This window comes from Crocodylus siamensis, chromosome 2, assembly GCF_052110815.1.
Source record: "Crocodylus siamensis isolate JL-2025a chromosome 2, ASM5211081v1, whole genome shotgun sequence".
Taxonomy (NCBI): Eukaryota; Metazoa; Chordata; order Crocodylia; family Crocodylidae; genus Crocodylus; species Crocodylus siamensis.
In genome coordinates this window covers 118164433-118741148 of record NC_143396.1, presented here as the reverse complement: position 1 = coordinate 118741148, position 576716 = coordinate 118164433, and the positions used below count along the sequence as shown (strand labels likewise).

The 576716-nt window shown below is 42.2% G+C and overlaps 1 protein-coding gene and 3 pseudogenes across 2 annotated transcripts; 1 reads left to right on the top strand and 3 right to left on the bottom strand.

The window, feature by feature from the left end:
* Positions 1 to 37937: 37937 nt before the first annotated feature.
* LOC149870670 (uncharacterized) lies at positions 37938 to 88073 on the bottom strand (annotated as a pseudogene).
* Positions 88074 to 224271: 136198 nt separating this feature from the next.
* On the bottom strand, positions 224272 to 508411 carry LOC149870668 (uncharacterized). Of its 2 annotated transcripts, XM_090036651.1 has the most exons (3): positions 507699 to 508408; positions 487311 to 487517; positions 224272 to 228993 (listed from the first exon to the last, which is right to left on the bottom strand). In XM_090036651.1, the coding sequence occupies exons 1-2, from the start codon at positions 508137 to 508139 to the stop codon at positions 487353 to 487355; spliced, it is 606 nt and encodes a 201-aa protein (XP_089892777.1). In that variant the 5' UTR covers positions 508140 to 508408; the 3' UTR covers positions 224272 to 228993; positions 487311 to 487352. The 2 variants fall into 2 exon arrangements, with proteins under 2 accessions (XP_089892777.1, XP_089892776.1); XM_090036650.1 differs by lacking the exon at positions 487311 to 487517 and having other exon boundaries at positions 507699 to 508411.
* LOC149870669 (uncharacterized) lies at positions 283307 to 284152 on the top strand (annotated as a pseudogene).
* Positions 508412 to 525426: 17015 nt separating the features above from the next.
* On the bottom strand, positions 525427 to 574991 carry LOC149870667 (N-heparan sulfate sulfotransferase 4-like; annotated as a pseudogene).
* Positions 574992 to 576716: the final 1725 nt, after the last annotated feature.

Here is a 576716-nt window from a genome sequence, read left to right as displayed (position 1 = left end):
AGACAATTTTATTCAGCAGGTGCTACAATTGGCTTCCACAGTGGTTGGGCAGCCAGCCAGCCATATGAAGGCTTCCAGGCTTGCTACCATGGAGTGAAAAGTCTGAAATCCTGGCAGTCCTCGACTATAACCAAGGCTTTGCTTCTATATCTGTATGAGGGAGCCTAGATTCTTGAAAGCCCTCTGTAGATCCAGGGCTCTTAGAGTTTTTGGGGTCCCTGTGTAAAGCTGAGAAGCACTAGGGATTTCAACAGCCTACCATGAATCCAGACACAGATCCCCAGCTTCTGATTTCCATACCAAAGGACAATACCTTTCTAGTTCAATAATTCAGAAATTTTCATTTAAATTCAACCTTGCTAAAATGTTTGAACCCATTCCACATCTTTTGTGGGGGGGGGTGCTTAAAACCAGGATTCAGAAAAGGCCTGACACTTTTATTACAGCACAAATTTTGCTCTTATATTTCATATCACAGTTAACAGTAGTAAAGTATCTTGGAGAAAACAGCATGTATAGGCTTGTAGCCCTGAAAAACTATAGCAGAACTAGTGTGGGGAAAAAAGAGCCTTTGTGCAATAGATTATATGCAGCACACAGCTAGTGTTTGGGCAGGTGAAGGTTAAAACATTTTCCTTGAACATGAAAACTAAAAACATTCATGCATCTCATTCCACCCTCCCTAACAGTTTTTTTCCCTTTTATAAATGAAGTGATTAAAATGCCAGTAAAGACCAATGATCCATCCAATCTGATATCCTTTTTTCAAGAGGAGTTAAAGCCAAATGATTCTTAAGAAGGTGAAGAAACTTCATAATGTATGCAGAAAATTGTGCAGCATAGGAGAAAAATTGTCCTGACCCCTAATGATGATCATTTTGTTTGAGACATTTTTGCCTTGAGTAGCTTACATTCCAAGTGTCCTGAAGCATAGGCTATGTTTACGGGTCTACATAAATGCATAACAATAATAATAATAGTCTATGCCCTTAGCCATGAGACTTGATAGCCCTTGTAATTTAATCTTAACTAGGGCGTTGTATCTGCAGGTGCTATCCTTATTCATACAAAAGCTTTAAAAAAATCTTTCTTAGCTGCTTGCCACAAAATATCCTGCGGCAGCAATTTCTGTACCCTTCAGAAAAGAGATTCCATGGCCAAGAAGAATTTCCCTTCTGTGCAAAAAAAAAAAAAAAGATAAACAGAAGCAATGAGCATTGTAACACTGATTGTGATATATACAGCAGAACTCCCAACCTGATCCCTGCCATAGGCATCTACAAATGGTTGGGGGGATTGGTAGAGCATCATTTGTTAAGTGAAGTTAAAGGTGGCAAAATTATTTTATCATATGAAATGTTTCTCACTCTTGCAAAAAAAAAAACCCTTTTAAAGACTTTCTGTGATGACTGAACTTGCATAAAAGAATGTATTTAAGGCATCAATTTCTGCACAGTTTATGCTAATCACTTGTCCCATGAAATCTGCTCTTTTCTGGCTAACCATAGAAGAATTCAGAGTATTAAAAATTGCTCAGGGCAGAAATTTGCCATTGTCACAGAAACAGTTCTTCTGAGAGAGATTTCTTTCAAAATTACATTTTCATTGCTTGTCAAAATGTTTGTGATGAGAGTAAAAACCTCAGTTTTCACAAATAGAAAAATATGATTTTAAACAAGATAATCTACTTTTTACCAGCAGTAATACCTTTATTTTTTTTTCAGATAACCCTCTTGAAGAATATATATCCTTTATCAGTCTGTCAGCATAAAATGTCTGACTAGCTTCCATTTTGTATTGTGTGGAAAGTTAGCATACATATGAGCATGCAGATAAACCACCATTACTGTGCAGAAAATTATTACTGGACTACTACCACACTGACACAGGCACCCAGACTTCTGTTTAGGCATAAAGTGGCACTTAGCTAATATTTTGGCTCGCAATATAAATTACATAATAGACCCTTTTTCTTCCTTTAGGGAAGTATTTTAATACTATTGCCAAGCACTGTCTCCATCTCTCTTAAACCATATTACACACATGCTATTAGGGTGCAGTTATTACTTCAGCACGTGCTTTACTTTAAGCTTATTTACTTAAATGTTTAAAATTATGCACGTTACAGTACACTACTGAATCAAAACCTTATAATGACTTACTAGTCCACTACCCAAACAAGAAACAGAGCTACAAAAATATCAGACAATCTATTGTTTTGGGGGAGGGACAGGGTCGGGAGGGTGAGAGCAGGCTGCAACCACATAGTGTGCTTTTGAACCAGAAGAAAGTATGGAATTAAAATACCATTTTCTCCATAATGCAGAGAAATCTTAAATTTCATCCTTTTTTAAACAGTGCTAAATACACTCCTTTAAAAATGAATACCATCTGTCTCTCTGGTATCAAAACAACAGTGTCCCAGGCTAGGGACAGAAAATACACATAAACTGGTATAAGTTATGAGAAGCCAGTTAAACTTATAGCAGAACAGAAGTTCAGGGCACATAGACAGGTTTCAAAATGGCCAAACCTGGTTTAAGATAAACCTGGATGGATGTAGTGGCAGATTTCACTGATTTAGGTTAAACTGGTCTATCAAACTTCTGTCCCAGATCCCTTCCCAACTCATTACTCCAGAATCCCAAAATGCTTTGCATCTTCCCTGCTGATGCCATCCTTACATGGAGCTGCACTGGAACTCAGCCAAGCTTGGCTGCTCTGAGCTGTCAGCTGCAGATGGGAGAAGTGGGCAAAGGGGGTGTGTAGCTCAGGAATTTTCTATCTTTACACAATGTCCCTAGGTGTGCGGAGGGGAGGGGGAGAGAGGAGGCAGTGCTCATCAAAAGGGAGGATTGGGTCCCTCAGAGCTCTGGGGAACAGCAGATGCCCAGCAGTAGGCACCTGGTGCAATTCCTCCAATCAAGCCAAGCTGTTTGCTGGAGATTCAAGGGCTGGAAGACAGCAGCTGTTGGACCTCCCAGTCTCGGGGCTGTGTCAGGCTGGGAGATAACAGCTGCCACAGTCTCCCAGCCTCAGAGCTGAATGAACCTCTGATCTCCCAGCCTCAGGGCTGCATGCATCTTCCCAGGTAGGAGATGGCAGCTGCCATGGTCTCCCAGGCTCAGGGCTGTGCTGGGCTGGAAGATGGAAACTGCCAGATCTCCCAGCCTTGGGCTATGTGAAACACCCACACTGGGAGATTGCAGCTGCTGTGGTCTCCAAGCTCTGCACAGCTCTACTTAGCAGCCCCAGGAGCCCATAGGGCTGCAGGAGGCATGAAGGATCACCCCTTACCTACTGACCAGACCAGTGGACGTACTGTGGCTGTCATATGTCATCCATCCATCCTCCTTCCCCACCCTCCACCACCCTCCCTCAGCTGAAGGCAAACTTCTATTTTGTTCAATCCTGGTCTAACCTATGCCTTACAGAAACCTGCATAGGTTTGAGCAATTTCACTTCAGGGTTTTTTATGTCTGTAATTAGCCCCAGTGTTCAATTTTTCAACTTAAAGAGGCATGTTTATGAAAAAAAATAATCCTGGTTTTGGTCATCCTGAAGCAGCTATAAAAAAAAAGTCTGAGGAGCTGCTCCTTGCTTCTACCTCTGTGGTACTGCTCATCCAAGCTCATTAATAGTTTATGCTAATGTATTTTCAAGAGTGATTTTTCTTCCTTGGTACAAGACTTGCTTATTATTATATTTAGAAAACCAATTTGCTTGCTAAGTTGTTTTACCACTAAACAAACAGGAAGAATGACAAATCCATAAAGGTAAGCCATTGCACCAGACCCAGATGGTAAAGGATATTGTATTAGTCAGTATTCATATTCTGGTAGTGCTCAGAGGTAACAATAAGTAGCCACTACCATTCTTTAATTTACACCCTTTTCCATGTCCTTCTGGCCTTACAGAGGATACATTACATCAGTTTTATATTACTGATGAAACTGGTCTTAAAGTCCAAAGCTTGCTGATTGCTCAGAAGTTGTGACAGAGATACAGAGGAAAAAACTACAGCATTGCAATTTATTCAGATAATATATGAATTTCATATTTCACAAACTTGGTGGCTGAAGCAGAATGATCAATATGCAAAAAAGAAATAGGTGACAGATGCATATCAATACAGATATTAAACTAATCTTTTGACTCGCACAACTTCCAATTCACTTACACAATACAGGAGAGAAACTTGTTAGTGTGCATTTGGACACAACATAATGAGGGCAATTTGAATGACAATAAAATTGTATTAAACAAGCCAACCTTATCATAGCCAAATAGCACAGAGTGACTGGGAGCTGGGGTGTGGAAAGATTGCAGCTTTCAAAACAACTTACTAAGGTGATGCTGTGACCTTGGGAGCCCTTCTCAGGCAATTCACAGAGTAGTGACAGATCTTGAGTTCTGGAAATGTTTAGTCTAAATTCTTCAGTTTTATATGCCACACTACCCTTATTTTCTTCTGTTTGAAAGTTAGTTATTACTGTTTCTGTCTGTATAGTTCTTCAGGATGGCCAGGCCAGGAAAGAGAAGGATGAAAGGATAGAATTAGTTTAACCCTACAGTCCATTTTGTATTCCATCATTAACTCTCCTACATCTATACTGTCAAGTTAGTAAAGGCCAGATTAAGAAAAGGATATGGGTATTGCCATGGGTGACTGGTGCCTCCTGAGTCTGGGGGGCACCCATAAAAGCAAGCACCCATAGAAGCCTCTGGCAGTGTTGGTGGCAGGGGACAGCTGTCGGGGGGGGGGCACATGCCCCCCTGTACTAGTTGCCTATGGATATTGCTCCGCTGAGAACTGCAGCTCCTAACTTTTTAAGTGCCTTACTATAGTGGAACCCACCACCTGAAGTTAGGCAACTAGACACTAACATAAGTAGGGAGAGGAATGGATCCCCAGCCTCAGGCACTGATTCAGAGGGCGCACCAGAATAGCAGCCCTCAGAAAGCCTAAGTGGCAACCCCGTCTCCCCACCCCTCCCCCAAAGTGGCAGCAGCTTCCATATAAGAAGGTAAGTACTCACTTCCCTCCCCTCTCTGCATCACCCAGGGAGCCAAAATTTTAAGTTGCACCTATGTTGTAATCATTGGGTTATTTTACCACCTAAGTCCATATGTAGATGAAACAAAAAGTGAATGTGCACGACACTAAAACAGGATAAATGCTTTTGCACCACTATAATGGTGTCAGTGTTTACACGCCTTGGTAGCGTATTGTGCATTAATTCCAGCCGCTGTAGGAAATTCGGTGATGTAATACATCTTAAATGACTTGGGGTGCAGCAAACTAAAACTCTTTTGAGAGTTTAGGGGATGCCCCTAAAGCCATGGAGCGAAGCAGCTGTGCAGCTCCACAGGTCTGCAGGAAGCCCTGCAGGGAGCCTGGCACCAGCCTGGGAAAGCAGGCTCCACCCAAGAAAAGCGGCAAGCCTAATATCTCCCCTCCCGCCCCCCCCGAAACCTGCCTGCCTGCCTGCCTGAGCTGTGTGGGAACCCACTGCTTCTTTCAATGGCTGTGGTGCCCCCCGGGACTGCCTGAGCCAGGTGCTGCTGGAGGGTGCCACAGAGGGAAGCACCAGCCCCCCCACTCACCCTCCCCCTGCAGCTCAGGGACTGCTCTGCCTGCTGGCAGCTTGCCCTCCTCACTGGAGAGGCAGGGAAGTCAGCAGGGTGTGTGTACAACATTGAGGTTTAATCATCCCTAAATTGAAGTGGTGTTTTTTAAAATCCACCACTTCAATTTAGGGCCCCCATTTTGTCTACACACGCCCTATGAAAGAGATACTTAAAAAAACCCCACCTACTGAGTACTGAAAGCAAGAAGAAGTGTTGAGGAGAGGTGATCCCAGCCTCCTTCATCTAACCTCACTTAAGATTCACAGCCATGAACTGGTAGGTATATGAAGTAGCCCTTTCTCAGAAAACAAGTAGCGAAGGAGGTACCTTCCCAACTCCTAGCCAATAGTCTAATGACTAGTATATTCATCCTGCTCATGGGAGATTTAGGTTCAGTTCCTTGCTCTGTCTGAAATAATTTGAACCCAAATCTCTAAACCTTCAGGTGAGTATCCAGTGACCAGAGCAAAAAGTCTCTTATTCCTCCTTTGGAGTGGTTCAATGTTGCACAAAATACTTAAATATTCATTAGTATAGTGACTAGAACCCAGGATTTCTCTATTCCCATGTGACTGCCTTAACCGGTAGAATAGACACTCCTTTTCCTCTGGTGCAATGCATATTTAATTGTTCCATGCAAAGTAGATGTTTTTATGGAGGATGTTAATAGCATCACTGTGTACATCCTCCAATGTATAGGCAGTTGTTAGGGCACTGACTTGGGAGGAGGGAGACATGGATCAAAGTCCCTTTAGACAGAGAAAAGGAATTAAACTTGTGCATCTCAGATCCCATATAAATGGTCCAATTACTCGGGTCACTGGGTAAAAAGGGGTTCCTCCTCCTGGCTCTGGTAGACATGTTCTGAACATGCCTGCAAGTGGCAGAGTCATGGGAATGAATTCTTTGTGACTCACAGCAGGGCACATATATGGCATAGATAGCAAAGTGTATAGTGATATCAGAGTTGTATATTGGTTCTGTGTACATCCAGTGGCAGAAATTTAGGTGCCATGGGGTTTTATAGTGGAAACTTAGGTACTTGAAGAATTAGGGGGTTTTGGAGGGAGGAGGAGACATAGGTGGAGGTGGTGGTGGTGGTGGCGGCTTGGTCCTATGTGCAGAAGTGGAACCCAACAGCCAGGCAGATACATGGTCTCTTAAAGTGGCAATTAGACATACAAGGTCCTCTTGCGAATCTATTCTAGCACCTATTTAGGGTTAGAAATAAATCTCCTAAGACCCAGATATATATATATAATAGTTAGAATTGTAGACAAATCCCCATAGTATTTTATAGTAACTTGACAAAGTACATGTAGGAGAGTTAAATGTCAGAGTACAGAATGGAACCACACGCACACACATGCTAGAATTCTTAGATCCCCAAGGTAATATAGATGTAGAATAATATATATTATAATATATGTATATGCATCTACATGCACATATTTTACTTTGGGGATCTGTCTACAATTTTTTGAGGTGCCTAACAGACAGACTGCCGTTGCAGACTTCACTGTTGATTAGACCTGTTCCTACTGTGAACACAGGAATGAGAAATATTTAGAAAATGTCCCTTGTGTAAAAAGGCCTTCAGGTAATTATTGTAATTGCACAAGAATTGTTTATCATTGCTGAACTTCCTAGAACTGATTTTCGGAGGAAATCTTTGTAGCCAGCTGCATTACTGCCTCCCAGGATCAATATTATACTAGTCCCAATGCACAGAAAACCCACAGGGCAGAGTAGCAAACTATTAGCATTTCATTAACAATATCCCAGCTCTCATGACTATTACTCATATGATTGATGGCTCTGCCAGTACATATCCTGAAATGATTATTAAGAGCCAATTATCTCCTTGTATTTAGTTTCCTTCCTTCCTTCCTTCATTCCCCCTGCAAATGTACAGGGATGACTCTTTATGGGAGTCCCATCCCTGCATGTGCAACTGCACCAAGAAAATTCCTGCAGGGGATTCCTTCATTCTCCAGCGCAGAAGGCATCTGCAACACAGAAGGCATCTGGGGGTGGGGGGAGGTGGTCCCCAAGTTGGGGAGCAGCAGCCAATGACATCTGTAGACATCTGTGGAGTGCAGTCAGGTGTGCTATGACACATCATGGCACAGCAGATCACGCATGATGTCTGTTTCCAGCCCCAGTCTCTCCAACCTTAATCTTAACCTTAATCTGGAGGGATCAGCACCAATTTATCTCAAGAAACACTTGTCATGTTGCACTGAGGCCCAGGTAGGGGTTGGATCTGGGTTTGTGGCACTGGCTCAGGCTACACAGAGCTGAGGAACTAGCAAAGATGGGGGATCCCTGTCCTGTTGCCACTGCCGTTGCTCTTGGGCTGATCAGAGTGACAGGTTGATGAACTGGGAGGGGCCTTTCCTGCTCTGTCTCCCACCTATACTACAGCTAGAGAGTCAGTGAGAGGAGCAGGCATGAAGCAGACTTGCAGCTCCTAGTCATACCAGTCCTCTTGCTTCAGGTATTAGCACTGCATATTAGAGTGGATATTAATCCTTAACATGCCACTGATCACTAGCACACGCTAATCTCAATACAGTTTAACATTCCTTATAATGTTATACTAGCACTAAGTAAAATTTCACCCTAAAAGAATATTAACATGTTGGCTCAGTAAATAAAATCATAGAAAATGAGGATTCGAAGGGACCTCAGGAGGTCATCTAGTCCAACCCCCTGTTCAAAGCAGGACAATCCCCAACTAGATCATCCTAGCCAAAGCTTTGTTTAGTCAAGTTTTGAAAACCTCCAAGGATGGAGCTCTCACCACCCCTCTGGGTAACCTGTTCCAGTGTTTTACTACCCTTCTACTGAGAAATTTCTTCCTGGTATCTAACCTAAACTTCCCTTGCTGCAACTTGAGACTGTTGCTTCTTGTTCTGTCATCAGCCACCACTGAGAACAGTTTAGATCCACCCTCTTTTGAACCACCCTTCAGGTAGTTTAAGGTTGATATTAAATTCCCACTCTGTCTCCTCTAGACTAAATGGGCGCGTCCAGCGCACATGTGCCTTTTGCCCCGCCTCAAACCCCTTTGAGGCAGGGCCACAGGCATGTGCAGGAACAAAAAAATGTGCAGTGCGAGAAGAAACTTAGACCCCTGGATATCCAGGGGTCTAAAAAAAGCGAAGTATAAAAAAGCAGAGCAGTGCCCTGACTGTGTGCTGAGGCAACTGGAGGCTGGGTCCTCCATAGAGATGCTCTGAACAGAGCGTCTCTATGGTTGCCCCTCACCCTGGTGCTGAAACATGCAGCTGGCCAGGCCGTGTGTTCAGCACCAGGGCTTAAGTGCCAGTGAGTAAGGAGTTGAGGGGTGCTGGAGTAGGGGGAAGGAACTGTGGGGGGGACCCCCAATGGCCCTGCCCACTCCCCCAGCCCCCTGAACCCTGCCAGGGATGGCCCCTTTCCTTGCCCACTCCCCTAGACCCCCTCCCCCTGCCAACCCCCTGATCTTCCGACCCCTGCTGGGGCTGGCCCCTCCCCCCACGACCCCCCTGAGCCTCCCAAGCCCTGCCAGGGCTGGCCCGTCCACCCGCCAGCCCTCCCAGCCTCCCAACCTCTGCCAGGGCCAGCCCCTCCCCCTGCCAGCCCCCTTCCCTCCCAAGCCCTGCCCCCCCACTTAAAAAAAAAAAAAAGCACTTACTGGCAGCTGCAGCTGTGGTCTGGCTGACTGGTGCCCCACCCACACAGTGCGGGGCAGGCTGACAGCCCTAGCAGCCCGAGTCTGAGCCCTCCTGCCTCTGCACTGTCCTGTGCTGCCAGGAGCCCCTGGAGCCCCCCCCCCACCATGCTTCTCAGGTAAGCAGAGGCTTTTTTTCCCATGTTTTTCTGTTCTTTTTCTGTTTGTTTGTTTTTTTTGTTAAGTGATGGTGCCTGGGGTTATGGGGGTAGCCTTGGGGGCCTGGGGGTACAAGTTAGGGCCCCCAAGTGGGGCAGCCATTGGGAGGGATGCAGCAGCTGCAGAGGGATGGGGCATGTGAGCCAGGTGAGACAGAAATCAGGGGGGCTAGAGTAGGGCATGTGGGCCTTGCAGGGGGGTGGTAGCCCCTGAAGGGCTATTGGGAGGGCCATACCCCTTGTGTGGGGGATGAACCCCCTGCTGGGGGGCTGTACCCCAGTGAGAGTGCCAAACTCCCTGTTGGGGGTCTGAACCCATTTTGGGGGGACAAACCCCCTTTTGGGGGCCAAACCTTTTGTTTGGGGGATGTGACCCCTGTTGAGGGTCTGAACCCCCTGTTGGGGGGTGTAGGCCTTGTGTGGGGGATGAATCCCCTGTTGGGGGGCTGAATCCCTTGTGGAGGGCTTGAATTCCCTGTTGGGAGGCCAGAGCCCTTGTGTGGGGGCCATTGCCCTGTGGGAGGGCAGCAAAATGTGTATTCATGAATTCACAAAACCTGTATTTAGAGTTCACTTTATTATAATGATAATAAAATTGCTTTACCACTGTAGATGTATCAATAAAATGTTGTCCAACTGATCACTGTCTCTGTCTCACTCTCTCTTTCTCTTTATAGTGGTCTTTTGTTTTACTTGTGGAGGAACATGGATTTGGGGGTATTTTAGAGAGTGATTTTGGGATTTATTGTTATCAGGGATTTTTCAGTTTTCCAATAGGGAACACCAGAATTCCTGCTAAGGAGGCCAGTGACAGGACCCTGCCTGCTCAGAGCTGGCACCTTGGACCCATCTGGCTGTGGCTGACCTCCTGGCCAAATGGGGCCAGGAGGACATGCTTTGACAGCTCAAAACAGGCCACCGTACTGGGAACATCTTCTGGGTGATAGCTGCCCAGATGGATGGGCAGAGGGCACAAATGGCAGTAGTGCTTCACAAAGGCCAACCCTGCATCCGCTGTCCACTGGCGGCTGGCCCAGAGGGGCAGATGCCTCTACTGGCCTGCAATCCCCATCTGAGTTTGGCACGTGCACAGCAGATCACAGCCAGGCAGCAGCCCCACTGCCAGGATGCTGCAGTGGGTAAAGGGGGCAGGGAACTCTCAGTGCTGTTTCAGCAGTCCAGCTGGCACAAAGTGTAGTGTCCCCAGGTGCCAACTGGCTAGGCCCCAGAAGCTCCTGAAACCTTCTTGCCAGGGCAGCTTTTTATACTACTGGGGACAGCACAGGTGCTGGCCCCAGGCTCTAGCTCCCCCTGGCAGAAGATCCAGGAGGAGCCAGGCAGGGTTATTTTGCCCCAAGTGACACAATTTGCTCCACAATTTGCTCCACATATCCAAGCATGTGTGCTGAGGCAAAAAGCCCCAGCTCAAATTTGCACTGCTTCTATTTGAGCTGCTGCAAGCTCACATGCTTGCATGTGTGGATGCACCCAATAGGTGCTTGTACACATGGCAGTGGTTTAGTTCAGTTTCGTTCTCCCTAAATTGAAATATTGGGTTTTAAAAAACCCACAGTTTCCCCTGTTTCAATCCTTTAGAGCCTCCACTGTTAGGCAGCCAGCCCCTAGCCTATACTGATGCATGGGATTGTTCGGTCCTAAGTGCAGGACTTTGTACTTGCCCTTGTTGAATCTCATGAAATTCCTTTGAGGCAAATGCTCCAAGTTGTCTAAGTCACTCTGAATCCTAGCTCTACCCACCAATGTATATACTAGTTCCTTCAGCTTGGTGTTACCTGCAAACTTGCTGAGGGTGCACTATGCCATCTAGGTCATTGATGAAGACATTGAACAATACCTGCCCCAGGAACAATGCCTATATCAGAAGCCTTGCTAAATCAAGGTACACCACATCCATTAGTCTCCCTGCATCCACACAGCCAGTCATCTCATCATACATAGAAGGAAATTAGATTGGTCAGCCATGATTTGCCTTTGGTGAATCCATGCTGACTGTTCCTAATCACCGTTTTTTCTCCTCTGAGTGCTTAGAAATGTATTCCTTGAGGATCTGCTCCATTTTTCCAGGGACTGAGGTGAGGATGAATGGTCTGTGGTTCCCTAGATCCTCCTTTTTCAATAGTGTAGGTGCTTCAACAAACCCACAGCCACTTAACCCGGATAAAACCAAGGGAACAAAACAAACAAAAATCTCATTGGCCAAGATTAAAAAAGGAGATACTCAAGCTGGATTCCTATGTTCATATTTACACATCTAGTTGAATGGCCTAATTTCACGAGTGATAAGCATCCAACATGCTCCACTAGCTTTAGTGGAAGTGCTAGCTAGGTTCTCAGTAGATTTGAAAAACAGGTTATTTATTTAGGTACTCAGTAAGGATAAAGGATATTCACTTTAGGCTCCTGTTTTTGAAAAGTCTGACCTTTCTGTAAGCAGGTCAGAAATCTTTTTTGTTCATTTACATGAGAAAAGAGTTTCCTCTGAACACCCGATCTGAGTTTAAATCAATATACTTTTGAAACCTTCATCAAAATGCTGAACTTTATCAAGGGGATCTGTCAAAACACTGTCTTCCAGATCACCTAACTACTTGAAACTCCCTATGGATTGACCCACTTCCAGCTGGAGCTGCACAATTCAAATTTTAATTTGCCTATTCATAATTTAATGGTGTTATCAGCATAACTTTAGGGCCTTGGTTAGTGCATATTTAAAATTGATTAGTCCATGGAGACTGAAGGCATATTTTTTCACATGGGACGGTGACACCTCGGAGGTTAACATGAAATGTTAAGCCACTACCTCAGCAAACTTTGCTGAGTTTTACTCCTGCATATGATAAAGCATTATAATATACAGACTGTTTCTACTTCAAGCATGCATTACAGAAACAGCTTGGGCTTGACAGAAAGGATACTGACAATATATTTTTATATAAATTGCTTTATTTGCTCTTCTACACAGAGCATTTAGAGACTAATTTAGTTAGCTAATCATAATGTTAATAGTATTGTTCTGTCCAATCAATCTTTTTCTATGTGCCTTTCTAGTTTTGCATTTCAGCAGTTGTCTTGCTTAATCCGTGAGATTTAAATCTATTTGTCCCTTTTGAAACTCTCACTAAAGTAACAGGACTGAGTGAATGCCCATATAAAGACAGACTTGATCTCCATATTTTTTACGTTTTTACTCTCTGCAGTATGTGAATGTGATCCAAGTATGAAAGGTAGCACATTTCAGATCATTTAAGTGAAAACTCCCTGTATGTAAACAGTATTTTAATTGCTCATTCTACAAGAATAAGTTACTGAGATTAGTTAAAAAAAAAAACAAAACAAAACCCTCTCTGTACATAAGGAAATATCAATAGTTCTGTACTGGGAAATCTCCTACTTTATTTCAATAATAATATGCTTGATTTATGATCATAACGATGAGCTCTGGCTTTGTATGAAGTCCTAAAGCTATCTTACTTAATGGCTTGAAGTTTTTTGTAGCAAAAACCTGGTATTTTATCTTCTAAATTTGGGGAGCCTGATTGTATAACTGCTGTATGTGCAAAACTTCCACTGAATCCCATAGTATTCCTAACTATGGATCAGTGTTTTCACATGGGATGGAGACACCTAGGAGGTTAACATGAAATATTAAGCCACCTCAGCAAACTGCTGAGCAAATTGCTGAGTTTTACCTCTGCATATGATAAAGCATTATAATACACAAACTGTTTCTACTTCAAGCATGCATTACAGAAACAGCTTGGGCTTAACAGAAAGGATACTGACAATATATTTGTCTGCAAACATGTAAATATATGTACAAATATGTAAAATATTTTTTCACGTGAACACCACGCTATAGGGAACAATAGAAACACAAAAAGGGAAGAAGGTTTGAAGCTTTAAAATATGAGGATCCTGATTTAGTGCACTGAACATCTTTCTCAGAAGTGAATGAAAAACTAACACCTAACATACCCTTTATTGCTACATGGATGAATGAGAACTTACATAGATTTCAATAATGTTTCACATTAAACAAAAATGCCGTTATCATAATTAACTGATGCAGTGTTTGTACATTTTGTCTTTATCCTTTTTGTCCTTTATTCTGCACAAGACTTGCACACACATGCTTAAATATACATTCCCTGAACAGTCCTGTTATATTCAGAGTATATGGAGTTAAGCACTTGTAGGGTCAGGGCCTTTGGTAGGAGACTTTTGAAAAATTATCTGTATGAATGGAACCCTGGGCACGACACAACACGTGTCCTCACCTGAATAGTGGGATCTTGGGGTAGCCGGTAGCCACTAGCCCTGCCCAGCCGCTCTGTGAAGCTGCTGCAATGTCCCCCAGGGTAGAGCCTCCCCTTACAATCAAGCACCCTTGCAGACAATTCTCAAACAATTTACAAAATTTAATTATTTACAACATAACAAACAACTATTACGTAAACACATTGATACATCAACTAGTAAACCCTCAAGAAATTATTTACAGTCTCTCATTTGCACATGGTGTATTGAGGATCCCATGTACACTGCCCCGGCGGGGTGTCTCAGGGAGCGAAACTGTCTGTGTCCCTGCAAGTGGTCTGTGGATGCTCCCTGGTGCTGGTGTCCTTCTCCATTCTCCTGGGGTGTCCAGGAAGCAAGGGTCTCTGGGCATCAGGCAGCGGCTCCTCCTCTGCAGTCCCTGCAAAGACAGCCTTTCCCTGCCTTTCACCCCCTTCCCCAGCTCAGCAGGGAGCAGTATCTGTGCTGCAGCATGTAGCAACTCTCCTGCCTCACAGCCTGGCAAATGCAGCCCCTCCCTGGGCTTTCCTGCCCCTGAAGCCCCTCACACCTCAGGGAAAACAGGGCAGACTCTGGCAGTCCCTCCCCTCCCCCACTACTCTGTTGTGCTCACCCAGCCCTTCACCAGGCTGCAGGCAGGTCTTTCCTGGCTTGGAGTCTCCATACAATTAGCCCCCCTCTGACTCTGTCTCGGCAGGCTCCTGGGCTGAAGAGAGGGACTGGATACTGTATCTCTCCCATGGCAGCCTTGTCTGCTGCTCCTCAGAGCACTCCGAGGAACCGCTGTGTTGAGACTCTGTCTCCGGTCTCCCACCTGTCCCTCAGCCCCACTCTTTCTCTCTTGTTCCCTTCTGCGGGAAGACTGCTCCCCCCTTTTATCCAAGCCTCTCAGCCAATCCCAGCCCAGAGCCCTTCCCAGGCTTTTGCTAATGGCTCTCTTTCAAAACTTTGCTGGGGTTACATCACCCCTCCCACTTCCAACAGAGCTGCCTCCAAAGCAGCTTCACTTGTCCTCGGAGCCTATATTGTCCCCGCTGGGACAAACTCTGTCTCTCTGCCAGGCAGCCCTCTCCATTCTTTCAGGTGGGTTCATTTTTTAAATGCTGCCACATGAAGAACAAGAAACTTTCTATATGTATCTTAAAATAAATTATATTCTAGTTCCTCTGTCCACTAGTCCCTAAAGTCTGGCTCCTGAAGAATCTCTGTGCAGTATCAGACTAGTGCTACTGAAAAATAATACTCTAAGATTGCTATGTGATGACAGTGTGTTATGGGTCTTTTATTTATTTATTTTTTTTGCATGTGCCCTGGGTGTGTACAGTGCCACTGAGTCTCTCATGGGTAAATGTGCATACTAGGGGACCTGTACAATGGTGGGTACTTGACCTTTTTTTGGCACTTCAGACAGGGCCAAATTAACACTTTAGTTAAGGGCAAACACACTCACAGGCCCTGGGCGGTTAAGACTCTCCTCCCCACCCTGGCGCTGCTGTCCCCAGGGAGCATGGCTCAGAGCTGCTACTAGGAAGCAGCCGCCATGGCAGTGGCACTGGTGGAAGGGAAGGGAAGGGAAGGGAGGCAGATGGGGCCATTTGCATTGCTGCCACGGAGGGAAGGACAGCTTCCTCACAGCTCAGGGTCCTAGGCATGTGCCCAGTTTGCCTATGTGTTAATCCGTTCCTGATTTAAGGTCCACAATGCTGGATCAAGTAGGCAGGGTGCATTTTCATGGCAGTACTTCTCAGTAGACATGCTGTGGCAGTACTGTAAGGCAAAAGTTTCATTTTTTACATTAAAGCAGAAGAGGCAGGACACTTCTATTTCTTTAACTTCAGTACAAAAAGAAAGTTTTGTGGCTATCATCACATTCCAGCTGCCTTTACTTTCTAGGTAGCACTCTGTACCCTTGGATAGGAGGCTGGGTTTCAGGGAGGTGGTGGAAGTAGAAATAAAGAATGGAGACCCACTGTTCTTACTTGGAATTCAAATCAGATCTTTCCACTCCATAGTCCATCACTCTACCAACTGAGTTATGCAGTTCCCAAGCACTGCATGTACACAAATACAATTAAAAATGCTTTTAATTATGGGCATCTTAGTTCCTTTATCTCATCCTTGTAGTCAAGTACAGCATTTCTTAACCCGTGGGTCATGAACAAAAAGTGGGTCACAAGAATATATAAAAGGGTTGTGAACACACTTTAAAAATGGATCAAAAATGTTAAAAGTGGATTCTTCTTTAAAGGAGAAAAATGTGGGAAACTATACCTTTTGGCTTGGGACAGCCATCGATATTTACAAATGGGTCCAGGTACAAAAAATGTTAAGAACCACTGGTCTAGTGAGGTGAAAAAATAGAAGCATAAAATATCAGTTGCTGCACCTTGGCTATTAAGGCTGTGTGAAGCTTTGGTCACTGATTCAATTTGACAGAGATTTGGCTCAGTTCGACAGCCAAATCTCCAAATTTGAATCGGAGAGATTTGATGATTTGGACATAGCACAGCTTTAAATGTTTGTTCTACATACCTCAAGGTACCAGGTGGGTTATGAATGCTGAGATGCTGGGACAGATAGAGTGTCCCATGGGAAAGTGGGGGGGGTCCCCAAAAGTGGATTGGAAGTGTCCTTTGGTCCCTGCAGAGCATGCAAGGGATCCCCCCACCCCAGCTCAGCTACTGGTGCCTCCTGAGCCTGGGGGGGTGGTATTCAGAGTCCTCCTGCAGCCAATTGCTGAGCTGGGGAGGGGCATGCCCCCCCCCCCACGTGCTCAGCAACAGCTGAATTGAATCTTCAGATTCGGATTGGGCCAGATCAAATTGGAACAGTGATCCGAATCAGCAAATTGAATCACTGTCCCCCAACTTAGGCCAAATCTGAATCCAAATTGAATATGGCCTGTTTTGCATACCCCTATTGGCTATCACTTACAGGTTTAGGATTCTTTTTTCTTTTAACCTTGCAGGTAGTTCAATTTTCCTCACCTCTTGTCCATACTATTGAGAACTGCAATTAAGCATACCTATCTCATCAATGCCTGCCACAAAGCATTAGTTTATTTTTCTTATACTATCAGTAAAAAAGCTAAAGTCTTGACCGGTGTGTGAACTTTTTTTTTTAGGAAAATGCAAGGCTAAAGCATCCTAAAATATATTAGCAGTGGTTAATGTATGTGATCTATTTGGCTGCTATTAACTATGGTATCCAGGAAATGTTCAACATGTTATCTTAGCAGTTTGCACTCTTAAAATGTGATTTATCTTTATCCATTTAGAGCAGAGTTCCCGCTGTTCACTTTATAGTTTTGTTTTACATAGTATTGGTAAGATATGGCATTAATTTGCTTTTATGTATTTTATTCATTGTAAGTATGCAGATATTCTCAACAGTGGGTTGCCATATATATTTTGGAAAATAGTGCATGTGATATCATTAAAAGCAGGGTAAAATTTAGGTGTGTTATAAAGCAGTATATGAATATGCATGTTGGAAGGAGATGTGACAGTGTTTGTATTTTAAAGTGTTCCTGTTACTGTTAAATTAAAGAGAATATCTCTGAACCACAATATCTATCCATATACAAACTGATCTTTTTCTGTTCATTCTAGCCTAATGCTTGGCATCTGCCTTCTTGAGAATGTTTGACCATCAGTGTGACATCAAAGATTGAAAATATGCATCTAATCAGTAGTATATTTGTACTACAAACATAAATGAATTTATGGAATGTAGACTATCCCACCTTGCTAAATTTAAGTTATTACTCAAGTATACAATTTGCATCTTTACTGCAAGAAACTCTAAGTTAGTAACTATGAAAAGCCTTTAATATACAGCAATTGATATAAATGTAGCTCCTGTTTAAAACTCACAAAACCAGGATTTAATCCATTAGTTAGGCTAAGTATGCTTTGATATACAAAGCTCCATATATAATATGGCCTAAATATCACTACTGTTTTATCTAGATCTTATTGACAGATGTTTATTAATGTCATTCCCTCCCAAATTTCTGCCAGCCATTAAAGCACAATGGCTGCCTTCTATATTGTATTTGTGAATATCACCTAAGTGTTTTATATAACGATCGGGGATAACTCCTTCACTATAGCTTTTTAGATAAAGACCAGGAGTTGGATTATGGTTTTGTTTATGCCAGTATCAGGGAACAAGTTAGTGAAGCCACAGCAGTGTAAACCCAGTGTGAAAAGAAGATTAGGTCTCGTCTCTTTAAACTGATAACATATATTCCAATGATCATCTCTACATTTTTTTTCATTCTGTCTGTATGTTCTGTATGCTCTCAGACTTTCTGGGTGCATCTACATTAGACCTTTACTGCAACACTGGTTAATTAGCTCCACAGTAAAACATCACTGTCTACACAGGTAGCTCTATTCTGTCACAATAGACAAATGAATGCTGCTGCACGGTCCTCTGGCTAAACACAAGTACTATCCTGTGGTGAGGTTGTTTTGTGCACCTCAGCACATGTGTAGATGGTGATGGGGCTGGCTGCAGTATGAGGATGCTTCAGTGTTGGGCTACCAGTAGGCCAGCCCTGTGCTGAAACACCCTTGTGCCCCAGCCAGCCCTTCTGCAGCATGTGGAGCCCAGTCAGAGCATCCAAGCCTGGCAAGTGACCCGGGGTTCCATGTGTTATGGAGCAGCTGGCAGAAACATGAGCAGCCCCCACGCTAAAGTAACCCTGTGCCTCAGCCAGCCCCTCCACTGCACAGCTCCTCTGGAGCCTGGTTGGTGCAACCCTGGGCTGACAGACTGATGTCCCGGTCTCCTGCCCTCTCAGGCTGCTCTGACCAGGGCAGCACTAAGCTCCAGAGTTTATTCGTGCACACTAATTGCACATGTAGATGCACCCTCCTTTTCCTTTTCTTATTAGTAGGAATCTTCCTAATTTATGGGGGATGTGCCCCAATTTCATGGCTAGAAAGCAGGCCTGGGCAGACATGTCATGGGCAGAGCATGGTGGGCCCCCCATGCCTCTGATTATCCAAGGGATCCTGTTGGCTCTGCCCCTCACTGCTGATTGACTATGAGGGTTGTCCATCACGCAGTCCTGCCCCTCACTGCCGATTGTCAAAGAAAGGCAGGTCCACATGACAGGCAACTCTCACAATCAGTGGTAAGGGGTGGAAACCATCTTACTGGAAGCCCTTACTGGACTCCCTCACCCATTCCATGGCCAATGAGCTGCTGCAGCACTCCATAAGGTGTTTTTTTCCTCCCCTGTGCTTTTCATGGATTCAGCAGATTTGTCAGGCATTAACCAGATTTTGTGGGCAATGCCAGATTTTGCAGAATCTGCGAGATCATGAGTACTGTAGGTCTCTACTTATTAGACTAAGTTAGGTGACCAACCATGAGTTGTACCACTAGAAATAAAAGCATTGCCTGTATACTTAGAGGATATACTAGGACTGCACAGACTGAGGCCAGAGTCTCAATGACCATCAGACTCATGCTCCTACTTTAATCACTAATTTATAGGAAGAAGCTCTCAGGTAGAAGTGTTTTAATAAGATAACGTTAATTTACAGAGTTGATTTAAATTAGTGATGTTGACGTGTATATTCAGAGGTGACTTATTTGCATTATTCGAATTTATTTTTTTTCCTCTGCAAGGTTATTTGATATTGTCATGTATTGATGTTGTGATTAAAAACATCAATGCAACTGTGCTTTACATTGCCAATTAGTCAGCCTGTTAATACGTGTAAAGTTCATTGCAGTACTAACTGCAACCTTAATAAAATACAGTTATGTACTGATTGATTGAAATCTGCCTGTTAATTGCTGGAGAGGAAAACAGTAGATACAATCATACATCTTTTGTCCAAGCAGGATAATAGGCTGAGTGCTCCTCTGAAGAAAAATGTGTAAAAGGAAAGCACAGGAGGTCTGGTGTGGAAAATCAGATCAAGAGGTAGTAAGTTGTCTGGTTTATGCTATATTGTCTACTCGACTACTGCTACAACCCTACCTCAGGGCTATGACATTTTATATTAACTGAGCCAGTAGGATAAAGCTTAATAAAGTGGTGAATTGGATAAGAACCTATCATTTTTGCCTCTTTCAGACCACCTGCTTATGTGTGTCTATACGTATATGTTTAAGCCTAACTGAGATCTAATTAAATGGAAAATGTTATCACATGCTACCACATTGTTCGTCCTTGGCTCTGTATTGAAGATGATAAGACCACAAAAAAGATATTTATTTCTACTGGTAAAAATGTTTCTGGGAGATTGTTTAGCCTGCAGCCACCCCCTTCTGTACCTTTCCAAGATGAGTGATTCTGGTCTGGGGAAGGTGTGGAAAACAGTTCCTGCTCCACTCCTTGTGGTCCTTCAAGCATAGTGAAACAGCAAAGACTGGTGTATAGGGAATGGGTGGGGAATCAAATCTTCCACTCAAGTGGGGGGAGTACTGGGATATGGACCCCAGCCCACTTCTCACTCCAGGGACTCCAGACAGACAAGGGGGCAGGGAGCAGTGGGCAGGCAGTCTACAGGAGAGATTACAGTTGTGCCCCCTGAGGCTTTTTCATAGTGGGGTGAGCCCCATCTTTGGAAGGCACAGGGGCTTTTTCCTGTGGCTCCACTCCTCCTGGTTTCTGGAAGGAATTAAGTCATGGGAAATGTGCAGACTGTTCATTCTCCCAGGAGAGACTGTCCCAGGAATGATTTCTATTACCAGGAGAGCAGTGGTTCTCCAAGTAGAAATGGAATGCCTGTACAGGGTTTAATCCAAATCAAAATAGTTGTCATGATGCACACAATCTTCCTTACCCCTCCCGCATGAGATGATGCAAGCTTAACTCCTAAAACAGGACAAAATCCGCAATCAACCAATAGGAAAAGAACTGTGGAAACAAAAGTTTTATGAGCAGAAGTTTACATAAGGGCGTATAAGCTGGACATCAGAATGCCATTCTTTGATCAGCCCATGCTGCTGTGGCTGCCACCAGCATCTAGGGAACCTTTCCTGCAGTGGCAGTAGCCTGATCCTGCACAGCAGGGGTAGCAGCAACAGGGGCCAGAGTACAGTGAGCCCAAAGTAGGACTGTCCTATTCCTTGCTGTCTGTGACCTGGCACAATGTTTCCTCCCACACCCTGCTCTGCCTATGTCACTATAATAGTTAGCTATGGATCTGTTTATGTGAGTCCATTACTTAAACTAAAGGCCAGATAAAAAAACCCAATCTAAACTCAATAGCCACCTAGAATTATTGTGTATGTGTCTGGAACAGGTGCACTTGTCTGCCAGCATGTGAGTTACAGCAGAGTTTGCTCAGCAGGGTGTGCGGGAGGGCTGAGGTCCTGTGTACAAGCCCCACAGCGTAGATAGTTCCAGCCATAGCCAGCCTACCAGAGGCATGACACGGATGGGAATGCACCACACCCCTCAGGTCCCCTCGGGCTCTGCGCCCCCCCCCCCCCCCGGCACCTCAGAGACAGCCACCCAGATGGAGCCCATGGTTCCAGGCTTCATGCAGACAGAGCCTCTGGCTCTCAGCTGTGGGAGCTGCCTGTCCCTTTTTCAGGCTCTGGGGCCTGGGATCATGGCCAACTCCCCTTGTGGGGTGTGCTCCCTTTCGGGGTCTCTGGCTTGCCAGCTGGAGGAGCTCCAGACCACAGTCCAGAGACTGTGTGCCATCAGGGACTGAAAGCAGGAGACAGACTCCTACTGCCAGGCCCTTCTCCCCCTGGATCCAGAGGGTAGACCACGGTCTTCCTCCAGGACAAAGAAGGACTCCGGGACCCCCCACTGTCCAGTCAGGGGCATGGGCCAAGGTGGTCAAGGGCCCTAAGGCCTGCCGCACCAAGGCCCCTGCCCCGCCAGAGTTTAGCAACAGGTACGCACCTCTTGCTGCTCCACCAGAGCCTACTGAGTTACCAGCTCCAGCAGGCACCACAGGCGCAACTGCAGCTACCACCTCCACTCTCCCCAAGACAAAACGTAAGGTGTTTGTTGTGGGAGACTCCATTCTGAGGGGGACTGAGGGGGTAATCTGCCACCCCAACCCCTGCTTCCCAGGGGCCTGTGTCCAGGACATTGCAGAGAGGATACCTAAGTTCCTCCAGCCCACAGAACACTATCCCATGCTCCTTATTCATATGGGCACCAATGACACAGTTGGAGCACTCCCAGCTGGGTCATGAGGTGCTACAGGGTTTTGGAAGTGGGGCTAAAGGGTCTGGGGACACAGGTGGTGTTCTCATTGATCCTCCCAGTCTGAGGGTATGGGCTGAGGAGGGAAAGGAGGATCCACGTAGTTAACCAAAGACTGTGGCACTGGTGTCATAGGGAAGGCTTTGGCTTCCATGACCACATGCTCGTTGATGAGAGAGGCAGTGAGCTGCTGGGAAGAGATGGCCTCCACCTCTCTCCCCTGTGGAGGAGGCTCTTCTCAGCCAGACTGGCTGACCTGTTTCACCAGGCTTTAAACTAAGCCCACTGGGGGATGGGGGGGTGGGGACTACCACCACTGCTGGCCTACTGAGCAACCCTTGCAAAGCCAGCAGGTCAAGGCCTTTAAGGGAGTCCACCCCTGCCCCAGCCCTGGTACAATCTGTGGGCAAGGCAAGAGCCCCCAAGGGTATACTTGCTTGACTGTACACAGATGCCAGGAGCTTGGGGAATAAGCAGAAGGAACTCATCCTCCTGCTTAATGCAAGTAATTATGATGTAGGGATAATGGAGACCTGGTGGGACTCCACCCATGACTGGACCATGGGTATAGGTGGCTATACCCTGTACAGGAGGGATTGTGTAGATAAAAGCAGTGGGGGTGTAGCTCTCTATATTAAGGAAAGCTACGCTGATATTGGTGACCAGGATGGACGGCTGGAGACCCTCTTGGTTAAACTACATGGGGAACATGTCACAGGGGACACAATGGTGGGAGCCTACTACAGACCTCCCACCCAAAGTCCTGAGCGTGACCAGGAGTTCGCCCGAGAACTGGCTGAGGCCGCATGCTCCAGGACCATGGTTGTCATGGGTGACTTCAATTACCCAGACATCTCGTGGGAGGATCACTCAGCAAAACCTGAGCGGTCACAAAGCTTCCTCTTGTGCGTGGATGACCTGTACCTGACTCAAGAAGTCTATATGGGCAATGAGAGGCAAAGTGCTACTGGACCTGGTACTGGCTACTGGGGATGACCTAATCAGCAACCTAGTGATTGATGGGAACCTGGGTGATGGCGACCACGAGCTGATCACCTTCACCATCCCCCGTAAAGCTGGCAAGTCAGTAAGGAACACGGAAATCCTTGACTTCCGGAAAGCTGACTTTGACAAGCTCAGGAGGCTTGTCAGTCAGGCCCTAAGGAACCACGAACCCAGGGAGAGGGGAGTTCAAAAAAAGGGGTTGGTCCTCAAGGGGGCGATCCTCAATGCACAAGCTAATTCAATTCCTTCACAGAAGAAGGGCAGCAAGAGGGCACAGCAGCCCCCCTGGCCCTCCAGGGATCCAGCAGACCTCCTGAGGCTAAAAAGAAATGCCTACAAAGGATGGAGGAAAGGATTCACACCCAAGGAGGATTATTCTGCACTGGTCTGGTCCTGCAGGGAGCAAACTAAGAAAGCCAAGGCTGCAACTGAACTCCAACTAGCTTCAAGCATCAAGGACAACAAAAAGTCCTTCTTTCAGATAAGTGGGGAGTGGGAGAAAAAGCAAGGGGAACGTTGGACCCCTGCTGAACAAGATGGGGCAACTGACAACTGATGCCCAGGAAAAAGCCAACCTATTAAATGGGTACTTTGTATTGGTTTTTCATCAGTCCCATGGGACGCCCATGCCCACTATGGGACAGGGAGGTCCAGGTGAGGTAGATCCCCTGCCCTCCTTTAATGCTGACCACGTGAAGGAACACCTTGAGAAGCTGGATACCTTCAAGTCAGCCGGCCCTGACTATCTACACCCCAGGGTACTCAAAGAGCTGGCGAGCATCATAGCCCACCCCCTGGCATGGATCACTGAAAACTCCTGGTGCTCTGGTGTAGTGCCCAAAGACTGGAAGAAAGCCAATGTGGTGCCTATCTTCAAGAAAGGGAGAAAAGTGGTTCCGGTTAACTATAGGCCTATCAGCCTGACTTCTATCCCAGGGAAGATCTTAGAAAAGTTTATTAAAGAGGCCATCCTTAATGGACTGGCCGATGCCAACATCCTGAGGGATAGCCAGCATAGGTTTGTTGTGGGTAGGTCTTGCTTGATCAATCTCATTTCCTTTTATGACCAGGTGCCCTAAGGGAGAAGAGATTGATGTCACATATTTTGACTTCAAAAAACCTTCCTTTTAGTATCCCATGATCACCTCTTGGTGAAACTGGCTAATTGTAGCCTTGGGTCTCCCACAATCTGCTGGCTGGGAAATTGGCTCTGTGGCTGGACCCAGAGGGTAGTAATTAATGTAAGTCACTCATCATGGTGTGACCAGTGGGGTCCCCCAAGGCTCTGTCCTTGGACCCATATTATTCAACATCTTCATTAGTAATGTAGACATTGGAGTCAGAAGCATACTGGCCAAGTTTGCCAAAGACACCAAACTTTGGGGCAAAGTATCCACACCAGAAGACAGGCAGGTGATCCAGGCTGACTTTGACAGGCTCAGCAAATGGGTGGATGAGAACCTGATGGTATTTAACACCAAAAAATGCAAGGCTCTCCACCTTGGGAAGAAATACCTGCAGCATCCTTATAGGCTCAGCAGTGCTACGCTGGTTAGCACTATGGAAGAAAGAGACTTGGGGGTTATCATTGACCACAAGATGAACATGAGCCTGCAATGTGATGCTGCGGCTTGTAAAGAGAGCAAAACGCTGGCTTGCATCCATAGATGCTTCTCAAGCAAATCCTGGGATGTCATTATCCCCTTGTACTCTGCCTTGGTGAGGCCGCATCTGGAGTACTGCGTCCAGTTTTGGGCTCCACAATTCAAAACGGATGTGGAGAAGCTTGAGAGAGTCCAGAGGAGAGCCACGCGCATGATCATAGGTCAGGAAAACAGACCTTACGATGCCAGGCTGAGAGCCATGGGGCTCTTTAGCCTGGAAAAGTGCAGGCTCAGGGGTGATCTTATGGCCACCTATAAATTTATCAGGGGTGACCACCAGTATCTGGGGGAACGTTTGTTTACCAGAGCACCCCAAAGGATGATGAGTTCAAGCAGTCATAAACTACTGCAAGACCTTTTCAGGCTGAACATAAGGAAGAATTTCTTTACTGTCCAAGCCCCGAAGGTCTGGAACAGTCTGCCAGTGGAGGTGGTTCAAGCACCTACATTGAACACCTTCAAGAGCAAATTGCATGCTTATCTTGCTGGGATCCTATGACTGCAGCTGACTTCCTGCCCTTTGGGCAGGGGGCTGGACTTGATGATCTTCCAAGGTCCCTTCCCATCCTAATGTCTATGAAATCTATGGAACTTCCACAATTGGAGTGGCACACCTTTCATTTCTTGCCTAAACCTGACTGGGATGTGGGCACTAAGGGTTAGATCTTATAAAACATTTAAATAGCTTCAAGTGAGGTATTAGAGTTTTCCACTTGTACAGCATGGTTCCCAGAGTGGCATACAGAATTCAAGCCCTGAGCACAGAGCTGCCTAGAGCCACACAGAAATTCTGAGCAGAGAGATGCATCCTGCCTTGCTCCAGAGCTGAGGTATATGAATGAAGATTGGAAGGCCATGTCTCCATATACTTAGGATCCAGAACCTAGAATCTTTCCTAAGGGGAGATACCTATTCATCAAGATTCACAGTTTGCATCTAAAATGAAGGTGACCTGAAAAGTGAGGTGCCACTTTTTGTGTGATACTCCAGGGCCCTGGGTAGACATTCAGTTAGGATACGAAAAGACAGTCAAAAAGCCTGAGGCTAAATTGATTCAGTTTTTGCAGGTTAATCTAAACTGCACAAATTAAATTGAAACAGAAGTGAACAGACATTTACCTTTGATTGAGGAAATGCAACCACGTGCCTGCAGTAGTTCAGGCCAGAATCGGGGGGCGGGGGGGAGGTGCTAAAGCATGGATCTCTGGATGTGTTTTTCTTGCTGCCCCCAAGGTCTCTGGGATTTGCCATCCAGAATTACAGCAGCAGGAATCTGCAGGGTTTCTCATCACTTCTGCTTCCTGCTTTCAGGTGCCTCTGGGTTTTGTAGCCCACAGTTGCAGCCAGCAGTAAGTTTGTGTGGGGGAAGGGGTGTTTAACCCCCCTTCCTAGCCTCACACCCGAGCTGAGGTTTGCCTAGGGAGGCAGTCCCTTCCTCCCCCATAGACTGGGCTGCATCCCCAGCTGGGCTTGCCCACCCCCACCCCCGTCAGTCAGCCCTCACTGCTCCAGTTAGGGAGCATAGGGGTGGGACCAACCCTGCTGTCTAGAGCCCAGCCCAGCCCAGCCCATGCCTGGAAGGCATACTGGGATGCTGGTGGACTGTGATTTAACTCAAACCAGGATATGGTCTGGGACAGAAGTCTCATAAACCAGTTGGACCCAGATTAGTTAAGTCTGATACAACATTCAACCAGGTATATTTTAAACCAGTTCCAGCCATTTCCAGTTAGCTAACTGGCAATCTCAGCCTCATGAGCAAATTAGAGATCTTAAGTCTGGTGTCCTACTAAGTCTGGGAGCACCAGTCATGATTGGCTTTCCCAGCCTTGGGGATGCATCAGAGCAAAGTACCACTCCAGAATCTAGGAGCATGGATCCACTGATTAGCCTGTCCACACATTCAATTTAAAGATATGGTGGGAACCAGCCACCATTACACATATTATGACCTGTTTTTATTGTACTATTAATTGCATGAACATGTGGTCTGGTTACTTGGGGCATGATTAACTGGTTAATCACATCTTAAATGTAGTCTGCCTGGGGCTCAGTTGTTAGAACCTACTGGATCAGGCTCCTTAGGAGGCTTAAGTTGTGTTTCATCTAGTCAATAACATATTGGGATTACTCAGTAATATAAGCCAAATGAGGCTGCTTAACAAGATCAGCCTTAAAGACTAGAGATCGCCATAAGTTTCAAAGCAGCCTAAAATAAGTCACATACTGAATCCCCTCAAAACTTTTTTCTAAGGGGAAATTAACTGTTGCATTCTCTAGAAACATGGTGTTTCAAAAGCACCATGAACCAGTCCAAATGGACACAACTGCTTTCTCATGAGGTAAAGAGGAAAAAATATTTTTGGTCATAGTTGGTTCATATTACATTTGTCTGGCTTCGTTTTAATAATTACCATTATAAACATTAAAATACTATTATAATTAAAAGAAGACTGTATAAAAAATATTGACTGGTAATAACACTTTTAGCATGTTTTGATACAAAATTATTTTTAAAGGAAAAATAAATGAATAGCACTGGCTCTTGTCAGAAAATAGTCAGGAAAGTGGTAGGGCTATGTAGGTGACCTCTGTCTCTTTACTGAGTATCACCATGGGTGAAAAATTAGATTATTTATGTCCAGTATTCAGTGTGACCAACATATTGTGCAACAATCAATGCCAGCAAATTAAATGCAAATGGATAGTATACATATTATGTCAAACTTTAATCAGACTGCTTTTTTAAACTTATCAGCATTACCATTCAATAGCTGACAACTTTTAGATCAACTTGAATGTACCTGAATTTTTTCTGCAATATCCAAGACATTATGACAGGAACAGTCTATGCAGCATCCAAAATGTATTGTCTGTATATTGCCAAATAGACTGCACTGGGCTTGAGGCAATTGAAAGGCAGGGTAAATTTGCACCTTATAGACTAATCAAAGTAAATATATATCACAAGCTTTCATGAGCTGAAGCTCATAGTCAGAAGCTGACAGCATGCATCAGATGATAGCATCTGATGAAGTAAGCTTTAGCTTGTACTCTAAATATATAGCTACTTTGTTTAGTCTATAAGGTGAAAATTTATCTTGAAACTATTCATGACTTTTGAGAACTGGATTCAATTAAATAAAGCTTATATTGTAAATCATATTTTAAACACCATTGAGTTTCAGCATGATCAGATCTGGGATTCTCAGTAAGAACCGTCTCTTGTTTTTTCCATCACTGTTCATAAAGAATTGTATCATTTTTTTTTTTTGACACACACAAAAATACTTTTAAAGTCAGATCATGGTATATCACATTACTTTTTACTTAAACTGCCAAATAGTTAATAACATCAAAGATTTCCCTGGTGATAATGTTTGTGCTCCCTTTGTCTTACTTCCCTTGCCTTTGTCATGCTCCCAGCATACTAGGGCCAACACAATGTTCTTTCAGATTAATCTCTGGTGAGTAATTATGTTGGTAGTATGCTCCATTGTGTTTCTTAATCATACTGCACAGAAATTAAATGACAGACCTACAAGGAAAATTCAAACTAGTGGAATTTGTATCAGCAACTTCAATAGTTCATGATCTTAGGCATGAAAGACCCAAGTCTTTTCGTATGGTTAGGGGTTACAGGATTTCTTGCAATTCTGTTTTTCAGATGAGATGCTATTGATAACAGAAATTTTGAATTTTGTTTTAAATATTTCAGGTCATTCTTCCTCCATGAAGAACCCTGCTTTGGCCATATTCTGATCTGAGTCATTGTATGTTGTCTAACAACATTTATTCCTCACACACTGGAGCGTCAATTGAATGTAGTATCATTTCTTGGACTGTTTAGTGGTGATTACTGGTACTGATTGCAAAGTCTATCACCACTGTCAAAGGGTTTGGGATCCTTCAGGATGAAGGATATTGCCATTATATACTGGCATGAGGAGTTTTGAGGTTGTTGCGTTAAGTTAATACTAACTTTCTTATAAAAATGAAGTCTGAATTAGGGCATCAAGAGAAATATTCCTGTGATCAGAGGTTAGGTGAAAAAGAAACAATTCAAGTGGGACTTTTATTGGGTATGTTAAGAAGAAGCTAATAGATGAAATCATGGGTGCATTGACATTAATAGCTTCTTTTTTGTCACTGACTACATAGGGGCAAAAATTTCACTCCAGAAATACTGGAAAGGTATTTGATGCTTACATTAGCTAGATTTCTTTAAGGTACCCATTGTGTTTTCTTTTATGGTTGCTATTGATAGTAAATATAGAACAGGATGACATCTTTCATGTGCTTTTTTTTCTTCCGGGTTGCTTTTTGTTCACTTTCGTTAAAAGCAAACAAACAAAAAACCACACTTAATCCAAAAATACAATATCTGGGAGTAGCTGAAAAATTAAGTTTTGTCTTGCTGATGTTTTTTTAGTTAGACCTTGCATAACAATCAGCATTTTTAACTGCAAATACTTGTGCTTTGAAAGCTAATATCTGCATACATAATAGCAAAAATTCCCACTGTTAAAATCACAGTGCGTAAAATATTTTTTTCATTAATAGAATAGTTTATTTTGGCTTTCAATTACTGTAGGGTCACCATAAACCCCCATTACAAGCTATTATGAATACAGCATTATTCTGAGGTACCTTATTACAGGGAAGGTGTAGCATGATTCAACAGCTGAATTCTGCAAAGTTGAATTGTAATAAAGACAAGGCAACAAGATGTAACTTTTTGTCATTTTAACTGAATTAAGAAATCTAAAAAGTTAAAGTAAAAAGTCTCTTTCAAAGAAAATCAATTTTCTTATAACTTAAAATGCTTTATTCAAGTTCTTCATGGAATAAATAGCATTGTAGCAAGGTGTGTGTACATCAGATGCATGACTGCATAATAGACTAATCTAGTGCACGGTAAAGCATCACTAGGTAACCATGCACAGGAGCTAATGCACAGTAGATTAGTCTACTGCACGGTTTTCTACAGGTAGTAGTTTTACTGTGCAGTAGCTATTATGCAGTAGCACATGGTTAGATACCTGACTAGAAGAAAATGGCTCCTGGCAACAAGAGGATGGGAGAACAATCCCCATACTGAGGACCTGCCTGCTGCTGGGGCAGGCTTCAATCATGAAGCCTGGGATGAGAGAATGTCTCCCTGCTCCAGTAACAGGCAGCTCCCAGCCCCCACTCTGATTGTGAAGTCATGGCTGAGAGCTGCCTGATGATGGGGCAGCAAGGACACTGCCCCAGCTGGACCCTGTGATCAGAGTCTGGCCAGACAGACAGCTGCTGGGGGTAAGGAAAAATGTCCCAGGCCCTGCTCCAATCCCAGAGTGCATAAGGAGAGTTCCCTGTCCAGCTCAGAGGTGGCTGGGAACTGCCCCAGACTGGGGCAGAACAGAGCTTGTCTCCAAATGTAGGGGGTAGGAGAGCTTTACAGCAGCAGCTGGCTCCTGGCCCCATGTACAGCAGACCCCTCCCAATTTGTACAGGGCCAGGAGACAGCTGCTGCTGCAGCCAGCAGAGCTCTTCTAGCCCCATGCACATGGTAATTCAGTCTCTGGCATAGACCCCCATAGAAAAGTCAAAACTGACTAACGTAACCACCCATACTTAAGAAAACAGATGTGAAAGGATAAAATAAAAAACAAAAAAACTACTGAGGTAGACTTCACCATTCAGTGCACCGAACATGGGAGGGCACCATCTTTGAACATGGTGACAGTCACTTTTTTGTGACTGGCATCTACTCTTCCAAGTATGGTACAAAGGTAATAATCTTAGTGTCTAACCCAAATGTTTTCAAGGTCAAACAATCCAATGAAGATGTTTACAATGTCCTGGTGACAAAAGAAAGTAGGGTTCACAATTCTCTGAAGGCAAATTAACTCACCATTATTTATGACATTTTTTTCCTCACATACCAGTTTGAAATCTAAGTGCTGTATAAAACTGGAATACCGACATGGGATTAATAAGTGCTATAACATACAACATGATATTAAACAACTGAATATGACTATTGAAAGCATTTTTCTTTTAATATTTTTTGGGTGATTCAACTCATTATCTATTAAACTACTTGGTTTTCCTTATACAGTTTTCACCACATTTGCAGTATTCAGTACAAGAAATGTAATTTTTGTCACTTGTATCTTGTGGTTTTGGACGTTGCAGTTACATGTCACCAATAATTCATCAGGAACAGAATGGAGACATTTGTCCAGAAAAAGAGTTGCACTTAGGTCTTCCCAGGTCTTCCCAAAATCCACCCCAAATCTTTCAGATTTAACATACTTTTGCAGCTGCCATCATCCAGGCTGAAGCATTCCTGAGAGGTCCATTTTGAATAGACAGAGAATAGGGGGGGAACTGTGAGATTGGTTTAATTTTATACAGCACAAAACAAAGCTCATCAAATGTTTTACAATTAAGTGATGGCTGTAGGACCTTAACAAGGTATTCTTTGTCTCTGTTAACTATGTCCTCAGAAAGTGTGCTATCTTCAGCAAAACCTAAAAGGAATTTCTTTGTGATGCATTCAGTGCTGACAGTTTTGTTCCCACTTTGCTGGTGACATCATATCCTGTAAGAATTTGAGCCTTAATAACACTGCACAAGTTGGTCCTACTTTCTGTCCAAGTGTGTGAAAAGGAACAAATCTTACTTTATCACCCAAGCCTACTTTAAACTGTTTGAAAAAGGACGTTTGGAACTTTGGATTAAACAGATATTGAAGAAGAAGGACAAAAGCATTTATATCATAAGACAGCACTATAATAAATGTGAAACCAAATGAAACTGCATCAAATAAATGGATGACCAACCAAGTATCTGCTTCTTCTAGAGCAGCAAACAGAAGATTGCATACCTGAATTCCATCATCTGTGATCATTATGGCCTCCCTTCTTTCTCTTTCTCCTGTCTTAGTTCCACTTAACACTGTGGTACTTATGCTAATTTCTCTTCCTTTTTCACTAAAATATTGTTTGGCTGACAGTTGTAATAACTCTGTTTGCTGAAGAAGGCCTAAACTTCTCCATCTGGACAGGTAAAGGAGTGTCAGGATCCAGTTTTATAAACTCTATGGCTAGGAACAGACATTATACATAGACTGGTTTAAGTGATCAGAAACTGGTTTAAACCTGTAACAGAACTGATGTTCAGTGCATATAAACCAGTTTGAGAATGGCTGAAACCAATTTGAGATAAACCTGGTTAAATGTGGTATCAGACTTAACTGATTTAGTTTAAACCAGTTTATGCAATGTTTGTCCCAGACCCCTTGCTGGTTTAAGATAAACCAGACTCCTCCAGCATCCTGGCATGCTCTCTGGGCTGGGTGGGTCTCTCTGCTCCACAGCAGGGCTGGTCCCTCCCATCTGCTCCCTGGTTGCAGCTCCAGAGACTACCAGCTGCACCCCCACTCCCTTCACCGCTCCCCGCTAAGCTGGAATTCCCCCCCTCCTCTGCCTTGCTATATTAGCTAGCAGATCACCTGCTGGCTACAGTCCATGCTGAATCAACGGGCAGAATTAACAGGCAGAATCAACAAGTAGTTGGTGATGTCCCTCTGTTGTTTTCTTAATTGGGAGATAAACACTGTTATTAATTTCCTGCTTGGCTAATTACAGCATCCTGATGGAGCCTGGCCATGCCCTCCTCAGATCCATGCTGTGGAAGGAAGGGAGGGCTGCACTAGTGCCTCCTGGCATCTAACCTGAGCCACTGCAGGCATGTGCCTGCATTTCTGGGATGTCGGTCTGGTTACAAAACTGATTTAACCTAGCCAAGTTAGACTAATCTGAAAAGGTTGGTTCAAATTCAGACTCAGGCTTTTTGAATGTCTGTCCCTCGTAATATCTTTCTCCTCTCTTGTTCACCTTCTTTCAATGACTTCTCCACATAATTTTCAAGCATGATATCTACCCTCTGAACCAGTTGGACTTGGATAGCTTTCCTCCCTACATTATTAAAAAGTTACTGAAACGTTTTGATTTTTTTTTTTTGCTTCAGACTTCATATATTTGAGACAAAGTTTACAACTATCACAGTTGTTTTTTTTTTCTTTTTTGCTGTTCTCATGAAAATTGTTATCAGATGGTTGCAGTTTCTTCTCAAGCTCCCCTAAAAGAGCTGACTTGGTTGATTTAATAAGAAGGCCAAAATCATCAAATAGCATGTTAGATGGTGGTAGATTGTACTTCAGTATGTTCTTAACAAGCTCTCCTCGATCCCTTGCTATGTGTAGGATTTTCTCAGCTGCAGAGTAGGATTTATTTTCTGATGCTGCAGTTGCTTTATGTTTTTCTACCTGTTTTATCTCTGTCAGAAACAAATCCTGGACATTTTACCTTCTTAATGATAGCTGAAATCTGCTTTATTTTCTTAATAAAACGTTCATCTCTAAACCTACATATATCTCTAAACCTACATATAACCTACATATAAGCCTCCTTTGCATGTTCTCTTTCAGCTAACTTCTCTTGGGACACATTGTTTGCTTATGAAATTATGAAGTTGTATCTAACGGGACATTATATATGCGTTCCCTCTACCCTCTATGAAGTGGAACACACAGGAAACATGTGATGTAATATTTGAGGCCAGACTCCCAGGCTACGTATGGTGAGTGGATGTCTCATGATATCTAGTTGTCAGTCCCTGTTAATTCTCAGAATGTGTTGCTGATTGTGAGCCTTTCATGATAAACAAGTTCCCATTCATTAATATATTTCTAATATATTTTTGTTGCCCCGTCTATTCAAGACCTCTACCAGGACTTTTATGAGAACTCTAAATAGTTTGTTCCAGATTCATATCAGGAGAAACTGCACAGAACGACTTGTTCTGTTGTCAGACAACAAAATGGCCATCTACATTTTTTTGGTACATATCTGCATCTTGTGCCTGGAGATCTCTCATATTTTCAAGATGCCAAAATGCATAGTGAAAGTAATTAATGTTGTCCAATTCTTTAAAAATAGGAAGTACAGCTTGAAAATGTGATTCCCAATCACCTTCTTTATCAGCAGCTACCAGATTTTTAAGCATCTGAACTAGCTTAATGAAGCCATCCCAATACGTGCACATTTCAGATTTCATCTGACAGGAAGCACTGAAAACCTTGTAATCTTCATAGAGATCATTAATCAGCAGTGAAAGTTTTCAAAGGTGTCCTGAGATGTTTTTGTATCCTTATGTATGAGAGATGTCTTCAGTTTTTGTGCATTTTCAAGTACTGTGGAATACTTGTCAGAGGGAGTGATTTTCCAGAAGGCATTCCATTTCAGTTTTTGTATGACTTCTTACAAGATGATAAATCCCCTGAGTAACCTCACGTAATGACTATCTCTCATAACTGATTCTACAACTTTAACACCGAATCCACTACATTTCATCAAAGCATCCTGAGAACAACTCCGATGTAGGTACTTCCAAAAATGGGCATGGCAACCTTTATGCAATGAAAATTTCCCATTATTGGAAGAATGTCTATAAACTCTGATGGGTTACACAGTATTATATCTGCAAATATATAGAATACTCACGTATCACAAAATACAGGTAGAGATGTCTGATTCAATGGAGAGTGTACACTTCAAATGTTTTTAAGGGCTGAATAAAATGTTGCATAATTTTTAACAGGCTGTGGAATTACTGGCAAGAAACCAATATGCATCAGTGGCATTTTTGCTCTTAAAAATAAAGCATGACATCCAGCCCATGTAAGAGTGTGTGTGGCTGATGATCTTTCATCTGAAATCCCATTCTTCACCAAGAAGAGAACAAACTCTGATTTTGTTCCACTAAATGCGAATAGCTGGTACAGGGATCAGCAGAGGCCCAGTAAAGATCTTATAACTGTAAATTTACAAATATAATAATATACAAAATATGAGGCACAGAAATATCAGATACCCATAACACTTCAGTGCTTCCCCAGACCCCAACAAGATCTCTAGAGATGGCCCCTCAAAACACCCATTGACCTAAGGATAAGGGTAACTCCCCCTTCCCTGTGGGAATCCCTTTCCCCAGGCAACTCACAATTCCAATGGTCCCAGGTTGGGGTGTCTTCACTCACAGGCACATTGCTTCTATCTGGCAGGAGCCTCCTAAGGTCCCTTGCCCATCCGTGGGCCCGTGCACCAAGACTTTGGCCTTTTGTCCAGGATTCTAGGTTCGGGCTGCTTTATGTGACACTGGGGCTCAGGCCCCTGTAAGGGGACTAGTTGTGCATAAGACCCCTGCTGAACAAGGAGGAGCAATTAGTGATAGAGAGGGGGGACAAGGCTGAGCTATTCAATGAGTTTTTGCCTCAGTGTTCCTGAACAGGGCTAAAGTCTCCTAATGGGTTCTTAGATGGGCATCAAAAGGACACCAGCCTACCAACTGACTTGGTGCAGAGGCACTTGGATGGTCTGGATGTGTTCAAGTCAGCTGGTCCAAATGAGCTGCATCTTAGGGTACTGAAGGAATTGACTGGTGTCATAGCAGAACCACTGGCACAGCTGTTTGACCACTCATGGCGCAAGTCCCAGAGAACTGGAAAAGGGCCAATGTGGTCCCTATTTTCAAAAAGGGGAGGAAGGAGGATCTGAGTACTTAATGGCCAGTCGGTCTCCCCTGCATCCTTTGAAAGGTCTTTGAAAAGATTATGAAGGATCATATTTGTGGGAATCCAGCAGGAAAAATAATGCAGCAGGGAAACCAGCATGAATTTGTAGCAGGTAGATCATGCCTGACCAATCTGGTCTCATTTTATGACAGGGTCACAAGATGCTGAGATGCAGGAGTAGGGGTGGATGTTGTTTTCTTGGACATTAGCAAGGCCTTTGATATGGTATCTCATCCTATTCTTATAAATAAAGAGGCTGTGACATAGATGTTTACATGGTCCAGTGAGTGGAAAATTAGTTTAGTGGTTGCACCCAGAGAGTGGTAGTCAATGGGTTGGTAACAACCTGGAAGGGTAGTGGGGTCCCGCAGGGTTCAGTCCTTGGGCCTGTACTCTTCAATATCTTCATCAATGACTTGGATGTAGGTGTGAAGTGAACCCTGTCGAAGTTTGTGGATGATATTAAATTGTGGGGTGAAGTGCACACTCTGGAGGGTAGAGAATGATTGCAGGCAGACCTGGACAGGTTAGAAAAGTGGGCAGTACACAATAGGATGCAGTACAACAAGGACAAGTGCAGAATGCTGCACCTAGGGTGCAAAAATATCCAGCACATCTACTGGCTGGAAAATGACCCTTCAAGCAGCACAGAAGCAGAAAGGGATCTTGAAGTCACAGTGGACTCTAAGATAAACATGAGTCATCAGTGTAACAAAATCATCAGCAAACATAACTACACTTTATTATACATCAGCTGATACATGACAATTAGATCCAAGGAGGTGATACTTCCCCTCCTAACTGTGGCGTTAGTCAGACTGCAGTTGGAGTACTGGGTCCAGTTTTGGGTGCCATACTTCAAGAAGGATGTTGATAGACTTGAGAGGGTCCAGAAGAAGGCCACTTGTATGGTTAGGGGCTTACAGAACAAGCCCTATGAAGAAAGAGTGAGGGACCTGGACCTTTTCAGCCTCCACAAGAGAAGCATGAGAGGTGATCTTGAGGCCACCTACAAATTCATTAGGGGGATGCAGAGCAAGGGATCAGAGATGGCCTGTTCACCAGGGCATCTCTTGGGGTAACAAGGAAACAAAGGTCACAAACTAACAGAGAGCAGATTTAGGATAGATATCAGGAAAAACTTCTTCATGATAAGGGTGGCCAAAATTTGGAATGGGCTTCCAAGGGAGGTGGTGCTCTCCTCTACCTTGGGGTTCTTTAAGAGAAGGCTGGATAAGCATCTGGCTGGGGTCGCCTGACCCTAGCACTCTTTCCTGCGTAGGTCGGGGGTTGGACTCGATGATCTGTTGAGGTCCCTTCCAACCCTAGCATCTATGATGTTATGAATCTATGAAAGATTCTGGCTATGTGCCAGGAGTGATGGACCCAAGCCACCTTGAACTGCTCTGAGGGTCTTGGTCCCCAGTTGGGACACACTTTGCAGAGCTGTCTGCACCAGGCCCTGGCCATGTGCCAGGGGTCAGAGGCCTAAGCTGCCTCGTGCAGCACCCAGGGCCTGGGCTCCGTGTACTAACCCATGCACCGTGCTCCTGACTGGTTGCCAGGGATTGCAGACCCAAGATGCCTTGAGCAGCTCCCAGGGTCTGGGCTCTGCACTTTAGACCACGCGCTATCTGGAGCCAGCGCCGATTGCCCAGTCTTTCTGGTGAAGGAAGTTTTCAGGGCTTCTTTGGGGCAGCTGGAAATGTCCACTGGGCAGCTCTCCCCAGCTCTTCTTAGCCCTGCTTTCTTCTTTGTCCCTTGAAGCATCTGCTGTGTGCTGGGCACGCTGCTTCTTTTATTTTCTCCAGGAGCTCTGCCCCCAAAGTCTGTCAGACCTGAAAAGTGCAATTCACAATCAGGTCCGGACTCTCAAGCAGACTCCTCCCTGTCCCTTCCTGATGGGTGAAAATGCTCCACCAATCATGTTGCAAGTTTTAAATCTATTGTCTGATTGATGGAAATGCTCCACCAATCACACTGGAGATTTCTCGATCCTGACGTGCTGGGCTCTGTTGGTGAGTATGCCACATGTTCAAAGTTTATAAGGGAGTTACTAGCCCAGAAATCTGAAAGTAGGCAAGGTTTAATAGGTGCTCATTCATAATCTTGGATTTTCTGGCACTGCAACTCACTCATTAAATGGGCTCCATTTCTAGCCACGTTAGTTTCAGAAATGTTTGGCTTTATTGGAACTTCACTAGGGCCAGGCCTCACCTGAGACAGAATGCTCACTGTGTCATGAGAACTGTGCATGCCACTGATTGTTTAACGGTCTTCATGGTCAAAATTATCTATAGCGCTGAGTGTAAAGTTTTCTTTTCTAAAATGAGAAGGTAAATGAGTTTTCCCCAACAGCACTGCCATGAACAAGGTATGCTGCCAGTTTTCTTCTGAAATGCTGTATTTCATTGTAGCTTGTAGACACTAATGACTTGTTCATGGCTGTAATCAATTCTTTGATTCTGTATTTATCATTATTGCATGGCCTATCATGATCTGGAGTGGGGTTTTATTCCAGTCATTATGAACTAAGTAATATAGGAACTGAAACAATACTCTATCATTTAGGGTTGATTTGCTTTGATATGAAAGTCTTTTTTTTAGATGTCCCCTTCTCTCAATCTTTTCTGTCACTTTCATCACTGCTATTCTCTGACACATCTTCTAACTGATCATTCTGGTGTTCCTCAGACATCATATTGGATATTAACACTCCCTTACTTACAATTAATAATCCTGAGAAAAATGTGACAAGTTCATTTGACACTTTTGTTGTTGATCATGCTGACCTCAGTTTTTCATAATCACAGAACCTATCTTCTAGTCCAAAATCTACTTTCTTAAGAAATTTCTGTATGTCCTTCGCTGCTGTTTTAATGGTATCTACTTTTCTGTTGTGCTTAATGATTTCATCTGGTGTTGGATCAGCAGAAAGCACCATTATAGGCTCATTTTTACTTTTCAGTACAAATAAGTGAAATGTATCCCCTCTCCATACCACTTTTGTAAATGCATCTTCACTTCATTATTCCTTATGTCACCACCCAACAACTTATTTTATCTTACTTCAGAACATTTGAAACCATAACCATCTTTCAACAGAAGCCCCACAATTTCATTTGCTTTCTCAAAAGCTGTATCCTTAAGAGAGGACATTTTCTGGGTAATACATCACTTAAGAGTGGTGTCATCTTTCTTCACGTATATTTCCAGGCATACTTTGTGATAAAGTACATCTGGTCCAAACAATTGAGAGTCTTATTCCAGGTCTACAACTCAAGAGAAAATATCATCCTGGAGATGAAGAGCAGCTGCCAAAAATGTGGAACCGCTTTGTGTTTGTTATGGCTTTTCTGGCCACATATAACAGAAAGAAGATTTGCTGATGATTCTTATGAAGATGGAAGTGTTTTGGCTGGATGAAAGAGTGGGTTCTTCATTGGGTCTCCTCTTCAGAAGAAAAGCTACTGGTAGGTTGACGGTCACCTTCTTCTGAGAACAAGGTGGCCTTCTCTAGACTTTTTTCAATCTATATTACTTATAACATTGGTTTACATAGTACACGTATTCAGTATTGGTCAAAGCTTGTCTCAGTCTTCTTATGACAATATTGTTCCTAATCTCTGCTGCTTCCATGATATTTTTCTTCCATTTGAAGTAGTAGTATTTTTTTGGTGATCATTTTCATATTGACAGATCACTTGCTGAAATCAATACCACATCCTTGTCGTGACTTTCTAGGTATTGCAACTTTTCTCCCCGCATGATTTGCCATGGGCTCACTGTATTTCAATCAGACTTCAATCTGAAAAACAGAAGACAAAAATAGTTACTTGTGAGTTTGGCTGTAAACATAACGACTCAGCGAAAAAACATTAAATGCCTTAAACTGTAGTTAATACAATAACAGTAACTGGTGATTAAATAATACACAGTAAATGAAAAAGTACAAAAAATTGAGCATAAATAAAATAACTTTTATTTATGAATTAAAATAAGATGGTAGCAAACTCACATATGACAAGTTCAATATTTATTTTGGTAGAGAAGTATACGGTACCAATTATTTTCAATTACATGGAGCCTAATAATCTACTTTTTTTTGTCACTATGATATTGGAAACATCTTTATTGGATTCTTTGACCATGAAAACATTGGGTTAGACACCAAGATGACCTTTGTATCATACTTAGAAGAGTTATGTTTCTGGGATCTCTGTAATTCTATCAATGTGCTGCTTGTGTCACTTGTATTTCTATACAGAGCTCTATTTCTTCCTTCTGCAAGTCCTTACTCCCAGTGGAGCCTACATTGCAGGGCTTAGCTTCAGTAGGGCTGGGTTCCTCCAGCCACAGAGTCAGGCACGTGCACACACACACACACACACATACACACACATACACACACATACACATACACACACACACACACACAGACTCACTCACTCACTAACGACACAGGTCTGAGTAGGCTGGGTTAATCAGCACTTTCATTTCAGCTGACACCTTTATGTACCACAACCCAGCACAGAACTTATTTCAGCAGGACAATAATAAAGTGCAGTCAGACACACACATATAAGTTAACAAGACACATCTGAGCAGGCTGGGTCTGATCAGCACTTTCAGCTTATGTGCCTCAAACTCAGCATGTCCCAATCTCTTGTCACCACTGCCCTTGTAGTAACTCCCTTGATGAGTAGACCCCACAAGATCTTTGGGCTTTACAGGTATCTTTTGTAAAAGAAGTGTTGCTGTAGAGCAAGGGGGGAGGTGGAGAAGGAAGAGTAAATGTGGTTCAGAAAGAGTAAAGCAACCAGCTTGGCCATTAAAGTTATTTTATTGCCAGGTATATGAAACTTATGATGATAATGGTAGTAATAGCCATACAAGGAAAAACAAACAGTAACAACATTACATGTGTTCAATTGGGTATTTGGGGAAATCTAGCTCAGGTTTGATCAATGAAAGTTAGGTTTAGAAAGTTATGCCTGCAGTGAGAGAGAAGGAGAGAGAAAGATTAAATCAAGTCTTAGATTTAGGAAGTGGGCTTTAACAAAAGTGGGATAGAGAGAGAGAGAGAGAGAGAGAGAGTTGGGGTCCAAAGTTCCCAGGTGTTTGTTGACAGGCTGAGCCCCCAGCACAACCAGTGAAGGTATTCCAGGAAGAAAAGGAGAAGGTATTGTCACAATGGAACTGGTGCAGCTTTTAGGATCCAAGCACCAGGACTAAGATTTGAGCTTGGATGGGGGTTCTTATTGGGAAACAACAATGGTTCAAGGGAGAGCAATGGATTTGTTTATGCTGGAAAATAGGAACTGATCACTCCTGGATCTAGGAGGTGTTACTCAGAGGGAGCTCATAATGCTATTGGGCAGAGACAGTATTTTTGGGTACTGATAAAGGAATTGTCACTAGAATTGGTCTGATAAATGCTGAGCAGGATATGTACAGGTGTGGCTTAATTAACGTTTGGAGCAGAGATACCCCCATCATGCAGCACTTCCCTGCTCCTCTGGTCCCAGGGTTCAGTGTGGTCCTCGCCTTGGAACTCTGTTCTCCACTCTTGATGCTAATGAAGGTGCCTTCTTTTTCCCATCTTCAGTGTAAAGGAGACTGGGGGGAGTTGCTGTGAACTTGTTACTCTTATCGGGAAGGGGTTTAGGTGTGTCTCTCAGTGCATCTTCCTTTCCTTTTGTAAGCTCTTCTTCTTATCAGTTCTGGTTCAGGCACAGGTGTGTGTGTGTGGGGTGGGGGGAGGTGGGTGCTGGAGTCCTTCCTGAGTCAGACGGGCTGCGTACTGTGCCAGGGTTTCCCAGGAACACAAAGCTAACAGGTAACACACCCTCCCACATTCTGTGCTCTGAAGAGTGAAGTCTACTCAAGTTTTTTTTAAAAGCCTTTCACAACTGTTTTCTTAAGTACAGGTAATTACCTTATTTTTTACTTTTCTATTGGGATCTATGCCAGGGACAGCACTATGGGACCAATCCTGTGCTCCCTGCCAACCCCAAGGCTAGCACCCAGTGGGAGCCTGGAGCTCCTGTTGGCTGCTGCAGGGGGTGCAGAACAGAATGGGAGCAAATTTGCTGCCAAGAGGGAGCACATCGACACGTGGACTAAAAAAAATATTTCCATTACAGTGCTCTGCAAATAATAAATGCCAATTTTCTGTAAGCCATTATTTATTTTTACCAGGATGGTGTCATTGCATGGCATAATTTTCAGTAAAAATACAACTCCTATGGGTAATCAAAGTTTTAATTTGTAGAAGTTAAAACCCAACTTAATTATTTATTTTCATCAGAGTTGTGTAGGGGGGGAAGAAGTGTTAATAGCTCCTACAAATGTAATATATTTTGTTTAATCTTCAACTAATATTAAGAACTAGCATTAAATTCAGTGCTTTGTTGAATACTGTGTTCAAAATTTCAATATGGTGGTGTAGAATTATAGAATTTAGTGAAAAATGAAAGCAATTATTGATGTTCTTAGCTATTTCTGAGAACAATCTTAGTTAAATTTTGCCCTATTAAAATGTATATTGATTTTATATGAACAAAATTCTAAAATATTTAAACCTTTTAAAAAATATCATAACATCTTAAAAACATTTTATAAGAAGCAGATGAAATTCAGGCTAGACTAAATTTTGTTACTTGAATAATTTTTTTCTAGAGAGTTGGCAAGTTAAGATACTCAAGTCATCATGGCAAATACACATACAGAGAAAAATCATTGCAAAATTGGCATAAACTAAAGAAACAACAGTACATTAGAGTAAGCATTAGGTTTACATATAGAAGCAGAAGCTGTTTGCAGCTTAGAGACTGCAGACCTATTGGTCAGGGCCTTCCTGTCTCAGGATAAGGTGAAGCCTGGGATCTTTCAGGTTGTCCCAAACACAGCAAACCCTTTTCTGCCCATAGTAGACCATATTGGCCTCCTCAGTCTACATGATGCTTCCCTGGGAGACAGCCTCTGGGTAGTAGCATGACTGACTATTCCAGGAAAGGTCTAATTAACAAGGAAAAACACATTCAGTGTTTGTTAGGGAGTGATTTCTGTAGGCCTCTCTGGAACATTGTTAATGCAAAACTGCTCACACAAAGGTTTTGCTAAAGCACTGGCCAGAGTAGGCTTGACCAGCAAACCTGACCAATGCATGAACTTCTTACATAAACAAAACTGGGCATGTGGGCCAGATGTGCCCGCCTGCCATAAGATGGGATGGGTAGATGACTGTACAAGGTGTAGGATAGTTCAATACATGGGCAACTGAGTTGAGAGGGCACTTGCCCCCGCAGCAGCCAGTCAGTGACCAGCTACGGCAGATCACACCAACTGTCAGGGGGAGGGGTTCTCCTCCGGCTGATTGCACTGACCTGGATGTGTCACACCAACCAAAAAGTGCCAGTGGTGTGGCACTTCTGGGTCAGCATGATCAATCATGGGGGAACCCCCCACAGGGATCATGGGGATAACTTTTCCTGGTGCCCCCATTCCCCAGCCAGTGCTCTCGGGGGGGCACCAGTGATCTCACCTGCCCCCCCTGCCCATCACCTAAGCGAGGAATGATGCTGTCAGGGGGTGTACCAGCACTCTCAGGGCATGCACATGCACCCTCGTGCTACACACCACCACTGGTCCAATACCAAGATGATATACCTGGAACAGGAAAACCTAGATCAGGATGTGGAACAAACCCATGATACAGGACAGCTTAAGATATTCAAAATGCAGGTGGAATATAATACATAATTTAGTTTGACTACTGTATAAAGGAGAATTAGAAGTGATGAGAATTTGTATTGGCCTAGGGGTGTTTACATGGTGCTGTGCCACTACCTTGTCATGGACATACATGCATTAACACCCTGTCTGTCAGGTCACAAGCACATTAGGGCCATGCTTTATAGACAATAAACCTATCCAGAGCTCTTGCCACCAAGCCAAGCCTACAGTCATTCCTTAATGGAAGATGGATGTTAGGAACTCCTGGCCGAGACAGTTTACCAGCATCACTGTTCATGAGACTGACAACACATCAGTAACATGCAATGAGAACAGTAATAATGGGTTCTGTCTCTCCTCTCTGTCTTCAGTGGCTCTCTTATCATATCTTTCCCTAAGTGGGTAGAGAGTACATACAAGTGATTTTCAAACACAAAGGCTGGATTTCTGAAGCAGACATAACCAGGATGTTTCCTACTTCTGTTCAAGTGACAGATCTTGTTTTCCACACTTGAAGAGAACTAAGCCTTTTAAAATGCCTATAATTGTTTTCTTAGGCTGAAATTACAAAAACAATTAAAATGTAATTTCACCTCTCAGTATGAGTTTTGAGACAGCTTGGGTGGGTCCTGTAATGACAGAGACTAAGGACCAGATTTCATTGCACCTATTAGGCATCGAAGTACACTTAGATGCCAAAGTATGGTTCTGTTCCACCCTGTTGACATCCATTAATGCCTCTACTTTTAGACTACTGAGTCATAGAAAAAGCAACTGGGACTGTTTTTTCAGGAATTCAAACAGGTTGCAATGGAGCACTTGTGGTTCTAAGTCCATCTATGTGCTTAATATATGAAATAGAATGAGACTATGAGTAATTTATATAGGTTTTCTAAGCAAATCGTCTGAGGTCCAGTACTTGAAGGGGACATGCACCTGTAGAAGGAATAGGCCCATGGACCTTATTACTCGACCACAAGTTACTGTAAAGTAGCTTCTCTTTCTTCTCCTCTGTTCTTGGTATAAATCTTGCTCCAAAGTCATCCCCTTCCAGGCAAAACTACTTGGCAAACTTTGTTAATTGTGTTGGGATGCTTAAAATTATGAGGTTGAGTAAAGAATTCTCAAAAATTTGACCAGATCTAAATTCAACTGGCATAGATTTCCATGAACTTTTTTGTTTATAAATTGACACAAAACCCCAAATAACAATAGTCAAAGAGTTTCTCAATATATAGTATGCCATAGTGAGTCTGAGTAGCTCCCCTTCTTGTCTCACTCTCACTCCCCACAACACCCTGTGGTTCATAGACAGTGCCATCTTCATTTTCAAACAAAAATTGTCATATTTTATTATTAAATAAATCCTGAGTTAAATTCCTATATAAATTCAGCTAATTAAGATTTATCATAGTCTCAAATGCATTAATTTAATGTGTGTGGGGTTGCCTGCAGTTACATTATTAAATTTATTGTTCAGATATAATATTTGGATTAAATAAACTTTTTAAAAGTCATTTGTAAAGAAATGTTCATTGCATATACAGAGTCTAATTATTCCGGTAATGGAGGAAATAGCAGAAAGGATTTGATATTGTTGAATCTCATTCTTATGTATTTTAATATTTAGTAGAACATGGTCATGAACACCATAAACCCACATTTAGTAACTTCTTTAGTTTATGACCTTAAATTTTATCCTTCTGAACTTGTTGGAAAGAATCTAATTTATCCGTAATCCAGATCTCACTGATCTTTTACAAATGAAAATATAACATATCCTTAGTTTTATGGAAAAAAAGAATATTAACTATATGCTTCCATTTCTTTTCTTGTCCCCAAGAAAAGTGAATGTGTATGTTCCAGTAAGAAATGCTTGCTGGTCTGATCATTTTCAAAATTGGGTAGCTCCAGTGACAGTTCATGTGCTTTTAAAGGTAAACATGTTTGCAAAATTATTAGCAGGATTGAGGCAATGGATTTTTATATGGCCTATCAAGTAAGTACATGCTTCCATGGAATTTAGGCTTTATTAAGCAAAACATGCACATGGATTAAAAAAAATGCTGACCATCCAACCTTCTTTCTGAAGGTTCATCTATACAAACACTTATGATTTGGACAATATTTCATTTTTGCTTTTAAAGAATAGTTGTCAAACTCTGATTTTAATTATGTATGCCAAATGACATCATTGTTAATGTTGTATCCCATTCAAATAGGGAATAACCTTTCTTTCAGAAGGATGATTTATATTTCTAAAATGTTCAGTAACTTTTTAATTAGTATTCAAAAGGTTATAATTTATCTGAAAGAAAACTCATACAAAATATTACCTTTTCTTTGATTTTTGAAAATATCAATATTTCAGTTATTGATCATCTTGATCAATCAAAGAAACTTTTGTTGTCAGAACTTTTTAAATGTGAATAACACCTGCCAAACTTTTTTTTTTGGGGGGGGGGGGGATAAACTAAGTATATAAAAATGTAGTCAATGTAGTCCAGATGAGCTCAACCCCTTCGAGACACTGCAAGATGCATGTGTGGGAACAAAAAAATGTTCTGGCAACAAAATGCTGCTCCAGCTGTCACCTGGGCAGACACTGCTCAGCTTGAGCGGTCCTGAGCTGTCCAGCAGTGTGGGGCACTGTGTGATGCCCTGCCAAGTCAGCCACACCCACATGATGTGGCAGTGACAATGCAGGTGCCAGGTGGCCGGGACTAATCCTCACTGCCCCTCATAGCCCCATACCATGTGGGAAGTGTCTTCCATGAGGCCCCAGTGGTCCCTACAGCCAGTGAATGCAGGGACACTGGGGCCAGGTGGGGCAATGATCAGGGGCTGGGACCAGGTGGGAGAATGATTGGTGGGGGGCTGGGGGAGTGAGTGGGGCAGTGGCCAGACAAGGGACACCTGGGTATTGTGGTGGAGGATGGTAAGCCCTTTGGGGGACTGTATGGCCTGTTGGGGTGCCGTAGTTCCTGTTGGGGGGCTTGGGCCTCTGTTGGGGAGCTGTGGGCCTTTGCTGGGAGGCTGTGGCCCCGTGAGGGGGCAGTTTGAGCTGTGTGGGGGGAGCTGCACTCTGCAGGGGGAAGAAGACTCACCCCTCCTGAGCAGCCCCCCTGTATGCCCCCCACACCCACAGTTCCCCCACAATCCACACACAAACCCCACACGCCCAAGCCACTCCCACAAACTCCTCACCCACATACCTGGCCCTGTGGGTCAGGAGAGAGGAGACTGGTATGGGGGACAGGCTGTATGTTGAGAGTGAGGGGCAAGGCCAGGGGCAGGGCGCTGGCACATCAGCACTGCTCAGTGCTGCACACACTGGTGTATGTGTGTGTGTGTGTATATATATATGTGTGTATGCATATATGTATGTATGCATATATATACATATATGTGTGTGTGTGTATGTATGTCTAGTGGACCTTTGTTTTAATTGTAAGAAGAGAAGAGCTCTTTTGCAATCAACAGCAGCCTGGGACAGGAAGGGGCACAGTTAACTTCCTCCTAGAGGCTCCTCCCCCAGAAACTCCTAAGAGTGAGTAGCTCCGAGCTACTTGCCAGGGCAGTGTTTTATACTGCTGGGACCAGCAAAAAGCAGGTTCTTATACTGCTGGGGCCAGTACAGATGCTGGCCCCAGCCTCTAGCTCCCCTTGGCTGTAGATCTGGGAGGAACCAGGCAGGGTTATTTTGCCCCAAGTGGTACAACTTGCAACATACCAAAGTGCATGTCTGGGCAAATGTGCTGAGGCAAAAAGCCCTGGCTCAAATTTGCACCACTTCTATTTGAGCTGCTACAAGTGGACATGCCTACACGTGTGGACACGCCACCTGTGTTTATTGGGTGTGGACCAAATTCTTGGGTGGTGAGGGTGAGGGATGCACCTCTCCATGGGACACCTCAGTCACCAGACCTGCCTGAGGGGGCTGCCCAGGGCTACTGGCATGCCGAGGACATGGAATCCTGCACATTGCCTGGCCTAGTGTGCTGGCATGGGTTACACCAGCATGTCTCTTGCTGCATCTCAAACAGCTTTGCAAGCTGGCAGTAGTGCTGGGCTTCAGTCTGCAGTGAGCTATAAGTAACTGCTTAAGTTACTACATATTAATGTTTTTGAATGCATACTATCTTTAATTCTGCTGCATACACATACAATATTGAAATCAGAAACAGAAAATCTGTCAGCAGGACATTCAGATCATGCAGCTGATGTATATTAACAGGCAACCATGAAAGGAAAAAAACAGGAAAGCTGTTGTCAAATATTATAAAAATGAAGAAAGTTCAATGCAATTCTGTCCAGAGACCACAAGTTACTCATGATCTATGTTTCAGCCTGTACTGAGCATCACTATTCAATATTGGACATATGTTGTTAGTTTGCCAGTACTGTGGTGCAAGATACTTTATTGGTGAGAAAACTGATGACCACTTCAAAGGATATTACCTACAGATGGAGCCCAGATATGGAGGTTACTCTGATCTCCTTAAAGTATCAGAAAACTGCAGTTTAAGAGATGGAAAATTAATTATGTGGGTCTATGGCAGTGACTTTTCAGAGGATGCTATCTGCCACAATTCAAGTTATGTGATATTTTGTCCCATAAATGAACATTGTGATGCTATAAATGAGGACATAATTGCCAGAATAGCCAGAACTGGAGAAGAAAAAAATATTACTTAAATGTAGGTATTGTAGATACTTAATATGGTAACAATGAGCTTCTCAACAGATTGTCAACAAACACTTTGCCTCCCCACAAGTTCATGCTTAAGGTGGAAAAGACTGATTCTTTTGTGAAATATAAATCTAAATAGATCTTAATCAACAACAGAAAACCTTGTAAAATACTTCATGACTGTACTATAGACTATGAGGCAGTGGCAGTGCAGGTGCCAGGTGGCCAGGGCTAGTCCCCACTGCCCCCCACTGCCCCATGCTGTGCAGGGGGGGCTCTGCCATGAGGCCCCAGTGACCCCGACAGCAGCTGCTACTATCAGTGAGTTTGGGGTTTAAAAAAAAGTATTATTGCTGGGATGCTAGGGCTGGGCAGTTCAGCCATTGTGGGTGCTCGGGGGGGCAGGTGGGGGACAGGGCCTGCAGAGGTTGCCCCAAGGTCCCCTCCCCACTCCTACATCCCCCTTCCTACCCCCTGCTTACCGGCCAGGAGGCACCAGTGACCTGAATGGCTGCAGCTACTGCCAGTGAGCATGGGGTTTTTGTTTATTTATTTATTTATTTATATTGCCAGGATGCTGGGGACAGGCAAGGTAGTGATGAGGGGTTCAGGGTGCAGGTTCCAGTGGGTAGGTGGTGGATGGGACCAGGTGGGGCAGTGATCAGGGGACTGGGGGAGTGGGTCAGGGATGGGCCTGGCAGGGGTCCCCCCATGGTCCCCTCCTCCCTCCTCCAGCCCCACTACTACTTATCAGCACAAAGCCCAGGTCTAGATCCTTGTGGCTGGCACACTGCCTGCCCTGCATAGAAAGGCAGAGTGCTTCACCATCGTTGCAAGGACCAACCATAGAGATGCTCTGGTTAGCTACCAGAGTGTCTTCGTGGAGGACCTGAACCTCTGGTTGCTTCTGGACTGGTCCATGGTCCTGGTCCGTGCCTTATCATGATTTTTTCCTCCAGAGTATTTTTTGACCCCTGGATATCCAGGTGTCTAATTTTGACCCCTTGTTGCAAATTTGCAGTGCAGGGAACATTTTTTTTTAATTCCTGCACATGCCTCTTGCAGCATCTCAAAGGGGTTTGAGATGCTGCGAGAGGCACATGTGTGCTTATCTGGATGTGCCCAATATGTACAAATCCAGCATAGTCATATAAATTAGTTCCATATTCATAAAATATAGGACTGGGCTTAAATTTGTCTGAGAGAAAATGAAAATAAAGTGCTTTTAGAAAATGGGCCTTTAAAAGATCTGCAAGGTAATATTATACTTTAATGACAAGACCATAGCAGATTCAGGAAAAGGTATCCTTTTAAAAACATCTAAAGAACAAAGTCACTGGGCAAAACTTTTCTTTTTTTATGGTTTGATTTTATATTCACCTGGAAGGATTGAACCAAGGTAGCATACTAATATTTGTTCTTATGAGTTCATCCTGCACACAAAAAAATAATAATTGAGTTTCCTTCAAAATATTCATCATAATATTTATATAATGCTGAATCTGAAAAAAACTTAAACAGTATAGTTCATATTCCTAGATAAAAGCTCTTTCCTTTTTTTTTTTTTTTTAAAGAAATAAAATGACAATATCAGAAAGAAAAAAACAGACTTAATTTTAAGACAAATACACTTATGGTATAATTTACAACTGAATGCCAGAATGTTATAAAGGAAAAACTAAATCTTGAAAGATCTGAAATTCAAATTCAGGCTTTCAAAAGCAACTTGGTGTTGTCCTCTCCATACAACTCTGAATTGGAGTCTTTCTTGTTTCTCATGCCTGGACTCTTTCCAATAAGTTTGCACCTTTTTGGAAGTATGGTACTCAAAATTGGGTAAGTCCTCAGCAGTGTGTAATAAAATTGAAGTATCCTTTCTAATGACTTGCACATGATACCCCTGTTTAATATATTCCACAACTGGGCTTTTTACAGCATTGTGACATTAATTCATTTTCAGCTTCCACTCCCAAGTCTATATAGTAGACTCTGAAGTTCAGCCTACCCAGTTGCTCCACATTTTGTACTTACACATTTTGGTTCCTTCATAACAGTAGAAGTTTTCACTGATACTTATTGAATATCACTCTATTTTAGATTATTTAGTCTCCTATTTATCAAAGTCATTTTGAATTCATGGAGACATGTTAGATGGTATAGTAGACATGGTGGCATCTGCAAAAATCATACACTTAATTAAAACCTCCAAATAATTAATTAATTAAGATAGTGAACAGATGTGCCCCTAAGAAACCCACTTCATACCCCTCTATCACTGAATTTTCTTAACTTGCTTATGGAAAAATATTTGTAAAGCCTTACCGAAATAGACATAGACTACATCTACAGCTCTTCCACCTAACCACCTTTCTCTTGGTCACTGGAGAAAATTATGTTCATTAAGTCTGATTGTTCTTGAACAAATACATGCTGGTTTTCAAACTGTTCTTTATGCTCCACTATCTTTCCATGTATGAGATTTAGACTAAGCCATCATTTTTGTTCTTCTGGGACCCCACCGATTCTCCCTGAGTTCTCCAAGATAACAAAACAACCCCCCACAAAAAAAATCCCCTAACCAATGAACCAACCAAACAAAAAACCTTCATAAATATAATATATTCTGAAGCTTGTTACTTGTTGAATACATACTCTGGTCCCAAGAAAGGATTTGAGAGAACATAGTAACTATTTGAAAAGAAGGAAAATGATGTCTTGGGAATAGATATGTAATTCCTTTGCAAAGAATTTGAACTGGATTATTTTCCCTAGTAGTAAAAACCTTTCTGTCATTTGAAATCACTTGAGGCCTTTTCTGTTATTTAAGGAAACACTAGTGTTTGTTTGTTTTTTAAAGGTTTGGGGACTAACTAAATGATTGTGGAACTGCGCTGTTTGTGCCTGCCACTTTAAGAACATAAGACAGGCTGTGGGCAGCCAGCAGGTGGGCTCAGGTGCAATCAGGCAGTCACCAGATGGATAGAAGGCCACTTGATTGAAGGAAGGATGAGCAGGGAGTGTATAAACTCAGACCTTGGGAGCAAGGCCATCAATTACATCTAGGGAGCTAATGGAGTAACATTGCACAGTCCTAGGACAGCAGCTCCCAGAGCACCTGGAGGGTAAGGGAGAAACTTGGGGATGGATGAGGTTCCTGTTGGTCTTGGGTAGGACCTGAAATTACACCTGGCTGGGGTTGGATGGTGTGATGGGACTGCCTGTAGTGGGGTGGTCTCCAGGAAATGCCTCACCTGTGCCTCCCTAGTAAAAGGCAGGGATCATGCACCTGAAAGTTTCAGCCTCCACAACCTGGTAGGTTACCCCATAGAGGGGATAGGCTACATTAAGATCATACAGGCCAGTGGAAATAAGCTTAGGATCAGGCCTGTAAAGTTGCACCAGGCTTAGGAGTACTGGAAGGCTTGGGGGCAAGATCCTGCTAGTCAGACCTGAGGCCCGAGGGGCAAAAACTGAGAGAGTGAATGACTGAGGTAGCCCAAAGGGATGTGTAGAGTAGGGAGATGACACAAAGGACTGTGTGGAGTAGGGTGGAGTGAGTGCAGCCCAACAAGGGACAGAATGATAGCATCCCAGTAAGGTGGGGTGGAGTGTGTCAGTTCAGTAAGGGACTAGGGGAGTAGTCCAGTGAGGGGACAAAGGGTCAAGGTCTGCTTAGAGGGATCTGAGGCCTATGTGGGCTAGAGGCTGAGTCTGGTGCAGAAAGGGGCCAGGAGAGTAATAGTGGATTTGGATGCTATCTGCAAGGCATGGGACACAGTGTAGTGATGGTTTGGAGCCATACATTTGGCTCAGTACACCAGGGTCATAATCAGAGCAGCCTCCCACATTTTACATCAATTCCATTTACATCAGGTTATGGGAAGAGAGTGCAGGGCAGACTTCCTTAAACAGGTGGGGGTATTGGTTTCTTTGGGTGCCCAGGCTCACCCCTTCCCCCCCCCAAAAAAAAATAAAAAGCCACTCAGTAAAATGATATATGCTGTGGACAAGTTTTGAAAATAAATCTTTCTCTGTTGTCAGTGATGCATGGCCACATACATGAAGTCTGACCTAGAACACTTCCATAGCCTTCTGCTGCATCTGTAGAGACTACTACCCTTGGCAAAACTGTTTGATGCTTTTGTTAGGTAAGCAAACATCTTGCTAAATCTAAAGTGAAATTAAAATGACTTTCCCTTTGAAGTAAAAAGGTACATATTTTTACAGTAGTAACCTCTGATCTCCAGTGTCCAAATAATGAGAGAGCTATCTGTCTTCTCTTGATAAAATCAAATAGCAAGATACAAAGTTATAGTCAATTAATGAACATCAGAGAATAGAAGATGAAGGAAGGTGAATGGATTAGCTTGGAAGATGCTGCATGTTACACTTAGCATGTGTTCAATGTGCTTAAAATATGTGACCTTATGTTCAAACAGTACAGCATGTTCTAAGTGCACTCATATTATAGTAAAATTATGACTTTTCATATGAGGAATATCTCTGGAACATATTAAGTAACACGTTCAGCTATCACTAAACTATTTCACAGAGATAATATGAGCAATTTAAGATCCTCACCTAGCCATTGCATCAGCCAGGGACCATTCTGTTGTACCGAGCCTCTAGGTGGAACAACAAAAGTCATACATATCAGGAAGAAGGATCCTGCATCTTTCACTAGTCAGGTTCCTCCAAGATTATGCTGAAAGCTAGATGCCAGCAGCCTCAAAGGTTCCCATGGCTGGGATTGACGATCAGCCAGTTGTTGGTCCCGGCACCAGCACTGCACCAAGGTTAGTTCAAGACTCTGGTGCAGTACTTGGGCTGGGACTGACAATTGGTGAAGTGTACATGTTAGAGACCATAGCAAATATTACCATGAGTTGTTCAGAATATGTTCTAACTTTAATATCAGACAGATTTAACACCTACCCTGTGGGTGTATCTACACATGACCCCATGGCACTGTTGTTACTGTGCCATCATTTAGTACTTCCTAAAGGAGTACTAAAGTACTTACTAAATGATAGATGTGCTGGCAGTGCATGGCTGTGCTAGCAGTGCATGGTTATTTTTAGCTGCTATGTCACTATAATGATGCACTATAGTGAGGAAGCATGTCACTGTGGCAACATAGGTGAGGCATTACGTTTTGTGCCACCGATGCTATATCACCATAGTGCATTGCTACAGTGCTGTACCATCTCATGTAGACACACCCTGTCTCCTGTGTGACAAAGCCCTTGGTGACATCAAGAGATCACAGTGAAAATGTTACAACTTGTACAGGTTGATAAATATGGAGATAGATGCCCAAATAGTCTTTGTTATTATTAGCCACAGAGAATCCTAAGTGGCCTTTCCTAATGAATTGGTGATAAAGGAGATGTGACAAGTAATAGGAAAGATTGGGATATATGCTGCACTCATGCAGCCCATATGGAGGTTATTTTCAAGAAGAGAATAAAATAAAGATGTAGATACTATCCCTGTTCCAAAAGTTGATAGGATTTTAGCAGGGAGTATAAAAATTGAAGAAAGGTTTATTGTTCTTGTGACTTGAGTGAAATTAAGAATAACAACCCAGGTTTTCATAACTGATATGGGAGGGTCATGTTATTTTTAAATTTCCTAACACAATTGCATAATACATACAATATGCCATTGATCTGGTTATGGTGAACAGTTATATAGTGGGTCACATATCTATTGATATGGGAGCCACAGATTTCATTACCTTGTAATATGCTGTGAGAGAAAAGCAGCCCTGTAGTGAAGTAAGAGGACTTGACTTCTTCAGTTACTCCACGGTCAACTGAACAGGCAGACAGAAGTGACAACTTTTGCCCGATCTAGCCCCTGAAAGCACCCTACAGCTGTGACCAAATGCAAGTGCACAACTGAAGAGTAATTTAAAAAGGCAGATGAAGGTGCTCCAAAGCTGCACTTGCCAGAAGCAGGGCTTAACTGATGCAGGTCAGCACTTCTCCTGGAGCTGTTTTCAGAATGGGAGCTGGGGAAGGAAATGAAGGAAGCTTATTCTGGGGGTTCTTCAGCCAGTTCTGGAGGGTAGGGCAGAAGGACTGGAGGCCCCTTGAGGTGGGGGTCTCCAATATACCTTCCCTCCCACTCCCCACTCCAGTATAGCTGGGGAAACCCCAGAATGGACCTCTCTCCCCTGTCTTCTCCCCCTCCCATCCTGAGTCAGCACAGGAGCTGGAGGGGGGTGGGGGGCAGAGGTAGGGGAAGAGGCTGCAGAGACACAGCCTCTCTCCTCTAAATTGGAGCTTTATCTTCCACCCTTACGACCCAACAGCTAACAACTGTTGGGTTAGGAGGATCGGTCTAAGTCATGGCACTTTCTGTGAAGTGTCATGAGTTAGACCTCAGAGCTGCACTTCTATCTGTGCCTTCACAGCACAAGTAGTAAATGTTGCTAAATACACAGTGAAACCCATATCTACAGACCTCACAATATTGCTAAATAGACAGAGAAGCCCACTTCTGAAGACCAAAGTACTATGTAGCATAATAAAGTGTAACATGATTTAGTGACACACTTCCTTTACTCCTTTAATCCCTGAACAAAATATACTATGAACATGTGACACACAATTTTCAAAGGATCCTAATTCCACTGAACTTGGTTTGGGCAGACTGTTCAAAGGCAAATAGTTCACATTTAGCAACACTTGCATGCAAAATTTTGTCTGCTTATCTAGTTGTTTGAATTGTACGACTGTTTGGAAGATGGTACCCAACAACCCTTTTATAACAAGGAACAAAGGGTAATAATTTCTCATGCACCTCCTCATGCAAGTTTTATACTAAATGTTTAGTCAGACTCCCCACTAATCAGATTGAAGCCAACCCTGAAAATCTTCATCCTGAAAACAAAGCACTTAATATTCTTTTTTCTAAGCTATCCTTTATGTTGTCTTAAACTAAAATAATTATTCCTGTTACACTGTTTTTTTGAGAGACCTTCACCTAGGGAATAGAAAAAGTTGAAGGACTTTAATAAGGATTTTCTTATTAACCGTAAGTATAATAGTGTATATTCCTCACCTTCTTCCCTGCCACTCATCACACACTTGGGATTATACATTTTAAAAAAAGAAGCCAAAAGCCTAAGATTTTCTGCTCATTAAATAACGTATTTAAATAATTGAATTTTAACAGATGAAATGCAGTTAAGATGGTTGGTATTTTCCCAATTTTTCACAAAGATAATAACACTTTAATCAAGCTGGCATACTTTTTCATTTAAGTTTACTTTGAAAACAGAACTCTGCAAAGTCTGGATTTATAACTCAACAGATGCTCTTCACATTGTTTAATGTGTTATTTCATGGTTCATATTCACCAGCCTTGTTGATTCATAAATCTATACCCTATTCTTGGAACATCTGGTGCCCCCCCCCATGTTTTTAAAAGTAATGATTTGTAAAGGAATGCTTTCCTTGTTATGCTCACGATCCTTGTGGGTCTTTTGAACCATAAGAAAAGGACTTTTAGGAGTAAATGTAAAAAATATATTGGCAAGCCTTTTATTTAAAAACAAATTTTAAACTTATTTCTTTTAATGACCTTATTAGAACCCATTGTCAAAAACCTACTCTTGCTATCAATGTGAAAAGAAAAATTATAAAAAAATAGCATCTCTTACATGAGCAAGTAGCCACACCCCACACCCACCCCACCTTCTCCTACCTATGTTCACTAATCTCCTCACACCCGTACCTTGCCCACCTGAGCTCCACAATCCCACCTCCCCGCTGGGCATTGGCCCCAATCTCCATTCTCCCACCAGCCCCAACTCCACACTCCACATACTCATCCACTTGCCACCACTACCCTAACTGCTGCCTGGAGCAAGTACTGCAGCAGGGAGGGGGAGCTGCTGGAGTCCAGGAGAGATGAGCAGGGCCCCTGGTAGCTGTAGTAGTGGCCCCACCCAGAAGCTGTGCATGCTGGCCAGTGGCTAGGACCCTCCTGTGCATGAGGATGGGAGCATAGTGTGTGGGCTGGGCAAGGTACAATTGATTGGTTGGCACCCACAGGCCAGATAAAATCACCTGGTGGCTGGATCCAGCTCATAGGCCATATTTTTTCCATCCCTGTTCTACACAGTAGAAAAGAGCTTGGCATAGGCTAATATACCTCACTAAGAACAGTTTTTGATATTTTGAAATTTGGGTTATCCCCAAACTTCAATGAAACCACCTTCTAAAACAATTGTTCAATAAACAGGTATTATTGTTTTACACACAATTCACTCAAGGAGGCAGAAGCTGGAAACTCTCAGGAACCAAGGCTGCAGGTCATCCAGGTTATCATTTATTTGTCACCCAACCAAGAAGCCAGACAGGTCTCTGATTGCTTGCAGATGACAGTTATTCTCTGCAAATCATTTCAATTTCAAGAAATTCTAGAGGACTAAAAACTGATAGGTTGACATTTGTCCATGCTTTCTCCAGACATCTTTGGTAGAAAAACACTAAGTCTTGATATGAAATACAGGAAACTTGTTTTGGGGTTCTTTAAAGCATGCACTTGAGAGAGCATAGCAAAGAATAGGAGGTAAGTTTAATTTATGTATTTAAAGGTGATGGCTATGTGAATAGACTGCCTTAGATAGTAACAATATACTTAAACAAATATTACATAAAACATTTCCTCAAATTAAAAATGACAGTGGTCTGTTACTTCAGTTCCCTATCCAACAGTGTACTGCAAAGATCCTTTTCTGCATTTTCCCCCAATGAGTTAGTTTCATATCTTATTGTACCAAAGAGCCCTTATAATAGTAAAATAGTAAAATACTGCACACTAAGTTGTCTTTTGGGAGCACATTTACATGTGCATCTGCTGAGAGCAAAAATGCTCCTAATGGGATCAATTAATTGCAGAGCTACTCCTGACTTACTCTCCCCTCCCTAAAGCATCCTGGGGTGCCAACCCTGGACTGTGAAAGGGCACCAGGATAGGGCCTGGGCTCTGGGGGTGGGGGGAACTGTCCTGTCTCCAGGGCAGCTGTCACCCAGCCCACACCCCAATTCAACAGATTGAGATGCACTGGTGGGAAACGGTCACCCCTCCCCCCAACCTTCCAAGCAACTGTTTCCTATCTCTGTGCCCCAATCTGCTGATGGGGCATGGGGCTGGGAGTCAGCTGCCTGTGGAGGAGACAGTTCTCCTGCCCCCTGTTGCCTCAGCTGACCAGGGGCAACTTGCTCCTGGCCAGATGCTTACAAATGCCTTACTGTGTAGTAGCTAATGCTCAGTTAATTTACTACCTGGAAGCTGGAGGCTTCTGACTTCTGTCAGCAAGCAGAGATCTTCACTTCCACCTGTAGTGGTTTGTCTAGAGAGCACATACAAAGTCCTAGCAGAAGATGGAGGGAGCACATTTCATTGGTGGAAGAAGACAGGCCAGGCCTCACCAAGGTGGGAAGGATTGAGATAACCACCACCAAGAAGAAGTGATGGCTGGTGGTGGTGGTTGGAGACTCTGTGGAGGACAGAGGGAGCCATATGCTGACCTGGCCTGTTGTTTCAGGAGGTCTGCTGCTTACCCAATCTGCTTGCCGGATCTGAGATGTCATAGAGGGATTACTGAGACACATCTGGCCCTCTGACTACTCAGCCATGTGGGTACCAATGATACTACCAGAGGAGACCCTGAGCATATCAAAAGTAACTACAGGGCTCCAGGTGAGGGGTGGGGATTCAAGGTGACCTAGACCAATTGGAGGATTGGACCAAAATAAATCTTATGAATTTCAAAAAGGGCAAGTGCAATGTCCTGCACTGAGGATAGAACAACCCCATGCATCAGTGCATGATAGAGGCTGACTGGCTCGGTAGCAGCTCTGCAGGAAAGGACCTGGGGTTACAGTGGACAATAAACTGAATGTGAGCCAGCAGTTTGCCCTTGTTACCAAGAAGGCTAATGACATACAGGGATGCATTGGTATGTGTGTTATCAGTAGTTCAACAGAAGTGATTATTTCCCTCTATTCAGCAGTGATGAGGTCACATGTGGAGTACTGTGGTCAGTTGTGGGCCCCTCCACTACAGAAAGGATGTGGATAAATTGGAGAGAGTCCAGCTGAGGACAGCAAAAATGATGAGGGGACATGACTTCTGAGGAAAGACTGAGGGAATGGTGCTTATTTAGTTTAGAGAAGAGGAGACTGAGAGGGGACTTAATAGCAGCCTTCAACTACCTGAAGAGGGGTTCAAAAGAGAATGGAGATAGACTGTTCTCAGTGGTGGCAGATGACAGAACAGAGAGCAACAGTCTAAAGTTGCAACAAGGGAAGTTTAGGTTCATAGAATCATACAATCAACGAGTTGGAAGGGACCTAGACAGATCATCTAGTCCGACCCCCTGCCATGGGCAGGAAGGAGCATTGGGGGTGACAGGTGTCATAAGACCCCAGCCAAGTGCCTATCCAGAATCCTCCTGAAGATCTTGAAGGGAAGGTGAGAGCACCACCTCTCTGGGAAGCCTATTCCAGGCTCTGGCCACCCTTACAGTGAAGTAGTTTTTCCTAATATCTAACCTAAACTTATCCTCCCTCAGCTTGTGGCCATTGTTCCTAGTGACTACAAGGGGGCCTGGTGAACAGGCTTTCCCTGAGTCCCTCCTGGTTTCCCCAAGCCCCTGACAAGGTTGTAGGCAGCCACAAGATCCCCCTCAGTCTCCTCTTCTGGAGACTGAAGAGATTCATGTCTCTCAGCCTCTCCTCATAGGGCTGGCCACGGAGGCCCCCAACCATATGAATAGCTCTCCTCTGGACCGTCTCCAGGTTCTCCACATCCCTCCTGAACTGCGGCACCCAGAACTGGACACAGTACTCCAGCTGCGGCCTGACCAGCACCACATAGAGGGGGAGCAAGACCTCTCTGGACCTGTTAGTGATGCCCCTGTTGATGTATGACAGGGTGCAGTTGGCTCTGCCTATTGCTTCATCGCATTGGCAACTCAGATTCATCCGGGAGTCAATCATGACTCCAAGATCCCTCTCTGCCTCTGTGCTGCTGAGAAGGTCAGCCCCTAACCTATAACTATAATTCTGGTTCCCTCTCCCCAGGTGCAGCAGTCTTCACTTGTCCTTGTTGAACCATATCCTGTTCAGATCCGTCCCCTTCTCTAACCTATCCAGGTCTGCCTGGATGCAGTCCCTGCCTGCCGGTGTATTCACTTTACCCCACAGCTTGGTGTCATCAGCGAACTTGAACAGGGTGTTCTCCACACCTTTGTCCAGGTTGCTAATAAAGATGTTGAACAGCACTGGCCCTAAGACCGAGCCCTGGGAGACGCCACTGCCCACACCCTCCCAGGTCGACATCGACCCATCCACTGCCACCCTCTGGGTGCACCCCTGGAGCCGGTTTGCCACCCATGTGACTGTGCATTCATCAATGCTGCAATCCCTCACTTCCTTCTTCACATCTAAGCTCTTTGTTACCTGGTCATAGAAAGAGACCAGGTTAGTCAGGCAGGATCAGCCTGGCACAAACCCGTGTTGATTACCTCTCAACATCACTTCCCCTGCAGGACTCTCACAAATGTGGCCCTTGAAAATTTTGTCAAAGACCTTCCCCAGGATAAAAGTGAGGCTGACTGGCCTGTAGTTGCCAGGCTCTTCCTTCCTCCCCTTCTTGAAAATAGGGACCTCATTGGCCTTTTTCCAGTCCTCAGGGACTTGGCCCAAGCACCAGGAGTCCTCAAACAGCCATGCCAATGGGTCCACAATGACACCAGCCAATTTCCTCAGCACCCGCGGATGAAGGTCATCCGGGCCCACTGACTTGGATACATCTAAGCCCTCCAGGTAATCCTTAACTAGGTCTGAATTAACAGTTGGGGGACTTGCATCCTTCCTGGGCCTCTCTACACTATCACCCAAGAGCACCCCATTGTCAGCAGACAGGAACACGGAAGCAAAGAACTTGTTAAAGAGTTCTGCCTTCTCTCATGTGTCTGTCACCAACTGCCCTGCCCTGCCCTGCCCTGCCCTGCCCTGCCCTGCCCTGCCCTGCCCTGTAGGGGGTCCAGTGTTACCCCAAGACTTCTTGCTACCTATATACTTGAAGGAGAACTTTTTATTATCCTTAATCCTAGAAGCTAGTCTAAGATCCAGTGCTACTTTAGCCTCCCTTACCAAAACCCTACAAGCTTGGGTTAGGGAGGTGTACTCCTTCTTTGTCCCTGTTCCCTGTTTCCACCACCAGTATGCTTTTTTCTTTGCCCTCAGGCCAGCCTGGATATCCGCACTCAGCCATGAAGGTTTCTTGGACCCTTTTCCTGCCTTCCTTCACAGTGGAATTGTGTCCTGCTGTGCCCCAAGGATAGCCTCCTTGAGGAAGGACCACCTTTCCTGGACCCCCATACTAGCTATCCCCTGGGCTCTGAGTGCCTCCCTGACTACTGCCCTGAGCACATCCTAAAGTCAAGCATTTGTGCTGTGTTAGTTACCCTCCCCACCTTCCTTTGAATAGCAAACTGGATCATTTCATGATCGCTGTCCCCAGACTCCCTTGTACTAGCACATCCCCCACCAGGTCGTCCCCAGAAGCTAACACCATATCCAGTATGGTGTTTCCTCTAGTAGGGACAAATACCTCTTGCACAAGGTGTAGGTCCTGTACGCACGTCAGGAACCTTCGTGAGTGGTTAGACCTGGCCGACTGCTCCTCCCAGTTGATGTCAGGTTAATTCATATCACCCATGACCACAGCATCCTTTGCATGCACGGCCTACCCAAGCTTCCTGGAAAATGCCAGATCCAGCTCTTCCTCCTGATGGGGTGGTCTGTAGTAAACCCCTACCACCAGGTCTCTCTCCCCCCGCCCTACTTGAAGTTTGATCCACAGGGTCTCAGTTAAGCCTTCCTCTGGTCCCATTTGGAAGGTAGAACTGGTATACTGTTCCCTAACATAGAGGCCAACCCTCCCCCCCATGTTTTTCCCCTTCCTATCTCTTCTAAACAACCTATAGCCCTCTACATCTAATGCCCAGTCAAATGTTTCATCCCACCATGTCTCCACTAGGCCAGCCAGGTTGATTTTAAATATTAGGAAGAATTTTCTCACTAGGAGAGTAGTAAACACTAGAACAAGTTACCCAGAGAGGTAGGGGAAGCTCCATCATTGGAGATTTACAAAACCCAGGTAGACAAAGCTTTGGCTGGGATGATCTAATTAGGAATGGTCCTGCTCTTGAGCAGGGGGTTGGACTAGATGACCTCCTGAAGTCCTTTCAAACCCTAACTTTCTGTGTTTCTATGATTCTATGATATCTGTACTTACAGGCATTGGTGACCTGTAGAGGGTGCATGTGGGTAAACATGCACCCCCTGAGCTTGGCGGTGCACCCCCTGCAGAAACTCCTGTGGGAGGTTGCCGTACGCCACTTTCTCCTCACCCCTGATCCCGACACTGCTGGCAATGTCTGTGAGTGGTCCCCAATTCCTGCTGGCTGATGCTGCTGGTAGCGTCTGCAGGTGGTTACCGACCAGTTCTCACCTCCCACCCCCACTGCCAACAGCACTGCAGCTGCCTGCAGGAGCTCCTCACTTGCTGCCATCATGCCCCCACCACTGACATCATCGCCACCTCCTGTGGGTGGTTACCGTGCCCTCCCAACCTCCAGGGGCACATGTTCATGCTTACAGGCAATAGAAAAGAACACATTAACCTACTTTACTGCTGCTGCTCATAATTACATGGTGATCACAGAATCATATCATAGAATCATAGACGTAGGGTCAGAAGAGACCTTGTAGATCTTCAAGTCTAAACCCCTGCCTGAGCATAGAAAAAATGGGCTCATATGACTCCAGCCAGGTGGGCATCAAACGTCTTCTTAAAGACCCCCAGGGTAGGAGCCAGAACCACTTCCCTTGGAAGTTGGTTCCAGATCCTAGCCATCCTAACTGTGAAGTAGTTCTTATGGATATCTAATCTAAACCTACTCTCGAACAACTTGTGGCTGTTATTCCTTGTTATGCCAGGGAATGCTAGGGGAAACAAGGTTTCTCCCAAACCCTTCTGGTCCCCCCTAGTGAGTTTATAGATGGTCACCAGGTCCCCTCTCAACCTTCTCTTGTGAAGGCTGAACAGGTTCAGGTCCCGCAGTCTCTCATTGTAGAGTCTGCCCTGTTGTCCCCGGATCATGTGGGTGGCCCTCCTCTGGACCCTCTCCATGTTGTCCACATCCCTCATGAAGTGGGGCGCACAGAACCGGACATAGTACTCCAGCTGTGGCCTGACCAGTGTTACATAGAGGGGGAAGATCACCTCCTTGGCCCTACTTGAGATGCACCTGTGGATGCAGGGCAAGGTCCGGTTAGCCCTGCCAACCGTGACCTCACATTGTTGGCCCATGCTCATCTTGGAGTTAGTAATGACTCCAAGATCCCTTTCTGCTCCAAGATCCCTTTCTGCCTCCATGCTCTCAGGAAGAGAGTTTCCCATCTTGTAAGTGTGCTGCTGGTTACTACTGCCCAAGTACAGCACCCTGCACTTGTCAGTATGGAAACGCATCCTGTTTTTGTTAGCCCACCCTTGTAACCTATCCAGGTCTTGCTGCAGTCTTTCCCTCCCTACTAGCATGCTTACCTCACCCCAAATTTTGGTATCAGCAGCAAATTTAAACAGAGTGCTTTTCACCCCGTCATCCAAATTGCTGATAAAGAAATTGAACGGCGCAGGCCCCAGGACTGAGCCTTTGGGGACTCCCCTTCCTACTTCCCCCCCAGGTCGAATATGACCCATCCACCACCACCCTTCAGCCAATCTGCAATCCATCTGACTGTGTAGAAATCAATGCCACAGTCGTCTAGTTTTTTAATGAGGATGGGGTAGGAGACGGTGTCAAAGGCCTTTCTGAAGTCCAGAAAGACTACATCCATGGCAACACCTGCATCCAATGCTTTTGTGACCTGATCATAAAAGGCAATCAGGTTGGTCAGACATGACCTGCCCCTAATGAAACCGTGCTGGTTGATCCATTTCACATACACTAAACCGTGCTGGTGATGCCTTACTGTGAAGTAGATTAGTGTACTACACATTAAAGTTTCTCATGTATCTGTGCCCAGGGAATAGCAATAGTGGAAAATCATAGCTGGTAGTATACTTCAAGATTTATAGTTTGATCTCTTCCTTTCAGATTTCCATTTCTGATGATTGAATACAATTTAACTGATATGTATACTTGCTGCCTTACTTCTTGAATGCTGTCACATCCTAAATTGCAAAGTAGCATGAGTTCTCAGTGGATTTGGGGTTTTGTTTTGTTTTATTTATTGGGTTTTGTTTTTCCTTTTTTGTTTGTAAATTATCTGGACAATCTATTTCTTTATTGTTGCTCTAGTTAAGCTCTCTTTCAGAAGTTTTGTGTCCTCAGCAACACCTAGATCTACAATTGAGGCAGTAAACAACTTCATTGAATCCACCTGCTCTTTCTATCATAAGGAAATCAATGGCAGGTGACATCCTTTTTAATTCCAGTTTATTTTGAACTATGCTTAACCCTCCTTGGGTATCATTTGTGCATATTGTCCCTTGACTCTTAGTCTTGACTAACTTAAAATTATTTTTATTGGCTTATCATAACATCAGTATGTTATGGAATGCTTTATGGTGACAGTTGTAAAAAGATGTGTTGAATGTTATGATCAATCTTATTATTATGAGATGTGAAACCCAATATCCTACAGAAGCACTGAAAGATGTTTTGAATGCCCAAGAAAAGCAGTCAGCAACTTTTTAGAGACACAGGCCAGAAAAATCCAGTTCAAGTCTGAGGTAGGCTGGCATTCCAGCATAGTCATTACTAGCACTGTGTTTTTTCTCTGCCATCTCTTCCCCCTATCCTCCAGCTGTAGAACAGGTCCTCACTGGCCCCAGTGCAGGTGAGGGAATAGGCAAAGTCTCCTGATACCCGAACTGCCAAAGCCCCCCCCCCAGATCCACAAGTCAGATTTAGTGTATCTGAGCTGGATCTGGCCTGTCTGTCATATATTGCTAACTCCTGAAGGCTTAGAAAGATGGGCACCTATACACAAGTGCAGAGGCTGGTCCAATTAATTGGAATTCCAGTGCATCAAAGCAGCCTCCTGTGTCTTGTGTATAGGTATCCCTGCACTTAAAATGGTGGTGGGGGTACTTGAAGTAAAACTCATCAAGTTAGCATTAGTTCAAGCATCCCCACTGCCATTTTTAAGTGCAGGGATGCTGATACAAGAGTCATGTCTGAGATTTATTTAGAGTGGCTCTTGGAGCCACTCGAATCAAAACACTCCCCCACCTCCACCCTGAAGCATGTGTAAAAGTGCCCCATGTATTAAGACTGAAAAAAAGTTTCTAACGGTGGGTGTGTCATTGGTCAGTAGGAGGAATATAGAAAATGAGCTGAACTGAGTAATACTTCTTCTGAGCCCCAATCTAAGACTATAAACTGACAGGATTTAGTAGCATAGCCACCCCATGAAAAATGTACAGGCTTAAGATGAAAGAATCTTGTTTGTGCTTGGAGCAACCTGAGGAAGGCTTCTTATTCAGCTAGTGTATTCAAAGCTACAAAAGCAAAAAAAGCTAACACATGGTCAGTCTCAGCATTCACAGTCTACAGTCTAAAAGACTGGAGACTAATGAAGCATTATGTGCCACACCCCAAATCCCATGAGTATCCACTGAGCCATTTGGAAAATGGGACAGTTATTACATGTGCTTCCCAGCCCATGTCCATTTAGTTTGAAGGTGCTTGCTCAATGAGCATGGTCACATTGGGTGCCTATACATGTGCTCCGGGTAAGGTGAGGAAGGGGGCTTTTAATTAGAGCGACTGTAATTGGGAGCATCGAAACATGTATATAAGCACACATTGTGTTTGATTGCACCTGTGACAACTGGCTTTTATGCATTTCTCTACCTTTAGCAGACATTGGGAAAACAAAAAAAGTTCAGTATCCACTGCCATTACACTATTCCCCAAAGAATCATATAGGGCATGAATGAGATCCAAGGTTTTTTTCTTTAAAATAATTTGTTTCATATACATTCAGGCCACATGCATTATTTGCAATGCAAATAGATATAGAACATTTAATCCTTTATAATATCTTAACAAGAAAATTTGGCCATCAATTTTGCTTTACATTTTATTCTAATACTTTGCAAATAAACCAAAAGTCACATAAATATGAAAAACAGTGTCAATGATTAAAAAAAAAAAATCAGGGGCTCATATTTTGCCCTCTGCTCTTTGTACACAGCTCTTTGAAGAATCTGTTAACAGAAAACAATTATTATAATACACAATTTGGTTAGGCCAGTGCTATATAGTATGTCTACTGTGAGCGTGTTTCTGCTTTTTAATGATTGGAATATTCTCCACAACCAGAAAAAACCATTCTATTCAGTCAATTCCCTGAGGCAGATGCAGCAGCAGTAGCATAACTAGAGTGGAACAAGAGGAGCATCAGCCCTGGACACCAACTATGGGGTGCACCACAATATTCCCCAGACTTGTGCTACCCCTTTCCAGCCATAGGAGCAACCAGTGCATCTTGGGGAGGGGCCCAGTGGTATGTTGATCCACTGTCCCTTTCCTCCTCTCCCACCTGGGAGCTTTTCCCACAGCAGATGCAGTCCTGGGTCCAGTATCATATCTTGGAATGGAAGAGTGAAGAGGGCCCCAGGGAAACTTCCAAAGAGCCTTTACCATAGGGCTTTTATTCTGGACTCTCTCCCTGTCCGCAACTGCTGCCTGGCATCTTTGCACAGGGAAGGCATTGTTGGCTACAATAGCAGTAGCAGCTATAGTAGCAGCTGCATTTCCTGACCAAACAGCCTGGGAAGGTAAGACTTCTCTTGCCCCCCCAGTCCACCTCCCTCCTCACTACACCCTGGGTTGCAGGTTTTGGGACCTTGTATAGGAATATAGAAATAGTCTGCTGACCTGACCATAGTAGTTCAAATTATGGACTAGGGAAAATTAAGCTTAGTGATAAGGAAAATCTGTATAGAAAAATCCTAGAAACTCACAAGGAGTAAGGAAGTTTCAGCTGAGGTTCAATTGTTATTAGCAATAGGTTAAGAATTCATCCAGCATTGTCTGTACTGCAAGGCAGGCAACCAAAATGTTACACGTTAACAGGCATTTTCAGAGTTAGTAATGTAGGAAATAAATAACTGGTTCCAGGTGAAATGGGGAGCTGGAATGTGGGTGGTTTTTTGTACCTCAGTTCTGTTGGGAGATTTCTTACAATTCACCCAAAACTAGTTTGACAATTCGCAACTGTAAAAAAATGGACATAAAGATCATTTTGTATGAAGTTTTTTGTTTTTATTTTAACTTTTTTTAATGTTGCATTTTCTGAAGCATCAGAAGATTTGGAACACTGAAGGCTTTTTACAACTTTTTGTCTTGCTAGTGCTTTGTCAGCCTGAAATGCATGGTGATTTACATACATTTTCCCAAGAGCCTGCTGTTTCTTTGACAGGTGTTGAAATAGCAGTTGGCATTCTTAATAGGAAAATGGAGCCAAGGAATGGAAGAGGAGTAAATTAAAACAGTCATTCATTATGTTGATTTTGATTTTGATAAAGAATTAGGATCTAGTTGTGAATCACTATTCACAAAACATGGATGTAGAATTAATCAATGTCTTGAATCTGATACTAAAGTAATTTGTATTTAATTCAGTGTTCACCTGCCACAAATACGTAAGCATATGGGTACTATTAGTGGAAGAAGATAATCTTATGGTTGAAGCAGTAGTAAGAAACAGCTGCTGGCTCTCACAACTTCCTGGATGAGGTTTAGCCTATATCTCCATCAGCAAAGTGGCATGATTCTTATATGTATGAGATACAAGTAAAACTTTTACAATTAATCTTGCCCTTGATAGTTATTTTAGAACCAAGTAAAAATGTTGGCAGTTCTAATGATTCTTTCTATTGTACAATGCTTTGCTATCAGCACTGAACTGTTATGTTTATCTATTCATCCATTCACCTCTTTCTGTTAGATCACTTCAGAAATTTCTCACAGTATCTTCTATTCTTTACTAATTTACATGATGGGTACTAGATATGGTCTATGGGCTGGATCTAGTCTGTAGGGCCATGTTAACTGGTCTGTGGGGTTCTGGAGTGCTAATAAATTTGGGGATAAAACTTGACAGTAAATTATGACATACAGAGGCCTTTGAGGGTGCATGTTGACAGTGGAGGGTTAACAGTTCAGGACCCCTTAGTGGTTAATGCTACTGTGGGTTGACAAACAATTGTAGATGAGTCTAGATCCAGCCTGTAAGATTCAGCCTGGGGGGACAAAAGGGTTTGACAGTCATGATCTAACCTCATCTGCATTTTCAGTAATGTATATACCTTTGTTAGGATTAACTGTATGGGTTGAAATTTTCTGTATTGGACATCTGCCTCAAACTAAGTTTTTTGCATGAAGCATTTTTCCCTGAAACTTTAATTATGAAAAAGATAGGAATTATGTGTTACAGTTGTATCTTCATCATTCTGGAGTAGATATTTGAAATAGGCAGAAAACTTCCTAAAATTTAGAGATGTGAGTTTTGGCATTCCCATGAAATATCCTTCAATATCTAGCTAAGTGACACATGTCACAGACCCACTATTCATGTGTAATACTTAGATATTAGAGGCAGGCAGATAGACTCTTCTAAGAATTTACTGGCATTGTGTGTTTCCCAAATTACTGGGGGGGTTTTCTTAATCAATTTGTCCTTCAGTTGTCTCATTTGTCCTTCAGTTTGTCTCATTTCGTGTTTGTGAAGCACTTGGACATAGCTGTGGTATTTAGTGAGGAAATTAATAATTATTTATTCAGAGTTCAGATTATGTGTGGTAAGTAGGGAATGGGATTGCTCATTTCATGATGAGGCTAAAACAAAGTGCTAAGCAGCTGCTGATTCAGGGCACTGAATTACTCAGAGACCCTGTAAAGAAAATGTAGTAAATTTGATGCATAATGCATACAGTGGTTTTATGCACTGTAACAGAGGGATGACTCCTGGCCCCTGTTACAAGCTATGAGCAAGACCCCAGCAGTAGGCAGGCTCACCACTCCCCTGGTCCAGAAGCCATGCCGAAACCCTACCTGGGCCAATAGATTCACCTGGGTGCTGTGGGGATTTAGTCCCTTTCCTGGGGACAGGCAAGCCTCTGAGGCCAGCTAGATCCCCACCCAATCTGGCCTCATCTGCGATGATCAGCGTGACCAGGAATAAACCTGGAGGAGATGGGAGCTCCAGGTTCTGATGATGCCCTGGCTACAGGCAATCCTGTGATGAGAGAAGACAGAGAAGATTGGACCTCACAGGAGCCAGCAAGTTTAAAAGTAAGAGAGCTGAAGCCCATAATTCCCCAGAAAGGGGAATGAGAACACTATCTGTGAGGCAGGGGTAGTTCTGGTCTGCGCAGAGGCTCAGAGATAGGCTCTCAGCAGCTGTGTGAGTGGAACTCCCAAGCTGTGTGACTTGAAGATTGGAGTAAGTTGGTGAGAGATAACTGGCCAAAGAGTTGTTAAATTTAGGATTTTGCCTGCCAATGGATAGGAGGTGGAGCCCTCTGAAGAGGACACAATTTGTCCTATTTGGTTCCAACAGTCGATTTCCCTCTATCTTTTCCATCAAGGCGTGGCAGGAGAATATAAAGAATTGGCCTGTGGCTCAGACCAGGAGATACGGAGTTATCCCACCTGCTAGCATGTGCTCATCGTTAGATAAAATGCATGCATGGCATTGGGGATAGGGGCCAGAAATCTGTGACCTTTCATTTTTTTCCATCCAGCTGGCCACATTCAATAAGAGGACTGAGGATGCTTTTAGCTCAGTTTAGCCCACAGCTTGCTGTTAAAGGCACTTTCCTTGGAACTGGGAGATGTGAGTCCAAATCCCATCTGAATGCCAACCTTTCACTTCCTGAGCATGTGTCCTAACTATTAAGCTAACGGACAATAAATATGGACCCTTCTCACCTTTCTCCACTTGTCAAGATCAGTGTCACTCTCTGTCAGATACACTGGGTCAGGTAGATATCTGACTTATGAGTGAGCTAGAGTTATCCTGACCACATTTTCCATGGTCCAAAATGGGATGGTACATTCCACCCCTCCCTACTTACCCCTCACCCCTCAACCCTTGTGCACACAAACACAGAGGGACAAGTGGGATCTGAATGGGGATTTCCGGGGTCTGGGAGGGTTTGGGGAGTTTGGAGAGGGCTCATGGGATCTTCAGGGTGGGCTTGCGGGGTGGGGGAGGGCTTATGAGCTCTCTACCCCCCCAGGTACTAGGGGCTGTTTTTAGCCTCCTGCTGCCCCCACCCCCAGACAAACAACCACCCCCTCAAAATCTAACCCCATCCCTCCCATCCTCCCCCTGCTCTGCCTTACTTCCTAAGCTCCTGGCATTAATGAATACTGACAAAAACTGGCACTGGAAGTGGCTTTCAGGATGGGGGGTTTGGTGGGCTGGAGGGGGGGTTGGCTGGTCCATGGGGGGTGGTGTGTGTGTAGTCATGTGGTGGTGAGACTGGGTGGCTAAAAATATCCTGGTGCCAGGGAGAGGGTAGTAAAAGTGCAGCCCTTGGGCTGGACTTCCCTAGCCCTGGGGCTATGCTTTGAACTGACCAGAGATAACTCAGGTCAGACTATTAGAAATGTTAAAATTTGTTAACCTGGTGTAGTGAATAGCTTCACATATTCACAGAATAGCCTCAACGCTGGGAAAGCACAGCCATTAGCTGTAGCCCTGTTCCTACTCCCCTACCCCAACCTTACCCAGGGAATTTTAAGCCCCCAACAATGTCCCACATGGACTAAGCAGATCAACCAACCCTTTCCTCCCCCTCAACCCACAAACCTGTCAGCTGCCTTGATCCCACCAGTCCGTCCGCCTTCTAACTTACTTATCTCAGGCTGCCTGCATCACTTCCAGAAATGGCAAACCCCTGCATGCACCACTGCTGGGTTATGTTTAGGAGGATTAAAGTAAACTACCTAAACCTAAACTGGGTTGTGTGGATGTTTGTTTGCACCCTAAGTGTGACAGTTGCTGATATTAATTTTAGAATCAGTTATCTGGCAATTCTTAATCAGCTTTCTAACAAATTCTAAAAGGTGAGTGTCACTAATCTAAAGATTATTAAGACAAATGGACATTGGCAATTATTGTAATGATTTTAAACAATTTAATAACATTCCAGAATCTCCTTTTAAGAATAAAGTTTAATTTACTAGTTTGGAACCTGAAAAGACTTTATATGAAAAGTAAGACTTTTGCTTTTTAACTTATCCAAAACAGAATTTCAGCTCTTGTGAAACTCTGATGAAATTAAAAGAATATCTCAGAAATTCTAAATAAAATAAAAAGAGAGTACTCGATATGTGCTGAAAATTTCTTGTAACAAGAGAAGAGGCAGTTAGGAGTATGACATATGTTCATTAGATGGAAAACATATTTGGAAATTGAAGATGTTTGCCACAATCAGTCCACATAGGTGCTGAATCAATAAAAGGTTAATTCCAAATTAGCGAATATTAAATGAAGTCCAGCATGAAAGAAGTATATGGTGCAGCTATTTGTCTCCAGGGAATGCCCTTGCCGTGCATGCTTTGGCGTGTGTGAAGTTAACCCAGAGGCAGTAGAAGAGGCGGGGCCAGCACAGTGCTGGCCCCAGAAGCCTTACCTGAGGCCCTGGGGGCCTCATAGATCCTGCTGGGTGGAGCTTAGCAAGCAGCCCCACTGTGTCTCCGAGTGGCCTGGCTCCACTTTTTAGCAGCAAGCATGAGCAGCTTTGGGGTTTTTTTTGACCTGTGTAATGCTTCCAATTATCCGATAGAAATTTCTTGAGTCACCACCAAGCTAGGCCTCCCCTCAACTTACCTGCCATGGCTTTGATGATAAACAACTGAATAGGATGGGTTTAGTGTTATTTAATACAAGGGTCCCGCTCAGGGGTACTCACAGATCCAAGAGCATTGATGAAGGGGGCATCACCTCCCCTGCACACCCAGCCACATGCCAGCCACTTGACCTGAGGAAATTCTGAAGGTACTTCCTAGCCTTATCCGGATTGCTCTCTTACATCCTTCCCTTCTTAATCTTAGGATTAAGCCCTGACCTTAGGACTCTGATGCGTCCCAGTCTTAGGCAGCCTTCCAACAAAGAAAAAAAATGAAAGGAAAGAAATGAAGAGGAACCTAATTTCTTGAGGGTTGCCTCTTTTCTGGCTAATGCCCTTCTTAGGTTGCTGGCAACTTTCCCAGCTCCCCAAAGCCACTAGCTTTGCTCACTAATGGAGGCTTCACTTCCTAGCCTCAGGAGCACAAAGCCTGATTAATTCCATGTAAATTGAGCCTTGAGGTTCTGAGACCTCACTGTCTCAGTATCGCTATTCTGCCACTACCTCTGCCACAGCTAGCACAGCGGCAGGCTCTCCTTCTCACTCCCTGGCACTCAGGGTCTTAAATCTCCCATGGGGGCACCAGGAGCTGATGTCATTGGCCTGGTACCACCCAGCTTGATTGAGAGCTGGGCCTTAAACTGCAGTGGTGACACCATGTGTTGTTTTGGCTCTGCTGTTTCTTGTGTAGGAGGTAAGTTAGGGGCTTGCTCAGCCTGTTTGGGGTTCTTGGGGTTGCTTGTGGGGGGTCTCTTGGGCCCCTTTCATTATAACCTGATATCCAGGTGTTAAAAAAAATAATGGAAAAAAAACTGGAGCAGTACATGCTCGGGTAGTGCACCCCTGCAGCATGGAGAATACTGGACTGTGCAGTATGTGGCACTGCAAATGTGTTTGCAATGCCACATGTCACACAAACGCACTCATCTGGACATGCCCCGGGAGTACAAAAGGCCTTTGAATTGACCCTTTATTCATTTCTGCTCCTATCTTTAGATTCATAGTGTTCTTCACACTCTCATCTTTGATTAATCTGTTTATAAAATTCACAAATTTAAAAAGAAAACAGCTGTAGAGCAGTTTCAAGTGGAAGCAGTCTTTTAGTTTAGGTAAGATCATTACCAGGACTTCAACATGTTTAGGTGAAATGAAGTTGTAAAACACTACTAAGGTATTAGGTTTAATTTTTTATTTGCAATGATCTTAATGAAATAATTAAATGCTATTGTAACTTGAGATTCTAACAGCATTCCTATTAAACATCAAATTGCTTAGGCCATGTATTATTAGAGAGGGCATGAAAGTGCCCTTAGCAGAAGCAGAAAGAAGTAGTGGGATTTGCAACCAAATTTAAGATCCTGATGTTCTTTAACTCTCCTTTCTCAAGATTGACTCCTTGCATGGCTTTTTAATTAACTGACTTAAATACTTTAAAGACTTCTTTGGTCTCACAAGAAATAAAATACTTATTTGACTCATTTTATGAACTGTTTGGAATATCCATTACAATACTTGTCATGTTTCTCCATCCTGAAATGAAAACCTTCTTCCCATCTACAAACTGAATTTTAGGGAAACAACACTTGGCTGTAATTTTGGGAACACAGTATTTTTATCCTGTGCAAAGATATATGTTCTCTTAAAGACACAATCTGTGCTAAAGCCCTGCACTGAAATACACACAATTGCTAATTTTCATTTTTATTTTTCCCCTTTCTTTAATAATAAAATAGTCTCTGGCCTTGAACAGGCATTCATTTCTACTAATGAAAAAATTTCAGCTTGAAGCTGCCATTTCCCCAAGGATTCTTATCTGAAGAGCTGGTTTTCACTTGGCTCCCTATGACTGAAATTCAAGCAGAGTGACCAGCACATGAATCACCCACCTGTTACGAAAATTGTGATTATTTTTCTTTTCCTTAATCATGGTGTTCTTTAAAGTATGGCAGAAAAAGTAGTTACAGTCCTGATTTGGCTTCAGAAGAGACAATTACTAAGATGTAGATGATTTTTCTGAAACACAATTTATAGTAATATTTAAATTTAAATTACGTGGTGCTCAACAACTTGGAAAGCTCTGGAATCTAGATCTCATGTCAAATTCAAGGAAGAAGTTTAGAAATTGGACAGAGTCAAGAGAATCATGAAGAGCCACAAGAATTATGAAAAGTTTGGAAAATATACCTTATGCTTACGGTGAAAAATCATTGAACTTTAATGCATTTATCACAGAGAGTTAAATTATGATTTGAACATAGTCTAAAAAAAGGTGCAAGGAAAGAGAAAGTTGATAGTAGAGGGAATGCTTTACAACCTACCCAAAAAGTAGGCTCAACAAATTGAGGAAAATACAGAAATACAGTACAATTTATTCATACTAAGGGTAATTAATATTGAAACAGCTTGCCACCTGGATTGCACTGGATTTTCTGTTTCTACAAGTTATAGTGTTTTTCAGTAGTCTAAGTGGTACATGGGAGCAAATGGGGCAGGAGTCCTTGAAATCAAACCTGAGGAGGGTGCAAAAATTATCTGCTGCAATGGTAGCTAACTGCGTCACCACCAGCGGCACTGTAGCAGTCTGTACATGGTTACTACCCAACTAGGCTGCTGGTGTTTTTGTTTTGTGCAGTGTTTTAATCAATGCTGAACTTTTTATTCCTGAGAAAGAAGCTCTGGTTCAAGCAAAGAAATAAGGACCTATTTGCTTAGTTTTGATCAAGATGGTCCCTTTTGGTTTGTAATATATGAGCCTATAAAATACATTAATTTTTGTATTTGTGTTTTCTAACTTTTGAATATCATAACATCTTCAAGAACTTTCAGTATTGTTTATCTTATTGTTTAAATAAGTAATATTTGGCTTAATATGGAACCCTGACCTCCATCCTGCTAAACTTTTCTTCATTCTAATATTTGGCTATTTATTAGGGCTGTGCAAAATTTTGCCAGGTGTTTTGTTTTGATGCTGTTTTGACTTGTTTCAAGCTTGAAACAGAAAAATTCAAATGAAATGAAAGGCTTTGAAACATCCTCAAAACAAAATTAGGGCAGTTGAAGTGTTTTGAATGTTTTGAAACATTTCAAGTTTTGAAGCTCAAGCTGGGCTTGCCTGCAGGGAAACAGAACATCAGGAGAGGGAGGGGGAAGAGGGGAGAGGATGGGGAAGGACTGCTCTTATATTGACTATGTAGCTGGCCAATGACTGTGACCCTTCCCTTAGGTCCCTTCCTATCCCAGTGCTCTTGGGGAGGGATGAAAAAACAAAATAAAAGGCAACATTGTTTGAACTGTCCTGCTTTCTGCCTTAGTGTCTGACAGTTACTGAGCTGTGTCTTCTAGCAGCTCAGGAGCGTTAGAAAATGAAGGCTACTATTAGCATTGATTTGAATGATTTCCTACTTGCTAGCCTAGCCTAGCAAGAGGCATTCCAGAATACCTTTTTCTTCCTTCTAAATCCTTTTATTTTATTATTATATTCATTGATTTATTCTTTTCAAATGTATAATTATATTGGATATTACACTATATAATTTAATTTATAGAGGAAAGGAGATACATTTATACTTTATTTTATACATTGATACCTTGTAGCATATACATACATTATAGAAATCATATATGAGGGGGGATACATTTATATTTTATTTCTATATATTTATACCTTGTTGCATATACTGTACACCTTATAGAATTTATATAGGAATGCAGATACATTTGTACCTTGCGGCATAGACTACGCACCTTACAGAATTTATATAGGAACACAGATACATATATATATTTGTATAAAAGCAATACACTATGAAACACACCATGAAGCATGGTGGAAAAGCAGGTGGCAAGCCTTCAGGCATGGGCAGTAGAGGGGGGGCAGAGGGAAAGGTGTAAATCCCCCCCCCAAACTGAGACACAACCTCTTTCCTACAACTAGCAGGATGAGGCTTCTACAAGGAGCAAGGATAGGGGAGCAGTGCCAGTGACACTGTCTGTGCCTGAGTCTGCATCCCTTCCAAGAGCACCAGCCATAAACCGCACCCCCCACCATGACAACAAGCAGCAGCACCATCCTCCACCCCCATTTCATTTCTCATGCTGAATTTTCCAGTGCCAGAGGAAGGGCTGGATCTGAGGGCCCTAGCAAGGGAAATTCTGGGGAAGGAGGGGGAATCAGCTCAGTTTATGCTTGACACCCCTCAAGTTTCTCATAAAGCCAGATCTCCTTCCCAAGAAGGCACTTCAAAGGAGGTTGAGGTAAAGGTTGAGGAGGGAGGCAGCTCCGCTGAATCTGCTCCTCCTGTTTCTGTGCCTCTGCTTGCTGGGGGGGTGGGAATTGCTGCACCCACACATGCACCTGCACCTGCACCCCAGAAGCAAGTGGGCAATGTCGTATGCAATCATTCTGAGCTGGAAGATGATCCCATGTATGCTATCTGCCTGCACTGCTGAGCCAAAAACAGCTGGGGCAAAGGAACAAAACACATGAGCACCACAGGGATCCTGATGCTTGTCCGCAGGCACCACCCCATTTCCCTTGCTCCTCCTCAATCTGGCACCAGTGGGAGCATGCCAAAAGGGAAGTCCCCCTCTCACTCCAAAGCTCCCATGCCCCCAAAACAGAGGCAGGCCACCCTGGACACACAGCTCTGCGGCTGAGCTGAGCGGCCTGGGTTAGTGGCTGTGAAGGAATGGTGGGCAGAGACTGAGCGCGGCGAGAGCGGCCTAGCTAGCCACCCAAGAAAGGGGGTGTGTGAATTGCAAGGGCAACTAGGGCGGCAATTGAGCCTAGGCTAGCGCGGCGAGAGCAGCCTAGCTAGCCCCTCGAGGGCGCCGAGACTACGGCGGCGATTGAGCCAAGGCTAGTGTGGCAAGACCAGCCTAGCTAGCCACCTGAGGGCGCTGAGACGAGGGACGAGATCACCCAGAGCACTGGGGAGACATTTGCTGCAGACGGCCAGCCCTTCTCCTTAGTTGAGCAGCCAGGTTTCAGGCAGCTCATGGCACTCATGGCCCCATCCTACCAAGTGCCCACGTGCACCACTTTCAGCAGAACATGTATGAGGCATGCAGGGAGTACTTGAGGGAGGAGCTGCACAAGGCAGGTTCACAGGTCCACAGGGAGTCAGATGAATGGCAGGTTGTAGTGTGTCAGAATTCCACTGTCTATTTTGAGTCCATGAGTTTCTGTACCTACTACCTAAGAGGCTGATGAAATGAAGTTCATGGGCTTGGCTATGAAAAGTGGTTTATAAGTTCCCTTTAAGGATCAGGCCTGAGAGACTGTAGATAGAGTGGGGATTTTTGGTGAAAAATGTGCCCCCAGAGGTAGTTGGGTATTCTTATCTTTGATTGATTCTGGTGTGAAGTTTTTGGGGGTACTGGAGATTATTGGCAGGTTTTGTGTTTTGAGTCATAGGAAATTGGCTTCTTGTGATGAGGTTAGGTTAGCATGGTTCAGTGCTTGTTTGAATTTACAAACCACTTTTCAGAGCTGGGCCTATGAACTTCACTTCCTCAGACTCCTAGGTACAGAAAGTCATGGACTCAATATAGAAATTGGATTTATGACAAACTACAACCTGCCAGACATCTGACTCCCCAGGTACCTCTCCACTTTTACCTGTACTTTTATATCCCATCACTCCCCCACTCCCCAGCCTGTATCTCACCCCTTGATGCCTCCATTTCCATTTTCATTGACTGGCTTTCTTGCCTGCATTGCATGCCAGCCTCTGACTTCTTTACTATTCCTTCCATCCAGTAACAGTACACACACACACACACACACACACACCAACTGCAGGTGCTTCCTCAGCCTGACAAAGGGTTTTTTACCCCAAAAGCTTGCTAAGATATATTTCTGTAACTAATTATTTTAGTTGGTATGCTAAAACATAGCAGATGAGATTGACCCAAAGGAAAGTACTGTGTCTGCCAATGCCATGTCCTTAGACCAACACCCCTAGCATCTCACCAGAAAAACCCAGGGACCTGAGCCCCAGGGCTGGTGCTGGCAGGGAGAGTTCTCTGACAGCTACTGGAGAAGAAGCCCCTACAGGAAAGGAAAGAAAGGCTCTAGTCTGTGACAGTTTGGCTGCCTGAGATGCTGCTGGTGCTACTGTGCTGCTTATTGGGTTATTACCTGTTGTCATTTAAAGTGGTGGATTAGGTGAGGCTGTAGGGGAGGAGGAGTCACATTGGAGCACACTACCATGTCATGTAGAGGCTCCAGAGCCAGTGAGGGTGCACCTTAACACACACCCTGGAGAAGAAGAACCTGCAGGAGAGGAAAGAAGGGCACTGACACAGTTCAGGTGCCTGAGATGCTGCTGGTTCTACTGTGCTACTCACTAAGTTATTTTATTACCTGTTGTCATTTACAGTGGTGGACTGAGCTAAGGCTGTAGGGCAAGAGGAGGCATCATTGGGGCACATTAAATCATTGGTATCATTGGGGTGCCATTTCATGTAAATGCCCCACTGCCAGTGAGGTTGTGCCTTAACACACACAGTGTCACCCATGTCACAAATTTTGATTGTCAGATACCTGAGGTGCAGTTTCCCAGAAACCCCTACACCTATCATCTTGAAACCTGGCAGACTTGGTGGCCTCCACAGGGGCTACCATGCCTGCAATTTTCACCCTGTTGTACCTTAACACGCACACGATACAAGGTTTGCTTGTCAGTAGCTTGAGGTGCACTTTCCCAGAAACCCCTACATCTATCTCCTTGAAACTTGACAGACTTCATGGCCTTAGGAGGGGCTACCATCTCAGCAGGTTTCATCCAAATAAGGATGACTAAATTATAGACAGTTTTGTGTTTCCCCATTATATTCTATGGATGAAATGTTGAAACAGAGTCGAAACAGCAAAATAGTTTTGATGAAACGAAGCAGAAAAACAGTTTCAAAATAAAACAAAACTTAAAACAAAACACTGTTCCATTGAAACATTAAAACAGAAGTTGAAACAGAATGGTGCTGTTTCTCACAGCCCTACTATTTATACCAGTTTTTTCATCACACTAGCTTCTGCTCCACAGCAATATTTTGTTATATATACTAATTTTGTTTCATAGCTTCTTCTCTTTACCCTCTGAGCTTGTAAGTGTTGGTGATCTGCCATTCAGTGAACACTCAAGATAAACATCTAACACCCAAAAATCTGAACATCTTGTACAACAGGAAAGCTCAGACCTTTTATTTGTGTTTTACTAGATTTTTTTCCTTCATAAATAAATTTAAAAATGTTACGTCAGCAAGAACCACAGGGGAGAAAAATAAAATAATTTACACACTTTTTTTTTACTGATAAAAACATCAAAATGATCAAGATTCACACCACATTTCTACATTATGAAACCCATAAGCAGAAACAATATTTCATTCAAAACAAAACATTAAAAAAAATCGTATTATGCAGCATACCTTAGGTTGTATTGTGGCTCCAGGTTTTAAATCATAAAATTAAAACAAATTAAGGGGGCAATGTACATTTAGAATGATAGGCTAAGGTTTTCAAAAGTGTTTGTCTATCCTTGGCTTAAAAGAACATAATTTTCAGACAGTGCTGTGCAACTGCATTCTTCTAACATTTGTGGTAGCAGCAGCAACAGCAACAGTCACTTTCTAGTCAGCTAGGTAATTAGAGGTTTCACTATATTGTTAAATGCTTAATGTTTTATAGAGGGAAAATATATTGGTCTAACTGAGGATATGTGCTGAAATGTGTAATTTTAGAGTTTTTATTTCAGAATTCATGGTGCACTTCCTTGGTATTTGTATAAAATTCTACATAAAAGGCATTTATGAGATAGTTGTACTTCAATCACTTATATTAATGAATCATTCCATTTCTGCTGCTGTAATGACTCTGAGGCAAAGGTGCTAATATTTAGCCTATACTTCTATGTGTTCCTCAAATAATTATATTAGAAAGTATGTGTTGAGAGCCTACTTATAATTCTTAACAGTTCAGGACTTTATGTCAGTGTTTTTAATCAAGCAGCCAATGATGTATTTCTGAGCCTACTCTCAATTCTAGTTCTAAATCACAATTTGTAAGCATTATAGCAAGAGCCTTTTCATTAGGCAAAACAGATTGTTATAGTATTTTGTCTTTCTCATTCTCACTAGCAAGAAACAAAATAAAACAACCAAACCCCACCCCCCCAAAAAAAACCCACAATCATTTTGGAGTCAAACCACACCATGCTGTCTAAATACACATAATTAGAACGTCAGCAAACTGATGTGTTTATAATTAATCTAATGCACCTGCATAATATATTGTCTACATCAGTCTAAACTGATTGTCATTGATAGTTATCTGAATTGTTAAGTAAAAATGCAACTTTTGCTGCAAAAGAAAGGGTGTTTATACTTTCATTAGTCTTCCCATGTCTGCATAGTACTGTACCTTCCTAGTCCCAGAATAGTTGTTATAGCTGTCATACAGTTTTATGATGATGATAGTTTCATACTTTCATACTTTCATAGTTAGTAGGGTCAGCAGGGACCTGAGCAGATCATCAAGTCGGCCCCCCTGCCATGGCAAGAAAGAGTACTGATATCAAACGACACCAACAAGGCAATTGTCAAGCCTTGTCTTAAAGACCCCCAGGGTAGGAGCCAGCACCACTTCACTTGGAAGTTGCTTCCAGATCCTAGCTGCCCTGACAGTGAAGTATCACCTCCTGATGTCTAGCCTGAATCTACAGTCTGCCAGCTTGTGACCGTTATTTCTAGTCACTCCTGGTAGTGCTTGGGAGAACAAGGACTCCACCAATGCCTGCTGGTCCCCTCTGTCTAGTTTGTAACAGGTCACTAGATCCCCCCTCAGCCTTCTCTTGTGGAGGCTGATCAGGTTCAGGTCCCGTAGCCTGTCCTCATACGACCTGCTCTGATGACCCCTGATCATGCAAGTGGCCCTCCTCTGGACCCTCTCCATGCTGTCCACATCCCTCTTGCAGTGCAGTGCCCAGAACTGGATGCAGTACTCCAGTGGCAGCCTAACTGGTGCCACACAAAGGAGGAGTATCACCTCCCTGGACCTGCTTGAGAAGCATCACTGGATGCATTACAAGGTGTGGTTCACCTTCCTGACAGGATTCCCACGCTGCCGGCCCATGTTCATCTTGGCATCAATGATGACTCCTAGAACCTTTTCTGCCTCTGCACTGATAAGAAGGAAGTTCCCAGCTTGTAGGTATGTGTCCAGACCAAATTTTGAATGTATGCTGGTAACACAAGAGTTAAGTTTGATCATGTGCAGACAAGCAGACGAGGCCTGTGGAAAATTCCACAGCGTGCCCAGCATATGCCGCCTATATGACCTATTGGCTTGCTAATCACAATTGACCTAGTTTTGTAACAAAGCACATGCTCAGCTCTGCTCAGCAGATGAAATAATCTGACCAGATGCATGCTCAGTCTACAGACTGCATGACGTAATCGGACTAGAAATTTCTTTAGAGAAGACAACCTGATTGGCTACCCAGTTGTCATACAAGACTTGGGGGCCCCTCCCAAGGTGGTGGTTGTTCCTTTTTAGTTAGTGAAAGAGAGAGTGAGCGAAAGATTTTTGGTTCTGACAGCGGTGCTGACAGGGAAGATACGTCCTGAGAGCAGAGGCTAGCCTGACAGGGACTGCTCCTCAGGAAGGCTTTAAGCCCACTGGTCTCCTGTCCAAACCCTGAGAGCAGAGGCTGCTAATGCAGGGACTGCTCCTCAGGGGGAGACCACGCTCGACCTGTGAAAACATACTGTCTTAGTAGAAACTGTCTCACAGGGAGAGATTCGACCCTGAGACCAGAGGCTGCTATTCGCAGGGACTGCTCCTCAGAGGGGAGACCACACTCGACCTGTTCAACAGATCTGCCTTAGCAGAGACTGTCTCACAGGGAGAGATCGACCCAATCCTGAGAGCAGAGGCTGCAGCTGCAGGGACTGCTCCTTAGGAGGGCTTTGGGCCCACTCGTCTCCTCACAGCTACGATTTTGCGATTTATTCGATTCGTCTTGATCTGATTATTCTGTATTGATCTCTGGCTAACGAACTAATTTCTGGCTTTGACCTCAACCACGATCCCGCATCTCGACCACTGTCTATGACATCGTAACTCCGACCTCCACATCGACTTTGGCATCTTAACGACCACCCGTTTTGTCCACTTTGGACTGGCATCACGATGTTCTATGCATTATAGTTTTGTTATTCATTCTTCCAATTAATGAGCTGTTGACCAGCCCTGGGACTATCGAGTTGGGCAGCTGCACCTCGCTCCGGCTAGAAAGCAAGGGCTCAGCTCGAGAACCTCATGGGCCAACAGACCCCTTTGTCGTACGTTATTATTTAACTGTAACTGAAGCAAGCTTCTCTGCCTATGCTCCAGAAGTGTAAGTAAATAAAATTCATCTGTTTTGAAACCGCCCAAGTTCACGTACCACCCAGACTCCTCGCCGCAAATCCTGCCTGTTCATTCTGAACCGCTCAGCCCACCGTGACCTTGGGGCCGCTGTTCCCCCATGGTATGCTGCTGGTTCTTCCTCCCCAGGTTCATCACCTTGCATTTGTCAGTGTTGAATCCATCCTATTCTCATCTGCCCGCCCCTGTAACCTGTCTAGGACTGATTGTAGCCTATTTCTTCCTTCTAACGTGCCCACATCCCTCCACATCTTAGTGTTATCAGCAAATTTGAACAGGGTTCTTTTTACCCCTTTGTCCAAGTCACTGATAAAGATGTTGAACAGTGCAGGCCCGAGGACCAAGCCCTGCGGAACCGCAATGCCCACATCCCTCCAGGTCAAAAATGACCCATTCACTACCACTCTCTGGCTGTGGCCCTCCAGCCAGTTCATGACCCCTTTGACTATGTAGGTGTCAACACCACACTCCTCCCAGTTTCTTAATGAGAATGGGGTGAGAGACAGTATCGAAGGCCTTCCAAAAGTCCAGAAAGACTATGTCCACTTCTACCCCTGCATCTAACGATTTTGTGACCTGGTCATAGAAGGCCACAAGGTTGGTCTGACAGGACCTGCCTCTAGTGAACCTGTGTTGGTTGCCCCTAAGCATAATCTCCCCTGCTGATGCCTCGTGGACATGTGCCAGAATAATTCTCTCAAAAAGCTTACCCAGGATTGAGGCAAGACTAACTGGCCTATAGTTCCCCGGGTCCTCCTTCCTTCCTTTTTTGAAGATGGGAACCACATTGGCCCTCTTCCAGTCCTCTGGCACCACACCAGAGCACCATGTCCTTTGACCTAACTACCTCCGTGAGCTGACTTAAGAATTCCTGGTCTAGCTCTTCCCCTTGGTTGGGTGGTCTGTTGTAGACCCCCACCATTAAGTCTCTTCCCCCTTGACTGCCTTGTATTCTAACCCAGAGCACTTCCATGTACCCCTCCTCTGACTCTGCTACCTGATGAGGATGTGTATTCCTCCTTAATGTAGAGTATCACACCCCCACCTTTCCTCCCTGTCTTGTACAGCCTATAGCCCTTGATATTCACTGCCCAGTCATGCGTTGGGTCCCACCACATTTCAGTGAGCCCCACTATGTCTGGGTTAGTGTCAGCTAGCAGAAGGGTAAGTTCCTCCTGCTTGTTTCCCATACTACAAGGGTTTGTGTAGAAGCATTTGAGGCCTCTTGTGGATGTATGTACTGGCCCCCTAATCACAGCATTGCCCTGGCCCCTGTTGCTTACCTGTGTATATGTTCCGCTCGTCAGTCTAGGTTGGGCTGTACTTGTGAGTGCTGCTTGGTTTAGCGGTCCGAGGCTTCCTCCTCCTTCATCTTCCCCTTCTCCCGATGAGCCTAATTTAAAGCCTACCAGAGGAGATCCAGAGAGAACACACACTTACCTTTAGGGGAAAGGTGGAGCACATCTCACCTGAGCATTTCTGTCATCGTGATGTGTGGGTCATTGTCAAGGAAGCCAAAGCCCGCCTCAAGACACCATTCCCAAAGCCACCAGCTGGTCTCTGTGATGCACGTCTGATGCCGTCTTCCACATCCAGTCATTGGTAGAACAGAAGAGAATACCACCTGTGAACCTATTTCCTTCAGCACATCCCCCAGAGCGTGGTAGTCTGCCATCAGGTGATCAGGGTTTCTCCTGGCTGCATCAGTAGTACCCACATGGATTAGGACCATGGGGTAGTAATCTGTGGGCTGGATCATGGGCTGGATCATCCTCATCACATCATGAATCATTGCTCCAGGTAGGCAGTAGACCTTGCGTGTCGAGGGGTCCTGGTGATAGATGGAGCCCTCTGTACCTTTCAGGATGGAGTCACCTATGATGATCACTTGACACTTTCTCCTCTGGGACTGCTTAGCTCCTTTGGCCTGTTCAGAGTATGGAGAGTGTGGAGTTGTCTCCTCTCTGGTTGCCTCTTCTCCCTTCTTCTCCTCCAGTGTTGCTAGTGCCTCGTACCTATTTTCCAGTCGGACTGGAGGAACTGGTACTGCTGTGTTACGAGCATCCCTGGTTCTGGAGGTGACCATCTGCCATTCTGCAGTGGAGGGCACTTCCTGAGGTGCTTCTTCCTTGGGTGTGTGGCCCTTCAGGGAACAGAAATAGCTATCAATTTCTTCCTCCAGTAACACTGGCAGGCTAACCTGGTACAAATTGTGTTCAGGCATAAAACATGAAGACCCACTTGCAATTACAATGGTAGTGTAATTTGATTAGTGTTTCAGTTACATAGTGTGCTATGAATACTTCATTTGTCATTTCTCATAAGTAATCATCAAAGTGTCATGTTCAAGGAAAACCTATTTGGAACTGGTACAACATGATTTCAATACCTTTAGAGGGCAGAAAAAGAAGAACAGAGAATCAGGGGAATATTACAAAATATAACCTATATTGGATTAAAAGAACCAACAAAAAAACTTGTATCCGACTAAGTAAATAGAAATGCTCTTGATGATTTTGTTGAATAAGATTTTACTTCCAAGAACTTGTAACTGGAAATCATTATAAAACAAAATTAAACAAACATAGAAACAATCAAACAAAATCACTTCAAATATATTTTTAAAATACTCTTTATTGCCTCAAATTGCCAAGCAATAAAAGCCTGAAGAGTGAGGCAAAATCTTTATTTGAGGTTAAATGGAGCTGTGTTAACTTTAACTAACTTTGAAGTAGAACCTTAACTAGTATAAGGGTGAAATTGGCTTAAACCACACTACAGTCATTTAAAATGTGTGCATCTGCAGTTAAAGCTCATTAATTTATGCTAAGTGCCCTTTGAGCATCTCGATGTTATGCCACTTCAAGTGAGGTTTAACTATGTGCTATGCTATCTAACTCAGGTTAGGGTAACTTCAGTGTGCTCCACAGTAATAAGAGTGATTTATACTAGGGATGCACTGATAAATATTTTCTTGGCCAATACAGATGGCTGATTATTAACAAGCTATATCAGCTGATACTGATCTTATAGCCGATATGCAGCCCGGCAGCTTGGAGAGCAGCATCCAATTCGTAAGTCTGTGGGGGAGGGAAAGGGCATGGGGGGGGGGCAGATTGAGGTGCTTATCTGATATAGAACAATATATTGGTGCATGTTTAATTTAGACCCCTCCAGAGTCTCCCTGTTCCCTTGGAACAGGGCCCCAAGGTCATGGTGGGCCGAGCAGTTCGGAATGAAACAGGCGGGATTAGTGGCGAGGAGTCTGAGTGGTACGCGGACTCATGCAGTTTCAGAACAGATGGATTTTATTTACTTACACTTCTGGAGTGTAGGCAGAGAAGCTTGCTTTGGTTACAGTTAGATAACGAATGACAAAGGGGTCTGTTGGCCCACAAGGTTCTCAAGCTGAGCCCTTGCTTTCTAGCCGAAGCTGGGTGCGGCTGCCCAACTCGATAGTCCCAGGGCTGGTCAACAGCTCATTAGTCAGGAGATGAACAACGAACTGTAACATGAAGAATGGTGTGATGCCAATCCAAAGTGGACGAAACGGGTGGTTGTTAAGATGCTGGAGTCGATGTGGAGGTCGGAGTTACGATGTCGTAGCCAGTGGTCGAGATGCGGGATCGTGGTTGAGGTCAAAGCCAGAAATTAGTTCGTTAGCCAGAGATCAATACAGAATAATCAGATCAAGATTAATCGCAAAATCGTAGCTGTGAGGAGACGAGTGGGCCCAAAGCCCTCCTAAGGAGCAGTCCCTGCAACTGCAGCCTCTGCTCTCAGGATCGGGTCGATCTCTCCCTGTGAGACAGTCTCTGCTAAGGCAGTATCTGTTGAACAGGTCGAGCGTGGTCTTCCTCCTGAGGATCAGTCCCTGCATTAGCAGCCTCTGTTCTCAGGGTTCGGACAGGAGACCAGTGGGCTTAAAGCCCTTCTGAGGAGCAGTCCCTGTCAGGCCAGCCTCTGCTCTCAGGACGAATCTTCCCTGTCAGCACCGCTGACAGAACCAAAAAACTCTCTCTCACTCTCCCTTTCGCTAACCCCCTTTTGCTAAAAACCCCCTTTCGCTAAAAAAAAAAAACCCTTGGGAGGGGCCCCCAAGTCTTTTATGACAACCGGGTAGCCAATCAGGTTGTCTTCTCTAAAGAAATTTCTAGTCCGATTACGTCATGCAGTCTGTAGACTGAGCATGCATCTGGTCAGATTACTTCATCCGCTGAGCAGAACTGAGCATGTGTGTTGTTACAAAACTAGGTCAGTTGTAATTGACAAGCCAATAGGTCACATAGGCGGCATATGCTGGGCACGCTGTGGAATTTTCCACAGGCCTCGTCTGCTTATCTGCGCATGATCAAACTTAACTCTTGTGTTACCAGCATACATTCAAAATTTGGTCTGGACACTCACCATTTCTTTAGTGGCAAGTCTGAGCTGTATATGCAAGAAATGGTATTAACTCTTAACATGTGACTGTCTCTCACATCATGTTCTAGCTTTAACAGCACTTAATATTCCACAGATTTAGTATAGTTTAAGGATAAAGTGTACTTCTCCCTGTGTTTTTTCATTTGCATTTGAGCTATTCATGAAGAAGTAAACTGACATCTTAATGAAATAAACATAGGAGTGCATTAGAATTTAAAGGATCTGATTAAAATTGTTATAAAAATGAGAAATATTTTTATGAAAAATTATGAAGATTTGAAGTTTTCTTTTGAAATTTTCAGATGAACCATTTTTAAGTCCATATTGTTTTTAATTTTAAAGTTAATAGTGAAGCATTATTTCAAAGCTTGTTGAACTTTTGAAACAATGATTGAATCAATATTTAATAGAAAAAATAATATTTTCTCAAAAAATAGATATTTTAACTAAAAGATTTGGGTATAAGGGCATTACTTTTAAATGAGGAAATGTTTCTTGGAACCTGCTCTAGTATTGTCTTAAACCACTGTAACTAAACAGCTTGGTCTACCTCTGTTAGGTGCTTTACCTTTCCATTGTAGGTATTTGATTCAGGATCAAACCTTCATAGCAACAACATGAAAAAAACAAAAGGTTTTTGAGAGAGTTATTCTGGTGCATCTCCGTGAGGGGCCAGCAGGGGAGACTATGCTTAGGGTCAACCAACATGGGTTCATTAGAGTCAGGTCCTGGCAGACCAACCTGGTGGCCTTCTATGACCAGGTCACCAAATGCTTAGATGCAGGGGTACCAGTGTATATAGACTTTCTGGACTTTAGGAAGGACTTCAACACTGTCTCTCACCCCATTCTCATTAAAAAACTAGGGGACTGTGGTGTCAACACTTACACAATCAAATGGGTCACTAGTTGGCTGCAGGTCCATACCCAGAGGGTGGTGGATGGGTCATTTTCGAGCTGGAGGGATGTGAGCAGTGGGGTTCCGCAGGGCTCAGTCCTCGGGCCCGCACTGTTCAACATCTTCATCAGTGACTTGGAGTGTAAAAAGCACCCTGTTCAAATTTGCGGGTAACACTAAGATGTGGGGAGAAGTGTGAATGCTAGAAGGGAGGAATAGGCTACAATCAGACCTAGACAGGTTACAGGGGTGGGTGGATGAGAACAGGATGGGTTTCAACACTGACAAGTTCAAGGTGATGCACCTGGGGAAGAAGAACCTGCAGCATACTACAAGCTGGGGAACTCCCTTCTCATCAGTGCAAAGGCAGAAAAGGAGCTTGGAGTAATTATTCATGCCAAAATGAACATGGGCTGACAGTGTGGGGAAGTGGTCAGGAAGGCCAACCATACCTTGTCATGCATCCAAAGATGCATCTCAGGCAGGTCCAAGGAGTTGATCCTCCCCCTTTATGCAACACTGGTTAGGCCACATTTTGAGTACTGCATCCAGTTCTGGGCACTGCACTTCAGGAGAGAGGTGAACAACATGAAGAGGATCCAGAGGAGGGCCACCCTAATGATCAGGGGTTAGCAGGGCAGGTCCTACGAGAAGAGGTTAAGGCACCTGAACCTATTCAGCCTCCACAAGAGAAGGTTGAGGGGGATGTAGTGGCTATTTACAAACTAGTCAGAGTGGTCCAACAGGAATTGGGGGAGTCCTTTTTCCCCTGAGCACTACCAGGAGTGACAAGAAACAATAGTCACAAGCTTGGAAAAGGGTAGATTCAGGCTAGATATCAGGAGGCGCTACTTCACTGCCAGGGAAGCTAGGATCTGGAAGCAACTTCCAAGTAAAGTGGTGCTGGCTCCTACCCTGGGGGTTTTTAAGAGGAGTCTGGATGAACACTTTGCCAGGGTCATTTGACCCCAGTACTCTTTCCTGCCATGGCAGGAGGTCGGACTTGATGATCTGCTCAGGTCCCTTCTGACCCTGCCAACTATGAAACAATGAAACTATGATCCAGAAATGAAACCTAAGTCAGAAATACTGAATATTCTTTTAAAAATAAAGTTATATACTCATACAGTTATAGTTATATAACTGACGTTATATTGATTTTAACTGATGTTGTATATTCATTATATCATTATATAAAAATGCTGTTATATATTAAAAGAATTCTAGAGCAGTAGGGTGTGGCCTGGTGGGGGTGAATATGAATAATAAAATTTCTCTCCCTGGGGCTTTCCTGCCATGCTTTGGAAAGATGGAAGAAGTTAATTCCCCAATAAGAGAGGGTGTAGTAAATCACCCCAGAGGCAGGATAATAGAAAATGGGTTGATTAGTAAATTCCCCACAGGTTGTGGAGAACTCTGGCTGTTTTCACACTTTGTGGTCTTTCTATCTCCCTCCACCACTGTGCAGCCCACTTCCCCGAGCCAGTCAGCTCGACTCAAGTCTTTCTTTTTCTTGCTTGTACCAACGGATCTTTTCTCCATGAGAGCTTCTCTTAGCCAGTAAGCTTCTCCTCTCTTCCTCACCTCCTTGCTTTGCCAGTCCCCATGGTTACCTCCACCTGGTCAGCTGGTCTTATCAGAAAACTGTTCCAGTGCTGGGTTTGCCATTCCTGGCGTCCCCACTGAATCTCTAAACACCATGCCCCAGGGGACAAAGGAAAACCCCCTGCCATGGACTTAACTAGCTGCTGGTTCCTAATCAGTTAACATTCACCCTGGGTGTGATCCCCTTCCCAACTGTGTTTACTAAGTAATTAACTTGTCCCTGTCCCTGACCTTACTCTCCCTCATACTTGCAACTTTGTAACATGAAAGAAACAGGGGTAGAAGGGATCTCCATAGGTCATCTAGTCCAACCCCTTGTCTGAAGCAGGACTATCCCTATCCAAACCACTTTATACAAATCCATAATTTAACCTTTTAGTAAAAAGTACCATCAACCCAAGCATAACGTAAGACATAACACACTAACCTGCCACAGAAAAAATGGGAAGACCATGGAAGTCAATGTGTGCTCTTGTGAAAGGTTGTCAATATATGCAAAAGAGATTTCAGGTTGAGGACCACACTCCCTGCTACAGATGAAGACAAAGCCACCACAGTCCAATTTGACCACGGGATGAAACTCCTTTCTGACCCCAAACACAGCAATCAATCTGATCCTGAGCAGAGGGGCAAGACCATATAGCCAGGAACTGGCTTTAAGTCCTAGCAGAAACACTGGCACACCCCAGAAAAAATACCCAGACTTGGCTGCAGCCCACACCCAGTGCCTCAGAGGAAGGGTTAACAAAAAACAAGCTTGACACATATAGCAGAGAGGGTCAACATGGAGAGGGTCCAGACAAGGGCCACTCCTTTCCATCCCTACATTTCACTTGAAGCCAAGGAGACTGGTTTTGACATAAATCAGGAACAAATCTTGTACTAAAACCTCTAGTCCTAGTGCAGTGAACAAATTTGAAGAATAAGACTGGAGTTTTCAAAGCAGTGTTAAGCCTCCAAATCCCATTAGACTGCAGTAGATCTGTGGCAACCAGTGACCTTAATTTCCTTTGAGAATCCTACACTCTAACTGTAAGTTGCAAAAACCAGGTGGAACTCTAGATGCAGACTCTTTAAGGATGCACATAGTACTTGGCTCAGTGGCCTCCTTTATGCAGCATTTCTAGTAATCTATAAAGTTCCAATCTATGTAGTCTCTTCATGTGGAATAATATTAACAAGTAATACACATAATCTGGGTGCTAACAAAAGACGTAAGAGAGATGTGTTCACTATCAAATTATTTTCCATCCAAGCACAGATCCTGGATTTATAAATGGATTCTTGCAAAGCCAAATAAAAAAAAATGATACAGTTACTGGTGTCTATCAAATTTTTCTTTTTTTTTTAATTAGGATAGATTATAGATAATGTGTAGCAAGTTAAATATATTGCTGAAGAACGTGTGTGAGTACATGTGTAATCAGAGTAAAATGAGGGTCAACAATGTTTTGCAGCAGGGGGAGGCTTCAGTGCATCTTTGCTCTGAGTGTGGGCTGCTGCCAACTTGGATTGTGCTGCCATTACCAGAACTGCAGTTATTCCTTTTATCTACACTGCTGCTACTGCTGCTTCTCCCTGCTGCAGATATAAAACCCCATCTCTGCCAAAACACCTCAGAAGCCTGCCTTCAGCCCCTGATTCCATGAGCTGGATAAAATGGCACCATAGGCTGAACCTAGGCAATGGGCTGTAGGTTGCGAGCCCCTATAGAAGAATATTTAATCGTAGGATAAACATCTCAACATTTCTTAAACTCCAATATCGAAACTGGTGTTATGGCTTAGTCTTGCATTGAGGTGAGTAGGCATTTTTCTCATTAGGCACTCAGGGATGTATGTTCTGTTGACTTCTATAAACCTATGTTCCAATAGGGTTTTAAACACTTTAGTCATTTAAATATGTTGGAACATTTGGATCCCCAAACAACATGTTTTTCTTCTGAATTTATAGTGAAAATGATTACACTTGGCAAGACTTTCCCTTGCACAGCTGAGGACAAAATTCTTGCATTTTATTAAATTTGTGGCTTCATTCAGAGGTGACTTCCCAATGTTAGTACAAATAGGTCAAATTCCTCTTTGTATGGTTCAATTAATTTGTTAGTTTAAAGATCCTAAAGAGTAAACTTTAGCAGCTTCTTTGAGGGATCTCTTTTGATGGGCTCTATGTGTGGCAATGTCTGGCTCTGTTTTGGTTAACTGTGTAATGAGTGAGAAAAATATAGAATGCAATTTATTCAGTATATTGCTGATAATTTGGTTTCCCTCACTTAAGTAGAAGGTGGTTCAAAATGAATAATCCAGGGTCTTTATGAAACTAAAAAGTGAATGAGACATTGTTTCTTAGAAATGGTGGTGATGACTATCAGGAAGATTCTTTTGGAGCTGAATGGCTTGCACTTGAATTTACCACCTATAGCATAGTGTGTTTTATTATCTTTTTTTTAAAAATTGTTCAATCTACCCTGCAGTGTCTGTGTTAATCAATTCCAGTCACTGATTGATATTAAATGACACATGTAGCAAACATTCCATCTGTCTCTATTGTATAATGCTGTGCCTTTTTTATGCTTCCATTACAAATTCTGTAATAAATAGTCTGATCATTTTGACTGACATTTGGAATCTTTATTGGACAAGGCATTTCAAGTGCATCTGTCTTTTGTCTGGTTTATAGCTGACAGTTCTAACAACCTGCTATTACCTCCAAAAAGGCTACATTTGAAGGGGTATCTCCAGCTTCATTTTTCCAGGGTGCATACTCCTGACATTTCTGTATTTTTTTATCCAGATATTTTTTTTTCCATATGATGATTTTATCACCATTATTGTGAGTCAGACCATAATGTACTCTAATATCTCTTTCTCTCTCCAAATTTAATCACCATCTATTTTGTCTAATTCTACACCTATCCTCCATAGTCCTATAGGTTTTGCCATTTTATAATCCTCTTGATGGCTATATTTTGCTTGTTACTCTTGAACTTTCTGGCTTCAATTATGCATAATAGTCCATGATCATCACACATGTAATTCTCTTGTGTAAGTTCTGGTTAATAGGGGAAGGTATATGTGTGAGCATATACCCTTCCCCACTTTTTACTTGCCTACATATCTTTGTCTTGACTTATTTATGTTGGGACAACATTATTGCACTCTGGGCTTTTCAATGGAAAGAGAAATGCTGAGTACATGATGTCCCTAATTCATATGACATTAATAGAATTTAGAAGAGGCTGTAGGTGCAGCCTGGTATCTCAGTCTGTTTGTTCATTTTCTATACACTAACCATCTCTGTGAGATGGTTCACCCACTGTTGATGTGTGATGAGATTCCCTCCCCCCGCCGAGAACACAAGATATGCCTATAAAGAGCTTTCAAGAAAGTGAAGCCTTTTCTTTTACCTTTAGTCCCCACCTTGCCTTGTTTTTAAGGGCTTTTTTTAAAGCTTTTATGACAACCATTATTGTTAATACGTTCTAGGCAGTGCTAAAGATGGCGGCTAGTGAGTGGGCACATCTACATGTGCATTAATGCACCATAACTGAGGTGCATTAATACACCATAACTGAGGTGCATTAAGTTTAGTACTTGTCATAATAGGTACTAAATGCACCGAAATAGGTATTACAGTATAGTGCATAGTAGCGCTAGTACATGTTTTCTTATATGCCAGTAAATATGCAGCAGACTAATTCTACTGTGCATTAGCACGGCTTTCACTGTGGCATGCTAATGTGCATTTAAATTAATCTTCTGTGTATCTCATGTTTCATGTAGCTGCGCCCACTCTTACCTATTGCAAAGCTCCTACTTTGATACTGGTATGGAGCGAAAGCAAACAGAATCAAATTAGTCTAAGTGATTTTTTTCTTTATGGGACAGAGAGGAGAATATGTATCATCATCATTATATGCATTGTGTATTTATTTATTTTACAATTCTAACACTAATAAAATGATGTCTTAGAATCATCTCTATCCCTCTAAGCAGAGGAAAACTGAATCTGGTTTGGGAAAGAACAGGGGCAGAGATGAGAGAGCAGGGAAGTGTCATGTGAACCATGTGATTTTTTTCTAAGGAGAGTCGTATTTGCTTCTCTAGTATGGCTGCAGGCTTTACTGATTCGCTTTACTGATTCTGCTGGTATTCTACCCTCCTGAAACCCATTAACTTTTCCAAGTAAGGTTACATTGATCCTTTCAGCATTATCACCTTGCAACACTGAGCTGTCAGCAGGAGAGTTGTGGCTGTAAATAGGGGCTGTATCAATTAGAACAGTTTCGGTTCTTTGGCAAAAAAATCATACTCTAGAAAAACAGGTTGTAGCAATTATTTTAGAGATAGTTCATGAAACACAGTGGAGACTTGCTTATACATTAATTTAATGACTACTTCTAATGTTAATGACTATTTCTAATATACAGATAACAGTGTCAATTCTCACTTACCCAACATCGGTGTACCCCTCAGAGTTATATGGGACTCTGCTTGAGAGTACTTTTTATCTTATGGGATTCTTTTTGGAGGACTGGGGCCACAAATATTTGCTTTGGTACAATAAATTTGATTTTGTAAAAATTGTGGCATATGTAGTTATATGAAGCTCCTATAATACAAAGACAGAAAGCAAAGTTTAACTGAATCTGAATACAAGCTATCTGTTTTCATATATAAATGCATTTTGATTTAATTTGGATGCTTTTTCTTTTAATTTCTAACATGGTATTTAAAAGTAAAAAAAAATAAAATCCGTACATGCGTCCCTTTGAACAGTCTGCACAGTTAGACCAGAAGAATGCAATGGTAATTGCTAGTGACTAATCTGTAGCACTGTACATTATGTCCTAAGATTGTAGTTCACCACTTTAAATATTAATATTTCATTATTACAACACTTTGTTTCCAAGTCTTATAGAGAATGCAGAATCATGCATTTTTAATTTTTGTTTTAGGCAGACATTTACAGTATGCATTAGAATTTAATAGTGTATGTATTTTTGTTCTGTTTTAATATAAAACATGCACAAGGAGATTAGATGGCTCAAGGGACTTAAGTGTTTCTAGAGCATTTCACCTTAAAGGCATAAGTGCAAGCACTCTACTGGAAGTCATTACCATCTAAAGGCTCTTCCATAACCTATACAAAATGAGTTTGTGATTTCAGCCCAATACCTAGTGGTAAAGTTGTTCATGTCACACAAAATTAAACAATATACTTGTTCACTGTTTCAGCAGAAAGCCCAGAGACTGAACTACCCTCTCACTCTGAGATAATTCTAGTAGGTCATGACCGAAGCATATTAGTGCTACAATGTCCAGGGTTTTGGTTTGAGCCAATTTGTTTTCACAAACAACCCAATAACTGCTACTCCTTCTCCAGCAAAGTAAGATGACTCCATAGAACAGTGCTGCTCACTGGAATGTACAACATGTAGGGTCAGTTTTTTACAAAGTCCAATTTTTAGTGTTCCTTTGGCCCAGATGTACAGGATGACTAAGGTGCCTCCAAGTTAGGTACTATGAATTCTCCCTTTCTTGGGCACCTAGCCTCCAGAATAGAATCTAAAGCCCAGAGTTAACTATCTGAATTCTCTACATGTACATGGAGTTAGCTACCTCTGAAGAATAATCCAGAAATCTGCACAATGAAGGAGCTATCTAGAGCAGCCAACAGGAAAATTTGTTTGAACTTCTGCATCTGAAGCTTAGTTGCCAAACAAAGTGCTGCAATGATGGTGCCTTCATCCACTTGGAATGTAAACCCCAGAGCCTTTTCCTTAAAGCATGAGGGATGACTTTTTAAAATGTGGAGCACAGAAATGGAGAAGGTTTTAATACTGCTGTTCCCCCTTCATGTGATAACACTGAATTTGTAGCACTCAACAAGGGTGTAAGACACTTGGGTCTGATTCTTTTCTGCACCTGATGGGCTTCAAACCCACATCTACTTCCCAGCAGAATAACTAACCATATTCTTATAGCTTAGATTGTGTCGGCTGGACTATTTTCCCTTCCAAGGTGTAGATAGGTGATTGTGCATAAAGAAATACAGTCAAAGGGCCAGACATAGAGCCAAGAAGGGGGCACATGAGGCTGAAGTTATAAGATAAGAATTAAACAGTTTAGACCATCCAGAGAGTGGGAAATGAAACCCAGGGCTCCTCCCTCCTAAGGTATTTTGGGACACCGTGTTTTCTTGTTGGGGGAGAGGAGACGGTCTTCATCTGTCCTTGTGTTCTATTTTATAAATAATCAGACATTTACTGTAGTAGGTCCTGGAACGGACATGTTGTACCTCCCAGGTGAGTATCCACACAAACAGGCTTTCTCTTAGTATACACAAAAGGGGAAACTCCAAAAGAAGGATATCCAGAACCAAGTATCCCATATCCTGTGGTTAGGGTGCTGTCTTGGAAGGCAAAATATCTTCAGGCAGAGAGGGGAATTAAACCACTGTACACCTGGGGAAAGAGGAGAAAAACAGTACTACCAGTTTTTATCCCAAATCAATCTTTCCAGCTTGAAGTATTCAGTGAATTTGGCATTAATTTGCAAATGGTGTAATAACAACTGAAACCACATATTTTGACAAACTTTACCCTTCATTTACATACACAAAAAAATCACCCATCTCTAATAAGATCTTCAGAAATATTTGTGTATAAACAGTGATCAAAATATTCCACCTGTTCTCAACTAAATTAAAAGCAGAAGCTCCATATATAGAAAATACTCAAACTTTAACAAATGAAAGGGAGGGGGGAAAAGAAAGAAGGAGTGTTACAGATGAGGAAAAGAAATGGCAGAATGGCAAGCTCATTAGTAAAGTGCATTTATCAATGAATGTCAGCTTCAGGGCAGAAGTGATTGAGACAATGAAGTCTCAAAAAAAAAAAAAAAAAGAGCCAGCATATTTTGAGCCTAAAATAAACCTGGCTAAACAAGTCAGAAATAGATAGAGAAATAGTAAAGAACAAATAAATGATTTCTGACCAGCTTGCTTGTTCTCCACTCTGGCTTCATGTGCACTGAAAATGGTTCTGAGCTTCTAATAGTGCCCCAGGAGGCTTTTATGGTACAAGGACTAAGATGCATTAGATGCTGAAAGTACAGCCTATTTAAGGGACCTTAAAAATACTCAGAGTTCAACTATAACAACTCTCAGACCATGACATGCAGCTAAAAGGCACAATTTAGCTTTTTCTTCCCAAAATTTCCAGGTGAAAAAATAGCTCAAATTATGAAGTATCACCTACCCTATGTATCTGACTGAGCGGATAGTTGATGGGTATATTATAAGAACTATGGTAAAGGTAACTTACCTCAAATAATATGTAGCATAGATGGATGTGATTCTTGCTTAACACCCACAGTTACTTGAAGAAACTGCCTTTTTTGTTCTTTAGTAACACCTTGATAGCTTTGTTATGCCAGTAATGTCATCTGGAATTCAATAGAGGTAAGAGAAAAAAATATATACGCTAACTGGAAGATTGCTTCATCACAACCAAGGCAGGGAAAAAACCCAAAACTTCTCTTCTCATCTGGTTTATCCAAACCAGCAGGATTTTTATTCTGGACACAGATGTCTAGTTAATAGCCTTGGAAGTGGTATTAGCACAGGTGCAAAGTGGGCAGAAATGTGTAATTGCTTGTTACTGCAGAGGCTTGCTGCCACTGAAGTCAATATGGCATCGCTCGTATTTGCCATGACAGTATCATGTTTATGAAGGCAAAAGTGGTGTCCAAAGTAATCTCACTCGTTTCCCATTAATTTTAAAGTGCTATAGCAATTAAGATCTTCATAAGGGAAGCTAGAATTTATTTTCTGTAAGCAAAAAGTACTTCTTGCTAAGGTTCATATTTTCATATCTCAAATAGTAATGATAGCTTTAAAATTATTCTAGGAACTTTCTCACCTCTAACAATAGTGTTCTTTAATCCGGAACATAGAATTTAAATCCAAAGTTTGTGTATGACAGCCTATTGGTGCACTGATTGTACTGACGTATTGTAAATAGCCATGGACAAACTTTGGATTTAAATACCTTTCCCAATTACAGTATTCAAACTGTGTTTGAAAAATTGCATTTCTGAAATACTGAAATATATCTTTAGAGATAAATATACTTAGATTTGATCTAGAGTAGTCATAGCATTTGGTGGGAAAAGGTAAGATACTTCCTATAAAAAATTAAAGTGTATAGGTGAATTAATTGTAGACACAGAATCAGGAATGTACCAGAAATTAATGTAGAACTAGTTTCTGTGTCAAGAATACATAATGGGGGAAAAACAGTATTAAAATACTTTTTAATATAAATCTAATAATCAAATACAGGGATATGATAAAGAAAGGGGAAAGGGATGACAAGTACAAAAGCTAGCAAAAGCAAACACTAATCATTATCTGAGTTAGAATAAATAAATAATGAGTGCTATTTATGTACTGAAATATGATTATGTGGTTTAACTTTATTCTTTTTGCTGCTTGAAATTGCTAAAGTATACATTATTTTGTGATATAGGTGATGGTTTATCTGAAAAAGTCTTTTCCTACATTAAATGCTTTGGTTAAGAATGCTATTCAAAGGAGAATGATAAAGAAGATAAGAGGTAAACAATGCTGATGTAGATTTATTTTGTATTGTCTATCAATTAATATAATTTATTGATTTCTGTAGCAGCTGTCACTTCAATGGGCCTTATACATAAAGCAATAGCAATTGCAATGGGCTTTAGTTAAGCTGGCCTTACCACTTCTCTATTAAAATTTTGAACAGCAGTTTCAAAATGTAAAAAGATTCAACTGATGGGAAGATTATTTTTCTTCTTAGTCATTAATGGATGGATAGCCAATAATAAGAAAGACAGTACACTGGCAGAAAGAAAATCAAGGCTCTTGAGGTATCGTGTTGCTATCATTAAGTTTTTTGTGGGACAAGAAGACTTATAATAGATATAGTATTGGAGAAAAATGGACTTTCTATCATTAGGCAGCAGGTTCAAACTGAAAATCGTAAGAAAATAGGGCTGGAAGGGACCTCTGAAGGTTATCTGATACAATTTTCTGCTCAAGGCAGGATCATCCCTGTCTAAACCATAACATAAAAGTGCTTGTCATACCTGTTCTTAAACTTTCAGATAAGTAGTTTGTTCCAATACTTCACCATCCTCTTAGAAGGTTCTTCCTACTATCCATCATAAAGTTTCCCTGCTGAAACTTAAGCCCATTACTCTTTGCCCTGTCCCCTGTGCCTACAAAAAATAACCTACCACCATTTTTTTAGCCATTGTACAGGTATCTGAAAAGTGCTATCAAAACCTTTTGGTCTTTTTTCCTCCAAACTAAAGTCTTCCAGCATTTTCTCATAATTTATATTTCCAATCATTTTAGTTGCTCCCTTCTAGATTTTCTCCTATTTTTTAATGTATTGCTTAAAATGAACACAAAACTGGACACATTACTCCAATTAAGCCTCACCAATGCAGAATAGATTAGAAGAATAATTTCTAAGTACAGGTTGGTTGGATGAATGAATTACAAGGTGGATAGAAAACTAGCTGGATCATTGGGCTTAGAGAGTAGCAATCAATGGCTTCATGTCTAGTTGGTAGCCGGTATCAAATGGAGTGCTGCAGGGATTATTCCAGGGGCTGGTTTTGTTCAATACCTTTGTCAGTGACCTAGAAAATGGGATAGAGTGTACCCTCAGCAAGTTTGCAGATGACAATAAGCTGGGGGGAGTATTAGATATGCTGGAGGGTAGGGCTCTGATTCAGAGAGACCTAGAGAAGTTGGAGGATTGGATCAAAAGAATTCTTATGAGGTTCAATAAGGAGAAGTACAAAGTCCTGCACTTAAGATGGAAGAATCCTATGCACCATTACAGACTGGGGCTGCCTGACTAAGCAGCAGCTCTACAGAAAAGGACCTTAGGGTTACAATGGACAGTAAGCTGAATACAAGCCAACAGTGTGCTCTTTTGAAGAAGGCTAACATACTGGGCTGGGCATACATAGCGTACTGGGTTGATTAGCAGGAGTGTTGTCAGCAGATTGAGGGAAGCAATTATTCCCCTTTATTCAGCTCTGGTGTGGCCACATATGGAGTACTGTATCCAGTTTTGGCCTCCCACTAGGGAAAGGGGAGAGTCCAACAGCGGGCAACACAAATGGTTAGAGGGCTAGGGAATATGACTTCTGAGGACAAGCTGAGGGAATTGGGCCTATTTAATCTGGAGAAGAGAAGACTGAGGGGATATTTAATACCAGCCTTCAACTAAATGAAGGGTGGTTCCATAGAGGATGGAGCTAGACTGTTCTCAGTGGTGGCAGATGATAGAATGAGGAGCAATGGTTCAGCATTTTATTCAGCACTGGTGGAGCCTCACCTGGAGTAATGTATCCAGTTTTGGGCCCCAGGCTTCCAGAAAGAGGTGACCAGTTTGGAAAGAGTCCAGCACAGAGCAACCAGAATGATTACAGAAAAGACTAATGATGAAGCAAGACTTATGAGAGAAGACTGAAAGAGTGGTTAGTTAGTGTGGAGAAGAGAAGACTTAGGGGGGATTTGAAAAGAGTCTTTAAATATCTGAAGTGTGATTATAGAGAGAATGGAGATAGTTCTCTGTGGCTGTAGGTGATAGGACTAGGAGCAATGGCCTCAATTTCCTGCAGAGGAAATTTAGGCTGGAGATTAGGAGTAACTTTCTTACTATGAGGTTGGTCAAGCATTGGAACAGGCTACCTAGAAAAGTTATGGAATCACCATCCTTGGAAATTTTCAAAAGCAGATTGGACAGACACTTCTCTTGAATAGTTTAGAAGGCAAGATAGACATATAATTATACACACACACACACACACACACACACAAATAATCTATATATTATATATTATATCTATAATCACTATATACATACATACATACATACACGTACACAAAAGCTTTCATGAACCCAATTTTGCTTTCATGAAAAAACAGCATACAGAAGAATATAAAGGGAGTGAGGAATCAGAATACAATAGGTACAAACACAGGAGGGAGAGGAAAGGGGAAGGATTAGTGATTAGTGCCATAAAAGGCATACAAGCAAATAACCCATAGAAAAAAAAGGATCACACACATTAATTAATATGGGTAATAAGATAAAAATTGGTAATCCCTGTTTAAACCACATTTAACATAGCCAGGTTTGTGGAAGGTTGCTTTTCCTGCAATTTCCTATTCAAACTGGTTTTTAATTTTTTTCTTCCTCAAAACAACAATCTTGAGGTCAGTGGTGGACTGTCCAGGGAAACTGACATGTTCTACCACAGGCTTCCATGCCTTTCATCAGCTGATGTCACATATGTGTTTGTTCATCCTTACACATAGAGATTGCCCTGTTTGTCAAATGCAGACAGCAAGTGGGCGTTATTAGCATTGTGAGCTATATGAGTATAGACTATATGGCATATAGATTTGAAAGTGAATGGACCTTGGATGTTGTACTCTTTGTTATTAGGTTCAGTGTTCATGTGGTCTGTATTGAAGTGGAGAAACAACAGGCATTTGGGTCCATTGCAAGGTCTGGTGTCTCATAAAAGATGGTAATTTGTTAGTTGGCTGTTCAGTTTGAGTCAGTGTTATAGCCGATTGGCTTGTGTTATTGCTTTTGTTGTTGTTGTTACACCGGAGGACTGGGTGAGGCTATTAGGGGTTGGAGGAGGCCGCATAGGGGCTCCATGGTAGCATGGGGACCCTGGTGCCAGAGAGGGCACAACATTCAGGGGTGTATTGACCCCAGCCCCAGTGGGGCGCAGGGTGCGAGATGCCCCAGTGGGGTGCAGGGTGTGAGACAAGCCAGGGAGCATCCATGGGGCACAGGTTGCGAAACAGTGGGGGGCAATTGTGAGAGAAGCCCCAGAGTGCCAGCGGGGGGGTGGAAAGGGATTGACCAAACAACGTCTGGTACATCTGCGAGGCTTGGGGTGTGGTACAGGGGTGGTTGGAGTCACACATAGCCCATAAGGCTGGAGTACGCCAAGTCGCCCAAGACAGAACACAGACTGGGATACATCAGGGCACTGTGTCAGAGGACAAAAGGTCAGCCTGTCTTAAACATTATTAACATCAAAGACATGGTGGGCGATATGGTGAGGGTACTTTGACACCAACTTGACACGATAGGGGGCACTAGGGGAGTTCACGGCCACCCCTAGGACCCCGCACTGTCACAAGTGGTGCATTGGCCAGGACATGTTTGGCTGTGCAATGAACTGAGAGCAAACCCAGGGGCTGTAATTGGAGGCAGACAAGTTTGTAGGAAGCCAGTGGGGCCACAGCTCAATTGGTTGGGCCGAAAGAAGGATAACCATTGCCCGGAATCTTGGGGGTAAGACTGAGGCTGACCCGGGGAAGGTAGGACCAAGATAAAGACAATGCAGACAAGGAACAGGGGAGGTCAGGCCACTTTGCTGAACAAAGAAGAGAGAAGAACTGGAAAACTAAATAGACCAGTTAACTCATGCTTCCAGCTCCCTTTCTGTAAGAGTAGAGGCAGAGGACCAAGTGCAGGCGATAGAGGATCAGATAAGGGAATTACAGAAGGAGTTGGAGAGTTGGCAACAGAGTGGTAGCCGGGCAGAAGATTTGGCACAAGAAATGCGGGACAAGTTGCGGGAGAATTATTCACAAGCAGCAGAGACCGATAAGGTGCTTTTGGAGGAGGTGGAACAGATGAAGATGTTCAGAACAAGTTATGAAATGTTGGAGAAACATCGGCTGTCCCTGGAGGGAGATCTAAAAGTCATAGGGAAAGAAAAGGAAAAGATACGTGCCCAATTGCAGAATGGGGAGACACAAAAAGGACAGCTTGTGCAACAGGTACAGTCCCTTGAAACCTGCTTAGCAGATAGCCGAGCTAAGGAAGAGGGGACTAGGGGAGAAAATGAGCAGCTACAACTCGAAGTGTAAAGGATGGGTCAAGAAATTCAGGTGCTGAAACAGGAAAATGAAGGGCTGTGGGCAGAGAGTGACCCGGGGAAAGTACTCAAGGAGTCCCTGAAGTGGACAGAGGCACAACTAGAGGACTGGAGGCAGAAAAGTTTACGTGCAGAGGAGCTGATACAAAAAATGAAGAAGAAGATGCTAGAAAGCCCTGACTTAGCAGTCGAAACAGATCAGCAGTTTGACCAGGAGTTGGAGAAAGGGCAAGGATGTATGAATGATTATAGGATGATCTGTGAGCAAAGGTTGCTTCTGGAAGGGCAGCTGAAGAATACAGAACAGGAGTCCAAGCAACTGTGGGCTTAATTGCAGACTGTAATGGAGGAAAAGGAACTCCTTGTGCAACAGATGAAGGCTGGAGGGTCTTGAAATCCAGTTAGCAGAGTATAGGAGGGCAGTTAAAACAGAATTTCAAGATGGAGAAGAACTGAAGGAATCCCTGAAGGAGGTAGAGGTGCAGTTGGGGAACACCTGGTCCAAGATAAGGGCAGATTTTGGGTTAGAGAAATTCCCCAGCGACCTTGGCCCAGAGGACTCTAGGGAGGATGCAAGACCAGGGCTGAGAGAGCAAGACAGTGGAAAAGAGACCTGGGGGGGAAGAACCGGGGACCCTACATAAGAAGGCCCTGTTAACATTCCTGACGGAATGGGACCAGAGATGGGAACAGTGGCAGAGGCAGAATGTCACAGAAATGAACCAGCTGAGACACAAACTGAGGGAGCTACTCCTGCTGCAAGAGAAGGGAGGAGGCATAATACTCATCCAGGAGCAGCCGATGGCAGGAGATTCGGTAAAAGTAGGGGCGGCTCAAGAGAATGAACTGGTTTCCCCAGGGAGTGAAACCTCTTGCGCAATTGGCCTAGACAAGATGCAAGGGGCCCAGCACGACAAAGGTCTAGGATACACCTAACAAGAAGAGAACCAGTGGAGCCCAGCAGAAGAAGGGGTGACAAGGGGCAGGAGATGAGGTATATATCATGCATAGTGGGTATATCTAAACATGCAATTAACATGAAACAATACATTACAAAATGGTTTGAGCTGGAATAAATTACTCCCGGGGGAAGCATCTACATTTGTGCCTGGGACAGCAGTAATTTGAACAGGGTGGAGCAGTTTACACTGGCCCCACTCATCCCTGGGCTTGGGGTGGTGGCATCAGGTGGTGGAGGGACTGGCTGTGGCATGAGGGTGCTGAAAGTGTGGAGCCATGTGCCTAGGTAGGCAGGAGTCTGGCCCCGTGACCAGAGGCAATTGACACCTGTGGTCAACATCTACTTGTCCATTTAATCACAGTAAATTACCCCAGCATAAAATAGCACTGTCCCAGTGAGTACTGTTTTACTTCAGTGTGGATTAGTTTACTGTGGCCTAATATCATTGCATATATAGACTGTGACTCTTTACTCCACAGCTAATTCGTCTACTCTGCAGTAAAGTGCATGTATAGACCCAGTCAGTTGGTACTGTATATAAGTAGGAACAGAAATGTTGTTTAAAACTCTATTTATGGAGTAGAGTACCTGTGCTAAAACTTCCAGAAGCTTCAGAAAAGATAAAATGCATCCTTCTGGATGAACTAAATCTGTGGCTACCCATAGTAATTTATCTTTATGCAAATTACTACAGGTATGTTTATTTCAAAGTCTGTGTTTTCAAATTTGTTTCTTACTTCCATGTGCTCAGGAAGAGTAAGTCGGGGGTGGCAGAGGGAAGGCTGCAGAGGGAAGACATTGAAGGGGAAGAGGGCAAGGGGGTTACCTGACTCCCCCCCCAACATGTACTTTCTCTACTGTAGGGGAACACATTCAAAGCAAACCCCTAATAATTGGGTTTTATGTCTGTAAAATTATAACAAATTTTATATTTTTTTCTATGTAGAATCTAATTATTTGGGGGGGTTGTCCTTTTTGAGTAAATTATGTAATTAAGTTTGGATATAGTAGGTGGTGAATATGACAGTGGGAAGGGAAAAGCTGAATATGCATACAAAATACTTGCACAGAAAGCTGAAGGATTAAATAGAATGCATCGTTGTGCCACACTGATGTATTATTCCAGAAGGCTAAGTTGACAAAGTTACTAAACTTAACAAATAATAATGGAAGAAATTAGAGTGTTGATGACCTAGAAGTGATAGTGTAATGCTTCTTTTTAAAAAAGGTAAATATGTGAACTGAATATATTACAATTATTGAATTTTTTTTTGTTTTGGTAGGGTTTTTTGTGGCAAATTACATTAATACAAAATATCTCCTGAAAGCTTGTAGGGTTACCCATCTTAAATATGTTTTCTCAATAACTGTTTAGATCCCATTATATATGAATTAAAATAAATGTCAAAAATAATATGTTTTCATAAATTATTTTATCAGCCTTGAAAACTTATTATGAAAATGTATACACCTTTAAAAATACTTCTCAGCCCATCCTTTATGTCAATTGTCACTACCTTTTAAATATTTGATGGAATTAACTACAGCATTAGTTTCAAAATGATAACCAGTTAAAATGAAGGCAATTGATTACCATTTACTAATATTTTGTAAATAGGAATATACAGAAGTTAGTAAAATAGTCATAGTTCCCACTTATTCATAGTTAACATCTCTTAGTACAGGCATACCTCGTTTTATTGCGCTTCGCTTTATTGCGCTTTGCAGATATTGCGGTTTTTTACAAATTCAAGGTTTGTGGCAACCCTGCGTTGAGCAAGTCTATCGGTGCCATTTTTCCATCGGCGCCATTTTTCCAACAGCATTTGCTCACTTCGTGTCTCTGTGTCACATTTTGGTAATTCTCACAATATTTCAAACTTTTTCATTATTATTATATTTGTTATGGTGATCTGTGATCTTTTGAAAGAAGTTCTACTGTGGGTAAAATGCTATCAAACAGCATCGCATGCTACAGAGAAATCTTTCATGAAAGGAAGAGTCAATCGATGTGGCAAACTTCATTGTTGTCTTATTTTAAGAAATTGCCACAGCCACCCCAACCTTCAGCAACCACCACCCTGATCAGTCAGCAGCCATCAACATCGAGGCAAGACCCTCCACCAGCAAAAAGATTACAACTCGCTGAAGGCTCAGATGATGGTTAGCATTTTTTAGCAATAAAGTATTTTTTAATTAAGGTATGTACATTGTTTTTTAGACATAATGCTATTGCACACTTAATAGACTACAGTATAGTGTAAACATAACTTTTATATGCACTGGGAAACTAAAAAATTTATGTGACTCACTTTATTGTGGTGGTCTGGAACCGAACCCGCAATATTTCCGAGGTATGCCTGTACTATGTCCTTGTTTATTCTAGTTGCTAATTGCTTGCAAAGTTGCCTGTTAATTGGTACCCAATTAACTTGGTACCCAGTAAGGCTGTGTTGGCACAGTTATGAGTTGGAAAATGTATATTGAAATTTGAAATCTGCTTTTATTTCCCCAAGCCCAGGTAATTGGTAGAAAAAGAAAAAGCAGAGGTGGCTTTAAGGAAAGAAACAATTATTGGTCATATGTGGATTCCCCCCAGCCCCCTTTCAGCTTCCCCCCAAAATATCATGTTTTATTTATTTACTTTGCTAACATCCTCTCTGAAACAAATACATGATGGTCATATATTAGAGTTTCTTTCAGATAAAGTTTGAGTAATGCTTCTTTTAGGATGATGTTTTTGGGAGGCAAATCACTGAGGGTCAGTAAAGGCTTTGGAACCTATGATATTCTGATTGCTTGCCTTTTTTCTCCCTCTCAATAGCCTTTTTTTTTTTTTTTTAAAGGAAAAAACATCACTCTTCTAAAGAATCCTTACAACAAAAAGATAAAGGTAGATTTGAAAGTCTGATTTAAAAAGGCACTGTTTGAGGATTGGAAGTCTTTTTGATACCTAGTTAAAGCACCAGACAATTCCATCTTGCTTTTTTTAGTTCACAACTTAAACATATGTATCCATACTTTGCTGAAGAAAGCAGATAAAAAATATGCTTAAATGCTTTGCTGAAATAGTAGAGGAGGGGCAGAACCTCAACTGGTGTGAAATGTTACAGCTGCATTCAATTCATAGCATGGTTTGTTGCTTATGAATAATAATTTTAAAGAGTCTTATACTACCAAATGTACATTTTATTATTTCTTCCCTCCTGTTTTGTAAAAGTTATATGGAAAAAAATAATTATGACTTCTCTGTGATATTCAGTATTATTTACTCTTATTCAAGTTATTGCAGAGGACAGTCTTTCAAGAATGATGCCATCATGAATGCTGCAGTTTTGTTGTAGCTGTGATGGTCCAGGAAATGTATGATAGGCAAGTCACAATTTTTTATTGAAACAACTGTAATTGAGGAAAATGTTTGACAAGCTTTTGCGTACAAAACAGCGTTCTTCAGATCTAAAGCATTTTCAGGTCTGAAACTCTCTTCCCATTATCAATAACATCAATAAAAAGGGCACTCCAGTTGCCAGACGCCATATCAAAACATAAGCAGAAATAAATAGTATGTTCATAGAATGGAGGTCTCTTGGTCTGGCATACCTGTTCAACTCCAAATGATTGTAACCTACCTAGAAGAGAGACAAATCAACAGATCAACCTTGATACCATAGGCAATGCACAGCAGGAGCACGGGATGGGGGGGGCAGTATGTGCCTCCCCTGAAATTGGCCCTCACTGGCATGGGGTGCATGGGAGTGCACGTGCCCCACCCCGATGCTGACATTAATGCTGTCAGCAGAGCCGTTGCCCCCTTACTAGGGCTGCTGCTGGCAGTAGCTTCTGTGGGTGCATCCCAGGATCCAGGAGGCACCAGTCACCCATGGCTGGTAGCACTTCCAGTTTTTCTGGAGGCACTTCTGGTTTGTCTCCAGTGCTTCTGGGGTCAGCAATCAGCCACTGGTGCACACATTTGTGATTGGCCGCTGGTGCACCCCCAGAGCCAGGAGGCACCAGTCTCCCATGCGTGATACTTCTCTTTAGCTGTTTAAGTTCCCCCCAACCCCCTTGCTCTGTTCGGAGGGCTTTTTTTTTTTCTTTTGAATGTAACTTTTAGAATTCTAGGAGAAAATTATCAAGGGTTTCCTTCCTTCCCTCCTACCTTCCTTCCACTTTGGACACTTCAGATCAGGCTCACTTGGAGCTGCATGGAGTGATCCTGAGCATAAGACTCCCCAGCTTCCCATCTCTTCTCTTTTCTGACTCCCACCTGTCTAAAGGTCTCTTGCTTTTGTTTATCTCCCTTTCTGATTCTTTTCTTGCATGTTTGCAGTGTTTTTTCTTTTTCTCTGCTCTCTGTCCCCTCCCCCTTCACTTCCAGTTTCTTTGTTTGCAAGTTATTTCACAGCTTTTTCCTTTCCTGTTTTTTTCCTTTCTTTCTCCCTTTTTTTCTTTTTTGCTTGTTTGTTGTGGAGAGTTATCCTCTTCAACATCTTGCCTTTTAAGGGCTGCCCTTAATTCCCCACTTTTTTTTTTCCTTCTGTTTATGTTTTTTCCTAACCTTCATAATCCACCCCCCCCCGACTTTTCATTCCACCCCTTTCCCCCCTCTCATATGGTTTCTTATGGCCATGTTCCCATACACTTATCTCTATAGTTAATATACACATTTTTTTTTTTGTTCTCTTAGCTTTTAGCTTTTGAAATTAACCCTGTCCTAGCAGGAATGTCTGCTCCTACACCCAGCAGCTGGCATGAGGATGTCTCTTAAGACCTCCCCCTTACCCGTGGCTTGAGGGTTCACACCTCTTCCTATGTTAGGGTAGAGGTCTGTGTAGGTGCCCTAGCTGGTGTTCTGGGGCAGTGTAACATATGTTATGCAGGTTGTGTTAACACGGTCCCAGTGATTTACCTGAGCGTTTCCACCCTGGTCAACAGGGTGTGCACAGAGGGCCTGGACATCACATACACTATCTTGTCACACCCCTAGACATCCAGGCAATGAGGGTGGTGCTTTCCAATGCACCCCCACATGTGACCGATTGGGCACAGGCTGATGAAACTAGAAGTGCCTCCTGAGAACTGAGGATGCCTGGAAGGCCCAGCCAGCACCACCCCCAGGCCAGAGCCCGGGAGCATGGTCTCCCCTGTGCCCCAGCTGGTAAGCCACTGGGTGTGGCCTACTCCTCATTGTGGGTGAGGAATTGGGAGCAGGGGTGCAGCCACCCTTGCAGCACTGGTTGTTGATCCAACACACCCCTTCTGAAAATCTTGGATCAGCCCGAAAATCAATATAGTGGATGTGCTCCAAATGACAGTGAAAAATGATACTTGTTTATTCTTAAGCCTTCTTTAGAACTATCAGTAACTTGAATGCCCATACTTCACCTATAGGAAAGCCAAAATCAAGCAATTTTCCTATCCTCTCCCTGTCCCCACCCACCTTCATGCTGATGTAATAATTTGGGGAGAGGGGAGGATATATTCAGTACTGGAAAATGCATTTTTTTCGTATTTGGTATTTCCTTTTTTGAAGTTAATTGAAGCTACATCCAACAATTGTGTATTTGACCTCAGCACGTGATTTCAAAGTAGCTGATTCTTTTCAGGGCAGATTTTTAAAAGTAGTGAGAGTTTCTTATTTTTGAGTTCCCAATCTAAAATGTCTTAGGGATTGACTTTTTTAGAATGTGGATACCTAGCATTTTCTCAAGATTAGACCCTTTATAGACATGATAAATTCAAGTTTCCAAAACTAAGTCATGCACAATCACTAGATGTTTTGAAAATCACTGGATGATCAGAATTAAAGTAATATGTTTTCACAATATTGCAAAAAATAAGTACATGCAATTCTCTGACCATGTAAGTCCATTTTATTTATCTCATCCGTCAATTTTCTATTTCAATGTAATCATCATGTGGAAGTAATTAAGTTTAGAGACCCCCTTCCTCACATCACCCAGCTATGATTTTTATTATTTACCATTACCTTTCAGTGATATTTTCTGGGATACCTGTTTTTTTTTCCCCTTTTACCCAACTGAATGACTAAAGCTTGTTAGAGAAGGAAACAGTTTATTTAATATGTAAATATGTAGGGGTGGTTTTACAATGTAATGAAGTACTCAGCTGTTTTCCAAATATTTCCAAATATTAAATAACATGGGCATATGTAGAATAACAAACCAAACTCTGCACTTTGTCAAAAAATATTTAGATCAACCTTTTCACAAACAGTCAATCTCTGAGAACTCTATTGCTAGAACTGTTTGGAATGGCTTATAATTATATAAATAACTTCAGATGACAACTTTGACTCCATTTACACACCTTCAGAGGGCTGCTGTCAATATCCTAAGATACTTAAGATAATTGTAGAATTATCTTAAACCTTCCATTCTTCCGAAGTGCTGAATAACTATTTGGCTCTTTGCTCTGCAGTTCCCTATTCTAGCATGTTGAAATTATGCTTGTTTGCATTGGCTTCATAAGACTAGCAATATGGCTCTTGGAAATATGCTGCAGATTGCTGGTTCCATGACAAAGAAGGGAAATCCAACATTTTATTTCCCTTATCAATATAAACAACAGATGTTACAAATGATACTGAAGATGTATAATGTTTGTATTTTGGGAGATGATAGGGTTTAGCAAAGGAAAATAAAGTGTCTTCCATTTTGAATAGCAGCTTGTAATAGTTCATATCAATCATGCATGAACTATAGCATAAACCATCGTATATGCTATTGAATGAATGAGTTAGCTTTCACATTATAAATAAATAGTAGGAGACTTTAAAGTAGATTATGTTCTAAACACCTCACAGACAAAAACAGGTATACATAATTACAGAAAAGAGCTACCCATTGCCTTAGCAATATATGGTATAATATGTGAGATGCATTTATTTAGATTTCTACAAGAAAAAAGTCTGTGTGCATGGATCCCTTCTACACATTACAGGTATTATGCAATTAACTGGTTAATTGTGCAATTTAAAACCAGATATACATGCAAAGTACTTATCATGCCATAAAAAGCTCCAACCAGCTCTAAAGTTAGCCCTCAAAAACGTGTACAAATTTATAGCTTGTACTAACTTTATAGCTATCCAGCTTTAATTTGCACATGTAGCAGGATCTCCTCCATGGCTGGGAGATGGTATCATGCTCAGCCAGGGCTGGGAGTCCTACAACTGCTCTCAACCTCAGCAGCTGCCAACTCTGGGTCCTGGAGGTACCCTGCAGCTGCTGGGACCCATCATTTTGTGCAGCATGCCTCCTGGTGCCAGGACCCAGCTAGGTATCTTTAGCTGTGGTGTAGCTGTACTCTCCCAGCCCTGGGGTCTCCACACAGCCATGTAGCTGGGAGATCTTCTATCTATAATTTTCCTACTCAAGAGCTTCATGTATCCTGGGGCTGGGAGATCTTGGCAGCTGCATCTCCAAATGACAGGGCTGTGGGGAGCCCCCATAGCTGTTTCTCCACAGAGCTGACAGGGATGCCAACTGTGGGAGCCTGCGTGGTGTTGGTGAAGGAGCAAACCAGTATCTGGGTCCCCCTGTACTGGCACAATGGGTTCTAATGTGTACTCCAGGGGTGGGCAATTATTTTGGGCAGAGGACTGCTTACCCAGTTTTGGCAAGCTGTCAAGGGCTGTATGGGTAGCCCCACCCTTTGACAGGTGCCCCACCCCCTGGTCACCATCTTGGGACCAATGTCGTAATGTCTTGGGACCAAAGCCTTAGGGCCAGCACCGGTGGGTCCCAGAGCAGGGCACAGGCTGGCAGGGGTCTGTAAAGCTGGGCAGGGCTGCAACAGCAGGGAGAGGGGGGAGCTGGTATGGCTCCACAGAGCCCCTGCCAGTCAGGACCCTGTACTCCTGCCACCCTGATCTGGGCTGCACCAGCACTGGCCCCAGGACACTGGTGCGAGCCCTGTGCTTCCAATGATTCCTGCACCCTCTTACTCCCAGTGCTCCCCAACCCTGTGCTACAGGCAGGGGGCAGTATGCAGTTGGTGCTGAGTGCAGGGAAAAGTGGCTGGTGCCCATGGGCAGCACAGAGGCAGTGGTGGCAAACAGTGCCCAGCACACCAAGTGGGGGGCCCGCTTTCCCCTGTGCCAAGCAGCTGCTGCCACTGCAGTGCAGCCCTAATGGGCAAGCTGGCATGGGGCCCAGGCTTGCAGCAGGGGTGGGTTACAAGCTGGTGCTGAGCATGGGAATAGTGGCCCCTTGCCCACCCCGTGGCCAATACCCTATGCTGCAGCCACTCACAGCCCATGTGGGGCTGTCTGTACCTGATCAGGACAGCCCTGCATGGGCTGCAAGTGGCTGCAGCAGGGTGGACTGGCCACGGGGTGGGGAGGGGCTGCTTTTCCTGGGCTCAGCACCAGCTTCTTCCCTGCCCAGGGTTCTCCCCTGCCCTCCCCCCGTCTTACCTGGGTTTCCTGCACCGCTGCAGCCACATGGTCCCAGCAGGGGCTTTTGGCCAAGGAAGTGGGGCAGGGCAGGCCCTGCCAGGACTTCCCCTGGGTCCTACTGCTCCTGGCTTCTGTCATTTTTTTTACAGAAACCAAGGCCAGATGAATATTAATTTTCTAAATTTTACAGGGCTTCACAGGCTGGATAGGATGACCCTTTTTTTTTTTTTATTGCTCACCCTGGTGTAATCCCACACTTACGCCTCCTGCCACGCATGTGTAGCATTGGAGGTGGTGTGATTGTGTGGGTTGTGCTTTAGATTCCATTGTGTCTTTACCTGCACATGTGTGATCTCATATGCATGGCCCCCTCTACATTCTTGAATACCATGTAAATAGAAGCCTTTAGTGTGCAAAGTTGTATACTTTACATGACTTTTTTTAATGAAAACAGCAATCTATAGGGCCCAGTCCTGTACTGGAGGCCTGAAGAATCTTATGTGGCACTCACTGTAAGATTAGAATTGTAGAGTTAGAATATTGTATTTCCCTTTTTGGTGTATTAGCAAACAGAAAGTGCATGCAGATTTGCATGCAACTAAATAAAATTGTAAGCTTTTACAATCAAAAGTGATGAAAGGAAATGCTTTCCAATGCAACACCACTGACACCTGAACCTCCCTGCCACAGGTCTCACTGAAGCCAAGATCTTAGGATGATTCAAAGAGGATTAGATATCTATATGGACAACTAGAGGTCTGACTATAGATACTAAAATACAAATAAATACAAACCCCTCAGGGATTAAAGTACTCTCTAACTTTCAAGGGTTAGAGGAAAAAATCTTTAGGGAAGGTAATCCAATAATTGCGTGCTGCTGATTTTCTCTTCACTTCGTCTAATATAGCCAGCATCAGTAACAGCATGGTGAACTAGGAAGGTCTCTGGTCTTGTCCTGTAGGCAATTCCAATCCCTTTTTTATTATTATTATTCAGAAGTCAAGCTGTTTCACTCATTGGACCTCCTTAGTGTCTTATTCCTTCCTCCAAAAAAAAATAGAAAACCAAAACCAAAAAACCTACATCAAAAAATGAATCAGGAAACAACAGTAATGCAGGTTTAACATGGTTTGATTTCAGTATTTGCCTTTTTTTAAACACAGGACTCACTTTTCCAGATCTTTCCTCCCTCCCCTCTCATTTTAAGTGGTAAAATAAAAATCTGGTTGTGGGGGAGAGGGAAACATCAAACTGCATTTCTATGAAACCTCCATTACACTTCAGCTCCCTATTTGAACAGGGGAAAGACAGCATTTACTTGTACTCTTGTGAAAGAACATGTACTCTTCCAGCCATATTAAAGCACATGATTTTATCAAATAGTGATAGTTTTGCACTTCAGAGAAACTCTTATATTAGAGCTTTTTTCAGAATATGCATGTTAAGAAGTTTCCAAAAATGTGTTTAGCAGCTTTTCACCAGAGCTGATTATTTTACAAGATCTGAACTTTAATTTGTTTAGATAGCTGTTTTTGGGGTATATTATGACTTCCTTTCAAAGCTACCTAAGACAATAAAAGTTTAGGTTTCCACAAGCAGCTTCTGCATGGATAGCAGCACAGGGGATGAGCTATCTTTTCTGGAACCATCTTAACTTCTTCCTTAATATGCATTTATTTAGGCATGATAGGACAAAGAATAGGAAGAACTATGATTCACTGTGCAGTGCAACAGTTAGCTAAGCTATGCTCAGATGTTAGAAAATGTACCGTGCCAGGTGTGGAATTAGTGGAGGATAATATCAGACTCCACCACCACTACCACCCCCACAAGAATCAACGAGGTATATTTGACTTAGCCTGCTTTATAGCCAACTCCTGGATTAGTAATACATTGTCCAATCCTTGCAATAAAGCATGATTTATTTCTTCATATGGAAGCCTAACTTCTTTTTGTATAAAGCTGACTTCATGTACATAGAATTTCAGGTTGAATATTTTATGTAACTATAGGAAAGTTCAGTCTCAGTTTCTCTCTATCCCTCAAATTTGGGTCCTCTAAATAAATCGTATGACCAATGTGTTTAAAAAGTTCTTTTGAATATTAAATTGAATATTCATTCAATCAATAGCTCTCATATTCTGTCTTGCAGTGAATCAGGCACAGAATTGAACCAAGTGTTAGTTACTGCATATTTTCTATATAATTCAACAGGGACATTCACTATAATGATATGCACATATTTAATATATCACATTACTTCTGAATAGATTCATAAATAGGTATTTAATAGTGTTGAAAAAAATGGCTATGCATTCCAGCCGAGCCTCTGGCTCCTTTACTATTCATTGCATCCAGGAGAAGCACACACCAGCTGCAGATGATTCCTCTGCCTGATGGAGGGTTTTTTAACCTGAAAGCTTGCTGAAAATCTTTTTCTAACTATTTAAGCTGGTCTACTAAAAGATATCCGATTCACCCAAAGAAACATCACACTAATTTAGTTCATTCTCTGTCTTTTGTGATTTTTTCTTATTAATTAGTCAAATATATGCTGTCAAAATCTTTTTAAAATACTATGTTTTAATCAATATTAGAATTATTCAAATTTTGAAATGTTTCTTCTAGTTAATTGATCAGATAAATCATATGCTGTTGTTTCCAGAAATCCCTGATTAGATGCAGTTGTAAACATTTTAGTAGTAACATGGACAGGTACGTTTTAAATTTAATGGACCAGGGTGTCAGCTAATATTAATTTGTCAGTATAGCTGTATGTAAATAACAAACTTTCTTCCATTTGTTCATTGAAATGAAACATTGAAAAAATTGTTTCAGGTTCAGTTAAACATGTGTTTGTTTCCAGGATTCTTCCATTTTGAATTAAAAACATGGGTCAATTTCAAATTGAAATATCATTTTGAAGCATTTAAGTTATTTAACAAAGACATTGCTATGTGGGAAGAGGAGGAGCTATGGGAATTCACCCAGTTAACCTGCACAGAACATTAACAAAGTTGGTACATTCTCAAAGAATCTGGGCAGATTTCTGACAAGAGGTACCCTTCTTCTGCCTCCTCCCCATTATTTATTTCCATATGATTCCTGTAGTTTCTACCCAAGTGAAGCTAATGTTTCAGTTTTATACATCACAGACGAAAGTGTCACTTTTGAGATCTACTCTAGGATCAATTCTCTTTCTTATGCTGGAAGCTAGCCAGGATTTGACTCCAAACTTTATTTTCTTTTTTAATTGGGTAGACTCAATTCATTTTTATTAAGGCTTCCTCAGGTTCAAGAAGCTTGTTGATTCATAAATGAGGAGAAAATTCCTTATCTAAATAATATTAATGTTTTAATGCTGAATTCCATATGTTTATGAATAGTTAAATATGCACTGCAAAATGGTTTGCTCTCATGAAATATTAATTATTCACATATATTTTAACAGGTTTTTAAATAGCATCAGATATTTTAAATCTTAGTTAAAGCATAAGATTTAAATATTTCTCATATAAATGATAAAACTATAGGAATACATTAAAAGTGCATTAAATATGCTTATTAAATCTGGGCAGGAAATAGGGGTTTTCCCCAAATCCTGCAAAAATTGGGGTATAAAAAAATTGCACATTAAAAAAACTCAGAACAATAGCAACTCTCATCAATTAAAACATTCCTGTTCACAATATCAAAAATGTTTGGCTTAATTTAAACCACCTTTAGTTTTAAAGTAATGAATGATCTCATTTTGAAAAAAAATTACGTTTTAAAGTGAAATTATTTTCTCATTTGAAATAGTATTATTTTTATTTTTTCCCCTCCAATTCTTAGTGAAAAATCTTGATTCAGCCAAATTGGCATTTTCTGCTTTGAAAAAATATGTTTTCCCAGAAATTCACAAGCAGATCTAGTACTTGTTAACACACTTTACTCTGAGTACTCTAATGATCTTTTTTTCCCCCCAGCTACAACATGATGCCCCCTTTTCTCTAAGTCCTGAGTGTGCAAGATCTATAAAAGAAAGGTGTCCTAGACTAGATCTATAGACACAAAAAACTTAGTAACTGTTAGCAGTAAACAGAGTACCACTCATGGAAGTGCAATAAAAGCCCAAAGAAATCAGAGTGTGTTGGTCTTCTAGAGCAGGAACACCTCCCACTACTGAACCAATGCTGAATTGGCAAAGATTCATTTTTTCAGATTGTGAAATTGTTTGTATTAATTTTTCACTCTAATTCAGGGAAAAATAAAAACATTTCAATATTCAGAAATTCTAACTGGAGAGAAAATAATATTGCCTGCTGACACTATTTATGAGCCTTCAGTCAATATCCTATCTAACACATATAATCACATTATTCTGGCAAGTATTTAAAACATACTAGGGCAATTGTCCTAATCCAGCTGTATTATTTCTCCTCATTCTATTCATATACTAATATTGGAAAAAAAGGTTTTGGCATTGTTCATTCTCCAGAAACGAATGTGGTCCTCAAATTGTTGTTATTCTTTGTGGACTTGAAGGAAATTAAATGAATTGGTATACGGTGCACCTCACCAAAAACAACAAAGCCTATTTTGTGGACCTGCTGTGCTTTTAATTTACATTCATATAAGGCTACAGTATAGTTAGTTGTATTTTTCTTGTTTTTAATTACTAGTATTTATATGCTTATAGCACAGGAACTTGAAAATCCCATTCTAGAGTAATGAAATAAGGGTCCTCTGATTTGATTCAGATTCAGAGATTCAGCCACTTGGAAGTGGCCCAGAAGCACTTATCCCCCAGCCCTGCTAGGTCACTGGTGCCTCCTGGGTCTGGGGTGGGGGGCACCTGGGGTCCCTCTACAGTCAATTGCTGAGCTGGGAGGGTGCTGGGGGGGGGGCCCTAGTATGCTCCCTAGTGGACCCAGAAGTGGACCGGAAGTACTTCCAGTCCACTTCCAAGTTTACCACTCAGCATGTGGAGGCACTCCGCCCACTGCAATCCTGTCTACCCCAGCATTGCAGCATTCACAAGCTGCACTAGTACTTTGAGGTATGTAAATAACCATTTAAAGCTGTGTCTATACCTGAATCTTCAAATTTGGATTCAGCCAAATTGAATCGGGGACAGTGATCCAAATCAGCTAATCGAATCACTGTCCCTGATCTGAGCTCAATCTAAATCGAATAGGGCCTGTTTTGCACACCCCTAATTGTTATGTTATATGTTGTATATATTACATTATGCATATGTATATATTTGTCTATGTGTATGTCTATGTATAACATATTTCAATGTTTGCCTTTTTAGTACAATTCCAATGCCTTTTTCTTTATCCATGTTTTCCTCTGTTCAAATTACTTGTATTCAGTAAAAAAAAAAAAAGTATTACCTAGAACCCTAATTCAGACAGTATAATTCAGAAAAGTGGTGGGAAAGTGTACATAAAGTGGGGGAGACATCTAAATCCTTAAGGAGCTCAAGGGAAACAGGATCTTCCCCGTGGAGCCTCATGATCTAATTGTAGTCAAAGAATGGCTCCTGCAAAATTCCTAGTCCAAAATTCTGTCACAGATAGTACCACCCCATGTATGTTGCACTATTTTACTAATTCCCTGCTCCTTCTTCTTCATGACCAAGAAAAAACTGACTATTTTTTCCTGCTTTCTTTAATATCCTACATTAAGAGTTTATAAATGAAAAAAAAATCCAATATTCCATGAACAGGACAATTTCCTTGGAAATAAATTAATGGGATGATGCTATAGATGGAATTTTTCATGCTCTATGAAAAATCCCAATTACACTGTAATGTTAATGTCTAAATACATGAGGATTAAAAAAGCTTAGGGTAACTATCAAAATAAATGAGTGTCTTTGCATGTGCAGGGTGGGGGTGGGAATGTTCTAATTAAAGCAGCTCTGAGAGCCGCTCTAATTAACATGCCTGTCGCATCAAGTATATTCAGCATCCCTCACTTGAAAATAGTGGCAGAGGTGCTTTAACTAAAGCTTGTTCAATAAGTTTTAGTTAAAGCATCCCTGTCCCCATTTTAAAGCATGGGGACACTGAATACACATGACATGGAGGCTGCTGGAGCATGCACATTAATCGAGTCTGCTCCAACATGTGCTAATTAGCATGTATCAGAGCAGATATCTAGCACATGTAAAGGTGCTATGGATCTGAGAAACTTCATGGTGATATAAACACTATGCTGAATGAGCAGCCCCACTTACTCCAGTGGTACTGCTCACAAGCTTGAAAGTATTCATGCACTTAATCATATTTTAAGCAAATGGAAGAGTCAAGTCTGATGATGGCTGAAGTCCAGTGTTTCATCTAACCAGATGGCTGACCTTTGTTTAAAAGTCCATCTAAGTTAGGAGTAGGCAAAATACAGCCTGTGGGCTGGATCCAGCCTGTCAAATGATTTCATCTGGCCTACAGATAGGTGTCCACCAATTAGTTGCATCTTGACTGGCCACCAGCTGTCCCTGCTGGCTCAGTGTGATGTACTCCTAGCCTCACGTGAGAGAGGACCCTGGCCCTGGCCCCTACCCTGGCTCCAGCCAATGCACAGCTTCCAGGAGGGACTGCTCAGCTCCCCAGCTTCTAGCATCCCCTCCTCATGTCCTTGCTGCAGCACTCCAGGCACCAGGTAGGAAAGTGATGGTGAGCAGGGAGAAGCTGCAGCTGAGAAGAAGCATGCCAGGGGTGGCAGGGGCATGGAATCTTCACCAATTGGGGTGGTGGGAGCATGAAGTCTGAGCTGGCCTGGTTCCATTGGATGTGGCTTCCTTAAAATTAAGTGTAGCTCCCAGAACTCATACATCACTGGAGAGAAGTCCCACATGATGGAGCTGGTGGGCTTCCCTGCTCCCTGTCACCATGTGCAGCTCCTGGGACTCTGCCAGAAGTGGCAGGGAGCCCCATACGATGGATCAAGATTGGCTTGGCCCCGCTGCCTGCTTCCTGATAAAGTCCCAGGAGCTGCAAGTGGTGGCAGGGAGTGGGGCCAGGCTGTCAGCTGCATTGCATGGGGTTCCCCCACCCCTGCAATTCATGGCTGTGGCAGAACACCCAGAGCTGCACATGAGCTGCAGGGTGCCCCTTACAATGGAGCTTGTGGCCTGCCCCCACTTTTGGCCATCATGTGCAGTTCCCAGAGCTGGATGGAGCTATGTGCCATGGAGGGGGGCTCCACCTGTGCAGGCTATGAGCACCTCAAGGGCCTGCCACCTGTTACTTCTATTGTTGCCAGAGGCAGGGACCGTACGCAAGGGGGAGGTTTGTGTGTTGAAGGCAACAGGCACACCCCACAATATCTACACACCCCACAACTACAACTTCCCCCGCAAACTTCACACCTTCCTCCACACCAAGTCACACAACCACATCCTCCCCCACACCTGCACCGTCCCCTCACATACACACCCCACAAACCCCACACCTACCCTCACACATACTCAAAATGCCCATAAACCCCACATACACCCCTCCACCCCCACACACCACAGCACATCCTCCCCAGCCCCATACCCCACAACCCCCCACACCCTACCCTGCCCCTCTACTCCCACCCCTCCATTCACACAGCCACACCCCCTACATGTACCCACCCACACCCCCAACCACACCCCACACAATATACAAGAGTCAGACTTTATTTCTAGCTATTATGCAATTACCTCTATACACATTATGCAAACACACATAAATCAGGAAAAAAATATTTTTTAAATACAATTAAAATGTGTTAGAGTAGATGTTTGATTTTTAGTACACAATTTATTTTTTATTCCCTGGTTTCAAAATGGAACCCACCCCCCATCCCCCTTCCAAGAGTATTTCTGGGGGCAAGGGACTTATAGGTATAAAGGTTGGAGGTTAGGGGGAAGAACTTCTGGTCCCAAGGTGGTGACCAGAGAATGGGGAACCTATTAAGGAGCAGGGCTACCTTTGCGGCCCTCAACAGCTCACCAAAACTCATTAAGTGCCCTCCAGCCAAAATAATTGCCCACCCCTTATCTAAGCTTAGTATCCCATTAGGATGGCATTTTTAAGCCACAGCAAGATACCTTAATGATTCAGCCTGCCTGTCTCTTACTGACTGGGTACTAATAGAAAAAAAGAGAATGGAAAATATTCTTTACACAGAGGAGTCACCTGATCTCCTTTGACATTCATTCCAAAAGAAATAAACAGAATATATGATTATGTAGCTTTAGGCACATGGGGGAAACCAGGATTGCAGTGATGGGTGTATAGCCACATCCCCTTCAGTGGTGTAAAAACAGGTACAGAATGCTCCTTGCTTATATGCAACATAGCCAGTGAAGGTGTGGTCAGAGCCTCCTGCTGTGCTTCTGGATACCAGTGAGCTCTTACAATTTATCTGTATCAATGTATCTACTGCCTGGGCTCTGCACATGCTGTGAGCTCCATGTGCTCACTGGCACAGAGGCTGCCCAGAATTCCTGCTTTCAGCTCTGGAGCCTAATGTTGTTTTCTCTTCCTGTCTCATATGCACCGCCTCCCTTCAGCAGCAGGGGGAAGGGGACAAATAGTGATTGTGCATACTATACTTTCTCTAACTGGTAAGTTGTAGAGCTCCTAGTACACCAGGAACACCAGGATGAGCTCCACTGGCATGCTATTGAGTTCCATGGGCTCACTCATGTGGCACACTGCCAAAGCAGGCTGAAAAGCAACTGGGCAGCCACAGGAGAAGATGTCGAGTCATCATGGTGGGCGACTCCCTCCTGAGAGGAATGGAGAGAGCCATCTGCCACCTAGAACCTACAGTACAGGAGGTATGCTGCCTGCCCAGAGCTAGGATTTGTGACATCACAGCAAGGCTTCCAGACCTAATCAGTCCCACTGACTACTACCCCATGGTCCTTATCCATGTTGAAATGAATGATGTGGCCCAGAGTAGTCCAGGATGGGTCAAAGCTGACTATATGACTCTGGGAGACATGCTTAGAGGCTCAGGGGCACAACTAGACTTCTAATCAGTCCTCCTGGTCAGCGACCATGCCAGCACCATGGCAACTGCATTGAGGAGGTCAGCTCACGACTTCGGAGCTGGTGCCAATGTGTGGGGTTCAGCTTTGTAGACCATGATCCTTACTTCCAGGATAAGACCTTGGTGGAATGGGATGGCCTACATCTTTCTTCAAAAGGTAAGAGCCTGTTCTCTTACAGGTTGGCAGACCTCCTATGTAGACCTTTAAACTAGCTTTGTTGGGGGATGGGAATGCAGAGTTCAGGATGCTATCAGGTAGGACAAGCCATGAACTGCACACTGGAAATGATCGGATAAGTATTAAGGGTCCCACTGAGAATCAGGATAGGGGAATACTAAGGGCACCTATCAGGGAGGCTTTGGTGTCTCTATACTAATGATAGAAGTATGGGAAACAAGCAGGAGGAACTTGCATTTCTCCTTAAAGACAAAGATCTCGACCTTGTAGGTCTAACAGAATCCTGGTGGCACCCAACTCATGCCAGGGCAGTGGGCACTATACAGGCAGGATAGATTGGGGGAAAAGGGGAAGGGGCATTGCTCTATATGTTAGGAAACATTATACATCCCCTGTATGGGGACAGAAGACAGGCAAATCAAAGTCCCATGGGTCAGATTACAAGGGGATAGGGGTGAAAGGGACTTGGTAGTGGGGGTCTACTACAGAACCCCACACCAGAGGGAAGAGTTAGACCTAGAATTCTCAATACAGTTCACAAAGGCAGCATGCTCAAAAGACCTTGTTGTCATGGGTGACCTAAATTACCCAAACATCTGCTGGGAGGAGCAGTCAGCCAGCTCTGCCCATTCACATAGGTTCTTAACCTTCATACAGGACCTGCATCTAACACAGGAGGTATGCAGTCACACTTGGGGAGATGCCTCATTTTACTTGATGCTGGATTCAGGGGAGGACCTGATGGGGGAGCTAAAAGTACAAGGTAACCTAGGGGATAGTGACCACCAGTTGATAGGATTCACTATCCAGCATAAGGTGGGAAAGACAAATAGTATGGCAGTAGTGCTAGACTTCTGGAAGACCAACTTCAACAAGCTCAGGAGACTGGTTAGGGTGGGACTGAGGGGTAATCACATCTGAGAGATGGGAGTCCAAGAAGGTTGGAAGTTCCTCAAGGGACTGATTCTACAGGCACAGAGGGACACCATCCCAGTACATGCAAAGGGAGACAAAATAGCCAAAAAATCCTTCTTGGCTGAGCAGGGAAACCCAGGAAAGCCTTCAGAAGAAAAAAGGCCTACGGGCTGTGGAAGCAGGGGGCAGCCACCAAGAAGGCGTATACCTACTTGGCTCACGCTTGCAGGGAAGCAGTGAGAAGTGAGAAAGGCCAAAGGAGAAACAGAACTCAAGTTGGCAACAAAGATTAAGGATAACAAAAAGTCCTTCTTTAAGTATATAGGGAGCAGGAAGAAGGCGCAGGGTAACATAGGGCTGTTGCCCTGTGGGGTCAGGTGAACTCTCAGGATCTCAATATTGTGCTGTTAGACAGGAGGGTGTGACACAAATGCACATATACAAACACACAAATCAATTAGGTGCATATACATGCACACTACCAGCTCAGGCACATACACATCCAAGCCAGCCTAGGCACAGGCATACCTATGACCAATTCAAGCACATACACTGTACACCCCAAAAGTTAGACACAGATCACTAATTTGTATATCATGCATGCAATGCCATATATACACAAACACTCACCAGTTCACACACATACAACCCACCTACACATACAAAACTGGTAAGTTCCTAACTTGGATGGTACAGTGTGTATGTGTGTACTTGGGGTACCAGGGATACTTGGGGGAAGGTTCAGGTGAGAATTAAAGTGTAGGGAGTGAAAGTTACCAGAACTGGGATTAGTACTGGTGCACTGCAGAGAAGCTGGCTGAGGAGTTGAGGCTTGGGTTTACTTAAAGTAGACTGGGGCTCGAAACTGAGGCAGGCAGCTGAGGTATTGGTTGGGGGGGGGAAGATAAGTGGTGGCAAGGAGGAAACAGCCAGGAAAGAGAGAGACAGAAATCTGGGAGCTTGGGGCTGGAAACTGAGGCAGACATCTGAGATATTGGGACATGGGCAGATAAGTGGTGGCAAGGAAGAGACAGCCAGGAAAGAAACTGAGGCAGAAACCTGGTTTCTCAGGGGAAAAGGAAAAGGCAGTGGGGATAAGACAGTGGCAAAGAAACAGGGGGTTTGGAGGCAAACAGGAGCTCAAGACAGGTGTTGGAGGTGGCAGTGAGCCAGAAGCAGGAGAGGGAGAAATGAGACAGAAGTTAGAGGGGCGAGGAGCAGAGATTGGAGCAGGACCAAACCATAGTAAAGCAAAACCTAACTTAGGGGTCCAAATAACAGTTTTATTACACAGACAACACACTGCACAGGCCCGTGAAGTTATTGGTTCTCTCTCTCTCTCTCTCTCTCTCTCTCTCTCTCTCTCTCTCACACACACACACACACACACACACACACACACACACACACACACACTGGCAGCAGGAGAGAGAGACTCAGTGAAAGGGCTGGAATCCAGGTAGGGAAGAGAAGCAGAATTCAAGTCCTTGGTTGAAGAGGGGTTGGGGGGGTGATAGCTACCTATCCAGGATGGAAAGGGAACCTGATCCAGTAGGTGTTGTCCAGAGGGGGTTGCCAGCCGGGCCTCTGGGTTGATAGGTGGTGTGGCATGGTGCTGGTCCAAATGGCGAGGGCATCCCACTGGGTCTGCCTTCACTGCCCCTTTTTATAGGGGAAGACCTTGTGTGACCCTAGTCCAGGCAAGGGTCAGCCCTGATGTACTGAGCATGTGTGCTCCACACAGGGATGTGCAGTTTCGGGTATCTGTAATGGTGGGGTACAATGGTAGAGTTGCTGGTTCTGCAGGGTCTTTTTTGTTTTTCAAATGCCGAGTTCTTGTCTCCGTTCCTGGGTAATGTCCATGGTTCCTGGATGAATCAATGCGAGGTGATGGCCCAGTCCTTACAGGCCATTGAGTAAAGGCCTGCTACCATTGTATTTTAATTATTCCCAATCACTTTCACTCATCTGGGAGCCAATTTACATGGGAGGGGTACGTGACTCATAAAGTTGCGACACAGGGGATGCCTGGTGGTGAGGAATGGAAAAGTACCCTGATCTACCATCCGTCTGTTTGGCTCTGGAAAAATCCCTGGTCAGGGTGAGTACCTGCCTGTTTCGGTGTCAGTAAGTCCTAGACATGACAACGGGTAGCGGAACCTCTACGGTCCTGCCATGGGATCCCGCCCAGTTTATGTATCTGAAATATGGGCCCCAGTCAACTCAGTACTTAAATGGAACTGGTATACCGATGGGGACCCCAAATTGCACTGGCCCTTAGATGGGTTGTGGGAACATCATATGCTCAAACACTCACCCTTTTCAGAGAAAATTTGGGAAGTAAACGCCCCATTCAAATGGAAGCCTGGTACCTATGGGAAGATGAGTCTGAAAAGCACCATAAGCACTCCCTTGTAGCTTCCTATAAGGATAATGAAGAAAAATTTAAGAAGCTAACCTATCACCTTCAGAATCAGGTTAAAGATCTCCAATGTCAAGGGCCAACCCTGCCTGCCCCTTGTTCACTGTATCCGGCTAGGCTTTATCCCGCTTTGTCTCTGCCACCAGACGATCCACCCTGAGATGACTTGTTGGATCATTGGATCCTGCTTCCGCCACTGCCTGCCGGTCCCGTGGCCTCAGGAACTGCTGCATCCTCAGTGCTGGCTTCCCTGGCAACTCCATCAACCCTTACCCCTGGTCCTTCATCTCCCATTACCACTGTCACTTTTGATTCTCCCATGGGTGACTGGTTCAAAATTTACATCCCCCTGGACACCCCAAGATGAGTGGACCATACATACAGCTTCCCTAGACCAGCAGAATACCACAGTTAAATTGACCCTCTGGAACCGAAATAATGCCATCACCGAAATAAACTACCAGAGGTCCCTTGTAAGGAAGACTCGCTGGGGCAGAAAGCTTGTCGGGGTGCAGTATCCCCTCCGAGAATACCCTGTGCCGGGGGGGCAACCTGTGGTGGTCCACGTCCCCTTCTCACCATCAGAAATTGTCTCTTGGTCAACTACCTTTCCTAAACTCTGTGATGACCCTACCAGGTTTGCTCAAAATCTCCAAACCCTCTTTGAGGTTTATAAGCCAACCCATGGTGATATTCAGATGCTCCTCAGTGGTTTTCTTCCTGGAGACCAGAAAGACACCCTCCTCAAAGTGGCAACTGGCCTCCTCAAGACCCCAGTAAAGACCACCTGCCGAACCTCTATAAACAGGTCCTTGAGGGTCTCCCCACAAAAAACAGATTGGTCCAAAATTTCCACCTGTAAGCAAAAGCCAGAAGAACATCCTGCCGACTACTATTCTCGCCTGGTCCAAGCCTTTAAGGGACATTCTGGCAGTCAGAACCCAGAAACTAGCTTCCCTGCCATGATTATTCAGACCATTGTTTTGGGGCTGTTACCTAGGATCTCCGAGTCCCTGCAAAACACTGTGATTGTGTGGGAAACTAAACCTCTCACCGAAGTTTTAGCTGCTGCCACTCGATTCTATACTAAAGCCCAACAGCAAAAACCAGAGGCTCAGGACAAACTGATGGCTTTGCAAATCAGGGACCTCCAGGGAGGCGCCAGACCTCGGCACTCTGCAGGACCATTTCACTTGGCCTGACTACCTGGTCCTTCTGATGTTTCTAATGATGTCTGTCGCTACTGTAAGCAAAAAGGCCATTGGAAGAATGAGTGCCCGAATAAACCCCAGGGGCCCCCACTCTCGGCTAGTGCCCCTCCATGTCAACCAGGCGCCCACTGAGCTCCACCTCCCAGACCAGCTCCTCTCCAGTCCTTCAAAGTTGAAAATCAGTATTAGAATAGCCGAGAAGACTCAGAGACACTAGCCCCTTTACTTTCTACCTTTTCTGATGTGTTACTGTGGGAGGACAAACTGTTCCTTTTCTTGTTGACACCGGTGCTGCTTTGTCTATGCTTAGCTCTGGTTTTGTTTCTAAGGTTCCCATTTCTGGTAAAGTAATCACTGCTGTAGGTATTGGGGATCAACCCATTGACCACCCTGTTACACAGCTACTTTCATTTACCTTGGGTCCCCTTACAGAGCAACATGCCTTTTTGCTGAGTCTTTACACCTCTGTAAATCTGTTGGGGCGAGACCTCCTTTGCAAATTGCGGGCAACAGTTCACTGTTCTCCAGATGGGGTCTTTCTCACATTACCCCAGACTCAAATTCCTGCCTTGATGATGACACTAATGGAACAGGAACCTGAGCCCAATTCTTCCTCATTGCAACAGGAAACTATTGGCTCATCTTCCTGAGTCCTTTTGGTCCCACTCCACAAACGATGTGGGACTTCTCAAGGGTGCCATCCCAGTTTCTATCAAGGTTAAATCAGGAGTGTCTCCCCCATTGATCCTGCAATACCCGGTATCAGTTTCTGCCTCCCGAGGCATTGCTCCTGTAATGCAATATCTCCTAGAACAGGGTGTCCTTGTACCTACCCATTCTTGTTGTAATACCCCAATCCTTCCAGTCCAAAAGAAGAAGTGTACACCTGAGGGGTTGCCTGCTTATTGTTTTTTCAAGATTTGCATGCTAGTAACAATTTTGTGCTTCCCTTGACAGCTGTGGTACCCAACCCCACCACTGTATTTTCTCAATTACTTGCTTCTGCTCTTTATTTTTCTGTGGTGGATCTCTGTAATGCTTTTTTTCTATACCAGTTCACCCTGACTCTCAATATTTATTTGCTTTTACTTGGCCAGCAATACACCTTCACCCATCTGCCTCAAGGATTTCATAACTCACCCAACCATATATAGCCAACTTCTCAAGTCTGACCTTGATACAGTCCAGTTGCCTCATGATTCTGTGCTAGTCCAATACGTGGACGATTTGCTCTTCTGTTCTGATACCCTCCCTCATTGCCAAGTTGACTCTGTCACTCTTTTAGAACAACTTGCAGCACGGGGCCACAAAGTCTTCTGCTCTAAGCTCCAATTCTGTCAGATTTCTGTTACCTATCTGGGGTACACTATTTCTCATGGTACCTGTCACCTGTCTCCTGATCGTCTTTCTGCTGTTCTTTCCCCTTCCATTGCCCACAGACTAAACGCCAACTTCGTGGTTTCCTAGATGCTGCCAACTACTGCCGACAATGGATTCCTAATTATTTTGGACTTTCCGAGCCTCTCACCCTTCTCACCTGTGATTCTTCCCCTGACCCGCTGCCCTGGGAAGATGTCAATGAATCTTCCTTCTGTCAGCTCAAAGAAGCCCGTTCTTCCTCTCCTGCTCTCGGTCTGCCTGATTATTCTAAGCCTTTACTGTCTTCTGTCATGAACACCAAGGCACTGCCTCTGGTGTCTTGACTTAGCCCTTCGGACCCTCCCCGCACTGTCATATTGCTTATTATAGTGCTTCCCTTGACCCAGTCGCTTCTGGGTTTCCACCTTGTCTCACGCTGTTGCTGCCGCCACCCTGCTGGTTTCTAAAACTGATAACCTTGTCCTTGGGCACCCCTTTACTGTTGCCATCCCGCATGGTGTCCTCACTCTTCTCCAGAGTGGCAGAACTCAGCACTTGTCCCCTGGCTGTCTAACCCACTATGAGGTGGTTCTCTTCGCTGTGGACCACATAACCATCGTCCACTGTGATCGCCTCAATCCTGCCTCTCTTCTTCCTTCACCCTCAGACGGCCAACACCATGACTGCACTCAGCTTGTGGACTTTGTTTCTCTTCCCCATCCTGATCTTTCTGATACCCCTCTGTCTGACCCTGACCTCATTTTCTATGTTGATGGCTCCTGTTTTCGAGATAATCACAGCATTCTCCAAGCTGGCTATGCTGTCTGTTCTGATCATACTGTTATTGAATCCGCTCCTCTTTCTGTTACTAGTGTTCAAGCTGCTGAACTCATTGCTCTCACTCAGGCCTGTCACCTTGCCACTGAACAATCTGCTAATATCTATACAGACTCTCACTATGCCTTTGGTGTTTGCCATTCCTTTGGACAGATCTGGAAACAGCGAGGTTTTCTTACTTCTGCTGGGACTCCCATCTCTCACCATCACCTTATTACTACTGTCCTGGATGCTATTCCCTCCACCCTTGCTGTTCTATGGTGCAAAGTGCATGCTGCTGCTGATGATTCTGTGTCTCTGGGAAATAATAGGGTTGATGACATGGCCAAGACCGCCGCCCTGTAAGAACTCTCAGCTCCAGTCCTTCAAGCTGCTCTCTACCTCTCTTCCTCTGTCTTCTCTGATGTCCCCTTTCTCCAGGATGCCACCCCAGATGCTGAAAAGGATGCCTGGATCTCCACAGGCTGCTCTCTCCACTCCGACTCTTTGTGGCGGCACCTGTCTGGTCGCCTTGTAGCCCTCAGGGCCCTTCTATCCCTCTTGGCTCAAATGGCCCACCCAGTGGCCCATTTGGCCAAAGGGGGGATGGTAGCCAAAGTTGGCCGCCATTGGTATGCCCCGGTTTTTCCACCATGGCTGCCCACTTTTGTTGCCAGTGTCCACAGTGTCAGTGACACAATCCTGGCTGGCCACCGCGCCAGCCACATGCATTCCACAGACCTTTAGGTCTTTATCCCTTTTTCCACCTTCAGATGGACTTCATCAAGTTGCCCAGGTCGGGACCCTGGAAGCATGTGTGGATTATTGCCTGTCTTTTTAGCGGCTGGCCTGAGGCATACCCTTACCGACAGGCTGATGCCCTCACTGTGACCAAAAAGTTTCTTTTTGACCTGTTGCCCTGCTTCAGTCTACCCCTTTCCCTGGACTCAAACTGTGGCCCCCATTTTGTTGGCCAGGTGGTCCAACACATTTGCAAGGTCCTTTCCATCCCATACCAGCTCCACACCCCAAATCATCCTCATAGTGGGGATAAAGTGGAATGGAAAAACTTTGATATTAAGCTTCGCTTGGTGAAGACTTGTGAACAAACTGGTCTAAAGTGGCCCGAGGCCGTCCCATTGGTACTTTTCCAAACCCAAAATTCTGTGCAGAGGTCCTCAGGTCTGACCCCTTTTGAGATTGTTATGGGTCGACCCATGAGGGGACTTGCCACACCTCCTCCCCAACACCTGACCCATCTCCATGATTCTTTATTAACCTACTGCCAAAGGCTCACCAAGGCCGTCAAGGTTATCTCATTTCAGGTTAAAGCCACAGCACAACATCAGTCTCTAGATGGTGACTCTGTTGTCAATCCAGTCCAACCAGGAGATTGGGTCCTGTTTAAGGTCCACCAGAGGAAGGATTGGCTGCAGCCTCAGTGGAAGGGGCCTCTCCAGGTCCTGCTAGCCACCCCAACTGCTGTGAAAGTTGCCAAGGTTTCTCACCAGCGATACCTCCATGAAGATCCAGAGGGTTCCCTGTGAGTGAAGATCAGACAACGAAATCTCGAAAAATAGCCTGCACGGCTAGCCAAATTTTACGTGAGGCTATGAACTTTTGTTCTATGTATTGAATTGCCTTTAGTAATTTAGTATGAATCACACTAACCTTTGGGAGGTCACAGATAATTACGTAGGTTTAGAAACTGCCCGGGGTAGCACTGTTTTGTATTATTTTGGTCAGCATTTTATTGATGATAGTGTGCTGGAGGCTGAAGTTTTAGTCAAGGGTAGCCCTCCAAAGTTCCAAGGGATAGCAACATTTGGGACCCCGCTCGAGTAGGCCTCGAACTGTTGCCTTTCCTTTTACTCAGCTTTATGCCAAGAGTTCTAGTCGGGACATGGGAGGAGAACAGTATTATGTTCCTGGGCCAGAGCATTGCTAGTGCAGGCAACCTTCTGAACTGCTGGGTGTGCATACATAGGCCTACACACCCAGCCAGAGGAATCCTAATGCTTGGGGTACTGATTCCCCTTGAGGATTGGGGAAACAGTACTAATACTACCTTTGTCAGATTTTCCTCCCACTCTACTAGAAGGCTGCAGTCTATCCCTGAATGGTGGAAGAAGACTTGAGACAGCTGGAGACAGTCCTCTAGACATGAGGCAGTCATCTGTTATAGGTCCAATGGGAGTGGTAGGATAGGCAAAGCTCGTCACTCAGTGGGGCATTACCCCAAATGTCAAGTAACCTTTGCTTATCACTCCCATAATACATCTGGGATCCTGCTGGGAAACCCATCCTTTCAGTGTACCAACGAGTCTCTCACTATCCATAAAACACTGGAGGATACCCATAGTCTGGTAATGAACGGGTCCGAATTCTACGTGCTGTTACGTTCTATCTCCTGTAACCAATCAATATCTCAATACAGGTTGGTGGGGAGCCAATGTGTCCCTTCCTATACCTTACAGGTCAATAGGTATGTGGGAATGATGGCCACAAGATTTTGCCATGGCATTGGGTTGGCACCTGTACCCTGGGGAGAATCATCCCAGAGTTTGATTTACACCCAAGCCTCTCTCGGCATGGGGTGTCTAATCTCCCACCTGGTTTGCTCAGACATAGGCGAACTGTTGAAAACCCACTGGTTTGCTGATGCACCAGATTCCATCAATTTACCAGGGCATTTCTCCCTTGGTTGGGGGTAGCTAAATTAGAAGGAACCATTGTGAACATTTTAGGAGTTATGGAGGAATTTTTTAATGCCAGTGCCGATGCTTTAGGAGCTCTTAGTGATGAAATCACCCAGATAGGGCAGGTGGCTACTGAAAACCATATGGCTTTGGATTATCTCCTAGCCGCCCAAGGAGGGGTATGTGCAGTTGTGAACCATACTTGCTGTGCCTGGATAAATCAGCACCAACGAGTGGAAAAGGACCTCCGCACCATAAGAAGGCAGTTGCAGATTATCCATGTGGTTGCAGAGTAGAAACCCTTTGATTGGTGGAGGTGGCTACCAGATGTAGGGGGATGGTTGAAATCCCTGCTGAAATGGTGTATTCTGTCTATGCATTTTTTCTGTTTTCATTATTATCCAAATGTTTCTGTGTTGCTTATGTTGTTGTTTATCAAAAACTGCCCAGAGTGTTTCTAGGCTCTCTAAGACCGAGCTGCACATGATGGTGCTGAGGAAGGTGGCCTATGTGTGCAAACAACAAGAAAATGTCAAAGGTGTGCTTACATCTCTTTATGAATATAGAGGTGTACACACAAGCACTTACAAGGGGGGAATGATGAGGAATGGAAAAGTACTGAAAGGACCATATACGTGTTGGGGCAGGGTGGGAGATGTTGGTGAAAGCCAAGCGAGAACAACACGGTGGCCTTCAGGATAAGCTTCTCAGGAGACAGTTTGAGAAAATGTACCTGGTTCAGCGAGACACCAGGATGAGTTGCTGTCAGACTGCCAAGAGTATGTTACAGGTGGGCTGATCTGTATGTGATTTATTAGTATATAAAGAAGTCTGTGCTTTGCTTTTGTTGAAAATGAGCTGTTCTCCTGTGGCCATGCAAAATAAAGTGCTTCTAACAGCCAAACAGTGATCCTGTCTGAATTTCCACATCACTGGGCAGAGGACACAAGATGGAGACTTGACATACAAAATGGAAACTTGACATTATTTTGGTTCACTTACAAACACAGACCTAAACCATACAATATCCATATGAAACAATAAAAATCAATACAAAAATGATAATAATACAATATACAACAGTAAGAATCAGTACAAACCTAATAATAATACAATATAAAACAGTGGATATCCAAACCAAAAACTTGCTACCAAAATAAAAATGTTAAAGCTTATCCTAAGTCTGAGCTTGCTTATGCTTATCTATAGGGAATAGAGAGGGAGAGAAAGAAAAACCAGAAATAATTGGGGAAGGGAATGCATATCTATCATATATATATAAAAAGAAAAACTGGGGGGTTTTCTACAGGGTTGCTACAGAATGGACTAGGACAACTCATTACTGATAGGATGGAAAAAACGGAGCTCTTAAATAATTTCTTTGCTTCTGTTTTCCTGAACATGGATACAAATGTACCTCCTAATGAGTCTTTAGTTTGGAGTGAGAGTTATACCAATCCACCAATGGTTAGCACTGACCTAGTGAAGGGGTACTTGGAAGGGTTGGACATATTTAAGCCAGCAGGCCCTAATGATCTTTACTCAAGGTACTAAAAGAATTGGCTGATGATATAGCAGAACCTCTGGCGCAACTCTTTAAGTGCTCATGGCACTTGGGACAGGTCCCAGAGGACTGGAAAAGGGCCAGCGTAGTCCCTTTATTCAAGAAGGGGAGGAAGGAGGACCCGGGTAATTATAGGTCAGTTAGCCTCACCTCTATTCTTAGTAAGACTTCAGAAAAAATCATAAAGATCACATTTGCAGGGGGCCAGCTGGTAACACAATGTTAAGAAGCAACCAGCATACGTTTATAGCAGGCAGATCCCGCCTGATTAACTTGGTCTCTTTTTATGACCAGGTCACAAAGCTTTTAGATGCAGGGGAGGAAGTAGATATTATTTACCTAGATTTTAAAAAGGCTTTTGATACAGTGTCATGCACAATTCTTACAGGCAAACTGAGTAGCTGCGATGTGGATTTTTTCACAGTAAGGTGGGTGAAAAACTGGTTTATGGGATACATCCAGAGAGTGGTGGTGGATGGGTTGGTTTCTCCCTGGAAGGATGCGGGCAGTGGTGTCCCCCAAGGCTCTGTCCTTGGACCAGTATTGTTTTAATATCTTCATTAGTGATTTGGATGAAGTTGTTGAAAGCACCTTGTCCAAATTCACAGATGACATTAAATTATGGGGCATAGTAAACACACTGGAGGGCAGGGAGAGAATTCAGGCAGATTTGAACAGACTGGGGAAGTGGGCAGATCAGAATAGGACGCAATTTAACAAGGATAAATGGAAGGTACTGCACCTTGAGAGAGAGAATCTCCAGCACACCTATAGACTGGGAGGTACCATTCTGAGAACCACAACAGTGGGAAGAGATCTTGGAGTCCTGGTTGACACAAAAATGAACATGAGTCACCAGTGTGATGAGGTAATAAGCAAGGTTAACTGCACTCTTTCTTGCATCTGCAGGAGTATCACAAGCAAGACTAGGGAAGTGATAATTCCCCTCTATGCAGCACTGGTGAAGACACAGATGGAGTACTGCATCCAGTTTTGGGTGCCACACTTCAAAAGGGATGTGGATAACCTTGAGGGGGTTCAGAGAAGGGCTACTCGTATGGTTGAGGGGCTGCAGGTAAGACCCTATGAAAACAGACTGAGAAATCTGAATCTCTTCAGCCTTCACAAGGGAAGGCTGAGAGGTGATCTTGTGGTTGCCTACAAACTCACCAGGGGGCAGGGGGGCAGCAGGGAATAGGAGATGCTCTGTTTACCAGGGCGCCCCTTGGGTTTACCAGAAATAATGGCCACAAACTAAAGGAGAACAGATTTAGATTAGATATAAGGAAGAAATTCTTTATGGTAAAGGCTTCCAAAATATGGAATGGGCTTCCAAGGAAGGCGGTGCTTTCCCCTACCCTGGAGGTGTTCAAGAGCAGATTAGACAGGCAACTGGCTGGGGTTACTTAACCCTAGTGCTCTTTCTTGCCTGGAGCAAGGGGTCGGACCTGATGATCTACTAGGTCCCTTCCAACTCTAGAAATATGTGAAATCATGGACGCTGTGGGGTCAAACACTGTTTATGGTATGGGTGAATGTCATTGGGAAACAAGGTAATGTATTTCAGTCTGATATAATAAATTCAAATGGTGTTTCAGGTTTCAAATAGAAAAGCATAAAAGGCAAAGAAAGGCTTTAATTTATGATGTGTTTAGTTTAAAGCTTCAGAACATTAAGTGCCCATTAAATCACTATTTTATATGCTGCTAAGTGCATCTCTAGCTTCAAAATAAAAAGTGTTTTAATTTACCCTGTATTAATAAAGCATTTTAATTGAGGACATTTGTGATAACAAATAGACTGGAATTGGGAAGTAATTAATGCTGAGTTGTGTCAACAAGACACGTTTGTGATTTTTGCTTTTAGTGTATTATAAGCATTTATGAACTATCACGTTATTTACTTGTTTATTTTGTATTTATACTCCAATTACAAAGAGAGATACTTAGATCAAAATTTGATTTCCATTACATTGGTAGAATCCCCTAGAGACTTTTTTTGAATGGCAGCTAAATACTTTCTTTGTAGAGAGATCTCAAATTGCAGCTACTGATTTATTTGTAAACAGGGCTTGTAGGTCTATCTCGTTTTAAGTCAGCTGTTCAATCTGATTGCTGTCTCCTCTACTTATGGCTTTCATTATCTAAACACATTTTGAGCACAGTTCAACATTTCTAACACAGAGAATTCTGATATTTCAGCATTTGCTTTTATTTAAAAATGGGGTTGAAAGTAAAACAAAAATCATTTTTGTTCATAATTTTTTTTAAATGGTTTGGAAATATTAGCATGTTTTTATGTTGACATTTCTGATTGAAAAAAAAAATTCAGTATTACACACACTCTTTTATCCAGTTGATTTAGAAAGCTTTGAAGTCAGACAGACTATATATATATATATATTCTTATGGGAGTTGTACTTTGGACTCCCATTTTTCCTTTCCTGTGTGATTACTGTGAGTAGCACATCACTCTCATAGGTAATACTGATGTGAATGTCTGAATTATAATGTAAGCAATGAAGACACATGGTAAATGTACTACAGCCAGTGATTCTGGCCCACAGAAGACAATGTAGTTGGACAACTCCATTTAAACAGCTACATTTGAATTTTTCATCTTCAACCTAAGAGTTTGTTTTCAATGCTCAATAAATTCCCAAGACAATAAATTTATATTTCTTGATATTTAAGACTTCCTTTTGACTTCTTTGTGTTACTTGAACATATAGGGTTTGCAACAGATGGATCTGTTCTATTCTTTTTATCCATCATTTTCCTTTATGTGGTTTTCTTTCTTGGTAGTAGTTGTGCATTTGGGAATTCTATAAAAGTTTAGGCATAGATGTGTGGAAATAATAGGGTTGTTTTTTCAGTTTTTGAGCTGGGGGGTATTTTTTTCATTGAAAAAAGTCTAAAAAATGCATGTTAGGTGAATTAAAACAGTTCATTTAACTGAAAATATTGTTTTTAGTATCTTAGAAGTGAATAAATTTAGCTTAATACTACTAATAAAAGTTCTTTTAGTATATATTAAAAAAAACCATTTCATCTTTCTCCAGAGGCATTTGGATTAGGTGTTCCTTATTTTGGCTGAAACTAGTTATCAGCTCTGACCCATATTAACAAACCAGTTTGGTTGTCTCATGATTACAATTTTTACTATGCAAACATATTCATCTGACTCTACCAAGCTTTCTTAATGGATATCTTTGGGCTGCTCTGATTGCTGGTGGTTTTACTCCATACATAGGAGTGAAAAAACAAAGGGAAGGAGCAGAGAGGAAGTTAATACAGTAGTATTACCCTATCTCCCTCAAGGGAAAGCTGAGGATAGGAGCAAACAAACATCTGACAAACTGCCCAGGTAAAAAATAAATGCTACCTGCTACCCTGGGCCTTGCAAGTCAGCTTTTTCTGTTGCAGTTTGCTTCTTAGCTTTTCCATTTCTCAGCTTCCCTGTTCCTTGCTTCTCTCTCCAGATTAGTGCACAGCTTTTTTCATCTCCATCAGTTTTCCAGTTTTTAAAAAATCAATGATGAGGTCACAGCATCTCATTGCTAAGCATTATGGAGAGTCTCTCAGCCTTAACACTCTTTCTCCACTTTTTTCACTGCCATTCAGCATTCTGTAAAATAATTTCCTGAAAATATAGGACTGTGTTCTGTTGGTAGATTCTCTTCTGCCCTCCCCAGCATTCATCTAATGATGAAAGCTATTCAGCATATTTCTTTTTTACAAAAGCCTTGAATACATTTGATAACGTACATCAAACAGCTATTCTTTCTGGGAGTTAGCATAAGAAGTATAATTCCTAATGTGACAGAATATTTTTAAGGAAATACTTTTCTGTGTCATTAAGTCAATGGCAGGTTCAATTTGTATTTTTCTAAGGATTCCATCAATCTATTGTTACAGCTTTTAGTATGCTTCAGGTATGAAAGTGACACTGGAAGAACAAGGAACAGCTCACTAAAAATCATCAAAGGTAGTCAGGGATGGAGCCAAAGATTGTGCAGTGGCATGGACGCAACCCTTGTTTAGTCAAAAATACTGCAGAAGCAGCTGCTGGGGACTTTTTTAACTCTCCGAACTGGGTAAATATTTCTCTCCTCCCTTTGTCTCCATGCTAAGTGGTACCTCCCTGTTGCTTCCCTTTTCTCCCCAACTTACTGCACTATCTCCTGCTGTCCAAGGGGCAGGGGTAGAAGCAAGCTCCAGAGCCATTCCTGCTCACTCCAGCTGGGTTCCACAGGGAGCCAGGCTCAGCAAGGGACAGTGGCAACAGTGGATATGTTCCTCCTCTGTGCCCAGGTGCCAGCACAGGGAAAGGGAGCAATTCTGCTGCCACTACTGCTACCACTGCTAGCTCTGGCTGAGCCTGGTTCCATGTGCAGCCCGACTAGAGTGGAGCAGAAATAGTTCTGGAGCCTCCCCCTGCCCCCAGGTCAATTGGTGATAGTAAGGACAACAGCAACAGAAGCAGGCAAGGAAGGAGGTGAATGGGAGGGGAAAGGATGGAGGGCAAGTTGGGGGAGAGGGGAGAAGGATAAATTGTTACCTGATTGAAGGACTTAAAAAAAGTCCTTGACTGCTGCTTCCATGGTGTGGTCTGCCTGCTGAGGGAAAGGAGGTGAGGGAAGGTTAGAAGTAAAGGATATAGTCACCTCTGCAGTGCCCATTGTTGCTCCCACACTCTCCTTTTAAAAGATCCTGAATCCTCTTCTGGGAGTTGTGACCTCATGTTGTCAAATATTTAATTCTGTGTGGGCCTAAAACTTCAAGTTGCCAGGCAATGGAAAAATGGGTCAGTCACTAAATGAAACATACCATGCACCTGACAAGGGAGGTTAAAGACAAGAAGAAGAGGTGTTATATTATGTTAGCCAAAAAAGAAAAAACAAACAAACAAGGAAGCTGCACATCCACTATTAAATAGATAAGGGGAACTCTTAACAAACAATGCAAAGAAGGCTAAGACTCAACAGCTACTTTCCCCCAGTTTTCACAAAACTGTCAAACTGCAACCAGACAGCTAATAAGAATCATTTGGGTAAGGAAAGGGACAAGCTTAGGGATCAGATAACAAAAGAAACAGAGATTTTGAAAGGTCAAATGAATTCAAGTCAGTAGGGCCTGATGAATTTCATATCAGGGTATTGAAGGAACTGCCAGAAAAGGTCTTAGAATTCTAGGCAATAATATTTACAAAGTCATTGGAGAAAGTTGAGGTACCAGAGGATTGGAAAAGATCCAAAATAATGTTTCCCTTTAAGAACGGGAAAAAAGGAGGACCTGTAGACCAGTTAGCTTCACCTCAATACTCAGGAAGTTAATCGGGCATGTAATAAGTAGGTCTATTTGTAGGCACATGGAGGAGAAAATGCAGAAGGAGAAAATGCACAAGCAGTCGGCAAGAATTTACTAAAGATAAGTCATACCAAACAAACTTGATCTTCTTTGACAAAGTAACTACTTAGGTCGATGAAGGGAATGCTGTGGATATAGTACACCTTATAGTAGCGTAAACTACTATAAGGTGCATAGACAACTGACTCAATATCTGCAAACAAAGGGTATATATATGTCAAAAATGGTGGGAGGTTTCCAGTGGAGTTCTACAGGGGTCTATCCTGGACCTGATGTTGTTCAACATGTTTATTAATGATTTAGATGCTGGATTGAGAGCTTCTTGAGCAAATCTGAAGATGACACTAAACTGGGAAAGGTCTCAAACATGTTGGAGGACTGGAGAACAATTCAGATTCAAAGATAGGAAAACTAAGCTGGAGCTAACTGGGTGAAGTTCAGTACTGGAAAATGCAAGGTCCCATAGCTCAGGAAGAATAATCAAAAATACAAATAAAAATACAAAATGGGTGATGTGGCTGCATGGCAGCACTACAGAAAAGGATCTGGGAATCCTGATAGATCACAGGCTCAATATGAATCTGCAACATGATGCAGCCACAAGAAAGGTTATTTGGTCTTTATTTGGCACTTCTTAAACCTCATCTAGAGTTCTATGTGTTGTTTTAAAAGAACATAGAGACATTACAGTGGGTCCAGAAGCAAGTAATAAAAATGACAGGAGGCTTAGAAAGCAAGGCATACAAGGAGAAGTTGAAAAAAATAGGCATGCTTAGCTTATGGAAATGGCATCTATACAGAGACATGACTGCAGTCTTCAAATATATAAAGGCCTATCATAAAGAAGAGGGAAAATACCTTTTCTATCTTGCTGCAGAGAGTAGAATGCAGATTAATGACTTACAGTTGCATCAATATAGGTTTGGATTGGATATCAAGAAAAAAATTGTCACTGTTAGAACAGTGAGGCAATGGGATAGACTTCCTAGGGAAGATGTAAACCCTCTATCACTGGAGATGTTAAAAAAGACGTTGGATAAGTTTTGGTCAGAGGTGATCTAGTCATGCCTGTGTCTGTGTTCTACTATGTTTTTTCCATGCTTCTGGGCTTTGCTGGTTGCTACATGGATCTGGAAAGGAATTTTTTCTCCTCTTACTTCTACATGTGCCAAAGTTATTTTCTTTCACCCTCCTCAGGTGCATTGGGTATTGGTTGAAGCCAAGGCTGGGGATTTTGAATTGGTTATGTCAAGGCACCAGCTGGGACTTAAACCTAGAGGTTCTTGGCTAGGGGATCTTACCCATCCACTTCTGGGCAGACTGTTTGCCATATTTGCAGTCAGAAAGAAATGTTACCCCACGGTCAGATTTGTATGAACTCTGGGGGATTTTGCCTTTCTCCATAGAAGAGGGCATAGTCCTCTCTTCCTTGTATCTCTTGAGGATATTTTAATAGCCTTGCTTCATTAGAGCACTGGTTGCCTTAGTCCCTCTGCTTTTCCTGTAGTAGGTTTGGGTGTTATTTCTTGTGGTTTTGCTGGGGATTGACCATATGGTTTTGCTAATAGGTTACCCAATGTATTTATATGTATTTATCTATGAAAATTTAAGAGTACAGGGAAAATATAACAAAGAGGGGATTCCATTCCAGAGAAAATGTATAGGGTAAATCTGTATGCCACTGTACATTTTAGAGCCTTTTTTATTCTTTAAGACAAACTGGAGCTTTCAGTGATTCAGGAAAAAAATGTTTATGTTTTTTCATTCTTTAATCGTATCAAACTCAGAAAGGGTCAAAGAAAGAACTGTAGGGTTTAAAACATAGGATAAAAATAGCTTTGTGCAGTTTGATGCTCAGTATGCCTGCTCAAAAGTACTTAACACGCTTCTCCATTAAGCCTATTTCTAAAATTCATGAAGTTGGAATACAAATTATACAGAAGTTCTCTCATACAATAACAACAGCACATCCCTTAGCACACTCTCCCCCCTCTTTAGCAGCTCTTTAGTTTTAAAATAGTGAAGATCAATCTTATTTGAATACATTGGGAAAGTCTCTTAGGACTTGCTGGCTTTCACTTTGGGTTATTCCGTCAGCCCAATTTTGCAAAATTATAATTGATTTTTAAAAGTCATCAGCAGAAGTGTTTGATCTTTAAGTGACAAATAGTCAAAGAGGAGCCCTCCAGATCACTGTGAAATGTTAATAAAATTATATCCAAGCTGGGATAGACATGTTGCAAAAATTCAAGACAAACTTTAATACTGACAGTAATAAATTGGAAACTCAGCAAAATGGAACTATTAGTTTCCAACACATAATGTCATAAACATATGCACAAATGATTCTGGAGCTGCTTAGACCTGAATTAAAACCAAACAAGCTGAAGCAAGCAATATTGTTGATATAGGTGCATAAAATTAATTCAAGTTGAGTGAATCTAATTATCAAATCAGATAAGGTTCAACACTCAAGTTTTAATTGATGTATTTAAGGTAAACTGGGAACCATCGCTTATAAAGAGTAATTCACAAGAGTTTATCAAAATAGAGCATCATTGTGGTACCTATTAATTTGTGTTCATTGCCACCAGTACAGTTAGTACTGACTCTGCTATGTAGCAGCCATTAGGGCTAATGGAACTTGAATCCAAAGCTTTGAAAAGCCTGAAAACTTATTATGTAAACTGTATAAATATCTAGGAAATTTTAAATTATTTATGGATATGTCTATACTATGTAAATAGTGATTCATACAGTTGTTTTATTAGGTACAGTTCTTCAAAAGTAAAATTAAGTCTTACACATAACAAAAATGACAGGAAAATACTGATTTGAGTGAAATTTTAATTGACAAATGAAGCAATAGTAAAATACTCTCTCAATTATATTCCTCTTTTACTTATGGTGCTCTAAAAAAGTCTATGTGGACAACTAATGAGAAATTAGCTCAAGGCCCCAGCAGTATTTTCATAAAAATATGTGCACCTTTCAGTATCAGGCATACCCAGACTAAAACAGATATGTAGAGTGCCAAGGCAACCTTACCCAAAGTCAAGGTTGAATTGAACTGAACTGTCATAAAAGAGTACAAGCCCATAGTCTCCTAGCTATGGGACATATGTACTGGCAGCTTCAAACATCTCTTCACAACCTCCTACCATGGGAAAATGGCTTCTAGTGGCAATAAAGGTTGAGAGTATGTCAACCACTTGAGAGTGCAAGAAAAGAAAGATTAAATCTGTACTTTCCAACCAAAACTGTGATGCAATTGACACTATACACAGCATCATTATGTGGCTCCATATTTTAAAAACAATAGGAAGTATTATTTTGATTTTTTTTTAATGGTGATATTTTCAATGCCTTTTTATAAACAACAACAATTTTTGATAAACGCTTTTTGATAAACAATTTTTGTTAAAAATCAGAACTCTCACACAGTCAGTGAATAAGTATGCATCACAATGTCCAGTCCAATTTTAGATCCTTCTCTAAGTATGTTTGACAGAGTATGTGGGTGGTCAATTTTTGAGTGCATTATAAGGAGGGCATGCAATCAGATTTTTTTTTTTAAAGACCCAGCATTGAAGCAAAAAAGCTTTGTTGTGCATGAAAATATATTTAAGTTATGCAATGTTTAGGAGAGAAAATTAAATATTTTTTAAAAATATGGGCATAATTCTCTTTCTTTTAATGTTTGGAATGGCATTAAGAGCAGATTAAAGATGGTAGGTACCCAAAATTTTTATATTCATTATTCACAAATGCCTTTAGATACTGACTTGGAACTTCTCTCTTTATTTTTTAGCATGTTATATGTTTCCTGTCATTGACTAACTTGACTTTTAGCTCCCTGGGAAAGCTTTTTATGATTTCCTTAGGATATGGATTTGTCCATATGCTGCTTATATAAAGGGCATTCTGCAATTTAATACCTAATCATGAAATCTTACCTAAAAAACAACTCAGTGAGAATTTATGTATTTTGATGGGACCAGAATATTACCTATTTTTGCTCTGGCTTTAGGAATTAGTAAATCCTGAGGATAGTAAAGTATTACGTCCGAACAAGGGAAAGTAGGGTCTTATGAAAATGACACTAATATTCCAGTTTATGCAGAAAACACCAGTCTTTTTTACCCATTGAATATCTTTTACCATTTCTTACTGTAAGTGATGTTTGAATTAACCTAATTTATAAAACTGAATCTCAAAAAAATTGTAAGAAAATATACAGTATTTTTCAAAATATAGTGACAATGGTTATATGTTGCCATATTCTACATTCAGTTAGATCAATGCAAGTAAAGATTGGAAGGGTATAAGTGAGGACAGAATTTCATCTGTTACAGCAATGTAGCTATCACTTATCAATAGATACAGCTAAACACTTTGACACATATCAGAATAATGGAGTGGTTTATTGATTATTGTAAAAAGCACAGAGAACAGTTTGATAAAATTACATGTAGTCTTTGGACCAGAACCAGGGTGAGGGAAAACAACAACAACAACAACAACAGAGTTTGGTGCCTAAAATAGAATGTCTGCAACTTCAGGGATCTAAATCCAAAATTGCCATTCAAAATCTCATCTGTCAATCAGCTGCTTAACCCTGGAAGTACCTCAAACTCGTTAGGTAATGTCTTATTTGGTTTGAAACTATCCCAGGTGTCTACATCATTGAAGCTTTCTGAATCTCTCCAAATTGATTTGGAGGGTTCTGATTCAATTTGGAGAGATTAAAGGATCTCCTGATTTGATTTAGATTTGGAGATTTGGCCTCTGAAGAATCAGGCTGAATTTCCACTGAATCGAATCAGCGACTGAAACTTTACAGAGCCCTACTGGCTGCATGTCCCTGGGCTCTGCCCCCTTGGCCACCCCACAGCCCCCCATACCAGGATGGTGCACAAAGCACAGTGTAAGTGTTGGGAAGAAGGTGTTTTATTTTTGGTTGGCGGGGTGGGTGGTGGAGGGACTCTGTTTGGGAGGGGGAAGGGGGTTGCTTGTTGTGGGGAGAGGGTTTCTGTTTGTTGGAGGGGGATGGCAGGTCTATTTGATGTGAGGGGAATAAAAAATTATTCTTCTGAGACAAATTAGTATGGTGCAGGAGGTGGGGAGTGGTCTGTGGATGGTGGCCCAGGCAGGTTACAGCCTCCTACAGCAGGGGAGTTCTGGAGGAGGTGGTCAGCCTGTGCCTCCCATACCTGGTACCCTGGCCCCACTGGTGGTTGTACAGCTCTCCTGGGACCTTGGCAGGGAGTGGCTGCCAGTGTTGCTGCTGCTGCAGGTGGTACTCCCACTACCAGCTACCCTCTGCCTGCTTCATCTCCTCTGCCCAGGCTTTGTGGAAGAGCTCCCCTGGGTCTCACAGATGTTATGCAGCATGTAGACTGTGACAGTGACACTGGGGAGGTTGTCCTTGGCAAACCAAGGTGGGCAGTGAGGATGTCCCAGCAGCCCTTGATGCACCTGAAAGCACACTCCACCAGGATGCATGTCCAGCTCAGGCACCAGTTAAGTTGGGGTTGGTGGGTGGTCCAGCTGGCTAGTGTAGGGCTGCATGAGCCAGGGCAAGGGAGGGTAGGCGGGGACTCCAATGGGGAGGGACTGGGCTACCATGGAGTCAAGCTGCAGGTCTAGCACCCCCAGTATGAAGCAGCTGCCCTGCACCAAGTCTGGCAGGCCAGAATTCCTGAAGATATGGGTGTTGTGGGTACTGCCCACCCAGCCAACACTGACATGCATGGAAGCTCCACGGTGGCCCACGATGTCCTGGAGTACCACAGAGTAAAATTCTCTCTGGCTGTAGTAGGGCTGGTCACCATGGGGAGGGTAGGTGATGGGGTTGTCGGTCCTGTCCAGGGCCCCAATACACAGAACCCTGCCACCATCACCAGGGTGTCATGCACGCAGAGCACCGAGTCACCCAGCATGTCTTGGAGGTGCCACACACCTCCAGGGCAGCTTCACTTGTGGTGGCCTTGCCCATGCCAAAGAGATGGCTGATGTATTGCAATCTGGAGGGCATGGCCAACTTGAGCATAGTCTGCAGGGAGGGGGAGCCACATGCTGTTGTTTTGCCACTCCAGGTGTGGCTGGAACTGCTCCAGGAGATCCCAGAACATGGCCTAGGTTATCTTGAATGCCTTTGGCTTCTGTTCAGTGACCCAACAGTCCTGGCTGGCTCATCAGGCCCAGAGGTTGCAGGTTTGAAGGCCCAGGAGAGCAAAGGTGGCCGCTTTGGTGGCATCCAGCAGCATGTTCTCAGCATCCCTGCTGGGTTCTGGCTAGCCAGATGGGGTCTAGGCAGCAGGTATACAGCTACAGACAGTGTGCAGCATCTGGGCAGGCAGTCACTGTGCATGAGGGAGCTGGGAGGGCCCAGACAGCCATGGGCCAGCTGGTAGCTAGTGCAGTGGACCAGCAGGACCAGCACAGTAACCAGGGGGAGCCTAGGGTGCTAGTTGTCACTGGTAGGGTCATGGACTGGAACAGTCAAAGTACAGGGAGGCAGAGGCAGTGAGAAGAGTGCTGCTGCATGCTGCCTCTGTGCTGTACACACTGTACACAGTGGCTGGCCAGGGAGCAGAGTGGGCTGGCTTTTAAAGATGGCTTCCAGCTTCTGGCAGCTGGAGCTGGAGCCTTGAGCTTCCCCTGGTGGTGGCAGGGGCCCATTGCAGGGCCACAGGACATGGTAGCAGTTTGGTTCTAATAGCAGCAAATCTGCTGTCACATTCCTGCATTTGTAGATGCCTTCCCTGGAACATTTACTTGTGAGTAATTTACTTGCAAGTAAGCTGGTCATGCATCAAATGCATGTGCAGTCATGCCCACTGTGCAGTAAGCCTAATATGAATTAATAGCACAAGTAGACATGCCCAGTAATAGTAACATAGGTTCATATTAAGAGCAATATTTGTGAAGGGGTATGGCATTTCCTTCCTCTTCCTTTTATCAGGTCAAAAAAAAAAGACAAAATGCTACAAAGTCTCTGACAGAAAAAAATGACATTATAAAAGACTGTCAAACTCCTGGGATTAATCAAAACCACAGTAGAATAAAGTAGTTGCACAGGTCAGTTGTTTGCAGAATTTGGAAGTGAAGGCATATATTTTTGTCTGACTATAAAAATAGACTGGCAAAGAGCTCTCATAAATGCAAGCATGAATGAAAAACACCCTAATATCGATGAGGCAATCTTTATATGGTTCAAGAAGAAGACAGCAGGGGGAGCGTGCTTGTCAGGCCTGCACTCAGCATCTTCAGCGTGCCACTTCAGTTGTATTGCATGATTTTAAAACAAGTGATAATTGGTTTACAAAGTAGAAGAAACTCTTTAACATCACTTGCAAAAATAGAGCATGGAGAAAAGCAGTTTGCAGATAAACCTTACCTTAAACAATGGCAGTGTGAAAACATCCTTGCAAGTAACATCTGCAAGGTCCATGAAATGGAATTTTATTTGAAAGGGCTCTGTGACAGGAACCTGTATTTAAAAAAAAGAAAGAAAAACAAGAAAAGTTAAAAGGTAAGAAAGTTTCAAAGGACAGGGTATCTGAGCCATTTGTGCTAACATGGATGGGAGAGAAAAATACACGCTGTTCATAACTGGGATAACAATCTTGACGATTTTCCAAAGATATTCCTAAACTTCTCCTCATTTATGATAGTTCAGCAGATGCCCAGAGGACAGGTGATATGTTCATAGAATCATAGAAGTAGGGTTGGAAGGGACCTTGTAGATTTTCAAGTCCGACCCCCCGCCTGGGCAGGAGAAAAACTGGACTCAAATGAGTCCAGCCAGGTAGGTATCAAGCCTCTTCTTAAAGACCCCCAGGGTAGGAGCCAGCACCACTTCCCTTGGAAGTTGATTCCAGATCCTAGCCGCCCTGACTGTGAAGTAGTTCTTGCGGCTGTCTAATCTAAACCTACTTTCCAATAATTTGTGTCCATTATTCGTTGTCATGCCAGGGGGCACTAGGGGAAATAGTGTCTGCCCCAAACCCTTCTGGTCCCCCCTAGTGAGTTTATAGGCAGTCACCAGGTCCCCCCTCCGCCTTCTCTTGTGAAGGCTGAACGGGTTCAGGTCTCGCAGTCTCTCATTGTAGAGTCTGTCCTGTTGTCCCCGGATCATGCGGGTGGCCCTCCTCTGGACCCTCAATGTTGTCCACATCCCTCCTGAAGTGGGACACACAGAACTAGACATAGTACTCCAGCTGTGGCCTGACCAGTGTTACATAGAGGGGGAGGATCATCTCCTTGGTGTCAATAATGACTCCAAGATCCCTTTCTGCCTCCATGCTCTCAAGAAGGGAGTTTGCCATTCTATAAGTGTGCTGCTGGTTTCTACTCCCTAAGTGCAGCACCCTGCACTTGTCAGTATTGAAACGCATCCTGTTTATGTTATCCCACTCCTGTAACCTAGCCAGATCTTGCTGCAGTCTTTCCCTCCCTACTAGCATGCTCATCTTAGCCCAAATTTTGGTATCATCAACTGGCAGAAAAAGTGGCAATATCATTGTAGCACCCAGAGCCATAAGTTATGCAATTTATTGGAAAACTGCTTTTCATACCCTTAATAAAGTGCTTCTCACTAACATTCAGGTCAAATGCCTACTCCCTTAGCCTGTGTCTGTGGATTGTGGAATAATGAAGAATATGAAGGGATATTATCAATCAAAGATCACAAAATAGATTATTGTTTCTCTTGATACAGCTCCTAAAACGTTCTGACAGTTCTGAACTCTATACCTCTTCTAGATTGTGTTCATCTTGCTATTGGAACACAGCAAGATGTACAATTTAAAAGATTCCAACTTTTGCAGGACAGAAAATTTGTTGGGGGAAAAAAAGGAAGGAAAAAAAAAGGATGTGAAAGAGAAGACTCTCATGATACCATGAACCGTGTTTCATTTCCTGGTAACATAACAAAAAAAGGAGTTTGTGGAAGCCCTAGGTTTGGATGAGTGTCTACAGTTCTCTACAGGAAATTGAATCCTATCTTCAAAATAAAATTCTTACTGAAGAGAAGAAGAGAAAATTAATGAGTTTTTTCACAGGAAATGAGTGATTTTTACCATTTTAAAATTAATTTAGAAGTTGATATTCATGGTAAGATGAACTTCATAATAGAAACTCAATCAATTCTGTTCTTTTGGTATAGTATGTATAATCATCTCCCAAAATGCTTTTTATCTCTCAGAGAACTTTGTAAAAAATCACCACAAAGTTCACATTTAAAGTATGTATTTATCTATCTATTGCATTATTACAATGACAGATTATCTCAAGCTGAATATTATTAAAGGTATGTTAAAATAACTTGAAAAGAGAATTAACACCAGACTATAGCTGTTCATTTATCAGAAAAAGACATAACAAAAAAAAAACAGGCTGTGGTTTGACTGATGATACAGCCTATAATATTAACAGCCACTTAAGGGCAACACAAAATCAGGGCACTAATACATTGCTACTAATGAATATCTGTTGTACCAGAGTCAAGGCATCTCAATCCTCTCTGGATCCAGATCTTGGCATCCTATCCTGAGGACAGTTGCCTAAAACTGTTCTTTCAAGGAGCTGGACAGTGCTCACTGAGCATGTCTACAGGTGCATTAAGGTGCTTTTCCTAATGTGCATTAAATTGATTACCTCCAGGCACCTTTACACATGCTCTGGGGCTGAAGGGTGGCACTTTATTTAGATCAGCTCCAAGAACTGCTCTAACTAAAGTGGTGCTTCAAAATGGTGGCAGGCGTGCTCGAACTAAAGCGTGTCAAATGGGTATCCTAATACGTGACATGAGGGAGGATACATGAGTTGCAGGAGGTTGCCGAAGTGTGGTAATTGCCACAGTCCAGCAGACTCAATCAAGTCTGCTCCGATGCGCTGTAATTACAGCATGTCAGAGCAGCCTCTGTGCTCATGTACAGGCAACTTCCAAATATGAGGTACTAAACAAATGCACATTAGGCTGCTTTAATGCACAGTAATAAATGCACACGGGTTTAAAGTGATGCTTTATGCACAGTAGCCTATTTTACCGTGCTTTAGTGTAATCACATTTTTTTTTATGTGACACTTTAATACAGGAGATTCAAGCCCATACGTCTCGCCTCCTAAGAGTGCCCTAAGCATCAGACTACAGACTAGGCTACATGCCATATATTCTCTATCCCTTCTGCTGAATCAGAGCCAGCATGAGAACAAGAATGTAGGATTCATGAAGTTCAAGCTACTGTGAACACAGGTGGGAACCTGACTCTGTAGTAGAGGTGTAACTGGACAGTACTGCACCTGGGAATGCTCCTGGGAAAGGTGTCACCTCCTTTTTCTCCCTTGACATGCACTGAGTGGTCATAGAAACACCATTTCTTGGTGGCAAAAAAATAAGGTGATATCTCCTACAGCAGCAACAAACCACTGGACGCTACTCCTGTACTGCACACAACCACCCCTGTTCTACCATCCCTGCTGCTAGAGCTGGCACCTGTGATGGAGACATTGCAGGGAAGGTGCAGAGGATGGGAGGGAATGGGGAATAGATTGGTGAGGTGCCACTAAGCTCCATTTTGGTACCCCTTCCTTATGCAGTGGCTAGGGTTTATGTCTCACTCACCCACCCATGTTACACTACTGCTCTGTAGTCTACTGGTAAAGCACCTGAGGGTAGAGGAAGTGTGTCCTTAGTTCTACTGATGGCTAGAAAATGGAGTTTAGAGATTTGTTTTTGGGATTTGGCGTGTAGGTAAAGTATTAGAACAGTGGCAATGGTAAGAGTTAATGGATTTTTAAAAAGCCTGTTTGTAAAAGTTTCCTCAAGGCCCAGTGTGTCTGACAGGCAAGTAGCAACAGACACACAGGCTGGGAAATTAAAAATATGTACCATATTGTTCCATACCATGAGATAAGGTGCCACCAAGTCACAGTACCAAACGGTAAAGCCCTTTGGGTTTCCGGTTGTGGGAAACAGACCAAATTAGGAGAAGACCAGTAAAGCCCAAATTGGGATGTGTGCATGTGATGGATTTGTGAAAAAAGGAATATGCTGACAGGATAGAACATAGACAGTATGATGACCACAGGACGACCAATTAGTGATGTCCAAAGATGAGAGTCATCATAGAGGAGGAAAAGATACATGGTGCTATCACTGTGTATCAATAAAATTAGCCTGTTATTGAAAGAAGAGGTCATGGTCGGAAAGAAGGTGTGAGTCTGCCTGGAACAAGGTATTTGAGTCATAAATCCAGTGCCAATGCCTACTTTAATTACTGTTTATGTTTTTTACTTTAAACAGCCATTGGATAAGAAATAGAACAAATCCTCGAAACTGGAACTGGAGTCCAGTACTTTTTGCTTATGATGGTGTGCCCTAACAACTGGACTCTTTGTGCCTTGTCTCATAAAGGGGTCATTCTTCAGTGAGAAGGATACTGAATTTTCCCACCTAACGTAGTCATAGTCTGGAAGTTAAGGCACTGAGAGGAGTGAAACCATGAACTTAGATTTGGATCTGATTTCCTGATCTTTGAATACCTGTTTCCTCAGGCATCCAAAGGCTGCACTTGTGCATTTGAGGTGGTGATGGATTTCTTCATCCATGTCAGCCTTCTGCAAGAAATGGCTTCTGAGGTCTGGGAAATACACAATGTTTTCCAGACTCTCACTGTAAATCTGAATTACCAGAGGCAGGGAGTGCTCCAAAAAGTGTGTTGAAGAGCTTGTTGAAGATCCTTCTACCTAATAGAAAGATCACTAGAATTGCTCAAAAATGGCAATATTTGTGTGAAGACATTGTTCATCTTCAGAAAATGTTTTTTATTTTGTCATTAATAAATTTCAAACTTTTATATATCTTTTGTTTTTGTTTACTAAAGCTAGGTACCATTAGTTACCATTATTTCAGTTTGTATCCTTGACAAAATTTGAAGGTACTCAGTTTTAGTCCCACTTTCTGAGTCATATTTTTGCGTTAGACTAATATCAGTTATCACTTCCATGCAAGTATATATGTAGCACAAAATTGTTTAGGCTTTCTATTTACCTCAGTGTTGTCCCACTATTTACCAGAGTTCAAAATCTGGGCAAATAGCAATTTGTTTTGGATGAATTAGTAATACCTTATTTTAGAGGACCCAAATAGCCATGTAATTATTTTGAATTAAGAAATTACCATATTATTTCAGGGTTATTACATGGAGATTTATTCTCAACAGATTACACATGAAGTGTTACATACACAAACAAACATAACTTTTATTTCAAAAGGGAAGTAAACACAGTGGTAATTAAGTAGAAGCATTATGCTTCTGCGGAGTTCAGGGCCTCTAAAAAGGGAATGCCATTAAAAGACAAGCGGGGTGAATTTTCAGCATGGTGCAAAAGGCCTTCACAACTTCTAGTTTTTGATGCATTGTAGATAGACAACACCTTGCAAGATATCTATTACTAAATTACTTTTCTTACTGCATGGTTATTAAGTAAGTTTCTGCATGTGTGTGATATTGTAGAGCGATGACAAACAATTCATAACTAAAGAGAAAAATCTTTTTAAAAGATAACGTATCCGAGGAAAAAAACCTTTGATGAAATGATACAGAACTTATTGGAGGCATTCTATCAAATGGTTTTCATTTTCAGTTTATAGGGTCTCATGGTAACATCCTGTAACTTTAAAATAATAATCCTCTATTCTTCTGTAAATTTGAAAGTAATACTAGGATAGATCAAATCTGGAGATTCATGTTGTGGTTTATGAATGGTGCAACTCCAGTGAATCCACTAGTCCTCCAAACTGTTAAAAACTGAAATTGAGGCATGGCTAGACAGTACACTGATCTATTATTAGAGTTCTTTAGAAATGTTCTAATGAAACAGAGTTGGTGGAAACATCTTGGATCCCAAGAAATTGTTGACTCATAGGCAGTTTCATAAAACCTTAGGTGGTTTCCTGGAAGGCTGCTGGTTTCATGAGGGGCTTTTTCCAGGGTCTCAGCAGCTGCAGTGTGGTCTCATCATGTGACCTGAAAGCCTGCCCTAATAGACTGCCTTGGGGAAATCTGTGCTATTCTGTTCAGACTGCTGTGGGGCTGGGATATTCAGGTGTGTAACAAAAGACATGCTGGAAAATTGGTTGCCATAAACAGAGTCTATGAATCATGGAAGATCTGTCAAATTTCCCTGAATCTAGGTTTTGTTCCATACAAGGGAACAAAGCATTTTGAAAACTCCAAGCCAGGCAGGGACTTTCAGGACCCTCAGAACTGGCACCATTTACAATCTTAGCTACCTTGAAGCTGAGAACATGGGGGACGGACTCAAACTGGGGCTTGTTGCCTTGACCCAGAGCAGACAGCTTACAAGCACCAAGTGCCTACTAGAGCTGCTTAAGTTAGGTATCTCAGTGCAATGGCACAGGACCCTACAATCCCTGGGATAGCCTTCCAGGATGTCTAGTAGAACTGTGTGAATAATGCATTTTCTAGCTCAGTGGAACAGCTGCCCATGGAGTTTGGAAGCCATGGGAATCCTTGTCCTGGCAGATTATGCATTGTAGGGCTGTCTAGAAGCCTCAGACACTGAAAGCATAAGTAGATTGAAATGGGCCATCCTTATCAGTTGCATCATTGGTTTTCAGAACAAAATCATGTTTAAAAATATTGAAATTTCCCTCAAGCCGTAAAGACCAAACAACAACTGGTTTTACATGCCGTATCCTTACAAAGGAGTGACTGAGTAGTGTGAGGCTTTGCATCAGGTCTCAATTGCATGGCAGCTCTTGCTGCTGGACTCATCTCACATGACTTCAATCTTCCTCCTAGATAAAAGGACGATTTTGTCATTGGTTGCCTTTAACTGTTATAAATACTTATTTAATTTCTCTCTAATCGTTTTAATACCAGTTGAAAAGACTAGCATGCAAGGAATGTGAGAAATATTGGCTCTGAGGTAGAAATGCACCTAGTCATAAAATAATTGCTTCTAAACTGTTAGTCATTCATGACATGATTCTAATTGCATTATACTTAAGAGATCATAATGAAACAGACTTCAGAATTTACCCTGGAGCACTTTTATTGCAGTATTTGATTGGGAAGCTGTAATTTGCATAAATGTAATGAGTAATTAAAGTGAGATTCCCCCAACCCATTTGTCACCAAAAAGAAAGAAGGAAAGAAAGAAAGAAAAACTTTGCCTTTCAGAAATGTTTATTCTGGGGAGGGTGACAAATGGGGGGGGGTAGTAAAGATCCTACAGGTTGGCCCAAAGGTCTGGACCTCAAGGACAAAGCCTGGGCTCATGGCCTGCAAAGCCTGCCCACACAGTCTTGTCCCTGGTCTTTTTAACAAGTATACATTGCAACAAAAGTAAATAAACAAAGAGGGGCAGTGAGACAGGCAAGTGGATCCATGAAGCCAGGCATGTGCAATGAAACTTTGGCATCAGAATGCAAGGAACAGGTGTCCCCCCTCAACCTAGCACAGTGCCCCCTCAATGGCCCAGTACTCCTCAAAGGTGGGCACCATCTGTTGGAGGATCACATGCTCAAATTTGAGCAAGAGGCAGGCCTGCAGCAGCAGGTGGAAAAGCTGCACGGCATCGTCCATCCTGGTCCTGGTGAACTAGATTTGGCAGTTCTCCATGGTGTCCATCTTGGCCTGGCCCACAAGGAAGTTGGCTAGGCCAACTGCACCCCACTCAGCTGCCCTGTATGGGAAAGAGCAGATTTATGTGTGCCGGGACTCTGAAAAGTCCTGGTCCAGTGCCCAAAGCAGAGCCCCAAGGGTGGCAAAGACTGGCCTCAGCCACAGCTGGGGGCAGTCCAGGAAGGCATGAAAAACATTCCCTTCCACCTCCCCTGGCCAGAAGGGGCAGGCTGCCAAGGCCACCGGGTTCAGGTGGCGTGCAAGGATACTGGTGGCCAAGATGTTGTGCACCAACCTCCATTGGAGGTCACTGGTCTTCTTGGTGGTGGGCACCTTGTACAGTGTGCACCATGCTGGGGCCCCTGAAAACATCAGGCACTATTGCCACATGGTGTTGGGGTGGCCTGCCAGCACCTGGGCATGCTGGGTTCACACCACCCACATGTAAAGGCCCCTCTCGGACACTGTGCTGAAGGGGCTGCCGGTGGGCACAGGGAGCCTCAGCGGCATGTCAGGCCAGTCAGCCAGCTCACTGGCTACCACCAGAATGACTGGCAGCAGCAAGAAGTTGTCATCTATGGTGAGGAAGGCCCAGTGTACCTGGAGGTAGCCTTCCAGGGCAGCTGCCACCTTCGTCAGAAGGGCAGCCCTAACAGCCCACAGAAGCTGGCCCACAGTGTGGACAGAGAACAGGGCCAGTTGGGTGACCAGGGCCTTGGCCAACAGCCAGCCTGACTGAACGGATCCAGGAAGTACCCTAGGCAAGTGGTATGCACCTTGATGGGTGGCCACGAGGCTGGTGGGGCCCAGACTCAGCACCACATGCTGCAGGGCCAGGTTGTAGAACAGGGGCTCCTGAAGCAGCTGCAGGAACTGCAGGTACCTGGCCTGGGGACAAAGGTGGAAGGTGTCCTGCCAGGCCTGCACCATGCTGTGGTAGACTAGGGGGAGGACTACCCTGTTCAGAAAGGTACGGTCCAGCATGAAGAGCTGTCAGTCAATGCCAAGGCTTCCCACTCAGTGCAGGAACCAGCACGTTAGCTGCTACCCCGGGAGGTGGCCTTTGGTGTACTGGAACCACTGGAGGGCTTGCAGTTTGTAGGCGGCCACCCTGCCAGCCAGGTTGATCAGGCCCTGGCTTTCCTAAGTGGTGGGAAGATAGAGGACAGCTCACAGAAGCCAGTTGCATCCCCCCAAAAGAAGTCCACCAGGAGCCGCTGCAGCCTCTGAAGCAGCTCTAGCAGGGGGTTCATCACAGTGCACTGGTGCCAGGCGAGGCCCCCCCGGCAAGTCCAGGGGGGTGTGCTGGCCCACACCCCGAGTAGGAGGGTGTTACTTTTGCCCCAGTTGATGCAGGCCTATGAGGCAAGCTCATAGGTGTGCTGGCAGTCCATCAGGGCCTGCACGTCCTCCTGGATGCCCAGAAAGACTGTCACATCATCCGTGTATGCCATTAGCTGGATTGGGAGGCCGGTGGTCAGGCCTGGTGCCGGTGGCAGGGTTAAGCCGGACAGGCATCATCATAAAACATGCAGCAGTGGTTCAATGTCTAGAGCATACAGCATGCCCAATAGGGGGCAGCCCTGGTAGATGCCCTGATGTACTGGGAATGGGGCACACAGCATGCCATTACTGTCATGATACAGAACCAAGAGCACTGCAATGAAGAGAAGCCTAAAGCCAAGAGCCTCAAGGGTGCCGAACAGATACTGGTGGTCGACCCTGTCAAAAACCTTCTCCTGGTTCAGAGAGACCAGGTTGATGTCCAGGCCAAATGACTCCACAGCCATAAGCAGGTTGTGCAGCATTAATAGGTTGTCCTGGATGGTCCTGCCCAACACATAATAGCTCTGCTCGGGCCCGATGACAGAGGCCGTGAAGGTGTGGAGCCAGTTCACCAGTGCCTTCACCAAGATCTTATAGTTGCTACACAGAAGAGAGACTGGCTGCCAGTTGTTAAGGCAGCCGAGGTCCCCCTTTTTGGGAAGCAAGGTGAGCACCTCTCATTAGTAGCTGGCTGGCAGGGTCTTGTCAGCGAGGCTCTCACAGAAGACACAGGGAGGCTGGGCCCAAGGAGGGGCCAGAAGACTTTGTAAAACTCCATGGATAGTCTACCAAGGCCTGGGGCCCTGCCTGACCTGAGATCCCCAACAGCAGCTTCAAGCTCTAACAGAGAGAGCTTACGCTCCAGAGCCTTGGCCTGTGAAGCGCAGAGGCACAGCAGGCCCTGATACAGCCACCAGTCAGCCTCCAGGCAGGTGGGGTCAGCCACAAACAATTCCTGGTAGGAGGGGACGGCATGCCCCTTCACCTTGCCCAGCTCTGTGAACAGCCACCCCTCCAGGGTCTTGAGATGGTCCAAGGTCTTTGCCCACCACCTTTCCAGGCCAAAGAAGAAGTGGGTCGGGGCATTGGCTTCTGCCAGCTCTTGGCAGTGAACACGCACCCTCACACCACAGTCCATGCCTCCTGCTAGCTTCTACAGGCATTTCTTGCAGGACTGGAGACTCTCAAGGAGTGTTGCATCATTGCTGGCACAAAGCAGGGCCACCTCAAGCTCCGCCATGTCCTCCTCCAGCTCCTGGGTGCAGCAGCGGGTCTTGCTTGGCACCAGCTGGGAATACTGCTAGCAGAATGCCGAGACCTGGTTCTTCCTCACATCCCACCATAGCTGCCAGGAGGAGTAGTTTGCTCACGTGGCCCCTCGGCTCCTCCAGAGATGGGCAAAGCAGTCCTGGAAGTGGGCATCCATGGCTGGGGGGCAAGTCTGCAGAGACATCCCTGTGCCATGTGTCCTGGCTAACTCTCTCACAGGGGCTGCTGCAGGCAGGAAAAAAAAAGCCTCAGACTGAAGCTGGGGACTGGGGGGGGGGGCTAAAACAATATTGGTCCCAGGGGGGACAAAACAGCCCTGCAGGCAAGCCCTAAGGTGGGAGGAGGTGGCAGAGACCAGGGTAAGGGGTTCTGGAGGAGGCAGCCAGCAGAAATCAAAGGAAGAGCACAAGCAGGAGTGGGGGAGAGACAGAGGCAAGTGAAGATGCCAGACCCCAGGGGAAAAAGCTCAGAAAGTGGGGGAAAGAGGCAGAAAGGGGGTCCCCAAGCACTGACTGGGGAAAGGCAAGGTTTAGTGTGGGGGGAGAGGGGGGACAGGGAATGGGGAGGAATGCACAGAAGGGACCTGAGCTGAAGGAGCTCAGGAGGGCTTCACCTGGCTACCACCATCTTGAAAGAAAAGAAAAGAAAAGAAACATTTAATCATTTAAGCAACTAACAAGATGATGAGAAAATACAAACATTGTACAGCTGATATTTTATATTCAACTGAAAATAGATGAATAAAGCAGTTTTCTGTGAAGATACATTAATCTTGTTTGTAGAAGGGCAAGAAATGTGTTTGTGTCTATTAAACATTATTAATTATTAATATATACTATCAATATACCTTAATAATATATTATTAAAATACAAATTAATATAATCTGTATATTAAAATACTCTTAATTTACTGTTACAGACAGACTGGCTGTCTGTACATTAAGACAGACAGATGGAAGAAGTGATACTTCATGAAATTCATGTAATATTGTAATTGGGTTAAATTTTTGACTCAGTCAAGGCATCCACTCAAGGATATTTCCTTCCAGGATGCCCATGTATACTATTCAAACATCAGACCTTAGGTCCAGGGACACAGGAGTAAGTGCAGTTGAAAGAATGAGAATGAGCCTTCACTTCTTTGCCCTCCAACCTGTGCTGTTTAGAGGAACAAAACCAGTGCAATCTGTAAAGAGAGTAGTAATTTCTGGTGGGAGAGAACCAATACCAAATTACTAAATTCCACCTCCCCAAACCTCTGAGATGTCAGATGAAGAAGTATGACTCAGCCATGATCTCTGAGTCATAGCACTTGATGGAGATACTCCTGGTTTGTACAATTTACACACTGCCCCTTGTTCAAGGCTTTGCTTAATGTCAGAATCTAGATCACAGTTTGTTTAGTTGTTTGATAGTTTATTTGGTGGGTATGAGTTTTATTTATTTATTTATTTATTTGTTGGTCTGGAGTCTTCCTTCAGTTCAGATCATTCCTTCAGGCCATGCCAATATACTCTCCTCCACAGATGGCTGGGGACATGACCTCTGAATGTTAAGTTGTTTGAGATGGAGCAGTTCCAGTGAGAAAGGATGGCTAGCAAAGAAATATGAACACTGGCCAACAGAGATAAATATAAAACCGTGAATATAATCTGCATACATTTCAAATGACTGTTGATAGATAATTAGTGACAATTGATTCTTCTGAAGATTGATTTTACCATCCTTTACCCTTTGAAAATTAGTTTATCAAATAAATGCCTGTCCTGACTCAGCCTCTAAACTTTTCCCAGCATTTCTCTAGATCTTACTGCATCAACTTTTACAAGTATGTACTAGAAAGGGAAGCTTTTTTATTTTTACTGTCTTTTTCTTTCTGTATTCATTCCTGAAACCTAATATAAAATATAATGTTAATATGCACTATTATACAGTGATTCTTCACAATGTATCAATAGATGGCACTAGCTGAATTCTCATCTTTAAAAATTCTAAACAAAGTCTTAATTGGAACCTTCTGCATAAAAAAGATACTTTAAAAATAATTTATGTGCTATCATAAATCAGGGTCAATGTACAATTTCCCTTACCTCTTTCGTCCTCAAAACTATTTCTATCAAGTTTCATAAATACAGCACCCATTTTACTGTAAGCCATAAACTCTAAGACACCAGAAGTTCAATACGGGATCAGAGACAAAAGTAAGTAAAATTCTGTGAATATTTCTATTGAAACTTAGTTGGAAATCTATTATTTGTCAGAAGGGTATACAGATTTATTATCAGAAAGATTACAAATACTGATATACAATTTCCAAGCATAAGTGTAAACAATTTTGTGTACCACTAGGAGTAGTTTCTACTGGACTCACAGTGAGTATTTTCTTACTTGTGCATATCCATGAATTATATTACTTATTTGTCAGTATAATTTGTTTTATTAACTTCAAAATGACAGGCTTGAAATAGTTATACAAAAACATGATTTGATGTACTAGTTTGCATATGTACAACATCACAGATTAGTATGTTCTCACCTCTATTTCTACTGCATTTACCCCAAAGTATACCTATGGTATTTAAGTCAGATTTTTTCAAGTTATTAAATATACTTAACAGGATCCTTAAAGGTTCCTAAATGAATTACACACCAAATTTCCCTTTAAATGAATGGGAGTTAAGAACCTAGGTTAATAGAAACTTTTGAAAATTTCACTGGGCCTTTATCTTAATTTTTGGTGGCTAAATGACATCAAAAATCTGGTCTTCGGTTGAGTAGGAACAGCAGAGCTGAGTAGAAACTGGATTTTCCAGAAAGGAACAAATGCTAAACAATTAACATTCTGAAATGAAATTTTTAAGTTCATGTTGTATCTTGTGATAAAATCAAAATATTTTTTCCAAATCTAAATAAGCCGCCACCAAAAATATATATATTCAAACAAAATTAAAATGCTCCATTCCAAAATGTCAGAATATTCTGTCTCCTTTTATCAACTGTCTTTTATCTTTTCTTCTCCTTTTTCTTCTAAAAAAATGACCTTACTTTGAAATCAGCATAGTTCAGCGAAGTGTGCGACTCCTTTGATTTTCTATTAGGAAAAGGTCAATTCACCTCTTTTTACAGAAAATGTCTGATCAACTCTATCTAACAGTTCCTGCCCTAGTAAAACACTAATGCCTGTCCACAGGAGTTTTTTCTGGTGAGTAAAACTGAAGAAAAAAATCAATATAAACATAGAAGAGCAATATAAACACAATGGTCTAGATTTTATTCCACCTATTATGTAATCCCAGTCCAGCTTTCTGAAGTTTCTGAAAAACTGCTAATGTGTTTACTTTTCAAACTTGCCATCATCTTAGCCTTAAACAAAACCATTAAAAAGTAGTGAGGAGGAGGACCCATCGAATTTTGGGGTTACTTTGTTTTTCCTTTATCTGAGCCTGGTGGAATAGGATAACATTTCAGTACCTAAGTCCTGGAATTATGATAACAGTACTTACAAAAGAATAGTTTTACCAAATTTCTTTCCAGAACCTGAGAACCTCACAATGAGGTAAGTTTCTTTAAGATTTATATATGGATAAGGTTATATTTAAACTTCCAATATTTTCTTATATACTGTCATCAGAAATACAGCCTGTGTATTGATACTATATATTTTGTTGTGTTTTGTTTTTGTTTTACAGACTGGAGACATAGCAATAGTCATTATGGTTTATTACATGCGCTATAGCACCAAAAAGAACCTGGCATGATCGGGATGCCAGTGTATTAGGCACTGTAAGTACATGGTACAAAAAGAAGTTTACAGACTAAGAAAAGAGACAGTTGGATAAAGTTAGATAAAAGAATACATAGAAAGAATGAGTCAGTATTGGTCAGCGTGGTATGTAGTGGTCACAGCACCGTACTTGCCTAACTACTATCAAAGTTTTGTAGACACAATAGCAAACAAGAATTCAACTCACAATAACAGCAACAAAAATAAGAACAAATAGATTATTTTCCTATGTTAAAATAAAATAACTTGGGGTGGCAATCAGATTGTGTCTCCTCTGTATTTCTCCCCTGTATTGTACAGCTTTGGGATTTGATCTGAGGTATCTTTTTCAGGGCAGGATAGTTGTTCTATCAATCCTTATAAAGGGCTTTATTATCAATATAGAGGTAGTCAGACAGATAAGCCTTAGTCTCTCTGGTCTGGGCCCATTAGCCTCAATTTTTAAGAATTTCATGGCACAATTTCTTTGGATCATGATTAGATTGAATGAACATCTTAATTTTAGAGAAAAAAAATAGGGGCAGATATTTTCATCACATTTCTCTTAGTGTAAATTACTGTATAGCTGATCATTAATCCAGCAACCCCCTTTTACTATTTCAGTTAAGTGAATCACAAAGGCTGAGAATTTTTTTAATTGTAAATTGGATTTTTTTCAAATTCAACTTTGAGGCAAGGTTAACAATGTGGCAATAAGCTTTAAAAAACTATATTTTCATTTAGTTCACATCTGACACAATTTGTCAAAACACAGAATTGTCAAGGTTGTTATATGTTGATTTTACATTAGCAATTTGTCAAAGGTAAGCTTCCTCACTACAGATTTTAATGTGTCCATATGGAGTATTTTGCCCAATTTCGCTGAACTTGTCATACAGCTACCTGAACTAAACAGACCACAAGGTAGGTCACACTGAAATTAGAGAGTTAGCCATGGCTTACAACAGGGGGGTTCAACCTTTTTTAACAATTGTACCCTTTCTGTTTCAAAGTTTCAGGTCATGTACCCCTTTATATATATTTTTTTGGTTTTTAAGAGGTGGGGGAACAAATCAAGGCCCCTGCAGTGAGGGAGGGAATAAGGCTGGGGCTGGGGCAGGCACTGCACAGCTGGGGCAGAGTGCAGGACAGAGCCATGAGCAGCTCATCCACGGGGTGTGGTGAGATGGGGGGGTGGCTCCCGCCTCTGCACACACCCTGGGAGAGCATGGGGGGCCTGCGCCTCCAGATTTGTGTGCAGGGGTGGGATGGGCTGGCACAGTGGTGGGGGAGGGAGTAGAGCTGGGGCTGGAGCAGGAGCAAGGGCTGCTTAGCCAAGGCAGGGCACAGGGCATGTGGCATGGGACATGGGACATGTACAGGGGTGCAGCTCCCACTGCTATGTGCACCCCCAGGAGGCCATAGGGGGCATGCATCCCCTGATCTGTGTGCAGGGCAGAGCAGGCTGGCACTGTGGGCTGGGGTCAGAGCTGCACCAGGCTGTTCCTGGCAGGAGTGTTGGGCTGAGCTGACTTGAGGCTTTGTGGTGGCAGTGCTAGGAGCGGGGGTTGGGAGGGTGGCTATAGCAAATTCTACAGTGAATCTCCCTCCCAGCACCACTGCTGCCTTCCCTGAGTGCAGCATGGCTCAACACCCTTGATGGGAACAGTGCAGCACAGCCCCAACCCCAGCCTGCAGTGGCAGCTTGCCCTGCCCCTCTTGCAGAGGCAGGGAGAACATGGTCCCCATGCCCTCACAGGTGCGTGTGTAGCAGTGGAAGCCACACCCCACCCCAGCTGGGCAGCCCCTGCCCCAGCCCCACTCTTTCCCCCACTACTGGGACCTCAATCTGCACCCCCCCCATGGCCCTTCCCTCACAATGGACTTACCAGCTGGACCTGGCTGCTCTCCGCACTGCCGGGTTGAGCTCCTGGCCACCTGCGTGCTGTGGCTGCACACATGCATGTGGCATTTATCAGGCACATTAGTTTTGATGACCTTTTTAAGTACCTATAGGGGTACATATACCCCCGGTTGACCACCTCTTGCTTAGAATATCCATTAATAAAATATAAGCTTCAGTTGATCAAATGTTTTTTATCAGGCTTTCCCATTTTTTTATTCACAAAATTAGAGAAAATTTTGCAAAATGCCCAATGTTTCCATACATTTCTGTACTTTTAGTGCTCACATTTTTGTTGTTTCTTTGGTGGCTTGGGTTTTTTTGTGGTTTTTTTTGGAGACTCCAAGCAGACTAAACCATGCTAGCTTTTATGAAGAATATGATTGGTAACAGGAGTCATGTGATATTGGTTCTTGTTCTTGGAGAAACTGATTCTGCTATATGTGATCAGGAGGTCATTCTAGTGCATTTTCACAAAACCAGCTTCTGTTTTAGCTGTTCCCTATGAACCACCTACAAGGAGAAGCTCTATGCTATTCTCTACTGAGAAGTGGAGGGATATACAGAGTATATATTAACAACTTTTATAGACTTAACCTTTTCCAGCAATCATGACAGCATAAGGGAGGAATAATGGTGACTTCTTGGGAAAGGATATACTTCAGGCTGTATTCATAGATCGAAGGTGGAGTTTTTATAGTTTTGTAATATTTGGATTAACATCCATGATCTCAACTTTTGTGATTTTCCTGTCATTAGACTTAGAATTAATTTATTGAAGCTTCAGTATTGCCACCCCCAAGCACTCTTAAATCCAGGGCCAAACCCCAAAATCATGAGCCTCACTTAAAAATAATAGATTTTTAGGTAATAAACTATGGTTTCTTTCAATTTAATTCATGATTTATGAATCTTGAAGCTTACCTCTGAAATCACAGAGTGCAGGCTATCTATTATGTAAAAAATAAGCCATGATTCTTACATGACTTCAGCAGCTGGGGATTCAAGAAAAGCAGTTGATAATGATCACTATGGCTAAGTACAGCCATTCAAGAAGTCCACAGCACAAGTGTTCTAACTTTTTAGCTTTACTTTAAGTTCACATTTGTCCTGGGAGGGAGCAGCTAAGACCCTGATTGCCTGGTCCAATTGCAGCTGGTGGAGGGGGAAGGCTCTCCCATGCTTCCCAGTCTGCACCACAGGTTTTTTGGGATGCTGAAGACTCCTGACTGGAGCTAAATGGGTGAGCCACCCCTGATTGGCTGATGGGGACAGCATGGCCACCCACCTGGATCTGATGTGGCAGCAGCTCATCATGGCATGAACCCTTGTTCCTATGAGACCCTCATACCCACTCAGCATGCCCTGTGCCTGCCAAGTGTGTGTGTGTGTGTGTGTGTGTGTGTGTGTGTGTGTGTGTGTGTATGAAACTGCCACCCACACACAAGCACACACAGAGAACCCAGGCATCTGGGACATGACTGGGCCTTCCACGTTCACTCAGCTGATGAAGATGATGCCCATCTCTTCCACAACTCATCATTCCCTGGGGTGATGAAGAGTGGGTGCTATGCTCCTGGGGTCCCCGATTTCATCATTGGTGACATCATCACCCCCAGTCCTCATTTGGGTCCAGCCTATCCCCTCCTGCCCTGACTCAGACCATATAGGGGACAGCTGGATTACTAGAAGGAGTACTTCAAATACAGACTGGACCAGGCTGGACTTGGCACTGCGAGCACATGTGGCCCAAGGATGAGAGAAAAGGCAAGCCCCCCAACTAATGTGTTTGGCCCTGGTTCCACACTGCAGCAGGCTCTGGCTGAGTGCCAACTGCCTCCTTACCCATGTAGACCAGGAGGCTGCTCCAGATGAGTAGAGCCAGGGGGTTTTAAGTGCCCACACGCTGGCACCAAGCCATGGGTCTCCTCCCCCAGAATTCTCTAGCCCTGCATCATGGTCACTGCTGCCTACAACCCATGGGCACTGTCTTTACCTCCCCAACCTGCTCAGGGGTACACACTGAAGTGTGAAGGAAAGTGGCATTAATTAAATGTTGAAGCTGGCAAACTTAGTGTGTGTATTAAACACATACTGTGCAATGTTGCCATAATTTGGAAGCTTCTTCACAGTTAAAACTGAGACAGTAGGAAAGACCCTGCCTGCACCAAGCAGTTAAGAACTAACAACTTAAGAAACACAAAATCTTGGGGTGGAAGAGGGAATGCCACATGTGAGACTATTGCCTCTGAGTTTTAATTCAATGTTGCAGCTGTCAAACGTTTCATGTGCATAATAAAGAAAAACTGGGGAATTTCAACCAGAGCCTGAGGGGCTGTCATTTTTCAAAAAAGCTGCACTGTTCCCCTACAGCAGGATTCAGGTCTGCTGAACTCTGCCCCCTTTAAATACCTTTAAATACCATTTAAACCTTTAAATACCATTTTTAGGTTGGGGGGTGGGGTTGCTAGAGAGAATTTCCATTTCCCACTGTGCCTTACCTGTGGCAGTGCTCATTCAAACTGCTCTGCCAAATGGCACCTGGAGGATCATCAGTGAAGGTGCTTGCTGGAGGCTTGTTGATTGCACCTCAGCTTGTTTGCTTGTTGACTGCATCTCAGCTGTGAGGTTCAAAAAAGCTTTCAATACTGGGGTCTGTTCAGGTTGTGTAGGTGGATCCAGCTGAACATGCCTCTCTCAGGAAAGCAACATGATCTTAAGGGATGGGGAAGCTTATTGACAATTACCCAGATTTATGGCCCCACTCAGTTAGTACAAACTAACAACCTCCCAACAACAGTAAGGGTTGCCAACACTGGTGCCATACCAGTGGCACAGGGGTTTGGGGTAGGGGGGGCTTTGAGAGGAATGAGGTCAGTGAAGAGCATCAATAAATTAGTATCAACAGTATTCCCTGTGAACAATCATTGAGCCAAGAGCATGCTGAATATCAGAGTAGGCAACCACAGCCTTACTTATAAGCATATCACATTTTAACAAGGAATTACATTAGACCATTCCCTCACCTATAAACACCACATTCAGAAGATCAGCAGTAAAGTCTCTGGGTGGATAGCTGCCTTAAGACATTCAGCCAGCATGACACGGCATGCCAACTTCAAAGTGCTCAGCACTACTGCATTTGCAGTACAAATTCCAGCAGATTATATGCTCCAGGAGATTACTGTGCTCCTGCACAGCCCAGAAGTTGTCACACCGAAAAGATTGACACTGTACTTAACAGTGCTCAAAGAATCATAACAGGCTGTACAACTTGTACACATACGCATACACACACACGTATTCCCTGCGTTTGAGGGCATTAGACCAAGTGACGTAAGGGACACAGACAGAATTGCAGCTCCCTGCTGTAACTCAGAACAGAAATTCTCTGTTGGTTCCAGGGCAGAAGGGGAATGTAGCTGCTGACTGGGAGCTTGCATCCAGTTTCCCCTAGCAATGGTCCCTGTTCCTTGTGAAGTTTGCAAAGTTTTCAGAATAGGAATGGGAGGAGGGTGGGGAGGGAGTGGAAAGAGTTCATTTTAGGGGCTTCCAGCCAGTGAGGCAGTGCTGAATTTGGATAAAGGGTGGGGAGAATAGAAATAAAATGATTGTTCAGAATAATCCAGTCTGAAATTTATTGCTACAGCATTTTATACCAATGTGAAATAACTCCCCCATTGGGCACAACCTTGACAGAGAAGCATGGGTCAAGCTTAACAAAACAAGATTTGGATATGGATACTTCAAAACAGCACTGTACAAGATTAACATTTTGGCTGTGTCTGTGACTGCAGCGTCCACAATCAGCTCAGCACTTAATCAAAATCTGCAGTCTTCACAAATATCCAGATAGGATGTATAGAATCCACATATTAAGCCAAGGCTAGACCACTGCCCCATAGGTGAGGAAGGATGAGCAGAGTGCCTCAAAACCCTCATGGTTTGCTAAAGGAATGCAGCATAACATAAGTTGCAATGAGATGTAGTACAGAGGTTTGTTATGGTGCACTAGCCTACAGCACTGAGGTCTGATACCATATCCACCTAGGGTTATCTTAGAGTGGCATCTGCCATTTTACAGTGCTCTGCTTGCCCTGATCATCTCTTTGGTTACGGCTGTAGAACAATTTTTGTTGGGCCTACTGCAGAATAAGTGTAACTTCTGTACCTGACCTTCTTTGAGTGCTTTTTCATCCTTAAAATTTCACTTCCTACATAATCTCAAGACCCAATTTTCTTGTAAGTCCACTTGTAAAATTCACTTGCATTTTGAAATGCAGAAGCATGAAGTCATCCACCTGTGATAGCTTTAGCTTGTGGAAGACACAAGTATCTTACAGAATATTCATTGCAGGAATTATCAGCAGTGAATCAATCTTTTATAGGTAATTGTACTATTGAGTCGGGCAGACAACTCTCTCCACTCCCCACCCTCCTCTCTCCTTCTTGCCTCAGTTTGCCATAGGGAGGCTGTTTTTACATAACATTTTGCTCTGGTTTCTGTTTTCATGCTGACTGACAACAGGCCTAAATCCACAGAAAACTGTTATCCATTAGGAATCTGTCTATTGCCATTCAACCGAAAGACAGATTGGGGTTTTTTAATAAAGAAATGTCCTGTTTCTCCCCCACCCATAGATTTTTTAAATGTTATGGACAGCTTTATAGATGATAAAATGGGGGTAAGTTTATGACTGTTGATTGTGTTTCTTTTATTTTAACATTTGAAAATTTTTTGAAATTCAAGGAAATTTTTACCAGCTCTACTGCAGATGCATTTTATATTTTATGATAACCCTGGTATACTGAGGATGTTTCTGCATGAGATACTTTGCTGCACAATAAACTAATCTACTGCACAGTAAAGCGTCAGTTTGTAACCAGGAACCTAGGCTGGAAAAGCTGCCTGGCAGCTGGGACTGCAGTATCCCAGCCAGGTGGGGATTTGGCTGGGACTTGATCCCCATGTGGCAGGAAGAGGTATCCCAGCCTAGAGGGAGCAGCCACAAAGGGACAAGGAGGAGCCTGAAGCTCCCCCTGGATGCTGCAGTGAAGCCAATCAGGAAAGAGAGGAGGGATCATCCCTGCTTTCAACTACTCCGGTTGGGAGCAAATTTGCTCCCAAGCTAGAGCATATGTAGACCCTTTCCTGGGATGCAGTTTACTTCACCTTTAATCCACAGTAACCTTACTGGTCATTGATAGCACTTTAGATGCACCCTGAATTTTCTATTTTATGTTCTTTCAGGATTGGTGATACAGCAGAGTTTTCTGTGGCTCTAATGCAGAGTGATAAAGCAAATGTTCTTAACCACCTTAATTCTTGTTTGATCTATTATGCATTCATTCATGTGCATCTGTGAATTTAAGTATATTCTTTTGTCTTTCCTCCTTTTGTGTGTTCCACAAGCTAAAAGCTATCACAGATAGATTACTCCTTGCTTCCACAGATACTCTACATGCATGAAATTTCAAAATGAAAGAAAATGAAAGAAAATTTTACAAGTGGATCTAGGAGAAAATTGGGCCCTTAAATGATGTAAGAAGTGAAAGGATGGAAAAATCACCCAAACAAATTGATGAAGCCTTTTACATACCATTTTTCCTGAACTATAATACACTATTTGAACATCTGGCAGTCACAAAGGAATTCATTTCCCTAAATTGAGTATTATAGACAATTGAGCAATAATAGCAGTGCTCAAAGAAAATATATCTGTTGTTAAATGGACTAAATAATTCTACTGAGGAATCTATTCACAGTAAGTATATTACTCAATCTAAATTACTCAATACGTTTTCAGGTAATACTTCTTGATAATCCTTCCTCTTCCTATCCTCAGCAGCGTGCCAATATTTAGTATTGTCAAATCGCAGAAATACAGTTTGGAAATTAACAGAAGCCCATGTGGTTTTCCACTACTTTCAGAATACTTTTTAATTTCTGTAAAAATATCTGATATTTCTAATAATAATCATGCTGATTATTTCTGAAAGATAGTAGCAGATTCATGAAAAAAGGGTACTGAAAATGCTTGATTCAAGATACCTTTCCTGTTGTAGGAGCTTTCTTAGAATAGTAATTATAGTAATCTTAGGTCTATTAGAACATCAGGTGAATTTTTTTGACATTTTAAAGTAACAATTGGAACAATTGGAAGTTTGTCAGTTGTTCTGTGACCAAAAATATATAAGTTTACAAAAAACATTTATATAGATAAGAGCATCTATATAAACATAAAATATTATATAAACGTATGAGGACTTTGAATACTCAAGGTTCAGGTCAGAGGACAATTGTTCGAAGTTAAGAAGATACTTTTCATACTAGTGGAGTTTCTTGAAATGTCTCTGAAGTATCTAGTACAGATCACTGTTCCATTACAGATAAATGAACTATTGACCAGAACTAGTATGGTAACACCCATGCTCTTAAAAATATATAAAGTAAAACATTTTGCTTGATCCATTCCTGTAAAACACAAATTTCATATCTGAACATTAAAAATACATTTATACATATTTTGCCAGTGACATGAAGCTGCCCTATTCTTGAAATAGATGTCAGGAGAGACAACCATGTCTCTCTTGAGATAGGTAACAATGTGAAGTTCATTTATGAAGCTACTGAATACAAACATGTTTAAAAATGTATGGTAAGATATTTCATTTCTGAATGTTTGTCACTTAAGAAGATCCTGAGAGATAACATCCTCAAACAGTGAAGCGTTTTTCTATTCTTTTGAAATGTATTTTTGTTGATTTAATACACTGCACATAATGCCCATGTTGGCATCTTATTGAATTGAAAGGCTAGTCATCTTGCCCGTCACCATAGCTCTGTGATCAAATTGGCTATGTTATATTTGGAGAGTTAAGAATGTTTTCTTTCCACTATTTAAAGACAAAGTGTGTGGGTTTGATTCAGCACTACCGCCACCTTTACATGTGCTCCAGGGATGAGGAGGGGTGGCACTTCAATTAAAGTGCTGCAGCATCTCATGTATTCCACATCTCTTTGGTTTAAAATGGAAGTAGGGGCACCTGAACTACAGCTTATTCAATGAGCTTTAGTTCAAGCGCCCCCACTGCCATTTTGAAGTGCGGGGATGCTGATACATGAGATGCAGAGGCTGGTGGAGTGCGGTAATTGCCACGCTCCAGAAGACTCGATTAATTGAATCTATTCTGATGTGCGGTAATTACAGCACACTGGAGCAGCCTCCTTGCTCATGAACAGGCACCCTACATTGCTTTCATTTTAAGCACTGTTCTTACTGAAGTCAAAGAGACAGCATTCGTATTCGAAGTTAAGCACATGCATAAATGATTTTAGAATTTAGGTCTGGCAATATTGATGATGTTACAGCAGTATACAAAAGCAATAACACAGCTGAAATCTTGACTCTGTATTTTAGAAAATAGATCTAGATTAAAAAAATAAATAAAAAGAAAGGATTATCCATCTGTTTCTTCTTTTTTTCTTCTGTCACTTTTATCCACAAAAAATTAAAGGAAAAAGAGTGGTAAAGTTGTAATGCTATCAGTTATTTTTATTCCAAAACCACTTATTTCAAATGGTGCTGTTCTTTTAGCTTTAAAATGACAGATGACAGTTGTATTATAGGGCTCCTGAAAGCATCTTATAGGCTTAAGCACTGGACCATCAGAATCCCAATTGCTAGTTACCTATCAAATTTTGATTTAATTTAATCTTTCTAATTATTTTTCTATTTTATTTTTTTCTAATTAACAGTCTGCACAGGCGGACTGTTAGTGGGCAGGTTGCTAGTGGGTGGAACCCTGGGGGATGCTGTCACTGTGGAGGGAAGGACCAGGGCCCCCCACAGCTCAGGGGCTGCTTGGTTTACTGGCAGTGCATCCCTCCTGGCATCTGTGCCCCCAGGGGCTGCACAGATAGGGTGCTAGCAGGCAGGTCCTGCCCCAAGTTGCAGGCAGTACTCAGCCCAATTCAATGGTGTATATGGTGCTAGAAGCCTGGGTGTGCTTGAAGAAGCTTGGTGGGTTTCCAGCACCCTGTGCACTATTCCCACCACTTTCTCACCACCTGGGACCACCTGGGAACTGGCTGGCTTGCTCCTACAGTAGTGTGAGAAGCTGGCTGGAGGGTGGCTGGGTGTGCTGGTAGCTGGAGATGGTGGTGGGGACACTGCATGGGGCTCTGGAAACCCGCCAAACCCAAGCTTCCCCAAGCACACCTGGGCTTCCAGCGCCCTGTGCACCATCCCCACCACCTTCTCTGGATATATTGCCTCAATTTTTTATAGCCAACTAAAATACATTGGATGTGTTTTACTTTGCTACATAACGAAGTAATTTAAATCACAATACACTGCTACATGTGCACAGAGTGACGAAATTGAAACATATATGCTACCACAGGAATAAACTGTGATGGCACTAAACTGGTAAAAAAAGGGTGATTAAACCACTTAAAAGGCCAATTTTGTCATGCGAACAAGTGCCCTTAATGGTTTAGAGTTGATTTCAGTCAGCTTGTTATGTATTCCAAATTAAATTTCATTAAGCCAAACCAGCTTAAACACATCTGCCCTATCTACATATTCTTTAACTGGCTCCACCTCTATTGTGACCTGAGCGTCTAACCCCCAGCTAGAATGATTTATTTTTAATTATGCTTTCTGAAGGAATAAAGCAGTGAAGAGAAGCTTTCACTGCAGATGGCCAGTTCCAGTGACCTCCTATAGTCATCCAGTGCTTCTGTCTGAATGGCTATTTTCTTACTGAGCAGCTTCTGTTGTAACAATATTAATTGCATGTTGGGCCACTGGTGCTTTGTATGTAGGCATATTTATATTATTGTCCAAGTCAAAAAAATCAAGACCTGAATTTTAGTTAACTATAAACTGCTAAAACATCTATTGACATCTGTTTCTGCTACACACCCTCAGACTGCTGTAACACACACACACAAAAAAAGTGTGACAGCCTAAAATTTAATGTAATTGGTTTATATGGGAGCCATATATATAACTGGAAAATTTTAACTAATCCATAGTTCTCCATCTCTTAATTACACTTTTAGTTCCTCTTCTTTTTTTAACTCCTACGTATACTTCACCTCTTTCAAGGACAATTTTTCCAAAGAATGTAAAGCCAAAATATTGTAGGACTGCTTGAGTGGCTTTTTTCTTAAAAATGAATTCAACCTTTCTTTTTTAGAATTGTGGTAAATCACTATGAATTAGCTTAATGCATTTGTTGGAATTGGAAAATATTACTGCAGCTGGGACTGTAGACCACTCATAGTTGTAATCCTGTCAGGTGTCAGGATCTTTCTGCTTGTTTCCAGTGAAAATTGAAGTACCTTGCAAAAGGAGGCAAGGGGTTTGAAGAAATAAAGGATTAAAATAAAAACCCTGGCAAAGTCTAAAGCAGCTAGGTTTTTTTTTTCCTTTTTCTTTTACTTTTCCTTTCAGCTTTTTTGAGTGTAAGCAACACATTAAAACCTAGTGCACTGTTTAGGAAAAGGACTCCTGAGTTTTCCAACAATTCCTTGTCATGATCACCTCAGTAGGCAATGAAAGGATCTACTTTCTTGCTGTTCGCATGCAAATTTTGCTCCCTGCTGTAAGAATATTTGTATTTAAAACAGAACTCAGTACTTTTTTGTTGCTTGCATTGGATACACATCATGTACACTAACGTGCATTGTATAATTTTTATCTGAGTCACTGTGGTAACGTGTTAGAGACAAAAATAAATACACATTTTTCTTTGCAGACAGGAAAAAAAGGAGCAAATAGTATATCTCTTATATTTATTACTGAGGATCTACTCTGGGACCTGTATGTAAGCCTTGCTCTAATACCTTCCAAAAGACAAATTGGCATCTTTTCTATACAGTCCTTTGGACTCTGTAGAGGATTTTCTGTATGATTTGAGATCTATGCTAAGAAGGGGGTAAAGACTGTTTGTATGAGAAGCAGAATGAGAATGGCAAAGTATAAATACCCATTCTTGCAACAACAAAAAAAAGCGTTGGAAAAAACAGATTTAAAACTGAAATGTTTTGCTAATATAGTCCCCAAAGTAGAGCACATTACTCAACACTGTCTTTTATACCACTTGGTATCTCCAAGAAAGCACAAGGTGAATTTCAAGAATCCTTTTTCATGGACAAATGATGCCCATTTGCATTAGAAAGTAATTCAAGACAGTACATGATCCATGTGAAGACTAGGCAGAATCACAACCTCAACACATAAGGGAAAAATATGACACCTTCCCTGATTCCAGAAAGATGCATTGTATTTGAAAAAGGATAGGGCAAAACATGCATGTGGCATGTGCTTAAACTGAAGGCTCAGTGTTCTAGGAAACATTCTGTCTTATAAAGGCAGAGTACCTCTTCACTTCCTTAGTAAAATTCTGTTCTACCTTGTCCATCCTATGCACTGTGTCTATATGGCGTGACTTACATTGCTGTGTTGGCTAGTTTTGTTTCTTGTTTATACTCTGGTACTAATCCTATTGATTTAAATTGTAATATAACAGTAGCTTTTCTCTCCATTTTTACTTCTATTAACCAGTACCAGAATTATGCATCCAAAATGATTAAGGGTGTCATGGGCAATAATTAGGACAATGGAAACAACTTACCTTTACAATCAGATACTACTATGTTAGCACCTTATCATAAGGGCCCTATGAATTCACAGTGGAAGTGGGCTGCACTGCAACTGTTTTAATCTTGCAGGATCCACCATGTCCCCCGTGCCATTGTTGTAGGGGCTCCACTTGCAGCTTGCTTCTGATCATTAGGGAAGCAAAAAACATGGTTTTAAACATGGTGCCATATTTGCCTCCCCACCTCTGATTGGCTGAGGGGCCCCAGTGACTCTACTGCTTGCTGCCCTCTGGAGGGGAGGGAAAAACAGCACCATGTTTACAACCATGGTTTTCATTTCCCTGCTGAGCAGGACCAAGCCACAAGTGGGGCCTCCCCATCAATCAGTGATGGTGGTGGTTGGAGGGAAGCATGCAGGGTAACCTCAAGATTAAAGGACCCGCAGTGCAGCCTACTTCTATTGTGAATCTCGTAGACTATACTTATTACACTTTATGCTGTGAGTTGCACAACTGTTGACAGACAGCACAGGCAGCCACAAGTAAGCAGGGTGTAGGGTGGGGGTAATTGAAAAAATAGCCATTGGTCCTAGAGTTCACTCCATAAAATCAGGGGAAGTGGGGCAGAAATCAAGTGCTGTGTCCAAGGTGTCCAGACTTTTAAACTGCTTTTGTAAGGACCTTGTATATACCTGTTCAGATGTCTATCAATGTTTGTACTAGTTTGAGTTTGGAGCAGTCACATCTTGAGGCTAAAAACCTTCTCTGATTGTCTCTTATCTGCACAACTGTGACTTGCCTTTAGAGGGCTGGCAAGCAGAGGCCAGACTAAGAGCTACAGCTGTGACTTGCCAGTATTAAGCTGGTGATCCAGGACAGGCTTCTTTCCCTGCTGTATGTCTGGGTGTGGGAGAAATGGGTTGTAGCAGGGCAAGAGCATGAAGCTGGTAAGTGGAAGTTAATGGAACAGGGATGGGTAATGAAGTGGAAGATGGAAGGTAAATGGAGGCGGGGAAACAGTGGTGAAATGAAGGAAATTGGCCACTGAAGGATACCATTAAAAGGAGGGGGCAATAAAAGAATAAAGAGGAAGTAATTAAAGAAGACCTCATGTTTTAATAAACTGGGCTTGGGGTTTGTGGGTGGGATGCTGGTTATTCTTTCTGGGGTGGTTGAGAGGTGGGACTGGTGAGGGACTAGGGACTGCCCTGCCCTAGGAAGAAAACCCCAGTAATGGGGACCCCCTACCTTGTTCTCCTCTACCCCACCCCTAAACTCCACTCCTGGACTTATCCATGCCCTGCAACCTAGATAAGTGGCATGTGCTCTGCAGGTTATCTTCATGGGAGTGCACCCCAGGGGGTGGGAATATTGCACCCCTGGGGTGGGAGGAGACACTTGCTTTGTGCCAGCATCACCCCCTAGACAGTAGAATTCAGGGTGTGGAAAGTTTGTCTGCATAAAACAGGACGGTGGGGAAGAGGACAGTGCATCCAGGGACACTGGAGGGCTGCAACTTGGGCAGTTTATCTGCAGGGAGTAGACATACCTTAATGGAACTTAAGCTGGGTAACAGAGTTCAGAAATAAACCTGCTTTGGGGTGGCATAACTTTAAGTTTCCTGTCGTGTGCTTAAAACTAGTTTCAGGTATTAATGTTTGTATAATCCAGGGGTTAAGTGCTCCAGGGTCACCTAAAATTAATGTGTAAGAAGCCCCTTAGGCAACACTTTAATTTATGGTTTATTGATGTTACGTAATAAAGAAATTGCAAAAGAAATTATTTGTATATCAAAAATGACTGTCTAGTGAGTTCATTTTTGACTGTGATAGTCATGAGAATTTGCTTTTGTGTGTGAACCTAATACCCTAGAACAGCAGTTAGTAAATATACTAGATATAATTGTATAAAATATTAGTTGCAGGGAATTTTAAGGTGTTTCAGTTGCATACAACTGTAATTTTGCTCACAATCAAAAATATAACTATGGTGTTCAGAAGTTAGTTAGTTATATTGCATAATCAGAGTAGTTTGGACAATAAATCTGCACAAGGGACAGACTGGGGAGTGAGGCCTGCACCTCTGTGCAGGTTACCTGTATTCTGGCTTTGGGTGCACAGGAAAACAGATGGACTGGGAGTTTAAGTAGTAGATAAAACTTGTATGATTTGATCCTTCCCTTCTGAAGATTGCTTTTTCATTTATAGAGAAAGGACTCTCAGCATGATGTATTCCCATTCCAGTATTGCAATCTCCAGCTGTTCAAATATTGTAAGTCAAACCCTGAGTAATCATGATGCATTAAAATGAATGCATGTTGAGCTGATTTACTTGCCTTCCATTTTTTCAGCTTTTAAAGTAAGAATTTTTTCAGGATTTTTTTCACTGACCCAGAAACTGGTCATTTACTTTACTTTTATGAAACTTGAGTCATAGATTCATAGAAAATTAGGGTTGGAAGGGACCTCATGAGGTCATCTAGTCCAAACCCCTGCTCAAAGCCTGACAAAGCAGTCTTTCATGTGGTCAGATACAGCAGTGGAGTGACCACCAACTTTGGGAGCAGTTGCACAGAAAAACCCCACTGCCTCCACATGTGTGCAATCACTCCAGCAGCACTGTGGCAGCCAGAACTGGTCACTGCCCTCATGAGTCTTGCTGCCCAGGGTATCGTGCTATATTGTTGTTCCTCTGCTCACATGATTCTAGGACTGGAGACTTCAGGAAAAACACTGGATAGTATGAGAGCTGGCAACATTATGGCAGTCTATGGAGTCTCTGAGTGCTACTGTAATGAAAATGTATATTGATAGAAAGAACAATAAATTGATACCCCTGGAGCAAAAGAAGCGGAGAAGGAATTGGGCTGCCTCAGTGTGAATTCATAATATACAGTTTTCCAGAGTCTGTGGCTATGATAGTGCAGTTAAAACAGCACACATTTGTGGGGCTGAGCCTACAGGTGCAATCTAATGTCTTTGAATTTATAAGTTCTTGTTTTTTTCAGAAAGGTTTGAAATCTTGTTACTGTGACACCACAGTATTTTATGCAAATATATTTTTGAAATTAAAAGCAGCAAGCAATTGTCTGTTCATTTTTCATAGTTTTTATCAAATTTTGCATCCAAAAGGGCAAGAAATTGTGTAATTTGACAGATGGAATTTCGATTGCATGACCTCAGCTATAGCAGAGAGATTTTTAGCCATGTTAGTCTGAAGTAGAATAATACCAGCAGTCCTTAGCTGAAAATATAATGTGCTGCTTTAAATTTTGGAGTACACAGCCTTGTGTAAAATAGAGATCCATATATTTTATTTTAGTGGAAATCATAAAATTGGATGACTTGTTTCTAGACAGATTCTTCTCTTCATTTGTTATGCACTATCTTTATTTGAGCAAGTGCTGTATCTTATAACATGGTTCCATACATGCATTTTCATGCAAAACATCCACAAACAGCTAGTGTAATTGAAAAGCTTTCAGCAAAATTGCTCCTGTTTTGTATTGTAGCTTGACTAATTAGCCCAGCATTTACCATGTATAATGTGTAATTTATTCTAAGTACTGGATAGGTATAAAAAGGATAACTAGCTATATTGTGATAAACTGTGAGTTTTGTTCCACATTTTACCTTTTCTGATTTGAAACGTCTCTTGCCTGTGTTATTCAGGAGATAATATGCAACACGCTGTAAGATGTTAATGAGACTTTTCCCCATTTAGCATTGAGGTTTAACATTTTTTTCAGTCTCCTGTGACTGTTTGTTGTTACAGGAAATAATGAAAGATCTCTAGTAACTAAGGGTCACATTAAGATGGGTTGCACAAGCTGATGTGTTGATCAGGCCCTAGGAAAAGGAGAAGGATAATTTCTTCTCAGTGTTAAGAATGTGTTTACAGAAATAACTGTACTTAAAATAATGAAAGGTTCTGAAGTTACAAGGATGTCTACTACTATCCTAGTTTTCACTAGTTTCTAGAAAGAAAAAAAATGACATTTTAATGTCAGCTGAGCAAAGATTGAATTAAGTAAAAGAGATGCAAAAGTACAAAAGGTAGTTTCCCCTAAGTAGGGCAAAGCTCAGAAGTCCTCTGAAGAATTAAAAAATCTTTTACCTTCATAAATCAAAGGATTTTAATTAATTTCATGTCATATCATTTTTACTTATTAGGAATAGGAAATAATTTATGAGGCACAAAGAAAAAATACAAGATAAATTGAACAGCCTGGATCTTGTGCTTTTCCTTAGTAAGGCAATGACATTTTTGTGCAAAATGGAAAAACATAATATTTTTATTATGAAGCTTTATAACGATTTATCTCTTTTTAAAATCCCTATTTTTTTCTTTCTAAAACTGTACTTATACTAGAGTGATTAAAATATATCATAGTAGCCATCTCTGGCCTGCTATAGTTTCATAACTACTTAGAAAGTCTATTTCAGGGATATATAGCAGAAGTGAAAAAAAAACTGCTGAAAATTAAAATTTAACAAGCGAGGCTTGGAAAAAGATTAAAAGCAGGCAATACATCCCCCACTGATGTGTTTTCATGGTATATGATTATACAGTATACTACTTGCCATTACAGTAGACATTAAGTCATGTTAATGATGCTAATTCTATATATATAAAGGGCTTAGTCTGTCTGTCTGCATGTCCAAAATGCTCTTGGAGCACTCTGATTGGATTTCTCAGCAGCAAATCACAATGCTTACTGAAACAAACAAACAAACAGAGTGCTCTGCACAGACAGACACATGGACAGATGGCTTGGCTGTACTGACTCCCAATGCCTCTGGGAAGTTTTAAAAACACCCTTATCCATGTAGCAGGAAAGTGGTGGTGGGGAGGGGCAGTAACCAGAAAGTATGGGAAATATCCATGGTACAACATAGGCATAGCTAGGCCTAGATCATCCCTGAAAAGTGGCTGTCCAAACTCATCTTGAACACCTCCAGCGATGTAGAGTTCATAGCTTCCCTAGGCAGTTTATTCCACTGCCTAATTCTTCTAACATATAAATGTCCATCCAGGTGTGAGGGGCTATGGATAGCCTGTTCAGGACTGGGGGTGGGGGAGAAGTAGGAAATGTGCAGCTCTGGAGCTAGGGAAACTGGCTGGGGTTTCCAAGCCCTGAGGCTATACTCCAAACCTTAGATTGGATAAGTGTTTATCTGATCTCTGTATATGAACTAAGATCTAGCCAGCCTTTTTTTGCCCAATCTAAACTCCCTGAAAATACATACAGTTTGCCACTTAGATTGACCTAACACTAGTTGGGTCAATCTAAGTGTAATGTACCCAGTATTGTATATACATAAATTATTACAGGTGAATACATTTTCATACTGTTGTATAGGATTTAGGCAATTATTACCAACTTGTTCATAGATTTAAATAGATGTTTAACTTTGCAACTAGCATGGATTATGTTCTTGCACTGGGATCCTCTATTTCAAGCCCCTGGGCTCTTTTACTGATTAAAATGGGACTCTGTAAAGAAGCAAATATTGTGCATAGGGTACTGCTTATGGATCAAAATGTAATATCAGAACTACAGATTTTAAAATTCAGCTTAAAGTTTAGAAAAAAAATATGCTTAACATTCTGAAATAGAAATCATAAAAAAATCAATGGGGGTGGGGCTGTGGTGGGAAGGGGTTAACCCCAGGCAGAAGGAGGAGACAGCTAAGTGGGGCCAAGAAGGGTCTCACCCCACCCCAGCCCCTACTTGGCCCATCCCCCCAGGGAGAGAGTACCTACCGGTCCCTCTCCGGTGGGGCAGGGTCCCCTAAATCCCAGGTAGGGTCCCCCCTAGCCTGGGAACAGCTAATTTCTGATGGTGGGCCCACTATGCATGTACCCAGTTTAAAAGGGCCCACCAAAGGAAAAAAACCCAGATGCCCCAGAAGTGGTGAGAGACTTGTGGGTGCAAGCTGCCTCGAAGCATCCCAGTGACCCCCAACAGCTGAGGAGCAACCATCTGACTCCCAGCACAGCCAGAGGTAAGCAGGGCCCATGGTGGGAGGGGGTTAACCCCAGGCAATGGGAGGAGGCAGCTGAGTGGGGCCGAGGAGAGTCTCGACCCGCCCTGCCCCGGCCCCTACTTCGCCCAGCCCCCCCAGGGAGCCATGCAATCCAGAGCCTCATGAACAGGCCAAGCAAACAGGCATGCTTGTCTCCTGGCATGCGAGTTAGTGCAGAGTTTGCACAGGAGGGTGAGTGGGAGGGCCTGAGGCCCTGCCTGTGTGCCCTAAGAAAGGCAGTCCCAGCCACAGCTGACCTACCAGAAGCATGCCACGGATAGGCACATGCCGCAACCCGAGGATCCCCTTGGGGTCTGTGGCCCGCCCCCCGGCCTCCTCAGAGGCCTTTACCCAGACAGAGCCCATGGTTCAGGGCTCCACCCAGACAGAGCCCTTGCTCTTGTCTGTGAGGGTTGCCTATCACTTTTTCAGGCTCTGAGGTCTGGGAGCATGGCCACCTCCCCTTGTGAAGTCTGCTCCCTTTTGAGGTCTCTGGTGCACCAGCTGGAGGAGCTCCAGACCACAGTCCAGAGACTGTGTGCCATCAGGGATTGTGAGCAGGAGATTGCCTTCTACTGCCAGGCCCTTCTCCCCTGGGAGATGGAGGGTAGACCACGGTCTCCCTCCAGGACAAGGGAGGATGTGGGAACCTCCCATTTTGTCCAGCCAAGGGGCTGGACCAAGGTTGTCAAGGGCCCCAAGGCCTGCTGCACCAATGTCCCTGCCCTGCTGGAGCTTTGCAACAGGTACGAACCTCTTGCAACCCCAGCAGAGCCTGCTGAGTTGCCAGCTCCCACAGGCAACACAGGCTGTACTGTAGCTACCACCCATGCTCTCCCCAAGACAAAACACAAAGTGCTTGTCATGGGAGACTCCATCCTGAGGGGGACTGAGGGAGCAATATGCCTCCCTGATCCCTTAGCCTGGGAAGTTTGCTGCTTCCCGGGATCCTGTATCTGAGACATTGCAGAAAACATCCCTAAGCTCCTCCAGCCCACTGACCACTATCCTATGCTCGTTATCCATGTAGGCACCAATGACACAGCTCAGAGCACTCCCAGCTGGTTCATTAAGTGCTACCAGGATTTGGGAGTGGGGCTAAAGTATCCTGGGGTGCAGGTGGTGTTTTCTTCTATCCTCCCAGCCTTGGGCTATGGGCTGAGGAGGGAGAGGAGGATCCAGGTAGTAAACCCAAGACTGCGGTGCTGGTGTCATTGGTAAGGCTTTGGCTTCCATGACCACAGTCCACTTTTTGCTGAGAGAGGCAGTGAGCTGCTGGGAAGGGACAGCCTTCACCTCTCTCCACTAGGGAGGAGGCTCTTCTCAGCCAGAGTGGCTGGCCTGCTCCACTGGGCTTTAAACTAAGCCCACCAGAGGACGGGGGAACTACTGCCACTGCTGGCCCACTGAGCAACCCTCGCAAAGCCAGCAGGCCAAGGCCCTTAATGGAGCCCACCCTTGCCCCAACCCCCCTACAATCTGTGGGCAAGGCAAGAGCCCCCAAGGGGTCACTTACCTGCCTGTACATGAATGTCAAGAGCTTGGGGAATAAGCAGGAGGAACTCGTCTGCCTGCTTAACACAAATAATTATGATGTCATAGGGATAATGGAGACCTGGTGGGACTCCACCCATGACTGGACCACGGGTATAGATGGCTATACCCTATCCAGGAGAGATTGAGTAGACAAAAGGGGCATGGTGTAGTTTTTTATGTTAAGGAGAGCTACGCATACCTGCAAGCTGATATTGGTGACCAGGGTGGATGACTGGAGACACCCTGGGTTAAAATCAATGGGGAAAATGGCACAGGGGACACAATGGTGGGAATCTATTACAGACCTCCAACCCAAAGTCAAGAGCTTGACCAGGAGTTTGCCAGGGAATTGACTGAGGCTGCATGCTCCCAGTTCATGGTTGTCATGGGAGACTTCAGCTACCGAGACATCTTGTGGGAAGAGAGCTCTGCTAAATCTGAGCAGTTGCAAAGCCTCCTCTTGTGCATGGATGACCTCTATCTGACACAAGAAATCTATGGGCCGATTAAAGGTAAAGCGCTGTTCGACCTGGTACCGGCAACTGGGGATGACCTAATCAGTGACCTAGAGATTGATGGGAAACTGGGTGATGGTGACCATGAGCTGATCACCTTCACCATCCCCTGTAAAGCTGGCAAGTCAGTCAGCAATACAGAAGTCCTTGACTTTAGGAAAGCTGACTTTGACAAGCTCAGGAGGCTTGTCAGTGAGGCCCTAAGGGACCACAACCCAAACAGGAGTGGCGTTCAGGAAGAGTGGTTGCTCCTCAAGGGAGTGATCCTAGATGCACAAGCTAAGGCTATTCCATTTCAGAGGAAAGGAAGCAAAAGGGCACAGCAGCCCCCTTGGCTCAGCAAGGAATTAGTGGACCTCCTGCACCTAAAAAGAAAGACCTATGAAAGATGGAGGATGGGATCCACCTCCAAGGAGGAATATTCTGCACTGGTCTGGACCTGCATCCAGCAAACCAGGACAGGCTGCAAAGAAACTCCAACTGGCTACGGGTATCAGGGATAATAAAAAGTCCTTTTTTAGATTTGTGGAGAGCCAGAGGAAAAGCAAGAGGTACATTGGACCCCTGCTAAACCAGATGGGACAACTGGCAACCGATGCCTAGGAAAAAGCCAACCTACTAAATGGGTACTTTGTGTTGGTTTTTCACTAGTCCTATGGGCACCCCTGCCCATTACGGGACAGGGAGGCCTGGGTGAGGGAGATTCCTTGCCATCCATCAATGCTGACCTTGTGAAGGAACACTTTGAGAGGCTGGATACCTATAAGTCAGCCAGCCCTGACAGTTTACGCCCCAGGGTACTCAAGGAGCTGGCTAATGTAATAGCTTAGCCCCTGGCATGGATCTTTGAGAACTCCTGCTGCTCTGATAAGTGCCCGAAGATTGGAAGATGGCCAATGTGGTGCCTATCTTCAAGAAAGCGAGGAAAGTGGATCTGGCAAACTACGGGCCCATCAGCCTGACCTCTATCCTGGGGAAGGTCTTAGAAAAGATTATCAAAGAGGCCATTCTTAATGGACTGGCCAATGGCAACATCCTGAGGGATAGCCAGCATGGGTTTGTTGTGGGTAGGTCTTGCCTGACCAATCTTATTTCCTTTTATGAGCAGATGATCTATCACCTGGACAAGGAAGTGGAGATTGATGTCGTATATATTAACTTTAAAAAAGCCTTTGTTCTGGTGTCCCATGATCACTTCTTTACAAAACTGGCAAACTGTGGCCTTGGGTCCACCACAATCCGCTGGCTGGGGAATTGGCTCTGTGGTCAGACCCAGAGGGTGTTGGTTTATGGAGGTCAATCATCATGGTACCCTGTGACTGGTGGGGTACCTCAAGGCTCTGTCCTAGGGCCTATACTATTCAACATCCTCATTAATGATGTGGACATTTCAGTCAGAAGCAGACTGGCCAAGTTTGCCAGTATTACCAAACCTTGGGGTAAAGCATCCATACCTGAGGACAGGAGGGTGATTCAGGCTGACCTTGACAGGTTCAAGAAATGGGCAGACAAGAACCTGATGGTGTTTAACACTGAAAAATGCAAGGTTCTCCACCTTGGAAAGAAAAACCTGCAGGATCCTTACAGGCTTGGCAGTGCTACACTGGCTAGCTCTATGGATGATAGGGACTTGGGGATCATGATTGACCACAAGATGAACATGAGCCTTCAGTGTGATGATGCAGCTAGTAAAGTGAGGAAAATGTTGGCTTGCATTCATAGATGCTTCTCAAGCAAATCCCAGGACACCGTTCTCATGTTGTACTTGGCCTTGGTGAGGCAACAACTGGAATACTGCATCCAGTTTTGGGCTCCACAGTTCAAAAAGGATGTGGAGAAGCTTGAGAGACTCCAGAGGAGAGCCATGCACATGTTCAGAGGTCATGAAAATAGACCTTATGATGACAGGCTGAGAGCTATGGGACTCTTCAGCCTGGAAGAAGGACAGGCTCGGGGCAATCTGATGGCCACTTATAAGTTTATAAGGGGGAATGTGTGTTCACCAGAGTGCCCCAAGGGATGGCAAGGTCGAGTGGTTATAAACTCCTTCAAGGCCATTTCAGGCTGGACATAAGGAAGAATTTCTTTACTGTACAAGCACCCAAGGTCTGGAACAGCCTGCCATCGGAGGTGTTTCAAGCACCTACTTTGAATGCCTTCAAGAGACATTTGGATGTTTATCTTGCTGGGATCCTATGTCCCCATCTGACTTCCTGCCCTTTGGGTGGGGGGCTGGACTCAATTTTCCAAGGTCCCTTCCAGCCCTAATGTCTATGAAATCTATGAAACCCCAAAACAAGGACTTCCTAATTTTGAAGAGAAGAAGTGGACCTCAGAAACACATAAGATCATACATGCATAGTTTTATGGGTTTCTGATGTCCACTAAATCTGCTACTCTAAATCAGGATTTCTTTTTCAAATTATTTGCATTTCAGAATTTTAAGCATATTTAGTTCTAAAGCATTTGGCTGCAATGGAGAACAATTGTATGGAGGTTTATTAGCAGATTTATCTTGTGTTAGAATAGCAGGTCAGTTATAAGTTATTCAATAATTACCCAACCTTGACTCTTACTTTTGTTTATTTTTTATGAACTTGAGTTCAAGGTAAACTTGTTACCACCCAGTCAGACATTCCCTGAATTTTACCACAGTCTTAACTTAGAAAGTTTTTAAAGCTAGTTGTGTAGTAGGTATAGCTTTGCCTCCCAGGCTAAGTACAGGCAGTCAAACAGCTTGAGGTTGAATCAATTCAATCTCCGCAGGCTAATCTAAGCTGTATAAAATGAGCCAATAAGCAAGTGAACAGACATTCACTTTTGATTCTGGAAATGCAGCCACATGCTTGGAGTGGCCCAGGCCAAACCCTGGAGGTGGGGTAGGAGGGGAGGTGCTACAGCGTACCTCCCTGCTCAGTTGGAGCAGACAGCTGCGTCAAGGCTAGCCTGCCTATGCGACAGGGGGAGGGGGCTTCCAGGGAGGTGCAAAGTATCCTGGGATGCTGGGGCCTGTTAAATTGAATCTGGAGGGGATCTGGGACAGAAATTCAATAAACCAATTTAACCCAAATCAGTAAATCTACTGCTACATCCATCCAGGTTTAATCTTAAATCAGTTTCAGCCATATTTGAAACCAGTTTATGTTCACTGAATTTCTGCTGAGTTACACATTTGAGCCAGTTTCTGATCACTTGTATTGGTTTTTGTGTAATTTCTGCCACTAGCCCCAATGATTTTAACTAGTATTGGGGGCCAAGTTCAGCTTCAGTTAACATGAGTGGAAGGTGTGAGACTTTTTTGTTCTTTTTTGACAGCTCAAAACCATATTTTTTTAAAATAAAAATGGAAACATGAGTCTTTGGATTGTAAAAGATGGGAAGGAAGGAAGGCAAGAAGACAGGAAAGATAGGTCTTTAGTGACAAAAAGGAGGTTATTTAAAATTATTTTATTGAATATATTTCATTAGAAACCCCAACATTTTAAATAAACACATTTTTTTCATTATATTTTCAGTTCATTGAAACAACATTTTTTGTCAAAGAAAAAGCTGTGAAATATTGGGCTTATTCATATTTAAAAATCATATTTCTTATGCTTGAAAGTTTCTATTACTGTTAACTTTCTATTTTAATAATACAGAGATAACACCAGAGAATATGAGAAATGAAGTGGGAGACTTATGAATAAAAATATCTATGATAAATACAAATCGTATTTTCCAAAAAAGGTATCCATAGTCAGTAGCAAATATATACGAATTAAGAGGACAAAACACTCTTGAAAGATGGAGACAGATAATTGTAATGGTCAAGGAAATTATACGTATTTTAACTGTGGCTTTTGCCAAATTTGTTAATACACCCCGAAAGTACTGACTACTTCAACTCCTACTGAATTAGATAAATTTTATGTGGGGAATCAAATAATAGTTTCTCAATAGATGGGACATATGTAACTATCATTTATTTTTTAAGAAAATTATTGGTGGACTCAATGGTAGATCCACATCAGTCAGGAAAATGGAGAGAATTGCTATATACTTAGAGTCTATTTCCAGTCAGAAACTCTGACAGAGAGTAGAGTAGATTTTTCATAATTACTAAAGGTAACAGGCTCTGGTAGCCAGAAGAGGTTGTACTGCTGTCCTGCAGTCTGCCCCACTTCCTAGTCCCTGTTAGTTGCCTACACTAAATGTACTGACTTACTCTTTGTGTAGAATGAGAGTCAGGACTGTAAATTTAATTTAATTTAAAGATATAATTCTTGTTAAAAATGATGAAAGTTAAAGGTATGTTATGGGTGTGCTTTAATGCAATGAAATCAAACAGGGGCAAAGGTGTCAATGTGTGAACTGGCCCTGCTGGCCTGCCTTGCACTACTGTGTTTTTGTAATTTCTCCAAGCGTCTCTGAGAAAGAAATGTTAATAGAGACAAAAAAAAAAAAGAAAAAAATATTGGATTATAATTAAACGTTGACAAATCACACTTTAATAGCCAAACATAAGAAATCAATAACGTTAGTTAAAATAAGAGAGCTTCTGTTACCATTATTCACATTAAGTAGCATTATTTCTCAAGTAGTTCTACTGAAATCAATAGAGTTATCTCTACAGGAAAATCCTATTTGAAGAGTGAAGGGGCCACAATTTTGGTTTATGGCACTGTACTGTACATGACTTTTACTCATTCAAAATCTGAGCTAATTTCCCTTTCATTAGTTCCAATAAATCTCCCCAAGCTTGTAAGCCTGACAAAAACCATGGATAGTTAGTCTAATTGCCTTTTATAAGCCTGCACATGGAGTGAGATATTACTCAATGTGAGTGTGGATATTACAATAAGGATCTTACTTGACAAGTAGTCTCCTTGTACTCAATGAGACTAATGACTGAGTTATAGTCTACTTAACCTCAGTAAAGCCACTGAATTTGGCCAAATAAAAGAGCAAACTAGCTCATCAGGCACCTTTTTTTCCCTAATGTTCTATTTAGCAGGGTATTGTATAACTGGATTATATACCATGGTATATTACAAAAATATTTCAAGGACTTGACTGTGCCCTGTCAAGAAAACAGGAGAGGAGGAACAAGATGCTAGGCATTCACTTAAACTGCACAACCTAAACAGCTGAAATGTTCTTACCTAAAATTAACAAACAAAAACAAACAACTCTCCCTCTTCCCCCACTGAATTCTTGTCACCTGATTTGCAGAATGCAATGGTGGGATTTTCTATGTCAAGTCTCTAAAAAGTATTGCAGTATTGAACAGATTACATACTGAGTTACATATTCATTACATTTTATTATATGCTCGTTATTACAGGCAGTAATTTTGAAAGGATTACATTTGCTTTTTTATTATAGTAAAACAAAATATTAAGCAAATACTGGATTACACTTTCATATAATTCATCATTTATTTCTAATTTGAACCAGTATCCATTTATGACTTTTCACGTGTTTTGCTGCTTCAACATAAAGGCCTGTTTTACTAGTTTTATGAAAGGAAGCTATGTTTAGGTAATTATGGTGGTAAAAAAAATAACAAAAGCTAACTTTTTAAAATCTAATCATCTAAAATTAAGCTCTTAAATCCATGTAGCACCTATCATCACTCTCCTGGAAAGCACTTTTAAAGGGGCCCTGATGAAGTCAATGAGTATATGAGTTTTACCTCTCAATACTTAACCCAGTGTACCCTGAGCTAATTTAAAAAGTGCTGATCACCTAGCAGAGTTGAGTGATTTTTTTTTTTAGCAACATTAAATTTACAGAAAAATGAAGTTCACTCTTCCAGAAACTGTCTGTGCATTTGACCCAAATCTAATTAATAGTTTCAGCAGTATTATTTTTTTCAGTAGTAGAGTTACAGAACAGGAAAAGGGGCCCCACCTTTGCCCAGAAATTTAGTGGTTAAAGCTGTCACCCAAGATGTAGAAATCCCTTCCTTTCCCAGAAGATATTTGAACTCACACTCCCAAATCCCCAAAGAATACTGTAATAAGTAGGATAGAACAGTCATATTCAGCATTTTAGACTTAAGGCACCCCTCAGCAAATGCTAACTCCTAGTTTTCACTTACTTTGTGGCTATGGAAAAATAAGGGTAAAGTTACATGTTATACTTAAACCATATTAAGGGAACTTAAAACATGAACATCTGAACATTAAATCTCCTTAACTCATGCTAAGTGCCATCTGAATGTCTCAGTGGGTGCACCCAGATGAACGAGCAGGTGCCTGTTACGGTGTCTCAAAGCAGTCTGAGATTAGACAAGATGCATCCTGAAGCTCACTGAGCTACAGCCCAACAAGAAAAAAAACTGGGAGGGCTATGTTTGGGGAATGTGGGGGAGGAGGAACACACACACAAGTCCTCCAGCCAGGCTCTCAGCAGCAGAGCGGTAGGCAGGAAGACAAAGCAGGATCAGATGCAGTGAGCCAGCTGTGGAAGAGGGCAGGAGCAATCAGTCAATTAGGGAGTAATGCTGTTCAGATGTGGTGTCAGGTGATGCAAGCCAGGGCAGCAGGGAATCTCCCTCTCTCCTGAGAGGGGCAGCAGCAGAACACAAGGCCGCAGCAGCAAGAGCAGCAGTGGTGATAGCAGCCAACCAGTTCAGCCACTCAGGGTGTGCATCAGGTGAAAGTGGAGGTGAAGGCGGGGGGTGGCCTGCCAAGGCAGCTGAGGCAGGCAAGGCACCTTTAGGCTCTGGTAGTGATGGTGGGGGAGAGGCCCACAGGTATTGCAGGCTTCCTCCCCAGACTGTCCCCCAACCACCACTTGGTAGATCCTTTCAAGGGTGCCCCCAGGGTGCCATACAATGTCAGTACTCTTAAGTGTTTAAACATGGTTCACAAGATAAAGCCAGCGATTTCAAATTAGTAGCCATAATATTAAAAACATTCTTACTGGTTGTAGTCTTTCTGGGTTTTTCACAATGGATGTGGCTGTAAAAGAAGGAATAAGTAGGACTCTGTAGCTGATAGTGCCAGACAGTAATAAATTAAATGTTGGCAGGTAGGTTACATAACAGGAGATGGCTCATGATTTGCTCATATATAGTAGCCACAATCTGATAGAACAGCATGTGCAGTAGATTGAGGTACACATTATAGACTGGTCCTAAAGGGTGTGAACCAACTCCACCAGTGCTCCATTCTCTCATACCATGTTATAGAAATGATTCTATTTTCTCATACCCCTCCCTAAATCTCTTAGACAAATTGAATAAATTTATAAATTTAATAGCTATTTTCCCTAAATAATGGCTGGAAATTGGGCTTTAATAGGGGCATGCCAATGACATTTGAAGGTAACTAACTTCTGGGAGATTGAAATTTGAAGTTATTGCCAGCACCAAATCCCTTGGTACATTGACTGTAAATTGTAAGTTGCAGCATCTTTGAAGCTGTGACAAAGAACGTGTGACAGCTAAAGAGTAAAAAGTAAATATCAAAGATGAAAAGCTCTTTGAACAGACTGAAGTCTAAATAATTAATTGGAGCTATAAAAAGAGCAAGAAATGAAGCAGAAATAATTGTTGACACAGATATTTAACAGATATGGAATGTCTATTTTTGAGTCTCATATGAGGTCTTCTCAGAGAATGCCATAATTCTAAAATTGTCCTTCTTAGAAGTGAATGCTAATGACAGATCTGTTTTATTACATGGTGATAGTGCTCACTGAATGAGAAGGTTGTATCTCACAAATAAAGTAAGCTGAAAGACATTGTGTGTCTCTCAGCATTTGAGCTGTTCATTGACAATACTACTGTTGCTTAGATTAATCCTTGCAAACATAACATGTTGAGTGAAATTCAAAGAGAACATTGAGCATGTTGCTGAATCTGAGGAGAGGCCAAAAGCTGGTGTCCAGTGCTTAGCAGAGGCTAAGAAACTGCCCAGTATGGTGTGCTTCTGGGCAAGGGTTGCTATCTCTTGCTTCCACACACAGCCTACAGGAGAGCTCATTGGTCATTAGGGTCATACCAACGAATAGGATTCAAATCCTAAAATATAAGTGGTATTGCATGCTTTTAGTAGATGCAAGTAAGCCTTTTTGCTCCAAAAACATTATTACAAGTTTCATGCTATAACCCTGCTTCATAATTGCTTGTTTTGTTAGGAGGTCAGGAATTCTGGCAAATACTATGACAATCAGAAAGATGACTGGTAATATTGAAAGAGAACCAACATGTACTAAGGGGTTGTGGGAAGGCAAGTAGTGCAGCCTGGCTCTGTGGATAAGTAATGTTATATATGGTGAAGAAGGTTCAGTGTTGTATGTATTGAAGAGGGAGGTAGGAACAGGAGAAAAAAGAGCTGTATCCAGGCTCTTTTCTACTTTGCAAAAAACAAGTGCCTTCTGACATGTAAGCAATTTTACTGGGGCCACATCTTTCCTATGCTTTCTTTAAAAACATCTGGAAACTAAAGAGTGATGGACAGGAGGAGGGGGAGTTCAGTTTGGTGGCATTGAATGTCTACATTTTAACTAATGGACACTGGGTACACCTATACATGCAATCAATGTGACTGAATATGCTGTGATTCAATGTGAGCAGAAGTACATTAATACCAACATCACCATCTACACGTGCATTTAAGTGCGGTAGTTTATTGTGCTGCCAGATACCACTTGTATCACACAGGACTATCCAGCCCCTCAGTAAAGTCTACTGCACCCTAATTTCCACAAAAGTATAGACGGCAATGCTTTACGGCATAGAAAATTAATCTGTTGTTCAGTAAAGTGTTACATGTAGACACGTCCACTGTACACAACATAACAGAATTTCCGTTTGACTTTTGATAGCCTCTTAGGACTTGCACACATTACTTTTGCGGTGCTATATATGCCTTACAAAAAAAAAGTGTTTATGTACTCAGGCTATTTGTAGTGCTGCAAAGATGGTGGACCTGTCACAATAATAGTAGTTCTGTCAGTAGTCCTTCAGCGTCCCACAATGCTCTGCTTTCCATACCCCCTGTAATGAGGAGGGCAGAAAAGTAGCTGGATCCCTGAAAGACTGTGGGGAACAAGCCACTATTGCCCCTTGAGAGCATGTCTTTGAGGTGAATTTGTAGTATTGCAATCAGGGGCACACCTCCATAGCATTTTTGTTTTTGTAATGAGCATGTGCCCAAGGCTGCAAAGGTAAATAATTCACACCAAAAACTCCCCATTGCTTAAGACTGAGGTCAGGGGAAGAGTGGGGCTGACTGGTAAAGCCATTGGAGTTAAGGTGGTTGGGTGGTTGGTGTCTACTAAGTCTACATTGGAATATGGATGTTTGTGGGGAGGGGGATCACAGCATTGAGGTGGTAAGAAAAGGACTAGCTAATTCTCAGGCACAACCCCACGTTCCTTTTTCCCTCTGATAATTTCACAATCTCTTTGTCTCCATCATTAATGACAGAGCCTACTTAGGAATCTATGTGTAATCTAATGTCATTTTTCAATGTTAAAAGCTAATTTTATTAACTGTTATAATAACATCTATTAACATTTTCATATTCTTACTAATCCATACTCTCATACTTGTTAATTTTATATATCACTGTCATTTTGGGGTTGTTTGGAGAATAATATAATGCTGTCCTAGACTGTGTGTGGGAAGAGGTATGTGACATAATCAGTTTAAGTTAGAATCTTGCTGGCATCAACATGACTTCTGTAGCTAAACAAGAAAGAAAAAGAATGAATATATAAGGCTTTAAAAATATAGTAAGCATGGTATAAAACCTTATTTAAGTCATAAGGCAGTTAATTCCAGTGCTAATATTAAACTAGATGATGCACTATTGATCTATTGATCTATGATTGCACTATTAATGAGGCATTGCTTCTGATGAACTTTGGGTGAAATATTACTCAAAGTAACCATATATTTTGCCTCTGGGACCATATTCTTGGTCTTCTTTGAAACAAAGAAAACCTTTTTGGTCTTATATTTCTTTAGAGATTTCTTTTGAGAAGCTTGAGAAGTATAAGGTAGTTAACATGCATGTATAGGTAGATAAAGAAATCTTATTATTGAAAGGTTAGATTCTTTTTTTTTTTTTCAGTTAAGCTGAACATTGTTCAAGGAACAGCAGAGATTAAAGTCCAGATCCACAAAAAGGACTTAAAAGTCTCAGTGTTCAGCATCTGCCCACCATAGCAGAATTCACATCCCCAAGTTAGGACTCAAGGCACAAGCCCTGGACAATGGATAGAACAATGAGGTGCTTTAGGTTAGGACTCACAATAGCCAGCAGGCTGAGGCAAGAGTAAGAGTAAATACTGCACAAAGGGGTTTGTCCTAAATGAAAGCCATCTCTGGGATTTGGGTGTCTCCCTTCAGTTGGGATTCTTAATTTTCTTGTGGAGTTAGGTGCCTGAGATTTTCTTTCAAAAACCAAAGAGGGGTTAGTTGTTTCTTTTAAACCCCATAGGGAAGAGGTGGTGCTGCTGTCCCCTCCTTTTTCATCCAATAGCCTGGTGGATAGAACACTTATGCAAGATATCAGAGAATTAAATTCAAATTGGGATTTTAAGCCATATCTGACAGGTGAGTTCCCCAACCACTATCTTACAGGCCATTCTGCAATTCTTCCATACTCTTTTGTTGAAGCTGTGACATTTTTTATGCAATGATCAAATGTTCCCTGGTCCAGAGAGAGAGAGCAAGCAAGAATGAGCCTAGGGATTATGGTATTCAGGTATCCAAGAATGAGCCTAGTGACTCAACAGGTCCTAACGATCTCCACCCTAGAGTGCTGAGGAAATTAGCAGAGGTCATTGGGGGACCCCCAGCATGGCTTTACGAGCAGTCATGGTGCTCTGGTGTTATGCCAGAGAACTGGAAAAGGGCTAATGTGGTTCCCATTTTCAAAAAAGGGAGGAAGGAGGACCCAGGAAACTATAGGACAGCTAGTCTTACCTCGGTCCTGGGTAAGCTTTTTGAGAGAATTATCCTGGTACATGTCCGTGAGGGGCCAGCAGAGGAGATTATGCTTAGGGGCAACTAACATGGGTTCATTAGTGGAAGGTCTATCAGACCAACCTGGTGGCCTTCTATGACCAGGTCAAAAAATCCATAGATGCAGGAGTAGCAGTGGACGTAGTCTTTCTGGACTTTAGGAAGGCCTTTGACACCGTCGCTCACTCCATTCTCATTAAAAAACTAGGAGACTGTGGCATCAATGCCTACAGTTAGATGGGTCACTAGTTGGCTGGAGGGCCGCACCCGAGAGTGGTGGTGAACAGGCCTTATTCGACCTGGAGGGATGTGGGCAGTGAGATTCTGCAGGGCTTGGTCCTTGTGCCCACACTGTTGAATATCTTCATAAGAAATTTGAACGGTGGGGTAAAAAGCACCTTGTTCAAATTCGCAGATGACACTAAGATGTGGGGGGATGTGGTCATGCTAGAAAGGGGAATAGGCTGCAATCGGACCTGGGCAGGTTATAGGCGTGGGTGGATGAGAACAGGATGGGTTTCAACACTGACAAGTGCGAGGTACTGCACCTGGGGAGGAAGAACCAGCAGCATACCTACAGGCTGGGGAGCTCCCTTCTCATCAGTACAGGGGCAGAAAAGGATCTTGGAGTCATTATTGATGCCAAAATGAACATGGGCCGGCAGTGTAGGGACATGGTCAGGAAGGCCAACCGTACCACAGATGCATCTCAAGCAGGTCCAAGGAGGTGATCCTCCCCCTCTATGTGACACTGATCAGGCCACAGCTGGAGTACTGTGTCCAGTTCTGGGCGCCGCACTTCAGGAGGGATGTGGACAACATGGAGAGGGCCCAGAGGAGAGCCACCTGCATGATCAGGGCTCAGCAGGGCAGGCCCTATGAGGAGAGGCTACGGGACCTGAACCTGTTCAGCCTCCACAAGAGACAACTGAGGGGAGATCTAGTGGCCTGTTACAAACTAGTCAGGGGGGATCAGCAGACATTGGGGGAGTCCCTGTTCCCCCAAGCACTACCAGGAGTGGCAAGAAATAATGGTCACAAGCTGGCAGAGGGTAGATTCAGGCTAGATATCAGGAAGCGCTACTTCCAGGATCTGGAACCACCTTCCAAGAGAAGTGGTGCTGGCTCCTACCATGGGGGGTCTTTAAAAGGAAGCTGGGTGAACACCTTGCCAGGGTCATTTGACCCCAGTACTCTTTCCTGCCATGGCAGGGGATTGAACTTGGTGATTTGTTCAGGTCCCTTCCAACCCTACCAACTATGAAACTATGATTATGGCACTCACAAGGAAATCATGAGACTGGCCTACCTTTTTCTTCCTAAAACCTACTGCCTCATTTACTCTATACCTTCCACATGTTCTAAAAAATGACACAGGCCCTAAAGTCAACACCTACTGTTATTTATCTTTGTATTTCTCATTGATTGCAAGTCATTCTGACACTTTCTGCATAAGGTTTGAAATAATAATAACTACTACTACTAACAGCTAATAATAACAACAATAACAACAACCATAAGAACATTGTGATTATTAACAATAATACAACTCTGACCTAGGCTAGGTCAGTTCTGGAGAAAATAACATAATACCATGTAAAAGACTGCATACACACAATGGGGCTGAATAAAGGTTGTACAGAAAACCAGAATTTTGGCGTTTTATACATGTAAGTGTTTTGCAACCTAAATGCTTTTACATAGTTCATTTTGTGTGTAATTTATTAGGTTTAAAAACAAAGCAAAACAAAACACAAGCTAAAAAATACATACATTACATCAGATTGTATATTGCCACCCAAATGATTTATCAGCAGGGCTGCAATTTCTTAGTCCTTCATATAGATGTCTGTCAATTATGATGGTACTAGTTGTCAATTATGATGGTACTAGTAGTCTGTCATTCTCTGAAGTAAATAAAAATAATTTTTTTCTACTGGGTCTTGCTGAGATTCAGATCTTGAGCAGAATGTATTATTTGGGCAGCTACTGATTACAAATACCGTATTTGCTGAGATGCAGGGATCTTGGGCAATGTTGCAGCCTGTGGAGGGCAAAGGTGCACTCTACTAGGAGCAGCCTTCTTTGCCATTCTACTGCAGTACTTCCCTAGTCATGTCTTGTTTTTAGTTTCTTTCAGTTCTGCCTTTCCCAATACCATCTCCTTGTCTACCCAGGGTCTAGTCCTTTGGCATCTCATTCCATTCCTAGTTTCTATGTTTACTCAATCCTATTCTTGCTCCTCTGGACTTTCCTTCCCAATCCAGTTCTCTTTCCATTTTGCCACTCCAAGTCCCATTCTCTTTGATTAACCATTTCAGTTACCCTTCCTTTCTCAGTTTTGATTCAGTGCTATACCTCTCATGCAAAACTTGAGTTGAATATGAACTACCTCCCCTTTCCCCTAAAGGCTTTGCTCCACCTTTCCCAGTCCTCACTAGTCTTCCCAGTCTCCACTCAGTCTTTGTCACTGTTTGTATTTCCAGGTTCTTGTGCCAAATCCTAGTTAGATTTCTTTGTCCTTCTGCTCTTCTTCCTTTCCCTATTTACTTTGATAGATTTGTATTTCTCTCCAGAGATTTGCCAGGGAACTTTACAGTAAGTACTACAAAAGCCCAAACATGCAGATAATGCTCACTGATAAAAACAAATGACAAGAAATCATAATAGTTTCATTTTTCTTATATACTGAGTCAATGTTTCTTACTCTTCCCTCCCTCTAAATAAAATGCCAGTGTTTTTACCTACAAATAACTTGAAATAGTTTTGGACAAAACAGGAACACTTTGCATTTTAAAGAGTAACTATGAATACAATTAACTCTATTATCCCCTAACTTACAGTATATTAATGCATGTATTTAGGCAAAACAAATATAACAACTTATAAATAATAACAAAAAAAATGCACCTTTCCATATGTCTAATTGCCAAAATACTAAAAATGAAAATTAACATAGATTCCTAACCATTCAATTTATAGTTTTGAAAACTAAAGAATAATTTAGAATGAGTCATACCTGAAAACTTAAAGTAAGACTCAGATTCTCTCTCTCTTAACATTGTATATAGCTAGTTGAATCTTTCCTGAAAAAGTTGTCACTAAAAATTTGCCACTAAGCTGGATCAAATGTAAGAAGTTGTTCGTGCTATAATCATCCTTCTGCACAGGCTTCAGTAAAATTGACAATATATGATAACTTCCCGTGTTGTCACCATGTCTGCTGAATTCAATGCATAATTCTGAAAAAAAGGACTTGGAAATCAGTGTTTTTAAATGTAATACCTGTAGCCATGTGGGCAAACTACTCTGACATGCTGTATTTACAGTATGTCGGAGAAGACTCAATTAATCAAGTCTGCTAGAGAATGCTAATTAGTGCACTCCTGCAGCCTCCGTGTCTTGTGTATCAGTATCCCGTCACTTCAAAATGGTGGCAGGGGCACTTTAGCTAAAGCTCATTCAATAAGCTTTAGTTCAGGCACTCCCCACCACCATCTGAAACACAGGGATGCTGATATACAAGACACTGCAGACACTTTAATTACAGGGATTCTTAGAGCTGCTCTAATTAAAGTGCCCCCCTACCCCAAGAGCACGTATAAAAAATATCCTTTTAAGAGCCTAGAAATTGAAGGGATTTCTTCAAAACATTCCCCCTGCAAGTACCTTTGACTGTCATTCTTAGTTAAGTTTCCTGACCTGAATACCTTCAATACAGTTTTTTTGTAAAAATAGATTTGTTTTCCAGTGCTCATTTCCCTTGAGACTACCAATGATATGAACATGAACAATGCTCTGTGCATTTATGCGTGTGCATGTCTGAGTGCCTTCAGTCAGAATTTTTTCAATAATTTCTGTTTCAAACAAAAACAAGTTTTCATATTAAAAGATCCCATTTTATTTAAAAGTTAGCCTACAGACAGACTTTGCTGAATTCACCAAGATGAGAACATTTCATTAAAGAATTGTTCTTCCAGCTATATTGAATAATTCCCATTTGACCTCATAGTTCCAGGTATGTGCAGCTTATAAGATCACGTGATTCAGGATGTTATGCTTTCATGAACTAATATTATTAATAATAAAGTTATAAAATATTATATAAAATGTCTTCAAAGTTCTTTACTTCACCAAAAGATGCTTTTTTTTCCTGGAAATAAATGGTAAAAACAATTTGAGGCTTCACATTAGGCTTATGCAATGGAAGTAAGACTGCCAGTGCCTGTGGATGAAGATGTACTAGCCATATTGACTTCATGGCTTATCTAGTTGGTAAGTTCAGCCATCTACTATAGATAAGTTTGCACAGTCATAGTCATGAGAAGACAGACATAAACTAGTCTAATAATAGGCCTTACAAATTCTATTAGGATTTAAAGTTAAAATTAAAGAAATTCAAACATAGTGAACTGTGACGTACAATTAAAGCATTCAAATAATATAAACTATGCTGTACGGTGATGCTATGCAAAAACCCTTTAATCTTTAGTGCATAATAATGTTAGTAGTCTTAGGTAATATATTTTTTGTTTCACTGTTTATTCTTCTACTATTATAGGGAAAACGTTATGTTCTTAGGGGAAAAAAAATGTTTGTTGGCTGTCCCGGCCCCACTCTCCTTTTCCACAAATGATAGCAATTTGATCTTTCTAGATTATAAACTCACAAGAATGGGAACTTATCTCCTTTTATGTGCTTGTATTGTGCCTCACATAATGGAATGCTCCCATCTTGTGGCAGCGCACCTTTGAGTGCTTGTCACTTTAAGGGTTGAGGCAGGAAGTTGGTAGGTGCCTGATTAAGGTGACCACTTTAGGACCCAGCTTGTATAGGGATCAGCAGTAGTTTGCTGCCAGTGGCTGTGAGAGAATCATGAGCTGGCTGAGCTACATCTCAAGGACATCCGAGAGGCAAAGGCAGGATGACTTGGAGACTCCTGGTCTTGGGCATGATCTAAAACTGCACAGGGTAGTGAGGCCTGGTGTGACTGCCTGTGGCTGGCCACTCTCAACTAAGTGCCAGGACTGCTAACCTCCCTGGTGAAATGCAGGTAGGGGTGCCTTAACTCTGGATCCAACCATCTGGTGGGTAATTGTGAGAGCTGTGGAAGTAGTAGGGCCAGGTGCGCCCATTAGTAGGCACCTAAGCCCAGTAGGAACAAAGGGTCCCAGAGGCCCTAGAGGAGTAGTGTTGTTGGGAAAAGTTATGGTGAGGGCCCAACTCAGAGTAGGGTGCAGTAAGGGGCACCTGAAGGACTGAGTATCTGGGGGTGCACAGTAGGGCTGTTGAGGCTGGCCTGAAGTGCTGCACCAGGTGGTGTACCAAATAGGGCTGCTTGAGTGATTTGAAGGGCAGGACATAGGCCAACTCCAAGTGTGTGTAGGATAAACGAGTTGCCCGGTCAGGGGTAGATGCGGCTGCCCCTGTGTTGGTCTAAGGCTATGCCACGTTAAGTAGGGAAACTCATGGGAACCAAAGTTGCTGTGTGCTGGTATCAGTGACAGAGTAGATAAGCCTGAAAGCCCAAGAGGGGTTGCTCAAGAGGATCTAAGGCAGTGGAGTGTGGCCCAGGATGGGCGGTATGCAAGAGACCCCTGTGAGAGGGGAGGCAGAGTGAGTGTTAAAGTGAACAGAGACCAATTATGGACTGAAGTTATAATCATAATCAGGGTACCACCTGTGAGGCATGGGCCACAGTGTAGGGAAGGCTCAGAGCAGTGGATAGGGCTCCCTGGCATTGGAGCAAGGAATGGGCAGCCTCCCACTTACATAAATGAAGTTAACAATCAAGTTGTGGCAGATGAGATGGGGCAGATGGGCTGGCCACTTTGGGATCTGGCCACAAAGTTGCCCCTTGTTACAGATCTCCACCAGGATCTGTACATATTATTGTAATACAAATAAGAATGGTTGTTAATTTTTCTAGCTTAGGACCTCTAGTGTTGGATGACCTATCTACACACAGGGAAAATTTCCTAAGTTTGCACATAGAAGCATGGACTGTTCCTTTTGATGCAGCTCATAGATTCTACAACAGTGCAATTTCCAGGTGCCATGGTCTAAGTTCTGAGATAATTGTCTTTCTGGTTATCATGTTGGTTTCTTTTGTTTGACTGGCACAGCTGGTGTGGCTCATTTGGTTATTTAAGAAAAACAGTAGCCAACTTTATCTAGAAATGGTGGATCAAATTCTGTGTTAACTTACACTCATCACAAACATAATAATAATCAATGGTATTGAATAGGGTTTAAGTCTACAGATACAGCCTCTATCTTTGTCTTTATCTGTAGTCTGGTACATGCCAATAGTGTTACAGTTATTGTTTCCTGACTTCATACTTTCATTCTTCTTGAAATAGAAATGTTATTCAATCTAATAGAAACTATATTTTACGAGTAAATAACAAAAACTGAAGCTAGCCCAATGTCTGTTTTGTTCAAACTATAAATGAATTACAGTTATGCTATTCAATGCACCAGAGAAACTTGTAATTTTATAAGCTCCCCTCTCAGCATGGTATGTTGTTATTTATACCAGATTGTGTAGGTTAGCTGCTTATAGTAAATTAAAGTATGTTTCTAGAGCAAAGAAAGAAATAGCAGGTGGTATGTGTGTAAGGAAGATTGCTTCTTGTGCCAGTAAAAATAGGGTAACAGCTGGACTCTGGCCAATCAATGTCAAAGCGTGAGCTTAGATCTTCAGAGACTGATGGCATCTAGTACCAATTTTAAATCCCCATGATTTGGCTTTTGTCTGTTTAAAAAGCAACTGACGACTAATGAGCAACCAACCCCAATGACCTTTCTATGCTGAAGGTATCTTCCAGTTTAAAAACAACGGTTTTTAACCTCCAGACCCATACCTCTTTCTTATAGGCAAAAACAAAATAGCATAAAAAAGATCAACCCCTTACCTCTCATATTTTTATAACAGGACTTTTTCTTGAATAGAATACATTTCTTTTCTCCAGTTGTCCATATCTGACAACCTCTTTTGTGATATGCTACATCTAGTGTTATCATTCTCTGGCTTTTCATAATGAGCTGTCATTATTCACAAATAATTGGGATATAGCAGCCCAGTCTATCTCAAAATGACAGAGACTGTGTGCTCTTTAAAGCTAAGAAATGGAACTGCTCTTAAGCCATTTTCTTAAAATCCCAATATCCATACAGACTTTAGGCTGTGCCTTTGTTATTTGCTGTTTTTTTAGAGAAATAAAATGATTTTCCAAAGAACAAAATTCCCCAAAGATACAAGGGTCTCAGAAACAAGTACTTAACATCTGGCTTGTCTCTTTAGACAGCATCAGATGATGATTGAAGTAGCTGGATCAGTGCTGTTCTTGTCTTCTAAATATATTCAAAATGCTAGCTTTTTTCAGAACATTTGGTAAAAGTTTCCTTCATTGATTTAAGCTGATTCCCATGTGGACATTTCTTCTGTGGATTGATGTGCAATTATTTAGACTATAAAAAAGTAAAGTTGTCAACATTTATGTACTGTACAAAATACCACATTGTAATTGTGTAAGGCAAGAAGGCAATTATAGTAGTGTTGTACATTTTAAATCCATTTTTTTCATCTGTCTTTAATAGCATTTTCTTTAGACCTAAAAATCCATTTCTTTTCTAAGAATCAGTACTTGTATTTCTAGTTTCAGTCAACAGGTTTATATGCCATAAAAATAGTATTGGTCTTTTTATTTTAAAAAGCACAAAACCCTAACCAAATTAATTAACAAATGAAGATCCTGACTCATCTCTCTATCATACCAGAAGTACGCAACCCCTGCAGGCCGGATACAGCCTCCTGCTGTGTCATTTGGCCCACAGGATTCCCCGCAGGGAGTCCTGTGGCCTATGGCTCTATGTGTTAGGTTGGGCCCATAGAATGGCATGAGGCTCTTTCCTGGAACACGGGGGCAGCACAGGGACCCTGGAGCCTGATCTTGGCATATAGTACTGAGCAAAAGCAGCTCTGTAGCCATGAGAATCCAATCCTGGCATGCAGAAATGGGTGAACATGGTGTGGGACCCCTGGAGCCTGATTCTGGCACAAGGGACCAGACAGCACAGGATTCCTTGAGCCTGATTCCTACACAAGGGACAAATAGGGCGCTGGATCCTGATCCCGGTGTGTGGCATCTGATCTGGCCCATGCGCCAGTCTCAAACCTCTGCTCTGGCCCACAGAGCCAAAAGGTTGAGTGTCCACCAACATCTCATTACCCAGTTCTATGACTCAAGCAACATCTTTGGACTAACAATAAGCTTGAAGAAGATTGTTATCATGCACCAAAGCTCTTCTGAAACTAGTTCCAGATATCTTCCTAGTTAGTACTCGTTTGCATGTTGTTGACCAATTTTTCTACCTTGGCTTTATTGTTATTGCCAATGTAGATCTTGATGATGAGCATGTTAATAGAATTGACAAAGCAGCGAGGAACTTTGGTGTTTTGCAAGACGGAGCCTGGAACAATAAAAAATTGTTAACTAAAGTGAAAATCTATATTTATGAGGCATGTGTTTTATCCACTCTTCTATATGGCTTCTACTCTTCTATATGGCTCAGAAACATGAATGACCAAATGCACCAAAAGACTAAACAGTGTTCATATCAGATGCCTCATAACATTTTTCAAATAAGATGGCAAGACACGATGAAAAATATGGAAGTGTTAAATCATGCTGGTATGTGATCCATGGGAATGTTGATTAGTAAGGAAAAAACTCAGGTGGCTTGGTTATGTCAACCAAATGCCGAATTGCAGGATCCTGAAGCATGTGCTATACTCTGAAGGTCAAGAAGGCTCTATAGAGGCAGACTGATGCATAGATTTTGGGGTGCTTGCAAAGGTGACTTGGCATCCTTTAAAATCTCTGTGGTTGATTTGGAAATGAGTGCAGAATGCTGCTCCGGTTGAAAAGTCAGCTGCCAGATAAAGTGAGGGACCGTGAGGTGGACTGCATCAAGTTTTGTGATGACTGGCATCAAAGGAGGAAAGAATTTGCTGCTCAGGCTCAGAGCATTGCTAGTGCATGGGTGTGCCCTGCCTGTGGGCAGAACTATCACTCATGCATCAGACTCAGCATCCATCAAAGAACTCATTGGTGCATACAAAGTGCTCTGTAATGAACGATGGTGGCAATTGAATTGAATACCAATATGTATATCATCTTATACCAACAGAGGACAGAATTTCACTGGAATAACATACCATGAAAGTTACATAAGCAAGCAATAAGGAACGACAGATTGTACCCGGGAAATCTGCCTTTTGTAGATATGTACAATTACTTATTAGAAATTCATTGATTGCTAACAGATATCATTACTCATTATCTAAAACATAGAAAATAAGCTTTCTGGTACAGAGAATGAATCAACTGCATCTGCTTAATGAGCAGAGCTCTGCTTCAATGCTTGCTATTTTTCAACTGCTAGCAATACAATATATCTTCTCATTTTCAAATTGTATATTGTCTTTTTTGTGTTGTTTTACTTTGGGTGCATCACAATTAAAAATACATTGAATTGCTCTGCAGAGTTTTAGTTACCACTCTTTTTGGCCCCAACCAAACTTAAACCCAATGAGTGCATCTAGACAAGCTATTAATGCAGCTCAATAAAGTCCAACATAGTTTGCTCTGGAGTCAGATCATCTTAGGTGCAGCTTCTTCACATGCACCGACTACAGCAGTTTGAGCTAGGGCAGAAAAGCCCTATGCTGGCAGCAGGCTTGGGGGTCAGCCCTGGGCTGCAGGTCATAGCATCAGGTGGTGGAGGGGCTCACCGGGGCAGGACTGTGCCCAAAGAGGGAAGGCATGTGCCTAGGCAGCAGGCTGCCTGCTCCCTGGGCTGAGTGCGATTTATGCTTGGGTCACTATTTACATATGGATTTAGGTGGGTGCAGTTATTTTTGCTGCCATAAGATAGTACTGTCCCTGACTGTCCCCAACAGTACTATCATATGGCAGCAAAAATGAATTTCCTACAGTTTAATAGTATCACATGTGTAGACTGTGATGCTTGGCACTGCAGCAAAGGAGTCTACTGTGTAGTTAAGTGCACATGTGGATGCACCCACTGTGTAGCAAGCTGAAAAATTAAATCTGTTGTATTAGAGAATACCAGTGGTATATTCAGCACTGCCATCAAGGTCTGGACATCTGACTCTTGACAGGCATAAGAATAGAGGTCTTCTGCAGAAGATTGAACTGATGCCTGCTGGCTCCAAGCTTGGGAAAATACAGATTTGGCTTAAGGCATTATTTTTGCCTTTCACTCTTCCCATTGCACTCAGTGATCTAGACTGGAGTAGTGCCATTCCTTCCTTTTGCAGGGATATGTGACTTTCTGCCATCCTTTTCTAACAGGTTTTTTGTTATAGATTATTTTTATTAACCTACAATTTTCCAGTGACTTCCATTAAAGGGAATGTTATCTTTAATTATAATAAGCAGGCAATGTAGGGAGACCACAAAATATATGCAAATTCTTGGAACAAATATGAGCAGAGACTTATCATTTCACTCCCACTTCAGTTTCCTTTCAGCATGGCTTTCATATGACATGCATCTGTACCTTGATGACTATTTATGTCCTTTGCTATACATTTTATTTTAATGTTTTCATTAGCAGTTTTATAGAGTGCTTTTTTTTCAATTCTAACCAGGGTAGTATAACAGTATTGGAATTTTTTTCTTGATTTTAAAGATAAATTTGCTCTAATAGCTTCAGTTCTAACTTAAACTACGTAAACGTAGAGTAACTTGACTGAAGCCAGTAGAGGAGTTCTAGAAAGAGAGGTTTTAAAAGATGATCATAAAGTCATGGAATTGGAGGCAAGAGAGAATAATGGATCATTTAGTCTGTCTGATGTTTTACCACAGGTTCTTAAATTCCATTCCATTTTCTATATACTGAGCCAAATAATTTGTATTCAACTAAAGCATAACTTGTATTTAGCTAAAACATATCTTCCAGAAAAATTCAGTGTAGATCTGTAGACAAAAGAAATATAGAAACTTCCGATTCCCTTGGCAGGTAGTTCACTTAAAAATTGTCTTATTTCCCATATGTATTTGCCTGTCTTCAACTTTCAGCCATAGGTCTTCTTTTGCCTTTGTTTACTAAATTAAAGAGATTGTCATACAAAATATTTTCTCCCCATAAAAGTATACACTGTAAACAAATCTATTTTCATTTGTGTATGTTTATCTTTTTCAATTACTCATCCTAAAGTATTTTTTCTCCAGCCCATTTTTGTGGCTCTTTCTGCTTTCTCTTCAAGTTTCTCATTTTTTTTTAATTAATCTTTATCTTTTAATAAGGTCCATAGAAAAATATTTTCATATTCGATGAGTGTGTATTAGAAACTTAAATTAGCATCCTGGGTCAAGGTACCCACTGCCTGTTATCCCAGACAACTGTGGCATATAATCCCTAACATGAATATACAGTACTCAGTTTTATTTATAGTGTTTTTGGACTGGCTGGTCCAACTGGAAAACTGGTCCAGAGTCCTACTACTTTGCTGCTAAGAAATCCTTTAATGATCAGACTAAGCTGACTTATGGTTAGTCTGTAGCATTTTCTTATGTCAGTGTTTCTTTCACTTAAATATATATTTTGCTAATTTGGTGCTTATTCTATTCTCAGATATATTTATAGACTGCAATCAATTCACCTCATAGCCTTCATTTCACTAGGTGGAATCAACCAAAATCTTCTAGGATGTGTCTATACAATGGTACTGGCTGGTTTGGCTGTGGAAAGCATAAGCTTGTCCTGCCCACCCGAATTTTCAGGCATGCTCCAGCCCCAGAAAATTAGCAGTGGGAAGGGACTGAAGAACAGGCATTGCAGATGAACCTGGAGTAGCCCCACTGGTGACCATCTCAGATGTGGCCTATGCCCCTGTGCCAGAGTCAGGCAGACAAAAGTGCTCAGGCCCCTGTAGTTCTTGGGCATGCTGTCACCATGGTACAAACAAGCTCAAGTCTCCTATTGCATGACTGGCACTTTGTTCCCCAGATCATCCCAACAAGCTTTCTATGTACCTATTCCAGCTGAATTATTATAAATAGGGACCAACTCAAATTGCAATTGCATGGGTTTTGCAGAAATTGTGAAATTGGCCAATTGCTGTAGAATCCATGGAAAGAAAAAAAAAACCCTCCCAAAAAACAAAAATAAACCTTACTAAAAATAAAATGCTGGCTCCCCAGTGGGAACCAGCAGTCCTGCCAGCCATGCAGTCTGGTACAAAGGGGGCTGCCAGCACAAAGGCGAGCAGGTAAGATAGCTGCCACTTCCATCTCTTGATGCTGATTGGCTGAGCGGGCTGCCTGTCATGCAGCCCTGCCCCTCTCCACCAATCAGCAGTGATGGGGAGGGAGGTGCATGATGGAAAGCCTTTGCAGTGAGGGCTGGGGCCATATGATGGGAAGTAGGACTGCAAAGATCTAGTCCCTGATTCGATTCAGCAGAAATTTGGCTTGATTTGGTGGCTGAATCTCTGAATCCGAATTGAATCAGGAGACCCTTTAATCTTTCTGAATCAAATTGGAACTCTCTGAAATGATTTGGAAAGATTCAGAGATTTGGAGATAGACACAGCTTTAAATATTTGTTATACATACCTCAGTGTAGCAGGTGGCTCAACAATGCTGCAATGGTGGGGCAGATGGAGCATCCCACAGGAACATGGGGGGGTCCCCAGCATGCTCGGCAGAAGACTCAGAAGTGGACCAGAAGCACTTCTGGTCCACTTCCAGGTCCATTGGGGAGTATGCAGGGGGCCCCCTGCATCTCCCCCGGCTTGGCAATTGGTGCCTCCTGGATCTGGGGGTATACCTGGGCCCCCTGTGGCTGATTGCTGAGCTGAGGGGTATGGGGGGGGGGGACTCAGGACACTCCCCAGTGGACCCAGAAGTGGACCAGAGGTATTTCTGGTCCACTTCCAGGTTAGCCACTGAGCATGCGGGGGGCTCCCCATGCTCCTGTGGGACACTCCGTCCTCCCCAGCATTGCATCATTCACAAGGTATGCCTGGTACTTCGATGTATGTAGAAAAAACATTTAAAGCTGTGTCTATGGATGAATCAGCATTGAATCTTCAGATTCGGATTTGGCTGAATCAAATGGGTGACAGTGATTTGAATCAATGAATCAAATCACTGTCCCTGATTTGGGCCAAATCTGAATCGAATACAGCTTATTTAGCACACCCTCAATGGAAAGCCCTTTGCACCAATCAGCGATGGTGTTGGGGCCACTAGGGGTCTCTTGCCCAGTCAAAGGCATGTGGAGGGTGGTGTGCACCATGATAAGATTGTGAAAATGGTAGTCAGCACCCCAATGTGCCCATGAAATCAGCTGGCCACCTCCAAAAGTTGGGTAGAAGGAATAATTATAAACATGGATGAACAGAACTTTACACAGTATTCTAGATGAGGTAAGTCCAGTGTTTTGTATAACATTGTTAAAACCTTTAATTTACACTAGATATGCATCAGCAGTTGCATTCTAGGATGGCATTTGCCTCTTTTGACAGCTTCATCCCACTGGTGGTTCATGATCATTCTGAGATAGTAAATACACCAAAATCCTTCTCTACAGTTGTTTAAACTAATAAGTTTCTCACTTACAGAAGTTTTTGTTACTAGCCATCAATATATGGTCTTGTATTTAGTATACTCGTAGAGTCTTTCTAAAATATCCTGTTTCTCCTTTCATTTGACAATGCCTCCTAACTGTGTCATGAGAAAAAATTGATCAGCATACTGTCAATTGTTATACTAGAGCAGGGGCAACACATATGGGGTGCACACAGGTTTGCATGCACCTACTGCGTGTCGCGGTGTACCCCTTGCAAAAAGGCACCGCTGACACTTCTTAAACCTAATATCATTAATCTACTTCTTGCTGCTGGTGAAAAGTCCTTCCTCTTCCATTCTTTCCACTTTCTGCATCCTGCCTTTTGCTGTTTCTCATAATCTTCTGCACAATTTCCTTCTTCCTGTGGCTCTGGTCCCTGATTATTTTGGTTATTTTTGTTTCATCAGTTTTATTTTTTTCTGCAGCGATAGATGTTCCCATAGTACTTACTAATTCATTTTCTGTTTGTTTCGTTTCCTGTTTCCCCTCATCATTCTTTATGTTCTTTAAAGTCTATGCCTTTCTATGTTGTTAAAAACTGTGACTTGAGTCTCTTTCCAACCAGCATTTGTATTTTTAAGCCTATTTCATGCATTCAACTATGTAAAGCTTTTATTAATTATTGTTTAACCTTTGTCTTTTTTCCTTATGTTACTCCTGTTTCCTTTCTAAGATTCCTAGCTTAAAAGTAAAGCACAGTCTGTCCTTTTTATTTCTACCCCTTCAATTTTTTTCAGCTGTCTTTGTGTTATATGCCCGTCTGTCCAATGTTATAATGGGTGACAAACTGTAATTCTCATATGCTGGAACAAGGACTCAGTATGTTAACTCTCTTCATGACATCTATGGAAGCTAAGCAGTCTAGGAATAATAGTAAACTGTTAAGAATGGAAACACTGTAAAAGAAAGCAGGCTTAATTTTTTTTGTTTTTTTTTTTTACATAGGCTGCTATCTTCATTATTACAAAGAGAAATTGCATTTATTAAATTTCAAGATGAATAGAGCCTGACAATCTCTTTCTATTTAATACAGGTAATTAAACTTATTATTTTGATAAAATAGCACTGACAACTTGTTCAGACATTTTTAAGAGAATGATTACACACATATATAACTGTTTGACAATAATACTGATGATTTATATATATGTGTATGTAATAATTCAGTGGATTGATTAGCATTGCATTGGCTGTCACTGGTTTATTCTCTGGGCACGTTTCCTCTGAGTTTAGTCTCATAGTCTCTCAGGCATCTCATATTGGTTGACTGGTCACCATCTCAGCTTGTCCAAAAGCAATCAGATAATCTTTCATCCTAAGCTTTCAGTGCTTCATCTGTTTTCCATAACAATTGACAATACTGTAATCATACTTCTAACCCTTTCCTGGCACATATTGTAGCCTCACTTGGCAAGGAAATCCATCATTTGTATTGTGAGCTCTTCAGATTGGAGACCTGTCTTTTATGAATTAAGTAAATAAATTAATTATACTAATATCTCACAGGATCCACACTGCTGTAACTAGACTATCAGGCTTGCTGCTTTGAATTCAGGACTTTGGCCTGGCCAGCACAACTGTGTTCCCCAATGTGCCCCCTCTTGCTGTTCCCAAAGCCTTCATGAGCTCCTGAGTCTCTACTCACTCCCTGATATTTGAGTGGCTGGCTACTGTAACTTGACACTCCACTTCCCCTATATAAGACAAAGGAAAAGAACAGGAAGTGTCTGGGTAACAAGACTTTTTCAGACATCAGACTACAGTTTTGGTAACTTGTTTTCTGATTTGGCTCACTTATGGACTTCACTGTCCTTTTGCTCTCCTGCAGCACATTCAGATGAGTGTGGACATTTGTTTCCCCAAGGACAAGTACTTGTCCCTGGAGAATGTCCATACCATGTGTGCTCTGGCACATGGTATGTTACCGCAGGTGGAGTAGGGGAGGCTGGCATCAGCAACTGTGCTGGCCCCAGCAGCTTTACCTGGGGTTCTGGGGGCCTTCCAGGGCTGCAGCCATGGCAGAAAGCCTGGCTGGCAGCTGAAGCATATCTGGCCAGGCTCTGGTTTTGGGCAGAGCGCACTCTTGCCCTGCTTTTTTTCAGCATGGAATTTTTGACACTGGGATCTCCTTCCCTTCCTTTTTGACCCTTCCCCCCTCTTCCCATGCTTTAGGGTAGTACCATGGGGAATGCCTGCATGTGTGGAGTGTGGCACTGCAAATAGGACTGTGGCACCACATACTGCACATCCACGCTCATCTGGACATGGCCCCAGAGTGCATCCAGACAAATGTGCATGTGCAGGAGTGCATGTTTCCTATGGCAAAAATAACAGTGGTATATAACTGCCTTTTGCCCTATGGCATACACCTGCACATGCACTACTGCACTGGGCAAATTGCCCTGGATGGAGTAGGGCAGGCTGGGGCCAGCACATGTACTGGCCCTAGCAATCTTACGTGAGGTTGTTGGAGCCTCCCAGGGCAGCACCAGCACCAGTCCAGACACCTGGAGCCTGGCTCTAGCAAGCCAAGCTCTATTTCTGGTGGTCCACATAGCTGCCACATGCAACGCATTGCCGTTTTTTTCTGCAACTTTTTGACAGTGAGATCTCCCACTGTCAATTTTGGCACCGTGCTGCAATTTAGCAGCATGATGAACAGGTGCACATGTACCATGTGTGGTTTGTGGTGCTTCAAACAGTTGTGAGGCTTCACTAACTGCACATGTGTACTTGTCTGGATGTGCCCCTGGCTTCCTGACTTGGTTTGGATTACTGTCTCTGATTGTCATTTGCATCCAGATACTGCAATCTTGATCTCTGGCCTCCAACGCAGGCCACCCAAATTTAGGTTTTAACAATATGGTTTTATTCCAGGCATAGCAATAGCACTGTAAGGGGAAAGCAAAGTAGAAATTTGAAATAATTTACAAATACAATGCACATGACAAGTTCATTGAGGTTTGCACTAATCTCATTACAGAACCTCAGACACTTGTTTTTTCAGCCAGGTACCATTCTCCTATATTTTCATTCCATCTTATCTAAAGGAGAGCACTAAGTGGGATAGGAAGCATTCAGAAGCAATTAATATTATCAAACCTGTGCTACCAAGTATTCTTACATGGATATTGTAGAGGATGTGGACTATTGAGGACTACCGCTGAAATACTACTCTCTTTTTGAAAGGCAGATTTCAGAAGCAAATAGGACTAGGCATAGATGGAAGAAAGGCATCAGTTCTTGGTCACAGAAAGGGAGAGAGAAGATGAAACTAATATTTAGCTTAGGTAGTTTGCCTAATTATAGCCTAGCACCTAAGGATATTACACAAATCTCTCAGACTGTACATCAAAGACATTACCCTATCGTGTAAAGTTAAATTTAAAAGGACATCTCAGGTAGTAAATCTAAGAATTCTTAGTTTACAAAGGTATCTCTTTTCTTCCTTTATCTTTTTGCCTCTGTGGGTTTGTATTAGAAATTACAGTCTACACACATTTTTATAATATTTTCTATTAACTGGTTTCTACGCCAAAAAGTACTTGCACTACTTTTTCTCTTTCCTTTGTTGCAGTCTGCACATATCAACTGTACCTACCAGAGTGCTTGTTGGAAAGTCACCATTTATGGGCACTCATGGGTCTAGCATTTAGGCTCTCTCTAAACCTTCCTCTCATATTTCTAGTGTTACTAATATATTACCATGCATCCAAATAGGATCTGTGTTCCATAACATTCATAAAAAACCATGGAAGCAAAAGTTGAGATGTGTCACAGAAGCCAGCAGATCTCTGTTTACATCACAAGTTTGAAGGTGACATTTGCAGAGTCAAATAATTTTTACAGTCCTTTTCTTGACTAATGCTAAATGCTTTTGTGAAAACACTGGGTAATATATTTATAATGGACAATGAAAGCAGAATGAAATCAGTGTGTATTGAAGGTTTTGTTGTGGCCACAAATCTCAGGTCAGGTACATGAAACCCTATAAAATAAGTCCTCCTCTAGCCTTGACCTGTTTGATTTAACCTAGATGCTGCTTGTAAATAATACGTTGTAATATAAAGTACTGCCTAATTTTAAAAGGAATGGTAGTGCTAGATAATATCTTGAACAAGAATTGACGTCACCATAGCTATGGCTTTGGCCATGAACTTACTGCTTACATAGACATTTATGACCAAAAGTTTATTGCCCAGCTGTTTGCTGGCCAGGAGACACATCATAACTGGGAAATGACTTAAACCTTATAACCTTTCAATCTTTGATTGGCTAAAGCAGATACAGCTTGTTATTGAAACAGGAAGACTTATAGCCCATACAGGAATGCTCACAAATATCACTACATTTGGGAACCACTTATAAAAACAGAAATTCTCCCCTGTGCCATAACTTACATTCTGCTTCTTATGTTTATCCAGATACTTACGAACATTAGCTATTTGGGTAATTCCCTTTGTCAAATAGTCATTAAGTCTACAGTTATTTCTAAAGCATTAAAATTAGATGCATCGGTACTAAGGGCTGAGAATATTGTAAGTAGAAATAGCGCTAGGGACCTTATCCAAAGCCCAGCAAAATCAATGGGAGTCTTTGGATGGGAACCCAGCAACAACAATAAGAAAAGATAGCAAGAGTAAAAGGAATACAGGAGGGTGCATGAAACCAAGATATTTGCTCAGTAGGCCTATGTTTTGGCTTAAAATGCATCTTTATTTCTTAAAATGCATTGCATTATTATATGCAATAAACATTTATGCACACGAAATAGTAGCCAACAAATATACTACATTTATTTTCTGTATAACACTGTTAAAGACTCAATATCTGCATTACCTCATCCTCTTGGTATTTTAGATTTTTGAACATCACTTTATTCTTTCAAATAGCATATATACCATACCCCTTTTTATTTTGGTGATATGTAATTCCTTGCTGATTAAGTGTCCTGAAATTATTAGGAAATGCACAAAATGGCCACATCCAGATGAGCACATTCATTTGGTTCCCTGGGGGCAAGAAGCAGTGGCACACCTTGTGCTTCTGTTTCTTGTCCCCAGGGAATGCCTGTGCCACACTCCCCCTGGCATGCGGCAGATTACCCCAGGTGGGGTAGGGGAGGCTGGGGCCAGCAACTCTGCTGGCCCTAGTGGTCTTACCTGGAGTCTTGGGGGTCAGGAAAGCTGCAGCTGTGGTGGTTTTTTAGCTTGGAGCCTGGCTGGCAGCTAGAGTGTGGCTCCTGTGGACCAGAATCCAGTTTCACGTGGCACGTTCTGCAGCCCCATGAGCTGCCCCATTGTTTTCTGTGTGGGTTTTCTGACCCCAGGATCTCCTTGGGTCAACCCACTCCTCCCTGCTCTGCCAGGTAGCAGCATGGGAAATGCCTGAATATGCAGCATGTGGTGCTGCAGACAGGTCTGTGGCACCACATACTGCACAGCCAAGTTCATCTGGATGCAGCCAATAGTCGTATATTCAAGATATATGGTTAAATGAGTGTGGTTATTCAAATTTCTTAAATTCATTAATAATTTTATACACAGGAAAAAGTAACCAACAAAGGTACTAAATTAATTCCTTCACACTAAATATTTTAAGCCACTTCTTTGAAACTGTCTGACGTAGAACTTCCACACTTTGGCTTCTTTTAAAAGAATCCCTAACATTTTGCCTAGAAACTGATTAGAATATATAATAATGCACAAACTACTGTAGTCATTTTATTTGCTTTATTTATACACACTGAATTTTAATTTTAATCCATAAATTATATGTCACTAGACTCAACATGCAAGAACATATAGAAAAGAAAAAAAACAAACAAAACATGAGCTATCAGCAATTTCTCCTATTAAAATGCCTTCAGCAGTGCAGTATAATTTTGGCAAGACAGTCATTTAGTTTTAATTTTCTAGTCAACAAGTTTGCTTTTAAAAAAACTTGACAGAAGGCACTGAAAACAGAAGCAGGCATGTACTCATGTCTGTTTATGGTGCTCCTCTGAAAGATGCATTCAAAAGTTGGCAGGAATGCAGGGCATACAGCCTGGCGTGGCTGCTTATTATGTCTTTGCAAGTGAAAATAGCCCTAGGGTACAAAGAACTTTCAGCCATTAATATTGGTTTCCCCACTAGGCATTTATGTAAACTGACAGCTTTGGCAGCAGACATGACTTCTGCATAGTCATTCATGGTTGCCTCTAAAATTTCATTAAAAGTATAAAACATTCCAATATTCATGCACTCTAATTTAAAGTGGCATTGTTTCATTTTTTGAATGTAATCAAATGCCCTTTGTGCTGAAATATTTCCAGAATTCTCTGAAAAATAGTTTGTCTGTCTTTGTAACTTCTAAGGGCTGTATTTTAAAGAACTAGAATGGTTTAGTGAAAAATTTATTTTCATTTCCATTTGCCATTGGTTCCTGATTTGGATTCTCTTCTGTAAAAAATAAATGAATAAATAAAATGAAAATCACCAAATGAGCTGGACTTACTTGATTACAGGTTATTCTTTAAAAATACCAGAATACAATAATAATGTTTATTCTTGTGCAAATACTTTGATTACAATCTAGTTATAAGTAAGAATTACTGGAAAACACGTGTCATGATTTATATTATTCTGTATCAGTGCATATGGATTATTCTTTAGTAAATTTGCTTAGATGGAAAGCTTGTTCCAGAACTGAGGTTTGTATATTACCTACAACTCTAGTAAATACATGGAAGATGCAGGAAACGTTTGTCACAAATCGCCTAATGTCAACAAGAGGTGGCATATTGCTATACAGAGAATGAGGACATTCAAGCAGAATATACTTGCTGTCTACCCAAAGCTAGGACTTCTTTTCTTACCTAGCAGTCAGAAGTCCTCAGTTAGATGGTGTGAAGGTGACTGTGTAATGCATAGTTACCTTGATTTCCCATCATCTTGCAAATCTTTCCTCCAAGTATTATACCACCAGACCACATGGTAAAAAGATTTTCATTAATATCATGCAGATGAATCAACATTTTTCTTTGTAACTGAAGAACTGTAGCTTTGGGGAGCCAGATAAAGTATTTTTAAACAACTCTGTTTTCATTCTCTCAACAAATATATCTGGAATTTCAAAATCATCCACATTTAAATGCCAAACATGTGGGTATGTGCATATACATACATACATACATACATGATGTATATTTTTTGTCTACATGTAATTTTATTAGCTTCATGGCTTTAATGAAAACCATGATTTCAGAGGTGGTTGTTGTTACCCTTTGGGCACATTTACATGTGTCACTATGATGATGTTGTTACAAGTCAGCCGGCCCGGATGATCTCCACCCTAGAGTTCTAAAGGAACTGGCCGGGGTCATTGCAAGTCCCCTGGCACAACTTTATGAGCTCTCGTGGTGCTCTGGTGAGGTACTGGAAGATGGCCAATGTGGTCCCCATCTTCAAAAAAGGCGGGAAGGAGGACCTGGGAAACTATAGGCCGGTTAGTCTCACCTCGATCCTAGGCAAGCTGTTCGAGAACATTATGCTGGCACACATCCAGGAGGGGCCAGCAGGAGACTGCATGCTTAGGGGCAGCCAACACGGGTTCATCAGCGGAAGGTCCTGTCAGACCAACCTGGTGGCCTTTTACGATCAGATCACCAGATCGTTAGACGCAGGGGTAGCAGTGGATATAATCTTCCTGGAATTCCGGAAGGCTTTTGACACTGTCTCTCACCCCGTTCTCATTAAGAAACTGGGGGGCTGTGGTGTAGACACCCACACAGTCAAATGGGTCGCCATCTGGCTGGAGGGCCGCACCCAGAGCATGGTAGTGGATGGGTCCTTCTCAACCTGGAAGGACGTGGGCAGTGGGGTTCCGCAGGGCTCGGTCCTCGGGCCCGCACTGTTCAACATCTTCATCAGCGATTTGGATGAGGGGGTAAAAAGCACCCTGTTCAAATTTGCTGATGACACTAAGATGGGAGGGGACGTGGGTACATTGGAAGGATGCAACAGGCTACAATCAGATCTCGACAGGTTACAAGGGTGGGCGGATGAGAATAGGATGGGTTTCAACACAGACAAGTGCAAGGTGATGCACCTGGGGAGGAACAACCGGCACCATACCTACAGGTTGGGGAACTCCCCTCTTATCAGCACAGAGGTGGAAAGGGATCTGGGGGTCATCATTGACTCCAAGATGGACATGGGCCGGCAGTGTGGAGAGGCAGTCAGGAAGGCCAACTGCACCTTGCCATGCATCCACAGATGCATCTCGAGCAGGTCCAAGGAGGTGATCCTCTCCCTCTATGCAGCACTGGTCAGGCCGCAGCTGGAGTATTGCGTCCAATTCTGGGCGCCGCACTTCAAGAGGGATGTCGACAGCATGGAGAGGGTCCAGAGGAGGGTCACTTGTATGATCAGGGGACAACAGGACAGGACCTATGAGGACAGGCTGTGGGACCTGAACCTGTTCAGCCTCCAAAAGAGAAGGCTGAGGGGGGATCTTGTGGCCTGTTATAAACTAGTCAGGGGGGATCAGCAGGCATTGGGGAAGTCACTGTTTCCCCGAGCACCACCAGGAGTGACCAGGAATAACGGTCACAAGCTGGCAGAGGGTAGATTTAGGTTAGATACCAGTAGGCGCTACTTCACAGTCAGGGCGGCTAGGGTCTGGAACCAGCTTCCAAGAGAAGTGGTGCAGGCTCCTACCCTGGGGGTGTTTAAGAGGAGGTTAGATGAACATCTTGCTGGGGTCATTTGAGCCCAGTATTCTTTCCTGCCATGACAGGGGGTCAGACTAGATGATCTGCTCAGGTCCCTTCCGACCCTACAAACTATGAAACTATGAAACTACACCATGATTTAGTACTTCCTATGTACACTGCAGCATATTTTTGGTGTGGGGCTAAGACCCAGTCAATTAGCCTTTGAAATGTTTTTTTTAAGAATAAGTATTTATTTACAAACAACTCTTTAAACCAAAACAGGAATTATGTTTTGACTGAATATTGCCACAGCCCCATGGAGTCCAAATAGCATACGTTTAAATTCATACAACCCCCAAGGGGTTCCAAAAGTTGTTTTTGTTTGATCCTCCCTCCTTACGGGAATTTGCCAGTAACCTTTGGTCAGGTCTAAAGTGGATATGGATTTTGCTCATCCAACTCTCTCTAACAACTCACTTATTTGGGGAGTGGGAAAAGTATCAAACTTTGAAATCGCATTCAATTTCCTGAAATCTACACATAATCACAAGGTACCATCTTCTTTGGGCACCACTACCAGTGGGCTCCGCCAAGGGCTATGGGATTCAGTTATTACTCCCTGGGCCAATATCTTATCTACCTCTGTCTTCATCAGTTCATATCAACGGTAAGGAATCCTCCTCCACTTCTCTACCACCATCTGTCCTTCAGGTGTAACAATACTGTGACTTATTCCCTGAACACAGCCTGGGTTTTCATTAAACACATCACAGAACTCTTCTACTAAGAGTTTTAATTGTTCTATTTGTGTTGCTTTCAGTTGGGGCCCCAAACTTACTTCCTTATTAGGGCTTTATGCCCCTGTTGGCTCCGATCTAACCTCTGTCTGCCCTCCCAGTGGGGTTGCCAATTGCCCTCAGGTTAGTTCCATGGTTTTAATGGATTGATGTGAAGATTTATTTTTCTTTTTTGAATCCCAGACAGAGTATTTTGTAATTTACTGGACACACTCACCTAATTTTTTCCAATTGTTCCTGCCAACATGTTAAGAACTTACTAGTGGCACTAGGGAACATAACTAACACTTTTTGCACTTCATGTAACTCACGTTCTCATGTACCTTTGTCATAATTAGCCTTTTGCTTTTCTTGGGATTGTCTAAGGTGGTTGCAAGCTACTTCTCTCATTTGCTGCAATTGTCTACTTAATTCCCGTACATATTCAGTAGGTTGGACCCCTTGAGTTCCTCCTTTCTCCCAACTCTCCCAAACAAACTTCATGGTTGATGTCTGTAAAAGGATCTTCCTTACCCATCATATATCTTCTTCTTAGATATGTTGCATGTTGTCCATGTATACAAACCATTCATATTACATCTGGCTTAGGGGCCCACCCAAGAGGAGCCACATCTGCCCAAATCAGGGTTTGTGCACATCCAGTATCCACAATGGCTTATATCTTTTTCCCCCAGTTCAGGTCCACACTGTGGGTTTTTCTCTCGGACCATCACAGCCGACCTTCCCGATGCTACAGTTCATTATCTCTATTGTTCCACTGTCTCTGCACTCATTCCTGGGCATCCGGTTGTCAAATGCCAGCTCTCTCATCTGCTGTATCTGATTGTGAGGGAGAGAAGGAGCCAGCTGGTTCCAGGGCTCCCTGTTGGAGCGGAGGGCCGCTGGTCATGAGCCCGCAGGCCTGAGGCACTAGGCATGAATACACCTCACCCAGGTGTGTTGGGGAGGGAGGGGCCGGTACTCCTGTGGCCGGCATAAAAGAGAGGCTGGGGCCAACAAGCGGTGGCGGCGTGGAGCCGGAATCAGACTGCGGAGGGGATGGAGCTGGATGGAGTGCGTTGTGGAGGATGTGAGCAGTTCTGACTCGCGGCAGGAGCCTTTGCAAGAGGGGTAAGCCCCAGCGGGGCTTTCAAGCCCAGTCGGCTGGCCCTTGTGGGGCATCGGACTGTTGTGTTTCCCTGCCAGGAGTGGCTGGGACCCGGTGGGAGCCAAGTACCACATAGGCCCTGATATAAGGGCACTGTTTGACTGTGGACACCATAGCTCCTGTAATAGGGGTGTAGCAGCCACAGTGAGCTTTCACTATGTAAGGGAACAGTACCCGAGCCCTCAAGAGGGGCTCTGTGAGAGCTGGAGAAGAGGTTTTGACCCCACAGACTACAAGGGGCCTTGGAGGATGATGGCTGAGGGCTGAAGCAGTCGTTCCAATCAAGGGAATCCCTTGGCCATCGTATTTGTGTTAACTTTTATATTCTGTTGTGAACAATCCTAGTGGCCTACACATACGTGGCCAGACCGAATAGGCGGACACCACACAGTGGAATGGGTGAGGGTGTAGGGGTGGCGGAGCCCTCAGAAACTCGGGCGTGGCGGGACACTGAGGAGTCTCATATTTGGACGACATGCGCCGGACATCGGAACCAACTCCATTAACATCAAAGTTGTGGAAGGCGAAGCAGGCGCATGTGACACACCCAACTCAAGGTGAGCAGACACTCGGTAACTGGTAGGCGGCCCAGACGCGGGAAGCCAGTGGCGGCTTACCCCGACACTGATGCAGGAAGCTGTTACACTCTCAAGCCATGTGTCCCATACAACCACATCAGAAACATACGATCATGGGTTGTCTTTCCTCTTAAGCTTCTTTCTGTTCCATTTCTTGCATTGTAGGATTCGGTATTCCCTTTGGACTGCACTCTCAGTATCTTTCTCCCTGTGCACTGTCAAAGTCCTCCACAAGCTGTAGAGCTTCTGCTGAAGACTTTGGATGGTGGCAATGCACCCACCTTTGCATACTGTCATCCATATCTAAAAGGAGCTGTTCCAGTAAAGTCTGGTCACATAATTGTACTTTGGACACTTCTCATGGTTTCAACCACTTTTCTAACAAGTCTACCAAGTGTTGAAGCAGGATCCGGGGAGACCTATCTTCATTCTTCTTTCTCATCTGGAATGCTTGTCAATACCTTTCCAGACTGATGTCCAATCGGCACATAATTTCTTTCTTCACCTTGTCATAATTGATGGCTTCACCCCATGGCATAGCTTGGTAGGAAGCTTGGGCTTTTCCCATCAGGAGTATGCCCAATTGACCCACCCATTGGCTCTGATCTAAGCCTGAAGACAATGTGGCTCTCTCAAAGCTCTCTAAGAACACTTTCAGGTCATCCTGGGGTGTCATTTTTGGAACTTTTAATTTGATTTGGTTTCTTTGGGTCCAGGAGCCATTTTTCCTTGAGTGCGATCTGACGAGCTGCTTGCTGTTGTTGTTGCTGGAGCAGGTGGCCCACCAAATGCAGGGTCTATTGAAGTGGTTCAGGGCCACCCATGGTGCTGGGGTTGCATGTCCATATTATCTGTTTTGCTGTGGCCATCATTCACTTCATCACGGTGGTGCATTGGCCAGGGTTTAGCTAACTGCCTTGCTTCTTACCTCTTGCATCGGTTCCAACTCTCGTCTGCCATGTCTTCTTTAATTTTTAAGTTCCTAGTTGGGAGGTATTATTTCTGCAGTAGGTCACTGGGAATCCCTTGCAGTTTCTGGCAGTGGTTTGCTTATCTGATACTCTTCTTGCCTGATGCCCAAATTAACAATGTCACTCAGGCCACAATTGGGTGCAGTTGAACTATGCTTTTTATAAATTTTCAGGTTCCTTTACACTCATAAGTATTTTTACAAAATCTTCCTTTTTTTTTTTTAACAAAACCTCTCTAAGAACAGTCTCTAATACCAACAATATAAAGGTGAAAACCCAGGACTCCCAATGCATTCATTTGTTTGGTTTTTATTGTTTGTTCTCTTGTCCTTTCCCTTTTTTTCTTTGAGCATTGCCCCTTCATGTCTTCTCACAGTTTCTCCTTTCCTCTTACTTCTATTTCTTCTCTGGTAAATCTTCCATTGATTCTTTGCTTCCTATCTTCACCCAGCCTTCTCCAATACACTGGACCAAATTCCCCGAGCTCCCTGGCTCCATAGCACTTTCTCCCCTCCCCCCTCTAGAGGAGATGCCTCTCCCCACTCCCATCTCCACCTCTGCCCCATGTGGTCCCCTGCCAGGCTGTTTTATGTGCGGTGAGTAGCTGCTCCAGAACCGCCACACTCCTGGCTCTATTTTTTTTAAGCTCTCTCACAATGTCCAAACTAAATTTGCTTCAAGTTTTAAGGGTAGTAGAATGAACAGGATGAGTGCTATGTGATAATGGTACAGAACAGACCCACTTAGAAGGGAAAGAAAGATACCAGCTTTGCATTCCTAAGTTCAAAAGCAAAGCTTGTCTCTCTGTAATGTTGTTTGCTCTTCAGAAGCTTGACCATCTCATATTGATACAAATCTGCTAGTGAGATTTACCATCTTCAGGATAGGATCGTTTCTAAGACTGCCCAATAAAGATACAATTGCTACTTACAAGATAGCATAATGTGTTCCATTTGGTTGTAAAATATAAACTGAATAAAAGTGAACACATGTACTGACTGGGACTTTGTGCATTCATTTGTCATATATATTTTGATCATAACTAGAACCAGATTTTTATTTTTCACTCTTCCTTTTTGCCCTATTTTCAGCACTTTCTCTTTTATTCTTCCTTGTTTGCTCATAAAGCCTCTTGTAAACAGAAATATGAAACTAGTATAATGCAAGCTCAATTGAATATTCATATCTAGGAAGCTTTATTGAAGCTTGGAATTATGTAGAGTAAGTACAGCCACCTATATATTAGGGGTGTGTGAAATGGGCTGTATTCAATATGGATTTGGTCTGAATCAGGGACAACGATTTGATTACTTGATTCAGATCACTGTCCCTGATTTGATTTGCCTGAATCTGAAACTGAAGATTCGATGCTGATTCAGAGAATCAGTGATTCGGCCATAGACACAGCTTTAAATGTTTTTTCTACGTACCCCTGCATCACATCATTCATGAGCCACCAGCTACCTTGAGGTATTTAGAAAAAAATATTTAAAGCTGTGTCTATGTCCAAATCTCTGAATCTTTCTGAATTGCCCTGAACCAATTCAGATGGTTCTGGTTTGATTTGAAGAAGTTAAAGTGTCTCCTGATTCAATTCATATTCAAAGATTCAGCCACCGAATTGGGCTGAATCTTTGCTGAATCAAATCAGGGACCAAAGTTTCACACAGCTGTACTAAATACTCAGACAGGATTTTACAGTGTCTTGCAACTTTGAAGACAATAAAGTAATGGATTCTGGTTTTAGTGTCTAAATAAATCTGTATGCAGCATTTCATGTTTCCGGTGGCTCCTTGAAAAGGTTACATCAGAGATATCTGCCTTAAGTGCATTAAATCATGGAATTCACTGATTCAAGGAAAGATGGATCTGTCGCATGCTTTTTTCTTAGTACCTGATGAAATATGCTTTTTCTACCACTCTGGGAAATATACTTTGTGTAAATAACCAAGAGATAGCAGTTATGCAGTATATATACAGAAATAAAAGTAATAGAACTCTACAAATGAGGCCTTTATGTTCTGATTATGCAGGGAAATCTGGAATAGACTGATAAAAATGATGTTTACTTCCTTATTACTTATTGGTATTTGAATTGATATCAAAGTGATACCACAGAGGTAGGTAATAATAAAGTAATGTCAGGAAAAAGTAATGTTATTTACTTCTATATTTCCTGGAGTATGAACATTTATTTAAGAAACAAACAAACAAAAACCCACCTATCAGCCTTTGAGGGAAGGAGCTGGATAAAATAAATTTCAGAAATTTATCCTGAGTCATAAGAAAACAGAAGGGCAAAGCATGAAGGGACCAAGGTGAGAAAGGGGTTGAAGTTTTAAATCATAGCAATCATGTTCATTCATTAGGGGTCATCTTTTGACACCCTTATATCGAGTGTCTGACACCCCCACTTCATTAATAGTCTCAGTGATATTAGTGAGTAATGTTATTAGAATTCATCTAAAGATAATACCATTTGGGATGTGTGGTGTCATGCCAGACCATTTGTGGTTAGGTAGAATAAATACTTCCTGTTGTTGCCAGAATCTGTCAGATTTATTATGCATCTATCTGATAATCCTAGGTATAATTCCTTGTGTCTTATATGTATGGGAGAATGAAATTAAGACACAGAGAAGTCTGTCCTAGATATGAGCTACCTGACCTGTGTCTGTATATCTGACAGATCAAGAAGATGGTTTATTAGTATCTTTAATAAAGATATCACAGCTCTGATATCCCAGTGCTCTAGTGCCATGACAAAAGTTAACAGGGCCATGAAGTGTAAACAGCCTATGGAGATGAAGTTGATCCAGCTCTTACTAATTAAGGTTTCTTTTCCTCCATTTAAAAGGTAAGTTTATGGAAATAAAGGAATTTCTATATTAGAACAGAAAACTCTCTAGTTAGTCTGCAATAGAAGCCAATACTAGTGGCTTCAATAGATGGTATAAGCAACTCCCAAAGGACAATTGGGTGGGGGGGAATCCATATAGTAATCTGCTTCTTAATCTCAGTCAGTCACTAGCTGGCCTAAGAGGTAAAGAAGTCTATTTAACTGGTTATGGACCACAAGGTAATGTGCCTAATAGTTCAGTCCCTCCTAAATGATAAAATCACATTTTCCATATCAGCTAGCTATGGCCAAATATACTATCACAGCTCTTAATTTGAGGCTGCCCAAATGGTTTGGCCTAAAATGTAATTCTGCATACAGACAATAAAGAGCTTTTTTTACAGACTTCACTAATGACACAGCACACTTATTTTCTTAAATTCTTTGGCTGGTAATTTATGACATAAAAATATCATGCTGTGCACAATTTGTTTTATTCTGATATAAAAACGGGGCATATGCATGTTCAAACTTAGATAGTTTAGGCTATACTGGTAGGGTATGCCAGTTTCTGTAGCCAATGGTACAATGTTATGAAAACTGATACACCAGGTCACTTTTGGCTCCCTGGCCCAAAAGACAGTGTGCCCAGTTACAGCCAGGTCAATTGGGTGTAATTTTTGGCAAAAGTCTACAGCCAGCCTGAAATTTAACTTTTCCTATTGCAGAAAGTTTGGGGGTTTTTGACAACTCATGTCCTGAGGATAACATAGTACTATGCAACTTACCTGTATTCAGATTTTTTTAAAAATGCATAGTAGAAGACGTAAGTCCTGTTCCTTCAATTAACTCAGTGGGGCTGAGCTCTGTGCCCATGTAAGAGGTCCATTGAAGTTAATGGAGCCCCAGAAACATGCAGGGAGGCCACTAAAGTAGAGCTAATTGTAGAAAAAGGACATTAATTACTATGAAACATGGATACCTCAGGGTTTTGGTTATGCAGTACAAGAGCTTGGGTAGAGACATACAGAATTTTCACTATAGTATTTGAAATGATGGAAATTTGACTACATCTGTATTTTGTTGCAACATGATAGCACTAGAATAGAATATTATTCTCTGAATAGTGACTTATTTTGAGCAATGTAGTTTCCAGTGCAAGCATGACGTTTCATAAATTTGTTAATTATAATTTTTGCAAAATTTCATGAACAAATAGATGAACCCCTCTGCACTTATCTCCATGACAGCTGTACACTATACACCCCAAAAGTTAGACAAAAATCAATTCCTCATACTCACACATACACAGATTACAAATTCATATCTCATACATACAGCGACATATACACACACACACACTAACCAGTTCACACACATAAAACCCACCTACATAGGTAAGTTCCTAACTTGGAAGGCACAGTATGTATGTGTATGCTTGGGGTACCTGGGGGGAGGTTAAGGTGAGAGAGAAAGAAAGTTAAAGTGTAGGGAGTGAAAGCTGCCAGAACTAAGATTAGAACTGGTGAATTAGAGACAGAAGCTGGCTGAGGAACTGAGGCTTGGGTTTACTTAAGGTAGATTGGGGGTGGAAACTGAGGCAGACAGCTGAGATATTTGTGGGGTGCAGGTAAGTGGTGGAAAGGAGGAGACAGCCAGGAAACAGACAAAAACCCAACTCGGGGTTTCAAAAGAACAGTTTTATTAAACAGATAACACAGTACACAGCCCCATGAAGTTACTGGTTCCCCCCCCACACACACACACAAGCACTCAGAATGGCACCAGGAGAAAGAGACTCAGTGGAAGGGTTGGAGTCCAGGTAGGGAAGAGAAGCAGAGTCCAAGTCCTTGGCTGAAGAGAGGATAGGGGGTGATAACTACCTATCCAGGCTGGAAAGGGGTCCTTGTCCAGTAGGTGTGGTCCAGAGGGGGTCAGAGGCAGGGCCTCTGGCTGGATAGGTGGTGTGGCATGGTGCTGGTCCAGATGGAGAGGGCATCCCAGGAGTCAATCTTCACTATCCCTTTTATGGGGCAGATTACCTCTGATCTCCTATGGGGAGGGCCTGTCCAGGCAATGTCAGTCCTGTCCCAGAGGGCTCCAGGTGTTCTTACTGAGCATGTGCAGCCTGGTACAATGGTGGGTTGCCTCATCTTTTTTTTCCTGAATGCTGAGGGTGGTTCCAATGGCTGGATCACTGGTCCAGATATTGGTTTTCATGGTTCGGTCATTCAAAGGGACCTATTTTTTGACCTCCTGCCATTGTCTCTCAAGCACCCTCATTCATCCCCATTCATTCAGGAACCAAGTGACATAGGATGGGTGGGTGTGAGTCATGGGTTATGCAACCAGGCCTGGGGACAGGATGGAGACTTGACAAACAAAATGGAAACTTGACATGACTTATGCTAACTTACATATGTAGGCCTAAATCATACAGTACCAGTAAAACAGTAATATAGAACAGTAAAAATCAATATAAACATAATTATACAATATAAAGAAGGGAAAAAAACTCAAAACAAATACAACTTGCTACCAAAATAAAATGCTGAAGCTTATCCTGTGTCTTAGCTCACTTATACTTATCTATAGGGAATGGAGAGAGAAAAAAAAGTCAGAAATAGTTGGGGAAAGGGAGAGAATGCATTATAAAAGAAAAAAATAGAAAAACCGGGGGTTTTGCTACAAAAGGTTGTAGGTAGCATGAAAGCTGTTTAGAAATACCATATTAGAGGACAAGGAAAATTGTATACCATAAATCAAAATGTGTATCAAGCAATCCAAATAAAATCCCTGCATGGTTTAAATAGCAGAGTTAAGGAGATCATTCAAAGCAAACAGGCATTCTTCCAAAAAAAAAATGGAAGGTGTGCCCAAATGAGGAAAATAGGAAAGCTTACAAATTCTGGCAGGTCAAGTGTAAAAGTGAAGTAAGTCAGGTAAAAAAGGTGGACAAAGCACAGAAACAAGTTATCCCAGTGAGACAGAAGAATGGGACATGTAACAGGAAACGAAGTTAACTAGACAAAAATCTCTTCAAGGAGTTGGAACTCAAAAAAGAATACTATAACATAGAAGGAGTAGTATATACTACTATAATACTTGTATACTCCTGGTATAATATATTAGTATATACTAGCATATTCCTACTATACCTTGCACAGTTGTGCAAGGAGAAAACTGGGAAGGCCAAGGCACAATTTGAGATGCAGCTGCCAAGGGATTTTACAAGACAATGAAAGGGGTTTCTAGAAGTATGTCAAAATTACTTATTGATTATGGAAGTTACTTATGGAATGTCGAAGGCAACCTAGTTATGGATTATGCCAAAAAACCTGAAATATTTAATGACTTTTTTTACATCAGTTCCAACAAATGGGGTCTTCTACCAAGTGAGGAGTGCAGTAAGAAACAGAAATAGGGAAGGAGTCTAGTGTAATGAAAAAAACAGGTCATGGATAACTTAGAGAAGCTAGATGTTTTCAAGTTGGCAGGACTGGATGGGAAGCACCCAAAAGTACTGAAGGAATTGGCTGAAGTAGTTTCAGAGCCATTGGCTATCCTTTCTGAGAACTCATGGAGGTTGGATGAGGTCCCAGATGACTGGAAGAGTGAAAACATAAAATACCTATCTTTAAGAAGGAAGATCTAAAGAACTAAAAACTTCCGTATGTGGAAAGATCATGGAGTCTGCACTCAAGAAATCCATTATGAAGCACCTATAGGAGAACAAGGTGATCAGGAAAAGTCAGCATGAATACACCAAGAGGAAGTCCTTCTAACCAATCTCATTCCCTTCTATGATAAAGCGACACAGTGTGGATGAGCGGAGAACAATGGAAAAAGTATACCTTTGCTTTAGCAACACTTGTGATGCTTTCTCCCATGACATTCTCATTAACAAGAAAACACAGACAAATGTATAGTAAAATAGGCTACTGTGCATTAAGTGTCACTTAAAAGCCGTGCACATTCATTACTGCACATTAAGGCAGCTTAACGCACATTTCTTCACTACCTCACACTAAAAGTACTAAATGTAATGCTCCTTAGGAAAAGTACCTTAATGCATGTATAGATGCACCCAGTGAATAATCCTCAATAGCTCAATTTTTAGTTGGGAGAAGATATCACAGAGGGTTCCCTAGAAGTCTGTCCTGGGTCCAATATTGTTCCACATCTTCATTAATGCTTTGGATGGTGGGACTGAGTGCATGCTTAGCAAACGTGTGGATTACACCAAGTTGTAGATGCTTGGGAGGGTAGTCCTAGGATCCAGAATGACCTGGATAGCATAGATAAATGGCCTATAATCAATTCTTAGATGGCATTCAACAAGGACAAGTGCAAGGTTCTGCACCTGGGACTGAAAAACCGCAAGCACAAATATAACTTCATGATTGATTGCACAGAAGTTCGGAGTGGACCATTAGCTGCATATGGGCCAACAGTGTTTACACTTGTTGCAAAAGAAGCCAAGAGCATTCAGGCAACCTATTCACCCAAGTGTCACTTGCAAGTTAAGGGAAGTGATTCTTCTAATCTATATTTAGTACTAGTGAGACCTCACCTGCAGTACTGCATCCAGTTTCAGCCTCCACACTTCAAGAAGGATGCAGACAGTGTGGAATGAATCCAGCACAGAGCAACAAAAAGGATCAGAGGCCTGGGAGGGAAGACTTATGAGGAAAAGCTGAAAGATCTAGGGTTATTTAATCTTCAGAGATAGGTATAGATATTCAAGAAACCCATGGCAGAATTGATCTAAATTGCAAGATTTTATGTAAGCAGCATAGTTTAAACCAGTAACGAACAGAACACACATTTCTCCTTTGGTTGGGGAGGTAAATCATAGATCAGGTTCTGCCATTTTTAAACCAGCCTGTGTGTGCTGAATTTCTGTTGTTATAGGTATAGACTGGTTTCCAATCACTTATACCAGTAAAAGTGTGATATCTGCACCTGGCCCAGAAAAGAAGACTGAAGGGGGATTTGATAACAGTTTTCAAATATGTAGAGGGTGATTACAAAGAGGACAGAGATGGTCTTTTCTCTGTACCTGTTGGGGACAGGACTAGGATCAATGGCTTCAAGCTCCAGCAGAGGAAATTTTAAGTTTGAGATTAGGAGGAACTTCCTAACTATAAGGTTAATCAGGCTACCTACAGAAGTTATGGAATCTCCATCCCTGGACATTTTCAAAATCAGGTTTAGACAGACACTCGGCTGAAGTGGTTTAGTCAGGGATGTTTCTGCCTGGAGCAGGGGGCTGGACTAAATAACCTTATGAGATTTTTTTCCAGTCCTAATTACTGTTCTTTTTAGGATTATATGAAAGGCAGTTAAAATGCTGGCTGAAGGAAAGATAGCAATGGATGAAAATAAAGAGGACATATCGAGCTGGAAGGAATTTCCTAAATGATTGATTTACTATATTTTCATATTATCAATAAAAAGTGAGTGTGATGAAAATTATTGATGATGCAAAACTATAAGGTATTATAATCTCAGAGGAAGGTCAGGATGTCATACAGCTAGATCTTGAATACTAGCTCAGAAGACAGATGTATTCAAACGTACAAAGTTTCTGCTCATGTACCAATAAAATCTTTTACTAAACCTTGAAAATGACAATGGAAGGGGGAGGGCTTGTGTGTACTAGTTGATTCACTAGCATGAATCACCAAGAAGGGGCAAAAGTGTAAAAAGCAAATGCTAATCTATGATGCATCACCTGAGGTATCTCTAGAAGAGATGGAAAAAGTATTGATGCCATTCTAACAATATATTGGCAATACCTCAACCGCAACTCTGTTCAAAATATACTGCTCAAAACGAAACATGTACAAGAGGGGCTACTGGGATAGTTGGGGGAATGGAAAGCTGATTGTATGCCAGGAGACCAGGAGAGCTGGGCTTATTTAGTTTAGTAAATGCATGCTGAGAGAGGATATTACAGCTGTCTAAGTATGTCAGAGGGTAAACACCAGGAAAAGAAAAGAGCTGCTTGAACTAAAGGAACCATTTGGGTTTAAGAATAAATGGGAATAACTGAATGTGACCATGCCTATTGTCAAAATGAAGGTTTGTAACCAACACGAGAATAGACTTCCTTTTGGAGTAATGTGGCATTAAATTTGCTTTTAAGATGGAATTGGATAATTTTTATTAAAAGGATTATATGACATGGTGCCTGTAATAGCAAGAGGCTAGATTGAGTGACCCAGAATAACTCTTCCAGATCCATTTTTCATTATTTCCATTAATATTTATCATCATCGTCATGATCTTATGATGTATTTTCTTAAATTGTAGCTGCTACTGGTCTGAGTACAAATAACATGCAACACTGTCCTTTTATTATGAATGCAGTATACTTGCAAGCATAAAAATTAAATCTCATACAGTAAAAAAAAAATCAATTTCAATAGCTTAGTCCAGTTCACCCAGAAGGACAAACATTGGTAAGTGCCCATCTTAATTTTTTCAACTTTAAAATTCACAAGATTTTATTTCAAGGTCAAATTGGCTTTAAGTGTTCTACTGCATGAATATGAATGATGTATAGTTTATTGATAAATATTAAATAAAATGTCCAAAATATATTTTCTTTGGGACATCTTCCTACTAAGCTCTCATTAGAGTTTTATGAAAATCACCTTTCAGATATAATTTTAAAATAATTGCACAGAAGTCATTGTTGATAGCTTTTTTATCATTACTATTTCTAGAAATAATTGCCATATATCTTTTCAGATGTGTATGAATACACAATTTAGAAAATGGGTAGTAGGCTGAAAGTTTTGCCTTCTAGTTCACTAAGTTAATATCTGATATTTGATAGTAGTGAATATTTTTGATTACTCTGTGTTATTTGTTCAAGTACCTACCTTAAATATGTTTCATAATTTCAGATGAAGCTGTAACAATGCCATATAAGAAAAACAAAAACATTATATCAATGCAATACATTAAGCAATCAATTATCTATCGAAATGGACACTTGAAAGTATATTATTTTAAATTTTTTAATGGTATTGATTTCGCTCTCTGTCATTGTAGATTTATTTCCATAGGGTTGGAAATTAGGATGTTGTAAAACAATCAGCTTCATTTACCAGGTTTTACAGAAGGACAATTACAAAACTTTTCGGAGCAACTCATTGTAAGATCGCTTCCATATTGCATACAGGGAAAATTTCACAAGTATAAGTGATTAGAAACCGGCCTATACCTGAAATGGAACAGAAGTTTGGCATAAAAAACTGGTCTATGCCCATAAGAGAACAGAAGTTTGGTACAGACTGGTTTAAAAATGGTGGAACCCAGTCTAATATATACCTCCCCTCCCAAGGGGGAACATGTGTTCTGTTCACTACCAAATCTAAAACTACACTGCTTACAGAAAATCATGCAACTTAGATAAAATTCGCCTCGGGCTTTTGGAATGCCTGTACACAGCTCATGTGGCTAATCATGGTGTAGTCTAAAAGTTCATATGCTAATCATGTGGTGTAGTATAAAAGTTCTGTTAGCATATTTTGACATGGCCTATATATATAGCTTACAAATAGTAATGTAAAATTCCACAACAAAACCATTATGCCACAAGACTCAGCCATGCTCCTCCTATTAATAGGCCTGTTTTATCAAGGTGTTTAAACACATGTATAAGTTAAAGTTCATTACATTTAATTAAACTATTCAGGCATTTGTTTAATTTCTTGACTGACTTCAGGCTTTTAACAGTAGGAAATTGGTATTTTTCTGTTACTTACTGTTGGTGCAGCTCCATAAAAGGCTGCGGGCTCAGTGTTCTGGTGCTTGCCTGGACAAGACCATTGATCATGCATTCACTTGCCTTTAACTCACTGTGGAAATACCTGACTCTCACCTGCCATGTCCTGATGTTCCAATGATGTTTTAGGTGGGGAGTTATTAGTCTTTACCACAGTGGACCAAGGGCAATCTGGATAGGGACTTCTCTGGGGCTCCAAACTGCCCTACACCCCATCCTAGCACCACCTAGATGTTATGTCACCGAATCACACCCATGGATCTTTATGGGTGGTCTTGTTTGTTTTTTTTCTTTGTAGGCTCACGAGTGCTTCAAAAGAAAGTTTCAAGTGAACCAAAAAAGAAGAGGACTCTAGGACTTTCCTTCCCATGCCAAGTAAGTCTTCTGGGTGTTTGTTTTCTGGCCTTATGCACCTCTCTTTTCTTTGAGATGCACCTCCCGATCCAATAATTAAAAGTAACTAACAAAAAAAAAAAACCCCGTCTGGGTTTTTGCTCTTTTGAGCCTGACACTAGGGGACTGCCAGGGCCCACATCTGCAAATGGGGGATCCTGGGATTCTCCAGCTTGCAGAGGCATGCCCTAAGTTAATAGGGCACTAAGGGCCATTGTCCAGAGGCAAGCCTCAGGAGTGATAGGGGCTCAAGCTTGTAGGACAACCACCCTAATGATATCTGTATATGCCATTGAAGTGGATAATCTATGCTGGGACTCATTCCAGTACAGCTCATTTCAAACAAGACACCTGTTATACCCAGGTAACAACATGGATTGTGAATGAATCAAGTCTTGCTTTTCTAAATAGCTGACCACTTACAAATCCTGTTACATCCTAGGAAAAATACTGTCCAATGTTGCAAGTTAGATATAAATGTAACATAATGTTTTTTACAGATGCTCTGCCTAGTCAAATGATTCTCAAAGATTTCTAAAGATACATTCAATCCAATACAAAAAATAACACAAAACAACCTCTCTCTATCCCCAAATATAAGAGTTTGGGAAACATTCTTGCAGTTTATTTACAAGTCATATATCATTGTACTGAAACAGTTTAAGATTTTTTTTTTGCCTCTTCCTCTCTGAGGGCCACAACAGTCTAAACACAGACTTGGTAAGTATCTACCTCAGAAGTTCATTTACTACTTTCTCTCAAGTCACTGACAGTGGTTCAACATGTACAAGTGTCCAAGAAGACTTTAAAAAAGACAGAGTTCAGGTGCTCCTAGTCCAAGATAAGCTGTCATTTAAGCTGTCATTTAATATCTGCTTCTTAAGTCAAATTGCCCTCAATCAGCCTTGCTGTGTCCCAAGAGTATGTTAGGAGAATGAGTGATTTGCAGAATGCCAAAATTCCTAAAACAGGTTTCCAATGAGTCTTGTGCAAAATTAGTTCCAAAGCCAACAGCACATCTGAGGAAACAGTCTGTTGGGAGCAGCCATTGTTTAAACCAGGGAGGCATTAGTTTGATCACCACAGGATATCAGTAAGTGCTACAGAAGAACAAGAAGAAAGAACCAATTTAACAGCCAGAACCTAAATCTCTTATGGCTTTGTAAATCAAAGCCAACATCTTGAATATGGCATAGAAATCAATGGGAAGCCATTGTATGTAATAAGGCACAGGTGTATTGTGCTCTTTGCAGAAGGTCAGCTTAATAAATAGTAAGACTCATCAGCACTAGCTGCAGTTTTTGAATGAATTCAAAGTGTAGTCCCACGTAGAGGTCATCATAGTAATCCAACCGTAAAGTGACAAAGTTTTAGATAATTCTGGAAAAGTACTTTTTAAAAAAAGTAATAAAATAAATCTATTTTTCTAAGCCTTCAGGCCAAAAGTGCTTTGATAATCTTTGTGATCTGAATAACTAGAAGGATCTGAGCGGCTATCAAGCACTGAAAGAGTTCTGGGTGAGGGAGGGTGATAGAATTAACGTTTCCTCCAAAAGTGTTATTACCTTAGATTCTGAATCAAAATTAAATTTAATAGTTCCAACACAGTGTGGCAACAGATAATTTATACCCCCCGGCTCCCATAATAGAACACTGCCCCCCTCCTTAGGCACATTGGTCCATATCCAAAATAAAGGACTCCTAGGATGATTTAGGTACTTAAATCCAATCTGTGATCTGGGAAACCCTTGCTCACTGCTCTCTTAACTCATGAGGCACATCCACTCCATGGCTGTGTCTGCACGAATGTGGGCATTTGTTTCTCTGGGGACAAGTAGCAGCAGCTCAAGGTGTATCCCCAGGGAACATCTGTGCCATGCATCCTCTGGCACACAACAGGTTACTCTGGGTGGGGTAGGGGAGACTCAGTACAGCAGCCTTACCTGGGGTCCTGGGGGCCTCCTGGGGCTAGAGGAGCCATGAACCTGCTGCTCAGAGCCTGCCCAGCAGCTGGAGTATGACTCTGGTCAGACAGGCTTCAGTTTTAGGTAGCACATGCTGCTCCACATTTTTTTGAAGGGTTTTTTTGACCTTAGGATCTCCCAAGGTTAACCCCTCCCCCTGTGCTGCTACTGCAGTGGAGAGAAAAGTTGAATGTGCAATATGTGGCTCAGCAGACATGTCTGCAGTGTCACATAGTGCACAGCCATGCTCACCTGGACATGGACCATGAGTGTTTTGCTTTTTCTTCTTAACATTGTTCTGATGCATAAAGTTCTCAGATATCTCAGTTTTGATGGAACTGTTAGAAATATTATTAAAAATGCATTATCAATAGCAGATTTAGAAAAACACAGCTGCTTAGCTCTCCTTGTCTCCTTGGTGAGAGAAGGGGGGTTTGGAAATTGAAGGGAAAAAAACTACTAAGGGCTCTTTGTACTAAGGTATCACTCTCTCTTTGTTCTGCAAATTTACTATCTCTTTGTTACACTAAATCACACTTTCTTTCATGACTCCCACATTTCTTAGGCTAAGATAAAAGTAATTGCCATCTTAGCCTTGGGGTTGAACCTTGAATAACCTCGGGTCCCTTCTAAGCACGCGCAATAAGCTAATACATATTAAGCCTATCCGCCCCACATACTTAAGTAGTTAATTATAATACACATGCGATGTATGATGTGACGTATTCACATGCATGTTTGTATGAACCGGAAATGAGTTGTAAGAGTTCCTGCTTCTCTACACGTGTTCAGGAGAGAGGGGATAAAAGCCTACTGATGGGTGTTCTCCGCGGGCAGAGCGTTTGATCTTTTGTCTCTCTCTCTGACCCTATTTGCAAATATAAACCCTTTTGTAACACCAACAATGTGGGCCTGAAGGATCATTAATATTCATTGAGCCTCCAAAGAAATGAACCGAGAGAGTTTTTTTTTACTTCAGAACCATGCAAATCAGTGCCTAGCTTATGCCTAAACCTGATAAGAATCCAGAAACTAGGTATCCTTCAACTTCAGTTTCCTGGGAGTTTTGATCCACATGTCAGATGAGAGTTGTTAAATCAGGCACCATACAATTCACATATAAATACAAAGTGGTGGACAACCTTTCTTTTAAAATATGACTAAGGGAAATATCTTCTTTTATAATTAATTAAAAAAATTACTCATGGTACAATAGCGTAACAGGGAAGGGAAAAAATGAGTGGAGCACTAACTTAGAGGGGATGCAAAAACTTATTATTATGCTTCTGTCAGTTTGTAAGAATCCAGATTCAGTTGCCTTCTTTGTCTTCTTCTATTCCCTAGAAAAGTGTTGTAATCCTTAGGAAACAGCTGTTGGCTGTGAAGAAATCCTCCTGTCTCTATCCTTCCAGCTGGACCCCCCTTTCTTGTTTTCTATTTGGTTCAGGCTGGTCAATCAGGTGACCTAGCCAGATAAATTCTTGAGGAGAGGGGGGAATGCTCTCTTCCTCTAGTAGACATTTTGAAAAGCCATGAGTAAAGTGCCTCCAGGCTGCAGCTTGGATGAATTCCTGTAAGTAAACATTAGCCAAGAGTTAGGATTTATGTCTACACAGATGCATGTTAAAAGGAGTATTATGTTCAAAATTGTATAAGACTTTGATTGCTTATGTTTACTCCAAGTGTATTCTGACTTCCTTGTTCTACCTTCCCCACCCCCCCCAGTCAATAAAAGTATTGGGTGACAGTGTGCCTTACTATATTGCTGTGGAGCAGGGAGAGGCAAGCCTTTTTGCTTTCAGCCCTGCCAGCAGAATTTGTCTGTTTATGTTCCCTCAGTCCTACCTGAGGTTATCCTGGGATTGTTCAGGCTGAAAGAAGCACTCAGAAATATTACCAGTGGGCAAAGCACCCCTGAGGCTTGCAGGGTCTGTGTGCCCCAAACTGCAGGAAGCCTTAATAGAGCCCAGTGCCTGGGTGGTGGCTGCATTATCCCAGGCTTGCGGGTGTTCTCCAGGAATCAGGACAGCCATCTGTAGCTACTCCATGACAGACTCCCAACGTGAGGTTTTTGGGCCTGGAACAGGCCCAAAAGTACTTCTGTTGCAGTGGTAAAACTAATAGTTCAGTTAGACAAATGCTGAAAATAAGGTCTACAAGTGCAGGAAGGTTTTAACTGATTATAATCTAGTTTAGCAAGCTTGCTATGTTTCCCAACATGCAACATTGGACTCTAAAAAGTGGCCTAACAGTAAGAGATGGGAAAAATACATTTGTTCACATAGGGCTCAATTCACCACTGTCAGCAATCTGGCCCTGGTCATCATAGTTAATCACATGAACTCAATGCAAGTCATTGTAGTTAATTAAGTGCCTAAAAGGTAAAGTAAATTCTGGAAAAGTAAGAGAAGACTATGTACCATGCAGGACCAAACCCTACTTTAACTCACGCACATTTATGTTCTTACCAGAAATTATTTTAAATATTCTTCCAGTGAATTTTGGAATCAAGATTCTTTGATGATAATTACATGAGACTGTCTACCTGGTCAAGTGACAAAGAAGCTGACCTAGAGGATGAAAAAAGGTATAGGCTATTGTAAGATGCCCACAGGTACTAACACAGTGCACCCACTTTTAGAAGCATCTTCCTACTAGTGCACTTTGTTCTTCCTACCTATATTTTCACCTGCAACATCGCGGTGTAAAAACTAGACAGAAGGCCGCCCAAAGGGTGAGAAGAGCTTTGGGAAAAGAGAATACTTATCTGGATCATGGCTCTCCTGACCTCATCCCACTTTTATTCTGGCTGTGCTTTCTAGCTTGAAACCCACTGTTCAAGACCACAAGCTTCTGGCTCAGCTTTGGCTATGCCCTCATGACTTCAGGCTCCAGGCCCCATAAGACCTCCACACTGGCAGCTTGGGTTTTCCACTCTTTCCTTTCAGTCCCTGGCAGGCTGTGTCCCTCTTGTGCTCAGAACATAAGCCTTGTCTTTATTTTTCATCCTCTCAACATAGTTTGAAATTCAAAGTGTCCCCAAACACTGTTTCCAGTGGCCTCCACTGCCCCCACAGTTACAATCTTATCCACTAGGGAAACAAAAATCTTAATACACAGGTGCAGAGTGTGGTTCAAAGAAATGTTCTGCCAAGGGTTTGTCTCACCCTACAGTGGCATGCTCCAGTCAAAAGAAAAGCAGAAAAGGCTCAAGGTACTTAGCTTGCTCGCAGGTTTCTTCTACACTGGCTGCTGCTCTACATCCTCCCTTCACAGTCAGGATAAACCCTGAGTCCCTCCATCAGGAGGTGCATCCCCTGCAAATCCTATGACCATACTTCCCTTTTCTGGCCTGAGGCTTGAGCTTATGGGTCCCTGAGCCTCTATTTTCACCTGCTGGGCCATCAGGCACTGTCTGTACCTGGACCCATGGCCAACTTGTTTCAGGCTTCTCTGCTTGTGAGTTTGACTCTGGCAGCACAAAGGAAGCACAGGTAAAAGAAAGAAGGAGACATGGTGGTAGGGTAAGGAAGGAAAAAGGGGGAAAAACAAAGAAATGAACACAACAAAGGGAAGGTATGGGAGACTGGCAGAAGAAGGGAGAGGACCAGATACCTCTAGACCCCATCCTCCTCTAGTAATTGAGTAGGGACCCTGTTACAGCTATAAGCAGATGTTGCTAAATGAAGTGGATGATCTCTGTAAGGCATCTGCCCTAAAGCCTGGGTAACTGGGTCAGCTGTGTAAGACTCAATCAGGCTCCTGTCCTGCAGACCTTGTAACTGGTTCAGCCATACTTAACAAATTAATCAAAGCCACCTGACCCCCACAGCCCTTTTCTCTGAATGGTGCTATGGCTGCTTTTAAGGAATTCAGCACCTGAGTCTTGCTGAACACCTTCCTGGTGTCCAGTTCCTGAGTAGTTCCTGTTCCAGCAACATCTCTGACTTTCTTGGCTCCTGATCCTGCTTTTGGCTTGTTCCTGGATTTCAGTTTGTATTTCCCTGGTGATGCGTTTCCTTGTTCCTAACCCTGTTTTGGCTCTGTTCTTGGACCTTGCCCTCTGGATTGTGCTTTGGATTTGATAACTAGACTACTGACTTTGGGATCCTGACCCTAGCTTGGTATTTAGTTCTTGACTTGTGCCTTCTGACCCCACCCCTCCATCTTTGGTCCTACTCCTGGTTCTACTCACTAGGCAGGTCATTCCTGTGGACCATGACAATCTTGTCCATTGGGCAACATAGATATTGTCCACTGTTCCACAGTCAGAACCCTGCTGCTCTCAATCTTGTAGCACAACAGCAAATTGGAGAACTGTAGCATGATGCAATTGCCCAAAAATAGTCTGTCCAGGGATTCCTTGGGCACATCTTGGAAAATCGGGAAATCCAGGAAGGCCCATACAGAATCAGGCCCCAAAGCCCTGGGTGCACCTACCCAGGGTGGCTGGAGAGTGCAGTGACTGTGCTCTGCCATAAAGAAAATAGGTGTCTGGTGCAAGAGTGGGTCACAAATCTATCTACCTATTGTTGCTGCCACAATTTTTGTCATGTTTTGCATAAAGAGGGGTATGAACATCTGTGTGCTTGGCATTTATCCTGTCATAAAACTTTTTATGGCATCACAAAAGCAACATCTGTTTCTAGCTGTAGAGGTTGGAGGAAAAGAATAATTGGGGAGACTCTGGATTGAAGAGGAAAAAGTAATTGAAGAGGTTAAAAGCACCAGAAGAATTTTGCACTGTGGACCCATAATGCCAACGCAGGCAACAGCCACATTTTTTATTGCTCTATTCTAGTCATGGGTGACTGATGCCACCTGAGTTGAGGGGGGGCAGGCATATGCCCTCCCATGACCAATCTCACCAACCGGGGCAGGTGCCCCCCACAGCTGATCTCACTAACCAGGAAGCATGAGTGGTGCTCCTAGAAGTGCCAGTAGTACTTCACCTGGCACCCCCACTCCTCAGCCACTGCTTACAGGGGAGGCACCAGCGCTTCCACCTATCCCCCCCGCCCTTCATCTAAGTGTAGAGTGTTGCCTGTCAGGGGGTGCACCACTGCTCTTAGGGGGTGTACATGCATCCCCATGCACCCCCTACACATCGCCACTGATTCTAATAATAATCATCCCTTTGTAGAAGACTTAATTTTTTGATGGTAAAGAAGGAATTGAAGGAAGAACCATATGTTTTCATTAAGAGTTACATCAGCTTGTTGTCTACACATTGCTGACACTTCACCCAAACTTCTGTTGATTTAATAATTATATTTTGCAAACATTTAATGTGTTAACATTTTTAACTTCATGGATCAAGTTCTGCATATTGAGGCATATTATTAGTCCCACTACAAAAATATTATTAAAGAACCTAAACTTGTAGAAGCCTTTATAAATTTAAATTATTTTTTTCCTGCTATAACTTTGCAACTGTCCCTTGAGGGAAGTGCATGGGACTACTACCATATAAATGAATTATCTAAAAGCTTTTTTTTTGCCATTGGCACATGTCATAGGCATATTATCCATTAAGATGGCACCAAATGGAGAGCATTTCACACTCTGTGTGATGATTGGTTCTAAAGTTTCATAGTTTCATAGTTGGTAGGGTCATAAGGAACCTGAGCAGATCATGAAGTCTGACCCCCTGCCATGTCAGGAAAGAGTACTGGGGTCAAACGACCCTGGCAAGGTGTTCATCCAGCCTCCTTTTAACCAACTCCCCCCCCCCCCCCCCCGGTAGGAGCCAGCACCACTTCTTTTGGAAGTTGATTCCAGATCCTAGCTGTCCTGACCGTGAAGTAGCGTCTCCTGATATCTAGCCTAAATCAACCCTCTGCCAGCTTGTAACCATTATTTCTTGTCACTCCTGGTAGTGCTCATGGGATTAGGGACTCCCCCAATGCCTCCTGGTCCCCTCTGACTAGTTTATAACAGGCCACTAGATCCCCCCTCAGCCTTCTCTTGTGGAGGCTGAATAGGTTCAAGTCCCTAAACTCTTCTCATAGGACCTGCCCTGCTGACCCCTGATCATGAGGATGGCCCTCCTCTGAGCCCTCTCCATGTTGTCCACATCCCTCCTGAAGTGCGGTGCCCAGAAGTGTTTTCTAGAAGTGATTCTCAATGAGGTCCTATGCCTGTTGTGGGTACTGTGCTACCCGCCCTTTGTATGAGGAGGTGAATGGTCTCCTCCCCTCTCTAGCACCCTACACCTGTCCCAGCTACTCCAGCAGTTCCTGTGCCTGTTCTCTGGGGACTGTCACCACTGCTACTGCCTCCCCTGCCCCACCCTACCCCCAGGCAGCCCCTGTGTCAGACTCCCACACACTCCCAGCAGTAAGTTCTGCTGCAAGTGGGTGTGTGGACAAATGTATGGGTGTTTTGCAGCTCACCTTATCCCCTCCACTTCTGCCAGACTTCTGGGTCCAGTCTGAGGAGCTGTGGGGACAGGAGTTGTTGAGATCCCCAAAGGACCAGCCTCTGCAGTGGTGGCTGCCCTTGTCCCCTGAGATACAAACTACAGGTTTGTGAGGGGAAGACAGTCGGTACCTTGAAGTGAAACAAGGTTGAGAACCACTTTTTATAGACAGTGGTTTCTCATTGTTTCTGAAGAGAATGATGATGCATTGCAGGAGGAGTAGAGTAAACAGAGGGATTTATAGGAAGGGTTCTCTAGTTGCAGCTCAAAGTAGGGCTTTTCTGCATTTAATGGCATAGTCCCTGGTGTATAAAGAAGGAATACAAAGAACATACCCTAAGTATCATAGGAGTGGGAAAGGGAAGACCTGTGAAAATCTAAGCACGATGGAGAAGCAGCCCTTTCTAAAGACAGCAGTAGAACTCATTGCTCAAAAGGAGCTATTTTAGTGAATTTTAATTATTTTGGGAATGGTCATTGCTGGATCTGGAGACACGAATGAGAAGGAAAGGTTTCTGATACAAATACAAACATACTAAATAAATGCCCTGTTATTGGTCATGGCATTGCTGCTGTTCATATCCTATCAGACCTATCCCTCACCAAAGAGGAAGGGAATGAATACATCAAAGTGAAAGTGGTTTTTCTTGTCAGTATATTACAATGGAGGAACCAAATGTGATAGGAAGTGTTAGGAACAAAGGAAAAGAGCTACAGCTTGTACTACTGCAGTTGACAGTCTTGCTCAATGTTGCAATTATGGAATGTTAAAAGAATAACTAACAAGAGACAGTACAGTTTTTGTCATAAGAAAAAATTGTAATAAAAATGAGAACTAAGAAAATGAAAAGAAATGGCAATGTTATTTGCATGTAAACGGTAAAAGAGACACTACTTCTAACAACACTCGCAGATTAAGGGGGTGAAAATAAATTAAAAGCAGCAAATGAACCAAATTTATAATGTAAGCACAGCACACAATAGTAAGAGGAAAATATGGCAAAATCCAAGCCAGATCCAAACAGACAAATAATTATCCTTTTGGTGTTTTCTTTATCCAAAATGCCATATTTAGTTAGGAGGTTAAGTCTAAGCTGTTTATATTATATTCTTAAATACTTTTTGGGGGGGGTGTAAGACCTGATGAAGAATGTTTTGATTTTGAAAACTTGCCTAACTTTATATCAACTGCATAATTGTTCCAATAAAAGATATCACCCTAAGGAATCCTTGCTTCTTGCACAATTTTTAAGCATGATTGATAGATCATGATTACAACTTTTCAGTACCACCCTGAGTTACTTTTGTAATGCTATTGATTTTTAAAAGTATTATCAGGACCAAATGTTCATCTAAGACTGGTATCTGGGGATGTTGAACAAAGAGTTCATTACAGTTTCTGGGTTTTGTGACAAGTTCACTATAAAGATGGTGTCACACGTTCAAATTTCCACTTACTAAATGCAGATAAAACTCAATCAGATGCATGCTCATGTAGTTTATCATGTACTAAGTGCCCCTGTGGCATTGCAAAGTTGTTCCCTTTCAGATGGGGTTTATCTTGTAACTTTAATATATCACAACATTGCATTGATTTGCAACCATTGAAGTGAGAAGGCCCTAAATCATTGCCTTTACAACAAAGTTGCCCTGCTGTTATTTAACAGAACTGGCAGGGTGATGAGAAAATACCATTCATTAATACTGACTGATGATTTGCTCATCTGTGTTTTCATTCATTTTCTTTTTTGTTTTTATTTACAAATTTTCTTGAAAATTGGCTTTGGTCATATAAGTATTGCATTCACTGTGTGAATATGTGCCAACAGTGGTACTCATGTGTTATCAAAAACATTTCATATCACCACTGATTCAATATTTTTGCTATTCCATCTTAAAAAGCTTTTTGTTTGGCTAAAGCAGATAAATAACTAACTGTCTATATTACAAATTGCAGCACATGAAAGGATGTGTGTGTTTGCTTCAGTACCTGAAGCTATCTTGTCAGGTAACATGGAGCTCCAAATAGGTAGTTCACCCTCTTTCTTGGCAAAGCAAAAGAATCCATGCAGAATGTTGTGCTGTATTGCCCAACAAAATTTTAAACAATGTCTTAAGTTATTTATAAAGTGTAAGTTTTTAATGAAGCTAATGAGTTCAGCTGGATAAATGATTTAGACAAGAAATTTCAGAAATAAGATTATTAGGGTTTTAAGTCATTGTTAAGTTTTTATTAGTCTTTTGGGAAAGTTTAGAACTGATCTCTGATGTCTTTGGCCAAATAAATGGGAGCATCTGAAGTGCTTTAAGCATACCACTACTGTGTGTGAGGCAGAGGGGTTGGATGTGTTCCAGGTAAAAGTTATTTTTCCCACTTTTTAATATATGCATATTTTGGTGTATATTGATAGTGTTAATATGATAGACCAGAGGGTGGTACCTATGGCCTGTGGATTGGATCCGGCCTGTGTAACCATTAGATGTGGTGGATATGGGGGTTTGGTGGCATTTGGCAATTGCAGCTTCAGGTGCTGGTGCCCTCACTGTGCCAGCACAGATAAGCAGTGGTGGTGGTCAGAGCTTAACACCCACCCACCCACCTGTCTGTCCCTGATTTGGGATGGGTCATTCCAGACTGCAGCTGGAAAAGGTTGCCTACCCCTGTGATAGGCCATGTTGCAAAAGTACCAGGGAAGAAAATATTTTAGATCTTTTGATTTTAATTGGATTGCTCAGATACTTAATGTTAATCATAGGTCAATTGCTTTTTATTGAATTGTGGCCTTTGTGTTGTTCCCCCATCTTACGTAGAAAAGAGTTAAATAAATGAATGGAAATTATTTCAATTGGAATATGTGGCAGTACACCTTTGGTGCCTGCCACCTTAAGAGCTGGACCAGGCAGCTGGAAGGTGCATGATTAAGGCAGCAATTTTCAAATTTACACAAGTCAGGCAGAAGCAGCAGTCACCTGGCTGAGCTGAGGCTCACAACATCTTGGAGGAAAGGGGAAGAGCTCTGGGGATGGCTGGAGGCTCCTGGTACTGGGCATGACCAGAAACTTCACCCTGCTGGGGTAGGGAGGCCTGGTGGGACTGCCTATGACAGAATACTACCACACAAATACCAGGACCTCTCACTTCCCCAGTAAAAGGTGAGTAGGTACGCTTCATAGTTTCATAGTAGTTTCATAGTAGCTAGGGTCAGGAGGGACCTGAACAGATTATCTAGCCTGACCCCCTGCCACAGGCACAAATGAATGCTGGGTTCACAAGACCCCAGACAGCTGATCATCCAACTTCCTCTTGAATTTGCCCAAGGTAGGGTTGAGGACCACTTCCCCAGGAAGTTGGTTCTAGATTCTGGCCACCCTAACTGTAGAATATTGCCTTCTGATCTCTAACCTAAACCTATTTTCCATCATCTTATTACCATTGTTCCTTGTCACCCCAAGTGGTGATGGGGAGAAAAGGGCTCTACCTATTTGCTGTTGATCTCCCCTGATGAGTTTGTAGGCAGCCACCAGGTCCCCCCTCAGCCTCCTCTTGCTGAGACTGAACAGGTTCAGGTCCCTCAGTCTCTCTTCATAGGGTCTGTCCTGCTGCCCTCTCACCAAGCGGATGGCCCTCCTCTGAACCCTCTTCAGGCTGGCCACATCCCTTTTGAAGTGTGTCGCCCAGTACTGGATGCAGTACTACAACTGCGGCCTGACCAAAGTTGCATAAAGGGCAGGTATCACCTCTCTGGACTGGCTTGAGATGCACCTGGCCTTGCTGGCTGCAGTCTGACATTGGCAGCTCATGTTCATCTTGGAGTCAATAATGACTCCAAGATCCCTTTCCACCTCTGTGCTTTCAAAAGGGGAACTCCCCAGCCTGTATGTATGCTGTGGATTCCTTCTCCCAAGGTGCAGCACCCTGCATTTGTCTATGTTGAACCCCATCATATTCTCATCTGCCCACTTTTGTAGTCTCTCTAAATCTATTTGCAGCCTCTCTCTCCCTTCAAGTGTGTCCACCTAACCCCACATTTTAGTGTCATCAGCGAACTTGGACAGTGTGTTTCCACCCCCTCATCCAAGTCACTGGTGAAGATCTTAAACAGTGCGGGCCTGAGGACTGAACCCCATTGCTCACATCTCACCTGGTTGAGTACAACCTGTCCATCACTACTGTCTGGGTGTGCCTCATCAGCCAATTTTTCACCCATCCAACTGTGCAGGCATCAATGCTACAGTCATTTAATTTATTGATGAGGATGGGGTGAGAGACAGTGTCAAAGGCCTTCTTAAAGTCTAGAAAGACTGCGTCCATGACGACACCATCATCCAAGGATTTAGTTACTTGGTCATAAAAGGCAATCAGGTTGGTCAGGCAGGACCTGCCTTTGATGAACCCATGCTGATTGTCCCTGAGCATGATCTCCCTTGCAGGCCTCCCACAGATGTGCTCCTTGATGATTCTCCCCAAGATCATCCTGAGCACCAAGGTGAGGCTTAAAGGCCTATAGTTACTTCAATAACTCCAGCCCCCACAACATTGTGGGTAAGAGGGCCAGGCATAGCTGTGGCCACCTGACACCCACAGAGGTGTAAGACCCCAGAGGCCCCGGGGGGAGGGGGGGAGTTGTATAGTCCTAAGGAGAGGGCATGAGAGCAGAGGTGGCCCAGAGAGTAGGGCATGTATTTATGACCTGAAGGACTGTGTGTAATCCAGGTGTTGAGTAGAACTGAAGGGATGGCCTGAAGGGTAGCACATGGGACAACCCCCAAGTAATAATGTCAGTAATATAGTGAAAACCCTACTGGGAGGGCATAGTTGGAGGGCCTCAGTTGTAGGGCACAAGTTGAAGCCCCAGGTAGGGGATGGATAGGCCAAGGTAAGTCCACGGATGCCTGAGGCCACATTTGGGCTGGAGGCTGAGTGTGTGGCTCAGACAAGGAGTCAGGGCAAGTCATGACCCCAGAAAGTCCTTAGGCATGTTGAAGCTATGTGATTGGGTCAGAGGGAGACCCCAGTTAGTCTGCTAATGCTGAGAGGCAAAGTTTGGGTCGAAGTATAAGAACTTGTTGGGATGTCATCTGCGAGGTATAGGCCAAGGTGTAGGTGAGGTACAGAGCCATGGATAGTGCTCCCTGGCATCGGGCATATAATGGGCAGCCTTCCGGATTTACCACCAGTTTATTATACCGGCAAAATCACAGCAGGAGAAACAGGGCACACTGCCCCATATAGGCAGGTGGGCAGAGCAACATGAAATCTCAGCTCTGGGATGGCCCCTTGTCACATGGAGAAATAAAAATGAGCATTAAAGCACCCCATAAGCTGCACTTTTTTTTCTTTTTTTTTGGTTGGGGTACTTGGAGATGGTCCTGCTTTCAGCATGGGGTCGAACTAGATGATCTCTTGAGGTCCAATCCAACCCTAATTTTCTATGATTTTATGATACTTGGTGAATGTTTATGAAGAACGTATGGCAGCCTTGTTTCATAAATTGTAGGTGAGCAGCCAAAAAGGGCTACACTAGTCAAATAATTTTCTATCTCTGAATTGTTTTAGAAAGTATGTAGTCTTCTCTCTAACTTTTTTGTCATTATTTCTCTGTTCTGACATTTTCAAAATGTTATAGTTTATTATTGGCTTTATTTAAATCAGTCAGCAGAGGTGTTTGAGAATAGTAGAAGAATAAAGTCCTTTTTGTGTGCCTTTTCATCTGTATTAATGAAAGAGAAAAAGTGAGCTTCTGGCCAGTTGTGACAATATTTATTAGAATTAGGATTACAAAAATGTTTTAGAAATAATAATACGTATGATTTGGTTTGGGAGCCTATCAGGAAAAGAATTTTTTAGTATCTGAAAGAGATGAGAGAGGCAAGATTCTCAAATAGGAAATACTTGCTGAATGGCAATATAAAAGTGCAAGTGTGTCGTTTTCCTGAGATGAAGTAATGTTAAATAATTTAGAACATCTGTTTCTTCTTTATAATGGCAACAGTAGTAATGAAGGATTAGTGACGTGTTCACAAGAAAAATAATTATATCAGACAAGCAACTGCCAAAAAGATGTCCTTGTCCTCATAGATCAAAAGTGACATAAGATGATGGGAAATATTTTCTGCTAACCCTTCAGCCCCAGAAACTGGCAGAAGAAAATTTCTATACAGAAAATCATAGGGGTTCGGGTCACAGCCAACAGGCCAAAGGGAGGGAACAGGTAAAAGGTAAAGAAACACCAACACTGGTAACATACACTCAACACCTCGACTCCAGCCTCCCTCCTCCCTTCCCTAACCCCAGCTGGGACACAACTCTGGAGGTCTCCCCAAGTAAGACTTTAATTTCTAGAGTGACCAAACAGCAGCCTGCAGCTGCCACCAAGCCCCAGTCCAGCTCCATCAATCAACAGTTCTGGATGATAGAGCCGGTGGGATTTCCAGCTCCACTGCGCACTGCTCTTGTGTGGGGCTGACCAGGTTCCAAGTGCATGTTGCTCTTCTCCTTACTCCAGCCTCAAGCTTTAACTTCCCTTTCCCCCTGCAGCCCTGGTGGGGAGGGGGCTTTCAGGGAGTTGTAGTAATCTGTGGTTGCGCACATTATATTAACATTACCATTTGTTCCAAAACTTTCTTCCTCTATACAACATAAATACTTTTTGCAATTGTGGAAATAACCCTACATTACCACCAAATAAGTAAATACTTACTAGTCTAGGCTGGTTCCATTTTTATGAGTTTTATTAACTGGCAAATTATGCTTGCAGCTCACAGCTACAGAAGGTAATCATGCCAATAAGCAAAGAAATTATGTGTTTATGTCTAAACACCCCTGCGTCACTGCATTTTAGAGAAATGATAAATCTTTAAGAATTTCTCATTGGCCTATCTACAGTGTTGTTAGAACTACTGAAACTGCTCTTTGGATGTGAAGCAATGATGAGAAATTTTACAAAAATTGTCTCCAAATTTAAAGATAGCCCCAGGTTGTCCAAAATAGACTTCTAATTCAATAACTGTCCCTCTATAATTGGATACCCTCAGAGAGTGAGAGTTGCTGTTTATAGGATTTTGTTTAAATTATTCCTAATCTATCTATGAATAGGGTTGTGCATAAATTACTTAATTAGAATCTACCTTGTCAAGTCATCACAAATGGTGTGATAATGTAAAGATATTTAATATATAATATTATAAGGATGGTTTCTACAGAACCTGACATTTAAGAGTATTCCTGGTATTTATACATTAGTGACTATTCACACAGGTAGGGTGCCTCTACACGTGCTCTGTCACATTCTAATTAGAGCAAGTTGGAACAGACTTGATCATATGTACCATGTGTTCAGTGATCCACACTTCAAAATGATGGTCAGGGCACTTTAATTAAAACTCATTGAATGAGCTCCAATTAAAGTGTCCCCATGGTCATTTTAAAATGTGCAGTGCTAATTACACATGACACTGGAGTCATTTTTTTTATTTAGAGCTGCTGTTCGGGAGCCACTATAATTAAAATGACCCTCTCCCCACACAAGAGCATGTATTTAGACACGTGTAAGAACTATCTCAATGACTGCTCTTATGAGAGAGGATTACTGTGTGGTCAGGGTCTGTAGGATTGAGTGCCTCATGAATTCTCCCCTCCCCTTCTTTGACTTGAAAACAAATAAATATTTTAAGTTTGTTCCAATTAGCAACAAAATAAAATATACATTTTTTCCCTATGAACACACCATGTTGTTTCTCATTCATGAATTATAAATAATAATAACTTTTTGACTCACAGTAATAGAGAAGCTAATTAATGGGTCATGAATGAATGGGAGTTGCTAGCTTAATTAAAGAACTATATTTCTATTATAACTTGAGTGAATTTACCAATGGTGTGTATTAATTCTTTGGCATTTAATAATTCACATGATAAAAAAGAACATATTTATACACTTGATGCATTTATAAAAACATGTTTTCTCTTTCAGATTTAATAGCTTAATTTTAGGTTTATTTATAAAAAATCATAATTTATTTCTGTAAGCGACCCATGAAGATACCTCTCATTGAATGAGACTAAAATAGAGATTAAGATAAATGGATATTTTAACCCAATAACATTTAATGGGAATGAGATTTAAACTTCACTGTTGCTTTTCATTCATATGTTCATCTGTCATGAAATACTGATGTCTACAGTCATGATACAATCTGCTTAATTATGTTCCTCTAAATCAGTCAGATAGTCAGTCAGGGTTAAACCTTAGATATGGTCTGATGCACAGAATTATGAGTTTTCATAGGACACAGACAGATATTCAGTTGTATTGGTATGAATTTTTATGAAAATCTTACCATTAGAAATTAACCCAGGAGCAGAATATTCACATGTTCCATCCCCTGGCTGGAGAGCTAGACAAGCAAGCTGACATCACTAGGGCTATGTGAAATTTCACTGAGTGTTTCATTGCAATGCTGTTTGACTAATTTTGAGCTTGAAACAGTGAAATCAAAATGAAACAAAAGGCTTTGAAGCAGCCTCAAAATGAAACAAAGGCAGTCAAAATGTTTCAAGAGTTTCAAAACATTTTGCCTTTCAAACCTGGGCTGCCTTTCAGGGAAACAAAGTAAGGAGAGGGTGGGCAAAGTGGGGGAGGGGGTGCTTTGATATTGACATATGTAGCTGGCCAGTGACAGTCTTTCTTCTCTGAGGTCTTTTCCAATCCCAGTGCTCTGGGGGAGGGATGGAAGAATAGCATAAAAAGCAGCATTGTTTGAACTGAGTTGCTTTCTGCTTGGCATCAGTTACTGAGCTGTGCCTTCGAGCAGCTCAGCAGTGTCAGACAAAGGGTATCATTTCTTACTTGCTAGCCTGTTCCTAGCAAGTGGGATTCATCAATACCTTTTGCTTTCTATGCCCTTTAATTTTATTGTTATATTTATTCATTCCTTTCAATTTATTCCTCCTTGAAAATCTACTTTTGGTTTTTGTTAGTCTATTTTGATTCTTTTACCCCAGAAAAGAAATCAGTAGTTCACTGTTTAGGGAAACAGCATATATTTCATATTATAATATAGAATTTATTCAGGAACACATACTACATACATATTTTATTTATTACATAAATACACATAGAAAATTATCTACATATATTACATAAATCAGATTACGTTAGAGAAGAACACACAGATTTTCCAGGACACCAAGGCAAACACACTATGAAACACACCATAAGCATGCTGGGCAGGCAGTTGGCAAGCCTTCAGGGAGGGGAGGAAGAGGGAGTAGAGGGAGATCTGTAGGTCCCAAACTAGGACACTGTTGCCCTGAGGGGTCAGGCCAATGCTCAGGATCTCAATATAATGCTGTTAGACAGGAGGGCATAGTATACAATTCCACATGCACACATAAAAATCAATTAAGCACGCATACACGCACTAGGTGCATACACCCCTACTAGGCATACACATTCACACAAGCAACTCAGATACACACACTTTCAAAAAAAACAGTCTAGGTTCATGCACACCTATCACCAGTTTAAGCCCATACATGGTACACACACCAAATTTAGACAGAATCAGTTACCAACATCTGCACATCCAATACACATATGTAGATTACTAATTCATATACCACACACACACAATGATATCTATATATGTGTATATTCACTAATTCACACACATACCACCCACCAACACATACACACAGGTGAGTTCCTAAGTTGGGTGTTGTTATGTGTATGTATGTATGTACGTGCTTGGTGTACTTCAGATACCTGGGAAGTGTAGGGAATGAAAGTTGCTGGGAGTGAAAGTCACCAGGACCGGGATTAGAACCGGTAGACTAGAGGGGCCTGGGTTGAAGAACTGAGGCTCGGGGGTAACTTTAAGTTAATTGATCTTAACTGATTAAAAGACAATGCCCAAAGCCTGCAGAACAGGGGAGCAATGCCGGCACAGAGGCTGGAACTGGAGCCAGAGCTGCGGGGGAGCTGAAAATGTAGGTGGGGAGAGGGAAAATGGGACTAAGGGAAAGTGTGGGTGTTAAAGAGGGGCTCTGGGTGTGGGGAGCCAGAGGATGACTCCAGGGAAGCTAGAGAAGTTGCAGAGAGTGTCAGTAGGTTTCTGGGAGCTGGAGAAAATGGCAGGACACCCATGAGGAGCTGAAAAGCTGCAGGGGAGGGGGGAGAAGGATTACTACAGAAGGTGTGAGGGAAGCCTTAAAAAAGAGAGATGGACAGCAGAAAATCACAGGAAAAGTGGCAAGAGAGATTGAAAGGTGGCAGGGCAGTGGGAAAGCAAAAAAAGGCAGCAGAAAGTCACAGAGGAAAAGGCAGTAGATGGCAAGAGAGGCTGAGAGGCAGCAGGGACACTGTGAAAGCAAGGAGAGGCTGAGAGGTGGCAGAAAAGAGGAGATGGAATTGAGAGGAGATTGGGAAACTAGCAGAGAGGGGGTGGCTGGAGCTGAGAGAGAGAAAGAGAGAGAATGAGGCTGGAATTTAAGATAAGGAAGGGACTGGGATTCAGTAAAACATGACCCAGCTCAGGGTTGCAAATGACAGTGGTTTTATTCAACAGGGGAGATGGTGACACAATGTCTTATTGGTTCCCTTGCACCCACACACACAATCAATGGCAGCAGGGGTTAGAGAGACTTGGTGCAGGGGCTGAAGTCCACTGAAGTCCAAGAGAAGGGAGAGAGAGAGTCCAAATTGTGCAGGTAATATCTACCTATCCCAGGTTGGAAAGGGGTCCTTGTCCAGTAGGTGGGGGGTCGCCGGCAGGGCCTCTGGGTGGATACGTGGTGTGGCATGGTGCTGGTCCAGATGGAGAGGGCGTCCCACTGGGTCTGTCTTCATTGCCCCTTTTTATAGGGCAGACCTTGTGTGACTCTAGTGACAGAAGGCATGCCCAGGCAAGGGTCAGCCCCTGATGTATTGAGTATGTGTGCTCCAAGCAGGGATGTGCAGTTTCAGGTATCTGTAATGGTGGGGTACAATGGTAGAGTTGCTGGTTCTGCAGGGTCTTTTGTTTTTCAAATGCTGGGTTCTCGTCTCTGTTCCTGGGTGAGGTCCGTGGTTGGCCCAGTTATTACAGGCCATTCAGTAGAGGCTTGCTACCATTGTATTTCAGTCATTCCCAATTGTTCTCATTCATCTGGGAACCAAATTACATGGGAGAGGTATGTGACTCAAACAGTTGCAACATCAGATGCCCAGGCAGAAGGCAGAAGATGGAGGCTTGACATGTCAAAAAGTCAAAAAGTTTCCATTTTATAAGTGACTTTGGTTCACTTACAAACACAGGCCTAAACCATACAATATTCATTTGAAACAGAAATCAATACAATATACAATAGTCAAAAGCAATACAAACCTAATAATTATACAATATAAAACAGTAGATATCCAACACCAAAAACTTGCTACCAAAATAAAAAATGTTAAAGCTTATCTTAAGTCTGAGCTCACATATACTTATCGATAGGGAATAGAGAGGGAGAAAAAAAAGTCAGAAATGGTTGGAGAAGGGGAGGGAATGCATTTTAAAATAAATTTAAAAAACAGAAAAACTGGGAGTTTTGCTACAACACAGCCAGTTTCCTACAACTAGCAGGAAGTTCTATAGGCAGCAAGAAAAGGGGAGCAGTGACACTGCCTGCGCCTGAGTCTACATCCCCTCCAAGAGCATCAGCCGTAACACCAGCTCCAGCACCATGACAACAAGTAGCATCAGCATGACAATCTCCTCCACCCGCATTTCACTTCCCACCCTGAGCCTTCCGGTGCCAGAGGGAGAGCTGGATCTGGACCTGGATCTGAGTGCCCTAGCAAGGGAAATTCTGGGGAAGGAGGGGGAATCATCTGTAAATTCCCTTTGAGGATCAGGCCTGAGAGATTGGAGACAGATAGTTGGGTGTTCTTGTCTTTGATAGATTTTTGGTGTGCACTCATTCTGGTGCGCAGTTTTTGCTTGGTGTCTCCTATGTATTTTCCATGAGGGCACTGTATTGTGATATCTCCATCATGGAGATATTGTTGGCAGGTTTTGTATGTCTTTCCATGGCATGGTCTGGATCCATTTTGTGTGTTTTGGCTTCTGGTGATAAGGTTACTGAGGTTCAGTGCTTGTTTGAATTTACAAACCACTTTTCACAGATAAGGCTATGAACTGCCCTTCATCAACCTCCTAGATACAGAAACTCATGAACTCAATATAGACATTGGAATTCTGACACACTTCATCCTGCCAGACATATGATTCCTCAGGTACCTCTCTACTTTTACCTGCTACATCCCCCTCCTCCCTAACCCCAGCCTGTCCCTCACCCCCTGATTTCTCTATTTCCATTTTCACTGACTGGCTTTCTTGCCTGCATTGCATGCCAGCCTCTGGCTTCTTTACTATTCCTTCAATCCAAGAACAGTGTGCACACACATGAACTGCAGGTGCTTTCTCAGACTGACACAACCCAAAAACTTGCTAAGATATATTTCTCTAGCTATTCAGTTGGTCTACTACAAGATACCAGATTGACCTAAAGAACCTTGTCTGCCAGTGCCATGTCCTTAGACCAACATTGCTACAACCTACTCCCCTAGAGCCTGTCCCCAGTCAGCTGACTGGAAGGGCACATCTATGCCCAGGGCTTGGACTGGCAGGGAGAGTTATCTGGCAGCTGCTGCAGAACAAACTCCTGCAGGAAAGCAAAGAAAAGCTCTGTGATAGTTTGGCTGCCTGAGATGCTGTTAGTGCTACTGTGCTGCACCGGTTACCTGTTGTTATTTAAAGTGATGGACTGGGATGAGGCTGTAGGGAAGTAGGAGGTCTCTTTGGGGCACACTACCATGTGTGTAGGGGCTCCAGCGTCAGTGAGGGTGTGCCTTGACACACACACAAAGTCACAAGCTTTGCTTGTCAGTAGCTTGAGGTGCAGTTTTCTAGAAACCCCTGAACATGTCTTCTTGACACTTGCCAGGCTTTGTGGCCTCATCAGAGGCTACCCTCCCCACTGGTTTCATTTGAATCAGGCAAGAAATGACAAAATGATAGGCATTTTCATGTTTCCCCATTATAATCTATGGGCGAGATGTCAAAACAGTGTTGAAACAGCAAAACAGTTTCAATGAAACTAAATGTAACAGTGCTTTGAAATTAAATGAAACATCAAAATGGAACACTGTCCTATTGAAATGGTGAAATGGAAGTCAAAACAAAATGGTGTTTTTTCACACAGCCCCCCACTAGAAAGCTGCTCTGCTCCCTGGTCTACCCCTGTTACTAGGAGAGCCAGTTATCTGACAGCTTGTCCTCTCCCCTGTCTGGGAAAGGGTCAGGCTGTCAAGAGGCAGGTCTCTGGCTTTTAAATTGCCCCATGTTATCCCCATTTGAGTGGCACATGTAGTATTTAAAGCCTATGAGGCCAGAAACTGGGGTAGAGAGAGCTCTCCCTCCTGAGGTTCCTGGCTCTCTAGCCTTTGAAAGCATGGCCTGCACCACCCATCAGCTTTTAAAGTTGAGAGGAACCAAGGCTCTCCCAACCATGGTTCACAGTTCTATGGGCATTAATTACTGTCCATGGACAGAGAAGCAGGACAACCCCCCTACCTGCTCCAGGTTGATACCCGGAAGACGTTTCATATGCCATGTTTCTCCAAGGAAATTAAATGAACATTTGTCACATTTTACAGAATGATGATTCTCCTGGTAGAATTATAATGCCCGCATGTGGCCACAAGCCACAAACTAATTGGTAGATATTACGGATGGGCTGACTATGACTCCATACATAGTATCTGATGAAAGAAGTCATCGATTACAAAATCTGATGCCTCTCTGAATTGGTTAGTCTGTTGCTACCCTACCCTACTATCTGCCAATCTCCATAAAGCAATAGTATATTTTTCTCTTTGGAGTGAAAATGCAAGGGATCAAAACCCTTATCTTTCACTTTCTCTTTTTATGAATGTATTTGAGAAAGGGGAAGTTGTAGATTTGCTGACATTACTCCATCATCATCTTGTATGCGTGTATTTGCAAGCATTGCAGCATATGATAAAAATCTGTCATTTTTATACTGATAATCAGTCGCACATCCTTCCACTTGTTCTCCCTTCACCAGCCTAAGTCTGTCAGTTATCTAGCCATACCTCCTACTATTGCTGCTTTCTGAAAACGATAACTTTATAGCTTGGTCTATTCTTATTTTGATACCAAAAACTTCTGCCACAACAGGGGGAAAGAAGACATAAGCAAGCTTCAGGGAGGAAAAAAAAAAACTTTTCTGTCTCTCTGCAATACTGCAAAAAACCCCAATATGTGATCATGAAAGTAAACACTGCATACATGTGCTCTAGAGAATGAGTTAATGTTGTTTGTGCATTTATTTAGCTTTAGACTGCCTCATCTGCAATCTTAATAGTGTTTTTTTAACACTGTTTGTGTATGTGCACACAGTACATAGATAAATCTTGAAGACAGAGGTGGTTTTTGTTTTTCGTTTTTAATATGGGTTTGTGCTACATGTTGCATGGAAGAAACCTGGTACTCACACAACTTCTTGAGACTTACATTGAAAATCATTGAACCTTCTGTGAATAATACAGACCAAAGTTTTAAGGCCTTTACCAATAAAAACTGAGCATTCAATGTCTGATTCCTTTCTCATGTTGTGTAGCTCCTTATCCAAGTGACAAGAGTGGATGCTACCAACATGACTAAAGGCATCTGGTCAGGGAAACACTAGCTTCATCACATTACCAAAAAATCAGAGATTAGTGTGAATGATGATTAATGTATGGAAGACAATTAACATAATTACTCATGTGCTTAGTAATTCATTGTGAATCCTTTGAAAACAATCTACATTAACTTTATCAGATTCTGGAAATCAGAATAATTTTTTTAAAAAACTAGGTTTAATCTCTTTGTCTTGATTTTTATTGTAGAATTGAATTAGGATTTATTTTTTATTCACTTTTTAAGATTTGCTTATTTCCTGATTGTTTGAAAAAAAATGAGCACTGAGACATATTTGTTTTGTGAAAGGGAAAGATAATCTTCCTTAAATACTGAGCTGTTCAAACTCAAATAAAGCACACATTTTTAACAGGGAGGGTAACTGGATTAATTTGACAAAGGTTGGGGTGATTTCTCCATCACTTTATATCTATGTATCAAGACTAGGATTTTACAACCCTGTTATGAAAGAGGCCAGACCCAGTGATCACAACAATACTGTCAGGTATTTAAATCTATACAACTCTACCAAAAGTGCTGGTTGTCAATTAATGTTAATGCCTCGATTATGGTTCATCATAAAAGTCCTACACTTACTAATCTGAATTCTTGGGATAAGTACAACTTCTAAAACGTTAAACATAAGCTGTGGTTGCTCTCTGAATTAAAAGGAGGACTGTGTTGGTACTGTGTTTAATTTAACATGATTCTTTTTATTATACCTCTTCTTCTCCATTGATTTTATTTGCTTGCTGAAGGTTGTTTCAATTCTATATCCTGTCTATTTATGTGACAATAAAATCAGTTTGTGCAACTGTTTCTTTGTCCCTGATAAGAAGGATTCTCATTCCTAAATTGTTTTTATTACTGCCACTAGTTCTGGTTTTACTCCTTCCCTCTAATATATTGCTCACAACTTCCTAGGGGTTGGGGTTAGGTGGTGTCAACACTGGCCTGTGGGATGAGGGCAGCTGCATTTCAGACTCCATTACTGTGAAGGGGAGACACAGAGAGACTGTCCAGGAAGTGTGACAGAGGACAAGAAAAGGACTCAATCACAGCCTACTCAGAGCAAGGACAGCTTAAAATTATGTGGCACTGGTATAGTAGCAACATGAGTGGATTTAGGATTTTGGAAAGTGTGGTGCAGGTGGTGTGGTATACCATGACACATAAACACAACACAACTGTTCATATTATATCTGTAGTGAAAACAAAGCTAGAAGCCTTACTAATATTCCAGGGGCTTAGGACTATATTATTCAATTTAAGTTCAAAGCTAAAACAAATACATCTCTATTGGAATGTGCATTAATCTGCTATCTCATATATATAAAACATAGAAAAGTAGGCAAAATAATCACACAATGTTGTTTCATTGACCCTATAGTCATTAGAATTAAATGTACATGTATTTTTCAGATTCATAACACATAACTTTGTCATCTTGAGGATCTTGGCAGTACACCCAGAGTTTCACTGGAAGTTGTTTCCACAACTGAGTTAATGTTTTTTGCTGGAGCTAAAAACAACCTGCAGGCCTTTGAATTAGGAGCTAAATTACCAGAAGCAACCTCAGGCAGCAGAATTGGAGAAAAAAAGATAGCTAGCTTAGTGGAATAGCTGGCTTAGTGGAACACCAAGACCATTAAGAAGGAAAGAAGGCTATTAACGTCCATAGAATGAAGAGTTTAGAAGGAATTGTGTAGATTAGAATAAATCATAAAGGCATTTGACTCCCTTGTTGCTTCCTGAATAGAAAACCAGATGCTGTTGCCAAGCAGTTGGTGTTAAAATGCAGGTGGATCAGGAATCAAGGTGGGGCAGGGCAAGCAGAGAGGGTATTTGACTGCACCCCCTCAGATCCATGCCGGGGTGGGACCACAACACAGTGTCTGGGGAGTCTCCAGCAGGGAAGCTTGTGGGGGATGTGATGATCCCCATTTATTCTATTCCTTTCTATTTTGTTCTAGAAGATTCTTCAATCATGCTTGATGTGCCTGTGTTGCTGGGGTGACATAGTACACATAGACTGTAAAGGTTTACCTGTGCAGTCTTTTGTTTTTGAAATTTACCAACAGTAGAGGATAAATCTATGGGCATAAAATCCAAATCCTGGTGTATCTCAATGTTTTAGAACCTTATTTTTTTTAAACAATGCTATGAATTATAGGCAATAACATACGCATAAATTTATTATAGACCTTTAAATTACTTACCAATACAACCTTCCAAAGACCTTGTAATGTTTTTAGGAAGGAAATTAAATCTTGTTTCAGTTAAGAAAATATGGCAGGTTTGGAAAGAACAATTCATTCCACAATGTCACATTTTGAAAATTGTTGTATCAGACACCTCAGACATGACAAAAGGTGAAACAGCTGAAGAAACAGCAGGAAATATTTTGGCCACGAACATACAGAAAAGATAAACAGTATGTTATCTGTGGGGTCAAATGCAGAATTTTGTCAGGATTGTTTCTAAAGCTTATGCATAGCATACATTTTATGATCATATTGTGGGGTTTTTACCATGCTGTTCCAGATAAACTGTAAAGGACTAGGGGAGAATTTTGATTGCTGTAATCATACATGCCATACTTAAACATATTCAAGTGTTCTTCATCTCCTAATTTTCTGTTATCAGTAGCACTTATGGCCCACTTTTCTTACTCTTGAAATCATAGCTTTGGCACACAGCACTATTTGTGAGAGGCTGTCAGCAGCTCTTTAAATTGAAAACTGTTTCTCTTGCTTCTTTTCTAAGGGAGTAGTCCTGTTGTCTTATAGTGTAGCTACTATCCCAAACCTTTATATAACCCCACACATTAGCCATGTCTAACTCCCCTTTTCACCTTAAAACTCAAAACCACCATCACATAATTTCCACCTGAACTACAAGAAAAATTACAAAACTTGACACCCCTCTCCCAATCCAGAGACTTTTTATGTGCTTCCTAAAATCCATAAACAAGGAAACCCAGGCTGACCTATACTATCCAACCATGGAACCCTAACTGAAGAAATACCAGGTTTCATTGAATCTATCCTAAAACCTCTTGTCACCCAAAGACCAAGTTTTGTCCAAGACATGACAGACTTTCTATGAAAACTTAAAAACATAGACCACCTTCCTAGCGATACCCTCCTCACCACTATAGATGATGTTTATATACCAGCTTATACCAACATCCCACACCAAGATATCATCCAAGCCTGCCTTGCATATCTATAAGAGCAAGATTACAACTCATAATGCAGATTTAAAGCTATTAGTGAATTTATGCACTTCATCCTCACACATAACAACTTCAGTTTCAATAACCAACACTTCTTCCTGACCTTGGGCACAGGGTCACCAAAATAACCCTGTAATATGCCAACCATTTTGAACGACCTGAGAGAATTCTTCAAGGACTACACCATCAAACCCATGTTATACCCAAAATACATAGATGACATCTTCAACATTTGGACCAAAGACATGCAGTCTTTGATTGAATTTGTGATAGAAATCAATAACCATCATCCATCCATCAGACTTGTATTCAAGTATCTCTTGAATACTCCAGCACCACCATTTCATTTTTATACAGTAGGATCAATATCCAGAATGGTAAAATACAAAGCACCATATACAAGAAACCCACAAACCAACACACATATCTACACAGAACCAGCAATCACCCTAAAAAACACCAAGAAAGTTGTAATATACAGCCAAGAACTCCAATACCACTGAATTTGCGCTGATGAGAATACCCGCGATCATCACCTCTCTAATCTCAAAATGGTTTTTACCCAACAAGTACGTTTCTCCAGAGAGACAGATCACACTTTTGAAAGATCCACCGAGGTATCATGTGAAGAATTACTGCAGTACAAAAAGAAAATTCCTGTGAATTGCATACTATGGGTTATGCCATACTACCCTTTCCTGGAACCCACATGGAAAATCCTCAAACAACTGCAACCCATATTAGAAGACGCAGTTCTTAAAGAGGTCTTCCCAGAATCACCCATCATAGCCTTTAAATGAGCACCTATCCTTGCCAACCTCACCACCAAAAGCAAACTTCCTGTGGCCCAAAGCACACCGAATGGATCCAGACCATGCCAGAACAAAAAATGTAAAACCTGCCAATGCATCTCCACCACTCCCACAATAACTACACCCCACAACAGAACCATCACCATTCTTGGATCTTGCACCTGCACCTCCAGAAATGTAATATATCTCATCCAGTGCACTAAATGTCCTGATGGAAAATGTATAGGAGAAACCAAACAACAACTGCATACAAGAATGAACACACACTGAAAATCTATTAAAGACAAAAATACTCAATTACTGGTGGGTGCGCATTTCTCACAAGAGAACCAGTCTTTCTCCAGTCTCCCGAGTTCTAATTCTAAGAGGGAATCTACAAAACATCTTTCATAGATGAACCTATTAACTTCACTTCATAAATCTATTGATGCAAAAAAATTGTGGACTAAATATAAACACTGGATTTATGGCACATTATAACTTGCGTGCCATCTGAGAACCCTAGGTAACCTGTCTGTACTTTACCAGCTACATTCTATCACCAGTTCTACATTACTCCTTCCCCCTGCCCCTCCTGTCTCTCACCTATTGTCTCCCATTCCCTCATATCCTCACTGCCAAGCATTTACATGTTCACAGACCTGCATTTTGTATATTGACTTCTATTCTACTCAGGAGAACAAACAATTTACCAGCAGACTCTCCTTGTATCTTAAGAAGGGTGTTTGTGTCTGAAAGTTTGTAAAGAACAATTTTTTACCAGTGGGTAAGTCTGTGAGGAGGTGGGAAGGAAGAGCTGGGGGGGCAGGGCAGATTGATGCCTAAGCCCTAGCCCTCACTCTCTCCCTCACAGCTGGGGCCTTGATCTGCACCCCCTCAATGGCGGTGAAGAGGGAGCACAGCCGGCATGGGGCAGGGGATAGATCCATGAATGGATTGTCTAGGGAGAGGGGGTGCCCACAGCCTGGGAGGGCATGGTGGGGAGCATGCATGTGGATCTGCATGCAGGGCAGGTTAGGGCTTGGGCAGCACTGGGCTCTTCCCAGCTAGGCTGAGCAGCTGTGGCAGTGGCAGTGCTGGGAGTGGGACCACAGGTGCGGTATTTCTATTACCAGATCCATCGCCATCCAAGCCAAGCACAGCATGGGACAGGCTTGGTGGGAACAACCCAGCACAGCTTGGGGGATGGGTCAGTGGTGGTAGGCTGTGCTGGGCTGTTGTTGCCGGGCCTGGCTCAAGGAGTGGGGGTTGGGGACGATACAGGCCCTAGTCACAGGACTGCAGCTGGGGGCCTCAGTCACAGCACTGCCGCTGCCTGGCCAGAGCACAGCCCAGCTGGGAGCAGGCTGGCGGAAACAGCCTGCAATCCATCCCACCCCACCCTGTAGACAGATCTGGGACATGCGCCCCCCATGCTCTCCTGGGCTGTGTGCTTTCCCTCCCTGTGTCCCCCGGACAAGCCACTCATGACTATGTCTCCTGCCCTGCGCCAGCTGTTCAGAGCCTGCCCCTGCTCCAGCCTTACTACCTACCTTGGAGCTGCAGTCACTGGCACTGCCCCATATTTTGGGGGGGTATGTGCCCCCCCCATCTGTGCATGGTGGAGACAGTACCTGCTGTGGGATGCGCTTTGTGCCCTGAGCCCTGCTCCATGTGCCCCCAGGCCTCTGCTCCTTCCCTTCCTCAAAAATTTGGCATTTTCAAAGCATTTGAGGGGACTTAGGCTGTTGATTCCTTTCCAAATATAAGGCTGATGGAGTTAGATCCCTAAGTTCCTTTGAACAACCTATTCATTTTTGCCCTTTTCTCTCTTCTTCTAAATACCAAAAAGCCTATTAATCAAGGTAATGAATCCACCTCAAACACAGAAACTAAAAAATTAGATAAAAAATACTGTTTTGTTTTCACTAGGACTGCACAGATACAAATGTGGTAAGGAACTTTCTGACTAATCTCTTTCAAAAAAATTTTTTTCCCCTACAGACTTCTATTTTATTTTTTAAAAAAACAACAAAATTATGAAAAATTGTGAATATTTAAGTAAATGGCAATAACCCCCTTTTAGGTGATACAGTTTCACAACATATTGAAACAAGACCAAAGCTTCACTAATATGCCTATATTTTTTAAATACATATTTTTATATTTAAGAAAAATCCTAGGATGTTTTAATAAAAATAATACATTTCTGAGACTTCCTTCATGGGACTGTGAGGACACTGTGTTAACAAGCAGAGATATTTATTGGTTATAATATGCCAACCTAAGTATTTGCAGAACTGTTCAGAATGCATTTTTTTTTCTTCAGAGGATTTTCTGCCAGCATTTTATTACGTTTCTGTTCATCTGAATCTTCCTTCCCTCCTGGCCCACAAGCTTCTCCCCCTCCCAGATGGTGTAGAAACAAACAGGTTGTGCTTGTTTGAGTTCTGCAGATCATTTCAGGGAAAACCATTAAATTTCCTGTCATTTTCAGTCAAGACCTTGTGAAATGGCCAATTCCACAATAGCTTTAAAAGAAAATGTCATCTCACATTTGTTTGGAACCTTGTCTGTGTTTCCCTTTCACCCAGCTTATAAAATATTGTACTTTTTTCACAGACTACTTCAAAATTCGAATTTTAACAGTGGCCATTCAGAGCCATCCAGTCTTTTTTTTTTCACTTGACATTTAAAAGTGATGATATTATTTCTAATGTTTTTGTACTGTCATGGTCAAATATCCAATGGGAATGCTGACTCTGGTCAATGAGGGTAGGGTTAGTGTGGAGAGGTTAGTAACCTGGGGTCATTTCCAGTGGGGTCAGAATTTTACCCCTCAGATATAAACATCCATATCCAAATAATAACCCAATGATGGATTTAAATTCCTGATTTTGCTCCATACAATCACTACTAAAACTATTAATTCTCACTGTTATATTTGATATATTATAAGCTACTAGCTGGCTGTCTTTAAAGAAATTCTCCTGTCTTGTGTTTCTACTAAATCAGTCCAAGTGAAGTGAAAGTGACACTCCTGTTTACTGATCTTATTTAAGGAATTGGGATGCCAAGTTCTATTTCAGTAATGTCAGAGTCAATTTTTTCTAAGGTAATAATGAAATCTGAAACCAGGAGAGCGCCCAGGTTTCCTTACAAGCTTTTCTCACAGTATTTCATTGGGGAAGAATATTGTTATTGTATACCATTCTAAAATGCCTATTTTTTGTGATAGCCAGGTACATTACATTTGTAATTTTTTCCTAATCATTATATTAATGGTGAGCAAAATGAAAGACATAAGAGACAAAATGTATACAAATGGAATAAAAATATATTGCATAAAGCCACTACTTGTCTTATAGCTCACCCTAACTCATATGTAGTTCCACTGCCTGACAGGAAGAGTATGCACAGTAAAAAAAAAAAAAAAAAAAAAAGGAATGAGAAGGTTGCACCATAGAGATTTTTTTTCTTTAAATGTTATTGTGTTGGTTTTTGGGATTGCAGGTAGGAGGAAATTTTAAACCTCGACTCTTTTTAGGTGCACACTTTGAAAATGCCTGGAAAAGTAAATTTACATAAAATTTTATAAGATCCTCCTCCCTCCCTCCCCTACGCTGAGACTCCTGTTAGATATGGAAAGTGTCTTTGATTATAAGATCTAGCTCTGAAGTGATATTGGATGATTTCATAGATTTCATAGATTTCATAGACATCAGGGCTGGAAGGGACCTCGGGAGATCATCGAGTCCAGCCCCCTGCCCAGAGGGCAGGAAGTCAGCTGGGGTCATAGGATCCCAGCAAGATAAGCATCCAATTTACTCTTGAAGGTGTTCAATGTAGGTGCTTGAACCACCTCCGCTGGCAGACTGTTCCAGACCTTGGGGGCTTGGACAGTAAAGAAATTTTTCCTTATGTCCAGCCTGAAGCGGTCTTGCAGGAGTTTGTGACCGTTCGACCTCGTCATTCCTTGGGGCGTTCTGGTGAACAAATGTTCCCCCAGATCCTGGTGGTCACCCCTGATAAACTTACAGGTGGCCATCAGATCACCCCTGAGCCTACGCTTTTCCAGGCTAAAGAGTCCCATGTCTCTCAGCCTATCATCGTAAGATCTGTTTTCCTGACCTTTGATCATGCGCGTGGCTCTCCTCTGCACCCTCTCAAGCTTCTCCACATCCTTTTTGAATTGTGGAGCCCAAAACTGGATGCAGTACTCCAGCTGCGGCCTCACCAAGGCCGAGTACAAGGGGAGAATGATGTCCCGGGATTTGCTCGAGAAGCATCTATGGATGCAAGCCAGCGTTTTGGTTTTGGTTTATTAGCCGCAGCATCGCAGCATAATCTTGTATGCATTTATTATTGTAGTAAATAATATTCATATGGGTGTTTCTTCCATTGAATGCTGTTATAGTATGGGCCAATGCTGATGTAAGGAATTATTTGCCTAATCTTTAATGATTTTTTTTGGATGTGGCCATTCTAGATAGTTAAGGGTATTGTTCCTTCTCGGTAATAGATGTGAACTCCCCACTTACATTTTCAACATAAATGCTAGGCGATCATGTATTTCGATGTGCCAAAGATTAAACAAGGCTTATAATATGTGAAACAGACTCAAAATTAAAGGTACAAAATTATCAATGTAATGGACTTCCTTTAGCCTATCAGGCTTTCTATAGCAAAACTGTTATGGTATTTTATTTTTGAAAATTCTTTACATGAAAATTTAAGGTTTAGGGAACCCCTTCTTGTGTCAAAGATACCTACATTGCACACAGAAATGATGGAAGTCTGTGAAAATGAGAATTTTTCAGAGTATGTGCATAATGTGTTCCTAGTTTAGCATGTTATTTGAGAACATGTGAGTTAAAATGTGAATGGCCCCATTCACTTCATATTTCATGTTTCCTTCCTGTGTTTCAGTACTTTGTTAAACTTAGGTCTCAGAAATTACCCATAGGGCATGTCTAGACATGAATTTGATCCAAGATCAGTTTAATTGCAAGTAAACTACTTGCAAGTAAATGCTCCCAGGTAGGTGTCTACACATTCAGTGACATGGCAGCAGATTTGCTTTTCTTTACATCAAACTGGTGTCGCTTCTCGGAGCACTCCAATGGCTCCCTGCACCTATAGGCTCTGGCTGAAGCTACCAACAACAAGCAGCCATCTTGAAAAGCCAGTTCTGCTCTCTGTTTCCTTGCCAGGAACAGCGTGCACAGTACAGGGGCAGCACACCGCAAGTCTCTCCTCACTGTCTCTGCCTCCCCTCACCATGGCTGCTCCAGCCCCTGCTCCTGACAGCAGTGACCAGTACCCTGGGCTTCTGCTAGCCACTGCACTGACCCTGCTGGCCTACTACATCAGCCACCTGTTGGCTATTTGGGGCCTCCCTGCTTCTCCATGTGCAGTGACCCCCTGCTGAGCCACAGCATGCCATCCCAGGGTCACCGCTGCACACCTGTCACATGGCTGTCCGGCTGCAGCAGGGATGCTGATGATGGGCTGCTGGATACCACTGCCAGGGCCACCTTCACCACCCTGAGACTCCAGCTCCACTGCCTCTGGACCTACCAGGCCAGCTAAGACTGGTGACTGGACATCGTCCAGTAGACCTGACCTGGAATTATGAGTAATGACTTGAGACATTATGGATGACCTGGGCCACCTTTCTGTACTCCTAGAGCAGCTCTGACTACACCACAGCTGCACCTGCCTGCGGACATCTGCCTGGCCCTCACCCTCCTCCAGCTGGCCACACCTGCAAGCTTCTATGTGGGCCATCTTTTTGGGGTGGGCAAGGCCACTGCTAGACAGGCCATCCTGCAGGCATTCAGCACTCTCCAGGACAAGCTGGGGCACATAGTGCTCTGTGTTCATGACCCCTGGCAGTGGTGGTGGGGTGCCATGCCGTGGGATTCTTCCAGTGCATTGGGGCCCTGGATGGGACCAATCATTTGCCCACCACACAGTGATTATCCCTACTATAGCTGGAGGGGCTTTCAGTCTGTGGTGCTCCATGCCACTGTGGACAACTGCAGGTCCTTCACACACATGCATGCTGGCTGGGCAGGCAATGTCCACAATACTAGTGTGTTCTGTAACTCTGCCCTGCCAGTTCTGGTGCAGAGTGTTCGCTTCACACTGAAGGTGGCAGACCTGGAGCTGGGTGCGGTGGTGGTCTCACCTCTCCTCATTGGGAACCCCACCTACCCACTCCTGTCTTGGCTTATGTGGTCCTACAATCTCCCAGCTTCTCATGGAGGCTGTGGCTGGGGAGCTCAGCAGGAGGGGCTGCTGGAGACCTGATGGGCCCTTCCCAAATGATATGTCACCATGGGGGATAGGATAGGACAGGCCACCCATGCTTCTGTATGCAGCATGGCTGCAGACTGGACTCTGGGGCACAAGGATCACTGTCAGTAGCCACATAAAGGGCATGGACTTTTGGGCACTCCCCAACTGATAATTGTGGTTGATGACAGTGACCCACTCTTATGTAGCACTGCCATGCTGACTGGTTATGTCTGTGCTCCTGCACCCAACTTGACAGCCCCTCGTAGATGTGTGCATTAGAGCACCCACCCCACGTGAACTGGCACTATATCTCTGCCTTGCCCTATAGTGCCACAAGGTTGCCAGTCTCCTCCTGTGACCAGTTGGGGCCCTGGGTGGCAGGCATGGGTGTCAGCAATGAAGAGTTCATTGGGCCTCTTGCACTGGCTCTCCAGGCCTTCATGCAGCTGTCCCTGTGCTACCTGGCCTGGGCAGCAGCCTGCAGTGTCCAGCACAGGGGCATGGTGCAGGAGTGGCAGTCACTTGGTGAAGGTGTTAAGGAATTAATTAGCAAGGATTAACACCTACAAAACCACAGAGGAAGGAGAGGAAATAATCAATACAGACAATCAACTGCCCTAAGACAGACACAGTCAGTTGCACAAGCACCCTTGTCATGAGTTTTGCCTGTCAGCAGCTAGGGGTGGAGGGCCCCAGAGCCCAGAAGCCCTGCACCTATCTCCTTAAAACTTGGAAGGCTTTGTGGCCTCACCAGGGGCTACCATCCCTGTAGTTTTCAGCCTACTGTGCCTTAACACACACACGGACATCTATGTTACAAGTTTTGCCTGTTGGCAGCTAGAGGTCCAGTTCCCCCAGAACCCCTGCACCTAGCTCCTTGAAACCTGGCAGGCTTTGTGGACTTACCAGGGGCTACAGTTTTCCCCCTGTGGTGTAACTCATACATGTGACATGAGTTTTGCTTTCAAGAATTTGGGGTGCAGTTCCCCCCATCCCCTGCACCGATCTTCTTGAACGTGGTAGACTTCATGCTCTCAGTAGAGGCTACCAGCTCTGCAGGTTTAGTTCAAATCAGACAAAAAACAACAAAGTTATAGATATTTCATTGATTCCCCATTATATCTTATGGCCAGATCTCCGAAGTGGCTCTGAAGCAGTTCGGAAACTCTAAACCACTTCAGAAAGCTTAAAGAAGCCAGCACTTCAATCCAGATATGCTGCTTCAGCTGCTGAAGCATCTGAATCTTCTCTGGATCTGAAGCATGGTCCGAAACCTCGCACAGCCCTAGTAATTACTGCACTCCAGTGTCACATGCTGAAAAATGGTGGTGGGGGTACTTTAATTAAAGCTTGTTTGATGAGCTTTAGTTAAAGCACCCTCACTGCCATTTTTAGTGCAAGGACACTGATACACGTGACGCTCCACGCTTTAATTAAAGATGCTCTCAGAGCCACTCTAATTAAACCCCACCACCACTCCCCAAGCACATCTATAGACACTCAGTATGATTGTGTGATAGTGAAGTTAGCATTTCTAAATCCTTTTAGCCATAATTGTATTCTGTAGATTTTTGTTTGTTGCATATATTATACATCAGAATGGGTAAGAAGCTGTTGTTTAGTCAAATAAATGGTGATCTGAAAACTGGGTGCAGGGAAGAAAGAACGTCATTCCTTCTTAGATGTTTTAGTCCAGTCAGGCCTGAACACCTAACTGGTATGGAGACCATGTGGTTTCACTGTAGTTGAAAGGGCTACAGTTTAGTAGGATGTTGCTTGGTGCAGGTTGCATTTTCCTACTTAACTTTTAGACAAGTCACTGGGGAGTAGCGACCAACAGACATATGTTTGCCTAGGGTAAGGTATAAATGTAAAAATTGAATTGTTTCCAAGTGAAACACATTTGGGAACATTTCAAAAAGGAAATGTTTCAGTCAGGGGGCATACACATGACCCTTGTTGTGCCTCTCTCAACTGGAACATTTCAAACCTGCCAACCTCCTTCTCCTTTCATGGAGAGAACAGAGAACCCATCAGGCAGTGGTGTCTCCCTGGATGCCTTGAGCCTCAGTACACTGTCCCTCACCACTTCCTCCTTAACCATTAGGGAGAGAGAGATGGGAACGGGGCTGCTGAGCCTAGCCCCAGGAAGCCCCTGAGGAAGCAGGATCTGGCAGCTGCATAGTCTACAGGATTGCAGTCAGCCTGCAGATTTCCATCCCACTATCCCTTCCCATGCAGGAGAAGGGGGAAATTGAAGTACTTTTAGATTCTGAGGTCCTATGGGTCCCCCTTTCCCATACACACATAATGAGAACTGAAACACTTCAAAATAGTGACTCATTTAAGGAGGTGCTATTTAGGAGGCTTCAGATGCTTTTTCAACATTTCAAAGTGCATGTACATTTGTACAGCTGCTCCTTTGAGACATCTCAAAGGCACTTGAAACATGTCAACTTTTACTACCATCCACACCCTAAACTCATTTTGAGAAATAGCTGGGGTCTGCTCTACACATGCAGTAGCAGTTCAGGAAGGTGAGCAGGAATCACAGAATCATAGAAAATTAGGGTTGGAAGGGACCTCAACTGGTCACCTAGTCCAACCCCCTGTTCAAAGCAGGATCACTGCTAACTAGACCCTAATTAGATAATTCCATGCAAGGGTTTGTTAAGTTGGGTCTTAAAAACCATCAAGGATGGAGATTCCACCACTACTCTAGGTAACTTATTCTAGTGCTTCACCACCCTCCTAGTGAGAGAGTTTTTCCTAACACCCAAACTAAACCTCCCTTGCAATCACTCCTTGTGCTGTTATCTGTCACCACTGATCTAGCTCCATCCTCTTTGGAATCCCATTTCAGAAAGTTGAAGGCTGCTATCAAATCCCTCCTCTGTCTTCTCTTCTCCAAACTAAATAAAACCAGTTCCCTTAGCCTTTTCTCATAAATCATTTGCCCTAGCTGCCAAACCATTTTCTTTGCTCTCCACTGGATTCAAAAGGATGGAAAGGTAGCTCTCCAGTACCTAAGCTGATGTTTCATCTTGAAGTGAATGGAAGAGCTCCATGATCTAGAAAGGAATTAGCTCACTAGGCAAAAACCCAGGAAATCAGTGTGACTTTAGCATATAGCATAGGGAAATACACTGTCTTCTCTTCACATATGATTATATTAATTGAGATGTAAATGTTATCATTTGAGTGATAGGACCTTTAAATTACCAAAACACCCAAACCCAAGTATAGGGATATTTACCAGTCAAAGTGTCCAGAATTTATGATAGTCAGATGGGAGGAGAAGATAGGATTTGATTTGGCACTGCTGTTAATCTGATTAAATGGTAGGCTTTCAGTAATGTTGATTGATGTGTTTGTTAATGATCTTAATTGTTTGTACTGAATATTGCCATTTGAATTACTGGAAAAGATTTATCACATACAACTGCTGCTATAAATCCTAAATCAATAAAGTTTAGTAAGGAATAAGTAAGAAAATGTTCCTTATCCAGGGCCTGAAAAATACCATTAGGAATGCTCAGATAGTATAAAGAGTAATTTGCTCACTCTCTACACTAGATAAATTTTACTCTAGTGAATGAAATTAAAATAAAGCTCATGGTCATACATTTTTTTCTTAAATGCACACATTTAAAACACATCACCTGATCTTACTACAGACTATATTCATTCTAAAAGGAAAAGGAACTGCAGTGCTACCATGGACATAACAGGTACAATTCTGAGAAGTGCTATTGAAAGGAAATATTGTGTGGTTGCATATAGTTAAAAATCAACAGTTATAAAAAAAAATCTTTGCAAATATCCTTTTGTGGGGAATAAGCAAACTATATCTTCTTCATATCCATCTGTATGATGAGTGGCTATGAAGAATGTGAATAGATATCTCCAGGTACAGTACAAAGGGGAAGATAATCATAATATTTTCTGTCATCAAAGGGCCTGCAGAAAGATCGCATCAGCATTTTGCACAGTATGATAAAAATGCATTAAATCTTCAACATCAATGGAGAGTCAAAATGAAAGAGCGTCAAGCAGAATAAGTCACTCAAAAATGGGTAATGGCCAACTGATATTAAAGAAACCAAGATAACTGCAAAATTAACAGCACAATAGCTTATACAGACTCTAAAGAGTCTGCTTCTACCAACAAAAGACAAACTTCTACTATTTAGTGTCTTGGTTCCACCCGGGAAAGGAAAAGTAATTACGTTCTGGGATGAATGAAATGTTAAAAGCTTGACATTCAGGATGCTAATTTAAAAATTAAATGCAACATACTTGAGTTTTGACCTCTAAAAAAGCTCATGCAGACCCAGGGGCAATTTGAATTACTTTTATGTTGTGCATAATAGATATTCAGTTTATGCAAGGTTTACTGCCATGAGTTAAGATGAAACCAGCATGCAGAAGTGTCAATATGAACTAGAACTCAAACTAATTCATGTAGCTTTTGCTCTCAGTTTTTGAATCATGCGAATAAATAAACAATCCTGATAGTGAAATTGGCTTATGCAATGGTATCACCTGGCAACAGTCATTTCTTACATGGCAAATTCAGAATTAGGCAACATAACACACTGAAGGGACAAGGTAGATTGGATGACCTAATAGATATTTTCCCTACATAAAGCTTCCTTGTGCCAAATTCTACCTCTGGCTTCAGTATTAACTATGGGTTGCTGAATGTGACTACTATATACTTAATTCCAGTTAGTCTACTTTGCGAATACAAGCTTTATTAAATATAGAAATACCAGAAGAAAAGGAAAAAAATATTATAGATTAGGCAGCCTGAAACAGTCAGGTCTTTTGTCAATGAGAAATGTCTTCATAACCCTTTGAAATTCAACCCTAATGCTTTTGTGATCAAGGCTACTCTAAAAGGTAAGGCTCCTCAGAGCATCCTGCTATTTCCTGATTTGGGCTGAAGCAGAACTAGAACAAGAAAAGCTTTTTTTTGTGGTTATTTCACCAGTTCTGGTTCTAGATTTGTTTCGCATGCAAAAAGGCAGAGGTATTCAATAATAAGAAAATACTTAAATAAATGTTAACCACAGAAATTTTCAAATAACAAAACAAGCAAACCAACCAACCCCCCTCCCTTCCTGCCCCCCCTCCCCTTCCTCTTCCCCAAAAATAAAGATTTGTTTTTTTGAAGAACATGTGACAGTCTTTCAGGGAGCATGGTTAAGAGGAATGTCAACTGAGAAACAGCCAGTGCCATTTTGTTGTTTTTGTTGTTCTGACATTGCTTGCCCATATGTCAACCCTCCAGCTAATAGTGCAATTTGCAAAAATAAAATAAAGTTCTACCCCTGGCATATTTTGTGTGACAATGTGTTCATGTACACATACATTCATGGTTTTATTTTACATTTTTCTTCAATAGCCTGCATCATCTTCAACCGCCTGATATATATTCCATAATAAAATTAGAATAGCCCAAAGGATGTAGAGAAAGAGAAAACAAGGGGGATAATAACTCTTGTCCTTAATCTGAATTTCTACTTCTCTGTCTCACCTTTTTTAAAATGGTTCATTTGGTCCATTCCGCTTTGAAAACACACTTAAAAATATTCTGGTTTAACTATTCTAATATGTCTCTGATGCTTATAACCCTCATAAGAACATTTTCTCTCATGAGCATCTTCATATAGTTTTCAAACACTGAGTGATATGGTATGAAACTAGATATGACCTCATTTTTTCTTAGTTGGCTATACATCACAGCTTTATCCTCATAAAGTTACAAATTAATTGCATCAGACATTGAATGCAAATACAAATACAAATCTTTCTGCATGTTTAAAACCTGTTGCACATACAGTATGTTATGGACATGCATGGATAAAAATATTGAATAGCGAGGATATTCAAGAGAAAAAAAATTACAAACTTAGGAATGTGAAATACAGAGGATCTGAATGATATAGACAGTTCCATAAACGAACTAAATCAGAGGCCAAAGTTTGGAAGGAAAGGAAAGAGAGTGAGGTGGTAAGAGTTTTGCATTCTGAACTCACATATTCCATGACCCAGTTTTTGGAGAACTTTAAGACTTGGGAACACTCATCTCAATATGCTTAATGAATAGGTTAAGACCTTCAGTGTAACTATATGCGTTTACTGTCAACCTGACTTTGTTGGGGTCTGCAAATGTATATGATTTAGTAGACACTCATAGTCATAAAACTGTAGTGGCTGGAAAGAACATTTGGGTATGTGTATGTTTAAAGGTTAGTAATACAGTTGTTAAAGGTTCATGCACAGGAGAATAAATTAAACTGTGTGTTGAATTATGGGCTACAATTTATGTCAACAAGTAAATTGCAGATGATATTTTCCAAATTGCTTACATTAAATAGGGGGCAACCCTTCTCAGTATTTAGCATATATTGCAAATTTGTTGGTACTGAACTATTTAACTAAAAGATTCAGCAATCAATTTTAAAATGTCATTATATTGAAACAATTGAGATTGGATAGGGCTTCTTAGATAAAGCAGCTTTTTAAAAGTTAGGCACTAAGAGGGTTTTAATATATATTAATTTGGACTTCACATGGAGCACATGGGATATATATTCAAATATAAGGGTAATGTGGAAGCTTTCAGATTTCATTACCAATCTCTTCATTATTGCGCCTGAAGGAACTATAAATAACACATGGCTAATTTGTGAATATGACACATTACTGTGAATTTGTGTATTTTAATTAGGGCACCTTCTGACTGGGGGCAATTGGGTTACAGATTTGTTACCTAATTTTATTATTCTTAACCTGATAAGGAAAAACGGTGGTCTAAACTTTGCCCCAAGTCACACTTATGGAATCCTACTATCATCATCTGTACGTAACTCAGGATAGAATTCAACCCACTGAGCATATATATCCATGATTTTTATATACCATCAATTTAGCATCACACAATTAGTAATTACATGTCCTTTAATAATCTTCTTATTCCTGTCATTTTTCTTTTGGTCAGGGCTTCCTTATTTGTATGTTAATAAACTATGCACTTTTAGCTGTGTGTTTTCTTAGGTCAAGAGTGAGATTTCATTTTGGTAACAGGCAGTGTTTTTTTCTCTGGTAAAAATAAATGTTGCCTGTTTTCTAATAAGCATGCATCTTTTATAAATTCCTTATTTTTTTGATGAAAAACTATTATATTGTTCAAATGTAAACAGTAGAAAAAAGTTATTTTATTTTCCTGCATATATGCCCTCAAATACAATATTTATCCTGTTTTTGAAAGGAAGCATGAAGAAAAAACATCTTACTTTATAGTACAGGGGCGGGCAATTTTTTTGGACTGAGGACCACTTACTGAGTTTTGCCAAGCCACTGAGGGCCACATGACAGGTAGCCAAGGGCAGATAAATATTAATTTTCTAAATTTTTTAGGGGCCCTGTGGGCCCATAAGCTGCATTTTGCCCACCCCTGTTCTAGTACCAGCAAATAACTGAGTAGCAGCCGCTATGAAGCCAAGCCTGGTCCTAAGCCTGATGCCATTCCTGCATGATGGATGGTGGCTATTGATTGATCCAGCATGCCAGTCTGATCTGCTGTAGTAGTTTGGGTTGTATGTCGGGTTCAACCCACATGCTGGGTCTGGGGCAAGGCATCATGGCTGACCCCACATGTGCCTGAACTGGTGTGCTGGGCCTCGGACTATGTACTGGGTCCATCTGTAGATGTACCCTATGTGCCCTCTTGATCAGTGTTCAGGGCCATGTCATACAGCTGGGAGGCTCCCCACAGGCCTGGACATTTGTGGGTGGGGAAGCGGTGTCAGTGTTAATTGTTGTGGATCCCAGTGCTGTGGCAATTAATGCTGCTACTGTTCCTCCACCAACAAATTTCCAGACTAGAATTACTCACATATAGTACCTGCCTCAGTTTCTACCTGCTCATTTTGAGGAAGAAGTTGTGTGTCTTATAAGAAATAATTCAATATTTGATATGAGAAAACCCCCCTCTAAATTACTTAAAGCATATGCCTAAGAACATTCTTCTGGCTGTGTGTAATTTGTATTTGATCTTTGAAAAGTGGTATGTTTAAGATTTAATATGCACAGTAGAGATCTTTTAAGCTACTTTTTGAGACTTCCACACCATTTTCTGGGTTTATACAAAGAAATAAAAATTACTGTTGCTTTGCTTTCAGGAAATAAAATGACAGCAATCCAATTCAAATCTTCTTGAGACTGCAGACAGCTGTAAGCAATGGGCCTGGGGAGCATTGCTAAATATCTTTATAAATGCTGACTCTGAAACATAACATCATCATTTTTATGATGGGGAGGGAGGGTGAAATACTAGCTCCATTTCTACCATTATTTTGCATCAGTTTTTGTAAGAAGAAATAGTTCACTCTAGCTGGTCAGTACTGATGCTTTTATTGGAATCTCATAATGATAAGAGGGATAAAGGTGGTATGTGTTTTATGAGGAAGACTCATGACTTATTGTGACAGCTTTTTTTGAAGTGAACTGTTCCTCCAAGCTGTGCTGGCAACTCAACAGAAGAACTGGTTCATTAAATGAAGCTGTCTAGAGGGAATGTTTGGCAGTTCATGCAGCCCACGGAAAACTATTCACCTGAGTTTGTCTTGACCTCCAAAAATATTCATCAGCTGTGCTAGAGTGCCTTGTTTTAAGTAGATATTGGTGCAGCAGGAATCCCATAGACTCAGGTGTTGATAGGTGTAGTTGGTTCAAGAAAAACCTCAAAGCCAGGGGTGTATCCTGGGAGAGTGCAGTCATAAATGGTTGCACATCCCACTGTCAATTCCTCTTGCAGTTCAGTTATCTAGGGCAGGGGTTTTCAACCTTTTAAAATCAAAGTACCCCTGGTGGCTGGACATGGACCAGGGAGGGGAAGGGTGACATGTGAATGGACATGGAGCAGGGAGGTGAGGACAGTGGATGAGGGGGGGGCTAGTGTGCAGCCAGACATGGGGTGAAGGTAGCACATGGGCAGGTGGGGATGGAGCACTGCTGCCTCCCAGATACAGGGCTGGGGTGGGGAAGATCACCAGGCTGGTGTGAGGGCAGTGGCACCCCTCTGCAGGGTGGGGAAACTTATCAGGTGGGTGGGTGGCGGCCACTACATGCGAGCTTCTCCACCCCACAGAGGGCTGCCACCGCCCTCACCCCACCCCGACTCTGCTCCTGGGAGGTGTAGGTGCTCCATCCCCACCCATCTGTGCTTACCCCCTAAGACCGTTTCGAGTACCCCACAGGGGTACCCCCAACTGACAGACTTGGATATAAGGCATTGAAGGGCATGATCCTTGATCAATGGGCTGCCTGTCCTTTTTTACTGAGCTGGGTGGGCAGTCCATAACACATGCCATGTGTTACCAGTCCCTGAGGCCATGGGCCTGATTCTCATTGCACCCCCCTCTTCAAAATCTGAAATCCATTGTTGCTAATGGCTCTTGGTTGGTCCCAATCTACTGTCCATTTACTGAATGTAGAAGGGACCATATGTAGGGTGACCATACATCCTGGTTTGGCCAGGACACTCTGAGATTCCATAGGTCAGTGTTGGCTGGTTGGTCAAAAGTCCTGGGTTGGAGTCTGACAGGGAGGCAGAGCAGCATCGTGTGTCAGACAAGCTGGTGGGCAGGCACTTCTGCTGCTGTACTAGAGCAAGGTGGGTATAGTGGAGCAGGTACCATCCCACCCACATGTGGTGCATCCTCATTCCCTCACAGCAGCAATGGTGCCTGCCCAGTCACCTGCCTGGTGCACCATGCTACTCTGCCTCCCCTCCAGACTCAAGCCCATGATTATTCACCACCTAGCTAGGGTGAGCCTATGGAATCCAGGAGCATCATGGCCAAGCTGGGATGTATGGTCACCTCAATCATATGGCTTCTCTGTATCTATGTGTATGTATGTGACTGAAAAAAAAGTCCTAGTCCCAGACACATTTGCTCTAGAATGGACCTCAACTCTCTGAATATTGCTTCAGTAAGCATTAATGGATCCTATTTACAGAGAAGAGATAATAATGAGATTTCAAGACCCTTTTGCCTCTTCTTCTAGTGATACTAACATGACATTTTACAAGGATCACTGCTAAGCCTCTGCCCACTTTTGACATTCGTTATTAATTGTATTAAACCCTCACATACCTTTGAGCAATTTCCTTTGTGTGCAGGGTAACGCTATATTTAGTGTGAAACTAATCCAACATTTGCTACTTGGAATGTGATGGAAAAATAACTGGAAGGCACTATCATAGGCATCCACATTGAACCAACAGATCACATAATTTGGATATACAGAATATTAACCCTTCTTCTTGTTGTCCTATATATATATAGGATATAACCCATCAAATCTTGTATTTCTGACCTCCCCTGAAACTAAAATATCTGATAATACAGATCTCCAAAGGGGAAAATAATCTAAACAAGCTGTACACAGTGCCATGTACTTCATTAACAAAATAACTGACCTTTATTACTGCCAGCTTTATACAGAGGGATTGCTCATTAACTTAACTGGTTTCCTAAATAAAGGTGGTCTTTGGAAAAAAAAAATCAGTTCAAATGTGAACACCTGCTAGAGCTAGGCAAACACATCACATAGAAAAATGCATATACTTAATTTAGATCTGTATTTCATTCATGAAATGTCGACAGATTATTTCTTTTTACACTTCATTTGCCATTTAAAATTGTTTTATGAATATTTTTTTCAAACACATGCCAGGCCCTGGTTTAATTTTGAAATGTTTTCTGTAAGCATTACTGTGAGAATGAGATATTTTTTATTTGATTTTTGAGTTCCCTTATTGAGCAACATAGTATTAGCATATAGATAGTAAGGAGACCACTGTTGAAACAAAATTGTAATAGGAATTTGCTGAAATGGTTGTGAATAATTCCTCGCTTTGAGCTGTTTTAGTTGCAGAAAATGACCCATCAGCAGTACACAACCACTCAGTGACAGGGTGAAATTTCATACAGCAAAACACAGGCTCTTGTATATCTGTAACAGCTGCTCACAAATAGCAGGAGTTGCCCTCATTTAATGCTGCCAGTATGAACCACTTTTACATTGGTTGTGCCCTTAACCTTGCAGTTCCTTTGCATCAGTGTGTAATACCATGAAGAGCTACAGCTGGGGATATTACAGCTAGTCATTAGTTCTATTAGCTGTTGATGACAAGCATCTGTGGCATACCTCTACATAAAACACACCTATGCTGTATCTTCACAGCTGTCACAATTACAGTTGTTTTATATTACTAACCATATGCAGCTCTGCAATAGGGCAACCCACTTTGGCTGTGCTGCACATGCTGAGCTCCTTGCTTGGTCAGCATGGGCTTCTGCTGAGTAATAAGCTCTGAGCTCACCAGTTGACAAGGGCAGGGGCTGCCTAGAGCTCCTGCTTTCATGTGACTCTGGAGTCCAGAGGGTTAATGTTGCAGCCAGGGTCAGCCATAGGGGTGGCAGGCATGGGCAACCACCCAGGGTGCTGTGGTCAGGGAGACGGCACACACACACACACACGCACATGCCCTGAGCTCACACACTGCCTCAGCCCAGCCAATCCTCACCCTGGGCAGGAAAAGCAGTGCCCAGCACAGCCTTCCCCCTGCCTCCAGCTGCTGCTTGGGAAGAACTGGGCCAGGCAGTGTCAGTCATAGCAGTGGCACCTGCCCCTCTGCCTGCCTGCTGTGCCATGATGCTCTGTCTCCTCACCAGACCGCACATCATGTGCCTGCAGAAGCACCACTGATTTGGGGGGAAGGGCAGGGAGGGAGGTGCCAGAATACATGTTTGCCTAGGGCAACATTTTCTCTAAGGCAGGTTTTCCCTGCAGGAATTTTTCCATTATGATGAATATTCATAGGAATAAAATTGAGATGAATGACAAAATAAACGGGTCATAGAGGCACATTTTGCTTGGCTTCATACTGGTCCAGGTTCAACAGTACCAGGCACAGCATGCCCCACCCCCCACAAACCTTGCTTCAAATTGTTAGTGCAGTTAGAGTGTTTCTGTATTAGGAAATGTCTGAGAGGCAAGTGGTTTTTTTGACATCTTTTATTGAATCAACTGTATAGGACCTGGAGACCAGAGGGTCAGTATGTGCCAGAATGCTTGTCTAACTTGTCTCCTGACTATAAAGATTATCCAATAAACTATATTATAACAACAACAACAACAATAAACCAAAACAATAACAGAAACCCCCCTGCTTTCCTCTCAGGTTGCAGTTCTGCTCCATGCTTTTGTGTTTCTTACACAATTTATCCAGTGTTTATGTAATAAAAGCTACACATTGTGTAAGCCAGGGTCTGTTAGCCTGAAAAGGTCCAATTTGACACAGGAAATCAGGGGCAGGTAGCTGCACCATGACAGCCATCCTGATCTCCCCTTCACTGCAGAGTGTCTTGCTATTCCAGTCTATGCTTAACCTCACTGCTGTGATCCCCCAAGCTCCACCCATAAACCTAGACATCCCAAGCTGCCATTATACTCACTGGAAAAAATGAACCCTCCCACCCCAAACCTGACTTTGCTGTTGGAGCCCTCCTACCCTAACCCTACATGGGAAATTGCAGGGTCAGTCCTGCATACTCTTAGCATTGAATACCTTACCTACCTGTACCCGAAGCATAGCTCTGGGAGTCCTATCACCTTCAAAAAGAAAAATGGCTCCAAACCATCACCAGTTCTAACCCTAACCCTAACTTGGACTGCTTCAGCAGTTCCAACCCTAGCCTCAGGCAGGAAAACCCAAGCAGCCCATCACAGGATGACCATGTAGAGCCCCCAAAGCCCATAAGCCTAGCTGTTATATTCCTAGCTGCAGCAATACCAACTACAGCAAGAAGAATTCTCTCTCATGCATGACTTCATTGCTAGAGCCCCATCCCAACCACTTCAACCCTAGTTAGGGTGACCATCCATCCTAGTTTGGAAATATGGGACATCTGGTACACTGCTTCCCCCCACTTCCCTCCCAGCCCCAAGTCAGCAGCATGCTGCAGGGGGAGGCAGAGGTGGAGCAGTATGCTGAGACACGCAGCCTGCCCAGCCAGCTTCTTGAGGCATAGCGCCACTTCCCTTCCTCACTGGACTGCACACTATGAAGAGTATGCTCATTTTAATCTGTACCCTGAATCCAGGACTAGCCTAAAAAAAATTAGGACTATCTCAGGAAAAACAGGACAGATGGTCACCCTAACCCTAGGTGGGAGTCCCAAATCCTTCTTATCATGAACCACCCTACCTACCTGTGTTGTTAACATGTCCATAGCATCCAGGAGTCTTACTACCCCAGTCATAAAGAAAGCTCCAAACCTTGCCCGTCTTCAGCCCTGGCTGGCCTTGGGGTGTGGAGACTTGTGGTCTGCTGCAGGGACTGGTCAAAAGTGTGGCATATACCAATAAAAGGTTGTTGACCTCTGATACAAGAAATTCTATAAGTAGAGAAAAGAATTTTGAACTTTCTGTCTTCTATGATCAGTCTCCTCACTACACTGCAGATCCCTTTAGAAAAGACTTTGCCATCTTTACAAAATTCAATTTTTTTGTGTTTCAGCCACAATTTGAGTGATCTCCCCAGAAGCGGCTATCCAGTTGGGTAAGATAAGGTGACATAGCCTATGTTTGGGGGCACATTTTCTAGCCCCCTCCCCATGCATGTTAAAATGAAACACCTCTGTCTGTCTGTCTGTCTGTCTGTCTCTCTCTCTATATATATATACATATATTTATATATATAGAGAGAGAGGTGTTTCATTTTAATCATGGAAAAATGTGGATTGGGAGTTACTTTTTTAAATCTGAAAACTGGGGATTTTTTTTCTTTTTACTCAGAGAAAACCAGGATCCCTGATAATCAGGGAGGTGGAATGAAAATGCCATAAGGCCAGAATCCTATTTCACATGTATATGTCTAAGGGTTACTTATGTATTCAAAAACAGCAACATATATTTCATTTTTAGCTTTATGAGGAGTTTAGATCCCATGTTTACCTTTTTAGCCATGCTTGTTCTTATGATCATGCTCAGAAGACTCCATTAGGGCTATGTCTGCTTTGTGGAAGCAGAGGATCACCTTGCTAGGCATGTAACTGCATGTAAAACCCTGAATATATGGTTGGAGAAAAATTATGGCTAGTGACAGGGAGAAAAGAAAGATGAGACCCCCCTCAAAACCCCTGGTCTAGGGGCTAAGGACATTTTTCAGAAACTGTGAGACCCAGCTTCTAGGAACCCTATATTCAGAGAGGGTGTGAACCTATATCTTCTTCATTTAAGAGAAGTGAACTAATTGCCAGGCCACTTGCTAGGCAGTGCCCAGAATACACTCCATCCATACTCCTGAAATTGGCCAATTGGGCAGGTAAGATATAGGAGTCATAGGAAAGTAGGGATGGAAGGGATCTCACAAGGTCAGCTAGTCCAGCCCTTTGCTTGAAGTTGGATCATCCCTGACTAAACCATGCAATGCAATTGCTTTTGAAGGCTTATAACTTGCTTTTGAAGATTTATAAGGATAACTTGCTTTTGAAGGTTTTTAAGGATGGAGATTCCACAACTTTTCTAGGTAGCCTGTTCTCATGGTTAACTCCCTCATGATCAGAAAGTTCCTCCCAGTCTCCAAATTTCTGCTGCTGAAGCTGGAGGCTGTTGTTTCTAGTCCTGCCCCATATGGCCACAGAGGAAAACCTATCTTCATAATCTCTTTAGTCATTCTTCAGGTATTTCAAGTCTGCTATTAATATAAATCCCCACTCAGTCTTCTCTTCTTTAGACAAAACAATCCTAGTTCTTCCAGCCTCATAAATTGTCTCCCAGGCCACTGATCATTTTTGTTGCTCTATGCTTTCCAAACTGTCCACATACTTCTTAAAGTGTGGGGCCCAAGGCTGGACACAATACTCCAGGCCTCACCGGTCCTGCATAGATTGGAAGAATCACTCCTCTTGTTTTATAAGTGTCATTCCTATTAATACACCCTAGGGTGTTTTGGGCTTTTTTTCCAAAAAGAGCACACTGATGGCTCATATTCAGCTTATGGTCCACCACAACCCGCAGGTTATTCTCTGCAGTACTGAAACCTAGACAGTCATTCTCCAGTCTGTATATGCACATGTGGTTATTCAGTTCGAAGTGCAGGACTTTCCACATGTCCTTGCTGAATCTCATCTGATGGATTTCAGAGCATTTCTCTAGTCTAGCCAGGTCATTCTGGATCTTAGCCCTGCTCTCTGGAGTGTCTGCAATTTTACCCAAGTTGGTGTCATCCACAAATTTGCTAAATTATGTGGGATTACAAGGCATAGGTGCCTAGTCACTTCAGAAAGGTGTGAAGTATGCCAGGACAGTGGATACATATGTCTCTTCTGTAGTGATCAACAGGTTCAATAAAAACAAGCATAGGTGAATGAGAAAAGCTAAAACAACAAATTTTATTTGTGGAACTATAAGCCCCTTTGTCTCTCTCTCACACACTAGCTACCCAGACTAAGGGACGATTTCTCAATTCCCAACCTCTGTAGTTTTGTTAGTTATTGATCATCTTTAAATTACAACTTCTACCACTACCTCTACAATCCTAGGACAAAAGTCTTTTTCCTGGAACAAATGTGACATCTTTACATATCCCTATGGACTTCTCTGTGACTGACCTAGTTAGTTTGTGAGAACAGTTGTACTGTATTGCCTGGATAAGGAGATGAGGAGTCAGGCCTGCCATGATCACCATTGAAAAAGACTACAAAAGGTTTTGTAAGGATACATTCATATCATGGCCAAAGGATGGCCACAGCTCACAATATCCTGCTGTAAGATCAACACCTGAGTAGGCCAGATGATAAGGGAAAGGTACACAACTAAGGGGGGGAACCCAAGAGTAAACTATGATAGGATATTCTCACACAACAGTCAGCTTAGGAGGGAATTTCTCCATGGCAGAAACAGGTAAGGAGGGTCAATTATGACCGCACTAAGGCACAATACAGTACAGCCCAACAATGAAGCTTTCTTATGGTTTGCTTCATTCTGTTCGTGATAGCTAGGTGATACAGAATTCCCTTTCCTCTCTTTGCTGAAAGATCACTTGGCTATCTGGGCATTGTCAACAATGTAGAAATGAGTCAACTGTCCATTTCTATTTCTTGTTTTGTTCTTCTGAGATCAAAATGTAAAATTAAGTATTCTCATTGTTTAAGAAAAAGGTAGCAAAACCCACATTGCTTTAACATGTTTTCTTTTACATACACACTTTATCCTGCTTCTATACTCTCAGCCAATCATTAGTGTAATGGAATCGTGTTGGTTTCTGCCATGCAATACCACAACAAAAGATAATTTTTTAGAGACTAATGGCAATATTGAAATATTTTAGTGGACATGATGTTAACTATAAAGAGGCTTTCACATAAAGTAGATAAAGAAACATCTTCATTGATTTTATTCCAAGAATACATCTTCCATAGGGTGAGACTTAACAAGACAATAGAGAGACATTTTCATGACCAGGCTGTTAACTGAATGGATCATTAGAGACAGAGAAATCAAAACCACTTCCACACATTGCAGTTCAGGGAGAGAAGAGTTTGTCATAGACTGAAAAATACAAACCATAAAGTTAAGATCAGTCAGTGGAAGTTTTATTCCCCACAACGCAAAGAATCCATTCTTTTTCAGAACTGCTTTTGCATACATCACAACATTTTCAAATTTCAGAAGGTCAGTTCAGAATCCAACCAATTTAATAAAGGTAACAGGCATAATAAGTAAACTAGCAGGCCATTTCTTTCCATTCATCATGCAGGAAAGGCCTATATAATCCTTTCAGGATCAGTGTTATCTAAATAAAGTCTAATGCATGAGTATTTTTTAATGCTCCTAAATGTGCTGATAGACCAAGTTATAGTTAATCAAGGCTGAGATATTCTCAAGAGAAAAAGGAACTTAGAAAGTCAATAGAAGCTCAGTACCTAATTCTCTCTGCATCTTAGAATATCCCAGTCTCATTTACCTATAACTTGTTCAATTAGTCTAGTGCACTTAGAGGAAGTAATAAGGAAACTTACAGCATTCACATTCAGTTTCCATTGGCTTCAATTTAAATCCATTTTATAAATTTATTTGAGAATCCTTTATATTTGGAAAATACATTAAGACTGGGAGATTTAGGAGCTATATAATCCTCTGTTTTCCTACTGAAAATCCCATTATTATTGGGATTTATTTCCATTGGCAATATATTTTCCTATGTTAAAATACCTTCAAATTGCCATGAAAGTACATTCATTTAGAAGAAAATGTAAGAAGTAATCAGACACTATGGACAGGAGGAACATTACATACAATACAATAAATGAAAAATATCCATGGGATCATTTTACAAAGTATCCTTCCTGAAGCCCATTGTGGTAACACACAAAAGTCTTATTTGACTTGAGTGGAAATAGAACCCAGTCCAATACAGAAGTCTACATCACTCCACCCATCCTTAGCAGTACTCATGGCTTAGATTTAGTGCTGTGCTTCTGAGACAGATGCCACATGGGATTTGCAGTCAAATAGGCATAGAGGTCTAAGCCACTTCTGCTCAGTTCCGTTCTAAGATAACTTCTTTGGGGGCTGGACAGGGACATACTGTAATTTAGATTATTTTGTAGTCTCATTTGAAGGAATCAGATTTGGTATTAATCAGAGTTATATTTTCATCACACCATGCTGTAAAGAAAGCATATCAGGATATTACAGTTCTCGAGAAAGAAAACCAGGGCCATTTGAAAATTAAATGTAGTACAGAAATAGAATAAGATGAATACCCAAAGTGTTGCTGTAGCTTTCTGCAGATAGATACTCCAACATAGTTGAAGTATTTGACAGAAGAGAATAGGAGATGGCAACAATGATTGATCCATGTTTTTAAGAAAAAAATTGAAGCCATATTTCCATCAGGGGGTTCAGACATTGATATATTTATCACAAGAAAACCCCACTAGCACTCAGCCTTTGCATCTCTAAAAATGTTGCCTGTTGCAAGAATTTACAGCTATAATGAAAGATTCATAGCTTCTCTCCTTATTTATTGGAAGAATCTCTTGTTGCTGAATAAAAATGTAAATATAAAATTAAATCACAAGAACTAATTTGAAGTAACATTAAGGATACCTCGTAAACTTATAAAAGCCAGAACAATAGCACAATACCAAGTTAATGCAAGAAGGAAGTCAAGATGGATGCTTTTTATTAACTCATCCATTATACCCAATCTTACAATACAGCCAATATGGTAAGTCACATATTGCTCTGAGCCTATTACAATATAAGTACAGTGGGATGACTGAAGCTTGGCACATTGGACCAGAGATACCTCTTTGAACTTGACTATCTATAGATAGAATATACAGCCTTTGTGTAACCTTAAAATAACTACTTTTTATTTCAGTATAAAACTATATACTGCCTAGACTAAAAACATTTTTAATAATAAATGTTCAAAATAAAATTAAAAGTCTTGACATTTTAATGTGTTATTTAGCATATTAATTTGTGGATTTAAGTCTAATATATTTCTGAATGAGATGGTTTTTTAAAAGAAACTGGTTGAGAAAGAGGAAAACAAGGGGGGAAAATCTGTTTTGAAGAAAGACAAATATTTGCAAATTAAAACATAAATATGAAATGTTTTACTAAGTCACTAGGTGGTTGAAAAGTAAGGAACATTTTTGTATTCATTTTCTTCCGTAAACATCAGCATCAACCTTAGAGCTGAACATTCATAATGTCAGCAATTGTTAATACCTTATTAATTATGGAGATGGGACATGATTTAATTTCTTGTCTCCAGTGTTAATGAATGTAATAGTAGTAACTGTGCTCCCTGTGATCACAACATGTGTTAAAACAGCAGAAAATCATGTGTGGAATTAACAAAGTATGTGTAACTTACATTGTATAATGCAGGTTGATTAAATGTGCCAATTCTATAAACTTGAGAATATATGAAAGAAGAAATTAAATACGGGAGGTACCTACTAAGGTCCCAAAGTTTTAAAGGTCTTCCCTTTTCAATAACTCTTTAGTATTCATATAGTGCCAGAGCCAAAGCCCTTTGAAGTTGGTAGAAAAGCTCACACTGTGGGCTTTGCATCATACTCATAAATACCGGTTTACTGTGGGCCTAATATAATAACTTCGCAATATCATTTTTTTCTGTGGGATTATCTAGACTATCTCTAGCTGATGATACACTAAAGTAGGAATTTCTACTCTTTGAGCTCTTCTTATTTTCCTTTTAGACCTGTTTTAATGGTTTGAACTAGTCCTGAAGCTAATAGATAGAGACCTTTCTTATTGGTTAAATAATGTCTTAGTGTAACATTATGCTCTTAGTACAATGGGATGAATTTGGAAAGGGAGACCTGTACAGACAGATTGCTAAATAGCAGGTATACACATCCAGTGGAGAGGTGAGGAGGCAGACTTTTGTACCAGTATAAAATGCTTCTTGCTAGCACACTGCTATGAAAATGACCATAATACCTGAATGCCAGGATAATAAAGAGAGTTAGTTACATGTTCAGTAGAAGTAAAGAGGTGATGTTGGTGATATTAGGTAGGTAGACACTTGCCTGTGACAGTTCCATTGTGTCAAACTCTATTCTTTCTCTAACAGCAGAGAACACAAAGTCCTTGGATATTTTTTTATCCATTCTCAGCTGATGTTAAATTCCTTGAAAAATTCCTTGTAGTGAGCTGAATTCCAAGAAAATTCCTTGTAGTGAGCTGAAGCTGTACATTTAGATGTGCTCCCCTAGACCTCCACCTGCTCTCTCAGCCCTGTCAATGGCTGCCCCACCCAGCCCCAGCATCCTGGCACTTAGAAAAAAAACCAAAAACCCCACACACACTGGCTGCTGCAGTGGCCATTGGGGCCTCTGGGGGCTCATGCCAGAATGCCCCCATGCAGTGCAGGCCAGTGGGGGGCAGCAGGGATTGCCCCTCCCCCCACACCTGGCAAGCACAGGTGAGCGCAGGACTTTTTTTTTTAAGTGGCGGCATGCTGGGGCCAGGCAGGGCAGCCATTGACAGGGCTGGGAGAGTGGGCGGGGGGTGGGGCCTGTTCAATTCGGAGATTTGGCCGATTTGTCAGCAGCTGAATCTCTGAATTAGATTTGGCTGAATTGATTCAAAACAATGATTTGAATCACCAAATCGAACTGCTAGCCTCCGAACTGGCTGAATCCAAATCTGAAGTGAATATTAGCCATTTTGCACAGGCCTAATATATGCCACTTAATCACGTAAAGTGAAATAGGGTTTAGCTGTAAATGTTTCATTTTCATGATCACAAGTGCTCATAATCTCATTTCCAAATAAAATTCTGTGTCTATGCATTACCCTTCTCTTTTTCCATGAGTTTTTGAGTGCAAACTGTAAAATAGCACTGTTTCATTTCAATTTCCATTTTGCTATTTCAAAGGGACAGTGTTTCATTTCATCATTTTGTTTCATTTTGAAGCACTGTTCTGTTTCATTTCATCAAAACTGTTTTGCTGTTTTGATGCATTTTTCCATTTTGCCCATAGGGTATAATGGGGAATCATGATAATGCCTATAACTTTGTCATTTCTTGCCTCTTTCAGATGACAATTCTGCACCTCAAAAAGTTGAAAGCAAAACTTGTAGTACTTGCCAGTAGCAGCAGCCTCCTGTCATCCTACATGCAGATCCCAGAGTCCACAACCCCAAAAAGAGCCTGGCACAGCCTCACAGCCCTTCTGGGGGTGCAGCCCCCGTATCTGCACATGGGATGACAGGAGGCTGCTGCTGCCAGCTGGGACCAGTGCTGGGCATAGCCCGTGCCCAGAACCAGGAAGAGTGGTGCTGATTGCTGTTCCCAGGCAGCAGCAGCAGCAGCCTCCTGTCATCCTGCATGCAAATCTGGGGGCTGATGCCCCCAGGAGAGCTGTGGGTCTGTGCCAGACTCCTCCTGGGGGTGTGGGCCCCTGGATCTGCATGCAAGATGATAGGAGGCTGCCACTGTCCCCTGCCTGCAGCTGCTGGGCTGCGCCATGCCAGGAGATTCAGGGCACAATGCAGCCCAATGGCATCCACCGATCCTGGAGCTGCAACAGGGGGGCACTGGGCTCTTCCTGGCACTCAGTGGCAATGCTGGGAGGGCAGGTTGAGATCCATGGGGCTGGTGAAGCTGCTCAGAGTGCAGCCCTGGCTCTTTCCACCTCCTACTGCTGGGCTGGACTCTGAGTGGCTCCTCCAGCCCCACAGAGCTGAGCCTGATGGCAGGAGGCAGGGGAGAGCCACTGGCCAGGGCTGCACTCAGAGCCAGGGCTGTGCCCCAAGCATCTCCACAACTGGCTCTCCACCACCTCCTGCCACCAGGCTCAGCTCTGTGAGGCTGCAAAGCCTCCAGCTGCCAAGCTGTGCTCACCAGAAGCCAGGGCTGTGCTCCAAGCGGCTCCACCAAACCCGTGGAACTCAGCCTGGTAGCAGGAGGTGGTGGGAGAATGAGTGACAAAGCTGCTCAGAGTGCAGCCCTGCTGAGCACAGCCCAGCGGCTGGAGACTCCATGGCCCCATGGAGTTGAGCCTGGTGGGAGGAGGTGGGAGAAAGCCAATGATCAGGGCTGTGCTCAGAAAGGCTCTTCCACTGGCTCTCCTTCTGCCTAACACCACCTGACTGAGCTCCGTGGGGGTGGCAGAGCCACTCACAGTGCAGCCCTGGCTCTCCCCTGCCTCCTGCCACTGGGTTGCTTCAAAACTCAAAACGTTTCAAAACTTTTGAAATGTTTTGAGTGCCCTCATTTCATTTTGAAGCTGTTTTGAAGCCTTTTTTTTAATTTCTATTTTGCTTTTTCAAGCTTGAAATGTGTTGAAACAAATTAGAAAAAAAAGACCCATCAGAATTTTGCACAGCCCTACAAATGACCAGGGTAAGAAGGGTGGAGGCAGGAAAGAAATTCGCTCTTGCTTAATGCAGCAGACTATTTCTATCAGTGAAGCTAACTACCATCCACATATAGCTTATGTTCCTATCTGAACTGGAAATCAGCTAACTAGGCTCCTTCTTTGACACAGCAAAAAGTAACCAGATTAAGGTATAGTGGTCCTGATGTGAGGCAGGTTAGCAAGCTGGTTGCCTGGTATTTTCAGTCTGGACTGTAGGCTGAGCTTGGGAATCTATTTTGAAGAGCCAAGTATATAGAGTGGGAGGAGAATCTGGAGAATGAAATGAAATAAAGGAAGACTGACTCAGAGACAAATCGGTACTAGTACACTATTTTTAATGACAGTGCTGAAAGCACTTATGTATAAGTGCTGTTTCATCAGTAGATCTCAAAGCTCTTTATCATATTTTTACAGATAGAGAAACAGATTAGTTACATTAATAAATTTAGTGTAATTAGAAGTCACTACTCTTGGAGTAAGACCTTCTTTATTCATTCTAGCTCTGAATCAGTCAATTAGAATTAAGTCCATAAATTCTCCATTTACCAAATGAATCACTACTTGCCAGCTGGAACTTTATTATAACAAGGTTCTCGCCCATCCTGAACTTGAAACTGTGCTTTAAACCTTTTTTTTTTTTTAACAAAATGGCTTGAATTGATACTTCAGATTTTCACCACTGTATTCAGAATGGAATTTGGTCCTTAAAATATACCGTGTATTCAGCTCTTTTAAGATTCTGAATGTTCTGAGAAGGGAGAAAAGGAGATAAGGCTTGTGTGAACATAAAGATAGGATGACTTCATTTCCCAACTCTCAAAGCAAGAAACACTGGTTCTGCCTTTCCTCCCTCCTCTCCCCCCCACCCCACCGACACGTTCAGTAGTCTCAGCTGAATGCTGTGGATAATTTGAGTGAGGGGTGGGGGGCAGTACAGCATGTCAGAAAGCAAGGGAGGGGAAAGGAAACAGCCCTATTTTCACTGGAACTGTCTGTTTTCAAATACCTGTTCTAAGCATCCCACTGAAAATGGGACAATAGTATTCACTTGACAAAAGGTGTTTAAAATGGGGATGTCACCCTACGTGAAATGCACAAAGGAAATGCTAGACAGTTTTCTCAATTTGACAGTGATGAAAACACATAAACCTTTTCTATCATGCCAAAAAACTTTACTTTTTTCAGAGGAAAGTGCTATTACCTCTGATGCCTGTTATATGGCCTTGCTCAATATTACTTCTTAAATAGAAGACTGGAATCAAATCCTTAGGATTGTTTTTCTCTTGATTCTTTTTTGATCTTTCTCTTCACCTTAAGCTTTCAAGCCATTGTGCCTTTGATTGTACCCAGTCACAGAAGGCTCAACACAAATGTTATAACCCAATGCATATTGCTTCATATGCCATCCTGCTTTGCACTGCCATTGTATAAGCAATGGAAGGAATTACCCTGGTGTAATTTAACTCCTACTGGGCATTCACTCTAGATGCACAGCTAGCTAGGAAGCACAAAAATGATTGAAACCTCCTTTTCTGCTTTGCTGTGAGCTCCTCACATGCGGCCATAAATTAGGGCCACAGTAACCATATTACATAGAATTATATCCCAACAGAATTACATCCCAATACCTTGAACAGCTTTTAAAAACTTATCGTAGTGTACTTAGAACCTGAAATTTAAATAGGAGGTAAAATCCCATTTCAAACTTGCCCCAAAACAACTCTCAGTTGTAGGCAGAACTGTGATCTGTAAAATCTTTCTCTGTGTCTGTAAAGGGTTCAATATGGCACACTCCTTTTATTTATTTATATAGTCTCCCCATATTAAAGGTTATAACTATGGATTGGGAGTCAAAGAAGAACAGTTTTTTGCTACTCTACTCCTCCCATATCTATGTATACATGCAGGAGCAGGAAGTGGGTGGATACTCCATTTCCCCTCTAGAAACTATTTCTGAATATGAGATAGCAAAAGGGGATTTCTCCTTGTTATTCTCACCACCAGAGGAAGCTAGAGGCCATATTCTGTGTCACAAAATAACATATTTTCTCACATACAACATTACGACTCAGAGTACAGACCTAAAGATATTACTAACATTATACGCTTCATCCTTACACACTACAATTTCATTTTTGATAACCAACACTTCCTCCAGACCATAGGCACAGCTATGGGCACCAAAATGGCTCCACAGCATGCCAACCTTTTTATGAGCCACCTAGAAGAAGACTTCCTCAAGGACTGCACCATCAAACCCCTGCTATATTTAAGATATATCAGTGACATTTGAATGAAAACTTGCAATCTCTGATTGAGTTCCATCAGAAATTCAGCAATCACTATCCCTCCATCTAACTCTCTCTTGAATACTCCAGCACCAACATCTCCTTTTTAGACACGATGATCACTATTCATAATGGCAAAATATAAACCTCATTATACAAGAAACCCACAGACCAAAATACGTATCTGCACAGAACCAGCAATCACCCTAAACACACCAAAAAAGCTGTGATATACAGTCAAGCCCTCAGATATCACCAAATTTGCACTGAGAACACCCAGAATTGCCACCTCACCAAGCTTAAAAAGACTTTCACCCCACAAGGACACTCCTCCATACAAACAGATTGCATGTTTGAAAGAGCCACCTGGATACCACATGAAGAATTGCTGCAGAACAACAGAAAACCCCTCATGAATCACACGTTGCTGGTTATGACATAACACCCCTCCCTCGAACCCATACAGAAAATCCACAAACAATTGCAGCCCATACTAGAAAGAGACCCTATTCTTAAAAAGATCTTCCCAGAGCCACCCATCCTAGCCTTCAAACAAGCACCGAACCTCACTAACTTTATCACTGGAAGCAAACTTCCTCAGGCCCAGAACACACCAAATAGATCCAGACCATGCCATGACGAGAAATGAAAAACCTGCCAACACATCTCCACCACTCCCACAATTACTACACCCCACAACAGAGCCATCAGCAACCCCAGGTCTTACAGCTGCACCTCCAGAAATGTAATATATCTCACCCAATGCACCAAATTCCCTGATGGAAAATACATAGAAGAGACCAAACAACTGTGCACCAAAATGTATGCACACCGGAAATCTATCAAAGACAAGAATACCCAATTACCTGTGGGAGGACATTTCTAACAAGAAAACCACTCTGTCTCCAATCTCTCAGTCCTAATTCTCAAAGGAAACTTACAAAACACTTCTCAGAGATGAGCCTATGAACTCCACTTCATTAACCTCCTGGATACTAAAAATCATGGACTAAATATAGACAGGAGATAGATAGGAGGCGGAAAAGGATCTTGGAGTCATAACTGACTCCAAGATGAACATGGGTCGGCAGTGTGGAGAGGCAGTCAGGAAGGCCAACCGTACCTTGTCGTGCATCCACAGATGCATCTCAAGCAGGTCCAAAGAGGTGATCGTCCCCCTCTATGCGGCACTGGTCAGGCCGCAACTGGAATACTGCGTCCAGTTCTGGGTGTCGCACTTCAAGAGGGATGTGGACAACATGGAGAGGGTCCAGAGGAGGGCCACTCGCATGATCAGGGGACAGCAGGGCAGGCCCTATGAGGAGAGGCTACGGGACCTGAACCTGTTCAGCCTCCAAAAGAGAAGGCTGAGGGGGGATCTTGTGGCCTGTTATAAACTAGTCAGGGGGGATCAGCAGGCATCAGGGGAGTCACTGTTCCCCCCGTGCACTGCCAGGAGTGACCAGGAATAACGGTCACAAGCTGGCAGAGGGTAGGTTTAGGTTAGCTATCAGGAAGCGCTACTTCATGGTCAGGGTGGCTAGGGTCTGGAACCAGCTTCCAGGAGAGGTGGTCCTGGCACCTACCCTGGGGTTTTTTAAGAGGAGGTTAGATGAACATCTTGCTGGGGTTGTTTGACCCCAGTATTGTTTCCTGCCATGGTGGGAGGTCGGACTAGATGATCTGCTCAGGTCCCTTCCGACCCTAGAAACTATGAAACTATGAAACATTGGATTTATGACACATTATAACCTGCCTGACATCTGACTCCCCAGGTACCTCTCCACTGTTTATCCCCCTGCTCCTCACCACCCAACCTGTCTCTGACCCATTGACTCCTCAATTTAAATCTTCACTGACTGTCTGTATTGTATGCATACAAGCCCAGCCTCTGGCTGCTTTACTATTCATTCCATCCAGGAAGAGCACACACCAACTGCAGAAACTTCCTCAGCCTGAAAAAGGATTTTAAATTGAAAGCTTCTTTAGTTTTTTTCTTATTTAAGTTTGTTTAATAAAAGATATCAGACTCACCCAAAGAACCTTGTCTGCCTATGTCCTTAGACCAACATGCCTACAATATATCACATATAACATGCGCTTTTCCCCAAAAAACAGCTTCTGTAAATTGAAGTATGTATTATGTTTGATAAATATGGTAGAAATGGGTTTTGCTGGTTACCGGGAAAAAACAAAAGTAGTCTGTGATCTACAGCAAGGGTTCTCAACCTTTTGTCTTCCTGAACACCCCCCCCCCAAACACACACACACCCCAGCATGCTAGAAAAACTCCACAGTCCATCTGTACCACAACAATTGTTTTTCTGCATATCCAGTATGCAGGGGGTGGCTAGATAAGGCATGGGGGGCCATAGGTGATATGTGGAAGAGCAGGATCAGGGTTGGCATAGGTGACACATCGAGGGGCATGGGGGAGCATGTGCTCCCACATATTTGTGCATCCACAGCAAGCATGGGGCTGTAGCCTGGCTGGGCTGGCATGAGCAGGAGCCATCACTGTGGCCCAGTAAGTGGGACTTGGTACAGGAGGGTGGAGCGGAGCAATAAGACTCATTACCACTGCCACCAGAATCCCTATGCCAGCTGTGCCACCAGCAACACAGGAAGCAAGAGACTGGGAAGGTGGAAGGGCATGCTGCCCTCACTTCCTCCTGCCTTCACCTACTCATGCCCTGCCATAGACCCCAGGGTGAGAACCACAGAACTACAGGGAGAACAATGATCAGGTTGTTGCAATACACTTACTGAGGAAAGATCATGTTTTCTTCTATTTGCCTTTCTAAAGCAAATTATATATCTTATTTGGGATGCATTGTATATAAGAAAATATGGTAGTCCTTAGTCTTCTCTAAGGGAATTTGATTATGTACAGCACATTCTTTTGACTTACTGCAAAACCATAGGATAGCTGTGAGAACAAGGAAACTTTGTATCACCCCCACAATCTCAACAGGTCTGGTAGACACATACTCTATCCTTTAATATTTGTTTTTTTCTTTTTAAAACTGCAGTGCAAGCACTAACAGTTATACTTCCTTGACTTGGAATTCAATTTTCCTATGTGAAAACCTATTCTCCCTTGTATAAGCATCATAGATATTTCTGCCCAAAGATTTGCTTCAATAGTTACTGTCTTAGTTAATGATGCATTATTATCCATTTACTATTGTGTATTATTGCCATGAACTGTTTAAATGGCTGTTGTGTTCCAAGTTGAATGTGCCTACATTTCACTAGGGAAAGAAAACATTTCTATATGTATGTAATTTAAACAGTGCATCTGTATCTTTTTGAATGAAATAGATTAAATAAACCTAACATATTATCACATACATTGAAACTTCCACATTATAGACTCTGAAAAATGCTTCCAGTCATGGAAAGCAATATTTTACTTAAAGATTTTCCCCTCTTATTGGGCAATTGACTTGGCTACTTTATAGGTTCATAGCAGCATAGAGAATCACTATTGAGTCTTCCTTCCCCACCTAAGTAGCCACCCTTTAATAGGTGGGAAAAGTTAGCAACATCTGTGAAATTCAGTAGTCACAGACATTTTGCCCATTACATATTTTTTGTATCGTTTTTGGTGCATAAAGACTAGGGCTGTGCAAAGCTTTAGTCACTTATTCGATTCGGATGAGATTTGACCCAAATCAGCAGCCAAATCTCTAAATCCAAATCGTATCAGGAGACCCTTTAATCTCTCTGAATTGAATCGGAACCCTCCAAATAGATTCAGAGAGATTCGGTGATTTGGATATAGACACAGCTTTAAATGTTTCTTCTACATAACTCAAGGTACCAGGCAAGTTGTCAATGCTGCAATGCTGGGGCAGATGGAGTCTCCCACAAGAGCATGGCGGGGGAGTCTCCAGCACACTCAGCAGCAGACCCAGAAGTGTACCAGAAGCACTTCAGGTCCACTTCTGGGTCCACTGGGGACCGTGCGTGGGACCTCCATCTGCCCCCTGGCTTGGTGACTGGTGCCTCCTGGGTCTGGGGGAACACCTGGGGTCCCCCAATGCCAGATCACAGAGCTGGGGGAGTGAAAGACCAGTACTTCTGATTCATTTCCAGGTTAACCACTGAGCATGCAGGGGAGGGAACCCTGGATTCCTGTGGGATGCTACATCCACCCCACCATTGCAGCATTCATGAGCCGCACTTGGTATCTCTAGGGACGTAGAAAAAACATTGAAAGCTGTGTGTATGGCTGTATCACTAATTCTCCGAATCAGTGTTGAATCTTCAGATTCGGATTCAGCCAAGTCAAATTGGGACAGTGATCCAAATCAATGAGTCAAATCACTGCCCCTGATTTGAGCTGAATCAAAATCCGAATTGAATATGGCCCATTTTGCACACTCCTAATATACATATAAATAAACATAGGGGAAAAATACCATCAAACATCTTGAAACAATTCTAAGATTTCATCTTGTTAAAACATGCATGTGCTCTGATGCATTTTAATTAAATTAATCTAGTTCCAGCAAGCTCCAGCGAGCCTCAACATCTCACCTTTTTGTGTATCCAGCTTCCCATGTTTCTAAATGGCAGTGGGTGTGATTTAACTGAAGCTATTCAAATGAGCTTTAGTTAAAATGCTCCTACCTCTCCAGGAGCTGCTCTAATTAAAATGCCTCCTCCCCATCCCAGACCACATGTATACACACCCTTAGTGAATATCCCATTTAAACTGTTTTACATGTGCAGTTTGGTCTCTTTACATTGTTGAACAAAGTAGATAATATTTCTCTCACATATTTAGGACTAGAATGTGGGCACACTTGCTTAATATGGGTACCATGCCCCAAACAAAGCATGGTTAGTCTTACTGTTAATTATAAAGCTACTACCAAGGTTCCATCATTAAAAATGAGTTTTGTTTTTCACTTGTTGGAAAAGGTCATTTATATATGTTGAGTTATCTAGATTTAGCATTAACACATGCTTAGCTTATTTACATTGCATTAATGAAATATTGAAAAAGTTTGGGTTGCTGGCAACAGTAATCAGTGGGGATGGTGCAGTGATTGTAATGCTTGATAGATGTATGAAGTCTAACTGCATTCAATACAAATTTAGCATGTATGAATTTTTGTTATGTTAGAACTAGCTGGTAAAGAAGTTTGAGGGGAGACCTCCTTGTAAGCTTGCAGGATTTTTATTTTAAAAAGTAGAAATAAAATGTAAATTGTGTGTCTTACCCTTCATACTGTATTAGTCAATTAGAACAATCAGATCTACATCTGATGGATATGGACTGAGGCTATTTGCATGCACTGAGAATCTAACTAGGACCTCTTCCCTGTGTTCAGTTCCTCTCCAGTTTATTTAGGAAAAGGGAAGGCTGTATTCTCAGATTTAATCCTTATTTTATCACCTCCGCTTTCTCTTTGCATTTCAAAATCTAGCAAATGACACTAAAGGGCTATATTTCTAATCTTATCCCTTATGCTCAGTTCTCTCCCTCCTCTAAAATTTTATAAGTGCATTTGGATTTTCAGTATCAGTATTTCAGTCATAACTATGGCAATAATGTTACCATAATCCAGTAATTGCTCCTACCACATGTATTAATTATGTAACACGCTTACTTATAATCTAACCTTCTCCTGCCAGGTCAGAAAATAAGGGGTAGAAAAAAACAGCAGCTGCAACCCCCTGGGCTAGGGACACAGGTTATAAATAAACAGGTTTAAGTGATCAGAAACTGGTTTAAATGTGCAATAGAACAGAGTATCAGTTCACATGAATCATTTTCAAAATGGCTGAAACTGGTTTAAGATAAACATACTTGCATGTAGTATCAGACTTAACTGATTTGGGTCAAACCAGTTTGTGAAACTTCTGTCCTAGACCCCTTCCTGGTTCAAGTTAAATCACAGTCCCCTAGCATTCCATCATGCTTTCCAACCCTGGCCAGGGCTGTGCTGTCTGTTTCAGAGAGCAGGGATGGCCCCGCCCCTCTGCCTTCTAACTGGAGGAGTGAGAACTGGATGACAAAGGGGGGGGAAGCCCAGCTGAGGATGCATCCTGGGGGGAGTGTGGGAGGCACCCCCCTCAGCAAACCCTGGCTGAGGCAAACCCTTCCCCTACTCAAACTTACTGCTGAATGCAACCTTTGATTACAGATCCCAAAGGCACCTGGAAGCAGGAATAGGAAATGCTGAGCAACCCTACAGAATCCTGCTGCTATAATTCTGGACTGCAAATCCCAGAGGCCCTGGAGACAGTAGGAAGAGGAAGTGAACACGCATCCAGAGAGCTGTGCTCTAGTGCCCCCCCCCCGCCCCGCATGCATGTGGCTGCATTTCCTGAATCAAATGTAAATGTTCACTTCTGTTTAAATTTAATCTGTGCAAAGACTTAATTGAATCAACCTTAGGATTTTTGACTGTCTGTACTTAGCCCTGCTGTGCCAGTCTGGTATAGGACAAAATCCAGTATACCATATACGAGCGTACAAACATTTAAATCAATTGATTGAAGTTCAAGTGGTTACCTCAGCTGGGGTTGAAACTTTTGTCCCACGGGCCAAATCTGGCCCATGAAGCCATGCCATCCAGTCCCCAGGGCTTCCCTATATGGCAGAAGACTTGGCAATACAGAGCAGTAAAAGCTCTGCATGGCTATGCCAACCTCACCTAGCCAATGCAACAAAGGGGGATGAGAACAAAGACACCAGTCCTGTACACTTCCAGATCAGTCCAAGCTGCTCCCCTCTGTACCTTCATGTTCTAATTGGGTCTCCTCTGTCCTGTCCCTCCTCACATGTATCCAGATTGTGTCTGAGATGCTCCCTTCCTCACATCCAAATCAGGCCACTCCAACCCCCACCACAGGCCTATTCTGCTCTACCACACCCTGACCCCACTCTGCACATCTAGACCAGGACCAGGCTGCTTTCCCCCTTCCCAGGAATTAGTATTGGAGCCACTCTACCCCTCATGTTTCTAGATTAGGACCATGCCACCCACTCCCCCTGCCATTCAACTGGTTAAAATCAGAACATAAGTGAAGCAAGCTTGATGCATATCCTGCAGAAAGCTGGCAGTGCTAAAAGCACCCTACCATGGGGACTCAGACCATGCACCCAAGCATGCTTTGCAGGTTCCCCTGCCTGTCTGGTGACAATAGCATAGCCAAGCACAGAGTTCAGATACAACTGGCTGGTGCTCCAAGGGACCACACACTCCCTTCCACACATCCCCCACTCCCTCACTTGCAACTGTTGGCTGGCTGATCACATACAGTGAGCTTTAAACTAGGTTGCTGGGGCATAGGGACATAGAGGAACATGAAGACTTCACCATCAAGCCAGATGATGCACACAGGTAAGTGACAGGGGCCAGGGTAGGCTTAGGAAAAAGGGGGCAGCATGGGCACCTATGGGAGGACTCAGATGCCTGTATACAAATACTCAAAGCATGGGGAATATGCAGGAGGAACTCCCCCTCCTGCTGGGCAGCAGAAACCCAGACCTAGTGGAGCTCACAGAAACCTGGTGCAATTCTATCCACAACTGGGCAGTGGACATCATGAGATACAGGCTTTACAGGCAAGAGAGAGCAGTGAAAAGCGGGGGGAGGGTGTAGCGCTATATGTCAAAGAGCAATACACATCCTCAATGATCAGGATGAGGTCAGAGAAGGGACAAAATAAGGTGCTATGGGTAAGAATGCAAGTGGGGCATGAGGAAAGGGACTTGATAGTGGGCATCTACTACAGACTGCCTCACCAGGTGGATGACCTGGACCTGGAATTCTCAGATCAGCTCACAGAGGCTGTAAAGTCAAAGGATGTGGTTGTCATGGGTGACCTAAACTACCCAGACATCTGCTGGGAGGAGCGCTCAGCCAGGTCCGACTGCTCATGGAGGTTCCTAGCCAGGATACAGGACCTCCACCTAACCCAGGAGGTGCATAGTTCAACCAGGGGAAATGTCTTGCTGGACTTGATCCTTGCTATAGGCGACAACCTGGTGAGGGATCTGTGGGTACTCAACCACCTGGGCAACAGTGATCATTGCCTGCTGGAATTTACTATCCAGCATCGGCTGGTGAAAGCAAGCAGCAAGGAAGAGGTCCTCAACTACATGAGGGCTGACTTCTGTAAGCTAAGAAGGTTAATAGGAGAGTCATTGGGATCTCAGAGCTTCAATGAGATGGGAGTCCAAGATGGGTGGCTGTTCCTCAAGGAGACAATCCTCTGAGCTCAAAGGGAGTCACTCCCAATGCACACCAAAGGGGGCAGGAGTGCTAAGAAGCCCCCATGTCTCAGCAAAGGCATCCAGGGATGCCTGAGGGCAAAAAAGGAGGCATACAAACAGTGGAAGCAAGGGGCTATCACCAAGGAGGATTACACCTCCATAGCTTGGGACTTCAGGAAGGCTGTTAGGAAGTCCAAGGCAAAGATGAAGTTAGGGCTAGCAGCCAGAGGATCATAAGAAGTCATTTTTCAAATAAATAGGGAGTAAGAAGGCAGCACCGGGTAATGTGGGGCCCCTACATGATAGGCTTGGCAGCCTGGTGATTGCAGCAAATGAAAAAACTGACTTCTCCAATAAACAGACATCTAGTGGACATCTTCCCCACTAGAATTGTGGATGGACCCAGGGGAAGCACTGCCATGCCTAGGGTCAGGGACAACCTAGTTAGGGAACTTCTGGAGGGGTTGGACGTGTTTAAATCAGTAGGTCCAGATACTCTTCACTCAAGGGTGCTGAGGGAATTGGCAGGAGTCATAGCAGGGCCCCTGGCATGGCTCTATGAGCACTTATGAGGTACTGGCCAGGTAACAGAGGATTAGAAAAGGGCCAATGTGGTCCCCATTTGCAGGAAGGGGAGAAAGGAGGACGGTGGCAATTATAAGCCAGTCAGACTTACTTGGTCCTTGGGAAGATCTTTGACAAAATTATCAATTTTCTTTTCTTACCTGCTGGGGCAGAGGATCAGACTAGATGGCCCACTGAGGTCCCCTCTGACTCTAGTAATCTATGAATTTATGAATCTATGAATCAAGGAGCACATCTTCAAGGGCCCAGAAGGGGAGGTAATGCTCAGGGGCAACCAACATGGATTCACTGAGGGCAGGTCCTGTCCAACTAATTTGGTTTCTTTTTATGATCAGGTCACAAAGTCCCTGGATGAGGATGTCAGGGTGGATGTCATTTTTCTGGACTTTAAGAAGGCCTTTGGCATGGTTTCCCACCACATTCTCTTAAAAAAACTTTGTGACTGAAGCATTGATGCCTACACAGTCAGATGGGTGGCAAATTAGCTAGATGGTGCTTTGCCTTGGCCACCACAGCTAGAGCTGTGGCTTTGGCTGCAATGTGGGGAGCTTTCCCTACAGGAAGCTGGGGCTGAGAGAGAGGCTGGGTTTTCCCAGCCCTTCATCTGCCACCAGGCGGGGCTTTCTGTGACTCAGGCTGCCACAGTTGACAGCACCCTGAGTCACAGAGTATTTCCCTGAAGGGGAAGAGAGGAGAAGACAGGAGCAGGGCACACTAGGATGCTGGAGGACACCTCTGTTCATTCACTCAATTGGGGTTATGCGCAAGTGTTCATTCAAACACTTTTACCCCAATTGATTACAACTTCCACCTCCAACACAGTGGAGTTTTCCACTGCCTCAGATATCTTTTCAGTTATTTGAAACCCTGTAAGTGCTTGTTCACAGAGCATTTCAACTGATGGAACTGTGATTCCATCAGTTGAAACGTAAGGCTTGTACGTGCCATAAAAAACACAGCCATAAACTGGCAAAAATACAAAAGTGATGCCAAACATTCCATTTACCTTTTATTTAATTTATTTTTGTGTTTTGTGTTCTGTCCCTGACATTTCTGATTGGATATATTTGTAAATGCAGTCTCTTATTATAACCACCTAATCATTGTGCTTTCCTCAATTCTTCTTCTGCTTCTTTATTCTTAAGTATTATCTCACAGTTAACTGCCATGGAAGTGATTCTCATAGTTACTGGATAATGAAACATGGGTAATAACCTTCACTGGCTTCTACAGATTTAATGGAGTCTTTACAGCAGCAATTACAGCCAAACAGCTTACACAGTGATAGTGCCTTGCCCTTTATATCATTCTCAAATATGTTAAACCTTAGCCAAGGTCAAAGGTGTGAATGGACTCTAAAGTAGTAAAATCTGAGGGCAAATATGTTAGTCATGGCAGTCAGGGAGCATTACATTCTGGCTAAACTCAAACTAGAAGTAACATATACTCTGCTAGTGGGAAGTAGGAGTCCAAAATGATAACAGTTGGTTCCAAACAGAATTCAGTAGACAAGAAATTTCACTCAGCTAATGACAAACCACAGGCTGGTACAACAGCTTATTGATGACACTTGCTTTTAATATGGAAGTGATACTTGTTGCTCTCCCCAGGCTGCCAGCAGCAGCAGAAGCCTCACTGATATTTACTGGGTTGCTAGAAGCACTCAGTTAATACATTAATAATACCCAGCTTTACATAATACTTCTGGCTCCAGTAGTAGCTTACAAATTTAGAACTCAAGAAGCCTTGAAAAATACTACTGCAGATTACTGATTGGAGCCCTCTATCAAATGTATGTCTTCCACAACTTAGATGTTAGCACTTGTTAGACCTAGATTTTAAGAGCTGTAGTCAGTGAGCGCATCTACACATGCAATTAATTCTACTGAATAAATGCCAGTTCAGTTCATGCTGGAGTTCATTGGTCCCAGGCACCATGTTTACATGTGCACCCAGGACTGCAGCATCTTGAAACAGATCAGAGCAGCCTCAGCTGGCAGGAGATGAGGGGGTGAGGCTACAGCCTGCCAGCCTAGGGCTTCTCTGACCTGGCTCAGCATGCCGCCCAGGGGATGGTTGGGGCATAAGGGTGCTCTATTATGGGGCAGGCTGGCAGGCAACCCCTGCACTGAAGCACCCTCATGCCCAGCCAGCCCTATCAGCATTTACACATGTTGCAGTGCATTAAATAATGCTGCCACCAGATCGTGTTTGTGTTTACAACTACTAACCTATGGTGGTGTTTCTTAGTCTACTGCAGCCTAATCAAGCTGTATGTGTAGATGCTGATACTTTACTGAGCTAATTAGGAAACTTTCCAGTAAATGTCTCATATAGATCCACCAAATGATAGTTGAAAAAGTTTTCACATTACACAGAACCATGTGCATAGACAGAAAACCATTTGAAGACACAAATGCATGCTTTTGGACTTGTTTTTAAAATTTCCTTCGAATAGCACACAATGGAAACAAGCAATATTTAATCTAACTCTACATTTGTCTTGTATCTAATGGCCTAATTAAGCATTCTAAATCCAAAGTTAATCTAATACCCCCCTAGCACCTTTCTGCCCAATTACCTTAGCCTATGTAGAACATACCCTGAGAAATCTGATAGATAAAATAGACCCTGGCCCTCATTTCTTAAATTTCCCTGGGCATATTATTAAAGTAATGCCCCAAGTAAAAAAGCAAAACACCCAAGAAATCCTGTGCAACTTCCCACTACATGAAACATGTACTGAAATTTCTTCATCAGTGCCCAGTTGCAGGTTGCACTTGTCTCTTCCTTAATGAATCTAAACAGCCAATATAGATGTATACATTGTTGTTACCATTCTATTGATCTTCACTGGGTGACAGCATGCAAGTAAGAGCACATTAGACAAGAAACAGCATGTTTTTCAGTATTAGTTGTGAAGTGGCAGCATAGGTGGAATAATGACAGCAATATTAATCTATCAGCCCAGGATGACAGCAGAAATAAGAAAACTATTGATTTTTTAAACATTTTTAGAATCAGGAATAAATCACTTTTTGTGAAAAATGACATTCTTTCCCCCTCCTTCTTTCAATCCTGTCATTTTATAATCAGCTTGTATTAAGTATCCTATTTTCTTCAACCCAGATGTAAGTTTCTGTGTGCAATATTACTGTGGAGTTTCTATAGGGATTGCAGAATACTGCCAAAGATTTTTATACTCAGAAGCAGTCTATTAAAAAAAAAAAATTAACAATTTTCAACTATTTCCAGTTAAAAAAATACTCCATAGATAAATCAGTAAATTCAATCTAGTCCACCATACTAATCACAGACATTTGTCCAAATGGATCCATAAGAAAAGCCCAGTATAGCTCTTCTGACACATCATAGCTACAGCGGACCATATACCAATCTTAAAATCTTTAGTATTAAAGAAACCCCCACACTTCAATAATGTAACTCAATTAAAACATAAAGTCTTTTTGTCTATTTTGCTTTATTTACATTAGAATTACAATTGTAGAGATAAAAACTTACATAAATTGAGACAAATTATCCTCCCTCCACACACAAAGCATCATGCCTTTTAAACTTAGACTTAAAAACCTTCCAGAATTGAAGCTTCTGAGCCTATGCTCATTTGATTGTCAGTGAAGGTACATATCTAGAACACGCTTTCTGTTTCTCAAATTATTAAGCAAAATTGAGAAATCTTCAAAAAGCCAGGTAGAGGAAAAGCTTCATTTTAGAAATGGCTGGTACTCCCCTTTTGTTTTGACCTAAAATGAAGATTCTATTTAAATTAAGTGTATATTTTTAAGTTTATTTTTCTCTCTTCAGGTGTGTCTACATGTTCATTAATGTGCCTTAGATACTGTGCATTTAGTTTAGTACAAACAAAATACTAATTAAATGCATAGCACTTAAAGTTACTGTGCAGTAACACTGACAGACTGTTATTTAGTACTGTGCATTAATCTAATAACACTGTGCAGTAGGCTATTAATACAGTTTTTGCTGTACTGCGGGCTCCCCAGCAGACCCAGAAGTCACTTCCAGCCACTTCTGGGTCTGCCACCGAACACATACAGGGCCCCCTCCTCTCCTGTGGGATGTTCCATGTGTCCCAGCATTGCAGCATCCACAAGCCATGCTGGTACCTCGAAGTATGTCGAAAAAATATTTAAAGCTGTGTTCTTGTCTGAATCACTGATTCTCTGAATTAGCATCAAATCTTCAGATTTGGATTCAGGCGTATCGAATCAGGGACAGTGATCTGAATCAATGAATTGAATTACTGTCCCTGATTCAGGCCAAATCTGAATCCAAATCAAATAGGACTCACTTTGCACACCCCTAATATTTATGATCATGTTGAAAATCCAGAAGCCTCATCTGACCCTTAAGCCAGTTTGAGTTTCATACAATAAGAAATTTGGAAAGATTGCACTTTTTCAACCTGTTTCCAACCTTCTGTTTTAGGATATGTTCTACTAGACCTTAGAAACACCTCCACCTTTAGCGGGGGCTAGGAAAGAGGGCATTATTGTAAACTCCTCTGCATTCCTCAAACTAGATTCCTTATCACAACCCATTGCAAGTCCTGTTTCTACACACTTTTATTACGTCCTGAGAAGTATTTATTTCTGGCAAAATAATTGATCAGAACAAACCATTTTTTTATTATTTATTTTCTCCTAGAATTATTGTTGGGGATGGCTTTTAATTAATACGTTGATTTATTTAAAGTCCAAATTTTTATATTTAATTCAACTTTCCTCAACCTCTTGTTTAACTTTTCCTTATATTACTTGTTTTCCAATCCCTTCACCATCTTTATCAGTGATGCTCATCATCCTGTCCATAGAGCTCCCCACAGGTCCTGATATTTGGCAGCAGGAAGCAGTGGCAATTGGCAGTGACAATTTTTCCATGCCCCCAAATTTCCAAGTCCTGAAGGTGAAATAACATGGCCCTGTGTGCCAGATTGGATTGGTGAATGGAGGCAGGGGAACAGGCCCAATCTCAAGTATGCAGGGCTTAAGTGCAGGCAGGACTAGTGCCAGGGTATGGGAGTGATCCATCATGTAGGGCTGGGACCCTGTGTCAGATTTTATCCATAGACTGCCTCTTGACTGGACTGGATCTACAGACTGAACGCATGCACTAGATCCAGCCTGCAGACTGACCCTGCACTACACATCTGGCTTGCAGTCTAAAAAGGTTGGGCATCACTGCTTTTCATCATTAATAAATGTATTAAACAACACTGGACCCAGAAAAAACCCTGGTGCATTCCAATCAAGACCTTTTGTCAGTCATTCTTGGTGCATGCTGGTGCAATCAAGACCTTGTTACATCAGTCTATTTATAGTTACTCGTTGCTTACAGTCAACCACTTATATATTCATTTAACAGTCATTCTATCTAACCTATATTCCTCCATATCACTTATGAGAATGGCATGTCAGATGGTTGAAAGCCATACTAAAGTCCAGGTATACTATGTTCATTGGATTCCCTGTCAAAGAAGAAAATCAATCTCTTAAGAAACCCACATTGACTCTTGGTGAGTGGATCTTTAACTTCCAGATATTTACAAATCAGTTCTATGAACATCCCAGATATTGACATCAGTCTATAGTTTCTGGGGGCCTTTTTAAAGCTAGGCACTGTGTTAGGTGAGATGCTGAAAAAGGCTTAAAAAGGGATGTCATATCCAAGGGTGTGTAAATATTATCACCGCTGGCTCAAAGATTTCCTCAGTTTGGTTTGTCAGAATCTGGGGGGCAGGGAAATGAATTCTGGCAGGTCCTGATGACCTAATTCATTCATTTTTTTTCTTTTAATTTGACTGTTCTTCCTCCTAACAAATAAAAACAGAGCAAGAAGAGTAGGGAGATATTGTATGTATTAGAGAGAGAGACTTTTGACTTTTGAAGCCTGTTTGTAATAGAGTTAAAAACAAATGGTGAAAGGGAAAAAGTGTGTGTCCCCCCTGCCCAGGGGACAAAATGATTGTCAGTACCAAAACACCCATATCAGGAGATTATGAAAACCCCTCCCTGCAATGTCCTTCATGGGCTTACATTTTTAGGACTTCCTGGGAACATCTACACATGCACTAATTGGCATTACTGCTCAGTCCTGATGCTACACAGGATTCTTCCCATGCTACTGAGCAGTAGCATTAGCATCACTGTTCGTGCCCACTGATACTACATAGCTTGTCGCTACAGCAATGTAATGTCTCATGTAGACATGTCCCCTGTTTATCTTCCACCTTGCATAGTACCTCCCTGAAGGTCCAGCATGAATATAAATGGTCCCAATTTTATCGCAAAGTGAAATATCCAAACTGATATGAGATCTGTGCCCAGATCAGGAAACAGAAGAGTTGTAGGTAATCACTGGTGCCAGCCCCTGCAATCTGTTTTTGTGGCTCTTTAGGGTCACCATCTTGTCTTGGCACAGCAACAAACTGGCCAGAGTGGCAGATCATGCTCCCTGTAAGGATTGGGGTGTACCACGTGCCGTGGGACCCCGGATCCTGGATGTCCCCTGGAGAGGGAGGGGGGTACTCAGAGGACCGTCTACTTCTCCGCTCTCGCCTGCCACGACTTGATGGAAATTATGGGTTCATCGGTGTCGGGAAGCGGGCAGTCCACATGGGAGTACAGTACCTCCAAAGTCCAGGGGTCCTGAGGGCTCCTCCTCCCCTACACCCTCGCCCGGTCCTCCGGGGTGAGCCTCCGTGAGGGGCTCACTCAGTAGAGTCCCAGTCCGGGGGGGAAAGGGGGGTCTTCCCCGTCCGGACCCTCACAGGTGTTCCTGCAGCTCCTAGTCCCCCTGGGGCCGCTGGCTCCTAAAGTCTGGGGTTGTCCCGAACCCCGCACGTATGTCTCCCGTCCAACGGGGTCTCCACGGGCGGCCTTGCTCGCCCACGGGTGGTCCCGCGCGACCACGTGTCCCGCAGTCTCTGCAGGAAGGTTCCCCGGTCGGTGGCTCCCACCCCGGCTCCCGCCGGGGTCCGCGTTACCTTCCCTTCCTCGCGCCTTCCTGCCGCCACTGTCTCAGCAATGCCCTGTGCTAGGGCCCCGTCTAGGTTCGCGTGGGGCTTCACCCTCCTCTGGGAAGCTGCCGCTGCCTCTTGCCACGAGGCCCTCCGCTCCGTCTCTGGCGGCTGCTCCGCGGTTGGCCCCTGCTGCGGGGCTCCCGACTCTGCCTCTGCCGGCTGCTCCGCTGCCCGTGCCCGCCGCGGTGCTCCCGGGTCCGCCGGTAGCAGCCGTGCCGCCGCCGGTCCCTGCCGCGGGACTCCCGGCTCAGCCACTCCCTGACTCACCGTCCGCGGTTCTGCTGCTCGTGGTTCCGCCGCCGCCGGCTCCCGCCGCACGTCTCCCGACCTCACCTCGCGTCTCCCGGCCGCTCCTGGAGTGAGCTCCGGGTGGAGCCGTCCTCCTCTGCTGTAGGTAAGCATCTCATTTTTATCTTCCCGTGCCGGTCCCGCGCCGGCGCGGTTCAGGTTCCGGCCCACATTAGGTTCCCCGCTGGGCTTCCGGGTCCTAACCCGGAAGCGGGGCGGAATTCCAGGGTCCTTCCTTCGGGCCGGGCCCTGTGGGGTCTTAGCCCCCTCACACTCCCTTTGGCCACTCAATACAAGATAGAGAAAATGTATACTGTTTCAGAGAAGTCTAAATCCAGCATACCAAAGGAGTACTGAGGGCAGCAAAGAGTGGCTCCACCTCCTCCTCATAGAAAGGGCAGGCTGCCAACACCACTAGGTCTAAATGGCATATTTGGTGTACAGGCCAAAGCCCATTGGGGATCACAAATTCTCTTGGCAATGGGCAGGTTGCACAGGGTGCACCAGGCCCAGTGAACTTGCTCTGGTGTTGCTATCACTAGGCACTGCCTCCATGTCATGTTGGGGCAGGGAGTGAGGACATAGTAAAGAGAAAGAGAGAAACTGTGGGCTTTCAACTTGCTGCATGGCTATGAATATCTGGGTGCATCTGTACAAGACCCTATGTCACCACAGCAATGAGCTGCAGTGATGTAGCTTATCGCTATGGTGATGTAGCATTGGTGGGCACTATTTGTGACACTGCTGCTACTGCACAGTAGGGTCAGAAACAATACAGGTGGGTACTGGTAGGTATTGCACAGTCATTTAGTACTTCCTAAAGCATGTGTAGATGCACCCTGTCAGTAAGATCCAAACAACCAACTCCCCCATTTTCCCTGCCATAGTGATAAACAGAAAAGTGGTCACAATTCAATCCTGCCTAGACAGGAGTTAGAATGGAGGAGAGTTCTAATAGAGAAGAATGAAGGTGTTCAGATACTGCCAGTGATGTGCATATCTTATGGGAACATGGCACTTTGTCGTCATTCACTACCAAAGAAAATGCCTATAGAAATATAATTAGAATGCACTAGCTATGTTGCTGTAAAATCCTACTGGGAACAAGCTAGTTTTTTCATAATATACCTAGTTAAGGACAAATGTTTTAACTCTTCCCATGGTTGACACTGCACAAATAACTAGGGTCAAATTTGTTTCCACAGGCTTTTACTGTAAGGTTACCCAGTTATCCTATATTTAGAAAGAAGATTATGGAATTCCTAATGAAATGTTTTGGCTTTTGCACTGTCCTATGTGGTAGCATATTATTTTTGTGATTACTAAATCTCAGTTTTCCCTTTTTTGGTGGCTATCAGTATTGTATGAATTATTTTGCCCAGAATGAATGGCATTAGCAACAAAAAAGAAAACAACAGCATCTGTAATGATGGCGTCAGAAGGATTTATTTGCAACCTACAGCTTTTAAATCATTTTTACTGTTCTCTAAACATCTCTGTTTTTATACATATAAATAATCACACTATGTGCTGTGATTTATCAAAGATGCATGGCCTTTTTATTAGAATATTGTATACTATAATACTAGGAGACAAAAAATTGGATAAATTACATTAATTTCTTAAAAGCAGATACTGTACATTTTCAACACCATGGGAATAAGAATATACTGTATAAGATGACCCCCTCCCAATAACTAGATTCTATATATGGAAAAACTGATAAATTTGTTAAGATTTTCCAGGTATATAATCTAATTATTGGAGGTTTTCTTTGAATTTTTCCGCCTTCCAGAGCTACATCAGGAAAAATAAACCTGGGAGAATCGGGTAGCCTACTTGCCTTCTTCCCCCACCCCAACTTTTTCCCTCTGCACCCTGCCCCCTCAATCAATATCAACACTAATGTCAGCTCTTACTTTTCCTCAGCACATGGAAGTCAGGAGCACATTTGAAAATACTGATTTAGGAATAAACGTATAGGCGAATTACTATGGGTATTAGTTCATTCAGAATTGATGCACTTTACTTTTTTGAAACTGTGCAACTTTTAGCACAGATACTCCATAAACACACTTTTAAGTAGCACTTTTGTACCAGCTTAGATATAGTAGAAAGTATATACATGTTATATATGGTTTGTAATGATTCTCTAGTCACTTTTAAATTGTTCAACTAAATGATAGAAGGCCGTTTTTATGTTTAAATAGATACTTGGTGATGATATAATTATTTTCTTCTTAGTATTATTTAAAATTGAATATACATCCCATTCTCTCTATGTCTCATAATCTGGTATGTCATTTTTTGATAACTGCAGATGTAAGTAGCATTATACCACAGGGAAGATTGCTTTGATATACATTTTTATCGCATAAAAGTCTCTTTTCCTCAAGCTGCTTAAAACATATTTATTATCTTCAACAGGGTAAAGAAACCAAAACACTTTGAATAACAGTCACTATTTTCTTCGAACCTCTGCCTTTTGCTCAAGTCTCTTCTCTCTGTTTTCAGATTTTATAGCATTGTAATGATGTACTTCAACTGATGGGATTATTGCACCCAAGGATAGAAACTAGCCTGGATATTTCAATTGTTATAACCTTCAAATACTCTAAGATGAAATGATGGTAAACCTGTCTAAAGTAGTCAAAATGACTATAATGAAAATGGGGACGTAGCTATTGAGGACATTACAAATTGCATGAAAATTGCATAAGCAATAGTGTCTTGAATGGTAAGGGCAGAGTTCCTGATGTAACAAAGGAATAAGCTTGTGCTTAAATTTAAACAAGTGGCTATTAAGTACATGAAATTCACTTCAAGTCTTCAATAGGTTTTAAGAATATATTTTAAATATTTTGCTGAGTCCAATGCCACTGAGTAAGGAGCTTCTGATAATGAGTGAAAGAAGCACCTAGAGGGAATCCTGAGGCATGCTAAAATATATAGGAAGCTTAGAGAGGAGAAAGGCCAACATGAAGTAGTCAAATTTTTGGTTACACAAAAAGCTGTACTAACCAGGATCAGGCTCTTTGCATCACTTAAGAGCCAGAAACTAAGTAAAAGTGAACGTGTTGCTGGTGTATGTACACTACCTCTTGTCTTGTGATAGTGACTCTGTTCTTTACACTGGTTTAGGAGCAATGTGTAAAAAAGAAAATGATTTTGGCGGGGGAGTGGGAAGATGCGGTAGAACTTCATTTACTGCAGCAGTCCTGCCTGGGCAGAAGATCTCCCAAGGACAGTTAACCAGATAAGGAGTTGCATGCCCTCAGTTTTTAGTTATGGCCAAGTGAAATCAAACATGAGAATCACAGGTCAGCGCAGGACAGACTCTTGCCTGACATAACCTGATAGACAAGTAGAAGACAACAATCGATCTATGTCTTTAAGCCATATGATTGTAGATTGGGCATGTTTTGTGCATACATATGCCAGTGCTAGGAGCCACAGTGAGAACATGATCAAAGTAAGTTGCGGTGGAGTGAGTGGGAGGCAGGATTGTGGGGAGCTGCAGGAAGGATGTGGGGGTTGGTAGTTCCATGGGGGTAGGAGGGTGGTCTGATGGGAGGGTGTTGTTTGTGGGGGAGTGGGAAATTTGGGGGGCTAAAAATAGCATAGTCAGGGTTGGAGAAGGGGAGGAAGAGCACAACCCCAGGGCTGGGGTGAGTGGTTAGGCTTTCCCAGTCCTGAGGCTGTGCTCTGAATGTGTAAAAATGTTCATTAGATCAGGCTAACCTGTTCCCACTCTAACTTAGTTCTCTTCAGGTAAACTAAATAGATGGACATTGTTTTGCCAAATCTAGCCTCCATGAACAGCTGTATAGGTCAGTAATTAAATCAAACTAACCCTACCTAGGTTGTGTGGGGGCAGGCTAGGGGTGTATCTACATGTGGAATTAATGTCAAGCAATAAACTCCAGAGTTTATTGCTTTTGAGTGTATTATTTCTGGGCATGCCATTTGAATGCAATTTGAATTTGTATTATAGTAGTTCCTAGTGGATCCAGTGACCTAGATATTGTATACACCCCCAGAAATATAGCCTCTGCCCCAGAAAACCTGTACTTCAACTGTGAGATGAGCAAAAACAGGTAGAAACAACAGACCAGAGTAAAAATGAGATAGTTATCAAAATAATAATATCTAGCTCTTATCTTCTTTTGAAGATCTCAAAAGTACTTTTCCAAAAAAGTCTGTTCAGTGTTATTAGGTGCATTTCACAGCTAAGCAGAAGCCACTGTGTTACCCAATGTCTAGGGTAACCCTTGCAGACGAAAAAAGCTTTAGGGAGGAATTTGAAGAACAGCATAGTCGCTTTGGACTATTTAGGGAGAGAATACTTACCTATAAATATTTCTGTTCAGTTGTGGCCAGATATTTAACAGGTTCTTGAATCAGTTAATGCTAAGAAAGGTTAGGATGAGTGTTGAGGGTTCGAAACTGTGAAATAGTTGCCAAGAAACATCACCTCCCAGCTTTCCATTTCTTCTTTTATTTTTTCTTGTAGTAACTGTTCCCCATCCCCTACCCCACTTTAACTGTAGCAAACCCCCCCGCCCCCCGGTTATTCTTTTTTTTTTACTTAGAAATATGACATCCCCTTTCCCCCATCATTTCTGCCTTTTTTGCTCCCCTCCTCTATTCCCTGTGGGTATATATATATAAGTAGTTATAAGTTAAGTTGAAACCCTGTGTACATAAGTTCCCTTTTATAATAACTATGAGCTATTGTAATAGAGTTTTGTTGTGTGCGTTGGATTACTATAATGCATTACACTGTGCGGTTATTGTATCTTAAGTGTCTGTATGCTAACATTGTATGATTTAAGCCTGCAGTGGGGGTTGGCATGAATGATGTCAAGTACCCATTTTGTGTGTCAGGTTCCCATCTTGTCCCCATGTCCTGTTGTGTAAGTACATTGCAATTATGACTCACATTTAAGTCTGTAACTTCTCCCATGTAAATTGGTTTTCCTTGAATGCCTGAAACAAAAGGGTGAATGGATGAGTGAAACACAATGATAGCAGGGCCCCCTACTAAATCACCCCACCATCAAAACCAATACTTGGACCAATGAACCAGCCATTTGGAACTACCCTCAGCATTCAAGAAACAAAAGATGAGGCAAGTCACCATTGTTCCAAGGCTGCACATGCTCAGTATGAACATCTGGAGCCCTCTGGAACAGGGCTGACTTTGCCTAGACATGCCCTCCCCAAAGGAGATCAGAGGTAGTCTATCCTATGAAAAGGGGTAGTGAAGACTGACTCCTTCGGAAGCCCTCTCCATCTGGACCAGCACCATGCCACACCACCTATCCACCCAGAGGCCCTGCTGGTGACCCCCCTCTGGACAACACCTGCTGGAGAAAGACCCTGACTGGCTGTTGAGAACCCCCTCCCAGCCTGGATAGATACCTATCACCTCCACCCTCTCTTCAACCAAGAACTTGGACTCTGTCTCTTCCTGACGTGGACTCCAATACTTCCACTGAGTCTCCTTCTTCTGCTACCACTGTGTGAGTATGTGTGGGAACCAAGCTGTATACTACAGTGTTCATGTAATAAAACTGTTATTTGGACCCTGAGTTGGGTTTTGCTTTACTATGGTCCCAGCCCTACTCCAGTCTCTGCTCCTCGTCCCTCTAACTTCTGCCTCATTTCTCACTCTCCTGCTTCTGGCTCACCGTCACCTCCAACACCTGTCCCATGCTCCTGTGGCTCTACCCAACCTGATCTCCTCTGTACCTGCAAATCCCTGCTTCTTTGCTATTGCCTTATCCCCACTGCCTTTTCCCCTGATCTCTGCCACTTGTTCTTTAGTTACCAAGCACCCCAAACATAGGTATGACAGGCATGAACACACACACACTGTTACGTGAGTCAGTGTTTAACCTGTGTGTATATGTGTATGTATATATGCATGGTGTATAATTTCATGTCGTTATCATTAGACCGTGTATGTGCTTGAATTGGTGATAGGTATGAATGTGCCTAGGCTGGTAATCTTGGATGTGTATGTGCCTGAGTTGGTTGTGTGTGTGTGTACATGCACCTAATTGATTTCTGTGTTTGTATATATGCAATTGTGTCACACCCTCCTGTCTAACAGAGCAATTTTGAGATTCTGAGAGTTGGCCTGACCCCACAGGGCAACATAACTAGCCAGCACAGGTATTGATAATGAAATAATCAGAGCAGCATGGAATTTAGCCTCCATATTATCAGAGGGACTATCAGAGTGAATGTGACAAGCAGATTTTAGCTCATAGGTCAGATTAATTCAATTAAATGATACCTGAATCTGGCACATTCCAAAAGTCTAAGCCACCAAAACTAGCAAAAGATACTAACACTAATATACATAAGTCAAGAGACTATGATTATTGTTCAATAAGTAATCATTTAGGTCTAAGACACTTCAAAGTAACAACAGTTGTGGTACTATAGATGTGTATTCAGGAGTATATTTAATTAGCTGTGGTAAACAAGGAATGTGTAGGATCTTTACTATGGGAGATCAGAGAAATGGGGGTGGGGAATGTTGAGACAAAAGCCTTAATGTGTTTGAGGTTCTATTTTGCAAGATTTGAAATACAACATTTTTATGTTTGTTTGAGAAATCTTAATTTTGCCCTCAGTTTCTTCCGTTTTCACTTGCCACTCCATGTAATACAATGAAAAATGGTTAGGTTTCCCTTCTTTCTTCCCTTTTTAAGTTTTTAAGATTAAGCAACAAAAGGAAATAAAAAGGAAGAAAAAAGATACCGTGGGTATTCTTCACTCTAATGCATTCAATGAGTGGGTGTGGCAGGGGAGGGGAAGGAAAAGGCATGGAAAGGCAAAGAAGGCTTTATTTAAAATATAGCACCTAAAATTATAAATTCACCTTCCTACAAACTAAAATTATATATAGGCTTCTATAATGAGTTACAAGGTAAGAATATTCCAACTTACATGTTTTTAGCAAGGTGAGAACTACTGAGAATGTGTTTTTTCTTCTCAGAAAACTAGGTTTACACAAAGCCCTTCTTATGCATACCTGAGCCCAATTTATATAGTGCTCAAGTGCCTTTTAGACACCTAAATGAATCTTTAAGATTGTAATTTTTGGGGTGCACATAACACCTTCCCTCTTGTTTGTACCACATCAAATACAATGGGACTTCAAGCCTAAGTGGGCCATTGAATAGTACTGGAGTCTGTCTTTACATTATATTTTATATATAGAATGAACCATTTTTAAATCTTGATTTACTGAGGCATAAGGCGTGTTAATTTAATACAGCTGTAGAAATTTAAATAACTGGCATGTGGGGACAGGCTGAAATTTAGCTTTTTCAAGCAGATTTGTATTTATTTATTTAGCATTGACATATTGTCTCACCAACACATCTAGGCACTTTTATTTTTGAAATGCTTCACTTGTCACTTGTTGAGTGTTTTAAACTAAATTGCCTTTCCACCCCTCTTCTGCCCTACCCTCCCCCCCCACCCCAAAGAGTTATTTTATGGACACACATTGTTTCATCTGTAGTAAAAAAAAAAATGCCCCTTGTGCAGCACTTCATATATTCAGGCAAATACAGATTTTCTCCCCATACTTAATTTCTATATGATTAAAATGTTATACCGTGTCTGTTTTTGTACTACAAATTCATTAATACCTGCTTATTTTAATCATTTGTAGATCTTTCTATTTGATTCACAAAGGAATCATGCTAGAATACACCTGCAAGTTTAGTATTCATTTTAAAATAGTAGTTTAGTTATAATCACAATCACATTAAAATAGGGGTATTTTACTAGTATATATTGAAGCCTATGTCACCACATCCTCACTTCTATTGTTACCTGTGATAGCTAGATTAAAGCTATCGTGTATAGACCTACCCACATGGCAATCACACTTCCATTTTGGTGTGCATCTTTAGTGAGATATTACTGAGCTAGTGAGTAAAAAGAGATCTCTGAATACTCATTGGTCCAGTGAGCTGTTGCAGCCCCATACTTTGATATCTTCAGAGTAAACCAACAGAGTAAGGCTTTATGTGTTTCATTACTTAACTAGTAGATATCTGGCCCTCAGAGAAGGAACTAGAGCCCAGAAGTAGAGGTGTAGACTTCCTAGTACATGGGAAGGGTATGGTGTCAGTACATGGGAAGGGTATGGTGTCTCAGAACAGCAAATTAAAACACATACACAGAGACTGGGGAGCTGGCTAGAGCACACCAATGGAAATACTGGGGTCAGTGATCTGGCCCCATCCCATCTACATCTCATATACCATAATAAACAAACTGGAGCAACTGAGAAGGGGAAGAAAAGTTTAGTAACATCTTAAAATCTCCTCTTGTTATATTGTTTTTAACTCCATTAACTGGTAGGAAAAAGTGTTAAAGCCCCAAGAGATCTAGCAAGCAATGCAAAGAAGACCAGACTTCTATGTCCTAAAATATGATAATAACTGGATAGAGATTTATACATTTAAAAAGAGGTGTGGGGGAAGGAGGAAGGACATAAAACTTGAGGTTTTCTTTATATATAAAGAAGTAAAAATACCATTATTCTATTTTAAGAAAAATGCGCAAAGAATGTTTTATTTGGGGCCTAGGTTTTAGGCCCATTGCTTTTACAGAGAGAACTGCGTAGCATTATCTTTTGGGGGGGGCAGCTATTGAAGTTAGAATTAAGGTATGTTGGAAATCAATATTCAAGAATCAATTGCAGAATATCTAGTAGGCCATCAATATAAATGTTTCCCTTAATTCCCCCATTGGAATCTAAAGTAGGATAACCCTGTTTGGAATTTCATGTTCTGTTTGTTTAGTTTTTCTATCCATGAAAAATAATATTTTTTTATTTGAAAAGTTTGTCTGTTCAAAAGACAAAACATGTTTCATTTTTTCCTATTTCTTAACAATTTTTTTTTCTAGAAATGAATCTCCAAGGCTCTTATCCATTAATTAACTTATTTAAATGGGCTGCAGATCTTTATACCCTGGAAACGAATCTTCTAACAAGGAAAATCCTATCTCTGATGTTTTGTAATCGGCTTTATCAGAACCACTGGATTTTTATTTCTTTAAAATATTATTATGCTAAAACATAAGACCCCTAGTTATATGCAACATAGGGATGCTGCTTGCATATTTTAATTAAAATTGCTCTAGGACTGATGAGCACTCAGAACTGAATATTTAAATTAGATTAATGATTTCTCTAAGACATCCTTGCCCACATAGTGACTAATAAGAGACTAGTCTTTATTTTCCCTAATTTCTAGTAATATAGGGGTGAAAGATTACAAGGGTTTATTCTATTGGAAAAGTTAGCATCCACCAATTCCAGTTGCCAGTTGCTCTTTTAGCCAAAGACTAGTTGACCAAATTCACCTTAACAATAGCACAATATAACTGTTACATTTATCTTTTCATCCACAGATCTCAAGGCATTCTGCAAAAGAGATAGTACAATTTAACAGTAAGGGAAACTGAGATTTGCCTGAGGTCCCTCAACGTGGCAGTGGCAGAGTTGAGGATCTCTTGAGTAACAGTCTGGTACTCACACTAACTATACTGCATTTAAAATGTTCTTCCAAGCCTATCCCCATCTGATTTCCAGTGAATTACTGAGCTATCAACTTTGCTAGTGATGCTAGCCTTCATCACCCACTTCCTAAATTTTCAAATGCACAGATTCCCATGCTTTCTGATGAAGCTTTGGATGCTAGACAGGAACTCCCCCTAAACATTAGTTTAGCTGCCTATCATGCTCCTTCAAAGCCCTCCTTAAAACTCACCTTTAGCATGTCTATAAAAAACAAAACAAAACCTGACAACAGTAAAGGAGCTCACACATTGATATCCTCAACTTCAAAACTGACAAGCATGGTCTTCTTTTCTTTTCCTTCATTCCAACATGCATCTGTTTCCACCTCATTTTATGCTTAGTTTATAAACTCTCTTGACTAGAAACCATCTTTGTTCTGTATTTGTATGGTGGAGTTCTCTAATCCTTGGTTGAAGAGAGGGTGGGGGTGATAGCTACCTGTCCAGGTTGGAAAGGGGTCTTCATTCAGCAGGTGTTGTCTAGAGGGCAGTCGCTGGTAGGGCCTCTGAGTGGATAGGTGGTATGGACCAGATGGAGAGGGTGTCCCACTGGGTCTGTCTTCACTGCCCTCTTTTATAGGGGCAGAACCTCTATGACCCTAGTGGCAGAGGCATGCCCAGGCAAGAGTCAGCCTCTGGTGTACTAAGCATGTGCATAGGTAAGAACATGCAATTTCAGGTGTCTGCACTGTGGGTTCACTGATTTCTGCAGCAGTCTTTATCATCCAAATTGTCAGGGAAAACCGAAGGATCGGGCCCCAAGGTCACGGTGGGCCGGGGTGGCAATTAGATACGGACAGGTGGGATTAGCGGCGTAGAGTCTGGAGTTAGGGACTCGGAGCGGATTGAGAAAAACAGGTGAATTTATTTGACTTACGCTTCAGGCATAGGCAGAAAGGTCTTCAGTTACAGTTTTGAACACAAACAAACAATTGACAACAAAGGGGTCTGTTGGCCCACGAGGTTCAGTCCGAAGACCTAGTCCCAGGGCTGGTCAACAGCTCATAAATGGGGATCACAAACAACAAAAACGAACTGTAACACGGTGATGATGAACCGCGTGACGCCAGTCCACAGCAATGGACAAATCGGGTGGTCGAATGAGAAAGCCGAGGTCAGGATCCAGAAGATGAAGCAGCGGAGACGTCAGTTGGAGGGGTGAGCAGAGTCGTAGTTGGTGAAGGAAGCTGAGGTCGATGATTCAGAACCGGGTTAAACAAAGTCCAGAGGGTGATCCGAAATCGTAAGCCGTTAATCAGTTCAAAAGGTATGTCAGGAGCCAGATGAACGTAGTCAAAACCGCAATACAACGAGCAATACGAAGCCACCGAAGGAGGAGATCAATAGGCCCTGAAGCCTGACTCAGAGAACAGTCCCTGCAGCAGCAGCCTCTGTCTCTAGTCCATGCGATCTCCCCCCCGAGGGAGGGGCTCACAGAACTTTTATATCAATTTAGTAGCCAATCAGCGTGCTCTCTGCAGAGAAATTTCTAGTCCGATTACCTCATGTCAGGTTCTGACTGAGCATGCTCTCAGTCAGGAGCTGACACAATCTGAGCATGCGTCTGTGGGGAAAGTAGGTCAGCAATGATTGACAGCTCCGCAGGTCACCCAGGGGGCAAGGACTGGGTGAGCCTTGGAAATTTCCACTCACAGCTTCAAACCGCACATGTCAGTTTAACCTCTTCTGTACTGGCAGCACATACTCAAAAATTTCCATGACACAAATCTTGAGCCAGGGAGGGTCAATGCAGGGTGACGGTTGGGTCATCGAGTTGATGGTTTGGTCATTCAGAGGGAGCTCTTTTTTGACCTACTGCCATTGTCTCTCAAGCTTCTTCATTCATCCTTATTCATTCAGGAACCAGTTTCCATAGATGGGGTACATATGAGTCATAGGTTACAACATACTTACGCAACAGGGCATGGGAACAAGATGGGAACCTGACACACAAAATGGATATTTGACATCACTCATGCCAACACACATTACAGGCCTAAATCATAAAATGTTAATATGAAACAATAAAAATCAATTAATGAATACTGGAATACAATATCATACACTATAAAACAAGAGAAATCAATACAAACATAACAGAACACTATTTACAATATATAAAAAGGGGCTTATTACAATAATAGTATACAAGAACTTAGCTTACCTAGGACTGCTTGCAATCACTTATAAGGGATAGAGAGGGCAGAGAGAAAGTCAGAAATGGTGGGGGAAGGGGAAGGAATGTATTTAAAAAAAAACAAACAAATCCAAACTGGAGGTTTTGCTGCGAAAACATTCTGCCCTGTTTTGGTCTTTTTGAGTTCCTTGAAAAAGAAGATCTATTGTTTTTCTGTAGTCAAAAAATGAGTGAAACTAAGATCTGGCATTTTCCAAGGAGTAACTTGAGTCTAATAAGGTGGACTTCAAGTCTAAAATTTGTGAACCAATGGTCTGCATTACAGCTGCTTGCAGACATTAAAAACAAACCAACAAAAAAAGCATTCTTTTTTAGCACATTACTTCAACCTGGGTCTAGAGAGGGGCTTTTTGGCTTCAAGCAGCTCTTAGAGAAAAGCCCCCAAAAAGTTCCACTAAAGCACCTGATCCAGGAAGGTGCTGGGCGAGCTAGCTCCAACTACTACGCTATCTGTTCTGGGCGTGCACTGGACTCAGTGTGGGAACGCACTGAGTTTAAAGTGCCAGTTTTACCTTTTTTTTTCTAATGTTTGAAAACAGCCTGAATTGTAAATTCTACCAGAAGCTCTGCTGGCAGCCTCCAACTTTTACCAGGAAGCTACCACAATGTAGAGAACTGCAGTTTGGGGCAGTGAGGAGCGGAATCCAGTGAGTGGGAGCTTTTTTTTTTTGAAAAGCCAGGAGCTAGGGTGGGCAAGGCAGCCATGGGGGAGGGGGATGGAAGACTGGATGGGGGTTAGGGGGCTTATTGCAGAGTTCCCCATATAGTGTGGCATGGGGGGGCAGTGGGAATCACCCCCCCACATGGCAGCAGCTGGTGAATTGGGGCTCTTTTTCTAAGAGTCAGGAGTGGGAGAGTGGGAGGGGCAGCCATTGAGCATGGGTGGGGGATGGGGCCAATTCAGACATTCAGCCAATTTGGCGGTGGCCAAATCTGTGTATCAGAATTGGATCAACTAATTGAATTCAAATCTGAAGTGAATATTAGCCACTTCAAACATGCCTATTAGCTAATTACTTATACATGTTGCAGCAGAGTAGGTCAGAGGGATATGGATGGCACAGAGGAAGCGCCATAAATTACTATTCAGAAATGACCTACTATGTATAAGAAGTGGTATGCAAAAATCATGAAGAAGTTTGTCTTAGTCACAGATAAAACAGCTGTAGATGCTTTCATTTAAAGTGGAATGAAAGCAATAGGGATATCATCAAGGTTGGCTAAATGTGATGAGCTTCATTATAAAACACCTTAAACATCATGGTAGCAAACTTAAATAACTTCATTTACTGGAAAAAACCCAACAACCTTGTCTTAAACACACAATTAATTAAACTATATTGGTGTGTGGTGGCACACGCAGCTAGGCAAGGCCTTAAATGCCTATATACCAATGCTCATAGTATGGGGAATAAACAGGAGGAACTCACCCTCAGAATAGCAAGTTCAGACCCAGACATAATAGGGCTTACAGAAACTTGGTGGGATTCATCCCACTACTGGGCAGTTAGCAGTAGGGGCTATAGGCTTTACAGGCAGGATAGAGAAGTAATGAAAGGTAGGGGTGTCGCGCTCTATGTCAAGGAGCAATAAACATCCTCTGCCAGCAAAATGGGGTCATAGGGGCAAGCACAAGTGCTCTGGGTCAAAATACAAGGGGGCCATGGGGAGAGGGATCTAAAGGTGGGGGTCTACTATAGACCTCCCAACCAAGGGGAGGAGCTGGACCGAGAATTTTCAGGCCAGCTTGCAGAGGCACTTAAGGCAAGGGATGTAGTTGGCATGGGTCATTTAAATTACCCGGACATCTGCTGGGAGGAAGAGTCAGCCAGGTTGGACTGTTCCAGGAGGTTCCTGACCGAGATACAGGACCTCCACTTAATTCAGGAGGTGCACAGTCCCACCAGAGGAAAAGCCCTGTTGGACCTAGTCTTGGCCACAGGCAATGACCTGGTAAGGGGCCTCCAGGTCCTTGATCACCTGGGTGATAGCGATCATCACTTCCTGGAATTCATCATCCAGCACAAGGTGTCAAGGGCCTGCAGCAAGGCGGTAGCCCTAGACTAAAAGAAGTCTCAACAAGTTGAGGACATTAGTGGGAGAGGTGCTGGGGTTCTCGAGATCAGGGGAGCTCAGTGCCCAAGATGAGTGGTTGTTCCTTAAGGAGACGATATTCAAGGCCCAAGGGGTTTCCATCGCAACAAAAAGCAAGAGGGGCAAGAGTGCCCAAAAGCCCCCCTAGCTCACCAACGGTGTACAGGAATGCCTGATTGCCAAAAAGGCAGAGTACAACCAGTGGAAGGGGGGTGTTATCTCCCAAGAGGAGTATACCTCCTCTGCTCGGGCCTGTAGGGGGGCTGTCAGGAAAGCTAAGGTGGACATAGAGCTAGGACTTGCATCCAAAATCAAAGATAACAAAAAGTCCTTTTTTCAAATATATAAGGAGGATGAAGAAAGCACCGGGAAATGTGGGGCCCCTGCAAGATACGCTGGGCAGTCTGGTGGTTGTGCCAGAGTACAAAGCAGAGCTCTTTAACCAATTCTTCACCTCCATTTTCTTTGGCAGGGACCAGGACTTCCCCACCATGATGCAAGACGAACTAGAGGGGAACGCCTCCAGACCTCAGGTTGGGGAGGACTGGGTTAGAGAGCTTCTGGAGGGGCTGGATGTGTTCAGATCAGCAGGTCCAGATGCTTTCCACCCCAGGGTGTTAAGGGAGATAGCAGAAGTTATTGCAGGGCCTTTACAAAAGCTCGTGGTGCTCGGGCCAGGTGCCAGATGATTGGAAGATAGCCAACGTGGTCCCCATCTTTACAAAAGGGAGGGAGGAGGACCCGGGCAACTATAGGACCGTCAGTCTTACCTCAATCCTAGGGAAACTCTTTGAAAAGATCATCATGGAGCACATCTGCGATGGGCTGGCCTCAGAGATGATGCTCATAGGCAACCAGCACGGTTTCATTAGGGGCAGGTCATGTCAGACCAACCTGATTGCCTTTTATGATCAGGTCACAAAAGCATTGGATGCAGGTGTTGCCGTGGATGTAGTCTTTCTGAACTTCAGCAAGGCCTTTGACACTGTCTCCCACCCCATCCTCATTAAAAAACTAGGCGACTGTGGCATTGATGCCTACAGTCAGGTGGATTGCAGATTGGCTGAAGGGTCATACTCAGAGGGTGGTGGTGGATGGGTCATATTCAACCTGGGGAGAAGTGGGCAGCGGAGTCCCCCAGGGCTCGGTCCTTGGGCCCGCGCTGTTCAATTTCTTTATCAGCGATTTGGACAATGGGGTGAAAAGCAACCTGTTTAAATTCGCTAATGATATCAAAATCTGGGGTGAGGTGAGCACGCTTGTAGGGAGGGAAAGACTGCAGCAAGACCTGGACAGGTTGCAGGGGTGGGCTAGCAAAAACAGGATGCGTTTCAATACTGACAAGTGCAGGGTGTTGCGCTTGGGCAGCAGTAACCAGCAGCACACTTATAAGATGGGAAACTCCCTTCTTGAGAGCACGGAGGCAGAAAGGGATCTTGGTGTTATTATTGACTCCAAGATGAACATGGGCTGACAATGCGAGGCCACGGTTGGCAGGGCTAACTGGACCTTGTCATGCATCCACAGGTGCATCTCAAGTAGGGCCAAGGAGGTGATCCTCCCCCTCTATGCAACACTGGTCAGGCTGCAGCTGGAGTACTGTGTCCAGTTCTGTGCGCCCCACTTCAGGAGGGATGTGAACAACATTGAGAGGGTCCAGAGGAGGGCCACCCGCATGATCGGGGGACAACAGTGCAGACCCTACAATGAGAGACTGCGGACCTGAACCTGTTCAGCCTTCACAAGAGAAGGCTGAGGGGGGACCTGGTGACCATCTATAAACTTACTAGGTGGGACCAGAAGGGTTTGAGAGAGACCTTGTTTCCCCTAGCGCTCCCTGGCATAACAAGGAATAACAGCCACAAGTTGTTGGAAAGTAGGTTTAGATTAGACATCCGTAAGAACTACTTCACAGTTAGGGCACCTAGGATCTGGAAGCAACTTCCAAGGGAAGTGGTGCTGGCTCCTACCCTGGGGGTCTTTAAGAGGGGGCTGGATGCCTACCTAGCTGGAATCATCTAAGGCCAGTTTTTTCTCCTGCCCAGGTGGTGGGTTGGACTTGAAGATCTATAAAGTCCCTTCTGACCCTACTTCTATGATTCTATGAACACCTCTATTCTCTCCTTCCTGATTGAATGCAATTGTATAAAAAAAAAAGGTGCTTTATACTAATACAGGAAACATGTTACAGGTAAAAAAACATGTGTATATCAGTGGCACAGTAGGCACACAAGTACAGGTCAAACTGGGATGCATTTCTCAGCACCTTAGAACAAAAACTGACAAGTGTTCAATAGCCAACAAATGTGACAAGTGGATTATACTTTGGCACTCAAATATCCTGAATAGATTTTTGCCCTACTGAAAATACTAAAGTAACTTCTGTCCATTAGTTGGACAGAAACTTGGTTGTGTGCTTTACCAAAGAATAGTTTTTTTCAAAGCTCAGCACTGTCTAATTCCATCAGTCTTCTGAGTTAATGCTGTTCCAGTATTAGTTTAGTATTAACTTAAAAGGGAAGAGTTCTACCTATGGAATTTTCAGTCCCATTTTGGTGCAGTACTCAAGTTTTTTTTCTGCAGTTTTTCAAACAACCCTGTTCTGCACAATTCCACTAAGATTGTGTCAGTTAGGAAAATAACTCAAAGCAGTATCGTTTCTGGCTATTCATGGCTAAAACATTTGCTAAAACAGCAGTTAGTTGCAAAGGAAAATTAAAATCCAAAGTTATGAAAATCTTAACTGCAGTATGCCTGGCAATAAACTAAAACTGAGTGAAATTTCTATTGCAACATGAACCATGTCTCATTCCCTCCCTCACTATCGGGGCCTCAATCTTCCCTCCTCCCTTCCCACCATAGACTTACCTGCAGACAGCTGGGGGAGCTACTCTCCACCCCTGCTTGGGGCTGTATTTATGGCTATGTCTGTGCAGCCCTCTGTGGGATGGAACTCTGCCAGCCTGCAAGGGGAAACCACTGGTTCCCACGTTTTTTTCCATGATGAACTGAAAACCTGGTTCCATGGAGGATCTGGGACAAATGCTGTCCCAGAGTCATGCAGCTCAGGACTGGGAATTGATACTCCCATTTTGGGACTGTCCCAGTCTCACCCAGTTAGGGATAGGTGATCACCCTACCCTCTTGCTGAAAGGGGCCAGGGCACTACTCAGCACCTATGGCACCACAGGCTTTCTCTTCAGAAGTTCAGATGAGGACTCCTTGTGCTCCGGAGTAACAGCAGTAATTTTTAACTCAGTCCATGTGGAAGGTACCAAAAGGAAAAGGAGATTATCACACCAAATGAAACCAGGGGAGAGAAAAGATCTGTTTCTGTTTGTGTGAATGTTTTGTGCACAAAGCTGTAGATTTTTCTTGAGCTTCCCCCAGACCTGGTCCAGAAGAGACATTGCGATGATTCCATTGTTATTCACAGGTAGTTTGACAAAGGGAGAAGGACAGCATATCTCTTGCATAAAACTTAAGTACTGAGAGGCCAGTGAATACTACATAATGGAAGTTTCTGTGGTTTTGAATAGTTCAGATAATCATCCATACTTTTGCATCCAGTGGTTGGATGTTTAGCTGAACTAGATTCTAAACTTTTTAAAGGTTTCTCTAGCAATGGTTTTATATTCATTGCTCAGGATGATGAAACTGATTTACTGTGTGATCCTAAAATGGAGTTTTGCAATTTTGAGTCTGGTTCACTGACTACCTGTCTACATGGGGAGGTTGGATGCTGAGTGCACTTTATATATTGTTTCCTTATGTTAATACTAGAGTCAGTGTGGTTTTACAATCTTTATTTTATTGCACATATATTTCTAGAAGCATGGCAAGAGGTATTTTAAAGAGGAATATAGTATTATTTCAGGTGAACGTCTCAGTTGAGTAGAAGATACTTAGAAAGCATACAATAATAATAATTTCAGGAAATCCATGGAGCCAGAAGAACAAACCAGACCACTACACTTCACCTGATCTGGGGTATTTATGCCATTCAAGAGGTTGTTTTCTTTGTGCTGAGTGGACCTGCTCATCTTCTTTTGTTTTCCTTTTTCCTTTTCCTATTACTTTGACCATATATATATGTAGACACTGATGAATTCTCCAGATTGAAAAGTCTATATGGTACAGACGCATAGCCTTCACATGTCACATTCAATAACAAATATGCTACAAATTTGCAACAATGAAAAGGGATACTTGCCAGGCCCAGCCCTATTAGGTCTCTAACTCTCTTTCTCTACTGTTAAGTGAAAAAAGCCCAATTACCCTAAGTATTAGCTGTGACACTTTATTTGCTAGTAAGCCCTAAGAATGGAGAACACAGAAGAATACAGTTATTAGCTTCAAGTCAAGGTAGATATTTCATTCAGATTTTCCAAAAGGCTAAAGCCAATTGAACACCTTCATTTTGGTACTGTGTGGATGCTATTGATAGACACTTCAGAAATGCTGAGCGGTAGATAAAGTTAGGATAAACTGATGCATTTTATATTATGAGTAGCTGGATGAGCCCTGAACACCATCCCCAAGTGATTAATCTCTGAATGGTGTAGAAAAGAGAGGGGTGCTTAAATAAATCAATGGTGATTTTAATAAACTGGGAGCTTCTTGGTACTAAATCTGTCTGTATCTGATCTGAATTGCAATTACTTGTCAAAAAATCATCCATCATTGCAAGTTCCAGACAAACTTTTTGGCAGCAGATGTTTCAGAAAAGCTATTTCTTATGGGAAATATATCTTTTTCTGGTGTATAGCATTCCCAGGAACAAAGAGTAAAGTAGAAAACATTTCATAAGTAGCAGTAATAACTTCTAAGCTATATCTAAATTTAGTTTACTGATTCATATAATTTGTAAATTTAAGTTTTCAACATAAATCAGTCATTAAACTATTTATGTACTGAGCTTTGTTGATCTGATATGTATAATCATTAGTTCAATATCTGCATATTTATAAAACATATAATGATTGTATGACACTTAAAAGCAAGATAATTGAAATCTATCAAGGAGACTGGATCATTGGTTCCTCATTTCCAGAAATACTTGGTTCCACCATGTGAGAAGATTTGGAAACTATTTCTTTAGATAATTTCTAGGATGAATTCAACTGATAGAAAGCTGTGGGTGCAAAAAATCCTCCATTATTGCCAGGCATTACCTCTAATATGATAGAGTTAAGGCTGTCAGTAGTTATCACCAAACTGAGTAGAATACATTCCAAGTAAAGTTGTTAATACCACCTTAATAAAAGAAATTAGGACACATTACAATATGGCAAGAAACAGGTATCGCATATAAACAACCTTTCCTCTGCTTTTTATGAAACCATTGTCTCTAGGACAGAGTTGTTTGAGAACTCTAAAGACCTTAAAACAAGACACATATATAATTCCAGAATAGAGGGATGAATAGATAGAAGTTACCACCTTGTTGTAATACTCTCTTATAGTGAGGGGGATAATAAAGATATTTGATAGTTTAAAAGGCACACATACAAAACTGAGAAGTGTGTCATTGTTATATGTATGCTACCATACATGGGCTGACTGCCAATTCCCTTTTAAGAAAAGATGTTGCATGTACTATTTAATTTCAAATGTGCCAAAAATATAACCTTCCATTTCTCATAGACATCTGTCCACCACGTGATTCATGATTTGTTCCCTGCTAGGGTGGTAACGAGGGAGTATAATTAATGTGTTTTACTTACCACTGGTGAAATAATATATTATGGTCCTGTCTTTTAATGTGCAACAAGAAAATGAAGGTAAATTGGATAAGATTACAAGGTTATTCAAGAAAAATTATATTAAAAAAACCTGTTCTGTCAACTCTATCAAAAACCCCACATTCCATTTGCCAATTACAATAGCAGAATCCATCAATCCAGCTTTCATTATATCAAAAATTTACTTTGAACCATTTTCTACCATATATAGTACATTGAAATCATATTTCATTAAAAGCTGTTTCCAGCATAACTGATAACAATTCACTTATAAAATAACTGATGACAGATGGATCAATTCATATCTTATGCTTAATGTGCTAGGCTTCTTATCTTGTCACCCACGTCTACTGTTTGAAAATGCATCTTTTATGTTAGTATCTCAAAGTCACATTTTGGTAGACTACATCACAATTGCTAATTTTGAGTTTCACTCACAGACTTAAACTAACTAATGACAAACATTTGAAGAAAATATCTCAGCATTTCTTTGTTTCAAGTTTTATCATTTTCAGAAAACTTCAGAGAAAACCAATTGAAAAGTTTTTGTGGCCTGATTCAGAACATCTTTTGAAATAAACATGAATGCCTAAAAGAACTCAATAGTTTAATAGAATTGAGGTTCTTAAACATTTTCATGATGTTGTCTTGCATTGTAGTGGGGGATGTTTTTATGGCATCATTTGTAGTCCTATAGGCTGCATCCTGCTTGAAACATAATATTCCTGGGATAATATGATCTTTTTTTTTCATTTTGTATTTTGTCTTCATTTTATTATTGTTTCTTATTAATACAGTTGCTTTTGAAGGCAGAGGGTTCCTTTGCTTGTGTGTTGTTTAAACATAAAACAAAATGACTATCCCTACTCGAAAGAGATTTCAATCTCAGCAGCCTATATGTTTCTTAGGAGAAAACAAGAAGAATGGATAATACATGAAGACATGTGTTAATTCTTAAGCATTTTGCCCAGACTTTCCAGAAATTGTAGTGTATAGGCAAAATAAAAGTGTACCTATTATCAAAAGGCTCAACCAAAACACTCAAATAATTAACTGGGGGAACAGTCTATACTAATCTCAGTTGAGCAACCAGGATTAACTACATTTTCATCCAAAGAAAGATATCTTATACATGATTCCTTTTATTCTTCTGGGATTGACATTTCTATTCATGTAGTAGGTCAGAAATATCCTTTTTCAAATAAACTATTTGAATCTTTTGCCTATTTTACCATGCTTCCCAAGGGGGCTTTCTTTTCAGGCCAGAACTTTGGGGGAAGAGGAAATACTAAGAACATTTTAATCATCTGTGGTTTTGAGTTATTTTGATCATGCATTTCATGCAACTCTAAAAATCATGCTGTTCCTAAATACGAATAGTATGTTTCAGGTCTAAATGAAACCTAAACCTATGCTCTTCCCTAATAAGCAGGGTGGGATGTGACAACACAGAAAAAAAAATTGGATCACGCCACCATAGATTGCTCGGGAGGAAAGTACATAAACAACAAGTAGATAATGAACAGTCATAAAGATTCAAAATGTTTAACAGTGTTAAATTACCTGTAAGATCAACACAGGAGAGGAGCAAGGGAATGAGAGGAGCTTACTAAAATGACTGGAAGTGCCCTATCAAAAAACCTCATTATGTTACCTCATTTTTTTAAGCTTAGAAACAATGAAAAGAAAACCCTAATCTGTTACACTGAAATCAAGATTCAAACATTTCGAAGAAGCCATTTCACATTCTTACTAAGCCTAGAAAGTGACTTATATGATGACTAGAAATGTGTACAGGGCCATTATTATGTTCACCACGAGCTTTTATTCATCGGAGTAAAATAGCCTTTAACACCAAAATCTTCTGATAGGAGCTTATATTACCTATAACTTCATAAATGGCCACAAAAATAGAGCACAAGTAATCAAACAAATATAATCAAAAGTATAAACCTTGTGTGTAATCAGATTTATGCCTTCATTTTGTTTTATTTTATACTATGAACTTTCTTTTATTATACAGAATATTTGTGGTGCTGGAACCATTCAAATGAATTTTAGCTAGGTTACTTCTTGAAACTAACTGTTGATGCTTAGATATATCTTTTAGGAGGAGATTTAAACCAAAAGTTTTTTTTTTTCCCATTGCAGAAAACTGTAGTTCATGTTACATTAGACTTCCAGTTGTTATAAAGAGGAAAGAAAGACTCTTGCTTACCTTCAGGTTTACACTGTAGGTAAAATGAGGTAATTCTGAATACATAGTAGAGTAAAATAAATATAAGCAGACTCAGCCTTCAGTTTATATTCCATGTCTATGTTCCAGACTGCAATTTCTGCAAATATGCTGTTAAATGCTATGCTTCTACAGCTCTAGGCACACTGATAACGTTTTAGATAAACAGGAAATATATTCAGAAAATACTTGTTTCTTTCTCTCTAAAATTTCATATTTCATCAGAATTATTAATGATTGATTTTATAACATACATTAATTTACTTTTTCAAGAAAAAATCTATTTTTAATATTGAAATTGAAATTGTTCTGAATGTTTTGATTTTCAAAAGTAAAAATTCAGGACCATTACACCATCTGTAATCATAAAGATAACCACAACTATAATGATTAAGAAACTGTTAAGGTGAACATGCACATTCATACTCACATTTTCAAAACTATTATGTCTTGGTAAGCAGCTCAGTTTTGGGGTGTCCAAACATAGACAACAAAGACTGATTTTTAGAGGTTTTGAGAACATATAACTCCCATTAATTGTGCTGAAGTTACAAATGTACCTGGGTGTCTAACAGTGAATGGCACAAATTGAGGGGAGAGGATTGTCATTTTAACAACCAGCAGAAACTGAGGGTCACTAATTGAAGCAAAACCCATTACTTCAAGCTGCAGAAACTCCAGAGCCAGTATTATTAACGAGGAACTATATATAGATCAGGTGCAGAGACGGATATACAAAATGTATGGAAAAGTAGATTATATACCAACTCTGGACAGAGGAGGCTTGTCCTGAGCGTTTTATCAGTTAGGATCCTAGATAAGTCACTTATCTACCATCTTGGCTTCTATGTATAATGTGAGTCCTGGGACGCTTCATATCTGAAATCTAGGAGACCTCCAATCTAAATATTTTCAATTCAGAGCTGCAGGTCTTTGCCCATGCCCAATCCTTGTGCTGAATCTGAGCAGCAAGGAGCGTGCAGCAGGCAGAGCTAGAAACTACATCCACATCAGTGTGACATCTCTCTGCCCCACACCCCGCTTTCCTTCCCTTGCACCCCTTCTGCAGGGCTGTAATACGGGCACAGCCTCTAGCCAGAGGGAAGATTCTCCCCACCCCTGCCTTCCTGTCTTCCCTCCACACCCCGACTGCAATGCAGGTGTAGCTTCCAGCTTTACAGTAGCTGTGTTGGGTCCAGGCAGCTGAAAGTTGCTTCCACACTGCTCCTGCTTCTCCTTATGCACTCTTTCTCATTGAGCCTGGCTCCAGCACAGCTTCCCATGGGCTAGAAATGCATTCACACTTCAGGCTTGGGAACGGGGAGTGGGGAAGACAGGGACAAGGAAAAGTTTCCCCTCTGGCTGGAAGCTGTGCCCATGTTGTGGTGGGAGGAAAGGAGGAGGGGAGGAGGACAGAGGGGACAGCAATGTGGATGCAGCTTCTAGCCCCCTGACTCCACATCAACTCCATGCTGCTCAGCCCCAGCACAACCATAGGCCCTGATGGCTCTGCAGCCTGGATATGGCCTCTGGTCCACATTGGTCCATATTGCCAATCTCTGATTTAAAAAGGTAGACCAAATTTATCAATGTAATTTTTGCATGTGATTTACCATTTTAACATTTTCCTTTGGTAGAGGCATAATACCATTTAGAGTTATATAATTTCCATATATTCAGGCTAAATTTATCATTGCCAAATGCCAAAGTGATGTAGCCTATAGATTTAAAAAGCAAACAAACACATGCACACCAGACCTGTATGCATGCATTGTGATATTTTTTCACTGATAGATATATAAAAGTTACGTTTTTTCCCAGGAGAATCACAGGCTCTGTTGGTAGAAGCCCTAAGTATACAAACATTCACACAGTATCCCCCAGACCAAAAGTAGTAGTTCTAGAATAAAACTAATCTAACTACAGTAAGGGAGAAGTGGATCCTGGGGAAGTTTTTTCCCAAGAGAATGAATGTCTGTACATTTACCCTTCTGATAGAAAATGCAGCAGTGTCCTCAAACATTCCATTGTGCATTCTTTGAGCTCCCTACCTTTCAATCCTTGCTCCAGGGAAATAATTTGTATCTTGGGTTGGACTCTACTACTCCAGTTGAATGTAGAGCAAACCTCTCCCCCTGGCTACCTGCAGTCCAGGAAAGCCCAGCTCCTTTCACTAGCCCTGTGCTGTAGGAAGACACAGCTGTGTCCTCTCCACATGACCCAGAACGCTGAGCCCCTTAACTAAGCTCTAGACCTGCAACTCCCTACACTCCCAGACCCACACCTTGTAATATGAATTTTTGCATATTAATTGATTTGATATATATTAGTTTTAAAGTTTAGATTATGCTTAAATGATAATAGTATTGAACTGATAAACCTCTACAATTGTATTAGCTTTATTTTTGTCTTTTATGAACAACTAAAGCTCCATTTTGTGCTTGTTTCCTGCTTGACATGAGTAAATGAACTTTATATGCCCTTTATAGATGAGAGTCTGTGTGAGAGGATGAATAGTGAAAGAATGGGAATTTTTTCATGAAAGCAAAAGAAGATTTAACTGTTTGTGTAAGCAACAAGAAACCAATGTATGAGTTACCAGACAGTAAACTAGTTAATGGATGGCTGAAGAACTAGTCTGTGATCAGGTGCAAAAGGAGACAGTGAGAAGAAGGAATTCGGCATATCCTGCCACTTGATCTACACAATGCCTCAAGGCTGAGATACTGATTATACAATGCTTCAAGGCTGAGATACCAACTCTGAGATATTTACTGGAATGGCGTCAAGTTGAGATAAGCAGAAGATGGATAAGAAACAACCTCTAATTAAAAACTGAGCATAGAAAAACCACAACGCTGAACAAAGACTTGAAATCCCTATAAAAGTGAGATGCAGACAAGCCATGAGGGGGAATCCACTCTCTGCAACCTCCGGGAGTACAGGCGCATCTGTTCCCATCCCAGCTCCCATCACCCTCCATAAGCATAGGCTGGCCACCCAGTGCTAACATTGAGCAACCTCTGCTGGTAACTATAACATCTTACTGGAGTGGTTTTGTCTGTATGTCTGTCTATATCTGTTTGTCTGCATGCTTGTGCATGTCTGTTTGTATGGCTGGTGTGTCCAAGCTTCTGTATCTGCTTCATGTAATCAATAAATGGGGCATTTTCCCTTATCCCTCTTTCTAAGGTCTCGCTCTTGATTTGAGCAACTGGAAATTTAAAGTAACAACTCCCAGGTCCCTACGCCACTGGTGCCCAAGACCCCTTTTCTCGTGATAATAAATTGCCCCTTTTTATTAGGATTTGCATCCAAAAAGGAAATATAGACATATTCTGATATTCTCCTTTAAAAAGAGGACTAGGACATTAATTATTGACAGGAAAGGAAATTTTTGTTTACAAATATTTGCTCTGCTATATTTTCATGTAATATAATGGTTTTTTAGAAATAATGAAGATGAAATTCTTGAACTAAATCTTACATAAATAATAGAGAAGTTTTGAGAATGAAGAACTGTGAACATAAATTTTTTTTTTCCATTCGTAGTTGTGATTTGCACCCTTGGCTATTACATTATAATAATGATAAGAATAAAATAATGTGTATGTGTTGACTAAATATTAAACACCTGAGGACCAAAATAAAAATTAAGAAACTGTTCCACTTGACAAAGCATTATGCCAGACTACTGAAATGATCACAGATACTTCAGCTGTAGCATTTAGGCACTGATAATTATGCATCAGATCAAAGGTTTCAAAATTAATTGAGTTTCTATGCAGCTAGGACAATGTGGTACTAACTCCCCTGTCACACTGAGTAACTTCTCAGCTTAGGCTTCAAGTTTATTCATACATTTAATTATATATTGCAGCTATAAAACATCAAATTCAACATTTTCCCCTTTATTTTTAGTAGCTTACTTGGAAACAGAAAGCAGAATCTTATGTATTTTTTATGGCAGAATCAGAAATCCTGCTTCCAGCTCTCTGAATACATGTACATCCTAATATAATATGTTAAGCTCTTAGCTTATAGAAAATATTTAAAAGCCATGTTATTGACTTTGAAATGTAATGGCATTTCTACTATATTATTTTTCTACTTTAGAATTAAAATATTTTTATTCCATAATCGTCACTAAGTTGACATACAAAGCAAATAACAAATTTTGTTGGTACTGGTGCAGGAGCGACACTAAGAAACCATAGAAAAGCGTGAAATATAACTTTCTTGTTCCCATTTTCAACTCATTGGAATGCTTCTGAATCATATGAACATTAAGAGTGAAAGTCTCACAAATTATCCAATTTGAATACAAAGCAGAACTTAATTTTTTTCTTATTAGCAGAGACCATTTTGTCTACAAAATGAGATTCATTTTTAGTATTATTAATATTGCATGGGTTCTGCCTGATTTCAGACTAACTCTACTTGTCTTTTGTCCAAACAGACCCTAAAATTACAGCGCCCTCCCTCTTAAATTGTCTTAGCTTCTGGACACCGGATCCCGGAAAGCGGATCCGGAGCCCGGTCTCCCGGAAAACCCGGACACTGGATCCGCTTCCCAGGATCCGGTGTCCGGGTTTTCTGGGAGACCGGGCTCCGGATCTGCTTCCCGGGATTCGATCTTCCATTTAGCAAAAAAGTTGGTTTATTTCATATGAAGGAGTTTTGGAAACCTACAATCTTTTCCCAATCAGATCTTAAAAGTATAGCCTGCCAAGATATTTTCTCTTCATGAGTTAATTTCAGGAGGATGCATGACAAATAGGTCCAAGGAGGTGATACTTCCCCTCTATCGGGCGCTGGTCAGACCGCAGCTGGAGTACTGCGTGCAATTCTGGGCGCCGCACTTCACGAAGGATGCGGATAACCTGGAGAGGGTCCAGAGAAGGGCCACTCGTATGGTTAAGGGCCTGCAGGCCAAGCCCTACGAGGAGAGATTAGAGAAACTGGAACTTTTCAGCCTCCGCAAGAGAAGGTTGAGAGGCGACCTGGTGGCTGCCTATAAGTTCGTCAGGGGGGCACAGAAGGGAATTGGTGAGTATTTATTCACCAAGGCGCCCCCGGGGGTTACAAGAAATAATGGCCACAAGCTAGAAGAGAGCAGATTTAGATTAGATATTAGGAGGAACTTCTTCACAGTTCGAGTGGCCAAGTTCTGGAACGGGCTCCCAAGGGAGGTGGTGCTCTCCCCTACCCTGGGGGTATTCAAGAGAAGGTTGGATGTGTATCTAGCTGGGGTAATGTAGGCCCAGCACTCTTTCCTGCTTATGCGGGGGGTCGGACTCGATGATCTATTGAGGTCCCTTCCGACCCTAGCATCTACGAATCTATGAATCTATGAGTATTTCTGAAGATAAGCTATTTCCATCTCAATGCAAAAGTCATCTTCTTATGTATGATCTTATGAACATACACACAGAATTATAATTACTGTATATAAACTTCCCAGATTACCTATATTTGTAATTGAGCAGTAGGCAAGTTGTTCTCCTCAATCTTTGCAACAATCTTAACTAAATTTGGTTTTGGTTTTGTTTCCATGGAAAATTCTGACTTTCCATTGAAAAATTGGTGTCCTGGCTAGGGAAAATAAACTAAAACCACCATACCTCACAGCCTCTTTTACGTTCTCTGTTTCTGAGAAATTATAAACATTTTATGTGTAAAAGATTTCTCACAAGAAAGGTTTAAAACCAGCTCATAAAATAGTTTGGCTGAAAAGTTTTGAACAAGCTCTAACAATAAAAGGTAACTCAAGATTTTATATCACACTGCAGGCTCAGTTTCAGTGATGACCTGTGGAAGACAGTGAGCACAAAAGGTGGCTTATGCTATGGTTTGAAATGCTTAAGGACCCCAGAACTGTACTCCTACCCATAGTGTGGCTCTTCATACCAAACAACTGGAACATTATCATGGTGATGTATGCAGCTGTAGTGGAGGTGAAAATAATGGCTTGAAACCATTTGTGAAAATCTCTATTCCAAATAATTATTCATATAAAACTTTGACAACGTTTTGTACACAAAGCAAAATTTTTTAAATTATAAGTTTTGGCTGGCTAAACATATTGTGATTAAATAATTAAATATCTGTCAAGTTTATTTATAAAAAGTCTTTGAGAGAAACTCAGAATAAGGCATGAGATAAATCTTACTTTGAATGTGGGGTAAAGGAAGGTCAGAACAGCTACATTATTATAATAATGTTATCCCAGTTTACTACTTTTTCCTCTATCTGTCATCTAATCTCCAGGTTTGATTTTTAAGATCCTCAAGGAAGAGTTTTTGCCTTTGTACATGTCTGAAATGAACCATACAGGCAAAGAAGTTTATCTATGATTCCACATAGTCATTCTTACGTTGTATTTCTTGCCTGACTAGTGATTCTGCTATGCTATCTACATAGCTGAAGCAAATCCAATGTTCAATATTTTTTCCTCTTTATCTCTGTATTCTGTGCTGATGGTTTGTCATGAAGATTTTCTGCAGTATGCTTGTCAACATGTGGGTGGATTATAACATTTGCTTGATATAGCAAAATTTAAAATGATCATTCAGTGTACACACATATGCTCACCAGCTGGTACTCACCTATGATCCTTTATTGATGCTTTCGAATATTAAATTCTCTCATGCAAGAACAACTTCTTTTAATCCTGTGTATATCACACTGAAAGTGCATGAGCACAAATAGTTCAAATAATCCCCCTGAAAGGGAACATATATCCTTATCTTTTGTGTTGGTCTCATTCATTCTAGCTAGGTTCTTACAATGATAGCAATTATCATTGTCTCTGAATGTTTCCTACAACATAAAGCAAAAAAGTGCATCAGTGATGAAGTCTAGGTTCCTTAGGGTCTTCTATGAAATGGCAGCAGTGTTCATTTTAACCTTTCTCATTGCCTCCTCTCCCCAACAAGGGTTTCTTCCCCCATTCTGATTATGAGAATGCAGCTGTGAAAAAGTGAACTTTAGATTTCACTCTGAAAGCAGCAACATGTGTGGTCATTCTTACTTTCTCCAGTAATGAGTCCCAGAGCCTTGCCTTAGCTGCTGAGAAAGCCCTGTCTTCTGCTTTCACAAGTTGCACTCCAGAGGCTGACAGCTTTGTAGTTCCTGGCTGATCATGACAGCTAAAACTATCTTCCTGCTGAGAGTCAGGGGTTTCATTAACATCTCTTAACCCTGCTGTAATGATTTTTGTTTAAAATCACTTTCAAACATTAAAATAATGAAATTGCTCTACCACCTCATCCCTTAAGACCCTGATTCAGCAAAGCACTTCAGCACATACTTTCTTTAGTCCTGAAATTGTGCTGTTCTGAGAGACTGTCAGTTTCAATTATCACCTTGTAAGGATCTGTACATCTTCAGAGACATATCAGCCCATGAACATTTGTAATCATTTTCGTGCCCTGGCACAAATCTTTGGGGGTTAGTAAGACCTGAAGTTTAATTACAGGCAGGACAAAGGTGGGTTTACTACCATTTCATCTACTTCTAGGCAACTACCTGCCTATATCCTGTCTATTCATTTATCCTCCCACCAAACAGCAGGCTTAGCTCTTTCCATAAATGAAAGCCATATAAGTAAGTCACATACAGCCAATTTGGACGAACAGTCCTTATACAGAATGAAGGACTTAGACCTTCCCTGCTGGAGGGAAAGGTAAAAAAGGGGAGACAGTGGGAGACAACAGGAACTTGGGTGATTCATGCTTTACAGTTAAAACCTGTGGCTTTGCCTATTCAGTCACTCATTTCCCCCAGAGTTTCCAGTTTCAAATGTTCCATGAAAAGTCTGTAGGCTTTAGCTTCTGCATGACAAGATGTGGGTAGGAGGAGAGAGGCTCCTGAAGCTCCATTGGTAGTGTCCAGGATGAAGAGTTCTAGCTCTGATTGGGGGGTGCATTCCTTTTAGGGATTTCAGTAGAGACAAAAGGATAATATTTTTGGAAAACAGAGTCCCAGCTTCAGTGGGGAAAACTTACAGGGTTGTGTTTAGGGATTTCAAGAAGCTGCTGCCAGAAAGCAGCACACCATTGTGGGAACAGCAGAAAAGATGGAAATTGGGGGTACACATCATTCCAGGAAAGAGTCAGTAAGGGATCTTATGATTCAGTCTCCTGGGAGGAGGTATTCAAATGTAGCCTTAGTCTTAGATTGAAAAACAACCCCTTTTTGCCTGGGGTGCCCCTATAACTTATCTAGCCTAGACAGCAAGGTCACAAGTCAGGACTATTGCTTCCATAAAAACATTGAGAAACAACCACCAGGTCAGACCACAGGTACATATAGCTCAATATATTGTCTCTCACAGTGAAAGAGTGGATGCTAGAGGAAGTGTTTTTGAGTGGGCATATCCATGACACACTTCTCTCAGCATTTAGAGATAGAGGAAAGCCTGAGGTTGAACCCTTAACTAATTTGGTTTACTGCCCACCAGTGAACCAGCTCTTTTGAAGCTGGTTAAATTGTCAACTTCTAAAACACTCTGTGGCAGCAGCAGGAGAGCAGAAAGTGCAATTACCACAAAAACTTGACACAATGATACACTTATTTCTCTTCAGCAAGAAATTGGCATAAGAACAATTCTGTCCTAAATTAAAGGACAAAGGAGAACAGCAAAGGAACAATCAAAGTATGAAAAAACTAACTAAAATGTATTACATGTATATCACTTCATGTGGTTGGTCTGCACGGTTTTCCAATTACTGGGCTGTCTTTATTTCCAATGCCATTGCTCTTTATTAAGTCCCAAATTACTACAAAGCCTAGTAGTAGACTTTTAACTATCATTATATTAACAGAATTCACAGGAGTGATGTACAGAATAACTGGTGGGGTTCTTTGGTCTATGTTCTCCAGGACGACAAATCTGATAATTTTAATACGTTATACAAAGATGGATGTGGCGCCACTTCATTTTCTTCAATAAGAGCAATCAGAAACATTAGATGATGCAGTCGAGGGAAAAAAAATGGATGAAAACATTCCTTGCAAAATAAATCCACTCCACAGAGTCCACAAACAGGTGCACAAAAACATACTTTGCAAGAATGTATTCTCCTTCACCTGCATATTCTATTCCTTGGATTCAGAATTTGTCTAATGTCTTGATTCTTAGCATTATGGAAAGGTCCCCAGTATAAACCTCAGGTTATTCCATCAGATATATATCTTGCTCAGCATGAAAGGATACCACAATGATATATCACGGACGCACAAGATGACTCCAGTGTTTTGGCTGCAGTATTCTAAGTCTACTGAACCTTAAGCACAGATTTTTCTTATTCTGAATAGCACTTTTTCATTTTAGTGTCATTTTTCTTTCTGTCTCCAAGTTCAAATTGGCCATGAAGCTGTGCTAGCAGGCTTTAAAAACTATACAAAAGTGTAGTGATTCTAAAATAATAATAATAATAATAATATCTTAATGAACAGGCTTTTGTTTTACAATAATAGTATTTTCCATGATATCTCTTGAAAATAAACTGAATTTGTATAAAACTATTTGAAGCATCATATCTGCTTAGTTTAAAGATCCTAGTGTGCTCCAGAGTTGTAATAATTACTTCCTGAAGAACAATTCATCAAAACTTTCCCAATGAAAGTGTAGGATATCTCACCAAAGGCCTGCTTCTGTGCGTCTTCAGTTTTGTAGAGAAACTGATAACAGTGAAAGCAACATAAGGTCCAAAATGTTTCTTTCCAATATTTATGCATCTGGAAGAATATGTGCTGGCTAACTTGAAACAATAATTCTAATCCATAGCTCCTACTGAGTTTTGTTGCTATTACAACAGCATTGATGATCAAAACATGGTGTCTCAAGTTGGAAGGAACAAAGAATTAGTTGCTAGCTGTGAATAGGTTTATGTAACTTGCACAATATCATAGGATCACATGAAAATAGGGTTGGAAGAGACCTCATGAAGTCCAACCATCTGCTCAAGGCAGGGCCATCCTTGATTAAATCATCCCAGCCAACAAGTTAACAAGTCGCATAGTTAGGAAAACAGATTGACTTAAGAGGTGAGAGTCTTTAGTCTTTCCAATTTCTTCAGACAAAACAAGGACTCTACAGATAACAGATTCATTCACTGCATACCATGATTAATTATCTAAGCAGCATTTATTCTGCATTCTGAGTGGGGCAGGAATCCTATATCAGACTATCTTGCAATGTACATATACAACAGGCTGAATTACTCTTAATTTTGGTAATTACCTATTCCCCCCCTTCATTTGGTAATTACCTATTCCCCCCCTTCATTTTGGCATTTTCTATTTTGAAATGTTTAAACTTCCAACATAAAACAGTAATAATATGCTCACATCAGCAATTGAAAGTATTAAGAAGAATGTACATGCTAAGATACAAGTAAATTATAAAAGTAGAAAATGTATATACAAAGCATTTGAAATGCTGAGTGGAAAGAAAAAAGGATAAAGCAATGGAAAGCTTTGTATTTTTACTCTTTCTTTCTCTCTTTATTTATTTATTTTAATTTTTTTGGTCATTCCCTAAAGACTGACTAGTAATAAAACCCTTTAACATTAATATTGCACTTGTGACTAATGCCAAACTGCATTACACTTTTAGAAGTAATTTGAATTGGGCTGAAGAACAACAACGGGGATTAATGCTTTCTGAATGCTACAGGACTATCTAAAAAGAAGGTGGCAAGACAAAGCCTGCTTTTTGATCAGTTTTGTTCCTACCATCAAAGGACCCTTGAATTTTGCTAGCTTACTGAAAAAGTTTGGCCTTAGGCTCATCAAACATGATAAGGCAAACAATGAAAGAAAGGAAAATGACAGGGGTAACCTGTTACAACCAAACAGCAAAAAGAAAACCAACAAGTCAGCTCAAGTGGAGAGGCCTGATCAGGAAGGAAAGAATCATCAATGCATGTGGGCATTGGATAGTGTGGATAACTTAATAGGTCCTCAAAATTATATGATGTCCTGGGCTTCAATAGGGGCAGAATTTCATTCTGTTATCTGAAGTCATCACATATGGTTTCTAAAAAAACATTTTGGCAAATCCTAGATAGATAGATAGATAGATAGATAGATAGATAGATAGGAAAGAAAAACATAATTGCCAAATAATCAAGCTTCTTTTCTTTGCAGGTCATCTGCTACCCCTGGCAAACTAGATCCAATTTCACAGCTCTACCCACTGTTCTTAATGATCTCTGTACTTGTTTTCCTTCTTGGACCTGAAGAACTATGTCTTGCATTTGAAAGCTTGTTTAACTTTATTCCAGCTGTTCAGCTGGTCCAATGAGGATCAAGAGCCATTTCCATGAAGTGATTGCTGGTAATGTCTCTGACAGCCAAGAACTCCCAAGTCGACAGAAACACCAAAATACACAATGATATGGACACCATTTTTGTCATATGAAAGAAGAAACTGGCCAAAAAAAAAGATAATATTATGACATGCTCTAGCCCTAGCCAGAGTAGGAGACACCCCTGCAATACACCCCTAGGGTACTTTCACACCTTTGGGGTGCCTTCTTTCCCAAATCCCTCTCTGCTGTCTCCTGCTGGACCACTGGCAACTAGCTAAGATGCACCAGAAGCCAGTTCCTTGGCCTTGGGCTTCAGGCCTACCTGTCTTACTCAGGCCTTGCCCATCTCCTTAGAAAAGGGGATTTTGCCACCAGTAATGGTTATACATTCAGGAGAGATGGATTCTCCCTTTCCATAGAATGGCCAGCCTGCATGATCAGATACCCTGGAAACAAATATCATTGCCATCAAGCATTTTTTTAAAAGATATCAAAAATGATTTATTATAAGAAAAAACAAGAACTAGCATAGGAAATCAGTAACCACATGTTGACATACAACCAGAGATATAAGACTAAACATACAAAAGAAAATATCAGAACAATAACCTGTTCCTACTCTGCACCTTAAACTCAGGGGTGCAGTCCCTAGCCAGCTTCAACAGGTTAAAAATCAGCCCCTGCCTCTGACTTTGTTGTCAGAGCTTCCTGCAAGTTCTCCTGTCAGCTTGCTTTTCTCAGTCTGCCTTAGCTGAGGGATCACCACCCCCATTGTACCTGGGAAGACTGAAGACAAAACTATGCTCTCAAGGTACACTAAAATACAGTTGCTTATCTGGCCAATAACATGGGTCAACCCTTTGATCCTATAGGGATCACACTACATAAGTGACTTCTTGCCCACTAAAAGGATATGTTTATCAGAGAAGAAATCTTTCCTGATACAAATAAGATGATGAGTGTATGTGCAGCCTTTTAGACTTCGAGATTTGGTAATCCAATATATACAGTCTCTCTGTTTCAAGGTGTTACTTCATGCAAGAGGTTTTCCTTTAAAAATGTAAATTCACTATTGTCTGCTTATAGTCTGGCTCCCATGTCTTAGAGTATGTAGGCAAGGGTGATGAGTAAACGAACTCCTGTCAAATGCTAATTTCCAGTGATTACCTCTTCAACGTATATATATTTGAGGGCCATTTAAGTTAATCACTGCCTCAGAAAACAGCCTTGGCTATAATACAAAGATATATCAAAATTATGTTTATATCAAATAGAACAATATATATGAAAATGACAAATGCACTCAGCTTCACTCCAGCTATAGAGACTAAGCACTACAAGAGTAAATGTAATTTAGGGGAAATATCCAGGCATACAGTCAACCCCACAAAGTGGACCCCAAAGATAACTCCTTGTTTTGAGGTGAATCCATGATAATCACCCAAAAAAATCCTTGCCTTGCACATAATTCCTAGACCATCACAGCTACAACATCATTCTAACACTACTGTAATACCCAGGAACATTTAACAGTGATTGACAGTTTGCAATTATATACAATATCTTTTTGGATACAATAGCTTTATAACAAGCAAAGGTCTTTCCCTACCCCTTATTTACAACAGGTATTACCTTACTCTATATGCAGTTTAAGGTTAAATGATGTTTACCCATTTTTAAGCTAGGTGCTAGTATTACACACACGAGCAAACACACTGGTTGTAGCTATACATGATACTTCAATGTATATTAGCCTAAGTAAATGCACATTGAGGGTACGTGCCCACATGTGCATGCCCTTAATTTGCATTAAGAATAGTGAATTTAGGCTATTCAAATGCAAATGCAGGTATCAAATTTAGGCACAAATAGAGAACATTAATGCATGTGTAGATACATTATAGCACATTAAAGTGGTGTGTGTGGGCTGCACACAGCACTTTAATGCCTGCATGTGTAGACACCTGCCTAAACCGCTTAATGTGCATTAAATAAATGTGCATTAAATTTAGACTCATTTAGATGCACGTGTAGACATGCCTACTGTGCTCTATATTCTGTAATATTTAAGGATATCATAGGTTGATCTATTTGTTGTTATTATATATTGTATACAAACTAAGGCTGACAAATGATCAAAATAATTCATCACAATTAATTGAGAGATTAAAAAAATAATTGCAATTAATTGCAATTTTAATCACACAGTTAAACAATATTCAATAACCCTGCACCCAATAGCACAGAACCCATGTGCCCTTTGGCTCCTCCCCATGACCACCAACAATGCCCAGCCCTGATCCAGGCCTGCCCCACACCTGCTCCAGACTCACTTTGGCCAGAGCAGACCAGTTGGAACCCAGGTGAAGAGCTCCAACCCTGACCTGCCCCATATCTGCATCAAACTCACCTGCCTACACTGAGCAGCAGCAGCAGCTGGGCAGAAGCTGCTTCTCAGCATGGAAGAAAAGCAGCCCCTCTCCCTTTTAATTGCTGGGCCCGTCTTGCTGTAGCTGCCCAGAGCCCTGTGGCTCTTCTGCACTGCTACTGCTGCCCTGCTGGGTGGCCCAGAGATATTGGTGATGGCAGTGAGGAGCTGCAGGACAGCTGGGGTGCAGGCTCTGGGTAGCTGCAGCAAGAAGGTACCAGACATGGGCAGCTGGTGCCGCCTTAGTCGGGGGGACACATGCCCCCCTGCGACCAGTCCCACCAACCGGGGGAGGGTGGGTCCCCCGCAGGCAATCATATTAATGTATTAATTTGATGTTGCATTAATCACGGTAGTTAACTATGATTAATGACAGCCCTAAATTACAAAACATTTTTTTCCTCCTCAAAATGAAAAAAAAAACAATCCTATTTTGGATCCAGCCAAAGAGTTTCTTTCAAATCAAATACAACATTATCATCTCATTCCCAGGAATATGTTTTTAATTAGAAGGGATTAACTATTGGCTCCTATACTTTGGAGTGCTCAGATTCTCCATGTCAGAATGGACCTGAGAAATGAAAAAAGCAAAAGTTTCTACTCCAAGCAAATAATTTTTATATACCTACCACTTGCATATGAGAGTCATTCTTTTATGCAGTTACCTTGCATAACCTATGTCTTTTAAATGAATGGAAATCTGGAAGAAATTCTTAATATTAGGGTCTATCTTTTCATTTTTTAGACAGGTTTTAGCTTTACAGTGGCCATTTAATACCAGTTTGTTATTTTTTTTCCTTTGTAAATAAGTAGCAGCCTGGAATCTTTATCATATTGATCATTCCACAAGTTTTCATCTTGGGCCCAAGATAATACATAGCTTTGATATTGCATTATTATTTTTCATTTGTAGCCTATTGATTTGCTGCCAGTAACTTACAGGTCAATTTACAAAAAGATGGAGTATGATTTATAATTTTCGTAAAAGATTATGCCACAATGGGAATGTTTTTATAAGGATGTTGGAACTCTAGGTTTGTTTTTTGCTTCTCACAGGAATTCAACACTTTAATAGATTAGTGGGTCAGTTCCACCTGGATTTACACCTGGAGTTGTGACGGCTTTCAGTTAATTTATATGAATAAACGGTTGTACACAAACCCATAGTTAAATCAGTGTTTTTACCCTTGAGGGTCTTTTCTCTTATCTGCTCTACCTGGATAACTTAGGTATTATACTACTGAAGTGAAAATGGTTACAATGGTATACAATTTGTATGAAGAGATACTGTATTTTATATTTGTATACCCATACCATTGGCTGATGCGAAAGTTTAAAAACCAGAGTTGAGAATTACTAATAAAAACGCATGCACTAGTTTTTTCATGAAATGGATTAACCTTAGGAAATGATATAGTCTTTATTATGCCCAGTGTTGTACCATTAAGCCATTGCATGGGGTAGGAGACTGTACAGAGCTGTACATCTTCATAATTGTCTCCTTAAGGTATTTCCATGAATCCCTTAAAAGTGCCTGGTTAACTACCTTTCAGCAACTGCAGAACATCCTCCCTCTTGCATTGGGTCAGTTCCATCACCCAGTGGTGAATGGAAGAAAAAACATTTTTCTTTCCCCAACTTGGATTATTTATTGTGCTTGGCCATCACAATGACTGGCACTCATTTTAGTTTGATGAGTTTCTCTACACCCTCTAATCCACCTTGAACTTTTGCAAAAGGTGTCATTTTTCCCACCCTTAAGTTCAAAATATACTCCAAATATGACCACATGGTTAGGAATCCCAATGATCTTCCGAGGTTCCTTCCAGACTTACAATCTTTTAATCTATGAATCAATGATTATCCAACTGCTAAACAGAGAGATTGGATTATGCCAATAATCTGTGACTGTAAAATATGGGAAGATCAAAAAATGTGTGGATTTGCTATATCCACTCTACCTAGGTCAGTAGAAGAAATGGTTTCTTATCCTACAGGAGTAAACCCTCAACATTTTTAGGTACAAGCATAACAGTGTTTTTTTCATTATCAGAAGCATCTCAACTATTTTGTCTGAAATTTTCCAAAAAAAGTTAATCTTGAGGTCGACACTTGACATCTGAAAACAGGGTCTTATAAAAAGGAAGCATCTAGGAAGCTTAATTTGAGCCCTGCTTATCACACTTAAACAAAGTCAACATTTGCCATTTTTCCTCTTTAAAACCAGGTAATATAGCAACTCACATGCTGTAGGCCTTATGGGAAAGCAAGAGAACAGAGCTGTACTTAAATGTATTTTTCTGCGAACCTCTAGAGATAATAGGGTTTTTTTATTTCTAAAGCAAAACCATTCAAAATGGTTAAGACATGGTACTAAACTTGGTTTTTAAATGATCTCTTGTAAATTGTCTCCCTAATGCATTCATTATTTGATATAGCCCCTAGTCCTATGCAATGTCAAAAGGGTCAGTTCCTTTCAAGGTACAGTGGATCCTCATACAAACCAGTAGGTCTCTGAAGTGTCACTAATGTGCTATCTATTAACATATGCGTTAGGATGTGAATAATTCATTTCAGGCAAAATCACAGAGAAAATGTTTACATTTAAGACTGGGGAACAACACTCTACATATCACAATGCTTAGAGACGAATTAACACTGTTAACTACTAATAGCTCAGTCCTACCTAGAATTTTTAGATGTAAAGTTATCTTTAGGTTTTGGGAAGCTACCAAAACATATTACACTACTTTGCAAAACAATGTCCATGTATACAATGGTATTAGAGGAGAGCTGCCCAAGCAAATCAAGTTATCAGTCTGCACATCAGAACCTTAATCATCTGAGTTTTCCTCTTGCATGCTATAGCAAACAGGATAGTAATTTATATTATAATAGTCTCTAATATGTGCAGTCAATGTTGCTGAACCAGCAAAATGTTTAGATCTTTGAATCCTGATCTGAACTGTCATCAGCCCACATTTTGAAAGGTCTTGAAGCTCAACCTTTGTCAATAGCATAATTGCATACAGTTACTGTATTTGCTTTGTTGCAAATTTTTATGAGCATAGAGGTAACATTATGTAAGTTTTATCAACATTTCCATATCAGTCAATCATGATTTATCTTTTTTCCATGAGTCTTAAGGGTAAAACATATATTTACAAGCTGTTTTTCTAGTATCTGAAGCCAAAGATTGCACACTAGAACAAATCATGTAGATTAAATACCAGCAGCCATAAACTTCAGTGGGTTTTGGAGACAAAAGTTATGAGTTCTGGTGGAAAGTTCTGCTGGCTCTTCATAAAAGCTATAAAATAACTCATGATATTTTCAGTCAGTCAATGATACATTATAATGCAGTGAAAATGAAGCATGCAAAATACCCCAGAACCAAGCTATTGATGAAACCCATATCATAAAGTTGTTTAGAAAACAAACTGGCATCTTAAAACCCAAACAAATACTTTCTCCCTGAAGAAATGGCTAAAATTAGGGGATGCAATACTTCTAATGTGACAACACAGTATAAAACTGAGACAAGAACTTTCAATCAGTGTTTGAATATTTTTGGAGGGGAAAAGAACTAAATTAGATGTCCTCTGAATCCTCAGATATGCTTCAGTTTGATACAGAAAAATAACAGTAGAAAGCTTCATATCTCCATTTTCCCTTAACACTTGTAAAGATAGTGTTTCTTAATTAGTATATAAGATCATAGTGCAAATACTCTTACATTTTTGGTGTTAAAGGATGTAAAATATTTTATTTTTTTGATTCTGTCTTCATCCAGAGGCATCCTGTTTCTGTACAAAATGCATACTCCAATAGACTCTATTACTCTGTATTTTGTTGCAAAGAAATGCTTTTTTCCAAAAGTTCTAAGAGCACATATTAACAAAAAAAAGTGTTGTCATGATACACAATCGTTTCAGACCTGAATTAAAGCTATCTAAAAAAAATAAGGAGAGTCTTTCCAATATTTCCAATGAGAAATGTATGAAGTCACATAGGATACTGTTAGACAGAAGCTAAAAGCTTAAGTCTGTATGATGATTCCTTATATCAGTCTTCAGAGCTTTTTACAGCATGTACCTGCACTTGAAGTGGAAAAGGGACCATTTGCATAGATTTTATTTCTGTTTTTAACCAAAATATACAAATTGCTTCTGGGATCAGGGGTAAGGATAAATGATCTCTTCTCAAGTGAAATGTAGGAAATGCCTCAAAAAGTCTCTCAAAAAGTTAAGGGATCCATTCCTGTAAGTTATTAGTGGAGCTGGTATATCAAGAGAGTGATAAAGTAAGAGAATATGCCTCCTGTCTCATTATATTTTTAGGCAGAAGTATTTGTATGTTATCAACATGCCTTCCACAAGATGGCCCACCATTTTTATTGTATACCATACCAAAAGCACAGCAAATCTGAGAAATGTCCCTGGGTGTACATTTGGATTTGCTCTTTCTCTCTTTCCAGGCATTTCTAAATATTCTCAGTTCTGTTCATCCATTTTCAATGCTCTGAATCATATTTTTTTGTTGATCCAGAAAGAAAGAGAAGCCGGTGCATCAGCTTCATATGATTAGTATTTATGATATTTAGAAGATATCCAAATCTCATAGTCCACATTTTTATTACCAATATTTCCATAATTTTAGAATGTACAATGTGATCTACTTCTTTTATGACCTTTGTTATTTCATAATTTGTGCACAGCTTTACCACATCCACCTAGAGTTTCTGTGTATTAGTCACTGGTGATGCTAATGCTTTCTAACTTCTGGAATCTAATACGAACATATCTGATCATTAGTTTAATTTTTTTCTTAGGGAAGAAAACATACAATGCAAACACTACACCAAGGGTACAGATTTCCAAGGACATCCAATATACCTGAAGATTCAATTCCAAAATTATTTTAGGCACATGAGCATCATTACTACACCACTTTCCTACATGTCATACATCAGCGTAATTACTTGATTGTGGCACTTGTGTTGGAAACCCTGTTGAGATTTAGCAGATGGCCATATGCTACTCTCTATTAGAGCAGGTGGGGAGTAGCAAAATACACCTGAAAAGTTGTTGGATGTAGGTAGAGCACCTAATTAGTGACATCCTTCCTTTTACATGTCAAGGTGGCCTCTGTAAAGTTTGAGCTCCATAACTCAGAGGGTAAAGCTGGAGGGGATTAAGGAAGTGGATGTCCTCTACTGAATGTACTGTTCCAGTCCAAGTGGGTTTCCCAGAAGAAGACCACTTGTGATGATAATCAAAACATCACTTATGTCCACCATCTTTGTATGAATGCACCTGGATGACAAGAGAGAGTCCTTTGTATTGACTAGTACACTATCTGTGCAGAAATAAAGAACCTGTTATTCCTGCAGGTTTCAAGGAGTTAAAATATCTGCCAGCTCCACAAGGAGACTAAAGGACACCTTTAGCTACAATATGGCAATTTTGAGACTAGTAGAACAACAATGTAAGTTGTAAAGAAAACAGCTGCTATATAGAAGACCATCAAAATTAAGACCTTCCTGTGTGATGGCAAGAACAAAAGAAATTAATAAGCAACAAATATGTGCTTCTTAGAGGCATTTGGAACTTTTGTCTAATATAAAGCTTGTGTTTTTGTAACTCGCAAATGTACCTTGTAACTGTTTGTGGAACTGACTAGGCCTCAAAAAAAAAGCTATAGCTGTAAAATTAGCTGACCTAACCGTCTTTTCTTCCTCAAAATTTAGTCTTTATAATGATAAAAACTGGATTCAACTGCCTGGCTTACCCAGCACATTCCATGAAAGTACATCTCAAAGAAGCATAATCAGAGAGTTCTAAAAGGGTTGGATTTAGGCAGAGTAATGTTATTTTCAAACCTGAAGATGCTCCATTGTAATTTCCTTATTGGATAAACCCAAGTTTGGGTAGTACCCTTTTATAATAATTTTAACACCTTTTAATCCCGTAGGGTAATACCTATAAAACAAGATTGTGAATGGCCCTGAGGCCAGCAGATTAGCATAAGACTAGTTAAAAAAAGTGCTTGTATCAGGTGACCAACAGGAAGGAAGGAACAGGACGGAAATTGCTGTTCTAAGTGTGGACTCCAGACTCCCAGTGTGAGTGGGTGCTTTGAAATCAGGGAGGAAGAGTGCACTGGAGAATGTCCACTAATAGTCTGTTCCCTCTATCACCCCTCTCCCTAGTGGGGGGTAAAAGAGCAGGGATGTAGGACTTAGCAGCCCCTTGTCACAACTCCTGACTAAAGAACAGAATCTTGCATGCAGCTGTGGGGATTTTGAAAAACTGCAGCCAAGGGGTGGGGCAGAAAGGGTGGTCTGAATTGGTCCATTTCTGAAATTGCACTTTCTAGTGCTTCAAATGCTATGTCTGTCCCTACCCTAAGACATTCACACAGGAAAATACCTGTCCTATGGCAAGGCTGTGTAAAGCTCAAAGGTGAGAGGCAGAAAGTTCTAGGAAGGACTCTTCTTTCTCCAATAGGCCCAGTTTATCCTGGATGCTATGTGATGTGTATAAAGTTTGGTTAAGCATAGATTCTCAGGTAGTCTAGTGTGATGGCCAGAACCAAAAGTGTTAATGAGCAACTTATAGCAAAAAGGGAATCTGCTTTTTGAGAGTATCTGGTAAAGGCACATAATAAATATTGACTAAAATAAACCTTATGAAACTGCTTCCTGCAGACGCATTCTGTCTGGAGGACAACCATAACGTTATAATTAACTGTTTGTACTGATCATAAGACTGACATGAGTTTCAAAAATCAGAACTAAAAAATAAAACTGAAGATTTAGCTGATTTAATACATTTTTGCTTAAAAGTTAGTAAGATTGACAAACCTAACCACAAAGTATAATTAACACATCTTAAAATTTTTTAAGTATGTTGGACTTGGGCAGGAAAAATGCTAATCTCAGACTGCAAAGTGATGTGGTGTGATTTGCTTATTGGGTAAACCCAAGCTTAGGCAGTAACTTATTATAATAATTTCTAACACCTTTTAACCCCATAGGGTAACAGCTGTAGGGTAAGATTGTGAGTGGCTCTAAAGCCAACAGATTAGCATAGAACAAGATATAAAAGAACACACACATTAAGTGACCAGTAGGAAGGATGGAACAGAATGGTCATTGCTGTCCCATGCCCCCAGATTCCATACTCCCAGTGAGAGCAAGGATCAGATCTTGACTGAGGGAACTTCCCTGGTATTCCCTCTGACTGCACGAATCGGGGATGCCTGACTTCGCTGGATCAACTTGACATGTACCTGACACTGAGGGACTATCAATAAGTTGCTAAACAAGTGGGAACTCTTTGTCAATTAGTCTGTCTGTTTTTATTATCACTGCCAATTTTTAACTTTTATTGTTATGTTGTCTGTTTATTAGCTTAACCTTTATATCAACTGTTATACATGCATGCAAACTATATTTTTTGTTGCTTAAATATATTTTTGTTATTATTTTGCTATTATAAGTAAAATTCATTTTTACTGTTATAAGTGAAACTTGTCTTTGTTTCACTCCCAACTCCACCTCCTCGATCTGGGACCAAACAGCTGATACAGTTGCATCATTCAGTCAGCCTGCAACTAAATTGATACACTTACAGTGCCCAGCTGCCCTGTGACAGTCCAGTTTGTCAGGCAGCCTTTGAAATCAATATAGTTACAGCTGATTTTGTGATTCATAAACTCTCTCTCTTTGCTTATTAGTTATCTTATATGCTCCTGTTCTATTTGGTTAATGACAAAGACGTAATGAAAAAGGCCATCAAAATGTTGGGATAATGTTATATTGGAAAATATAATTCCTAATAGAGCATGGTATGTTCATAATATATTCTTATACATAGGCATACACCAATCACCCTGGCATTTATGGCTTAAGACAGAAAGGCAGTTAGCTGTTAAAGTTGCCAGGGTGGAAGTTGCTAAGAATGAAGTTAAGGAACATCTCTCCCCTGAACATGTTGGTATAGAAGGAAACTTGATAAACAATAACAGGGAAACCATTTGCTTCCATCAACAATGGACTAAAAGAAGCAAGTAGCAGAAGAATTTGGAAACGATAAGATAGGATAAGATAGGCAGGTACATAAAAGTTTTGGGTTAGATCTGATGAGCTCCTGGAAAACAGACACCTCAGAATAAAATGATGTAATAATAAATCTTGAATAATAAAACCAAATTCTTTAAAAAAAAAGAGGTATTCTTTTTCAGTATCAACTGGATCTGCTGGAACCAGCTAGAGTGAAACAGCTAGAGTTTCCCTCTTGGTAGTCTAGTTGTAAGGATTGTGATCAAATGCTTGTAACTGCAATCACTGGGCAGGCATGACCATTTTTAAATAATATAAATTGCTATCTAATATATAACTAGTAATTTGTATAGTATTTTAGAATGATTGCTTTAAGTAATTCTATAACTGCAAGTGGCCTTTTGATTTAATAAAGGGATTTTAGATTAATTACTGATATAATCAGTCATTTTCCAAGACAATGGAAGGGGAGAATTCTTCATCTTGAAGTCTTCTGATGAAACCAATTAATTATTCTTGAATATGTTTTAGTCAAAGAAGTTAATGATCTAAATGCAGAACTAACTAGATGAAGTTCTTCAGCATGTGTTGTGCACTTAGTCAAGTCATCTAATAATTTCTTCTGTCTTAAAATCTATTAAGCTATATTAATATTCTTGACCTTTTCTTTTGTCATTCAGTCATCTGCACTTAGAAAAATCTGGCACATTGCTTATTTTACTGAAGGCAGATTTTATGCTCTCAAGGATCATCTTTAATGTGCTGTAATTCTCTATTGAGTCATCACAAAACCATTAAAGACCTCAGTACTGGTCTTTATATGACCATTAAAATAGTTTTAAACTGGCCATTATTGCTATTACACCATGTTGCTCTATTCAGGCAAACACCAAAGTAGCAATTACAATAAGGGTTACTTACCATCAAACTGGTACACTGTAAGCTGGTGAAATATGCTTTAGAAGCATAATTCACCCAGCCACTAGAGCACAATAAAACACTGCCTTTATTTCCAATTTTATTGGTTCTGTCTGCTCTCATCTGGTGCCTGAACATTTTATCTGCTACCGCTGGCTTTTCTAACATAATAAAAAGAACAGAAAGGATCCTGCCCTTTATTTCATTTTAAACATTTTCACACATTTACAGGTAACTGACAGAAATTGAGCAACAGCTACAGAGCATTGGAAAATGTGATTTTGTGTTGTGCTTTTTTCCAACAAATTGTGTCAGAGAAGGATTTTAGATATGTTTTTCGAGAACCAAATCCTTCCCTCTGGTTACATAGGAGTAACCTCTTACTATCCTTTGACCTCTCTGTGACCCCCCCAGCCCACTTCCAAGGAGTGTGAGAAATGCTTAAAATGGCTGGCCTTCAGGAGCTATATAACCTTATGGTAAGAGTTATATGTAAAATCAGTTGGAAGAAATCTCCACTCCCAAGAAAACACTCATGGATTCTGTACCCCTTCCTAATACTCACCCCATGACCTAAAGACTACAAGAATGATTTTGGAATTCTCTCCCAAAGAACTAGTGGCAAAGCCTAGAGGCTCTGGTCCATTATACCAGTTATACTAACCTTTCCACTAGGAAGATGGACAGACATTCCCTGCCCTCACATCATACCCAGATAACTTAGGGCTAGAATCACAGTTACAGTTATACAATTTGTAGTTATGGTACATTAGAAAATATCTGAATTTCATAATCCATATATTTTATAGCCTATATTCCTATAATTTCTGCTACAAACATGGCATTGTGGTACTGAGACTAGCTTTTAGGCACCAAGCTGCCTAATGAAATTTACAGCTCTGAGTTAGGTACTTTCACTCTGTAGACATTTTATAGGAACAAGTTTGCACCGAGAAATGGAATCTGCAGAACAGTGAGCAGGGAGTCAGCTAAGCCAGCTAACAGAAAGTGAGGAAGAAAGAGTGTATTTTAAAACATGGTCTTTTCCAAAATATTTGTTTTCTTCAGCATGTAGTAATGCATCTGTGATTCACACCATCTTTCTCACAAAATGCTTCCACCCACAGTGACACAGTTAGGGCAAGGAAGGGATGTTAATCTACATTTTCTATCTCACAGCCCTAACACTCAAGCTGCTCGACTGGTAGGGTGTTCAGTCACAGAGTGGAACAATTAATAAATCATTGAGCCAGAGGGGGCAAGCAAGAGTAAGCAGAAGTCTATAGTCCAGGGGTGGCCCAGCTGTGGAATGAATGCCACAAGCAGCACCGGCAACCTTTGTGGCATGTAGCAGATCAGGGAGGAGACAAGCAGCACAGCAGCAAATAGGGCTAGAAGCAGAAAATCAGAGCAGATGATTAAGCAGAGAGCACAGAGTATGGAACTGAAAGCAGATCTGGATGAGGAAGACTCCAAAGGAGGAAGAGTAAGGATCAGAATGGCACTGGGGTGTGGGTTGCAGGGCTAACTTGTGGTATGCCTGACAGAAAGGTTGCCCTTGTCCTCCCCTTCTCCACCCCCATTGCAGTGTATTTGTTAAGGATGTGTCCTGGGGAGGGAAGACTGGGCTTAGTTTCTGTCCCAATTAATACTTAATATAAAAAAGCAAAACTCAAAAATCCTGAAGAGAAAAGACGTTTCAAAATTTTGAACAACTAAAACATTTAAAATTAAAGCGTTATGATAAGAACAGTTGCAACTTTAACCATGAATTATTTTCACCTTACAGTCAACTATCAATCCCAAACTTTAGATATGTTGAAGTAGTGAAGGAAAAATGAATTGTCCTTTTCATGATAAAAAACATGAATTATTGTGTATGTTTTATATTAAAGTGCACAGAAAAAAAATAAAATAAAAGGAACGAGGGCATGCATACAGTATCTTGTTAGCCCAGGGGAGAAAACCCCCCCCAAAGTACATTGTGATTTCTATTGGGAGCAAATCCTGAGGCTTGGATCAGTTCTGAGCTGTTTGTTAATTCTTACCTAGAGCTATTGTGCTAAAGCTATCCCAGCCTATAACAGGATCTTCCACTGATCTAAAATCAATATAGCAGTTGTTCTGCCAGCCCCACTCCTTGGTGCCCGTTCAGCATTATAGTCAGAGGAAAGATCACTAAAGCTTCAAACAGATGTTGACTTTGTGCTATAAATTCTGGTGCAACCCCGGGGCTGGGACTAACTAGCAGCTGATTGTGTGTCCTAGCCCTGTGACTGCACCAGAGCCAGCTGAAGACAGTTCCAGGACTGGAACTGACAATCAGCTGATTTTCTGTTCCAGGCCTAAGACCACACTGTTTCTCTGGGTACCTGCCTTGCAACTTGGTTCAGGGTGAGCTCAGGATCATGATCATGATCATGATACTGCACAGGCAAGCAATAATGGTGTAATTAGGATGTGATCCCCAAACCCAAACTTGCACATCCTGCCATAAATGTGTGTTGGAATTGGGAAGAAATCCCTATTGCACCATTAATGAATATATGCCAACAGCATTACACATGTAGTAAAACTTGAAGATAAAAAGTAATGTATGTTTTCTTTGCTAATTTATCAGAGCATGAATTGCAAATTGCTCATTAGATTGGTCTTTCAAAGAGTAAGCATAAGTCAACAATGTATTTCATGGGGATCGAGTGAGGTAAAAGGAAGGAACAAACACTGATAAAGATGTAGGCTGACTGACTGATATCATTTCTATACATGAAACAGGAAAACCTATTTCCTTTTTCTGCAACAGACCCCATGTACCAAATGAAAGGCCTTACTGGGCTGGCCCCAGAAAACTTACATCAGGTTCTGGGGGGCACCTGCAGCAGTGATGATCCTGCTGTCAGAGCCTGGAAGAGATTCTACTGGTGCTCATCTGTAAGCATGGGTTGGGGGAGGAATACTCATTGGGGTTCTCCTGTTTGTGCTTGCATACCATGTCCTGACCCATGGCACAGAAATGGAAAACTTGTGCTGGGGGAATCCCCCTGTCAGGCATTCCCATGATGCACATATCATGCTGCTGTGTCTGGTCTGCAGAAGCGGAGGGGGGAACCCAATAGCAGTTCTTCCCTCTGTGCTTGCAGATGCACACTGAGGGAATACCCTGCAGGAGAGTCACATGGCATGCATTTGATGCTGCTACACCTGAACTCATGGAGACCTCTGCCAACTCCAGTGCAGTCCCAGGGTTGAGACTGACATCCCCAGGGCTGGAACCAACAATCAGCTGATTGTTAGTCTCACCCCTGGAACATAACTGAAGCCAGTTCAAGACTCAAGTGGCATCCTGGATTATCCCAGCCTCATGGAGCTGATTATGGGTCCCAGCCCCAGGAGTGCATGCTAGCTAGTTCAAAACTCAAAAGTAATTCAAGGGCTGGAAGAGCTGTTAACTAAGCTGTGCCAGGCAGTCAGCATCAAGCTACATGATGGGGAACCCTGCTGCCTGTTAAGGCATGATAGAAACCATATTCTACAAAATATGTAGAATAATTTTGTGGTTGGTTTTATATATTATACTGCCATTAATTAACGTGTTGCCGGTTACTATTTAAAACATGATTAATATCATCTTAAGTGTAACCTCTACCAGGGGGCTAAGTCAGAGGCAGATTGTTTCTATTGCTTTGTGTGACTGCTTGGCATACTTTGAATTTTGGCTAAGTAGATGCTACTTTTATATCTTTAAAAATGTAATGCATCAGTTAATAGAATTTTACCTGATATTTTTTATTACTGCACGGACAGGAGATTTATTATAGAATCTCAAGTCAGCATAGTAGATGTACTACTATCCATCAGCAAATGTGAAAAAACTCTCTAGCATTTTCTGATGTGAAGTTAATCTATTCATAGATATTGAACAGTTACTTGATTGACAACCTGAACTTCCATCTCCTGGGGTCATTGGCCATTCTTTTACCATATTAGCTATGTCTTGGGCCTCTATTTTGCAGTAACTGTCACTTGTGCCAGATTTTGTATGGCAGTTTTGTGATGTGGAGTAATCTCTAATGAGAATAGCAGAGATGCTACTAAGTAATTCCAGTTAGGATCTTGATTAAATGTGAAGCTTACCTCCAGAGGTAATAGACTAATGTATTATTCTTGTAATTGCTTATCTTCTGTGTGTGCATGTATTTCCAATTTTTTCCTTTTTGAGGAATATTTGTTATTCTACTATGACCCTATCCACAAGCAATGATTCTTTATTTTAGTTTATCTTTGTAAATTTAAGTAGTGGATATAATCTTACTGGGCATGTCTGCATGAGACATTTACTGTGGAGTTGCCTAATTAGCTCTGCAACAAAGTCTCAGAGTCTACATATGCAGCTCTATTAGGCCTCATTAAACTAATAAACACTGTCACCGTAGGTTAGTACTTGTAAACACAAGTACTATCCTGTGGTGGTGCTATTTAGTGTGCTGCAATACATGTATAGATGCTGACAGGGCTGGCTGTGGCACAAGGGTGCTTCATTGCAGGGTCTCCCTGCCGGGTAGTTCCACACCGAACCACCCTTGTGCTCCAGCCAGCCCATCCACAGCACACTGAGCCACGTCAGAGCAGCTCGGAGCTAGCAGGCTGACCCCCTAGGCTCCCTGCCAGCTTTGCTGCTCCGACCTGACTCAACATACTGTGGTTCCAGGCACACACATAAACTACGCCTGGGAGCAATAAACTTTGGCATGAACTACACTGGAGTTTATTCAATCGCATTTATAGCACATGTAGACATGCCCACTGAGTAGTATCCACAAAAGATATATTCAATTTTCTAGACAACTAAAAGAAAACTTTTCTCTATCTGCTCTTAAAGCAATATTTGAGAGAATCATTCAACTTCTAAGCTTATTCTCAAACACACTTGTTTTGTTATAAGGCCTACAAACTCAGAAGTGTACAATTTAGATATGGCATTTTGAGATATAGCACTTTTGCCCAAATTCATCATTAATTCTCATTGACTACAATAGAAGAAATTAGGCCAAATTCTGTTTACACAGGAGGAAAAAAAAGCAAAATAACTCCATTACCTTGAATGAAATACACACACACAATCAGTTTCTTAATTTTTTTTATAAGATTATGGCCACAAAACTGAAGTTTAGAATGGCATCCATCCTTGCCTCCATGCATAGGAACTATATTGGGACTGGGAATGGTTGATAAGAGTGATTGATGGGAAATGGATGTGGTGAGCTCTGATCTGCTATGCTCCTCTTAGTTGTTCAACTTCAGTTGTCTGCCATGAGTTTTAACTTGTGCTAGGATTGGGACTGGCCCAAAGAATCAGGGTGATAAAGCCATCTTCCTCGTGTCCTCTCTGAACACATTCTTCTCTTCTAATGCCTACAAAACTGCAAACAATTACAAAAGGAAAGGTGGGAGAGTAGATGTGTTGGGAAGAAATAAGATCACAATAATTTGTCAAAAGCAGCATTTTTTTGTATATCAAGTAGTGATTAGAGATCCTATACAAGGATTATGTCCTGTGCTGTAAGTAGGCCATAAGCTTGGTGTGACACACAGAAAGCAGAAATTGGTGTTTGAATCCTATCCACTTCCTGTCCCTACCCAGACTTCAGTCTTTTATAGCAGCTCTTTTGTGTTCTGGTCACAACTGGACCCTTTTAGTATAAACATACTATCAAATAATAATGTCAATGATTTAACCTTCAATCATCTCCTGATCTTCCAGATAGATGTATAAAAAGGGGCGGTACAATTCAAGGGGCATTGACTTCAGAGAAGTCATGCTAAGGTGTGTCAGCTGGAAATCTTGGCCATTGCCTCTAATTCATTTTTTACTTGCATGAAGTCTATCCGCTTGCCAAATCCAGTGTCTATAGACTCATAAATACATAAGGAAGTTGGGGAAAGAAGTGTAGCCCAGCCTAAAAATGCACTTTTTCTATACAAACACTAAAGGGAACATCTTCAAGTTAATAAATCTGTCAAGGGGTGAGGTGGCACGGTTATCCCCAACAGTGTTCATGTATGCACACAGTAGTATCCTAGGGATTTCATTTAAAACTAGGCAAGAATTTACTTCTTCCCTGTAAATGGAATAAGAAAAGAACTGACATTTTTAGCTTCACTAAAAAACTTAGAAAAGGTTGCATGGAAAGGTAAACAAGTTATACCTCATCAGAGACAGTACACTAGATATCTAGACTATTACCAGAATACAATTTTCTTTCTAGAGTCTGGAAATGCCACGTAGTGATTAGAGTTTGCTGTCATAAGTAGATATGCACAGGGGATACCAAGAAGGCTTATAGTCAATGAATTCATGAGGACCATTGACAAGGTATTGCCTAAAGGACATTTCTGCTACTTGCAATTTAACATTTAGTCACATTTGCTTAGCAGTCTAAATCTTGAGGCTAAGTGCTGACAATAGCATTTTCTAATGTGGTCCTGATACAAGGAATGGTAACTACCTGATTTATAGCTGACCAAATGCCTACTCTTAAAAGTAGAAACAGGAACAACTGTGGCAGTTAAGCCAAATGATAAAGCAGAAAGAAATAGTGCCAGCATTCCTCTCCTTATTGTGACCTTTACAAGACTGTTGTTGAATACCCTTTCGCCTTTCAAAGTATATTTTGAAAGGACAATATAGCTTAGGTTTTCCTTATGAGTAACTATGGTGGGTCAGTTAGTGTTATTCAGTGACATAAAAATATGAATGCTCCATACTATACTATAAACTTCACTTCTTTTCTATTGAGATTTTGCACTGTAAACTGCACAGGTCTCAGTTATTGTCAGAAAAGGTCTTTTTTTGTTCATCTTACAGGTGTAGAATGGAAAATGCAGCTTTTTGTTACAAATACACATTCTTTTAAATCTGAACAGGAAGAGCATGAGTGTTTGAATTAAAAAAGGAAGTATCTGAAAATGGGACAAATTTAGTAAAATATATCTTACAGATGATGGAAGCTGTCTTTTGGCTGCCATACCAAAGCTTATTCCTGTGTACCATTTGAGAAATTATTCTTCGTCCCATGTAGTTATATGTATGTAAAGTGAAACTGCATCATCCACTCATTAATCTGAGCATCCAGGACATTTTTTTTTATTTATTGGATGTGTATGCCGCCCTTTACAACAAAAGGTTCAGGGAGGTTTACAGAAGAGAACAATATATTAAACAAGCAAACAAAACAGGAGAAACAAAAAAAACCTTATAAACAGCTACAAAGTATTAAAGTAACCTATGAAACCTAAAGTAATGGTGATAGGCTGGTGTTCCAGGCTGACCTTGATAGGCTTAGAAAGTGTACAGATAAAACCTGATGACATTCAATACAGAAAAATGCAAGGTACTCCACCCTGAGGGGAAAAAATGCACATCACACTTATAGGCTCAGCAGTGCTACGCTCGCTAGCGCCACTGCCGAAAGGGGTTTGGGGGTCATGATTGACCATAAGTTGAACATGGGCCACCAATGTGATGTCACATCTGGTAAAGTGAACAAAGCTCTGCCTTGCATGCATAGATGCTTCTCAAGCAAATCTCAGGATGTCATCCTCCTGCTGGTACTCAGCCTTGGTGAGGCCAAAGCTGGAGTACTGCATCCAATTCTGGACTCCACAATTCAAGAAGGATGTGGAGAAGCTAAAGGAAAGCCACATGCATGGTCATAGGGCAAGAGAACAAGTCTTATGAAGAGAGGCTGAGAGCCCTGGGACTTTTCAGCCTGGAAAAGTGCAGGCTCAGGGGTGACATGGTGGCAGCCTATAAGTATATAAAGGGTGTACATCAGGATCTGTGGGAATGCCCATTCACCAGAGCACCCCAGGAGATGACAAGGTCCAACGGTCATAATCTCCTCCAAAAACTGTTTTAGTTTGGAAAAAAGGAGAAACTTCTTTACTGTCCAAACCTCCAAGGCCTGGAATAGACTGCCTTTAGAGGTGGCCCAAACACATACTCTAGACTCTTAAGAATCTTGCTGGGATCCTTTTTATCCCTAACTGACTTCCTGCCCCTGGGGCAGAGGGCTGAACTCAATGATCTTCTGAGGTCCCTTCCAGCTCTAATGTTTGTGCAATCTATGAACAAGAACCCCTAGTATCCCAGCTTAGCCCTGCTTGCTAAAAGGCTGCTAAAATAGGAAACTCTTAAGGTACTTCCAGAAGACATCTAAGCTCAAGCTCTGACAGTCTTCAAGGGGGAGGTCATTCTTAGGTGACTACTAAGAATGACCTCCTACTGTTTTTGCTGAGCAAATTCGGCACATTGATGATACTTGGAGAAGGTTGTTCTTGGCTGATCTTAAAGATAGCAATGGGAGAAAGTGATCCTTTAGGTACATAGGAACTACCATGTTAAGCACTTATCAGACAAGAGGGTAAGTGAATATATTCACATCCTTTTAAAAAGGGAGCTTAAGATTTGTTGAGCGCTTGATGCTAAAATAGGTATAATACTTTGGGCGGACGGGAGGGGAGAAGAAGGTAAGTGAAATCCATTAGTTCCATGATAACAGAAAAGACTATTACATAAACCACTGGAGCCCCACCTTTTTGGGATGAGGGCTGGATGAGTGAGGTGGAGTTGATCTACAGGCCAGATCCAGAGGTCCAACAAGATTGATCCCTAGGCCCTCTCCAGCATAGGATCAGCATGTGAGAATGACACCAGTGCTGTGAGTCCAATCAGGCCCATCCCTGTGTGCTATATTAGGCCTACTGCCAGCCCCAGATGTACCAGATCAGGCATGCCCTTTGGCACTGGCCCTACACACACTAGGTTGGGTCTCAGCTCTGACTCTGCAGGTGCCAGATCAGGCCTCAGCCCTGGGCCCACACACACTGGATCAGGCCTGCTGCCCTAGTCCCAGCCCTTTGCCTCCTAGACTGGTCCTGGTCCTGGCTCCGCACACAGAAGATCAGGCCTACCACCCTAGACCCATGTGCACTGACTTGAACTGATATATAGGACTATGACATATGGGCACAGAACTTGGAAATTTGGTGATGGGGCAGTGGTGACAGTATTAATTGCTACCACTCCACAGCTGCCAGATTTCTGCACTCATGAGGAGCCTCTCTGGCCAGATGATACAGCTCTGTAGGGGATGCATTTTGACTCGTGGGATGAAGTTTGCGCACCGCTAACATAAATACTGCCATTTGGAGAGGACAGCAAAGTCAGTTTCTTAAAGGAGAATAATACCAAGGATAGTAAGCATATGTTGAAGGTTTCTATGGATGCAGCCATGGGGCTTCAGGTCCAAGGGGGCAGATGTTGTAGCAGGTGGCAGCAGGTCTCTGCAAAGTGACAGTCCTACTGCTGGACTGCTACATTAAGTTCAGGGTGCAGGGAACACTAGGTCAGGTTTGCTACAGCAGTCCATCTGGCACAGGGGATTAGTGTCCCCAGACACCAACTGGCCGAACCTGAGAAGCTTCTAAGGGCAAACAACCCTGCGCTGCTCACCTGGCCACAAATTTATACTGCTGGAGCCTGCACAGGTGCTGGCTCCAGCCTCCAGCTCTCCCTAGCTGAAGACCCAGAAGGAACTGGGCAAGGGTAGTTTGCCCAAAGTGGCACCATTTGTCCCACAAAGAAGTGCACATTCAGGCATGTACGCTGATCCACATTTGTGCCGTTACAAGCGCATTCCCCTACATATGTGAACATGGCCATTGACTTAATTGGCACTACTGTCATGCTTAAAAGTAGGCACATGCTTACTAACTTGCTGAATCACCGCAAGAAGTAGACAGAAGCTTGTTCTTACTGTTGGCTTTGGATAAATCAGTCTTTAAATGATGAATATGTATAACTGGGACTGGCTGGTACAAACACAAATGAAACAAATAAGATTTGTTATGGCCAAGTTAAAAAAAAATCTGATCATTATTCTGGTTAATAGTGAATAAAAAAGAACTCTCCTCCCGACTTTTCCTATTAAAATTAAACATAAATATTAGACAGAAAACTATATATTTTCACCCTTATTTCATAAGATTGAAAATCCAATATTTCAGTTTTGGTTCTTGTCACAATATTTTCCATCTTTTTTTCCTGCATCATTGCTTTTATTTTCTCTCCATTTTTAATTCTATTTGCAAATGGCTAATAAAGGGAGCCAAGTATAGGACAGCAGCAAATATTAACTGACTGTGAAATGACACCCATGTATTTTGCACTGTTCCTTGAAAAATTAGATGATCCTTGGACTTGGATTTTGCATTGGTCTACAATCATTTTCCTAATATGTTAAGGCATCTCAAGGTATCCTAAAGGGGTCAATTCCCTTTTGCTCTCCTCTTTTCATAACTGGGAAAAAAATTTAAAAAAATAAGGGCTACTTCTAGTTGTCTAGATATTTTGTTCAGTCTTATCTTCAGAGTCTTTCTAATCTCCAAAGACAACTAAATTAACTAAAGAGTCAGTAAGAGATCTCTTATACCCTAAAACGAATTTCTTCCCTAAAGTATGAAAACCCTTATTGGCACAATTCATTAAAACGCTGCTCCTGCAGCAAAAAGTGCGTCTTTGCATTTTCTCTTTTTGCTTTTCAAGTGATTCTTTGCTTTGCATAATCCTTCTCAAGAACAAGGGGTGCAACAATGGGTACATAATATTCCTTCAGTGAACATAGCAAACTGTTCACTTAGATGTAGCATGTTTGGTTTATTCTGGCTGCTGGGAACAAAAACTAGGCCTGACAGGAAAAATGTAATTTATCCATTTTTACATGTACCTTACAAGAGATATCATGTATATAAATGCACAATAAGTACTTCTGAAAAAGACCATTTGAGACCCCCATGTCCATATCCTGGACAGAGCCCAAGGACCCCATACCATGGAGAGGGGGTAAGAATGCCTCCCTTCATTTCCTGCAGGCAGCTGTCAGCTTCCTGACAGATAACAGGGCAACAGGGGGAGGGATTTTCGTGACAGCCAGTGAGGGATGATACAGCTGCTTGGCTGCACTCTGCTGCTCTCCGTAATGTCCATCACACTGGAAGGTGTTCAAAAGCACACCTCCGTGGCTGCCTTCTGGCCTCAGCCAGTGCAGACATCAGCCTGCCTTCTCTAGCTGAAGAGTGGATGTGAGTTCTGTTCACTAACAGTCCAATCTATGCAGCTTAGAGAGTCCAGCATAGATTGGATTGATTCTGCCTCAAGCTTTTTGACTGTCTGTAGGTAGTTACAGCATCTTGTGGATAGGGGCATTTATACATGTGCTCTGGAAGGTGTGTGTGGGGGTAATTAGAGTGGCTCCAAGAGCCATTCTAATTAAAGTGCCCAGACCATCTCATGCTTCAGTGTCCCCATGCTGAAAAATGTCATGCTCCAGCATACTTGATTAATGGAAGCTGCTTTGATGTGATACAAATATAGCACATTAGAGCAGCCTTGATACACTTGTATCAGTGCGCTAGGTGATCAAGTAATCAGTAATAGCCTATTTCAACAAATTACTTCCAGGGGTAGAAGCAAATATTAAATGCTTACATCACTATAAGTTACAAATGCTGCAGTGGCTGAACTCAACAAACACAAATCCTTGGAGGCGAGGCACAGGGTATGGGGGTTAGATAACTGGCTCACTAATTTCCAGACTTGGGATCGAAGATGAGAGACTTCTCTGTGTAGGAACTGGACAGGATTGTGATCCTAGTCCTACTACTCATCTGACAGAGCTGTGGAGTGTGGATGGTGTCCTCGGTGGGAGGCAGTTGTAGGGCTGGGCATGAGGAGGTAGCAGTATGGAGGCAATGCCACAGTGGGGGTTAAGGACTCCTGATTCTACCTCATGGGACTCCCGCCTCCTGCCCCTCTCCCCCAGGGCTCAGTCTCCCCCTTCAGAGAGCCCATCCCTGTAATCCTTGGGGTTACGTTAGGCAACAGGAAGAGCTGACCCCCAGGCATCCTGCTTGGTGGATGGAAGAACTGGGGATGGTGGGCTCTGTTGCCAGAGTCCAGGTGACAGCCTGGTTCTGAACACTCCTGCACCCCTTCAGGACTGTCCTGGAACCACTTGGGGGGCCTGCATACATGGGGCAACCACCAGGGCTGGGGAGGAGAAGATTAGCTCTTGGAGAGAGCAGTGCCCCTGATGTTCCTGGCATCAGGGCCCAGGCATCTCAGTCCTGCTGTCCTTGTCCAGCACTGCCTGTCAGAGTGGATCCCATGTGGGGCCTATCTGCTTCCCCAGACCATGGGTCACTGTCTCCCTCATGCCACTCCTCCCATCCCAGGTCCCTCATCAGCAGTGTTAATAGTCAGTGCAAAAACTATAGAAAAATTTACTAAAGTCTCAGATGGTTATCTACATAATGACCTTTTATGAGTCAGTTTAAAAATTAACAACAAACAAATGTTTAAAGAAGGAAGAGTTCATATATACTGTTTTTTACTTACCTCCTAAGCCACGAGTTCAGGCCAGAACAACTGATGGATCACTAAAATGTAAATCAAGATGGAAAATGGAGCTCCCTACTCCATTAGAGAGGCTAAGGGACCTGAACCTGTTCAGCCTCCACAAGAGAAGGCTGAGAGGGGATCTGATGGCCGTCTATAAACTTAGCAGGGGGGACCTGCGCGGAATGTGAGAGTCCCTGTTCCCCCCAGAATTACCAAGAGTAACTAGGAATAATGGCCACAAGTTGATTGAGAGTAGATTCAGGCTAGACATCAGGAAGCACAACTTCACAGTTAAGGTGGCTACAATCTGGAACCAACTTCCAAGGAAAGTGGTGCTCACTCCTACCCTGGGGGTCTTCAAAAGGAGGCTAGATAATCATCTGGCTAGTGTCATCTGACCCCAGCATTCTTTTCTTCCCATGGCAGCAGGTCGGATTTGATGATCTCCTCTTCCAACCCTACCAACTCCAAAGCTATGAAACAAAACATTGGTAAGAAAGTTATCTGTCTGTCCATGAGGGCATTTTATGATTCATCCCTTTTAATTTAGGCTCTCACATTTGAATTTAAACTTTCACTTTTTTGTTGAACATTTTCAAAGTGTGAGTAAAGTCTGAAATGAGAAATATAGCACAAAGGCATGCTGACTAGGCCTATGCTGACTAGGCAAAGTGGCTAGCATTTGCTTCAGATTTGGATCCAACTGATTTGGTAATTCAAATCACTATCCTGAATTGATTTGGCCAAATCTGATTCAGAGATTTGGTCACAGATGAATTGGCTGAATCTCCAAATCAGCTCCATCCCCCGCCCACTCTCAATGGCTACCTCACCCACTCTCCCAGCTCTTTAAAAAAAAGCCCACACTTACTGGCTTCTGCCAGTGGGTGGCAATCTCCAATACTCCCCACTGCCCATGCCATGTGGGGGGCTCTGCCACAAGCTCCCCTGACCCCGCCCACTCTCCCAGCCCCCCATGGCTGCCCCACCAGCCCCAACACCTGGTCCTTAAAAAAAGAAGCCTGCACTCACAGGCTTCTTCCAGGTCTGTGGGGGGTGTGATCCCTGATGCCCCCTGCCTGCCCTGAGCTGCATGCCATGAACCCTACAGAGCCCTGAGGCCACTGTAGTATCTGGTGAGTGTGGGCTTGTTTGTTTGTTTAAAGGGCCGGGAGCTGGGGCAGGTGAGACAGCTATGTGGGGGGGCTGGGAGAGTGGGCAGGGGTCAGAATGCTCATGGCAGACCCTCCCATGCAGCATGGTGCAGTGGGGGGCAGTGGAGATCACCCCCCAGGCAGCAGCCAGTGAGTAGGGACTTTTTTATAAAAAGCCAGGAGCTGGGGTAGGCGGTGGAGCCATGGGGGCAGGGGCTGGGAGAGTGGGCAGGGGTCAGGGGATGCTCAGGGGGGCTAGGGGAGTAGGAAGGGGGTCCTGCTGCAGTGAACAGGGACTGTCTGAATTGTTGAAGCTCTCTGAATCCTTTCCAAATCAATTCAAAGATCTTTGAATTGATTCAGACCTTTTAATTGGTCTCCTGATTCAATTTAGATTTGGAGATTCAAGCACCAAATCGAGCCGAATGTCCTCTGAATCAAATCAGCACCCGAAGCGTTGCACAGCACTAATGCTGACTTACCTCAGCTAAGAATCTGACAGTATCATGACCCCTTCCCTTCCACTCACAGGTCCTCAAATTATGAAAGTGGACCATATCTTCAACCCTAATTGGGCATCTCTTTGCTCCTTAAGCCTAGCTTATCCATGCACTAACTAATTCTGGATTCAATTAGTTAATAATCATAACTAATAATTGGACTGAACTGCTCATGCAGACCTGCTCTAGATATTCAAATACTGTACCTTGTTGATATATGCCTGGAGAGAAGAAGGCATGAGTAGGTCATCTCAGCTTGTCAATGCTCCCTAGCTAGCTGTTGGACTGATATCATAACAATGAAGGGCAGTATTTTGTATCAAGAAGTGTGTCTAATATATCTCTCAACTATACAGTTTGTCCAATAAAAGATATCTCAAAAATCACTTGCTCCTCATACAGTTCCTATAACACTCTAACCATGCCATGAAAATGTTAGGAACTAACATTTCTAAAATCAAGAGTTTCTGAAGTAATCCTGTGTGACTTTTTATTAGGTTTTAGTAAAAAAAAAGTGACTTTTTATTAGGTTTTAGTAAAAAATAAAGTTAGACAAAGAAAAACAGATAAATACAAGATAAACAAGTGTGAATTGATGTACTGAAAATTTAGGTCATATTATAAAATTTAAATGAAGCAAAAATTTCTAATTATGTTAAAAGTAAGTGATCCAAAACACAACCAAACCAACCCCCTTGTTTTTATGTGATATTAAGACACTTCAAGTCAGGATTTCCACACTAATGTTGTAGAGTCTAACTGATCCTATGGCAAACCTTGTTCAAGTTTCTCAGAAGACTAGGAATATGAGGTATATTTCAAGTAATCAACTTAGAGGTCTTTAGAGGATGATGCCAACCCATAGCTAGTGAAAGCCAGACTTCTTAAAACTGTCTCATACTGGCTACTAAAAAACTGAAGCACCTAAATCATTGGTTGTTGATAAGAGTCTTGACCTGTTAAGAGTTATTCATGACTCAGAAGAGGGATTCAAGGATTTCTCTGATGAAAGTGTTCCTAAATGCTACAGTAATAAGAAGAAAGAAATAGAATATTTCAGGCTACCATTAATGAATAGAAATATACAGAAAGAGGAAAGTGAATATTGTGTTGACAATATCAAGCATCCATTTTTGGCATTCTTTTAAATGTTACATTTGAGTTTTCAACTTTGGCTTCCCCCTCACCCTACCAAATAACCTCAATCTCATGTAATATTTGTAGCACTGAGCCAAAATGTTACATGTATTCTCTGCATGTGCTGTGAATTCTGAAACAGTGAACTTGCTGAACAACTTTATGTGTAGTCAAGATATACATAAAGAATTGAAAACAGAAATGTAATATAATATAAAACACTAATGTATCATATCACAATTTGGATGGGATGTTTGGATGGTGTCACAGTTGGAAACCTGATGACTGAAGACAAATGAGGTGACACCTCTCCCCTGACACTGAAATTCTTAATGAAAGTGACCACTGTGGTTAGTTATCATAACAAAATACTTCCAAATAAATACTCCATTTGAGGCATGATATATATATCAAGCAGGACTAAGAGAAGACCAGATTGATATATGATACCCTAGATATTTATATTTGCTATTGTAATGAACTCCACACCTCGAGTCACAGAAGGGACCACCTTATACCCATTCTCCTATACCAGTTTCTGCTATCTGGCCTCCTCCTCTCTCTCACCTGCCATGTCTTGATGTCAAAAGTGAATAATTTGGAAGGCTTACTTTAAATGTCCAAAGTTACAGCACCTTGCCCCACCATGCTTATTAGGCTGCCAAGTGGCCCATCCTTACTGTTTAACTGGAACAGGGCTCTCTCAATCTTGCCTGGGATCTCCTGCCATGGTCTTGCTCTCACCAGGGCCCACTGGACCTTCCAACCTTTGGCCGCAATTCTTAGGCTCTAGCTTCTTAGTGAACACTGAGTCCCAGACCCTGGCAATATGGAGTATTTTCAAACCCGTCTCCCCTCCCCCAGCTCTATTCCCAGAGTTTGAGGCCTCAACCTGGGCTGTACACACCAGGTTCCAAGTTGCCAACTCAAGAGAACAGAATGTGTCTCTGGCCTCCATCATTTTTTTTCCCTATGCTGGATCCCTGGCTCTGCCTCACTGTACTCTGCATGGTGGCATTGACACTCTCAGCCTTAGTCAAGCTGATTCACTTCCCCTGCCCTGTTGCAGGGCTTGCAACCCGGAGTCCCCAGGCACTCTGCTGTGTGGCTTCCTCCTCCCTCAACATCCACCAGTCAGTCCTTCAGTATAACACAAATCCAAAACAGCAACAGAAACAAAAGCACATAATTTATTTCCCCATATAGCATGCCTACAGAACTCCTTCTGTTGTGAAGTTCTGTGCCAGTCTGAGCCTTCAGCCCCAGGCTCAGGCCTCTATGGCCCTTCCTCCTGCCCATTCCAGTGACCTGGAAGGGGGAGCCCAGGTGCTGCTCATTTCCTATTCAACAGCCACAATTCTACTGCCTGAAATTTGCAGGATGTGTCCTGCAGCTCTCTTAATTGGGCTTCTTGTAGGCTGCATTTGTTATGCCACTTTGTTTTTCCTTCTTTCAAGTAACAAGGGGAAGGGGCCCCTGTTACAGATATGTACTTAATAATATCAGTGAGAAACTCTGACCTCCTTGATGATCTTATTCCCCTTGATGATTGGGAGAGCTTCAAGAAAGAAATCCCTGAAGCTTTTGAAAAATTTCTAGGTTTCTACCAAAAGAAACATCAGGACAGGTATGATGGAAAGGATAGGGAAATTCAAGCTCTCATTGACAAAAAAATGTGAGCCTTCAAAGCTTGGCAGAATGAAATCAGCTCTGAACAGAAGCAGGGCACTCATTGCCACATTAAAGCAGAGACCCAGAAGAAAATTTAGGAATAAAAAAGCAACTGGTGGGAAAGTTTGCCTACAGATACAAATTTCTTCAGCATAGCCAAAGCTATTTATAGGTCAAACACACAAGGAACCTTTCTTCTGAGGTAGAAGGATGAACAACACTCTTTAAAGACAACTCTATCATCAATGCACAGTGGAAGGAACACTTTCAAGTGCTTCTGAGCCTAGATTCTAATCTTGAGGACAATATCATCAAAGCCATTCCACAGCTTCCCAGTAAGTACTACTTTGCAGATCCACTTATTTATCAAGAGGCTTTGAAAGCTATTTAAAAGATGAAAAACAACAAAGCATATGGTCCTGATGCTAAAAACTATAAATAATGCAGAAAAAAGTTCTTTCATCAACTACAATGTTATTAAGAAAATCTGGAAACACAAACAGCTTCCCAGAAACTTGAGAGTTGTCAGAATTATTACCAAATTCAATAAAGGAGGTAGATCAGATTGCAGCAATCAACATGGATTTGCACTTCTCTCTATAGCTGGGAAGATTCTCACCTGCATTTTCTACAATAGATTTAATTTTCTCATTGAGAAAATGCTCCCCAAGTCCCAATGTGGTTTCAGACCAATCAGAGGAAAAATAGATATTTTCTTCGCTGATAGACAGCTGCAGGAGAAATGCTATAAGCAAGACCAAAATCTTTACATGTCTTTCATTGACCTTACTAAGGTCTTTGTTTCAATAAACAAAGTCTCTGATGAGATTTGGAGGCCCACCTAATTTTGGTGCCATCAGATTTCTTCATGACAACAACTGACCTAAGCAATGGCTCAGAAATAGATCCCTTCATTATTAGAACTGGATGTGTGAGTCAAGCAAGACACTTTACCAACCTACCCTAAATCACCAAATATTTCTCTACATATTGCAATAAGGGGGCATTCCTTTGAGAACTATTGAACATTTCCCCTACTTGGGTAGCCATCTCTCCCAAAAAAGTAATCATAGAATATACTCAATACCAGATACAATCTTTCAGTGCTGCCTTTGGACATCTCCTAAACAGCATCTTTAATGATCAAGATAGCAGGACTCAAACCAAACTTTTTGTCTAGAAGGCTGTTGTCATTCCCACTCTGTCATATGGGTGTGAAATTTGGAAGATATATTTGAAACATCTGAAAGCTTTGGAACATCAGCAGTGTCTTCATAAAATCCTCCATATCAATTAAAAGTTCAGAAGAACGTGTCTCCAGTTGAACATGTGGATCTTAGATTGTCCTCCTCACTTATCTATAGATTTACCAATGACTTCCTTATTTACTGGAAGACAATCATCCTCATTTTTGGGGACTGCCAAAGATAACAATGACAATATTTGATATTTGGTATTTGGTATATACTGAATGGGTATGTCTACATGTGCCTTAATGCAACATTGCTACTGCACATTAAGTTTAGTATCTTTAATATGAAGTACTACATAAATGAGCAATACTCAACCCTAATGCACAGTAGTAATGGTGCACAGTCATTTCATGAAGCTTAATGCACAGCAGGCTAATTCTACTGCACATGAGCACAGTTTTTGCTGTGACGTGCTAATGCACAGTAGAATTAGTCTACTGAACGTTAAGCGTCTCCTGTAGATGAACTCAATGATATATATACATACACTCACACACACACACACACAATTTGCAATACTGACATTTGATTACATACAATCACCTTCTCCATTCCACACATATTCAAATATAGAAATCAATATAAAAGCAACAAAGCAGATTTAGTCCTACAAGTAACAACCCTCCCTCCCCAAATATCAGTACTGAATTTGATTGAAATTAAACTAATATCCTCTAAGAGGCAAATCTAACACCAACCTTCACTGAAGCAGAGGGCATTGAGAAATGAATTACTGAACTTCTACAGCAGAGGCATGTAAAAGAAGCAGCAATAGGATGAAAAAAGCAAGTACAGATGCCCACTGTGTGTGAGCTGGGCAGCAAAACTCCATGTGGAGTTTCTGATACAACTGTCCACAGTAGTTTCCAGTGGGTGGTATAAAAGGAAATTTGGGAGACCACTACTAAATATATCTCTTTGTTTTTTAACTTATGTAGAAGAAAGAAGGACAAAGATCTATGAAAACTGTGTCCCATTGTCAGTATATGGTCGTTAGAAAGGAGGATTCCTTTTCTCTGCAGTGTTTTTCAGCACTCAGAGTTACCCAGGCTTAAGAATGTTGTAGAGTTTTCACTATCATTTCTATATATTCTACAACTTTGGGGTATTAACTATAGGTTTCCTCTGTATTGGTACAATTTCAAGGGATAAATCATTAACAAACTTTCTCCCTGAAAACAAATGGAATTTCCTATAAGACTTCAACGTTCCTGTTTTCCATAATTCCATCTGATTTCTACTTATTCCCTGTTTTATGAGTTATCTTCTAAAAAAATCATCTTACTGCAATCAGGAAGCAACTATTTTCCATAGGTTACATGGACTAGTTTTTCTTAAGAAGCAGATTCTTACTTCTGCACTTTATATTTCCTACTTTTTTCACAACAGAAATTTGGGTTTGCTTGGTCTCCTAGTTAATTATTTTCAAATCATCGTCTTCCACTGAAACACCCTATGGCCCTTGCTGTGCTTTGGTCTTGGAGGTATATAAGTGACAGTATTGAAACAGTTGTCCTTTTGGAGCTTTGCAGAATCAGATGTCTTGCTGTTAGGGCAATTTCTGCTTGAGTTAAATAGTCTACACTTCTCATATTTTGCTCAGCTTTAGGGTCTCCCAAATGCTGTCAATCTACAATTTAAATTGTTAAGGATATTTTGACTATTCACAAAGAAAGTCAGGAACACATGGGCATATGCAGCTTATCACCGTGGTACACTGGTAAAGTGGTAAAGCAAAGGACAGCTATTGCACTTTCTATATCCTTGAGGTACCAGGCAACGTACTGAATCAGGAGAGGAGTGCAAACTAGCTAGACATTATTTCAGTTTCTTCAACGGAATTGAAATCTAATTTTTATTGTGCTTTAGCATGCTGTGGAGGAATGACTATGATATAAATTCATCATTGCAATTGCACTGAGTAATTACAGGGGCTCATATTGTGGACAAAGACTAAATCTGTTTTTTTACAAATCAAATCTATTTCTAAAATAGCATCATTTAATTAGGAAATGTTATAAAGAAATACTGAATAAGTTGAAAGGTAGTGATTTTGTGTATCATTATTGTGATACCTAAAAGTTTTCGTGACTGTGAGTGCCCTGCTTCAGCAAGCTGTCATATGATGAAAACTGATTATTTTATTTCAGAATTTTGAGCTGGCATGTTATAATTAGTCTATTAAATTGTTTCACAAAGTTGTGTTGAATTTGCATTGTTTCCAATAGGATGAGACGTGCAAGACTTATGCAATTCAGTGTGAGATGATGTGCCAAAGAAAAAAGTTCAAAATAATCCAGATGGAACTGTTTTGAGGAAAGTTGTTATATCCACAGATCTCATTCCTCTAAAAAGATCAGATGTTTAGTGCCTGACTCAGTATCTGAATTTCACCAAGAGTGGGTGGGATGAGGATGGATTTAACTTGTCTATATACAAAAAGATGCAAACAAATCAAGAGAGAATGGTGAGGGTAGTCAAAGTAAATTGAGAGTGAATCTAAGTTAATATAATTTATACAATCTGCTAACCTCCTGAACAGATTTACTAGTCCATCTTAAACTTCATTCAAGTTCATGAATGAATGAAAGAGAACTATTAAATTATGAATTAAAAGGACCATCTTATACTATATCTGATTTTGGTGTTTTGCAAAAGCTGTACATCTTAGAGACCACAAAAATCAGGTTGGGCTGTCATAACACTTGAGCTTTTCGTCAACTTTTCTTCCTATATTTAAACTGTGTTTCCAAAAAGTGTGCCGTGTGTTGGAAAAATATGGAAAACGTTGTTAAGCAAAAGACAACTCTAGCTCACAGTAGCTTCTTCCTTCTCTTAGAGCTTCCCAGGAGAATAAATGAAGTATAGCAGTTCCAATTTTACCAAATTTCAAAGTGTCACAAATTGTCCAAAATTTCAGATTTCAGGTTACTTCTAAAACAACACACCGTTTTCAGGCTGATTATAGCTTACTGAACAATAGTTTACAAAATCTGTAGTCTGCTGGTTGTTAGCTCTGGGTTTAAAACCCAGATGCCTTGTTCTGTGTGTGTGGTGGGGGTGACACCCACTCTCAGACTGAACATGACCTTTTCATTCAATAATAGGCAAATTTATTGATACACAGTGATAACAGACAAGAAGCAATAGAAACAATCAAGCAAGTCTATATATCTACCAATCCTAGGGCTGTCATCAGAGTCAAAGTACATCTGGCCAGGATGCAGTCTTTACTCTGAGGGTCTCTATTAATTGTCAGATGTCAGCATGTCAACAGCCTGGCAGTGGGATGCCAAGGCTCACAACCCTGCAGTGGGGTGGATGAGATGGGTTGATGGAGTGCCTTCTGTTCACAGTGGCCTCAGGGACCCTCCCAGGTGGACAGGCATGGGGGCCCCTCTTGGGGAGGAAGAGAACCTGGGTGGGACCTGTGGTGGGATGGGAAGGAAGGAAGGGGAAGAGGGACCCTGTGTTACTCTTAAGTCTCTGCTTTTGTATCCTTCTTCCTTCCTGATGTCTTGTGATGACTTTTAAAAAATGGCTATTGCTGGTTGGTCTGTCTGCGTTTGTCTCACTGTCCATGTAGCTCATCACATCCACATATACTAGATTGGTTTTTCTGGGCCTTCTCTTAATTTGGTCTGAACCCTCAAAACCAGGACTGAGGCCCCCCTGCTCTGGGGCCTTGTTAGCTGATGACACCTTATCTCATGTTATGGAACAGTATGGTACATGACCTCAGTTTCTTAGGTTATGAGTTCTTGTATTAGACAGCCTGTCTGCTTAGAAGGCTATGTGAAACTGTGTATGTGTGATCCAGGCTTTTAAAAATCAATTAACCCTTGCTGCCCATCCTCACCCAGTCTAATACATGCGTGCATGTGCATGCACACACATATGTATAGACATATACATACATATACATGCATACACATACACACACACCCCTACACATTAGGGCTGTGCAAAATTTTACTGGCTGTTTCATTCTGATGCTGTTTCAATTTGTTTTGAGCTCAAAATAGTAAAATCAAAATGAAACAAAGGGCTTTGAACTAGCCTCAAAATGAAACAAGGGCAGTCAAAATGTTTTGAAAGTTTTGAAACATTTTGAGTTTCAAAGCTGAATACGGGCTTACTTGCAGGGAAACAGAAAGTAAGGAGAGGGAGAGGGAGAGGGAAGATGGGGGAAGGACTGCTTTGATACCGACTGTGTAGCTAGCCAGTGATTGTCATCCTTCCCTGAAGTCCTTTTCAATCTCAGTGCTCTGGGGGAGGGATGGAAAAACAGCATAAAAAGCAGCATAGTTTGAACTGAGCTACATTCTGCCTAGGGGTCAGTTACTGAGTTGTGTCTTCCAGCAGCTCAGCAGTGTCAGATAACAAAGGCTACCATTCATTTCCTACTTGCTAGCCTACCAAGTGGGATTCATCGATAGCTTTTTCTTTCTATACCCTTTTATTTTATTATATTCATTGATTCCTTTCACTTAATTCCTCCCCTCCAAATCCTCCTTTTGGTTTTGTTAGTCTATTTTGATTCTTTTAAAATCTGTGCTCTCTCTCACAGTGTGCATTCCTTTCACTATGCAGGGAAGCACAGCATAATTATATTGCATATTATAATATAGACTTTATATAGAAACATATACATACATTTATGTTTTTTATTTCATTTATTACATGCATACATTGTATAAATACATATACATAGAATTACCTTATCTACGTATATTACATAAATCAGATAATATTAGAGAAGAAGACACAGATTTTCCAGCACACCAAGGCAAAGACAAGACACTATGAAACACAACATGAAGTATACTAGAAAGGCGGCTGGCAGGCCTTCAGGGAGAAACATAAGAGGGGGTAGAAGGAGAGCTGTAATTCCTCCCCCCGCTTCAACTGAGACACCACCTCTTTATTACAACAAACAAGCATGAGGCTTCCAATAGTTCTACAGGCAGCAAGGAGAGGGGAGCAATGCCAGTGCCACTGCCTATGCCTGAGAATAATTCCCCTCAAAGAGCACGAGCCATAATCCCTGCCCCCACTACCACCATGACAACAAGCACCATCACCAGCATAACAGTCTCCTCTACCCCCATTTCACTTCCCATGCTGAGCCTTCCTGTACCAGAGGAAGCTGGAGCTGTATCTGGATCAGAGTACTCAAGCAAAGGAAATTCTGGGGAAGGAGAAGGAATTATCTGAGTTTGTGCTCCACATCCCTCAAGTGTCCCCTGAAGCCAGGTTCCCTTACCCAGAAGGCACTTCAGAGGAAGCTGGGGTAGATGTTGTGGAAGCAAGTGGCTCAGCTGAGTCTGCTCCTTCTGTTGTTGTGCCTCTACCTGCTCAGGAGAGGGAAAGGCAGCATCCACACATGCACCTGCACCTCAGAAACAAGCGGGTAGTGTGGTCTGGGATCATTTTGGGCTGGCAGATTATCCCACATATGCTATCTTAGTTTCTAGGGTCAGAAGGGACCTGAGTAGATCATCTAGTCCGACCCCTGCCATGGCAGGAAAGATTACTGGGGTCAAACGACCCCAGCAAGGTGTTCATCTAACCTCCCCCAGGGTAGGGGCAAGCACCACTTCTCTTGGAAGTTGGTTCCAGACCCTAGCCGCCCTGACCGGGAAGTAGCGCCTCCTGATATCTAGCCTAAATCTACACTCTACCAGCTTGTGACCATTATTCCTGGTCACTCCTGGCAGTGCTCGGGGCAGTGCCTGCTGATCCCCCCTGACTAGTTTGTAGCAGGCCACTAGATCTCCCCTCAACCTTCTCTTGTGGAGGCTGAACAGGTTCAGGTCCCATAGCCTCTCCTCATAAGGCCTGCCCTGCTGCCCCCTGATCATATGAGTGGCCTGCCTCTGGACCCTCTCCATGTTGTCCACATCCCTCTTGAAGTGCAGTGCCCAGAACTGGACACAGTACTCCAGCTGTGGCCTGACCAGTGCTGCATAGAGGAGGAGGATCACCTCCTTGGACCTGCTTGAGATGCATCTGTGGATGCATGACAAGCTGTGGTTGGCCTTCCTCACTGCTTCCCCACGCTGCCGGCCCATGTTCATCTTGGAGTCAATGACGACTCCAAGATCCTTTTCTGCCTCTGTACTGACAAGAGTTCCCCAATCTGTAGGTATGGTGCCGGTTGTTCCTCCCCAGGTGCATCACTTTGCACTTGTCAGTGTTGAATCGCATCCTGTTCTCATCTGCCCACCCTTGTAACCTGTCTAGGACCAACTGTAGCCTATTGCTCTCTTCTAGAGTGCCCACATCCCCCACATCTTAGTGTCATCAGCAAATTTGAACAGGGTGCTTTTTACCCTCTTGTCCAAGTCGTTGATGAAGATGTTGAACAGTGTGGGCCTGAGGATGGAGCCCTGCAGAACCCCACTGCCCACATCCCTCCAGGCTGAAAATGACCCATCCACCACTACTCTTTGAGTGCGGCCCTCCAGCCAGTTGGTGACGCATTTGACTGTGTGGGTGTCGACACCACAGTCCCCCAGTTTCTTAATGAGAACAGGGTGAGAGAGTGTCGAAGGCCTTCCAAAAGTCCAGGAAGACTATGTCCACTCCTACCCCTGCATCTAATGATTTGGTGATCTGATCATAGAAGGCCACCAGGTTGGTCTGACAGGACCTGCCAGTGATGAACACATGTTGGTTGCCCCTAAGCATGAAATCCCCTGCTGGCCCTTCATGGATGTGTGTCAGCATAATTTTCTTGAACAGTTTGCCTAGGATCGAAGTAAGACTAACTGGCCTATAGTTTCCTGGGTCCTCCTTCCCCTTTTTGAAGATGGGAACCACGTTGGCCCTCTTCCAGTCCTCTGGCACCACACCAGAGCACCACGAGTGCTCGTAAAGCCATGCCAGGGGTCCTGCAATGACCTCAGCCAGTTTCTTTAATACTCTAGGGTGGAGATCGTCCAGACCGGCTGACTTGAATACGTCCAGTCCCTCCAGAAGCTCCCTAACTAGTTCCTTACTAACCCTTGGCCCAGGTGTGCCTCCCCTGGGGCCTGAGGGGGGTCCAGTGGTGGGGTGGCTGTTCCGGTCCCTGCTTAGGAAGATGGAGGCAAAGAAATCATTAAATATGTTGGCTTTATGATCTGGTGTGACGACCAAGTTTCCTAACGTGTCCTGCAGGGGCCCCACATTACGAGAACCTTCTTGTTACCCCCTATGTATTTAAAGAAGGACTTCTTATTGTCCTTAATCTGGGAAGCTAGTCCCAGTTCCATCTCTGCCTTGGCCTTCCTGACTGGCCCCCTACATCCCTGAGCAACTGCAGAATAGTCATCTTTGGTGATGTCCCCTCTTTTCCACTAGGTATACACCTCCCTTTTAGCTAGAAGACATTCCCAGATGCTTTTGGTGAGCCATGGGGGCTTGCGTTCCCTCCTGCTCCCTTTGATCCACATTGGGATTACCTCTCTTTGGGCCTGGAGGATTGTCTCCTTGAGGAGCAACCACTCTCCCTGGACACCTGGCTCCCCTCCCCTCTGGGACCTCAGTGCATCCCTGACTATTCTCCTTAGCTCCGTGAAGTTTGCCCTCCTGAAATCTAGGGTTGCTGCCTTGCTGCAGGCCTTTGCCACCTTGCGCTGGATAGTGAATTCCAACAGGCGATGATCACTGTCGCCCAGGTGGTTGAGCACCCACAGCCCCCTCACCAGGTCATCTCCCATGGCCAGCACCAGGTCCAACAAGGTGTCTCCCCTAGTGGGGCTGTGCACCTCCTGGGTTAGATGGAGGTCCTGACTGAGTGCTCGTCCCAGCAGATGTCCAAGAAGTTCAGGTCCCCCATGACTACCACATCCTTAGACTTCACTACCTCCATGAGCTGACCTAAGAATTCTTGGTTGAGCTCTTCCCCTTGGTTGGGAGGTCTGTAGTAGACTCCCACTGTTAAGTCTGTTTCCCCTTGACTGCCCTGTAATCTAACCCAAAGCACTTCAGAGTTCCCTTCCTGCACTGCTTGAGCAAAAAACCAGCTGGGGCAAGGGAACAAAACACATGAGCACCACAGGGATGCTGATGCATCTCTGCAGGAACCACCCTCTTGCCCTTGCTCCTCCTCAGCCTGACACCAGTGGGAGCATGCCCAAAGGGAAGTCCCCCATTCACTCCAATGCCCCCATTTCCCCAAAGCAGAGGCAGGCCACCCTGTAACAGTTGGGGAAAGGTGGACGGAAAGGGGGGCACGTTACAAAGGCAAGCAAGATCACCCAGGCCACTGGGGAGATGCTTGCTGTGGATGGCCAGCCCTTTTTGCACCTATTTACTTTTTCCATTTTTTTTAAACCATGTAATGCCCCACTCTCATGGAGGAGGCACTCACTGCATCACCAGTCAGCAGGGGAAGAACATGTCCCTGCTGAGGTCCCATGCCTGGATGAACTTGGAGGTATAAGCAGGGCCTATGGGGAAGGAGGTCCCAGGTCCTGCACATGACCATTAAAACTGCACTCTGTGAGGGTCAGGAGGCCTCGTGGGACTGCCGGCAGCCATAGGAAATGCCAGAAACAAGAATCTCCCTGGTGAAAGGTGGATAGGAGGTGCCATAACCTCCAGCCACCACATGCATGCACACAGTCCTGGAAAGCCCAGACCCATCATGTCTTTGACAGGCCTGAGACTTTCTGGTTGCTGTAGAGTTGTGAGGCTCCAGGTAAACTCAGCTTAGCTGCCTGGGATGTCAGCTTTTGGGTTGAAAACCCTTTGTCAGGCTGAAGAATCACCTGCAGTTGGTTTTTGTGTGTGCTGTTTCTGGATGGAAGGCAAAGTAAAGAAGCCAGAGGCTGGTATGCAATGCAGGCAAGAAAGCCAGTCAGTGAAAATGAAAATGGAGGCATCAGGGGTGAGGGACAGGCTAGGGTTGGGGAGGGAGATGGGGAGGTGGATGTAGCAGTAGAGGTAAAAGTGGAAAAGTACCTGGGGAGTCAGATGTCTGGTAGGTTGTAGTGTGCCAGAATTCCAATGTTTATATTGAGTCCATGACTTTCTGTACCTAGGAGGTTGATGAAGTGCAGTTCATAGGTCCCGATGTGAAAAGTGGTTTGTAAATTCCCTTTGAAGATCAGACCTGAGAGATTGGAGACAGGTAATGCTCTGTTCTCATCTTGGATACGTTTTTTGTGTATTCTCATTACGGTGTGCAGTTGTTGTTTGGTGTCTCCTACGTATGACTCCCACCAAGTGCCCTGATTGTGACGATATCTCCATACTGGAGATATTGCTGGCAGGTCTTGTATTTCTTGTCATGGCATGGCCTGGATCCATTCACTGTGTTTTGGGATATAGGAAGTTGACTTCAGGTGATGAGATTAGCAAGGTTCAGTGCTTGCTTGAATTTACAAACCATTTTTCACAGATGAGCCTATGAACTGCACTTCATCAACCTCCTAAATACACAAACTCATGGACTCAATATATACAGTGGAATTCTGACACACTACAACCTGCTGGACATCTGACTCCCCAGGTACTGCTCCACTTTTACCTGCTACATTCCCCTTCCCCCCCCCAACCCATCCTCTCTCTCTCACCCCATGACACCTCCATGTCCATTTTCACTGACTAGCTTTCTTGCCTGCATTGCATGCCAGCCTCTGGCTTCTTTACTATTCCTTCCATCCAGGAACAGCACACACACCAACTGCAGGTGCTTCCTCAGCCTGACAGAGGGTTTTTAAACCCAAAATCTTGTTAAGATATAGTTCTCTAATTATTCAGTTGGGCCGTGTGTAGATAAAGCATGTGTGCACAACACTTCAGGGATGATGCTCAAGGGCAATCAGCACGGTTTCATGTCAGACCAACCTGATAGCCTCTTATGATCAAGTCACAAAAGCATTGGATGCAGGTGTCACCATGGACGTAGTCTTTCTGGACTTCAGCAAGGCCTTTGACACCATCTCCAACCCCATCCTCATTCAAAAACTAGGTGACTGTGACATTGATGTCTACACAGTCAGATGGATTGCAGATTGGCTGAAGGGTTGTACTCAGAGGGTGATGGTGGACAGGTCATATTTGACCTGAGGTGAAATGGGCAGTGGAGTCCCCCAGGGCTCAGTCCTTGGGCCCACGCTCTTCAATTTCTTTACTAGCAAATTGGATGAGGGGCTGAAAAGCAACCTGTTTAAATTTGTTGATGATACCAAAATTTGGGGTGAGGTGAGCATGCTAGTAGGGAGGGAAAGCAGCAAGACCTGGACAGGTTGCAGGGGTGGGCTAGCAAAAACAGGATGCGTTTCAATACTGACAAGTGCACAGCACTTCACTTGGGCAGTAGTAACCAGCAGCACACTTATAAGATGGGAAACTCCCTTCTTGAGAGCATGGAGGCAGAAAGGGATCTTGGCGTTATTATTGACTCCAAGATGAACATGGGCTGACAATGCGAGGTCACGGTTGGCACGGGTAACCCGGACCTTGTCGTTCATCCACAGGTGCATCTCAAGTAGGGTCAAGGAGGTGATCCTCCCCCTCTATGCGACACTGGTCAGGGCACAGCTGGAGTACTGTGTCCAGTTCTGGGCACTGCACTTCAAGAGGGATGTGGACAACATGGAGAGGGTCCAGAGGAGGGCCACTCATATGATCAGGGGGCAGCAGGGCAGGCCTTATGAGGAGAGGCTATGGGACCTGAACCTGTTCAGCCTCCACAAGAGAAGGCTGAGGGGGGACCTGGTGACCGTCTATAAACTCACTAGGTGGGACCAGAAGGGTTTGGGAGAGACCTTGTTTCCCCTAGCGCCCCCTGGCATAACAAGGAAAAATGTCCACAAATTGTTAGAGAGTAGGTTTAGATTAGACATCCGTAAGAGCTACTTCACAATCAGGGTGGCTAGAATCTGGAACTAACTTCCAAGGGAAGTGGTGCTGGCTTCTACCCTGGGGGTCTTTAAGAAGAGGCTTGATGCCTACCTGGCTGGAGTCATAGAAGCCCAGTTTTTCTTCTGCCCAGCAGGGTGTCGCACTTGAAGATCTACAAAGTCCCTTTCGACCCTACTTCTATGATTCTATGATAGGATTTAAAATGGGGGTTGAGGCTGTAGGATAGGGGGAGGCCTCATGGGGCACACTACCATTTTGTACAGAGGCCCCAGCACTTGTGAGGGCATGCCTTAACACACACACAGTGTCACACATGTCATGAGTTTTGCTTGTCAGCAGCTTGAGGTGTAGTTTCCTGAGAAAACCCTGTACCTATCTTCTTGAAACTTGGCAGAATTTGTGGCCTCAGCAAGGGCTACAGTCCCTGCTGTGTTCATTCATATCAGGCAAGAAATGCCAATGTTATACACAGTTTTGTGATCCCTGCTATAGCCTATGGGCGAAATGTTGAAACTGTGAAACAGTTTTGATAAAACAAAACGGAACAGTGCTTCAAAATGTAACTCAAAATTAAACACTATCCCATTGAAACGGTGAAATGGAAGTTGAAATGAAACAGTGCTGTGTTGCACAGCCCTACTGCATGCACACACACAAATATATACATGTGTATGTGTGCATATGTGTGTGTGTGCGTATATTCCAATTCCCAAAAGCAAGTCTTTAAATATCATTCTTAAGCCATCACTGGTGATGCACTTTACCAGTCACATGCTGCAATCTTTCTCCCTTGAATCTTACCATTAATTCTGATCAGAAGAAAGCCACTTATTACCATTTCCCTATTATTTCTATGCCAGTAAGATCTTTTCTAGTCACCACAGGAAGGGGATGGTCTAGAGAACCATAACTGGTTGAGGGGGAGATATGTTCCATGAGACAATTTCTGTCTTTTGTGAACATCATGCACTCCCACAGCTGGGAGCTCCATCTGCTTATTAGAAGCCGAGAGCACCAGCTACACATTCAATTAAAGGTGTGATAGGAATCAGTGATAAAGTTATTACACATATTTTGTGTAATAACTTAGTTGCTTATTTCTGGTTTTGTCACACCATTAAATGTGATACTTTCCTTGGAACTCCCTGATGAAGGGGAGAAGCTTAAAAAATATACTTTAACCCAGACTTCATGAAGAGATATCCCAAAGCCTTAGAGAGGAGACAGTGGGCATCCCCTCTGAAAATTCCAGTTGTCCCATTCCGTTCTGTGGTTCTCCAGTCATCACAGTTCCTACAATATGTAACCCAAACTTCTGAAGCACTTCAGATTTACCTAAAACCCTACTTCAGTGCAGTACTGAGTAGCATTTAGCACATACAGGCCCTTCTATATTCAGGTCTCTGAATAGGAAAACTGCTGAGAACCACATTCCCATAGGTGTCAACCATTATACAGTTCACTTCCTATTATCAAAATCAGAAGAAGGATCTGATAAATGATCTAAACTGAATGCAGAGTTCTTTAAACTAATATGTTAAATTCTTTTGGTAATGTCTTCCCACTACAGTGCAGCATCTGTGACAGGTCTTGAAAAGAGGAGTCTAGTCCCTCTGGAAAGAAAGATGAAACTAATCGGAGAGAGTGTAACTGTGTTAACCTGAGCCTAATTGGCTAGCTACATTGCTAATGTGATATGCTGAACTTATTAAGCAAGTTGAGTACCTGCCCCTTGTTCTTGAGCAATACCAGTTGCTGGGTTTTTAAAATTATGTCTATAAAGTACATTGTCTACTGCCCATGTACAAAACAAAATTATAGACAAATGCTAAACAATTACTAAACAAAAATATTTTGCTTTACTGCTTTTAAATACTTACAAAACAACAACAAGAAGGTCAAAATTTTTCCATCTTTAAACTTTACATCAGTAAATTAAGATAAATCCAAATAAGCTTTTAAATCTATTTTTAGGAACTTAAATTAGTAACCTGATTCATTTTAATGGGAGTTGGTGAGTAGTCATAATTTTTCTAAATCAGGCCACTTAGAAATCTCATTCTAGATGTCCATTTAAAAACTAATTTGATTGAGTTTTCTACTTATATTTTGTATCCTACACAAGCAAAAATTTAAACCATCCAGAACCCGGAATCCCCAAAATCATTCTCTCTCATCACCATTGCACTTGGACCATCTGAAAAATCTAATATATATCTAAAACTGCATCTAAGAGTCACAAATTAGCCCCATCTCTGCCCTTTAGAACAGTTTACATACACAAAACCTGGGACATTTCATTCTGTGTTGATACTAATGTATACAATCAATGAATAAATGTCAAGCATTGCTGCAAAACTCTGACTTCTAAGGCAAGGAAGAAGATATTTTGATACAGTTTTGTTTTCTAATAAATGCAAATATGAAGAAAAAAACATTTTTCTAGTGTTATAACTGGTATGTGGGAAATAAATCATAACAGCTGAAAAAAAATGACTATGTGAGTCCCCAATTAAAAAAACAAACACACACTTAAACATGTATGTAAAGTTAAACTTAGGGTGTTTTCCCGAATTGAAGCCTAAAACTGTGTACAGACATATGTTTCTACCACAAATAATTTCTTCTGGTAAACAGTAATGCAGGAGTCAAACTGTACAGATATTCAACTAGTCCCATTGCTGGAGAATTTCACAGGCAAGCTCTCCAGCCACAGAAAAATAGAGGGATTTTCTGTGGGCTATGCCTATACTTAGGGAAGCCCATTAATTACATACAGCCTGTCCTATCCCCTGCCTACAAAAGAGGCAGGCTGTCAAGTGGCAGTTGGCAAGTGCTGAAAAGAAGCAGCTGCCACAGACAGCCAGGGAGGGTTCCTGCAAGGGTGGTCATAATAGAGGGCAGTCCAGTTGTCCTCTGTCCTCTATTGATACAAAACTTCAAGAGAAAAATAGAGGACATAAAGGTGTCGGGTTTCGTATCAATAGAGGACAGGGGACAGAGCAGCAGAAAACCGGAATGTCCTCTATTATGGCCATCCTAATTCCTGCCCCAGGAAAATGCCCTGTTCCCAATCCTTCAATTACCTAATTGGTGGGGGTAGGAGGTGGGAGGGCATTTTCTGGTGGTAGGAACCCTTTCAGTTTTCCCCTGTAGGAGAATTGTCCCCAGTCCTTATGCTCTTCTAGGCTGACCCAAAAGTGCAGTGGGGAGAAAAAGCCTGAACTTCTATACACATTTGGTATCTAACAGGAGAACAGTGATCCTCCTAATGTAACAACAACCCCAGTTTTTCTTTTTTTATTATTTATTTTAAAATACATTCCCTCCCCTTCCCCAACCATTTCTGACTTTTTCTCTCCCTCTCTATTCCCTATAGATAAGTATAAGTCAGCTAAGATGTAGGTTAAGCTTTAACTTTTATTTTACGTAGTAAGTTTTATTTTTCTCTCTCCTCTTTGCAAATAAGTGCCATGCTATTTTGATATAGATATCCACTGTTTTATAAGTGATAATTGTTAAGTTTTGTATTGATTTGTTGTTACTGCTTTTATATTGTGCAATTACTTTTTTAGGCCTATATATGTAAGTTAGCATAAGTCATGTCAAGTTTCCATCTTGTAATATCAAGCCTCCATCTCATCCCCATGCCCAGTTGTGTAACCTATGACTCATACTACCCTTTCTATGTAACTTGGTTCCTGAATAAATGGAGATGAATGAGGGTGCTTGAGAGACAATGGCAGGAGGTCTAAAAATATCTCCCTCTGAATGACCGAACCATCAACACCAATACCTGGAGCAGCAACCCAGCCCTTGGAACAACACTCAGCATTCAAGAAACAAAAGATGAGGCAACCCACCATTGTGCCAAGGCTGCACATACTCAGTAAGAACACCTGGAGCCCTCTGGAACAGGACTGACATTGCCTGGACAGGCCCTACCCATAAGAGATCTGAGGTAGTCTGCTTCATGAAAGGGGTAGTGAAAACTGTCTCCTGGGGATGCTCTCTCCATCTGGACCAGCACTATGCCACACCACCTATCCACCCAGAGGCCTTGCCAGTGACCCCCTCTAGACAATACCTACTGGACAAGGACCCCTTTCCAGCCTGGATAGGTAGCTATCACCCCCCAACCCCTCTTCAACCAAGGACTTGGACTCTGCTTCTCTTCTCTACCTGGACTCTAACCTTTCCACTGACTGAGTCTCTTTCTCCTGCTGCCATTGCGAGTGCGTGTGTGTGTGTGTACCAATATCTTCATGGGGATATGTAGCATATTGTCTGTTTAATAAACCTGTTATTTGGACCCGTGAGTTGGGTTTTGCTTTACTATGGTTCAGCCCTGCAATTTCTTAGATGTTTACCTCAGTTTCCAGCCACAAGCTCCCAGGTTTCTGTCTCTTTCTCTTTCCTGGCCATCTCCTCCTTGCCACCAGGCTTTTTTTTTTCTTCCTCCCCTCCTCAATCTTGAGTAAACCCAGGCCTCAGTTCCTCAGCCAGCTTCTCTCTAATCCTGGTTCTGGCAACTTTTACTCCCTACATTTAAACTCTCTCTCTCTCTCACCTTAACCTTCCCCCAAATATCTCAGGCACCCCAACCATACACATAAATACCATACCATCCAAGTTAGGAACTTACCTATGTGTAGGTGGGTTGTATGTGTGTGAACTGGTGAATGTGTGTTTATGTATGTATGTGTGTGTGTGTATATATATATATATATATATATATAGAGAGAGAGAGAGAGAGAGAGAGGGAGAGATCTATATCTATCATCATGTGCATGATATACAAATTAGTGATCTGTGTATGTGTACTGAGTGTGCAGGTATTGACCATTCATTTTTTGTCTAATTTTTATCGTGTATTGTTAGGTATGCATGTGCCTAGGCTGGTTTGGATGTGTATGTGCCTGAGCTGGTAGTGTGTGTATGTGTATGCAGCTAATTGATTTGTGTGTTTGTATATGTGCAATTGTGTCACATCCTTCTGTCCAACACCAGAATATTGAGATCCTGAGAGTTAGCCTGACCCCCAAGGCAAACACTAAAGAAATTGGAAATCTATACCTAACTTAAGTTAGTTTTATGAAAGACATTATTCCCATCTTAGAACTAAATAAGCAGACTTCCCATTTAGCCATTAAAACTTTAAAATAATTTACTACATTTTACATCTGTTTAGGTTCAAGCATAACTTAGGCTTTGCCATTTCCTTACAGCTGGACCTTGTCAGCTTTTGCTTTTTATGTTCATGTATCGGCGCATGAAAGTGGATGAAACCTGCAACTCCTACTATGATAGTAAAACTGAACTGAGTCTTATTGATTTCCATGAGATTAGGGCACATCACTTATGTTGGCACTTTTAAATATTCAACTAGGTACCTAAGGTACCTAAGGTACACATGTCCCCTGTATGTCATAGCAGGGGATGTCCATGAGCACAATTCAGTCACCTATTCTTGCTTTTTCATGCCAGACCCAGAAAGGTCACTTTAGGAGTAACACCAACCCTTGGAGTCACCCTCATGACCCTCTCTGAGAGAAGCCTCTGAGACCAGCCCTAGAGCACTACCATATTTCCAGATAATGAGCCTGCGAAAAGGTTCAAGTGGGTGAGGTATGTTCAGTGGCAGTGCTGCCAGAATATTTTGGAGGCAGAGTATAAACATACCTGGGTTGCCTTTGAAAAGGAGCTTAATTCCATCTGAAAGTCAATAGGACTTAGTTTCCAAGGATACAAGTCATTTTTGAAAATGTGCGAAAATAATCAGATTACAAAATGATTCTGTAACACTTGTGTTTCACTATTTATTTTCATTAACAAGGGTGAATTCAATCATCTGCTTCATCTTTTATCACATTTATTTTTAATATGCATCGTCTGTACTTCCCAGGCTGCTTCTGGTTCTCAGTCACTTAACATATGTTGCACGTGACATGACCTTTGTTACTTTAAGCAGCATGCCATTCTGCTCAGTATAATTTTTAATTATTACACCAAGGTGAATCCCATGGTGTAAACAAGTAGAATTTATTTCCAAGACAGGTGAAAATGAATCACCTGTGCTTATATTTCAAAATGTCTGCTGATAATTTATAAATCGTGGCTTTCACAGAGCTTAGATCACTTGTAATACAGCATATGAGAAGCAGAAAGCCTGTCTTAATGACAGTTGTTCATGCACATGGTTGCTGGAAAATCTTTCATGAATATTGAATCCAATTATTATGAACAGGTGCAACCAAGTAACAACATTTCATGCTCACTGAGATATCACAAACACTTAAATTTGATAAAGTTAATACACAAATATATGATCTGGTACACAACAATAAGTTAATGTACATTCATGAGAATGCAAATATAGTGATCAGGATTCTCAGCTTTAAGGTTGTGATCAAGATTCATTTTCAGTAATTTTAAACAATTATTTCACCTCACTGCTAAATTCATCCCACAGCTGGGAATCCAGTGATGGGAGAAAGTTTTATTTCCTTCTGCCTCCCCTCCCCCCCCTTTTTTTTTTGCGCTAAAATCAGACTTGTTTTGCATGTTATGTTGTTGTACAGACTGGGAAAAGAGGAGGTTGATTTTTTTAAGTCTAAAATTTTTCAGAGATGTACTTTTATAGAAAATATGGTGTGGAATTTCAGACTACCTTTCTCAGGACAGAAAATTAAGCATGGGTGTTGTAAGTCATAAACTTATCAAGCTCTATCTTAAAAGTACTTAGTATTGTGCCACCACTTTTTTCTGCTGGAAGAGAACTGTAAAACTTCCCTGATCTGACAGTTAGATACCTCTTCTTATTTCCAGTCTGAATATAGAAACGTACGGCAGATATCCATTAATTATTGTGCCAACCTTGTCCTTTTAGCTTAACAAGCTTTTTTCCTTCCATGCTATTTAGACTCCTACGTATTTAAAGAGAGCAGTTTTACCTCTGCTTGGCCTTTATTTTTCTAGATCAACTTTTAGTATATTTAGTTTCCCATAGTAAAAGAGCTTCATCAGGAGACTGGGGAGCCTAACATCCTTTTTTGTACCTGCTTTAGTTTGACTTAATCTTTCTTGAATATAGATGACCACAATTATATACAATATGGCAGATACAGTCTTGGCAGTACCTAGTAAAATGGCATTAATACTTCCCTATTTAGAGATACAAGCAGTCAGAGCTGCACCATATTTCCATTATGCATCCGCTGCACTCAAGAGAGACAGGATGCTTTCTTATATTTCAGGTAGGCCATTTTTATTCTAAATAGTATTTTCAATTAAAAATAGTCAGAACAAAATATGATTTTGGAGCATCACTAAGAAGAAAAAGGGAGCATTTGGTTGCAAAAATCCAAATCAAAATTACATGCAATGGATGCTATTGATGTGTTCTCAGCAGTCAAATAGATTTAGAGATACTAAAAATATTTCATTAATTTGACCAGGAAAAAAAAACACCACCTCTAATAAAATACTATGAAACACTTTCTCCAGTGATTTCAGCCAAATCCATAATGTTATTGTTAACCAAAATGCTTGGTCTGGTACCTAGCTGAGGAATGGTGTTAGAGAGAAAGATAGTACTTCCAGACCATACAGCAGCTACAGAGATTTTCTAGAAAGTGTCTTTCATTTGAATCCTGAGTCTCTTCATCTCCTTTTACAGAATCCCTTAAGCAGGAGAGAAGAGATGACTGTATATTGTGAATCCTCTAATTCCACCCATAGTCAATACCTCAGCATTTGACCACCCCCCCCCACAACCATACACACATTTACTTGGCCCCTGCACCATTTCCACCTAATCTCATTTTTTAAAGACTGGCACTGTACTGCTTCATGTAGACTTTGGATGCACAGGAGAAGTGTAGAAGTGGCCTTTAGTGAATCTCACCCACGAATATCTTTTACCTTCTTCAGTTCTGCGAGCATCAGTGATAGACAAATATCACTGAAATGTTACCTTCTAATAGCAGATATAGATGCTACTGTGGATTTGCAAACTGTTGGATGGGATTCAGCAAGAAAAAACCAAAGGCGATTAAGATCCTGTTTGTTGAAACGATCAAAATGTTTGAGGTTGGAACGATCAGGTCCTCTGCTCATTTAAAATCTACCTCAAACAGTATTACTTTAACCTTGTAAGTGTTATGGATTTTTTTCCTGGATCCACCCCATGCAATTTCATTAGTTAAACTGAACTGTACTTTTGGGATGAAATCTTGGCAGAGCTGAAGTCAGCCTGAGTTTACCATCTAATTGAATGAAGCCAGAAATTCACCCAAGATTTTTAGTGCTGCAGATAATATTATTACAAAGACAGGCAGATTTCAACCTTTCTTCTTCATTTAGCTCTCACATTTACTGGGCATATGATCAGTTGTTGTAAGAACTACCTTTGAAATTAAACATAGTGGAACTACTTAGAAGATGCTGCTTCTTATTTTAGGTTTTACTATCTTTTGTAACAGTATCTAATCCTATTATCCATATTCCATTCACTTATTGTTCTGGAATAGTGCAGATTGGATGTCCGATTCCCACTGTCTTATTCATTATTTATGGTGCTGTAATAGCATATTACATTCATGTAAATGGAGGAAAGTAGTGGTGAATGGAAATTTCAATGTATTAGTGCAGCCTCCAGGATATCTTGTCTATAAATAAAGAGAAGGCTTTTTTTTATAGTCATAATTAATAATTATGTTACTAGTATCTTAACATTATAATAATATCTTTTAGAGCATTCATAATGAATCTTTTTATACCTGAAACTATATCTCTGACAGTAAATCTCTGCTGCACTACAGTCACAAAAAATAATTTCAAATTTCTTACTATGAGTTTTTTAATATTATTTATGAAGTATCACTGAATATTTTCTATACATATATATATTTTTAACGACATTTGGAGTTTTGTTTTTTAACAAAGAGAGATCATTTGCTTTCTAATGTGTGCAAAATGAATCTGGAGCAAAGTCATTGTATACAAATCAGTGTATTTAATAATAAAAGGTAGCATTCATATAGCACCTATGAAATTGCTCAAGTATTTCATGGTCTTGCCATTTTTGCAAAATAGAATTATCCATTGGCCTTAGCAATAGCGTTAAAAGTGTTGCTGAATGGCCATGCTTAAAAGTTAAGGACATGGCTTAGATATTATGCTGGATCAAAGTCAGTGAGACAAAAAGACCTTTACAGCACATTGCACAGACACATTTTTTTCCTTAATAGGTCACATGTGCACATGTTACTGTTTACCTAATCTATTCAGCCTTCCAGTGCAACAAACTTGAGAGACAGTCTATCCATAATTTCTATTCCTTTCAACTCTGCTTCTAGCCAGAGGAACAGCCTTTTTTTTTTTTTGGGGGGGGGGGGGAAAGGGGGGTCATGTAATTCAAAATCAAATCTTTCCCAAAACCTAAACTGCAAAAACTTGTGAAAATAGTGGGGGGGGGGGGGGGGAAGGAAGAGGAGGTGAACCCATAACATTTTATCAGAACAATTAAAAAATAGAAATTTGGGAAATTTCAGGAAAATTAGGATCCACTATCACTACATTTTATCAAAGGAAACTGCAAGAGTACACTGACAGAATAAAATAAATCTTCTTATAAGATCCAATACAAGCTGAAAATTGTTTCATAATATTTGGATATCCCACAAAACAGAATGGAAACCCAGCATAAAATTCATATATTTTGCATGTTAAAATGGTAGTTTTCAATGACCCCTAAGAAATTAAAATATTAAATTGAGGTTCACATAACTTGGTTGCAAGAAATGTAGATATAGGAATGCAAGACATTAAATATATCTGCATAATATTGGGTGGGGGGGTCTTTAAGAGGAGGCTAGACAGGCACCTGGCTGGGGTTATCTGACCCTAGTGCTCTTTTCTACCCAGTGCAGGGGGTCAGACTCAGTGATCTACTGAGGTCTCTTCTGACCCTAACATCTATGAATCATACAGGGTGTGTCTACACATGCAATTAATTCAAAGCAATGAACTCCAGTGTGTATTGCAGTTTGAATGTGTGCCTGGGAGAGCAGCTTGTACAGCCAGGCCAGAGCAGCCCCAGCTCACAGGGAGCCCAGTGGCCTGGGTGTTCCCCCTGACTCAACATACTGAGAAGGGGCTGGTTGGGGCACAAGGGTGCTTCAGTGCAGAGCTAGCTGACAGGTAGCCCCCACACTGAAGCACTCTTGTACTCTAGCCAGCCTCTCCTACATGCCTACATGTACACTGCTGCCAAGTTTTTTACTCCACAGAAAGATAGTATTTGTATTTACAAGTACTATCCTGCTATGGAGTGAATTAGCTTACTCCAGCCTAATATGGGGCGTATGTCTAGACGCGGAGATGTTTACTGAGCATTTAATCAGTCTACTGCTCAGTAAACATCTCATGTAGATGTGCCCACAGTACACTAAATTATGTAGGTCTGTTATCAAACAGCTTCAAATTATTTGGGGGCGTATCACAATGAGCGTGGATGCGCTGCGGTATGTGGCACTGTGGCACTGCAGACCCATCTGTGGCATCACACACTGCACCATACAGACATTCCACACATTGCTACTTTGCAGGGGGGGAGGGGAAGGTTCTTGACCTAAGAGATCCTGGAGTTAAAAGCCCCATGCCAAAAAAAAGTGTCCTAGAGCACGTGGCAGCAGTGCGTGCTGCCCAGAACAGGACCCTGGCCAGCTGGAGTCACATTCCAACTGCTGCCCAGGGTCCCTGCTGCAGGAGTGTCATGCCTGGAGCACACTGAAACCCCCAGGACCCCAGGACAGTTGTTCCTACCCCACCTGGGGTAAGCTGCTGCGTGCCAGAGTGCATGGGGCATGGAAGTTCCCCAGGGGCAAGTAACATTAGCACACAGTATGCCACTGCTACTTGTCCCTGGGGAAAAACACATTCGTGTTCATGGGGATGCGTTCTGGGATATATTTATCATATTGTAAGAACTTGAAAAGTGTGAATTTTTAAAATAGCTACAAGTTAGTTCTGAGCTCTTTTTAAAGCAAAGAGCTTTAAAACATACTGTTTTTCTGTTCTGCAAACTATCCTTGAAGATTCGGTTTTATAGTCAAGTACATTGATGGAATAATCCTAAAGAAGTTTGTGACTGTAAAAATTAGACATCCACCTTGACCCACCAATATTTTTCAGCTATCACATTGATCAGTTTTATAGCCTGGTATAAGGAAAGCTTAAACCAAGGCTTTTGCAGACTTGCTGATGCTTGTGGTGGATACCCCCAATCACTTTTTTCAAAGCATCCTATCAAGTTCAGTTGATAAAGATTAGATTAACCTATTATGGATGTCATTTTTTCCAAACACCAATATTTTCATTTGTCAGTTATCACTGGTGAGAGGTAGCTTTGACTTTTAAGACAGAAATATGTAAGATCTTGTCAGAGCAGATCAGGAGCTCAAATACAATAGATGAAATGCAGCATTGCCAACATTGTTATTTGAATGGGAGTTTACCAATACTTGGTTGTCACTCAGAAGATCTCTTTCTCCTGGAAACACTACTGGAAACACCACTAGCAGTCACAGTCAAAGATCTACTTTGCTTAAATGTATTATTTATGAATTTTAACATACAGAGAGGAAAAGACTGTTATACTAGAGCTGTAAACAACATGGGAAGGATATTGTGCACAGAAAACAGATTTGATTACAAATATACACCAGTTCTGATTTTCTAAACAGGTACTATTCCAGCCTTGAGCCTTTCTGCTTTGAGGCTGCATTGTATACACTGGTTTCTTAAAATAGCTGAATAAATTGAAGTTCCAAGATTTTCTTACTACCCTTGGATGGTTTCAGGGCTAAAAGATCCAGTCACCTCCTCCTTTCTTATATCCCTGTCTCTTTACATATTAAATCATCAGTTTTGACAACAGATTACATCCTCATATAAGCAGCACATACTATCTATGGTCCCTAAACTCAGAGTGGGAAATAAGGAAACCAGATCCACTTTGACTAGGGAAAAATTTAATTTTGCTTGTGCATCATAAAAAAATATTAACATAGATAATAGAGGTAAATGAAAGGCTTCTCAATTGTTTTGTTTTTTTTTAAAGCAGGCAACACACTGTCATAAAGAGACTACTTCACGGGATACCTCATTATTAGACTACATGAATAGACCATAGCTATATATTTAATGTAATTTTTATCTGTAATTCAGTAGCTGGAAAGAATGCAGAGACAAAATTATTTGACTGACTAACTTTAAATTATGGGAGAATGAAGGCTTATACAATGTAGGGCAGTCCTTAGGTAAATTCAGGCAACAGAGAAACATGAAGCTATACATTCAGCCATTTTCCTTGCATCTTTTATTTGTATGGTTCTAGCAGAGCTGAGAATCTGCTTTTGAAAACCTTTTAACTGCTGATGTAATAACAAATGTGTCTTGCAGCATGTTTTTTTTTAAAAAAACAACACTCTAATTTTCCACATCAATATCAGTTAAGAATTTATTGTTTCTTTTCAGAGAAAGCTGGTTTATGGCTAGGTACAGATATTCGAAAAGCCTGATATAGAATTGATCTAAGTTATGAGGTTTTCTGCAAGCAGCATCATTTAGATCTGTAGCAAACAGAACAAGTGTTCACACTTTGGTGGGGAGAAGCACATCTTAGACCAAGGTCTGCCATTCTTAAACTAGTCTGTGTGTGCCAAACTTCTGTTATGCCATAGTATTGACTGGTTTTGTGTGCTGAATTTCTGTTCTGTCACTGGTATAGTGTTTGATCCCTTATACCAGTAAATGTTGATGGTTCAGGTTAGGGTTGGAACATCAAAGGAAGGAGAAGAACATAATCATAACAATGGGAAGATAAAGTTGGACAAGGAGAGAAGTTTTGGGGCTTAGGGAGCTGGGGAGACTGAAAAGGAATGACTGAATATCTTTGGATGGGCTGTGTGGACTGGATTAGGGACAGAGGAACTGCATAACCCTTTTCCAGAAAGGGACAGAAAAATTCTGGATAGGTGGCTTTGCCCAGTAAGTGCCTTTATTGAACCAAAGTTGTCTGGTTGCTGCTGAAAACTGTGTTTTGCACTTGTTTTCAGAAAAAGAGAGAGAGTCCTTCCCACAGAAGCAGAACTGAGCTCCTTGAGTCAGGGCCACAAAGAACCAGAAAGGGTGAGGGACTGAAAGGCCAAGGTCTTAGAGTGGGAAGGGGCTTGGGCTCCCAGCACCCAGCTCTAAGAAAATTCACCTGTGCTAGCTTTGGGGAGCCCTCTCAGAAAGCTGACAATGTTACCATCATAGATACTATGTCACGGGAGCATGACCATATAGTCCTACTACATCCACACTCCATCCCCTGCCTTTTCACCCACTAACATTCCTCTGCCAAGCAGGCAGAAAATGTAGGTAGGGTCTACTTCTGGAGTATTGATATCATCAGGAAATTTGTCTTATGGAGGGAAATTCTCTTCTAGCCATTTGCACTCAGTATTCCTAAATTTTGGACATCACCATCCAATGTAATTTATTATATGGCTAATGTAAATTTGTCCACTAGTACTCAGTTTGGTGAAGTATTGTTTCTTCTGATTCACAGATGCACTCAGAACATCTTTTATATCATTTCAGTGACAACAAAACTTATCAATTTATAATAAGATGCCACCGGAGTTCAAAGTATTTCCTCCAAAAATAAATACTGTATTTTCTTTCATTCAGCAGACCTCAGAATATGATACACACTTTGTTTTTGAAAGTCAGAACAAATTTTAAAAGAACTTTCCTTGTATTAAGTAACTGAGTAGCAGCAGCTAGGGAGCTGAGACTGCTCATTGTTCTGCTCCCCGTGGCTTACGTTCAGACTTCACGTTCGCTTTCACCCAGTAATCAGCAGAAACTGCTTTTTTCTGCATTTGCTTGCATATAATGTGTATATTAATTTTCTGGAGCTGTCTTTTTTGGAAAAAAAAGGGTGTTGTATGTGAGAAAAAAAATGTTATATTGTTTTATATTTAGGCCATCCTATCATGCTTTACATTTACACGAGCATTAGACAAGCAGACAGACGTTCAGCTCCCTCTGCAGGGAGTGTTCTGAGTTACAACGATCCCATGGAACAAACAGAAGTTCACTGCTGGTTCCAGGGGGGAAGGGAATTTGTCTGCTGGCTGTCAGCTGGTGGCTGGTGCTCCCTAGAAATGGCCTCTTCTCCTTGTGAGCCTACACTGTTTTCAGAATGGGTAGAGGGAAAGGGAGCAGAGGGGGATCATTCTTGGGGTTTCCCAGTCAGCTCTGGAGAGTGGGGTGGGTAAATTGGAGCACCAGCCCTCCAGCGGGGGCTCCAGACTGAACTCCTTCAGCTCCCTTTTCCCCGCCCCCCCACATCCTGAAACCACTTGAGGCTGGCAGGTAGCGCAGACAAAAGTTACAGAAAATGCTGTTTTACAACTTCTTCACCTGACCCCACAGACAGTGAAGATTTAGCTTTTCACCTGATTGGCCATTTTTGAAGTAGTCTGCAGCTGTGCACTCATGTTTGGTCATAGCTATAGACTGCTTTCTATGGCCAGATTGGATGAAAATTGTGATGTCTGTCTGAGCCCGAAGGGATACCTTTGTCTCCAATGAAATAACATTATTATATTTGCATAGTCCCAATTCTGTCTCTTTTGGAAGTGCTTTGAGGATTTTTCTACTTTAAAATATAATTAATGTTTGTTACACATTTTTATCAAGAAAACAATTTATCTTTTGTAACTAAAACTACAATTAGATGAAAAAACTCCACAAGGTTTACTGATTTGGGTCCCAATCCAGAGCCCAGGAAAGGCAAATGGAAAACTCTCATTGATATCAGCAGTCTTTGGATCAGGCTCTTCTAATTTAAATACCTTATCTTTTAGAAGCTTTGATCTCATTTATAGTCATCAGATTAGAATAAAGATAGAGTAAATTTTTCTAATGGTAAAGTTGAGATGAAAGATTTATAGCCTTTCTTATACAGGACCCCAGATGCTGGACCACTCCCAGAATAAGCTCCCGGCCATCAGAGATAAAGGAATTCTGCCAAGCCATATGCTTCACACATTTCCCTTTGAGGGCACAGCCGCTGTTCCTCTGGCTGTCACCATATGAGTCTCCTGTAACCATGAGGGCATTCAGCCAGTGTTTGAAGGCATTCTTCCACACAAATGTCAGCATAAAATAGACTGGAAATTATGCCTGGAGATTTAGGATCACAAGATGTCAGGTTCATATTTCAGTAAGTAATACAGGGTTAGTTGTTTACACTAATTCACCATCTCTAATAAAAAATACTTAGATATTTAAATCACCGTGTGCTGCCTGCATGCCCACCTCCCTTCTAGTGCACCCAGCTGTCTTCACACTCCATAATTTCTGGTTCTTCCAGTTGGCAGATTGCAAAACACAGCAGTAGTCTGTCCTGTTTCAGTGCCCAGATCTTGAGCCAATCTGTGATTATACTGAATTCCCCTGGCATTGTGATACTAGCAGCTCTACAATCTGTACCTACTCTTATATTACTTCTTAAAATATAGGCAATATTTTGTACACTAGTTGGAATCCCACAGAATATTAATTTGCATTTGCTTTATACTCTGAAATGTATTCTGATCTAATAAGAAAGTAAGAAATGCCATACTGGGTCAATGGGCCATCTAGCTCAGTATCTGTCTCTGATAGTGGCAGAAGTGGATGCTATATGGGGAGAGCTGTGAACTGGGTATCTCTAGAGTGAGCTGTCCTCTATTCAATAACCTTCCTGACAGCCAGAATTTATTGGGTTAGGGAATCCAGAGGAAACATTGCTAACCATTCTGTTCAATAGCTATTAATAGGTTTCTCATCCATAAATTTATCCAGTCCCTTTTGAACCTGGCTATGCTATCTGCCTCCACCACCTCCTGTGGCAATCAATTCCATAAGTTGCATAAAATAGTATGCAAAACAAAAAGTATACCATAAAACAAGAACCTCAGCTGATCACAAGCCTTAAGATCTCAGCACTTCCTCCTTCCTGTTTATCTTTTTGCCATTCACTTAAAAAGACAAACTTTTTCAACTGCTTAGTTTTCAACCCAAGTTTTTCAGTTAGCACATTTTATCAGTCAGGTTACCAGCTACTCACATCCCAAGCTACCACATACAAAAAGTTTAGTTAGGTTATTCTTTCTCACCTACATTCCAGCAACCAGATAGCCTACCCACAAGCAACATGCATTTTGTACCTTTAGGCCCTCTCCAGATGTTACATTTTTCAAGCAATATATGCAAGTTTCTTGCAACAAATGAAAACATGCCAGGAGTTAAAGAACTATATCCCAGAATAAAATGGTTAATCCACCAAAAAAAAATTAAAGCAACTTATTTGTAATTCTGGGACAAATTTAGGCCAAGTATAGACATTAGATTTTTACCAGTATATAGGATAAGAAATCTATCTATATCTGTAACAGAACAGAAGTTCAGTTTAAGATTGCCACTCCCCACCTTTCACCCCCAAAAAAGGGTGAATGTGTGTTCTGCTTTTACTGATCTAGATTATGCTGCTTACAGAAAACCACATGACTTAGAACAATTCTGCCTTGGGCTTTTTGAATGTCTGTACCTGGACTTAATGTCTGGCCAAGCAGAGGGATCCTCACAAATCTCACAGTGGTGAGAGGGAGGGAAGGAGAGCAGCTGTCTCCCTGATATCCCACAAAAGTCAAGATGGCAGGGAGGCTTTCAGGCTTCCCTAAACCCATGGCTGCCTGGCAGCAACTGCAACATGCCTGCCACTGACAAGAGCTGCCTAAGCAAGAGAAATAGCATTCCCTGATCTCCCAAGCTGCTTGTTCACCCTGTAAAGATTTAAATGCACATACAGCCTGAGAGCCAGGAGTGCTACTAATCAGCATGCCCAGCTCCCATGCTGTAGGTGCACTAAGAGCTCAGCTGGATTTCCCTGCATCTTGTGAATTGGGCACACTGGCCATTGTCATTCCCTTTACAGGTGTCGGGCCTATAAAGCTGCCCTTCTGCCCTTAAAAGATTCCAGTGCTTAGGAAGGCACCCAGAGTAGTCTTGACCCCTGTGAAATGAGAGCAGCAAACAGAGCTGTGGTCCTGAACTGCAGGAAGAGCCCTGGTTGGGTGATAAAGATGAGGGGACCCTTTGAAAGTGGCAGCAGGGCCTCATGGGGGCTATGATTTTCCCTAATGAAAGTCAACAGTATGCCTTTGTTGTCAAGAAGGCTAATAGCATACTGTACTCCCTGATCAGCTCTTACTGCTGCTTGCAAGGGAGCTCCGTCACCTATGCCTCCAGGAAGAACCCAAACCCATCACCTAGCAGCAAGGATGACATGGCTGCCCTCAACTTGGGAAGTTTGAAGGACTGATGATGCTCAAACACCAGCATTCCATTAAAGCACCAGGAAATTTAAAAGTCTTATGGGCAGCCAGAGATTGGCTCCATCTAAGGGCTTTTGGGTTGTCCAGGAGCCAAGCTCACAAGCCTGACAGTGGGCATATGGTGTTCACTGCTGGGCTCCCATAGCAGTGCAGGAAGCTGCAAACTCTATCCAGCACTACAAAAAAAATCTGGAGGCAGCCCTAAGCTTTCAAATTAGGGAAGTCATTATTCCTTTAAACAATAGCCATAAACTAGTAATTTTTCTTAGCTGTGTCTGTGACCTTCTTTTACTTCCTAAATAAATGTTTTCCTAATTTCTTTCTAATTTTTAAATGCTTGCATTTACTTATTTTATTTTAATTTTTAAAATTCTAACCCTAAAAATCTCTCTCAAGTCAGTCCATATTATCTAGTGCATGGTAATCAACATATCAACCCCATGGGCCAAAAAAGTGGTACATAGTTGGCCCACAAACTGGATCCATCATGGGCTTGACACATGGAGTTGGGATCTGCATACCTGAATTGGACTGTATGCTGTTTTGGCTTAGGCCCACATTCCTAGATCAGGTTCTTAATGCCTGCATTGGGTCTTGCACTGCTTTCGTCCATCTCCACATGCTTGGATCCAGTCCTATGCCACCCTGCCTCCACATTCCTGATATAGCAAGCAGGGTCAGAGTAGCTAGCCTGCTGGATGGGACTGAAAATTTGGCAGCAGGGGATTTAATGATTTTTCACTTAATACAGCTCCCTTACCATCAGATTTTCAGACTTGTGGAGATCTGGCCCACAGGAGAGGGGTTGAGTATTCCTAGACCTGTGGATAGCACAACGAAAGAGTTTCTTATTAAGGACTACAAACATGTTGGTAATAATCATATTGCAACACTTTAAGAAATTGTTCTACATAACATGGTTCTAAAAACCCACCTAAAAAACAACACCTGCTCCATTTTCCCTTACTTAAATTTAAGACGACATTTCTTTACTAGTTCCGTACAACTGGAGGAGGAAAAGAATTTCCTGCAACAGGACAACATGGATAGCCATGAGTTTAAAAGCCAGTGACATTTTTTTAGGATTTATGCATTAGCCCTTATTTTGGTTGATCTTCCTTTCTGAATGTTTTTCCTTTGACTAAATGGTTTTCTTATGTGTTAGTTTCTCAGAAAAGTTCATCAGACTTTGCAGCTGATTCTTTCTAATGCTGTGTGAATTGCACGTCTTAGAAGGTTTGCTATCATTACATTCCTTTGGGGTGTTTTCAGTTACCTCACAGGAATTTAGCTAGACAGATCTTCATTTAGTACCTTCCTGTTTGATACCTCTTCTTTCTTTTACTAAGTGTATGTACTTCATGGTCCACTTGTTAAACAGCTAGTTTCCCTTAATTAAAGAAAGTAAAAGGAAACTGACTTCTTTATAATGTAAGAACTTTAAAACTCCTACTCAAATAGCATGACACCATATCTTTATTTTTAAACTTATAACAGAATAAGCATTACAGCTTGTGCTATTTATACCTACCATTTATACCACATGCTAAGTCATTCTTCTAGCTATTGTTTCAAATGCTCTCTCTCCCTCTATCTTTATCCTGATTTTCTTATTATCATATCAGGAGCTCTGTAGTGTACCTACTAGAGTGTGATATCCATTCTAGATAGACCTCCAAATGAGAAGGGTGAGGGAGATGAAGCTATCTTCAGACAGCTAGTGGAAGTTTCCATATCACAGGTCCTGATTTTCATGGGGGACTTCAGTCACCCTGACATCTGCTGGGAGGGCAATACAGAAGAGCCAGGAAGTCCAGGCATTTTTTGGACAGCGTTAGGGACAACTTATTGGTACAAGTGTTGGAGAGATCAACGAGGGACCATGCTCTTCTTGACCTGCCGCTCATAAACAGGGAAGAAGTGTGAGGGTATAGAAGTGGATGGCAACATGAGCAACAGTGAATATGAGATGACCGAGTTCAGGATCCTGACAAAAGGAAGAAAGGAGAGCAGCAGAGTATGGACCTTGAACTTCAGAAAAGCAGACTTTGAATCCCTCAGAAAACTGTTGGGCAGGATCCCCTGAGATACCAGTCTGAGGGGGAAAGGAGTCCAGGAGACCTGGTTGTATTTTAAAGAAACCTTACTGAGGGCTTGGGAACAAACCATCCTGATATGCAGGAAAAATAGCAAATGTGGCAGGCAAATAACTTGGCTTAGCCAAGAACTCTTCAGTGAGTTTAAACACAAAAAACTAAGTGTACAAGAAGTAAAAGCTTGGACAAACAGCTTGGGAGGCATAAGAATATTGTTTGGGCATGCAGGGATGAAGTCAGGAAGGCCAAACCATAACTGGAGTTCCAGCTGGAAAGGGACATGAAGGGTAACAAGAAAGGTTTCTACAAGTATGTTAGCAACAAGAGGAAGGTCAGGGAAAGTGTGGGTCCCTTAGTGAATGGGGGAGGCAACCTAGTGACAGATGAGAAAAAGGCTGACGTACTCAATGCCTTTTTTACCTCAGTCATCAAAGGCAAGGTCAGATCCCAGGCTACTGGACTGAGCAGCACAGTTTGGGGACAAGGTGAGCAGTCCTCAGTGGTGAAAGATTGGGTTAGGGACTATTTAGAAAAGCTGGACATATGTAAGTCCATGGGGCTGGATGCAATGCATTCAATGGTACTGAGGAAGTTGACTGATATGATTGCAGAGTCACTGGCAATTATCTTTGATAAATCATGGTAATTGGGGTGTGAGAGGGTCCCAAATGATTGGAAAAGGGCAAATATGGTGCCATTTTTTATGAAAGGGAAGAAAGAGGATCCTTGGAATTACAGACCATTCAGCCTCACATCAGATCACCAAAAATCATGGACCAGGTCCTTTAGGAATGCATGTCTAAGCACTTGGAAAAGAACAAAGTAATTAGGTACAGTCAGCATGGACTTGCCAAGGGCAAGTCATGCCTGACCAACCTGCTTGCCTTCTATGATGAAATGATTGTCTCGGTGGATGCATGAAAAGGAGTGAATGTGATATACCTTAACTTTAGCAAGGCATTTGATACAGTCTCCCACAGCATTCTTGCAAGCAAGCTGAGGAAATACGGGTTGGATGAATGGCCTGTAAGATGGATAGAAAGCTGGTTGGATTGTTGAGCCTAATGAGTAGTGATCAATGGCTTGAGATCTACTTGGCAGCTGGTACACATGGAGTGCTCCAGAGGATGGTCCTGGAGCTGGTTTTGTTCAATATCTTCATTAATAATGTGGAAGATGGGATGATGGATTGAACACTAAGCAAGTTCACAGATGACACCAAGCTGGGGAGAATAATAGATACACTGGAGGGTAGGGCTACAATTCAAAGAGACCTCAACAAATTGGAGGATTGGACCAAAAGAAATCTCACAAGGTTCAACAAGGACAAGTGCAAAATCTTGCACTTAGGATGGAAAAATCTCATGCACCACTACAGGTTTGGGACCAACTGGCTAAGCAGCAGCTCTGCAGAAAAGGACCTGAGGGTTACAGTGGACAATAAACTGGATACAAGTGAGCAATGTGCCCTTGTCGTCAAGAAGGCTAACAGCATACTGGCCTGCATTAATAGCAGCATTACCAGCCGATTGAAGGAAGTAAATTAATACCCTCTATTCAGCACTGGGAGGCCACACCCAGAGTACTGTGTCCAGTTTTGGCCTCCACACAACAGAAAGGATGTGGACAAGCTGGAGAGAGTACAATGCAAGGTGACAGTTAGGGGGCTGTGCACATGACTTCTCAGGAGAGGCTGAGGGAACTGGGCTTATTTAGTCTGCAAAAAACAAGACTGGGGGGGAGCAATTTGATACCAGCCTGTAACTACCTGAAGGGTAGTTCTAAAGAGGATGGATCAGAGGTGACAGATGACAGAACAAGAAACAATTGTCTCAAGTTGCAGTAAGCGAAGTTTAGGTTGAATATTAGGAAAAATGTTCTCACTAGGAGGGTGTTGAAGAAGTGGAATGGGTTATGTATAGAGGTAGTATAATTTCCATCCTTGGAGGCTTTTAAGGCCTGGCTACACAAATCCCTGGCTTTGGAATGATTTAATTGTGGATGTCCCTGCTTTGAGCAGGGACACAGTGATCTCCTGAGGTCTCTTCCAACCCTAATTTTCTATGATTCTGTGACTGTATATTCCATCTAGACTTCTCTTTATATTCAACACCCTTTCCTATAATGTTTTTCCTTAATTTCTCAGTTATCAAATTAGGCATGTAGCTGGCCACATGCATAAGCAAAATACCCTTCTTCTGGATACTGGATATCTGCAAACATTAGTTAGGTTCTGGCAATATACAGGTCCAGTTACACACTTTTGACTAAAACTCAGACAAAAATAGTAATAAACACAGTAAAAATTGTCTGCCCTAAACCGTGCACTTTCTTTTGCCAAAAAGGCCCATTTCTTCATATTAATTTCTTTGATGATCAATATCTATGAGTTTTTTTTAAGTTTGTCCATACAAATTTAATGTAAATGGAATTAGTCATCCTAAATTTTCCAAACTAGATATTGTTTGGATTTGATTGACTATCAAAGGCTTAAATAACTGTGTATAAAGCAACATGAAAGATTAATCTCCCTTTTCTACTGTCATGGCTTTCTGCAGGGGGATGCTTGCTTAGGACCTCTGGGTGGAAACAGACATCACTTTTGTGCCACTATAAATATGTTTATGCTAGCATGGAGTGAAAACAAATGGTCAAATTTGTGGTCATGACAGAAGGTAGTAATAAGTTGGACTGCTTTATTGTAGCTTACTACTTTGGGCTTCCCATGTTCTCCAGCTGCCCAGGACAAGCGTTCAACAGACTTGACGGGTCTGGTCCTGGACACCATGGGAATTATCAGGCAAGATCAGATGCTTCAAGTCTTGGGAGAACCTGCCTTGTTTTCCCTGATTCCCAAGACACATCCCAAAGAGACATATCTGGGTAAGCAGGAAAAGTCAGAGTTTCTTGTTTGCCCAGATACATCCCCAGGGGCATACATCTCTGATGCAATCAAGGGCCATAAGCTAGAAACATGGAGAGGGGAACCCCCTACAGGCATTTCCCCCTGCATGCTTGAAGATGTGTACTGGGGAAAGCCTCTACACCTCAAAATGAGGGGCATGGCTGCAAGCAGGAGTTTTCCCCAGCTTATACTCTTTGCCCTAAGTTAGAGCTCAGCAACTGGCAATGAGGGCCGTGCAAAGCTTCGGGTGGTGATTTGATTCAGAGGAGAATTCGGCCAGATTTGGTGGACGAATCTCTGAGTCCAAATCAAATCAGGGGACCAATTAAAAGGTCCAAATTGACTCAAAGCTTTCCAAATCTTCAGAAAAGATTCATAGAGCTTTGATGATTCAGGCAGTCCCCAGTGACTGCAGCAGGCAACAGCAGCTGGACTCAGCTGGCAAGTACTAGGGGTGGGGGAGGAGGGAGGGGACCATGGGGGGACTACTGACATCCCCCACTGTTCCCCCAGGTCCCCTGACCCCTCCCTTCCCAAGCCCTCCCACAGCTGCCCCCCCGCCCTAGCCCTTTAAAGAAAAGCCCTGTTGCTCACTGGATGCTGCTGGGTAGGGGGGATCCCCACTGCCCCCCACTGCCTCATGCTGCTTGGGGGGCTCTGCCATGGGCTCCCCCAACACCCCTGGCTCCCCCAGCCCCCCCAAAGCTGCCCCACCTGGGTCAGCTCAAGCCCTTTAAGAAAAAAAAAAATGGAGAAAAGCCCTGGGATTCACTGCTTCTGGTGCAACCTCTGGGCTTTGGGGGCTCATTTAGAGTCTCCCATGTGGCACGGGACAATGGGGGGCAGTGGGGATTACTCCCTGCTGGCTGGAACAGTGGGTCTGGGACTTTTCTTGGATTTTTTTTTCCTTAAAGGGCCAGAGCTGTGCCAGGCAGGGCACCCATGGGGGGGGGCTGAGGGAGTGAGGGAGTTTGGGGGGCTCATGTAGAACTCCTCATGCATCAAGGGGCAGTGGGATCAGCGGGGATTACCCCCCTGCCTGGCAGCACCTGGTGAGCTGGGTCTTTTTTTCCCAAAGAGCAGAGAGCTGGGGTGAGTGGGGCAGCAATTGACAGGCTGGGGGGGATGGGCCTTGCTGATTTGGAGATTTGACAGCAGCTGAAACTCCAAATCAGATTCAGCCAGAATGACTCTGGACAGTGAATTGAATCACTGAATTGAGTCACTGTCCCCTGAATCAGCCAATCTGAATCCGAAGTGTATACTAGCCGCTTCACACAGGCCTACTAGCAATGTCTGGAGACATCCATGGAATGTGATCATCTGTGCCATGACACATTGCAGCACTGCTTATCACACTCCTTGGATGACATCTGTTTCCAGGCTCTCTGATCTTGGCTAGTCTCTGAATACTTCCCAAAGCCAGACCAGGTGAGAGTTCTGGAGTAGAGATGTTTTTTCTAACTCTAAGACCTTGGCTTTTTGGTCCCTGGCCCTTTCTAGCTATATAATGGGTTTACTTCAGACAGCTACCTTCAGTTCAGTTCCTGACTGAGGGACTATACCGCATAATGGTAAAAAGAAATGGTGCTTGATATTTCAAGCAGTAAAGCAGACAGTGTCTCTTCAGAAAACAATTTAGTTGGAGGCAAAGGCCACAGAGCAAGAACACCCTAACGCCTCCAAAGGGTTAACCAATCCCTCTGTCCCCAGACAAAGAATCATAGAATTATTGAAAATTAGAGTTGAAAAGGATCTCAGGAGAGCATCTAGTTCAATACCATGCTCAAAACAAGACCATCCCCAACTAGATCATCCAAGCCAAGGCTTTGTCTAGCTAGGTCTTAAAAGCCTCTAAAGATGGAGAGTCCACAACCTTCCTGGGTAACCTGTTCCAGGACTTTACTACTCTCATTGTGAGACAGTTTTTTTCCCTCATATCTAACCAGCTGAATCAGAGTGATGAAATGTTTATATATGTTAATAAAAGGTTAAAAGGGAGATCAATGGACAATGCCCAAAATAAGACACCAGAAAAAGGCTGAATTAAGAGGTGTGCTATTGATGGGTCTGTTGAACAAAATAACATACCGACAGGATAAAATATGGACAGTATGCTGATTGCAGAGAGACCAAGCTGAAACCAAAGAGTCACTGAAGGAATAAAGTTGAAGAAAAAAAAAGTGAAGTGTCATAGTCATTTTAAACCCAGCCTTCAACACCTGTAAGGACCATTCCAGCCAATGACACATCCTTTGCTTTCAGGAACTGAGAGGCCATCTTTTCTGTTGAGCAAGGTAATGGCTGGGATTGGGTGAAATTATTGTACTGAATGTGTTTCTCTCTCTGTATATAGAAACTGCTAAGAATATTTGTTGTACTAATAAAGTTATATTTGATGTTAAGACACTGAATTGTCTGTTTTCATATTTCACATTCCATCTAAGGGGTAATTGTGCTTTAATGATCCCTTTGCATTATCTGGTGGGCAGTGGTGCTAACAGCCACTAAGAAAAATCTCTCTCTATCCTCTTTGGCACCCCATGTCCTCTTCTCCAGACTAAACAAACCCAGTTCCCTCAGCCTCTCAGAAGTCATGTGCCCCACCTCCCTAACCCTAAGCTGGACTCACAGATAATTGTTACCCTCTGCTTCATTGTCTGCATCCTTTCTATAGTGGGAGGCCCAAAACTGGATACGGTACTATGGATGTTACCTCATCTGTGCCAAATAGAGGGGAAGAATCCTTTGATCTGCTGGCAATGCTCCTACTAATGCAGCCCTATATGCTGTTATCATTCTTGGCAAAAAGGGCACACTGTTGGCTTATATTTAGCTTATTGTCCACTGTAACCCTTAGGACCCATTCTGGAGAGCTACTACATAACCCTAGATTTATTCATAAATTCATAGGTTGTAAGGAGCTGGAAGGGACCTTGCAAGATAATCGGGTGCAGCCCCACCTGCACCAAGCAGGAAAGACAAGGTGACTATCCAATCTCCTTTTAAAGATTTCCAGGGTAAGTGATTGCATCAGCTCTGGAGAAAGTTTATTCCACAGTCTGGACACCCTAACTGTGAAGAAGTTTTTCCTAGTGTTAAGCCTGAAATGATCTTTCAGGAGTTTGTGGTCATTACTCCTGGTTTTGCCTAAGGGTGCCCTGGTGAACAGTTGTTCATTGAGCTCTTGATGTAGTCCCCTGATGTAGCAGTAAGTTGCTAACAAGTCCCCTTTCAGCCTTCTTTTTTTTAGGCTGAAGAGACCCAATTCCCTCAGCCTTTCTTCAGATGGCTTGCCATGCAAGCCTCTGATCATATGGGTGGCTCTTCTCTGGACTTGCTCAAGCTTTTCCATGTCCTTGTTGAAGCGTGGCACCCAGGACTGGATGCAGTACTCCGTCTGGGGTTGCACCAATGCTGCGTACAGTGGAAGAATCACTTCCTTGGTTTTACATGAGATGCATCGGTTGATGCATGCCAAAGTATTATTTCCCCAGCTGACTACAGTATCACACTGATGGCTCATAGTCATAATATGGTCTATTATTACCCCTAGGTCATTTTCAGTCCTGGTGCTAGTCAGGTTGGCACCACCAAGCCTGTAAGTATGTTGGGGATCATTCATCCCCAGACGGAGAACTTTGCACCCCTCAATGTTGAACTTAATTTGGTTCTGATCCACCCAATTTGCCAGCCTATCTAGGTCTGCCTGTATCTTCAGCCTACTTTCAAGCATGACTGATCTGACTTACCTGAGTGTTCCTCCCAAGAGATGTCTAAAGAGTTGAAGTCACCCATGATGATCATATCCTGTGCATGCACAGCCTCTGACAGTTCTTAAGAAAACTCCAAATCAAGTTCCTTCCCCTGGTTTGGTGGTCTGTAGTATACACCTACTATTGCCACACCCCCACCCCTGCAGTGTAACCCAGAGGGTTGAGTCGTTCATCACTGGAGGCAATGTCAGCCTCCGAGGAGGTGTACTGCTCCCTCACATAGAGACTTACACTTCCACTTTTCTTCCCTATGCTGTCCCTTCTGTGCAGGGTGTAGCCCTCTATGGTTACATTTCAATCATGTGAAAAGTCCCACTAGGTCTCTGTAACCCCTACTGCATCATAATGTCCACTGGAGACTAGGAGGGTTAGGTCCTCCTACTTGTTCTCTATGCTTCTGACATTAGTGTACAAGCACCTGAGTTCTCCAATTGAGACCCTCAATTTCCTGTCACTGAGGGAGAACCATTCCGTCAGTTCTTGCAAAAGTGGCTCTCCTAGTGTCCACAGCTTGGGCGCTTTTTTGTGTGCCAGTCCCCAGACATTCTCCAGTCAGTATTCCCATGTCACCTGGCAAACTTAGTTTAAAGCCCTATCTAGAAGATCAGCCATCCTGGCTGAGACCAAGGACCTCCTCATAAGGTGGATACTGTCCCTTCCCAGGAGTCCTCTCTCCCTGAAGACTCTGTGTTCACTGTGGATGAAGAAACCGAAGCCCTTCCGGTAGCACCACTGCCAGAGTAATTGGTTCACTTCTTCATCACATCCTTCCCTCCTAGGTCCATAGCTCACAACCAGAAAATCAAAAGGAAAACACTACCTGTGCCCCTGACCCCTTGAGCCCAGCCCCCAGAGCCTTGTAGTCACTCATGACCTGGTTTGGATTATTCCTGGACATATAATTTGTGCCCAGGTGGATGAAAAGCATGGGGTAGTGGTCTGAGGGCTAGACAAGCCTAGGGATTCTCTCTGCAACATCTTGGATGTGGGCCCCAGGGAGGCTCCATCCTCATGGGCTAGGGCATCTGGGTGCCCCACAGAAGGGAGTCCCCCACCACCACCTCCCTGCATCTCCTCTTGGGGGTGGCAGTGTACTTCCTATCAACCTCCTCCTCCAGTGTCTCCATCAGAGCCTACTCATGTGTGGTGAGGGTAGCATACCTGTTGTGCATTGCCAAGAGAGGAGCAGCCCTAGTCCTGCATGTCCTGGAGCCTGAGACTACCATCTTCCAGGTAGCTCCAGGCGGGTCTTTTCAGACAGCTTTCTTGTTGGCCACCTTCTCCTCTAACTTCTTCTCTTCTTCTTCCTTCTTCTGGAGTAGAGCCTGACAGTAGCCATCAATGTAAATTTTCGAGGGCCCTTATGTTGCATAGCTGATGTGCCTCCTTCTCATGGTCCCATACCCAGCCCTCCAGGGACTCTACTAGGGAGCACACTGCACAAGTGGAGGTGCCCCCTATCTAGCTGCCAGCAGCTTCATGAGGTACCCCCACAGCCTGGAATCAGGGGCTCCATCTGGGTGAAGACCTCAGTGGTGCTAGGAAGCCTATGGGCACAACAAGTCTCCACCATGGGTGAGTCCATGCCCCAACTGGTCCCAGCAGCTTTAATTTAGGCTTCAGGCCTTTGGCTCCTCACTCAGCCCAGCCCTCTGGGTGCCATCCACGTGCCCCTCCATGCTAACTCTGGTGCTAGCTTCTGCACCTGAGTAGAGCCACACCTGTTTGCATGCTCTGTTCACATGGCTCTGGTCACAGGGCTCCCTGGGGGCCTCAGCTAAGCAGGGACCTGAGGGTGAGGGGTGGGCATTTTCCTCCCTAGTCACAGTCAGCTTGTGAATCTCATCCAGTATGGCCCCTACATGCTCATACACATGTACACATATGGTCATGCACATACCCACACCCTCTGAGTGCCTCAGTGCTCACCCACCCTCTCCTTGCCCCTGGTTCCCTTACTTCCTGGCTATGTGCTGCAGGGTCAGTGGTATCTGAGTCTTTGGCTCCCAGGGGTACAACGGGTGTTTACCTGTGCATCTCCACCAAGAAGCAGGCCCAAACAGTCAGTCCCCAGCCATGACAGTGCATGGGATTCTTCCATCTTATGTATAGGAATTTGCACTTGTCCTTATTGAACCTCATGAGATTTCTTTTGGTTCAATCCTTCAATTTGTTGGGTCTGTCTGAATTCTAGCCCTACCCTCTAGCATATCTACTACCTTTCCCCCAGATTGGTGTCATCTGCAAACTTGCTGAGGGTCTAGCCCAAACAGCCCTGAGACCTCCAAAATTAGCTCAACTGTTCTCTCTCCACTCTGCATTGTTGCCAGATACTCTCCAAATTGCTCTCTTTAGATTTTCCAGCTCACAGTGGACTCCCAGTTTATCATCCATTGTTATATTTATTTCTCTCCCTTAGAAGCTTCCTGGGTGTCACCTGCAATCCCACTCCATAGAAGTCTCCTCAGAGGTATTCAAGTCTTTGTTGTTTTTGGAGGTCACACCTGCCACACCTATATTTTGCTTCAAAAATGTTTCATACTTCAGATTCATCTTACCATGTAATTTAAAGTCACCCTACAGGTCTCTTAAGACTTTGCCAAGAGCAGGTGCTACAGAATTGGGTTTTTTTTCCAAACTTATATTGGAGCACCTTGAACCTTCCTGTGAAATACCTATTCATAACTTTGCAAATTCTTTTCAATCTATACTTCCTATTCCCAACAATGCTCACAAAATAATCAAGGGGTTTTGGCAGGTACAGCCTCCCCTGTTCCAACAAGCCAGGAAGCACTTAACTTTGAGTTGGTTAACACTTGAAGTATAAAAAGGACCAACCTTTACTTCTGATGGGGGAAAAAAAGAGGAATGGGGAGTGTTATATCACTTTATGTATCAACATTTTCCTCACAAGACACTAGTTCAAATTTAACAGACTGTTAATAAACCACAGTTAAACCAATTTAAATGAAGACATTCCTTTTTAATATATCATATGAGACTAAGAAATAGAGTTTCCTCCTATAATAAGGATATTGTTTGACCATATCTGAACTGAACCCACAGGAGCCAAGCTATAAAACTTGTCAGTCTGAACTGTCAAAAGTGGTCACAATCTATGATTCTATGGGTGGAAATATTAAACATATAACCTGTGATGACATTTTTACATTTTATAGCACAAGAGAACTAGACAATATTTAAGGATAGTCCAGGCTCACATGGAATGAATAAATTTATCATCACCATGTATGATAAACTACATAATAAAAATTACATTAACATTATAACCTTTGAAATAAAGACAGAATGTAATAGACACCTCTCATTTTACTTCAGCAACATTTAAATCAAGTGTTAAATGCACATTCACTCCAGAAAATGTTAATATTTTAAAAAACAAATGTAATGGTCAACTTAAAATATAGAGAAATGTTAAAAAGTGCAGACCTACATAAGTATATCCTGGATATCATGGGTACACATGATGTTTGGAGCTGATGTGTAGGGAAATTATTCTGTAATTTTTCATGAAATTTGTACTTCTTTTAAGAAATGGGACTATAAATCATTAACCGTTATGTAAAAGCAGCTACTTTGGAGGTAGCTAAATATTTTGTAAGACATCTGAGGGGCTCTGGATCAGGTGGCACATGATAAAAGAAAAAAAATACTTTTCAAGATGAAGAAATTCATGACATCCACAATATATGTGTACTCCTTAGCAAAATCTGGGTCAACAATAAATGGAAGAAAAAAATGCATTTGGCTCTTGTCCAGTAAACCTCTGACACCTGTACAAAATCCAAACAAAGTCTACACCAAGTAATTACCACATATACTATATATTGAAGTTTTACCACTATTGACTATTATATATCTCCACAATACTTTTTTTCACTGCAGCATTACTACTTTGCTGTTCCTTGTTGCAAAGAAAATGGATCTGATCTTAACAGATCCAAGATAAGTATGGAGAATTATCCATAGGCTTCTATTTTCAGCTAGCTAGATGTCATACTAGGAGATTGTCTTATAAGCCAGGACAAATTTTAACCTTACATGGACCTTATAAAAGAACAAGTGCTCAATTACAGTGATGACAACCACACAGAATAATTTATATGGGCCCATTTTGTAAAACACCCCTTCAGTACATGATTCAAAAGACCTGGGTGATGAAAATCATGAGTATATGAAACTGGAAAAAATGATGGAAGATAGAGCTACTGGGGTATCTAAAGATTGAGCTACATTCTTTTTCACTGGGAAAAGATTTTATTGAATTGTATGGGTATGAAAATTAAACTTACTCATTGTAAAGATGCATTCTGGTTAATGAGTGACAATTCAATCAGGAATTTTAGATTACAGAATATACCCATGTCACTTCTTATTAAGAAAGTGAGCGTAATCCCTCATGTCCACCTGGGTCAAGCAGAAAGCATGCTTACCATCAAAATAAAAACCTATTGACTGTATGTAGATGAAAATGTACAGTATCCCGAAAAGGTAGTTGGGTCAGTAACCAGGATAATTTATTCTTGAGGTAGTTTTCACTGAATTTGGGACAATGATTTCTCAAATGAGGACAAAATTAAAACCCCTTTTAATTTGAATACATAATGATATTCTAGTCTTGGATGCAGAGAATGAACAGTTCCTTCTCAATGTTCTGCAACCGGAAGTAAGGCTGAGAATGCAAGAATCTAGTGCAGATATCTGGTTAAACATGTGAAAGATTACTTTCTGTTAATCAGTTGAGAAGGCTTTGCAAGGGGTTAGATAATGCTGCTTTTGACCTAACACCCAAGCATCAATGACCTAATCACTATTCCTCAATTAAAATCAGGGATCTGAGAACAGAAATGTTTTGGGAAGGCTTTACCAGTCACTGTTAACATGATTCAAGCTTCATGTATATGAAGCTTTTGATAATGTTACAGACATAAATCAGAGAAGAACATCTTGTTTTACTACATGTGAACTGGCATGGCATTGCATAACTCTCTCATGCTTTATAAGTGGATGCCATGATAAAAGACATATTCCCCAGTGATTGGCTTCTGCATGGCGGGTTGTTTGAGAAGCCTCAGATTTTATTGTTCAACACACAACATCATATGTATGTTAGGTAAAACTGGTTTGATGTATACTGACAGGGTATGATCTGTATTTCACATCAGACTACACCAAGACTCTTGATCTTTCACCTGTGAATGCTACTGTAATAGGTGGGCCTTCAGTGGGTCAATTTCCCTGTGGCCCGCCCACCTGTTTCTAGGCCAATCTCCTGCCTTCTCGCCCACCATGACTTGATGTTAATTGATTAATGATCTTAATTAAGCGGGAGGCTACCCGTTTCCTTGCCTCGATGCTGGGGGTGCTATCTGCTGCTCTATACCTCCCTTACACCATGCCTCGCAGAAGGCATCCATAGTTCTTACAGTTACCGGCCCCACACTGGGCCCCAGAATCCTCTCGTCAGGACCTCTCTTAGATCCCTCCATTTAGGCGGCCTACCCAGCCCTCGTTCAGGACTGTCTAGCTCCCTGAACCATTTCCCCTCTCAGGTGTGGTCCCACTGGAATCTTTGGCCATACAGGCCCTGGCCTTCTGTACCCTACTAGCAGGTTACCTACCCGGTTGTGGGAGCTGGGATTAAGGTGCCTCAACCCACCTTTCACTGGCCTGGCATTTCCTGGAGGCTCCCATGCCACTGAGAGGCCCACCAAGCCACCCACTCCTGGCAGGGTGCAGTTTTAGACCATGCCCAGGACAAGGAGCCTCCTAATCATCCCCTACAGCTCCTGCCCTTACCTCCAGGTTATTGTGGAGCTTCACAGCCATGCGATGTTGCTGCCTGGGCTGCCAGAAGTAAACTGCCCTGTTTATATGGGTGGCCAGAATTCTAAAATGTCCACCACAATTAAGCACCTGCTGGCTGCTTGGACCCAAGTCTTAAAGTGGCAGGCACAAAAAGTGCCCTACCACAGCTACCATCTGCTTTTATTAACACACCATAGAATAATGTATTCATTAAATAACTGTATTCATAAAATAGTACCAAATCACTGGATGTTGGTACAATTTGTAAAAAACAAGCATAAAATCTCGAACATGTCTCAACAAGCTCACGTGTGTATTGCACACAAATTGACTTTTGTTACCATGTTTTTCAATAAAAAAATCCTTTGTTGAATTTTAAAGACATATTTATGTACTCTTCATATTCTAACACGCTCAAAGAATACATATAGCACAATGTTTGAAAAGTATAAAAATAGATTATTAAAAACAACAACAACATGATTTTAAAAATCGATTTTTAAAGTATAAAAACCATGTCTTGAAATGAGCTAAGCTTTTAGATAGGTTTTGGGTTTTAGGAGGCAAAAGAAAATAAATGATAGTAAGTTTCTTGACTGAGCCCTGGCTCTGAGACAGACAGAGGTTCCATACGTTTTCTCTTGTTAGTCCTGTCTTAGCCAAAAGATGCCACATCCATGGTTCCCCAAAAATATTTCAGTCTTGAGGTGTGCTTTTGTTAGGAGCAGAATGACCCTAGGTGATGCATACTCAATTCAGTCTTAGGTAGATCTGTTAACAACCAACATTTTGTACCCCAAAGCCTCTTTTTAATAAAACTCCCTCCCCCAAATAATTCTGACTCAGCTTATTTAACAATATTTCAGTATTTTTTTTAATGATATGTATTCATATTTTCAACCTCCTGAACAACAGGGTGAAAATTCCCTGGCGCTCTCAAATCTCAGTGTATCTTTATCATGAGGTACTGATAAAGTTTCTGCAACCAGTTTAGTAGATTGTATAGTTCGATACGGCTGTAAGTAATGGTGACAGTAGCCACAAAATAGCATTTCTAAAGATTGTAATGTGTCCCTTCATGTATTTCGAACACATATATACATTTTCAAAACTGATAAATGCATAGGATAAAACCTTGTAAAATGAAAAAAAAAAACCCCCTACTAAAACAGTTTGTCATAAAACTTATATTAGATAGGTCTAGTCTCTAGCTGCATTTCAAAAACAATTTAACAATTTGCCTCTTAGCAGGCCTTACTTCAATTTGAGCTCTCTGTAAACAAACACTTCCTTTCTTATGGAAATCATTAATATACTGGTTTTGTTTTTCCATCTCCATACACTGCATAGGAAACCCTGATGTCTCTTGTTTCTATCAGAAGTGCAATTTGATGTACTTGGCTAGCAACTTAGGAAAACACCTCTAAGGAAAACACTAGGTTTCATGGATTTTTGCACTTTTTTATACCTGTTTTATAGCCACATCTAATTTCACTATGTATCAGGTGCCTGAGGTGGGCCTTTCCTTGTTACTGTATGCACAAGACATCTGTAAAGACCAGTAACAAAGGGAACATGGGTTTGCCATCTACCCCAACAAGTGATACGAGCTTTTATATGTACAGGTAAAAACCAATGAAATCATAACAGAGGCTGTATACATCAGACAGTGACTAGCAGGACTTGGATCTCTATTTGATCTGTGGTAGTTGTCTGGGCAGAGAAGACCTGAAGCCCCGGGAGTTAAAAATGTTGCCTGAGTATTGCCATTCAGCTGCAGGCCAATGTGATATACTCAAGAGTAAACATATACTCTGTTTACACAAACAAAATAATCAGTCTTGTTATCTAATACACTTTGTAGTGTAGCTCTATGGCTTCTTTTCTGTAGAGAATGTAGGCTTGTTTCAAGATTTTTACATCCTGCTGGCATTAATCTGCCAGCTATTTTTGTAGGTCAAATGTGTTATTTTGATTAGCCTGACACTATTCCAGAAACTCTGTTTTATCCTCAGGCACCATGCTAGCATTCCATAGTGTTCTACTATGGCATAGCCCCAATATGTTTGTGCTTTTTTTAAAGTTCTTTAAAAAAACAACACACTGTTTTGAATATAGCCAGATGCAGAGTCTGAGGCACCTTGCTGCTCTTCGTGGGTAGAAGTTTTAAAGTCAATAAAACATTATGTTCAAGGGCTTCACCTTCATGCTTATTAGTTTACCTCCCTGAGCTATTAACTCTACATTCAGCTTTTCCTTCAACAGTTGTATACCAATTAAACATAGCCCTTGGAAGTACAGGCTATGAAAGTATACCCCTGAAACTACTTAGCTATTCGGGAAGTCTAATGCAGTTAGATTCCTGTTATTTGCATAGCCCTTTTCCCAGCAAAATTATGTTAGTAAATGTAGTATGATACTAATGGAAAACAAGAAAACAAAACAAAACACAGAAACAGGTAATATAATTCCTGATCATAATGCACTGTGCTACAAGTCACTTCACATTTTTTTAAATCAGCCCTTAATGACTCACTGGTGCATAAATAAAAAAAAAATGGCAATTGCTGCTCAGTCTTGTGCTTCATTGTGCCCTTGCACTTGACCATGTGCTTGTGCATAATAAATAAGAAAATCCCACACACAATAAATCAAATCATTTTCTCTTTGGCCCCTGGAAGATGTTAAAGTAATGGTGGGATTGGGATCACAGGAATTTTATGCACCATCTCAAACACTGTAACTCTTGCCATTCCAGGGGTCGTAACAGGAGACTGCAATGTTTGGAAAGCAGCATAAAATTCCTCTGTGTCCAATCACACAACTGCAAAGCTGCCCCCAGCCTGATTCTTCAGGTTGAGCTGAAGGCAACTCTGTTCAAGGCTGATCCCCCAAGAGGTTCTAGGCCTGGGGCTGCCTGGGCCTGGTCCAGCAACCTGCTAATTGTCCGATCCAACTCTCATCAGTCCTAAAATTAGATGGAGACCCTGGGGCTGGGTCTAACCATCAACTTATTGTCAGTTGGCCCCAGAAAAGCTTTGGGACTGCCTGTGACAGGGGGAATCTCTCAGGGCTGGGTCTCATGCTAGCCTGCCCACCTGTCTCTATGGGCCTGGCATTTCTTGGGGATTCCCACACCACCAGGAGCTCCACCAGGCTACCCATCCCTGGCAGGGTGCAGTTTTAGGTCATGCCCAGAACAAGGAGCCTCCAAACCATCCCCATAAGCTCTTGCCCTTACCTCCTGGTTGTTCCTGCTGCAGCTTAGCTAGGCAATGTTTCTGCCTCCACTGGCAGCAGCAGACTGCAGCCTTTATATATTATGTTCTCAAAATGGCAGCCACCATCAGGCATCTGCTGGATGCCTGACCCAGCTCTTAAAGTGCCAGGCACCAACAGTGCCCTGCCACACTGCCCAGCTGCATGCATGATACCAGACATCCCAAATCCCTGAGGCTTCAGCTTCAGAGAGTCTCTCTCCCATCCAGGTGCCCCTGTGACTTAAGATGTCTAAAACTGTATGTTCAGCCTGGCTTCCTGCAACATGACATTTTGAAATGCCTCATCCTGCAGCCCCCAAGGGGTTGCCAAATTGCTTCCAGGGAACCTGAAGCCAACTCCTTGGCATCCTATCAGCATCTGGACCAGACCTGTCCTACAGGCACATGCTGATAACTTTATGTAGCAGCTGTGTGTCAGGAGCACCAGTTAAGTGGCTGGTGAGTTGGGGGAGGAAAAACTGCACTTTGGGATGCCTGAGGACCCAGCATAGACATATCACTTGATGTGTGACATGCCACACAAAGTAAAGCTTGATAGCAGCCATTTACAAAACAGTTGACATTTTTTCAAGCAACACTTTTTTGCTGGCTAATATGCAATAATTATTTTGCATGTGTAGTATGTCTAAATATATTGTGCAATTAAGCAGTTACTTGTATGATAAATGTAATGTGAGAGGGACCTTAGACATGATGCTGAGTTAACAATCTAAAATGGTGGATACACTGGTTAATATCAGAAAACATATTAAATTTATTTCAAAAAAGTGAAATGTGCTTTTTTAAATACAACACCCCCCCCGAATGCCATCTGTAGTCATTTCCCAAATTACAAAAATGTTTCATAATTTGAAATGTTAAGATAAAATATCTCTTGTAAGTGGAAATCTCCTTTTGTCCACTGCTCAATATTTGCATTATTTGGTTAACCAATCTTTGGCTTTCTTTTTTTTACTTCCAGGTTATACTATAAACCAAAACTATGCTAAAAAAGTAACTGGGTGAAATTTAATCAAATAGTTAGAAAATCCTTTTGTCCTCTGGGAAGTTATTCAAATTATTGAAAAACAAGATGACTGATATGTGAGAAAGCAGAATATATTGTTCCTGTTTAGATCGTCATAGATCCCAGTGCCACACTAGTTACAATGACACTTTTAGAGTTAATGCTGGCATTCACAATGAACCATCATCTGACAAAAATTTAGAGTGGGACCATCTTTTCTCAAAGTATAATTGGAAGGGGGGTGGGGTGGAGATAGCATCAGGACTTCCTTGATCTTTAAATGCTCTTCTCACTGTATAAAACTAGCATAAAGGTGATTCTTCCAAACTGTTCAAATGTAAATACATCAGTAACTACTATCTTTTTGTGATCCAAAACCTAATTTTGGGTGCAGCTTTCTTACTCTATTTAACAGCATGGCATTAAAGAGTTTCTCACTGGCCATAACTGGCACAAGGCTGTCTCCAAAGAAACAAACAAGCAAAAAACAGGTTATTGTCCTAATTTAAATCCATGAAAAAAATCGGCTCATATGAGATGGAACTGTTTGCAAAGTTATAAATCTATTCTTATACAGCTAGTGCATTTCTCATTCGTTTAAATCTTTATTTTAACAAACAAATGTGTGCTATTGCTCTTACAAACATACTGTTTATTAGTCAAACTATGTGAAGTCCTATTTAAAATCCTCTCTGCACAGGTTTAATTTCTTTGCCTAGTTATTTTTGTTTGTAGTTACAGACCTTCCCTGGAAAAGACATTGATTTTTCAAGAACAGCCCATGCATCCTTAGCACAAAGGAAATGCTTCTCAGCATCATTAAAAGGCTTTCCACTTCACTGGAAAACATCACCTATCAAATCTTGCTTCCAATTTTCATAATCTGACAAAGCAGTATTAATATGTGCCTCATTATCTTTTAAGACAGAAAATAGATCATAAATTTTATTGCATGCTGAATCAAGAGACTTTCCTGCAGTGGGTGAGCTCTCAGTCCTTGGCTTTTTATTCACAGTCCTTGAAGCTGGAATTTTGAAACTTTTTGGCTTTATTCTCAATTTTCTTATGGTGTGGTGATAAGCTGCCCTCTAAGAACAATGATAATATTTTTTGAGGTTTTTTTGTTTGTTTGTTTTTTACCCAAGTTCTTTTGCTCTGTCTTTCACCTTGATGAATAGTAGTCTTAGGCTGTACCAGTTCTCTGGCTGAGCTTCTTTTGACATATTGTGGTAGCTATCCCTGAGGTTTCATAGTGGGCGCATCCAAACATGCAAGCACATGCACTTGCAGCAGCTCAAATAGAAGTGGTACAAATTTGAGATGGGGCTTTTTCCCTCAGCGCATGTGCTCAGACATACACTTTGTTGTGGATCAAATTGTGGCACTAGGGGCAAAATAACCTTGCCTGGCTCTTCCCAGATCTTCAGCCAAGGGGAGCTAGAGCCCGGGGCCAGCACCTGTGCTGACCCCAGCAGTATAAAAAGCTGCCCTGTCCCAGCCCCAGCAGTATAAAAAGCCACCCTGGCAAGTAGCTCAAGGCTACTAGCTCTCAGGAGTTTCTGGGGCCCAGCTAATTGGTACTTGGGGACAATACCCCTTGTGCTAGCTGGACTGCTGAAACAGCCCTGAGAGTTCCCTGCCCCCTTTATTCACTGCAGCAGTCTGGCACCTGGCTGTGATCTGCTGAACACCTGCTAGACATGGATGGGGACTGCAGAGCCCTCTGGGCCAGCTGCCAGTGGACTGCAGTTGCAGGGCTGGCCTTTGTGTGGCACTACTGTCATTTGTACCCCCTGCCCGGCCATCTGGGCAGCTATCACCTGGAAGATGTTCTGGGTGTGGTGGCCTGCTTTGAACTGTCAAAGCATGTCCTCCTGGCCCCATTTGGCCAGAGGGTCAGCCACAGCCAGATAAGTTCAAGGTGCCAGCTCTGAGCAGGCAGGGTCCTGCCACTGGCCTCCCTAGCAAGAATTCTGGTGTTCCCTATTGAAAAACTGAAAAATCCCTGATAAAAAAATCCCAAAAATCACTCTCTAAAATACCCCCAAATCCATGTTCCTCCACAAGTAAAACAAAAGACCACTATAAAGAGAGAGTCAGACAGAGACAGAGACAGTGATCAGTTGGACAATGTTTTATTGGTATATCTACAGTGTTAAAGCAAGTCTCTTATCATAATAATAAAGTGAAGTCTAAATACAGGTTTCATGAATTCATGAATCTATATTTTGCTGCCCTCCCACATGGCGATGAATCCCACACAAGGGGTTGGTCCCCCACACAAGGGCTATGACGTTCCCAACATGGGGTTCAGCCCCTACACAAGGGGTACAGCCCCCCAGCAGGGCTCAATGGCTGCCCCCCTCAATGGCTGCCCCACCCAGCCCCACCCCCCACTCACCCAGAGCCCCCCAATGGCTTCTCCACCCAGCCTTACCCCCAAACTTGCACCCCCAGACCCCCAAACCTACTCCCACAACCCCAGGCACCATCACTTAACCCCCCCCCCCCAAAAAGAACAGGAAAAAAATGGGAAAAAAGCCTTTGCTTACCTGAGAAATGTGTGTGGGGGGGCGCTCCAGGGCCTTCTGGCAGAGGCCCCCTGGGCAGCATAGAACAGCAGAGGGGAAGAAGGGCTCAGGCTGGGTCTTCTGTGGCTGTGACCCTGTCCTGCACTGTGCAGGCAGGGCCCCAGGCAGACAGATGGCAGCATCAACTGCAGGTAAGAGTTGGGGTTATTTTGTTTGTCTTTTTAAAGTATGGGGGGAGGGGCAGAGGGAACAGGGCTGGACAGGGCGAGGGGCCAGCCCCAGCAGGGTTCGGGTAGCTGGCAGGAGAGAGGGGGGCCATCGGGGGTCCCCCCCACAGTCCCTTCCCCCTCTCCTCCAGCCTTCCCAACCCCTTACTCAGCAGCACCAGAGCCCTGGTGCTGACACACGCTGCCTGGCTGGCCGCCTGTTTCAGCACCAGGGCGAGGGGCAACCATAGAGACACTCTGGCAGCCAGAACGTCTCTTTGGAGAACCCAGCCTTTGGTTGCCTCAGGGACTGTGCCCTGCCCCACTTTTTTAAACTTCAATTTTTTTAGACCCCTGGATATCCGGGGGTCTAATTTTCTCCCCACGCTGTGAGTTTGCAGTGTGGGGAACATGTTTTGTTCCCATACATGCCTTTTGCCCTGCCTCAAAGGGATTTGAGGTGGGGCAAGAGGCACGTGCATGTTTATGTGGCCGTGCCCAGTGGGTTTCCTGAACTCTGATGGTCCTAGGTCTTGTGCCTAGAGCTCTGCTTGTTTCTTCAGGAAACTTGCTCATACCCTATTTGGAAAATAGCCCTGTTCCACTACAGTATCTAACATCCATTTCTCAAAATTCATGAAAAGCTTGCTTTCACACACACATGCCCACTATGGTATGTATTTGTTTTGTTATCAGAAAATGATACACTTTCAAGGCAAAGTCCTGCAAACACTCAAGAAATAAGTAATAATCTGTTTATAAATGTTCAATTATATGTCAACCAGTAAGTCTGAGGATTTTTTAAAGTTATTTCCATAGGGCTCTTCTATTTTCCTTTTCAGTTTACAAACACTCAGGCAAGAGGGTCTTTTTGTGTTAACCATCTCCTTTATATATACATACAAACAGAAATACAGCCCGTTTAAAAACAGGATGTCAAAGTATCCCTAACCGCAAACAAAGTGTAAACAAAAATTTTATTTTGCCCTGATTAATTCAAATTTTGCCAGGTGAGAGATGATGAATCTATACTACACTACCTTATTCTACATTTAAAACATTAATTATTATTATTATTAGTTAAGATACCATATTCAGAAAAGGGAAGAGTGTCAGTGTATTGGACTAAGGGCAGGTTTATATAAAACTTGAGTGCTGACTAGTTTGTAGGATAAGATCAATAACCATGAAACACTCTTAGTTGAGCAAATTTAATAGTAACCTGTATTAATATACAGTATGTAAATTGTGTGAAACATTGTAATATTTTCATTTTAAGATTTTTTTCCAATCATATCTACCAAATGTGGGTACATGGGTATAAATGTAGGCATTCTGAAAGTAAGGGTCAAACATTACTCATATTTGGTACACCCTTATTCTAGGCTGAATGTTGAATCATTTTCCCTTGAAGTGAATAGTTACTCACAGAAGAATCCCACTTCCACTCATAAATATTACTCATCATAAATAAGAGTAGTAGACTGTAGCCTGTGCATTTTTTCACCATAATATAGTGGATTCTGATCAAATGGGTGCTGACTTCTAACTGTATGTTTATTTTGATTAATCATGCCTCTATATCAAATGATTTTGGTTGGCTAAATACACAAAAGAAAGTGTAGGGCTTGACCTTACTGCTTCCGAAACAATCCTTTACAACTAAGTCAAAAAGTTTATTTCACTTCTGGTAATTTTATCACGTGTGAGCTGGCTGGAAATATAAAACTGTGAAAAGGCTCATTTTAGCAAGGATAACAACTCAAAGTTATTCTGAGGAATAGAGTGGAATGAATCATATTCATATGTGTGTATGTTGGATAGCAAAAATCAATGCTTTCTCTTAGCACAGACACTCTTGGGGATAGACAAATCAGAGCTGCAAAAAACCTAACAAATTTTGTCTGACAGGTTTCCCAAGCAAACTACACTAGTGGTGCACTGGGAGTTGGCTAAGGATGTAAGTCGCTATACTAGAAGAAGCATACCATTTCATAGTGGCTCATTTTTGATCCTCTGGGATGCTGACAAACTCACTGTTTCACCCCTACATGTTGAATGAACACTCCATGGAGCACAGAGCAACAGTCATTGATACTAGAATGGTAGGGAGTTAATCTTCTACCCTGTCAGGGCTGAAAAAAGTACCAGTGCACACTCTACAGAAGTAGATTTTAAAAAAAGAAATGGAAAAAAAACCTGTTCTGGGGGGAATATGAGGTGACAGGGAACAAAATCCAAAAACTTTGGGTTAGGGGAGGGGGAAATAGCGAAGTCTTTTTGTTTTCTTTAACAGAGGAAAGTGGGAGAAGATTAGAGAGAGAAAGGGTAAGGAATAAAGAACGGTATTTCCAAGTGAAAAACTGGTATCTTAAAATCTTGGCCCCTTTGCAGTCAATAGCCAAATTCTCACCGACTTCAAAAGGACCAGAATTTCAACCCTGGGGCCTAATTTACCACTCCATTACATGAGTTTTATTCCACTGTGACCTACAAATATTCAGGGTAGTCTCAGCAGAATAAAACTGATGTAACAGAGTGCTGGCTGAAGAAACCCAATTATTTAAGACCTTTAATGGTGCTCTCTTAAAAAGTAGTCTAGCCCTCTTATTCTTTGTAATATAACTCTCTCAGCAATAATTGTGTTTTTATTTAATGCTATAAACTTCTTGGAAGCTGAGCAACAAAACTTGGCCATTGTGCCTGCAGTTCAGCTTGTCAACAGTTCTATAACAATTAAACACTGGATTATTTTATTCTGCCTTCTTGATTTAATATCAGCTAAGACTAGGAATGGTAAAGCATTGTGATTCATAAAGAAGTAGAAATAATCATGAAAAAATACCTCCAGCATTAAAAAGGTAGGTACTGAACTGCCACAGCTTGTTAGTAAAAAATATGTCTGATCTAAATGTTAATACTTAACAAGTTCCCATTTTACTAGATGAGATTATAAAATCTCACAGAAGAAAAAGGAATGTAGTTGTAGAAAGATGTATAAGAGGATAACAGTAAAAGTTGCAGCAAGGAAGTGTAGGTTAGATATTAGGAAATAACTTTCTTATGAGTAGGGTAGTAAAACACTGGAACAGGTTACTGAGAGAGGTGTGGAATCTCCATCCTTTGATGTTTTTAAAACCCAGCTAGATGAAGCTGTGCCTGGGATGATATAAGAGGGCACAGTCCTGCCTTGAACAGGTTGTTGAGGTCCCTTCCTAATTTTCTACAATTCTATGAAAGAAGAGAAAGAAAGAACAAATAATGGAACCCAAAATACATTAGAGAAAGGTACTAAATTGCTATGATATTCTGAGCCACTTTGTTAACCCCTCCCTAACGTTGTAGAACTGCTCCTTACTTAAATAATTCTATGGACTTTCAGTGGGATGATATTCAAGTTATGGCTTGCCAGTGTAAATGATGGATTTAGGAGCCAACCCTATGAAAATAGGCACCAACTCTTCTGTTCTCAGAAATTTCTAAAAATATGCAGGTAATATGGAGATGAACAAAGACCTAATGCAAGCAGATGCCCATCTGTCTCCTTTATTTCCTGTTATGGGATAGAAAACAAGAGTGCCTACAATTTATGCTATAGATACTTTCAACAAATTTGGCAACTTAAGGGTAGAGGGTTGCTATAAACACAAACATTCTCTTTTTCTTCTAAATAAAAAGTGTGTATAACTGCTTGCTTAGTCTCATCAAGTGTTGACTCTTGTTCTGCTCAGCAGGATCAAGCCAGTATTGATCCTACCCTGAGAATAAAGCAGTTGAAATTTAGATAGTTTACACACACACACAAAATATATAGCAATAAGGAAGTTGAGATAGTGAGGCTGAGCCCTAAGCCAGACTTGTCTCTGGCTGTAACTTTGTCAGACCTCATAAGCTCAGCAGTGTTGGACCACTTCATTATTTGGAAGAGAGACTGCCTAGAGAGACCTCAGAGCAGCAGGAAGTAATGAAAGTGATTCAGCTCTGAATCAATAAATCAGCATGTTGTTCAGTGGTTTGGTTCCTTTGCTGCAATGAATGCCTTTTTAAGTAACACTGAGGTCTTGAACACTTGTGGTCATTAAAGCTCCCATGGTAAAAGCATGGATGTTAGCCTAGTGTCCATATTTAAATCCATATTTTAAGATTTGTCAGAGTAAAATAAGATACAACAGGACATAAGTAGTAAATGACCTATAGTGTAATGTTTGCTTTCCCTAAAATATACTTCTGTAATTTTGTATAAATTCTGTCTCTCATAGCAGTAAGATGTCTATACTGTAGTTTAAGAGGACATACCTGAGCTAGCTTTACACTATCTAGCTTAGGTAGGTACACATAGCAGTAAAACTACAGCAGCACAAGGTTCAACTTCAGGCTATAAAACTGGTTCAGCACCCTAGGTAAATATGTCAGTAGTTAATGTAGACTAAGCTCCAAGTTACCATGGCTATATTGCTGGAAATACCTGAATTTGCTAATTTAAAGTTCGCTTGAGTATACTTTGAATATCCCAAACTACTATCAGACCCTTGATTCCAACATATACATACACACGTTAAATATGTGCAGATGGTGCATTTAGATTGACCTAAGTAGATCTAAATGTTGATCTGTGCAGAGGTTTGGGATGGGAGATGGGGTAATGGGAGTAAATCAAGCTAAAAGTGGCAGGTACAATCTAAGATGAGCAGGTGAAATAACTTAGATCAGGAATGGAGTAACCTGATCCAGCAAGTGGCTTTATGCTTCTGGAGCACAGCCGTGGGGTTGGAAAAGCCCAGCTGCTCATCCCAGCCCTGGGGCTATACTTCCTATTCCTGACCCTGACCCCAAATGGGCTATTTTTGGCTTCCTGACTCTCACTCCTGGATGGACAACCATTCCTTTGGAACCACCCACCTCTTCCCACCCCCAGAGACCTGCCAGCTCCCCTAACACCAGTCCTCCCAAACAGCACCCCCTTCTGTAGACCTGCCAGCTCCCTCAATCCCACCCATCTTTCCCTCCATCATGAATTGCTTACACTGGACTCCTCGTATGGCTCCTAGCACCAGTGAATGCCTTCATTCACATTCTGCCCTATGCCTATAATCATGCAGCTTAAAGCAAGCAGTGTAATCATAGACTGGGTACAGCAATATTTGTATGCACCCCAAGGCTATACTACAGAGAGACAGAAAGGCAGAACATGCATTCTGCTTACTGCAGTTTCTCAGTTCGTGCAAGTTACTTCACAGTTGAAATAAGTAATTGATAATTAAGATCTACCATTTTTCTTCCCCTTAAGGTTGAAGCCCAAACTTTTAGAGCAAATTCATCCATACTGACATATGGGGTACAAATTAGATCCTCCTGTGGGGTGACTATGCTGAGGGAAGCATTCATGTTACCTGAGGCCAGGCAGCAACATTGCTCCCTCTCCCAGGAATTCTGCTAAAGGCAAGACAGCTTTAATGCATAGCCAGGGCTTTGTAGAAGCTCCAAAGGCATAGGCTCTTTGGGAGATATACTAAATTAGTGCATAGCTATCAGCTGACCCCTGCCATATCTTGTTCCTGATGCTCCCCAAGGGGAGGAAATTGCAGGCAGCTTGTGCAAACGCTGTCTGGTTTCTAGCAGACTTATCACCACTGAGGGCTGGCAGCCTGTACTGCTGGTCTGGTTCCACATTCCATTTTTCTTCTTATTCACTTGTTATATTTACTAGAAGATCCATTAGGGAACCTAGTGATGAGCAAGTTTACAGCATTCCCACTTTTGTACATAAAGTACAGATACTGGATGACAATAAAGTGGCTATAAGTGTGCGGCAGTCAATGGAGGCATTAATGCTGTTTATCTTCTACTTCCAGACTGTGCTGTGCTCAAGGTGACTCTCAAAGATACCTGTATACATAAACACTCCACAGGCATACCTCAAGCTATACATAATGCATAACACATTCTAAGTAGTGATGTGAAGAAATACACCAACACAAAATAACAGTCATGCAAAGTGTTGTAGGATTTTAACAGGCATGCTGCACCTGCTTAACTGGGATATATACCCTAAAGCAAACACAATTCAGCTTCCAAAACATAGTAATATGGTAGTATAGGTATTTCAACTTCTACCTCACTAAAACACACTAAAATGGAAAGTTTTTATATTCTGTTTGGCATAATTCAGCACAAGGTATGTGAAGAACAGGGGGCTTGATCCTGTTCTCATTGATGTCATTTATTACTTTGCCTCAATGAAATATGAGAGGGATGAAGTCTCGTTTTTTGCATTGCTTCCCCCTTAACAGAGAAGTCATAGCTGATGCAAACATCAGCTTATATCGCTTAAACATCAGCTTATAACTAGCAACATATATATAATTTCTTTCAATTCCCAGCATACATACTACTACTATATACCTAAGTTCTAGCACTTGGGATTTAGTTTCTTCCCCACAGCCTCACCCTTACCTCCAAGATATTCCTGGCGCAGGAGGTCCACTGGGAGTAGGAGGAGTTTTAGTTTTCTGTACCCCAAGTCATTTGGGTTTCTTAATAATACACCACTCCAGGATAGATGGGAGCCCCAGGGGTGGGAAGAGCAAGAGGGAACTCTAAGGGGTGGGGGATCAGGGGAAACCCTGAAGGGTAGAGGAAAGCCTTGGGGGTAGAGGGGACAAGTAATGCCTAGAAAAGGGGAGGTGACAGTTGGAGCCTCAAGGGGAGGGGGGCAGCCTGGAATGGGAGGGGAGGGGAGTAGGAGATTCTTACCTTTCAGTTTCCATTCGCCTGAGCATATAACTGCTGTAAACTTGAGCTAACAATAATATTAATTACCACTTTGAGCAGCCTAGTTTAATGCACAACAAGGCCCAAAGACATCTAAACCATCTAAAGATGACAAACTATATACTAGTTGGGTTTTTTAACAATAACAAATAAAAAAACTAAGGTAAAAAAAGAAAAAAGAGGAAAACTAATAAGAATTGCTTTTGGATCTTTAGTTTGTTAGTATTTTTATTCTAGACCCTCAGCAAGCAACACTTTGATGCTACATGTACCTATTATTGTGCTCTGACAAAATCCAGTTTTCTCTCTGTCCTCCTCTACTCTAGTTCAGACAAATAGACCAGAGGATCACCTTCAGCCTCCTTCTCTTTAAAGGAAAGCAGTTGAAATGCATGGTCCAAATTCATCTGGAACATAACACTATTGAAATTAATGGCATTATCCTGGGGATGTGAATTTGATCATGGGCATTTTTCTTTTAAATATTATATTGTGGCAAAGCAGGGGTCCTTGACTAGCCACAGAGCTAGTTTTCCCACCTGCCTCTGGGCATGTTGCATACCTGCCTCTACTGCCACGCCTTGCTGGAATATAACTGAGTGTTAATTAGGTGAGAGGCTGCCCACTGTACACCCCAATATTGGGGGGCTATCTGTGGCTCCATTTCATCCCTACACTGTGGCTCAAGCCTCGCAGATGGCATCTCAGGTAGTTGACTCAACTGTTCCATTCACCCATTAGCTGTGCCCCCCCCATCATGGGACCTTCAGATTCCATAAGCCCTGGCCCTGTGTCAGGCCAGTCGGGACCCTGAGCTTCTTTGCTTTTCATGGGCATCCCTAACAGTGGGCCCCTGGTCCTTTTGACCCTTCTGGTCGTGGCCCCAGCATTGACCAATTGAGTGTCTTGGCAGGGTTTTTGCCCCCTGCCTGCACTTAGGGATTGGGGTCCCCCATTCCCAGCTCAGCCACTCTTGGAAGTATGCCTGGCCCTGCTGGGTCAGGCACCTCCAGAAGCTTACCTGGCCTACTCTGCCCCAATGGAATATAACTCACCCAAACATGAGGGCTGGGGTTTAAGTGCCCCCTACCTGCTTTTCACCAGGGTGATAACTAACCTGGCATTTTCTGGGGGCTCCCATGTCACTGAGAGCCCCACCAGGCCATGTACTCCTTGAAGGGTGCAGTTTTAGGTCATGCAAGGACCAGAAGCCTCCAAACATCCCCTGCAGCTCCTGCCCTTACCTCCAGGATGTTGCATGGAGCCTTGCAACCAGGCCATGTTACTGTCTGGCCTGCCAGCAGTGAACTGCCCTGTTCCAACTAAAATGGAATCTAAAATGGCTGCTGCAATCAATCATCTGCTGGCTGCTTTCCTCAGCCTTTAAAATGGCAGGCACCAACAGTGCCCTGCCACATATATCAGTTATCAGTTTCAGATATAATCTTAACCCTACCATGATACTTCAGTTTAGATAGATTGCCAAAATCTGTGAGTTTCTATGAACAGTTAAATGACTAACTCAAAGAGTCAGTCCTATGTTAAAACACCTGAGCATTCTCACACAAATTATACTGAACAGGAAGCCAGCAGTGATGAACTTAAAATAACTGCTTTTTAACATAATAATATATTCAAAAGAAAGTAGGTCTCAGTAGTGATGGTTATAGCTAAAAAATAAATTATAAAATTGCCTTGCCTTTCATGAATTCCAGGTTTGGAATTCTTTGTCAAAACTGTAATGAAAATTACACCAAGTGAATGCTGCCAAATATTCAGAGCCAGCTAATATAAAAATACTTATGAACATATAAATGGAACTTGAATTTTCTGGTAAATGTTCATTACTAACACTTGATGCAGTTGCAGTGGGGGTATAGCTTGACGCAGAATTTGCCAAATAATTAGAATAACTATACACAGATATTTTATCTGCTCTTTGTATAACGCCTACAAATATGTCAGCCAACAGAAATACTGCTTGCTTCCATTATTTGCATATGAAAGTTCTGCAGTGAGCATATGAGTCCTTTTTCATCTTCGAGTCACTAGCTTGCATCTAGCTCTGCTACGTAATGACTTAAAGCTGATGACTGCAAGTGAAATAAATCAGTGGTCTCTCCAGTCCACATCCCTGTTGACATTTTAACTCTTGTAATTTGAAGTAAAGTGGAGTGTCTTTAAAGCAGGGACACTCTGTCAAATTGTTGACAAGAGCCTACTCTAAGACTTTTAAAAAAAAATTCTTTACTTGGCTATACTTGGGACCAGGCATTTTCCAGGTAAAATGTTTCAAATCAATTCTATACTTTGTTGTCTTCTGCCAGAAAAAAAAAAAAACAAAAACTATTCTTTTCACATTCTTCAGTCCCTTCATAAATCCATCCATTCTTTACTCTTCCCCACACAAACATCTACCACTCTTTTAAACCATAATAGGAATCCATTGAACGTACTCCATGCATTCCTAATTAAACTTGATGGGAATATTGTGTTTTTCAGCACCTGCTCTGGCAAGCAGAGTGCCTCTGCCCAAGGTCCCAACTCTGCCATATTTTCATTGAGTTGTACTGTACTGTACCCTACAAATAGAGCCACTAAAACAAACAAGACTACTTGAAGACACAAAAAATATATTGCCCCGTCATTGTTGCCAAATACATATGGACCAAACATAACTAACATAACTTTTTTTATACACACACACACAAGTGGGGTGTTCTGGCTTACACAATATATCCAGGTTCACAAGCCCCTTGTCGATAGCACTGGCCTCTGGGCCCTATTGGCCAAAACCCATATATATATTGGGTTTTGGCCAATAGGGCCCAGAGGCCAGTGCTATCGACAAGGGGCTTGTGAGCCTGGATATACTGTGTAAGCTAGAACACCCTACTTGTAAAACTGTTAAGGGAAGAAAAATGGTGTGATAAGTGGATGATCATTCAGCAAGATAAATCTTGCAATCGTTGAAGATGTGAACAGCCCTTTGGAACTCAGTGGAATAACCTACATAAGTAACTCTCAGATTTGCCCCTACAAGTGTATATTGCATTTTAAACGGCTAAGATAGATTAATCTAGACCACTTTTCACTTTTAATTTCCCAGGGAAGTGCTTTCAAAATGGAAAACAAGACAACAGTGAAATATTTGCCACATGTTTCTGTTAGTGAGAGAACACCCACCATTCACAGGTACAGTAAATGTCTGCTTTCGTTCTCTTCTATAATGAGGCTGTATTTCTCCCAATTTATATCACTGCATGCAATGTTAGACTACAGAAACATCTTTCCCACCCACCTCCCAGGAACAAATACCAGCTGGCACAGATGGAAAAGTACAGAGTGATGTATCATATTTTCCATTACTCAAGTGGCACACCTTTATTTTCAGACTAAACGGAGTTAGATACTAGAGATGCTCTTTCCTATTAGAACATCTCCTTCTCATTCCAACAGCATTTTCTTCTGAATCATGGATATGGTCATTTTAGAGAAGAAAGGATATTTTCCATTTTGCAGCTTTCATGCCGATATAAATTGTGTGTGTGTACATTATAGCCATCTTGATGGTGCCTTATATCTAACCACATTCTAATGCCTTGACTTGAGCTATTTGACTTGAATATAAATTAAAGAAAATATAATGTGCTGCTGTTCTATGATGTTATAGAAGTATGACATGCATTATGGACTGAACACAGCCAAACATAGTCTTTGATTAAAAAAAAAGAAGTTCAGCTTTCTAAGTTTTGATAAGACATTACATTTTAGAATAGGAAAATTCTAGAAAAAATGGTGACACTCAGTTCTTTGAGCCACAGAAGCAACTGTTAGTTTCTTTTCAACAACTAACTGGTTATTTAATTGTATTGTTGTTTATAAAATATTGTTCAAAGGGAGTTGTTGAGTGCTTGGCATTTTTGAAAATCAGGTAACTTATTGTAGAGCCTAAATTGGGATTTCAGAGACTTCTGATTAAAACAAAACAAACAAAGAGAACCTTTATTTTTGTGTGTTTTCATGTCTCATTCGAGTTCCAAAGCAAGAACTTATTGATATTATTAGTGTGATACATATATGCTGAACATGTGAAAATAAGTCTGAGTAGGAGCATATATTAGTTTTGTAGAAGGACTAACTATATGAAATATGCTTGAACCAAAACCTCCAAACTTTGGGAGGGTTTTAATCTTTAGATGCTAACTGGCTCCTATCTCTATAAATGAGCAACTTAGCCCCTGATAATAATCTCCCCAGATTTAAGGAAACCTTGATTCTACATATAAACTTGGCCATTTAAACTAATCCTCAGGTTATATTGTGAATATGTGGATAAGTATGTTTTCTTCATAATTTTTAAGCTTTTGTTTTTTTAACTAAAGCCATTACTTTTATCATAAGTGTCTTGCAACCATTGTATGAAAGAAGCCTAATAAAGATTAAAAAGATAAATTCAGTTAATGATTGCCTCATAATGTCCCTACATTACTATTGAACAGTAACTTGGGAAAGGCCATATGCACAATGCATTTGCCAAGTATGGTTGAAGCCCAGAAGGAGCTACATGTTGTCCTCCTCAAAAGAAAGATCACAAATAGTATGTGGGTAGTAGTGAAGGGAAGTAAATGGTGAATTAAAGAGTATCCCTGACAAAAAGATCCAACATCTGAATCACAGACATGACCTCTATATTTGCAGCCATAGATCAAAGGGCACAGATACTAATTGTACATTTATCTTAATTACTTTTTGCTCTTAAATACCTTCCCATCAGAGGCAAGAACTGTGGAGAACACCTAACTTATTAGTAAATAATATTTTCACTGAGGGTGGTCACAGAATATGGCCAACTTAGGCTAGAAAGATAACAAGTTGGGCGGAACTGAAAAATGAGTATGTTTAAATTCATTCCCCTGCCAAAACAGACCCTCCCCTGAAAATAAATAGCAATTTATAATGGAGGAGTAAAATCTGCTGTGACATATGCCTCCTTGACACGTTAATGTGTATGTATCAAGAGAAGACTAGAACCCATAATCCCTGGACATATATAAAATAGCAATATTGATTATAATAAAAATTATTACAGTAGTGACAAACTACATCTATACTTTTTAATTAATTGATGTTTAGTGTTCAAAACAATCCACTTCTGGAACTGATAGATTGCTGCATTGTTATCTCCCTTAATTTCTTTTTAATAGATTAAAGACACCAGCCAGCTTTACACATTGTTATAGGTGCAGGAAAAGCACTTGATTTACAATGCTTCTAAATATATAGCACTATGATGAATTACTTCTTTAGAAGATTAGTAGATTACTGGGTTGGGGCTATCTTTCACATGTATTCACTCTTAAAGCTCTTAAGTAAATCCTTGTACTCCTCCTGCTTTTACAAGAAACTTGATCACTTAAGAAGTCAAAGTTAACACTTTGTCAGAACAAGCAAAAATAGACAGCATATTTCAACATAAGTGTAGGCACTGCCAGACAGATAATTCCTTTAACTGTTGAGACTGGAGCACTGGCTTGTTGGTGCAGACCCAGTATATTAATACTCTGTTTACATGTACACAGGTATTTTATCTCTATGAGTTTTAAAAGGGATACCATCAAATTATATTTTCAGCTGAATACTTTCTACTAACTATTGTTCATACACCACCTAAGACTGCTTTAAGTTGATGAGTTTAAAAAGGAAGGAAAATGTGTTCTCATTTCTTTTTAGTTTTCTGCATGTAGCAAACAGTCATTAAAACACTTGAGTATTTAATGGTGCTTGTTCGTTACCAAGCTGTGTAAAACTACACTAATAAGACCAGCAGCATACCTGAATGTAAATCTGGGGTAGCAGGCAAATGTATGCACAGAGAAAAAAGGAAGGTGCAAGAGAAGAAGTTATAGAAGTTATGGGCATATTTGATTGTATTGCTCTTTGAAAACCCATCCAAGAAAAAAAATCTTCTATGTATTATCAAGGAAACAAAAAGTATGTGTATACAAAGGTGTGCATGGGTACATGTACATGAGCCCGTGCAAACAATCATGCCTCAAACACAATAATTAGTAATATTTTAAAGAATATAGAAACAAATCCAGAAGTTTTCCTTCTGGAGAATAATCTATCAGAAAATAGCTTGAATATTTATAAATTAATTTAAAAAAAAAAAGAAAAAGAAAAAGAAAACTGACTGTCACTTAAATTTGTCAGAGTCCACACTGTCTTTTTTGGATGGATGAATAAAAATATAACCCGAGGAAACCATTTCCTTTAACACAAACCCTGCACATTGGACAGCCAATTAATAGCAGATCACTTCTCTCTAAATTATATATTTTTTTAAAATAGGTGAAGATCTCCATAATTGAATGCCATGCACAATATTATGCAAAGCATCATGCTTTTTTTTTTAATAAGATCAGCAGGAGCTGAGTGCCATCTGAATAGATGTGCCAGAATCTTAAGAAGCTATACTGTTTACCCACAGAAAATCTACAAATGCAAATCACAGTAGGACTCAAAATGGAGCCCTACAGGAAATATGAGGAATAACTGAAGCCCAGTTGGAATTCAAAATCCTTTGGAGCAACACATTCAATATGCTGAAGGTAAAAAAATAAGATCTGAAACAAATTAAACAACTACATAAAGATAGTGAGATTCAAGTTATGATTAAGGTAGCCAACTAAAAAAAGAGAGAGAAGCTTTGAAGAACCCAAATAAGTTAACAAAATCATTGCATTCCTGCAAACTAAACACAGAGTACTGTCATATCTAAACCAGAGCTGCTGCTGTATACTTCCTTTCCTTGTTGCCCAAGTACAACTCAGTGTTACTCTGTGTGTTCATAATGAATTATGTGCAATATCTACCAACAAGTCGGTTTCCAATTAAAACATTATTTCCAAATACTATAATCCTGCTAACTGAATTTCCTAGCAAGCCTTTGGCATACTACTTTATGAGCAATTCTCTAACTCATCAGTTATTTTGCTGTCAGGTCTGGAGATGTGCTGAACAGATGGCAGTGGATGCCACTTGAATTCAGACTGCCAGCTTTAAACAGAAGGAGCAGGGAATAGAGACAGAAACTGACATTTCCATGCACAGTGCATCAAAAATATATCCACAAGATGTCACTGTTGCTCCAGAGAAATGCAGCAGGTAATGGTTTTTTTCTGGTTGTAAATTGGGATTGGGGGTATTCACTTGACTATATTTCAATCCTATTCATGAAGTGTTATTTCTACCATCACCTTGCTGCCAGGCCATCTTGTTTTGCAATTTTCTTAGTTTTTAGCACAATTAGGGTTAAATTATGTGAGTAGTTGAAGGAGAGTGCTCCAGGAAATGTTGCATGTAATTCCTTGGAGACCATGCTTCCCTTTCAGTTGGTACTGAATAGCGCAATATGATCACTGTGTTCAGAGGCATAGCAGGGAAGCTCTGCACCCTGGTCAGCTCTCTAATGAGCATCAGTGCCGACTAGTGTGTCAGTTGTGGTGGTGTGATAGGCTGCTGCTGTGGCCTCAGCTATTTTTGCTCCTCTCTGCAAAAGCAGGTACTGAGGCTGCTGCCCCAGCTGCCCCTCCCCTTAGTTACCCCACTGATTGGGTTACTAAAGACATTATTAATGAGTTGAAATACAAAACAAGTTTCTTGCTACTTTTAGCCATTACAGGCCAACAATGCTTTTCCATTACATTCTGAGTTTTATCCCTGAGGCCAGACCAAATTCCAGTGTAAGCTGCCATACAGTTATACCAGCTTTCAGGTTCCTTCACTAGCTAGTCCGGTGAGCCTTAGGGCCCACAGCATTTGGGTAACACAATAGACAGGATCCCACAGTACTTTCCTTAGGTCTCTAGGTCACAAGCAGACACAGCAGAGTTAAATAGTAGGTGCAACAAGAGCTTGTTCAAAACTTCATCTATAAATAAAAGCAGGCTATAAGAGAAATCAGATAGCTAAAAGACAAAAGATGTAAGTGAAAATGCAAGATTGTTCAGAAGGGCTATTATTACCTGCGAAGCTCAGAGATTAGCAGTTGTCTCAATCTAGACTCAGTCATGCAGCTGGTCCACTAAAAGATATCACTCAAAAAAAAATCCTTGCCTATCCTGGGTCTAGTATTGTTTAGTATCTTCATTAATGATTTGGATGTTGGGATTTAGTGTACCCTAACAAGTTTTGGACGACATCAAGGTGGGTAGAGTTGCAGATGCTCTGGAGGGCAGAGTTAGGATCCAGAATGGTCTGGATAGGCTGGAGGAACATTCTGAAATCAATCAGATGAAATTCAACAAAGAAAAGTCCAAAGTCCTGTACTTGGGCTGGAGTAATTACATGTATTAGGACAGATTGGGGAATGATATCTAGGCTGCAGTACTGCAGAGAAGGACCTGGAAGTTACAGTAGACCATAAGCTGAATATGAGCCAATAGTAAGTTCTTTTGCAAAAAAAAAAATAAAAAAAAAAAAAATCCAACAACAGATTGTGTTGTATTAAGAGTAATGTCACTTGCAAATCAAAAAAGTTATTCTTCTGCTCTATTCAGCACAGATGAGGTGCCACATGGAGTATTGTGTCTAGTTTCAGTTCCCACCCTTCAAGAAAGATGTGGGCAGTTGGAAAGAGCTCAGTTGAAAGCAACACAAGTGTTTAGGGGTCTGGGAGGCATGACTTGTGAGGAAAAGCTGAAAGAAATAGTGTTATTTATTCTACAGAAGAGAACACCAAATGAAGGATTTGATAACAGTCTTCAATTACTTGAAAACCTATTTATAGAGAGGATGGAGATGGAATTTTCTCTGTGACCACAAGGGACAGGATTAGGAGCAATGGCCTCAAGCTTCCGCAGGGGAAATTTAGGTTAGAGATTTGGATGAACTTTCTGACTCCGAGGATGGTAAAATTTTGAAACAGGCTACATAGGGAAACTGTGGAATCTCCATCTTTAAAAGCTTTCAAGAGCAGGTTAGACAGGCACTTGGATAAAATGGTTCAGTCAGGGATGCTCCTGTCTTGAACAGGGGGGCTGTACTAGATGATCTTTTGAGGTCCCTTCCAGGCCTACTTTCTTACGATCCTATGATTCTATTTCAATGGACCCTCACAGCTACAACATTACTTCAAAACTGCCACTAGACATTGTTATACTTTGCCTATTTAAAAAAAAACAACAACTTTAGATGCCCACCTAGATTTGGCCCACATAGACATGGCCCACCTAGAGTTAATGGAAGTTTCACACATTATTCCTGACTTTTCTGAGTGCTAGTACTGAAGATCCCAAGGTCTATATATTCATTCTTCTTTTTCCCACATATTATCCTAGCTATCCTTCCTATATCACAAGGTCAGATAAGAATCTCAGCATGATCCTGTTCCCAATAAAGTCCTTGACAAAATTTTAATTAGCCTCCCTAAGAGAAGGTGAATGACCCATACTGCTTGCCCTATAACTTTCAAAGAATGCTATGACTTCCTTGATTTCAATGAAACTGAAACCTTATCGAGTAAATAATAATAATAAAAAAATGCATATTGCATCTCTGACAACAATTGAGTATTTCTCTGATCTTTGCTCTTTTTTCTATGGAAAATAAAAATTGTGCATGAAAATGATTGAAAATATGTCATTTTTGGACAAGCAATGAGATTTACTTCTGAGAACATCTGAATTTTTAATAGGATCAAGGGTTATAGAACTAACTCTTTCAAGATATCTGTAGTATAAAATACATGCAAAGAATTAAAGTAAGCATATGAACACAGAATATTTTAATTCTTTCATCTTAGCCATCCGTTCAGTTTGTGTTGTCTCCTGTCTCTCCCTCCCCCTCGTCCCCCCCCCCCATACGCACACCTCCATCTTACGTTGTTAACAATATATCTCAAAGATGCAGATTCATCATTTTGAAAGTTTGGCTCATTCCTATCAAAATAACTTAAATAGTTGTCCTGTACAGTTATCATCTCTAGCTCTGTTATGGATATGGAAAATATGAATCAATAATATTTCATATATTCTTCAGGAAAGTTATCGGAAAGAAAAGAGCCTATTTTTTTGCTTTATTGGCAATGAATGGATAAAGAGACCAAAATTATCAAAAGCACAATTGCAGAGCCATAACTGGGCACTTGGATATTCCACCAGTAGACATTCCACATCTTGGACAAACAGGATGCAGCCACAGGGAGGCTGCTGGCAATCCTGGCAGTAACTGAGCCAGCAGCAGAGTAACTGCTATTTTTGTGTCCCCCTAAGTTGGTACCTGGGTCTGGTACCCTTGTCACCCCACCCGGGCCCCTAGTTATGTTACTGCATGGTTGTTTTGTAGAAAAGAAAAAAAGAAACAACTTAGATCACCTTTCTCTGCCACAGCACACCTGTTTTTAAGTTCAGGATTATGGGAATCTGTGCATTCAGGGTCACTACTGTCACTTCTGTTCTAACATTCCCAGTGACTAGTACTTTATAATGCAAGTGATGCACACATTATGTAACCTACAGAGCTGTAACATTAGGGAGTGAATGCTGGAGTATAAAGCTATCATTACACGACCCATTATTACCAAGGCAGAGCCTTAATGCTGGCTACATGCTGGCAGTATTCTGTGTATGAGCCATAAGCAGCTCTTTAAAGCTATACATGAGAGGATCCCCCTAAACTGGTGTGATCCTCCAGTGGCTGGCTGAAGTGGCTTTAAGGCTGATTTGGGCAAGGAGTGGGGGGTGTATTCCAGAATCTGGCTCAATGATTTCCCATTCTCTACTTTTCTAAATGAAATGTGCATAGAAAGTTTCATTAAGAAAAACACAGGACCTGCAGCATTTCCTACAAGGTGTTCACTTCTCAAGATCATGCTTGAACAGCAAAATAAATGGGAGTCACTATATATTGAAGAGCTATTTGGAGTACAGACACTCATCTTAAATTCTGTTTTAAATTGATTTTATGAAAAAATATTCACAACTAGGCAAGCCTGTAAGGGCTCTTGTATCCAAATAACTGTACATTTATTACACACCTGAGCCTCCTATTAGGTAAATTATGTGATCTCTTCTGGGCTGAGGCATCCCTGATGCTTTCTTTAGACAATGTCAATGAATTACTACTGTGCTGTGCTGGGAGTAATATAATATAGATTAATATAAACTCATTTACTTAGTATGGTTACTGTAATAAAATTGTCTGATCACTGCCAAGTTTCCCAATTGCATATCACTCCATTTTGAACAGCATGGCAATTCTGTTCTTTTGTAATGTGCTATGGCTGATATCAAGTTCTGCCTGCTGCTGCAGCAGCTGACTGATACCACAAACTGCAGCATCAACGAACTCATTGAGTGACTGCTACTTTTTAGGTGGGGAAAAATGTTTGTCATCAGGGCAACAATGTGGTATATGCATTGTGGTTGGGCATCACTTGATAGCTCAGCTTAGATACGCAAAATAGAGTAGCTGGCCTGGGAGCCAAAGTTTTTTTGTTTTGTTTTGTTGGGGGGGGGTTGTTTTTTGTTTTGTTTTGGGGGGTGGTTTGGGGTGGCGGGGAGGATTCTGCCAGAAGATCCGGAACTTTACTTGGGTAATTCTTGGCTCTAAACCCATGAGGTACTGAATGTCCTCCACTACAAGTGATGGTGAAAATCTTAGTGTAGGATCAGAGATCCTATTTTCTTTGCACATATGGAAAATGCTTGTGTGAATAACATTTGATCAGCTCACTAATCCAGAGCTGACTCCTGTAACTATTACCTATATACTTCAGCTGGATTTCAGCTTTTGGAAGTTAGGACTATATCAGCAGTAGCATACCTAGGGTAATGCAAGCATGGCACACACCTAGGCACTCATTACCAGGGATCCTGGTTTTCTCCAATAAAAAAAAAAAAAATCCCCAATTTTAGGTTAAAAAAATAACCACAAATCTACATTTATCCATGATTAAAATGAAACATCACTATATATAGATCTATATATTAGCGGTGTTTCATTTTAAATCATGGGAAAATGTGGATTTGGGGTTACTTTTGTTAACCAAAAAATGGTATTTTTTTTAAATTGGAGAAAACCAAGATCTGTGTTCATTACAAGGAGGGACCAGGACTCCCTGAGAGTCTTTGCCATAGCAGTGGCAGCTCTCTGTTGCTCCTGCCCAGCAGGAGCCAGGCAGGACAGTGCCACTCCAAGCAGTATATCTGGGAGGTGAGTGGAACAAGCTGAATGGTACTCTTCCCTAGCCCAAGGAGCCTTGCCAGATCATGCACAGCCCTGTGTACAGCATGTATGTATGTATGTATGGACAGTGGGGGAGGACAGAAAAAAAAAAAGAAAACAGGGCACCAGAATTGGTTGGCAGGAAGCCTATCCAGAGCAACTTGGCTAATAGTAGGAGTGGCAGTGACAGTGGTAGTGGCAGCAGTAGCCTGGAAAGGTAAGCTTCCCTTCCCCTCACCCACATCCATCCATCCATTCATCCATCCCCTGTCTACCCCAATTTGTTGCTGCCCCGTTTAAAGTGGTCAGCATAAACCTGCATCTCCCGACCCTCCCATGGCCCTGGGTGCTCACCAAGCACCCTACACATGTGCATATCAGTAATACTTCTTTCTTCTTGGTCCTTCTTGTGAGATAAGGTGCTGGTAGAGCATTTTTTTACCATCATTATTTTTGTTTGGTATTTGGTTTTAGTTTTACATATGAGGAATTGTTATGGACCAAATTCTGTCATACAGTTTCACTGCTGCAACACACAAATTACCCCTGTTCGTAAAAGTCAATATATAAATTAAATATTTAAATATTGTTCTGGTCTCATGGCTGAAAATTAGGCATATGGAGTCTTTAGGTTTTAAAAGCAAGGTCTTCATTATAAAATTATTATCACTTTCAGTATTCTACTTCAATGGTGGCAACCAAAAACATTCAGAAAAGATGGATTATTTCGTTTCAGTATATTAATGTGTATGTTTGTGTGTGTGAATTATATATATATATCTATCTTTACACACACAAACATACACATTAAGATACTGAAATGAAATAATCCGTCTTTTCTGAATGTTTTTGGTGTGCATATATGTATATGTGTGTATACACTCACTATATATATACTTGCAAATCTAAATATATATTGTATATATTTACACCCACACACACACAAAGATACTGAAATGAAATAGTCCAACTTTTTTTAATGCTTTTTTTGGTTCCCAACATTAACCCAATAATCTAGCCATAGGTATGTCTACAAGATAACCTGGAAACTAGAATACTGAAAGGAAATCTCATCTTTAAAAATTAGACTTTTTGGATCGAAATCCAACAAATTATGGCCATATCATATCTGGAGAGTGATGAGGAAACTTTTATAATAAAAAATGAATATATTAGTGAAAGAAGTGGTATAAAGTTATGTGCAGAAAGGATGAGGTGCCAAATCTAAAAAGCCGTCTTTTTCATTTGGCGACCTTCCTTTCAAAACCTAAAGGCTCCATCTGCCCAGGATAGATGAATATGGGTGAGAGGGATGGAAAATCATCTAGTAGGTATTTTCTGGATACTCAGCTTCCTACACATATGAGAGACGTTTCAATTCCTTCAATGAACCATGTTAACTATTCCAGGTTTTCCGCCCCAAAAAAGGTTTAACCCCCCCACAAAAAACCAACAACTGGGCATTCAGCTATTCATTGTTTTTTTCAGTTAATATACTAGAGAAATAAATTCTACTCTGATTTCTAAGCTTGCAGCTCCATTAGCTTCAAGGAATTTCATGACTTCAAGGTGTTCATTTACCAATAGAACCTATTAACATCTTGTTATAAATTTTTCTGGGCAGTTAAATTGGCTGCAATATTTGTGGTAATACCTGTAAGAATATGGCTCACACTGATGTACAGGTTAATATCAAGGGCTTGGCTATCAGGGAAAGTAACTTGGATGTAAGCTAAGGTGTAAATGTTGTCTTGAAGAGTGCTGTTAATGGAGGTAGCTTACCTCTCTGAAAGTGGTAGAGGCTACCTAGTTCTCTTGTGTGTTTCCTAAAGCACTGTAGACATTCCCTTACTGTACACTAAATTCAAGTAGGGAATTAGTGTGGAGTAGTCAGTGCTGTGTAAGTTTGCATCTCAGATAACTGGGTGCATCTACATGGGTGTTTTACTGAGGAGTCAATTGAATAGCTCCACAGTAAAGCGTCACAATCTACACATATACCCATATTAGGGTGCAGTAAACTATTTAACTCTGCTGTAAGATTGTACTGTTTGAGACTAGTACTATTCTATAGTGGAGTAATTAAGTACGCTCAAATGCACGTGTAGACTAGGACTGGGACTGGGACTAGGACTGGCTAGGGCATGAGGGTGCTGTAGTCTGGAGGCTGCTTGTAACTTTGCTTCACACTGTAGCATCTTCATGCTCTAGCCAGCTCTTTCACTGCCCAACAGCATCACCCAGAGTTCAGGGTGCCCCTCCAGGTCCTCTGCCAGCTGGGGCTGCTCTACCTTGCTGTGTTCCTGGGCACAGGTGAAGATGATGTGTCCAGGATACAGATGACTGGCTCAAATACCATGTAGATGCATCTACTGTGTAGCATCTCTCTTATGTAGACAAGTCACAAGATTTTAATTGGGGCCCTTGTATACAAATAGAAATATGAATATCACCTTTTTAATAGGTTTCATTTTATAGGAAAAAAAATAAAAATCTGTATCACAAGCTTTAAGATGATTTTACAAATTCAGCAATTTTCAATTAGGCATTCTATAGCTTTCTCCCTCCATTTTATCAAGCTTATCTTTTTTTTCCTTCTGAATCCTTTTTCCAGATGCTCCACATTCATTTTGATTATGTCTTTAGGATTCATCATTCCTGGATGTGAAGGGTTTTCATTATGGTAACTTTATGAAATTGTGCAATTTAGGAACTATGATACAGGAAATTAATTTCCATACAAGGAAAAGTATACTCTGAATTGAAGTTGATCAGCCTTTGGTAATTTAGAAACATTCAATTAAAGGTATTCTGAAAGCTACCATTTGGATATTTACATTTACAAGAATTTTAATTGCAAAAAAGGGACATTGATTTACTGATTTTGACTGTACCACAGAAAGAAACTTTAATAATCAACCAGAGACTGATGAATATTTATTTTGTTTTTTCTAACAACATAATTAAAAAGTGTCATTAAAAAGTGTCACTTCTAGTACAGTGAGAAAGATTTGATGTTCAGACCCATACTATACTATTTATAATAGGCATATCCTTAAAATATAGGGTATTCCAGACAGTTGAAATATGAAATACCAGGTCTGGACCCAGTGATCTGGACCCTTCCAGCCCTAAATTTCTGTGAATTGTTCATGTTCCCCTAGATCTTTCCCATAACATGAATATGAAGTTCTACTCTTACCCCTGCTTCAAAAATCCTTCTTCTATATCTACATGAGACTATGTAGAAAGGCAATAAAATACAACAGACTCCTACATCAAGAAAATGCCATAGCTCCATTCCTACATACAAAGCCAATGGAAACATAAAGATATCATCCTTCCAAAAGGAAAGCAGAACCTGAACAAAGGCCATGTATCTTTAATTCAGCCTACCAAGACTTATCTAAAACAGGTCTGAAGAACTATCTAGGTCAATACTTTCTCTGTTCCCTGAAAGCATCTGTGCCTATATGTTAAAACAAAATGAAACTTCAGAGCCGATTTAGTATGGCACTTTTCCTAGCTGACCAGTATAAATGACCTTTCTTCCTCAAAGCTGATAAAAACTTTACCTATTCCTCCCAATTAAGGATCTGACAGCAATGATCCATGTTCTCCTCTAGTGCCCTCTTCACCTCTGGGTTTCTTTCTTTCAACCATTCTATCTGGTGTGGCAAGGCAGAGAGGCATTTAGGATTGAACATAATCACTGTATTTTAAACCCAGACAGGAAAAGCAGCACAGAGCAAACATAATGGAGTTCATGAGCTGTCTCTTCAGCATTTTTTAGTTAAAAAAAGGAAAAGATAGTCAATGGAAACTATATAATGTACCTACATAAATATCTGAATGGCAGCAATACCAGAAGAGTGAAATATATTTGACATCACTTATTTAAATAACAAAAGCAGGAAGAGAGAGGGAGAGAGAGAAAGGCTAACTTTTTAAAATGATACATTTATCTGAGCTAGTAGGGAAAACTGTTTACTGATGCCTTATCATTTAAAGAAGCTCACTACTGTGTCCTTTTAAAAATTGCAACAAAAAACCCGCAGAAATCTGTACACCTGAATTAAGTATTTGTAGAACAAGAAGATTCTGATTCCACTTGTAAAATGGATAAAAGGCTATAAGCTATAAGCTGAACCTCCCCCTGCTACCCTAAAATAACCCCAAGCTAAAAAAAAAAATTCTTAACTTTATACCCCTCTCTACATGTTACAAGTGTTGTGCAATTGACTGGTTAAATGCACAATTACCTGGAGATGAGCTACACATGCAAAGTAGCTATCACACAATAAAATGCTTCAACCAGCTATAAAAAGTTAGATCTTGAAAATGTGTACTAACTTTATAGCTGGTTGCCATTGAGCTTTAATTCCCATGTGTAGCAGGGTTTCCCCAGTGGCTGGGAGCCCCATCAACTAACAGGGCTCCTAACTGCAGGGGTGCATCATGCCCACGTAAAATCCTTAAGCTCTAGGGATCACAGCAGCTCTGATTGCTACAGTGGTTATCCTGCAGCCCTAGTGCTTTCACACACCTCCAGAGCACGGAGTTCATTGCAGCAGCCTGGGAACTCATGGGGAACCTACACAGCTGGGAGTCCCTCAATGGGAGTGTATGGAATTCCCAGTCATGGCATCTTGCTTCTTGCTGATGCGGGAAGAGCCTGGATTGGGCTCCCCCTGAACCCAGCGATAAGGTGTGATGGGATGTAATGCACAATTCCACAATTGTGCTTCCTGCCATGTACATGTGCCTCATAAAGACATGCATTGGGGGATTTTTGGCTTTAGTAAACTTTCATCCCTAGAAACAATATTTCAGAGTTACTTTGCCTTTATTTGCTAATATGTGTGTTCCAACATAATCCCTGTGAAGTGGGAAGTTACCATCAACTTTTACTTCAAAGCTTTGTTTCAATTACTTTGCTATAACCAACCTGCTACTGTACAATCCTATACATAGTTGTATAACAGGTGTTGAGAAAGCACTTGATTTATGTTATGAGTGATAGCACAATGAAGGATCAACATGAGAACAGAGGGTTTTCAGGCTTTCCCTCTCCTGTACTCTTATATGTACTTCAATCAATGGTTCTAACCAGAAGTGCCTATGCTTTTTTTGCTCCTTTCATAAAAGCTTTCATTTTAATTTAATATGAATCAATAAATAAAAAGCTTAGAGAGCCATGAGGTAAAATGGCATCTATAAAGGAGTAAAGGTTGATTTTCCTTCCTCCTTATCTCATAAGACCTTATTTAAAGACCCTTGTATGGGGAATCACACCTGCAGTCTATTTTTCTGCAGCTCTCACTTCCTCTGGATGCTGTTCCAATTGCACAATTGCATCAATAACAGTCACTGAATTAACACTGAAGCATTGCTTTTATCTTCTTCTCTCCTATAGTGCCAAAAGGATTGAGGTAGGGGCAGCCCACTGAATCATAACCAGGAACCTATTCAACGATGAGGGTCAGACTAGTAGTTATAACTCCCAGAGTCACTTCTGACCATTTCCCACCCCACTCCTTCCCCATCAGTAATCTACCTGCTTATGTCATTCTGCTTTTGGCCAGTCCCTAGACATTTGATGTGGCTTCTAACTGGAAAACCTATTTCCCCACTGGAACCAGTGTGACTCTGTTCTGTTCTGAAATACTTTCTTTAGTTCCCAGTTGCTATGGTCCCAATGTGGACAAAGCCAGAAGTAGGCAGGGACCTATATATATGTCCTTATGCTTGTATTGTCATGTCGGGGTTACAAACCCCTTTGCACTGTTTCTAAAGATTCAGATGTATGGCAGTTAAATTAAAAAGTACAACAACATGCTTGGTATGGGATGTCACAATGGGACCCACAAACTTCCATATCCAGCCAGAAAAAAAGGTCTTTTATACAGCCAGCAAGGTAAGATGAAAGGCTATAAGATGTAAGGTGTACGATGTAAGATTGCTTCTTAAGTGAGCTACAGTTGACAAAGGGAACCAGAAGGGCAACTGGAGGCAGAAAAGAATATTGGAGGCACAGTAACATCACACAGAGATTCTGGAAGCTAATATATTTTAGACAAACCCCCGGGATGCCTACCTTTTTTGGTCAGGTATCCAGGTTATAGCCATATTGGTCTAGATGAAAAGGCAATTAACCCCAGGATAACCTATGATTGGGAAGACACAGACATAACTTAAAAATCATCACAGCCTCCCTAGGCTGTACATTCTATAGTATACTTCCAAGCATCAATTACGAATTTCACCCCATTCCCTGCATGTATGGGGTGCAATACATAATGGTGTGCATATATGCACCATAAAATCATAGAAAAGTAAAGCTAGAAGTCATCTAGTTCAACCCCTTGCTCAAAGAAGGATTATCCTGGTGTAAACCATTGTAGCTAGACAAGCTTTGAGAGATTCTACAGCCTCTCTATTCAATTATTCCAGTGCTTAACCGTCCTCACAGATAGAAAGTTATTCCTAATATATAACTTAAATTTCCCTTGCTACAATTCAAGACTGCTAGCCCTTATCCTGTCTCCTGATATACATGTGTTCTAGGTTTTTCAACATTTTCCAGGATTAAGCCTTTCAATCTCCCCTCATTTCATATAATTTATAACAGCAAAAGAAGAAGAGCCATCTGTTCACATATAATAATGTTATTATTGTCTTGAAATAGCAGCTCATGCTAAGCATCTTGATTCTCATGCAACTAACTAATGAAAAACACCAAATAATGCCATTACTATGGCAGTAAAATAGAATTTTGTAGATTGTTTAGGATCCCTGGAAACTACACTGAAAAAATATTAAGACTAGTGAACTGAAATAAAAAAATGAAATTGGAATTGAAGCAGTTACAGAGCATTTCTGGGCTGAGTGACATTTCAAAAGAACCCCTACTAGGTGATATATAAAAAAACGTCAATACCATTTTATTTTAGGCATGGCTGCACAAAGATGTACTCAGAAACTGACTCATCAAAAATAAATAATTCCAAAGTTCATTTTGTTTGAATTAGTACTAGTAAGCTTCACTTAAGCTTTTGTTCTAATGTCAGACATGTCACGAATCAAACAGTCCTACAAGATAGAATGAAAATACATTTTCATTAAGTACAAAACAATTTCTTTAATTAGGGCAGACACTAAAACCCTAGCTAAAACTTTATCACAGCTTAAAACAGGTCCTCCCTAAATTAATCCACAAAAATCAAGTAGGATTTCTCAAAAAAAGGCATGGTTCAGATAATGTACACCAGGTTATTGATACAGTAGCAGTAATACAAAATTACAAAGTCCCCATGGTTCTTTTAGCACTTGATGAAGAGAAGGCCTTTGATTGTGTTTCTTGAAAAGTCCTTTTAGTGTATTACAGAGGATGGGATTTGGAAAAAAGGGTGGATACAATTATATACAAATCCCACTTCAGAGTTGTGCCCAGTAATGTTACCTGATCCATCAGCCTTTCAAAGGGGGACTCAACAAGGTCGCCCATTAGACCCCTTTCCATCTGATTTAGCTTTGGAACCACTGGCTACAGCTTTAAGGGGTAATGGTGATGTAAAAGGAGTTAAAGTAGGAGATTCTACAGAACAAAAAATTAGTTCCCAGCCTGTTATCATTAATCAACAATTTTAGCTATCTACCTGGTTATAAAAGTAATTGGATTAAATCTGAGTGATTTAGACTAAAGAAGCATACCACAAAGACTAAGTTTAGCAAATAGCCATTTCAGTGGTAATCAGATCATAACTTATTTGGGTATATCCAAGAATATTAATGTCATTATCTGCCAAACCTTTCAAAATCTTCTCAGTGTTACAGGATCTGAACAAGTTTGGCAATAGACTTTTGGGATCATATTAATATTTTAAAAATGAATACCTTACTTTGCCTAATTTAACCATTATTAAGCAAACTGCCATTTTACTTTCTTACTCTTATTTTGTAAACATTAACCAAATATTCAACAGATTTCTGTAGAAAGAGGATAAAAGGCCTTGATTTTCATTCCCCATCCTGTGCCACCACGTTTTGAATAAGTAATGTCACATAACAGACCTAATTTAAACTAGGTAAGATTAAAATGGAATGGAGATCTTGGTATCCAGTTGACAAAATGCCAGTGGAAATCAGCAATTCAGATTATTTGAGCATCAACAATTGATCATAGATTTCATCTTATCCAACAAAAAATAATTTGTTTGCTTGTACTGTGTTCCTTGTAAATTAAAAAAAAAATTAAGTATGCTGCCATTAGATACATGTTGGAGATGTGAAACATTGCAAACAATGCTTAGTGCCACATGTTTTGGTTAGGCTCTATCAACTCTTTTTGGAAAGAAATTAAAACTAGAGTTAAAGTGGTTTTGAACATAGCACTAATACTGGAGAACAAATATATGTGCCAAAGGTATATCTCCAAGGAATTCAAACTGACTCCTTCCCAAATTGCATTCTTACTGTGAACCCTATTAGTAACACACAGGTTTATATTGCTGTATTGGAAATGCAGGGCATCTTCAAAGGTCAAAATTTGGTACAATGAGAAGGCACAGCTGGCATCAGTGAAGAGTCATGTTTAGCAGGCTTAACTGCTTCAAAAAGTTTGGTGCAATTTGGAAAGAAACATTTGAACATTTTGATAGCTATATTGTTGTTCATTGTACAATTCTCTTTTTTTCCCTACTGCTCTCTTTTCCATCCTCTCTTTTCCTGTTATTGCTTATTGTTTGTAACATAGTTCAATTTTGCATGTACAGTTTATATACATGTTTTTTTCTCATTTTGCTATTCATTTTAAAAAAATCAATAAAAAGGGAAAAATGTAATGGACTATAATACAGCTAATAATAAGCTAGTGTAGCAGTGGTTGCAGACTTTAATCAAGACAGTGACATAATTTACTAAAAGGTGTATGGATATAGGGGGAGATAAAGAAGATGGGACAACAAAATGTAATAGGACATTTTAACATAGTTTAGCAGCTTGCAAAATTTCTAAACAGCTGGCAGCAGTCATCATCATTATCTACCCACTTAGCAAGCCTTAGATGACAGTATTAGTAAAGTTCAGCTTTAGAAACAAAAATTACTTAACAGTAAGGAGCTAGCTTCTCTTCAGATGAGCGCCTCAAGTAGTAACTTTCTATGTCTTTGTACACAGAGACTCACCAACATGAATTGTGTTACTATAGTTTCCAGCTGTTTTGAAGAAAGGTATCATCCTGTCTGTCATTTTGGTTCGTTATCCTGGGAAAGCATTACTGGCTTTGTGATTCTGCAAGGTGTATAGTACTAAAGGGTATCAATGAAAAAAAATGTGGGCACTTGTTTGTATTCTGTGTGTCCTACCCTGCATTCCTTGTCTCCCAAAACAGTCACTGATTTCAGTGAGACCTAGGGAAGAATAAAACAGCGCTGAACACTATTGGTTCATCTGTTCAGATACGGTTCAAATTAAGTATTATGTTGACAAATTATGCATTTAATTAAAACAAAATGTTTTCTTATATAATGTGTTTTCTTGCTTGCTTGTTTTCCTGAATTTTAGACCAGATTTATTTAGGTGAAGATTGTTGCACGTTATTTCTTTTTTTTTAACCGCTGTTTATTTCTACAGGTAAAACTCCATTATTTTTCATTTCTTACCTTAAACCCCGCCCCCCAAAATGCTGAAATGCTAACTTTAAATAGGACATTACTTGAGGCAAGAAGTAGATTTTAGAAATAAATGTAATTCATGTATTCAATTACTATGGTTTTCTGCAAAAAGTAATGCCTCTTAACAGGTTATTGGGCCATTTTCCAGCAATTAAGTTCCACAATTTAAAGAAAGTCAGGACATTTCATAGAGTACACTGGAACATAATTTAAAAAAAATTCCTTGCACATTCGGAACTCCTTCAACAGAGACGTGGAATTATAGTTTCAGGAAAAGGAGATGTAGTCTTTCAGAAAAGTAAGATCTTCTGTGCTTAGTGACTGAATTTGACAAGTCCTGAGGACCCTTAGCTTGTCCCTTCTAGTACACATGAGAAATGACAGCCAGGAAATCTTGGAAAATGATGAAGAGTAGAAAAGTGAAATACAGGCAGGTAGCACTGGGAAAAAGAGATCGTAGTCATATCACCCATTAGCTCTTTTGTCACCTCTGACTGACAATGCTGTCAAGAGCCCAGCCATGCATTTTGACTTATGACTCTGTGATCCTTTATATAATAATTCCTTGGCACATTTATGACAAATAACAGCAGCAAAGCTTCCATTATCTTATTGTCTTCATGTCCATATTTTGTCTTTCCCCTTAAAGTATCAAAAAATGGCTGCGTCTACACAAGACACTGACTGCATAGTAGCTTGTGACTACTACACAATAGCATTGCGTGGCAGGAACTGTGATGTGACGCTCCCACGTAGTAGTAATGAGCTACTGAGCAGTCAGTTTCATGAAAAAGCTGTTCAGTGATGTTTCTGTGCAGTAACTCCAATTACTGTGTAGTCATTCAGCACTTGTTTATACAAGTACAATAAACAAATACTAAATGACTGCACAGTAACAACTGCACAATCAGTGTCTCGTGTAGATGTGGCCAGTGTGTACCAAAAAAAATAAATTACTAGTTCAACTGCCTGCTTGGGAATCCTTTAAATGGTCTGTAAGAGAATACATATCAATATTTTTGGCCAAAATGTGTTTCAAAATAGTAAGAGGTGTTAGTGGCAAAGTACAGGATCCCAGACATGAATGAGACACTATCAGCAGAAGCATATCCACCATCTACTGGAGTCAAGAATGAAGGAAATTGCCCAGGGACTTTCTATGAGCCTATACGAGTAATTTCTCAACTCCTCAGCAATGCATAACTTTAGAGTGTTGTATATGTGCCACCTTTATACTCCCACTGGGACACTGGAAGAGTAGAGTGGACTGTGCACAGTAACTACAATTCCTCTTGGTCTTGTATACTAGAGAAATGGGAGATGAAGGTCTTTGAATGATCCTCTCAACCCCTAATCACCCATAAAAAAAAAAACAGATACTATCTAGACCTGATGTATTAAAAGAAGCTTCCCAATTATATCCAAATTTCTGTGTCTCTCCTAATCTAAATGATCACATTGTGTATGATGGAGTGCTATTCAGTTAGGATTTTAAAACATTCACCATTACACACAGCTTTTCTTTCATTTGCATAATAAAAGAATTTTAAACTTCAAATGCAAAAACAGCAATTCATCGTTATTTTTCTCTTGAAACATTACACAAATCCATACTTCAGTGCATTCAACATTTTTTTTTTTTTAAGCTAGCTAAGAGGGCAAAAATGGTCGTATCAGAAAGAGGTCAATTGTCTGAACAGAAAGATGTGGAACAGCCACATAAGTACAGTATTGGAATACAGGAACTGTTGAATTTAAATCTTCTCTTACCCTGATATTCTCGCTCTAGTTAACGTCTTAACTTTTTTTACCTTACTTTTGAATTTTCCCATATATGAAAGGCAGATGATAAAAATGCAATAAATAAGTACTCAAAAAAGCCCACAGGGACTTAAGAAACATGTTAGTTAATATTAGTCAAATAATTGAGACTTGAAAGTCTACAGAAGTATTAAGCAGTATTAACAAGAATGTAAATGGGAAAAAATAGCAATGGGTAAAATATATATTTCCCTGCCATTTTACATCTTAAAATATATAGTGTGGAAAAGTTTACTGCAGTTAGAATCCCTCAGAAATTGGGTTTCAATACTTCATAAAGTTTTTGCTTTTCTGTTTCATTTTTTTCTCCTCAATAAAAAGTGACAACGCATTGAAGTATTATTCCAATAACCTTATACTTCTTGTTTATTGTGGCCCATAAAAAAGATTCTGGATAAATGCTCATTACACATTTTTATGTCACAACTAATACACAGCATGAGTTTACGGATGGGCTAGGCAAGATGTCCTGGTTTGAACCTTTTGAAGACTATTTAAAAAGGCATTATATGCGGCAGAGTGCTTTATGTACTGTATATAATAAAAATAAATCCCCTTTTCAAACAAAAGATGTCTGCAAAGTAATAAATTGTGACTGTTGACATTTCCCAGTGCTACCTCTTATTGTAACATGCTTACTTAAAGGCTTTGTTGTCCATATGAATTCATCTTTCCTCCTGGGTCATTTATGCTCTTTGCATTCCAATCAATCCCTTAATCAAGTCCTATGATAATTGCAGTAGTGCAGGGAGACATTTATCATAGAAATGTAATGAAGGCAGTTTGTTCTAGTGCATCAGTCTAATAGTGTGCTGCCACAATGGACCATTTATGCATATGGGTGCATGCTAACATTTTCCTTCTCAACCTTCGAAGGTATCTTGTCACCTTTTGCTTCCCTTTAAATGCATAGTTATGAAGGAATCACATTTTTACAACGAAGAAGAAAAGGTAGGCCTCCTACCTTTATCATAGTGCTTAGAGTATTTTCTGGTATCTCTGACTCACCCAGTACTCCTACTAAAAGCAATGGACACTCTGGCAAAGGAACTACTTATGTCAAGGTTGATTAGTCTCTGTATTGGAAACAAACAATCCAATGATATATATATACCACTGCAGAGCAGCATGGGCTCTAGAATGTAAAAAAGCAAATCCCACCTACCTTATAACCATGAATCATGAATTGCTATTCTGGATCAGAACAATGATTCTTCTAATTGTTTGTATTTTAGAATGCCCAAAGCCATATACAAAAAAAAAGACAGAACACCTATAGTACATCTAAAGGGCACATCCCTACATCCTGGTGCATGTGCTTACAGCAGCAAAAATAGTTGTGGCACAAATTTCTGCCACTGCTTTTTGCCACTGTGCATACCCCTGCATTTGTGCTTTGGTTTGGCAATTGTCCTGGTCTGGGGGAACTGCCCTTTCCTGTTTCCCAGAATGCTAGAGGATCCAGTAGACAACAAAAAGAGTGAAGACACACTGGCTGGCAGCCAGAGCACCTCCTGTGAGGACCAAGCCTCCATGTCTTTCAGTGCATGCTCCTCTCGTGTGCACTGTGACTCTTTTTTCATGCCTTTTTGTTTTTTGCTACCAGGCTTTCCTGGTAACAAAATTTGCCCCCATGCTACAAATTTGCAGTGCAGGGCACATTTTAATGTTCTGAGTGTGCAGTCTGTGGTACCACAAAGAGGTTTGGAGCACAACAAATGGCACCTTCTTGCACATCTGGATGTGGCAAAAGAGTGCAACTTATGCCATAGGGTTGTGTAGGCACCTAAACTAGCTCTATATGCTATAGACCTGGAATCAGAAGTCACGAATATTTCTTCCTGTTCATAGGCTGACTTGTGAAGAACAGATCAGATTCTCTACATAGCTCTGTCTTACCATTATAGACATAGGGAGAGTGGACAGTTTTATAACAACATGCTTAGAGGGCTTCCACATTAATGTAGTGAACCCCCTAGGTGTTTTTTGTTTTTTTGTTTTGATTAGAAGTATGACATCCCCTTTTCCCCATCATTTCTGCCTTTTTCTCTCCCCTCCTCTATTCCCTATAGGTATATATATAAGTAGTTATAAATTAAGTTGAAACCCTGTATACTTAAGTCCCCTTTTATAGTAACCATGAGCTATTGTAATAGTGTTTTGTTTTGTGTTGGATTTCTGTAATGTATTACATCGTGCAGTTATTGTGCCTTAAGCATCTCTATGTTAACATTGTATGATTTAAGCCTGCAATGGGAGTTGGCAAGAGTGATGTCAAGTGTCCAATTGCGTGTGTCAGGTTCCCATCTTGTCCCCATACCCTGTTGTATAAGTATGTTGTAATTATTACTCGTGTTTAAGTCTGTAACCTCTCGCATGTAAATTGGTTTTCCTTGAATGCCTGAAACAAAAGAGTGAATGGATGAGTGCGACACAATGATATCAGGACCCCCTACTATATCACCCCACCATCAAAACCAATGCCTGGATCAACGACCTGGCCACTGGAACCAAACTCAGCATTCCAGAAACAAAAGATGAAGGCCCTCCCCATAGGAGAACAGAGGTAGTCTGCCCCATAAAAGGGGTAGTGAAGACTGATTCCTTGAGACGCCCTCTCCATCTGAACCAGCACCATGCCACACCACCTATCCACCCAGAGGCCCTGCTGGCGACACCCCTCTGGACAACACCTGCTGGAGAAAGACCCCGACTGGCAGTTAAGGACCCCCTCCTAGCCTGGATAAGTATCTATCACCCCCACCTTCTCTTCAACTGAGGACCTGGACTCCATTACTCTTCCCGACCTGAAGTCGAACACTTCCACTGAGTCTCCTTCTCCTGCTACCATTGTGTAACTGTGTGTGGGAACCAAGCTGTACAGTACAGTGTTCATTTAATAAAACTGTTATTTGGACCCTGAGTTGGGTTTTGCTTATTTACGGTTCAGCCCTGCTCCAGTCTCTGCTCCTCGTCCCTCTAACGTCTGCCTCATTTCTCCCTCTCCTGCTTCTGGCTCACCACCACCTACAACACCTATCTTATGGTCCTGTGGCTCCAGCTGTCCTGAGCTCCTCTCTTCCTGAAAACCCCTGTTTCTTTGCTATTGCCTTGTCCACACTGCCTTTTCCCTGATCTCCGCCACTGCTATTGCCTTATCCCCATGGTCTTTTCCCCTGATCTCTGCCACTTGCTCTTTAGTTACCAAGCACCCCAAGCAATGGTACCACAGGCATGAACACACACACACACACACACACACACACACACAGAGTCACCTGAGTCAGTGTTTAACTTGTGTGTATATGTGTATCTATGTGTATATTGTGTATGATTTCATGTCATTAGCATTAGAGCATGTACTGATGATAGTATGCATGTGCCTAGGCTGGTAATCTTGGATGTGTATGTGCCTGAGTTGGTAGTAAGTGTGTGTGTATCCACCTAATTGATTTGTGTGTTTGTATACATGCAATAGTGTCACACTCTGTCTAACAGTGCAATTTTAAGATCCTGAGAGCTGGCCTGACCCCACAGGACAACATTACTTTAAAGAGCTTTTCAAAATCTAGCTCTTCCATTTCAAGTCAAAGTATGTTACATATCAAAATCACCTACAAATAGATTTAACTTTCTTTATCCAACCTTACTGCTAATATTTTTAGTCTCTCCCTCTCTTAAATTTTTCATTTAGGCTCTGCTACATAGTTACTGTCTTCACAGCATCAAGTTCCATTGGGCTATTCACATTTAAAATTAGGGCTAGATTAAGGAAGATACTTAAGTACATGTATAATTCCCATCCTGATTGTTCTGTAAAATCCTTTATGCCTTAACAGACTACAATAATGAATTAGTTATTGACATGATATTTTGTGTTTTGCCATGGTGGCAAAGATTATAATGATATTGTATCTGCTGCATTTTTTTTATATTGTCATGCCTCACCACAGTACGTGAACACCTTCAGTCAACAGCAATAGTGAAGTCCCAGCAGAATTTCATAGGCTGTGCTTACACGCCCCTCCCCCTCCGCCGCCCACTCACCCTTTAAGGCCAGCCAGGTAAATAGTCCCTCCACCGCCACCACCACCTCCTCCTCCAGCATAGCAGCTCCCTCCCCCTGTCCACCTCTATCTCCACCACCTCCCACAGAGCAGCAAGGTTTCCTTCTGCCCGAGACATCAATGGTGGCAGTTCCTTCCTGCCTTCCTGCCCACCCGCTTGCCCATCTCCACCTCTGCCTCCTCCCACAGAGCAACAGGGCTTCCCTCCATCTCAGGAGATGGCAGTGGCTCCCACCCGCCTACCCACCTGCCCACCCGCTTGCCTCCACTTCTTCCCGCAGAACAGTGCAGTTTTCCTCCACTTGAGGCTGCTGTGGCGGTAGTGTCTCTCTCCCCACCCACCCACCTACCTCTGCCTCCTCCCAGGGAGCAGCAGAACTTCTCTCTGCCTGAGGTGGTGGCGGTGGTGGCAGCGGTTGCTCCCTTCTCCCTGCCCACCCACCTCTGCCTCTGTCTCCTCCTCCCACAAAGCAGCAGGGCTTCCCCCTGCCTGAGGAGGCAGCAGTGGTGGTGGTGGTGGCGACTCCTCTCTCCCTCCTCCCCACCCACCTCCACCTCTGCCCCCTCATTGTGCTCAACTATAGGTCTTACTTTCAACCCATGCTCAGCCTCCCAGTAGTGAAGGACTTACCAGGATCAAGACTCGTCCCTATCTCTTGGACTGAGCATCTTTACTCAGCCTCTGGCCCAAACTACAGTCTTAGGTGTCTGAAGACATACATACCTTGTCCTACTCCCCTCACATGGGGCCATCCCCTCACTGGGGCTCCTCATCTCTGCCCTCCTCACTGAGGCTTCACCCCACTGCCTCACTGGGGCCACAGGGCTTGCCTTCCTGGTGGACCCAGGTGGCTATAGTTATGCCTGGCCCCAACTACCTTTCCTTGGGGTCCTACACCCCACAGGGCTCCGGTGGCCACAGCTATGACTGTCCCTGACTCTCACTCCTCAGGGCCTTGCACCCCACAGAGCTCAGGTGGCTGCAGCCAAGCCTGGCTCCACTACCTCCATTGTTATGTAACCCACCAGAAAATGAGGGCTAGGGTTAAGGTTCCCCTACTTGACTTTCACTGGGGTGATAACTGGCCTGGCATTTCCTGGGGACTGGGAGCCCCACCAGGCCACCCACTCCCAGCAGGGTGCAGTTTTAGGTCATGCCTGTTGCACCACATAACTGGTGTACCCTTTGACCTGCGAGCCTAGGTCGGCACGACCAGCTTGGCACAAAAGGGATCGATAACTGGACAGGTGGGGATTAGCGGTGAGGAGGAGTCAGGTCACTTAAGCGTATTGGTTATAACAAAGGTTTATTGTACTCACGCTACAGATGGTCAGAGCATAGGCAAGATAGCTGGCTTCATTCAGTTACAGTGCATGAATATAAAACAAACTAGAGGGGTCTGTTAGTTCACAGGGTTCTTGAGCCGAGCCCTTTTTTTCTACCCTGGTGCCGAAGCCCAGGATAGGTGTGGCTACCCGACTCAGTAGTCCCTGAACTGGTCAACAGCTCATATAAGGGAATGCACTTTGATCAACCTTCCGAGAGCTCTTTGACGAAACGATCAGATGAACCGGTGAACGAGATACGCCAAATGAAGAACGGTTGGTGGGGAGATGTCTGCAGGTGGCCAATCTGCTGACTGTGTCTCCTTGGTGTGCTCGGAGTTCTCCGCTTAATGGCGGAATCTGCTGTCATTTATAGTCAGCAATGACCAATCACCTGGTGTCTAAAGTGGGATGATTTTTTGACTGCCAATTACAATTTTTCACCTGTGACCTAGATACATATTCAGTGACCCAGATACATCATTCATTTGGCCCAGATACATCATTCATTTGGCTGCACTCAGTGGGTTCAAAAGGTCAACCTTGTGACTAGCACCTGCAATACTTATGACTGCAGATCACAAGCTTCTAAGTGTGAAAAACAACTTTTAACCAACTCCAATTGTAATGCTACCTTCAGCAAAGAAATAAACGCCACTAATATTGGGGGGGCTTTACGGTTTGCAATCCTACCAGATCTTTTGGTTTGCTGGCATCGGCACTCTAACTTGATAAATAAAATTCAAACATGACATGACAATGCCCACGACCAGGAGCCTCCAAAACATCCACTACAGCTCCTCCCCTTGCCTCCAGGATGTTGCACGGAGACTTGCAGCCAGGCAATGTTACTGCCTGCCTGCCAGCAGCAAACTGCGCAGTTTATATAGGTGACCAGAGATCTAAAATGACCACTGCAATCAAGCACCTGCTGGCTGCTTGGCTCCACTCTTAAATTGGCAGGCATAAACAGTGCCCTGCCACACACCTCCACCCTTAAAATAGTTCCTGGAGGAGGTTTCCCCTGCTGCTCCTCCAAAGCAGGCTCCCCTCAGAGCCTATGAAAGTCCTCATGTGGCGAGCACTCCGAAAGGTGCCCTGCCACACATCTCCCCCCTTAGAATGACATTCGGGGCTTTGCTTGGCTGCCTTCTCTGCTGGCTTTGTCCCAGCCTGCTGCAGCCCCTGCCATGTGGTGGGCATCCTAAAGGTACTCTGCCACAGGCACAGAAGGCGAAATTCCCAACTTTTGCTCTAATGATGTGGTCTGAAAGCAGGGGTGCAACCATGCAATGGTGCTCCCTCTGATCCAGCCCTGGAAACTTTCACTATTTTTTGCAATGTATTTATTGTGAGCATATTTTTACCTACTCATATGTCAAATATTTATATTTACCCACTTGTATGCCTAATAATATGGTTTAAATATTTCTAAAAATGTCGATATGATATAAATCTAACAGTTCTACCAGGCACTGAAGAGCAGTAACAAGGAACAGGTTTGAATTTAAGTTCTTATACATCTTTTTTATTATAGCTTGAGCCTCCACCCAGAACCATAGGAAAATGAATTTTAACTGGGTGTTCCAAAGTAAAGAAAATTCCCCACTTGCAAATAATATTATATTATTACAGGGATTGGTAAAGGGGAAAGGGCAAACACACAAATCAGGGAAAACCTTAACTACTAAATATTAACTGAAACCCCAGGTAACAGTCTCTTTCTGTTACTGGCCAACCAACCTAGAGGAGCTACTATTTAGCCCAGTCTGTTGGAAAGGGAGATTCACCCAGGGCTGCCATCTGCAGGCTCTTATCACCTATGCCAGCCAAAAGTGGCAGGCTTGCCAGAGGTTGCCACTGTACTTTATGGGCTTTACCAGGGATCGCCAGCCAAGGTGGAAAGTTCTGGGGAGGAAGGCATGTTCTCTGGCATTCTGCTGATGGGGAAATCACTGCTCCTTCATCAGGGTTCTGCCACTCCTTGTATCACAGGGGAGCACCGTCACTTCATGCCAGGGATCTGCTATTTCTCATGGCCACCAAGGCCCACTACTCCTCAGTGGGTGCATCTACAAGTACAATCAATTGTGATCTAATAGGGCTGCATCTGTAGACACAGAGATTTTACTGCAAACCTAATTAGGCACCCCTATGGTAAATGTAACATGCAGATGCACCCTGTGAGTTGCCTATAAAATATGCACTCTTTTAGATCCTGACCTACTCAGGGATTTCAGCTCTTTCAAAACTCATGGGTAACAGGCCTCCACCTGAACGAACCCATGATAGAGTCTTGTACACACAAACACTTTTTTCCTTCAGAAATGGGTGGTCCACAAGGCTATTCAAAGAGTAACTCCTGTCTGGACTCTCTTCTGGTCCAGTATGACGACATACTGTCTTTGTTAGACCTGAGAGCTACACCACTACAGACCTCTGCATATATCACAGTGGGTGATGACTTCTTCGTGACCTTTGTGCAGCATTCTTCAAACTTTTTGAACTGAGCCCCCCTTTGCATTACAGGTTTGTTCACTGTCCCCCCAACCCGGACAAAAACAGACATGCAAAATATGCTTTCATAAACTTAACAGAGACTAACACAACTTAAATTACCTATATCTGTAAATTTCAAATTCACAAATTGAAACTGATATTCACAGATACTGCAACCAAGTCAGTACTAACTGACTTTAGCCATTTCTGCTTCTGCCTTTTGTTTCAGAACAGTATCTTTTGGCAATAAGTACCGATCCATTTTTACCTCACAATAGTATGAAAAATACTGAACTCACCAGCAAAATAAGCTGTCCTGCAAAAATGCTTGGCGTAATTTTTTGCGTTATAAGTGTAGACATGATAGGTGCACTAAACTGGAAGGTAGGAAATGTGTTTGTCGGTATGGAAATAATCGTTGGCTTAATGAAATACATTGTAACATCTGTGAAATCAGTTGGAAAAGGTTCATTCATACTATTTCAATGTGTGATGTTGTCAAATAACACATTCTTATTATATAATAATAAAAATAATTTAAAAATCTAAAACATGCCTTGTGCATGGTGTCCAATGTTCCTTCACCTCCACCCCTCCAGTTTGAAAGCTGCTGTGTTAGAGGAAGTAACAAGCTGGTTTTGAGCTAAGGGGAAATTAACTAATCATAGCATGAACAACAACAACAAAAAAAGTAGGTTTAATCCTGGGTGTGCAATCCTACCTGCACCCTCTCCTGAATAGGGGGATCCTGGGGTACCCAGTAGCTGGTGGCCCTACTCAGCTCCCTGCATAGCTGCTGCAGGGTCCCTGGGTGGAGCACCTCCCCTCACAATCAAAACAACCTTGCAGACCATTATAAAACTATTTACAGAATTATTTACAAGATAACATATAACTAATACAATTAAACTAATAATGGTACACAACACCATCAGTGATGGTGGCTTAAGGGCTAATACTTCTCGGATACAAATTACCTATGCTAAATAAGGAACCAATAAGTAAATAAATTGATACACTAACTAATAAACTATCAAGAACTGATTTATACACTCAGTTTATAATTTATATGCTCCAGGGTAGCTATGAGGACCCTATGTACACTGCCCCTGGGCTTGGTTTCTCAGGAAGCAGGACTGCTTCTGTCCTTGGCACAGGAGCCCTGGGTGTGTCTCTGCTGCTGGTGTCTCTCTCAGGAGCATCAGGGGTCTCAGTGCAGCAGGCAGTGGCTGCTCCCTTGCAATCCCTGCAAGAGAACTTATTCCTGCCCTGACCCCCATCCTTTGGCACAGCAGGGAGCTGCAGGCTGTAGAAGTTGCCCTGCCCAGCACACCCTCACAGTATCTGACAAAAGCAACCCCCGCTGGCCCTGCCTGCCCCTGGGGCTTCTGGTTGCTGGAGCAGTCCCCTGCCCCCTCTAGTCCAGTGCTCCCTCTCCGAGTGCCTTCTCACTCAGGGGGAAAGCCTCTCCCTGGTCCTGTGTCCCCCTCCCCTCCTGTGCTCATCCAAGCCACACAGGAGTTTGTGGGCTCGGAGTCTCCTGAAAGGCAGGTCCTCTTTTGTGCCCACCCCAGCAGCGCTCCAAGGGTGAGGAGAGGAAAAAAAGATACACTGTTTCTCTCTCTGGTGCAGCCTCTGCTGCCACCTCTGCCAGGCTCCCACAGGGGCTGTCTGAGGGACTGGTGTGGTGTGGTCCTTTTCCTGGCCTCCAGCCTGTCTCTCTTCCCCTTTGTTCTCCTTCCTGGGGAAAACTGCTCCCCATTTTTAAACAAGCCCTCTTGGCCAATCCCAGGCCAGGACTCTTCCTGGACTTCTGCTAACATTCCTCATTCAAATCCCTGCTGGGGTTACAGTCCTCCCACTTCAAAGAGGCCTGCCTCCAAAGCAGCTTCACTTGCTGTCAGGGCAAATGGTGTCCATACTGGCACAAACTCTCTTCCCTGCCACACCGTCTCTCTCTGCAGGATAGCCCTTCCTACCCATTCAGGTGAGTACTATTTTAATGCTGCTACATACATTACTTTTCTGTGACCTGTAACTAAAAAAAAATAGTTTTCAGCATATGCAGAACCTTGGCATTTACACTAGATTTTAAAGTTTTCAAAACAAATCAACTTTCCAAAAGGTAGGTTAAGGAGTTATTCTTATGTCTAAAGAGTTATGCTTATGTCTGAGCCCTCTAGAGATCCCCCTTTTGTGCTGGGTAGGGACCTATGGCCTTATCTACATGACACACTCTTGTTACTGTGCAGTTGTTTAGTACTTGTTACTGCACACTAGCATCCCTGAACAGCTTTTTCGTGACTTTCTGCCATGCAACACTACTGTGTAGTAGTCACAGGTTACTGCATAGTCAGCATCTCATGTAGACATGGCCTGTATGTTGTAAATAACTATTACACAGAAACAGGCTGTTAACAGTCACATGAAGCATTACCTCATTCCATTAGGATCTGCACTGAAGTCAAATGTAGTACTCAATCTAAATGTTAGATTCTAACCTTAAACTCTTGTTCTGAAAGTTATAAGTAAAGTAAGCAATGAAGTTTGTCAATTTACAAAAGAATATCTCAGTAATAGGATCTATCCAAACAACAAATGTGTTTTTTACTTTTTAGAATAGTTTACTAGTAAAATTCACAAGAGCTATGATGTGAATAGATTAATATCTTGCTTTCTACTTGGAAAGGTTTGTCCCAGGTCACCAGTGAAGGCTATTTGTCTCCCAATGTACAGAAATCCATTGTTCAAAATTATATTCTGTCATTCAGTATGGTTCCAGCATCAAGATCAAAGAGTTCTTGAGGTCAAAAATACAAGGAAACTAAATTATTTTTTCAGAAGGGGAAATGGAGATGCATTTACTTCAGGGTGAGGTTGGCCAAGTGGCCTGAGAAAGGTACATTTTTATCTCTTTCTGTCATACCTGGTTGGTTTCTAACGATACTATTTGAATTTCTAATGCTAGCAACAATTCACCCCATACAGTCACTTAATCTGTTTCTTTTATGTACTTAAAATTAAATCTGTAATACTGTGCACTTTAGATTTTAATCAACCCTATACAGAATCAAAATAAAAATATTGTGGATTCTGCAGTTAAAAAACCCAGTGAAGCCAAAACTTGGCAAGTCTTTTTCCCACTGTCACATAAACTCTGTATACTTATTAAAAATGAGACAGCTATAAACTAAAAGCATCTCTAATCCACTCGAAAATAATTCAGACAGACATCAAGCTGTGCTGTTTGGCACGTTGCAAACACTTCTGAAGTTAGACATTTGCTTATGCCCACAATAAGTCAAACAGAATACCTGCTATCAGTTTGGGAAGAACTTGACGCAATGCAGCAGTTTGATCAGCAAAGGAAAATACAAGAGATTACATTTAAACAAACCTATATTTTATCATCTTAAAATGGGAGGTGTCCATATTTAGAATGAGGTCTCTAATTGATTAATAAAGTTTTATGAATATCTTGTATAAGAATCCTTGCCTTTCAGACAGATTACAGAACTCTGGTGTTTTGATTTCTGCATGCTTGCAAGTCTATAAAAGCTTGTCTTTATTTTCTGACCCTTCAGTAGCTATTATAATTTAATTTTCCATTAATAAGATTGCAGTCAGTGTGGAAGCCTTAATATGACATGAATGCTGAACATCTGAAAGATTTTTATTATGACAAACAGTCCAAAATGTGAAATTTTAAAACCAGCTTTTCTTTAAATTGTATTTTTTGCCAGAGGTATGTAATCATTGTCTGTTGCAGCTTACATTTGTACATCTAGAATGCAGATGAAGAAAGAGTTTTAAATAGTACAATCAATAGAAGCAGTATATATTTGTTAGGTGTACTTGATCAGATTGCAGAATAAATACTTTGACTAAAAAAGTCTTAGCTATTATTTGAAATGTGTCCAACTAAGAAAGAGACAGTTTCACAGTAATTTCTCACCATCAGTTATTTCTCAATTTAGCTTCTACATTTAATAGTGAAGAATATTGATGTTTCAAGATTCAGACAAATGGCTGTGGCATACACCATCCAAAAGCTATTACACAACTCTAGTAAAAAGGTGCTAACTAAAGCAGCACAGTTTATAGGCTATTGAGATAATGTAGAGGAGGCCTTGTAACATAAATGAAGGAGCTACTTTTAGTCAAAGGTCCTTCCTAATCTAACAGCCCATGGATCTAGTGTGGTTAAGGTCAATCAGTTTCTATACCCAGTACCACCCAAGGGACTAATGTGCCCAACATCACATTTGGCCACCCTACAGTCACCAATGGGTACATACAGGCATTCAAGGAAGTTAAGGGGAGGTTAGATCATATTAAAAACGGCCATTCATTCTAACTTAGGTCATACAGGTGCAAATCTTACACTAAGAACCCAGGTAAAACTATCTAAGTGTGAAGTGAACAGAAATTCCAGGAGATTAGACTATTCTAAAAATGGCCAACTCGATCTAAGTTAACCCTACCTCTTCGGTAGTCTACCTTACATCAGATTGGACATTTTTAAACCAAGATAAATTTCCTGAACTTCTGTATAGTTCTTTGTGCAGCCCCAAGGCTAAGAAAGCTCAGCTGCTGGTCCCAGCTCCAAGGCTGAGTGTCCCAAGGGGACAAGATAAAAGGGGTGGAAGCTCCCTCCCCACATCTATGATCACAGTAGGGAAACCCCACTGTAGCAGCAGTGCCCAAGGAAGTTGGGGGCTGGTCAAAAACAACCAGTCCCCAGCTGTGTAAGAGCGGCTACTTAAGAACTGTCGGGTACACTGAGTTTTCCTACCTGCCCTGCTGGCACTGGGGTGTTTTTAGCCTCCCAACCCCTTGCACTACCCCCCTACATCCCACAAGCCACTCCCTGTGCCAGTTTTATCAGTGTTTGCCAATGCCAGGAAATGAGCAATTAAGACCCAATGGGGGAAGGGTGGGGGTGGGGTCTTTGGTGGGGTTGGGGGCTAAAAATAGCCCCTGGTCTAGGGGGTGGGTGAGAGAGACCCCCCATACCCTCAAACCTCCAGACCCCACCTGCCCTCTGATCTCACTGTTGACCTTACTTAGCCCCCAGATTCCCCTGCAGGTGTTGTCTGCCCCCTCCTGCACATCCCACCTGCCCCCAGTTCCTATATAGATGCCATTTCCCACAATCCCTGCCATAGATTCTGCTTGCCCTCTGATCCTCCTGATGACCCTGGCCACCCCCCTGATCCCTCCTGCAGACCCTATTGCCACCCTAATGCCTCGCATAGCTCCTGCCGATGTGCCTGCTCCCCTGCTCCCTCCTGTGGATCTCACTTGACCACCAGTCTCCCCTGCAGATGCTGCCTGCCTCCCCAATCACCCCATGGGCTTTCTGATCCCTCCTGAGCCTGCTTGTCGCTCGATACCCCCAAACCCCCCTAGTCGTCCCACTGCACCCCCTCATCCTGACCTATTTTAGATCTAGTGGCCACTTTTAACTTGATCTAACCTCCCCAATGTCTTGAAATGTCTGTACCAGCCAAAATGAATCATCAGGTATTAATCTGAAACTTAGTGAACTGGACAGTCAACAGTATAAATCCAGAATACAGCTGAAACTCAAGCTTCTATAACTATAGCAAGCTTAACTACTCTGCCACTATACTCCAGGGCTGCTACTGTTACCAGAATCATGGCACTGTTTGGCCTTTAGGGAGACAAGATTATAGGCTCGTTTTTTTTCCACACCTTATTTTTATAGATGGCTAATAAATGTTCTCCGATGAACTGTACTCAAGTTTCTTTCTTTCAGTGAAAGTTTTGGAACAGGACTGAACCAGTTCTGTTATCGACAGTGTTAATTTGTTAGGATTTATGTCAATGTGAAAATTACACTGCTAGAGGGGAGGGTATCTTATCTTCTTCATGGAATGCTGCTTGCCATGGCTATTTTCTTGTTACATTGGTTTATGGTCTTCACTTACAGGTCTGCTTTATTTTTACAACTGATATAAGAAACTTTATACAAATATATCCATTGTACCAAGTCTATATCCAATACATGTAGTTACATTAATACTTACTAGTAACGCATTTAAAGTCAAATCATGATATAGCATGTTTGGATTATCTACTTTAAGGCCTTCTTTTATAATGTCTTTCTTTCAGGTCTTGACCTGTTTAATTGATCTCTTTCCTTGGGTGATTAAAGTCAGTGTCATGTCTGCAAAGTTTCACTCTGTGGTCACTCAGAAACCAGCTTACACATAAAGCTTACTCAGAAAGCAGAAACATTTTCTTCTCATCAAAAAATAAAAATGTTACTTCTAACTACTATAATGTTTTCCAAAAAGCAATTTCCTCTACCTGGCATAGCCCAGTACTAGTGGCCTTGATGAACAGATTTTACTCTTCTTTACCATGATACTACTTATGGCCTAAAGGCAACTTAAGCAAATACTGTCATAGTAGTAGTAATAGCAGTAGCAGTTTACTTACAGCTTTCACTAAAACAATATAGTCATTTAAAATTAAAAGCAAACATTATATATATATATATATATATATATAAAATGATTGTACTTGTATATATATTTCTTATTATTTTATGTATTTATTATATATATATATAAAATGTTTTTTTTAATTTTGTTTAAACTGGTAGAATGTATAATCTTGTTGTATGCTTTTACCAATTACCATACATAACACTATAATTTTATTATAGCTGATATAAATCTATCAACATAGATATTATGTTGTTTTACTATATTGTTTTAGTGAAAGCTGTAAGTTAACTACTAGTAGTACTGCTATTACTATGACAGTATGCGCTTAACTTTGCCTTAGATATATTATATTTTATATAATGTTTGTTTTTAATTTTGTTATGATACAACAATAGATAAAAAGAAACAATATGACATAGTAAAAGAATAAAAGAAGGAAACCTTGAGTTTGCTCCTTATTCCTTGTGCAAGTAATGCAAATACACCCAGGAAGTATTAGACAGGCTTCAGGTTACTAGAAATACACCAAATTTAAATAATTTATTCCACAAGAACATACCCTGTCTGAATCAAAGTCCAACGGCCCATAGTGACTGCACATCTAATTTGAGCAATGGCCACTCATTGTCTGTACTTTTGTATTTTAGATAGGTAGGTTTGTATACAAAAATAGTGTTTTATTAATTTTAAGTAAGGCAAATTTTGAGAGTATCTCACTGCCTGCATGCTGGGATCTTTAATTCTGAAATTTATATCTTGTTTTAAATATCAGTGATCAGTGACTGTCATCATGTTTCCCAGGCTGCTTGTCTGGAGATGGTTATTTAGGCATCCAAAAATAAGGTTTCATTCATGTGACAGGTGTTCACAGGGCTCATCAGGCTTTTAGCTGACCTGGTAAATATGCTGCTGGCCCTCCTTTGAAGACTTGTCTGCCACGCCTTATATAGAATATAAGAATATACATAGAAATTGTAACAAAAAAGGTCACTGGAGTATAAACCAAGGTAGTTAGCTTATATCTGGAATTATTATAGCAGTGCTTCTGCTGCGATGGGTTCACTTAAAGCCTAATAGATTGCATTTAAAGTCACTCTGATAAATATACTGACTTTTATATAGTCCATTTTAAAGTAAAATCCTCAATAAATTCCTCCCAGCTTTCAATCTTTTGTATCTGGGTCAGATGCTGCCTTCTATTTAAGAAGAGAACTCACCCACCTCTTGCAAGTAAGTTTTCTCTGCTCTTACCTGAATGGCGTTGCAGCCACTCTCAGTATTTCAGTAAAGTTCTACGCCTCCACACAAGTTACAGCAACCATGCCCGTCTGCTTCTTCTTTTTCTGTCCCCTTCTGGGGAACTAACCTTGCTGATCAAAAAGTTTTTAGCTGTTTCTCTTCTTTACTCGTTTCCAGCTCAACTTCTTTCTTTCTCTTTACAGATGTAGGGTTTTACGGACTGAGAGAGACAGCCTGATGCCATCATCTCCCTGCACTCAATCTTCCAGACACCCGGTGAGTAAGTACTTTAAAACCTCTGTAACAGGGTTCAAGCTACTCTCTTTGTTACAATTCAGAATAGGAGAAGCTTCTAAAATGCATTTATTAAAGTATCTGATGGGGGTATAAGTTCTAATATTTATCCAATAATTTTAGAGTTCTTAATTGAGCCAAACTTCTTATATTAATCTGCCACATTTCAGATCTCATGAATCCCTCACTGTAGAATTTGGTAGAGACAACAGCTCACCAACACTCCCTAAGTGTCTCTGCCCCACGCTCAGCTGGGCAGATGGTTGGAGCCCTTAGTGGGTGAGGAATGGCATCTAGGAGTGGGACCAGCAGGTGGGGATGGGACCAGGGCTGGATCAGGATTACAGGGCCATGGCAGTGTGGGACCAAGGCCCAGGGATGAACCACAATCTGCTTCCACATGCCCCTGCAACCAGTGCCTGTTCTGTGGGCAGGGGCACGTGGGCAGTGGATCATGGCTCTGCCCTGAGCCCTGCCTCTATCCTGTCATTGCCTAGTGATCCCAGGGTCTCCATGGAGACTGGACCAAGACCCATGCAGGGAGGCCATGCTCGCCAGGCACATGGGATGGGACGACAGGTGGGTGGGGAGTGTCATCTGGGAGTGGGATGGGTGGGTGGGAGGGGCTGGGGATAGGGCTGGGATTAATCATGGGGCAGTGACGGCACAGGGATAAGGCCAGAGGGAGAGCCATGATCTGCTTCCCACATGTCCCTGCAAGTCACTAGTTCTGCAGGCAGAGGTGTGCAGGGTAGAGCTGAGATCTGCTTCCCACATATGCTTTCCCACAGAACCAGTTCCTGTTGCAGGAAGGGGTAGGCAGTGTATCATGTCTCTGCCCTGGCCCTGCACTGTCACTGCCCCATGATTCCAATCCCAGCCCCACCTAACTGTCTCACTCCTGGATGCTGCTCCCTGCCCACTTGTGGCCCTACCACATCTGTCTGGATGAGTGCACCCTGCCTGCTTAGGTCCAGATCCAGTCTCCATGGAGACCCCACCTGTCTGCTCCATCTAGTGCCTCCAGTGGTGGGTGCAGAGCAGATGCACTGGGGTGCACAGGCAGTGGGGCTAGGTCCACTATTTGACAGCAGAACCTAGCAGTTACAGCTAGAAGAAACCACTGCTGTGGCAGCTGCTAGGAAGCGAGTCCAGCTGCTACACCACCATAGTCCCACTGCGCACTCAGATGCAGTAGGACTAGCCACACAAACTGCAGTGTGGGATGCCCCCCTGCTCCTGGACCAGGCAGGGTTGAGATACCTGTTGTGAGCCAGATAAAATCCCTTGGCAGGCCAGATTCAACTTATGAGCCATATTTTGCTCACCCCGGGTTAAAATGTTTAATAGATTAGGGTTCAGGTGGGTTTCCTAGCTACTAAGTAATAAGAGGCTCATTTGGACAAAATGAATATTGAATTATTAATTACAGAGTGACATAGCTTCAACAAGAGGGGTGAAGGGCATTCCAATGAGATTAGCTGACGGGCTGGTGGCTAGGCATCCACTTGAAAGGTAGAAGAGTAAAGACCATGAGAGAGGAAAGAATAGCATGAAGATTTCACAATTCCTGTAGGAATATTTTAACTACTAGGATATGAAAATGTGGGGACCCTTAATTCCCTTCACTCATGGCTGAAAGCACATGTTGTAGGAGTTGTACTCCTTTCAGTGTGTTCAGTCTGTTCTGAGAATATCTATCAGACTGAGCTCTTCAGTGGCCACATGGTGAGGCGTTAATTAAGGGGTGGGACCACACGGATATCTAGTGGGTAAACAGTATAGGAGTAAATGCTTACTGTTTTGTTGCTAGGAGTATATCGAGTTTGCTGCTTGCCTGGTGATTATGGAAGGTTGGTGGGAGGGCAGATGGGCTGAGAGTGGGGTGCTGCTGGTCTTTGGCAAGAGTTTGTGTTGCTATCTATTTGCTGTAAAGAAACAAAAGACCATTGCTAGAGTTCTTACTTCATGGTAGTGCTGCTGTTTCTGCTAGTCTTTTTTTTCTGTGGCGTGAAAGGGAGGCATTTAGCTGCTGACTTAATAGGTGCAACAGCCACTCCACATAGCTAGAAAGTGACAGTTTTCTTTTCTCTTCTTTTTTCAGTACTTATTGATATTTGACTACAAGACCCCAATGTTATAGTAAAACTATTAATACTGCTATTTAGAGTTGGCATTAACCCGTTATTGGGGGGGGGAAAAAATCACGCTTTCCCCCTTAATACTCTTAATCTATATGTGAAGTCACAATGCATCACAGATATTACTATTCAACTTCCATTGTACTTCTCAACCCTCCACACTCCACATAATTACCTAGTCCACAATTTTACCCCCTGTCCTTCTCCACTTTTCAGCATCTCCCAAAACCACCATAACTTGAGGAACTTACTATTTAAAACAGAAACATTCAGGAAAAAAATATCTTAAAGGAATGCATTGTTTGGGATTTTCCTTCTTTTGTAAAATTGTAATTGCTCTTGAATATTTTTAAGATAAACACTTTGTGGATTGAAGAAAACACTAGTGCTCTGTTCTTTCAGGGTTTTGGGTTTTTTTTTTTTTACCTAGCTTTAAGTTCTAGTTGCCTGAAGGCGGCCAATTTTGCACACTTCCTTTCATATACTTCATTTTAAAATGTATTTTAGAGGAATAAATAATACAGCATAGTAGATAAATGCATCTAGGCAAATCTGGCAGCTGTCATATGCTCAATAACAACAACATACATTAATGTTCTGCATCCATCCATCTATCTTTGTCTATAGTGTTGTTGATGACTTACTGCTTTACTAACTGCACTGCAGACAACGGCAGACTAATTTCAGAACTACAAACAACAACAGAAAAGAAACAGTTTAATCAAAGAAAACTTTTAAAACTCAGATGTTATAAATTAAAATAAAGTTTGTGATTTTTAATTTTTTAAAAGAAATTAACACAGAATCCAAAACAATATGAAAGGCTCCTACTGAGTGCTTAATACTAGCTGGAATACTAGCCTAATGCTTTCATTTACATTCTGAGTGACATTTTTTATAACAGTGATAAAGTCATTTAATAATGATTATGAATAGCTTCTAGAAATATATTCAGGCAATCAGCATATGGGCTGTCTTGAAATGATGTAGCATTTGGTGACAAAGAGCTCTCCAGCCAGGGTTGTAGATGTTATTGGATAATTTAGTAACATTGATCTTGATCTGTGGATCATCTGTCACACATGGATCTTACTTAATGACCTGTGATATGGATTGCAGTATTTTTAAACAAAATAAAATATATACTTTAAAGATATTTTTTGTATGGAAGGACTAATACTTAGATAAGAAAATTAACGCTTTGTGTTACTAGAGTTACAGGCAACCCTCACTTAACGCTGGTTCGCTTAGCACTATTTTGCTATAATGCTCATTTTAAATTGATACCTGATTTTACTTAGTGCTCAGCAAGTTTTGTTATAACACTTACAGTCACCATCTTGGGTCATAAAAACATTTGTAGTTGCTATCATGGATCACCAAATACTTTTAGTTTCACTTACCTCTCATTTTGCTAACACTGGGTTTTTCGTGAACCAATTAAGAGTGCTAAGCAGGGGTTGCCTGTAATTATAAACAGTCATTTGTATGATGCACTGTCCTAAAATGAGCAATCCAACCTAGAAGGTTGGACTCTCTCCCCCACCCCCCTTCAGTTTCTTCTTCCCCAATCTCATCTTCAATTCCATGCTTAATTATAGCTATAAAAATATAAACACAATATGGGCATCTAGCCTCATATACAAATATAATTAGATTTTTTTCTACGACTGACAAAACATTTTAACTTGGTTGGTGAGAATATTCAAAAAGTGAGTGCTCACTTCTGTGTGTTTGTTGCAATATTTACGGATGTGGAAGTATGTGCAGTCACCATTGAGTATGCTGAAAATGTGTCCCTCTAAGCCATATCATGTCAATTTAAAAAAAAAAGAACAGGTTCAAAGTTTAAGGCTATGCTTCTGTCTTTAATATTTCCTGTTGCCCACAAGTATTCCATAGCAGGAACCTCACATTAGTGTGCCTCCTGTATTCATTATGTTTTACACCAGAGGGGCTCAACCTCTGGTTTACACATCAAATCTGATCCGCAGCACTATGTCATCTGGCCTTTGGGACTCTCCATGGGTCCAGAAATTTAGCAACAGGAGAGAGGTGGCACCAGAGAACCCAAGGCCCTGCACCCTGGATCATTGCCCAGTCCCAGTGCGGAGAGATAAGTGGAGGTGGTGCCAGCCCCCAGGGCTCAATCCCAGCCAGCAGGGAGTGAGGAGGGGGCAGTATCAGTCCACTGGGACATAATCCCAGTGCACAGAAGTGGTAGAGGGAAGTGCCAGGCCCCCAGGGACCATTCCCATCATGTGGAGGCAGGAGGTGGCAGTGCTAGGACCCAGGACTTGCTCCTAGTACTGAGGTCCTGGGTCCAGGGCCAGATCCCATTGCAAGGGGAATCAATCCTTTCTGTGGCCCCGGCCCATCATCTGGCCTATGGGGCCAAAAGGTGGAGCATCACTGTTCTACATTATCATACAAAACCATCATACTTATTAGAGCACTCTTATCTCTGAATTTTCTACCTTTCTTCATAGAAATTTATTGGGTCCATATTGACTCTAATGTCAATTAGAGCAGCTTAACAACCTTCATGTGCACGTCTAAGGAAGGTTATTGTTGAACATTACAGGATCTTACATTTTGCCTTTGATACTTAATTTCTATTGCACTTTGAACAGCCACAGAAATATATACGTAGATTACTTTCACAGAGAAACAAAACCTGGAGTATATATTTTAAAACATTACCTTAGACTCCCTCACTACATGTTAACAATGTGTTCTGGGCCATCCTTTATATCAACCCCGGTGAAAGCATTTGTCAATTGAACTGTTCCTGTTCATGTATTCTTATAATGTTTATGGCACTTTCATTTGTACTGGACATGACATGATGTCAGTGTAGCATTTCTTCCTCCTTACATCTTCCTGATATTATTAGTGGCAGAGAAAGGTATACTGCATGCATAGTAACAGTTTTTCAAAGACAAATGACTGGGCTGCTTTGCATGATTTTTATTTTGTAAAGGGCACCAGTTAATATTAATGATTGATTATAAAAATGTATAAAAATATTTTTCTGCCTTTTTAAAGCTGTTTCTGTGCAGGCATATTTATTGCAGTGAATAATAATAGGAGGCGGATATAAAGTGGAGGCAAGGCCTTCAAAGTACCAGTTGCTTAAAATACTATCTTGGTTCAATTCTTCATGTGTTACCCACATGTAGCCTCTACTGAAGCCAACAGGAACTTTGGCTGTAGGACAGCTGAAGTGTTTTTAAAAAATCCATTTTGAAGTATGAGAAATAATTCAAAGTTTTAATAAATCACCTCAAACTTGAGGCCATCCTCACATGTTATTTCTGAAGGGCCGTGGGAAGTCACACATTCAAAACCCCTGGCTGGAGTGCAACAAATGCCTTCTTTCTAGCCAGGGGGCAATAGGAACTGCTGCATAGCTATCCATTGCTCTAAGGAGAGTGTGTCAGCAGACTGGACAGTAATGGGCTTTAAAAATGACACAGTTCTGGAATAAGTCATGAGATGTTTAATTTTGAACAGCAATATTGATTCAGAAAAATTAATTACATGTAGGTTGTACTGAATTTGTCTGATTTTACCCTTTAGGCTAGGGACAGAAATTACACATAAACCAGCATAAGTGGTCAGAAACCCATTCACATCTATAACACAACAGAAGTTCAGTGCACTTAACCACTTTCAAAGTGTCCAAGTTTAAGAGAAACTGGATGGACGTAGTATCAGACCTAGCTGATTTAAGTTAAATTGGTTTATTGAACTTCTGTCCCAGGTCCCCTCCAGATTCAAGTTAACTCATAGTCTGTCAGCATCCCAGAATGCTTTTCATTCCCCCTACAAATCTCCCCATTCAGGGTGGGTAGGCTAGCTTTGACCCAGGCTGTATGCTCCAGGTAAGCAGGGAGGTGTGTTCTAGTTCCCCCCAGCTTCTGGCCTGGGCCACTGCAGGCATGTGGATGCATTTCTGGAATCAAAAGTGAATGTCTGTTCACTTGCTTATCTACAGGGCTTTAGACTAACCTGTGAAGCTATAATTGATTCAATCTGTACTTAGCTTTATAGACTGCTTAACAAGAAAAAATAAAGAACAGGAAGACAACAGGAAGTGTCAGGAGGATTCTCACTCAGTCTTGTAGCTATGGTAATAGTTTTTGGTTCTGCATATTTCCATATTTCAAAGGACTTGACATGCCATTTGCACCAATCATTTGATATGTAGATAATATATTAGAACATTTTAAGAGATCACATCCTGCTCCCACTAAAGCCAAAAGTTTTGGCTTGTTTCAAGCAGAAGCAGTCCTGTGGATTCACGTGTCTTTGTTGGGCTAGTATGTCCTTGTCTACATTTGACATTTTTGTTAACAGCTTCATAAGGGTACCAAAGCCAAACTTACTACAATAGCAGAGCATGTACATATTATTGTATTTCTGCCACTAACATGTGTCTCCACTGCAGACATCTGTGTCATCTAAATGTAAAACATTTACTGGGACAGCAGTCTAGTAGCCCTTGGAAAACCTTAAGTCAGTACATTGTGAGATGGATGGAAAAAGTGAAAACTCCCAGGAAGGCAGGTACCATTCAGGCCAATTGGCTGCAAACACTTGTCCTGTTTATCTCATGTCTCAGTACGACACTGGCCAGGCCGCAGCTGGATTACTGTGTTCAGTTCTGGATGCTGCACTTCAGGAGGGATGTAGACAGCATTGAGAGGGTCCTACCCACATGAGCCAGGGACAGCAGGGCAGACTCTAGGAAGAGAGGCTATGGGACCTTAAACTGTTCAGCCTTCACAAGAGAAGGCTGAGGGGGGACCTGGTGGTCATCTATAAACTCACTAGGGGGGACCAGCAGGATTTGGGAGAGACCTTGTTCCCCCTATCGCCACCCCCCCCCCCCCGGGTAACAAGGAATAACAGTCACAAGTTGTTAGAGGTTTAGACTAGACAGGCTGCTCAGGCCTCACCTGTAGACATGGAGATAGGGACATTATTGCCCATTTCCAGTGGCCTTTCCCCTCTTCCTTTGTCAGTGATGTCCATGCATTCTAGAAGCCTCCAGCCACTTTGTGTTTACAGTTATGCTTCCCTGAGATCCTCCTCCCACAATTGGTACTTAATTCAGCAATGCATTTAAGTAAACAATTCATCAAGGGTGCAGACAGAAGCAGCTCCCCACTGTAACTGAGAACACTTTGCAGGAAGCATTCCGAGTTACAACAGTCCTCTGGACCAAACAGAAGTTCAATATTGGTACCAGGGGGATGGGAATCTAGCTGCAGCCTACAGCTGGTTTCCCCTAGCAATGGCTCCTCCTCCCTGCAAGGCTGTAATTTTTTCAGAATGGGAGCCAGGAAAGAAAGCAGATGGAGCTTATTCTAGGGGTTCCTCAGCTGGTACTGGAAGGTATGGTACCTGCTCTGGGGGGGGGTCCAGTATACCACCTCCACCACCACCCCTTAAGCAGGGGCTGAAAAAACCCAGACCAAATTCCTTCCATAACAAATTTGCTGTATGGACAGATTACTTTCCAAATTTTTCTGTACCTTTTTCTGAAAGTTCTAGTAGTGTAACTAGTGGGGGGGGGGGGGGGGGCAAATGGGTTACAAGCTCTGTACATCAACTTAGAGGGAGAGCCAGTATGGCCCCTTTCCCCTAGGAGTCTGTCATGACAGACACAGGCCTGTGCAACCTGGCCATAGAGACACATCCCTATGCCCAGGAGAGTATCTGTGGGGAAGAGGAGGAAATGGCAACTTTTCCATGAGAAGCATCGCTTTGCACATGGGGAGGGTGGCATGTGAACAGGGTACCAGGGGTGGGCCCTGGGGAGCCCACACCATTGCTTGCTACTACAGAAGCGGCCACATCAATAGCCACTGCCACCCAGATTTTGAGAACCCAGCAGGTAAGACTGCTCCCTCTCTGCTCTTTCTTCCACCTACATTTTCCAGTGGCCAGCATAATTTTCCCCTAACACACACATATCAATCTCCTTTAGCACCTGAGGTAGAGGTATGGTTCTTGGCATCTAGTACTCACGACATTTGAAGATAAGACTAAATGACTACTGGCCTGGTCTATCATGACTTATCATATGTACTTGCATAGTGTCACAGAGTGGGGCCTAGGAGCGGCTGTGATCCCTCTAGCACCCCCTACCGTGTCAAGTGGGCGATCCAGCACCCTCTTTTCCCCCCTGCCACGTCTTGGTATATATAAGTTTCTATGGGAGGCTGCCTTTGATCCCCTTGTACACGGTGTTATACTTATACTGTCCCCTGTTCCATAGGGAGTGACCTGGTGCACCCCAACCTTATGGGCTATGCGTGCCTCCTACCTCCCCTTTAGCACGCCCCAAGCCTCGCAGTTCTTCTGGATGTTATCAGGTCCTTTTCCTTTCTGCGCCCTTCTCTGGCGCCCCTGGGCTTGCCATGCCACCGGCGCCCCTCCTCTGGCACCCCTGGGCTTGCCACGCCACCGGCGCCCCTCCTCTGGCACCCCTGGGCTTGCCACGCCACCGGCGCCCCTCCTCTGGCACCCCTGGGCTTGCCACGCCACCGGCGCCCCTCCTCTGGCACCCCTGGGCTTGCCACGCCACCGGCGCCCCTCCTCTCCGCTAGCCCTCTCAGGCTGACTAACAGTACTCTTCCCAGTTGGGCTCAGGCAGCCTGAGCCTTACTTGACCCCTTTGAACCTTTGGGGTCCCCAACACTAGGAGCCCCTCTGAAGCTCTTCCCAATTGGGCTCAGGCGGCCTAAGCCTTACCTGGCCCCTTTGATGCTTCCGGGTTCCCACCACTGGGGATCCCCTCTGGGATCCTTCTCAGTCCGCACCCCTCCTGGGGGTTCTATCAATAGTATATGCCCACTCCTGGGGCTTCGCTCAATACTTGCCCTCACTGGGGTTTCTCTGTGTACACGCCCTCTTGTGGGGCTTCCCTCAAGTACGTGCCCACTCCTGGGGCTTCTCTCTGCCTTCTCCAGGCTCTCTGTAATCACAGACTCACCTTCTCCGGGCTTGTCTTTCTAGTAGCACCCACCCTGGGATTCTCTTCGTGTGGCTCTCCCCTTGGAGCCTACCATGAGCCCCTGCGGGCTTCTCACTGGTGCTCCTTGCCAGTGGGGCTCAGGTGGCCTCAGCCATGCCTGGCCCCAAAAATCCTCTTTGCCCTTCTCAGGGCTGGGGTCTTGCACCCCAACTAGTGCCCTCACCAGCACTGTGCCCCTCCCCAGGGCTGGGGTAGTACACCCCACAATGTAGCACCACACTCCGGCACTGGGAGCACCCCCACTCTACTGGGGCGCTCCCAAATGAGGCCTCCTCCATCCCCTTATAGCCTCACCCAGTCCTCCGGTGTAATAGTAACACAACAACAAACCTCCTGGCTATAACATGGGATTTAAGTTCACTTGGCTCTCTTGCAATGACCTCCCCATCAGGGTTCTTTCCACCCTTACCATGCTGTAGCCGCTTGGGTGGTCAGGCTGCAACAATCTGCTCTGCTCTGCTCTGCTCTGCTCTGCTCTGCTCTGTTCTGCTCTGCTCTGCTCTGCTCTGCTCTGCTCTGCTCTGCTCTGCTCTGCTCTGCTGCAGAGCTCCCACACCTCTAGCTGCCAGAAGGGAACTGCTAACTAGGCTCTGGCCTGGGCTGTTTATAAAGGCCAGGCCCGGCCCCTTTCTGCTCACGTGACCAGCCTAGTTGCCCTGGCAACTAACACCTGTGCTGTCTTCAGGAGTTTCAGCTACCCTCATTCCTTCATAGGAACAGGGCACCTGCGTGACCCTGTGACACATAGTTACATTTTCTTTTCTAAGATGCATGCCCCCTCTTTCTTTTGCTGCTGACTTTCAGGTTCTTATCACCATTTTCCTGGATTTATCTTTACTAGGACTTTACCAATTCTAGTCAGACCAGGGTTCTTGATTATTTTACAAGTTCCAGTTGATGAAGCTACATTGAATCAGGCCAATGAAATACTGCTTAGTTTTATTACAAATATTGCTCATCTTTCTCAACGTGGGACTATAAGTAATTAGATAATAGTTAAGAACTAATGTTAAATTATATTTGATATAGACATCATATTATAGAACTATGAAAAATTAATTATACTGCAATTACCTGGTTCATAGTCAGTGAATGCTGGCCATCTGATACTTGGGTAAACCCTGAAAAGTACTACACTGTGCCCTTAATGCTTCAATAAAGTTAAAAATTAATTAACAGTGAACTGGAAATGTAGTTTTTAAAATGTCTTTAACTTTAATAAGTCTGTAAGAACAAATTATCTACACCATGTTTTAGTTCTATTCATATTTAATATCTCAATTAGTCAGGATCTTTAATTTTATTTCTGGCATCCCTAATCCCACCATTTTAGGGAGGGTGTTCTTTATGGTTCAGGAATTCAGACTTCCTCCAGCTCATTTTTAACTCTTCCTCTGTCTTCCTTGAAAATAGGCCATACACATATTAAGAAAGGAAATGTTTATATTCAGCAGGTCTTATAATAAGTACACTTTCTATTTTCATTTGATATATGTGGCAAACACTCTGTGCTTTGAAGTCAGGAATTAGTTTTGGCTTAAAATTAAGAACGTGCACCTGGGTAGTCCCAGTCCATACATACAGTACAATAGGTCTCTCCGTTACATTACACTTAATTATGTTGTTTTCCAATACACTATATTTGATACCATGCATCTGGTGCCACATATCTAAAAGAAAGCATGAAAACACTCGCACTGTGATAGAATGACATCCCCCCACAATTTTAACTTCTGTAATTGATTCAAAATCTGTGACTATTTTATTCATTAGCATATGGTCTTTTAATTCTTTTCTTATTCTTAAAATTTCCAGTAACTTTAATTGAAAATGATTCATGTTATAGGTTTCAAAAAAATTATTTGTTCACCAAATTAATGGAATCAAGCAAACTAGAAATAATGATAGAGTCCTCAAACCATTCTTTAAGGTCAATTACAGTTATTTTTAAGTAATATTAACATTATAAAATTCATAGACATCAGGGCTGGAAGGGACCTCAGGAGATCATCGAGTCCAGCCCCCTGCCCAAAGGGCAGGAAGTCAGCTGGGGTCATAGGATCCCAGCAAGATAAGCATCCAATTTACTCTTGAAGGTGTTCAATGTAGGTGCTTGAACCACCTCCACTGGCAGGCTGTTCCAGACCTTGGGGGCTCGGACAGTAAAGAAATTCTTCCTTATGTCCAGCCTGAAACAGTCTTGCAGGAGTTTGTGACCGTTCGACCTAGTCATCCCTTGGGGCACTCTGGTGAACAAACGTTCCCCCAGATCCTGGTGGTCACCCCGATAAACTTATAGGTGGCCATCAGATCACCCCTGAGCCTACGCTTTTCAAGGCTAAAGAGTCCCATGGCTCTCAGCCTGTCATCGTAAGATCTGTTTTCCTGACCTCTGATCATGCGCGTGGCTCTCATCTGGACTCTCTCAAGCTTCTCCACATCCTTTTTGAATTGTGGAGCCCAAAACTGGACGCAGTACTCCAGCTGCAGCCTCACCAAGGCCGAGTACAAGGGGAGAATGACGTCCCGGGATTTGCTCGAGAAGCATCTATGGATGCAAGCCAGCGTTTTGGTCGCTTTATTAGCTGCAGTATTGCATTGCAGGCTCATGTTCATCTTGTGGTCAATGATGACCCCCAAGCCTCTTTCTTCTGTAGTGCTATCCAATGTAGCACTGCCGAGCCTATAAGGATGCTGCAGGTTTTTCCTCCCAAGGTGGAGAACCTTGCATTTTTCAGTGTTAAACACCATCAGGTTCTTGTCTGCCCATTTGCTGAGCTTGTCCAGGTCAGCCTGGATCACCCATCTATCTTCCGGCATGGATACTTTGTCGCAAAGTTTGGTATCATCGGTGAACTTCGCCAGTCCACTCCTGACTCCAATGTCCACATCATTAGTGAAGATGTTGGACAGTATGGGTCCAAGGACAGAGCCTTGAGGGACCCCACTGGTCACCGGGCACGATGAGTGACTGCCATCAATTACAACCCTCTGGGTCTGACTACGGAGCCAATTTCCCAGCCAGCGGATCGTGGTGGACCCAAGGCCACAACTGGCCAGTTTGGCCAAGAGGTGATCATGGGATACCAGATCAAAAGCTTTTTTGAAGTCAAGATATATGACATCAATCTCTTCTCCCTTGTCCAGGTGATACGTCACCTGGTCATAGAAGGAAATGAGATTGGTCAAACAAGACCTACCCGCAACAAACCCGTGCTGGCTATCCCTTAGAATGTTAGCCTGGGCCAGTCCATCAAGGATGGCCTCCTTAATAAACTTTTCTAAGATCTTCCCCAGGATAGAAGTCAGGCTAATGGGCCTGTAGTTAGCCGGATCCACTCTCCTCCCTTTCTTGAAGATCGGCACCACATTGGCCTTCTTCCAGTCTTCGGGCACTACACCAGAGTGCCAGGAGTTTTCAAAGATCCGTGCCAGGGGCTGGTCTATGACGCTCGCCAGCTCTTTGAGTACCCTGGGGTGCAGATTGTCAGGGCTGGCTGACTTGAAGGTATCCAGCTTCTCAGGATTTTCCTTCAGGAGGTCAGCATTTATGGAGGGTAGGGGATCCCCATCACCCAGATCTCCCTGTCCCATAGCAGGCATGCGTGTCCCATAGGACTGATGAAAGACTGACGCAAAGTACATATTTAATAGGTTGGCTTTTTCCTGGGCGTCAGTTGCCAGTTGACCCATCTGGTTTAGCAGGGGTCCAACGTTGCCCTTGCTTTTCCTCCGGCTCCCCACATATCTGAAAAAGGACTTTTTGTTGTCCTTGATGCTTGAAGCTAGTTGGAGTTCAGTTGCAGCCTTTGCTTTCCTGGTTTGCTCCCTGCAGGACTGGACCAGTGCAGAATAATCCTCCTTGCAGGTGAATCCCATCCTCCATCCTTTGTAGGCTTTCCTTTTTAGCTGCAGGAGGTCTGCTAGGTCCCTGGAGAGCCAGGGGGGCTGCTGTGCCTTCTTGCTGCCTTTCCTCCATGTTGGAATAGATTTAGCTTGTGCATTGAGGATCACTTCCTTGAGAAGCAACCAGTCTTCTTGAACTCCCATCTCCCTGGGGTCATGGTCCCTAAGGGCCTGACCGACAAGCCTCTTGAGCTTGTCAAAGTCGGCCTTTCTGAAGTCAAGGACTTCTGTGTTGCTGACTGACCTGCCAGCTTTACGGCAGATGGTGAAGGTGATTGGCTTATGGTCGCTGTCACCCAGCTTCCCATTGATCACTAGGTCACCAATTAGGTCATCCCCCGTAGCCAGTACCAGGTCAAGCAGTGCTTTGCCTCTCCTTGGCCCATAGACTTCTTGAGTCAGGTAGAGGTCATCCATGCACGAGAGAAAGCTTTGCGACCGCTCGGATTTTGCTGAGTGATCTTCCCACGAGATGTCCGGGTAATTGAAGTCACCCATGACAACCAAGGTCCTGGAGCAAGCGGCCTCAGTCAGTTCCCGGGCGAACTCCTGGTCAAGCTCAGGACTTTGAATGGGAGGTCTGTAGTAGACTCCCACCATTGTGTCCCCTGTGCCATATTCCCCACGAATTTTTACCCAGAGGGTCTCTAGCTGTCCATGCTGGTCACCAACATCAGCTTGCAGAGACATGTAGCTTTCCTTCACATAGAGAGCTACACCCCTGCCCCTTCTGTCAACACAATCCCTCCTGTACAGGGTATAGCCCTCTATACCCGTGGTCCAGTCATGGGTGGAGTCCCACCAGGTCTCTGTTATCCCAATGATATCATAATTCTTTGCACTGAGCAGGAGGATGAGCTCCTCCTGCTTGTTGCCCAGGCTCCTGGCATTAGTGTACAGGCAGGCAAGTGTCCCCTTGAGGGCTCTTGCCTTGCCCACAGATTGTGCCAGGGCTGGGGCAGGGGTGGGCTCCCTTAAGTGCCTTGATCTGCTGGCTTTGCAAGGGTTGCTCAGCGGGCCAGCAGTGGCAGTAGTCCCCCCATCCCCCAGCGGGCTTAGCTTCAAAATGATCAGTTGCAACATTGCATAGCTTCAAAATGATCAGTTGTGATGGCTTTCCTTTTTCTTTTCCTTTCACATATTATAAAGCAATAGCCATAGCAAAAGAACTTTTCCTCCATCTTAGCACCACCTTTTGTGCATTTTGAAGTGGTGGTGACATTGAATAACTGTTCTTTGACATAGCAAAAAAAGAAATGAGTAGTGTGAGAAACCTTAAGCATGTGAAGGAATTGGAAGGAAAAGGGCAGAGGCTGAAATGATTATAAGCCATTAATACTTAAGAATTTTCTCTTTTTCTTCTTATAGAGACACCTATTATCGGTAGGGTTGATGCTCAGACAGTTGGAAGAGAGAGGATGAGGAAAATGAGGGTGGAGGTTTCCCACCTTCCTCCTCCCTAATTCACAGCTTCTCCCAAGCTAGTTAACGCTAGGTGCATTTATATGTACATATAGACATATATGCACAGCAACAAACTCTGGTGCACATCACCCTAGAGTTTATTGCTCCTGGGCATCATGTTTACACATGCACCTGGGAGTGTAATGCATTGAGCCAGGCAGAGCATTCCTGGCTCTTAGAGGATGCAGGAGGTCAGCCTGCCAACCTGGAACTACCCAGACCTGGCTCAAAATGCTGAGGAGGGTCTGGCTGGGGAATGAAGGTGCTTTAGTGTGGGGCTAGCCAGCAGGCAACCACTTGTGCTCCAGCCAGTCTAGTCAGCATCTATACATGCATGAAAAAACTCAGCAGCAAGATAGTGTTTGTATTCCAACTATGTACCTGCTGCAGAGTTTATTAGTTTCCTGCAGCCTAAGAGGGCCTCATGTGTAGATACTGAGGCATTTACTGTGGAGTTAATTAGACAACCCCACAGGAAACATCTTGTATAGATGTACTCACTGTCATGGAGAGAGGATACCACCTGCCTAATTTAATTCAAGGAAGAGGAATTAAAACGAGACACACACAGGACCTCTAGCATGAGGGTAGAATATAGCAAACCATAGTATGGAGTGCAAGGGAACTTACTTGATGCCATTTGTCTATAAAACAGTAATTTTGAAGACCACAGCTGACCATTTCCAAAATTTCAGAGAATATTCTGACTGGAAGACAAAGTGCTATTAATTTTGGGAAGAATTGGAAAAGCAAGGAAAAGAAAATGGAACGCATGTTGAGCCCCTATCATTTGTTTAAGAAAGTTACAGCTTGTAGCAGCTGTGCAATTGCCCATAGACTAATAAAATAAAAACAACCATGGCTCTATCTTATGCAGCACCACACCACTGCAGAACCCAACCTTATTATGGAGTTCAGCATTTTGAGACTATGAGTATCTTTTCTCCAAAACAGAAAAAAGAGGGAATATTATGGTGTGGGGGGGGGGAGGGGGACACAGTGGGGAGTAGAATAGAGTAGGAAGAGGGTGCACACAGCCCCTGGGAAAAGAGGAGCTAAAGAATTTTGGTGAAAGGAAGAGGCAGTGAAAGAAACAGGCTGTAGCATGAGGGTAGAAAAGGGGCACAGTATGCACATAAAGTGAAGAGACTGGGAAGTCCTAATATGAGGAGAGAATGGGACAAACACATTCCCAGGCATGAGTAAAAGTGGTGAGATTGAAGGGAACCCTTGAAATAGAAGATGGGAGGGGCACCTAAGGGCCTTATGGAGCCAGGATGGAGGAATTAAATGAGCTCCTGCCATGTGCATGTAACTCAGCCTACAAAAGCAACAGAATATGTGCAAGTCCTCAGTAATGATTATCATCTAGTACAAATCAATGCACATGAGATGGAGAAAGACATATCTGGGAAGTTATTCACAGCACATTAGCGACATCAAAATTCACTTGCAGTTTATGGTGGATGTCAAATGCTTACCACATCTGAACCTCAGGCAGGGATTTGCAGCCTGTCAGCTACTTTGCCTGTCTATGCACTTACCCTAGGGTAAATGAATGTTAACCCTACTTTTACTGAGTAGCTAATGCAATGTGAAGCGATGCTTTTATTTATCTAGCTACAATTGCCTGTGTTAAAAGGGCCTTACTAAGTCTCCTTACAAATATGACTTTCAAAATATTAACTTATTTTCAAAGAAGACTGACATGATGATTTTTCAGCAAATAGAATCTCAGACTCATATCAGAGTGGTCTTGTTTGATATGCCTTTTACTTTTGACAGAGCTCTTCACTGTGTTGCTACTGACATAAAAGAACAGATTCTTCATCCCACTTTTCTGCATTTGCAAGCAACCATTTCATTCAAAGGGGTCTGCAAGAATGTCTATGCTTGTGTCTCTCACACATACATAGCCACTAGTTGATGATCAAAAAAAGCAGAAAAAGAACAAACTTTGATTTTTTTTAAAAGGATAATTATTACATATACAAGTACAATTAAACATATTAGCTATTATTCTGGATGATAACTAGAAAATGAAGACTCCCCTGACTGCCATTCTGAAAACATCACTGGGGCTGGGAGGTGGCACAGACACAAGTTACTGAAGCCATACAATAAGGGTTCATATTTTCATGCGATTGGGCTCTTTTAAGCACTTTGAAGCAGTGCACTTCTATTTGGTCACGGCTGTAGATTGCTTTCAGGGACAAGATGGGGCAAAAATTGTCACTTCTAACTGCTCCTTTTGGTCTGTCTTCAAACGACATGGTAAGTTTTTCTTATACATTTTTTTTCTCCTATATAATAAATCCTTCTGTTGTTTAGTCTCCTTACTAATTGCCTATGGTAGAGTGCAATCTTAGAATGAGCGATCCTACAGGATAGCCTATTTTATGGAAATAGGAACCTTAAATTTATTCCCAACCAAAAAAGTTTCTTGTTCTGTAGCTGTGGGGTCCGTTGTAAGGTCAATGGAGCCAAGGTTTGCTGAGATAAGGAGTTATTCCAGGGAAAACTTTGGTCTGTTCCTTGGGACAAGCAGTAGGAAAGTGGGGAGGAACTTAGGGCTTCAAGGGTTTGTGACAAGCTTCATACTTTCTTTCACTCTTACTAGATTTGTGCCTCCACTCACATATTACTTCTCATACCCTTCCTCATTCCTCCCTCCATTAGTTCCCTCATGCAAGGGTCCCTCCATCTTTAGATATGCCAGAGTCTGTGAGCACTATATTTCACAAATCTTATTCCATGCAACAGGCCTATAAGCCCCCAAACTCCCCATTCCTATTTTTATTTCTCTTCTTTCTGTCTGGGTGATTAACATGTTAGAAAAATAGGTACAGTTCAGGGTACTATTTTCTTGGGAGATATTAAATCCTTACATCCAAAGGGGCTGCTAACGAGCTACAAAGGACTCCGTGTTTCCCATTATTTTCCATTTGCCATTTACTGGTTTCAGCCAAAATCAATATGGTTTCTACTCGGTCATGCATAGAACATTTTATGAAATGCTGTAGTTCATCAGATGAAGCATATAATATGAATTAGCAATATATAGACAAACACTACTGAGATCATACTATGGTCACTAATCCTATGTGAAGAAGCTAGTATTCACTCTGGATTTGGATCTGGCCAATTTGGGGGACAGTGATTCAATCTGGTGACTGGAGTCACTGTCCCAAATCGATTCAGCTGAATCTGATTCAGAGATTTGGCCACTGCTGATTTGGCCAAATCTCTGAATTGGACAGGTCCCATCCCCCACGCGCTCTGCTAGCCCCCTACACAGCTGCTCTGCCCGGCTCCATCTCATGGCTTAAAAAAAAAAAAGAGCCCGGGCCTCATCTCCTCCTGCCAGGTGTGTTGGGGGGGAACCCCGCTGCCTCCCACCACTGCCCTGTGCTGCATGGGGGGCTCTGTCACAAGTCCCCACCCCAACACCTGCTCTCCCAGCCCCAGCTCATGGCTCTTAAAAAAAAAAGAAGCCCCCACTCACTGGCTGCTGCCAGGTGGGGGGGTGACTCATGCTGCACCCCATTGCCCCACACTGTGTGGAGTGCTCTGCCCCAAGCCCCAGAAGCCCTGATGGCCACTACAGCAGCTAGTGAGTGTGGGGCTTTTTTAAAAAAAAAACAACAACCAGGAACTGGGGCTGGGTGAGACAGCTCTGGGAAGGGTTGGGAGAGTGGGCAGGGATTTTGGAGCTCAAGGAAGAGCCCCTCACACACCACAAGGGAGTGGGGTGCAGCGGGGATTGGCCTCCCACCTGGCAATATGGTTGGGCTGACCCAAATTAAATATTGTTTAAAGGAAAGAAAATATTTTTTTAAGTTGGAAATAGAAATTCTCATTTTCAGATTTTTGTTCATATTTTAAAATGCTAAAATAAGATAAAATAGAAATAAAAGGTTTTGATTAATATTGCCTTTTGTCCTGATTTGGAATTAGCAAAATCCAAAAACTCTTGTGGGAGAGAAAACCATTATCTATTCAGCTCTCTACATATTCCCTCATCTCAAAGTTTCCTGTGAATGGATATATTAATCAATACACCCCTTCAAAGAACAGGGAATTTATTTATTATCAGATTTACTCACAAATCACATGCCTGTATACAAGACATTTTTTTTTTGAAAGATAGAATGAACAGCATCAAATAAATGATTTTTCCAGACTCACACCTGCCACAGCATGGGCTCATCAAGGTTCCTGACTGCATGGAGAAGGACAAAGTCAGTATAACTCACCCTCTAACTGCAGTTACACAGCTAAAGATTTAACCCTTTCCAAGTTGCTGTTGAATTAGCAGCAGCTTTTGGCTGCTCAGCCATTAGCAGTCATTTGGGTATCCTCATACCTCTATCTTGACATGGAAATCCATTTCCTCACTTTAGACAAGCTTCCAATTTTGGAAGCCTATTTTTTAAGAAAAAAGATGTATGTGGCATGCAAGTAAATGTGGTAATATACTAATATACTGGAGCTGAAGCTGTTTTTTTATTCTGGCTGACTATGAAAGAAGTGAGCCTTAGCTCACAAAAGCTTGTGCTCTCTCTATATGTCTTATTTAGTTAGTCTATAAATGTGCATATCTACTCTACCTTCTGAGTGACTAGAAATCGCCTGACACTGAAGGAAAATTCATATATATATTCAGCATTTCTCAGCAGCAGATAATTTTTTTAACCACTAAAAAGGACTGAAGGGTCAAGGCCACAGAAACAGAACATTAAAAAATGTCATTTAATAGGTGAGACCACAGGTCCATCTAATCCAATCTCACACAGTGACATAAAGTGGATTTTGAGGTGGGGGTGATGAAAAAGGTATGCCCAGAATTTGCCATGCTTTGCCCCACTCACCTTGCATCTTCTAGCATTTGAAAATTTAGGAAATTCTGATTCAGAGGCTGCATCCCTATATTCCTAGTTTAATAATTACTGATAGACTGTACCTTGGAGAACTGGTCTAATTCCATTTTGAAATGAGCTTAAAATACTAGCTTCCACAAAATTTAGTGACAATGAGTCACACAGAATAATTACTCCCTGTGTGAAAAATAACTTCCCTTTGTTAGTTTTAAACCTATTACCTAATAGTTTCATTTTATGTCCCATAGTTCTAGTCCTAGTCCTGATCCCAGAAGAAAACAAATCATAGAGGACCTTATACTTAGAAATACTGGGCATCCAGTATAAGAGAATGAGGGACTTCAAATACCATCAGTTTCAGAAGATTACAAATTAGTCCCACACTGCCTGCATAAAAACACATGCATATGAAAACAAAACAAAACAAAAAAAACCCAACTCCCCCCAACCCTTACCTTAAAGAATCAGAATAATTGTAATATAGAAAGACTCCAATAAGCTTCTAAACTTCATCCATTTTTGTAACTGGGTCATTTTTCAGCTGCTTTCCATTTATAATTACCATATTTACTCAAATGTAAGATGAGGTTTTCTCCCCCAGTTAGCATGGGGAAAAAAGCTGGTCTTACATTCCCATACAAGGAAACCTCATTAAACTGCTGCTGAAAGAAACATGTTTCACTAAAGGAAACCAACTATGAAGCTGATTAAATGCAGCCAAGACTCAGCATAGCTATAAAACAGATGGTCCATATTTCATAAAGACACTGATGGGAACCTATCACAAGAACAGGCTAGTGTAGCCCATCTGAATAACATTCATGGTACTGACCATTGCACTCAGTCCCCCTCAGTGCCAACTCTTTTTCAAGTCACAATACGCCATGACAGGGAATACATTTCAACTTCCTCTTCATTCCCACAGCCTAGCTATGCCTTTCTTCCCTATTTCCTGTTTTTTCACCAGTCTGTTTCTTCACCAGCCTTAAATGTCTGGAAAATATCACCAAACAGGACCCCAAACTGTTTATGCAGAACCCCTCTGGTGTTCCCTACCTTAGCCTGTTGCATATGATTAGTGTGGCTTCACCCTCCATGCTGTGAAGCCAGACCAGGGTGTCATGCACCTCACTTGCATATACATTTTTGGAGGATCCCAGGACTTTTGACAAAAATATACAGTTCCACTTAGTTTCTATTTCTTACATTTTTTGACTAAGTAATGAATGTAGCTGTGTTATGGTTTTTCCATTCCATTAACTAAAACCATATATCTACATTTCCCTTAGCAGTTGCCTTCTTCTCATTCTTTTTGCTTTTCCTTGAGATATCGTTTGTCAAACTAGGATGCCTCAGAATGACCAAATATTTTTTTTCCTCTTTGCCATGCTATAATATATCTCCCTTCAATTTAAGTGCATCACATTGTATATTAATATTTTATTAGCTTTTTTTGGATAGTTTTCATAATTCATTTGCAGATTCAGCTCTTGTGATTAGCAGTTATTACTCCTGGTTTTACATTAATTTGTTTTTATAATTCACAGAAGGTTTAGGTGACTTTCAGAAATTGGACCTTGAGCCATCCAAACCAGAAGCGCTGCACCTCCAGCCTGTGAAGCCATAACATCCAGCCTGTAGGAAACCCCATGGGTCAGAAAATTTGGTGGTGGGAAGGGGTACAAGCTCCATGTGGCTCAATTGATTCAGCCCTGCCTGGGCCACAGCCACTGGCACCCTTCTCCCCCAAACACACACACACACGTGTGCATTGTGATCAGGCCAGGCTTTCTCCTCTACCCCAAACATCCAATTGGGACTGGGACACTTTGCTCCTCCTATACATCCTGCTTCACCCCCAACCATGTCTGGTCAAGGATGATATGCTTCCCATTCCTTCTCTGAATGTATGGAACAGGGTCAGGCTGTGCATCCCCCGTGTGGCTGGGCCAGGCCAATGTTGTGCTAACACCACTTACCAGATTGGGCCCAAAGGATAGTGGAATGAAAAGTTTGGGAACAATTGATCCAAGGCATCCCAGGTCACACCTACTGCATGCATTGTTTCAATCTGTTTGCAGACTGAGGCAGATATCACACCACTTTAAATTTAATTCACAGTTCAAAGTAGTAGCTCCACCATTCTGCAAAAAATTAATTTAAAAGCAAACAAACAAATTTTCAATAAACATTCCACTCTGGAGTTTTGAAGACAGATATATTCAAAGTTGACATGGATATTGATGAGTATCTTGACACAGGATCAGGTGTCAGCTTTGAGTTAAAACAAGGACTGGAGGTTGGGTAGTAGTTGCAGAGGCAGAGCAGCCAGGGAGCAAGAAAATGAGGAGACAGTTACATTATCCTATCTTCACTGTGTAAAAAACTTTACACTCCAGGCAGAAAGATACCCTTGTGCTGAGCTCAGGTTTTACCTCCTGGCATCTGAATCTTTTTTAAGCTGATAAACTTCTGCTGCTTCATAATAAAAGCTTTCAGGAACAATGGAATCCAGAACCATTTTTTTTAAATTTCCTCTACTGTATGCATACAATTTTAAGAGGGTGGAGGGATCTGATTATATAACTGGCTTCACAGCTCCATGCTATAGCTTCCAATCCTGGTCTGTGATCCCTCACTTTTGCAGGGAGTTCCAGGAAGCCTGCCATTTCTCTGTCTGGTATGACCTGACTTCCAACACATAGCTCTTTTAAAATGACACAGTCAAGCCCCGTGTTTAGCAAGCAGATTAGCACTAGAAGGTGCAGCTAAGGTTGTACCATTATAGTGTGATATTTAACTTATCAGTGTTTGGTCTGTGTTTTTTGTCCAGAGCAAAATACTATGTGGTCCTGGTCCTGACTGTGGACTCTAGGTCTAAAAATAATAGACTATGCATGGGCTTATCACAAAATATCATTTGCCCAGCACAACGGGCTGGCACTATTATTGTTAAAAAAGGATTTGAATTGAAAACCCTGCAGAAGAGCTGTCAAGTTCAATTTATGACAAAAGAAAATGCTTTTTAGAGTTGATTTTCAAATTGCAAGCTGAAAGTGAAATTGACAACTGCATGTGTGACACAGAAAATAATTCAGTCTCAAGAACTTTAAAAATATATATATTATACAACTAGCCTTAATACATTAATTAAAGTATTTTTGATTGGGGGGAGGGAGTAAGGAGACGATTTAAGCCCTCGTGCAGGAAAGCACTTCATTATGTGCTTAGGTCAATGTCTGTTTACCACAGCCTTTCAGCATGTGCTTAACTTTAAGCAGAAACTAAATATCATTGGACACTTCTACATGTGCTGATTTAAGGCACATTAGTCATTTTTAAGGCACATTAAGGATATGGGTCTACATGTGTGCCCCCTTATTGTGTCTTAAAAATGATGATATTACGCTATTCACATCTAAATTTAATACCTGCAAAGGCAGGTATCAAACTAAGATGTGAATAGCTAAAGTGCCTTAATGCAGGCATAGAGGTGCTAAGACATATTAACTCTGTGTATGTTGACTAACTTGGGACTAACTTTAGTCCTAAGTCTGTCCACACACCATGTTAATACACCTTCTGTATATGTAGATGCATGCCTAAATTGCCTTAGTGCACATTAGGCAAATGTGGATTAAGTTTAGGCACATGTAAATGCACATGTAGACACACCCATTGAGATTTAAGCACATATTTGAAGTTAACCACACATTCAAATGGTCTTCTGTACAGAGGTGACTTCCTGAACTGAATCTTCATTGTCTCATGAGGCAAATATACATTTAAATAATATTTCATACTTGTGAGATATCAGCGTTTCTAATAAGACCTAAATGAGCATAGTTGCCTAAATTGCAGGTTTCCAAAGTTCCCAATAAGTCACTAATGTTCCTGTTTGTAACTTTTTCATGTTCCTCTGTCCTCAGAATTTTTTCTGGAAGTTTGTCGTAGTAGAAACTTTGCAGATTAATATGTTTTAGATCATGCATGCCATTTAAATCAACAATCATTATTAGACTGTTATCAATTTAACAGATGCTATTTAAGGGCCTGGGCAAAGTCATTAGTAGTTTTGCTGCTACTTCAGTTTAGTTTGGAGTAGGTTTTGACTACATATTAACTGCCAAATTTAGCTTATTTTCTGGATTTTCAATGTATGCTTGAGGTCATTGTTGAATTAGGGATTTAGTCACATCTTAAAAGTAATCTAGACTTTTTTTTCTGGGCTTGGATTTAGATTTTTTATTATTATTACTATTTTATGTGACATGCAATGAAGACCAGAAAGTGAATTATTTTGTTACTTTATTTTGTTAATTTATCTCAGCATTTCAGGAACGAAAATTCTCACTTTATCTTGTTTAAAATGGAGATCATTGGGCAGTCTAAGAAATATTTGTTTTAAGACTTTAAAAAAATGGCAAAGTTGATAACATACATACAAATATTTCAAACAGTCTGAGCAAAAAATACCTTAAGTGCAGACCTCTATTTTAATTTGTGTTGGCTGATCACAAAATGAAAAATGAACACATAAGTAATGCTTAACAGCAGGGTGAAACCATATGAAGGGAATGGAGGGACTCTAAACTTGTTGCCCTGTGGGGTCAGGCCCACTCTCAGGATCTCAATATTGCACTGTTAGACAGGAGGGTGTGACATAATTGCACATATACAAACAAAAAAATCACACACACTACCAACTCAGGCACATACACATCCAAACCAGCCTAGGCACATGCATACCTATCACCAATTCAAGCACATACACTATACACCCCAAAAGTTAGACAAAAAATCAATTGCCCATACCCACACACTCAGTACATATTCACAGATCACTAATTTGTATATAATGCACACAATGCCATACACACACACACACACACACACGCTCACCAATTCACACACATACAACCCACCTACACATAGGTAAGTTCCTAACTTGGGTGGCACGGTATGTATGTGTGTGCTTGGGGTACCTGGGATACTTGGGGGAAGGTTAAGGTGAGAGAGAATTAAAGTGTAGGGAGTGAAAGTTGCCAAAACTGAGATTAGAACCCGTGGACTAGAGAGAAGCTGGCTGAGGAACTGAGGCTTGGGTTTACTGAAGGTAGACTGGAGCTGAAAACTGAGGCAGACAGCTGAGATATTGTGGAGGAGCAGATAAGTGGTGCCAAGGAGGAAACAGTCAGGAAACAGACAAAAACCCAACTTGGGGTTTCAAAATAACAGGTTTATTAAACAGACAACACACTACACAGCCCCATGAAGTTATTGGTTCAGACACACACAATGGCAGCAGGAGAAAGAGACTAAGTGGAAAGGTTGGACTCTGGGTGGGGAAGAGAAGCAGAGACCAAGTCCTTGGTTGAAGAGAGGGTGGGGGTGATAGCTACCTATCCAGGCTCTAAAGGGGTCCTTAACCAGTAGGTTTTATCCAGAGGAGGGTCACCAGCAGGGCTTCTGGGTTGATATGTGATGTAGCATAGTGCTAGTCCAGACAGAGAGGGTGTCCCAAGGAGTCAGTCTTCACTACGCCTTTTTATGGGGTAGACTACCTCTGATCTTCTATGGGGAGGGCCTGTCCAGGCAAGGTCAGTCCTGTCCCAGAGGGCTCCAGGTGTTCTTACTGAGCATGTGCAGCCTTGGCACAATGGTGGGTTGTCTTATCTTTTGTTTCTTGAATGCTGAGGGTGGTTCCAAGGGCTGGGTCTGGGTCGTTAGTGCAGGTATTGGTATTGATGGTTTGGTCATTCAGAAGGAGCTATTTTTAGAACTACTGCCATTGTCTCTCAAGCACCCTCATTCATCCCCATTCATTCAGGAACAAGTTATATAGGAGGAGTAGGTGTGACTCATGGGTTACACAACCGGGTCTGGGGACAGGATGGAGACTTGACAAACAAAATGGGAACTTGACATGACTTATGCTAATTTAAATATGTAGACCTAAATCATATAGTCCCAGTAAAACAGTAATATAGAACAGTAAAAATCCATATAACATAATAATTATACAATATAAAGTAGGAGAAAAAACAAAACAAATACAACTTGCTACCAAAATAAAATGCTGAAGCTTATCCTATGTCTTAGCTCACTTATACTTATCTATAGGGAACAGAGAGGGAAAGAAAAAGTCAGAAACAGTTGGGGAAGGGGAGGGAATACATTTTAAAAGAAAAAAACTGTGGGTTTTGCTACAAACTAACAGGGCAAAGCTTGTATAATGTTTGCTAAATAACCATTAACTCAGGCAAGTTTTTATTTACTAATTTAGACAAATTATATTTACAAATAATGTTTTGAAGGGGTAACAACTGATTTAAAGAGAGGCTGAGGCAAAGCTATGTAGTTGAGTGCCTATTTATCTCTCCCTAGCCATGCCTCAAGCTAATCACTCTTGGTAGCCTAATAAAGACACATACTTGCTTTTAAGTTAGGCCTGGTCACATGTTTTTTTAGCAAGGACCAAGGAGAGGACTAAGGGTGGAGGTCCAACACAAAACACTTGATTTTAATATATTTTCCTGTTCTCAGAAAAATGTGATTTAAGTAAAAAATCAAACTTGTAATAAGAAAACTAGGGCTGACAAACAATTAAAAATAATCACAATTAATTGTGAGATTTAAAACAGTAGTCACAATTGACTGCAATTTTAATTGCATAGTTAAACAATAATTGGCACCTCCCCACCCAACAGCCCAGAGCCTGTACACCCTGAAGTTCTTCCCCACTATCACCAACACCACACAGATCCATTCCTGGCCCAGGCCCACCACAGATTCACGCTGGCCAAACCAAACCAGCCAGAATCTATCCAAACAGCCTTGACCCCATCCCATCAGGTGCCTGCTCCAGACTCACTTGGCCATGCTGAGTCACTCAGTGGGAGTGGTTGGCCAGAAGCTGCTGCTCAGCACAGAGAAAAATGGTCCCTCCCCCTCACTGCTTCCAGGTGCTTCTTGCTGCAGATGCCCAAAGCCCATGCCTGGGCTGCCCTATGATTCCCCTGCACTGCCACCCCTGCTTTTCTGGGTGGCTCAAAGGTGGCAATGATGGCAGTGGAGAGAAGCTGCAGGGCAGCCTGGGCACAGGATCTGGGCAGCTGCAACAAGATGGGCCCAGCAGCAGTGCTGGGGAGGGGTCGCTTTCCCCTCATGCTGAGTAGCAGCTTCTGCCTGGCCACTGCTGCCACTGCTCAACATGGGTGGTTGTGTTTGAAGCAGGTGCAAGGTGAACTGGGGTCAGGGCTGTGCGCACAGGTTCCAGCTGGTCTTCTCCATTGGTCAAAATAATGTGCACGATTAAAGAAATTAATGTGTTGATTTGTTTTTGCATTAATCGCCTAAGTTAACTGTGATTAACTGTCAGCCCTAAAGAAAACTAAAAGCAATACTACTGTGATGTCTGTCCCTCCACGTCTCAAAAAGTGCCCCAGAAACAAACAGATGAAAAAATCCACATACAGGAAAGAGAAATCATGTAAATCCTTGCCAGATTCGCAATTCTTTTAAATTTAAACATAAAGAAGATAAGAAATGTAGCTATATTTTTCTTCTTTCAGTCTCATTTAAAGCCTTGGACATTATACTATCATTCCTAACATTGCTGATAATTTTGATAGCCCTAATAACAGAAGTGTTGGAAATTCAGTGTTAACAGGATAAAAAAGAGTAAAGAGGCTCAGACAGAAGTGACAATTTTTCCCTGATCTGGCCCCTGAAAGCGTTCTACAGGTGTGACCAAACACAAGTGCACAGGTGCAGAGGACTTAAAAGGGCTAGATCCCATAACAATCAAAAATCTGATTGCATGAGGGTTCAGATGAAGATGCTCCAAAATGGAGCACCCCCAGTAATTTCTGTCTGCACCCACTGGGAGCAGAGCTGAGCTGCCCTGTTCCAGGCATTACTTTCAGAATGGGAGGAGGGAAAGGGATTGGAGTGAGCTTGTTCAGGGGGTTGCCCAGCCAGTGCTGAAAAGTGGTGAGAGTGGATTGGAGTCCTCCTGGGCTCCCCACAAGAAGCAAGGCTTCAATCCACCCATTCTCTCACTCCAGCCTGGCTAGGGATCCCCAGAACAAGCTCCCTCCCCTGTCTTCTCCCTAGGGTGGCCATCACAAAGGACATTCTGTTTTTTTGCTACTCTGTTCTCTATTGATATGAAAACTGATACCTTTCTGTCCCCTACTTTTCTATTGAAGAGAAAAATAGGGGATAGAAAGGTGTCTGTTTTTGTATCAATAGAGAACAGAGGACAACCAGACTGTCCTCTATAATAGCTACTGTACTTCTCCCCCTTCCCATCAACACACACAGCACTAGAGCTATTGGGGGTTGGGAGGGAAAGCAGAGCTAGGGGAGAGATGCTGTGGAGACACAACCTTTCTCCCTGAATCAACTCCAAATTGGGGAGCCAATTGCCACCCTCCCAACCCAACAACTTATGTCTGTTGGCTTGGGAGGATTGATCTAACTCATAGTTCTTTCTGTGAAGCAGCATGTGTTAGACCTAGTAGCTGTATTTCTGTCTGTAGGCAACACATTGACACAAGCAACCACCATATGTTTCAGGTAAAAGTGGTCTGCCCTTGTCAAAAAAAGTCATGTTGCCAGTCTAGCAAGTAGTGCATGTACCTGTCATATCGGTTTTTGGTCAATATTTTAGCACCCACTAAGGTATGAAATTTAATTCCAGTGATGAAACCAACATTCTATGACTAAGGATATCAGTCCAAACCTTTCTGTCATGGTAGTCATATTAGATCCCAGGATGGCTGGCACAAATTTACAGTTTTGTTCATTATTAGATACCCATAAAGACTTGCCCTTATCAACCTTAAGCAAAGATTACAATGGATCCAATAGCATTACTGAATCTAGTGAACTGAAGAAGGTATGACTTGGTATCTACAAGATGCATCATATATCTTGAAGAACATTTGCAATAAATGATCACCTAAGTACACCCTCTGGAATTGTGTGAATAAATGAAACATTCATTCAATGTAGGACCATTGCTGAATTTGGCACTTGTTACAGCAGTATCCTTGACAGACTATCTTGTTACATTGATCCTGTTCTGCAACATTCCAACAGCCTTAATTGGCACCATTCTCACTACATTTTTAACACACAAATAATATATTGAGAGGCTGTTAAGAAACTTGTGTAAGGTATAAGATGAAAGGGAAACTCTAACACAACATCAAGTGGAGAACACAGTAGGACATCAAGCCGAACTACTCCAACAGTTCTCTGAAGGATGTACATATTCTGCCAGAAACATTCTAATAATAAGAGACTGAGGCAAGTATTATCATTTGAATCAGGCAATTCAATACACAAGCTGGCAGAGAAGAATGAAGTGTTACCTGAACTGGTGTTGAAAATCTAAGAGCTGCTGAGGCATGTTACTATTCTGAATGCAGGTGGGAGGAACAGTGGAAGCAATGAGTCTCTTGTTCCCATTCACATGTGGAGATTCCAAGAAGATAGTCTTCTTTCTCCTGAAGCAGGACCATGGCATCAAGTGATTGATAAACTAGATGCTGGTTTTGCATGGAAAAAATGTGTACAGCCTGAAAGATATACCCAAAATATATTGTGATTTAGTAGAAGATGAAGGTAGTGAACATCCTCTAACCACACTGAAACAAATGAAGCCGAAACTTCAGATATACTACAAGATAGCCATTAAGTTTTAGCACCAAAGAAATGCATATCATCCTTTCCTTATCATTGAAATCATGACAAGTGATAAAGCCAGACACGTAGTTGTAATTTTGCATATCAGTGATGAGGAAGCTGTTGGCTTGCATTTCAGAGAAGAGTTTTCAAACATACAAAACTTGTACTATGTTGCTCTCAAGATTGAAATAAGTCTGAAAGTTATTGCTGGCATGAAGGGATATAACAACTTGAATGAAGAGCAACCCCAAAAAATACATTCATGGTAGCCTTCACAGATTCATTCATTCAATTTTGGAAGATGACAATGCCGAATCTGATGATGGAAGTTGTGTACAAGATAAGACTCTAAACAGAGATGTATTGAATATATATCAGGATTTGGTTTACCTGAAATCAAGGGGAAAAAGGCTAATGCCAAAATATGTTGGGTTAGGCTTCCTACTTGATCTAAAAAGTTGGTACAAAGTCTCCATGCTGCTGAATGCAACATACAATTTGTTTCACTGATACCACCATTGATGAGAAAAACATAAAGGAATTTGGAGAAAAATTAGTTGATATCCTAGGGAATCTCCTTCCCAGCCATTTTGTAAAGTTTTCATTGGACAACATCAACATCTTACAGGAGGCATTGGATAGAAACAAACATTTCACGTAACTCAAATAGTAGCATTTCAAAGGGAACATCAAAACTCAGGAGCCAGGAGCAGCGGGGAGAGGAGACACACATGTGCCCCCTTACCAGACCCGGAGCAGAGGCGAACGCAGCAGCAGCAGCAGAGGCGAACGTAGCAGCAGTGGGGGCAGCAGCAGCTGATCCCCCTAAGGTAAGTGGGGCAGAGGAACTGACGCAGCTGAGCCGGATCCAAAGGGGAAGCCCCCCGGGGCCCTCTTAGCTGAGCCAGTAGGGAGCCGCGCTCCCAAGCCACATGAACAGAGCTTGCAAACAGGCGCGTTCTGTAAGAGTGCGCTGGCATTTGCGTCGGCATTCGCGCCAGCAGGTGAGCAGGAAGGGCCAAGGGGCAGACTCCTGCTAGCGCGGGGCAAAGGCACTGCACTCAGCCAGAAACAGGCAGTAACTCTTACGATGGTGTCGACACGGAGTGCTGCCAGGGCCCTTGCCCGGGGGCACACCCTCCCCGGGGCTTGTCTGAGGCCTCCACCCAGACAGAGCCCATGGGGGGGCTGACATCCCCCAACCCCCTGGCCTGCGGGAGTTGCCCAGCAAGGCCTGGGGGGGGCAGATACTGGGGACCCCCGCACCTGTCCTGCAGGCAGGTTGCAATATGTACATCCCCATCAATTAATAAAGAATCAAAGGAAGGGCACTCTGAAGTGCTTTGGGTTAGATTACAAGGCAGTCGAGGGGAAAGAGACTTAACAGTGGGGGTCTATTACAGACCTCCCAATCAAGGGGAAGAGCTCGACCAGGAATTCTTAGGTCAGCTCACGGAGGTAGTGAAGTCTAAGGATGTGGTAGTCATGGGGGACCTGAACTTCCTGGAAATTATGCTGGCACACATCCACGAGGGTCCAGCAGGGATTTTCATACTTAGGGGCAACCAACATGGGTTCATTAGTGGCAGGTCCTGTCAGACCAACCTGGAGGCCTTCTATGATCAGATCACCAAATCATTAGATGCAGGGGTAGGAGTGGACATAGTCTTCCTGGACTTTTGGAAGGCCTTCGACACTGTCTCTCACCCTGTTCTCATTAAGAAACTGGGGGACTGTGGTGTTGATACCCACACAGTCAATTGGGTTGCCAACTGGCTGGAGGGCCGCACCCAGAGAGTGGTGGTGGATGGGTCATTTTCGACCTGGAGGGATGTGGGCAGTGGGGTTCCACAGGGCTCGGTCCTCAGGCCCACTCTTTTCAACATCTTCATCAGTGACTTGGACGAGGGGGTAAAAAGCACCCTGTTCAAATTTCCTCATGACACTAAGATGTGGGGGGATGTGGGCACACTAGAAGGGAGGAATAGGCTACAGTCAGACCTAGACAGGTTACAGAGGTAGGCGGATGAGAATAGGATGGGATTCAACACTGACAAGTGCAAAGTGATGCACCTGGGGGGGAACAACTGGTACCATACCTACAGGTTGGGGAGCTCCCTCCTTGTCTGTGCACAGGAAGAAAAGGATCTTGGAGTCATCATTGACTGCAGCGTGGGGATGCAACCATACCTTGTCATGCATCCACAGATGCATTTCAACCAGGTCCAAGGAGATGATCCTCCCCCTCTATGCAGCACTGGTCAGGCCACAGCTGGAGTACTGTGTCCAGTTCTGGGCGCCGCACTTCAAGAGGGATGTGGACAGCATGGAGAGGGTCCAGAGGAGGGCCACTTGCATGATCAGGGGGCAGCAGGGCAGGCCTTATGAGGAGAGGCTACGGGACCTGAGCCTGTTCAGCCTCCACAAGAGAAGGCTGAGGGGGAATCTAGTGGCCTGTTACAAACTAGTCAGGGGGGGTCAGCAGGCACTGGGGAAGTCCCTGTTCCCCTGGGCACTGCCAGGAGTGACCAGGAATAACGGTCACAAGCTGGCAGAGGGTAGGTTTAGGCTAGATATCAGGAGGCTCTACTTCATGGTCAGGGCGGCTAGGATCTGGAACCAACTTCCAAGAGAAGTGGTGCAGGCTCCTACCCTGGGTGTCTTTAAGAGGAGGCTAGATGTACACCTTGCTGGGGTCGTTTGACCCCAGTAATCTTTCCTGCCATGGCAGGGGGTTGGACTAAATGATCTACTTAGGTCCCTTCTGACCCTAGAAACTATGAAACTATGAAAACCAGTTGAGATTGAAGAAAGCACCAATGTAACAGAAAAGAAAAGAACCTTGACACCGGTTCATGATATTGTCTCAGAATTGCCTGAGCTAGTCTGTACATCTCTAATTCGATTCCACAGTGTCATTGGTTGTGATACCAGCAACCAGTTCAGTGGTCCAAGCTAAAAAGCTGCTTGGAAAGTGTTCATTCAATATCTACATCTATTAGCAGGTCTAGGAAATAGGCCTAATGCTAAAAAGGATTTGTCCAATTGTGTAGAAAAGTTTATTTAATTGACATATCAGCCATCAACATCTTTGACCCTTCTGGATGTGAGGTAAAATTATTCCGTCACAGAAAATCCCAGGGTAAACTTCCATTTCCATATGACTCCCTTGTGCTCCATGTACATAAAGCCAATTATCAAAGCCTCATTTGGCAAAGCAGGCTTGAGCCTAACCCACGACTGCCATCACATCATGAGTGGAAATGATGGTATTATTCCCATCAGAAACAAATTTGAACCATTACCAGTGGAACACCTTCAGATATAAGTTACAAGTGCAAGACACAATGCTGGGTACCAGCATGCTCATTCAAGTGGGTTAATATTCCATGCACTCCTGGCTGCAAGTGCTATGAAACAGCATATTGCAACCTGTATAATACCTACAGCAATTCTGAAATGGATTAAAAAACAGATTCAAGTGATGAAGAAATCTGAAAAACTGCAATTACCCATTGTATTAATATTATATATACTGTTGTATTATCACTGGATTAGACTATTACATTTTCCTATTGCCTCAAGGTGACCATATGTTGGTTTGTTTCATTGCTGTTGAGTTATGTATTGTTAATAACTGACAATCTGCATTTCTGAAATTTAAAAAAAAAAACCCTTTTATTTAATATAGCTGGAACAAGTAGGTTATCTGCAGTTATAATGTTTTCAGTATTCTAGGCCTTCTATGAAATTTGTCATGATAGAATTTGGGATGTTAGTATTAGAGTATTCATAACTAGGTTTCTAATATTATTTTGAGTCCATACACACATGCTAATGTGCTAGCCATCTTGCAATCCAGTAAGGCTACCAAAATAGAAATGTTACGATTTATCTCCTAGGTTTATTCGACGTTGGTTTTGTCATTGGAATTAATTTTCATACTTAAGCGGGGACTGAAATATTGACCAAACATGAAGTCATGGCAGCCATCTTGGATTCTAAAAGAGTGGCTACATACACTGGTTGTCAGATTGGCAACATGACTTTTCTGACATGGTTGGACCACCTCTACCTGTAACATACTGTGGCTACTTGTGGCAATGAGTTGCCTATGACAACAAAATCTAGAGACCTTATTGGTCATTTTATTTCGTGCTATATAGGTGTTTCATGCAGCTAATTTCAATAAGTGTCCATTAAACATGCTAACAACAGATTTTACTAATGGTGAAGTTACTTGGTACACTTCTACCATACTTAGGTTACTTAAAACTTGGGCATTAGCATGTTTAAAGCTCATTAACCCAGGCTAAGTTTGAGCTGAGCATCTTAAAGTTGCACCACTTCAAGTGAGGATTAACTCTGGGCTTTATAATCTTTCTAGTCACTTGGCTAGCTGTTTTCAAATATAATTTCTGGGCATGAAGTGGTAGATGTAGTGGGTATTTGGACACACACATATAAAACTGGTCCATAATTTATCTGCCAAATAGGGAACCTTTAATAGCTCTACCCTTTCTTTCTCATCTGAACTGAGAGGAAGTAAGTTAGCCATCTTTCTGAATGTGTACTGTAACACTCAGGTTCCAAAAATCTCTTTTTGTGGAGTTTTAAATTCCAAAGGAACTTGTGATATAGCTCTGATTACTTCATAGAAACTTATCTTCAGTGCAGCTAGGTCTTCAAGTTGTGGCAAAACCCCCAGTTTTTCTTTTCTAAATTTATTTTAAAATGCATTCCCTCTTCTTCCTCAACCATTTCTGACTTTTTCTCTCCCTCTCTATTCCCTATAGATAAGTATAAGTCAGCTCAGATTTAGGATAAGTTTTCACATTTTTATTTTGGTAACAAGTTTTTGGTTTTGGATATCCACTGTTTTATATTGTATAATTATTAGGTTTGTATTGATTTTTACTGTTCTAGATTATATTATTATCATTTTTGTATTGATTGTTATTGTTTCAAACGGATATTGTATGGTTTAGGCCTGTGTTTGTAAGTGAACCAAAGTCATGTCAAGTTTCCATTTTATATGTCAAGCCTCCATCTTGTGTCCTCTGCCTCGGCATCCCATATTGCAACTGTATGAGTCACATACCCCTCCCATGTAAATTGTTTCCTGGACGAATAAAAATGATTGGGAATGACTGAAATACAGTGGTAGCAGGCCTCTACTGAATGGCCTGTAATGACTGAGCCAACACCTCGCATTGATTCATCCAGGAACCATGGACCTCACCCAGGAACAGGGACAAAAACCCAGCATTTGAAAGACAAAAGACCCTGCAGAAACAGCAACTCTACCATTCTACCCTACCATTACAGACACCCGAAACTGCACATCCCTGCATGAAGCACACATGCTCGGTATGCTAGGGGCTGACCCTTGCCTGGGCATGCCTCCTGTCACTAGGGTCACACAAGATCTGCCCCTATAAAAAGGGGCAGTGAAGACAGACCCAGTGGAAACACCATTTACATCTGGACTAGAACAGCTTCACCTATCCACCCCAGAGGCCCTGCTGGCGACCTGCTCTGGACAACCCCGAGCTGAAGGAGACCCCAACTGGCCATCGAGGATCACCTTCCAGCCTAGGATAGGTACATATTACCTGCACACCTCCTCCTACAATTTGGACTCTCTCTCTCTCTCTCTCCTCCTGGACTTCAGTAGACTTCAACCCCTGAACTAAGCCTCTCTAACCCCTTCTGTCATTGTGTGGGGGGAGGGGCAAGGAAACCAATAAGACATTGTGTCACCCCAGTTCAATAAAACCACAGTCATTTGCAACCCCGAGTTGATTCATGTTTTACTGAATCCCAGTCCCTTTCCTATCTTAAATTCCAGCCTTGTTCTCTCTCTCTCTGTCTCTCAGCCCCAGCCCCCCCACTCTCCACTAGTTTCCCAATCTCCTTCCAGTTCCATCTCCCCTTTTCTTTCACCTCGCAGCTTCTCCTTGCTTTTCTGCTGTCCCTGCTGCCTTTCAGCCTCCCGTGCCATCTACTGCCTTTTCCCTGTGACTTTCTGCTGCCTTCCTTTGCTTCCCCATTGCCCCTGCCACCTTTCAGTTTCTCCTGCCACTTTTCCTGTGATTTTCTGCTGTCTGTCTCTTTGTTTTCAGGCTTCTCCCACACTTTCTGTAGCCATCCCCCTCCCCACCGCAGCTTCCCAGCTCCTTGTGGCTCTCCTGCAGTTTTCTCCAGCTCCCAGCACCTACTGCCACTCCCTGCAACTTCTCTAGCTGCCCTGGAGCCATCCTCTGGCTCCCCACATCCAGAACCCCTCTTTAACACCCACACTTTCCCTTAGTCCCATTTTCCCTCTGCACTCCTATCTTTTCAGCTCCCCCATAGTTCTGGCTCCAGTCCCAGCCTCTGTGCTGACATCGCTCCCCTGTTCTGCAGGCTTTGGGCATTGTCTTTTAATCAATTAAGATCAGTTAACCTAAAGTTATACCAGAGCCTCAGTTCTTCAGCCCAGGGCCCTGTAGTCTACTGGTTCTAGTCCCGGTCCCAGTAACTTTCACTCATAGCAACTTTCACTCCCTACACTTCTACTTTCTTACCTTCACCTTTCCCCAGGTATCCCAAGTACACCAAGCACATACATACATACATACCAGAACACCTAACTTAGGAATGCACCTGTGTGTATGTGTAGGTGGGTGATATGTGTGTGAATTACATATACACATAAATATAAATATATAGATATCATTGTGTGTGTGTGGTATATGAATTAGTAATCCACATATGTGTATTGGATGTGCAGGTGGTGGTAACTGGTAAATGATTATGTCTAAATTTGGTGTGTGTAGTGTGCATGGACTTAAACTGGTGATAGGTGTGCATGAACCTTGGCTGGTTATTTTGAACATGTGTGTATCAGAGTTGCTCGTGTGAGTGTGTATGCCTAGTAGGAGTGTATGCACCTAGTGAGTGTATGTGTGTGTAATTGATTTCTATTAACTGCATGTGCAGTTGTACACTACACGTCCTGTCTAACAGCACAATATTGAGATTCTGAGCATTAGCCTGACCTCTCAGGGCAACATTGTATTCACTGGTGTTATAGGAAAAAAATGAATTTTAAAATTATCATGATATTTTAAAATGGTTGGTCAGTCCTCCAACCACCAGCCCTCTTTTCTCTGTGGGTCCACCTTCTAAGGCCCCTCCTTGGAATCACCCAGAGCCCTCAATAGGTCTTCCTTACTACAGCCCCTTGCTTCTCTGGGCTTATCCTGAGCCCCGCCTCTCAACAGGCCCCCAGACACTCAGACTGCTTCTCAGGGCTATGAAACCCACACAGGTAGCCTCCCACATCTCTTTTGTTCCTACTCAAATCTCCAGATCTCATTCTCCTTGCTAGCATTCAGGAGCTGCAGTCTTACCACTGGGTGATGTTCCTTCACCAGCTCTGTTACCTCTCATCTTCGTGTTCTTGGGGAACCCTGACACAGGACACAGCCTGTCTGACTCACAAAGAGTCCCACCCTCTCCTCTAACCTAAACAAAAACTGATTAAAATGTAGTGAGAGACACACCTAAAACCCTCCAGATAAGGGTGACAAAAGTGAAACAACTGCCCTAGGTCTCATTTGCATCTGAGGTGGGACCAGATGACCATACATTTACATTAGAGATGGAGAACAGAAAGCCTGAAGCAGAGATTTCGTGAATTCTGGGATCAGCGAAGCAGGGGAGCACTGCGTGATGGGGAATCTGTGCTCCAAATGCTAATCAACACACACATCCAGCTCAGCATTTATCAGACCAGTTCTAATCTGGATTTACAAAGGACTTTTCCTCTCCGCCCCCGCCCCCCAACACACACCTCTAAGCAGAAGTAAGTTTACTAGGCATCTCGGGCCGTACATTCCCCAGTCCCACTATGGGAGGCCTATGTAAACTTAATTGGCTAAAACTTGGTTGCCGGGTTAGAAAATGCTGAGGCAATAGACCAAGTCAGAGGGGCTATGGGCAACATTTGAACAATGGTAAAGGGTTCATCACAGCGTCCAGCCTGTTGGAGCCCTGACCACAAGTGTTGTCATACTTTTCCTGAGACGACTGGTGGAAGTCCTCTCCACAAAAAGTTATGAACACTCCAATAATTGCCTTAAGTCTGTTAAAAGACTATAGTAAGATCTGGAAAAGTCATGCTAAGCTGAGGCTTGTTCACAGCAAGTAAAAATCTAAAACCCTGATGCTGCAAGCTATCTATTGTTTCTGAGGACACCAGGAGATATCCCATCAGTATATCTGCTATCCATAGGAATGTCAAGCTGGCTCTTAAATATGTGTTTCCTGAGTATCAATCAGTTTCCTGAGATGTTCCAACCAGATAACCCCTTGTCAATAGAAAAGACAATTTGATTTACACTATTGAGAATGCTTGAAAGAAGCTGAAATGAGGGTATAAAAATCTGTAAAAGAAGCAGCGGTGTGTATGCTGACACCACCCGCTTTCTTCTGGAGAGGCTGAAGGAGGCAGGTCATCTCCCTTCGAGGATCGTGCTGAGAACTTTAACCTGTCAGCTTTGCAACCTGAGTGCCTTGGACTGGTGAGATCCCAGCTCTCTCTCTTTTCTCTTCCCTCTCTCTAAGCACAGATTTCTGAACCTGAACTGTATTAGTTAAGCTTGAGCTAAGTTTCCCCAAATATTTAGTGAAACCAGGGTATACTGTGATTGTTTGTCTTTTTTTTTTCCTTTCCATGTCTATTACTGCTAGTGCCGTTGTATATTTCATATACTTAGCAATAAATAACTTTTATAGTCAAATTGGTGGTAACTGGGTATATTTTTCTTTCTTTACTTCTGTTTTCCCACTTGTTCTGTATCAACGCTTCTTTTACCTAAGCTAAAGATCCCTGTGTAGCCCAAAAATACTGTGGGGTCTGCTCATCAAGAGGCTAAAATATTGGGATGTTCTAAGTTTGAAACACATAAGGGAATCAGCTTGTACAGGCTGATTGACTCAGTTTGGCTCAGACATGCCCTAATGAACTGAATGCTGGCCCATGAGGGTGTCATCTGGACACCCAGCCGGATTCAGAGATAGTCTGTTTAACTGTACGCTTGTGTCTGACTGTAGTTACTGTTGCTCTCATGAATTGATTCTTGGCATATGAGGGTGTCAGCCCATCCATGCAGATCAACCCGGCCAGGTCAGGCGTGTCACATTAATCTGTGTGTGTTTGTGTGTATGACTGATTTGGGGATTGGAGGAACCCAGCCCCACTGAACTGAGTCCTGCAAGATAGCTCCATTGGGGGTGGGGCTTGCAAAGGGAGAGATACAGCTCCATATCAAAACACAAATAACACAAGCAGCACATTAATAGAATTACCAAGACCCTAGCCCTAATAAATGAGCACACCCCAAAGTAGCAGGCAAATCTGGTAACAGTTCCCGAGGTGTTACTGCCAGCCCTCCTTTCAGGGCTTATACCTTATCTAAGCTCAGTCCTCCTCCAACCGGATGACACCCTTCAATCATGTGACTCCTTTGGTCAGGCCTAGCCATACCTGCCAGCCCCCTGGGGCAGCTGATTCTTCTATTATCCATGACCCTAACCTGCCAGTGGCTCAACAGGCTTCCTGACTTCTTATAGTGGTAGGTACATCAAATGCCCTGCCACAGTTACATATATACATCATTTTATTGGTGTTGAGGTGATGTTGCTACCATATTGGTCCAGGAAATATGCAAAAGGCAAGAATTCTCATGGGTTATATATTTGATTGGATCAATTTGTGTGACTGTTACACAAGCCTTTCTTCCATTTGCTATTTAGCTCTACTGTGTCAGCTTCTCTCCCAAAGGCCTGAAGAAAGGTAACTCAAAGCTTGCCTATGTCTATCCCAACCAGACAGTTGATCCAATAAAAGATATCAACCCAAGAATTTTTGCCTCTATAATTTAAAAAGTTATTTGCTTCAGGTAGGTCATGGTAAGTTAAATTAATATAATTGAGCACACAGAATAATACCCTTTTCTATAGTTCACTCAAGAAAACAAGGTATGACTGAATGAGAAGACTAAACTATGTTATACCTGAGAGCAGAGCTATACCCTATCAGATGGGTCAATGAGAAGGGTGATAGTCTTTGCTTTTGGAAGCAGGGAAGCCACTCATTTAGGAGCTTCCTCAAAATGGAACTAGTTAGTATTTTTCCCAAACGGCAAGAGTGGAAGCATCTTGTTCTTTGTTTGCAGGTTACTGACACTTTTGGGTTTCAGTTTGTAAAATTTGAGAACTCAAGGTTAAATTTTACATGACAAACAGGCCCCTAGCTCCACTTGCTGCCTTGAGTTTTTTCTCAGAGGACAAGTGAACAGTTAGTAACTAAGGTTTGGCGTGCTTTGCACCCTCCTACTTATACTCCCGAGTGTCAGTTGATGTCTCAGTTGAGGCTCCTAATTCCCACCTACAGCCCAGGGACAACGTCCACACCAGTGGAATCACGTGGAGTTGAATCTATCAACAATGTAACTTCTCTATGGATGCTGCACTGAGATATTTTGGATCTTAAAGGATGATGTCAGACCTAATCATTCTTCCTCTTTTCTTGCAAAATTCATGCTTTGAGAGTCAAACTTAGCTGGTGTTTAAGGAAAAGAGTGCCATGTACCTGTGGCTACCATTCCACATGACACAGCTCACCAGGCTGTATCTGTGATTAGAATTCTCAAACTAATCCCAACAGCTTCATTATTTCCTGTATGTCTGTCATAGAACAAACACTGTTGGTATCTGAAACTGAGCCACAAACAGCTGTGCTAATTATAACAAACCAACACCTTTATTTAATCACCCATTTTGTCATTATTAACTAACTAGAAAATTGAGTGTTTACACAAAACATTAGAAAATGCAGAGTACACACAACTAAGCCCTCTTAGAAACCATTATTACCCATGGATTGTGCAATTGATAAGATAATGTAGTTAAACTAGCATCAAAATCCTATTTTGCAGAGTGCCTCATAAGCAGGAAGGTTTTGCCTTAATTTCTGGAATAATTGTGCTTGCTATTGGAACAGTTTATATACTATTAATTGGAGTTTTCTAGTGTGATAAAGTACAATATCATTCTTTATATCGTGAGTAATAATGTTTTTGATTTAGAAATACAATAAGAAACACTCCCCCAATTCTTTACATTAAGCCAATTTCAGTACGCAAGGGGTTTCTAAGTAATTCTCCAGTTAACTAAATAAATGGATATGTATAATACATCAGTTTTCCTGTGCAAGTCTGAGAACTATGGGTGCTCTGAACCTTACGCAGTCCCTCCTTTTATTACATGATACCTTTGATGTTGGTACTTTTTTCTCATGTATGAATCCTTACTGATTTTCATATTAGAATCAGAATCATTGCAATTTAATGTGTTAATTATGCAGGAAATGCCATTTGGCATGGCTCCTTGTAAATGGAAACTCCAAGAAGATGAAAAGAATCTTCAGGCCTTAAAGTTATGTAGGAGTAAAAGAAAAGAGCTATATGGAACAGGAAGGATCTCACTGGCCACATCTAAATGTGTGCTTAGCTGTGGAGTAGACTAATTAGCTGCAGAGCATCACCATCTACATTATGTGATGCTATTAGGCTTCAGTAAACTAATTAACACTGCCATAAGACAGGGACAGTACTATCTTATGGTGGGGTAATTGACTGTGATTAAATGCACACATAGACACTGATGGGGGGCATAAATTGCACCTAGCCAAGACTTCTGCCTGCCACCTAGCCATGTGGCGACTCTGCACTTTCAGCACCCTCATGCATGACAGTCCCTCTGTCATCCATGACCTCATGTCATCCATGACCTCATGACAGTCCCTCTGTCATCCAACACCACCCTCTGGACCCTGGGGCAGCCCCTGCTGCCCATGATGTTGGCGTAAACTGTTCTGCCCCAACTCAAATTGCTGCTGGCCCAGGCACATGTGTAAATGCTGCTCCCAGGAGTAGTTTGCTCTGTCTAAAACTGCTCCAGAGTTTATTGCTTCAAATTAATTACATGTGTAGATGCAGCCAGTATGAACAGGAAACTGCCGGATTTATAAAAGACTAGAGGATTGTATATGCAGTAACAACATCTATAGCTAAGCAGTACATATTTGAAAAAAATAATAGTGCCAGGTGCGCACAAGCCTGCATCTTTCAGGGAATAAATTAATATCTAAATAGTAGGAGTTACAAGAAAAGCTCTCTTGTAAGCTAATCAAGCCATAAGTGGATATTTCATGGTTCCTTACAACTTCCTCTGAAATTGTAATACCAGTACTGGTGATGGCAAACTGAGCCAATATGGCAATTCCTATGTCCATGTATATTCATGCAATCAAAAGATTAACTCCCCACAAAAATAGGTTGCATTATATCCTTTCTAGAAGATCTAATGAAATACTGAGGACTCATTACAATTATAGTATTTAACTTTTGATGAATGGTCTTAAAAGATGAGGGAAAAAGGGATGAAATAATAACCTTTGTCAGGATATTTTAAAGTAACCTGTCATTTGGTGCAATGTGCTTCAGTCCAAAAAGGAAAGAGAAACAATATTCTTCAGAATATGTTTTATTATCACTGACAAAGATGAATAATCAGTACCTAGGAAAAGAGGGAATTCTTCATGGGGAAGATAATTGTCTTTTTTTTTCCATTTCACAAAGAAGAAAAATTCAGCATATCCTACTAAATTCTTCCAGCACACCAAACCTTTCAACTCAGGGTGTTGTTACACAGTAATTTAAATGTGAGAATGGCCCTTAAACCAAGAATGTTCACCCATTAGGGAAGAATACATACTAAGGGCCCTCTGAGTGTCTTGGACATCATCTTTTTCCAGCAAGGATTATCCCTAATTGGTTTTAGGGAGATTGTTACAGTCCTATGACTTTTTTGGGCTTAGGCCCCAAACCAGTTGCAAGTGATTTTTCAACTTTCCAGGTTTTGTCCTCTATCTTCCACCACTTGGACAGTGGCGGACCAGCCAAAGGTAAGAATCTCATCTTCCTTCTGCTCCAATTCCCAGCTCTTCTGGGTCCCCAAGACTCCCCCTGCCTGCCCCTTTGGAATTCCTTTCCTTCCCCCTGGGTTGCCCCCATCCCTTATGGCTCACCCATGTCCCCCTGCATCTGCTGACTCACTTATGGATGCTGGTGCTATCCCAGAAGAGTGAGCAGGGAAGGGGAACTTTTGCTATTGTAACCACCACTGGGCTGCTACACTTCTGTAGCCTGAGCCCAGCCCAGAGAGCAGTGGTAACAGTCAGGTTCCCATTCCCTGCTTGCTCCCTGGTGCAGAAAAAGCAGCCACAGGTGTGCTGGGAGCTGCTGCGGATGGTGAGCAAGGATATGGGATGTCAAGTGGCAGCAGGCTCAATCTAGAGGGTTGACTTGGTCCAAGCAGTCGGGGTAATAGCAATAGCAATAGCAATAGCAAGCAAGTAGTGCACAGTGCAGTGGGTCAGATCTGGGATGGGGGGGAGGGGGATTGATCCATACTGGTGGAGGAGCAGGCAACACCTCCCAGTCCTGCCAGACCAAATTGGTCCCAGCACCCCAGACCCCTGCTCACTGCTCTCCTGGCAGTTCCTAGCCAACCTGCACTACTGCTGGTGTTACCAGAGAGCAAGTAGAGAAGGGGAACCTGTCCACCTGCCTGATGCCACTACCACTGGCCTCTGCCACTCCTCTATATGCTCAAGTTATCCCGGAGAGCAGTGACAGCCCAGGTGGGTTCCCCTTACCTGCTTATTCTCCTGGGGCAGTGATAACAGCCTAAGAGAAGCCAGGGGACACAGAGGGTAGGGGGTAAACTGGAAAGGTGAGGTGGGGTTCAGAAGGGGATAGAGAGGACAGCAGCAGGCCAATCCAGCCTGATGGGGGTAGTGGAGAGCCAGATTGCAGGCAGGCAGGGGCTGGCAGGCCTGATAGGACCTTGCCAGCCCTTAGCTGTATGTAGTCTGGTCCACCTACCCTACCCCTGACAGCAAGTGAGTTAGGCAGGTACAAATGCAGCTTGGCTCTTAGCCTGCCCCTGCTTGCCAGCCTTCTAAGGGCAGGTCAGAGCAGTGCACATTACATGGGGTATTAATGGTTAACATGTGACTACTCAACGTACATGCTAGTTTCAACATCAACTAAAATGAACATATGCTAAAAATAAGCTCTAACTATATGTTCATTCTTGCACAAGGACTTTTCCATTAGGAATGAAACAGGATGTGAACTAGAGAGGAAAATGAATTAATTGATATTAATTCTTTTCCTTTGGAAAAGGAGGAAATAAAACTTTTTCCCCTTGTTCCTGCCTTAGAAAGGTCAGCTTATGAGTGACCAGTTTTTATGGCTACTGGGGTCTTGTTTGGTTCACTAGTTTGCACACATTATCATCTAGATCTAATATAAACATACAATGATGAACATTTCTTCCATTCTGTAGGGACCTTCAGTGTCTCCCTTACCATCTGTTCCTGGGACCACATAGAATATTAGCATATTCACAATATGATACGGACAGCATCATGACTGCTCATTCCATAATATCTTCAATAGGGCATTCTAGCAGCTAGTGTCACTGAAGTTCAGCAGCCAGTACATCAGCTCCAGTCTTAGCAATACACAACACACCTTGGCAATGAATGAAGGTGGCAGTGATAGGAAGATTTCCCTGCACAAAAGGCATTTTCTTCTAATCTTGGCTTAGAGTAACTTTTTAAGTTTACTTTGCATTGCCCCAAAATAGCAAAGAATATGCAGTGGAGTCCAGGATCTCACACGCAACTAGCTATTCATGTAATTTTCTTACTAGTCAACCACTTCATAGGACTTATTCCCATTTAAGAATCTCATCAAAATCTTTTCATCCATGAACATTGTAAGTGTTGGAAGAACCGATCACGAGCTGTTACACCTTGAAAAACAAAACCAAGTAAAACCAAAGAAAGTTTTAGAAACAATTCATTTTACTTTCAATGTTTCCTGTACATAGTTATTTTACTCTTTGTGATCTATTTTAAATCATACCATTTAAACAATTTCTTTCTACTTTTACTATAACTTTTACTATTTCAAATGCAATTCTTGAAATGATTTTTTTAGATTCTATGTTGTTTATGTTGGTATGTTTTCTCCGCTTAGACATTGAAAACACAAATAAAGTCAATTCCATTTCTAAGTCATAATTTTTGTTTTCAGTTATTGTGTCATTATATAAGCTGCAAGCAATGCAACAGGATATTATATAAGGCAATAATATTCCTAGCCAAATATAAATTTTGAATCTAATTTAACTCATCAGTGTCTCTTGCATATGTGAAGGCTGCACATTGAACATAGAGCTCTAGAAGAAAAATATTAGAATAAATTGGGGTAGAAGGCAGGGAAGAGAGACTTGTTAGCTACCCATCTAAGATCAATCAAGGAAGAAATTATCACTATGGTAACTCATGAATAGGGAACTGCCAAATTCATGGTGGCATGATGATTTCTTTAATCTTCTATGTTCCCCCACGCGCACCTTGCCCCTTACCCCTCCCCTTGCCCCACTGCTGATTAGTGGAGGATGCTGCCACTCCCTCTTGATAAGCAGAGAAGCTAAAACTACAGTTTTAAGCATGGTACCATTTTTTGCCACTTCTCCACTCATCAGGAAACAACGGCGCTATCCAGGGACCCCGGGAGGCAAAAATGGCACCATATTTAAAACCACAGTTTTTGTCTCCCCATTGATCAAGAGTGAGCTGCAAGTGGGGTACCTCCACCAATCAGTAGGGCTGGAGAGTGGTGGGGGGAGAAGCACAGGGGAATCTGCAAGATTAAAGGAGCCACAGCACACCCTACTTCCACCATGTATTCAGTAGGTCCCTACTCATGAAATAGTTTACCTTTTACTACCACCACATAGTTACCAAGCTTAATTCAGATACAATCACCTTAAAAAACCCGGTTGGCCCCAATCCTACAATGATTTATGTATATGATAAATTATCTGCATTATGGGTCAGATCTTTAACCGGTAGAAATCCTTGGTTTCAATGGAGTTACCCTGATTTAGATCAGCTGAAGATATTTGGGTCTACTTACAGGGGTTGATCTTCAGATAGTGAAAACTCTTTTTACTCCAGATAAAGTAGAAGGAGCAATGAGAATTTACAGCACTTTAGCATCTGACTTATTGTGTGTAAAATTAAGAAGGTAAATCCATCTTTGGATATGTTTACATTGTAGTTATACCCAATCTCTTCTGAATGTTTTAACTTGGCTATTGTCATCTGAATAACTATAGCAGCACAGAACTCAGTGCGAGCAGGAGGTACTCATCTATCTTTGACAGACTAGGATATTAGTATCAGAGAAAAAGGTTTGAATTTGAATCTAGTGGGAGATTCAATGGCTGGCTATACACATGCTGGTTCATCTTCTAATTAGAATGCATCAGAGCAGATTTAATTAATTGAGTCTCCTCCATACACTAATTAAAATGCTCCAGCATGGCCTCACTATCAAACCCCCATGGATTTAAATGGCTGCTGAGGAGTTTTATCTAAAACTTATTGAATGACCTGAGGGGATTCTCTGAGAACCACTCTAATTAAGGCCCCACCCCAACAAACTCCTGAGTACATATATAAGCAACCAACATGTCTAACCTTATATGACATCCTTTTCCACAATGGTGAAACTATGGCTATTGGTCTACACTCAACTCCTATTCACTTTAAAAGGAGTTGAAGGCATTCACCACCTGACAGAGTGTAATTATTTAGCACCTCACAGGATCTGAGCAAAATAATTGGCTTTTTTTTAGTTCTTTTTAATATTGACAGATATTAATTATAAAAAATGATAGGCACAGTGGACTGAGGATCTGAAATGCAACCGACACTTTATAGCACTTTATAAATGGGTGAAAACTTTGGCATGCTTCCAAAAAGCAGGTCTCTTTAAAGGCATCTCAACTTGAACACTCAATAATTGATATATTTAAAAAGTGTTATAAGAATGAATCTATTAAATGAAGGGTTCTCTCTCTTTTTTGCACTTAGAACAACCTATATTAAAGAAAGTGTTATTTCAGCAGTCAATTCTTGCCTTTAATGCTGAACTAAAATGTGAGATTTGAAAATCCATGCTTCTCATGAAAACTATCCAAAATATCTGTTATTCAGTAATGAAGCAATATTAGGCAATAAGGCCTGCTATCTTACAGCAGTGAGAGCCACTTCTGTAAGACAATGCATCCAGTACCTGCTTTGCCTAAACAACAGAAAAGTTTCCAGACCATCCCTCTCAACTGACACTTCTTAAGTAACACTTCCCAAATTCACAGATTCTTTTTCCTTATTAATTTATTGAGTTCCTATCATAAGAATTCTTGATAAAAAGTCACATTTTTTTTCTTTTGACCAGATTTCTCAGTGACTTTTTATCACATAGATTCTAAGAGTAAAAGGCCACTATAATAAGTTCAGTTGAACTATGTGCCCTGTCTTGTCAATGTGAATTTTCTTCATGTGGAGACTACATTTTGGGAGTAACAAATTCCTCATTTACAAATTTCTAGTGTGCTAAGCTCTCCCTAATATAAATATCTTCTTATGTTGATTTCACAAAAAGGATTTATCATTGGTATCATTCCCGAGAGAAATAAAATATTTCTGAACTTTCAGTAACATTGTAATCTCATAAAATAGATTTTCACAGTGAACCACACTTGTCATAATATTATAATCACAGGGAATTGAGATTATAATGAAAGTGATATTAGAAAGCAGCTGAGTGAATTTCTACCACTCATACAATTTTTTTCCTAGAATACAAGTAATTTTTAGGGAGAAACTTAAAGACATTGTGAAAAATGTCCAAATGAGACAATAGCTAGTCAAATGGAATCCAAAATCAGACCTCATTAGAGCTATTGAACTAAACATTTGGATAAGATTTTTTTGTAGAAAAAAGAAGGCGTAAAAAAAAACAAACTTTACTCTGTAAAAATATTTTTTCAACATTTTTCTTTTTTACTGATTTATTCAGTCAAATGTTTCATTTAAATATAGTAAAATTGTTATTAAATATGTTAACTGAAGATGTGTCATAGTTTACAGTCATTTTATCATTCAGACATCACTCAAATCTCATACTAGGTGAATGAACTAATGTTTCTACCTTTCTCTGAAAAAGACAGTCACTAATGTATTTCCCCTATGTTAATAGTGCCTGAAATCTACTCCTAGAAAGCAGAAACTCTTTCAATGGTCTCAAAAAAAGGGCAGCAGAAGAATCATTATAAGAATGGCTTCTTATATTGAAATTTCTTTCACAAACCTCTTTCTTTAGCAATATTTTTTTTTCTAGGTGTTACAAACTATTACTACCCAAAGAAAAAAAAATTCCCAGGCCTGCTGTTCTCATGTTTGACCAAGCTGCTAAGTAGTTATTTATCCCTGACACAAATTTAACCGGTGTCTACCAAGTGGTATTTGTACCACTCCATCATGCAGTAAGAATCATGAATTTAATTAATGTCTTTTTATTCCTTCTTCCAAATCATTAATAAAAATCTGAAGAAAATGTTACCCTAGTATTGATCACTCCAACACTACAGTGAATCTCTTCCCTAGCTCAATATACTGCTATTTATCATGGCCTCTTATTTATCATTTAATCAGCCTGTTTCATTTTATGATAATGCATATTCTCCAGCCCACTTAAATTTATGTACAATTACTGTGATATTCTGTCATATTTTCTATGGAAAAATAGTATGTGAACATGGAAATAAAAAGTACCATAAGACAGTAGATGGAGTGAACAGGGGTAGCAAACAGGGCAGTTTGAAAGCAGTTCACTGGGAACAAGAGGAGGAAGGGAGAGAGGAAGAGTCAGGCACTAAGTACCAGAACCTATTCCAGGAAAGTAAAGAAGCCAGGGCTGTCTGTGTGTTTGTCTAGCTGAGTGATTGTTTGGTGGGCTGTGTGTTTGGGCATGTGCTCTGAGCAGCTGGGAGTACTGCTAGCTGCATGAACAATGTGTGCTCCTGGAGGCTGGTGGGGCACAGAGACCACCCACAGGTGGCAGCAGTGGGGGCGTAGCAGTGGTGAGTGGGGAGCTCTTGCAGGCAGCTGTGGAGCTGGTGGTGGTGGCCAGCAGTGATCGGGGACCACCCACAGAGGCTGCTGGCAGTGTTGGAGGGGGGAAGGGCAAGTGGTGACCACCTGTAAGTGCTGTCGGCAGCGTCGGCAGTGCTTTTCACAAGGGATGCACTGCCAATCTCTCGGTTCCCTATGTGGAACCAATCGCTAGCTGAGTGACTGTTGGGTAATTGCTGCCTGTGTCTGACAAAACACCTGAAAAGGGGGCAGAGCCAGTCCAAGCACAGCAGGGTACAGAAGGAGACTCCTCAAGCATCCAGGGAGTGCATGTATGGGGGCAGCAAATAGCGCAGTTTGCTAGAAGTTCACAGGTCAGTTTGCTGTCCCCTCTCTTTGAAGGGGAGCTGTGGGGGGTTGGGGTAGGTCACTCGAAAGTGAGATCCCCAATTCCCCGAATGTCCCCTGGAGAGGAGGGGGTATGCGCCAGACCGCCGCGTCGCCGCCAATCTGGCCTGCCACGACTTGATGGAAAACAAAAGGGGTTCACCCGGGCGGTGAGTTGACGGTCCACGTAACAGGGTACCCCGACTCCAAAGTCCAGGGGTCCTGAGGGCTCCTCCTCCCCTACACCCTCGCCCGAGCCTCCAGGTTAGGGGGCCCCACTGGGATGCCCCCACTGACGGAATAGTCCGGCGGGATACCCGTCCACTGACGAGCCCGCCTTGGAGTCCCCCCCAGTACCTAGTGTCCCTGATACTGGGGATCCTAGAGTCCGGATTCTTCCGGCCCTTACGGGCCTGAGTCTCTAGACCCGGGGGTGGCTACAAAGTCCGCCGCCCTGCCCGCGGGTCCTCCTCCGTGACCAACCGGCCACCGTTCACCGGAGGAGAGTCCCTCCAGCCGAGGTTCCCTTTTCGAGACCCTGCATCGGAACCGCCACCGGTCCCTGTGCTACCTGTGGCTTGACGGGACGCCTCGCTGCTCCCGGCTCCACTGTGGTCCCCTCTGCTGCCGCCGGGGTTCGCCGCGTGGCTCCTGGTCCTGTTGCTGCACGCCCTGTTGGCGCCGGCTCCGCTGCTCCCGGTTCCGCGCTTACCGGTTCCGCGCCTCTCGGCTTTGTTGCTCCCGGTATTGCGCTTACCGGTTCCGCGCCTCTCGGCTTCGCTGCTCCCGGTACCGCCGCCGCCGGCTCCGCCGCAGTCCGCGCCTCTCGCGCTGCTCCCGGCTCCGCTGCTCCTGAAGCTGCCGGCGCTGGCTCCGCTGCCGTCGGCGTCTCTTGCGCCGCTCCCGGCTCCGCCGCTCCTGAAGCTGCCGGCGCTGGCTCCGCTGCCGTCGGCGTCTCTCGCGCCGCTCCCGGCTCCGCCGCTCCCGAAGCTGCCGCCGCCGGCTCCGCCATAGTCCGCGCCTCCCGCGCCGCTCCCAGCTCTGCTGCTCCCGGGTCTGGCTCCCGGCGGAGCCTCCGTCCGTCTCTGCACGGGGTAGGGGTGCTCCTTTTATTTCCCCGGGCCGGCCCCAGGCCAGCCCGGTTTAGGTTCCGGGAGACTTCAAAGTCCCGACCAGACTTCCGGGTCGGGTCCCGGAAGCTGGGCAGAAACCCGGGCTTCCTTCCTCGGGCCCGGTCCCCTGTGGTCCCGGCGCCCTCACAGGAGCCTACAAGGTAAGCTCTTTCTTTAATTAAGAGTAGCTAACCTGCATATATTAAGTGTAAGCTGATAAGTATTGATCTAACTACTGAGTTTTAAGCCCCTTGCTTAACTTGAATCCCAAGCAAGGCAGAGTTTGCTAGGGAGTTTGCCTGGAAACTCTCTTTTAACTTCCTTTACAGTAATCTTGGTGAGAGGAAGCTGGGAAAAGGGAACCTTTTGGGACCAAGGAGCAGGCCAGATTGTTCCCTAGCAAACAGAGGAGTTTTCTAGAGAATTTCTGCTTTGAAAGAGGGGCAGGAAGAGAGAGGCAGTGGATTAAGAGACCCAAAGAAATAGCTGGAGGATTTTGCAATGTGAGGCATGTGTCCAGGTAGGACCACTCACTATTGAGACTTCCATCCAGGTCATGGTTTTGTGCTAGGAAGACTGCAAGTCAGGAAATGCCTGCTGTGTGAGTGGTGCCTCCTAGTGGTTTCCCTCAGAAAGCAAGCAAGAAAGCTACAGGAGCAGGTGGAGAGGCTCTAAAGCTTCCTCTGCCAGGAGGACTTCATCAATTCTATGAACTATGAAATTACTATGAAACTATGAAATTAAATCCTGGAGAAGACATCTAGGGTTGCAAAAGGACTGCCAAAGTCAGTTCTAGAAAAGGTAGAGGTCATGGACTCCCTGAAAGGTGAAAGGTGGAAGTTTTTGACTTCTGGAGACAAGCAGAAGTCTTTATCTCCACCTGCAAGGTTTTGCCTGAAGAACAGATATGGAGACCTAGCAACAGAGGAGGAAGAGCACGTTCCTTTGTTGAAAAGGCCAAACCAGGTATCCCCAAAGTTGAGAGGATTGAGACCACTGCCACCCAGAATAAGCCATTGGTGGTGGTGGTTGGAGGCACACTTGGGGGACAGAGGTATCTTTTTGCTGGCTTGACCTTTTGTCTCAGGACGTCTGCTGCTTTCCCAGAGCCCAGATCCAAGATGTCATGGAAAGATTACAAAGACTTATCCAGCTCTCTGACTGTAGCCACTATCCATGTAGCCATTAATGATATTGCCAGACTCTGAGCAGATCAAAAGTGTCTACTGGGGGCAAGAGTGAAGGGCAGAGGGGCTCTGATGGTATTCTTGTCCCTTCTGGTCAAGGGGAGGGGCTAGGCAGGAGCAGATCCTTCCTGCAGATCAGTGCATCAGTGCATGGCTGCATAAGTGGTGTTGCTAGTAGGGCTTTGGCTTCTTTGAACATGGGATGTTGTTTCAAGAAGAAAGATTGCCAGGAGGAGACAGGATCCACCGGGCAGATAGAAGGAAGAGCATCTTTGCAGACACCTAGTATCTCACATCACCTAGTGAAGAATTATGCTTACCAGGGGATAGAGACCAAAGCCCCGAGGTAAGTGGAGAAGCAGGTGACTTAGAGGAAGCACAAGCAGGAAAGGGCAACAGCGGAGGCTTTCTCATTCTTCCTGAGAAAGTGGCACATTGAGCTAGTTACTTCAGAATGCATGGAGCCTGGAAAACAAGGAGGAAGAAATGGAAGTCCTCACACAGTCATGGAACTAGGATGCAATTGGAATAACAGAGATTTGGTGAGAGAGTTCGCATGACAGGAGCACTGTCATGGATGGGTATAAACTGTTCAGGAAAGAGGCAGAGGAGAAAAGGATGAGGAGTTGCACATTAGATAAAAGAGCCATTTGATTGTTCAGATGAAACTGGAGATAGTCCTCTTGAAAGTCTGTGTGTTAAGGTTATAGGGAGGAACAAAAAGTGTGTCTGCTATAGACTACAATACCAGGAGGATGAGGTCAATGAGGCTTTCTTCAAAAAGCTAGCAAAAGTTTTCAATCACATGTCCTGGTTCTCATGGGGGACTTCAATCACTTAGACATCTGCTGGGAGGGCAATACAGAAGTGCACAAGTAATCCAGGAAGTTTTTGGAGAATGTTGAGGACAACTTCCTGATGCAAGTGTTGTAGAAGCCAATTGAGGCCATACTCTTCTTAACCTGATGCTCATAAACAGGGAAGAACTGGTGGAGGATGTAGAAGTGGATGGCAACTTGGGTAGAAGCAACCATGCCATAATTGATTGGGGATCTTGGGAAAAGGAGAGAAGGAGAGCTGCAGCATAAGGACTCTGTATTTCATAAAAGCAGACCTCAACTCCCTCAGGGAACTTATGAGCTGGATCAACTGGGAGGCCAGTCTGAGGAGGAAAGCAGTCCAGGAGAGCTGGCTGTATTTTAAAGATTAAGTATTTTAAGAATTATTTTCTAAAGTTGGATGAACCAACTAATTAATTGTGCCTTCCACTGAAAGCTTGAGCAGCATGCAAAATGACTGGGTAAAATCAGAATTAGTAGAAAACAGATGCTGCCTCTGAGTTGACCTTTTTGGTGAATAAATTACAAACAAAAATCTCATAAACACACTATTCTTCCGAGGCTTGTAACATTATTCTGTCCTTACTATGGGCCCCTGGGTATTTTTTTTTAAATAATGCAAATAGGACATTTTCCATGGGAAATTTTTCAAGAATCCTTGAAGCAGGTAGTTGAGAGGGTGAAGGGGAAGTGCCAAAGCCAACACACATAATTTCTTTTTTAATAGTATGTTGTAATATTGTGGGGAAATGGCTAGATTGGAGCCACTGAGCAACTGGCATTTACTCTTTAATTATATGCTGATTCAGAAACCCTTACTAAAGTAATATTTCTTGACTGTTAAGAAAGGTTCCAAGATCCTAAGAACCTGTCCTCAAACTCAAAAGTGCATATAATCTTTTCTGTTCCGTTAGTTAATTTATTCATTTATTTATTGTTAACCATTGCAATAAGAGCTCTGATTTCTCACATTGCAAGTTATGTTTGAGTTCAGTGGCTCTGCGTTACTTGATTTAGAATCTCATTCATCATTACTCTTCTCCCTGGAGTGCTGCTTTGCTTTACTCTAACAGTAAGATGCAAGAGAATTTTCCTAAAAAATATTTATTTGGAAATGCAGTAAAGTACATTATTTAAAAATGAAAAAAGCTGTGGTTGTAGAATACAATATGTGATATAATATTACCTAATGTGACTGTAACTTGAAGGTAACAATTTACCCTTCTCATGGAAATAAAAATAAATTTGAGCTATTTGATTAAGGAGTTTATTAAAACAATCAACCCAGGAAGAGGATCTTGTGAATCCAAAAATGCTTAATTTGTTTATCAGTGCTATTCTACTTGTCCTGTTAGCTGACCCTTAAGTTGTGTCCTGATGCATTGTATCCTGAGATCCATTTTGGAAGATTAAAGGTATTTATCAATTATGTAACAATAACACAGGCCCTAGCAACAGGAACTCAATTTATTCTCAGCACTATTACACTAGAAGAATGCAAACTAGTAAGACATCAGACCAGAACCTGGGTATAAAACTATACCTATTTACAACTGATAAAATCTTTAAAAAGGAATAGAAAATAAAAAAAGGCAAGGTATGCAGGGGAGCTGTCTACAAAGATGTAGGGGGCTGCCTTACATATAGTTTCATAGTTTTATAGTTGGTAGGGTTGGAAGGGACCTGAGCAGATCATCAAGTCCGACCGCCTGCCATGGGCAGGAAAGAATGCTGAGGTCAAAGGACCCCAGCTAAGTGATTATCTAGCCTCCTTTTGAAGACCCACAGGGTAGGAGTGAACACCACTTCCCCTGGAAGTTGGTTCCAGATCCTAGCCTCCCTGACTGTGAAGTAGTGCCTCCTGATATCTAGCCTGAATCTACTCTCTGTCAAATTATGGCTATTATTCCTTGTTACTCCCAGTAGTAACATCCTTGTTGAGGACGTGAATTGTTCTTTCACATAGAGTGCTACACCTCCACCTTTCTTCCCTGTTCTATCTTTGCTGTACAGACTATAGCCCTTGATTTTCACCACTCAGTCATGCGTTGGATCCCACCATGTTTCAGGGAGCCCCACTATGTCTGGGTTTCTGTTAGCTAGCAGGAGGGCAAATTCCTCCTGTTTGTTCCCCATACTATGAGCATTAGTGAATAGGCATTTAAGCCTCCTGAAGGTGTATGCACTGCTCCCTTAACCCCAGGACTACCTGGGGTCTCTTACCTGGGTATTTCTTGTGCTCTTTGTCAGTCCTGGCTGGGCTTTCTTGTGGGCAACACTTGGTTTGGTGTTCCGAGGTTCCCTCCAACCTCATCCTCCCCTTCTCCCAACGAACCTAGTTTAAAGCCTGCTGGAGGAGATCCATTGAAAATGGAAGTATTGTCTGTAGCAGGATAGTTGATATTTACATGCTCATGGAAATTATTCTATTGCCCGATATTAGCACATGCAAGAAAAAATGTAAATATTGATATTCTATTCAGTGAAACATTGAAAAAGTTAAATTGTTTTCAGCCATAAATCATATCTACTGCAATATTCAAGAAGTGTTCAGGGAATGAAGAGGCAAGGAAGAACATTTGTGTTAGTGAAGCCCTGCTGTTAGAAGTGGTTTCTAAAGCATATAGCAATGTAACCACTGTGATCCATTTTTATCATGCACTGAGAACCTAAGATATTCAGCAAGACATTAGCAAGATTAATGAACTTAATAAAAAATGCAAGCTCTGTTCCATATTTTATTTAGCCCACTGCAGCTTAAAATGTCATTGTATGATTATATTAGCCATATTACTTAATTTCTTGATTTTGGTCATTTTATTTAAATAAAGGATACTAAATAGATTTTTCCAGAGACTAGGAGAAGGTTTTTCATTTAAAAAAAAATCACCTAAAATGTTAAAACAGAACATGCCTTTATACCATATAGATGGATTGCAGCTTTGGTATTAGACCTGTAAAAGGGGGAATAAGAGGGAGTCAGTTTCAGCAGACAGAGATTCTCCTTGCCTGGGAAACGGGAAGATAATATGGCCCAGGCAAATGCCACATGGTGCATGTTATTTCCTTTACATCCCAGTGTGATTGAAGTTCTGCTTATTCCCTGCCTATTTATCTATGCAAGAAGGGAGAATAATTTTAGTGGAAGATGTTTTTGTTGTTCTTTAATCAGTTACCTAACACAGGGGGGTATGGGCTTGTCTTCTGACTGGTTATTCCTTTGCAAGGATGTCCAGGATGGATCATAATCTTATGATAGCCAGTTGAGTGAACCCCAGCATAACTAACAGCAGAATCAGGCTCCATAGGGTGCAAACAAGCATTGGCCACACCCAGGATGGTCCTAGGTGGCTTACTTTAAACTGCCTAACTCTAGATTGGGAACAGCACGTGCAGCTCTTTGCTGCTCCCAGAAGCCACAAAGGTAGCTCATGGTAAGTAACTCCCTATTGGGAAAGAGGCACGTGGGATCAGGGGGGTTGGTGGGTCCATGGGGTGGGAACTGGTGATTGGGTGGGGGGTGGTTTGGGAGGTAGCTTGGTCTAGGAAGCAGTTGGGGGCTAAAAATAACCAGTCAGGGTTGGGGAGTTGGATTAGCATATTCTTTGTGCTGGAGCTGGGGTGAGGGATGGGCTTTGTCAGCCCTAAGGCTCTGCTGTGAGCATGTAAAGGTTTGGTTTAACCCTTTCCTCAATCAGGTTAACCCTGTCTCAATCTAAGTTAGGGCTATCCTAAGATGAACTAATTTAAATTGGACACATCATTTTGGGGCCAAATTAAACCTCTTAAATACCTATATGTTAGGTCATTTATCTACCTAACCCTGCCTGTACATATCCATAGTTTGTACTTCAGATGAGTTTCCCGAAGAGTACCCAGTCAGCATATTAATTAGAAGAATTCAAAAGTTTGGCAAAAATAGTTATGCCGAGAACCAAATAGGCAGTAGATAAAACTTATTATAGTGCAGTAAAACACCTATACCCATCCCTCAGGCTCTCAGCCACATTCTCCATACTCCATCAGTTTTTATTCATAATATATATATTTTAATATTTAATAAAAATGCTTTAGAGAAATGAGTCTTTATTAAAGATTATATAGACTTCGGGAAGGTGGGGGTGTTGTGCTCTATGTGAAAGAACAATTCACAGCCTCAACAAGCAGCACTGGGTCAAGTGGGGGGCAAACTGAAGTGCTCTGGGTCAGAATATAAGGGGGTCAGTGGGAAAGGTACTTAACAGTGGGGGTCTACTACAGACCACCCAACAAGGGAGAAGACCTAGACCGAGAATTCTCTGGTCAGCTTGCGGAGGCAGTTAAGTCAAAGGATGTGGTCATCATGGGTGACCTAAACTATCCAGACAATTTCTGGGAGGAGCAGTCAGCTAAGTCTGATTGCTTATGTAGGTTCCTAGTTGTGTTACAGGACCTCCATCTAACCCAGGAAGTGCACAGTCCAACCAAGAGGAAATGCCTTGTTAGACCTGGCCCTGTCCACAAGTGATAACCTGGTGAGGGGACTGCGAATGCTCAATCACATGGGCAATAGCGATCATCACCTATCAAAATTCACCATCCAGCACAGGGTGGCAAAATCCTGCAGCAAGACAGCAGCCCTGGACTTCAGGAGGGTGGATTTCATTGAGCTAAGGAGACTAGTCACGGAGGCACTGAGGTCCTGGAAGGGTGGGGAGCTGGGAGTCCAAGAAGAGTGTTCATTCCTGAAGGAGATGATCCTCCAAGCCCAAAGAGTGGCAATCCCAACATGGATCAAAGGGGGCAAGAGTGCTCAAAAGATATGGGGAGAAGTGGGCACACGAGAAGGGAGGGACAGGCTGCAATTGGATCTGGACAGGTTACAGGGGTGGGCAGATGAGAATAAGATGGGTGTGGCAGTGAAGCACCCCTACAGGCTCATGAAAGGGAGAGGGTAGTCTCTGTGGACCCACAAACCCACAAACAGCACCCCCCCTGCAGGGGAAATTTACCTCCCACTGGGCAGCCAGAGCTGGAGCAGGAACCGCAGCCGCGTGAGCCTGTGTTATGCTGTCTGTTTAATCAGCTTTTTCCCTGGCAGAAAACAGCTGAACCAATCACAGCAGCAGGAAATACAATAGGCGATAAAGAAAATGCAAGAACAGGGAGTTATACGACCATCCTGGAGCCCTTGGCATATCCCATTGTGCCGGTGGCCGAACTTGATGAGTCACTGCATCTATGTATAGACTTTAGGAAGCTAAATGCCTTCATGACCTTCAACACCTTCCCTATGGCATTACCCACCTCGTTGAGAGGATCAGCAAAGCATGGTACATATCTACCCTCAACCTGGCCAAAGGGTAGAGGGAAATCCTGATGCGCCCTGCGGATAGCGCCAAAACCGCATTTGGAACCCCTTAGGATTTATTCTAGTTTATATGGATGCCCTTTAGGCTAAACAGTGTGACTGCCACCTTCCAGAGGCTGATAGACTCCTTGCCTGCACCGCATGTGTCGTATGCAATAGTATATATCGACAACATCATTATATTCATACCCAGTTGGCACCAGCACCTTAAAACCCTGAGAGCCATTCTGGGAGAACTCCAAGCAGCAGGTTTGACCACCAAACCTAAGAAGTGCAAGTTAACAGGATGAGAAATGGCATACCTAGGGTTTCGGGTAGGCAGGGGAACACTATGCCCCCTGACAGACAAGATCGAAGCAATACGATGATTTCAGGAGCCTTGTGCCCACAAACAGCTACTCAATTATTATCGGTGGTTTATACTGCATTTTGCAAGTCTCTCCGCACCCCTCACAGATGCGCTGGGAGGGGGGCCCACAGTGCTGTTGAAATGGACACCTGAAATGAGAAGGAGCTTCAAGGAATTAAAGGAGGTGATACACCACAATGTTATAGTGCACGCACCTAAGTTTGATGACCCTTTTATGTTACAGACAGATGCATTAGGCCACACCCTAGGGGAGGTATTACTTCAAAGATGTGGGGAAGAAGAACGCCCAATTGCCTTCGCCAGTCGAAGGCTCAGTCGCACCAAGACCAGGTATGCCATGGTCAAGAGGGAGTGCTTGGCAATATGCTGGGCAATAGAGTATTTTAAGTATTACCTGATGGGATGAGAATTCGTGGTGGTGACAATGGCTAACTCAGAAACAAAGCGTAAATGCCTGGATCACTCACTGGGCCTTAGCGTTACAGCCCTTCAGGTTTACATTTATACACCGCCCAGGCAAAGATAGTTTCATAGCTGATTTTCTTGCCAGATGGGGAAGCCCAACCAAGTTGGAGGAGGAAGCAGGACACATTCATGAAGAGCAGGCTTTGCAATGAGCCACATGAGGGTCCAGATGCCACAAGACAACGTAAGAGGGGAGGTCTGTGGCAGCGAAATGCCCCCACAGGCTCCTGAAGGGTAGTTCCCACAGGCCACAAAACCCACAAATTGCCCCCCCTGCAAGGGAACTTACCTCCTGCTGGGCAACCAGAGCTGGAGCAGGAACTGCAGCCGTGGCCATGCGAGCCAGCGCTATACCAGCTGTTTAATCTGCTGTTTCCTGGGTAGGGAACAGCTGAACCAATCGCAACGGGCACTGCAGGAAGATTCAAAAGCCCCATTTCAGGAGCTGGAGTGTACAGAATGTAGTTATTTTTTTCCCTCTCTCTTGAAAAAATTGCATGACTCCCTTGCTCCTAAACAACCATGTTACCTTCTAGTTCTTCATATCTTTTGGGTTGTAAAGATGTAGCCAAGACTTGAATTTCAAAACCACAGTGTCCAGCAGGCTTAATTTGGCCTGAAGCTGTATTAGCCTAGTTAACGTTATGCGGATATGACTTTCTGAACAGCCACCATTAATAGGATTATTATTATTATTATTTCTAATATTATTACTATTATAGGGTGCATATAGACATTCAACATACCTGGTCTACTTTCATTCAGCTTATTTTAACCTTGGCTTCAAGCTTATTTTAAGCTGCATGAATATAGACTGGGATAATATGTGCAGTTGTTCACTGGTCCTGGGGGCTTTGTAAAGAACCTAGTATAAGTAATTTGGGATGGGGGGAGGGTGGGCAGGATCAGAGTGGGTCTGGCAAGTCTTCAGGAGGGTTTTATGAAATTGGGGATGCTGGGGGAGGAGTAGGGAGTTATTGGTTCAATGTGGGGTGGGGGTTGATTGGTCCATAGGGGGTGAACTAGGGAGCTAAAAATAGCCCAGTCAGGGAATAATGCAACCCCAAGTCTGAAGCAAGCATCTGGGCTTTCTCAGCCCCAAAGCTGTACTGCAAAAATGTGCAGGCATTCATAAGATAAGCTTAACCCTTTCATAGACTCGGTTAACTGAACCTTGATCTAAATTAGTGCACCTGCTTGGGTGAACTAACTGAGATTGGGTATATCATTTTTTTTTGTTGGGGGGGGGAGGGCAATTTAAGCCCTCTGCACAACTGCATAATTGGGCATTTGGATAGACCTGATTAGGTTGATCTAACTATTGTATCTGTATATATCCATTATTATTTAGATTTATATCCAGGAAGGCTGAGGGCAGACCACACTAAAAAACAGTAATCCACAAGATAAACCAGTAATCCTAGCAGGGGACATTCTTAAACACCTTGCTGTTCCTTTGCTATAAAAGGCCATTGGGACCCCCTTTTCTCCTTCAGCAGACCTGCCATTAGAATAGTCAGTAGGCACTGTGATGTCTATATTAGATAGGAAATAAAGTGTTCAGGGTGAGTAACCATTTCACTGACAGAGAAAGGCTGGTTATAGTCTGCTCTTTTGCCATCCCTCAGATAGATTTGTTAGCTGCGTTAGTCTGAAGTCAAGTAGAAGGCAAGGTAGATTTGCACCTTATAGACTAACCAAAGCCTATGCAGCATCTGATGAAGTGAGCTTTAGATATATATGCTGAAGGTTGTTTGTGTGTGTGTGTATGTGTGTGCGCGCATGCACACTGAAGCTCACTTCATCAGATGCTGCATAGATGTGACATACATATATGCCATATCTATGCATCATATATATGCTCTGTGTGTGTTTGTGTGTGTGTGTGTCTAATGCACATATATAGGTATAGAAATATGCTTTCAAATCAGTATTTTAGTGAAGTTCTGGAGCCATGAGCAGTAAAAACCAGTGCCTTGGCTTCAAGCTACCTGAGGGATATAGAAGGAAGGGTAGATCTGCACCTCATAGACTAACTCTGGTGGATAGATAGAGATATCTACTTATATTTATTTCTCTATATCTCAGAGTATCTCTCTCTCTTGTGTGTTTAGTTTGGGCAAATCTAACCTTCCTTCAACATCCTTCAAATAACCCGAAGTCAAGATACTAACTTTTACTACCCCCAGCTCCAGAAGGTCATTAAATACTGACTTGAAAGGACACTTTTATACCTATGTGAAACACAAATCAGTTAAGTTTCACCATATGTGTGTTAATATCTATCCTGTAATAGAAACTGAGGAGATTCACACCATAGTACACCAGTGAAAATACCCCAATATTGTAGAAAACCACACTAAAATAAATGCCAGAATACTATGTTGATGTATTTAATACTCACAAGGGCAAAGTATTTGATGTGCTACAATATAAAAAAGGAAAAAGTATACACACTCTGCTGTATTATGGACACATAAGCCATAATATGATTCAATAAATACAAGCTAAGAAGCAGCAATGTATGTAATATAAACATGAATGCTGGAAGGAGTATATTATGTAGTCAGAGGTCTAAATTAAGTTAAACCACTCAGAAAAAGAAAAAAGACTGACATGATAAATCTGACTTTAAATGAAGCATAAAAAAGCTGGTGTGGTATGGCTAGATTTTAATATTCCTTTTATCCCAAGCTGTCGCACTGATATTTTTTTCTCACTAATAAAGGATACAGGCTGAACAGCAGGAAAAAAAAATGCATGTGCATTTTTAATTGCTAATTCAGATTAAACTGAGATATATTCAGGCATGTCTTGTTATTGTAAACATAAAGAAGCATCCACCAAAAGTTGAGGTCCAGGGAAGACGTTAAACCCTGATTCATTACCAGAAGAAATTAAGGTAGCTTGTAATAGCTAATAAGCTGAATTGGCAATTCACCAATTTCAGGACAAATTAAGAGGAGGACTAGGGAGAACTGGGAAAGGTTTTCTCAGATATAACATGGATCTAAAATACAGTATTTGCAGCTGTACTATGTGAAAACAATTCTATTTGTGTTCCATTCCAACAATGTATTGAAAGAACATCACTGTCAGTTTGTTTGGGGGTTTTTTCCTACAAGGAACAGTCCATTACAATGGTAACTTCCCTGCTATGAAATGTAATTTTTACCCTAATGGCGCTGTCACCTTTGCAATCCAGTACCACCTAAGTAGTATCCTTTTAATCCCCGGTCATAGTGATCTAGGTTTTGATCTTTCAGCTCTCTCAGCTTGATTCTCCTTTCCATTATTCTGATGTAATTATTTTACTCCAGTGGAGTCTTCTCAATTTCTGCTCTTACAGATGAAATGACGAGGTATCTAATCTCACTCTTTCTCCTGCCTCGCATGGTTTCATTTCTGATATGTCTAGGACACTGAAGAAGTTAACAGCTAAATGTACTTAATAATATTCAAAGTATGTCAAGATGACCAGGTGGATTTTCTGCCTCTCTTTCTTCCCCAACCTCTGTACCTTTCAATATTTCATTTTTTCTTTGTGGGGAGGGAATGTTCATTTCTGTTCTATTGACTTATGAAAGTGGTGAATTTGACCTAAAAAGTCTGATGGTAGCTTGCTTTCTGAGTCCCTGATAAACTAACAAACCCAATCAGTAGAAAACAATCCAGTCAAAGCTATTTGTAAACCAGCTGAAGTCAAATCTATTGACTTACTTCATAAACTTTGGAAAAGATCAAATAAATAGGTTTACTTTTAAGATGGCTATTTAATTAAAATACCATTTATCTAACCTTTAAATATAAGATAACATTTATCTAACACTAACAAAGACATGTACATATAAAAAAACCTGAAGAAACATTCAAGATCTCTCAGTACCTACCTAATTACACAGAGAAATAAAAGGGAAAAAGCCCTCTATCCCTTTATTTTTCTGTTCAGTCCTGCCCAAAATGGAGATTTGGTAGTGGGAAGGAGAGCAGGGGCAACTCATTTTATATTCCCTACCTGTTAGCAGGTAATTAGAGGACCACAGAATGGGAGAAGCTTTCGCTGCAAGCTCAGAAGAGTGTTCCAATGCACAATGAGGGTAGCATAATTCACTAAAAAAAAAGGTGAACTTATTCTGATGCTTGGATGACAGGGAAGATGGACAAAAATGGTGATTCTGAATTACAATTTATTTCCTAAGTTACTCTTTGGTCAGTATAAGGCCTTGCTGCATGTTCATTTTAGGCAGCTCCTGTTGCTCTTAACCCCTGGATTGTCTATACATTAACACATGAAACTCTTTAGGTGGCTTAAAGTTAGTTTTATATCTAATCTGTGTTACCAATGTAGGTTTGTCTCATCTGTGTTACCCAGTTCACATTACACTAATGTGCTGTCACTTTAGGCTACATGTTAGTGTAAAAAAACCATCCAGTCCCTGCTCCCAGTGGCTAGATTTGGCTCCATGCAAAGAAAGGTGCAGAAGGGATTACAAAGCTAGTGGGACTGGAATGAAACTCTCAGGCTTCGGGAGACTATTCCTATGACCAGTTTCCTGCCCTACCAAATTCCCCTTGCCACTCCTTTCACCAAGATAGAAGATGGTTTAAAAACTAGCAGGGGTGGAAAAGTTCTCTCTGTGAGATGGCAGGGCAATGCTTTCTGTGTTTCCCTGGATCAAGGACTGCTTAGTCTGGAGAATGGGCTAAGGGTTGCCTTGCCTTTCCAGGGTTTATGGGAGAGAAGTGGTACAGCGGGGAAAATGGTGTGTCCTCAGACTGGCGATACACAAGAGGTGTCTCCGCATGTGAATTTAAGCACACTTTAAGGTGTCACGCCGTGAGTTGGCGCTATGGGTATGTCTCCACCCTCAAGGTTGGGGTTCCCCCAACTCACCAGCCATGTCTTGATGGTGTATATAAGAAGGAGGGGTTTCAGTGGTGTCTTTCTTTCCCCTTTTGTCCCAGGGGTGGGGTACTCACGGGTGCTCCATGGTGTTCCTTGGGGCTCCACCTCCCCTATATCCCATCCACACACCAACCATTTGGGTACGCAGGTCTGTGTCCTGATGTGATATCTACCCCTTGACCTTGAGGGTCTAGTGTAGATGGCAATGCTTCGGCTCATCGTCTGGATGAAGATTTGCTCTGGTAGTCCTGACCCCCTGTCCTTAGGGTTTGAGCCTTGAATGACAGACATCTTCTCTAACAGGAGTACCTACCTGGTTTTCTTTAATGAGAAGAGGCTGGGAACAATCCGTCCCCAGCTTGCTGCCAGGCACTGCTTCCACTTAACCGCTGTGGAGCTGTGCCCATGGAGTCACCACTCCTGGAGCCCAGAGCTCCCCTCCGACCAGCACTCTCCCGGCCAGCTTCTCCCCCCATGCTGGCTTCCAGTGGGGTTTTTAAACTTTCTACAGTGGTGGTGTCAGCTGCTGCAATCAGCTGGCCGCTGCCCTGCCTGGGAAGCAGCCACTTGAAGAGCCAGCAAAATGCCAGCTCGCACGGCTCCTGCTCTGCTCCCACCTGTCAGAATGGTAAGTTTCCTGGGGTGTGGGGGACTCTCTTTTTCTCTTTGGAAACTCTGGGGGTTGTCCCTGGCATTCCCAGCACCTGTGGGGGCTTCTCACCACCACAGCAGGTATCAAATTTACGTGCAAATAGCCTAAATTCACCATTTTTAAACAGCATTAAGGGTGTGCACATGTAAATATGTGTCCTAATGTGGCTTACATTTAGGCTAATGCACCTTAAAGCATCTTGTGTAGACACACCCAAAGAGTCTTATCCCACTTCTATACTCCTCTCCCCCCTGCCCTCAAGAATGGGAGGTGTGAAGCACCCACTTCCCCTCCTGATTCAGCAGCCTTCTCAGATCAGGTTCATTTCTGCTGGTGGAAATTTCTTAAAAGTGAACTAGAAGTAAATGCCTGTTCATGACTTAGGCAGACAAGGTTCTTTGGTTGAATCTGATATCTTTTATTAGACTAACTTAAATAGCTGGAAAACAATTTTTAAGCAAGTTTTTCGTTTCAAAACCCCTTCATCAGGCTAAGGAAGTTTCAGGAAGAGCACACAACTGTTGAAACTTCCTTAGCCTGACAAAGGGGTTTTGAACCCAAAAGTTTGCTTAAAAATTGTTTTCCAACTATTTAAGTTGTTCAAATAAAAGATACCAGATTCACCCAAAGAACCTTATCTGCCTATGTCCTTAGACCAGCATGGCTACACCCCTGTTCATGGCTTTAGATTGTGACACTTGATACATGTTATATAACTCCTTTATGTAAACTATTGCTTTAATCTTCAATATTCCATCTGCTACAATGAATCACCTTTGGAAAAAAAAAAACTGACAGCAATACAGGAGATCCTGGATTCTGTCTTTCAGTTCTTGCTCTCACAGAAAATGGGGGCATTATGGATGGTTAAAAAATACTTTGGGAACCTCCAGAATTAATATAAATGCAAGTTAATATTTTAAGAATTTTTAGCAATATAATGTAAATCAATTTTATGTAACATTTTAAAAGTCTATGTGACTGTAACAGGGGCTAAGGCCACTGTCATTTCAAGGGGAAAAAGTAGTTAGCTGCTGCAGTAGAGGAAGGCAGGTTGGCCATCAATCCCAAGTGGAAACCCCTATGACTGGAAAGCCCTGTGACAGGAATGGGTGAGGCTTCAGAGCACATAAGCCCAATGTCTGAGGCCAAGTGGGTAGTCTGCCCCCACATACTGCAGGGAGAGAAGCTTCTGGGAGAGAAGAGCTGCTGGAGACAAATGGGCAGACACCCAAGCCACCCAAGGCAGCTAGGATGAGAGGGCTCCAAGGGAGGAGGGGCCTGCAGGGGACAATAACCCAGAGTGAGGAGACTTTTAGGTTGTAAGACAGCTTGATTGTCTTTATGTTGTAAAGACATAAAACTGGAAGATAGGATTGTGGCGATGGGGGAGGTGTGGAGGCTACAGAAAGTGCCTGGTGGGGCACTCAGTGACAGGCAGCCTAGACTGGGATCAGGGATCGAGAGGGCTAAGGGCTGAGTGAGTTAGGCCAAGACTGGGAGGGCCAAGTCCACAGGGAGTGAAAGCAGTCTAGTCTGGGGTCAGGGACCCCAAGGGCTGAGGGCTGGCCCAGAGTATGAGACAGGCACCAGGGGACCTGAGCACACAAGTGTGAGCTGGGGCTGGGTCCCACAGCCAAGGTCCAGCGTAGTGGACCTGGGCTGAGGGGCACAGACAAAATAAAAGGAACAAGGCTAGGAATGTTGAGGCCCAAACAGAGGTTTAAAAGGTGGCCAAAATCTGTATTGGAGTCAGGGGATGCCCCTACAAATGAACATGGAGTAATACTTGTGAGACATGGATGTGGCTGCAGGGGTACAATAGCTTAGTGACTCAGGGGAAGGACTGGGACCAGCCAGATAAGAGGTACCAGTTGACTAAAACAAACTAGGACTCACTTTGGGACCCTAGGGCAGCTTCCCTTAACACCATAATAGTTCCATTAAAGCATTCAAGTTGAAGAAGAAGACTGGTACCCCAAGGAACTGGAGAGGAGGCAGGAGTCATGTGGCCACCATCGAGTGTCATGGTTGCCCTTGGGGCATTATCCTGCTACATTGACCTAATTGGACCAATTTTCTTTGCCCTTCCCCGGTGCAACTTTAATTGCTGACTTATACTGTATTAATAGATGCACTCAGTTGCACTTGTATTTCTGCAGTGCCCAGTAGACTCCATGAGCTCATTCTAGTGTATCTAAGTAGCTGTGAGCTTTTTCCCTACCAAGCATTTAAATGATATCCTTAAATGCTCTTAATTTTTACTGCCCTTGAAAAGTAAGATTCCTGTCAGTCTCTCTTTCACCTACCAGATTAAAATGATGACTGCTGTCCGCGTACAATTCTGTTGTTTCTATACTGAAAAAATGGAAGATCTTTGTGATGAGAACATAGATTACTATTAGATTCAATAACATTCACTGGTACATTACATGACTCATGGTTTTTTTTCCTTTTAACTCCACTGAACTTTATTGCTGGAATACTTCAATTAATGTGAAATACTTACTGGGTTAAATACAGTTCTAAAGAACACTTCCCCCTCCCCCAAAATGCTTTTGTCTAGTTCTTTTGGACCACCAGGGTAATCTTTATGGACTAGTGTTTGTGTAAAAAGACCATAAGTCTTTCAGGGAAGCACCTGAAATGACAGCATCAATAAAGATATATAAACTAATTCAGTTCTGAACCGACATGAGTCTACAAGCATATAAGTTCTAATTTCCCCAGACACCCATCTTGATTTTGTTCTTAAAGGGTGATCAGGATTTTAAATCTAACTAGGTAAGTTTATATATTAAGCACATTTTGGACTGGATTGACCCTGACAGGTGTAAAGTTGTAAATTCAGGTGTTTACAACTTTGTGAATTTATTATAGTGGCAGTCCCATGGAGGGGAAGAGTGTGGGGTGGGAGTGGGGTGAGGAGTTAAATTAAAGCTGTTCTCCACACTCAGTTATGTCTGAGCTTCCACCTGAGGAATGAAAATAATTCTCATTTGTGCATATATCCCTTTCCATCCACATCAAGCACAATGAATGTTCTGGGATGAACCATGTGGCTCACCCCACTACCTTACAGTAAACGGATTTGATTTTCTCCAGTAGAATGATTATCATGTCATTTTTTTATAAAAAGCAATTTTAAAAAATGCTATGTTATGTTCTGAAATGAAGAGAAATCATGGCAAAGAAAAAGCAAAAGCATAGGAACTATACAAGCATGCCAGAATATTTGTGATTTTAAAAAGTTTTGGAAAGATAAATGATAATGTTCTGGTTAAGAAAATAAGGAAATATGCAAAACTCCCACATTCACATGGAAATAGTTTACTATGATGCTGCTGGGGATAAAACCTTGTCTGTGCTGTGCAGGTTTCAGGTGTGGATGCTCTTCTGTGGTGGTGACTCTGACACTCTAGACTTTCTTCCAGGTCTCACAGTGCTCAACAGGTTCTGGATAGACTCCAGAATAGTGTGGAACTACTGCATAATCCATGTTAGTAGTGGAATGCCATGCTCCTGAAATGTACAACGGACAAACATTAATTAGTTGAATCCTTTTGTTTCAACTGAAGGAAAACCATTCCTCAACATTTATAGAAAGAGCCAATAGCTGCAAATAGTCTAGGGATCTGTAAACAAAGGTGATCGGAACTCAAAACTTACATTTTTAGGAAGCAAGGTAATCTAAAATGTATTTTTATTCTGATTTGGAAAGAACAAAATGAAACTAAATACTTCCAAAATTTCCTGCTAAATGAAATTTCAGAAAAGTTGTGATTTCAAATTTTCATTAGTACTTTGAAATGTCATTCTAATTATATTTAATATTATTTTTATGACATGTCAGTACTGTACAGAATCAGACTATTACTGTAATACCATCATATGATGTGCTAATTGAAATATTTTATTATATTTTTAATTATTTTTATTTCCACAACAAAATACCAAATAGTTTCATCCCAACACAAAAACAAATTACTTAGTTTCATAGTTTCATAGTTTGTAGGGCCAGAAGGGACCTGAGCAGATTATCAAGTCCGGCCCCCTGCCATGGGCAGGAAAGAACGCTGGGGTCAAACAACCCCGGCTAGGTGATTATCCAGCATCCTTTTGAAAAACCCCAAGGTAGAAGCAAGCACCATTTCCCTTGGAAGCTGGTTCCAGATCCTAGCTGCCCTGACTATAAAGTAGTGTTTCCTGATGTCTAGCCTGAACCTACTCTCAGTCAACTTGTGGCCCTTATTCCTAGTTATTCCTGGTTGTGCTCAGGAGAACAGGGACTCTCCCATTCCCAGCAGATCCCCCCCAGTAAGTTTATAGATGGCTACCAGATCCCCTCTCAGCCTTCTCTTGTGGAAGCTGAACAGGTTAAGCTCCCCTAGCCTCTCTTCATAGGACCTGCCCTGCTGCCCCCTGACTATGTTAGTGGTCCTCCTCTGGACCCTCTCCGTGCTGTCCACATCCCTCTTGAAGTGCGGCACCCAGAACTGGACGCAGTACTCCAACTGCATCCAGACCAACGTCACATAGAGGGAGAGGATCACCTCCTTGGACCTACTCGTGATGCATCTGTGGATGCATGACAAGGTGCAGTTAGCCTTACTGACCACATCCTCACACCTACAGCCCATGTTCATCTTGGAATCAACAATGATTCCAAGATCCTTTTCTACCTAGATCCTTCCCTTCCTTCTTTCATGCCCACCTCTCCCCACATCTTAGTGTCATCTGCAAATTTGAATAAGGTGCTTTTCACCCCCTCGTCCAAGTCGCTGATGAAGATATTGAACAGTGCAGGCCTGAGGTCTGAGCCCTGGGGGACCCCACTGCCCACATCCCTCCAGGTCGAAAATGACCCATCCACCACCACTCTCTGAGTGCGGCCCGCTAGCCAAACTGCAACCCATCTGACTGTGTAGGCATCAACACCATTGTCGCGTAATTTTTTAATGAGAATGGGGTGAGACAGTGTCAAAGGCCTTCCTAAAGTCCAGAAAGACTGTGTCCACCGCAACTCCTGCATCCAAGGATTTTGTGACCTGATTGTAAAAGGCAACCAGGTTGGTCTGACAAGATCTGACCCTAATGAACCCATGTTGGGTGCCCCTGAGCATAATCTCCCCTGCTGGTCCCTCGCAGATGTGCTCCTGGATAATTTTCTCAAAAAGCTTCCCCAGAACTGAGGTAAGTTCTATAGTTACCTGGGTCCTCCTTCCTCCTTTTTTTGAAAATGGGGACCACACTGGCCCTTTTCCAGTCCTCTGGCACTTGGCCAGAGCACCATGAGTGCTCATAAAGCCATGCCAGGTGCCCTGCAATGGCCTCTGCCAATTCCCTCAGCACCCTAGGGTGGAGATCATCTGGGCCTGCTGATTTGAACACATCCAGCCCCACCACAAGTTCCCTAACTATGTTCTCTCTGACCCTAGGCCTGTCAGTGCCTCTTCTGAGTCTGTCCAGAATTCCAGTGGGGGGATGTCCCAGTCTCTGCTCAGAAAAATGGAGGCAAAGAATTTGTTAAAGAGAGGTCAGCTTTATCATCTGGTGCAACAACCAGATTGCTGAGGATGTCCTGCAGGAGCCCCACATTACCCAGTGCCTTCTTTTTACTCCCTATGTATTTAAAGATGGACTTCTTGTTATCTTTGATCCTGGTCACTAGTCCTAGTTCCATCTCTGCTTTAGCCTTCCTAACAGCCCCCCTACAGTCTCGAGCAATGGAGGTGTAATCCTCCTTGGTGATAGCCCCTCCCACCAGGTGTACGCCTCCTTTTTAGATTTCAGATGTTCCTAAGTGTTTTTGGTGAGCTGTGGGGGATTTTGAGCCCTCTTGCCCCCTTTGATTCACATTGGGACTGTCACCTTTGGGCTTAGATGATCATCTCCTTAAGGAATAACGACTCATCTTGGACTCCCAAGTCTCCTACTCTCTGGGACCTCAGTGCCTCTCTGAATAATCTCCTTACCTCATTGAAATCAGCCCTCCTGAAGTCAAGGCCTATTGCCTTGCTGCAGGCCTTTGACACCCTGTGCTGGATAGTGAATTCCAGTAGGCAATGATTGCTATCACCCAGGTGGTTGAGAACCCATAATCCCCTCACCAGGTCATCGCCTGTGGCCAGGACCAGGTCCAGAATGGCATTTCTCCTGGTGAGACTGTGCACCTCCTGAGTTAGGTGGAGGTCCTGAATCTTGGCTAGGAACCTATGGGAGCAGTCATACCTAGCTTACTGCTCCTCCCAGTAGATGTCTGGGTACTTAAGTCACCCATGATGACCATGTCCCTTGACTTAACTGCCTCCACGAGCTGACTTGAGAATTCCCAGTCCAGCTCTTCCCCCTGGTTGGGTGGTCTGTAGTAGACACCCTCTGTTTCCCCCTGACCCGCTTGTATTCTGACCCAGAGCACTTCAGTCTGCCCCTCCTCTGACCCCATGCTGTTTGTTGAAAATGTGTATTGCTCTTTGACATAAAGCGTCACAGCCCCTCCTTTCTTCCCCATTCTATCCTGCCTGTACAGGATGTTTACTGCCCAAACAAGGGATTGAATACCACCAGGTTTCAATGAGCCCCACTATGTCCGGGTTTGAGTTAGCTAGCAGGAAGGCAAGTTCCTCCTGCTTGTTCCCCATACTACAAGCATTAGTGTAGAGGCATTTAAGGCTAGCAGAGGTTATTGCAGGGCCCTTGGCGTGACTTTATGAGTGCTTGTGGTGCTCAGACCAGGTGGCAGATGATTGGAAATAGCCAATGTGGTCCCCATCTTTAAAAAAGGGAGGAGGGAGGACCCAGGAAAATATAGGCCCATCAGTCTTACCTCAATCCTAGCGAAACTCTTTGAGAAGATCATCAAGGAGCACATCTGTGATGGGCTGGTTTCATGGATGATGCTCAAGGATGACCAGCACTGTTTCATTAGGAGCAGGTCATGTCAGACCAAACTGACTGCCTTTTATGATCTGGTCACAGAAGCTTTGGATGCACGTGTCACCATGGACATAGTCTTTCTGGACTTCAGCAAGGCCTTTGACACCGTCCCACCCCATCCTTATTAAAAAACTAGGCGACTGTGGCATTGATGCCTACACAGTCAGATGGATTGCAGATTGGCTGAAGGGTCATACTCAGAGGGTGGTGGTGAACGAGTTATATTCGACCTGGGGGGAAGTGGGCAATGGAGTCCCCCAGGACTCAGTCCTTGGGCCCACACTGTTCAATTTCTTTATCAGCGATTTGGATGATGGGGTGAAAAGCAACCTGTTTAAATTTCCTGATGATACCAAAATTTGGGGTGAGGTGAGCATGCTAGTAGGGAGGGAAATACTGCAAGTAGACCTGGAGCTGGGCTAACAAAAACAGGATGCATTTCAATACTGACAAGTGCAGGGTGCTGCACTTGGGCAGTAGTAACCAGCAGCACATTTAGAAGATGGGAAACTCCCTTCTTGAGATCATGGAGGCAGAAAGAGATCTTGGAGTCATTATTGACGCCAAGATGAACATGGGCCAACAATGCAAGGTCACGGTTGGCAGGGCTAACCGGACCTTGTCGTGCATCCACAGGTGCATCTCAAGTAGGGCCAAGGAGGTGATCCTCCCCCTCTACATGACACTGGTCAGACCACAGCTGGAGTATTGTGTCCAGTTCTGTGCGCCCCACTTCAGGAGGGATGTGGACAACATTGAGAGGGTCCAGAGGAGGGCCACCCGCATGATCTGGGGACAACAGGGCAGACCCTACAATGAGAGACTGCGGGACCTGAACCTGTTCAGCCTTCACAAGAGAAGGCTGAAGGGGGACCTGGTGACTAGTAAACTCACTAGGGGGGACCAGAAGGGTTTGGAAGAGACCTTGTTTCCCCTAGCGCTCGCTGGCATAACAAGGAATAACGGCCACAAGTTGTTGGAGAGTAGGTTTAAATTAGACATCCATAAGAACTACTTCACAATTAGGGTGGCTAGGATCTGGAAGCAACTTCCAAGGGAAGTGGTGCTAGCTTCTACCCTGGGGGTCTTTAAGAAAAGGCTTCATGCCTACCTGGCTGGAGTCATTTGAGCCCAGTTTTTTCTCTTGCCCAGGCAGGGGGTCAGACTTGAAGATCTACAAGGTCCCTTCTGACCCTACTTCTATGATTCTATGAAGGCCTCCTATGGGTGCATGCACCACCCCCTTGAGCCTAGGACTATCCAGACCCCTGTCACTTAGCTGGGTACTTCTTGTGCTCATCCCCTGTCTTGGCTGGGAAGTGTCCTCATGTCCCCCACTGAAGCTAGTTTAAAGCACACCGTATGAGATCATCCAACCCAGAAGAGAAGATGTGCTTGCCTTTAGTAGAGAGCCCAGCCCACCAGATCATTCCCCCTGAACGAAAATGCGAGTCATTGTCAAGGAACCCGAAGTCTACCTAGTAGCACCAACTCTGAAACCGCCTGTTGAACACTCCAATGCAGGCCCCATGGTGCCATCCACATCTATTTACTGGGATAATAGAGGAAAATACCACCTGCTCCCCCGTTTCCTTGAGCTTGGCCCCCAGGGCCTTGTAGTCCTTCATGATGTGGTCTGGACTGCTCCCATCCACATCACTTGTTCCCAGATGGATTAGGACCATGGAGTATTGGTCCAAGAGTCAAATGAGGCCAGGATCATGTCAGTAACATCCTGAATCCATGACCAGGCAGGCAGCAGACCTCACATGCCATGGGGTTGGGTTGCCAGATGGGACCCTCTGTTCCGTTCAGGGTGGAATCTCCAATGACGAGGATTCAGTGTTTCTTCCTTGAGGTATTCCATCCTTGCTCAGACCATGCCATGCATTGAGTGGCATTGCCATCCCCCTCCTTACCCCCCCCCACAAGGCATCCACTTCTACCTTCTCCTCTAAGAACTGACAAGGCCTCATACCTGTTCCCCAGTTGTACCTGGGGAGCCGCCACCATGCTAGCCCAAGCAGCCCTGGTTCTGGTGGTCTCCTTCTGCCATTCCTTTGCTGTGCATCTGTCCCGGGAGGTCTGACTGCTGGAAAACTGATCCTGCAGAGAATGGAAATATGTGTCAATTTTGTCCTCTGCAGCCCTGATCCTCCATAGCCTGTTCACCTCAGCCTGGAGTTCCCTTACCTGCTACTCCAGGGCCCTAAGTTGGGCACAAGAGGGACAGGCAAGGGAGCCTCCAGACCCATCTCCCACCTTTGGCCTCTGGGTCCTGGCCAGGCAGCTCCCACAGACAGGGGGGCAGGGGGCTGCTGACCCCACCATGGGTTCTGTCTGGCCTCAGAGGTGCCCAAGGTAGGTAGCACCACTGGGGCGGGGTCCCAAGTAGCTGCCCTCCACATCCTTACCACCTTAGGTGAGGTGCCCAACTTCTAATTGGCCAGAGGCCACAAGCAGAACATGCCACACCAGCATGAGCCATAGACCTCCTATTTATATGCTGTGTGAGCCTCTTCTAGCACAGCGGGCTGAACCATGCCATGCCACACTGCACTGCCCTCCCCTAGGAAGTGATAGCTGGAGGAGAGAGGAGGAGCCTGAAGAACTTGGCTACTACCTCAGCTGAAGAGATAGGGAGAGTCGCAGGCAGGGGTAGCCTGGGGGCTGTAAATTACCCCTTTATGGGCCATCTGCAGTCTTCAGGCCACCAGTTGGGCATCTCTTAGCACTGATTGATAAAAAAACCCCCCATAGATTTAAGTAGCAGAAAATCTCATAGTTTCATAGTTAGTAGGGTCAGAAGAGACCTGAGCAGATCATCAAGTCCAACCCCCTGCCATGGCAGAAAAGAGTACTGGGGTCAAACGACCCAAGCAAGGTGATTGTCAAACCTTGTCTTAAAGACCCCAAGGGTAGGAGCCAGAACCACTTTGCTTGGAAGTTGGTTCCATATCCTAGCCACCCTGACAGGGAAGAAACACCTCCTGATGTCTAATCTGAATTTACCCTCTGCCAGCTTGTGACCGTTATTTCTAGTCACTCCTGGTAGTGGTCAGGGGAAAAGGGATTCCCCCAATGCCTGTTGGTCCCCTCTAACTAGTTTGTAACAGGCCAATAGATCCCTGTCAGCCTTCTCTTGTGGAGGCTGAACAGGTTCAGGTCCCATAGCCTCTCCTCATAGGGGCTGCCCTGCTGCCCCCGATCATGCTAGTGGTTCTCCTCTGGACCCTCTCCATGTTGTCCACATCCCTCCTGAAGTGCAGTGCCCAGAACTGGACACAGTACTCCAACTGCGGCCTGACCAGTGTTGCATAGAGGGGGAGGATCACCTCCCTAGACCTGCTTGAGATGCATTTGTGGATGCATGGCAAGGTGCGATTGGCCTTCCTGACTGCATCCCATACTGCCAGCTCATGTTCATCTTGGCATCAATGATGACTCCAAGATCCTTTTCTGCCTCTGCACTGACAAGAAGGGAATTCCCCAACCTGCAGGTATGGTGCTGGTTCTTCCTCCCCAGGTGCATCACCTTGCACTTGTCAGTGTTGAATCCCATCCTATTCTCATCTGCCCACCCCTGTAACCTGTCTAGGTCTCATTGTAGCCTATTCTTTCCTTCTAACGTGCCCAGACCCCGCCACATCTTAGTGTCATTAGCAAATTTGAACAGTGTGCTTTTTACCGCCTCGTCCAAGTCACTGATGAAGATGTTGAATAGTGCGGGCCCACAGACCGAGCCCTGCAGAACCTCACTGCCCACAATCCTCCAGGTCAAAAATGACCCATACACTATCACCCCCTGGGTGTGGCCCTCCAGCCAGCAGGCAACTGATACATCCAGGCCCTCCAGAAGTTCCCTGACTAGATCCTTACTACCCTTGGCCTAGGTGTGCCTCCCCTGGGGCCCGAAGGGGGCCCAGTGGGGGGTGAGCCAGTCCCTGCTCAGGAAAATGGAGGCAAAGAAGTTGTTAAACAGGTTAGCTTTGTCATCTGGTGTGATGACCAAATTTCCTAGCGTGTCTTGCAGGGGCCCCACATTACCCAGTACCTTCTTTTTGCCACCTGTATTATGTATTTAAAAAAGGGCTTCTTTTTGTTCTTGATCCAGGATGCTAGTCCCAGTTCCATCTTTGCCTTAGCCTTCCTAACTGCCCCCCTGCTTCCCCCAAAACTTTCCACTTCCAAACCAACAGCAACAAATTGCATCAGATTAAATGAGGAGAGGAGTGAAATTTACTAACAGCCAGCTGACTTGTAGCAACTATTTCATGTGTCCCCTGTATACTAATAAAATGCAAAGATAAGTGAATGATAAACCAGGGAATTTTACTTCTGAGTGAAATAGATGCTAAACAACAAAGGTTTAGCTTTCACTTAGTGAATGAAAGAAAGGGTGCATGGAACAGTTACCAGAAATCAGAAGATGTGGTAAATTTCACTTTCCCTTATATTAACTCAGCATAATTAGTTCATCTCTCCATTCCTTTAACTTCATTTTAAAGAAGAGAGAGCTCAAACTAGATAGCTATTTCAAAGAAAAGTTTCAAAAGAGCATTGGCTCTCTAGCTCCCTGAAAGCCTGGACTTCTGCAGTATTTTCAGTTTTGCCATACACTGTCCTCTCCACTTCTCTGGGTTTGTACAGAAACTTTATTTCATATCATAATCAGACTTCCAAGCTCAAAAGTGCTATTTTACAAATGTCAAATAATGATTAGAAAACAAAAAATTTGCTGTGTTGGCAAAATCACAGTATTAAAGAAGAATAAATTTTGACATATTACACAGGTTCTGTTGGTTGCTGCAGACTAAGTAGTCCTGAGACTGGTGAGAATGGCTCCCCAGTTCCCTGTCAGCTCCACTCTTGGTTGCTTAACATTTACAGTGACTGGCAACACACAGCCCTGCAAGCTGTGAAGAAATCTAATTCAGCTTAGGAATTGGTGGGTTGGAGCTGTTCTGTATTGCCCATCTCCTCCACAGTGCACCCTGCTACTCCACAATATCTTCACTTCTCTTGCTGCGAAAGGGTCAGGTATCTCCAGTGAGAGTGAATACAGACATCTGGCTGCTCTGGAAGCAGAGACATCCTGCCTATAGCCACAGCTGGGTTGCCAAGCTCCCACCTTGCACCAGAAAAAGGCTGACAACCCCTGCTGTACTATATGACAGTGGGTTATGCATGCTCCTGAGGAACCATTAACTTTGTCATAATAACCAGAGATCCTGGTTTTCTCTAGTTAAAAAAATCACAAATTCTCTGATCAAACCCCCAAATCTATATTTTTCCATAATTAAAATGTAACACCATATATAGGTATCAGTTAAACAAAATGTTTTACTGATATATTTACAATTTTAAAGCAATTTGGAAGCCTACTAATGTCTCAATCATAATAAAATACATTCTAAATACCTATATATTTTGGCATTTGATTTTGGGTTTTTTAATCATAGGAAATCAGCGCTCCCCCTGTCTCATTTGTGCACTGGGTCACAGGTCCAGCTTCATCTGGGTCACAGGTCCAGCACTTTGTGGTGCTAAACAGCTCTGATATGCTGTTGCCCTGTTCCTGCCTATGCTGTTGCCCCTCACTCCCAACCCACAGCCTCCTGCTTCTGCCGGTGCCTTCATTCCTGACTCACAGCTTCCTGGGCCCTGACAGTACCCCTCACTCATGACCTGAAGCTCCCTGCCCTCCAGGCCTGCCAGGGCTATAGGAACAGCCCCCTACCCCATCTAGCAGTACCTGAGCCCCAGCTGCCACTCAAGGGACACAGCAGCTGCTGCAGCCAGAATGAAGCATATAACCTGGCTCCCCCTCACCCACAAGTGGCAAGGCTCAAGTGGAGCCTATAGGGAGCACGTGGGCTGCCGGCTGCACCCCCTGCCTGATCACACTTCTCCCACTTCTTCCAGCCCCAAGAAGCTTCTTGCAGGATGGAACTCTGCTAGTCTGCAAAGGGAAGTGTGCTGTTTCCTGTATTTTTCTCCTTTAAAGGAGAAAATCTGAGTTTTTCCACATTTTTTCCATGGCAAATGGAATATCCAGAACCCTGGTAAAAACATTTATCATTTAAAAATACTCCCTAGTTTATAATAGTTGGGAAATGAGAGACAGTCCCTCAGCTATGCTGTACCTGTTAGAGACAGACCAAGGGTCTACAGAGATTGTCTACTGCTCCACAATAAAGTTCATTGTTTAGTTCTTCTCACTCATGCAAAGCTGTGTTTATAAAAAAAAACCTTTTTTTCCCCATATCTCCCCAGTCCTTAAACACTTTTTTCGCTCATAGACCAGTGAAGAGTAAATTTGTTCTAGATTAAATGGGAGTTTTTTTCATATTGGGATGCACTTCATATATGATACACTGGATAGTAAGGGTATGTCTACACTAACAGTTAGTGTAAAGGTCACTGTAAGGTGCACACCTTCTGACTGTTTAAACCCATAAGTTCAAACCCAGTGACAATGACAATCTAGCTGTACCATGGAGATTCCTCTGCACTTTCAGATATAAAGTTGACCCTGCTTCTTCTTTCTATCCCCCCATATTTTGCAGTGGTTTTTTCCAGTAACTCAGATTCACAAGCCTAGAGAACAGGAAGTCAGCTAGTGGCAATCTTGTTACTCCATGTTTCTGCCTTCTAGCTTTCCTGCATCCCACTTTCTCTATCAGCTTCTATAGAGGTAAAAGTGAATGCAAAAGAAGAAATAAGTCATCTGTAGACAAATTCATGAAAGGTTCTGCAAGGGAAATCAGTATCTATCTATCTATCTATCTATCTATCTATGTGAGATGATCAGGTACACTGTGGAAAACTTTAGAGTGAGCTATTAATTATGATATCAATGGAGAAAAAACAGATCATATAGCTCATGGTGCTCAAAAGTGACATCAACTTCAACCCTATCTTTATATTCATATCCTGCTGGTGCAGGGTACATTGCAGGTGCTTTATTTTTAATATGAACTGTAAAACAAAAGTGTTCAGCAGAGAATACCAGTATAGAGGTTATAGTGCTGATAATGAGAAAATGTGTGATTTCTGAGGTGTAGGTAGAACAAACAGTTCTTCAAAGAAAGAGCTAAGAAAAATGTATTGATAGAAATTTTTGTGCACAGACTTTTTGGGGGGTGCTGGGGGTGTGGTGCATTCCCTACAACTGATTCTGAAAAGCTAGTTTCTCAGAGTTAATACTCTGACTTCTGGCAATATTGCACCATATTTTATTATAACATTCATTTGTAAAATAAAAACATAACTTATTAGTTTTAACAGAAATAAGAGAAACTGTACAGAAAAATGAAGAAATCTGTAATGCATAGATGAAAATCCATAGTGCTGTTTCAAAAAGGAAGAAAGAAAGAGAGAGAGAAGGAGGAGGTAAAGAAGAAGAGATGAAAGGAAAACTTTGTGTCAGAAAACAGATTTTCTAAAGAACTACAAATACTACCCAATAATGAATATTTTCCCTAATAATTTCTCTTTTCCATTATTTACATTCTCTGCCTCTTTTTCTATTTAATTTGTAAGTTATAAGATCATTGGCCTCAGCACTGAGTAAATACAATGGATTTGTTCCAATGGATCCACTAACCCAGGAAATTTGTAAATTCTGAATTTTTTTTTAATACAGAGATGTATTTAAATACTACCAGAAGTATTTAAAACAAGAAGCACACCTCAAAATATATTAGCTCTTAGCATTCATTGAATTTTTGACTAACAAAAATAATAGAGCAATTCTTCTGTTGCAAGGAACTCTGAAAGGCCACAATACGGTCAGAAAGTTTTTAACACTATGAATTGCTATCTGAGACCTTTGTGTTTATCTTATAAATCATGAGAAGGTGTTTGCACACCTAACAGTGCTAATACTGTACAGCACCCTGCTGCACCTTTAAAAGGATCTCAGGGTGCTAGAACAGCATAGGCTACCGCAGCAGAAGCGTCACAGTAATTGAAACAAACAACTGAAATCAGATTCAGCTCATCTCTTTTCTGAGATGTTTGCACATTAAATCTCTGCCAGTTCATTTTAAAGAGCTTATAAATGGGGAATAAAATACAATTTTGCTTGGCACACGTGCCTTGGGGTGGATGGTGGGGAAGGGGTTGGGGGTGCACTGCCACAACAAGGATTGGGCCCCTTGTGGCTCCCTTGCTGCCCATCCCAGCACACCAATATCTTACAAGTTGAGATTGCTGGTGTTTTTGGCAATCTGACCAAAAATATTGCCAACCCCTGTTCTAGGCTCCCTATAAAAGGAAAATGTGGGTATCTCAAAGAATAGGATGCAAAAGAGCAAACACTCTGCTTAGAAAAAGCCTACTGCTGGCCAACAGGAAAAAAACATTAATAGGCATCTGTCAGAAATCCCTCCTACAGCTGAAGCCCAAGGTAAGTTGTGATCCAAAGCCCAAAATTATTTCCCCAAGGTAGGTGCCTATGCTGTTTATCTCATATAACAGAACAAGGCTCAATATTTTTCTTTAAAAAGGATGATGACAACAATATTTTCTTGGTAGGGGTGATATTGCCAAGCACCTTCTTAGATCACAACCAAATAGTGAAAGCACTTGAGAAACCTGGCTTTAATTCCCTTCTCAGCCTAAGAATACTCAGACCCACATCTCCTTCCTTCCTGGAAAGTCTTAAATACCACACTAGAGGCTTTCTTGGGTGAAGACAGTATCAATATATGCAATTAAAGCAGTACTATTGCACAAAAAAAGGAACATAGGATTCATTGGTTCTGAAAGAAAAAGGAAGCATGAGTATGTAGCCTAGTGCTTTAGGGCATTTGCAAGAAAGGCAAAGTCCAGAGTTTTAAACCGTGCTTCCAGGACTCCACTTCCATAGCAATTCTATTTTTTTACCCAGTGGCAATTCAATGAAAAATTACCACCATCCCTATATTAAGAAAAGTAGTGGGGCCAAATTCACTATGTAAAGAGCCCAGTTTATCAGTGTGCACTTAATCTAAAAATCTAGTTTATTCTGGTAAATTAGGCAGATGGAGAGATTAGTTTCTGGAGCTTGATAAGCCTCTCTGTCAGACACAGCTTTATTATGATTAGGACAGTCCTAGGCACAAAGGCACTACCATCAGGGCTTAGAGACCTTTAAGAGCAAAATGTCAGAGAGTATATAAGTCTAGCAGCTATTTTGCATCTTCATAATTTATACAGCACCATAGCTGTGCCTGACAATTCTGTGTTAAACAAGATGACACAAGTCAAACTCAGTTTTCATCAAGATCCTTTTTAGATCAAAATGTACAGATAATTACCTGAGAAGTACTGAAGAGTAGCACCAAGCCATAAATATCTGCATACCACCCAGTAAACAACCTACTTTGTCACTGGTAGAACAGAATTTTGCAGTAATAATTGACTTTTGAGCTGACTCATCTTTAAATCCTTGAAATATTTTACTTGAATAATGAGCTTATTAGTGAGAGAAGGTCTAAATAAGAAAAAAAAGGTATATTATTATGTCTATCAAACAGGAATACTAATAATCTATTATCAAAGTTTTACAGTTGGCATATTTTAAAATTTAACTTTTATCAGGCTAGCAACTAAGACAGGCAAAATACTAATTCCATCAGTACTACTGCAGTTGTTCTATACTTCTATTTGTGTAATTTATTTCAACATCTGGACCTGAGCCTGCTCTCTTTTACATCATTTTGTATTGGTCTAACTCCACTACAGCATATTAAATTACTCCTTATTTTAACCAGTATAGGCAAGAACAAAATTTAGTTCTGTTCCAGTACAGAGAAGAAAGAGTGGATTCTGTGGAGCTGAGCATGTATATTAGGGATTTCTTTTTTCTTTGACTTTATAACTGACATAAATGTGTTAATAGTGACAATGAAAAATAAAGATACTAGATTCATATTATTGTATCTGCATAAAGAAAATAGGGTAATTGATGCAAGTACTATTTTTCCTTTTCTTCAATACAATCTCCCTTTCACCACACAAAGTACACACAATGAGAAAATCCCTTTTCATCTATTATTCCATTTTTTATTTGAAGTCTTTCCTCTGTCCATACCAAAGAAAAAAATAATCCATCCCAAGAATTTTCTGTAAACACTGCAACTGTAAAATATTACTCAATCGGGTTTCCATTATATTCAGATGATAATGAGACATACACTTTCCTTAGGAGTTACACAAAATAGCTCACCAGCCCTTTCTCATGTGGCAGTTACAGATAAATCTCAAAATGAGTTGGTGTGCTTTCACAAAATATATATACTAATAAAACACTTTTTTTTTGGTAACTAAATAGAAATTATAGGAGGGGCAAGTTGCAATCAGGAACTTAACTGATGATTTGAGAAGGCAAGTGGCCAGCTCTCAAACATTTAACTGGCCATGTGTGTTAACAATGCATTCACGTTTTCAAATCAGACCAAAGTCTACTCTCACTTAAACAGATTCAGCTTTCAAAAATATGAATTTGCACATGATTGAAAGCACAATATTTCAGATTTGCACATGAATTTGTAATTGCTCCTCAAATGCAGCATGCCTGAAAGTAGGTGGGAGTAACCTCTATGCCAGGAAAGGGGTGCAGGGAGTGACCTGCATACTTTTAATAGTGCCCTAGATTACCAGCCTTCCTCTGAAGCTGGGGAATTCTAAGATTCACTATACCTCTGAGGCAGAATAGACATTGAGACAATGCACTCTATCACTGGAACCAAGCTATATCAAATGGTAGAGTTTGCCCGAAGTGATTTACCCATAGTCATACAGGGCGCATATACATGTGCATTAACACACTTAATTTAATGCACATGAAATCTAGTACTGAGAGCCACTCCAGTTGGAACAGATGTGTGTCTCCTGTTTCCCTCGGATTAACAATGGTGGTGGGGGTGCTTGGACTAAAGCTTGTTTGATGAGCTTTAGTTCAAGTGCCCCCCCCCGCCACCATTTTTAAGTACAGGAATACCAATACACAGGATGTGGCAGTGCTTCAATAGTAGCAGCTCCCAGAGCTGTTCTATTTAAAGTGCCACCCCAAAGCACACATAAAAGTGCCCTTAGTGAATCTAATGTGCATTGAAATAAGTTATTGTGTATCAACGGATGAGTAGATGCACCCACTACAAAGAACAAACACCAGATCTCAAAACAGAATCATAGAATTGTAGAACTGGAAGGGACCTGTAAGATCATCAAGTCCAGTCCCCTGCCATGGGCAGGAAGTTATGAACTCTGACAAGTTCAACAAGGTACCTGTTCAGCTTCCTCTTGAACACGTCCAAAGATGGTGGGAGTGTGTTCCAGATTCAGGAGACCCTTACAGAGAAGAAGTTTTTCCTTATATCTAGTCTGAATTTATCTTGTATAAGCTTATGCCCATTGGTCCTCATCCTGCCTTGAGGTGCCTTCCTGAGGAGTTGCTCACCTAAACCTTGGTGTTCACCTCAATGTACTTGTAGGTGGCTATCAAGTCACTTCTCATCCTCCTCTTACTCGAACTGAACAGGCCCAATTCCTCAAGTCTCTCCTTGTAGGGCCTATCCTCTATGCCCTTGACCATGAAGGTGACTCTTCGTACTCTTTCGAGCTTATCCATGTTTTTTTTTCAAGTGTGGTGCCCAGAACTGGACTAAGTACTACAGCTGAGGCCTGACCAGTACCAAAGAGATAGGGAGGAGCATTTCCTACCATTGCTCAGCATAGGCAGGTGGTCCAGAGCAGGCACAGGGTGGGCTGGGGTTGGGGCTGTGCACACAGGTTCTGGCTGGTCCAGAGCTGATCCACTCTAGTCCACTCTGCTGGTCTGAGTCCAGAGAGGGCACAAGGTGGGCTATATTTTACCCACCTCTGGTCAAAATGGATATGTGCAATTGACGCTTGTTACAAAAAAAAAAGGGTTAATTTGTTTTGTGTTAATCATGTATGTTAACTGCAATTAGATGACCTAATGTATATGAAAGAAAATAATAACTGTTGTTTCATTCGGCTAGGAAGAAACTTATATTTCTTATGTTTCATGCCAAAAATTACTTGCTAGAATGAGAAAGAAATTCCCAGTCCTTCACAAATGCATCATAAGCTATTTTGCCTATGTGCCAAATGAATTTTTTCCTTTACCTTCTTCTGAAGCATTTGATAACAGTGGGTGCATCTTCACATGTGTTTAACTGTGCACTAGACTAATTTGCTGCAGTGTAAAATGTCAGTTTATATGTGCAATGCTGTTAGATACAGCAAACTAATTTTTACTGCCATAAGATAGTACTCTCTGGGAGTACTATCTTGGGCTTTGAAAATAACTGCCTAAACACATGTGTGAATGCGCTGACCCAGGCATAAATAGCACTCAGTCTGCCCAGGTAGCAGGAGGACAGACCTCTTCTGCCTAGCCAAAAAGCTCCACTCTTTGGACACTCTTGTGTCTCAGCTAGCCCCTCTGATGCCTGATGCTGTGACCTGGAGCCTGTGGCTGACCCCCTGAGCCTGCTTCCAGTCCAGGGCTGCTTTGGCCTAGTTCACACTGCTGTGGTCCTAGACAATCATGTAGATGCCGGGCCTAGAAGCTATTAAACCTGGCACAAACTGCACCAGAGTTTATTGTGCTGCACTAATTGAATATGTAAATTTACCCAATGACTGTCAAAACACTGAGTTAAAGGCACTTCTAGTAATACTTTTATTCTTTTAACCAAACTCATATATCCTCATTTTGCAAGCCTCAAAGTATCTTCTCAATCACAGAATCATACAGAAATAAGGTTGGAAGGGACCTCCATAGGTCATTTAGTCCAACCCCCTGTCTGAGGCAGGATCATCCCTATCCAAACCATCATGTACAAATCATTACCAACCTCTTAGTAAAACTACCATCAATCCTGACACAACAAAAAGCATAACATTCTAACCTGACACAGCCAAGCATATATCTCATCATATCTTGAAATCATTTCTCCATTTCAGGAAGATAGAGACTAAAAGTAAAGTCTCAGGAAATAGACATAATGGGGCTCACTGAAACTTGGTGGGATCCAACGCACGGCTGGGTGGTAAACATCAAGAGCTATAGGCTGTATAGGTGAGACAGAACAGGGAGGAAAGGTGGGGGTGTGGCGCTCTATGTTAAAGAGCAATACACAATCTCTGCAAACAGCACTGGGTCTGAGGTAGGGCAGACTGAGGTGCTCTGGGTCAGAATACAAGGGGGTTGGGGGAAAGGAACCTAACAGTGGGGGTCTACTACAGGCCTCCTAACCAGGGAGAAGAGCTAGACTGGGAATTCTCAAGTCAGCTCGCGGAGGCAGTTAAGTCAAGGGACGTGATCACCAAGGTTCCCTCTAAGGTGTGCACGTGGGCGGCCATGCACAACTTAAAGTGTAGCCGTCCACAGCTTTTTCAAGGCCGCGCATGAGGAGAGGCTGGGGCGGGAGCCTGGTGTGGGCTCCAGGAAAGTGCTCCACTCTCCTGCATCAGGGCCGGGGGTGGAGCACTTCCCTGGAGCTGGCAGAGCCTGCACCAGCCCTCCGCCCCAGCCTCCATCCCTGCCTTGTCTCACCTCAGGGAGGAGCCACTACCTGTCCCAGTGAGGCTCCGCCAGCTCTGGGATGCTGCTCCTCTCCCCTGCATCACCTCAGGAAGCAAGGAGGCATGTGGCATCAGGGCCGGGGAGCGGAGCAGTGTCCAAGGGATGGCAGAGCCTCACTGGGGCAGACAGCAGCTCCTCCCTGAGATGAGGCAAGACAGGGATGGAGTCTGGGACATGCAGCTAGTGTGGGCTTCATTGGCTCTGGGAAAGTGCTTCACTCCCCAGCCCTGATATGGGGGAGCAGAGCACTTCCCCAGAGTTGGGGAGCCCACACCAGGCTCCAGCTCCAGGCCCTGGTCCCCGGCCACAGCCTCCAGCTTCTGGCCCCAGCCCCTGGTCCCTGGCCCTAGCCTCCAGCCCCTGGCTCCCAGATCCAGCCCCTGGCTCTGGCCCAAGCTTCCAGCCCCTGGTCCATGGCTCTCAGCTCCAGTCCCTGGTCTCTGGCCCCAGGTTCTCAGATTCAGCCCCTGGCCCCAGCCTCCAGCCACTGGCCCCCAGTTTCAGCCCTGGCCCAGCAGACCCCAGCCCCTGGCCCCAGCCTCCATCCTCCAGTTTCAGCCCCTGGCCCCTGTCTCCCAGCTCCAGCCTCTGGCCCCCAGCTACAGACCTGGACCCTGGCTCCAACCCTCAGGCCCTGGCCCCAGCCCCTGGCCTCCAGCCCCCTTTGGTACGTGTCCCGTGCTGGACCAAGGTGGAGCACTCACAGACAGAGGCAGTGTGCCCATAGACCATTGCTTCTTAGAGAGAACATTGGTGGTTATCATGGGTGAGTTAAACTACTCAGACATCTGCTGGGAAGAGCAGTCAGCCAGGTCTGACTGCTCACATAGCTTCTTAGCTTTTTTACAGGACCTTCATCTAACCCAAGAGACGCACATTCCCACAAGGGGAAATGCCTTGTTCAACCTGGTCCTGGCCACAGGTGATGACCTGGTGAGGGGACTACGGGTGCTCAACTACCTGGGTGATAGCGACCATCAGTTACTGGAATTTACTGTTAAGCACAGGATGTCAAAGGCCTGCAGCAAGGCAGCAGACCTGGACTTCAGGAGTGTGAATTTCAATGAGGTAAGGAGACTAGTTGGGGAAGCACTGAGGTCCCAAAGGGGAGGGGAGGTGGGAGTCCAAGAAGAGTGGTCGTTCCTTAAGGAGATGATCCTCCAAGCCCAAAGGGTGACAATCCCCACATGGGTCAAGGGGGGCAAGAGTGCTCAAAAGCCTTCATAACTCACCAAAAGCGTCCATGAATGCTTCAAAGCCAAAAAGCAGGTGTACACCCAATGGAAGGGAGGGGCCATGACCAAGGAGGATTATACCTCCTTGGCTCGAGATTGTAGGGGGGCTATTAGGAAGGCTAAGGCAGAGATGGAACTGGGACTAGTGGCCCAGATCAAAGATAACAAGAAGTCAATTTTTAAATACATAGCAGGTAAAAAGAAGGTACTAAACTCTGCAGGACATGCTTGGCAATGGGGTGGTAGCACCAGATGACAAAGCTAATCTCTTTAACAGATTCTTTGCTTCCATTTTTTTGAGCAGGGACAGGGATATCCCCCCACTGGAATTCCTGACAGACCCAGGGGAAGTGCAGCCAGGCCCAGGGTCAGTGAGAACCTAGTCAGGGAACTTCTGGAGGGACTAGATGTGTTCAAATAAGCAGGTCCTGATGATCTCCACCCCAAAGTGCTTAGGGAACTGGCAGAGGTCATTGCAGGACCCCTGGCATAGCTTTATGAGCACTTCTGGTGAGTTGCCTGATGACTGGAAAAGGGCCAATGAGTTCCCCATTTTCAAAAAAGGGAGGAAAGAGGACCCAGGAAACTATAGGCCCATTAGTCTTACCTCAGTCAAGGGGAAGCTCTTTGAGAAAATTATCCAGGAGCACATCTGTGAGGGGCCAGCATAGAAGTTTATGCTTAGGGACAATCAACAATCAACATTGTCTAGTCATTTTTGACCTGGGGGGATGTGGGCAGTGGGGTTCTGAAGGGCTCGGTCCTTGGGCCCGCACTGTTTAACATCTTCATCAGTGACTTGGGCGAGGGCGTAAAAAGTACCCTGTTCAAATTTGCTGATGACATTAAGTTGTGGGGGGATGTGGGCATGCTAGAAGGGAGGAATAGGCTGCAATCAGACATAGACAGGTTACAGTGGTGGGTGGATGAGAACAGGATGGGATTCAACGCTGACAAGTGCAAGGCGATGCCTGTGGGGAGGAAGAACCAGCACCATACCTATAGGCTGGGGAACTCCCTTCTCATCAGTACAGAGGCAGAAAAGGATCTTGGAGTCATCATTGATGCCAAGATGAACATGGGCCGGCAGTGTGGGGATGCAGTCAGGAAGGCCAACCGCACCTTGTCATGCATCCACAGATGCATCTCAAGCAGTTCCAAGGAGGTGATCCTCCCCCTCTTTGTGACACTGGTCAGGCCGCAGCTGGAGTACTGCATCCATTTTTGGGTGCCACACTTCAAGAGGGATGTGGACAACATAGAGAGGGTCCAAAGGAGGGCCACTCACATGATCAGGGGGCAGCAGGGCAGGCCCTATGAGGACAGGCTAAGGGACCTGAACCTGTTCAGCCTCCACAAGAGAAGGCTGAGCGGGGATCTATTGGCCATTTACAAACTACTCAGAGGGGACCAGCAGGCACTGGGGGAGTCCCTGTTCCCTCAAGCGCTACCAGGAGTGACTAGAAATAACAGTCACAAGCTCACAGAGGGTAGATTCAGGTTAGATATCAGGAGGCGCTACTTCATGGTCAGGGCAGCTAGGATCTGGAATCAACTTCCAAGCGAAGTGGTGCTTGCTCCTACCTTGTGGGTCTTTAAGACAAGGCTAGACAAACACCTCGCTGGGGTCATTTGACCCCAGTACTCTTTCCTGCCATGGCAGGGGGTCAGACTTGATGATCTGCTCAGGTCCTTTCTGATCCTACAAACTATGAAACATGGGTTCAGTAGAAGCAGGTCTTGTCAGACCAACCTGGTGGCCTTCTATGATCAGGTCACAAAAGCCTTGGACTCAGATGTTGCGGTAGATGTAGTCTTCCTGGACTTTAAGAAGACCTTCAACACTGTCTCTTACCCCATCCTCATTAAAAAATTAGGTGTCCCTTGTGTCAATGCCTACACAGTTAGATGGGTCACAAATTGGCTGGAGGGCTGCACCCAGAGAGTGGTGGTGGATGGGTCATTTTCGACTTGGAGAGATGTGGGTAGTGGGGTTCCCCAGGGCTTAGTCCTTGGGCCCGCACTGTTCAATATCTTCATCGGCGATTTAAACAAGGGGGTGAAAAGCACCTTGTTCAAGTTCATAGATAACACTAAGATGTGGGGGAAGTAAGCACGCTAAAAGAGTGGGACAGGCTACAACTAGATCTCGACAGGTTACAGAGGTGGGTGGATAAGAACAGGATGGGTTTCAATACGGAGAAGTGCAAGGTGTTGCTCCTGGGAAGGAAGAACCAGCAGCATACCTACAGGCTGGGGAATTCTCTTCTCATCAGCACAGAGGCAGAGAAGGATCTTGGAATCACTACTGATTCTAAGATGAACATGGGCTACCAATGTGGGGACGCAGTCAAGAAGGCTAACTGCACTTTGTCATGCATCCACAGATGCATCACGAGCAGGTTTAAGGAGGTGATACTCCCCCTCTATGTGGTACTGGTCAGGCTGCAGCTGAAGTACTGCATCCAGTTCTGGGGACCACACTTCAGGAGGGATGTCGACAGCATCGAGAAGGTCCAGAGGAGGGCCACTCACATGTTTAGGGGGCAGCAGGGCAAGCCCTATGAGGACAGGCTATGGGACCTGAACCTGTTCAGCCTCCACGAAAGAAGGCTGAGAGGGAATTTGGTGGCCAGCTATAAACTTGCCAAGGGGGACCATCAGGCAGTGGGAGAGTCTTTGTTCCCTCAAGCACTACTGGGGGTAACAAGGAACAATGGCCATAAGTTGACAGAGTAGATTCAGGTTAGATATCTACTTCACTGTCAGAGTGGCTAGGAGCTGGAACCAACTTCCAAGGGAAATCATGCTCGTTCCTACCCTGGGGGTCTTCAAAAGAAGGCTAGACAGGCACCTAGCTCGGGTCATTTGACCCCAGCATCCTTTCCTGCCCATGGCAGGGAGTCAGACTAGATGATCTGCTTGGGTCCCTTTCGACCCTGCCAACCATGAAACTTAATTTTGCAGCCATACGGTTCAGAAGAAAATACATTTAAATATCTAGTTAAAGATTTCATAATAATTAGGCCAACCGAAATGAACAAATTCTCCCAGACCAAGGAAGGGTATGTCAAGGAGGTTTGAAGACAGAACATCTAGAAAAATAGAAATATGTTAACGTGCATTCATATTGCTTACAAACATTTTTAACCAGCTATATCTACAAACTATCATATCTGATGGTATCATCTTAGGCAAGTTGGATAAAAAGTTTAGCTTGGTCACCACATAAGAGACAGCAATTTCAGATCTTCTCCTGATTTTGTTTGTTTGGTCTTCAACTCCTTGTTTGTCCTATTAGATTAAATATTATACTAGTCCTACATTGCAAGTATATTAAGCAAGGAAGGCTGAGTAAGCTTAACTGGTGGGAGTAGTATCGAACAGCAAGTCAGTGGAAGAGCTAATATCAAGCTTGGATTTACTCTAGTTATGTACCTAATCCACTCAAAAAACACCACGCTGAATAATTCTAATCTTTCTTGAGTTTTAGTATTCCATTTCTGTAAAATGGGCCTAAGAATGTTTTAATTTATAACATTAATAATCTTCTGAATGTAAGGGATACAGTTATAGTTGGCCTTTGTAGTAGGGGTGACACTTTATCTTTTCACTGACCCATACAAAATTTCTGGTCACAGTTCAGACCTATTGTCAGATTAGAGGTTCGCAAAATCAAGGAACCTGGAAGATTTATTTGAATTAAGAAGCTAATGCTCAAAATGTATATATTGTATATAAGGAAAAAAAATGTTACTTGCCACAGGTATTCAATTTTTTTTCCATGAGTAATATTTGTTGCGTAATACTTTAACATAATTTTTTGGCAACTGCTACATAGTGGGCCAGATCCTAACTCATTCAAAGGCTGATTGGTGCCATGATTCAAGTTCAAATCAGATCTAAAATAAATTTTAAACATTTATTTCTGGACTTCTTTGGTATGATGGATGTGAACATTATACAATTTACGCCCAGGCTGTCATACACTATTTAAAAGCTGTTGCTTTTCTAATATATATATATATATATATTTAAATTCAATTTCAGAAAGTATTAATATATTGTCACTTTGAGAGAAAAACCTTAAATGAAGCCAGCAATTAAAAAGCTGGTATGAATTATTCAGGAAACCATAGCACTACTTGAAGATCACATGTAATTGTGTGATCATTCTTGCTTTTGTGGATGAATAATCATATATATCCTCAATATGGAAGGCAAATACTGTGCATGAGGAATCTGGACCGAAAGGTAATGATGATAATCTTACCTGTGTGATAGAACTTCCCTGAAAATCCCAGATTGAAAATTAAGTTTATAATTTGATTTGTTAAAATGTCTTGAATTTCAAGCAATGCCTACAATATAAAAAAAATGTTTAATAGAGAAATATAGCAATTTTAATGATCTGCACATATCTTTAAAATAAATATAATTATAAAAAGAGGCTAAATAATGTAAATCTTACTCATACAAGCATTTCCATCAGCTTCAATTAAGCTACCAGTGAATAAATGTTGCACAGAATGGCCTAAATGGATATAGTTTAGAATATATTTCTGAGCATCCAATAATTAATTTCTTGATTAAGCTACATTTATTTATTTTAGTTGCCTGTAAAATCTACAACAGCCTTATGAAAATAAATATGCTTGGGGTGGTTTTCTTTTTTTTAATAAAGCCAAATTTCTAATTAAAGTCAGAAAATAAAATATATGTACCAAGAATCCAGGTACACTAAACAAGCAATATTCTCTAGTAAATGAATCTCTCTTAACCAGAAAATGTGTACAACAGAAAATGTCTAAATTATTTACTGTAAAATGTAAATATATAGGTTGGGTTATCTTTTACCTGCTACCAAAAATATATCAGGATCTCGGACTGATTTTTAGAGAATGACTGAGTTGTCATGTTGGAGCTATCCAGTCAAGTAACCATTTAAAGTTACTGCTCTGAGTTAAAGTCTTCTTCCAGCTGTCTAGTCTTCCTTTCATTTCTATGATCGCACACACAGAATTCATTCAACTCAGTGAATAAAACAAAAATGTCCTTCTTCAAAAATAAGTATATCATTTAATGGAGCAATAGAAAGGAAAAGCTTTTGAGCCTGGGTAAGATTTTCTGCTTAATAGATATTTTTAAAATAAAGATAAGATTTGCAAAAAGCCATTACAATCACCCAGATCACATTTATACATAATGATTTTCATCAAGATTAATCTACAGAGCTTTTTTCACCAGCTGATTTCATCATTGACCTGTCAAAACAGAATATACAAAGTCATTTACATTAATAACCACGACATTATACCATTAGACAAATTTTCTATTTAGTAACGAAAGCAGGAAAAAACATCAAAGCCAGTGCAGAAATTGTTCTCCCAGGGTTTTCAAAATACCTTATTTATATCCCTACAAAATAGTTTAACTGCACAAGTTAAGGAATATGCAGGCTACCCTAACCGGTTTGATTGGCACTAGGATATTATTTACAACTAGGCAGAGTCAGGACAAAACAACAAAAATAATCACAAAATTTCACTCCTTGATCTACAGATAGTAGTGGATTTTTTGGTTGATTCTCAGAACTGTGGAGCAAGAGCAATAAGAGTGAATGTTATTACCTTCCAATGTTGATTGTCTGTACCAGAGGTATAACTAGGAATTTTCATGCCCTGGACAAAGAAGGATATCCTGGGGAACAGGGGCAGAAAGACATGGTACTGGGCTGCTACAGTGTTGGTTTCCCAAGGGCTGCCATATTCTTGCCCCCTGTAAATCAGTATCCGTGGCTGCTGCCCCATTCACCTACCCCTAGTTATGCCAGGATATTATTGTAGTCTGGGGTAAGAAAGCAAAGTTTAGTTTCATTTTATATTTTCAACTTAAAAAAAAAACTCTTTATGCTCTGTATAGAGATTTAAATCCAAAAACTATCCACTAGATTTCATTTAAAACTAACAGTAAAATACGGTGTTTCCAAAACAATATATTCTCCCAGTGGTTCTTAGCTCCTTCAAGGAGTTTTAGTTTGCTGCACTCCAAGTCATTTAAGGTGCATTATGTTGCTGAATTTCCTATATTGGGTGGAATTAATGTGCAATACGCTGCCGGGGCGTGCAAACACCGACACCATTAAAGTGGTGCAAAAGCATTTAGCTCACTTTAAAGTGTCATGCACACACACCTCTTGTTTCTTCTCCACACAAGAGACTGGATCATTTGCATTTGGATCTAATTTCTAATCTGCTGCATAGTGGTAGATTAAAACAGTGTGAAAGGGGAACATAATCAGGTACATGAAGAAAGGGAACCCATGAGGGTCTCCAATCATGATTCATCCTTATGTGCTGTCCATTTCCTCCTACTTCCACTAGAAATATTTACAATTCTCCAGGATCACAGTGGCTGAATAAAAGTCTACCAAAGCCCTTTCTATCAGAATTTGCCAATTCGTAGTAATTGAGATATTTTGTAAAAGCAGAAGGGCTCTGGTGGTGTGGTCACACCCCACTGTCACGGGATGAGGTCCCTAAGGATGGCATGATCTCCTAAGGCCCCTCAACCATGCCAATGGGGCCTGACAGACACCTTCTTTTCTCACCCACCACGTATTGATGTAAAATGCAATGTAGTGAGGCTGCTTTTATGTCCAGTCGGACATGGTCCTGATGGACTTCCCTGGACCCCGTGTGTCCCCAGGCTTATGGGCTATATGCGTGGCTCCAACTGCCCCTTTACCACACCCCAAGCCTGGCAGATGGCATTGACATTTTCCAGTCTGGGCCTTGATGTGAATTGGCCCCCTTGTCCTCTCTGGGCTATCCGCAGTCCTGTATCTGCACCTCACTGGCGCTGGGGTCTCTGCACCCCTAGCATCACACCCTCACTGGCACTGGGGTCCCCACACTATAGCGGGCCCCCAAATAGCCTCACCCAAACCACTGGTCTTATAAAACAACAACCAAACATAAGCCCCTGGGCTATAACATAACGCAAACTGCAGAAGGTGTGCTCTGTCCCTTTACATTACTAGAAGCAGAACTTAGACAGGCCTCTTCCCTTCACTCACCCTAGGAGGCAGTGACCCTGCCCACTGATTTGGTAAGTAGGAAGCTGCCTTTGCATAAGGTCATAACGTGTAATAGCAATAAAATTCCTTATTTCTTGTATCTATCCTCATATAACAATAGATCCAAACCATAAAGTAAAAAATCAATTTGGGGTATCTCCAAAAATATTACCTTATACCTGTAACACCCACACACACTCCTGCTGTATATGGAGGACAAGTATACTGTCCTCCATATATGCTGTATACTGGTGAACAAGTTAAGGGGCTGTGACTTGGATTACTGCACAGTCCGGTGGGTGGAGAATTGGCTGGAGGGTCGCACCCAGAGAGTCGTGGTGGATGGGTCGGTTTCGACCTGGAAGAGTGTGGGCAGTGGGGTCCCGCAGGGCTCGGTGCTTGGACCGATACTCTTTAATGTCTTCATCAGCGACTTGGACAAGGGGGTGAAATGTACTCTGTCCAAGTTTGCAGATGACACTAAGCTATGGGGCGAAGTGGACATGCCGGAGGGCAGGGAACAGCTGCAAGCAGACCTGGACAGGTTAGACAAGTGGGCAGAAAACAACAGAATGCAGTTCAACAAGGAGAAATGCAAAGTGCTGCATCTAGGGAGGAAAAATGTCCAGCACACCTACAGCCTAGGAAATGACCTGCTGGGTGGCACGGAAGTGGAAAGGGATCTTGGAGTCCTAGTGGACTCCAAGATGAACATGAGTCGGCAGTGTGACGAAACCATCAGAAAAGCCAATGGCACTTTATCGTGCATCAGCAGATGCATGACAAATAGGTCCAAGGAGGTGATACTTCCCCTCTATCGGGCGCTGGTCAGACCGCAGCTGGAGTACTGCGTGCAATTCTGGGCGCCGCACTTCAAGAAGGATGCGGATAACCTGGAGAGGGTCCAGAGAAGGGCCACCCGTATGGTTAAGGGCCTGCAGGCCAAGCCCTACGAGGAGAGATTAGAGAAACTGGACCTTTTCAGCCTCCGCAAGAGAAGGTTGAGAGGCGACCTGGTGGCTGCCTATAAGTTCGTCAGGGGGGCACAGAAGGGAATTGGTGAGTATTTATTCACCAAGGCGCCCCCGGGGGTTACAAGAAATAATGGCTACAAGCTAGAGGAGAGCAGATTTAGATTGGATATTAGGAGGAACTTCTTCACAGTTCGAGTGGCCAAGGTCTGGAACAGGCTCCCAAGGGAGGTGGTGCTCTCCCCTACCCTGGGGGTATTCAAGAGAAGGTTGGATGTGTATCTAGCTGGGGTAATGTAGGCCCAGCACTCTTTCCTGCTTATGCAGGGGGTCGGACTCGATGATCTATTGAGGTCCCTTCCGACCCTAGCATCTATGAATCTATGAATCTATGAGGAGTGTATGCCTTTGCTTTCTGTGCACTGTGGATTTTTTTTTGTATTGTATACTAATACTCAATGATTAACCAGCGTAATTATATTATGCTTTATGCTATTTTATGCTTTATGGTATTTTAAAGTATAACAAGGGATTTTTCATAAGTTATTACTTGGTTAAGTTACATATATAAATTACGTTTTCCCCCTTCTTCTACAGGTATCAGTTATGCCAAAACCAGCAAAACTCACTTGTCTGCAAAAAACACTGTTATGCATCTCACATGGAACTGCTAAACCAAAACTGTAAAACATTAGTAAATATGTACAATCACTGTAAAAATTCAAAATGGAACTGAAATAGTATTGTCTTCTATTGTAGTAAAGTGTGTAATGTAAATTAAAGAAGCCTAAGTATGGAGTTTGTCAAAAAAAGCCAACCCTATAAACCAGGGAAAAACAATGCAAAAAGCAGCAATAACTAAAATGCCACCTGGAATGTGTCAAAACACAAGTAAGGCAACAATACCTCTAAAAACTTTAGGTTTCCTAGATTTCTACATTTGGAGCTCTGTGCATGCTACATACATCCAGTTGCATTTAGATTATAGTAGTATAATTTATCAGCTTCAGTATTTAGCATCTAGTATCATCTCATATGGCTTATTACCACTGCATAAATAGTGTTTCAAGCAAACCACTCCTCTTAATTTAAGTCCCAAACCTAACATTCCTAGGCCCAACCTATGGGACTATCAGTTGGAAAAAACGGTCTACACATCGTATAAATAAATGTGTAAACCAATGTGCAAACAGGAAGGACATAAATATATAAATAGATATAGCAAGGTAGCCTCAAATCAGTGTCTAGCCCACCAAGTTACCTTTTATCTATCCATTATGCTTTTCCAAAATGATCAGTAAACATCCTCCCTTATAAAAATATAAAAAGGAGGGAAATATAGGTCTTGCTGGAGCATAATCAATATATGCTGCTTACACAAAGGCTTTCCTAAAGCATTGGCCAGAGTAGGCCTGGCCAATGTGTTTCAACTCCTCACATAAACAAAATTTAGCACTTGAGTAAGATGTGTCTTCCCACCAAGACATGGGAGGGAAGATGATGGTAAAAAATTATAGGATAATCCAGTACCAGGATGATAGGGCAGGAATAGAAATACCCAGCTCAGAATGTGAAACAAGCCAGTTTGAGGACAGGTTTGAGACATTCAAGACCCAGATGTAATGCAGTATGTAACTTCTTTTAGTCATTGTATAAAAGAAGAATTGCCCAGCAGGAAAACTCTGTAGCAGCCTGGGGAGCCTCTATGGTATTGTGTTGACTACCTTGTCACAGGTACAAATTAGGGGTGTGTGAAGTGGGCTGTATTAGATTTGGATTTGGCCTGAATCAGAGACAGTGATTTGATTCATTGATTCAGATCACAGTCCCTGATTTGATTTGGCTGAATCCAGATCTGAAGATTTGATGCTAATTTGGAGAATCAGAGATTTGGACACAGACACAGCTTTAAGTTATTTCTATATACCTTGACATAGCAGGCATGGCTCATGATTGCTGCAATGCTGAGACACATTCAGCATCCCACAGGAGTGCGGGAGGGTCCTCCATGTGCTTGCTGGTGAACCCAGGTCTTCTGGGGAGCACACTAGCCCCCCCCCCCCCCGCAGCACCCCAGCTCAGCAATCAGCCACAGAGGGACCCCAGGTGCCCCCCCAGATCCAGGAGGCACCAGTTGCTGAGCCAGCATGGTGCGGGGAGCCCTCCCGCACACTCCCCAGTGGACCCAGAAATGGACCTGAAGTGCTTCTGGTCCACTTCCGGGTCTGCTGCCGAGTGTGATGAGGAGCCCCCCATGCTTCTGTGGGATGCTTCATGCAACCCAGCATCACAGCATTGATGAGCTCTTGCTACCTAGAGGTATGTAGAAAAAACATTTAAAGCTGTCTCTATGTCCAAATCAATTCAGATTTGACGATTTGGCCACAGAATTGGGCTGAATCTCTGCCAGATCAAATCAGGGACTGAAGCTTCACACAGCCCTACTACGAATGCCTTAACTTTTGGTTTGATGTATTTGTTAGGCCAATACATGTTAGGGCTGTGCTTGTAAACAATAAACCTGGCCAAATCTTTGCCACTGAAGTGAGGTTTTGGTTATTTTTTAAGATAACATTGGTGTTGGAATCTCCTGGCTGAGACTTGCCAGCCCCACAGCTCCTGAGACTTCAACACTGACAACATATCAAGGACATCCAATGAGAACAACAGCAATATATGGAAATATTCTTGTGTCTTTCCTCTGTACATCCACCTAAGGACCAGGGCTGCTCCATCTCTAAATGTGTTATCTTATAATCATTGATGAAGTAGTTCCATTTAAACCCAAGCAGATTTATAATAGAAACATTTCTGTGATTGAGGACTGTAAGATTGGACCCTAAGAAAATCTAATTATTGGATGCAAATAAAAAATGTAGAACAAGGGGGAAACTGTGGATCCAATTGGGAAACTTTCAACATAAAAGAAACAAATGAAACATAAGATAAAAACCGTGTTTAAAAAAAGAAAGTGTGTGAGCTAATTACTATGCTATGGATTAATTTAGCCAAAGAACATCTGTTTTTACATGTCCCTCTGATGAGATCTAATGTGAAGGCTTTGTGTTGGTTAGCTTTGAAGTTGTATTTTATTATCTAAGAAGTTCTGCTTACAGATCTGATAGAGATTACAGATATCCTAGTAACAGAGAGACCCCTGGGAGCGTTGTATCTACCCCACTTAGGCTCCTTATTTCCATTTGACTTGTAGCTATGCATAGTACATTTTCATTTCATTGTTGCAAAATTCTACAGTACTTACATTTTCTCTGAATATTTAATATGCCATTTTAAGAGCATGACATGTTCCATTTCTGAAGCTGTTTCCTCCACCAAATAAGAGGAGGATTTTGTTTTTACTCATCTTATTTTTTAATAGTAGACTAGAACATATGTTTGGGTTCTGCTTGACTGTTTCATTTTTGTGTTTTCTATTTTGTTCCTAACTGAATATTATCTTAAAACTTCAAAACAGAAAAAAAACCCTAATTTTCTAATATTATTTTCCAATCCATGAATACAAAATAAAAAGTTAGGATTCTAAGTACTGATATTTGAGCAATCACAGGAAGACTACTCTCCCATTCAAAAAATCTTCTAGCTATCTACTTGCTCTTTCCTTCCTATCTCTACATAAAACTTAGTCCAACTCTTCTCCTAATTCAAAATGTTACTTTTGAATGTTTGTCCTAAGACCCTAAGAAACCTGCTGTTTCTTTACCCCATATTATCTTAATCCCACTAAAAATAAAGGGCTCCAAAATCCCTCTAATCTACATAAAGGAAGTATTGGTCAAAAAACTTCAAGTAAAACAAGAGGCAGGGTGCCTGAAAAAAAAGTGGGCAGCACAAGTGGTGGCTGCACATACTGCCTGAACCCAGAGGCTGGCTAGCCAGAGCCACACTCAGGCTGCTGGCTCTGCTCTGCACCTGAATTGCTGCCCCTGGAGCCCCAAGAGGCCTCCAGGACCCTAAGTAGGGCTGCTGGGGCCACCCCAGGTGCTGACCCCAGCCTCCTCTACCCCACCCTGGGCAATTTGCTGCTTGCCAGAGGATGTGTCTGTGGGCATTCTCCAGGGACAAGCAGCAGCACAAGTATATGCTTCTGCTATTTGTCTCAGGGGAAATGCAAATGTGGTCTTGTCTGGTTGCACCCTATGTATTCAATGAACTTTTGGCAAACACAGGAAAAGATTCCATCGTTCTTTCCTTAAATCCCTTCATGGCTGCTAGTGACCCGGTGCTTTCAGAATTTACCCGTTCTCCCAGTAAAAACCAAAAGGGAAAAAAGATTCGTATGCTTTATCCCATACAAAAAATGGCAGTTGCAGGAGAAGAGTAAGCCATCTGGTCTTGTGAAAGTTTCTCTTGGGAAAAGTGGTGCCAGGGGAAAGGCTCCCATACCTTTCCAGAAGTGGTGTCACCCTAATCTGAGGAAGACATGAGGGACAGCTGCTCCTGTCCTGCCTGTTGCCTGAGAAGGGAGGAGAGGACCAGCCACCAGATGTTGCCTTCTGTCTCCACACATACTGGAGAAGCAGGCAGCATGCTTTGCCTTGCTGCTCCCACTGTGGCAGCAGGAGTGGAGGGGAGGCAGATGTGCTGCAAGCCTCCTGCCCACTTCTCACACCAGAGGCCCCAGAGTGAGAAGCACACTTGAAGCTTTGTATTACTGCTGCCCTCCTCTCTCAGACCAATAAGGGAGAAAAGGGATAGAAGACACTGAGTAATGGCTCTTCTCCAACCTGGGAAACCTTCAGTTTTGGGGAGAGACAGGGACTGCTAGCCCCACTGGCTTCCCCTTGCTGCCATAGTTATTGTGCATTAAGTTTAGTACCTATAATAGCATCACCTTTTTAGTGATGCTAATGCACAGTAGACTAAAGCTAATTAGCATGACTTCCTGTGATGAGCTAATGTGCAATAGAATTAGTCTACTGCATATTCAGTGTCTCATGTAAATGTACTCAAGCAGTGCAAGCAGCACCCTCCCTTAGCTGTTTCGCATACCAGAGCCCCAGAATGAGAACTGGGCAAAGGGTTTGCCCCACTTCTCCCTCAGCTCTTCTCCCTGAGATCAGAAGCACAGTGGAGAAGCAGATGCTTGATCTTCCCTCACCTGATCCCCACACTGGGGTTGTCTGTGGTTCAGGAGGAAGGACAGAAGCCACCACTGCTCCCTGTCTCTTCTCCAAACCAGGCACTGCCAGGACTGGGGAAGGGGCTTGGGACTTTGCCCCATTGCTCCCTCTGCTCTACTTCTAGACACGGGGATTTGAGATAAGGAGATTGGTCCCACCCTTTCCCCAGAACCCAGGAGAAGGCATCAGAAGTCTTTCCCTGCTGCTCCACTCACTTCAGGGACCATGAGGATAAAGCAGTCACTGCTCCCCAAGCCTTTCTTAGATCAGGATTACTCCAGTCTGCAGAAGGCAGGAAAACAAGGGAGAGGGGGCAGCTGCCAGCTGACTGTCTATAAGCTCCTCTCCTGGAAAGATTTCTATCAGTGGAAATTTCCCATCAGTTTCTGCTGGTGGAAATGAGTTTTTCTTTGTGGCCTTTATTGTACTGTACTTTCTGTGGTAAAACCAAACAAAATAAAACCAAACAAAACAAAATTTACTTGAGCTTTTATAGCAGTTAACCTAGCATTTTCCATAGCTATTAAATTCACTTAACAACAACAGAAATAAAATTAAAAACTGGCATCTTAGGGTGTTTGTAGACATGCTCTGGGAGGTGTGTGTGTGTATGGGGGGGAGCGCTTTCATCAGCACAGCTCCAAGAGCCACGCTAAATAAAAGCACCCAGAGTGCCATGTGTATCAGTGACCCCATGCTGAAAAATGGCAAGAGGGCACTTTCAACTTAAGCTTGTTGAAGGGGTATAGTTTAAAGCGCCCCACCACCATTTTTCAGCATGGGGACACTGATACATGTGATGCTGGATTCTTTTATAACCATGCTCCAGCAGACTCAAATAATCAAGTCTGCTCCAATGCACTGGAATTACAGTGCATCTGAGCAGCCTCCCTGCGCATGTATAGGATCCCTTATTTACCTAGTAAGATTTGAATTCAGAGTTCTTTCTTCTCTGGACTACAGCTGATATCATCATTAAAATAAAAAGTGTTAAGAATATAGCTTTCTCTTCTGTTATTGTTAGTTATCTCACCAAATGTTACAGATAAAAATGAAAACACAGAACAGCTAAACAGTATTTCAGTTCACCTACCTATAACTAAACATTCAGCAGTTTCAATCTCGGTCATCATACTAAAATAATTTTTCAGAACAGGTTTTGAACTTGTTGAATGCTGAACAAATTGAGCAAGGAAAGAGCTCTTTTGTATTTTTAAACATCTAATTGATTTTGTGATTCTCTGGTTTCTAGTCATTATAACAGTAATTGGAATGACTAATGCTCATATTATTTTACAGGCCTTTCTTATTTGCATAAAAATCTCCTCATTGCCTTCTCACCCTCTCCTGGTTTTCACAATATTTTTCTACGGATATCCAAATTATCTAAGATGTGCTAGACAGATTCCATATTGAGTATGTTTCCCCAAATGTAATAGCTTCCTTTAGCCATACCTCCATTACTGCTACTGTTGTACTAAAACTTTTTTTCACTATACTACATCTAAGTGAGAATAGCTGCTTCTCCATTTATATCTTTACTATTAGTGACTTCTCTGATCTTTTTTATAAGAATAATACTACTTAATACTTCTCATACTGTATTTGCAGTATTCACTAGGCAGTGAAAAAAATACTTTTTTAAAAATGGAATACATTATTTAACTATTTAAAAAGACGTAGTTGAAATAATAATCTTTGTGCCCATGTATAATCTAAGAGTTATTCACTGCTAATAATTGTGCCCTTGGTGTACAGCTTGGTTTTGCTTATCACATTTACTTCTATGTGTCAGATTTTCAAAAATGAGAACAGCTTTTTGGAAACTCAGTTTTTGGATGCCCAACTTGAAACACTTGGACCTGGATTTAAAAGGATGGAGCTTGAATTCTACTAAGGCTTCCAAAAATAAATGCCAAAAATAACTAGTCGCTTTTGAAAACCTTGGCTATTTTGGTCAATGCTAAATTCTGCCATAGTAGGAACTGTCTGTATGTTTTGCAGGCATCCGTACGTTATACACGATAATGCTATATTATCTGATATCCTTGTATTTACCAGGAAATAAATATTTATTCCTGAAAGTGACTTTTTATGTTCCCTTGCCTGGAAACTTGTACCCATAAAGCAAAAGTGATTCCAGTTGTCTGACTGTTAAACACACTATTAATAACTTCAGTAGGACATTATACCATATCCAGTACAGACTGTAAACATTTAATGTCATTAGGTAATGCACTGAGGCTTTTTAATGCCATAACAGCTTTATTTATATACTGTGTTCTGCATAATTAGCTACTAATGAGCCTCCAACTTTCACTGCTGTAAGGCCTAGATATCTGTTTCTCTTTCAGTGAATTCATTTTTGCTGTCTCATTAGCACACTAAAAAAACCTGAGAATCGTATTTTAATTAAAGGCTAAACTACCTCTAGCTGCAGACATTAATGGTATGATATGCTCTAAGGGAAAAACAAGAACTTTCTTTTGTCAGTCAAGGAAACAGCGTACGTATATTACAGAAAACAAAATGGCCTTCTCTTTTTTAGTCAAGGAGAAGAGTCCTTGTTTTTGCTTTCTCTCCCCCATCCCGCTTAATAAACCTTTTATTTTATTACGGTCTTGCAGACAACAATTGTAAAAAAATAAGCCATCAAAGGAGTATCTAAAACATTTTCAAATGGCTTTTGTAACTATTAAACTATTAAACTCATGTAAAATGGTAAAATCCTTTGACAATGAAAAATGTGTTATTTTTTTCAAGAAATGCCAAACAACTCTCAGGCTTCTCCTTTTTTTTTCCCCATCAGGGCTGTCCACCTGAAGAGTTAGAACTAAACAATTAGGCCCCAAAGATCATGAGATTGTCTTCAACACATATTTTGGACTCATAGGCCATGTCCAGACAAGTGCGTACATGCCTCTTTCAGCGTCTCAAAGCCCTTTGAGACCCTGCAAGAGGCACATTCAGGAACAAAAAGAACTTGCAATGAGGGAGCAAAATTCAATCCCTGGACATCCAGGGGTCAAAAAATACCCTGGGGGAAAAAAGTTGGGCAAGGAACATAACAGGACCATGCCCTGAGGCAATTGGAGGCTCAGGTCCTCCACAGAGATGCTCTGATAGCCAGCCGGAGTGCTGGCCCTCACCCTGTTCATGAAGAACGCTGACTGCCTATGCAGGGCAGGAAGCAGACCAGCCACAGGGAGTTGGACCTGTGATCCATGCTGGTAAGTAGTGGGGGGGGCTGGAGGAGGGGGAAGGGGACCATGGGGGGGACCCCCACTGGCCTCTTACCATGCCTACTCCCTGAGCTCCCCCAACCACTTCCCCTTCTAGCTCCATCCCCTGCCTGACCCCCACCAAGCCTCCCCCAACTGCTGCCCCAGCCAGCCCCATACTCCACTGGCTCCTGCAGCCCCCCCATCGCTGGCCCACCTGGCCTCAGCATCCCAGTGTGAGTGGGTATTATTCCCAAGTCAATTAGAGAGAAAGACTTTGACTCAGAGTTTCTTCTGTGTTTTACTCTTCTGCCACGCCTTGATGGGAGTTAATTAGAAAAAGAACATAAGGGCAACCCCGTGCTACGGTTGCAATTGTAAAGTAATCTTTTAGATTCACTTAATAAGAGATCTGCTCACTTCACAATAAGTACAATGGTTCTCAGCTTTTGTGGGCACCTCCCATTCATAGCCTTGCCTTCATAATCGAAAATCCATAATGAAACATGGAAAACAAAAGAAACAGCTTCTTTGCCTAACAGTATTCTTCATCACTTTGAATAGAGCGCAATTAGAAAAGTCTATCCAGTCCAGTTATTCACTCATTAACTGACAATAAAGTCTCTAATTATTTCTTGTTACCTTGTCTGGGGTTCACCAACCACCCAGGCAACACTTCTATATCCTGCATCCTTGAGGGATGCTACCCTCTGTCACTCTCGTGCCTGTGCATGAAAATCAGAACTGCTGTTAGATTACTACAGCTCCAGGCATCCCCTTCCAGGGACTTGCTGTTTATTCATCGTTCCTTTCATCCATGCAATTTGTGGTTCTCAATTAACAACGCTTTCTGTTTTACAGGTGCAGTGAATGCTCCTGACACTGGCTGATGACATCAGCTTTTCCTGCTGCTTTGCCACTGCATGGTAAGTTCCTTCCTTCACTTTTCCTAAGTAACAGGGACCACCCAGTAATTTAAAAATAATTTAAAAATTAAAAAATAAAGCCCCAGACTCACCGGTAGTATTCGGTGGGGTCATTGAGGCCTCCTGGCAGAGCCCCCTGCACAGCACAAGGCAGCAGGGACCGGCCCCAACCACCTGGCATCCACACTGCCACTACCCAATTATGCAGGTGCAGGCCAGGTCAGCAAGGTGCCACGTGGCTCCATGTGCTGTCAGGCAGCTGAGGCCAGTTGGGCTGAGTGGTGCCAGGCCCCAGGTGACAGCTGCAGTGGCCCTAGCTGCCTGACAGCAGCGTGGCCTCTGTTGGAGGGCTGTAGACCCTGTGGGAGGCTGTGTCCCCTGTGGGGGGGCTGTAGCCCTGTGGGGTGGCAGTTCATGAGCTATGGGGGGGGTTACACCTTGCAGGGGGCAGGGGACCCACCCCTTCTGAGCATTCCCCCCCCCCAGTCCTTCTACAGTCCACCAATGTATGCCCATACACACCATGGGCCATATCCTCCCACCCCTCTTCTCACCCACCTTCTGCAAACCCCACATCCCCCCAGCACACACCCTGCATGCCCAGCTGCAATACAGGATGAGACCTGCTGGCAGGAGCTGTAGCTGCAAGGGTAGCTGTCCCTACATCCTGGTTAGTGAATGGGTCAGGGGGAGCTCTAACTACTCTATAGTAAAAAACAAAAAACAAAGGCAAAAAGCAAAACATATAGATATTTATCAATCATTATATTATGATAGAGACACTGGTAGTCTTCCAAATTGCTTTAACACTGTAGATGAATCAATAAAACATTGCCCAAGTGATTGCTGTCTCTGTCTCACTCTTTACATATAGTGGTCTTTTGTTTTAATTGTGGAGGAACATGGATTTTGGGGTACTTTACAGAGTGACTTTGGGATTTTTTATCAGGGATTTTTCAATTTTCAAATGGGGAACACCAGAAGGGAGGCAAGTGGCAGGATCCAGGCAGAGGAGTCTGCTCAGAGCTAGCACCTTGGACCCAGCTGGAGGTGGTTGACCCGCGCAGCCAATTGGGGCCAGGAGGAAATGCTTTGACAGTTCAAAGAAGGCCATCACACTGGGAACATCTTCCGGGAATAGCTGCCCAGATGGCGGAGCTGGGACATACATGATAGGAGTGCTGCACAAAGGCCAACTCTGCAGTCATGGCACACTGGCAGGTAGCACTGGGGCAGATGCCTCTACTGGCTATGCAGTCCCCATCTGTATCTGGCAGGTGTGCAGTCTTGGTGCCATACGCCATCACAGGTGGCAGAAGGTCACAGCCAGGCAGCAGCCCTTACTACCAGATTGCTGCAGTGAATAAAGGGTGCAGGGAGCTCTCATGGCTGCTTCATCAGTCCAGCTGATACAAGGGGTAGTGTCCCCAGGTACCAATTGGCTGGGTCCCAGAAGCTCCTGAAAGCAAGTAGCTCTGAGCTACTTGACAGAATAGCTTTTTGTACTGATGTGGCCAGGACAGGGCAGCTTTTTACACTGCTGGGGCCAGCATAGGTGCTGTACCCAAGCCCTAGATCCCCCTGGCTGCAGATTCAGAAGGAGCCAGGCAGGGTTACTTTGCCCCAAGTGGCACAACTTGCACCACACCAAAGTGCACAGCTGGGCACATGCTCTGAGGCAAAAAGCCCTGGCTCAAGTTTGCACCACTTCTATTTGAGCTGCTGCAAAAGCACATGCTTGCATGTGTGGATGTGACCATAGGGCACACCGCCATGAGCAGGAACATGCCTTTCTCTGGGGACAAACATCAGTGGCACAATATGTGCCACTGCTACTTGTCCCCAGGGAACCCCCATACACATGTACTTTGACACACAGCACATTGCCCTGGGTGGGGTAGGGGAAGCTGGGGCAAGCACCCTAGCTGAACCTAGCAGTATTACCTCGGGCCCTGGGGACCTCTAGGGGATGCAGTCATGGTGATCCCGTAGTAGGGAGCCTGGCTGACAGGTAGAGTGTAGCCTGTACTGCTCAGCGTGGTCCAAAATCTTCCAAATATATTGACATCTAGGATATACTGGAAGGCCCATTTTGTTTGCCATATATCTGATGAGGTAGGAAAGAGCTGAGCCTGTAACTTGACCAAAATGGAATAGATATTTGTAGGACAGTACAAGACACTCCTTTAATTTACCCTCTATACATCAGCTGCCTGCTGAGAGTCATGGAGACACTATAGCCCTTTAAAATAAATCAGAGTTTTTAAAAACTGAAGGCATCAGTTTCCCCTTTATAAAGCTTTACTACTTGCTACTTGCAATAGTCATAGATGGATGCAACATATTGATAACTGGAAATTAATAGAATCTCTAACCATACTTTACATTTTTCATCATCAAAGGAATTTCCTATTATGAGTCATTTTCCAACTGAAACAATGTTTGCTGTAGCTGTTAGTCAAAACCTAGTCTGCTGTATACTTGGCCAGACTAACAAATACATTCTTAGGATTTGATAAATCATTACAACTTTTATTAAGAATGATTCATTAGCCCTGTTGTGACATTTGCTGTTAACACAATATTATTCCTAGGAAGAAACCACATAGTTCAGCTGTGGTCAAAGAAACACCATTTCAAAATACACAGATATGCCAAGACTAGCCAGATATATATTGCTACACCAGTTTTTGACAGTTTCTAAATCCCAGAACAAAGTAAAATCCAACAGAAGGCACACAAAATTTTTCATTATATGACAATTACCATTCATGAACCTTCAGAGTTTAGGTCATCCAGATATATTTAACTGGGTTTTGAAATTCAATATATCGTTTAGTTATTCTCTTTCCATTGAAATACCATTATTCTCATTATGTATAAATTTTACTTGCTATTATACTGAATTTCTATCTCACTCTGTGTACTTGAAAATAATTTGTTTGAATTATCTTCAGGCGTACAGTCAGATTTATTTTTGTTTCATGCTATTTGCTAAAGATGGGATTTTCTTACCAAGCACATTCTAGTTGCAACTAAAGCTTATCTGACAGTATTCACTGTGCCCGTTAAGTGTAAACATTACATTTTCCAAGTGTCTTAATGTAAAATTAAGAGTGTACCTGCAAACATAGTTTCTTCTAGTTTAATTCTATGCCCAATTAGGACATACATATTTAGCAAACATTCCAGTACCAAGTCTTTTCACAGATATTTCTAGGTTTCCATTCAAGTGGTAAAGGTCTCCTTCCTTTTCTACCTAGCAAGTCAAAGATGAGAGAGAGGTAATTAGCCATGTTGGTATAAATTCAAGCAGAAGGCCAAGTAGAGGAGCATTTTACAGACTAACTGAATCAGAGACGCATACGCTTTCATGAGACACAGCTCACTTAATCAGATGCTAAGCTAGTTCACAAAGGTTTATGCATCTCTGATTCAGTTAGTCAAATTATATCTTTTATGCCTACCAGATATGCTAAAAGTGCATTCTATATGCCTCTCCGTTTCCAAATCAACTTTGCCTGGCTTGGGACACTTATGGGGGGGAGGGGTCACTGACCTAATATTTCCCCTGTATTTCAAATGAGACACAAATTTAAAGATTGCAATGAGATTTCCTTGAACTTCCCCCTTTCTTTAAGACTCATAAAGCACTCCTCTGGCCTAGAAAGTCTGTCTGCGATGCAAAACTATAAACAATGAGATACTAGTCTAAGATTCACTCTAAAGAGCTCTGTAATTGTCAGGGACAGGTGGGATCAGACCCCATATTCAGACAGAATATATTCTTGTGAGGACAGATAACATAGATCACTATTTGTGGTCTTGTTTGTTCCTTGATAAAATAAGAGGAAAATGAATCTCTCCAGTAATGGGAAGTTTTAAATACTGAGCTTAGGAAGAAAAAAAAAATCTAGTTTCTCTAACAATTTGTAGCCTGTCCTATCCTCTTCATATATATTTATATTACTTATACTTAAAAGGCCAAAATTAAATAGAATTTCCCTGTTCTGTTTTATTGTCCTGAATAGAATGGATAATCTTATTGTATGTTTTTAGCAAAAATTGTAAATCATATCAGTGTTATTTTATTATATATATTTTTTATTGATCATTTTACTACTTTACATTTTACTGGTTTTGATGAAAGCTGTAAATAAAACTACTGCTACTATGGATTCAACTAATTTATAAGGGCAGCTTTACTTTGCTTTCACTTAAGTCTAATGTGGTAGTCCCATGCTCAGTCTCTTAAACAAATCCAACAATTGTATTCATTTTAATTCATTTTAAATGCACTGTATTAAACATCAAAAGAGTATGACTAAACTTTTTTTCAGCATAATATACACAAAGTCTTCCCTTTTATCAGTCCCTCCATTTTAGTCAGCTTACCAGGAGACAGTATTTCACATAGACTTTTCAAAGCTCCTTCTGAATTAATTCAGTCCATTGATCAATTTGTCCTGTCTCTTCAGAATCATACTTGCCTAGAGCTTCTCTTTTAAAAAGGAATAAGAATCAGAACAGTTTAAAATTGTTTTACTGTCCCCATATTACTTCTAAAGAGTTAATAAAAAATTACTAAGTGCCAGGTTTTTAGATCAATGGAAAGATTGGCACATACACATTCTTGAAAATCCCACTAGATACATGTTGGAATTTTTAAGTATTAAAATACATTGAAAGATATAGCTCAAGGGTCAGCAATGTTTTTGGGAAAAGTGTCAAAGACACCGGATACTTTAAAGATGTTTGCGTGTCAAGGGCAGATGACGGGTGAGCTATGAGGGGTCCGATCCTTGTTATGGCAGTGCAGTCCAGTCCTCTTCCTCAAGGTGTGTATGCCAAACAAAATGTTTTGTGTGCTATGCTCTGTCATGCATGATGGGTGTTGCCTACCCTGATTTAGCCTTTAATGATTTGTCAAGTAAATCAGTCATAGTATTTCTCTTGTGCCTTTATTATTACTAACAAATTTTAGAAGCCACATGTTCACATAAATCTAAACAAAAACATACATATCAATATATGTATAAAATTTATTTAAGCAATGGAAATATATATCACATCCATTGATTGGCCTTTGCTTGATTTTTTCTGTGTAGTAAAATATAAAACAAATGTGAAAACTAGGACAAATATCCATTTGTTAAGTAATAGTGAAGAATAATAAATATGACTACAGGGTCAAATAAATGGAATTTATTTAAGAAATATTCAGAAAATTTTTTTTAAGTAGTTTTAAATAGTTTCATATTGTATCCCGGAGATAAGAATAAAGATACTCTTTCTGGAAATTCTTTATATAAATAGATAACATCATAAAAAACACACCAAAGAGTAGTTCATCATTTACAGACAGTAATTTTAGGCTAACATATTACTTCCTTTACAAACACAGACTCCTGAACTTGGGAGAATTACTTCACTTCCTGTCATAATTTGGGATGTACCCAGTAGATGGTGCTTCTGTAATACTGAAAACCCTATTACACTACACCAGTGCAGGAATTCAGGTCCTTCTGATACTTCATCCTGATCTCCTTAATGTGCGAAGTGCCTTAAATCTCTCATGAAAGCTTTTCCTAATATTAAAGTAAGTGAAGAGATCTCAAATGCTTAGCAGCTGATTTTCCCTATAGATGAAAATCCAAAGTAAGCCAACTTAATTAAGAATTAATTCCCTTTAAACCAGAGACTGAATTGTTCATTTCTAATTCAGTCTCTGATCAATTATTTGTGCCATGAAGTGATTTACAAGATATGGGGGCAAATTAATTAAGATGACAAAAGCAATTTCATATATCTCATTGGAGAGACTTTGTCCTGTTTTTAAATTTCCACATATTAATAATATGCATTAGCTTCTTTACAAGGTTGTCTCTTATGACATGACTTCTACTTCCTTAACACAGACTCAGATTGCAAATTCTTTACTACAGCCAACTCTTTCTCTCCTCCTGGCTCCAAAGGATGGTGTGAAAACTGTGTTTTAAAAGAGTGCATTGACTCTTTAGTAATCTTATGAAAATCATCATATTTACCTAACAGCTAAGTAGGTGCCAAAAGCCGTAAAATATTCCACATCAGAACTATGAAAATGAAGGTTCTTTTATCAAGGGCACATGCACACATTCACAGGACCCAATCTATGATCATACAATTTAGAGCAAGTTCTCTGGTTGTAGATCTGATCACCTCTTGTGCACATGTTCACCAGTACCAAAAGCCATGTTGCAAATGCAATCCAAGTAAGTTCAGGTAAGGAAAAAGACATGCAGAATTGGGGCAAGGAATGTTTGGTGGGTTCGTGGGAGTGGGTCTGGGGGTGTTGACGGGATCAGGGGCCTGATGGGTGTGGGGGGTGGGTTGATGAGCTAAAAACAGCCTTATCAAGGTGTGTGGGTGGGGTAGGAAAAGTGAAGCCTTGGGGCAGTGGTGAGGAGCTGGACTTTCGCTGTGCTCTGTACACATTTCATTCGATCAGGCACAGATCAGCCCAATTTAGGTGATGCACTACCTTAGAAAACTAAGTTACAACGGGTCAGCCATTTTTTGCCCAATTTAAACTCCATGTTTGGTACTGAGGTTGACCCAAAGCTACTTAGGTTGATATAAGTGCAACACTCTGCACATACCCTGAGTTATTTTATCCTTATTTCCTACGAACTAAAGGAGAATTATGTTCTCACACCAAATGTTGGTTACTTTTGTTATGAAAAACTAGATTGTGATGTTTAAACAGGAGGAAGATCTTAGAAAATGTTCATCACTGAAAGCTAATTTTCAATTCTTTTGAACTAACTTTCTAGCTCTATAAATAGAAATGGGACAGAAATTAAAACAGCAATATGCTGCCAATACTTTAAGAAATGTTTTTCCTTTTTGGTTTATCAGAAATCCATATGACAGATGCATGAACCTTTAGTGAAGAAGACAGAAGACATAATGAATCAGTATTTTTGTTCTTCCATTTAATCCAAATAAAACACTTCTTTCTCACAACCAAATAAGAAGGCAATGTTACTGGGAAGACAAATTATAACTGATCTTTTTACTGAGAGTATTTTTTGTCATTCTTGTGCAATATGCTGCATATACTGACAATATGGTAGTGTTCAACACTTATAACTTAAGAGGTAAGAACCACATAGGAGAAATTTGTGGTGTTTCTCTTCCATCATTGTTAAAATCTATCATCTGGCACAAACTTATCCATTACAAAGTCAAAAAGATTGCTTTTTGGAAGTATTTTTATTTACCTGTCTTTGGAGTTAAGAAGTACCTATTTATGAAATCCACAATGATGTCATAGATTCATAGACACTAGGGCTGGAAGGGACCTCAGAAGATCATCAAGTCCAGCCCCCTGCCCCGGGGGGCAGGACGTCAGCAAAGGTCATAGGATCCTAGCAAGATAAACATCTACATGTCTCTTGAAGGTGTTCAAAGTAGGTGCCTGAACCACCTCCAGAAGCAGTCTATTCCAAACCTCGGGGGCTCAGATAGTAAAGAAGTTCTTCCTCATGTCCAGCCTGAAACGGTCTCAAAGCAATACAACATTTCTTGGTTTCCAATTTTTTTCTTAAATTTTTAGAAAGGTTCCATAAAAAAACCATGGAAAATATAAAAGTGTGTGTGAAACCGTAAGTTCAAACAGTTCTGCATGTCTCGGTATATACAACATTGGATTTGAGGCTGCATGGATGAGCAACCTTCAAAGACTGTTTTAAAAGAATACGCGTTCATGTTTTAATTTCCTTTAAAAAAAAAGGGAGGGGTCTATTTTATTACTAAGAATGCAAGAAAAGGTAAAATAATATTCTGTTAGCTGTGGGAGAATATCAATAGTCACTTAACTTTCCTGATTGTACCATCATGCATGTAATTAATAATTCCTTCTATTAGTGGACTGATGCTTAGCTGGTGGCCACCCTTGGCTTATCAGACCAGAGTCTGTCATGATCCTAGGGCCTCCTCTGTAGGCATAAGTGCCCCCATTCCGATCTATCGTTCTTCAGGACAGCATCCACATATTTTAACAAATGAACTATGGAAACCCCAAAGACTTGCTTTAAGCACGTTACTTAACTATGATTCTTCCATTAGTTCTCCTTCAATTAGTAATGAGAAAATACAGCACAGCCAACATATTAGGACATCATTTATAGTCATCATTTATGCTCTATAAAATGATTCTAAGGCTGACAAGTCAACACATAGGGATTTCAGTCAGTACTTGATCCACAGTCTATCATATTTTCTTTCATATAACATGCCCCAACTATGACACACACCCAATTTTTGTAGGCCCCAGGAAGGAAAAAGGAAGATATTATCTTACAGTATTTGTATGTAACTGAAGTCTGGGGTCTCTGGCAGTGACACCTTGCACTGGGACACAGACTTTGTGGCTTAGCACCAGTGCTGGGTTTGGGGTCTTGGGAACACCCTCAGGGGCCGGGGATGGTGGCTGGATGCCAGGGCCTCATCTAGTCATGCCAGGATTAGGACTATATGGAGGGTCCAACCCTGTGTGCTGCCTCTGGAGCTGCGTGTCAGGTCCAACAGCACATTGCCTTGGAGCCAGTACACATCCCTGGACTTGGCTCACTGGGTCCTATCTGGCACATGGTTCCAGGCCTGTGTGCAGGGCTGGTTGCAGGCTATCCTAATATACAAGCTCAATGCAGAACATAGAGAGAATGACTTCCCCTGGGTCTGAAATAAAAAATCATTATTCGACAATGAAGGGAAAGGGAGTAGTGGCAGCTACAGCTCCCAGAACTGCAGAAATTAAACCCTGCTGGCCATCCACCATACCCTGCACCCAACAATCAAATTTCTAGATCCATAGGGAGGCCTTTACCTGGCATATAATGCACAACCCAATTTTCATCAACTGGTTTGAGGGGAAAAGCATAGAGATATTTTCTTTAGTTGTAGGCAGGCACAGTTTTTTGGGTAGATGTGATATATTTTATTAGACCAACAAAATAGTTGGAAAAAATTTTTTTGCAAGTTTTCAGGCACAAACACCCTTCTTCAGGTACTGGGAGACTCTGCTGGTGTTCTGAGTTCTACAAGGTAGAAAAGAAGCTAAAAGTGTGACAAAAAATCTGGGTAACTAGGTGGAAGTTGGGAAGACAATGGGTAGAGTTAGGAGGGGAGGGGGAGGGATGTATGAAGGAATGAAAATGGTTCTTTAGTTGTATGTAGTCATACAGTATGATATGTCTAAAATAGTACAGGAAACCCTTACTATTTGCAGGTTCAGCATTCGCAATTTCAAATATTTGTGAATGCTGAACCAGCATCTTAAATACACTTACAGAACCTCCTCAGGAACTCTGCACTTGCTGCACTGGGGTCCCACTGCTCCCACCAGGCTCCCACCACCACCAGTGCAGCTGTGCCCCCCACAGCCACCGGGGGCACTGCATTCATGACATTCATGAACGCAGTGCCATATTTGCAGATTTCACCATTTGCAGGGATCTCAACAACGTATCCCCCACAAATGGTAAGGATCACCTGTACATGTCTAAAAGATAGGACAAGATCTTTATGACATAATGATCATAATTGCCAGGACTTGAAAAGTGTGCCTATCATATCTTACAAGAAGCATTATGCCTATTTGCCAAGGGGGAAAATGGATGGCTCAATCGATTGATCTATCTATCTATAGATATCCATAGATCTATGAGTTCAACCATGTGCAGAAGACAGGGGGATTCTTTTTAGACCCTTAGGGTGCCTAGTTAACCATATCTATCTTTTGATATAAAAACATAGACACAAATATGGTAAACTGGGCTTCCTCAGGAACTAGGAATGAATTCCCCTCTGTGTGATGTATATAATTGAACTCATAGATAGGTAGAGAAAGAGATACAGATATAGATACAGATGTGGTGGCACAAATATTGATGTATCTATATAGATATATAGACCTATAAATACATATGGCGGCAAGGATATATGATCAGTTCCACTATATCCCTTTTTTAGCTCCACATTCTCCTGTTCAACATGCTTTGATTCAAGTTCTATTTCATGGAATAAACTAGGCACCCTCAGAGACTAGGAAAGAATTCCACTATGTCTTTTGTACACAGTAGAACTTATAGAATCATTATTAAAAAAAAAAAAATGACCAATGAGGGATGGAGTTGTCATGTTTCACATGTTTAGCTCCTATTCACATAAGAAATTCCATTATCACTTAATTAATCTTTAAAACATCTATAAAGTCAGTAAGACTGGTGCAAGTAAGGATTAGTGTCAAGAGTGAAGGTTTCAGAATTGGTTCTTGAGTGGCTAATTTTTATATAAAATTAATATCATTATTTAACTCTGCATTTTATATATGGTATTAATCTGAACGAAATAGGAAAGGTTTCCACAAAGCTACTTGTAGCAACTTAGTGCAAAATGTGCATTGTTTTAAGTAGATGTAGTTGCCACAAGTTGATCAGAATTTAGAACCTCAAACATTCTTATATTTTCACCACACGAATATTTTTGAGAAAAAAGTCTAATAATGCCATTTTAATTACATTACCCGTCAGGTCTATGGAATCTTTATTACACTTAAATAAATATGATGATCAGTATGATAATTAATCACATCAATACATTTATATTTAATATTATTGTTTATATAAACTGTTAAAAGCCACATTGTTGTGGATTATTATAATTCTGCTGTCAAGAAATCCAAAGACAAAACTCATACATTTCAACTGAACAGCTCCTTAAGACTTCATGTACTCATTTATTCTGGTAGTATGAACTTTGCAGAACAGTAATTAAATTCTTAAGTGCATTTAACATTACAGTCACTCATGATACTGTCATAAACAAACATGAAAAATATGGGCTAGATGGAATTGTCATTCAGTGGATACCAAATAACAAAGCTGGGAGTGGTTGCAAATAATTTGGAAGACAGGAGAAGAATTCTAGAGGAGCTTGATAAATTAGAGAACTAGGTTAGAATTAGAGACAACAAAAAGAAACTCAAAAAAGAGAAATGTAGAGTACTAAAGCTAGGGAAGAAAAACAAAATGCATATATGAAGAACACGAGAAATGGACAAGACAGTAGCACTGCCAAGAAGAATCTGGGGTGATAGCAGATCAGATGCCCAACATAGGTCAGCAACACGCTACTTCTGCAAAAATGTTTAAAGAATCATTTTTGGGGCTTTGATAATATTAGTATTGTGTGCAAGACATGTGAGATATTAGTACCACAGTACTTGTCACTGGTAAGGCCTCAACTGATATACTGGATCCATTTTAAGAAAAAAGAAATAAATTAGAGAAGTTCCAAAGGTCATTCAAGGAATGGCTGAGAGAACTAAGTTTAGATTGGAAAAAAGAAGATTAAGGATGCAGGGGGCATGACAGTAATTTTCAACTATTTCAGTGACTGCCATAGAGAAGGGGGAGAACTACTGTTCTTCCTTGCCGCAAGGGGCAAGGACATGAGAAAGTTGGTTTAAACTTCATCAATGCAGATTTAGGTTAACTGCTAACTGCTTCACAGTTATTCCACATAACAGAATACTTAGGGAAGCTGTAAAATCCTGCTTAGTGGAAGTTTCTAAGAAAACACTTGGTAGGGTGGTCTGGGGTGGTTTAGGAATAACACATCCTACATGTATAGGGAGTTGGAACAGAAGATCCTTGAGGTCCCTCCCATCCATCAGCATATCTAGGATTTTGAAGAGGGTTGCACAGCATGACAGAGTTGGGGATAGGATGCTGCAGCAAAAAAAATATTACTTTCAAGAGCCAGGTTAGCCTTTCTGGCTCCATTTCAGCTTTATACAGCTGTAGGGGGCTCCCTCCCTTCCCAACTGGGTAAGTGAGTAAACCACAAGTCACACACCAGGCAAGATCCAATCAATAACTTTATTACAATGGCAGATAAATCAATAGCACAAGTTCAATTACTCTAATAATTTATCTAAAAGCTGCAAGTGCATCAAGCTGGGCAAAAGGCACTCCATACCCTATCCCACTAATTACCTGATGGGTCTTGGGAATCCCACCCTGCATCCAGAGTGGCAAGACTACTTCCTTTATCAGGTCCTCAGCCTTGTCCTCCTTGAAGTTGTTCCGCCCAAGACTTTGCCCTTATGACTTTTATACCTTTCTGTCTCCCATCCCCATGAGCCCCCTCCAATCACATGAAGCTTCTAGCCTTATCACCTTTTATGGGTTAAAGCAATTCTTATCTCTTGCTGCTAAGCTGGGTCACCTTGGGCCTTGCCATAGTTCCCCTTTCCATGGATTTTATTTCTGGTTTTTTCCAGATCCGTTAGTTGCTCAAAGCAGTTTCCCTTTTCATATTCTCAGCCGATCAACAGATGCATTAGGTCATCACCCTGTGGCCTCTGGGTTCCGTGAAACTGACCCTCCCTCCAGGTTGTCAGCTTGGCCTACTCCCAGAGGCCTCTTCAGGACAGGCCTTACAACAGCAAGCAAAGACTTTAACTTAGTGGTGGCTGCAAGCCAGAGAAGAGTTCACCCAGATTTTGGTAGTAACATCTCCTTTCACAGTTTGTGCTGCCCCTAGCCTGCTACACCCTGCTCTGATTTGATGGGAAAAGGAACTGAAGAGGGGTAAGACCACATCATCACTGCCCATTTCCATTGCTACGGTTCTAGAATTCTGTGACTTTACTAGGAATTAATTGTATAGTCATGAAGTAAAATTAGCAAAGAAATATACAAATAGCTTTTTCTAAACCCAGATACAAGTAGGTAAATAATGTAGGACGGACCTCACTTACCATACATAGATATGTCGTCAGCTGAGGATCTAACCTTTCATACTAGTGCTGTAGACATTCATGGTATGTATAACCATTAGTTCATAATCACCAGAATAATGTTTACTCTTACATGGCACCATAATATAGCAGCTATATGGAGTTGTCCTTTAAGGCCTCAAGGTTACCCAGTTTTATTAATTATCTTTCTTACCTTCACATCACTGGCTTTCATCTTAGATGACATCTTTATTGGATATGAAGAAACTATGTCAACAAGAATGTACCTATCCAAAGAAAATGTGAGCTTCTTCACAGACAGGAAATAAATAGCATCTACAAAAAAATTAGCTTATGTAGCTAAAAGTTCAAGTTGTTAAAAAAGAAGAAGTTGCAAAATAGAATACACTGAATCCCATCATGAAATCCCACATCTTGAACAACAATAACATCTGGAAGTGCCTTGTGGGAGTTGTTCAAATGACTTAGTATTAGCTAATAGGATTGATTCAAATGTAGAATGATTGTACTGAAAAACTGTTTCCCCAGCCAGTGGTCCTGTTGAGAATTATAAAGCTTTGGTAGTATGAAATAAAGGAGAATGAATATTTACACAACTGTCCTTAGTGTCTAAATTATCATACAGATGCAATGGAAAGCCTTTTAATTGGGTACTAACAAATTGTTCTCAATGACTTGTTGAAAAGCATCATGCCAACACTATAGTCTACACAGTACCTGTCCAAAATGTTTCTGAGATAAGCATCCATATTTACATATTTTTAAATGTTTTCATAAATAATTACTGCCTATTTCCCTCTTCCTTTATTGATAAGAGTTGGAATGTCACCTTTCCCAGTTGCGATCTCCATATTATATTGATATCTACTTGATTCAAAGATAGTAATAATGTCTTATCCCAGTTGTGAATATTGGCTCTTCATAAATATGAGGATTACAGCATCAGTTCTAGCAACATCAAGTGACCAAGCTGATTTAATCTCAAGCAACATGACACAATCTTGTTCCTGCATTCCATTTTTGGGATCAGCTAAAAACCTGCTATTTCTTGCTTGCATCCATTGTACAAATAATAAGCAAAACACCAAAGTTACCATATAAAAGATGATCAAAAAACAAACCAGTCTTTGAAAATATGTAGGAAAATTGACTGCAGAGTTCACAGTTTATGATTTTGACCTACCCTATTTTGTCAATTAATAGTGTACCAGTGAAAGAAGCAAATGTTGTGGAAGCAACACTTCGTAGCTTTTGTAACCATAGAAATAAGTAACTGAAACATGATGAAGTGAATGTGATGGGTAATCCATTAGTTCCCAGTTCCAGTTAATTATATGACAACAAAATAAGGGAAGGTGTAGTTTCTACAATTGCTGTATAATTTTGAGATCAGTTTATCTATTTCTGCACAGGTAGAAACCAAACAGGTGGAAGGAGGGAGCAATGCCCTGCCTGGACAGCAGGGCATGGGGAAATCTCTCCTGTCCTGGGGCTTCCCTGCCCTATAGGAGCAGAGGGGTTTCCCCCTCCTCCATTCCCTGGTATGGATGCTTGGTTCAGGCACTACCACAGGTGAGAGGTTGGGGAGCAGGGTCCCAAACTGGGTGCCTGCCTACACAGCCAGACATGGGGGTTTGTGGTTCCCCACCCCAGCCTGGGGTCTCACAGCCCAGGGCTGCCTAACCCCATGGGGTCAGAGGGGGTTGCCCCAATCTTGTTTGGTCCAGGTGGATGCTCAGTTCAGCTGCTACTACAGGTTGGAATGGAGAGAAGTTCTGGTACAGATGACTACTCTCCACTCCTGCCTGCAGTAAGGCCTGAGCCCAGTTAGCCACCTGGCCATGAGGGGGAGAGGGGAACACCCTCAGATGTCATGGGGCAGGGCAGCCCTGGCCTAGGGGATCCCAGGCTAGGGCAGGTGACACCCCATAAGGCAGGTGCTCTTCTTTGCCCCCCATGCCTGGCTGTATGGGCAGGCACTTGGTCTTGGGGACTGCTTTCCCCCCGACCTGTGAGCCAGTCCTGCCTGGGTGCATGGAGGAGGAGGTACAGAATCCCTTCTGTTCTCATGTGGCAAGGCAAACCAGGGCTCAGGACCCCAGGCCAGGCCATGGGAAAACTCCTTGAGGTGGGGGCTTCCCCCAAATTGCCCGGCACCTAGATGCAGGGGCTCTTCAACTCCTGTGTGGAACACAGCAGGAGGCTGGGGGAGTGGGCTGGGAAGCCAATTGGGGATGGCCTTCACTATGAGTGACTGGTGCCTCCTGAATCTGGTGGGGGGAGAGAAGGGGGCACCTGCAGAAGCCACTAACCCTGTCAGGGGAGGCACCAGCCCTATCGACAGCATCAGTGTTAGCCATCGGGGGGCACGTGCACCCCGTGAACCTCCTACCAGTCACCTATGGCCCTCACTTGGCTGGGCTTGGTAACAGCCAGCAGGCACAGAGGCATGCTCTATCACCCCCCAGCATCTAGCCTGAGCCAGTAGAGACATCTGGTTGCCTTTCCCAAATGAAAAGGGAATATTAGTTCAGTTTGTTATTGGTCCAATCTATGCAGCTTAGAGAACCTATAAGGATTAAATCGATTCTGCTTCCGGCTCTCTGACTGTCTGTACTTAGCCAAAGTGATGAGAAATGGCTGCTTAGGGAAGGAAAGCATGAGACAGAAATCTAAACTCTATTTTAGCTTCACCTTTTCCTCTGTTTAACCCTTGTAGTCTACTACAGGTTCAGGGCCTCCCAAAGACACTGAGCAAACTACAGGCACAGGCAGAAGTGCAG

What these genes read in the sequence shown, in the direction of transcription:
- LOC149870668 (XM_090036650.1), bottom strand. Translation starts at nt 508,139, where the DNA reads ATGGCGGAGCCGGCGGCGGCAGCTTCGGGAGCGGCGGAGCCGGGAGCG. An exon ending in GGCGTCCCGTCAAGCCACAG is followed by an intron (nt 228,994 to 507,698) that starts GTAGCACAGGGA and finishes GTTTACTTACAG; the next exon opens with GAATTCATCCAAGCTGCAGC.